Source organism: Vidua macroura, chromosome 15 (genome assembly GCF_024509145.1).
Source record: "Vidua macroura isolate BioBank_ID:100142 chromosome 15, ASM2450914v1, whole genome shotgun sequence".
Classification (NCBI taxonomy): Eukaryota; Metazoa; Chordata; class Aves; order Passeriformes; family Viduidae; genus Vidua; species Vidua macroura.
Window position 1 is genome coordinate 7,759,502 of NC_071585.1, and position 576,716 is coordinate 8,336,217.

General features: G+C 43.1%; 13 protein-coding genes and 3 long non-coding RNA genes across 25 annotated transcripts; 8 read left to right on the plus strand and 8 right to left on the minus strand.

The window, feature by feature from the left end:
* Positions 1 to 119,367: 119,367 nt before the first annotated feature.
* Positions 119,368 to 198,347, plus strand: ATP10B (ATPase phospholipid transporting 10B (putative)). The gene is made up of 25 exons (XM_053991483.1): positions 119,368 to 119,678; positions 121,021 to 121,215; positions 133,420 to 133,624; positions 137,277 to 137,362; positions 139,984 to 140,090; positions 143,668 to 143,799; positions 146,191 to 146,318; positions 147,446 to 147,698; positions 148,617 to 148,852; positions 152,769 to 152,948; positions 153,509 to 154,094; positions 154,603 to 154,709; positions 155,376 to 155,502; positions 157,006 to 157,190; positions 159,285 to 159,597; positions 160,748 to 160,824; positions 161,363 to 161,488; positions 162,582 to 162,782; positions 163,365 to 163,445; positions 163,541 to 163,645; positions 164,077 to 164,264; positions 166,858 to 167,344; positions 194,142 to 194,480; positions 196,416 to 196,549; positions 198,149 to 198,347. Exons 1-25 carry the CDS (start codon positions 119,368 to 119,370, stop codon positions 198,345 to 198,347), a joined length of 5,088 nt encoding a protein of 1,695 aa, XP_053847458.1.
* A 12,541-nt stretch (positions 198,348 to 210,888) lies between these two features.
* On the minus strand, positions 210,889 to 215,007 carry LOC128814941 (uncharacterized). Its single transcript, XR_008439518.1, has 3 exons — positions 214,919 to 215,007; positions 211,826 to 212,050; positions 210,889 to 211,545 (listed from the first exon to the last, which is right to left on the minus strand). It is a non-coding gene; the product is annotated as an uncharacterized LOC128814941 (long non-coding RNA).
* Positions 215,008 to 221,766: 6,759 nt separating this feature from the next.
* PTTG1 (PTTG1 regulator of sister chromatid separation, securin) lies at positions 221,767 to 226,118 on the minus strand. Its single transcript, XM_053991267.1, has 6 exons — positions 226,010 to 226,118; positions 225,158 to 225,260; positions 224,695 to 224,873; positions 223,802 to 223,880; positions 222,900 to 223,049; positions 221,767 to 221,919 (listed from the first exon to the last, which is right to left on the minus strand). The coding sequence occupies exons 2-6, from the start codon at positions 225,237 to 225,239 to the stop codon at positions 221,840 to 221,842; spliced, it is 570 nt and encodes a 189-aa protein (XP_053847242.1). The 5' UTR covers positions 225,240 to 225,260; positions 226,010 to 226,118; the 3' UTR covers positions 221,767 to 221,839.
* A 101-nt stretch (positions 226,119 to 226,219) lies between these two features.
* Positions 226,220 to 237,171, plus strand: SLU7 (SLU7 homolog, splicing factor). Of its 3 annotated transcripts, none has more exons than XM_053991259.1 (16): positions 226,220 to 226,283; positions 226,676 to 226,852; positions 227,425 to 227,578; positions 227,796 to 227,876; positions 228,431 to 228,595; positions 228,741 to 228,806; positions 230,164 to 230,211; positions 230,710 to 230,841; positions 231,118 to 231,215; positions 232,620 to 232,687; positions 232,884 to 233,023; positions 233,779 to 233,940; positions 234,370 to 234,474; positions 234,656 to 234,730; positions 234,973 to 235,077; positions 236,030 to 237,171. In XM_053991259.1, the coding sequence occupies exons 2-16, from the start codon at positions 226,689 to 226,691 to the stop codon at positions 236,207 to 236,209; spliced, it is 1,743 nt and encodes a 580-aa protein (XP_053847234.1). In that variant the 5' UTR covers positions 226,220 to 226,283; positions 226,676 to 226,688; the 3' UTR covers positions 236,210 to 237,171. The 3 variants fall into 3 exon arrangements, with proteins under 3 accessions (XP_053847234.1, XP_053847233.1, XP_053847235.1); XM_053991258.1 differs by lacking the exon at positions 226,220 to 226,283 and adding an exon at positions 226,359 to 226,499; XM_053991260.1 differs by lacking the exons at positions 226,220 to 226,283; positions 230,164 to 230,211 and adding an exon at positions 226,359 to 226,499.
* Positions 237,172 to 247,346: 10,175 nt separating this feature from the next.
* On the plus strand, positions 247,347 to 266,965 carry LOC128814935 (uncharacterized). 4 transcript variants are annotated; one of them, XM_053991254.1, is made up of 7 exons: positions 247,347 to 247,692; positions 256,961 to 259,765; positions 260,546 to 260,616; positions 261,326 to 261,901; positions 262,284 to 262,434; positions 263,587 to 263,859; positions 266,331 to 266,965. In XM_053991254.1, the coding sequence occupies exons 2-7, from the start codon at positions 257,066 to 257,068 to the stop codon at positions 266,583 to 266,585; spliced, it is 4,026 nt and encodes a 1,341-aa protein (XP_053847229.1). In that variant the 5' UTR covers positions 247,347 to 247,692; positions 256,961 to 257,065; the 3' UTR covers positions 266,586 to 266,965. The 4 variants fall into 4 exon arrangements, 3 of the variants coding, with proteins under 3 accessions (XP_053847229.1, XP_053847231.1, XP_053847230.1); XM_053991256.1 differs by having other exon boundaries at positions 262,287 to 262,434; XM_053991255.1 differs by having other exon boundaries at positions 247,689 to 247,757.
* Positions 266,966 to 270,648: 3,683 nt separating this feature from the next.
* On the plus strand, positions 270,649 to 270,908 carry LOC128814942 (uncharacterized). Its single transcript, XR_008439519.1, has 2 exons — positions 270,649 to 270,699; positions 270,785 to 270,908. It is a non-coding gene; the product is annotated as an uncharacterized LOC128814942 (long non-coding RNA).
* Positions 270,909 to 271,492: 584 nt separating this feature from the next.
* On the minus strand, positions 271,493 to 276,964 carry SOWAHA (sosondowah ankyrin repeat domain family member A). 3 transcript variants are annotated; one of them, XM_053991263.1, is made up of 2 exons: positions 272,441 to 276,964; positions 271,493 to 271,794 (listed from the first exon to the last, which is right to left on the minus strand). In XM_053991263.1, the coding sequence occupies exon 1, from the start codon at positions 276,872 to 276,874 to the stop codon at positions 275,519 to 275,521; it is 1,356 nt and encodes a 451-aa protein (XP_053847238.1). In that variant the 5' UTR covers positions 276,875 to 276,964; the 3' UTR covers positions 271,493 to 271,794; positions 272,441 to 275,518. The 3 variants fall into 3 exon arrangements, with proteins under 3 accessions (XP_053847238.1, XP_053847237.1, XP_053847236.1); XM_053991262.1 differs by having other exon boundaries at positions 271,493 to 271,804; XM_053991261.1 differs by having other exon boundaries at positions 271,493 to 271,825.
* Positions 276,965 to 288,163: 11,199 nt separating this feature from the next.
* SEPTIN8 (septin 8) lies at positions 288,164 to 323,130 on the plus strand. Of its 2 annotated transcripts, none has more exons than XM_053991264.1 (10): positions 288,164 to 288,268; positions 304,532 to 304,646; positions 305,924 to 306,119; positions 306,781 to 306,967; positions 312,199 to 312,360; positions 313,811 to 313,907; positions 314,234 to 314,402; positions 314,654 to 314,786; positions 315,459 to 315,649; positions 321,947 to 323,130. In XM_053991264.1, the coding sequence occupies exons 1-10, from the start codon at positions 288,239 to 288,241 to the stop codon at positions 321,999 to 322,001; spliced, it is 1,335 nt and encodes a 444-aa protein (XP_053847239.1). In that variant the 5' UTR covers positions 288,164 to 288,238; the 3' UTR covers positions 322,002 to 323,130. The 2 variants fall into 2 exon arrangements, with proteins under 2 accessions (XP_053847239.1, XP_053847240.1); XM_053991265.1 differs by lacking the exon at positions 321,947 to 323,130 and adding an exon at positions 317,508 to 320,359.
* A 3,774-nt stretch (positions 323,131 to 326,904) lies between these two features.
* CCNI2 (cyclin I family member 2) lies at positions 326,905 to 333,818 on the minus strand. The gene is given in 9 exon segments (XM_053991268.1): positions 326,905 to 327,872; positions 327,874 to 327,931; positions 327,933 to 328,018; positions 328,856 to 329,086; positions 330,113 to 330,253; positions 331,365 to 331,382; positions 331,384 to 331,437; positions 332,383 to 332,517; positions 333,724 to 333,818. Coding segments are annotated over 9 exon segments (999 nt in total). The 5' UTR covers positions 333,766 to 333,818; the 3' UTR covers positions 326,905 to 327,638.
* A 3,692-nt stretch (positions 333,819 to 337,510) lies between these two features.
* On the plus strand, positions 337,511 to 355,474 carry KIF3A (kinesin family member 3A). 2 transcript variants are annotated; one of them, XM_053991158.1, is made up of 19 exons: positions 337,511 to 337,624; positions 338,931 to 339,213; positions 339,868 to 340,012; positions 340,278 to 340,362; positions 340,837 to 340,942; positions 341,692 to 341,831; positions 342,497 to 342,694; positions 343,074 to 343,248; positions 344,242 to 344,331; positions 345,921 to 345,992; positions 347,844 to 347,852; positions 349,447 to 349,603; positions 350,418 to 350,598; positions 350,887 to 350,997; positions 351,783 to 351,908; positions 352,559 to 352,612; positions 352,762 to 352,830; positions 353,039 to 353,163; positions 353,691 to 355,474. In XM_053991158.1, exons 1-19 carry the CDS (start codon positions 337,619 to 337,621, stop codon positions 353,737 to 353,739), a joined length of 2,181 nt encoding a protein of 726 aa, XP_053847133.1. In that variant the 5' UTR covers positions 337,511 to 337,618; the 3' UTR covers positions 353,740 to 355,474. The 2 variants fall into 2 exon arrangements, with proteins under 2 accessions (XP_053847133.1, XP_053847132.1); XM_053991157.1 differs by lacking the exons at positions 345,921 to 345,992; positions 347,844 to 347,852.
* Positions 355,475 to 373,107: 17,633 nt separating this feature from the next.
* Positions 373,108 to 391,459, minus strand: RAD50 (RAD50 double strand break repair protein). The gene is made up of 25 exons (XM_053991359.1): positions 391,178 to 391,459; positions 390,691 to 390,774; positions 390,304 to 390,455; positions 389,304 to 389,489; positions 388,953 to 389,157; positions 388,408 to 388,536; positions 388,023 to 388,188; positions 387,149 to 387,342; positions 386,397 to 386,603; positions 385,366 to 385,548; positions 385,005 to 385,162; positions 384,161 to 384,336; positions 383,824 to 384,061; positions 383,143 to 383,332; positions 382,160 to 382,286; positions 381,741 to 381,934; positions 381,322 to 381,432; positions 380,704 to 380,796; positions 380,504 to 380,617; positions 379,580 to 379,707; positions 378,565 to 378,789; positions 376,207 to 376,292; positions 375,648 to 375,790; positions 374,180 to 374,313; positions 373,108 to 373,856 (listed from the first exon to the last, which is right to left on the minus strand). The coding sequence occupies exons 1-25, from the start codon at positions 391,304 to 391,306 to the stop codon at positions 373,670 to 373,672; spliced, it is 3,939 nt and encodes a 1,312-aa protein (XP_053847334.1). The 5' UTR covers positions 391,307 to 391,459; the 3' UTR covers positions 373,108 to 373,669.
* Positions 391,460 to 418,247: 26,788 nt separating this feature from the next.
* IRF1 (interferon regulatory factor 1) lies at positions 418,248 to 425,049 on the plus strand. The gene is made up of 10 exons (XM_053991380.1): positions 418,248 to 418,347; positions 419,466 to 419,557; positions 420,534 to 420,633; positions 420,821 to 420,997; positions 421,321 to 421,370; positions 421,493 to 421,628; positions 421,797 to 421,922; positions 422,520 to 422,563; positions 423,409 to 423,544; positions 423,991 to 425,049. Exons 2-10 carry the CDS (start codon positions 419,471 to 419,473, stop codon positions 424,080 to 424,082), a joined length of 948 nt encoding a protein of 315 aa, XP_053847355.1. The 5' UTR covers positions 418,248 to 418,347; positions 419,466 to 419,470; the 3' UTR covers positions 424,083 to 425,049.
* Positions 425,050 to 455,890: 30,841 nt separating this feature from the next.
* LOC128814838 (organic cation/carnitine transporter 2-like) lies at positions 455,891 to 481,890 on the minus strand. Its single transcript, XM_053991107.1, has 10 exons — positions 481,388 to 481,890; positions 472,832 to 472,935; positions 470,118 to 470,272; positions 468,576 to 468,747; positions 467,512 to 467,638; positions 463,016 to 463,116; positions 459,958 to 460,172; positions 458,517 to 458,699; positions 457,888 to 458,023; positions 455,891 to 457,333 (listed from the first exon to the last, which is right to left on the minus strand). The coding sequence occupies exons 1-10, from the start codon at positions 481,778 to 481,780 to the stop codon at positions 457,246 to 457,248; spliced, it is 1,674 nt and encodes a 557-aa protein (XP_053847082.1). The 5' UTR covers positions 481,781 to 481,890; the 3' UTR covers positions 455,891 to 457,245.
* Positions 481,891 to 483,317: 1,427 nt separating this feature from the next.
* SLC22A4 (solute carrier family 22 member 4) lies at positions 483,318 to 507,842 on the minus strand. The gene is made up of 10 exons (XM_053990841.1): positions 507,436 to 507,842; positions 501,266 to 501,369; positions 499,474 to 499,628; positions 495,733 to 495,904; positions 493,705 to 493,831; positions 491,671 to 491,771; positions 490,470 to 490,684; positions 489,622 to 489,804; positions 487,064 to 487,199; positions 483,318 to 485,836 (listed from the first exon to the last, which is right to left on the minus strand). Exons 1-10 carry the CDS (start codon positions 507,826 to 507,828, stop codon positions 485,761 to 485,763), a joined length of 1,662 nt encoding a protein of 553 aa, XP_053846816.1. The 5' UTR covers positions 507,829 to 507,842; the 3' UTR covers positions 483,318 to 485,760.
* Positions 487,219 to 490,551, plus strand: LOC128814716 (uncharacterized). Its single transcript, XR_008439462.1, has 3 exons — positions 487,219 to 488,470; positions 488,575 to 489,625; positions 490,476 to 490,551. It is a non-coding gene; the product is annotated as an uncharacterized LOC128814716 (long non-coding RNA).
* Positions 507,843 to 514,257: 6,415 nt separating the features above from the next.
* PDLIM4 (PDZ and LIM domain 4) lies at positions 514,258 to 560,227 on the minus strand. Its single transcript, XM_053991442.1, has 7 exons — positions 560,095 to 560,227; positions 545,971 to 546,122; positions 537,484 to 537,568; positions 525,906 to 526,084; positions 521,768 to 521,925; positions 517,921 to 518,041; positions 514,258 to 517,032 (listed from the first exon to the last, which is right to left on the minus strand). Exons 1-7 carry the CDS (start codon positions 560,185 to 560,187, stop codon positions 516,828 to 516,830), a joined length of 993 nt encoding a protein of 330 aa, XP_053847417.1. The 5' UTR covers positions 560,188 to 560,227; the 3' UTR covers positions 514,258 to 516,827.
* Between the last annotated feature and the right edge of the window lie 16,489 nt (positions 560,228 to 576,716).

Sequence of the window (576,716 nt, forward strand, 5' to 3'; positions counted from 1 at the left end):
TCCTATTGTTTCTCTCAGGAAGTAACATATTTTCCTGTCAGTGAGTTTTTCTCTATATATAGCCTTAATTTTCTTTGACATAATCTAATCTGTTTCTAGTTATGCATTGGCTACCACACTAAGTAATCCATTCCCACTTGGAAGTTAATAGCCTAAAGATATGTTATGCCTGCTATATAATTCATTCTTAATCATCGCTTGCCCAAACAAGTAGCTTGTGGTGTTTTTTTCTGTTTTTATTTTATAACCTCATTTAATCATCTCAAGAAAAAAGTTGATTTTTATTTTCCAGTTTACTCAATTTTCTTCTTCCATAACTTCCTCTAGTTTTTCTGTCTTTTTTTATCACATACTGCCAAAAATTATTGAAATGTTGTCCAGAGTCATTTAGGAGGATATTCTTTAATTTGTGATATTTGAAATAATATCTTTGCCTTGTTTTGGCGGCATATTACATGGCACACAGGTGCTAAATCTGCTGTCTGTCATTACTTGTTGTTGTGGTTTGATACTGGCCAAATGCCAGGCACTCAAGAAAATAATTCACTCACTCTCTGCTATAGTTGAGCAGAGGAAAGGGAAAAAATTAACAAAGGGTTCATGACTTGAGATAAGGACAGGGAGAAAAAAAGTACTCTGAGGGCAATATACGTTCAAATTTATTATTAACAGAGTCAGAGTAGGATAATGAGAAGTAAAATAAGCCCTTTTTTCCCTCCAGCACCTCCGTCTTTCTCACCAACAGCACAGGGAGACAGGGTGTGAGGGTTTTGGTCAGTTCATCACTTGAGGTCTTCTGTTTGCTCAGGGAGTCTTTTTTCTGTTTTGCCATGGTGTCCCTCCCATGGGCAAACAAGTGTTCCCAAAACTGCTGTGGCCTGGGTCACTTGTCCACAGGGTACAGTCCTCTGGGATAGGCTGCTCTAGTTTGGAAGCAAGGCCCCTCTCTCTCTGTCTCTGGCAGCAGGAGCCCTCTCTCCATTCGGGTCTCCCGCTGGATCACAGCTTTCTCTGCCATCCACCCGCTCTGCCGTGAGCACTTTCCCATGGGCTGTGAGTGGATCTCTGCATCCCCTGTGGGCTTCCTGCTTTTCAGGGGGACAGTTTGTTTCACCATGGTCTCCAAAAGAATCTCAGCTCCAATGCCTGGAGCACCTCCTCCCCCTCTTTGTTTTTCCACTGCCCTTGGTGCTGCCATTTTGTTTTCCCTCACGTGTCCTCACTTCTCCTCTTCTCTGACTAGAAGAAAAACTGCTATTTGTGCATACCATTGTCAACAAGTTCTAATTGAAAAATCCTTGCAAGATCCCACAGAGCCAAGAGTTTGATCTCGCCTACATGTTGCGTCAGGGAATCTCTTGCCGTGTTTCCGCTGTCAGCCCCGCAGCCCCCTGCCATCGAGCTGGCCACAGCGGCAGCGGCAGTGCCTCCCCACACCTGGGGAAAAACTGCACGTACACTGTTTTGGTTTTTTTCTTAAATATGTCATCACAGAGGCATCACCAACATCTCTAATTGGGCCAGCAGCATGTCCATCTTCAGAGCCATCAGAGATTGGCTCTGTTGGACATGGTGGAAGCTTCCAGAAGCTTCTCACCAGAAACCACCTCTGTAGCCCTCCCCCCCACTACCAAAACTCCAGGCTATGCCAAATCAGCACAGTTGTAGCCTTTCATCTTGCAATATGTCTGCTTTTACTGAATATAGGCACAAAAAATATTTCCCTTTCAGGATTTCCTTTACATACTATTTTTCTATAGTGACTCTCATTTATACATTTCTTTTTTAGAAGCCTCATTGCCACTCCATACAAAGGCATAAAACCAGATACATTTTTGAATGATCAATGTGTCTAGCCTTCTTTCAAAATATTTGAAGTTTAAGGTGGAATCTAAGTTGCCATTTTGGCTTTACCTGAAGAAAACTGAAGATGCGATTGAATGATATGAAATTAGCACTGGTTTGGTTTGTTTTTTTTTTTTTAACAAGTATTCTAAAATGGGTGGGCTTTTTTAAAATATAAAAACATTCTTATCTCAGATAATGCAGATTTCCCCTCAAAAACATTTCAGAAGTTGCCCACGTATGTCTGTTTTGATCAGTACATTTTATTTAACAAATAGCAAATGCTAAGGGTGTTTACTTACTCTGTTATGTGGGGTTCTTTACATGACAGTTGCAAATACAAAACAAAAGATAAAAAGAGTTTAGGTATATTTGGCTTTAAACCGATGAGATTCCTTTACACTGTATATGAAACGAGTAATAGTTCTAAAAAATTAAGATATTCAGATCTTAACACTGAAAGGCAGTGGCTGTGGTTGGCAAAGCTCCGATGCCAGGTATTTGGTGTTTTATACCCTACAGCTATTCCCCTCTTCCCCGTGTCTCAGCGATGTTATCATTACTAATGTAAGGAAGAATTAAGTGCATATGGGGATTCAAAAACTGTTTTGTGTTAGCAATTCACATGAAGCCATCCAAGACTACTGAAAGGGTTGTTTTGTGTCAGATATTATCAGTTAAGTATATTACCACAACCAGTAGAAAATAGTCATTAAATTTACATCTTTATAACCTGGGTGCTTTGAGTTAGTGAATTACCTTGGTTCTTTTATGTCTTTTTTCCAGGATTTTATTTGCTAATGGTTCATTATTATATACACTAAAGAAGTGAAAATTTGTGTGATCCCCAGTCAATACACATTACTATTTTAAGTTCATGAAAAGTCACAGATCTTTAGCTAATGAGGTGCAAATTTGAAAATGTCAAAAGTTTCTAATTGTCAGGTGAAATTAGTCTGGAACTGGACCTGTGAAGGAAATGACCACTGGAGAGGTTGTTTATGTTTATATCTGAAAATCCAACAAATTATCAGGTTTCTTCTGCCTGATAATAACAATTCTATCAGAGCTTATCAGGTTGTCTTGAATGCCAAGCCTGATAACAATAATTACTCATGATAAAAAAACTATTGGAGGGCCACACTGCATAATAATGGGCTTTTTCCTACTTCTTCCCTCTCAACATATACATAGGTGGTTTGTGCATTTTAGAATATGAGGAAGTTTCCAGTATTTCAGAAAAACCAGTATGGATTTTTTTGATATCTCATATTCAGCATATAAGTAAAACTTTCTTTTTTCATACATTCTCACTGCAAACACCCTTATGTTCACTGAGCTATGTCAAAACCTTTAAAGCATAGAAAAGAACCTTTTGCACTACGAAAATTACTCATGTCTTTCAAATCTCTGTGTTCTATTCATCAGAGTTAATGAATTCTATCCATGGATTTGAAAAATTTACTCTAATACTAAAACTGATGGGCAAAATAAAGTGGGTTCCTCAGTATATTAACGAGGAAAGACTTGTAACATGGATCAGCATGACCTTACAAGTTTGAGTTATGCCTCTACAGGTTAACACTATTTGTAAGAATTATCTTATCTAGTACTTCCTTTTTCATTGTTAAATTCCTTGTGCAAATAAGTCACATCAATGCAAACATGTCTAAACTGCTTTCATGTTTATTCATATTACATGCTTATATCCACAAAAGGAGGGGGGAAAGGCAGTGGAAAACAAGGCTTTCATACCTGCTTTTTTTATAGCAATATTACTATTGTGGAGAAGATAAGTAGGAGATGGATTATTCATTATTTCTCCCATTGCTTTCATTAACTGCTGTTTAGCAGATGCAGTCTTAAAGCAACGTGTTGGTTTCTTGGGGTTCTTTAATGCAATTAATGTTTCTTCTGTAGAACACATTGCAAACTTTACTTTGTCAGGAAAAAATAAGTTTGAGTCCTTCAGCAAAATCATACAAAGAAAAAAAAACGTTCACCTGTGGCTATAAAACCATGATCTGAATGCATCCTCTGTCTCAGGAATTGCTACACACTCAATGCACATGGAGAGAATATATCAGAGATGAATCCCTCCTTTATTGCCTTGTTATTTATGGTCTTTACATCTATTATTGATTCAGGTGAAAAATAGCTCTCAATTTTTTTCTGGCCATTTTTATGTTCCTTACAATATAAATACAAAGTCATCTAGATACATTGTGTCAATGCAATGGTATTAATCCATAAATTGACAAGAAATTAAGAACGGGAGAGCTGAGCTATTGAGTAGCATATTACCTTTGCATGGAAAAGTGTGGAAGATGACTAATAGTGGCTAGTGTGTCACACAATTGATGTGAGATTTTAAAAGTGTCTCAGGAATTAGAATTTAAGTCTGGTGTCCATACTGGCCAAATAAGTAGAATTAATGGACATGGAGATGAGTACAAAAGAAGGAGAGAGTTGGCAAAACCTGAAAGACAAAGTCATGGCTCAGAGAAAACCCGTTTACGTTCTGTGAGCTGATAGTGAGAAAGCTGGCATAGAAGATCCAGCTGGAGTTGTCTGAGTACTAAAATAAATTTTACCAAGTTCTCCCCAACAGAACCTCTGGCTAAGCTGTCAAAAGACCAGAAGAGTCGAGTGGTCAAAGGATTGGATAAAGAAGCATGAGCACAGTGAAAAACTAATGACCAGTTTTGATGGGGTGAAATGTTTTCAGCAGAAAACCATTGTCACCTGTGTTAAAGGGTATGGCTGACAAAGCACATAGCAAAGAAAAAAATCTTTCATGGTGAAGCAGAAAAGAAGAAATATTTCCTTTCCCTGTGAAAGCAGGAGTCCTCAAAAAAAAATAATGGATAGTAGATTCAGAAGAAAATTGAATTCTACTTCATTAAATGGGTAGTCAAACTACAGAAATTTCTATTACACTGAGCCACTGCTTGGGAGCAGAGCACCAGTGAACCTCTGACCTACAGGCAAAGCTCTTAGGTAGAATGAAGAACAACAGCATAGGGAGGGGAAAATTACTAATCATCAATTTACCTAATTTTAAAAGAAAGAAAGTCCCTTAAAATTCCTTGCATTCAGAGATTTATATCTGCCATCATAAACTTTCACAACCCAATGGATCAGATTTTTTTTATAACAATATCTGAGTAGTTTGTCTTTAGAAATCATCTTAATTACTTGTCATGGCCAAACCCTGTTTGATTCTTGAAAATTTGCACTTTGTTTCCATCCTTGTGGACTCTATTATATTCTTTTAAGTCAATGCTTATTGTCTTTTAGGCTCTCTGAGACTTTTTATCTGAGACTTTGATTTCTTTGCCAGTTTCATTTCTTTTGCTATGGATACAGTGATTGTCTCTACACTGTCTCTTAAAATTTCTCGTGTCCTCATCATTAAGAGGGAAGATCAGGCCCCTTTTTTGGATAGGTTTGCTTCTTTGTGAGGATGTTTTCCATATCATCCCCTTCAGCAATAATGTACCAAGTATTTCTGTTGCACCTAATTTGAATTTAACCATGGGGAAAACCAAAGACAGATGTGATGCATATACAGATGTCATAAATAGATTGGCTTTATGTTAAGATACACCTTCTCTCTGATTTCAGGTCCATATAATACTGCAGCTCCTTTACATTAAGTTCACTGAGATATGTTTGTATCAGCCTTATTTATTTGCTATTTCATATACTGCTTATCTCAAGGAATAGAGAGGAAACAGCAGAATGTACATTAAAAATTGGCATTCTTTGTTAAATAATGAGGAACTGCTGTGTGCTTACATTTTTAATAACTAACCCTTGCTCAAAGAGAGGTTAATTTTCAGGGTATGTATTAAATACAATTATTGATTGTGTAGAACACTATTCTTAGAAGGCTTCTTACTTAAGATCCAATTGAAGATATGTTTCAGCTAATCAGTTACCATATTTGCCTGGTTATTTCCATTGTAAAATATATTCTTTCTGTATTGAATCCCATAAATCCATTTTAGCTAAGGAATCTGAGGCTATTCAAAGTAATGCTGTTGACCTTGTTACAGATAGTCTAACTCAGTCCAATTACTCAAATCCACCTGTGTTGCAATTAATTATTTCCTGAGGTTATGAAGTAACCAGAGAAGTATAAGTAAAATTTATTTTCCAGCAACTGATATTGATCTAAAGTCATACATTTTCATACATTGCATTTATGGCCTTGCATATATTGTATTGCAGGTCTTGGAAGAATGTGAGTTGTAGATGTCTTAAATGTTTTTTTAAAGATTCCTTAATTCATTGGATAATATTGAGTAGAAAAATTAATTTCTTGACACAGCTTATTTTTCTAATTATGTTCACCCTTGGAACCTCTTAAATTATTATTTCCTGTGTCCCAATTTTAAGTAATCAATTCCACCAAGTGCTTAGAAATATTTTGGTTAAATCTGACTAAATGCTTGCAACTAACACTAAAATTCTGACAAAGTATTTGGGTTTTGTTTGGTATTTTTTTTAAAAACTCACCTTCACCTGAGGAGCAGAGAGACATGTTTCTCTCCTAGCATCATATGTAAGTGTATATCTAAAAGCCATCATGGCCTTAAGTATAAAAAAATACACATCTGAATAATTTAGAGAAGCTGTTTCCAAGTTGTAAAATATTCAAGTGATTTGGGCAAGCTCTGGTATCCTGTAGCAGTTGACAGCGTTTTAATGTGACAGAACAAGAGTGAAACGAATAATGCCACTGCAAGTGCACACACTATATCTGACCTATATAACCATCCTAAACCCAATCCAGTTCTCCATTTTACAATCTGCTTTATTCCACTCACTTTCCTGCAGGTGCAAAATGAAAAGACTTAGCAGATGGCATTGACCTGTTATCATACAATGCTTTAAAGGAAAACAGCCACTGAAATTTGGTGGTGGCTACTACTTTAAACTGCTATGTAAAACACTAACTCATTGGTTCCAGAAGAGCTGTGTAATGAAATCGAAAATTTGAGGTTCAAGGATAGTAAACTACACCTGGAAAATGCCATTTTGGCAGATGAATTGTAATTAGAGTTTTAAACTCTGAGCTAATGTTTATAAGTAATTTTTTCTCTAGTAAAACTTTTTACTTCAACACCTTAATGGAATTGTTATAAATATGAAGAGTAGAAATCAGGAAGGTAGAACTATTTGTACTTTGTTGATAAAATATGCTCCTGTGTATAAAAACAGCGCAAACTGTCACGTGGCAAATGCTGCTGCCACTTGTCTCCTTAGCACCTGGCTAATGATCCATGACAGGAATATCTGAGCTGAGTGATAACTGTACAGTGATATAACCGGGCATTATGGCACAGATTTTACACTAAGGGCTTCAGTCATGTTTTTTAGCCACTTTGCTGTTGAAGACTAACATTGAAAGGGCCTTCCTGTCCAAATAAATTTGTCTGGGTGACAGAAACAATTTACAAAGCTCTAAATGTGTTGTTTGGCCTGTTATTTGTAAGATCTAACTGTGGAATGTTCAACATAAATAACATGCTGGAAGGTATCATTAGGAATGTGTCTGATTTAAACCTGCCTGTAAAACTCCATGATCCATAGAGAGAGGTTTTCTCCACACTATTCTTTCAGGCAATAAAAGATAACCAGATATGACTCATCATGATTTCAAGATGCCTCTGATACCATGTTTGCTTAGCTTTCTACCTAAGTTCTTGTCACTTCTCAGAAGCTAACAAAGTTTGTAATTAAATAGTTTCAGAAGAGCAGAGTTTGCCAGAGGAAATTACTCTGGTGGAATAGCCTGCAGTGCATGAACTTTTTTTGTTGATCGAATGATTTTTTGAAAAAAAAAAAAAAAAAAAAAAAAAAAAAAAAAAAAAAAAAAAAAAAAAAGCACCTTCAAGTCCAACCCAGACTTCAAGCAGATTGTGAAATAGACCCTTTTTAATGATAATCCCATGACAATCCAGCAGCTCATCACTGCCAAGCTGCCTGTTCTTGAAGACAGCACTTACAAGGGGCATGTTTAAATATGCCAAGCAGACAAGCTTGACCCTTTCAGCCACAGTGATTATGTGTTCTCCTGAGATAAGGCTGACAAGTGATTGAGTAACAGAGGCCAGAAGAGAGAATCAATCCTGTGTTAATGAGCATGCAAGGCTATCAGGGAAGCAAGTAGCACACAATTGGTTAGGTTAAACACAATATTAATCTACTCACAGTGAAAGGAAAGAGTGATGCTGACCCTGTGAAATGCATTGCGCAAGTTAATTTTTATGTAAGTGTTCTTGTTTTCTATGTCTTAACCAATTTTGCCCTTGAAAGTTATGGTGTCCCTGAGTTATTCATTAATAACATTTGTCTTCCACCCATATCTTGGTGGAGCTCCTGCAGTCCCACAATGTAATCTTTTATTGTGTGCACCAGTATGGATGGACAAGGGATATTAATGTCAAGTTAGTTCGTAAGTTAATAGCTTGGTTGAAAAACATCCCCTTCCAATAATGAGGACAGATGAAGCCCCTTTGACGAGCTTCATTTGGACTACAGTTATCTTGGACATTCACTCTTTCCCCAGACAGTGTGAAGGAGATCTAGATGTTGTAGACTGGCATTCAAAAGTTGTGGGATAATTGAGCTTTTTGCTTGCTTTATTTTAAAATACCTCAGAGTGCATTAATCTTTTTTGTGATCCCAGTTTATATACTTTTAGTATCCTCAGAAGCAGTTCTATTATTCCTTCATGACCACCCAGAGGTATAAACAGTGTAGGTCCCTCAGGGTGCAGGCAGGCTGTAGATCAGGCACTGAGGGAGTGCAGGATGGGGGTCTCTGCACAGGATTGTCTTTATTGGTGTTTTCTGATGGTGGTCGCGTGTCTCTGGTAGAAAACAGGAGACTACAAAGAAGGATTCAGTGCATAAATAACACTTCCTGTTTCATTTGCTATGCCAATCCTTACTGCAAACCTGGCCTGTGTATTTTTCTTTGGCAGTGTTCTGTTTCTAAAAATAATCATAGCACCTGTCTCTGAACTGTTGGCAGTGTGGCCTCGCAGCTCACCTGCTTGAGTGACTCATGGTTTCCTTGTAAGGTGAGAAATAACCCTGTTCTCACTAATCATTAATTAGATCATCTTTTATCTGTGATGAACTCTTATCACCTTGACTGAAGGGACAATGACTTGATTTAAGATCCAGAAGCAGCTTTACAGATTTGTGTGTGGTCTGGTGCTGTGCACATAACTCAAAAGTGCAGTCTATGAATGCCAAGCAACCAGCTGTTATTATCTCTCATAAACTGGCATAATTTGTCTTGCAAACATACCCCATTGTCTTTTAAATACACATTCATACTAACAAAAGTTGCAATTATCACTGACTGTTTCCCTGGCTTGTGGCCTCAAACGTGACTTTAGGATATGGCCTTGTACAAAAAGGTCAGGGATAATGTTTCAGAGCGTAAAGATAGCTTGACCTTAGTTTTTCAGTTTTCTCCACATGTTCTTTGTTCCTTTGCCATCAGTCCAGTTATTTTTAGCTGTTAAACAAAACTATGCATTTAAAAGTTGTTTCATGTGCTTGATTTCTTTGTTTTGTTTTTCCAAAACTTCTAGATGTATGGAACTGTAGGGGAGACAACTTGTGAGCTGCTAAGATCATTACAGAAGTTTAGAGAATTCTAGAATAATTCATTTACTTGGATCTGTTTAGCTCAGTGTTCCAATCACAGATGGGAGACCTGACTGAACTTTACCCCTGCTTTGCAGTGAAGTGGTCAGTAACCTCCCCTGGTGTGTGTGAAGAGCAGAAGAGGTTCTCTGCCTGTGTTTTTCGGAGTCAACATCATTATATAACATGCTATTTAAAAGAGCTATAAAGATAGAGAAACAATGAGGAAAAAATCTTGTTTAAATAAAGAACATAAATGATACAAAGGGAAATCTTAGATGCTCTTCATCTGCAGTTTGAGGTCAGTTAGCATGAAACACTTTCTTCTCCTTACTGCTTCCTTTTCTGTGCCTTCACTTAGGTCACTCAACAGTTGAGACACAATTCTCACAATCTTCAGGCAAATATCACCTAGAAGTGCATTATGCACTTCATCATAAATGTTACCCTGGAGGCTTATTTAATCCTTTACAGCTGAGCAAACCAAGACTCTGTGGACCAAATAGAATAATTTCAGTGTTACAGCTTTTCCTTTACTGAGTCAGAAACCTTCCCTCTATGCTGCTGATGTAGCTGTTCTCTAAATTTTACTAGGGTGGTTTGAATAACTGAATAAGTCCGTCTAAAAATACCTCCTGGTCCTAGTTTCTGATCTACTACTTAGTAGAGCTGTATATAAATTAATTTCATTATTTTGAGGGAGCAAAGAAAATTAGGGAAATGGAGCAGCTGAAAAACAGGACATGGGACAACAAGTAATGGAGAGGAAAGAGCTCTAGAAATAATTTTTAAAATATAATGCTGTAATTACTGGTTAGTACATTACCCTCAGCCATTGTTCTTTGAATAAATAGGAAATACCTGTTTAAAGTTTGCATGGATGTAGTAGTCTTAGTGCAGTCTCTACTGTTGACTGTTGCACTGTGTGAATTGGTTTTGAGGCAGATTATGGTGCTTTGAGACCTCTAGTAGACAGATAGAATCTAAGGTCATTTGCTGTAATATAATAATATTTACCAGACTTTACATTTCATCACTTTGGCTGAAACAGAAGAAAATAATTACTTCATGTTTTGGAAATCTAGCTTTTAAATTTAAAGTTAATGAATTGTAATAATTTATATCATAATAATATCTCATAATATATAAAAGAAAAGGATGGGTTAATGGGGTAAGTAACATTATGATGCCCATGTTTGTTCTCAACATATCTTCACATCAACAAAATAATATTGTGGCTAGTTACTATAGGAAGAGTTGACATTCAGGTAATCCATGCAGTTGATGTAACAGTTTGAAAATTGCCTTCTAGGAGTGAAAATGCAGAAATGCAAATAAAACAAACCTTACCAAGAGAATTGCTTTCTGTTGGTTGTTAAGAGCCAGCTCAGGTACATCCCCCCTCTTCCTCTCTCTTGTGCACATAAGTGTCAGGGATTTCATCCCATGACAGTTGCACTTATCCCGGCCTTAAAATCTACTCCACAATTAATGCATCTCAAGAATTTAAAGGAAAGCAAGGGATCACTTTAATTTCCCTTATGAACCAAATTTCTCTGATAAAAATAACTGCCTTTCAGATAATATGTTCCATCTGAGAAGAACTTCAGGACTGACAAAGCTTCTGAATAATACTCTCTAAGGTGAAATCTCTCTTTCTTTGTGTTCTGCCAAGACAGTAATGTTCTGTATTTTCACTGGTTTCATAAAAAAAAAAAAAAAAAAAAAAAAAAAAAAAAAAAAAAGGAGTGCCCAAATACTCTGTTCCCTGAACACAGAAGCAAGTTAAAAGTACCTTATACTTTGTTACCAGTTAGAAAATATCACATAATACTTCCCTATTATTGCCAAAATATTAAATGACAGTTAAAAAAAAAAAAAAGGCATGCAAGCCAGTTGCGTAGGACTGTTTTTCCTTGATAAGCAAGCAGAATTTTACTCTGTTTCTGAATGCCTAATCCTTCCTATTATTCATTATATTTTCCATGTTAGGGATAAGGAAGGATAAATGAATCCTATTTGTATTCAAAACACAAATTGCAGTACATAATTAGTAAAGTTTAGTATTGCTGATTATCTTAAATAGCTGTCATGGAATATATGTAGTAATCTAAATCTCTGATGCCAAATTCTGGGGTTGTTTTTCATATTTTTCCAGGCAACGTGGTTCTATGTAACCTATTCAAACTGGGGAACCTTGTCAGTGGGTACTTGGACGAGAAATTAGGCAGCATAGTGACATTATTTCAACAGTATTAAACATAAATACTTATTTTACTCTGTCTTGGATTTATTCAGCTCCTCAGAAAATAAAAAGTTTTCCAGAAAAGAGCAGGGACATAATTTCTTGGGCCACACTGGATGGCACGGTCCATTTTTCTTAGTCTTATTGGTTGAAGAAAAGAATGAAACAACAGAGAAAAGGAAGATAAAGTATACAACAAAAAATTAGTTTATTGACCCAGATTTGTTTTTAAGGATTTTTTTTTTTGCTTGGAAAACATTTATTTAATTATAATTTCTGTATTGATTTGTATAATTTCTGTATTGATTTGTAGTCTTGACTTGTATTAAGGGATTTTCCCATTCTAACAGTTTTTTTGGCTGCTCTTTTTTCCTGTCATCCTCATAGGTTCTTCCCTTCCAGCCCTCTCTAGAGTGCTTAATTTAGGTTCAGGATGTACACAGATGCTGTATAGATGAGCAGAAGTAAGAAATGCTCAACAGCAGAATTGCTCCAGTGTTTCAGTCAATGGTAGCAAAACCAACAGGTCCTTAATAAAGCAGGGGGAACCCACAGCAACAAAAAAGTGAGAAGTTCATTTGGTTGTGCAGGACATGCTCCCTTCCACATTTTGAGGGTAATGTCTGACATTTCATCATCTCAGCTTGGTTGCATCTCATGATTCTGTACATCCCTGCACAGGCAGGAGATGTCATCAGCAGATTCTCAGGTTTGTTTGCTTATATGTGAGTGTGTCTCACCAAGACCTCACAGAGAAATACAGGATGTTTCACATGTGGTTTTATGGAGCTTTGTTTCAATTATATCACATAAAAACTTTTATTTTGTAGTGTTACAGAGATTCATTTCAAAAGGAGATGGTGACAGGGTGGGCTAATTTCTGTTGACTAGAATAGTTTTCTAGTCTAGAAAAGAGCTACATGAATTAGGTCAAATTGTGCTTACTATTACAGTAGCATTCTTTTCATTTTTAACCTTTTTGCTGACATGTGACACATCTCTCAGTAGTAGCTCTACAGATGGAAAGATTAATATGAGGGGAATCACGAAAGGGCAGGACATGTCTTTCACAGATGTCATAAATGTATTTCTAAGGAAGCTTCCATTCTTTCTGGGCATAAAAAATTGTTTGGAGAGGAGATGGGAGAAAGGAGAAATTGGTAACGTTCATTATTTGATTCCTTAAAGCATATGCTCGGCCCTCTGTAAGCAGTGCATTCAGCTGGACAGTCAGGCATTTCACAGTGATTGATTGCTTTTGCAAGTCTTGAGCCAAATCAAACCAGGCAGTTGTGCATTGACAGCACATTAGTCAGGGAAGGCCTAAATTTTTATTGTGTAAATTTTGAACAAAGGAAGTAAATCTGCTCCTGTTTTCATGATAATAAAAATAATCTGTGCTGTGGAATGTCTACATTTTGAATTTTTCTGGTTTGGTTTTCTTTTTAAGGTATCTAGCTAATACTTTTGGTAATTCGTGCCAATGAAAGTAACTTTTTCCTGAAGTTTTGAAATTATGAAGCAGTAGCTATTATGTGATATCTGCTTTGAAATTTTAGTACATCATTCTGTACTACAGTGCACTCTAATTTTGTTTATAGCATTTGATTATCATGTCAATTTACATCCAGGGTAGAAGAAATTGGCTGGGTATCAAGCAATAAATTTTAATAGGTTCACCATCTGCATCATTTGGTATAGCATTCAGTGATTTTTGTCCTGATGTGGCAAACAAGTTATCATTCTTAGGCACTGCTGATCTTCAGTTCTGCATGACTGACCTAACTACATGTTGCTCAGTCCCTGATGTCTGCTCCACACATTATAACAACCTCTCAGAAAGCAGACATGACATGAAATACCAAAATGGCACAGGTATATTCTGCAAGGGCTGCCATTTCCAAAATCTCTGCTGTGTTCAGAAGTGGTAGAAAAGAATGTATATCAAGAACCAGATCACCATTTAGTAGTGATGTTTAGGGTTTTGCACAGACAGAAAAAATGTGGAAAGATGATACAAATTGTATGACATGATCAACAAACTTAAGAAAACTGATTGGATTTTGGTGCCTGTGTCAGATTGTCTCACACTTTAAGGCTAGGAACAAGCACAGTTTGTGAGTTGAGCAAAAGGCATTCCTTGGCAGTGAAGTGTGGTCTGAAATCCCTGGTGCCCTGCGAGATGCTGGACCCCAAAGCTGGGGTTTGAGGGCAGCCATGGCAGAAAACATCAGCACTGTCTGATACCAGGGATCTCCAGAATCGACCCGTGCAGGATGTTTTCATCTGTTTTGCACCACTCCTGATCACTTGGTCCTGCCTGCAGGCTCTCTGGGGTCCTTACAGGATGTTGACTGAAATGAGGGAAGAATCAGCATCTCTTGGCAGTGTACATTCAATTTGTACCCATCTGCTGCCCATGGCCAGGTGTTACCTTGCAGCTTTCCTTTGTTTGCTCCTGGAGAAAAAAAAATAATTCAATGGCCTGAACTGTAGATCTGTTTATCCAGGTTGAAGTAACTCATTTCTTTGAGATAACTCAGCACTGCAGAGACAAAAGCTATATGTTTACAAGTCATACAGTTATCTACAGTGCTTTCCTTGGTTCTTAAATAGATATTGTAAATTCCAGCTGAGATGCAGAAAAGGATTAGGTTTTGATCTTGTAGCACTGAAAGGAGTCAAGTGCAAAGAATTTCACATGATTAATGCTGTTGAATAATTTCTTTATGTTAATGGAGAATAATGATAATATAACTCATTCTCCTAACATAGGCTTTTGAGTGGCATAGACATATACAACATCAAAGGGATCTGCCACAGGTTGATATTATTCACTACAATCAGTGTTATTTGTTTCAAGCAGGCACATAAAGATGTGAGATTCAACTTTTTTTTCAGTTAGATGAGAAATAAACCTTTATTAAACTTCTTTTTATACTAAATCTGATATCATTATATAAAGAGACAAATTCTGCCAGTAGTTTACACCTATGAGTTTCCATAAGGTCTAGAGCCCTTGTAGATTCTTCATGGTATAAATATATTCCACTAGATAGCAAGTTCTTGGTAATTAAAAAGTTGAGTGAGCCTGGTCCTATTAATGCCAAAAATCTAGCAAAGGGATTGAATATTTTGCTAGATTTTAAGCTTCTAGTCTTTCCCTTTCTCCCCTGCTTTTTCATACACTGTCCAAAAGCAGTATTAGGCAGTAATTACTGTCATTTGCTGGGAGAAGCAGGAAAGGGGAGCAGATAGAATCAAGCCTGGACATGGCAACAATTTGTTCTCATTATGCTGATGACTGCAATTCAGTTTCTGTTGCATATTCCCTTTGCTTTCACCTTAACTCCTTTGGTTCTGTTTTGAAATAAGAATATAGGGGATATATTTTTTAAATTGTGGGGTTTTTCTTCCACACCATGTTTCAGACTGTCTTTTTAGTATGGCTACTAAAGATGATTTGGAGAATCTTTTGCAAGGTGGTGCTAATTTTTTTTTCTTTTAAACACTATTTATACTGTGGAAGCATATAGAAAAACCAGCTATTCCATTTCTGCCCACTGTGCTAGGTAAAGAAAACAAAAAATCTGTCTGAGCTTACAAATGCTTAATAAAAATTCATCATGAAGCAAGTAGGATATAAACTTTCTTCATATATAAACTGGAATCATTTAATTGTACTAATAAGGACATAATAATTGTATTTTCTTAGTTAAGAATGTATGAGAGAGACCTTGGATAAGAGCTGCTTCTGAAATGCTATATATCCATGATGCTTTTAGAAACAGGAAAATTATAGTTAACACTCTAAAAATGGCTCAGTTTTGTCAGGCTGAGAAACGTATTTCCACAATTGTTACTTACATTAGCTGGATAAACGGTGCAAATGAGTTTTGGCTTCTGGATTCTGCATAAAATATTCCATCTTAGACACCTCACCAGTGCTGACTCTACCTTTTTTTTTTAACTTTGGAAAAGTAATTGCTGCTCCTGGCACTGTTTCCCTGGGGCTAGGTTCCAGCATTTAAATTACTGACTTGCCTAACTCTTGATGGCAGGTACTTGCAGGCAGGCAATATTAGCAGTTCAGTTGCTGAGTACCCTTCTGATACCATTATTTTTATAGAGATTGGAAAATTCATCAATTAATTTCATGTAAATAAGATCTAGTTGGTATGTTCTCCAAAATTAATGTTTCCCCATTATCAGAACGGAATTATTGCTTAGATCATTAAAAATTATCCTATACAATGATATGGAAGATGGAAAGAGAATGGCAATCTTGGTGAACTTATGAGCTTCACCTAATTTTAGAATTTTTTACATATCCATGTTTCTTCCTATCTGAGGTGTATTTTATGTATATATGTATATTTTTATATATATGCGTGTGTGTGTCTACATATATAAGGAAGCTTTAGTTTCTTACATCAAGTGAGCTGACACAAAATTCCAGAAGATGTTACTCTCATTTCTGTACAGGATATTCTCATTCTTTACAATTATTCACAAACTTCAGCTTTCAAGAATCCCGTGGAATAAGCAAAACAATATAAAATTTGATAGAATGACCATTGCAAGAGTATTGTAACCTCCACCTCAGTGTGCTTCTCTTCTGTGTCTCTGTTCTATGTCACAAACATGTGTCTCTCCTCAGACTGAGAGACTCCATAAAAATAAAACTGCTCAGAGGTTTCTCTTTGGCAGAATAAGCAAAGACATCTATTTGACAGTCAGCTGCTACACACTGTGATTAAGAGAAAATGCTCATTTCTCATGAGGATGTTGATTATTCCCTAACTTTAGCTCAAATGCCTAGATGCTGATTATATTCTAATGTGCTAAAATGCTTTTTCCCAGGATTTCTGTATTTAGAGATAGTGTCTAGGATAGGGGAAAAAGGCTAATGTTTTTTATAAAACAGCAGTTAGTTGTGATTCTTTACAAAGATACCAGCAGGAGTTCTTTGGCATTGAATAGCAATTTTTATCAACATAACCTGCTCCTGTCATACTTTGCTGTTTTACTCTTAGTTTGCACTGATACATTTTCCTTCTTTTACATGAGAAGAAAAATGTGATTGTGGTAAGAGAGTGGTAATGTAATTGTGGTAAGAGAGTGCCACCAGTGTGAAATACTGATGAGAGGGGCATATAAACATGCACTTATAGATGGTAAAAGACCAGTGAAATAGTAACAACCACATGAAAATACTTTCAGAAGGGTTCTAAGGGTTCTTGCTGAAAGTAAACAAGAATGAAACACCAGTTTATAGTCCTATGGTCAAAGTGAACTTGGTGGCTTTCTCTTAATTTCCCTGCTCAGCTCAACAATATTCAATCCTTGAAGACTTAAAGGAGAAAGATTCTGATTTACAGAGAGCCCTACTCAAAACTGAGTAGCAATGTCAAGTGCTACGCGGAATTAAACACTCATTTCCTGTAACAATCATCCTTGTATCTGCTCATGCTTGTGGAGCTGGATCTTTTACAGATCTTCAGCAAAACTGACTCACACTAATCACCAGTGATTAACACGGGTACTTTTTGTTGTGTTTAGTTGAATGAAATGTTCTTACTCTTTTCTAGATCTGCAAATAATTTTAAAAATCTTTTATAGAAGTAAAAGTTCATTACAGTGATATAGTGCAGATGTACATGTGTTATCAGGCAAAAGAAACCAAGTGAAACATGAAAATGGCTCAAAACTGAAGTAAGAATGTTCAGTACATTCCTTGGGGAAGAAAGATGAGGCAGGATCAAAGTTCACATTGCAATTTCTGATGTAGATCTGAGCTGCAAGTGCAGCGCTGACTTTGAGATGAGTGGACAAATCTCAATCTCTCCCTCTTTTAGGCTAGACAATGTCATTTTGCTAAATGGTCAAGACTATATCTGTTCAAAATTTCTATCAGAATAACTTTGTTCATTCAAAAAAATGGTGGGTTGTGTTTTGTGTGGTTTTGTTTGGGGTTTTTTATGAAATGGCAACTGAGCAAGAGAAGCTGTTTTGTTCAAGAAGTCTCTCAAAGAAAAGATTCTGTGAGGAACAAAATTAGGTTAGAAAGCTGGCACATGATTGCTATAACAACATACTGCTATATAGTTCTTTCATGTGGGAGAAGTTAAATTGGAAATAAATTAACTTATTGCTGTAGCTGAGGGAGGTTTGGGAGTGGGGGGCATACCTGAGGGGTTTTTTTCTCTTTCTGGTAGGCTGGAAATGAGCAATATCTGCCAGCCAGATGAAAACAGGAGTAAAGTCTAGTATTACCAATTTGAAAGGACCTCTGCACTTCAGAAACAATGGTTGGTGTACCTTGTAGTAAAAGGGGGGTAATTGCAACTTGAGACAAATGAAACTCAAACCTTTCAGCCTCCCTGTCCTAAAAGCTCCTGAGCCCAGCACAATGTTCCCCTGACTCCAATGCTGTGCTTTAAAGCTTGTTCAGTGTTTCAGGGTGACAGGTTTTCTGTATATTATCTCTCAACCTTGGGAAGAGTTTAAGTACAGCGGGGAGAGAGAGAGGAGTGGTTTTGGTCATCTTGGTTTGACACATTTGAAAATGAAACTGATATTGAGGCAGATCACAAAAATAAAGATAGCAGAACATTCAGGGCACCTCTGCTATGTTTTGTGTTTTTACAAACTTGAAAAAAAAACCTCAGGACACCACTGTTGCAAGTGCTGAAATCACTATTGTGGAAATGCATCTTAAAAAATCAACCTGTGCTGTCTATTTCCAGTAAATGATTACTTCTCAGCTTTGGATTACTGTGACAGTATCCATTCCAGAAGGGCAGGCAGTGAGTCTAAGCACTCTGAAGGTGAGGGATCCTGACTTACCTGGCTTGTCTACCTATGGAACTTTATTGAATGCAGCTGTTAAGAACTCATGCTTTTTTTTTTTTTTTTTTTTCTGTAGCTTTCTGGTTTGAGAGATCAGAGCCACCATTTCATTTTGGAGTGCTGTTGGGCATATCACAGATATTATGCCAGTGTAATGTGTCCCTGTGGTATCCTTAAACATGTCATGAAAACCCTTCACCAGTGCTATCATACACAATAGAAGAAAATTAAATTAAAGCATGTTTTCATATGTCCAAATATGCATTTCCCTCAGGAAATTGTGTATGGCTGACTGTTGCTTAATTCCACAAAAATATATTTTTCTGGGCAACAACTGGAACATTATACTCAAACTTGCTGTAAGTAACCAAATTAATGGTAAGACATGAATATTGAGATAGAATTTGGGTTTTTTATCAGTCATAAACAATACAGATGGGCAGTAGAGGTTACAGGGAAGCATGAGCCAGAAAAATCAGTGGTATACTATGGGTGGATAAAATACTATCTGTTTTCTTGTAGTAAACAAATTTGCTGTGTGCCATAACAGTGTAACTGAACATTTTTCCGTGATCCATTAAAAATATTAGACAAGACATAAGGGATAAAAAGAAAACAGGAATGATTTAGAATTAATTGCACTTAAGAAAATCTGGGTAGATTTCCATTTTCCATGCCATTTTCTGCAACTATAAAGTTATGGCTTAAAAACAAGACAAGAAAAAAGTTATAGCAGACTGTCTGATTAATAAATTGCAATCAATTGCAATGCCTAATTATCTCCTAAGAGGTTTGAAGAGATTGTAATGGATGAAGCGTGTTTTTCTCTCAGCATGAGGAGAGCTGACTAGAACAGCTTCAAGGCTTAAAATAAATAAACCTTTGCTACAAGTGAGAAAAGGACCAAAGTCTTAAATAAAAAATGTGCTGATTTTCTTGTTTCAATCAGGTAAAGCCAAAAGTGTAATGTTTGTGTACAGATAATTGAAACAATGTTTTAGAGAGAAATGTCTTCAAAATTATCAAAAAATCCCAGTAAAGGTCATTTTTCTGTACAATATATGGGGGAAATAATTGTGAAGTTTTAGGGAGTTCTGCTCAAAATTGACATATGCAGTAAGTGGTTTCTAGTTCCCTGTGGTATAGATGGAACTGTTAAAGGAGTCTAAGCACACAGTCCAAGACAAAACATCATCAGGTTTTTAGGGTCATTCATGATAAGCTTATCCTATAGGAAAAAAATAATCTGGACATTTATCCTCTTTTGTTACATACAATTGGCTTTACCAATTCCAAAGGCTTTCTCTTCTTTCTTCCTCACAACACACCAAAGGGGGAGTTTCTGAGCATGAAAATAAAACCCCACTTTAACCTCTCCTGTTTGGTTTAAATTTACCCATTTTGGTTTGGCTTTTTTAGTAGCTTGGAAGTAGATGTGGGCAGGTCTCTTGTGATTCCCACTCATTTGCAAAGAGATAAAACAGAAGTACCTGAGAGTTCCTTGGCACAGCCCATGAAGCAGCTGCTGAAGGCTGCTCTTGAATGGGACGTGTCTTGTCAGGTTTCCGTGTGTGACAGCTCAGTGAGATACAACATTTGAGTTTGGAAAAGGAAGGACTGAGAGGCTTAGAAAATGTAAGCAAAATCAGGGATGTAAGAAGAGTGAAAGGGCAGGTAAGGAGGTTTAAAGGTGGTAAAATTGTGTGCTCAGTCAGAAGAGAAGTGGGAATGAGAGAAGCAGCACTTTGTGAGTAAATGAAACCTTGGTGTGCTCAGCCATAGGCAGATTTGTTTTCTGCATTTCGAGATTTGATGGAATTAGAAAAAGCACAAAGAAAGGCACTGCAATGTGAAAGGATGTGGACATGGTCTTATAAGGAAATTAAAAAAAAAAAAACCTGTGACTCTGCAGTCTGGAAAAAAAAAGGCTAAATTAGGGGACACAGCCAAGATCCACAAAGTAATGAAAATGAATTAAAAACTGGTGTTCATCAAATCCTTTGGTGCTAGAAAAAACATGGATTGGTTGGACTGGTGGGAGGTTGGTTTAATACAAAGGATGCACTTTTTGCACTTTTTTGTTAAGATGTTTATGAATTTAATGGAGTTTGTTTCCACAGCAGGCTGAGGTGACAGCTGAACAGTGTCAGCAAGGAGTAGAAGCAATTGGACACTTCTTCTGTGAAAGGACTAAATTTTTAATTGCTCATTAAAAGGAACCTTGCAGCAATGTGTGCCCTGGATGCACAAACACAGTGGGATGGGGTGCAAGGGAACAGCAAGGCCAGGGCACTATACAAAAGGGAAAGGTTTGTTCTCTTAAAACTGTCTTGTATGGCACTGCCCAGAGCACAACACAGCACTGAGTAATATCTTACTCAACAGGCCATTCCTTATGTTCTTATGTAAGAAAATGTGTTTTAATTTCTCTTAACAGGCTACCATGAACTGTGAACAATTTCTTGCCTAGTTAACTTTGAAAGAGGATATTTATTGTGATACATGCTCTCCTTCACAGTAGAGCCTGGACATTGGATCTGTTTCAGGTTTTCTTCCTTCAGTTCAAGTAACTTATCTCCTTGCTTCAAAACTCTGAGGCATGCACCCTGATTTTTTTTTTTTTTAACTTCCTTGAAAAATTCCTCAAGAGTCCCTGGTGATTTTGTAATTACTTTACAGCAAGCTGTAATTCTGGCACTTTAGATCTGCACTGATAAGTATGGATTAAAACTACATTTAAAGCATAAGAGTTTATTCTTTTTCATCCTAATGGGGTTCTCAAGCCTGTAAAAAAAGAAGACCCCTATGCCCTGCATCTAGTGTGAGGCAAAATATGCTGATAAAAACCAACGAAAACAATAAGTCACATAAGTTTCCAAAAAAAAGTCTTATTTCAATGAAATAAAGATGCTAATCATTATTTACCCTGAGTAGATGGAACACATCACTTGTTTTTCCTGTTTCCCAGACACAAATAGAAGTTAAAAAATACTAAAATCCCCAGAGTCACGCACAGAAAGTGAATAATCACAAGAGTTAAACATTTCCTAAAAACAGTGTTGATATCTCTGACAGACACTGAACACCTGTCAGCATCCTGCTCTTTGAAAAGTTTTTGCTTTTCATAACCAACTTCTCCTTGAGCATTTTCTGTTTGCTCAGAGACCAACTATTTAAACTTTCAGCCATTCATCAGGAGATTTGCCACGTTCACTTTATGAATGCCCAAGTGCACTTATGTAACAAAAAAAAAAAAAAATCCTTTTGTAAGGATCTGTTAACAGATTACCTTTTTTCCCTGATACCACACACTGTGTTATCTTGTCAGAACAGCTTTATGCTCTTTTTGATAAGCTTCCCGTTCAGGACACACAAAGCATCCTGCAGACCTATAAATATTGCTTACATTGCAGCTTTCCCTGCTCCATTCTCTCTCTCTTCCAGAGTCTCCCTTTAAACGTTCTCCCTTACCCCTACTCACACTTTTTAATCTGAAATCTTGAAAGGCAAAATATTCCAGCTAGAGAATTGGTGGCTCTGTGCCCAGTTGTCATCTAATTCTTCTGTCTCCTCTCAGTACCATCCTCTGTCAGAAGGTCACACTTCTCCCCGCTCTGCTGACTGTAGTGAGAGGAACAGGAGACAGAATGATTGTGGAAAAAGCTTCCTGGAAATAACTGCTCAATAAATTTAGCCAAGTGCTAAATTTATAGGAGTGGAGGAGGAGTGTTGGATTTTATTGCTTCCTCTCTCAATAGAGACAACAGTAGGTTTGAGCTTTGAGATATATATTTTTTTTTTCTTCTACATATCTTTGCATTTAGTTTGGGCCAAAACTACATTTTCAGATTTTGCCAGTGTTGTTGTAGGTTTTGCTTCCTTCAAGGGAAGGGAAGAAAATTTTTCCCCTGCAATTTGCTTTTATCCATTAAACTGGGGAGGTATTCTCTGACTGGGAAATTCAGCTGAGTCTCTACTTTTAGGAGCTGTGTTGCTATATCATGAGGAAGTATCTTATGACCAGTGTAAATAAAAAGTCACAAATTTTTTTCACTTTGAGCAAGCCTCCACATGGTATATTTTTTTTTCTTCCCGCTCAACCCTAAATATGAAAAACTTGTGTGGAAAAATAAAACTAGAAAAACCAGCAGAACAATGCATGTTTCTGCCAAACTTGTATTCTCAGCAATCTGAGGCTGTGCAGTGAAATGTCTCCTGGCAGGAACCCAAAAGGTGCACCCTAAGGAAAACTCAGAGAAATGTTTTCACAGAATTCACAGAATCACAAGGTTGGAAGAGACCTTAAAGATTGAGTCCAACCCATGCCCCAACATCTCAACTAAACCATGGCATCGAGTGCCACATCCAGGCTTTTTTTAAACACACCCAGGGATGGTGACTCCCCAAGCAGCCATTCCAGAACTTTATGACTCTTTCCATGAAAAACATTTTCCTAATATCCAACCTTGATGCAGTTTTAACATCACAGTTTTCAGATGATCAGTATGGGGCATCTAAGCTTAAAGCAGGTATCTCTGTGCACTTACACATGTGAAATGCTGCTAAAATGAGCTCTTACTCATTTACATCGCTTTGTATTTCATTTTTGCATAGTATCTATTGCTTGTATTTCTAATAGGTTTTTTTTTTCTGGTTTCCTAGAAATGAACTATGAGTTTTCATCATTTGGTTTTTGCTTTGATAGCATTCGGAAATCAGTTTATAAAAGTCTAAGCAGATGTTGAAGAATTCCTGGGGAAAAAAAATAAACAATTCATCATTTTCTGGGGTACTTGTCATATTACGAAAAGTAAAAGTAGAAGAAAAGGGCATATGCATTGCTCCTAATTTCAAATAAACTTATAAGATATATAGATTAATGTAAAACTACATTCAAGATACTTATAGTAAAATTAAATACTGATAAATTAGATATTAATGAGGAGATGTGAAAGCAGGTATGGATGCATTTAACAAAGATAAAAATATGAACAGGGGAGAAAATAACTAAATTTTAATGAGATCTTGGGAAACAGGTGAAAAAGAAGAGGTTGCTAAGGAGATGGTATAATTCTTGTCAGAAAAAATAAGTGAAAATAATTTTTATTTCTTCAATTCTACATAAAGAAAAAATAGATTTTAGCAGACATTAAAACCATTAATTGACTATGAAACAAGATAGATGGCTGTAGAGAAAGGGCCCAAATGAGAGGCAGTGGCTTTTCACAGGCACTGAAGTCACTGGTCTGGAATATGCAGCATTTGGTGTTCCAAGTATAAGAGACAGTGGTTTGAAAGAGCTGAAATGGGGCAGATTGACACTGAGCATAGGAAAAACAGACTTTATGGACTTGCAAGTAATGAACTGCATGGAGGATGTTTAGGATGAGCTCAGTGAATTGTCACTGAATTCCTGTTGTGATGGATATAACTATTATCCTTGCCAGCTTAGACAGGAGTGAAAGTTTGCTGATGCCTGGAAATGCTAGAGAGCTAAAAGCCATGAAAACCAGCAGTGACACTTAGGATTGTGTGAAACTCTGAAAAACGATGACAGAAGATATTAAATGATCATTTAAGACTCCAAAGAGATCATTAAAAAGCAATAGAGATGCTAAATAGAACTTGGACTTCTGCCTCTCCCCTCTCTCCCATACTATGAGATGACAGAGGCTTTTAAGGCCAGAAATTGTAATGAACAGATGCTTTAAATTATACTTTTACAAAGATGTGTGAAGAAACAGATCATCTCAATCCTAGTAATATGAACTACTTCACATCTACTCACACATCAAAACTGTAATTAACCCTGCACCACCCCAAACATCTTCCTTGTTCCAAGTGCCCTCGCTTGCTGCAAAGCACAGGGTGCTGTTTGTTTTTTAAATAATAAATAAAAGGCAGGAAAAAAAAAGATAGTTCCATAAACTGTCATAACCTGTTGAAAAGATTGACTCTGAACTGAAAATACAGACAGCTCCTCCACCATCTGTTATACCTGGAGATATCTGGCATGTAGCTACAGCAGTGTCAGGTGGAAAAACTACAGGAGACATTCTAAGGTCATGGATATGATAAAAACGGAAAGAAAGGATGCTGTGTAGGTGTTGGATGCCAGAAACGGTTTCCTGATAAATACCAGTTTGTGGGGGGAGAAATAAAGGAACTTCCACAATGCTAAAGGAAATAAAGGGAGTTCTGAATAACCACAGAGGGAATAAGAAGGAAAAGTGAACTCGAGGCTGGAAGGTGATGCAGGGACAGCTGCCAGCTGCATGTATGTTGACAAGTGAGGAGGCTGACTCCTGCTATACAGACTGAGAGCTCTAAACACCTTCCAGGAGGCATTTGTAGGACTTTAAAGGTCTGAGAATCTCTGGGGACTTGGGCTTGGCATCTATTCATCAATGACATCCTACCAATTAATTTAGCTACAAGACAGCCAGTTTAATCTTTTGTCATTGAGTGGGCATCCTGAAAAATTTAACTATTTCCATTCTTGCTGTCTACTACTATTTGGAGCAAATTCTGTGTTTGTTTAGAAAGCACTTTAACAAATACTGGCTTGCTTTACTTATGTGCTTGGGTTTGGGATGTTGCTTACATAAACTTAGAGCCAGATCTCTGCTTATGAGTAAAGGATAAGGTCATATTGATATTGAAATACATACACGACTATCAAAAGGAAAAAGAAATTTATTTTAATAGTTATTTAATCAAGTGTTAAAATAATTTCTTTAAATTCAGCTGTAGTAACAGAAGAAGGTGAATTCTGGAATATAAAGTAGAGGGAAAGGCATTGTGAAGCAGAACTAGAAAATATAAAAGATGGTGAGAGAGAGATTCATTCAGCTGGAGTATTTTTCTGACTAATAATTACATTTGAAAGGCCAAAGAACACACACTCCTTATGGTCTCTATGATTGGAAAGGATATGAAAGTATTTGGAATTTGACTTGATGAGTAATTTCTAAATGAAAATCTATAGTGGTAGAAGCTCTCAAATTAGACTGAGGTCAGCTGGGCTTCACTAATTCACACCAATTGTGAGGCACATTCAAATTAGTTTCCATCAGCTGTGAACTTGAGTTGAAGCTCATTTTATTGGCAGAAATCTCTGTGGAAAGGACCCATAAGTCAGCAACAGGCAGGTAGTAAGAAAACTCTTTTGATCTACTTGTAGCATAATTCAAAGAACCTGGGCTTATTCCTGCAACCATGTAATGGTTAAGAAAATCCAACAAGAAGATTTAATGCATGGTTCTGCAGATTTCATTCTAGTTTTCCTGTTGTCTTTCTTCATGTAAATCTAAACTTACTGTATGATATTACCTGGATTAGCTCTTATCCTACTTGGGCACTGATTTCATGTCGACAAAAATGTTTCTTTCTGAACTCTCTGATGACAGAGGTCAAATCCAGAATTTTGGGAGGATCGTATAATGATTTGGATGGACTGAAATTGCAGTGATTTGTAGTCCAGCAATGACCTTATCAGATTTTTGCAGACATTTTCAGCTGTAGCTTAATGGCCATAACTATGTACTATCAACAGGGTGGTGTGGCTTAATTTTACATTCATTTGACACTGTTGAAAATAGTTTATTATTAATTAAGGATACATATGCCCCAGTGAAATAAATATCATAGTATTGACATCAGTGAGCCAGCTGGAGCTTAACCCTTGATGTTCTGCTAGTATTCTGTATAGGGAAACTTGTTCAGATGAGTGTTCATCTTATCTCAGACATCATCTAAGTGTTCTGTGAGTCAGAAATTGCCTACCCTCTTCTGAGGCTCCAAAGAGCTGCTATCTCTTGTTCTTATTGATCAAGACTAGGAGGAAGTCTTGGCATCACTGTCTGCATGAAAACAGAGAAGAAAATACAAGCAGTTATTTCATCTTGCAAAATGGAAGAATTTTGGAAAGATTAATGTAAAATGCAAACTGTAATCATTCAAAAATAAACGGAACTTTTCCCTCATGGCTGCTATATGTGGTTGTATACTTGGAGATTAAAGATAAGTATATGTCTCCAATGTACTTTTTCCTTCATCACCTTCTTCTACAATCAACTTTTTTACCTCATGCAGAAAAAGGAAAACCCTGAAGTGCTTTTCACAAAAAAAAGGTCAGTCAGAACAGATCACAATTGTAGTGCAAGTAGTGTTTATTTAATTTGATTTTCATGTACCCTTCATTGTCTACTATCTTTAACATTCTGATTTCCATCTGGAAGGCTGGGAAGGCAGCTGGCTTCCCAGCAGACACCAACTCCACAATTAGGTAGCTGGCATGCAGCTCTTGCTTCCCTGTTTGTGGAGCCTGCCTGTCTCACTGGTCCTCGTGGCACACTTGCCCACTGTAATCCATTTGCACTGGGAACCTGGCTGCACTTACTGGCCCTGGGGCAGGAATAGGAAGGATTCCATGAGTTTTGTACCAGCAGTGACCTTGTATATGACCAGGCATTAGAAAACATACGGACTATGATGATTTGAAGTTGGGTTAGCAGTACTATCGACTCAGAAGGAAATGTGCTGAGTATTTCTTTGGGGTGTGCTCGGGCTGTCTCATCAGGATGGCAGAACAATACTTTTCTTACCCTGCTGACATTAAATCAGAAACATCCTCATGAAAATATTCCTTGCACAGCTTTCTGGTGGCATATTTCATGCTGCCTGTAACCTCTGAGCAGCATTAATTTTTGAGGCTGCCTTTAAGCCTGTTCTGTTCTTCTCATCCTTTCTATTGCTTTAGGTTTGCATAACTCAGAAATACTCTGGACTTCAGGGCTTGCTAAAGATGCTTCTGATATTCAAAGCCCTTTCAAAGTTTTACTGTGTTTTTTCTTGCTTCTCTGAGAACCAGCAGACCATGATCTGTAGCTGTTTGCTTGTTCTGATGTTGGCTTGCCTACAGGTTAGAGAATCAAAAAGTTGCTGTTTGAAATTAAGGGAACTGGATAGTTTGAAATCTAGACATAAGTAAACAAAATACAAGCAATAAGCTTAGATAACAGACACACTTGCAGTGCAACTGTATTATATAACAGTTTCTCTCAAGCCAAAATTTCACAGAAAATACTTGAACGGAGGTTATTTTAGAAATTATAATTGTGCCTCTTGCTGGAATTCCTAGTTCAGCAGTTTTATTTCTTTCTTTTTTTGGTTTTTGGTTTTTTTTTTTTTGTTTTTTTTTTTTTTTTTTTTTTGTTTTTTTTTTTTTTTTTTTTGGTTTTTTGGGGTTTTTTTTTGTTTTTTTGCTTTTGGGCAGCCTATGTCCTTTCCTTTTCTGCTCCTACTTTTCTGTGGTATTGCAGAGCTGCCCAGTGCTCTGTCAAAAGCACCAGATTCAGATTTTGGGACTTCTCTTACTGATTGTGCTTCTGTCCTCTAGCCAAATCCATCCCCACAAAATACTGCAGATAACTTGGGATCTTCAAACTATCACCAGCCATGTTACCTTTGCTATCAAACCAGCTGAGATTTAACCAGTGTTCCAACAAGACGGTGCTCCATACTGCATCAGAGTGAGCATTTCTCTCATTTAGCCCTAATTGTGATGAAATCTGTCAGGTAACGTTATTAAAAGCTAAAACCTTTTGATATTACTATATTGTTGATTCAGTAACAATTAGGAGCCTCATTTTTTTTTGCCTCCTAGTAAATCCAAGCCCAAGTTTAGATTTTATTTTTCCATTTTCATTTTCTGGATTTGTACGAGAGTTATCTAAAGAGAACACAACATTTTTACACATCAGTTACTGACACCAGTTATTTTTATCTTTTGCTTCCCCCAGCAAACACACCTTGTTATCTTCCTTGTACAGAAAGGAGCTCAAGGCAGGAGGAAGGGCCACCTGCATCTTCCAGCTGCCTACAGCCAGGCAGAATTTGAAAGGGGAGCTGACTTCATCCTTCAGTGTCGAGCCTTGATTTACTCACTGTCCTTCCACCCTCTTTACTTCTCCACGATAGAACATCTTTTGTTGGTTTTACAGTGAAGAGAGGGTAGAAAAGGGGAGATAGTAAGCTGATTCTAGATTCAAACTCTAATTAATTTGAATAGTTAGAGACCATTATACCACTAAGCCCAGCACCTCTTTAAGTAGCATAGGTGCAGATGGGGGTTTTATGTTACAGCAGTTCTGTGCAGTGTTTAGTTTTCAGAGTGTCTGATCTGTTTTCTTGGGTTTTTGATTTGGCAGAGCTAATCTACAGATGAAATCATATGAAAATAAATGTTATTTCATTTAGTCACAGTGAATAAAGTCAGAACCAGTTTCTGTGGTTATTTCATCTTTTCTGGAAAGTGTAATGAAACCTAACGCATCAAGAAAAACTTGCTCAAATTATTATATCTTTGATGACAGTTTTTCTGACTTTTTTTCCTACACTTTCTGGAGCCAGAGGTCACCAGCCACATACCAATGTGTTCTAGTCCTTTTGTCCAGAAGCTGATTTAATTTCATTTAATTTTTTTTAATTCCCTTCATGCTTGAGGAAGAGCTGGAGCTGGTTTGCCACATCGTTCAGGCAGACACGCTGTGTGTATCCTACTGGTGGCATCCACCTGGTGTTAGGGACAGTCTGGTTAAGCTTCTGGCTGCTGCTGCCATCCTCCAGCTTTTGATATTGCATTTGCTTAGCAAAAGGAGCACTCCAGGTGTTACTCGACTTCAGATTCCTTTACAAGATTTTTTCATTGTCCTGTTGCTAATTTGAATATCTTGGCCAGATTCCAATGCAAGTAATTACATTCTGACTGTCTAATTTTCCCTGCCGTTCCCATTGCAGATGTTATTTGTCACTACATGCAAGAGTGGTACTGCTGTTGAATTTCTGGTGCATATTTGGGTAATGGAGAAGAAAACTCTGAATGGAGTCCAAAAGGAGTTTGTCTTTCTCTTTTGAGATCAAATATCACATTCATAATCTGGTTTTGAGATGGTAACAAAAAAAAAAAAAAAAAAAACCAAAAAAAACAAACAAACCAAAAAACAGCAAACACATTTTGGTCTGGCAAGAGTTGTGCCAAAAATGACATACAGAAACCTTTGCTAGCAATGAGTTCTTTATATAAAATTTTTAATTACCAGAAACAAATTGGATTGCATTTGAACATCTGAGATCCAGAGATCCAGGATTTTAGATTTTCTTCTTGTTTAAACTGATAGGTCACATTTAATTTGCCTTAAACTGCATTTATATCAGATAAGGCCACAAACTTTCAAAGACTCCATGTTAAATTTTCATTATCTCTGTAACCTCTGCCCCTGCAGACCATGATCTCTAGGAATTAACTTTTATTTCATCAGCTGCATAGTAGAAATGTTTCCCATTGCTGAGGTTTTCTCTCACATTACCTACACACATGTATTTGGCTTCTGCTGTATGAAATAATTCAGGAAAAAATTACCTTTAAGGTGATCTGGAAGATCAATAGGCCCACTTTGAACCTTTATAAATTTGTTAGGTTTTCTTACTCACTACTTGCTGTGATTTATTATGATAATGTTTATTATGGAAGACACTTTTCATGAGCTCTCTGAATCTGTTTTTAACAAATGAGCTTTGTTCTCTAGATTAGTTTAAACTATACATATTCCACAAGTGTTTGAATCTGAATAAGCAGATACCAGCAAGGTGCAGTGTGGCTTCATGAAATTTAAAGATGCTTCTCTAGAAGCTTCAAAACCGAGAATTTACTGTGAGGTGAAAAGCCTTAGCCTGTTGCATTCAACATGGTTTTATTTCTGTGGTTTCTTAAATTATTCTATCTCTCTAGATAAGGAAATAAACAGGTAAACCTAAATCCCTGTTTAAAAGAGGACAGGACAATTTTTAATCGTTTTTTAAAATATTTCTTCCTGGGAACGGCATATATTTTCTCTTTTGCCATAACAGCCATTTCCACCTCAGTGGCACAAGGACAGATCTCCTATCTAACTCACCCTATATTGTATAATGTCTGGGGGAGGAAAAGGCATGTAGACATTTGGCATAGGACAAATTTTTCCATTAGATCAGTAGAATCTCTGCTACAGCCAGAACTGCAAACAGCCCTGTTTTGTTCTGCATGTGCATGGTAACAAGTGTTATCTTCTCCTTACGAAGCAGTGGAGGTAAAAATATTTTCAAAGCAGGTCTGCCTTGCAAATCCCAGCGTGCTGTAGGGTAGAGGTCTCAGTTATTAGGGGCAGGGAGTTGAGGGTGAGATAAATGATCCTGCCCAAAATCTGTGCCATGTCATACAAACCAGGGCTCCACAAAGGGCATTTTGCCATAAGAGTCTTTGATTGTGCCCATCCTAAGAAAGGTGTTACGTTGTAAGTGGAACTTGCTGTGCAACCTGACTTGGAGGAGGACAGGGAGTCCTAACCTGAGAGTCACTTTCCCACAGTTATTTGGGATGTTTTCTTAGTACTTGGGTACACACAGATCTTTCTGGAGTTAACATCCACCTGCTAAACAAAGCCAGGAGTACTTCACATCTTTACATGTTGTGTTTCATTTAGTAACTGTTTTGAAACACTTTGGGTTATCTTTCAGACCTCCTCAAAAATAGCACTTCCCCAGTAGTTATTTTTAATACCTGTTTTTCAGATAGCCTTTGAAAACAAACTCTGATATAACCAGCAGAGTTAATAGAAATGTTACAGAGTCCTGTTAAATTTGCTTCTGTCTTTAAAAGCTGGGGTTTTTAGTAATACCATGGCAATACCTAGTTCTAACTGCAGGGGAAAAGTGCCCCGTACATGGACGGGGATGGCCTTTTCCTGTACCTTTTACCAGAGCCAATATCTCAAAAGGAAATACAGACTTGCTGTCTGAAAGTCTTACAGGAACAGTCTTGTGCTTCTTGCTTATGCAAGTACTTGCTGAGATACTTGTGATATAACTATTCTACTTCCCAAGGCATTAGCTGTTCTGCTGAGGTGATATTGCATTACATTGTGTCATGGAATGTTTCTAAATAATAAAAGCAATATCGTTTTGGTAGTCTTCTCTTGGATATCAGACTGCTCTACAGGGTATTCATTAACATGCAGGAGTGGAGCCTGACTGGCTGCTCAAGCTCCCTTCCTTCACTGATTTAAACTAGATTGTATATGTCTGCAATTCAATGAAGAACTTGCATAAAATTCAATCCCTGTGCCTTATTATTTTTTTCTCCAGCACCTCAAGGCCCTTGTGAGAAATGCTTTAATTAAAGAAGCATCACCATGGCTTTAGTCTCACTGGTTTAAACTTTAGAATTGACATGGTATTTTTCCCTGCTCTGTAAAGAGAACAGGGGAAAAAGTCTTGAGAGGGAGACAAGAAAATATTCTCTCCCTTTGTCAAAAATGATAGAACAGATTTGCAGAAAGTATTGCTTTGTACTTTTGCTCCTAAACATCCACTTTCATAAAGCCTAGCTTGAGTTACTGAAAACAGGTGCTTTTAGATGGGTGAGTAGATGTTTGCCATTGTTGGGTTAGATCTCCCACCTTTCTCTGCCTTTTGTATTGGAACTGTAATGATGCCCATAGAGTGTTTATGTTCTATGTAGCCTGAGAAAAACTCGTGATTTGTGAGGTTGATACAATTTAACTTCTGTTAAACAGGTTTACTACTCACCAAGTGAGCACAGTACTTCTGCATTAAATATTTTCCTCTGTAAAACATGGCATGGCTGAATTCCACTCTGGAATAGCATCAGTGTCCTGAGTCCTACAAAACCCCAGAAAGTCAGAAAGAGGACTAAAATTAGCATCAGAGCTTTCAATCCTTAGCTTAGGCCAGAGTGCAGTGTAAATGCTCTGAAGTGGGGCTGATGACTTTCAGAGGAGATAGATCAGAGGGTTAAGGAGGGCTTTTTGGATTTATGCCCAGCACTCAGGCTGAAGTCCTGTAGAAATGTAATGTCCAACACTGATTGTCTGTAGGTAACTGCCTACAGCCAACACAGAAAGCTTCACTTTTTAGCTTACATCATTTCTCACTCAGGGCTGATGACATAAATACACCTTTTAAAGGTGGGATTTTATTCAAACTACTTTATTTATTAAGTGATTAACTCTGGTAGGTTCCTAATTTGAACAAGAGTCATAGTCATACCTTGAGACTTAGAACAAGCACTTTGATGTTGTGTGTAAGTGAGGTGAGGCTGCATCACACCTGTGTTGTTTTCAGGTCACAGACCTCCCTACTGGAGCATCTTCCCTGCACTGCTGGTAATGAGTGCACTGTGGCATTCCAACAGGAACTGCAATCCAGTAGATTAATACTTGCATAACAGATTTGCAAAATATATATTGTAGGGGCTAGCAGAATTGATGATCTTCAAATTCACAGTCACTGCTCAGCTTAAACTACCATTTTCAAGGAACAGTTAAAGCTAAGGTACTTTCCAATTATGTCAAAAAGATAAGAATGCAAAAAGAAAAAAGAAGGGGAAAAACCTCACACTCAAACCAAACACTGTCTCCCTCAACGTGTTTTTCTATTTTTTTCTTTTCTTATTGACAATTATAACATAGTGAAAATTTTAACGGTATTTTTTTTTTCTGTTACAGCATTATTTGGACTTCAATTTTATATTTTAACAATTTCCTCTTTAAAAGTTACATTTGCAGATGTATTCTGGGGCAAAGATCACTGTGTTTTCCTATATGATGGAAGAGGCAGTTTCCTTTCTTGGCAGAGTTGCTAGGAGACTTTATCAACTACTGTTTGTCGATAAATACAAAGTTGCAAAGAGAAACTGGTAGGCATGAGCAAAAACTGTAGGAGATAAATGCTGGAAATGCTAGTCTCTGCTTACCTTGCTATGGCAAAGTTTGTGGGGTTTTGTCTCCTGAATGCTCCTGGAGCAGCAAAACAAGTGTACTCACTAAGGCTGCAGTAAATGACAACAGTTTTGAGCAATTATCTTAGAATCATTCTCAAAGGCCATAGCTTTCAGAAAGATACCACACTGCATTTCTTCAAAACAAAGAACCTCAGTAATTATTCATCTTTATTTTACCAGGTTTAATAAATGGTTCAGTGGCCTGATTCTGGCAGAACAAAGGGAATGGAATAGAAATGTAATTATATATTTGTACTACAGGTTTGGCCATGCTTCTGCATTTCTAGAAAATTTAATGCCTGTTAAAATCATCCATCCTGATGCATATGCAAACAGCTGCGGCTGTCTTACTGTTCTGAAAGGTCCTACTTGTCATAGTACTGTCAAAATATTCCAAAAAAAAACCAGAAAAATTTTGCTCTTCAGTCCTCTGCTGGTGTTCCATCGATTCTCAAACTGCTTGGCTATTATAGACCAATGGGTGTGACAACCATACTCTCTCTAAAGCTGTGTATAGTCAGTCAATGACTTTTATAGAAATCAGTGGAAGCTAAAACTGTGCAAGTTCTGTCTCTGCTACAAAGGATTTTCTTCCTTGTACACAGTACAAATAGCACAGTATTCAATGTGCAGATCTGATTAACTGCCTTGGCTGATCTAAACAGGCAGCTCTATTCACATCCAAATCATTCACATAAGACTTCTCAGAACTCAGCCAGGGTTTATGTGAACACATTCATTGATCTTTGATGGAGATCAAAGTAAAGAATTCTTGTTTGATTAGTAAAGCAAAATCATTTTTTTCTGGCTTTTGAAAATCAAACTGAATAGACTACAGTAAGGATGACTTTACAACCTACCAACTTAAAATGGTGAAAACTTCCAAGTTTTTATAGAAACTCACTAATTTGGAGATATTTATATGACAGGAGATTTTAGGATAGGCTCTTGGCTTTTAAAAATCTGCTTTTCCTCCTACATCTTCCAGATTTCACCCATTTTCCAGAACCAAATCCCCTTCAGAGTCCTCTCTTTTTCATTTCCTTCAAGCAGTCTAATAATAGAATATAATGTCTCCAGGATTTTTTGGGAGGATGGGGCAGGTTGTTTTGTGAGTTTTGTTTTTTTGTTGTTGTTGTTTGTTTTATTTGGGGTTTTGGTTGTCTTTTTTTCCCCCAGACTAATTCTGCCTTCTTCAAGAAGTGTTTGGACATTGCTGTCAGACACATGCTGTGATTCTTGGGGGTGTCCAGTACAGGGATAAAATCTGGACCTTGATGATCTCTGTGGGTCACTTCCACTTCAGGGTATTCTGTAGTTCTATGGTTCTTATTTAGAAAAATACAAAAGAGTGGGAGAGCTTTGTCCAGCTTTTCACACTTAAAATGTATCTGTTGGGTTTTTTCTTCTTTCAAGTACAATATTATAAATATAGTTCTGCCTAGTTAATGTCAGGGAGCAGAAGCTAATTTAGTTATTATAGCATTCATTGGTTCCTATTGTTAGCAATTAAATTCCTCAGAGCTCTGAGCAGACATTAACAAGTTAATGTGAGGAGGCCAGCAGTCCCCAAGGTATTTGCTTCCACCCACCAGCTTTGGACAGAAAACTCCAGTGTAACATCATTAAAAAAGAAAGAAAGACAGAAAGCCCTTCTCAGTGTGACATTCCTGCTGAAGCCCACGTGGTCACTGATCCTTGTCTGGCGTGCTGACATGTGGGAGAGCACAGCCAGTCCTGGTAGGGCCTTCAGCAGCCACTCAGTTCATAATCTCCCCTTTCATCTCATCATTCTGGGCCAAGAACCAGAGAGCAGAAACTGTAAAGCATCATTTGAGCATGTCTGCAAGGGAATGGGGAATTCCAGGAGATGATTTGTTTATAGTGACAAATAAGGACTTTTGTCCATTTATCATCTTTTCCTTTGCTTGATAGCTAAGAGATAGAAAAGAGGTTAAAGATATCAAATTTCTCAACTCCTCCTTTCTTCCCTTCTAGACATGACACAGTACTTCATTAACAAGAAGAAAATTTGCCAAGTATCCTAAGCTTCATCTTTAGTTTAGCTCAGCTCTTTCTTCTGAGTGTCTCAGGGGAAAAATTTTTTCTTTTACTTATATCTCAACAGCTAAGGAAGCTCTCTTCAGTTGCACTTTGTTTCACATTCTAACAAAAGTAAATTAAGTAGGAATAACTTGTGACTCTGAACCAAGTTTGCCTGACCTTGCTAATCGTGGATGCAAGTTTCCCTTCAAACAGAATCCTTTCTTCCCAAGTACATGCTCCAAGGAGGTAAGAAATTACTTTTGTTACAATCTTATTTCTGTTTGTCCTGGTATTTAACTGTGGAAGAGCCAAGGCTGGGGCCCTAAAATATGTGGGTTGTTCCATGTCTAGAAAAGAGCTTCCTTTCTTTTCAGGGTTCTCTAACTGTTGTCTTCTTTCTATCTCCTCCAGCTGGAACTGAAGAGCTGAATATGGAGCTTTATTTAACATTTTACAAAATGTTCGGGCTTCCTTTTCCTGAAACTTGGTGCAGCTCCCTAATTAACTGTTTCCAAAAATCTAAGAAACTATAAATCTTTATCCCAGCAGGAACTGCACTAATGTTCTCAGTGATGAAAAGCTAACAAGACAGTGTGTCACAGCAGCATGCCTCTTTCTATAGGGATGGATATTTCACCATCTTATTAATAGTAAAGTTTTATGGAACAAGTATAAACATATTTGTTTAGAAAAGAGAAATGGTGGGTTTTAATGTAAATATTATATATTACTTTGAAAATGCTGACAGGTCAAAATCATTGATGGTGTCCTTCATCCAAAGAAATTATTGTCACAGAACATGAGGATTTGACTTCACAAAGATAGAACTTTAAAATAAAAATTTGAATTTGATCCCACTGTACCACAGATCTAAATGCTTTCCATTCTCACTATTGCAGGAAAAAAATACTGTGACTTTTTCCATCTTTTTGATTTCAGGCAACCCTGAAATGATAGAAATTTCCCTTTGCCCCTTTAGTGCATGCATGAAAACTGACTGTTTGGAAGGCCATTGTGCTCATGGAATTCCCCACTGAGTAGATGAACAATTCTTTCATTTTGTGGTGGTGACACCTGAGGCACCTGGCATGTTCAGCTGTCCAGCCTGCACCTGGTTGGTGGCCTCCAACCAAAGTGTGTGCTGTAGTCACTGTAGCCCTAGTCAAGCAACCAGAGCTTGACACCTTTAAAAGCTATAACAGGATGGTTCCCTGTGCATATAAGCACTTAAGGAAAATGTGTAGTGGTTCTCCCTCTTCCTGCCAGCAAGGAATCTGTTTTATCACTCATTTCTACTGTATTAGCAGTTATCTCGAAGGTGTGTCTTTGCATATCTTGTATTAAATACTCTCTACCTGGTTAGCACCCGGAATTGATTTTGGAAAAGCCTTCTTTAGATTTCTTGATAAAGTAAGGATTAAATGGGAAGTGCTTTTGTTTGGTTTGGCTTTCCTTTTTTTTTTTTTTTTTTTTTTTTTTTAATTTTTTTTTTAAATTTTTTTTTCTGGGGTACTGTTCATAAATTCCAGTTATCACCCAGAGTACATTCCTATGAGTTTCAGGACATATCTAGCTTTCAGCTTACTGGTTTTAACTCTGCCCTTTTGCATTCAATTGGAATTGACTAAATGGATTAAGAAGTAAAAATCTTTACCTTAAAATCGGCTTATGGCCAAGGAATGAAGATCCCCAGTTCTGCTGGTTACCCCTGACACACTTGCTTGCCTCTAGCATTTCAGCTATTCAAGATTAAAATCCTAACAGATAAGAAGCAGAAGTAGTTTGCTCACTATTCGTAGATTAGAAGCTTGATTTTCAAACTGCAGGTCTATAAGTTGTAACCTGCAGAATGGTTAAGAAAAGCACATTCTATAGATGGCTTCTAAGCCTGTAAGCAGTTACAAATTCCCTGAACCAATTCTGATAACAAAAATAATTTCCTGTTAGTAGTGATGTCCACTGAGCACATTTCACCTTGGCTTCTTACTGCAGACTGTAGTAAAAAAGCATCTTTTTAATAAATTCCAATTAACCAAAGGCAAACAAAAGTATAATTTAGTCTATTCTCAAACTGTCTCTCTCTACATTCATGTGTCACAGATGCTGTTACACAAAAAGCTACGTGTCAATAATTTTTCTCCAGTATTACTTTTGAGAAATAATGAAAGATATTAATAGAAACTTGTTGGGGCAAAGATATTGGGCTGAGAGTAATATGAAATGACCAGAGCTATTTTTTGTTCAACTTTTGTAGCAAGAAGTTGCTTTTCTAACAAATGCACTAAGCTTATGCACAAAGGTATAGCAGAGGGAAGAATGATAATACGGATCATAGCTATTACAGCTTGTAAGTGCTGCAATCTAGCGTTTAAGACACTGGTTCAGTTCCTGTTTCATGCTGAAATGAAAATTCAACATTGCTTTAGTTTTCATTCGTAAACTTGCTTCTTCAGAGCTCCTCTGGTTTATGAATACATACTGGTTGCTAATATTCAGCTGAATATGCACATATCCATGAATGCTGTATATGCACATACACCTAAACACTGGGCTGTGTTTGGAAGGAGGTTTTGCTGTAACATGTATTTCATGATTGCAACTGTGAAATGCTACTTCATCATGACTTAATAAAGAAAAGCTCTGGGCCCTGGTGTTTACGCAGCGGTGCAGAGGAGTGCTTTGTTAAAATGCCAAAGTAGGAAAATACAATATATTTCTCTGGGCTGTCCCAGTAGTCTGGGCAGTCTGCTCAAGTAGCAGACAGAGTCTCTGAAACACACTGTAGTAATTATTTATTTCAACAATACTAAGAATATATATCATTTATCAGTATTTCCCCTTTCCTGAAAAGTGGTTCCAGGATATTTAACGCTACACTTTCAGAATTTTAAATTAATATTGTATTTAAATTATACTGTAGGTGATCAGCACCTTTTGTTGGTGATAGCGAAGATTTCTGAGCACTATGAGGGAACCTGAATAAGAGTTATTTATTATATCTAAGACGCAAAATTCCTTTTTCTATTCTGTTGTTTATGCATATTTCTTTAGCTTCTGAAGCATAAACTTTGGTGCAAGTTGGTTTACTGAGAACTTACCTTAAGCATGTGGCTAATTAAGACTATTTTGTGCAAGTTTCAATTCTCCTATCTTTATGATGGTTATGATGAAAAATAAGAGATTATCCAGAAATTAATTTCCTGTTGCAATCTACTTGGCTAAGGCCAGAAAACCAATGTACGATAGACTTTTTCAGTGAATGAAAAATCAGGTGATTAAAATTCATTTAAGGAAAACCACAGAAATTTGCAAGGCAGGAAACCAAAACATGGCTGTGGTTAGACAGGATAAAAATATGGTTTGAGGACCTTCCACCCTGAATCAAAAATGCTATGGCCACATGATACAAAGCCCCGGTCTGGTGTGATTTTCTGCTCATTTGGATTTATTCAGGAATTGTGACGGGTTTATTTCATAGTGGCTAGAAATGTCAAACTTTCTATTTTGTGCCATTAGCATAAACTCTGCATTGAGTATTCTATACAACTTTATAGAAATCACTCTAAATTTCTGTCAATTTTTAGGGAATAATGCATTTTTATGTTTCTTAAGCTCTTGGGATAGAACTGTATGGTAAGAATATAATTATCTATGAAATGTTACAATTTCAGCCTCTAAGCTATATAACATTCTGTTAAATTCCTTAAAGCCAAGGAATTCCTTAAAGGCTCAGTGGAATGATTTCTGACTTAAAGCTCTATGGAAAGTAACAGAATCTGTCATAGCAGCTTTAGAGGAATAAACTCCTCCAGGTTTGCTTCACATGAGACTTTTGTGCTCTTAGACTTCTTCAGCTGTAATTGATTTCTTTAAACTTTTGGAAAAAATAGACAAGAAAAATAAACAAAAACAACAATTAAATATCTATTATAGCAATAACTTATCTTCGCATACCTGATATGAAGGTGAAGTTCTCCAATGTGTATATAAATAGTGTGCCAGATTTCTATAATGCCTGCTTAAGTCAGGTTGATATAATTCTATTTGCTTCATTGAACCCTGTAGTTGCATTCAGTTCTGGTGCAATGCCAGTGAAATGGACTCTCAGGGTTAATTTGGACAAAATAGTTTGACCTTAAAGAGATTTCTAGAGAATAGCATTTCACTTTCACTATCTGCCTTGGAAAAGAGTACTTGAGTTTTAAATGACACTTTGAAATTGGTCCTTTTGCTCACTCCGTTATTATCTAAGTAATTGCTGCATATGATAAATTGATTGATAGTCACTGGGTTTAATCTATGTGAGACTTCATGAGACTTTGAAGAAATTGAGTGTTATTTAAATATAGAAAGCTTCTTTCTATATTTCTATTTCTTTAGGGTAGCTTTTAGTGCTTATCTGAAGTGCTGTTTCAGGGGTGAATGATTTCTCCTTCTAACTTGCTTTGGTGCCGACATTTATATCAATATGTTTGTTACTGAGTGCTCACGTCTCTGACTGTGAAAGCTTTGTTGTCAACAACTTGCTGCTCTCAGAGAGATCCAATTTGTTTCCATTACAGATGAAGGCACAGCCAAACAGGAATTTGGTTTTCTGTTTGCATATGCTGCGTGGGTGCAGGAGCGACAAAGTCTGAAGGAAAATGTAAGGACTTAGCTGCAAGCAGTGACAGACAGAACTTTTTCCAGTGTGTGTGTGTATGTAGGCTCTGTTTCCTGACCTCATAGCACCGCTGTGGTTTTCATGATTGTTTGACCCTTACAGTACCCCCATCTGTAAGACTGAGAAAATCAACACATGCAACAATTGTCTTATGTCTGACCTGACCTGGATCCTGATCCCTGCTTATCTCAAAAATTGATTTTATAGGTGTTATTTGTTTGATTTTGAGCAATTGTAAAAGCAGGAAAAGAAGTAACTTGAGAAGTGTTGAAAGACAGTCAAACATACTCTAATGATTTTCTAAACCTTGTAATACAACATCTGTAGATCTCAGAGTTTTAAACATGTGGATCTAACAGCAAAAATTAATATTCTTCTTTGTCCTTATTTACCCTAGTGATTAGTAGGAAAAGTTACTGAGGTAATTTGAGAGTGTTGACATATCAATTTCAGGTAGTCAGTGTGAATTCCAGTTTTTCAGAGTTAATTTTTGAGTATTACTTTCAAAGCACTTAAAAACTAGTATATTTGGTAATGATAATTTTCTTTCTTGATTAGTGGAGTTCAAAACCTCTGTACTTTGTCCCTTCAAATTCCCAGGCTAACAAACACATTCATTGCCATGAAATTGGGCTGGGGCTTGAAAGAAAAGGCAAAAACAGTGAGTTGTGCTCCTTTGAGAGATATTCTTCCAAATAATATCATGCTTAAAATCACATCTTCATGCTGAAACCCACTCCAAAAACTTAGAATCCAAGAGTTTTAAATCTCAGATTTTCACTAGGCTTTGTTTTCCTTCATGGAGTATCTCCCCTGATTGTAGAATCCCCCAGACATAAAACATGGTTACTGCTTTTTAAATGCCACTGATTCAGGACACACATTATCATACATCCATATACAAAATTGTGAATTTAGTCTGCCAGGACTATGCCTCTAACCTGCTCTTGCTGACTTTCATTGCATCTCTGATTCCCCCACACCCTTCTTTTTGCTCAATCTCTGATAAGGTCCATCGTGTCAGAGCTATGAAGATTTTTTCCTCACATTTGATAAGTCTCCGAAAGGTCATTACTATAAGAGGTGACAAGAAGCTTGTTGGACTCTATCCAAAACTTTGTTTTACTTGAACAAGTAATTTCACTTTTCAGCTTCCTCTAAAATGAGGGTAACATTGGTTAACATTGCAGAGAATGTCAGAAGAATTTTTTTAAGCTCTACATGAGCTCTTTCTACAAAGAAACAGCACATAGAAATTGTATCTTAATGCTAGAAACTGCCTTCTGTTCAGATTTTAGCACAATATGGTTCTTTGATTGATCTATAGAGTGCAATTTTTTGGATGGAATAGAGATAGTTGAATGGAAATGGTTTTCAAAGATGAGAGCTACCTTTGCTGCCACCAAGTACCCATTAAAGGAGGAAAACCAGTAACAAAGGCAAACCCAGAAGTCAGTGGATTATTTGCTTTTATTCTGATTAGTTTGTGAAAGTTACTTTTGGTTTGGGGTTGGATTTTTTTTTCCCTAGGTGGGTTTGTTGGTTTTTGGGTTTGGGTTTTTTTTTCATAAAAATGTGAAGCAACACTCTACTTTCTTCAACTGCTCTTTTAAAAATATTGAATGGAAATTTACTTGCCCTCTGTTCCTTCAGGCACAAATAGTCTTGTAAAACCAGACATTTGCAGAGAGTCTTTGAGAATTGTTTCTCAGGCCAAGTTACTGTATGTGCTCCTCTATGTTTGCAGAATGAAAAAATGATGTTTGACAGCATTGGCAACTCTGTTACAGGGATGATGAATTCTCCTCAGCAGCCATCAGTGAATATTGATGTAAATCAACTCCTTGAAGGAGGCAGGGCAGTTAATTTCAGGAAGTGCAAAGTTAAATGAAAGCAAACAATCTTTATTTATGCAATGATTTGAATTGGCTTATTGGCAAAAGAAATATCTGTAGTTATCACAGTTGCTGTTATTAAAAAAATAAAAGAAAAAAAAACAGCATATGCTGGCTTTTGTGTATATAAAAGCTCCTTTAAATCAAAAAGAAAAATTAAGCAGGAATCTATAATCTCTCTTTAGAGAGTTTCCAAATTGCAGGAAGATTCAGAGCTGGGCTTTAGCCAGGACAACTTGACAGGATATTGTCAGAATTTTTAAGCTTCCAAATTATATTAGTAGCTGTGTTCAACTTTAAGTGGATCTGAAAGTAAACTGTCTTTAACAAAGCACTGGTTTGAAATTTCAGATCCTTGGCTTCTGTTCCTGTTCTTTCACCTGTAGTGTGGCTGTTGCTTTCTCTGGCAAGTTGATTTTTATTCTAACATCAAATTTCTGGTAGCTCTCTAGAGTTTGTATGTAGCTTGTTAATACACTCAATCTGTGACTGTGGTATACACAGTAGTACCCCAGTTTTGGTTTTGGGTGGTAGTTCAGTCTGATCTTGATCCCTGAGGGGGTCCATAAATATGGTCTATTTTCATGCCTGTGATAGTGTTGGGGTTTTCCTCCTATATAATTCTGTGGAAGCCCAATGAAAGTATAGCCTACACTTCTCAGATTCTGCAGTGCGCTAAATTTGTAGGCCATACTTAAAGTTCTGTCATGAGTTTATACCAAAACAAGTTTTATTACAAGAATATTGTAGTTCTTTCTGTATATCAGAGATATGAAGCCTTAAGCTACATGGTTTAGACTTCTGAGATGGGATTAACTTTTTAATAATTTGGTCCTTGATATCCATTTTCTTTTTAGAAACTGTAGTTAGTTATGTTTGTCTTAAATTGCTTCCTGCATTAGGTATTTAAATACTAGATATTTAAATTTAAAATCTGCCAACTTTCAGCCATAGTCAAAACTAGATATCTTTTTAAGCTTTGGGCAACTTATAGAGCAGGTAAATACATTTAACATATTTAAGGTCTTTTAGGATATGTTTTGGAAGGGGTTATACTTTCAGTATGCATGCTAACAAGCAACTTAAATGATTCATAACTGATAATAAACCTACTCTAGCCTACCCAGTGTTTCTACTATGGATCTGTTCATGTGCTGAGAATATCCAAATCAAACCTTTGCTCGTAGCTCCTCTCTCCATCAATGATGATGAGTAGAGTGATATTGCTTCTTATCCTGCTTGCTTGAGTCCTCTATATTTAATTTGCAAAACACTGCCAAGGGAAGCTAAAGACTGTTTAGAGGACTGGGGTAGGTCTATTTGTTTCCATTTACTAATTTGTTCTGTCCCGTTTGTTTTCTTTATTCTTCCTGTATATTTGGCAGGGAGCAGACATGATTTTGACTGTGCTCTGTTGAACAGCCGCCACTGCCTCAAGCTGTTTCAGTAACACCTTGCCAAAACACTTTTTCTTTCCAGTTTTGTCTCCTTGAAAAAGGGAGAGGGCTTGGGGCAGAGATTGCCACCTGAGGGTTATTTTGGGACTAACTGGGTTGCTATCAGAAGGTGAAATAGTTTCATCATACTGAAGTGGGGCAGATGATATTGAGACAAAAAATCCTGCAAACATACATTGTCTTGACCAAAATGGTTTTGCTTTCTAATACTACTGTCTCATCAGTGTATCTTTAAATTGCAAAGTGATGCTTGAAACAGAAACTTATTTAAATTAGATCCATATCCTAATGTGCTATCTGTATTTTATTTAGTAATTGTACTATGCTTAGAAATTTATCACAATTGATTTTATTTTGCTACCTATTTCTATCTGAAGAGTTCTCAAAAGTTTTTAAAAAAAATCAGAAAATACTCCATCTACCCATAGTAGCTGGAACCCTTCCATATGTTGGAAAATTTATAACAATAAGTATATAACTAACTATTTACTTTACCACCTGTCAATGTCTTGCACTTGTTTTAAAATCTTCTGCTTAAATATTATCATCTTTTTCCATAGACCTCAAAATCCTGGTTTAGAGGGACAGATAAATTTTTTCATACAGGTTAAGATTTAGGAGGTTTACAAATGCAATAGAAAATCTACAGTTTCTTGAAACTATAAAGTAATATGTTTTATTCGATGGAGTTTCTGAATCCTATTCCCCCACCCTGTGCTGCAAAGGGAGAGCTGTGTCCAAAGCACGTTTGCTATAAGCCCATGAGAGCCTCATTCCTCCCGCTGTGGAATTTTTAATGTGCTGTCTGATGTGGAAGACAGTTTAATGAGAATTCTGATCATTAATTCAAACTTAACTGCTGAAAATGAACAATTGGTAATTAAGTGAATGTGATGTGATGACTAATTAGTTGATGTAACAAATAGCAAAAATGTAGTTAATTTTTAAGCAAATATTTGAATTGTTTGAGAAAATGTTTTGTAATACAAGCAACAAAACTTTGCTCTATTATTTTTAATTGCAATCTCAACTTACTCGAGAATGACTTGCAGTATTCCTAAGAAGGCAGGCTTCAAGGTCAGACTTAATCAAAAGGTAGATTAAGTCTATCATTACATGTTTGGCTACAGAGATAAAAAAAGCCAACATTTTTTCGTCTCCATTACTGTTTAGTCGTTCTCAAATTTATAGTTTTTTCCCTATGCACAGCATGGAGTTGCAAGTCATTAAGAGAATTCAGCCTTTCCTTCAAACATACCATCACAGATTTATTTAAAAGTTTAATCATGTTCCCTCTTTTATCCCAGTTTCCATAGTTTTATCTTATACAGTAAAAAATGCATTAATGAAGTAATGATTAACAATCCACTTCTTAGCAAGTAGTATTTTAATGGTAGCCATTCTGCATAATAGAGGGCATTCTTGTAAATCTTTTGCTGGCTGATTGTGAAGAGCATTTGATTAGAAATGCAGCCCTGGAGCAAGAGATGCTCCCAGCTGCCTCTGCTGGCAGCTCTGCCCAGGGCAGTTTGGGGACCCGGGGTATCCCCTGAGAGCAGGCTGGGTGAGAGGTACTGCTGCTGGGGCAGAGCTGATCCTCCACAGGCCCTCCCAGGTGTGCTGGGACCTCAGCACTCCTCCTCCCTTCAGCTCTGGATTACTTATGGATACTGAGGTGCTTCTCTGCTAAGCAAGACCAGTAATGGGAGTGGAATTAACCTGCTCATAGAAAAAAATATTCTCAATTTCCTCCACTGAAACAACTGTGTGAGTCTAGGGAGGAAAATAAAACTGCCAGTGATAGGTTACATTTTGCCTTCAGTCAAATCATATTCCTTCTGTTTCAAGGTAAAAACAGTTAGGGATATACTAGGTTCTCTTGTAATAGCCATTCACAGTGTTTTGCTGAAAGAAAATAATTGGCAACTGTTTTCCTAGGGACTTCTAAGCATAGAGTAAATAAAGTCTCAGCTTCTTGTACAGAACAGTCCTTTGGAGGATTCATCGTATTTTGGTTTTTTGTTTGCTTTTTTTTTTTTTTCTTTCCCCAGTATTTATAGAGTGCCAAATAACAAGCCAAGTATGGCATGTATTTCATGTGTATGTCAGAGCGCACCTGAATAGTCCAGAGCTTTTTTTTTTACAACTGGAGAATCTGGTGCAACTCTAAAAGGCAAACCCCAGCTCATAATGTGATTTGGTTCCTCACATTTAGAGAGAGGAAATTTTCAAGTGGATACAAAATAGGATCAGGGATCTAGGCAGTAAGAACGCTGTGTGATAGCAGGGACTTCAAAATTGCCTTTCTGATAGTAGCATGCATTTTTTAATCTATATGCTCAAGAAGAAAACTGTCTGGTGGCAAAGCATTTTTGGTTAATAATGAAAGTGGAGAGATTTTCACTTGCATTTCTTGTAGGAAAATAAACAATTCAGAAATGAAACAGATAAATTATGGGAGATAGAAATCCTGTTCAGTCCTGTTCACTCTTGCCCACCAGAAAGCACTCTGGGAAAGGTTCAGCTAACAGTGAGGTAAAAAACAGGTCATATAACCAGAGAACCAATTGTATGGCTAGCACGAGGTCACCTCGTGTGTGAGGCAGTGATTGGTTGGCAAAACACACGGACACCACGAGATCAAAAAGGTGGTTGGATGAAAGGAACGTCAGCAGTGACACCATGATGCAGGCAGTCAATGTGTGCTTGTTTTGGGTGAGTTTAGAGCATAAAAAGGTTTTTGCAGCTGCGGGGGAATCACTAAACCTGCCCTGCCCGGCCGGGAGCCAGCAGCTCCCCTGCTGGCCATGCCCAGAACTGCACCAAAGGGGAAATGGCTGAAAGAGCAGGAAGGGACTGTGTGTTGAGTTTTCTGTGTGTTGAGTTTTCTGTGTTGAGTTTTCTGTTCTTGTTTGTTGTTGTTACCATTGTTGTACTTTGTCTTTTTATACACACACACTCGTAAAGAACTGCTATTCCTTTTCTCATATCTTTGCCTGAAAGCCCCTTAATTTCCAAGTTATAATAATTCAGAGGGAGGCAGTCGTATTCTCCATTTCAAGGGAGGTTCCTGCCTTCCTTGGCAGACACCCGTCTTTTAATCCAAGACAAATACATATTCTCAGAAAGGACAGGTTTTGAGCATAGAAAAATGAAGGATTCCAAAGGGTAATAATTGGACCAAGACGTGCCTCATTTTGTACTTTTCAAGACACAGAGATGAGAAAAACAAAACAGTGCTTCCTACCCATTGGGGTTTGTGCTTGAATAACATTGTTGTCTGTTAAAAGAAGTTGGTTTATGAAATTGATTCTTTGAGAATCGGAAATAATAGCATGGCTTTACTTTTCTTGTTAGATCACTTCCTGCACGTTTTCAAGTGTATGCTAATAACAGAGTATTTCAAGCATATCTCCATTAAAACTATTCAGCAAACTTGGAAGTCTACCTTAAAAACTTCCAACTGATTTAAGGTGTAAGTGATGTATCCGCACTCTGCCTGTCATGAATAATTTAACAACTAAAGTATTCTGGCTCCCAAAAATCATAACTTTTTCGAAAGAGTTGTTGAGTAATCCATTCAACCTAGCTGTATCACTTTTTTCCCTATGTATATGTATAGCTGAATGTCCTATGTCTATTTATAGCTGAATGTATCCACATTAATGCTGCCCTTAGTCACCAGTCCTTTCTGTCTTTACAGTTAATCTCTGTGGATGTAGAATATAAGTAGGTGTTCTATATAAATAAACTCCCAAAAGGGAACTAGATGCTGAACTTCATAGCTGAGTAAACTGAACCACTGAAAGGTGATGTGATATAATATGCTTGGCATCTGTGAGTCAGCATTAAGATGTGCTTCAAATACTATTGCAAACACTGACAGTTTCTGGGTATAAAGAACTCAATGTGCTTTCATTAGCGCTGCTGGAAATTGCTCCCAAGGGTTGTGGTTCTCACTCAATTCAGATCACTTATGTAATTTCAGAGTATGAACTGTTTCAGGCAACTGCAACGTTCACTGATTTTTGCGCTGTTTGATGAACTTTCCATGTAAAGGCTTCCCAGCACTGGCTTTAGAGCTAATACTTCAAGTTCAGTAGTCTCAAAGAACTCCCGAAATGTTAGATTAGAAAATGCTACTCACAAGATGCCCTCTGCCCTGCTTAATGATCTGAGTGAAAAAGCAGAGACAGAAGCAGAGACAGTCTGTTGGGTCAGGGCCCTGCTTCACCCTAACACTTGTATTCATTAATCTTCTGTTTACATTCTTGAAAAAGTACGTGCTGCCTGTGAAGTGAGATCGCTTCATAGACAAGCTGGATATCTGATTCCTGGCCTGACTGTCAGTGGAATGTAAATGTACTTCCAGTGTGGGAATGTGCGAAGCCCCAGTGATTAGAGAGTGACTGGATGTACAGCAGGGACTGCCTGCAAGTGCTGATCACCCCCACTAATGAGGTTTTTCTCACCTGCGATAAAACTCACCAGGTGAGTTTTACAGAGAGCTCATCCATTCCTGGACTTAATTCTGTAACTTAGGGAAACTTTCACCAAAGTCCTGCTCTGAATTCTGTCATTTTAACATAGTTTATAGGCAGGATGAGTAGAGGCAAAAGAAAAGAATAAATTTATTTCATATAAGGGGACAAACTTGAATGCTAGTGAGGATTTAAGCAGCGTTTTACCCTTGTGGGCACTCAGAGAGCTCTGGGCAGAGCTGCACTGCCGACTTGCACAGGAGGGAAAACAGGTGCTTTGGAAAAGCTAGTGGATAATTATATGGGTGTGATAATGGGGCACTGGTTTGCTTCTCAGTGTTCTTATTCTACAGCAAACTCTTGAGCCTCACCTTCTGTCAATGGGCTAAAATTGTGTAGCCAAAGAACACAAGCATGAGTAAGTTTGCAGGAAATTGATTTGCCCTGAGTTTTTGCCTGGCAGTTTTTGCTTTTCCTTCAAGTTCAAACTGCATACTAGTTGCAACACCTCCATAGGAAACATCCAAGGCTTATTTTTCTGTTTTTCTAACCAAAGCCATTGGTCTGTATAATTTATATCATGGCTTTGCATTTCCTCTCTCTGATTACAGCCAAGTACATAGGGCTTTACTAATCTCTTTGCAGCAATAAAATGTCCTCTGGTTTTTTTCCTTGTTGCAGGTTTCCAAGCCACATATTTGGCTTCACTTTGGGGTTTGGATTGACCCAAAAGATCAAAGCAAAAGATGTGTAATTTACCACAATCATTTTGACTTGAAGCCAGTGTTTAATAAGTTGGGAATTTCCACGGATGCAGAAGGGATATAGCTTCCCAAATCTCATTGACATTCTGAGGGTTTTGGACACACTTCAAGCTTCTTTTACAATCCTACGCTGAAATGGCCCAGCTCTGCTTTCCTTTCTAAATATACATTTCTCAGTTTATTTTTTTAATTGAAAAATTCTCCATATTTAAAACTTGCACCTCCCTGGAAGATATTAATCTTGGTAACTCTTGAGTAGTGTTGACAGCCCAGTATAATTACACATGATAGCAAATGACTACTTGGGTCAACACAAGTTACCAAGTAGGTGATTTTCAGATTACTCCCATTCCTTCCAAGAATGAGGGGAAAATATAGGCCTTAGGAACCTGACTAGAAAATCTTAGGTTTCTGAAAAAATTACCAATTTTTCTTCATGATGTAGTCAGCATGCTCTACACCAAAGACAAGTTTCTGTCTTCCTAAGAAACTTTAAGAACATACTCAAGCCTTTTACAAAGTATTATGGAATTGTCAGCATTTTCAATAGAAGAGTAAAAAGCAAAACACTTTAAGCTTATAAAATTTTACATGTTTAACTGTCATTGTTATTAGATCCAGCCCTTCTTCCACCATTTTGGGAATAGAAGAGCAATGACTGCTTATAATAGTTAGTAATGGTCATTAGTTAATTGATAATTACTAAGTTCCCTGACTCTTTGGTGTTTCCTTGACTTTGTATATCCTGATTGCTGAAGCAGCTGGAGTAGGTGAAATATGTTAGCAATGCAATCTTTGGTAAAAACTCCTGCAGGTATTTTACTACTGGAAAATGGAAAGTGTAAGATCAAGAAAATATTAATGACAGTTATAGTCTTGGGCACCTTTCATTTCACAGTGCTTAAGATATTGTAGTCTTCAGACATGCAGGCCTTGCAGAAAGCTGAAAATGGACTTTTAGTGTGATTTATATTAAAAGTTATTTAATTATAGGGATAGAATTACAATATGCTTTTAGTATTATATTGTTCAGTTCTCAGTAAGTGAGAACTGAGGGTCATTAACAACACTTGATACATTGTGTGTTTAGCAATTACACAAATACCATGCTGATATTCTCATCTCCCATCCTCATCACTGAGTTGTTTACACCAAAGGATATGTGCAGCTTTTCACTCATTTCTAGAAAATTTGCTAGAGAAGGATTATTAATTTCTCAGATTTCTGACTGTGAAGCAAATGTAGCTTGAGGCTTAATAGGCTGACAGTGTTTCCCCATTTTTAAAGGTAGTCCAGCTGTCATGGTTATAGTGCAAGAAACCAGTCCACCAAGCTCAATGAAAGTTTCAAGAATGAAAAAAGAAGCTGAAGTGTTTTGAAGTGATCATCAATAAGAAATTGGTTTAAAAAGAAAGTAAAAACATCTTTCTATTCTCTGGTCCAATGTTATTTTGTATATGTGGTGGACATTGTTAGGCTGGTTGAACTGGATGATTTATTTCCAAGACACAGAAAGATTTCAGAAGAGGATGTTTAAACTTTCACTGTGCTACATGCCATCAATGTCCTTTTCTCTCTCTTTATTCCATTCAACCCCATTATAGTCTTTGTGGCTTCATCTCTTCCCTTCTCCTGCATCCCTACCTTTACTTAGCTCTAGGTAAAGGTTCCCTGTGATATCTCTGGGGTTTTTTGAGTGCTACTCTATTTCTCCTCCTTTCTCTCCTCTCATATGCTTAGCAATCATCAGGCAAGTGCTCCAAGGGGGCAGCAGGAAACTTCTGCTTGAAAAAGCAGCAGCAGCAGCAGTTGGGGTGGTTGAACACCACTGGTCTTGAAAGGGAACCACCATGAAATATCTGGCTGGGACTTTGAAAATTTGAAAATAAATAGATCTGTGCTTCATACATAAGTGGCCAAGGCCTGAAGGGGGAATCATGACAAAATGTGAGAATGGAACAATCCAAAGGTGTTTCTTTTATAATGGTTTCACAAACTAGTGAGCTGAAAGTGTTTCTTGTTAACATCTCATGTAATATTTCTTGCTTCCAAGCAATCTCATTTGTGCCTGCCTCCTGCTATCTGACTCTGTTTCCTGTGCTGGAAAGAGGGAAGAGCTCTTTTCCTGCTCACAGCTCTCCTGTGTGGTGTCTCAGTGAACTCTTGGCACTAAGTCAGAGTTGGCCAGCACATCTTCACATCAGTGTTTCCACAAATGGATTTGTTAGAAGCAAATGGCTCCTCAAGGGTCATTTGAAGAACCTCCCCTGAAAGCATTGTCCTTCATTTAAACATTGCAGACTGCTGATGTAACTCATCCTTTAAATGTCCTATTCATGTTATGACATGTGCAGGAGGTGGGGGTCTGCAAGCAGTCCTTTTCTTAGAAATTCTAGTTGTCCTTATTATCAGATCTACTGGGGTTGTTCACATCTTTAGACAGGGAAAGAGACACAGCTTCCTTGGGAGTTTCATTCTCTTTCCAGAAGGCTGCAGGCATAGCAGAGGAGTGCTTTTAGGAGTGACCTTTTATCACACCAGAGATAATAATATGTATAGTTAATTCACTGTTGTGATACTTTAGGCAATTGTGATGGATGGAGAGGCAAGAAATATATTTGGTAATGTCATCCTTTGTAAAAAAAATTATAAGAAAATGCTTTGTTATCATTGCTCACTGCAGAGGCTTTCTGGTTTTCAAAATACCAGCAACATGTCAAATGCTTTCAGAAGAACCCTAAGAACAGCTGTTTCCTCAAACAATTCACAGTCATAGCAGGCTGTCACCTGCTGGTGTGCATGTGCATTTTCCATTTTTTATTACCCTTTTTCAGAGAAGAAAAAAGAAAAAGCATCTGAATGTTCTCTGTTGTCAAAAGAAGAGAAAAAAACAGGAGGAGGACTGCAACATGAGTAGGGAGTTGTTATTTATACGATTTGTTGAGAACAAAGTTCAGATGATTACCTTGAATGTTGCAAAGCTTTGCATGTCAGCCTTGATTTATAATGAGAATTTGTTGGTAGATATCCAGAGGGGAAAATGTTTTGAATTCTTGCATTGAATTTTACAGTGTGCTGTTTCTGTTTGAGAGGATGAGTAGAGGCTCATTGTGGGCATATGTGTTGAGCTGTAACCAAAACCTGCAGTGCTGGGGCAGAAAGAAGAGGCCCCTGCTCATGTGGAGCCTGCCCATGTCACTGCCTATCAGGTACCAGCCCATCTCTTCACGATCACTCTGAGAGCAAATGCATTCATTCCAACATATCATGACTGATTCTTCTGTGAGGCTTAAATATTGCAGTACAGCCTTCCAGCCACATAGTATAGGAAAAAAAAAAAACTGCTCAGACCTCTTAAATAATCTAATCTTGTCCATTTGTTTACTTCTTCCATATTTTCCTTTCTTTGTTGCAGCCCTAGAGCTGTGCTTCAAATTTTCACAGTGGTTTACTACATATATTTCTTTCTGAAGATTGGCAGTGTATTAACATTGTGTTCTAAAAATAAGTTGGAAAACTTCAACTTGACTCTAAAGTGAAGCTTTACTAATTGTCTATCAGGATTCATTTTGCTAAAAATATAAATGATTTCTCACTGGGTAAATTTCAGCCATTTCTAATCTTTCCTTCTAATTTCTGTATTGATTTGAATTAATTGTTATTCCAGGATTGCAAGCTCTTCCCTATGACTGTTTAATGACTTTTACCAACGCTCTATCACACTTGCTTTGAATTTTAACGATTCAGGAGATGGAGAGTTTCAGCAGTCATTGCTGCCTAGAAAGGAATTTGGTTTTCATTGGTTAAAAGTTATTGAATGTGCTGTTCTTTTTAAACTTCAAAAGTTTGGGTTTTCTCATGATGTTTTATTTTTTAAGCTTACTTTTTCAATGTCTTGATGAAGTCACATTTTGACCTGAGCAGTATCCTGAATGGTCTCAGAGCTCCTGGTTGGAATCAAGAACTGGCATGGTTTACCTTATAGTTTCCTTGACTTTATGAGCAATTATCTACACATACCTTATCTCACCATCTGCCATAGAAACCAGTTTTTAATTGTCAGGTGAGGGAGGGGATGGCAAATTTTCTCTTCTCCCACTTTGCAGAATGCCCTTCCCACTTGTGCTTTGCTGTCTGTGTAACTTCAAGCCTCCCAGAGAACAGCTCAAGTGTTCTCTGGGGACATGACTTACCCTAGTAAGGACTTTGTTTTCTGAAATCTGTAATGTAATGGAAATATAACCTCCTGGCACCATTTAATCTTACTGTATACTTAATGTATGTGGCTGAAGCAGTGAATTCAGCCAGCAGCTGCTGGGGTGGGTTTTGCCTCTGCTTCTGTTGGGAAAATGGAAGAAGCATTTCTGACACAGTGAATGTTGTAAAAACTGATAGGAAAATGTTGCAAGTTCCTTCAACCAGTGGCAATTAGTTTTAAAAACATAGTCACTTTGCCACACAAGCACTTTCAGACAGCCCATAATTGAGGCCCTTAGTCATGGGTTGTTGGGTTTTTTTCCCCTAGCAGTACACAGCAGATTGTTATGGGGAGTGAAGAGTCAAGTTCTGTTTGCTCACATAAAAGCATGGGCTAACAAAACCCCCATATTTCTCTTTCTTAAGAAAGCAGAACGAAAGAGGAAAGAGCAAGTGGGGCAGGAAAGGATGGAGAGAGAAAAAATAGACACAAGTGTCAGATGGGAGGCGACTTTGGGAAGACTGAGATGGGTAACACTGCACTTTCTCCAAGGCAGATTTAGGATTGCTGTCTTAAGTACTGTGTTATATTTCATCAAAATTCAGAATTTTAGCAAATCACCTTAGAAGGTATATTGCAAATGCAGTTTATCCCATCTCTGGGAGTAATAGTAATAGAGCTTAGAAATATGAGGAAATTTTGTCTTGCTTTTATTTCTGGGGTTTTTATTCTCTCTTATTCACAGAACAGTGAAAAGTGCTAAAGTGGTTATGTTTGTGGGGAAAAAATCCTGAATATATCCTGGCATAATATTCAAAACTGGAAAATTCAGGGAAGAGCTATTCTTCATATTCTTCATATCAAGTTACAAACATGTCCGGGGTGACTCCAGGGAATAATCTAGGTAAATTGTAAAATTATTTTCATGTAAGAGTTTAATTCCTAAAAGGATCACAGAAAAGCTGTTGTATGCACAACTAGAATAGGTACAGGTAATCTGCCTGGTATAGTTGCTTCCATTTAGTGAATTTCAGTGGTGTTTTCATGCAGCCTTTTAATTAACTTAATGTAAAACTGAGTTTCTAGGGCGAGTGATAATTTATGTGCCAGTATGTCCCAGTGTTTGCTCTTGAGACAGAAGACTGATGGTTTAAACTGGCTGAAAATGTTTCTTCCTTTTCTGTGTGACAGTTCATTAACAGATTATACACAGAAACATCTTTACATAAAAATCAGATTGATCAACAAATATGTCAAACACACATTTAATCCCATTCACTTGATGAACACAAATAATCCATAAAGACGATTTATTATTGCCACTTGCTTTATCTTGCATGATCAAACTATAATCAATAAGAGCTATTAGTCTTTCAAGTCAGAGATTTATAGACCTTGGTCATAGAGTAATAGCCAATATGCACATAAAAATCAGTTTGAAAAACCTTTGCTTTATATTCATATGTCCTTGAGACTCAAATACCAAATTGGATTTCATATCGTGAAACAAACTGGATTATAATAATCTTAAATCAAAGAAATCAGAGGGGAAAATGGGTTTGTTAACCTAGCAATTGATTTCTTTTCCACCTATATCATACTGGAAATCCAGCTACTCAGCATTTTTAAAACTATACATGCAAAACAGACTTTTCAACAGTTCTTCCCTTAAGATCTGTTATCCTGTGGTGGTTTAGGTCTTGCTTTGTAGTGTGTCAGGATCAACCCTGGGGCTTACAAACAGCTCAGAGCAGGCTGATTCCAGAACTCTGTGTATTGTATTCATTTTTGTCACAGTGATTTGTACAAGTTACAATTTCAGCTTCCAGTTAGTAACTTATAATTTCTTATAGTTCCTGTGACTATAAAATTTGTCTCCCCTCAAATTTAAATAATGTGAAAAAGATAAACTTTTTAACTTAAGGTTGCCTTACTTCAGAATCATAGATAAAATGAAAAGTTCCATTTTTGGGGGGCTGCTTTTGCCTGCAGACTCAAGTTAATACTGTCATATCCATTTACCTTATATTTAATTGCCAGCTGGTTTTATTATCTTTGAGGAAACTCCTTTCTGAATTCCCAGATGATCTCTAATTCTTAATATGAAGAGCTGACAAGAAACTCTGCAATAATAAGAGGTAAAAAAAAGGTTTTCACCTACTCCAGCTACAAAAGTACTAGCTGTGGTTTAGTTTTAGGATTAAAGACTTGGTATGTATAGGTAAGGAGGTTGACAAAACTCTAAATTCTCAAAGAGATGCACAAATCATCTGGGAGCAGAACAATTCCTATGTTCTTTAAAATCTTCTCAGCCCAGCTTTGTGCATTTTAATAAAGCAAAGTAAATTAGGGTTCATACAATGTGCCTGAAGTCCCTGCTTTTCTCAACGCTGTGTTTGACAGGAATTATGGTATTTTGACTGTTGAAGTTTCATTTTGACTCCACGGGTGGGAGATGGGTACACTGAGAAAACAGTTCCAGTGTTTCCTTCCTTTTTGACATATTGTGGTAGACAGTTGGCAAACTGCTGTTACATTAATCCTTCCAGTGCAGATAGTAAATTAAGTATACAATGGTATCTGTATAGGAGCAAATTCATTTCATCCTCTCTCTGTGTGATGGCAGAAGCATTGCTCTGTGAGAGTATCTGAGGTCAAGGCAATTAAAAAGTCCTAATTTTTGTGGACTTTTATTTATACATTATTTATTAGAATTATATACTTGGATCTATTTGAAGTCTTTTGGCTCATCATTATAACCTTAAAGTGGAGATTTCCCACTGAAATGATAAATACTTTTTTGAAGTAAGAAATTTGATGTTTTCTGCAGATGAGAGGATTACCATGTAGTTTGGTCTAACCTTTCACTGTGTTTCAAGTCATGAAATTATACAACCATCAACAGGTGCTTCTAGGTTATTAACAAATGAACAGTTAAATTAAGTTACTAATCAGGCAAACAATATATTTAGTTTTCTTTTCAGAATGTTATTATAATTACCCATAATACATCAACTGAATGTTTCATCTCCTTTCAACTGACAGCACTTTTTTCCTCTTTACATATACAAATGAATTTAAATTCTACTTTTATTCTAATATGGTTTTTTTTTTTTATTTTGCTATCTGCTGCCTCACCAAAATGCTGTCACTAAATATTTTTATCTTTTCTGAGACAGTTCAAGAAGTGTTTGGACAATGCTCTCGGGCACATGGTGTAACTTTGGGGCTGTCCTGTGCAGGGCCAGGAATTAGATTTAACCATCCTTGTATCCCTTCCTACTCAGGATATCCTATGATTTGCATTGATTTTCTATCATTTGAGATAGTGTGTATATATTCCACTCCTAAGGACACACCAAAATGAGTTTTAACACATAGGGGAGAAAGAAAAGTGTGAGATCTTTCCTCTTCCCATTCATATAAGAACCCCTAGAAATTGCTATGGATTGTTCAAACTTCTCTCTGGAAATAAAACTTTTCAGTTTTACCCTCACTGGTGAATGAGATATGAAACACCCACTGGAGTAAAGGACGATGTCTAAGATACCATTCCTGAATTTTGATATATGAAGAGATAAATCCCCTTCCAGGATTAGGACACAAGGAATAAATTGCTTGATTGTGGCTCCTTTTCAGACTGGCTTAACCCTGAGGTAACAAGGCTCTCAAATTGGTGAAAAACCAGTTTAGGCACCCAAGAGCTCTAGCATTTTCTATAGTCACAATTATTAAAGTCTCACTACTCTACCACTGCTTCTCATCTGAAAAGAGAGAAACACCTAACTTTCAAGGTTCCAGAGGATTTGCTGAATTTTCCCCATAATAGAAAACTCAGGCAACATTCTGTTTGGGACCAGGTCAACAGTTATTTAGTTAAACAACAGCAGATAGTTGTAAAGATATTTATTCTGCAGTAGTTTCTAGATGACAAAAATATTAAATAAAATACTGGTATGTGTTGAGAGTCTGCAGCAATTCCTTCCCCCCAGATGGGCTGTAAGTAGGTTGGAGTGCTGGCAGCTGATATTTAGGATGTAATCTGAAGAAAGCAGGAAAGTAGAAGCAAGGGGCAAACTGTAGAGTGAAATGGAAATAAATAGAGCAGTGAAAGTAGGAACCTTGATAATGTTTTCTCGCAATATAACAACTGCAATTCCTAAATCACTTAACCCTAGGGGAGGGTGCTTCTTCCACAACTGATGAGTGAGATATAAAGGGAAATACTTTTACTGGAGAGCCAGAGTTGTCCCACCACAAAGGGCATCCTAGTTTGAAATGTGATATGGCACAATGATGTTACAAAAACCAGCCAAAGTTCATATCTGTGTTAAACTGCTTTCTGCAAGGGTAATACAAATTTCACATTATTAGAGTTTCCTACCCCTGTGACATGATGTGTGTCTTAAGGAGTTTGATGTCTAGTGTGCAGCTCTAGCTCTTTCTTTGTTTTTATTCATTTGTTTGACAATTTGTTATACAGATTTTGTCACCTACTGTACTAAATCCTCTGGAGCCTGGTGAAAAAGAGAATGTTAGTCCCTGTTTCATGAATAAAGCTGATTTCTTCAGATTCTCCAGGGAGTAAATGGAGACAAGTTTTCACTTTCAGCATCTGTGTGTTACTGCTGGCATCTGGCAGCCAGTGTGCCCATTGCTGGTAATAAACAAGATGCAAAATATACTGCTTTATTTGTAGATTGCTCTCCCTGGTTTGCTTCAAGTTTCCTTTTCTACCAGCTGTCACTGAGTTTAGGAGTAATGATTTGGCCTAAATGGACTGGTGATTGCTACCTGCCAGGGAAGCAGCTGGAAGAAGTATAAATATTTTCCTTCCATTTCAATACATGTTCATCTTTCACTAATGTGTTTTCTGGGGTTAAAGATGTGACTGATTCATTCTAGGTCTGTATGGTCACAACTGGGCACTTTTTCAGTCATCAGCTGTGGTAGCTTTACCATGTCAAGATTATTGGGTGGCATTTGCTCCAATGGCTGCTACTGTCTTCTGGTATAAATGTTCATTAGCAGTGCCTTCATGAGCATTTCTCTACTCTAGGTCTAAAGCAGTTATTTAAAAATCAGTTAATTTCCCTTTTGGTGATATTTTCCATGTTTCTATTCCATTTCTTTCTCTGTACTTAGAGACAGCGGTCTGGCATGTCATGCCCAGAGATGATAGGCAATTTTTCTTAGGGATTTCTGATGGGCTAGGAAAGCAGGTAAATCCAGCCTGACTCATCAGATCCTGTCTTCTTACTAAATCAGTTGCCATTCATTATTTCTAAACAAGTCTTGCACTAACTGTAGAGTGAGTTTTGCAAGCACTCCATGTTTCAAGAATCTGAAGGATATCTAATGTGAGGCTTAGTTATTTATTAAATTAGGTATAAAACATAAAAGAATCAGAGCTACAGCTCCAAACTCACTCACATGCCCAGCATGGAAAAAAACCTTTGCATATAACCCAACATATTCTGTGCAGTTTGTCCCCAGCAAAGGCTGGAGTTTGGGTGGGCTGATCCCTACCCCCCTGTGCTGCCCAGGGCAGTGTGCACCTGGAGTGATGAGGCAGTGGTGCTGGCTGCCTTCCTAAAATCTGTAACTAGCTGCACTGTGTTAAAAAGGTCAGCACCAGATTGGAAAATGATGAATGCTTTGGTGCTTTTTCATATCATTACACTTTGATCAGAGGTAAATTAATTTGTATTTTAAGCCTATCCTTCAAGTTTAAGGCCTACTGATGGTATTGACTGATGTGTCACCAGATTTTTTATGACAGTGGTTTCTATTGTCTGATATAAATAATTTGGCAGACCAGGTCTGTGTTGCATCTTGCTTTCTTCTTGAATTGTTTGTACTTTTCCTTACAGAATGAAGAAAGTGGTTTTTCTTCTACTACCAAGCAAATGTCATGTGATAACTGAGCAATCTGAAAAATTCAATTAAATGTGTCTGCATATCTGGGGAATAAATAGATTATCACTGTGTAAGGGGTATATGTATATCTGAGGGAGAAGGGGGAATGCAGAGGGGACAGGCTTTTACTCCATGTGAAAACTGACCTTTTTTTCCCCTACATGAATCTGTGTGCAAGATCTCTGTCAAACTACATACATTGGTTGTTTTCCAAAAACAGATATTAAACTTACAGTTGGTTATTTTGCCAATCACTGAGAAGAGGACCCTCCAGCAAAAGAGGCTTTTACCATATTTGTGTAATTTTTTATGATGATATGGGGTTTTTATGTTGTTTTCAATGATGTTCACATTTGAGTTGCAGGGGGGATTTCTTTGGTGATGCTTGGAGCAAAAGCAGAAGTGTGGCAATTCTCTCTGTGGTACTGGTGACATTTTGCATTTCATTTGTCTTATGGAGACTATCAACTTGAGATCAGATACGTCAAAAGGAAATTTTTATTTTTTAAAATAAAAAAAAAAATTTGTTCAATTTCTATTGATTTTCTATGTTGCAGTCACAGGTACAGGGGTACATTTAACATAGGGATGTGCTTGTGAGCAGCATATTTATAAAAGCAAATGTCCAGCCCAAAGAAACTTTAAGAAATGTGGGGAAAGAGACTGTGATGGATACAGTGGATCATATCCAACATTTTCAACTACTTCTGAACACAAGCTAAGAAGCTTACTATGAAACACATGAGTGTTCTGAACTTAGGATTTTCCATATTAACAGGGAAAAATCCTGTAAAAGATAAGTTTTTCTTCTGCTTTCTTACAAAATTTCAGTAATTGCTCCTGCTTATGTTTGTGGTCACAAAGTTTCTGTGATGTAGCTAAATGCTGCATCACTAATGATCCTGTGTTGATTGATCTTAGAACTGAGGAGGAAAAGAGAATGATCATAGGAAATTGGCTTTAAGGGCACTGATGAAGGGCAAGGGATGCACCGTGTGACACCTGGTTATAAACAGCATGTACAGAAGTGATTGGATTGAAAAACAGGAAGGGAGCAACTCAATAAATAGACATTTACAGGCAGTGTATTCTTTACTGAATATTAATGGTTCTGTTTGCAGTTAGACAATGAAATTAATTATTGCTACTAACATAAATATGACCTGTTCAAAGCATTGCATGAAGGAAATATATATTCTTTCCATTCAAAATACAGTTTTTCAGAAAAATTAAAATTCTAGTTAATGGTGTAGCCCACTGAATATCTGACTGCTTCCAGCCATTGAACCAGAACAGAAAGTATCCTTTTGCCTTAAATTACCAGCTTGATGAAGGAATTATATTTTGTATTTCATTTAGGGTTTCAGATCAAAAATTCTTCAGGTTCCATGTCTTGAATCATACAAAAGAAGGAACTGAATGAGCTCATTTTCTGTTGATGCATGAAAGAGGGTGGTGAATCTAGAAAAAAATTGGCTTTGTGACGGAGTGCACAGGAGACAAAGTCAATTTGATCTGACAAATTGATCAATTTGTCAGTACTTCAAAAGTTGTGGGATTCAGGCAAATTCCTAGCTCTGTTTCTATAATAAAGTTACAACTACCTTTTTCTAGTCTAATTTCTTTGCAAAAATGATCTGCTTTATGATGCATAGCATAGTAGGGATTTTCTATTAGTTAGGGCCTTTAAGCAGGATTTTTAGTAATGATCTGTATACTCATGTGTCAGTAAAGTAGGGTAAAATAAAAATTGGAATTAAGAGCTGTATAGAAAGTCATAAAATGAAACTTACACTGAGACTTCATTGGAGCATTTGGAACAGGGGCTCTGAATAGCTTCAGAAGAGTTTGTGGCATTTTCCTTCAGCCTCAAACTTTCTGCAGAGATTTTTCTGATGTCCTTGCATGACATCTGGAAAGTCATCATTTTTCATTCAGTTCATAACGCCCAGCAGGAACCTTTGGCATGGCAAGAACTCTTAACCTGAGTTAGTCATTCTGGAAAGTTCAGTGACTGTTTGACAGCCCACCCCTCCCACAGCCTTGATTATCACAGTAATGCATATTCACTATTTGGTGTTTACTGTAAGGGAAGCCGTAAAATTTCAACTTTTACTTTTAAACATGTTATAACAAAGGGGATGTTTCAGCCCTGGGCTGGACATCTGTGCTTAATCCTTCATTTTAGCCACTGGGTGGACATCTGCACATTGTGCCTTCATCTTGAGCAAAGATATTTATTTATTCTTTTTGAGATGGGATTTAGAGTAGAATGCAGATGGAGGACCTCATTCACCTTTTCCAATGAGGTGCTGTCTTCTCATTTTATTAGACCTGTTCCCCATATGTCCAACAGCTAAGGTGTGCCTTCTACTGGCAGTCTTGATTTGACTCATTTTTGGTTTAATGTAAATGTTGCAGCAAACATCTTAATGGCACAGAGAACTCTTATTGATTTATCTTTTCTCTCCTGCCAGCTGCTGAATGCAAAGTGAAGAGGAGTAATTCCTTGGATTTAAGGGGATTCTGTACGCAAGGTTCCTGGAGAAAAAGGGAAGGGATTTTAATGCAACACTTAAATTAAAGGCACCTTATCTTGTAAGGTGCCTGGTTTTTGGTTGTCCACAAGGATTTCCTTGGTCAGATTATATGGCCTGATATAGTCTCCTTGTATCCAGTTTCCTTTCTTCTTCAGCAACATTACTGTGACTGCATCACAGAATCCAAAACAAGGGCCACAGAGGAATTGCTCTTATACTTCACTGTTGTCTCCATTCCTTCCTTCTCCCACTTCACTCTCAGATGTATTTATACTGTTTTTCCAAGGATCCTCCTATGATTTTACACAAGGAGAAAGAGCTTACATTGTCTCCCAATGTAGGGAAATAATGCTCAGAAAGCTTTCACAAATGTTGGTGTCTTGGCTATTTTAGATTGTTGTTTCCATGTCAATTGAATTCCATGCAAAATAGTAGCAAATATATGGTTGGTTTCACTAAGATGCCCAGAGAGAGAAGTGAGTTAAGTGTCTGGTAGTTTTGGGAACAATTTTCACCATCTTTACATGTGCACTTAGGCTCAGCATTTGCAGAGAAGCAGGATGCTCTCTGAGGCCATACAAAAGATGTACAGCTGAACAAGAGATGGCAGATGTTCTGGTTACAAATCATTAGAGAGTCCTGACAGAGACTTTAAATAGTCATGAAGGCTGGCTGGATACAGGCTTCTTAAAAGTCCAACTGCTTCAAATTGCAGTGATGCTGCTGGAAGATGGAGGCAGAGATTAAGGGTAGTGGCTGTCCCTTAGGGCAAAATTCTCAACTTGAACTCTTCTCTGCACAACAAATCCTAAGGATGTCATGCCCTTGTTCCGTGCATAGGGTTTGCATTAGAGTCCCTTTCTTATTTGGTTGTTTTGTTTGTGGTTTTTTAAAGTCTTGCTCCCTGAACCAGTGAGGAGGCATATTAGTTTGTTACTGTACTAAATGCTAGAATTCACAACATCAGGTTTTAAACTTTGACATCCATGGCAGGGAAAAAGTGTGGGACACACTAAGTCTTTGAAACCCATGGAGTTACTCCGTGGATAATTTGATGTTGCCCACAGTAGATTCTCTCTCAACATGTTTGAAAGAAACAAAAGATGAAACATTTCCATCTCCCATTAACCTCGGAGGAATCAGCCAGCATGACCACAGAAGCAGCACTGCAGGAACAGTGCAACTTCTCTCTCTGCTTCTTTTGAAGGCATGGCAATGGCCTTCACATGCACTGTGTAGAGATTAATTTATGGATTTGGGAATCCTGTTCACAGACTTCTGCTTAAACTGAAAGCTGCAGCTAGTCAAGGGAGGACATAAGAGTGAATACAGAGGATAAAGACAGCTAAAAAAAATTGGAACAAGCAATTGCTTGTCAGAAAGACTTCTAAATTAGAGAAAAGTATTAAGCAGGGTTCCCAAAGGGGCAGTCCTTGAACATAGTCAGCATCTAATGTATATACATGACTGACAGTGAGAGTGAACTAGTTAGTTGCTTATTAGACTAAATTTGGAGCAGCAGAGGATGTGGGACAAATAATAAAGGAGACTTGAAAGAATTCCAGACTTAAGTATGAGCCCTAGTGTATTAAATGAGCTTAAATACAGACAGATGTATGTATACCACAATAGAGCAAACAGGAAAAGTGTTCTAAACACACAAACAAACAAACAAACAAAAAAAGTCATTTAAACTGTAAGATAATAAAGCATAAAGCTCAATGGCTGTAACTCTCAAAGCCTGAGTAAAGAGATGCAAAGAACAAACAGCATGCCTTACAACTATTGTTTCCCATTGAATTAATTGATTCACTCAAGTAGCACCAGATTTTTGCCATGTTTACACACCCGATTACTTGGCCCACAAATTATTCCCAGTTCTTTTCCTGAAAATATTTCAAAGTGTTAGAGAATTGATTTGTGAGGCAATTCTAACTACTGATTTTTCCCAACTGTAAGAGCAATTGGAGCAATTCTGTGGTAAAAACTGTCTCATATTCCATTTACCCATCTGTAGGAATGAAGCTACATGAAAAAAAAGTGAAAATTTAGACTATTAGAACCAAAGTAAAATAATGATATGGGTTTATTTTCCAGATATATGTGTTTTTCAGCAAAGTTAATAGTATGCCTATGCTCTCTGGTATTGTGCTGATATACATGCAGAGTGTTCTGGAAATCACATATGTTGTGCTGTGGCTGGCAGGAGTCCCCTTTTCTCTCTATTGCCCTGATGTGCTGGATCTCCACTTCTCCTGTCCATGATACGATGTAAATGTATTACCAAATGCTGTCCATCTAGATCTGTGTCCAGCCAGCTTCAGGGCAGGTTACTGATAGAGGCCCCTTAGCACCAGAGTTGCAGGAAGCATAGGAGATATGTGCCTGCTCTGTCCAGGATCTGCTGCCACAGCAGGGGCACAGGAACTCTCTCCATGGGCTGTGGCAGCATTTACCAGCTCTCTCTTTGCCACATGCAGCTGCATCCCTCCTTCTCCTGTAGGTGTATGGACAGCGTTCAGACCACTCTGGGGGACAACAGGAACCAGCCAGGCTTTGGGCAGTGAGTGCACATAATCTCAAAAGCTCTTCCTGATGTCCTCTGATGAAATGACTACAGGGCAGTTATAAACATCCTGCTGCCTCAATCTGACAGAACCTTGCAATCCTTTATTGCTGGCATGAAAGGATCTGTAAATCCAAGGTCCTTGTCCTTTTCCTTACAACTGACTTCTGTGAGTTACATGCCCCATTTTGCAGTATTTCATTTTTACACAGCCCAGAGGAGCATTGTAGAGTCATGTACCCAGAACCCTGCACAGAACTGCAGCACTACAGCGCTGCTGGCCAGGTGAGGCTCCAAAATCAGTGCAGCGAGGCAAAGCATTTTATTGCTGTTGGTAGTGTAGATATATTTTATTGTCTTGGCTGTCACCTTGGACAGCTTTTCTGGCACCGGCTGATGTGGGTTAATCATGGTTACTGGGGCAGAGATAGGGCTGTGTATAAATTACTGCCATCAGCTTGGAGAAGGAAAAAAATCAATAGGAACTTCTGATCATTTTATTTTCAGTTTGGAAATGGACTGGCAAGAGGTTTTGGTAATGATTTAAAATGCATCTTAGAAATGCTTTTAATTATGATTAAGATAGCTGCTAAATTTAACAAGATACAATTAAATACCAGTTTATTAAGTTTGAATTTGTCGCTGATTAGCGGTTACGCATGATGTAGGTTTTTAATGTTCCTTAATACTGAATAAATGGTTTGGATAATCAGTTGGTATATAATGTATTAATCTATTTCAAATTGCAAAGAAAAACATGCAGTTCTGAGTGGTGCATTATACCTGCCCCGCCTATTCCAGACCTGATCTCTTGCACTGGGCCATTTAAAGAAACTGCAGCAACTGCAGGACAAGGCTTCAGAAGCTCATTGAAGTAGGGATTTTGGGGGTTTGGTTGGTTGCTTTGTTTTCTTTTTGGGTGGTTTTTTTGGGGGTTTTTTTTTGGGTTTTTTTTGGTTTTTTTTTTGTTTGGTTTTGGGTTTCTTATGGGTGTTTTAGGATTTTTTTTGAAGGCTGCTGACTTGGATATGGCTGTGTTGCAAAGAGAGCAGTGGTCACTCAGAGGCATGGTAGATTTAACCTTTATCCCACCTTGGGCTCCGCTGAACAGGATCCAGCTCACCTTAGCTATGGCACCTTCATTGCTGCTGCTTAATACTTCAAAATATTTGTCATTGAAAGCACTGTCAATAAGAGCACATGTGGTGCCTTCAGGAAATCCAATTTTAATTTAGAAGCTAGAAGATTTACCAAATGTCTGGCTTGTTTTCTGTATTTTTAGAATTTACTTTTTTAATGGAATGCTTTGGAATACTCTTGCTTGGAGCAAGCACACAAGCTAATGTTTTCAATAATTAGCGCTTAACACACTGCTTCTTCACAAGCTGTTGTTAGCTGTGTTACTTTCATGGGGATTCAGAGCTCTTTGGAAAGCTGCTTTGTCTGTGCGCAGGGTTTTCAGGAGGCATTTGCTGTGATACAGCATTGATACCTTAAAGTCTGAATAGTGGTGCAATTTAACTTTTTAATTAAATGCATTCAGATACCTTAAAGTCTCAGTGCATACAAAGCTCATGTTTGGTTTAGGTGGGAGTTTCAGCTTGATGTTGTGCCTCATACCATAACAAGGATGCAATATGCATTACTATAAAGACAGGCAGTTGCAGATTAGTAATTGCAGAGCAACAGATACCACAAAACAGCCTAAATAGATTGTTACAGCCACAGAAATATCCTGCATACTTGGCTTCTCAATATCTTCCCCAGCTCTCTTGTCATGTCACCCCAGGTCCTCTTACTGAACTGTCTCAGTAATCAGGAGGAAAAAAACTTGAGCTCTTCTCATAAGAGACTGTTGAAAGGCTGAACTTAGACCTTGAGCTTAAAATGTCTTACCAAATTGTTGTGTTGCTTATAAGCTCTTTGGCAGTTCTGGCCTACCAGATGCTTTGAATGCACATCCTTCAGGTATCAGCTGTGGGACGCCCTGCAGAGCAGAACAGGGGGAGCCTCTAGAGCCCCCTCCAAGGTCTGCTGCAATCGTGGGCAGAAGTGCCCCTGCCCTGTGATCCCAATCATCTTCACAGGATTTTGTTCCTTCTTACTTTTAACTTCTCATTATTAAAGTCTCATAGAAGCTTTTTGAAGTCCATCAAACAGAACTGAGTATTCAAGTGTCCAGATTTAATCCTCTGAGTAAAAACAAGAACGCATATGAAAAAAATAAATAAAATCTAATAAATATGTTACCTTATACTACTTTGACCATCAGAATTATCATATTGTGTTCTTGACTAAGGGGCTTTGCTTTGGTTAACAAGTGCCTGAAAGCTTATCTATTTTTTTTCCCTGGATCCATCAGTCAATCCAATAAAAAGTCCATAAGTCCCTATAAACATGGCCTCATTTACATTCTTTATTTATTAAAGCCACATGAGAACTGGAACTACAGTTTCATCTTTTATGGAAGAGTGAGTCATAGGAGTAATGTAGCCCTTATCAAGGAGATATCCAAATTTGTGGTTTGGTGTTTTGTTTGCGTTTTTAAAACCTTCTTCAAAAATAAATAAGTAAAAAAAAAAAAACAAAACAAAAAACACCATAAGATTTATTCCTTGATTTTGAATTGAAAGGACAACTTTGGTCCTTGCTCTGTTACTTGAGGTTTTTTTCACTGAGCTGCTTTTTAAATCAGTGGTATATAATATTATTGATGTCTGCTTTGGAGAGAAGCTTAGCATGGACTTTTCTGGCATGTCATTTAATGAAGAATCCAAGATGAATGATTGTGTTAGGGACTGAGAGATTTGACTCAACCAAATGCCCTTTGATGTACTGCCACCAGTGCATGGTGTGGTGCTGTCCTTGAACTGCAGTGAAAGGAGTCAAAACCAAGCCTTGGAGGCAAAACTCAAACTCTGGTTTAAGCAGGAAGGCTCTATAATTGCTATGTAATATAATCTATATTTGGACAAAATCTTTTGCTCTTTCTTGGGCAGACTGCCCAGAGCAGAGATATCTCTCCAAAAGAACAGCAGGTGGTATTTGGGGTATTGCCTTTCTCTTTTCCTATTGATCTTCTGTAGGCAATATGTCATTCTCAAGAACATAAATCCAAAACTTTCTTATAAAGACTCTAACTTCCTTTGAGTCTTTATAAATTCATCAATTGCTGGTGCTGGAAATCCATATATTTCAGATTTGGAAAGTGTTTGATCTTTTCCTTTAAGCTATACAAATAGCTAAAATTTGCTAAAATAGCTAATATTTTCAAGAGAACTTCCGCTCACAGAAGTATGCTCTACAGTCTTTATTTTAGGGAGATCATCTAAGCTAATTCAGGCTTTGAGATGCATGGATTTCACGGATTTCCCTTTAGGGAATCCTGGAGGTGGGAAAATTATTGTAACTCTTTAGGGGGGTTATAGAAAAAGAGATCTCAAGACCCTGCTGCACAAGGAATAAGTAGAAGATAATCAAATGGGAGAGTTATGCCTCATAGCTGCTAATAGAAATGTACTTCTCAGCTTTATCTCCTTTAACCAGTATATAGGGATTCTTGCAGGCTACAAACTTTGTGACTTAGTTGCATTTCCAAAGCCAAGTTGCCCTGAATGCAAAGTGTCCAACTGCCATTTTTTGAATCTCAGACAAATTCAATTTTATTTTAAAATTATATGTATTTTTTGTTTCCTTCTCTTTCTGCTATGTTTCTTTTATAGTTGTAGTTAGAGAAATGAGTCAAAATCTGAACCATCACAGAGCTGCTGGAAGGAAGGAGACCAATTAATTTGGCCTAGACAGGTAGAAAACATCTGTGATCAGTAGTGCAATTGTATTGCAACTCCTGCTATTAGATTAACATCCCAAAATTTTAATTAGATTAACATCCCAAAATTTTTTCCCCATACCTTTTGAAAAGGAAGCAGCATAGCATCCCACCAGACAGATTGGATTGGATTGCTATTCTTAGATTAGAGAGCAGCAAACCACGAGACAAGAAAGCTGGGAAGTTGGTTGTAAAATTTAAATCAGGACTCCTATCCTCTTTCTGAAATTATTTAACCTTGAGCTTATTTTTCTCTGAGAAATTTATCTCTGATGTCAGAATCCCTCAAATAATCATTGATGTCGCTTAGTCACAAGCCTGAATTTGCTGGTTCATTGAATATGTCTTGCATTTGTGGTTTTATCTAAGCCTGTGAACAGAAAAATTACTGCAGCTGAAGGAAAACAGCTTTTTATTGGGTTTGGTTTAGATGTTCTTTAAATAGTGGGATTCCCCCCAAATCTGATGATAAGAAAAAGCAATTACTGAATTAGTGGGAACATTTTTAAAGTCTGTTTGCCTACAAGATTGATGTATGTTTCCCAAAGAGAGCATGAAGGGTAACATGTTTAACACTCCCTGTGCAGCACAGAGTAAGGAGTGCTTGACTGTGAGGCAGCACAATTAGATCAGTTGATTTTATTTATAAAATATTATTTATTTGCCTGTTCATTACTGTAGGTAAGGCTTTCTCACGTAGAGAGACATATATACAAAATTTTAAGAAGCTTTTGAACATTCAACAGAAAGAGGTTTGAGGGAAAGTGTGCTTTGCAGTAAGGGCAGATTAAAAAGCCAGGCAATGGAACTGATCTCTGTACTTTTGTCTGGATCTTGCTCTTATTTGAGAGTGACAAAGAAAAAATGGTTGCTGCTGTTAGACTGGCAAGCTAAAAGAAATTACCTCTTATTTCACACATTTTCTGCTGTGTAGGGAGACAGGCTCACGCCTATAGTCTCTGTGAAATAGATTTGAAAAGACAGTCTTGGTAAAAATCTAGGGTTTCTGCATATCATAAAACTATATTATCTTTCCTTCAACTCTCTCCTAATATAATTTCTCCCAGGAGTAGCCCTAAAAACATTTCTTCTTTGCAGTTGTATGTGTTAGGTGCAAATATTGCTTTTCCTTTCTCCAGACTAGTGAAATTTAAGCTGAGATTCATGATGTCTGGGGAAACTTGGTGTCCTCAGATGTCTCAATACCTGGAATAGAGAGAAGGGAAGAGTTTGGTAAAAAACTGTTAAATTTACATTCCTTTTGTTTCTTATTGTGAAGTAATAAAACTGTAACATAAAATGTTTTTTAAGAGACAGTAATAAATTGTTATTGTTTTACTGTATATTGTGCTTTTACCACAATACATGCTTTTTATTCATCTACTTAGTGATCACATCCACCTGTATTTTGTATCTCATGGAAAAGTATTCTGCTGATTTTTCCTTGATTATAGATGGATTAGTTGGGAAGATTCAGATCATGATTCTTAGCCAGATCAAAGAGACCTCTCTTCCCTTATAAATCAAAATAGGGTTTTCCTCTCGTAGAAGAGCCCACTCGATCAGTGCTGCAATCACATGACTAAATAAAATCTCACACTGCCATCTAGTGCCTGCCTTCTGGGATATTACTCCGTTTTAGCCCGGTGGTATCAGAGAGCCTTTGAGTGTCACTTGTAACTGAGGAGTTCTCAAGTGAGAGAAACACTGGTTTTTTTTCCAAAACTTTCATTTTAGTCTATTTTTTGCCTCAAAGAACTAACTTCCTATCTAATGTCATAATAACATTAAGTGTTTTATAATATGCTAAGAACCTCAGCTTTTGCACAGTTTCTAAAGGATTCTGTTCAGTATTGGAGTCAACTGGGGTAGGAAGTGCAGAAAGTAAACTTCTGTCTGGAAGCTGTTTGAAGGGTTGACTCAAATGAGCTTCTTACCACAGAGTCTGATTCACCTGGGAAAAAAGAAATTCTTGGAGAAGGTGTCCCTGCAGTTTTGTAACACAAATTGTCAAAATAACCTTAAAGAAATAAGGAGAAAGGAAATCTATTCAAGAAAGCATTTTATATCTCTGGGGATTTGTTTAGAAATAATATGTACAGGACACATTTGAATACAAAGAAATATGATGTCTTACAGGGGAAAGCCCAATTTTCAGTAGGGCTCCCAAGAGCTTGCAGAAGAGCCCATTGTCCAAGGCTTTGAGCACTGAGGGTGGCAGCCTGAGCAGGCTGAGTGTGCTCTCCTTCCTGCTTTAGGTGCTTGTAACATAACTTAAACATATATAATGTTTGGAAGTACCTCTTTAAGAGATGCATTGATTTTAGATCCATTCAGTTCTTAAGTAAAATGAACTGCTGCACTGAAAGCCTCTTTCAGAATTGCAGCCTGATAGCCCCGAGCAGCCTGTCAGGCTGCATGTTTATTTACTGCTCCGTTGCACCCCCATGATTGATTCTTTCTCACATTCCACTATCGATTTTTCTGTTCTGTCTTTCTTCAACCACAAATATGAAGAAGTTCCTTGTAAGCCAAGTTGCCTTAACCACTGTTTGAAGAGCTCTTTCTTTAGGGTCTCTGTCCCCAGCCTGCAGCAGACAGACAGGAGTCTTCAGCTCAGCCTTCCTCCAGCTGGGAACACCAGCAGGGCTGCAGCCATGGGAATTGTGGGGAGCAGGCAGACAGCTCCAGAGGAACTGCAGGACACCCCACAACCAAAACCTGTGATGTGATCACAGGTGATTGTAATAGTTTTATTCCTGGAGCTTTATAGGGAAACATATTTTGCCTGTATTTTAGATTTCTTATTACTGCCCTTTTCACAAACACAGAAGATCAACAGACATCCACAAAACCTTCTGGGATCCCCTTTTCTGTAGTCAGGTGGCTGTTCTTTGTGTTCAATACCGTTCAATAAGTCTTTGAAATTCAGTGTAAACATTTAAAACCTTGACTGGGAGATGAGGAATTAGGTTGGGTTGTTAATATGCTTTTAGAGCTGTGCATTTCCTTGGTTAAGAGAAACTTTGCTTCTCTACAGTTTTGCAAAACACTTATAAATTTTTCCAATAAATCTTTTATATTTACTGTCTTGATTATTTATTGCTCATGTGTTTTTGATTCTCATTTCTACTCCTGTCTAATGAGATTATACAAGATCGAAGAAGATACTCAAATTTGCTAAATTTTACTGAAAGCTCTGCTCACATGCATGATGAAAGTGATTCTGGTTGGTGTTGGTTTTTTGGTTGGATTTTTTGTTCTTTTTTCCCCCACTGCGTGTTTCTCTTCCTCCTGGTCAATGAAAACTAACAAAACTTCTTTTAATCAAGTATAATTTTGTAGATTTTCATTGCTGCAATATTTAATACTTAGTAGACATATAAGTGTTGTTTAACTGCAGCACATACATAGTGCAGGAATACAGACAAATGAGTTGAGCAGACATTTTATCCAAGGAAAACTATGTTTACTTAATATAAAAGGTAAATGTTGCATCTAACTGAATTGGAAGCAACTTCTTTCTGTTGATAAAGAATATTCTATCATTGGCTTCATTCTATACACTAGCAATGTCCTGTCATTCCTCTGGACTAGAATTTACTTGCCATGCCTGTGCCTTATGAAGGATTCTTTTTTTCTCATTCCAACGGCAGGTATTGGCACTAGGAAGGTGAATTTATTCCTCCAGAGGTAAAGATCTTCCATCCTCAATGTCAGGCACGTTGATAAATCACTGTAAGCCATGGGCTGGTGCTGTGAGCTCAGGTACAGCTGATCATCCATGCACAGATGTGACTGCCATGGTTTTTTACAGGACAGAAGGGCACCTTGGGACACACAGGTTCAGATTTTAGATGGGGAAAGGGCACATGTAAAATGGTGAAATCAGCCAGTGAGAATTTTCTATCAGAGGTGAGAGAAATATGACAGGAAGGGAGTTTACATGTGGAAATGGGAAAGCCTCCTGTGGTTTCTCTTGTCTACTCCACTTGGAGCTGCCTGGCTCAGACCTTCCCCACCCCACCACAGCTGAAAGGGAGTTTGATTCCAGAGGAGCTCATTTCCATGGAGACCAAGGAAACAGCTGACCAGCCCTGCACGTATTCTGCCAGGCTCTTATCAATACAAAATTATTTAAACAGTGCTCTAAAGACAGTGAGATGATTTCTGTGATGGGTATCCATACAATAAACTACAAGTGATGATTTCAGGAGCTCTGTTCTGTAAGTGCTGTACCTGCTTCAAGATCAGTCCTTCATATTTTGGTGCACTCAAAGTCAAAATAAATAGCATGCAAATTAGCCCTTCACCCCTTGAAACAGTTACAGATTCTCCTCCCCAAAAAAATATTAGAATTGCAAATCATTATGAATAACATCAAGCAATCAAAAGCTAATATAGAATGTATGCAGAGATAAAGCAGATATTGTGTTCTGCAGGTTTAATGAAAAATGTCTGTTGCTTTTGTAGTCGTGCTTTTATTTGATCTGTTACTCAGGCTTTTTTGTGATGAAAAATCTGAGCAGATTGATTCATAAAAACTTACTATTCTCTGGCCATTTTCTTTTATAAATATCTATTAGAGTCTATTTATATTCAAAATCTGTTTCCAGAAAAAAAAAAAAAAAGTTGGAGTTACTTTTGTACTGCTTGTCTTAGAGAACTTGGGATTACCTATTATAAAACCCAGAATTTTTTATTTTATTTTTGCTTGTGATACTTTCTGTCTCTCAAACAAGCTTTCAACATGACAGTAAAATGAAGAGAATATTGTTTCCCTTTTTCTGAAATGGAAAAGAACTTCCTGAAAACTATTTTAACATAGATACATTCAAAATTAATAAGCATCTAGAAAGCAAATATTAGTGCCATTTGAGGAATGAACATTTTCTGTGCACTTGGTTATCTCCTAAAGAGAAGTCAGCTAAATATTTTATTTATTGAGGCTCATTAATGTATGCAGTCATGTAAAAATTATTACAGCTTTTTTAGGAACCGTTTCACCCTTTCACTATAGAAAAAAAATAAATATAGGTCAACACTGTATGTTATTAGCACTAAATAATATTCCAGCACAGTAAAATTTTATCAGTTACCTGTTTCTGGAGGTGAGAAAAAGGACTGCAAATATGTAAAATCTCAACCTTTAAACTAAAGTCTCAAGTACACTATTTTCTTTAGATAATCTGTTCAATTTACATGTGTCTTTTTAAGTGATTTTCACTGATTAGTTTCTTAACAATAACTTCTAAACAAATTTTTCTGATAGCTGTACTTGCAGAAGTTAGTCACAGTATTTATTTAGTAATCACTACTCTTGCTTTTCACTGAACTTACAAAAACAGTGAAACTAATAACAGTGCAGCTGTAACAGCTTAATTGCAAATATTTCCATATAGCACACCACTCACATTATCAAGTTAGTGCATAAGAAAATCCTGCTCTCCTTGCAGTATTTTTATTTTGAAGGAGGTAGTTTTGCCTCCTTTTTGGATTACTTTTATTTCTCTGTTAAATAAAAAGTAGAACACCAAGTTAGGTCACTCACAAACCCTTCTAATTTTTATTTATAAACTTGTCTTAGAAATAATACTACAGCCTTTTTACAAACATATTCTTTATAACAGACATAATGTTCAACTGTGTTAGTACAGTTACCACAGCCCTGGGGCACTGGGAGAGTCTGCAAATTCCCAACAATAACAATTAATCATTTGGGGGAATTTATTTTCTGCTTGAAAATTCAGAGGTTGTGGTACTTGGCTAAAACAAATTCCAAGCTAAGCTTCTTTCATTTTCATCTGTTTTCCATGTTACTTTCCCTGTCTGAGATCCTTGATGTGGTCTCATCTGGTTGCCTGCTAAGCATTTGCTTTCCTCAGAAGGTTTCATCTCTTCCCTTCTGGAGTGCAGGACCAGGCCACTTGTTTTGCTTGACCAGACTGGTTCATGTGTTTGTTTCTTCAGGATTCTTTTAAAACTTGAGGCCATGGGTCAGAAATTAATAGACATTAATAAAGTAGATATGAGATATTTAAATTTAACTTGATCACTTCAACTTCACATTGCTCCTGACCTGGCAGAGAGTAGTTAGTCTGAATCACTTCCATGAGGGGGAAACATATTAAAGTTGTGTTGAAAATTACTCTGTGAGGGTATTATCTTACAGTAGTTTTGATCTTTGCAATGCTGTGTTAGATACTGAGGTTATAAAGGAACTTGGCTTTTCAGGGAGGGAAAGGCTGAGACCAAAGAGCTCAGAGAGGAGTAACTTGTGGTCAAGACACCAGCCTGTGTCTTGGCTCACTGAGGGAGCAGCTGAGCCACTTTAGGAGGTGACCAAGCTGATGGAGGATGGAAGACTTGGATGGGGTATGACACTTGTATGTGAAAAAAGGGAAAGCGATACAAAGCCTTAACTTTAGCAAAACCAAACTGTAAGGTAAGACAATAAATAAAAAAAAATCAGGGAAATAGCTTGCATTAAAATTAATGTATTTCAATTACATTTGTTTTCCCTCTGCTTCAGGTCATAATGTTTTCTTTTCCATCCATCCATCTATCCATCCATCCATCCATCCATCCATCCATCCACTGGATTTCATCATTTTAGCTTTTCAGAGCTATTCTTTCATTGTTTTTCCTCAGGCTAGATCACTGTACATAATATTGTCATTTATTCTTGTTCAAAGTCTTCTTTCAAGCTTTCCTGCTGTCTGGACCTGTTATGGCCTGTTAAGTTCTGTTTACTTAACCATTGACTGGGCCACAATCATCCAAATGCCATATTAAAAGATATGACTGATTTGAGCATTTTTTTTCTAACAGAAAGCGATGATGGAAGGATGCTTAATGCACAAATAACAACAGGAATCAATTAGCTGGTTTAATTACTGTGAGAAGTGAAGGTAGAATGTTTATAAACCCTATATGAGTTCTATGTTACTGTTACATCTGGCATGTAGTCTGAGAAACAGTTCATCTGTTTAGGTGAAAATGATCACCTTCCAGGAAGAGAAATAAAGATGATCTAAGGGTCTGAATTTGAGTCTCTTAAGAAATCTGGAGTATTTCTTATAATGTTGGACAAATACTTTTCTCACTGTAGTTCTATAACCATCTTTCCTCATGCCCTTGTTCTTTTCATTCAATGAAATTGTGCATTCCTTCAAGAAGGAACTTTTACATATTTTGATAAGTTACACGTCTTGGCACAAGAAAGATTTGATTGTTTTAAAGCACTTTTTGAGGTCTTACAAAGAAACAGCATTGTTGAAGTGACAACATCAGTCACTGTGTCATTGGATCTTGCACATGCATGGTCACTATTAGACTTGGCAAATCTGTAGCAGAAGTGTCACCTGATCACATAGATAAACTCAAAATCTTCCAGTTAGTAAATGCAGAAAGTGCTTGTTCTGACCAATACAAATGTTGTTTAATTTATTAAGCATAACCTCAGTGGGTAAGTTGAGAATAATCTCAATTAAAGCATGAAAGAAAACAAAAAATGGAAAAAGGAGGCATTGCTGATAATGGTGGGATGGGTTGGTTTTTGGCATTTTTATCAGAGCTTTTGTCCACCCCTCTCCTGTCCAGTCCAAACACAATTATGATGATGTTATTTGAGGCCAATGAGTCAAGCTGGTTAAATATATTTTCCCCCATAGCTGAAAGCCACCAGAAATCCTGTAGTGGCTAATTATGAATTATCTGTCTCTAAGGAAAATTTCTTCTTAACTGCATGAGCTGGCTTATTCCCTGGAGGAAGAATATTTTATATTTTTCATATAATTATACAAGGGAACTTAGAAAGTGCTGAAACAAATTCCTTTCTTAAAATAAGTGGAAATTAGAGAATTATAAAATCCATTTTCAACTTTAGACACAAAATAACTGACATCGAAAGACACAAGGCGGGAAAAAAAAATCTTCCAGAATATTTTATTTTATTTTGAAGGGTGGATGTTAATTGAATATTTTCTCTTTCAGAAATGGCTAAAAGAATGGATTTCATACTGGCTGCTGGGTAGAATGGGAAAATCAAGTCTGGCATTGCACAGCCTCTCTATGCCTAGTTCCTGGCTTGTTGGAACTACAGGCCTGCACCAGCAGAACAAAAACCATTTTCAGCTGATCTCAGATATGAGAGCGTGAAAAAAATGTCACAGATACATCTAGCTCTAAAACCCTATTAAGTTTGTAGACAGTGATAGAAGTTAATTGAGCATCGCCGTCCCACAGAGACCATATAAAAACATAACCAGAGCGGAGTCAAGACCTTCTGTGGTTTTGAGTCTGTCAGCTTGCATAGCATCCCACACTCTGAGAATGGGCTGAAGTTAATAATTAGTCTAATTAATTACCTACTAAAATTGTGCCATTGTAGCACAAGGGAGATGTGTACAGAAGGGGCATGAGCCAGTGTTGACTGTGATTCTGAGAGGCTGCTCTTAACATGAAAATAGAAAACACCACTCGCTGCCCAGCCCTGGTCAATCCCAAGACAGGGTGACTGCTGTCTTGCCACCACAGTGAGCAGCAGATGTTGAAGAGAGTAAAACTTTCCAACTGGTTTCATGCTTAGCTTGATGCTACTTTTGTAGTTTTTCTCCCCAATTCCTTCATGTGTGATAACCCTAGGATACAGTGAGAGTGAATCAGGGCTGACCACATCAGTTTGGGGCATTCATCCAGGCCTTGGGCAAGAGCCAGGAGCTGATTTTGTCTCAAAGCCAAGGAAACCTGACTGATGACAGCACTACAGGCCAGAGGATTCACAAGGCTGGGACAGAGCCAGTCACAGAACTGCCTTGCACAAGCAGGTGAAAATGAATTATAGTCTAATACTACAGTCTGTTAGTGACTACAGACAGGATATTTATGCTATGCAGTGTTTAAAGCAATGGAGTGTATATAAGAAAATCTGATTTGGAAAATAAAACAACACCCACTTAAATGTCATATACACAGCTTTGAACAGTGTTTAACTATGATGATAACAATTGAGCTTATAATGAATAGGGTGAAAGCCTCTTTACTAGGTTTCAGCAAGTACAGGGCTATCAAAATGTTGCTTTGCTTTGCAAAAATGTTAAGTTGGCATACATGAATTATTTAAGTAATTCTTGAAAGCCAAATGCCTGCAAAGGTACTGAGGTTGCATGTAAATTCAGAAAGACAAGGATACTGCTGGAGACAGGTACAGTGCAGTAGAGCGTAAGAAATGCAAACTGAATTGCATAGCATACAAGCAGCATTAAAGAAATGTATTTCAGCTTCCAGTCAGTGAACCCAAACATGTTGTACATTATGCAGACTGCTTAGCAATTTGCATAATTATAAACTCCCCTTGAAACAGTAAACATAACTGCAGAATTCAGTAATACCAAAAAAATCATTGATATGAATTGCTTATTTGACTTTTTAATTTTTCCAGGGTCTTTGAAAACACACAGGTTTTAGAACGAGCCAAATATAGACTTTTACAGTAACAAGTAGTCTATATTGGAAAGAAATGGAGCATAAAATAGAAACTTTGTTTTAATATAAAATAGTGGTCTTGTTGACTTTTGAAGCTGTTTCTGCTAAAGTTTTATTTTACAATTTAGATACATCCTTAAATTCCTCCAAAGAGTAATCCATTAAACCCCAGATTGCCAGTATATGAGGGGGTTCAGAACAGATTATCTTTATTGCTGTGGATGGCAGACAATATGATTACGTTAGGGGACTCTGCTGTGGCTGGAGAGCAGAGGAGCTGCATTAGCAGCAGAATACTAATATTGATAGTACTTCACAGGAGACTGCAGAGAGCTCTTCCAGGGAGATTCAGGGAAGAAATATAGAAGTTTAAATATGAAAATGAAAGAACTCTCAAGGAGAGAGGAATAAAAAAATAATCCTTTTGTTAACAAAAAGAAGAGAATAATGCATTGGGAACTTTTGTGAGCTTTATGTCTGGTTCATATTTTAAAGAAAGCCTGGTTTGGGGAACAGTTAGGGAGGGAAACTTCTGCCCCAGAAAAAATGGTTGTCCCCTGAGGGGACCTGTCCTGGGGTAATTTATATCATAGCTTCAAGTAGATCTGTCATGTTTTGTGTAGAGTTAGTGACCCCACTAAAGCAAAGGCTGCAGAGTAACTTCAGCCTGTGTTGGCTGCTGAAAACTCAAACTGGGAGGCAGCCACAGGAAACAGTGGTGGTGCTGCTCAGAGCAACATTTCTGAGGTTCCTTGTTGATTCTGGTTTGTGTACTGAAAGATGTATGAGGGGAAAAAGTAAAGCAAAGATGGAGTGCTTGCAGAGTCCAAAGAGTTGTAAAGGATGAGTGGTATTGTCAGTGGTGCATCACTACCCTGGATGTTTCTGCCCACAGCAATTTCATTGCAGGGCTGTTTCTGTGAACTTTGAGACGAGCAAAGATGTGTTTGCATTTACCTCTGTGAGCATTCTGAGTCATCCTTCACTACTCCCCATTCCAGAGCAATAACATCCTTAATTCCGGGCTTTTAAAAAAGCTTTTAGAAATTAAAAAATTAAAACAAACATCAGGAAAACAAACAATTATCAAGCAAACAAAACAAAAATTATAAGCTTCTATGCAAAAGAAATAATTACCCTGGCAGAGAAAACGACTTCTAATTTTTTCTAGTGAGAATGACATAACAATAAGTACTGTGTAATCTTTCTTTTTTTCAGTTGCTAGGAAAGACAAAAGCTGCTAGCTCAGGCAGAGCAGGATCCAGTTAATTTTCTGTATCCTCAGACCAATTAGTCAAGTTGAGGAATCAATCTCTGTCAGAGTCATGCCTGAATATTGGCTGTGTGGGAGGGGGATGGTTGTAATGGCTAATAGTAATTTATTTCAGAAAGGTAAGAATATTATTGCTATATTTAGTCCATATGTACAATAATATTGTCATTAAGATAAGATTTCTGAAAGGTTTTCATTTTGAATACTCTTTTTACAAAATAATTGGAGACTCCATTCTCTTTATTTTTCTTATCAGTTTACAATCTTCTCATTAGTGTGACCAATAATGGGATTTACATGCAAGTGATCACTGACTAAATCCACAGAGACACTTTATTTATATGGTAATTTCAGGAGGATTAGGAAGGTGTGGACTAGGAACACACACCAATATTTTAATTCTGTTGTATTTCTGAGGCTTAATTTGAACCACCAGCTCATCTGCTTGTTCCACCCACCTTTTGTGGATAAAGTACTCTGGAAATCTTGCAGGGATTTAAGCTCCTGAGCTATTGAGCACAAGTTAATGCAGACTGTGAAGCTGTAGAGCAGAGGCTACCAAACTCCCTGACCCTGAGGGCCATTTTCTAAATTATTTAATTGTTTCTTATAGCCATATCCTTTTGTAGCACTCTCTGTGTCCCCTGTATTTTACAGACCAAGCCCTTACACACTATTGTCCCTTTACCCATCGCTGTTCAGAAACAGAGCTAATTTTGGAAGATTGCTGTTATTACATTGTACAATGGAGACCTCCAGGTTATTGAAGAGTAAAGTTCTATCTGCTCATTAATAAGAATGCATACTTATGGTTTTGTGCTATTTTTTTTAACTCCTCCCTGTTTCAGAAATGCACCTATGTGTAAATATCATTGTTCTGGGATTGCCTGTTCCCCCTTCCTGAGCTTGTGCTGACCTCAAGTTCAGCAGCCAGCACTCACTCTCCTGCTCTTCCACACCTCTGATTACAAACACCCTTGAGTTACTCTGCACTTGGGCAGATTTTTCTCCCATGTGGTATTGTAGGCAGAACCCTCCAAGCAAGTGCCCTAATTTGAGCTTATCCAATTCCACATGTTCTCAGTCACTCTGGAAACATGCTTTTAGTAGTTTCTCCATCAACTGTAAAACTGACAATAATCCAGCATTCTCAGTTGACATAGGCTAGCAGAGGTAGGTGAGATTTTGCAGGTATTCTGCCCAGGTAAATAAATAGTGCAACCTTTTACATTTACACAATATCTCATGTGCTATGTTTGTTCTTTGGCTGTGCCACTTTTATTCCTGCCTTGAGCTTTGTGCAACATCAGTCTGAATAAACCAGTCAACACAATATTTTCTCCCTATTCTTGCTTTTAGTGAGCTTTGTAATTATTTGAGTAGCTATCTGGATGGAGGGGGCCCAGTTGTTCCCCCTCAGCTGCCTCTCTGTGTGCAGGCTGGGCTTGTGCCTGTCTGCACCATCCTCAGAAAAATTCTTTGGAGGAGTGGAGAGTCTTTGCTAGGCACCCAGGGTCTCATTTTAAAATAAACTTTATGTAATGAGTAAACCCAAGGAGGCTGTTTTCATTGTTTTAATAGAGTTTATGTGCCAGGATCAAATAATGTAAGTAAGAACCAATTAAAGAAATCTGGGTGTTTTCTTTAGCATTCTCCAGGGTGCTGTCAACAAGCATATTTTGCTGCCTGCAGCCTGTCTGTTACCAATTGCTACCTTTTACCACAGATATTGTTTTATTTCCCTGCCCATTGTTTTAGTTACTTCATGAATAAAGAGATTTTAATTTGCCTCAATCTTAGAGCTACTGCATTTTTAAGTAATTGCAACTGATATGGGACTATCAGAGCTTAGTATAGTATAATATGTATTAGCTGCTCCAGCTGGCTCTTGTAAACAACCTCTTTCAGTAATATTTCATTTCTATGCAGCTGGAGGTTTGCCTGAGCATGCAGCATACATATTTTAGCCTAGAATTGTTAAAAGTACATTTGAAAAGCAGAAATTCAGGAAGTTAGTACTTGCACATACTGGGCAGTGTTAATGTTCCTGTCAGATTGAAAGAATTTTACAGCCTCTTATTTAAAATTAATTTATGGATTTGAGTCTTGCAGATGACTTGTAAATAGTCTGTTCTGGATTGGACAGCAAACCATCAGGATTTAGAGAAGTTGTTTTTAGAGAACAGGGATGTTTCTCCCAAGCTGTCCCTCCCTCTGCTTCATCTCTCTGCCTCTCCTCCTTCTTTTGTATGCAGTGAAGTTCTTCTTCATTAACATCCTCTGAAGATAAGGCATTGAGATCCTCAGAAGTGACCTTTCCACACCAGGTGTGGGTGGGTGTTCTTTTTTATTCCTTTTTCTAACTCATTATCTTATTTTTACCAAAAGGCTTTTCAGGCAGGTCTGCTAGGAATTGCTTATAAAACCAGCCAGCACAGCGAGTAGAGAACTAATACTGTAATTTTCTACTGTGCCTGGAGTTTAATTAGCCAGAGAGGGGGTTGTGGAGCTCTGAGACCTTCTGAGCAGCATGGTCAGTAGAGTGTGTGTGTGTGGATGCTTTCAGGCCAAACCACCCTCCGACTTCAGTCTAGTCAGGTGTTCTTTTTCTGGTTATAGGGTAGAGAGTGCCAGGTTTTACAGATATTAAGACCAAATATCCTGTTAGATACACACACCTCTCCCCTCTTAATTAGGCACACTATGTAACTTCTTATTGGCACACTATGTAACTTCTATCAAAGCACCTGAGGACAGGAATCACTGCTTTCAAACATCTTTGGGGAGCAGCCGTAGTACTCACAGCTGGAAACTTGACCTTAAGTAGTTCTTAAAGTACATAAATCATATAGAGAGAGATGTTCTACCTGTTATTGTCACTTTGCAGGATCGCTGAGTTTATTGTTTGACTTTGTATTAATCATTTGTTCTTTGTGCTTCCATGGTGTCTGGTCAGAAACTCTTATTCATTTACAAATATTAATGAAACTGTTCACCTATTGCTAGGTCAGTTCAGGTGCTGTATGTTCTTCAAAATTTCTCCTCTTTGATGTCTTTTTGAGTGGTATCTTTTCTCTGTTCCTGTGTCAGATCTGTCCAGGACAGAAAGTGGCAGATGAAGGTTTTCCCTGCAGTGATCCCTTCTTCATCTGCCCTCTGTGCTGCATCTGCTGTGGTTGACTGCAGCTGGCATGGTCACCATTTTCCCCAAACTTTAGAAAAAGTGTAGGTGATGTGACAGCTCTGTTACTCCCACCAGTGGTGTGATACTGCCAGGAAATTAAATAAGTTGATGTAAACACAAAATGTGAGAATACAAGAAAAGTACTGATGTGACTAAGTAGAAAGTGCTGTCAGAGTAAAACCACTTGGGAAAAGAAGCATGTTTTCTCTTTTTTATGTCTTTGTGTTATGATAATCTCAGGAGACAAAGGATCTGTGAGAAGAAATGGCATGTTGTGACTATATGAGGAAAAGCAGGTCTGTAGCAGTGGTCTAGTCCTGAGTTTTTTTCAGTGTTTATTGCCTGCATGTTTTTGAGAATAATCAAAGCAATAGCAAGCAAACTGATTCATTTAATAAAGTATTAAAGATGTCTTTGGTAGTGTAATCTGACTCAGAGGTCTTTTGCTTGACTTTACTAGAAGACCAGTCTTTACATCGTGAACTTTGTAGGCAATACTGTTTCATGAGCTTTTATGAGTGGGCTTATAGATGTCCAAGACTAAAATACCAAATGGCTAAAGCTCTTGTACTGTGTGTTTTCTTTTCTTTGCTGTTTTAGTTAGCAGCAATTCTATTTTTTGACTCTGTCTTAAGGGAATGTGAGTCTTGAAATTGCTGTGGTTTGTGCGCAAGGGTAGCATCTTCCTTTGCTACCTGGGACACTCTTCAAGGAGTGTGTGGGTTTCTGAAGGTCCAGTTTGGATTCTCAGTGCTGTCCGCAGCAACCAATTCGGATGTAATTCAAGAATACAGCTTATTTATCCCTTTGCTGAACACAGTTTTGCAGTTGTTCTTGCCAGGTGAGTGCAAGTGGGTCTTGCTGCAGGAGTTTTAGAAGTTGCCCAGCTCAGCCCTGGGCTGCTGCCATGCAGAGCAGCCAGCAGGAAGGTTCAGGCAGTGCCCCAGGGCAGTGTCCTGGCTGGCTGAGCTGTACCATCAGGAGCAGGAGGTGTGTGCCAAGGCACACGTGCTGTGACCAGGAGTGGTGACCCCTGGCAGAGAATTTTGGCAGAGGGCTCAGGGATGTGACCTCCCGAGCTGCCAGATTTGCCAGTGGTTTTCATTCAGTCCTGAGCTGGAAAATGCAGAGTTCTCAGGAATACCTGCATGCTTTGTGAGTTCATTTCCCTGTGGAAACAACAGCACAGGCTCATAGGGGGGTGCAGATATGCTTTTGCTGGCAGGCTTTGCTCCACCTACTCAACACAAGTGCTGTGTGAGGCAGAGGCAGTGAGGCCAGGCCATTAAATCCCATGTCTCCAAGGGGCTCATTAGCTTGGGCTCAGTGCTTTTAACCACAGCTACACAGCTTTCTGCAATGGAGAGGAGGCACAGCTCCTGAGCTCAACAGCCAGGCTGAGAGAGCTCCCGGCTGCAGACAGCATAATGAGCAGAGCAACCCCAGAGTCACACTGGCATATGTGGTGGTGATCCTCACTGGGACTCTGATGCTCTGCTGACTCCAGTAACTCAGAAAAAGTGAAAGCATACCTTTGAGATTATACTCTTTTACAAGGAATATTTAAAACTGAAAATAAATTACCAAATGACTGGGCCAGGCTGCCATAATAATCTGATAATTCACTGCTGCCACCTGTCCAACCTACAAGGTAGTGACTATTTGAGGTGTTTCTTTGTAGCTCCCAGCATGAAGAGTACTCAAATCACACCAGCAGCTGCTTCTTGGCTTTATAGCTAGGAAAATATTAATTTTCTGAGATTATGTTCCCAAAATCATCATTGCCTCAGACCATAGTAACAAGATACCAACTAGTAAAGCTAAAGATTCAAACTTTTCTAGTGTCTTTTTAAATTATTTTAATCCCTTCTTCTCCAATACTGTAGGGTCTGAGATGCTGTTTAGAAGCTTAACATTGACTTTTTCATTTTTCTTAGAAAACCCTATTTTTTCACTCTGAATATCCTATTTATTTCTGTAGGCTCAACCATGGGCAATGCACTCAAAAGTTTTGGGTTTGGGGCTTTTTAAAGAAAAAAGAAAGTTAACATTTTCTTTTAATGAATTTTAATACTATGTCTGGGGAATTCAGCAGGGTTTTGCCTTTGTACTGATGACTACTGTGAATTCTTACAAAATACAGTTTGCATTTGGCATTTAGTTTCAGTAAATAGAAACATATATTTTAAATATCTCCATTACTCTATGTTTAATTTGTACTTAGCAAAGCTTCATTAATGGAAAAAGAATTATGTTATGAAATAAACATTTCTGGATTGATAACCTGATCTTTAAGTAAAAAGTTGTTTCAATGGCTGTTTCTAACAAGCTCCTTCTTAAACAGCTGCAATGCTTTTTTCAAATTGACTTATTTGCTCTTTGATGTGATAAAAACCCCTGCACTTATTCCATCTGAATGATAAATGATTGCAAGGAGGGAAGAATACCTTGCAACAAAATATAACAGTGATGCTCTTTTCATTACCGATTTCTTATTACAAAGATCAAGAAGTGAGAGACCTGCACATCCACTTAGATTATTCATGACTCTTCATAAAATAAACTTCACATGGGAGTTTGTTTTAGCTACAGCTGTGGAATTCTGAAAGTTTTAATCACTTTTTCAACCACTTGGATCAAAACAGAAATTTCCCCTCCTATGAAAAGTTTTCTATTTGCAGTTTTATTGTATGTCTTTATTATAAGTGAAGAAAGGTTTTTGGTTTTTTTTTTTTAATGCTCAAAGTCCAATTTATGGAAGATGAGACAAATTTCCTGTATAAAAATGGACTTTAATAACTGGGGATTTAACTGTTTTATCACATATCCTTACTTGATTCCTGTTTTATTTTAGCTGATTTTTTTTCTATAGCACAGCATGCATTTGGGAATGATTTTCTAAAAATTGAAAAATTATTATCTAAAAAGGGAAAAAAAAAACTTTCAGAATTTCTTAAACCTGTTGCTGTATGATGTCCATTTTAGTAATGGCTTTTCAGCCTCAGTTTTCCTAATATCGGGACTTCCAACATGCAGAGTGGGCTGGGAGGGCAAAACTCATTGACATCCAGATCTGTGGATAGCAGTCTGAGTCTTGGCTCCTGCCTGGGGCCAGTCCAGGGGCCATGGGAAAGAGTTCAGAAAGATCCAGGGGTCACCAGGGCTTGTCTGGTTGCTGAACATTGCTGCTGTTTGCTCTGTGCCTGCCCTTGTATGACCTTCAGGAAGGCTTAAACTTGAGAGTAGCTGATTTCTGACATGGAGACATCTCTGTGACTGGTAATTCAAAAGAGAGGCTTTTGGTTTGGAAATACCAGCTATGGTCACATCTCAACTGTGTGGCTGCATGCTCTTGTTTACATGTTTCAAGGTCTAGACAAGAAAAATGATTGAAGCACGATCAAAAACAGTGTGAGAGATTGTGTATGTAGGTACCAAGATGTATCAACATACCGCTTTTCCTTATGGCAGGAAAAGCATACCTTTCCTGCTAAGAAAGCAGACCTTTCCTACGTCTGAGCAGAGTTCTAAGGAAGTTCAGTTTTGGTTGGTGACATGCATTTTTTCATCACTGTTATTTATTTATATTGAGTATCCTCTGGCAGGAGTAAGCCCTCTGAGGGTTAGCACAGACATCCCATCCCTGTAGTGTCACTGAGCACCTCTCTGTCGTCAGGATGGAGTGAGGAGTCTCTCCCAGTCTCCTGTGACAGGCTGAGACTGATGAACCCCTTGGCATTACTGCAAGGTTCACATTGACATCTGAATGGTATTTATTCAAGGTCTGATGGTTCAGTAGAATATGGCTTATCAGGCAACACAATGTGGTAATTGGGCAAACAGTAAAACTAAGAGTTCGTTTTGTATTCCTCTCCTGACATTTGGATGATCCTTGGATGAACCAGACCTTGTTGCAGTTCTCTGGTAATGTTCTCTGCTATTTTAACTCATTTTCCAACTAGACCTAAGCATTTCCAATTTAGCAGCTAGTTCCCATGCCCAATTTTTGAAACATGCTGGAGCCTTTAGAAGCATATAATGTTCTTTCAGTTCACAGGATCTGCTCTGCCAGGCTGATTTATAACTTGGTACTTTGTAACTCGCTTTGGAACATCTTGTACATAAAAACACTATCTGAAAAAAAATTCCAGTCATTGTCTTGTTCAGGTGAATTGCCACAGCAAGGAATTTCTGCAACAACCCTTGGTCACAGGGGGCGTTTTGTGCTGATTTTTAAGAATTTTGCATGAGATGATGAAAAATAAAGCGAATAGACAAGCCTTGTATACTAAGCGCAGATGTCCTCATTTAAGTTATCTGACTAGGTAGAACTTGGAGCATTATTTTGAATGTATCCAGAAAGGCATTTTTGAAAAAGAAATCAATAATGTAAAATATTTTTAACTACTTTATTTTAAATAAATATTAATATATTGTCACGAAAGAGGAAAATAATTATGCTGATAACTAAAAGCACAAAAATGTTGGGAAACCCCAGGGCAAAGTAAAACTCTACCATTATGCTTGTCCATTAGAAATAATTTCATAGTGCTCTTGTAAATTCCATTTAAAGAAAGTGAGAAGAGATATGGGATTGTAGAAAATTGCAAAATATGTTTTAAGTATCAGTGGATAGTAAAGTGATTTTTACCACAATATGCAATAGAAGAGCTTGAGTCTTTTTGAAAGACACTGAGTCCCTTGAGTAAGAGAATAGGAATGAGGTCATCATGTCAAGACCAGAAAAGCAATTAGGAGGATAAGAAACTGTTGAAAAGCTGTAAGAAAAGCTTGACTTAACAAAGGTTGCATAGAAGGGAAATTCAGGGTAGTTGTAAACTGTGTAAATGTGTGTGCTAGTTTGAGGGCAGACCAGCGGGAGGAATTAACTCCACACAAATATCATGCAGGAGATTCCAAGTCAGAACTACAATTTAATAGGAAAATTAAAATGAAGGCAATGTTACAGAAACACTGGCTTAAACTGACAGAAGTCAGAATACAACCTGACACCCTGTTAGTCAGGGTGATGGTAGCAGTCCAATTAAATGGTGGCCGCAGTCCTGTTGGAATGATGAATGTGGTTTTGTTGAAGCTGTGATCCTGTAAAAAGATCCAGTCCTTCTCTGGAGGTCCAGTGGTGGTTATCAAGCTCTTGTCCTCTGGGCATCCAGTGGCAGTGCTTTCATGGTGTTCTAAAGCTCAGATTGTATCCAGGTAGGAATGCTTGATTCCTCCCTCTGGGCAAGGCATCTCACAATGATGTGATTCTGTGAGTCATGCAGTGAGACTTGATGGCCCATTAGAGGAGATAGCCCCCTGGAGGGAGTTATCAGAGCAGAATCATACAGAAGATAAAGAACACTTCTCTACCTATTTTAACATCTTATGTAAAAATTAATAGACTACATACTTTTGGTTATACCTTTCATTGTAATCCAATACAAAGTGGTAGAAGATAATCTAGCAGGGAAGAAAGACAAAGTTGTAAAAAGGTTCAGACAAGGCTATAGACTCTTTTCTCTCATCACGCATTCTGTTTCCTGGAATGTTTTGCAGTCCTTCGGGCAGCTGTACAGTATTTCAGTAAAGCACATAAGTGCTATGAAATAATGAGGTCAAGGTAAAAACAGATGTAAAGGGGTTTGCAGAGAGAATGTGGCAGGGGTTATTTTTCAAGTAACTTCCAAGGCAACATTATCTTGAATATCATGGCTGCATTACATGACCACAGATCTATGCAGGACAAAATCACTGCTAGTTGACAAGGTTTCTTTTCAGATTTCTAAACTGAAATTAGGAAAATATATAATCTCACCTGTCCTTCATGGCTCATTGCTTTGTTTGACTAGTTGGGTACCACTATGTTTTATCACAGAAAGCTTAATGACCCATGATTCTAATTTATAAAGAAATTAGTTTTATTAAAAGGCTGTCTGCAGAGCACTCTCTAGATTTGCCTGCTTAGACCTTCTGCCAGTCAAATCATGGTGGCACTTTCTGATAACACTTGTCATTATTTATTTGTTTATGCAGTAGAAATACAATGCCTAGAATAATTATCCTTATAAGCAGGAGAGAAAATATTTGTATTCATTTTTGGCTGACGTGAAATCTGTCCTTTAGTTTTGTATTTGCATGTGTGTTTTCCAAGGGGAAAATAGAAGATTCTCAAATTCTCTTTGACCCAACACTTGATGTGTAAATAGGGGATGGAAAATTCCACTCCAGTGAAAAAAAAAACTGTGCAATTATTATTATTTCAATGAAATCCATTATTGCTCATGGTGGTGAGTAGCCAGAATCCATTACGTGCCACCATATTGCCTTTTAATTAATTGCTTTTAGCCTCACAAAACATTGCAAACAGTATTAATGCCTCTTGATACCATAATTGCATTTAATGCACATTGGAACAGCTGCTATACAAAACATAACACCATAACTGCATTTTTATTGAGTATGTCTCTTTGGTATTTTATATTGTTGGAGCTAACCTTGAAATGGCCTCCTTGTAACAAAAATGAACAGGCTTTGGTGCTTGTCACTCCCTTCACCTCCGGAACAGAATTTTACACTTTTGTGATACTGAAAATAATTTTGAAAATTATTTACCATTGCTGTGGATTTTTTTTTTTTTCTTTTCCTGGAAATACATAGATATGGGGGATGATTTCAAAATGCTCAATCCCTGTATTGCACTTGAAGACAAACTTCTAAGATGGTGACAGCACATCTCTTTGCTAAGTGGAACATGAAAAAGATTATAAAAAGACACTGGTAAAGGTGAAAAGGTCATGCTTTTATACAAACCATGACCTCCCCTCTCAGAAATATATGAGTCTTATACTATACAAGTGAGCTCTGAAATACACGTAGTTAAATTGTTCTAAATCTAAAATAGTTGGAAAATTTATCCATATTTTTTTAACCTATTTTGACTTATCTCTATAGCTAGTTAAAACTAAAGAATAAGTAGAAATTCCTGATTTGAGACTTGCAAAAGAGGAGGGGGGGGGAGTAGAATAATCAACCCTACAGGTTCTAGTGTTTTATAAAGTAGCTCCTTATCAGCATGCTCAGTGCTTAATCTATATTTGGAAAGTCATGCATATGTCTTTGCCCATTATTTCTGTTGTAAAGACAAGATCTTAGATGTAATACTGTCTTTTATATCCACGTTGACACTTGAGATCATGGTCCCCTGTGGTACCTGGATGCAACTTTCATTAATGTCTTATAAGCAAGAGTTTCTTTCTGTAAGGTGAAAAAAGAGGGGTATTTCTAGAATTTTAAAGGGATTTCTACTTGTGTATCCACAAGATGTTACACATTTTGGTGCTCAACACTTGCTCAGAGACCTTTATGTTTCTAAGCTCTTTATAAAGAAGAAACTGTGATTTCAACCTAGAATGTAGCCTTAGGGGGAAATGTGACTAGATTTTCTGTATTAAGGATGGAGAGAAGAGCCTTTCTTCTAGGCTATGGTATTCCTTGGCTTTGACAAACTTTGCTCATCACTTATGTAGAAAATAATGAACATTGATTTTCCTGCTCTTAGCTAATTGATGCTATACTAAAGCAGCCTCCTCCCTCTGGAAGTATTTATGTTGTGGGTGCTGCTATTTTAAACACTGGAATTCTCATAAATATTCATTGATAGGAGATTCTGTATGACTGGTCCATCAGAAGAGGAAGGTCCAGACTGATGCAGCTGTCCGTGATAGCAGTCATCTTTTTAATTGAGTACATGAGCTTGGTACTAAATGTTCTTGCATTTCTCATAACAAGAGAAAAGAGACAAAGAAACAACTTTTAGATCCTTTGGGTATTGAGAAGGTAATGGCAATGTTTGGGTCTAATTTAACACTTTCATAATTCTTCTATGTAAATGATTTACAGGTAGTAATTGAACTGTGTGTTTCACCAGTTTCTGTCAGTACATCTACCATCAAGAGCATGCCCTTTAAAATTTTAATTTTAATTAGACATTGACATCTGGTATGGACTGTGAATGCTTATTTGCACACCTACAGGCTATTTGATATGAAGAAATCCCAAATACCTGAAGTATTTGTCTGCAGATGGAGTTTAGCGCTTTAATATATTATAGTGATTGTGAAGAATGTATTGAATGTATAAGTATTGTAAAAATTTTATGCCACATAGGTTCTAGGTACTTAAAGCTGTTCATTTCATAAATAACACTTTCCTCTTCTGTTGATTTGCATGACTGATAGGCAAAGGGATAATCTTGACAATATTACAATCTCTGAGAGTAGCAAAGGTTTTGTTGAAATCCACTTTGATTTTTAATAACATGTAACCCTTACAAGGGACTGAAGTGGATATCCATGAAGAAAATACATTGTACAGCAAGCTCATTTGGGCTAAGTTGTGCCTGAGGAATCTCACATCAAACAGTCAGAGGACAGTAAAGTTCACTCAACATTCATAATTACTTTAATGATCTTGTTTGTTCTGGAGTTTAGTTTTAGTCACAGATTTCATATTAAGAAGCATTCCTAAACCTTTGTAAAATTACTGGCTTGTCCTACCTGTAAGTACTGAATCAAGCACAACACTGCAGAACCTTGAAGTTAAGGATCACATTAACAATTTTCTACAGCAATTTTGAAATTTCACATTCCAGGGTGTATAACTTACAGTCATTCTCCTCTGCTCTCCTTTACCAGAAATTCCTCTCGAGAAATGAGAACTGGAGACAAGTTCCATGTTTTGTGTTGGATGCTTCTCCCATTTAAAGTTACAGGTGTTCTTATTTTTCTCATTTTTCTGCTGTTTTCAGGCAAAGGAAAGGGCTGAAAAATAAAACCCCCAAAAAATAAGAGAGTATTTAATTATATATAGGGAAGAAGTTATTACCAGAAATGCTACATGCTCTGCTTTTTAAACTATCCATCCCTTTTGAGGTCCTGACTGTCTTTGCTGGGGATTGCTTCAGTTTTGCATGTTCTAATCTCAAGGATGCAGCATGATGTCACTAATGTCACCCCTTCAGCTACTTCAGCAGCACATGAGGAAGGGATTCATCCATGTAAGCTGCAGTAAATGCTGGAACTGTGTCATTTATACTGCAAGGCCCTTTCCTTTTGGTATGTAAAATCTGACACATTGCTGCTGGGAGCAATCAGAGCCTGAAGTTCTGCTGCTTTAGAGGTTTATTTAGGCTGTGATATACGGTCTGGAATGCAAATATTTTTATTTGTTCACCTATGGGCATCTCATATAAGGACTTGCATCCTTATATGTCCTCATATAAGGACAAAGCATCTGTCTGGATATCAGATGTATAGTCTATTTTATAGGTTTTTAGCATCTGGAAGAAATTATAGCTTGTGATTTATACCTGGTTTCCAGTTCTCTTGTTTTCACACTCTCTATCAGAAAAGAATCCATTGTGCTCACGGACTCTTATCTGCTTGGAAAAAAGCCCATAACAACCCATATTGCACACACTGCAGTGGTGTCATGAGTTTGTCCTAAAATAATTAATAATTGGTCTAGGCAAATGTGGTGAATCAAAAAATGAACTTGTCATTAGCATATACAAATTTCTATGGGCTAGATATATATATATATTTTTTTTAAGAGAGATTGGAATAGGAGAAAATGCTTTACCTGAGCAGCATCACTTCCATGCAAACCATGAAGGAAAGGTTTGGAGGGACCAGAGCGTGTCCCTTGCTGAAGAATTATCATCCCTCTAGCTATAATCTACTTTTACAGCTGGTCAAAAGCAATGACTCTAACCTTTGCTTCTTAATTGCGTATTTGGCATCAGAATCAGTGGGAGATATTGTACAACCTTTTATTATAATAATAGTTAATCACAAGCATAAATGCTGCAACATTAGAGCCTGGTAATAAGGAAATCCTGGCATGCTCTTTGACCACCAGATAGGACTGAGTGACATGGCAATGATGCTTCTGATTTGCTTTGGCTACAGAATTCTAATAGCGGAAAAGTGGAGCTCCACTGGAATTTTATTTTTTTTTCAGCTGGGGTTTTTGTTTTGTCCCCTGCGCAGTCTCTGTCATTTTGCCCAAATCCTGAAGAGCAAATATTCCTTTGCAGTTTCTGGCCATTTCATCAAGAGGATGAGACACTAAGATTGCTCTGAATGTTGTTGAATTAATTAATTAATATGTCATGCTCAGGCTTTTTCTCAGAGGCCTGTAAATCTTGAGGAGCACAAAAGCAGTTACAGCAACAGAGAAGGAAAACTTGGCTGATGTGGTGAGAGAGCCTGTGCTTTAATATGTTCTGCTAAGTCCACAGTGCTCTGCTGACTTTGTAGAGCTTCTGTCCAAGCAAATCAGTATAATTAGCTTTGGTGCAGTCTCTTGAACCAGTGTGTTGTATTTATGTATTTTCACTATTTTTTCCTCTGCTGTCTTGAAGTCACACCTTTATGTTCTTAAGGATAATAATGGGAAACAGAAGGTAAATGTATTTGTTTTCCAAGTAACACAGAAGGTGATACCATATGGCAAATATGCTTTTAAGCATATTTTAAGTTAGCATTTTCTTTCTTAATATTAAAAAAAATCTATATGAGCTTGGTTAGGGTTTTGCTGTTTTGTTTTCCTGGTATTTTTGTTTATAATAGCATCAGAAAGAAGTGTTGTTCTTTGAGGACAGGTACAAATACACAGGGAATTAGAGAACCTTTTACTGCAGATCTTTTCACTTGCATTGTTAAATTTCCTATAGGAAATATTAGAAATAACAGGACTAGAAACTTGAGTTTGGTCTCATCATAAGTAGGGAGATTCTCCCTACTCTCAGCAAAGTCCCTGATAATTCCCTCCCTAGAATATTGCTCTTTTTCACTTTCTTCAGACTGTCATTCACTCAGCTAATTGGGCAATTTTAACTAGGTCAGTCAGCTCATTCTCTGTATGTCTGTCAAGAGCAGAGGTAGATGTACGAGTGCAAACTGAAATATGTCTGACTATTGGCTTTAGTCCTCGGCTCATTGTCTGGTAATACAGAATTGGGCTCAGTGTCAGTCAAACCAGGCTCTGAAAAGCCAGAGCCACGCAGGCACAAGCAACAAAGTGTCTGAGAACCAGTTGTGTCCATCTTGCAGTTGGAACTCCTTCTTGGCACATCACATAGTTATTGATTAAATAATTGATTAATGAAGAGGAACAGGTGTTCTTCGATCTAGAAATGCAGAATCTCTTTTCCAAAGCAAGTAAATGTGCTACTGAGAAAAAAGGGAAGCACTCGGTGGTCTCTGGATCTTGCAACAAAATACTGCCTATACTAACAAGATATTAATTGAAGATAAATGATGGTGGAATTGTAGAAAACAACTTCTTAGTGGAAAAAACTGTTTTTTCAAGTTCTGACTAGCACTGGAAAGATTCAGAGGGACTTGCTGTGCCATGAATGAAACGGCAAAAGATTTTGCACTTAAGACAGGTAATTTAAAAAACATCACAAACAACTGCAGGTCATACACAGTCCTGTGGCAAAGTGAAAACTAGGAAGAATCTCCCAAATACAGCAAGTGCAGGCATTCTAGTGCTATCAGTTCTGCTCAGCAACTTTAGTAACATGTTTGGCATTTCATTTCAAAGGCTAGACTTGTACCTCATGGCCAGAGACTGAAATGTTATAATTAATGGTTAAAACATGTTCATGAATGACTTTTGCCTATTATAGCAAAATTGTATAAAAGCTGCAGAGAAGACCACCACACCCTGACTGCTCATTGATAGAAATAAGTGACTGTGGTGTGGGCAGGGGAAGAAGAACACATCCACTGAGGGATCGAGTTGAGCACCTTCAGGGTGGAGAGCACAGCCCTGGGGTCATCAGCTGCCAGGCTGGCACAGACCCTCACACCAAAGGGTGAGGAGAGGTTTGGGTGTGTGGTGAAAAAGCCTCTGGTGAGAAGCAGTGAACACCCATCCTCTGCTGTGCAGAGCAGCTCAGCTGAAGGACCCCTTCAGCCGGGGAGAAATCCACGTGAAGGACAGCAGAGGGGGTGCCCTGGCCCACCAAAGGCCCCCACAAAGGGGTCCCCAGACCCTGCACCTCTGTTTAAACCAGTTTGTAACACTTCTATGTCCCTGTGGCTCCCCTGAGGGAGTCTGCCTTTCCCAGACTAAACGCAGACTTGTCCTGGTGTCAGCTTCAGCATCACTGGCAGCTGCACTGGTGTCTGGTTCCCCTCAGCTCCTGTAAGGCTGCACTGCTTTCACCCTCAGGGCCAGTGGTAGCTCAGAAGGGCCATGGTTGCTATGAAACAACAGAGCAGGCAGCTGAGTGCCTGAGGGACAGGGATTTCTCCACATGAGCATTGACCCAAGATGTATGATCATGTGAGAACATGCTAATGGAAAGTTCATTTATGTAATTGGCCACCAGGCTCTGTAAAACTACAAAACTCAATTTGGTCTGGAATCATGGTCTTTCTGATATAGAAATTCAGTCTCTCTTATTCTTCTGCTACATCTGAGTGTTATTAGGGGTGTACCTGTGTATCTGCAAGCTTGTGCTTTGGAAAGAAGATACTTGAAAGTTAAAATGTTTAACTCTTTCTCCTCTGACGGCTTGTTTTAAAATTTTGGTTAGATGGAAAAATGAAAAGTAGCGTGACCAACCCCAGAAATTTGCCATTTCATCTCATGTGTCCCTCACAAAACTGTTCAAGGTCTCCAGATGTTTGAACAGATTTTAGCACCTACCTGCACAGTGAGTGTTTTGATGGGTCCTGTGCAAGTCTGGATGCTGCAGTATGGAGAAGGAAGCAGGAGGCAGCAGAGCCTCTTGTGTTGTTACTTACAGTGCTGTCAATCCCATGAGTAAATCCACTCCAGCTTTCCAGCTGGTTCACCCTTCCATGAGTTATTATTCTGTGTCACTGAGTGATATTTCAGGAACCAAGTCAAACATGTTAAAAATAACTATCTCCTATCATTTACTGTTATGAATTTATATTATTTTGAGCAGCAATTACTGGCTGACTCAGTCACTGGCAATGGAAAAGTGTCATTTTAAGTAACTCAGGCCAAGATTTAAACAAGAATGAGATTATTTGATAAGATGTCAACAAGAGAAGGTTGCAGCCTTGTCAGTAATGACATTGCAAGTTCTCTCCTGTCCTGTGCAAATTGTCATAACCTTTAAACAGGAGTTTCAGCAAGATTAATTGCTTATGTCACACAAAGCAATGGGTCAAATCTAGACTGGAATAAATGGAAAGTTCAGTAGGCTCTTATTTTCTGGTGTTCTAAATCAATTCACATATTTAATAAATAAAGAGAAGTTTTCATAAAGATTTAGTACAGTTTCTTTGGCTAAAGAACACAGCCTTGAGACTTGGAGATGTAAAAGAATGTTAATGGTACTGTGTGCTATGCAGCTTTTGACTTTGAGTGAAAATCCTAGAAGCTGGAGTAATTGGATGTGATTAAAAAACAAGGTGTTAGTTTCATGTAGGATGGATAATACTGTATACAGTTGTAAATATAGGGTCTGTCTGTACAGTAGTTCTTGAGTTGGAACAAATATCTTTATACAACAAGCCTTTTCTGCTGTTAGAATAATTCCTCAGATGACCCCACCAACCAGTTTTAGAGTTCTATTTTTCATTTGACTGAAAGTCTACATTTAATTTAAAATTAAAAAGAGTATTAATTATGTCAAAGATTTCTTCTTCTTTTGAATGGGCAGAAATCCTGCCAGTGCTTGCAGAAGTTAAATGTATAAACAAATGGCTAGATTCATATGTCCCATCTAAGCCCAGAAAAACAGTGCAGCAGATGGTGAATGCTCCTGCGCTGCAGAAAAGCAGCTGCAATTCACCCTTCACGTTCCTGAGGATATTGAGTTGTGCAGATAAAGCCACCTCAGATGTGAGTGGAATTGGCCTGGGACAAGGTGCAGCCAGCACACCGAAAGGAATGTGAATCAGCTTTTCCCAGAAGTGGAAGTCAGAGGATTCTCTGAATCATGAAAGTTGCTGTCTCAGAAGTGTTTATGCAGAGCTGTTCTGTGCAGTCAGTGGGATTAACATCAGCAGGAAAAGCATTGAGGGGGTGATGGAAAAGAGATGACAAACATAACAAATGTGCCATTTTTGGACAGTGCAGAGTCACTGTTACAGCCACTCGTTTGTAACTCTTTATGTCCATACAGGCATACAGGTACTTATTATTTATAAGGTCTTTGTTAACTGCTGAGGCTTTCACCTTCTTCCTGCAAAGTGAGCCATACGTTCCTAACTCCAGATGGAAGGTTTAATAATCCCTACCTTGCTTGGACATGAGAATGTCATCTGGTGTGTTTTCTAAACCATCCCCTTTGTAAGGCTTTTCCAACCTATCTTTATATTTGTACTTTGATGTAAGAGACTTTTTTTTCCCACTTTGCTCATAATACATGAAAGACAAAAAAAAAAGACGTAGGTACAACAATTACCAACAGAGAATATTTGACAGGAAATGATAGGTTCTTTCCATTAAAAAAACACAAATGTTTTCATATAAATTTACACTAAAATCTCTCTAACAAATTGTTCTTATATTAAAGATTTTGCAGCTAATACGTGTGTAACATCAGAAAACAGTCAGACACTTTGAAAGATCCTCATCAAGCTATCATCTCTTTATGAAAAAATAATAAAAAATAGCTTTTTTGTTTCCAAAGGTATTTCATTAAAATGTCCAGCTTGATTAATCTCCTGTAGAGAAAATGTCTGTAGTCAAGATAATAGTGACCAGCTTCTGTGACAATCACTCCAGATGACAGATAAAAAGTGAAGCATCAGTTGGCAGTGCCCTGGCTAACATTCCCTACAGCTATTATTCACTTTTTCTGTCTGCTTCATCTATTCTTGTTCTCCCTCTTTGACTTATTGCCACTATATCTCTTGAGGTGTCTTCTGGTTTTTTTCCTCCAAATGGTAAAAATCCACACTTGTCCTTGGGTTTATGCCACCCAAAAATAGTCTCTATAAGCTTTCTATGTTGCTATCTTTCAAGCCTCATCTAAAGAATGAATTCATGCTCATAGATCTCATTGTGCCTTAATGTTTATTACTTCTTTTTATGGTAGAGGAAATGAAATGTCTTATCAACATCTGACTTTAAAAAAATCTTTTCTAATTACATCCATTCTTTCATAACAGTCACCCTCAGGTTACAGAAGTGACCTTCTTCAAGAGTGCCTCACTACCGTAATGTGGGGCAATAGTGGAGGTTTCTTGGTTGGTTTTTCGCTTGCTGAGATGTGTGTGGTGTTATCTGGCCAGGCCAGGAGCCTGGATATCTCTCTGTGCTTTTCCAGGATGCTGTACTTTTTACAGCAATTCATCTGCAGTGCTTGAGCAGCATGCATAATGTGGCCTTCTTTCCATCCCTGCCATTAGCAGAGAGACCAAAAGAAAAAAGAAATAAAAACTAATCCAACCTTATTTTTCTGTACATTAAGCTCCAGTCCTGCTCATGGAAGGCTTAGCAGGGTTATTCACAAATGCTGAGTGGCCAAACTGAGTGTACCCCAGCTGAGTCCTGCCTATTGCAACTCAGGTGTCTGGGGGTCCAGAGCAGCAAATATGTTTCCACTCTGGAACCAGACACCTTTTTTCCTCTCACACTTCCCGGGCGTGGTGCCTTACACCCACTGACTGCAATTCAGCGTTTCTGGATTCCTCCTCCTCAAAGCGTGGTTCAGATGGGGCTGTCTGGATCATTTCAATAGCTGTTTAAGCTCTGAATCCCAGCTCTCAGTGTGGGAGCATTATCCCTTCCCCACTGCAATAATGACAGCTTTCTGAGCACTTGTTGAAGATTTGCAGCAGCCTGTTTGCAGATATGAAGTTCAAAGAACCCCTTCCACCACAGCTCTCCTTGCCTACCTGCCCTCCTTGCACAGTGCCTGCTTCCAGCTGCCTTTGCTCTTTGGCAAAACCCTCAGGCAAGTGAAATCCCAGGAGACAGAGCTGCCCAGGCTGAGGAAACACTGCCTGTCTAGTTTGCCAAATTAGTCTATAATAATTACATTCTTAAACTGGTCCATTTTCATGGTTAATTTGGCTGGCAGAAAATGAAGAAGCTATTTTTGCAGTATATATCCACCATATGAATATAATCACTTGGAAGCACTGCAGACTCCAGGATTGAATGCTTTTTAAAAAAAATTTTCTAATGAGCATGAGCAGGCTCTGCTGTTTGCAGTTGCCTGGGTAACTGAGATGAGACCTTTACCTGGCTCTTTCTTGTACCAGTGGAAGAATATACACTAATTCTGATGTTTGGGCTTTACCCTAAAGTATTTCATGGAGATAGGAAAGGTCAAAAAAACATTTTTAAGCCTGCCCTTCCTGCTTGCATCTGAGACAATAATCAAGCACTTGATCTGTTTCATAGGAGAGCTGTGTGTGACTGGAATAGAAAGGAGTTGGTTCCCTTCACTTCTGCATCTAATTGCAAATTCTGTCCTGTGATGACAGGCACAAGGAGGCATCGTGGGCAACTACTCTGAGTCTGATTGGACTTTGAAAAGCAGCTCTGAACCCCAGACATGGGGATTGCAAAATGTTTTCCATCCACACAACCAGGAGGGCTGCAGGAACCTGCTCCTGTGGGACCCTTGAGGCCCAGCCTGGGCTGCTGGGCAGGGCTGGCTCTGCAGAGCTCTCAGAAATGTGTCCGTGCAGACAATGTCTGTCTGCCTTCACAGTGCTGCTTCCTGCAGGGAACACATCTTCTCTGTGCAATTCAATAAGATGCTTGAAATTTCTGAATTACTTGTGTCCTAGTAAGCTTGGAGACTACATTCCTCCTACTGCTGCAACTAAGTTGTTAGAGCCCAAGTTTAGTGGCTTTGGAACATTCTGCAAGGCTCTTTTATCTGGATGCTTGGAAAAGGGGGCAGATTTGAAGGTGAAAATGACAGAGTATTGGTACATCCTAAGTGTGGTAAATAGGAAAGGCAACTCAATCCTTAATGTTGAGATGTATTATACTGCAGATGGCTTTTACAAGTACAGAGAAGTAAAAGACACTGCAGAGGAGATATTACCAAAAAATCCCACTTCTACCAGGAGGTGAGGAAGATGGGTAAGCATTTTAAGAAATAGTAATTTAAATTTTACTTTGGCTTGTTCCTAACTTGGCATTTGTGACTGAAATAAAGGCTAGAGTATTATTAACTGTAAACATGCTGGATTTTTCCTGTGGAATAGTCAAAGAAAATCATTATGCAATAATTATGCCAGAATAGGCTATACTGCTAGAGCTTCATGGTAAATCTCCTTGTGTTGACAAGTTCACTGGCTGCCAAATAGACACAGAGGCCCTGAAGTTATTGCTGCCTCTTTCTGCTGCAGTATGTCTCACAGGGGGTTTCACAGATGAGGACTGAGAATATGAAGTGGATTTAAAAATCCTTTATTTTTTAAACTGTGGGAGAACTGAGCAGGGAGCCTGAGATTTTTCTCCTAATTTAAGATTTCAATTTTTCCACTTAAGAATAAGTTCCCTATTTCTCTAAACAGGCCAAGAGACCTGTGGAACACTCTTGGCTGCTGGCTCGGCGGGCACAGGCTGGTGGGGTGGAAAAAGGTCAAGATGACCCTCCAAGTGAACCCCTGACCCCTCCAGGAAACCCAAAGCACAAATGGCTCCTCTGTGTCACAGTTAGCTGCTCTTATGTGCTAAGGTTCCTCCCACTGTGGATAGGACAGTCTGGTCAGAGAGTGAGAAAGCCAGATAAGCTTTCCCATTAATTAGTCTGGGAAGTTTTAGGGAGGCAGAGAGAAAGAATGGTAAACAATCTGCAGGTGGTGTTTTGAATAAGTTGTTTTTCTCATAAGATGTTTACCGAAGGGTGTGTTCTTAATCAGCCAATCATGTGAAATGTGCTGATTAAATGACCAGTCAGGTCCACCTGTATCAGACCAGGGGATAAAAGAAGGGGTTCCAATAAACTGGGGGCTTCTAGCCTCTTAGCCTTCTGACCTAGGGTCTGTGTCATTTATTATCCATTCCTGACTCAACGGTGACATCCCCAGCTTGATTTCCCGTGCGTTCTTCGCGGGCCTCCGGGCAAGTGAGGGTCACTCACAGTCCGGGCCTGGAGGCTCCAAGGAGAAACTGCCAGGGGACAGGGCTGCCAGCACATGTACAGCCCCCATGAGAATAGAACATATGTCGAGGCATACATAAAAATCAGATTGGTCCCTCTTACCTGGCATTTTTCCTAAGTGCCATTTTCCATCTGTATCTGTAAAGCCGTGATTGTGTTTTCAAGTTATTTCAATCTGAAAGCGTGAGTAAAGTCATACTGGATAACATGAGGAAAGACAGTATTTTTTTCCAGGAGAATGAACAGAGTCCATGTATGATATCAATCCACTGAGATGCAAATCTTCGTGTCAGAAAACCAAATGAGTGTCGCTGTTGTCATCTTCCTTTATACACCACGTGCAATGGAATTCTTACTTAAGAGGGCCATTACTGAGCCTTGTGTTAACCCATTCCAGAGCAAGGGAGTTCTGTGCATCAGAGTAGCATGGATGAATGCATTGACAGGTGCCCAGGAAAATAAAGTGGCAGCAACTCCTACAATTAGCCTGCTTGCAAGTTTACTTTCGTTGCTCAGAAGCACCTTCTTCCTCTGCTCTTCTGCATCTGGAGAGCTTGAAAACTGGATGGGTTATTAGGGAGCACAGGTTTCATAAAGAAAGCAGGAAAAGGTCAGGAAAGCTGCTGTGGCCATTCTGTGTCTTACTTTCTCATATATATTCAGTTTTGTGTTCTCTTTATGCAAAACAGCAGGGTGAGTGATCCCTAACAGGGCATTAGTTTTCTTCCACCTGTGACTTAGAAACACTGCTGAAAACTCAACCTCTTTGCTTTAGCTTTCTTCTAATCTTACTTGGGCTGCTGTCATGTGAATGATGGTGAATAGCTAAGGCAGGACAGATTTCTTCAGAAAAATCTTCCTTGGGAAGGTGGCAGATTGTCAGGAACTCGAGACTCCATCCTGGGCTCTGTTGCAAATCTGCCCTGGAGTTTCCCAGCAACAGCCACACGTTGCCAAGAACACTTGAAAATAAAGCTTCAGTTATAGTTTCCTGATCTCCTGAAATGTCTGGCAGTAAGCTCTGCTGAAACCACCACCTGTGCCACAGCCAGGGGCAGCCCTGCAGGTGCCCTGCAAGCTCCCACGCAGCTCTGAGCCTGACCTGTAACATCTGGAGCTCATCCCCAGCACAGACTGACGGCTGTGCCAAATGCTGCTGCCACTCTGACAGGCACTCCTGTTCCTGGGTATTTCAACACCAGCTTCTGTCCAGCCACGTTCACAGAGTGACCTAAGCAAGCTTGAACTTCTAGGGCTCTGGATGGCAAATGTGAATAGAGTGCTTTGGGAGTTTTCTCTTGCAGTGCTACTAACAATTTTTTGTTCTCATGTGTTGCTTGGCTACAAGTCTTTCTTTGCATTTGAAAGCTCACATAAAAAACTAAATCAACTTCTCTGGCAGTGTCGGCTGCTGAAAGAATATATTGCTTTACAACCAGGAGTCTGAAAATGAAAATGTTCTATAAGGCTTTGCTTCCTTGCCACTTAGGCTGTTCAAATATTTGTGCCATCCTTTAAATAAAATCTACTCATATATGGTAACTGGAATAATTGATGCAGAATATCACAGAGCACAGTGTTCTGTATTTATTGTTTGTTTTTCAGTGGCATGGCCATTGTTAGTTTTACTGGACTTGACAGCAGTTCTTCCAAGTGAACTATGTAACATAACTACATTATGGCTTTTTGTTCTCATTAGCATAACTAACAGTTGTTCAACATGGGCCCTCTTAAAAAAATAGTTCTTTTCTGTCAGTGATATGGTGGGCAGTGGGGAGGCAAAGCACAGAACACACCGAGATGGCCATGTCTGGTTTCTGCTTGGCTAACGGGCTGGTCAAGGAGCAGGGGAAAAGATTTCCACCAGGAAATGATGAGTTACACTGCTGTAGTTTGAATAATTTATCCAATATGCCTGAGTGTAGCTGTGGCTCTTGTTTGCTGACAGTCAAATAACAGCCTATAAGCCCTGAACTATTTATTTGATGCTTATTGGGGTGTGGGGAGTTAGCTTCCCCTCTAATCCTTATCCTTGCTACCAGTCCTGCAGGAACAGCTCACCCTCTCTGATGCAGCTCAGAAACAGAGGGTTGGTCTGGCTGGATCTCTTACAGCCTTCTCTCATCAGGGCTCACAAGTCCTTACTGCAGTGCCCCAGAAATGTGTTACAATAGAAGATGGATCCACTCAAAGCTGTCACACAGCTTTGTAGGTTTGATTTTGCTGACCTTTTTTTTTTTTTTTGTAATATCCTGATCTGAATATATGATTCCAGATTAGTTGTGTCCATTAACTGAGCTTCCAATTAAACTCGCATTTAAAAATTTAGCAGTCAATTTCAAAAATGCTGGTTTTAGTTAAATGAAAATGTTGTCAAAGGAGTTGTATTAAAGGCATTGCAGCTAAATTCCGAATGAAAATGGGTGTCATGCTTTCCTGAATATTAATTTTAATTAAATCCTTGAGTCCAACAAAACTTCTCTGAATCATTCTACTATAGCTTAACTACTTTGAGTTGGAAATAATGTAGGTGTCCCACTTCTGATGCAGTAGCTAATTAGGTTAACAACCCTAAACATGTATTAGACTGTAATTAAAAATTAGGCCATAACAAACTAGAGACATATCTGGGTGCAGAAAAGTTTGCCCTTTATTCTGCACCTCTCTGGAGCATGAGTGGATTTTACAATGCAGAGAGAAGAAAGAGTACCTTATTTCTTCCCCTACCCTTTTTCTACTATCTAGTACAATTTCAAGTGGTTCTTAAAAAAATAAAATAGTTACTTGAATACAAGGCTGTAGCTTTCAGGTCATGCCCACCTCTTCTAAAACACTTGCATTTTATATTGTGTCTGACTGGCTCAGTTGTGTAGAACAAGGAGGGCAGTCTGAAATTGGGGAGATTTCTAAATATGTTCATCAGTTTAAACTCTGGACGTCCACAGTGCTATAGTAATAATGAATGGTGCTATTTTTCCAAGGTTTTCTGGATATTTTAGAAATTGTTGTTTATCCTTTGTTGGATATTTGTATCTCCTATGAGTAGATACTTAATTTAAAGCACTGACCTTGTACACTTATTTCCCTAGACAGTTTACCTAACTACAAGAGACAGGCTCCTTGTATTATCTCAGATTCTCTCAAATCATCCTTTGCAAGTCTCTCACCTTTCCTTTTACCTGAAGGAAGATTAGGGTATTAATATGGGTATTTTGGTAGTATCTCCCTAGAACTATTACCATCACACAGCAGAATTGGTACCCTGATGAGACTTCTGGTCTGCATGTCTCTGAATTCTTTAAGAAGTATCTGTGGTGCCTCTGTCCTTGGAGATATGCAGAACTTGAGCAGACAAGGCCCAGAGCAACCTGATCTGCCTCTGAAGTTTGCCCTGCTCTTGTGTGGCACATTGGATCTCTAGGGGTCCTGGCTGGTGTAAATTATTCTGTGCCACTAAATTCAACAGCTCAGGGCATAACCTTGCAAGAGTTTCCTTTCAAGCTCTCAATTCAGAACAGGTTCATCCCCTGAAGCAGGAAATAAAGGAGAATACATAAATCTTATATGTTTATAAATGATACAACTATAATTCTAATTTCGATAGCAAGAAACATGTTCCCAGTGTATCATGTATTTTCCCTTATGAATTTCTGGGTTTTACTACTGTTCTTCAAGCTCTAACCATTCCTTGAAAGACAAAGTGCTCAGAAACCAGCAAAAATCATTTATGTTCTGTCTAGTAAGTCAGGAGGAAAAACAGTTCAGGATCTGGGGAGGGCTTTACTTGCTCTAAGTCTACTCTGTCGCTCTCTGAAATGGTGCTTGAATATGCTGGATGAAAAGAGCATCCTGGATACAGCACTGAGTAGGTGAAGTGATCTGGATGGGCTCCGAGGGCTGCTTTCCAGCCCATGTGGCTAACATGGATAATGTGCCTGTCTCTTCCGATGAACAGCACAGCCTGGAGAATCCAGTAGTTGCAGGAAAACAGACTGAGAGCATGTGCCAAGAGGATTGTAAGATGGCCTGTTAAGTGCTGAGAACATAGTTTAGAGCGTGTCTTGTTGAAAAGATCTGATTCAGTTGGCACTTGTTTCCAGCTTCAGCAGCATGTCTGGAAACAGAAAGCTACTGTGAGTCAAAGCAGGGATTTAGGCAGATAAGAACAGGGAGGAGAGAGCACCCATCTGCTGGAGCTGTCAGCAACGTGTGAGGTTCCCCAGGGGCTGTCCACATGAAGGAGCTGTCTGGGTGGGAGGTTTGAAGGAAAGCCAGATGGCTGCAGTTGCTTGCGAGAAGGTTGATATGCCAAATAACTTTTTACATCTCTAATGTGTGAAAAGGGATCGGCCCTTGACTTCAAAATAACAGTGTTTGTCATGGTGCCTGATACTTTTCTGGCTTTTTTGCTGGCTTTTTCCTTCCCAGACAGCAGGGTTTGCTATAGCCATCCTGCAAATAGATCACGAGGTACCAATGCTTAATCTGTGAGCTGCCTAGCTAGCAGTCCTGCCACTGCAAATGGTGGGGATGTGGTGCGATTAAATTAGCAGCGAACGTAGAGTTCAGAGTTATGTGTATCTGGCTGAATTCCAAATGGATAATTACATTCTGCCTACCTAAAATTCCCCCTTACAGCTTTTTGAAATTCATTGCTCAAAGTTGTTTTTAAATTGTTGCTATCTGCTCTTAATCAGTAACTACCTTCCACTGTACAGGCAACTCCATTTCAGTGACAGGTGAGGTGACCTCGTATACATTATAGTGTCCCCATCATCAATTGCAAATCAATGTTTAAAAATTGAACTTTTTCCTGTATGCTTCATCCCAGCTGCCATCTCCCCAATGATATGTTTCTTGTACTATGTACTTGTAAAGTAGTTGCCTCTAGTTTACCTAAAAATTAATTTTTCAAAGTTCTTCTATCATACAGTTACTTTCTGCTGTTTTTGCAATAAGTCTTTTTTACCATTTCTTGGTTTTTATAATTTTTTTACCATGTGCAAAACATCACTGGCCTGTATCCCTTGTATTTAAAGTGACCTGAAATTCAGTGATGAGAAAGAGATTATTCCAGATGTGGACACCCGCTGCAGAAGCTTCCATGCATCCAGAACCTGGCCATAATGTTGAGTCATAACATTTAATCAGATATGATGAAGTAGTACAAAAGTAGGTAGATCAATATCAGCACCATCACTATTGTAGGAGATGTTGTCATCCCAGCGGCTGGTCCATCCACATGGGCCATGAATTCCATTTTCCCATTTCCAGGGCCATCTGAAAGCTGATCTTGGAGCTTCACAAAGCTCAGAAGTGGGTAGTGCCAAGTGCGGGTATTGAAGGCTGAAATTATACAAGTTCTTCTCCTATATTTAACTGTAATTAAGCAGATACTTGAGTATCTGTTCATCCTGTTTGTGCTTTTCTATGCTTGCCACCATTCAGTAAACACATCATTTTAGCTCTGTTCCTCACATAAGGTATGTACTTGGGAGTGATTAAAAATGTTAAGCTGTGCAGGGTGGACTTCACATAATTCTTGTGGAAAATATGTTCTGATGCCATTTCCATCCTGTCTCCCGCAGCCTCCTCTAAAAAGGAAAAAAAAAAAAAAAAAAAGGTGTTTTAGGAGAGTATGTTCCTCACTGGGAACATACATGAACAAAACATTTGCAGCACATTGGAGAGTTGCAAACTTGTTCTCAGATTTTGCAAAAAAAAATCACAAAGAACCTCCCACTTAGAGATCTGTTGTAAAAAATGAATCTGTGATGTTCTTGCTAATAACACCATGTTCCATGTTTCAGTAACCTGTTTATGCTCTGAGGCTTTGAAAAAAACAACAAAACAAACAAATGCTTGAGCAATGCAAGTTCTAAAGCCTGGTGTAGGGCAGGAGTATCAGCCACTGCAGAATATCACAGCTACACTTGCATTGTAGCCCTTTTTCCAGGGAAGACTGCTGGTGCTCAAACTCCCATATTGTTTATTTGTTCTCCAAGAGTGTATTTCTGCCACAGGCAGTCCTGTGAACCAGATTACATGATTTAATATTTTGCAGGAGTTGTAATGACGAGGCAAGTAGGACTGTCCAACATGGAGCATCTTCCATTTCAACCAATAGGTGAAGCTGAGGAGATTTATTGGAAAGAAATACTGCCTTTCTGCCATTAATAAAACTAAAGGGTTTGAGTAGTGCTGCACAGTTATTTCTCCTTGTGAATTTATGAGGGCATTTGGGGAGAGCTGTTTTTCTTCCCCGGGTTCCCTTTCCCTTGCAGTGAGTGATGTCTGTGCCATGCTGGCTGCACGGCGAGCAGAGAGCAAACAGTTCATAAATGTAACTACCTTCAGGAGAGCTCCTGGAGCACAGCAAAGTGCTCTAATGCAGGGAGCAGCCAGGTGGGCAGGCTGTAAAATAAGTGCATGGCTACTTAAAGAGTTGTCTTTGCTCTGTTTATACCTCACTTGCTGCCCGATACATACTGAGTGGAACTATTTTCAGTAGAGATATCTCTGAGTCTTAGGCTCATCTTCAGTGTGAACTGTCAGTCACCTACTGCCTCTGTGCCTGTGATCTGGTGATCTCTGCTGTGCTGCACAGGGGGGAAAAAAACCTGAATCTGCGCTGGGAACAACGCATAAACTTATAAAAGTCACATATCTAATTCTATTTATTCCTTGTACACTATAAAAGGAAAGATTGTTACTGTTTTTAAGTTGTTTCTTAACACCATATAGAATATTAAGTGTCATAACTTCCATCAGAGAGGAAGTTAGTTTAGTTTCTATGGTTCAAGAAGGGCACCTTCTAGGTTCATTAAGAAAAAAAAAGGAAAATTTTTAATAAATTTATGTTCAAAATCTTATCTAGTAGAGAAGTGTCCTTTTTCCCACTAAAATCTGTAGATATTTTTCCTCACAGAGCAACAAGATAAATATATTGTTTTCACTAAAACACTCATTTCTAACAAATGGCACTGACCTACTTTAGTGCTGTTACATGTGTAATTGGGGCAAAATAATGTGTTAATCTTTCTCTAAATATGGGAGTATCCTGCAAAGCTAAAACATGTAAACATAGGAAAAAAATCAGAAATAGATCCCTGAATCCACATTGTCTGCCTGCTGTTTGCCTTTAAATATTGTGCTGTTAAAATAATAGCTGTGAATTTGTCAAACTCAGAGACTTGTAAAATACTCAGCTGATGTGGGTTAACCCAACATATTCTTCACAGTTCTACCTTTTTACAAGCAATAGTTTGATGTGAAGTCCTGTTGGGGTGAGTGTAAAACTGGGACAGTTGTTTCTGAATTTTTGTCCTTGCCTGTGACAGTAACAGTCATATTTCTATTTGCAAAAGGGGTGGTTCATTTACATCATCAACTCTTTACAATGACTACCTGGTTAATGATTGAAAAACAGACAGAGGGTTTTAAAATAATTGGTAAATTCTTTCTTATCCTCCTCTTATATCAATTAGAGCCAGAATAATTTGATATGGCATCACTGAATATTTGACCTCTCTGCCTGTTTTTTCATGCTGTCACCAGTTCAGTTGTGTCCTGGGTGATTAGCTGGGGTTATGCAACTTCCCTGTCTTGCCTCTGCACTGAAAAAAAATCTCTAAAAGGCATTTCTTTTTGTAACCTTAGCATCTGTGTTGCTATTCTTTGGGTAACCACCTATTTGCAGCATACTGTGTGACAGACCTCGAGGAGAGCTGCCTCATGCAATACCACTAATCCCAAGAACCATCATCACCTCTTGGAAATGTCAGCAAAAAGTAGAACTTGCTCTACAATAGTCTTGAGATTATTTTTGTTCCTTTCAAATTTCTGTAGGAAATCACCATGCTGTATCTATATAAACCTGTGATTAATCAAGAATTCCCTCAAGCACATACTTAATATAGGAACAATTTGGTAAAAATCCTGGCAAGTGTGGCAATGGCAATTTCCTGTGTTAACAGGAAATCAGGCCTCAATCTCATGCCTCAAACAGCTACAAAACTAGGAACATTGACAGTGTATTTTTAAAAACATCTCACTTTTCTTTTACCAGTGAGAGCACAGCTCATTGGTAACAATTATCCCTTGTGAACAAGGTTCCTACAGTGTCTGTATTGCCTTTGGTGCCAGTGTTCCATGGAAAGGTTGCTGAGATATTACAGATGTGCTAGACTGTTGTGTAATGGCAAGGGTGACCAATGTGACCTGTGGGTTTTGTCCAAGGGGAACTTTACTTCTGAAAATAATTTCTTCTGTAGAATTCACATGGTACAGTAACAAACCATGTCTTGAGGCACTGCAGTGCACTGATGAATGAAAAGATGGTGTACTGGGTATGGAAATAGATGATTTTGCCAAGAGACTTAATCTTCTAACTGCTAAGAAAAGCAGTAAAACCACCGTGCAGTACCTTCTAGTTTAGACTAGTGTAATAGTAACTGCAGATTGCTGGGGTTGTCTTATAACCATCACCCACTCGAGCAGTGATCACAGTTATTGTTCTTGGAAGGAGCTCGCAAATGTCACACCTCTTATTCCAGGTAATGTAACTCCCAGCACCCTGTGATATTTATAACTTTGTTACATGCTCATGTAATGAGAAAGGACACAGAGATTAATACCCACAAGAGAAAATAATTAAGGAATAGAAGAGAAGAAATAACACAATTTGTTGAAATTTGTCAAGTTGTTGAATCTGTCTCTGAATTTAGGGGAAAAGAAGTTCCACTGTTTACAGCAGGTCAGCTGGGTTTACATAAGATAACTAATAAATGAGTCAAATTCCAGGAAGTTAGACTGACAGCTTTCCAAGCTCATAGCACTCCCTTCCCAAAGCAAAGCTGTAAAAAAAAAATTATGGTTTCCACCATCCACTTCAGGTTATAGCTAAACCCAGCTCACCTAGTAGCTGGAGAAGATGACTGAGTCAAGTGCCACGTGTAACAGCAGGCTGTAATCAGCTTCAGTGTGAAGATATAAATTGCAGTCCAGTGCTTTTAAAAGCAAGAAAAGTCAGTTTGAAATCACTGTGGTAATGCACAAGTAGACTGCTCTGACAAAAACACAACCTTTGGTAGTGGTACAGAAGCTCTTTCACACACTCTGGGACCAGTTGTAACACTTCAGATTTTGTGAGGCAGATTGGCTGAAAGTCTCTCTTGTGTCAGCAGTATAAGCAAGAAGAGGATGATAAGAACTTTTTTCCTTTGACTCAAGAACAGACTCATGACCTAATGTGATTTCAGTAAAATTACTGTATGTAAAAAGTCGGCCTGGAAGTGAAGTCATTTATACATCAGACTCAAAGAGCATTTATGTTACTAATGCTTTTTGTTGTGTTTGACTTTGAATGTTATCTGGTTTTGATTATAATTAAATTAATTGAGTACTTTTAATAACCAGTCTTTTAGTTTGTAACAGAAATTAGCCACCCTCAAACTTTAAAGGTAAATTATAAATATTTGCTATTTTTGTTCAAACAAACCCTGGCTACAAATCATCAGAGTGACTGTATGCTTCATGTTCTGCTCTTTAAATACATACTAATTAAAATCTGAAATTTTTGCCAGTCTTTATGATAGTATAAAGTTCTACAACCAAACAAATATCTAGCAGAACAGAAAAACAAAACAGGTTTTCATGAGTTAGAATTTAAAGTCTTAAATTTTAGAAATTAAGATAATAATAGCAGAAAAGATGTTTGGATGGGTTTGTTTGGGTTTTTGTCATTTAATGCAAATTGTCAGAATGTTTTCTCAGTCTGATACTTATCATTCTGCTTTAAGGACATATTTCAGACTTGAGCAATCTTAAGCAAAATTAAAATTTCTTCATTTTCATTGGTTAAGTAGTAATTAACAACACATATTATGATAATATTGTCTCAGATGTTGCAACCAGATGTAAGTGAAGATTAGGTTTGGAATTAGATTTATTAAATTCATTTTGGGTTCACCCTTAACAGTTGCTGTTCTGATATCACTTGGGTTCCATTCTGCCTCTCATTTCTGGGATCAATCAACTCTTTGCTCATTGTCATGATTATTTTGCATTCACAAAAATGACTGCACAAATTATTTGTTGCAAAGCAACATAAAAGTAAGCCTAGGAAACCTTCAGAAGGACAAAGGCATGTATTTGTTTTTTACCTTAAGGTTTCATGTGAGATTACAGACCAGAAATAAAAATCTGCCAATGTTTGTTCTTTATTTCCTTATTAGAGATCTTGTGACAAACTTTACTTGGAACATAGAGCTTGAACATAGATTGGGAGAAGAAGTTTGAATTTCCCAGAGATTCTGACAAGGAAGTATCTGTACCCAGCTCTGTTGGGATACCAGTCTGTTAGGCCCCAAGTAGTTACAGCGTGGAGCATTTGCTTCCTGTCAGCCCATTTTTCTTGTCCTTGTCTAATTTTATAAAATAACTACACTGCTGAATAACAGAGAGGTGCTTCATCAGGTCTGACCCAGTTCTGCTTCCTAATTCAGGTATTTCCATATCATCACTATGTTCTCTAAATGCACCCTGAGCTAATGGCCTAAAACAATTTTTTCTGAAATTTTTCTAGATCTCAAATTTTTAATGTGCTTTTGGGTCTCTGCTTATGCTGCCTCACTGCAGTACATCTGATATTCTGCAAATACGTGTTTTCTGACTTGACTAAGTTAATTTCTCTTGCTTCAGTTATTTATTTTTCTATGGGGATGAGATGTGACGTTTCCCAAAATTACTTAATAATCCCTGTTTCCTTGCAAAAGGTCTGTCTTGAGTCACCTTGCAGTACAAACATAAGCTCTTTTTGTCTCCATGGAACATTGCCCGTAGGCCACTTCTCCCTTTGCTTGCTTTAGAAAGAGCCAGAATAGTTGGGCTAGTTTTAGGCACCTGCAGTAATTTGCAGTGTGAGTGCATCAGCATTTACCTCCTACCCCTGTCCTCTCCCACTCCCCCATCAGTGCTGCCTGAGCTGGCTGCCTGTCAAGTGACTCATGTTCTCTGGAATAGGGTGACATTTCCTAAGGTTAATGTTGTAACTCTGTGACCTGACAGATGGAGGAGCAAGAAAGATCAGAGATACGGATAGGATAAGCTGGTTTTTGTAGGAAAACCGGCCTTGACTGGGCATACTGTAAATTTTGGCCTTTTAGATTTTATTAATAGGGGTTTGGGGAGAAACACCCTGCCAACAAGTGAATTTTTGTATTATACTCTTTTGTGGTCTTATAAAATAGTTTCTGTCATATTATCCTGTTTTATCTATCTAGTTTATTTAAATGCAAAAATGTATATCTTAATTAACCTAGCCTGGGAGAGGAGGGCAGTATAGAAGGAGAGACAGGATTTAAAGGAATTTTACTAATGTTATTAAAAGGGAATTAATGCTTCCAAGGAGCATTTTACAAGTATATAATACATTTTATTCTCAGAAGTACATTGTACAAGTACATAGTACATTTTATTCTCAGATTCTTATATAGAAATTTGTGGTGGTCTCCAAGGCCAGGGAAACCTGTGAGCAAGAAGGGGAGATCAGTTTCCCGTGTCCAGGTTAACCTGTGTCCATCCTCCAGTAGCTGACATGGCCCTCTCAGGTCTCCAGGTGTTCTCCATGTGGTGCATGACTGCCAGCAGTGCTTTTCTGGACTGACATGATTTTAATGTGATTCTTTCAAAAATGCCTGAAAATAATTATTCTGGAGAGAACCAGAGCAAGTTTATGCTGTGTACACGTTGTACACACCTGTGCCACCAGCCCAGGTGTCACTGGACATTCCTTCAACAATGCTGTGAGATTAGGTCCTGATTAAGCTTTCCCTTGATCTTTGATTGACATGCAACTGTGCCCTAGTGAATTGGCAGTCTTTTAGGCTTTTCTGTTTTTTCTTTCCATTTCATATAAATAAGTAACCATTCTCTTTGAGGCACTTTAATATTCAGATTTGGAGAACTGAAATTAGAGTCAGCACATTTTGACAAAAACATAGATGCATAAAAGGTTTTTACATATAAAGGATCTTCTGGTCAGTTTCCAGTTCATTTTCATTTTTTTCTGCTTCCTTTTGGAATTTTTCAGCATTACTGAGTTCCCTCATGAACATCTGCAACATAATTTTCAGCCTAAGTGCTTTATAATCATACACACTATAAATATTAGATTGTCTTTTAGAGGCCACTTCACTTTGATTTTGAATATTAAGTGGAACAAACAAAAAAAATTATTATTCAGACAATTGCTCTAATTTTGATGTCCTCATTTCTGGGCTAAAATGCAACTAAATTCTGCTATTGCTGGAGTTTCAAATACATGGTCTTCTAATTAAGTAGTGTGCAGGATCACTCAGAGAGCTGGAGGCAGAGGCATACATTGGATAACAGGTATTGGTTTCCTTTCTAATAGCAAACTCAAAGGACTTCTAAATAGGCAGATGAGACCACAGGGAACATTTCCCAGTCCCAGAAAATGCTGCTCATGTGATTTATTTAGAAAAACAAGAGACAGCTGTGCAAAAAGCCCCACTCAGACATAGATATTGGGCAGGAAGCATTTATTTGCAGTTTACTGAGTAAACCTTTTCTGATTAAATGGGCTTCCAGTGCAGTGGCTCTAAAGTTGCCTCACTTTACCCTACCACAATCTTGACTTGCCTCCCCAAGTCTGCCTCTCTGTGCTTCCTTGTCCCCAGGATCTGGGTGGAGATGGCTTCTTACAGTGTTTGCTGGTGGCCAGGATTTTGTCTACCCCAGGGGTTACTCTGCTCAAGCTGAGTTACTGTATCATGCTTAATTGATGTTTGGGAGGGCTTATTGCAGTCTGTTACTCCACTACTCCCAGAATGTACTAGGCCCAAAATTTCTTAATACTTTTTAAATCCTTAAACATGGACTTTTGTCAGCCATGGACAGACGGCAATAATTGTAGAACCCTGAGGGTGCTGGTTGCTGCTGCTTTCTCTGATTATTGGTATCTGAAGTGTTTTTATAGATAAGGAAGGTTCCCCAGATGCAGAACACTATCAAGATATTTTCACTTCTACGTTACCTGTAAATCAAGAAGGCCTCAAATAACACAAGTCCCCTCTAAGGCTTTATTCCATTATTCCAGTTTTTTTATTTTATTCCCTTATTGAAAGCAGCAGCAACTTTTCTTTGTGTTGCCCCATATGGATCATGCAGCATCCATTCAAAAGAGCAGCAGTGAGATGCAGATTTATGTCCTGTGAGCTGAATGAGTGAGAGGCACTGTAGCATACCCATCTTTTCATTTCCTTATCTGGCTTTTTTTTTTTTTTTATAACCAGGTTACAGAAAGAATGGAGTTGAAGTTTTCTAGAGCTCAGGAAGGAGTTAGGTCTGGAGTATTTTTACTTTTTCTCTATGAAATACCCTTTCTTCTATAAGCAAAGAAAGAAGTGTATGTTTGCCTGTATTTAAGATTTCATATGGAGGCTGTTTCCAAAGGTCAGTGGTATAGGCTGTATATATAGTTTTGTTTAGGCCAATGAATGTTCATGAGGCATAGAAAATTTTTTATTATTTAAAGGAAGCTATAAGAGATTCTGTATTATGCCTCCTTATGTTTCTTGGCTAAGAGTAATAAAGGCCTGTTTTTAGAAAACATCTGTATTTAGGGCAGTACCTTCATGTGCATCCTCAAGACAATATCCCTGCCAAGATGTGTAGTTCTAACTATTTCTTAAAATAGTTAGAACTTATTTCTTAAAATTTGTCAGTCTCACTTCTGCATTGGCCTGAGCCTGCAGTCTTCTGTCTGTAACTGTTTACTTATTTGAAAAAATATAGGTATATAAAATATTTTTAGGAATCCACTGCCAAAGTCTAGCAGTAAGAAAAGCCAGAGGAAAAGTCATGAAATCCACAGCCCTGGCTGCGGTTTCCATCTGATGTCTCCAAGTAACACCATGCCATTTTGGGCTTTGTAAGGGCTCCATGCAAGGGTCATTTTCCAATGTCTCCTCAGCTGAAAATGTGAGCTGGGCAAATGTAGTCCCTGCTTTGAAAGGTGGCAGAAGCTGCCTCTGCCTACACTTGTGAAAAATACAGTGGGCCCAAATGTAATAATAGCCCACTATAGATCTTGGGCATGCTGGCAGCAGTGATATTCCTTGCAGCAAGCCAGATAATTTTAGTCTAACTCTATTTAAATGAGCACATAATGTGGCAGACCAGAGCAAGCTCCTTATTCACAGAAAGAAGTTAACACAGCATCCAACATTACTGTTTGCAAGCTGGAAACTTCCTTTTTGAATAATATTTGATAATCATCCTTGTCTGCATGACCTGTATGTCAGCATATGCTGGGAGCACATCTATTTTGAAAACAGTCTTAATAACACAGCTGCAGCCCTGCAGAAGGGAGAGCTGCCTGAACATGCCTCCGCTCTGCTCAGCTACAGCAAAGTTCTGCATCAAGCACTGAAATCTGGGCTCAGGAAAGAGCCTTATAATTAACCTATTATTGCAAGGGCTTTGGGTTTATTCCTCAAGGAAAGAGCATCTAAGTAAGACATGAAAAATGTGTCAGTCTAATACAGTAATAGAACAGTGAAGCTCTGTGGTCTGACGTATTAGATTTATGAAAAGCTCTTTTCTATTTATCCCCCACAAAAACAACCTTGGACTGAAAACTATTATATAATTGTTAATCCATAATACATTTCTCTTGTCAGTTGAATGACAACAGTCTGCACTAAGATTTTTGAATGAAGTAGTTTTTTTGAGCTCTTTTTTCATTCGAGCAACTTTCTTTAATACTGCAAGTATTATAGCTCCACTATAAAATGCTACAGGATAATTTTAGGCTGTGGTCTGTATCCTGCTAATCAATACAACTGCATTCTTCATTCTCCCCAATCTCCTTTCTTTTTCCCATTAGTCTTAACTACATGATACTGTCTCTGAACTGCGACTGAGGAAGAATTTCTATACAGTAACACCAAAAGTGAAAGAGCTTTCTAGCAGATAATTGCAAAGCAGATAAAGAAGCTTGTGGCTGAAATTTCTATAATATTCAGTTTACTTGGTAATGTTTATCTCTCTAGTCAAGCCTTCCGCAGAATGGCTCTCTTTAAAGGATGCTGCATCATCCATATGGGACAAAAAGAAGAACAGTTGCTGCTGCTTTCAATTAGGAAATAAAATAAAAATGTTGGAATAATGGAATAAAGCCTTAGAGGGGACCTGTGTTATTTGAGACCTTCTTGATTTACAGGTAATGTTGAAGTGAAAACATCAGGTCAAAACGTGGAATCATTTATTTAGTTATAATTCCTGATAATGCACACTCCTGAAAGCAAGTGCTACCACTGCACTTTCTCACTGATTTTCAAAAATAAGCTCCATCATGTCTGAAGTTTTCCCCTGAAGTTCCAAAAACTTGCTTTTTAAAACAAGATGCAGATCTTGTCTTTCTTTGATGGCTCTGAAAATGACTGTTTTGTATCTCTACCTTCTGATTTTGTTTTTACATATGCCTGTGAGCAGGCTTGTTTTTCATTTAATGTGGATCCCTTTAATAAACAGCATGAGGCATGATTGTGTAAAACTTGTTTTGCATATGCAGGAGAGGCAGGACTCCTTTTTCCAGCCTTTTAAGTCTGGGATGCAGAGATCTGCAGCTGAGCCTGTTGTTTGGAAGAAATGAGGCAACCTCAGAAGAGAGAAAATTGTTTTCTTATTGCTGACTTTCTGATGAGCGTTCTCCTACAGTTAACAGTACCTTTTTTCTATACAAGAGTCTTCAAAAGAGAGATAGCATTTGAAAAAATACTTGTAAATTATATGTCACAATCTCTCCTTCCTTTCTAATAGCATCAGTATAGCTCTCTAATGCAGTTTGTTTCTGTTATATAGGAGGGAGGTTTTCTCTAGTATTGGATGAGATGAAGCAATCACAGGGAGAATGCTAATTATATAGGCTAGCTATGAAAAATTGAGAAGGGCTCTTTCCAGTGTCGACACAAGGGTGCAAAAGGAAAACACCATCAGTGCTCTGTTGCAGCATCCATTTTCCAATAAAGGGAAGTATTTCCTGAATACTTTTTGCTGGCTCACAATTGCAGTACTCACAACTAGAAGATAAAGCATTTGGGGATGAAAATGCCAAATTGTATCTACTGCATGCTAGGGTGTATAATGCTATCTTCCTTCTGGTTTCTTTCTTGTTAAGTTCTTAAAAAGAAAGTTCACAAGTTGCATAAAAATGCCTACAGCTTCCCATTATCATATGGCACATATAAAATACTTTTAAAATAAACAATGGCCTGCCTAGGCTAGATTGAACTGTTTTCTCCTAGAAAACCATGTGGGAGTTACAGATGGGAAAACTGTGTCTGCCCTGTTGAAAACTGCCCACAGTGCATCCATAAGTAAAAGAATAGAAAGAAAGACAGAGGGTAAATAGTTTCTTCAAACTGAAACTTTCTAGGTTTTCAATTAGGGAATTATGATAAGAGCATTGATTGATTGAAACTTTATGAAAGACAGGACAACGAGACACTAAAAGCTTATTCTGTATGACTATATAGCAAAAGAGGAGAAATTGTCATGGACATTCCTCTGCATGGCTTACCTGAAGTGGCTGCCTCTTACTTACTAGGTTTTGTGAGTTTAAGAACATAGATGACTTCTTTTAGTCCCCTCCTTTCCAAGTCTGAGCTGCAGCTCAGCCATGGGTTGTCCATATATTTCTCAACCTGTTGCACAGGGACAGGGTGACAGCACAATGGAACTTTCTGCAGCCCTGCCTGCTGTTTCTGACCTTGTCCCATGGAAAGTCTCAAAATCGCAGTCAGAAATCAAGCAGGAGCTTGCTGGTTCCTTTTGAAGGCAGTATTTCAGAAGTTGGTTGACAAAGGGGAGCTCAGGCAAGGCTGCAATAGCTCTAAATGTGCCAGCACTGGAAAAAGCACCTGTTGTAATCACTGGAGTGCTGGAGTGGAATAGGTGGCAAATCCCAAGCAAGATGGTGTTGGAAAAGTCTGCATCACCTTGATGTTTCTCTTTCAGGATATGAATTGTGGTGCTGAAGCTTCACTAAGCAGATGAAAGCACGCCAACTACTTTTGTAAAGTATGTGGAAAAAATCCACACTTCACAAGTTCTTTCAATGATATCTCTGTGAAAATATAAATCAAATAAGTGTGTAAAATATTCTAGAATTGCAGAAAATAGACTTTAAGATGCTTTTTCAGGAAGAGTTGGGACAGACACATTAAATATATTGCCAAAGGAGTGCAATAATTTTTGTAGATTTCCTGCTATACAGAAGATGACATAACACATCAAACTTCCAGCAAGTTGGAATATTCTTGTAAGACGTTGTCTGAATTATAGAAAATTTTCATTTTACAGAAGTATGTATATTTGAGTTCTTTCTTCTTTCCTGTTAAGTGATTTGCTAACACTGATGGCACATTTAGTATCCTTTATGTTTTTAGTGATCTGAAATAAAAAGTTTTGTTTGCTTCTGCCACTTTTTCACTCTCAGCACTGAAGTTCACAGGTCAAGAAAGCCATTATCTTGCTGCTTTGATTATGCATGCAGTTGTGTAATTCCCCCCACAGAGCACTTGCTTAGTTCTGTGTGGTTTATGAGCAATCTCTGCATTTCCTGTAACACATTCAGTTGCCTGATGGCAGCAATTGGCCTCTCTTCATGGATATGACACTGTTTGACTATTGCCTTTCAAAGACAATTGGGAGGAGGGCTGATTTCCAAACTGCATAAAACTAAGTAATTTCATTAATTCATTTGTACAGTAAGAAATTTGTTAAGATGGAGCGCAGAAAGACCTTCTCTTGAATGTCAAGCAGGCTTGCCTAATTGTGATTTGTGAAGCTTCTGAAAGAGTTTCCCAAGGGAAGTTGTGGAAGACATGGTTCTATTATGTGTAAAGCTGCCTTAATTAATCTTGTCTGCTTTTATTTTTAGCAATATGCCTGAAATTATTGGTTATTTCATTTATAAAGCCTAAGGAATTTCAACCTACCTTGATGGATCTCAGATACAGAATGAGGTGCTCTGATAGGTAGTGTGTAACTCTGTCACCTGCAACTTATGTGAAGAGATATATATGTGTATAATGTGGTTAAAGATGTATGTAGTACAATATGTATCTGGGTCACTTTTCCATCCACTGTTCAGATCTTAATTTAAGCTGAAATCAACTGAGGAGTTAATTGCTTAGAACAAGAGCAAGGTGACAGAATTTTCCAGGTGTCCAGCCTTTAACCTAGAAAATATGAGCTGCATCATCTCACTACAGTGTTTTCACTGAGTGCTCACTGCATGTTTTTCGGTAACCGCCAACAATGGAGTTTCTGCCTTTTCATTATAAAATCCTTCAGCACCAGAGTTTAAAGATTACACTGTAAGAACATGGCTCTAAGTTAGTATATGTTGAATATAACTTTGATTTCAGTCAAATACTCATTCATTTGGACACTGGCAGAGTACTTTTCTCCTCTTCCAAGACTCAAACATGCACATATTTTTGAATATGAATAAGGGTTTGGTTTTTTTTTCTAACGAAAGTCACATACTCTGTATTTTCCCCAGTCTAAATTAGGTAGATTCAGTTCACATATTTTGTTCAGTGGAACCTTGAAGCTGCACAAGGCCAGTACCTTTTATTTTTTGTTTGCTTTTGCACTTTTAGTGCCTTGTATGGCAGTTTCCAGGTCTCAAACTCACACTGTTTGAGTGAGATTTTTCTGTGCTCAGATTGAGCATAACAGCAGCTACTCTTGTGTGGCTGGAGCCCGAGCGTCTGGCACGCTGCATCGCACCTGCAGCTGTGAATGTGTGAACAAACCAGGAGACAAATTTTCAATGATAATAGGATTAGTAGTGGGAGATTTAATTCCTTTATCTCTCCAACCCATAAAACATCCATTGTTTTAGTGCTGGCTGGGATTTTCCTTTCAAATCAGATTTCTTTGAAGACTGGAAAACTGTTACCTGAGTGTAAATGTGATTAAGCTGATGCTGCAGCTCTTTATTATCTGAGCTATTAAGATTCAAAACCTGAACCAGTCCTGCTATAAGTAAGAATGAACAGGAAAAGTATTGTAAGAAAGTCACACATTTTAAGAAAAATGCCTGAATAGATTTGGTGGCACTTTATAGTTTGAAAAATAGGATACAGGATTCATGATAGAAAAGTCGATGTTCACCACTGTTAAATTGACTTTATCTCTGTCAATTTGCTGTTATAAGACACAGAAAATAGATTTTTAGATGTTTTTTCATCCTCAGAGATAGAAATAGATTTTCTCATATTGAAGATTTTGTGGTTTCTTTTATTCTGTGCATTCTCTGCAGAAGTTCTGAGATCGAAGAACATGCACTGCAATGAGCAGGAGAATTGTCTTTGTGTTAAACCTCTGCTTGCAAAACATGAAGAGAGTTTTCTACCAGAATGGAATTGGATTTCAGCACTTGTCATGCATTTGTCTTTCAGCCTGCCCTTCCTGCTGCGAATGGCTTTGTCTGTGGACTCGGCTTTGTATCGCTGGCAGCGACGGGGAGCTCACAGTCCCTCCCAGGCTCTATCAGAATCAACACCACTGCTGTTTTCTGTCAGAGCCAAACCAAATCTCAGTCTAAACACATGGAGAATTGTGTTGCCTGACAATGGGAGACAGTGGAAAGACTGGAAACAAGCTTCTACATTTTATTCTAGAAACAAGATACAGACCACAGAGTACACATGGTTCACTTTTTTGCCCCAAAATCTTTTGAGACAGTTTCACAGGTAAAAAAATTCATTCAATTTAGGCACACGCTTTGTGGTGATTGGGATGGGGCTGGCCCAGCCTCATCCCCAGTGGGCACAGCTGTGAGAAGCAGGTGAGCAGCACTGACAGCAATGAGCCATGGAGTGCCCAGGGGCACTGAGCAACCACCAAAGGGAGCAGAGGCACACAGGGGCACTGCATCAACAGGAGGGTATCAAAGGTTGGGATGAAGAGCAATAAAGGGCAGATGCTTGCAGCCTTCTGATGTGGTGTGGTGTTCCTCTGTATGGGTTGAAGCTTTCTGAAATTGTGTGGTGATACTCTGTGTGTTGTGGCTGTCTCAACTGTGACAACTTCAATGATCCTTGAGATTCCAGAACTCTCTCTGAAACTGTGATGGAGACATTTGACTGTGATGGAGAAGGCCTGCTTTTTTAGTTGCAACCATACTAAAACTTAGGTGATGATAATTTGTACCAAAATGGCACTCAGTTGATACTGGAATGGTGGATTAAAGCAAACACAGGGAGTGCTTAACCGCTGCTGTGACCAGCTTTTTTAATTGAATGCTGCAACAGTTCTCTTTGTCAAAAAATCTAGTTTTTATTTAAAAATTCTTCTGGTTTTGTGTTGTGTAAACCTCTGGTTTTTAGAGCACAAAAATAATTCATTGGATGTGTTGAGACACCTATGAAATTCTGTGGATTTCAGCAGCTCAATTTTGATATATTTTTAATATGTCAAGTGATCGTATATGTATGTGCAACTGCAAGGTCAGGTTTCTTTTCAAGTGCTGATTTAAAATTATGTAAACCCCCCAGCATAAAGACTCAAGTCAAAAAGATTCCCAGGGAGCCATCATCACAATGAAAAGAAATGGAAGCTGTATATCCATCTCCAGCTTTGAAATTTTCATTCTATATACTAGATTGGCCCATTCCTAGTTTGACCTGCCTTTTGCAGAATGCTTCATGGATTCCTGATGGGAATATTTCTATAAATTCATTGGTTAGTTTTTAAAGGTTTGATTGGCTTTTTGTGTTTAATTTTGTGCTTATCTTCAAGAATGAAGTGGTGAGGGCCATTAAAGACCTTGGCGATCCCAGAGACAAATAGTGTTTCCAACATGTGAGAAAACTGGAGCTAGCTGTAATAGTATAAACATGTACGTCACAGGATCTTCTGAAGAAAAATTTTGCATCTTGGTTAAGCAGCTGATTAATTTCTTCTGGAGAAAGGAATAAGAGGGTAGAAGAGTGAAATTATTAATGTTCCTTTGACACTGAACGGGGGTTGTTCATTAAGGAAAGGATATGTTCTAATTTCTGACTACTTTTAATTTATTTTATACCTTTTCAGGCTGGGTAATCTTTACTTTTTCTTTCTGGTGGTTCTGAACTGGTTCCCACAAGTGGAAGTCTTCCACAGGGAGATTACGATGCTGCCTCTGGTCGTGGTGCTGCTTGCCAGCATGATTAAGGATGCTATTGAAGACTACAGAAAATACCAGTATGATAAGACAATAAACTTCACTAAAACCAGGGTATATGACAAGTAAGTAAACTAAATCAATTATTTGTTTCCTTGCTTCTGTTGTGATAGAAACTGCTTATCTGATTTTACAGTAACTCCCTCACTGACCTTTCAGGATACTGTAAGTTTGGAAGAACCTTACAAAATAGTTTTTTCTACCATTAAAAATGCATTATTTATCTCACATAATCTCAGTATCACTGAGGCTTTGTTTCATATCACAACAATGTGTGCTGATACAAACAGGTTTTCATTCCAAGTTTTCCGAGCAGCTTGTCAGCACACGCAACATCCTCTCCTGATAGCAGAAGGATCTGGAGGATAAATGGAACTTACTCAAGCCTGGAACAGAAAACTGGGGCTGTACAGAAAACTGGAACAATGTCTTTCAGATGTTTCACAGTAATACAGAAATTAATGATCAACTACATTCAAGGTGAAAAAAGTTCTAGGACTTCCAGCAAGCAGAGAGATCAATACAGCCCGGCTTGGCTTTGGAGCTGGTGCAGCACCTGCAGGAAGCTGTTTGCTCAGTACTGACTCAGAAGGAAGAAATCATTTCACTGCAATTCTTGTTGCAACATTTCGATTTCATCAGAGTTTCTTGTCCAAGTACTAACTTGAGACTGCTTACCTTGTCACTACATCATGAAGCAAATAGAAGTTTTCATTTAAAATAAGTTTAAATATTTGTGTGCTTTCCTTTTTTCACCTGCCCTTAAGCCTAGGCCACAGAGAAAAAAATTGCTATGGTTTACATACATGCCATTAGCTCTTCTGGAAATTAGCCCTTATCTGTGCTGACATATTTATGTGTCAGGAAGAAGGATCAAAGGTGTCTAGGTGAGAGAGGAAGGTTTGGGGTCTGTTGGGGAGAAGGATCAGGCTGAGGGGCAATCCAGGTACATTGCACTTTACTTGCTTATGTCTATGTCTGATTCCTCTGGCTACAAAATCATAGGTTTACTTAGCTTGGGGGAATGGGGGTTGGCTGTTTGTTTAATAATAATCAATCTTATGGTCATGAAAACAAACAATAGATAGAGGAAATAAAAGAGAAATACTATCTGTACTGAGGTTGTATCCTTTGTTGACATCTGGGACGCGGAGCTCTGCCCATTACCTTTGAGCTTCCTGGCAACTCCCAGGGTTATAAAGTGATTCTGAAACTCCTGGAGTGACCTGTGAAAGTCGTGTGTGTGTTCTCAGCTTTGCCACTGCTCTGTGTTAAAGCAGAGACACTTCATACGAGCAGAGAGTTGCTGCCAGGGAAATGGTCTGAACAGGGCCTCCAGGCATCTGCTGGCAGGAAGAACAAAACATTCAGGATGCTTTTGGCAGACGTGAGGTGCAGCTGCCCCAGCAGGATCTAGGACCTGGTGCAGCTGAGTCAGGATGATCCCTGGCCCTGGGTACGTAGAGGTTGGAGTGGAGGAGGCAGCCCTGGGATTCAGACATCTCAACTCTTCTCTTCACCATTTGGGAGTTCATTTGGACTGTTGAACTCTTCTGACTTCATTGGTTTTCAACTTGAAGCTACTTTTTGAAAGAAAAACAAGATGTCAAGGAAAAATGCTCCAGGCTGCTTCTCTACAATGGCATGGAAAAAACATTTTTTCAAGGAAACCTGCTGCCAATGTGGTGCTCCAGACATGGAAACCCAAAATGAGGAGCTGGAGATGAGAGGAAAAGTAAGGAAAAGAAAGAAGAAAAATGAAAGTAAACGTGTGATCATCTCCAATTTGCCCTTTGGAAGCAAGAAGTGGAAGGAAAATCCAAACAGATACTATGACTCCAATGAAATTAAGACCACAAAATATACCATCTTTACTTTCTTCCCTAAAAATATCTATGAGCAGTTTCACCGCTTTGCCAATATTTATTTTGTGTTCATTGCACTGCTGAATTTTGTGCCAGTAGTGAATGCTTTCCAACCAGAGGTGTCTGTGATCCCAATTTGTGCTATAATGGCCATTACAGCCATTAAAGATGCTTGGGAGGACTTCCGGCGGTACAAATTAGACAAAGAAATCAACCATATGGGATGCTACATTTACAGCAGGTAAGCCTTGCGTAGCTTTTATTACCAAAAACATTGGGTCGAGAACTTTGATCAATGGTGAGGCTTTTTGTTTAAAAAAATTAATAAACTGCTGAAAAATCACAGTCATTAGGTGAAATAGGGAAGAGTCATGGCCACTATCACCTGGTATTTGTTCTCATGCAGGGAAAGTCTTTTTGGTTGGGTTTTTTTTTTTTTTTTTTTAAGTATTGTTGTACTGGGAAGTTAAGTTTGAGTTTCATTGTATTGGTGTGTCTATCAGCCTCTTAGACATGCAAAGCATTGAAAAAAGGTGCTTAAAGAACTACAAGCAGCTGAATTTCTAAGACATTTTCAAGAGGGTTTAATTCTACCAATATGAGGTAGCACAGAACAAGATCTATCATGGGACTTGTTTACATTCTTAGATGCCAAGAAATCACTTAAAAACCTGGCCCTTTGAACTACATTTTATTTTATACTCTACATTGTTGACTAGCTTTCAGTTATTTTTTCTTTCTTAGGCAGTATGTAAAATGAACCTGAGAGAAAACAGTCTAGAAATGAAAGATAGTAATATATGCCTCTGTTTAGTCACTTCTAAATGAATTAACTACAAGTGTCTGTGCTCGCTTCTTCAAAGTGCTTCATGACTTCTAACTGTTAGGACATTCAGAAGATTGAAAATTATGTTTTATTGTATCAAAACTGTTCTCTCAGCAAAGTAGCAAATTATTTCTCCCTGATAAAATATCACATCTGGGCGTCAGAAGTGCAAAACTTTCCATCTCCATGAATGTGCCTGTCATCCCTCAAAATAATCAACAGTGCTTTACATAACATGTGCTTTCATGAGCAAGATCTTGCAGAACTCTGGCTTTTATCACATGGGGCTGTCATTCCTGTTTGTTTCTCCTGCATGTGTTTGTCAGATTTTTATTTTTGTGTCCTGCTGGTTAAACAGGAAAGCAATAGGTTTGCTTGTTTAGGGGCTAAACTTAGACCCACATATAGATAATGATTTGTCATTTAAAAAAATCTGCATTCCTCTCCTTGCCAACTTTAAAAAACAAAGCTGGCATTTTACAAGTTTTTAAATATTGTGGATTTAAGATCTCTTCTGTAGTGAAGAATGTCAATAATTGTAGCTCTTTGGGTAGCGTGGCAAAATGCCTTTTCTGTCTATCTTTGAAATTTCAATCTGGTTGAATGTTCTAGCTTTTCCAGTGTTGCATTAGCCTGTGAGGTAATGGATTATTTGCTAATACTTGTTAAAACCAGTATGGAACAAAATAAGTGGGGCAAATCTGCAGAGGGATCTTATTTATTCCCTCTTTACACACAGAAACCATGCCAGTTTAGATCTGAAAGCCTTTTACCATGGGAACATGAAAAGTAGGGAATACAGTGGAACTTGTTTTGTATAAGGGAAAAATATCCACCATGGAATTACAACATAAATTCAGATCCAGATTCAAGATTGTTATGCAGAAACATGAGACAGGCCTGCCTTAAAATTGGTTATTCCATTCCACAAAAAAGATTTTGATGTATGAATCAGGCATGTCTAGGATCTTGTCTTTCACCAAAGTGGCCCAAAATGGTGATGTAAGGGAAAGGAAAATGAGAAGGGCTTCAGACTACAGCATTCATCCTGTCTGGAAAAATAGTTGGTAATAACAATTGCCATCAGATCAGTCACTGCAGCTTATTATATTATGAATAATTTCAATCAGGCTTCTCTGGTGCTTTGGGAAGCTGATATTTCTTGTTCTTCTTGCTAGCTGCAAAGTCATGGAAGGACATGATGTCTTCTAATTTTCTTCCATATGAATCATGAAAATAGGTAATTGTTTTAACATAGGTGAAAGTCTTTTTGGGAGACTGCAATCTTGTTAATCTTGTCTCAGCAAAAAGTTATTTCTAATAGAACAACTGATCTTCCATTCTAGATGAAATATTACTTAGATTTTAAGGTGTAATCTTGGAGTGTATGTTGTCTTTATTTCAGATTTTAATAAGGACTCTGGCACCTGTTCCAAAAGAAATATAGAGGCAAACCAAACTTTTCTAGATATTGAATGTTCTTCAAAACTTTCTTGAAGACCAGGGGAAAAGCAGTAAATTGCCTTCTTTCAACACAGAGCAAGGGAAATTAAAATTAAATAGGCTGGCCTGTAAACATATTTATTCTAATTTTCTTTTCACAGAGATCAGCTGAAATGGGAAACCTAGTCTGCTGGTCAAATGAAAGAAAAGACAGTTCTAGTAGTGTATTTAAAGAATGTTTAATTGAAAAAAGAGAAACAATTAATAGGCATTAAAGTGTTCTGGGGAGATATAATAACCCAAATGTTTGATTGAGGAGTTTGTACTTTTGGAATCATACTCTGTAGACTGTTGTGCTGTTGAAACAAATTGCACAACAGCAAAAGGAGAGAACAAAAAATTGAATTGCAGATGGTACAGACCTATGTTTAAATGCCTGCTTTCTCATGGTGTTCTTTTAAATATACTTTGTCTACTTTAAAATTTTCCAAGCACGGCAGACTTCCATTACTACAAAGCACCAAAGCATTTTCTATGATGCTATACTTTATTATCCCTCTTTAATTGCATTTAAATTTCTCAGGTCACCTGATTTCATGGAACCCTAATTAGTTAGACTCCATCCATAACAGTTAATTATAATCTTCAAATAAATATATGTGATTTTTATCATATTCATTTTGTTGCACCCAGATGTGGGTGAGGGTCCGTAGTGACACAGAGTGCCCAGGCAGGTGCAAAGGAGAGCTGCTTTATTGCAAAAACCAGGCCTTTTAAAGCAGTTAGCCCATTACCAGTTACGTTGTTTTAAAGCATAGCAAACATAATTCAACCAACCACCATACACCACGATGTGAACACACAATGGTTATAGAACTCATTTCATACCCCTCATTCAGCTGAGTCTCTTTTCCACAGTCCTCTTCTACTTAGCCAAAGTAACAGGCCTGAGCCATGATTTTACAAGGGTAACAAGGCCCTTATTCTATAAGGCTGTACCTTTATGCAACACTCAGAGACCTCTAAGTCAAGACTGGCACAGATTGCTCTCTTCATCTTTCTTGTCAGTCAGTGCTTCCAAACCTCCCATGGTTATTTTTCTCTAACCTCTCTTCAGTTTGTCATAACTTACGAACAGGAGCCAGCACTGAATGTGGTACACAAACCTGAAAGTGAATGGCAATAGTTGCTAAAAGCTATTATAGATAGTCAATTGTCTTGAAGTTCTATAATGTTCAAGGAACTAATTGATATGTAATTATTATGTAGCTTGGCTATGATATACCCCAAGGGTTATATCAAGCTCTGTAAGTACTCCATAGCATCCAAACAGGTTTTTGCATCAATTTCACAATTTTGGAAGATTAAACCTATTTTTTCCTCAATGTTTTAGTAGACATAAAGATACAAATGCAAGGGCTATGCACAGTTCAGTATGGCACAGCAGCAGCCACAAAAAAACATTAACATTATTTAAGCTATTCATATTTCTTAATTGCAAGAATGTAAATTCAAATATCTGAGTCAGTGACTCAGAGAAACCTCGTTTATAAGCCTTGAATTATCTTATGGACCTTTTGGAGAAGTAGGTAAGCCAACAGGCATCCTAAATGAGGTTGCCTGATTACTCTTTCCATAGAAAGTTCCTCTGTAATACTTTCAGACCCTGTCATTTTCAGGTAGTTCCTACAAGCATCAATCTCCTCCTCCTCTCTAAATCCACTCATGTCTGTGGCACAAAAAGTTTAGGCTGGCCTTGATTCTTACTCTTTGTCTGCTTAGTGTAAGGTTTTAGAACATTTAAAGATTTTTGCATCAGCACTAACTCTGGGTTAGCGCTAGAGCAGAGGTATAGAAAGAAGGAAAAAACAAAGTGCTCATATCTGTGTTGCATGAAATCAGAACTGCCAACAGCTGAAAAACTGGAAGTGGCTTAATCTGGACCCACTGTTTTGAAAGAGAATTAAAATGTTTCAGTCTATTGAAGTATTGTGATTCTGTGCTGCAGTTTTCTCTCTGACAGCAATGGAGATTTGCTTGCCTGTAGGTGACCATGCATACAGGATACTTTATGTTTTCTATGGGAAGCTGGGCAGCAAAGACAAAGGCTGCCCTTCTGTTTGAACCTCTTTCAACTGCTCTGTTCAGCTGGATTTCTGAACAGAGGAGAGATTGTACCTCCTGTGGATTCTCCCCCTGTCTGGGATAGTGCCAGGGATGCAGTGACCAACAGAGGTATGGGGCATCTGGAAAAAAATCAGTGAAAAGGGTAGGGGACATGCTGGAAAATAGGAATTGACCTACTGTCAAATCTCAGAGTTTAAAGAGAAACAATTTTTCTCTGAAATATCATATGCAACTCATTCAACCCAAGGTGAACCTGAAAGTTTGTAAAGTAGAAAGCAGGATGAGAGGAAAATCCCATTCTGACAAGGGCACAGTGAGCAACACTTAAAGGGCATAGCAACATCAAGGCTTCTACAGCTCAGCGGTACCTTCCCTGAGCAGTGCAGGAATCCCATCAGCTGGAGGATGAAGACCTCCAATAGGTGCATCCCTGTGACAGCCACAAAGCATGTACTTGCATTAGTTGCAAGCTACTACCCCCTGCCTAACATCAACATGAGTGTTGTTCTCTGGCAATGAGCATCCCCTGCTCTGCCATCCCTGTCATTTTGGTCTGCTCCTCATGTACTATGGAGGTTTTGTACCTAGTTTAGCTGTGGATACCTGAATTAGCAGTGAGTTTGACTGAAGGCACAAACAGTGCTTTCTGCTTGAGGCATTCTTCAGCCTTGCAGTGAGCTGAGAAAATGTCCTTAACCAACAGAACACTCCGGTGTGTTATGTCACCGTGACACTGCTTGGTACCAAAATCATGAAGAAATTAAAACACCTTATGTGGGATATGATGATTGCCTTGTGAAGAATTATGGGACAAGCTGAACTGACTAAATGCAAACCAGCTCTCAGCTGGTCCAGGCAGCACCACTTGAAAATGGAAGAGCAGTGAGCTGCAATTGTCAGTCAGGGTGTATTGCTACAGTGAGGATCCTCAGTCTCTGTGGAAGAAAATCCATTAAATACATTACTAAAGCTACCACTGCTTCATGTATTGCTTGATCAGAGCTTTCTTCAAGATCTATTACCTGCCAAGGCAATTAAAGCTGCTTCACAGAAAAGGTGCAATGGCTTAACAGCAGGGGATAATGACTACACATTAACACCAAATAAATAAGAATCTCTGGCTTTGGCTCAGAGACCTGCAAAATCATGGCCTTATGGCATTAAGATTCAACCTACCTGTCTGAACTTTTAAAATACCATTAAAACCTGGAGAGTGGCAGGTTTCTACCATGTGACCTCAAGAGCTGCATGGTCATATAAAGATATGACTATCAAAAAAGCTGATGTAGGCTGTGCTGTCCAGAAATTTCACAAGTTAATGAGTCCCTAGAAACTAATGGTAATGATTAGGAGACATTAATTGAGTGACCTTGAAATTATCTGTTACTTCCAGCTGGTGCCAGGAAGAATTGAAACAACAGTATTTTGTTCAAGGCAGTAAAAAAAAAAATCCTAAATACAGTCATCTGCAATTTACAAAAAAATCTAAGCAATGTGCTGTTTACATCTATTTTATTTTATTTCTTCAAAGGTGAGTTAAAATAAATCCAAAACCATTTATATGAACAAATAATACATTTATAAAGTTCTGGGACTTACTTAAAGTTTATGTAAGCTTCAATTGGATACAGAAGTTGAGCATAGGCTTGTATCATTAAGAAAATAAGTAACTTGTTATGATGCTATAATGTTATGATGCTATGATGCAGTTTAAGCACATAAGACAGGATTTTTTATTAGCATTGAGAAACTTTGAATGCCAGTATGATACAAGAGTATGTACTTTATTAGACTTTAGAAATATTCCATTTCAGTTATTTTTAAAAGATGATTTTGCTGTCTTAACATAGTGTTCAAATCCTGAGAGTTTGGTGCTGTGGGGAAAGGCTGGGGCTGGGTACAGGACTGGCCACTGCTAAATGACATCAGTGGGCTGCTGGGCTGATGTGCTGGCACAAAAAGCCCTATGGGATGGGATGGGATGGGATGGGATGGGATGGGATGGGATGGGATGGGATGGGATGGGATGGGATGGGATGGGATGGGATGGGATGGTGGCAGGAGCAGTGACAAACCCACACACACACCCTGGCACCTTCCCATGCCCAGGCAGTATGTGCAGCTCAGGAGCATCATCAGCCAATTGTGCTGTACTCTGACCTATGGACAGCTTCCAGAATCGGTTCCTGTCTGACCTAGAGCCTTCCTCGAGTCCTAAATCTGCTCCTTTGCTGTCAGATTTTTGTTTTGTGGCAGCTCCTAATGGTGAGGTCATGGACATGAAGTGATCTTTGACAATATTTTCGGAGGGGTTTGCATATAAAAGCGGATATAATCTTTGATAGCATCAAACTGTGCAAGATTTTTATTTGCAAAAATAGACTGTGAAGGGCAAGCAGCTGTGTGATTCAACCTATTGCCCTTGTGGAACCAAGATCCCAGAATACTGGTGTTTTTTATAAAATAGGTGGTGCTTGAAGACCATTTTCAAATACAGCAATCTAGCAAATTTACATAAAACACCAATATATTTTTCTATGTACCATGACCCGGTGACAGTTTGCGGGGGGTAGAGTGCAGAGCAAACAATATCTTTATTTTGAACTGCAAAGGATCCTGAGATGGTGCTTGCAGTAATTCTAGGGAATAAGATTCACTGGACTAATTGTCTGATAAAATGTTTCTAGATGACAAAGATTTCTGAAGATCTTTCTCTAAGACAGCCTAGGAGACACACATGCTGTGGAGTGCATGTGAAAAATTACTTTTATTTAATTTTTTCTGTATAGCAGAACAATAATTTTTATTTCCCTCCATTCACTATGCATTTTGAAATTTTTTTGCAGTTTTTTGATTGAAATTTATCTTTATTGAATCCAAGAAAGTGAACTCAAATTGTTGATAAAAAGTCAATAATTTATTCAGGTTCCCCCATGATCTCCAACTGCAGCAGGACTTTTTTATGCTCCTTTTTTTTTTTTTTTTTTTTTCCCAGAAATTACTTCATAAAATCTGTTTTGTTCAGGCCTTCTGTTCAGATTTGATGAGTCAAATAACAGTTCTGGCAGACATCATTTTGACTGTTCAAGGCCTCTTTTCATTGGCAGAATCCTCTGATGGGCATCATCATGATATCTATTAGCAAGGGAACACTTTTAGAATGTGCTTTTGATAAAATGCCTGGTAAAAGAGAGAAGGGACTGAGGAACTTTTATCTTACATCTTGTCTTCAGTGTGCCACAGCTCTGATACCACATGCTGTAAGAATCAAGTTTCCAGATTCCCACCCATTGAAAATCCCCACATCTGGTGATTTTTATTTTATTGGTTCAATACATTTGCCCTTTTTGTGTATTTCTCGTCCGACCATCTTGGGTTTATTAAGCTCCTCTGTTTATTTAGCAACCAGAGCTTCTGCTGTTAACTTTCATCACTGAACAGAAAATGGGCAGAGTTCCCAGTTACAGGGATTGCTGAAAGGAAATTGCTTCATCTGAAAAATCTTGTTAGACAACTAGGACAGTGCTGCCGTGGGGTGCACCAGTTTCATCATGAAATACTTTTCTTCCTTTCATCCACTGGCAATTCCCTACAAAGTTGTAGAAAAGCTTTGTACTATTTTTAGTATTTTTAATTATTAATCTTATAATATAGTCAAAATTTTAATCTTACAGGTCCAGATGAAGTATTCTTCAGGAGCAGAAAATATGTATTCTTTGAATACTCGTTGGGATAGAGTGACAGCTCACCTGAAAGCAGGTTTGGGATTCTAGCAATCCCTGAACTGCAGTCCCTGTGCCTAGTCAGGCCTTTCCTCTGATCTGAACGAAGTCATTTGGCTTTTCTGACTCACTGTCTCCTCTGTAATTAGTGACTGGGTAGAACCCTGAAGCTTTATGTGTAATAAAATGTAATGTAGGTAATGTAATGTAAGTTTCATAAGTAGTTATTGAAAAAAAAAACTACAAATCTTTGATTTCTGTGGATTATTTGGGTGAATCTGGTTTCTTTCATCTGATGTGGAACACAGCCAGCTAGACAAGTCCCTTCTATAGCATTTTATGAGTGGACAAAATCAGAAATATGCTCCGTAAACTTCTGAATTGTGCAAGAGTTGACGTACAGACAGGTAGGATTACCATGGAGAAGCCACGGTAAACATTATATGCAAACTATAAATGGCATTTAAATGTCTAGGATGGCAACACAAGACATCTACTTCCTCTAAACTGATCTTGGACTCTTTCTTTCATGTTTTAAACAAACAAATTAAGAAGTCCTATTCAGAAGGTGTTTGGCATGGAAAGGATTGGTACTTACATAGTTGATTTGTTATACTAACTTAGTATCTGCTTTGTAGAGGATTAAATACTCAGCATACACTTGGTAAAATGCTTTTCAAGTAAAAATTTAGCTAGATTTTTTTTTTTTTTTAATGCATAGCAGCATCTAATTAACTTACAACAAACCTCTGTTCTTCCATGTGGTCTTTTATGTCTGTTGTTGCACAAAAGGAAAAGGCCATGCAGGTAAGTAGAATCAGACAAAATAAGAATGAAAAATTCAAGAAAGAAAAATTAATGTAAGATGAAAAAATATTGCTACAACCCCATCGTTTAGTAAGTGTTTCAAAAGCAGCAGTAAAGGGATTCAAATAATCGGGTTGGGGGGTTCTGGTTTTTTAATAAAAAGTCAGGACTGGGAAATGGGCAGAATTTAACTTCTTGCATAACGTGCAGAGGTAACTGTTAGTAGTTGTTTTGTGGATAAGGGCACAAGCCAAGTGTGAGGGTTTGCCTGGCAGCATTGTGGCTGGCTCTCCTCTGCAGAAAGCCAGGAAAGCAGGTGATCAGGAAACAGCCCTTGGCCTGACACTGAGGCAGTGCTTGGATGTGTGCTTTGAACTGGAGCAAAACACTTTATCTCTTCTATCACTGCTCCCCTTCTCATGACACAAACACTTCAATGACAGAGAGGATTCTCCATCCAATAGATGAGGGTGATTAAAAACTTAACCAAAAATGATACTATGAGTCATTACAAAAGGGCTTTTATTGTCTGTCTGGTAAAGTATCATGAGCATTTTCCCTCTCACAGAGCAAGGCATAAGATGATTCAGTTATTCATCCTGAAAAAATAATTTCCTCTCAAGGAGTTAGAGGAGCCAAGCCATTGTTGCAATGTATTTTGCCCATTTGCTAATTTTAAAGCTTATTGTGTAATTTCTGGTCTGCTTAGATGGCTAAGGGCGCTGAAGGATTAATTACTGAAAAGGCAATGTCAAAAAAAGTCTGCTAATTGCTGAACTTAGTTAGTTGATGAAATAGTAATTTATTTTTCATAAAACCCCATATAGGCTCTTTTACTTTATTTTTTTTTTTTTTTTTTTTTTTTTTTTTTTTTTTTCTGATTTATGAGCTCTTTGTTTCTCACTTTAACTTTTCCATTAAATTTGGCTCAGATTGTATTTTTTTTGTTTAATACTAAGGGATCATTTGTCAGTTCTTCTACCTTTTGAAGTTGTTTCTGTGCACTAAGCTCAAAATTTGTAACTACCCCTTGAGAGTTACAAACTGGAAAGATCTAAAGCAAGTGTGGCTGAGGTATCAGTTTGCTTCTTTCAGGAGCTATATGCTGATGTTGGAGATTATCTAGGGAAGAGTTACAGTCAAAAACAATAATCTGAATTTCTTCAATAAGATATTCAAAAATACCTCTGTTAGTCTGAACTGCCTTAATTTTGTTGTGCAGATTATAGGACTAGTGCTAGAATGAAAGAGAACTGCTGTAAATGTTTTATCCACATAAAAATTTAGCTTGAATGTGACATATGGTGAAGTGGTGCTATGGAAGTGTCTGAATCATTAATTTCTAGCTTCTGTGTTGTGTCCTTGAAAGAAAGGTCAGTGTGCCCCCATGCCCTATTTTCTCTTTTTGAAGCCCCACAACCCAACAGTCCTGCCTTCCTAATGTCACTCACCACCCACGGTATGCTTTTAATGCAACAGGGAGGAACATGCTTACGTGGAGAAGTGCTGGAAGGATGTCAGAGTGGGGGACTTTGTGCAGCTGCAGTGTAACGAGATCGTCCCAGCAGACATCCTGCTGCTCTACTCCTCTGACCAGAACGGGATCTGCCACCTGGAAACCGCCAACCTCGACGGGGAGACCAACCTCAAACAGCGCCGCGTGGTGATGGGCTTCAGCAGCCAGGTCAGTCTGGGGACGTGCAGCCCACAAATGTCTCAGCCATGGCCACTGTGCCACAGCAAAGCCACTGCCCCGAGGGATTTATTTCTGCATGGCAATTGGAAGAAAGCTCGTGGTCCTCTGCCACAGCATCCGTGGGTCTGTTCCTTACGGACTCTGTGTCTCCACACTCACTTCATAGGCAGGTGGAGGTGTGAGAGCTCAGCTGGGAGCTGCCCTAAGGCACTCTGGGTTGGCAGTTTAATAGGAACTCAAGGTAAATTAATCTTTTTTTTAAAGTTATCTGTTTGACATCAGTTTGTGATTCACCAAAAAAATCACCTTTTCTTAAAATCACCATTTCTTTTTCATAGGCAGTATCATTTCCTTTTTACACTTTAGTGCTATATTCATGTGGCTCATGTTGGATAAACCTGAAGTAAACTAGAAAATATGACTTAGGGATAGTTGTTATGTTTTCAAGTATCTTTAAAAACACATCAGGGTACTTTTTCAAATAACCCAGAGCAAGTTTAAGGAGTGTGAGGAGGAAAACTGTTCCATTGGAATCACTCCAGCAGACAGGAAACAAAACCTCATAGAGAATTCTAGGAATTACATTAATTTATTTAGCAATAAGTACCAGTGCCACTAGGAAGATCTTCTGGAGTTACTGTGTTTGGGACACAGCTGCCAGGGAGCAACCAGACATTAAATAAAAGCACAACATTTCCATGGCCAGTTGAGATCAGGTGCTGTACTCCAGTGTTTTCTGCTTGTTGTTCAAATGGAAATCACATTGCAAAGATGATTAAGGTCTTTCTTATATTGTGGTTGCCATAGCACACAGCACATAGCCTTTTCCAGTGCCTTCCAGTGACAATTAAAGTGAGGTTTTGTTCCTAAGAAGCACTAGAAATTTTAATATGTAGAGACTTAGCAGAAAAACAGTAATCTGGCTACTTAACATTTTTTTAAATGTTGCATTTTTGTCACGTAGTTCTAATTTACATGTTAGGTTTTCTATCTATTTTTCCTTTTAGAGGAGAACAGGGTGCTCTACCATTACACAAAATGGAAGCTTTTGCCTCAGTTGTTCGTAATGTGTGGAAGTCTTCCATTATATCAGAAAATACCCCCGTGCTAAATTGTGCCCCAGACTGCCTATTTTCTGGTGATATTCTTTAGACTTTGAGTTGTTATTGAGATAAACTGTATGCCTAGGAATGTCTGTACTTAAGAACTCCTGTTACATTGACAGGGTGGAATGCAATTCTGGCCATGGTGGCAGCCAGTGCTCAGGAAGGTCAGAGCTGATAAAACCTCCTGTATCACCCTGCTCTTGTGGTGTGTTTGTGTAAGCAGTGTGCTGGATGGAAAACCCCAGTGCAGGTAGTATCACACTGCAGGTTTTAGTGTGCCAACTTCTTCCTTGCTCTTTGAGCTTTGCTTAGTCCTGTGATTTATGAACTGCGTAAACCCCCCTCAGATGTAGTTCTGCCTATAAAGTACAGGGAGGAAATATATACATATTAGTTAGTTCTTCAGCTGGGTTAGAACTAACTGGGGTCCTTCAGTTTAGGATGCAAGAAAGGTGGAGAGAAACTATTTCCAAGAGCATGGAGGGACAGGACAGGGGGAATGGCTTCAAACTGACAACAAGTAGGTTTAGATGAGATATTAGGAAGAAATTCTTCCCTTTGAGGGGGTGAAGCCCTGGCACAGGTTGTCCAGAAAAGTTTGGGTGCCCCATCCCTGGAAGTGTCCAAGGCCAGGTTAAACTGGGCTCTGAATCAACCTGGTCTAGTGGAAGGTGTCCCTGCCCATGGCAGGGGTTGTAACAAGATGATCTTTAAGGTCCCTTCCAACTCAAACCACTCTGTGATTCTGTGATATGCTTAGGAATATTGAATACAGCTCTCTGTAAAGTACTGAGTGAAGGGATTATAATTTTTTTCTTTTTATGACATTTTCTAATTTGAATTTTCAAACATAAAATTCTTATCATCAAAAGAGAAAAAAATTGAGACAAGAAACATTCTCCTGTACCCCTTTCTATCTAGAAGCCTAATAGTTTCCTTTTTTAGCAATGAACATGCCAGGTGACCTTTGTGTCTTCCTGTGCTCCTGTTGCACAAATACTTCTAGCAAAACCAAATATGAACTGATTTTCCTGTTGAGTTCACGGAGTTGAACAAGATTCAGCAGAGGTAAAAATTCTCTCTTAACAGACATTCTAAAAATACTCAGCCAGATGGGTCAGAAGGTATGCAAAATGCCCTTATATTCCTGAAGTTTTTATATTTCCTCCAGCAATTTTTTATCATATTCTCTACTTTTTTGTACTCTTATATATGTATATAGTAATATGTATAAAGTGTAAAAAATTTATATAGTAAAAAAAAAAAGAAATATATGTATCATTTATGGAAAAAAAGAACAAGAGAGAGAAAATAATGTAAAAATTAAAGCACGATGCTTGCTTTAGAAAAAGGTAGGGAGGCCCACTAGGAGATTTGATTTCCAACCTTCCTAAAGGAGGATTTTGTAATAAGTGAGCTTCAGTTCTTTTAAAATTCTGTGACAGAGCAATAATTATTATCTTTCACAATTCTCACATCCCATTTTTATTACATTTTCTTAATCAAATATCAAAGTTCTGTGTATTTTGCAGTTAAGACTAAATCACCACTTATGGCAGTCAAGTACCTCTCATTCTGTCTGCTTTCTGGACTGCTTCATGCAGTCCAAAGCCCAGGCTGTTCCCTGAACACTGGGGAACTCAAGTAAAATCAAGTGTGACTCAGTTCAGCTCCAACCTCTGAGTGAGCCCTTAGCCTGAAAAGCTTTGTCTCATTTTGTCTCTCCCAGCAGTGTGGGTTTATTCTACTGCCTTCCCTCGTCTGGATTTGTTCATCCATTTTAGGGTTGGGTGGTGGGGGGTTTATGCTGTTAGTCTTGCTTTTATTTTTCTTTGATTATGATACACTCATTCAAATGTGTGGTCTCTTTACATTTATACCATCCTGGCCTGTAACATAAGTCTTCTAGCATAATCAAAAACCCTATTAAATACTGAAATTATTTTCATTTGAGCTTGCTCTTGGTCGACCATTGTTTTTCTTTTATAAATAATCTGACTATTTCACAGAACCATAGAATCCTAGAATGGTTTGGGCCGGAAGGAACCTTAAATTTCATTTTGTTCTAACCCTTATCATGACCAGGGGCACCTTCCACTATCCCAGGTTGCTCCAAGCCCCATCCAACCTGGCCTTGAACGTTCCCAGAGATGGGACAGCCACAGCTCTGGGCAACCTGTGCCAGGGCCTCTCCACCCTCACAGGGAAGAATTTCTTCCTAATATTTAATCTAAATCTACTGTCTTTGTTATATTCATTCACTTAAAATGAAGACAGGTGTTTCCACTAATTGGCATCTGTGATGTCTTGTTCAATACACAGGATTTTCTTCACTTAATTTAACCAGTTGTTATTCCAAGAGGAGGAAATACTCAGCCCTTCTGAAGCTTTGCTTCAGACTGAATGAGCTAAAATGTCTTTGTCTCTCCTTCTAGGGCAAATGCTCCAGCGCTAGTGGTCTAAATTAAGCTTTTTTAGTGTTTAGCATTTCAAATACTCATTGGATCTGACACTCAATGTGTTTTCTCTTGTAGGATACTGTGTTTGAACCGGAATTTTTCCAAAACACCATCATCTGTGAAATGCCAAACAATGATCTCAATAAATTCAAAGGTTATATGTAAGTACTTGTTATCCATAAATACATTTTGGATCTGTACTTTGATATTCCTCTTGGAGGAATTGGTTGGAAGGAACATAATTTGGGGAAATTTATGCCTGTCACTATTATCTATTCCCAGATTCAAAAGTCAGTATAAAATGTAGACTTGGACTCTGTTTTGTGGCAAGGTAGAACTTCATTTGTGGTTGTTTCATACAAACTATTTTCACAAAGATTCAGCTCTGTTCAAAACTTAGACATGAGCTCATTTCCATTTGATCTGATGATTAGACTAAGCTAGATTTTAGATAAATCTTTCCAATTGTTTAAAGGTATCCAGCTGCATGGCTCTAGTTTCTTCACATTTACAGGGAAAAGGTGTGCAAGATCTAATAAACAATCCAGACTTTCTTCTTATTAGAAAGGTAGAAAGAGCAAACATGCATGCAAAATGCTATTGAACCAATGCACTAGACTAGTATAAAAAAGTAGGCTAGGTTTCTCTTTTGTCTTTCTTCATTAAATAATTCTGGCACGGACATAACAGCAAATTCAGCAGATTTAACCCCATTTATGAATTATAAGGTAAATTTCTATGTGATGGCTCATATCTTAAAATTCTCTTATCCTCCAACACAGAGCAGCCTTTCCCAAGGCCCTCTTCAGAGCAGTTATCAGTCCATGCTTATTCCCACACCACAGCAGAGAATTGTCCAAAGTACCTACTGCCCCAGACCAAATGCATGCCCCGTCGTTATGCAAATAATTCAACTGCATGAGTGTGCCAGCACCCACATCCAGCTTTGCTGAGTTTACCAGTAGCTAAACTAGGAGTTAATGGCTCTGCAAGAAGCAGTGAGAGTGTTGCACCTGCAGGAGCTGCAAATGGCCAGCTCTGTGGCAGAGTAAACCAGAGATTCTCTCCTGTTAGCACTGACCATACCTAATCTGGTTTTGAGGTTGTGCCCTGTAAGAATGGTGCCTCTAATAGCAATGCCATTTCTCCTCTGCTGCAATATCTTACAAGGGAAAAAGAGGTCGAGTTTGTATTTATTGCTGGCTGTGGTTATTGGCTATACCCAGGGACCACTGGGTATAATCTAAATTGAAGCAATCCCTCCAATTAGCAAAGAGCACTGAGATTATAGAAATGTAGGTGATAAATCACAAGGAAGCACACACAAATACACACCCTAGGGACTCAGGACTGGCTTCAAAATATTCAACTCTCAACTCAAAGTCTGTAACAGAAATCTCTTTGGTGAATGCCTATTATCTCACTTGCTTGATGGAATATGGAATTAGCTGCCTTTCTCTCCCTTCTTCAGGAATAGAAGAAAGAATTTGCTGAGGAAAATTACTTGCTAAGAGTTAGTGGAGTTTCTGCCTTTGGTCTGCAGAGATTTGAGCTATTTTATTAACACAAATTATTTGGAGCTGGCTACCTTTTTGTCCATGAACCCTCAATAAATTATTGAGGCTCTATTTCCTTGCTATAGAAGAGGAGGAGTACTCTCTGAAAAAAAATGTTAGGAAATAACTTAGTGACATCCATCTGACATGTTCAATCACAGAAAATTCTGTTCAAGGGATGCAATAAGGCTTCTATTAAATGAGTTACCCAAGCCTGAATTTAGATTACAAGAAAAACTGATTTCTGGCATTATGTTTTTACAATACCACCAGCTGTAGGTTGTTGACAGCTGCACCTTTTCCCCTGTCTAGTTTAAGTTGTGTAATCATGTGCAGCTGCACTTAGACATTGGACTGTACTTAGCTCTAATATAACACCTAGCCTTGCCTTTCATTTGAGAGATGAGACTATTTACTGGTAAATGAAACACAAAATACCAAATAGAAAGTAGAGAGAGATGATTATTCCAGGAAAAAAAAAGGTTTTTTCCCACTCTGACCTTTACATAACAAAACAAGACAAAGCATCTGAAATAGAAGCTCTCAGCTTTGGTGAAGATCTCAGGAGGAACCTACCAGTGTAAAATAAAAGCTGTGGGTAGGGGTAGGTGTGTGACATTATTTTTCAGATGCAAGCAACAAATTGCCTGCCTGATGGAGCACCAACCTTATGGTTTTCACCAGTTTGTTCTGCAAGCAGAAGGATCTGGTATGTGATGGGGCATCTTTAGCCAGGTTGGAAAGTCTTCTCTCCTGGATGAGAAGGAGGAAGAGCTCTTCAGCACGAATACTGATTGAGTGAGCTGAGATTCACAAAGACCTTTGGTGGCTGACGGAGTCACAGAGGCTCTTGCAGGATGTAGACGTATTCATCTGAACCTCTGCTCATCTTTCTAAAATAAATTTGTCTGTAAGAAGTTGAAAAATTACTCTTGTTTTCTTTCATAAGATATTGAATCTGTCAGATAAGTTTCCAAGTGAAATCCAAACTTAGTTTGTATTGGCATCATGACACACACTGTGCAAGTGGTCTTTAAAAGAAAGACTTGGACCTCTCTGTAACTTTTTGCTTGAAAAGTTTCCTTGAAACTGAGGGAGATAAAACCAGAAAAGGGCCTACAAAATTACTTTATTTCAACTTGAAACAGACATGCAGATGAAAATTTTCTTCAAAACTCCATTAGAACAGAAAAATTAATTGCTCTATTTGATTGTATTTCTTCTAGGGAGCAGCCAAACCATGAACAGGTAGGTCTCAACATTGAAAACCTCTTGCTTCGTGGATGTACAATCAGAAATACTGAGGCTGCAGCAGGAATCGTTATATATGCAGGTAAGACATACTTTTTATTTAGGTAAACTGAGAATTTCCCTGTAAATATCCTTTTAAAAATAAGTATAGTCTAATATTGCAACATCATTTGATATTTTGTTTAAAAAACTGGTAACGCACAGAAAAAGTATATAACTTTTTTTTAAGTGAAGGTATTACTCATCCATCTCCAAAGCCAGCAAGTCTTGCACTGGGTCTTTGGCAATCCTTGACAGTATCCTTGTGCATGCCAAATATCTTGTAAAAGTATCCAGAGAAGTAAAAAATTGCTCAGGTGTATTTAACCCTCAGCTCTTGCTATCCTACTAATTCCATCTGTCATAAAATCTACACAGCTGCCCTAGGGGAGGTCTCACAGGCTCCTCAGGGTAGAAACTGGAGCAGCTAAAGAGCTAATTAGAAAAAAAAAAATTGTCATCTGTGAATTTCATTCATCCATTCAATCTGTGCTAGTGCCAGCACGTAGGAGGCAGTGAGGCAGCAGCTGGAGGTGACAGAAAAGGCAGCAGCAGCACAGGTTTGTGCTGACAAAGACAGAGTGTGTCTGTGCAACCATGAACTTCATGCAGGAGACATGGACAAAGAGAGACAGTGTTGGTGCCCAGATCAAACACAGCAGTGCCAGGTTCAGCAGTGGGTCAATTCATCTGTTTCTCAGCATCTTTTACCTTTGGGTTGTTACCACTGCTTTTACTCAGTGAGCATGATTTATCACTGGCTTTGCCAGCGGTGTCCTCTTGTGCATCAGATAGTGGGTATCAGCTACCCTCTTCTTTGTAGATTAAATGAAAGTCAATTCAAACACAACAATTAATCCCATTAGCTGTTATTATCTTTTCAGTAGAGTTATATTAACTGGTTTATGTCTAATCAGCAGCAAGGGGTTCAGGGTTGAGCCAACTAAGAGAAAAGAGAAGTCACACTTTTACAAGAGTCATTTAGCTTAGATTAATATCCACAGCCCAGAACAAGACAACAGACTGTCTATTTCACTACCACACAACTGGACTCTGAATGTCTGCAGCTCCCATATGATTCCAAGGTGGCTTTGCCTTTGTAGGTCTTTCACTGTGTGTCTCTGTGAACACCTCATGCAAGGGTGGTGCCCACCGGGCAGAGGAGGAGAGCCAGAGCCAAACTCTGCAATCTTTTTTTTTTATTATTTTTTAAGCAACTACTGTATAAAAATCTCAGTGGGGATCATTCCTGGTATAATTGGAGTAATTTATCTTCCCTTCTCCTGTTGCAGTTCCTCATTTTCTTCTGTTTAGCTCAGATTTCCCAGTATGTTCCCTTGACCACCAGCACAGATCCTAATATGGATCTCTGTTTACATTGCTTAAGTTGCCAGTAGAAATGGTTGGAGTTTTAAAGTTATTCCCAAGACATGGTGGTTTTCATAGGAGTAGGTCTTCAAATCAATTTCTAACTGAGCTTTTATTGTTAATGTCAGCATAAAAGTTTTAGGGTTTTTTTTTTTTTCTTAAAATTAGACTGGCTTCAGTCAGTATCAGCTTCATTTCTAGGGTTCTTTGACATTGATAATACTCTGGATTTTAATCATGGTCTGTGACCTTTTCTGAATAATCAAGATCAGTCACATAATAAGATGGCACACTTTCCATTTTTATGACTCTATTACTCCTCAAACTTTCTTTCTAATGGAAGCCTTTGTGAGAAGTACAGCCATCACTTAGTGCAATTGCTTCATCTGTGCAGTTCTCATCTGACCCGAGGACAGTTATACTTTTCATGGCTACCCAAATTGTCCTACACAAAGCAATAGCACTAAAACACAAAAACCTCATTACAGAGTGATAGCCAATGCAGTTTTCTCATTGTGATTGGGACAGCAGTAAGAATTATATGCTTTTCATATACTAAAGTACCAGAAAGTTTTAGATGAGCCCATCAGCATCTAGAAATAGAGAGACAAGGTACCATTAGGGTGGTAGTGCTTCACAGCATAGGAAAGTGTGAGGATTAGAGAAGAACAAAACAGTTTATTTCTCATATTTCTAATTTTCTGTTCCTTACATGATGATAACTGTTACAGAAGTGTCCTTTTCCTGATGATCACATGAAGTGGAAAGGAATAGGAGAACTGATATTTGGAAAGAAGCTCATCATGATTTCTTCCTGAAATAAATTCATCAACACTTCCTTGAGGGTTTCCTGGGAGGGATTAGAGGCTTTGGCTTGTTTTGATTTCAATACAAAGCATTCCATTATGCCTGACATAAAGGAAAAGTCAGGAATAAGATTCACACAGCTGCTGGAGGAACAGAAATGCAAGCAGCTGTGCCCTCCTCTTCAGCGTAGCTTGGCGGTTAAGGGATTTTTCTCACCAAAGGCAAGGCTTGGGGTTTGTTCTGAGTTCTGCCTGTATGGGAGTGAGCACACATCTCCTGCTTCACAGCCTGTACACTCAATACCTGCCTAAGTGGAACAAGGGGCTTTGTGCTTATGTGTGAGTTGGAAGGGCAGGAGCACTGGTAGTATAAACTGGTCCCGCTGACACAGCTCCAGGTTGTGTACTTAATTACATATTCATTGGAATAGTAAGCCAGGAGCCCCAGCTCTTGAGTGAATGTCCTGAACATAAGGCTGGAGACTAATTTTCTCTCTAGCGCTCTTTTTAATTAATAACCACTGATGTAAACCTGGAATGAATACAGCAGGTGTGATTGAACTGCACCTAACTTCCAGTTTTTGGGTTAAATCATTTCCCTAGAGAAAGTTAAAAGACAGCTTGGAAAACAGTCCTTGTCACACACATAATGCACGTACAAATGAAAACTAAATACGAGTCTGCCGGGTCCGTATTTTCAAGGAAAAGGACTGCAAAAATAAACATAAAAGATACCAACAATATAACAACAGATGGTGTCCAGATATCCCAGTTGTGAAGCCACAGTTTAGATAACATTGATAGAATTGAAAAAGTAATTTCTGCTTCTTGACTTCTTGCAGCACTCCTTTTTTTTCATTATTATTATTATAGCAGCTCAATTCTATCTTACTAAGTTTAAATATTGGGGTTTTTTTTTTATTTCTCATATGACTGTTTTGTCAGCACTTTACAACCAAATAGCAAGAAGCTAAATATTATTCTTTTTCACTGACTTGTTGAATTTTATTTAATATACAAAATGTATCTAGTGGCTTTTGAATTGCTGCTGAAAAATATTCAAATGTAGGTTTCAGGAATCTGTATAGCACCTAAACAATTTGTTCATAAAATGCAAAAATATAATACTATTGTTCATTTTCTTTTTCTTCTCATGGATATTTGGATTTTGATAATTTATATAAACCCTATGATCCTACTAAATTTGCTGTCATTGGGACAGAAAAATGGATATGACAGCTGAAACCTGTGATATAATGGAGGTTTTTGGTAAACTTCAAGACTTAGACTCTGATGTAGTCAGTCAAATAGGAAGGTGGACAAGAAAAATTCTGAATGTCAACATTAGTCAGCCTGCTCTCATTTGGGGAGAGAATACTTTTTTTAAAACCAAACAGAAATACAAAATATTACATGAAGATGATAATATTCATTTGTGTTTTGAAGGTCATGAAACGAAGGCCATGCTGAACAACAGCGGTCCTCGTTACAAGCGCAGCAGGATAGAGCAGCGGATGAACAGGGATATTTTCTTATGTGTGGGACTCCTGTTTGTGATGTGCCTTGTTGGAGCTGTAGGTATGAAGCGCTGACAAAAATCTATTTCCCAAATGGTGATTAAAGTTGGTGTTATAGACATGAGTGAGATCTACAGCTGAATGCTCTTGGGGTCTTTAGGCTCCTTGGTCTTTCCAATAGGTGAGTTAAAATGGCAAATCTGAGCAATTCAGATGAAGAAAACATGACTATAAATGTTTCAGATGAGATTCATCCCCCCCATGGTATCATACATGTAAAGCAAGAGAAAGCCATCCTGTGACTGCATTGTAGGAATCGATATTTGTCAGCTGAGATCTTCCTTCCTTCCTGAGTGCTTCCTGAGGGGGTGGTTTTTTCCTTGTGCACAAAAGCAAAAGTAAAATTATTTTGCTTTACTTTCATTTTACTAGTGTCTTCCTCTAATATGTTTGGGAGTGGTATTAAACAGAGACAATTTAGAGCCCATGAGCTGCTCATAACTATTCATTCAGTTTACATCCTCCACAGTTTCCTTCCTTTTCAAAAGCCCCTTTACAACAGGCTGTGAAATGGAATAATATGTTGGAATAGCCTGCATTTTTCTAGGGTCCTTGCAGGTGAGCACATGTGAATTTAGTAACTAGTGTTTGTTAACTGACTGGAGTTTATTGGATTGGTAATCTCAAAAAGATCATTTTCACTGCATGCAAGCACCTGCTTGCCTTCCAGCTCTGACTGGAATCTGTCCCAGGCAGGCCAGAATTAACAGGATCTCATAATTTGGAGCAAAGGACCAAATTTTAAGTATACTGACTTTTGAATGGGGCAATGCCTTAAGGAGATAACAGGGGCTCCCATGAGCCCCTTTTTCTTTTAATGGATTTTGTTTCAGTGACAACTTGTTTAGTGCTACTTCTCTGATTAAGTGACAGTCAAATCAAGTTTTCCTGGGCATGCCCTGGAGGTATGTGATGTGGCACACCAGTCAGCATCAGGTGTAATGCCATGGGAAGTAAGGACCATCCAAAACAGAACAACTGAACTGACTTGATTACTTTTTTAGTATTACTGCTTCATGTTACAGTGGGACTTTTGGCACCAAAATGGGATTTTAGTTTCACAACTGAGCTCTGTGTGAGGAAGAGGTTTTATTTTCCTTGTTCTCTGGCTGCTGTCATGTGGATTTAGAGACTTGCCTTGTCTGGTGTGTAGGGGCTTTTGAGTAATAAAGTCCTTCAATTTAACGTTAAAAGAAATCTCAGATAAAAAAAAACAGCATTTACAAATAATTTATCTGCTCAGGTTAAAAAAAATATTCACAGTCTAAATGAAACACATAAAAGAGTAAAAAGTCCATTACCTTTCAGCCATCTAAAATGTCCAGAGGCTCTATAATGAGTTCTTGCTTGGCAGCCTTGTCTGAATGTAGGTTTCTAGGAAAAAGTATCACTTGTGGATCAGTTATAAGGATTGTTCTTGCACACAGTTATAAATTGGGGTAAGAAGTGCCTTGAAGAACAGAGTTGTCCTTGTTCAGATGTGACTGTGGGCTGAAGCAGCCAAAGAGCATTGCTGAAATAATTTGAATGTTATCGGCAGCATTTTAGTAGGCAGATGCTGCAAAACAACTGCTCCGTTAACTGGTGCTAATGGAAGTTTTATTTGAGCTGGACTGATAGAGGTTTTTGGCATCTGGACAAATGATGCAATGAGGGAAACCAGGTTGTTTGCCTTAGCTCACTGGGAAGCTTCTGGTGCTGCAAATTTAGTAACCTCCTTGACAAAAGTTTATTTCAATAAGGACAGTATGGAAAGTGGTAAAACCATTGTGATGGGATGTTGTTAAGTCCTGGAACAGAGGCTTTATTTTAGCAGTGCAATGATATCTACTGGTATTTAAAACACGGAGGAAGAAGCAGTTGGAGATATGATTTAATTGAAGGAACGTAAAGATGAGTTGCCTAGACTGAATTTAGGGGATTTGTCAACTCTTAGCAAAGACAGATTGAAATCAAGAATGGTCAGAGAGAATAAGAAATATTTTAGTTTGTCTATATACAAAGGTTATGAGGTTTATTTCTGTGAGAGGAGAGTCTTCAGCACTGAGGATTTTTATGGATAGGTGATAGAGATGGAGTCTTCCAGTGGGGAAACACAGAATGAGAAAATATCTGTGCAGAGCTAAGAGCCATGGGAAACACCTGATGAAGCAGAGGTGAATGAAAATATCCCTGAATACTTATTTCTCACTAGCACATCAATTATGTGCATGTGCTACAGAGCTCTGCAAGTGCTTTGAATTCTCCAAAAGATTTGCAGCATTGCTTGGGGAGCACTGTTTTGGAAATTTCTCTGTTCTGTTAGCAGAGCAGTCCATATCTGCACATTTCAGAAGCTTTGTCACTCACTCCACTGCCCAGACTATTTCAGTCTTGTATCTCACTCCTACAGGGCATAGCATTTGGACAGGAAACTTTTGGGAGCATCCACCTTATGATGTCCCAGATTGGAATGGCAATTTTGTGGCTCCCGTTCTTGCCGGTTTCTACATGTTCCTGACAATGATAATCCTGTTGCAGGTAAAAGACAAAAACCTCTCTGTTACCTTAAAGGAAGAAGCTACTCAAAATTGAGTATTTTCACTAATGAACAATTAATATCAATTAATAGCTGTGCAGTGCCTTCTTAATCCTATTTTAAAATATTGCTAGGAGTATTTCAAATCAGCCAAGTGCAAAATAATGTTTCTTTTTTCCTTTTTTTTTTTTTTTGTGCTTTCTAACTGCATTTTTTTTTTGCTATTGAAACCCCACAAGGATATAGACAGGAAACACATATATAATATCTTTAACTCAGAATATCTAGCAGATGTAATAAAGAAGATATTTACATCCAAATGCCAGCTTTTTTTTCTGCCTATATCCAGAATTCCAAAATAAGAAGGCCACTTAACATCTCAGAAAAACAGTGAAACAAAAATTGCCAATCTGCCAGTGGGGAATAATAACTAGGTATGGTTCATGTGGTCTAGGAAAGAAGCTAAATTAGGAGTAGGATACTTGTAGAGCTGAGTGCGGTTAAGTCTAATTGGGAAAGAATATTTTATTGGGTGAGGAGAAAAATTACATTTACTTTACAGATTTCTTGATGTCACTGCTGAGATTTAAGTGGACAGAATTTCTTTAGTATTAACAAAATCTGAATATAACTTTCAGAGCTGCTCAGAGATTCCTTGGAGGATTATTCTTCATTACTGAAACAGAATATTTGTGCATCTTAAGAATTCATTATTATTTCAGGGCAAGGAACTTGTGAGTGATAAGTGTTGTGTGCAAAGTAATGGTTTGTAAAACTTTTCTGCACTAAGAGTCTGTGCTAGTCCATCCTTTCAGAGTTTCAGAAGGGTAAGAACAAGCTTGATCCTATGTCCAGAAAATGTGCTTTGTAAGGGCATCCTCTGAAAGACCCAGCTTTGAATTTAGTACTCTAGGAGTTTAGTTTTAAGTTTGCAACTTATCTCTGTTTCTCCATTGCTATTGTGTACAGGATTTCTTTTCACCCCTGAGTTATTATTCATCAGCCCTAAAATATGTCTCTAGGAGGAACTGTTCTTTGGAAATCATTAGTATACCTGTGCCAGAATATTGCTGGTAGAAAGCAGTGAAATTTATCTCACCCCTCACTGAGGATTTAAACTCTCTTTCAGATTTTAATCCCCGTATCTCTTTATGTGTCAATTGAGTTGGTCAAACTGGGCCAAGTCTTCTTAATTCACAATGACATTGACCTGTATGATGAAGAAGCAGATTTGCCCATCCAGTGCCGTGCTCTCACTATTACTGAAGACCTTGGTCAAATCCAGTATATCTTCTCAGACAAAACTGGGACACTAACAGAAAACAAAATGGTATTCCGACGCTGTACTGTTGATGGAATTGAGTTTTCCCATCAGGAAAATGGTGAGAGACTTGCTTTATACTTGCTTTTTTAGTCCAAGCAATTAAATGTCATTAATTTAAATATTAATACCTAAACATACTGAGCCTTCTGATTGAATGTAGAGTTTTGTGGAATAATCACTTTTCTGTGAGGGACTGCTCTTACAGAGATTCACAAAAATGAAGGTGTTTTGAATGATTCAGAAGTCAGATGCGAAAGGTTTTCCAGATCCCTCTGCAGGCACCTCCAGGATCTGCCCTGCATTCAAAGAGAGCACTTCCCCTTTTATTTCTAAATGAACACCGGACAACCTTTTATAAGCTCACAAACTGATACTAGTTAATAATTAAAATGAGTGGGTCCAAAAGTAATTATTTCTGTGACTCTGTAAACGTACACTTCTGTGTGATATGAAAAACACAGGTACTCTTTTCCTGGAGTGGATCCTGGCTGCAGTCCGGATCTGAAGGATCCTGGCACTCGGTGCTCTGAATTCATGGTGTTGACTCAGGCCCCTTCTTCGTCATTACTTTCATGCTCTGTGTGGTGGAAAGGATCCTGTTAAGCTGGCAAGCAGCTGCCAAAAAGATGTTTGTGTTCTGTGACTGAAAACATTAGCAGATTTGTGAATTACCATATTTCACTCTCCTGTTCCAACTGCAAAAAGCAGCTGAAGAGACAAAACATTAAGAGAAGCCCATAAAAGTGACTGATCACTTTGAAAACACATTTTTATTTTCTTGCAATAATAATAGTGGCAATTGCCAGAAAGTGCTGGACAGTGGGCAATGAAATTTTTCTGGTGATGGCTTTTGAAATGTTTTGGCTTTGGTTTAGTTTGTTTCAGGTTTTTTAACTGATCAAGGAATTCCTCCCAAACAATGAAAAAAAAAAAAAAGAACCAGAATCAGAGGCAAGGTTTCATTTTTCTTTTACAGACAGGCGACTGAAAACACAGAAAGAGTTAGATTTAGACAATGAGGATTTTGCAAAGCTTCAGCACTTCACTCTTCCTCCCATGAATCTTGAGAGACCAGCCACCTACAAGCACAGCACCATGAGGCCCTTGAGGAGGTGCCAGAGCGACCGGGCGCGTTCTCAGGGGCACACCAGGAGCAGGTCAGTCGGTCGACGCGACAGCAGCCAGTCCCAGGTGGCGTTCAGCAGCCCCATTGTGAGTACCAGCAGCCTGAGCCAACACCTTCCAAGTTACCCCTTCTCTTGCTTTTGTGATGCAAAGCTGCGGGAATCAGAAAGATAGAAATCTTTACAGACTCAAGAGGATTTGATTCGCAGACTTAGAAGTCTAGATTGATGTGAAGGGAAGGTACACAGACTCTGAAGAGAAAAATCACAAACTGATGTTTCTATAGAATATGCCTTGAGTAAGAAACTGTATTAGATAAGATGATGAAGGGTTTTATAGTGTAGTAATGTGATTGTAATAGAATAAGCTAAGAGTTTAGATGTTGTAATAGAGACATATGTGTGTACATGTAATAAGACCTTCTTGGACAAAAGTATCCACATTGCAGTAGAAAGAAGTAAAGGTGACAGGTCAGAAAAACAAAGCATACTCTGTGGCGATTGTCCCTTGGATTAGAAAGTTATCTACTGTCTTCAACAAAGAACTTGTGACCATCTTAGACTATGGCCAACTGCTTGCTGTCTTATAAATCTCATGGCCTTTGAGACTGATGTTATCTAAGCAATAAATCATTCTTAGGCTGATCATGGTCCCATCCCTTCGATTAATGCAACAACAGCCACAGAAAGCCAGCAGATAGAGAAATCCAAGCCTTGCTGGAGCTAAGAGAGGGAAGGGGGAGACAAAGAATCAGAATCCTTGACTGGAGCATGCAGGCTGCAGTCAGAGGGGAGCAGGATCTGTTGCAATTTAGGTCTGAAGCTTCCCAAATTCACACACAGCCTAATTAAAGTCAGGCTGTTCTGCTCCTCTTGAAAGTCTTTTAGCTGTTCTGCTCCTCTTGAAAGTTTCAGATAAGGTTTTGGTGAACAATAAAAGGTCATACACTTTCAAAATTAGAATTCCAATTAAAATTAAAGGCCTGGAAAACCCATCCAAATTTTTTTATTAAAAAACAATAGTCTAATAAATGTAGAATTCTCAGAACTTTATTTGCTGAGGTTGCTATAAGATCCTAGTTATTCAATTCTGCTGTCATGTAGTAAGTACCACTCAGAACTCCTACTGTTCTTGGAATATGGGAATTCTGTAAGTTGTTATCCTGGTATTTTCCAGCCCAAACCTCACGAGTTGCTGAGAACATCTCCATGGATTCTTGACAACCCACGAGCCATGACTTCTGAGAACTTCTTTTAGGTCATGACTATTGAAGGATGATAAAGAAATTTCTTGCTAGTATATTTTCCAATTACATTTTTTACTGTTTATTTCTTTTTCTTCTAGAAATGAACATTTTTTTTAATTCACTGTACAGCAATGTCTGAGGAACTAGTATCAAATGCCTCTTTTGTAAAGAACATTAAGCTGCTGTTTTGGAAATAACCAGCCTTAGCTCTCATAGGTGTCACTCTATCTGGACAAATTGTTTTAATGCCCTATGACAATTGTGAAGATGTTGTAAAAATAGAGACATTTAGATATTGCACAGAGCCTGCCCTGTATGACCTTTAAATGAGACATAGCACTATCCTTTGCCACCTGAGCCAATTCCCTATTAATAAAATAGGAATAATAAATTTTTGGTGTCTCTATAGTTCCTGCCTTTTGGAACTTGCATCACCTCATCTGATGCATTTTTACTCTGCTACAAATCTGCAGCATCCTGAGTACTCCTGGTATACAGAGTGTGTTTGTAGACCTGTGTGTATGCCAGCAGACAGAAGTTTGTAAGAAAAAGCCATCTTTCAACAATGGAACATGATAGAAAATTAGCATTTACTCTCTCTACCTTTAGGAGTTCTTATTAATTAAGAGAGTGACAGTACATTTCCTTCTAGATTTAATAGTTCAAATAAGTAGTGCCTTGGTATTAGAAACATTTAACAAAGATTTTCATTGTCCTGTGGTCATCAGGTTTTCATGCCATCAAGAAGAAATGCTATCAAGTTAATGAAGAAATCTTAAACCTTAAAACTGAATGGCACTAGCCATTTTATATCAGCATTTTCACTGACAAAATTGTTAACATTGAAAAGGTGGCAAATTTAAATGATCATCATTAGTGCTGTTTTATTCAGTTTTCTTCTTTGCTTGATTAGGGTTTTTTAATATATGTTCAGGCTGAAAATTCAGGTCAGCACTGTTTTCATTTAATGTGAAAAGAAGATGAGAAAAATTGTTCTGATAAATATTGATTTTTTTTATATTGTTTTGTTTTTAAAACCTGTCTCTGAGGCCACAATTAGCCTGTCAATTTTTGATTTTTCCAGAGGAAATTTTTTAGTTCAGAAACCTGCTGAAGTGAAATGCCCAGTAGTTCATTGTCCTTTTTGACAAGAACTTGCAGCAAACATTGAGGATATAGATTAGAAACAAATTGAGTGGGATGATGACAGATAGGAGAGATGAGATACACATGTAATAATTTGGTGTTTGTGATGTTCATTCTAATCGTGGCAATGCATGAAGAAATTGGATGAAAAATTGTGCAAGGTGTTGGTAAGATTCTAATCTTTCATGTTTCAAATTTCATAGAATTCCCAACATAAGTGTTTGACATAACTGTTTGGACAGTTGCATCTGCACATATGTGTTCTTCTTTGGAATTGTCCTGTTAAGCTATTTGGGATTGTTCTGTGTACAAAGCATGGTATTGGCACAGTCCCGTCACCCACAAACTGCTGCAGTGCAATATTGTGAAATGGTTTCTTAAAATCAGCAGCTTTAACTTTTCAACCTCTGAGTCTTTTTAGGAGACCTGAGAAGATAACTAAAAAATCAGGCTTATCATTAGTATCTTTTTGTTTGTTAGAGAAAGGACTGCATCAATACTGCAAACACGTCCCTGTATGTGAAGTAAAAACACATTAAAATACTGAGCCACAAGAACCAGAGCTCTCTGCAGCAGAGAAGTGCAAAGCCTTGTTCCAGCTCTGGATTTCGGTTGAGCTGCAAAATGAGCAGTAAATTCATTTGCAACTATTAAGATTATTTAAGAACTGCTTGTCACTTTAGCAAGCAGGAGATGGAGTGTAACATTTGGCTCAGCACAGCCAGAAAGGTGCATGAGTGACTTCTGTTCCATGTTTACAGAACTTGTGAAAACTGTGCCAGATGGAATGGGGTGAGGGTAATAGCTGAGGTGAGCTAGAAAGCAGCTAAATAACTTTGGCAGTTCCTTAAAGAAGGCATGCAAAACTGTTGGTTCATGGGAAGACATCTTTTAAATTTGGAATTCCTTCTTAAACATGGGCTGAATTTAATCCAAACCAGATTCTGCTAACATGAAATTTCTATTAAAAGTAATACTCCCATAGCTCTACATCAAATTAAATTGTAGGGAACTGACATTGTTAAGTTGTTTGGCTTGAAAATTTATGTTTGATTAGACAGAGGGTGGTAGTAAAATTACAGAAACATTTCCAGGACAAGTAAATATGTAGGTATGTATTTACTTGTTCATTTATTTATTGCAAAAACTGAAGAAGAAAAGTTTGAGAGCACTTCTCTTTCTGGGTCAAAAATGAAACTGCTCTAGAAACAAAAAGTGATACTGTTGTAACTAAACCATAAGCACAAAATGTTCTCTGTTGAAATAACTATCAGCTTCCTCACTGAACTGGGAGAACCCAAGTATACATTCTTCTGGAATGCCCTTTAATTCAGGAGTCATCAGTTTCTAAGTTAAAGGATATAGTATAGATTTTTCTGATTTTTAGTAGATCTCAAAAGAAATAAAATTCTGAGATCATCTTCCTTTTGAAGATGCATTTCCTTCTAATTATCTAGTTATGCAGCTTTTTGAAAGACATCTTTTTCCATAGGTGTTAAGTACAAAAGGCATTTTCTACGTCTAAATTCAAGAAGTCTATGAAATTGCCAGTTATTCCTTGAGGACAAGGGTAAATGAAAAATAATCCTCACCAAGTAATTTCTCTTCCAGGAAAAGGATGTGACTCCTGATAGCAGGCTGCTGAGGCAAGTGAGAGAAGCTGCCCTCCAGACTGAAAGTTTTTCTCCTTTTATACATATGAAGACTTCCACATCCTTTACTGACTTTTTTCTTGCTCTTGCCATTTGCAATACAGTTCTGGTCTCCACAGCTACTGCGCCAAGACAAAGGGTAATCTAACTTTAAATACATGAGGAAAATGGATCATGCTTCCATTTAACAACATAGAGTAGTGTCCAGTGAAAACTGAAGTGGTGAAAAATGGTTTGTTTGAGAGTTATACTCTAGTTCCTTTACATTTTCTGTAATATCTACTGCTTCCATGCCTGTGTATTTCTTCCTAGCTTGTCTTCTTATGTTTGATGAATAGCTAAGGCTACCACAGGATCAGCATGTTTTCTTTTAGATTTTGTGTTATATATGCTGTAAGATACTTGTTGAATACACTGGGTTTTCTCTGATCTGCCAGGCAATTGACAGAACTACAAGGGCTTCATTACATCTTTGCTTCAGAGGCAGAGATACAAATCACCATTAAATTTGGATGCCAACTCACATATGATTTCTCTATCGAATCCTTCCACCACAGTTAAATGGCAGAAGAGGGGAAAAGGGGAAGTTGCAGTTATTACTATTGTCATTTAGATGCAGAAAAGTAGAGAGAGGTTTTGAGAAGGGTCTTGAAGTTCACATTTATTTATTTTTAACCTTCACTTTTCTAATATTTCTAGGTCACAATCCCACCACCAATGAAACCTTCAGGAATCACCCTGGAGAAGATTCATCAGATATTTCAAAGACTAAAATTAGCAAGCCTTAGTCAATCTTTTTCATCATCTCAGTCTAGCTCACAACTTGGTGCCAGCTTCAGTGCAAAGAACACCGAGGAGCCTCTTGCTGCGCTGGAGAGTTGTGACAATGAAAACAACGGCTCTGCCAGCAGTGGAGGCCAGGAACTCCAGGACAAGGGCAGCACAGAGATTGGCACCGCTTCCTTGGATGAGGTTTTTAGGTCTGCAACCAACACTTCTCTGCCAACAGACTTTTGTTACGAGGCTGAGAGCCCAGATGAGGCAGCTCTGGTCTATGCTGCCCAGGCCTACGGCTTCATCCTTGTGTCCCGGACGCCCGAACAGGTCACTGTGCAGCTGCCACAGGGCACGCTCCTGACCTTTGATATCCTCTACACCCTGGGATTTGACTCAGTCAGGAAAAGGATGTCTGTAGTGGTGAGACACCCTCTAACCAAGGAGATTGTTGTCTACACAAAAGGTGCTGACTCTGTAGTAATGGACCTGCTGGACAACTCCACCAAAGGTAATTAGCCAGGGAGCTTTTTCTGTTGTGTCTCCTAATAATGTATGCTGTAGTCTTTTCTGCATGAAATATTATATCTAGATATTAGGAATATAAAGAAAGAATAAGCTTTCTCTAGTATTATCCTTGCAGGTCAGAACTGAGATATTTATTCAACTTCAGAAGTGCTTAGAATAGGGAATGGGATAATTAAAATTCACTGATAATACTAACCCAAGGGGATTGTGTACTCTGCAATAATACTGTCATAAGGGCCTGACCGTTCTTTTTCAGGTTGTCAGCAACAGTGCTGTAATATTAATAAAATCCACAAGTAAAGTTATCTTAAAGGAAACAGGAGTTTTTAGCAAGATTTCAGCTTCTGCACAGGCAATACTTTTGAGCTTTTCAAGAATGTAGCATTAAAATGGAATCCTTTTCTCCAATGCCCACTCTTTTTAAATCTTAGGCCATTTGATCGAAAATTATCTGTACTTAAAATATGGGATCTTTTCTTTGTGTTTCACAGGTGACATTAGCTCAGACAAGAGACTGAAAAGAATAAAAGAAAGAACACAGAAGCATCTGGACTACTATGCCCATGATGGACTCCGAACTCTGTGCATAGCTAAGAAGGTGGGAGAGCACCAGGTTCCATACATGTCAATAGAATTGCTAGAAAAATATGGTGGTTATGATTCTCCTTCAGACAACCAGCCAGATATAGCCCATCTCTTTGTCCCTCTATTTGCCTTGTCTGGAGTCTTTTTTTCCTCTTTTTCCTCAATGTGACCAAATGAGGGATTTTTAGTCAGTCTCAAAACATTTATTTCTGTTTCTTCTGTAGTAACTCCAGCTGACCTACTCTACAGTGCTTCCAAGCAAGAAACAGAGTCTGCAGAGCAGCCAACCTTTTTCTCTTTTGCTTGGCATTCAGCTTTCAAAAATCTTGCTCTCAGCCTGAATTAGTGAATTTCAGTGTCATACTTTCATACAGAAGTTGTCAATGTGCAACAAAGAGATCATATTCAAGCTCTGGAGAAATGTAGATCAGCCCTCAGGCACTGTGCTCTCAGCTAAGCAAGAGTTTCTCTACGTCATATTCTTGAGTCTCAGCTGTAGGTCATTTGTTCAAACTACTTGTTCTTGCAGTTTTCTCTTGGAAAAGTCTGTTATTTTAAAGATGGCAAAGTACTTTACCAGTTTGGATAGGAGTTAAGTCTCTGTGATCCAGAATGTTATTTAAATTTCTCTTTTCTCTTATTTAAATTTCAAATAAACAGTTTAAGTTGTGTTATGCAGGTCTTGAATGAAGATGACTTTCAAAAATGGGCCAATTTTCGTCGGGAGGCAGAAGCTGCAATTGAGAACAGAGAGGAGCTGTTAATAGAGACAGCACAGCATCTGGAGACCAAACTCACCCTGCTGGGTAGCTAAAAATAAGAATTGTCATTGCGTGAAGTATCACTTGCTCTCCTGTGATAGTCTTGGCAGTATGGCAGACAACAGCTTATACTCATTTATCTAAAATACTTCCTCTGTGGTTTGGAAATCTCCAGGTTAGGGAGATAAAATCCAATGGCAGTGTCTATACAAGTTGTCATGCATTTTGGGCAGCAGTAACTTTGAAAAAGTGTACTGAAGCTATTGTGTGCCCTGAGCAAAGAACATGCACATCAGCTGTTACTGTGGCTCAGCTGACACAGTAGATAATGAGGCTCCCACAATTCAATCGTGCATCCATATCCTTAGATAAACCTATAAAATACTATAAATTAACTTCAGTTTTGAGCACAAATTCTGAGGGAATTTTGGTAATTGAACTGTATTATAAAATCCAATAACTTAAACATGTAGGTGTTTCACTACTGAGTTCCTGCTGTTGTTGCATTGTTGTGCTTGCTTTGTGCACTTTGTAAAAAGATGTTTAGCATTAAAACTTACATTGATTGACATTTCTGCATCATTCATCACCGTCATATCTAAAAACATCATTCTGTTAAATTATGGAGCACTTCAGTTCTTTCTGTTCTATTTTGTTTGCAAACATTTTGTGCTTTATGACTGATTTTTGGAGTTGTCTCAGTCTCATTTTTCTCTGACTGCAATTTGTGCCCATGCTTTGTTGAATTTCTTCAATTGCAAGCAATAGCTTGCATTATGGCTTCTCATAAGCTCTACAGTGATTTAAAAAGTTAGAGTAATAATGATAAATGCCATAAGCAGACCACATAAGAGGTAATGTAGATCTTGTCAGAGTCTGTTACCTTTGCCAATTACTAAGGCTCTATTTGCTTTCACACTTTAATTTGCAAAAAGTGTTCCCTTAGCCTAAATCAATACCTATCTTTAATGTACAGTATGATGCAGTTACAGCATCTTCAAACTGACCTCTAGTGGAAGGGATAAGGAGTATTGTAACATTCAGATGGTCATTTCCCAATATCATCAGGATGAATGTTGGCATCTGCTTCTAAGTTTGTGCATGCTCAAAAAGAAAACGTACTGTACTGTTTCTTCTGCCTTTGATGGCTGAAGCATCTGACTTGACAACAGGGACAGCATCCATTTAAACAGTCAAAGTTCATCTTTTCTGGTTGCTTTGATGGGACTTAATGCAGTATTTTTAAAATTCATATGCTGTGATTCCTCTGCCAGCATATTGTCATTTTGGATTATTAGGAAGAAATTAAATGCATTGTTCTTGCAATGAGCAAAATGAAGAGACAGAACTTGATTGCTGACACATTCAGACCTTAATCCAAATGCAGATCATGTGCCTGCATGTTTATCTGTTGGACAAAACCTTGGTTCAATTCTCAATAAGTTCAGGAGCATGACTGGAAAGCAAAGAGCTTTTTTTAAACAAGAAAATAGCAACTTGATTTTTAAGAAAAAGAAAATTATTTATCTTCTTTTCCTGTTTTCCCAGGAGCAACAGGGATTGAAGATCGCCTGCAAGATGGAGTACCTGACACTATTGTGTCTCTTCGAGAAGCTGGGATAAAAATTTGGGTGTTGACAGGAGACAAACAGGAGACAGCAGTTAACATTGCATACTCCTGTAAACTTCTGAACCAGAAGGACACTGTCTTCACCATTAACACTGCAAATAAGGTGAGTAAAGAAAGACAAAATTCACAGAATTTGCTATCTTGCCTTTTCTTTGTGTCTTGCAGTTTGGCATTCCGTTGCTTTAGACCTCACTTAACAAAGAACAGTCAAAAAACCCCAAACAGCATTAGGAGCAAGAGGCACAGTAAGTTCAGCTCTTCCAAGGGCTGGCACTAGGCTGTGGAGGGCAGGCAGGGCTTCCCTGTGTGGCCAGACAAGTTACCCATCTGGGTTGTCTCAGCTTTTCTCCCCAGAGAACCAGGGTTACCAATGCAAGCTTGCTTTTCTCAATAAAGCTATTGTGAGGATTAAGTAAATACTGTTTTCCTTATGGTAGGCAGTTGCATGGAGCAGTGACATGGCCTACTTTCCAACTGCTTTTGTCTGCAGCTAGTAGCTCTCCAAACGAGAAGAAATCCTGTGCAAATATCTGTCTCTTTCAATGTCATGGAAATAGAGAAACATGCAAAGATGATATGGAATCTGGCACAGAAAACATTCCAAGGTGTAATTTCATTTGAAACACATATCTGCTTTAACGGGAAGCAGAATGAATACATTTAGGATGGAAATTAGATGGTGGCTTGTGCCAGAGCAGAGATGCTACAGGCAGGACCACCCTGGCTCCCAGAAATGCCAGCATGGGCACTTACCCACAGCAGCCTCTGTGCCCTGGATCAGGCTCAGAAGCAATCTGCATACACATGGGGACTTTGGGAATCCCCGTGGGTCAGGGGACACTGGTGTTTCTCCACAATAAGATTTAGTTCCCTCACTTTCAAAATTAAACCAAAGACAGACTTCTGAAAGAGGCTCCCAATAGCAGCAGTGAGGGACACAAGTAATATATACAAAGCATTTAACCTGTTAATTTTGCCAAAGTTAGGTCTTGAAGTGGTGTCAGTGGGAAGGGCCTCTCCTTACCCCTGAGCCCAGCAGATTATTCAAACACTGAAAATGAAATATCTTCCAAGAAGATGCAACAAAATTAGGTAGCTTGGTGGATTTGTTTCAAAAGGCAAGTCAAGGCAAACCAGGAATTTCCACTACTGTTTTTGGTTTGTTCACAGAAAGATGACGTTTCTTCAATATTTTAGGGGTTTTAAGTGTTCATGCTAGGTGCAGGTTTTTATTAGATGTCAGAGGTACATTTGATTCCAGAACCTCCCACTTAAGTGTAATTTAAATCTTGCAAACATCCTACACATGTACCTTATGCTACATAAAGTGAAAATAACACTATAGAACTGAATCATCACTCAATAAAGCTGACAGAAAAGGCAGAAAGAGGAGTGATTAGCTCCTCAGATATTCAGGGCCATGCCACAGAAGGAGGACTTTGAGTACTAAGAGGGAGTAAAATAACTTTGATATCATTTTGGATTTTCTCTGATAGTGATGTGCCAATTTAGGAGATCTGGATGGGAGAGGTGAGAGTTTTCCCCTTAAATCTGTTTCTATCTAGTACTAAGTCAATTCCAGTTGTTGGCAACTAAGAGGGGACTTGATCCAACATGAAGCAGATTTGCTAAGACAGAAGGGCATTGTGTTTGAGGCACAGTGCTTGAAAATATGAAGTTTTATTTCTAATTGTCACACATGCCTGATATGTGACTTAGAAAAGGCCTAACTCTGAAAGTTACTGGGTAATTTGACAATGTAGACCTCTTGTTTCTCTTACCACAGTTTATTTTTTGTGGAAGTCAATGCCGCAATATCTCACATCATTCATATCAGAACTAGATTTTTCAATACCCTTAAAAGAAAATATTTTCTTTTTCATTTCTGAACTCCCAGCATAAATGCACACATGCCTTCCTGATGTAAAGATTATTATATTTTCTTTTAGAATAAATCCTTACCTCAGTTAACTGGCTGATAAAATGTACAGTGTTTTCACTGAGGGATTGGATGGTGTCATATTGAAATAATCTCCAATCAGATGAATCAGTGCAGTTCTCAGTAAATTTCCCTTAATGTTTATCTGATAGGCTTAAACCCACTGGCATGATTATACAAACATACATTTGGCAAGGTGCTGTGCTGTAAAGGGAGATGGAGATAACTATTTCTAAAACCACGTCTGTTTTCTCACAGGAAACTTGTGAATCTCTCTTGAATTTAACCCTGGAAGAGGTGAAGAAGAATTATGAGTACAACAAACCGCAGAGGAAACTTTTTGGCATCATCCCAACGTCTTTCTCAGTCTCTGACGCCCCCAGCCCCGAGTTTGGGCTGGTGATCGATGGGCGGACGCTGAACATCATCTTCCAGGGAGGGCTGGAGGAGAAGTTCCTGGAGCTGGCGCGGCACTGCCGCTCCGTGCTCTGCTGCTGCTCCACCCCTCTGCAGAAGAGCATGGTGGTCAAGCTCGTCCGGAGGCAGCTGAAAGCCATGACCCTCTCCATAGGTACCTCCACTCTGCATCTCACAGAGACAGGGGAAGCAGGTTCTTTCTTGAAGAGAAATGTGTGCAATATATTGTACGGGGCAGATTTTTGTGCCTCAGGTAGATGCAGTGAGGAAACAGCATTGATTCATCTTTCCTGATCAAAACCCATATAAAAGTCCTGCTTCGGCTTTCACTCAGCAAATCTGCCTCCCTTTAAACAAGATGAAGGCACTCCAAATTCAGAATCTCCCAGCAGTGCCTTTCATGCACATCAGTACAAACATACATACATATTACCTCCAAAATGTCCTTGTTTTGGGCCTGGAAATCACTCATGATTAGTCACTATTTTATCTTTTCATAAAGCCCTTTTCCTGTCAGATTTTCCCTGGTGAAAACAGAATTATCTCCAGAGTGGTATTAAGCACTGACTCATTTGCCTTTTACCTCCAAATATTGTGAAATGCTTTGAGTTTTCTTCCACACTTTTGGTAAGTTATGCCACTAAAATCCTTGATAAATTGATGTAGATGACTCCAAACTAAACAAATACACTTCTGTGGACAAAACAAAAAGCAAAGAGTCTATTGTATTTTTGAAATATTACTTTGCCTTACAGTTCAAACTAAAGCCTTCTGCTTCATTTACTTTACCAGCTAACCTAATTTACAATATCCACACGGCAAGCAATAAGCATGGCTGTTCTTTCCCTGGAAATTTGGTTACACATTTAACATATTACTGCAAGTTGAAATGAGCAAAATAATTCTTGAAACTGGCTTGCTACGTGTCATCTGCAATCAAATTTGTCATAGATTCAGAGAATTCAGTGAAATAGGGTGTTGCAAAACACGTTCCTGAGGATATGGATTTGGCCAAGCAGAAACACAAAATGATGCTGGTGTAAATGGTGTTGGGGTTGCTGTGTCACCACCCAGCTGGTCCCAATGCTGGATTTTGCCCTGGTGGAGCCAGGTCTCCTGGGAAGGAGGGAGACCAAGACCAGAGCCTTGATGTCATGCTTGATGCCACGCATCAGTTCCCTTGACCAAGATTCATCGTAGTACAGAATATTTGAAATAATCAGCATAGCTGAGATTATTTCCTTCTTCTGACGGAGGCACCCTCTCTTGCATTGTTATTGTTCCCTCCTGTTTTCCCACTCTAGGGGATGGTGCAAACGACGTAAGTATGATCCAAGCAGCTGATGTTGGAATTGGAATATCTGGCCAAGAAGGCATGCAGGTATTGTCCCAGTTTCTTTCTCTTTTGTCAGGTAGTCCCTTGAGGCCCAATAAATTTCATAGCAGCCCTAGATTCTCAAGTGTCATCTTAAAAACACACATATAAATTTATATGCAGTTTGTAATTATGGGTCCAGCCACAAAATAAAGAGCATTTTGAGCCAAAAAATTATCATGTGAGAACAAATCTGTGTTTGCTCGTGAGACTGGAAAATTAGCAGATGTCTGCCCAGTGTTAGGTGAGCATCTGGTTTCTGAATCTTCTCAGCTGCTGCATTTCCAAGTTTCCAGGTTTTGTGGATTCTCTTCCACTGTCTTCTGCCCTGAATCCTTTCCCACACATCCCCTTTCCTTATTCTCCTTGAATGGAGAGTTCTGCAGCGATAGAAAGTTCTAACTATGTTCTTGCGGGTTAGTTTGTTGGTTTGTTTCTTCTACAATATTCAACAGTAGGAAATTATTTCAATGTCTGTGTTCAAATTTCATGACATAGCGTGTGAAAAGGACATATTGTAAATCTCCTATTCCTTTTCCCAAAGGCTGTGATGGCCAGTGACTTTGCAATATCCCGATTTAAGCATCTCAAAAAGCTCCTTCTTGTCCATGGACATTGGTGCTATGCTCGTCTGGCAAAGATGGTGATTTACTTTTTCTACAAAAATGTGGTAAGATGATTAAAATAATGAAGTTTTCATCCTAACAAAGATTAATTCCAGGTCTGAGGGTTTTCTTGGTTGTTTGTTTTTGGAGGTTATACTCTTACTTTTTATGAAGCTACAGTTCGTGTTTCTTCACTTTGTAAGCTTATAGTATGCCCTTTCCTTCTTAGCAAGGTGCTGCATAGAGCATTGAGAAAAATACAGGCTCTAAATATATTTTGAAATAACATTATTCCAAAGGGAAAAAGGACTCAAGGCTTAGTAACTTTATATGGTAGCACAAGAAACTTTATTAATAATACCCATGAGCCTCAAAATAAAATTTGCATAAGGGAGATCAGATTATTAGCACTCTAATGTAGATGAGTGTGTACTAAGAATTGCCTGCCTGTGAAACCTCTGAATTTTTATAGGAACCACTTGCAAGTAATGATGCATTCATAACTGTAATTTTTATTAAAAATTTAATGTATATGCAAATGATCTATGCATTGAAGTATGATATAAAGTGGAAAAATGAAGTAATTCAGTTTCTACAAGACTGGGAAAACAAGTCCATTTGACATTAAATACGTTCTGATCATGAAAGGCTTTTCACCTAGAATTCAAGGTATATGGGTTTTTGTGAAGTTTTAAATAATTTTCAATAAGGATTATTTCTTATTACTGTTAAAATTTGTAGTGGAAGTGAACACTTTGCTTTTTTTGACTGGACATGCTTTTAGGATCAAAGGCTATTTATTTGCAACGTGAAATAGTTCTCCAGACTAGGATGCTGCTGTTCTTTAATCTCCCCCGTAGCATTAGGGAGCAGCATGCCTTTGATTCCACATGGACAACGAGATTCCAAAAGGATTCTAAAATCTGGTGCTCAGGGTTGTGCACAGTTTACTTAATTATTCTCTGGTATGTTCTCAAAGAACCATAATGGCTTTCAAAAAGTTGTATCACAGTGGATCACCCTTAAGGTATATTGCTTTATGGAATGAAGTGCAGTGCCTTTAACCAAAATCCTGTCCTCTTAGGAGGCTCTGTTAATGACCAGTGTCTCAATAAATGCCACAGGTGGAGCTATGTGTTTGTCTGTGCTTCTCCCCAGTGCTATGTCAACCTGCTCTTCTGGTACCAGTTCTTCTGTGGCTTCTCAGGCAGCACCATGCTAGATTACTGGCAGATGATTTTTTTCAACCTCTTCTTCACCTCAGTGCCCCCCCTGCTCTTTGGAGCCCTTGACAAAGATGTTTCTGCAGAAACGCTCCTACGTCTGCCTGAGCTGTACAAGAATGGACAAAATTCAGAGGTATGTCATGATTGCTGAAAAAACTGCTTGATAATCCCAAGGACCACAGGACTTTTTGTTTAGGAACGAGGGAAGGAAGAAAAGAGTTTAGACTTACTTGGAATGTTGAAACAACAGGAGCCCAATCTTCTGTCTCTCCAGTAATGCATTCCGCTCCATGGGAACTGTGACACCATAGGTCACTAGATAAGTTTAAATATGACAAATAGTCAAATTGAAATGGCACAAAAAAAGGGTTGCATTAGAAGAAAGGATTTTTGATCAATTTTATAATGCTAGAAAGAGTTTGGATAAAGAATTTGAGGAATAAGATCCCTTGTGAAGGGATGCAACTTTGGCAAAATTCAGCTTTTAATATTCTTGGTTGACTTGGTAATATTCCTAAGGTATATCTCAACTTAAAAATGCCTGTTTAGAGATAAGCCTTTGGTTTAATCAGCTGCTCAGGAGTATTTATTCATGGAAGGAGACCAGTTAACAGTAATTAGTAGTCTGAATGGAAGAAAGAGAGCAATTGTGTTTGCAGGACAGGCTAGAGACGTATATCCCATCATAATGTCTGTTATCTATAAACTCCTGCAGATATACAACTTGTCAACTTTTATTATTACAATGTTGGATGCCTTCTATCAAAGCCTCGTTTGCTTCTTTGTCCCCTATTTGGTAAGTAACAGGCTTATTAATATTCTCCCTCTCCTGTCCTCCTTAGAAGTTCTGATTAGTCAGGGTTCACCACAGTCTCTCTGCCTGTTTTGTAGATGTACAAAGACTCCGACATAGATGTGTTTTCCTTTGGAAACCCCATCAACACCATCTCCCTCCTGACCATTCTCTTGCACCAGGCTCTAGAAATGAAATCATGGGTATGTGTTTGACTTGTCCTGTAGACAGCACTGGTTTTTCTGTGAACTTTGCATCTTGTGTAGAAATAGAATTCTCATTCAGATTCATTTACCTGAATTCTGGGTCACAAAAAGTAACAGGTACACTAAGATTTCACAAAGTGACAGAATTTCTTATTAGCCCCGGGTTAATACCTTCATGTGCATAGTGATAGAATTTGTTTTTATCATGCCTTTGGACAGGACAATACAAAATATTTGCATACCTCCATATATAAGGAAGTGTTACTTGGAGAACTATATTCACTGCTGTTTTCTAAATTAATTTCTGGCTATTTCTCATACTGCAGACTTCAGTAAAATGCACTGTTAGATGCATTCTTTCCAGGTGTCTTTTTCTCCTCGTGTCTCACACCCAGTCAGGGTCTCACTGGCATCTCTTGTGCTTGCAGACCATGCTGCAGCTGGTGACGATGATCTGCAGTGTGGCTTTATACCTCATCTTCTCCATCATCTACAACGCTACCTGCCTGCTCTGCAGCCCTCCCACCAACCCCTACTGGATCATGGAGAGACAGCTCAAAGACCCCATCTTCTATTTATTGTGCCTCATCACCCCTGTCATCGCACTCCTACCAAGGTTTGAATGTTTTCCTCTGTTTTCCTTTTGTGGGTTTGCAGACATGTGAGTGAAGAAACAATTCTGATGTGTACAGATATGTGATGTGTCAGACACGTGCTGCACAGGGATAATGGATCAGTGTGGAAGTCAGATGCCTGAGTTCAAGCTTCCAGTTCATGAACCATTAATTTATTCAGTTGTATAACCCTAGATCAGTCACTATGTATCTTCTACTTTTCCCATCAGGAAAACCTTTCTTTTTGGGGTACATCAAAATTTACCAGTACAGATCTGCTACATAATTGTTCACTGTCATAACCACAATGTTGTTGAGCAGATCATGATTATAAGCAAATCTTTGAAATATTCCTATATATCTGAGAGTTACTAAATATATTATTGATTTTAACTACATTATGATGCATTACTAAGCTGAATTTAAGAGCATTTCTATATGAAAACATTCATTGCATCCAAAATTTTAGTTTAACTTTGTACTGCAAAAAATCAGATATGTTAAAGATAACTTTAATTGAGACTGGATAATATTTGGAGAGGGATAGTTATTGTGATGTGTTGCTGAAAAAATGGTTTAAAAAACAGAATTATTCTGTTCCCATATACATATGGGAACTTTTGGTGTTCAATACATTACTAATTGTTAATGCAGGTATGTTTTGAGTTGCAACATTTGTTTCAAATATTTATTTGTTATTTGCTTGGATATTGAAAGAAATGGATTTGTTTGACTATCTTGCTAGTTTCCTTCTCATCCTAATTCCCATGAAGTAATGCAGCACACTAGTATTACAAAATTCAGGACAATATTTTTAGTATCTGATTTTTTAAGTGCTTTAAGGCATTAGAATCTGAGCCTTAACTTTGACTGAAAAGGAACTTTTCAAGAGTAGATGGTGGTTTTCTTCAAACTATTATTATTTTCCCATTTGACTTGAGATGCTCTTGTGATTTTTCTGTTATATAATACAAGTTCAGATCAGAATAAACAACACAATTCAGTAAGGTCTCGTGTCTTCTAGGCAGGGCATCCATTTCCAGTCTGTTTTGCTCCTGTGTGACTTTCGTTTTCCTATCAGCCCTCATTCACAGTGTCATTTTTGACCCTGAGCTTTCTGCTGAGAGCTGCATCAAACACATGGTTAGAGAGCTCGTGCCTCCATCTTGGGAATTTAGCACACTTAAGATCCTTGCTGCCTCAGCAGGTTACTGAGCTTAAGGGTTATATATCCATATCTTCAAATCTGGACAACTGCTGTTCCTTCGTATTGGTACTCCAGATTATTTTCTGCACAGTCCTTCATCTGCAGAATATCCAGGACCTGTTTCTACTACAGCTGAGCTGTGCCAGCAGATCACAGCAGTGGTGAAACCACCCTTTGCTAAAATGCACTAAATTTTAACTTCCATTCCATGGTCCATGGTGCTGCCTGCTCCCTATCTTCACACTTGGTGTCTTGAGGTTCTGGCTTCCCTCTTACAGGTTTTTTAAAAATAATTGCTCTCCTGGGATCTTCCCCTCAATACTGCCTTTTGTTTGAGCTGCAGCACTCGGGGGGAGCTTGGCCTGTGCCCTGCCTGGCCTCACACCCTGCAGGGCTGTGGGAAGGGCAGGAGCAAGTGGGAGTAGTTTACAGGACAGAGGACACAGTTTCCCATTCCTTCTCTGTCATCCTGTCTGCTTTACCTGGATCTTGCACAAAAGATACAGAAAACAAGCTGAGGGGAAAGACATAGGACATTGTGATCCACAGCAGATCTACGCAGAAAGTCTTGGGCTCTCCCATGCTCTTAAATTCCTGACCAGACCTGAGATTCTCTTGGGACTGACCAGCCTGAGCACAGCCACAGCAAATAAACTTTATCCACTCCTGCAAGCCCAAGAATTCCATTGCCTTAAAAGCCCTTTCTGTACTTGTTAGCCTGTTTAATCTTCTAAATCTTGTTTATACACATACATTGAGCAGCAGGATGTGAGGAAGGCACCTTTCTAAATGCAGTTTCACAGAGTACTCATGTTTGTTTTAAAATACATGTTGAAGCCACCTATGTAAAGGTCAAATCCTAATAAAAAGATGCTTTGAAAGAGACTTTGATTTTCACACAAAGCTGACATGACATAGAGAAAGGATGTATGCAGTCTCTCTGTCCTGCAAAGGGCAGGTAGGACATTTTGTTGCTGCTTTCTGAAAAATCCAAAAGCTGATGTTTTTAACTTCTGGTTTTCTCTTATCTGACAAATTAAGATCTCTTCTTTAGCTTGTTTTAGCAGTATAAATGCAGCTTCCATATTTTCAAATATTGCCTCTCTTGAGATTTTTTTCTATTTTTCTTCACTGTTCAGCAAACAAGTAGTTATAAATACTAAAAAAAATGATAATATATACATATAGTTGACTCTATACAGGTCAAGCTAAATATATATTAACATGTTGTGTTCAGATTCAGGAGTCAACTTTCATCTGCCAAGTATAAGGTGTCTACCAAATGTCTGTAGAGCAATGGAAAATTAGTACCTGTATTTGGGATATGTGATGTAGATTATGGAATGAGCCCACTGGTAAAAAAATCCATTCCCTTCCTCCTTCATCAGGTTCTTTATTTTCGTTCTACGAGGAACCCTTGGAGCATCTCTTGTTCTGAAAGCACAGCAAGTAGATAAACTTCCTAAGGAGCAACAGGATCTTGAAATCCAGAAACTAAGATCAAGAAAAGAAGCTACTTCTAGTGCACCTGTGGCATCACCTGCATCTAATGATGACCTTGACCAAAGCATCAGCCACTTATGTGTGTCACCGTTTCTACACTCAGCAGCAGCCCTGTCTCCCAGGGACACAGAAAACCAGGGAGTTTCTGCCTCTAACCCTCTTGGGAGAAGGACACATGAGGAAGGCTATTACTTCTTCAACAGGTGGGCAGAGGAAGAATCTGCTGCTACTGATTCTTCAGCAGGGCCTTCCTCTGGCCATCAACCCCTTGTAGCCAGCAGGGAAACAGCTCCTGGGCAGGATGGTGGCAAACTGACTAAAGACTATCTCAAAAACTTTAATTACGGAAGCCACCGGCGGTCACTGAGTTCAGTGACACTCTGAAGAAATGTTCAGAAATGGAACCCACAGCCCATGTGGAGAAGGACTCAACAGGGAAAATAAAAATGTTATGCTTAGCCATTATGCTCACTAGAAATGGAGAGAGAAGCAACTGGAGTAGTGCAATAGCAACTCCAATATGCAACTTTAGCTGAATGCATCATTGTCTGGGTTTATCAGTACATGACTTTTGGATCTTCCTGGTTTGGTCATGTCACAGGAACATTTCATGAGCATCATGCAGTTGCTGAGAATTGCACAATTGCTTTCTTTCAACAGATATTTTTGTATCATATTAATAGGGAATACTCGTGAAGTTTCAATGTTGTTGTTATTATGCTGTTGAGTTAATAGAAAGAGAATCCATGCTTTATTAAACCAAGTCAAAGCAATGCATCCCACTCTAGATTTTTACTATCAAAGTCTTAAAAAGGGCTTAGTAACTTAAAAATTATAATTCTGCATGAAAAATTACTACCTGCAGATACTAAAAATACTTGCAGAACAGCAATGGAGAGGCATTAGAGAACACTCCAGGTTATATGTACTTTACACGTACAACAATATCAGCTCTACAGGCTGTATTCCCTGAAGAGTAAGCTTAGGATTTTTATGCAGATGGCAGTTTGACCTGATATTGTTAAGAAAAGGACAAATGAGCTTATAAAGATGAAGAATACAAATACTGAACTATGTGAACTGCCAAGAAAACTCAGTGGTAAGAGGAGTCTATTTCTTCATACCTACAAAAGTAGACAGATATAACAAGTCACATTCAAAGATTTATGTCCTAGAATTCTTAAGTTGTCCCTGATTTTTCTTCTAGAAATTCAGTTTCTTATTTCAGTTCCCTATATTGTTACGTGGTGCTGCTGCATTCAGTCAAGTATCAATCATGCTCCTCCACACAGTGGGTCACATTCATTAGTTGATGGATCTCAATAATGGAGATTTTGACAAACCACATATGAAGATCACTAATCACATTGTAGTAAGTACACGGTGTAGAATGACTAAAATATGCATAATATGTTAGCCCTTTTTTGGTATCTCAGGGCAAAAAGATGCAGAAGAAAACCATAAGACGTCACCATCATAACCTTATTGCAATGCAATGAAAGGTGACTGGTATTTCTTATAGAAATGTTGACTTGTAAGACCATTTCCCAAGTTTTTCTTCACAATGTGGGATGAAATCTTACCTAGTTTAAAATTCAAACCATCTATACTTTTGTGAATCTACCACTGGTTCTGATTTATGAGGTTTTTAGCCTTATTTTATACATGCTGTATTTAACTATTTACTACCTACGACAACATATGATCTTTCTAATAACCTATTTAGCAAAAGCTAATTTAACTTCTGTATGTTATAATAATTACTGTAGCTAGAGTCTTCAAGTTCTTACTTTAAAACAACTCAGGCAAAATTGAGAAGCATATCTCCCACTGGGATTTCTGGTAGCCAGAGCAAGATCATATGTAACAACTCCTTTTGTTAAAGTATTAATTGTCAGCAATTAAAGAAGTCAGTAAGAGATTTTTTTTTTTTTTTTTTGCTTGATAAGCAAAATGAAGGAAAATAGGTATAGATGAGATTATTGTTAATGGAGGGTGAGATTGCTCAAATGTTTGCTCACTAGCTGGGAATGGACCTGGGGCAGCAAGACTAAAGAGCAGTCCTTTACCATTCACAGCTTTTTTTTACATTAAATGGTCCATTTCCTTTGAGTTTAAAGAAGATGTCAATTCCTTATACATTGTACTTCAAAATGTGAATTGTTTTATAGAAACAAGTATGATAAGGTCATGCCTTGTGTGTTGTTGAGAGGACAAAAAAACAGAGGAGAAGGAGTGCTTTTCCTACTGTCACCCATGAGCAGCAAACTCCTGTTTCCAGAGGCTGCTCCTCTGCATGGTAGAAACCCTCATCAGAAGAGTTGGGTGACAAAGGTATCTGAATGTGCACGGGGCTAGACAGGTAATGTTTGACCAAATCTGGAAGACTTCCTCAACTGAATGCCAATTGTATGCCTTTCCTGAATTGAAAGCCAAGAATTAATCTCATGTTTTCTCATCAGTCTCTGCAAAATGGTTCTACAATGCATTTTGCCCTGGCTTAGGGTTAGAAATAGCAAAGAGGGAAGGAAAATCAGGACTGATTAGGAACGCCAACAAAATAACCCCTAAAAGCTATTTAGTGATGCATTTTCTGCTGTGTCTGGGAATAAAAGAAGTGGAAGAGGCCTTTTCTAAGTATTTTCTAGGCTGTAACCAAAAATAGTTATGTCAGTTAAAAGAAAGAAATAAATAATCCAATTTTGCATGGATGCAATTTTGCATGCCTTAAATAATTTTGTACTAAACATACAAACTGATAAACATACAAACTGATAATTCTATTGTATAGTAGATTACCACAAATGGTCCAATGGATGAATTTACCTGGAGAGTTTGCAACATAGAGGAAAAGCACCCCTTCATTTTCCTTGATCCTTGAGGAGAGACAAAGCTGAAATAAACAGAAAAGAAAGGCAGCACCATGCAAGGCTTGACCTCTGCACTCCAGCTGGCTCCAGAGCTTTCTATATCTCCCCTCCTGGGTGACAGTGCTGCCAGCCATCATCTGAAGCAGATGCTGCCTCAGTTTGGACCCACATTAACTGCTAAACAGTGTGATCTTCCTTCTGCTCCTGGCTATGCACTTACCATGAACTATCTTATGTTAAAAAAAAATGTTGAGCAGGCACTTACTTCCTTTTGATCATGAGGTAAATTAGCTGAGACTATCCATCCTTGGGGGATGTAAGATCTAGAGAAAAAACTTTATTTTCCAGTGAAAACAAGCCTACAGCAAGACAGATAGTCTCCTAAGGAATTTCTTTGCGAGAAGGGAAGTGTATTTACTAAGTGGGTTATTTAGACCTAACTGGATTTCCAAGGCAGCTTTATTTATTTATTTCAAGACATACTTAATAATACTGTCAAGGTCCATGTCCCATTAATTCTAATGTGAATGCTTCATAACAGAACAAGTGTCTCATTTTTAATGTATCCTCTGGTGATATTCAATATTTCATATGCTTGGACAATAAAACAAATTAATGGAGGGGTGTTTGAGATTACTGCATTCTTTTTTATTCTTGTCCATGATGTTATTTTAATGATAGTGCATATGGAGCAGTGCTTTGAGCTATACATAGCTATACCTATGTGAAAAAGAGGAGGTGACATGTCACACAGAGGTGAGCAGGAACTGACCTGCCAGGTCTGTTGGCTCATAGATGCAGTCCCCTGCTGCTTGCAGTGGTCAGTGAAGAGCCATCCTTCATGTTCTCAAAACAGGCGAATTCTGGGCTCTTTGAACACGAGATGCAGGAAGTGCAAACACGTATACACTTTGTTCATGTCTGTCTCAACACGGCCAGCTGGAGATGTCTCTGGCAGTTATTGCTGATTATCTGCTGCAAGTCAGCAATAACTGTGCAGTGTAAAACCCAGAACTATCCAGGCGTGAGAGAGGAAGGATTCCAGTTTGTTCTCTTTCCTTATGTAACTCTTCTAATACTCTGTGGAGATGGGCTCTCTGCTGAAGCACAGTGAGCAGCTACTTTTCCCAAAGATGAATTGCATTTGCTTTCCCACTTTGTTGGCTGATGCTGCCAAGTTTAATTCATTTGTTTGGTTGTAGTTTGAGGTATGAGTACAGAGCTATTAGCTTTAGGGTTAAGGTGACTGCAGGCAGGATGTGGCATGATTAGATACTTGTAAGCAGCACTGATGAGTAAAACTATAAACGTGGAGACAAGAGGCTCTTGAAGATAATGATCACAGAGGGTGGGATTTAAAGAGACGACCAAATCATACTGAAAAGCTATAAAGTACTTTTGACATTGCCAGTGACCGGAACCTGCCGTAATTATCAGTACATGAGACAATTGCAAACAGAACTTGCTGTGTGGCTCTTTAATATAACACCAGCTTATGCTCATTTACATGAAAAAGGTTGAGACCAAATAGAGCCTGAATCATTATTTTTCAAAAAAGATTTGAGGATCTGTTGTCTGAAGGCACAGAAGGCAACAGTTATTCCCCCACATTCCCAGTGCAGCTACTGAAGTATGCTTCCACATCCAGCCAAACTTTCCACGTTAGTGCCCAGAGAACAGGTGAGCTTATTGTGTTCTTCAGCAGGAGAGCAGAGCTCTATAAATTATCAACATAAATGACAAAAGGGTCAAGTTTTGGCTCACAGAGACTAAATTTTGACCTTCAAAGAAACCATGTCATGCTGCTGCTTTCTTGTACCTATTACTGTACAACACCATAAAGCTGAGACAAAAATTTAATGGAACTGGGAGGGGAAGCAGTAAAAATATTTGCAATAAGTAGACAATACAATGGAAGAAGAGTCTAAACAGAGATGGTTCCTGCCTTTTGTATTCCTCTCTTTTTTACTAACATTTTTCTATTTAACATCAAACAGATCATTTAGGGAACTTCCAGACATTTATTGGTTTTATTCAAAAAAGGACAAACAGAAATCAATAGACTGCAGGCAGGTCAGTCAAGCACATTTGAAATTAGCTGGCTTCCACTGGAGTTTTATTAGTGCCTATCTCATTTTGTTAATACTTTCATTCTAAGGACTTTTGCCAGGAAGGACAAAGATGTCAAAGCTCAGTCTGAATGGATCCTCTTTCACAATGTTTAGGCAGCTTGTGGCCAGTGATTTCATGGTCTGAGTCAAGATCTGAAGAGCAGAGGAGACTTTCGTTCTGTTCCTGTGTACATGGGATGGAATGGGAGTGAACTATCAGACCAGGAGTGCACCATAATGATAAAGGAAGAACATGAGCAAGTCCAAGACCTTCTGGAGCTTTCCAAACAAATTCTTGAACTGCTTTCCATCATTGTTCAGACATCAAGGGCTTTAACTGTTCATCTAACATGCTTTTTGAGTAGAACAAGGGAAGTGTGCATTCATGCATGTTCTTGGTTAACTGCAGAGGACTGTGAAGAATGGCTGCACTCTTGCAGTAGCTAAAATGAACATGGTTTTAATCATGTTTTGAGAGGAGGTAATGCTGTGAAGACTCAAATTGGATTTCTCAAAAATTTTAAATGTATAAATACTGGGAATCTGTTCTTAGGATCCTTTGCTCAATTTCATAATCTTCAATATCACAGTAGGGAGTGAATATAGTACACAGACATCAAAGAGACAGAATTGTGCTTGCAGCTATTAGTTCTTAGATTAAAAAAAACCCAAAGCTAAAATTTAGAGCCAAGAGGAATCTAACTCTCCAACACTCTTCAATAATGCAGTTCAAGCACCACACCAAATAAACATTTTAAGTCCTAATACTGATTTTGAAGGCAGGTTATTTAAAAGGAATGTTCTGGCACCACATGTGCATTTGACTCACGTTCTTTAAAATTTGAAATGATTTGCAGTTTCTTGAGATTACTTAATTTGTGATATATTTTCACAGACACAGTCCACTGTCTCAGCAGAGAAAGAAAATCCATGTCACCTATTTGTCTATGCAAGTCTTTATTAACAAAAAACCCAAACTCAAACCCTGTGAGAAAGGGGATTAGCCCTACAGTGGAGCATGCTTGAGGGGAACCTGCTACTGGAGTTTTGAAGATTTATCCACTATCTGTCATCAAAATAGTTTTTTTTTACTTCCAGTTTGTAGAAATATATCACAATAATGGTAGGGATCTGGAACAAGCTCATATGCTGTGAAGACTTTCATGGTGTACAAAGCATTATTGGAATCTATTTCATACCTCATCTGTTACTGTAAGCATAAAATGTGCAAATGTTCCCCACTGCTCTAAATGTCAGCATGCTGGGGGCAAATGCTTTGATTGTCTATCAGCAAATAATGTTAAATTATATAGTGTTTAATCATGCTTGGTGAGAGTGATGAACTTTAAGGAACAAGTTTCCTTCCAATCACTCCATCTTCAGTTCTCAAAATCATTTATAAAATCCTCAAAATAACTTCCTCAGCCTGGAGGGTTTCTGATGGTTCAAGGCTGATGGTAGAGCACTAAAATACAAACCATTTAGACATAAATATTACTTTGAATGAGGAAATCAGGTATTTAATTTGCAAATAAACTTTGCAAATAATTTGCAAATAAACTGAAAATCAGACCTCTCTGATTTTCTGGCACCTCTAAGCAGTGACATTTTCTGCATTTATAGAAGAGCATACATTATCTGATAGGACACAGCCTAAAAACTGTTGATTTCTAAATGAAGGAATTGTATTTACCAGGCCAGAATGTAAGTGGTTAGAAGGTAGGAGTGCTCTACTGGAGTAACTGAAGGTCTGGGGTTTTATATGTGTGGAGAATCTCACATACACTCCCCACCTGCTGATTCCAAAAGGATAGGTGCAGGTAAAGGCATGGAGGAGACTTGTACAGGGGTAAAAAAATATAAAATTTCAAATACCAAAGACATAGTGGGAGATAATACTGGTAGTATCTTAGCAACCAGTGAAACTTCAGGAAAAGCTGTAAGGGAAATCAGCTATAGCCCATTTTAAGGCCTCTCTCTGGTTTACATTTGTTATGTGTTTCTGAAACTGGATTTTTAGTCACAGCATTTGAAAATATTTTTTATTGGAGGATTTAATCATCTTTGGTTTCTGCTGAGGGAAGATACATTTTTATATATGGATCAGTAATTACTGGTTTATTAGAGCAATTTCATTAGTGTGTGCCTGCCTGGAGGGCAGATTAGAAGAGACAGTGGTGAAAGGAGGGGTTGGTGCTGTGCTGGACAGAAAACCCAGAGCCCTGTGGGGTCAGTGGCAAAGCCTCTGGTCTTGCAATGGCACGGAGACAGGGCTGCATGCCCTGAGAGTCAGGACAGTTTTTATGTGATATCTTCACCTTTTTTTCTGATTACAGTGGTTTCATCACTCTAACTACAGTCTAGATTTTCAGGATTTCCGTGTCACGCAAATATATAGAAAATTACAGGTTTGGTTTTTTCTTAATCATATGAAATAAAGATATTTGTTTCATAACAGTCAAGGGGCTTATGGAAAAAGTTGTATCACAATGCAGAATTAATATGACATCAGTCTGTTTTCAAAACATCAGCTTTCCATTCAGTGCTTTTGGTATAAAAATGTAGAAATCTGAAGGAAAATGGAATTTGCAGAGTTAGTCAAATATTAGAATAACTGATGCACATAAATACCAATACATTAAAGATTCATATTCACTTTGTTGCTCTTTGATTGTAGGAGTTTCAGCACCCATTGCATGCTATATTTCTATTACTAACTTTCATGATAACAACCACAAACATCAAAATTTGAAAATTATTTCATTGAAAGTATGTCCTTAAATATATTCTATTTGTTACATATAACAATGTTTGATTCTCATACTGGAAAGTTACAATTACCTAAGGAAAAGCAGAAAATAGCATAAAGTGAAAACTAGTTTTGTTTTATAAAAAGCAGATCTCCAAAGTCATTTTGTGGGCATATCTCTGTTTTGCAATTTATTCAGATCTGCTTGCTGTTCAGTGATAAATGAAAATCTTTCTAAAGATTGACAAGAAATAGGAAATTATCCAGAATCCCCTAAATGCTCACCTTCAATAAATATATTGTCTGTTTAATAGTCTTTATCTTGCTCTAATCAATACTGTCACAATTGAACAGATTGTTTCAGCTCACAAAAGGCAAGCAGAAATTTATTGTAAAAACATTTTTATTGGCTTGTGTATAGGTCTTTCTTTGTTAGGTCACTAATGGCTCAACTGTGCTAAACAATCAGACTTTTGGGAAGAGGAAAATAAATAATTTTACTGAATTTATGATAAAGAAGCTGTATATAAGTAGTTTTAATCATATTTCAGTAAGACTTAAGCTCCATGTATTGAAACTCTCTACCTGTCACCAACAGTAAGGTCTTATAGGTCTTGTTATTTACTGTAAATTCATCCCTCTCCAGGGCCTTTTGTCTTGCTACCTGACTTGGAGCTGACTCAGGGGCAATTTTAAATGAGTATTTTGAGGTTAAGATGTTGCTTGTTTGCTCCCTGGGCTGTTCTTAGCCAGCCCCCCAAGGATGGTCTTCCCTCAGCACAGAGGTCCCAGGTCAGAAAGATGCAGGTGCCAGCAGAAACAAAACATGCCTTGGCAAATGTCTTTTTCCAGAGCTATCTGTGCAACAAATGCTTTAAAAGTTTCTCCCTCTGCAACAGCACTAAAACAAAACCAAAATGCATAAATACCTTAAAGCCACCAAGTCAGGCTGCCTTGCAGGCTCACATCCCCTAGCAGGGTGTGGCCCTGGGGAACTCTTCCATAGGTAAATAAATGAGCTGCTTTGGGTTTCAGCAGTCACAGGTGCCACTCAGGGAATCTGACAGAGGAAAATACCTGCCAGGAAATGGGAGCCGTCCCTCCATGGTTCCCTCCCAGACTGTAAGGAAATAATCCTTTCCTCTACATGGAGCAAGTGATATCAGAATAAGCAGGCTTTAAGTTGCAGTGGCTGGAATGCTGGCAGAATTGGGGGATTCTGGGCAGAAAATATTTGTGCCAAATGTGGAGAGAATACAGATCAGATTTATCAAGAGAAATCCCTACTAATGTCTTTACCTTATGAGAACTAAATTTCAGAGGGAAATCTGAATAGATTCACAAAGTGGAAATTTTAAACAGTACTAATGTCAATAGTTAACACCTTGGACAATAAACTGGAATTAGCCTCTTGTGCAAGTACAAACATTCATCAGCACTGTTTCATGCCCTGCCACTCTAGCAGCTGACACCCATGACATTCAAATTTCTTTAAGTCTTCCCAGTCAATATTAACAAGACCCTAATGGACAGATTACACCTGCCCATTAGACTGAATTGACTAGTTTATTGTCTTCATAGTCTTTTGAAGAGTGATAAGCAACAGCTTTGGTTAACAGAGAAGATTTCTGGATTACAGCCTTTACATCCATCCTGGGAGGTGGCTGACGCTGCCCTCTCTGGTTAGGAAACAACCGAATGAGACTGGCTGCCAACAGATGCTACATGAGAAAGCCTCTGTGATGGGATACCAGATGATGCCTCAATCCCTTTATTTGAACATTAAGGGAAAGACTGGCTGGAGAAGTAAGTAAGGAGAGATAAGCACTGCATTAATACCTGGAGACCAATTAACAGCAGAGCATGAGCTGCTCGTATTACTGAGATGGTCTTAATGCAGAAGATGAAAGTTTTCATTTTAGGCAATTCTGAAATTCCACTCAGGGCAACAGGCAGGCAAGCAAGGGGTGGCATTCACACTAGCATAATGATCCAGCACACTCTCTTCCAGGGAGACTGGGAAGAGTCCTGTTTTTCAGGTATTAAGTACTGAGCACTCAAGGTGAGAATCTCAGCCTGGTCATGCAAGGTACCAAAGTTTTTTTTTTTCTTCTGAGAATGTCTATGAAAAGTGATACTCAATAATTGAAAGTTTAAATTGTAAAATAACAATAAATATTCCCCATTGGTTTTTGTACTATACGGGTAGCATTTTTTCTTTTCTTTTTTTTTTTTTTCAGCAGCAATGACTTTCTGCAGACACCTGCTGCACTTGCAAACACAATTTTTTATCTGCTCGCTTATGCTGGGAATGATCCAAGATTCCCAGAAAGACAATCCTTACCAGGCAGTCAAGTGGGCAACAGTGTTACAAATAGTTCCCTCTTGGCCAGAAGCTGAATGCTTTATTTATGTATATAATGAAAACATATTTATATATGAAGAATGGATCAAAAGATAATGGCTGAACATGGCAGCTTGCTACCCCCAAATAAATGTGAGATAAGGTCTGCTGAGGCCACAGTGTGTTTCCTCTGTGCTCACACTCAGCCACAACCCTCCCAGGGGGGCTGAGAGTGCCTAACCAAGGGCAGGGGAGGCAACATGAGGTAGAGACTTCAGAGGTGAACACACAATGGCCATGAACAAGTAAAGAGGCTACCAAGTTTTGCACCCTGATCCAGATATTGGCAGGTTTCTTTTCTAAGTCACTGTTCTTTGCACAGATGCAGTCCAGATTTATGTGAAGTTTTATGAAATGAGTTTCCATTTGCAATCCCCATCCACTTCTTTTCCTTTGCCTTCTGGCTTCTGCTTCTTATTTCTCAAGGAGATATAGAACATGAAAAGCAAGAATGGAACAGAGCTGAGCTAATTAACAGCTGGCTTTAAGCTATTATTTACCCTGCACAGGAACACATCTTACATCAATGCCAGTTTGGATCACAAAAATGATGCTGGAAGAGACAGGCCAGCCAAAGCCTTGAAAGCCCATCAACACTCTCTTTTCAAAGTCACCATTTTGCTTCAGAGGAGTCCACTAAGAGACATTTCCTGGCTCCATAGGTCCCTGCCTGGAGGAAAATTTTTAGAAGCACATTTCTCACCAATTCCAGGTAAGTGAAATCACCTTGTGAACAGTCTGAGTCAGTGCAGCATGATTACTATTTCAAAACAAGGAAGATAGAAATCAGGAAAGGAAAAGAAAAAAAGGAAAACAAAGACAAAAAATTAAAGGACTTTTGCTCTTTTCCTCCTTTTCACTGTCATAAAATTCTAGTATTACTTGTTATGGTACCAGCTACTGGGAGGGAGCCAGAAAAAAACTATGCTTGTTCTGGTTAAGGATACACTCACTGACTCATCATTCCTGGGTGCCCAAGCACATAATGCACATGCATATGTTTGTGTTACACAGACTGAGCTCGTGTCCTGTGGGTTTGCAAGGGCTCTGACTGAATGTGGAGGAGGTTGCAAAGATGCACTTCAGCTCAGCTGTTCTGCATTTCAGTGCAGGCAGCAAAACAAGAATAAATGCAGTTCAGGTTCAAAGCTGTGAAATTTGTTACATTTTCTGGATCACTCTATGTTGTTGATCATGCAAATACATGAATTTGCTCTGATTTCCATGAAGGCAACATGGAAAGACTTGCATTGGCTTTATGAACTAAATCACAACTGGCAAAAAATGTAATCTGAACTTGCTTGCAGTTCATAAAATTATACAATGATTTGCTGAAAGGAAAAAGGCCTCTGTCAAAATGAAAGCAGGATGTTTGGTTGAACACACTGCATCAACATTACAAGCTCTCATCTGTTCAACAGACTGAGGTATGACAGTGTCACCTAGCAACTTTTGAAGGGCATTCAGACTTGGCCATGCTGAACTCCACAGAAAAGCCTGTACACATTCATTTACAAATCAATACTTTTTATAATTTTGTCAAAAGCATCACATTTGATACTAGAAAATGAACACTGTACAGGAGAAAAGGAATAAAAAAATAATTGTCATGCTGGCAGTAATGCAGTGGGAGGAGTGGAACTACTAAACATGAAATGCTGTAACCCTGGGAAATAAAGGTGTGCATTTCCAAAGTCTCTCCTCTGAAAGGTGTACATGCACGCCCAGAAGATTTATAGACATGTATGTATGCATGCAGCTATGTACATTAGATAGGTTCCATGTTTTTCCAGGCACTTATATTAACAAAGAGGAAAGGTTAAATTTGTTTTGTCCAAAGTATTTAATACTTCCTTGTATGTACAATTCCTTATCCTTCAGTAAGTCTATACTGAGCTGCTCTCAGCTCACGTGAAGATCAAGGCATGGAGCATCATGGTGGGCTGTACTGTTAAAATCCAGTCACTTCCCATGGCAGTGGCACTGCCAAGACTAATGGAGAAGATAAATGTCTCTGTGTGGAAGAGTACAGCCAAAATGAACAGGCCCAAAATTTGGGCTGATTTTGGCTGATGGATCAGCTATGGTGAGGATCAATTCAACCACTCAGTCTACAGTGTGTGAGCTTAAACTACAAAAAAAAAAAAACAGAATTACTAGAAGTTAATTTAGGCTTATAATAATTTTAATTTTGAGGGTATTTTGAGTGGTTCTACATGAGGGAGGTTTAGGCATTCCTCTGCACAGCTGATAATAAAAAGTCCCTTGGAATGATTTTCTAGGTTTTATTTTAATTATTAAAAGCTTTCAGAGAAGGAAAAAAAAAGGGAAATTTCCTAAGAATTTTCAGACTTGTAATGCACCAGGGAATTTGCTAAAATAAGGGAAACAGGAGTGGGTGCACACTGCATTGCATTGTCTGGCTATTTGTGATTTCTGTTCACCCACACAGAGTCTGCAGGTGAATTATCTGCTCCCTGCAGCTCAGCCCTGCAGTCTGGTTTTCTCTGCGTTTACACTTGCAGCCATTCCTCACCCTCCAGGTCACACAGAGGGACTGCTCCAAGGTGGGGGAAAGAGCAGGTGCTAATGGGATCTGCCTGCAGGCTTGTCTAAACAGGCTATTCCAGAATACATCTAAGAAGTCTACAATGATTTAAATCAAATCTGAACCTGAAAAAGACAAGTTTGGGGGGGGGGGGGGGAAGCTTAATCGTAAGCAAGAGTGAAAAAATCTTTTACAATAATTCTTAAATGGCTCTACTCCAAGCCTTTTTCTCTGTTGCTTTCTTCCCGTTTCCTGTGACTCTTGGGCTTAACCTCCTTTCAAACGCCCCACGCCCGGACAGGCTCTGTGGGGGCCACCTGGCTTAGAGGCTATTTCTATACCCAGGTGGCTGGTCCCCCCCCATGCAGGAAGGGCTGGCAGGATCAGATTTGTAGGACAGCAGATTTCACATAACAAACATAATTGAGGGCACTGAGTATTCCTTGAGTCCTCTGTAATTCTCATTTCTACCTGCATCAACCTCTCTAAGTGTGGCTGAGCGATGGGCAGAGCTGAGCTACCCAGAGACCTGCTGGATCCTTGACTGCAGACTCTGCTGCCTGCCAGGCCTGCAAAGTGGGGTGAGGCTGGCAGTGTCTGGGGGTGTCTAGTACAAAATAAAAGCACTGTTAGTACTACAGTGGTTACACATTAATCATTACCCCTTAATAACACGGATGTCTGACACCAACATCTACATGTTTATTTATGCTGAGTCATCCCCATGGCCTCACAAAACATAAATTTTATTGAGCAGTATTTCTCTTACACCACCTATATATGTATAAAACGATTGTATATAATGAATGATGGTAATTGAAAACTAAATCTGGCCTTGCTGTCTCCAGTCAGAACATTTTCTACTCCATGGGCTAAGATGAAACCACACCAGATCAGTGAGACAATTTTTAATCATAACAATGCTTCTTATCTCCCTGTTCTTTCCTCAGCTCCCTTCCAAGATTGATATTTTCCATGAGAGAACATAAGCAACTTTTCTCCTAAAGTCACTGAGCAATGTAGATTGCCCTGCAAAGAACTGAACAGGCAAAAGCCTTGCTGCCTGGAAACCAAGTGTGATAAAAAGTGAAGTGACACCTCTCAACAACAGCTGTTCCCACAGGATACAGGTGTCCTGTTATCTTTCCATGCTCTTGGTGAACACGAACAGCCTGGAACCAAGCAGAGGATGCCAGAACAAAAGGCTTTCCAACACACAGTAGCAGAGGGCTCCCCTTGGGATCAGCAAGAACATAACATAGAATCCAGCAAAAGAAAGCGTAAAAACCATTTATTTGATGGGTTTTTTTCTGACAAACTAATTAATCACTGGGGCAATCTATCAATACTACATATCATGTGCCTTTCCAGAGTTTTTGGTTCTACCTTCCTGTGGTGGCTGAACAGCAGGCCTGTAAAGCTTCACAGACTGGACATTGACTCAATCAGACACAGCTGTGAGAAAGCTACCAGCCTTTCCTAAGAATAAAATCCTGTAATGGTGAAAAACAGCTTGTTTCCCTGAGAAAGAGTTCTAAGGTTGGGACTGTTTCTTGCACCTGTATAAGCTATTCTAAACCGTCAAAGAGAAAAATGCAAATATCTAAAAACAGATGCTTGCCAGCATGCAGGCATCTCTGGTGAACTCACCAATCATTCTTGTCACTGACCAATTAGAAATAGGCACAATATGTTTGTAAAACTCTATATAATGGGACATGGGAATAAACCTTTACCTTTTTTCACTTCATGAACAAGAGTGTGTCTCGTCGCTCTAAAGCGAGGTCAACAGCAATACCTTCCATCTGTAGTAAAATCTGTCTCTGCCTTCTTATTTTTTAAAGCTTCCCTTTTTACTCCACCACTACTTTCACTACCAAACAAACTACATCTTTCTACTTCTTTCATTATTACTTTGCTCTACAGCTGTTGGAGAAAAGTGATGCTGAAACAAAGCTGTAACCCCAGAAGAAGTTTGGACTTCATCAGAACTAAGTTCCAATTTAGGAGAAAGATGGAAAAACGTTTAATTAGTTGTACAAAGACTTCACAACCCATGGGCTGATGAAGTCAGCTTCAGTTTAATGCTTTCTCCTGTGGTCATGTTATAGCAGCAGCCACTTGAACTTCTTCTCATTGATAGAAGAAAGGTGGTAAGAGTTCACAGCAAATTCAGCATTGATAAAAAGATTGCTGGTGGGTGTGATACAAGGCAAAATACCCTGAAAAGTGCCGGGCTGACAGCACAGGGAGGTACTTGTGAGCTGATGTGCACCAGCTGTGGGGTGGGAGGAGAGATGACTGGAAGGCACAGGAAACTCAACACACCTTTCTCTGCAGTGTGTGCAACTGCAACAGAAAATCAGTTTCTGTTCTAAATGGTTAAAGAAAACTCTTTGTGTTTATCAAATAAATGCAAATCATGTAATTTAGCTGACTGGCAGCTGTAATGGGCTGTAGAATGATACTCTGCCAGTTTAAATGGGATTGGGAATGCAATCAGATCTCAGAGCTGAAGAAGCTCACAACTGAGGTTAAAGGCACAGAGACAAAACAACCTCCCATTGAGTATCCACAGACTAACAGTGGCAGGGGGTTAATGAGCCTTTCCAAAATAAACCTCCTATTGATATGTCCCCAATTCTGCTCCTAAAGGCAGGGCTGAAACTGTAGGCATTTAGTGACTTAGATCAAATCATAATTCCTGATAAATTTATCTTCAGTGGTGGAAAAGGCCACTCCCTTCTTCTCCACTAGCAGCCGTGGTCTGAAGGGTCCTGCCTGGAAGCTGATAGAGAGGCTCTGCCAAGATGCTGACATTGCATTTCCATCCAGAGCTCCCTGCTGGGCTGGAGCTGCAGTGAGAGGCAGAGGAGAGAGAGCCTGGTGAAATTCCCCAGAAGAGCTTTTCCTCGCAGCTGTTCTTGCTCTTAGGCACACTCCTCTGTGATCCGTCCCTGGGCAAAGGCACCCAGGCTGGTTTTATCTGCCAGTGACAATCAAGGTCACTGTTTGACATTGATGTGCAGTGGTATTCCTGTGCTTCATCAGTCCCTGAGCATGTGAATCACACTGTGGGTGGCTTTAGCTCCTACCAGACACCAAAGGATGACCAGCTCCCACGTCTCTCCACCTTCCTGCCCATGCACATGTGAGTGCTTTGGGAAGCACTGCACAACCAGGAGGTTGCAGCCCCCTCTGGCTGAGGCACACATGGACATCCCTCCTCCCCTGCTTCCCTTCCTCCAGAGAGCTGTGTGCCAAGCCCATGCAGCCCAGCCAGCCCCAACACTGCTGCGAATTCCCATGTGTGGAGTCAATTCTCTGCCAGCTAACACCAGCCTGGGACCTTGGGACTGTGCCTTCAGTGCCATTCCCCCATCAGCTTCTCCTGAAGGTCAGCCCTTCTGAATTCCCACACAGCTACTTGCAGACAAAATAATTAGCTCACAAACATTTTACTTTTCTTTTTAAGAAATCTTGTAGTATTACAGTTAGCTCTATTTTCTCGTTTTAATAATTTTTCTCTGGTTAAATGAAAGCTGATAAATTAGAGACTTCTGTAAGGCACATAGAAAATTAGGTTATATAACATCTTTTTTATTTATTTAGCTTGATATGAAAGTTGTTTCTTATTGTTCATCAGGTATATTGTGCTTAGGAAATACTTCAATTTTCTATTCAACAAGGAGGAGCTGATTTTTCTACTTCTGATTTTCTGTCTTTTTCTCAGTTCTCACTCTATTACTAGGGGGGAAATAACAAGCTTAGCTGGAGCTGGAGGAACCCTTCCAGCTTTGCACATCACGCTGTGCCATTCCTCACACGATCCAAGTGGTCCACCTATTGGGCTCTGCTCGACAGAGCAAGCACCAAAGTCAGAAGTACAATGATGTTTTTCTGGACATAGTTACTTGCTGATGACAAATGGAGTGACAGCTGTGGCCTTTTTAGGGTGAGATTTGTGCAGAAAACAAAGTCATATAAATAATTTCCTCGGGTGTTTCTCCCCCCACCCCTGCTCCTGCCCCTGCTCCCTCTGCTCCTGCAGTCCCAGCTGTGCTGAGCTCCCAGGAAGCAGCCAGGCTGGCTGGAGCTGCAGATGGGCCCCAGTCTCCCAAGTGTCAAATCCTGCTCCCGATGGTTTCTATCATGTCTTGAATTGCTTCTACCACAAAATGGGCTTATTTTATATATATCGTGGTGGGAAGAGTGAGCAGAGACCTCTACACTCCCAAAACTGAGAGAGAGAAAGAGAAAGAAGGAGAAGCAGGAGGGTAGCTGGAGACAGAGCTACCTCTTGGGAAACCCAGCAGGGCTGTAGGGTTTGGTAGGGCTTGGCCCCTTCTGGATTTACACCTGGCAGTGCTAGGCACAGCAGGATGAGGAGCATTCAGCCACCTCTGGCTGACACTCACAGGAAAAGCTCAAGGCTCCTGCCATGCTGCGTTTCTGCTGGAAGAATCCAGCAAGTAAAAACAGCAAGCAGCAGGGAGCAGGGTTTGGGGTGTAACTGAAATGTTCTCTCTCTGCTCTTCCCTGTGGCCACCAGCTGAGCAATCTCAGCCCTTTGCCCTGCTTCCCCCAGTCAAGCTGGAGACAGTGTGACATGTGCATGAGAACCCTGCCAGTACCCTGATTCACCTGCAAAGCACAGAAGTACCAAAAAACCTTAGGAAAATCCACCTCTGCCTCTTAAACTTCACAATGAGCAGAGAAGGTCTTCCAGAAACCACACTGTTCCTGGGGAAAGCAGAAGCACTGGCAAAGGTGATTTGCTCAAGGCTACCAGCCCAGGTTACTGGTGGTTGCAACCACTGCAAATTTCCTGTGATAGCTGTCATTTTATGGCTCCATTTTATCCAGAGAGCAGCGTGGGCAGCAGTGTCTCGAGTCAGACACAGAGGCAGGAGGAGATTCTGGGGGTCCTCATGGGCAGGCTGGGGTTTGCTGCCCAAACAAGGAAATGTGATGCTACCTAAGAACAGGGCATGTGGCAAAACGTGTGAATGGCTGGGAGCACACAGCTGGACATATGGACACCTGTGTGCATGAACACCTGTGTGCATGAACACCATTGAAGGGCCTGAGCAGGTCTCTCCCACGGCAAAGTGCTGCAAATATGTACCTGTTGAAATAACTAATCAGGACCTGACACAGCAAATAGATAAGTAATTGCTGGAAGGCCCCAAGGTTCAGCTCCTGAGCTAATGCTCTAACTGTGTGTGTTAATCTCAATTAGGCAGAAAAGTCCACACTTACTGTCATTGCAATCTTGGTATTTGATATGTGTAACAAAGGAACAGGTCAAGTGAATGTGTGGGTGACACCACTGAGAGAGAGCACGGAGCACAGGGACACAGAAGTCCTTTTTGTCCTTTTTGTTTTTTAATAAAAAGAGATTGTGACATCAAAGCTCCTGCATCTGTCAAGAATCTGCCTTCCCTGGGTGCTGTGCTGCTGTTCCAGAAGCACCCGAGTCAGCAGAAAGGGCCATGAAGGTCTCAGCAACCTGGAAACCTCGGGGCATGATTCCAGCATTAAGCTGGAGAAGACATGGTCTATCTGTGAAACCAGGAGAGTGGCAATGAACTAAGGGCAGGGGAGAGGGACTGGGGCACGAGGCAGGTGGCAAAACAAACCTGAATTGCTGAGGAAGGAAGGAAAAGTGGAAGGGGAGAAGCCAGTTTTTTCTCAGCCCAAGATGCACGATAACAGGAAACTTTCCCAGCACATAGAAATGAAACATTATAGGAGAGAAATACTTTCTGTATCTGTGGGTGCTTACATGTGCTTTGGGGCATAAATGCAGCTAGAAATGGCCCTAACATCACACTAATCAGTAGTGATTTTCAGTATGACTTTTTATCCTGTTTCTTCTTCACATCTACTGGCCTGAAAATGGCAGTTCACCTGTTCAGATTTCATCAGCAGCTTTGGAAGTTATCGGGTTTCTGCTTATATAAAGGTTATGAACAAATTCAGTTCTTCTGTTTAAACAAAAAGTAAAATAAATCCTTACATTTCCTTTTCTTTTTTTTTTTTAATGACAACAAAACTGTGAACACAGGTAGGAAAATAATTGATGCATTCTAAGGAACTGTCAGTTGTGAAAAATATTGAAGGCAGCAGATTTATGTGGCAGCCCCTGCACAGTATAAGATACATATGACAGAAATTAAGACAAGAAAATCCTTTGTGGTCTATATGACAGAAAAAATCCTTTGTAATCCATATGACAGAAATTAAGACAAGAAAATTGGGGTGCAAATCCCAATTTTTTTCCTTCTAGAATTAGGGCTGATACCCAGCAGCTGGCAGAGGGGATATGGGGCAGGTCCAGGTCCACCTAGGCAGAGAGCCTCATCAGCAGTAAGTACCCCCCAGGCAGTCCCACAGGGGTTCTGGCAAAGTGGCATAAAAAGGGCAGAGTTGTCTCATCCCAAAGACAAGTGAGTGCTCCTTTGTGAATCTGAACATGAACACCCTCACAAAAAGTCAGGTTCTGCTTGTTCTCCAGTATCTGTAACCAGGCTGAATGAGCTGGGGGTACTTTTCAAAGATGATCTATCTGTGCTGACTGTGGTGCTCCCAGAGGAGCTGGTTTCAGTGAGGACCTCTTTCCCTGCCCCTCAAGGCTGCATCCAAAGTGCTTGGCATCCTGCCCTAGTCAGGTTTAGGGAAAAGGCACTTTGTCCATCCAGCTCTTGATAAGCCCAGTGAAGAGTATCTGCCGTGTCAGTCTATAGATAAAGGACTGTGACAGGAAAACATACTTTTCTGTAGTAGCCTGAGGTTTTTTCTTTTAATCAAAAGCAAAACAAAACCCCTGAAATGCATCAATTTCCCATTAGAACTGGAAATGTACTGACATCCTACGAGATTGCCTTTACATTTTAGTGTTCCGCTGACATTTCAGGAATTAAAAATGAAAAATTAGCTTTCAAAAAGCAGGATCTTCTTGATTAGAAAAACTTGTTGAAATTGTAATGGAAAGATCAGAACAATTTCATTAGTCTTCATTAAAGAAAATTAATATTATTTCTATTCCCTCAACATACAATCATCTATTACAATTATTAATATTGCAGATGTTTCTTTTGTCCCAGCATTTAATGTATAAAGCTGCAAACATCCTTGCATGAAAAACAACTTATGATCACTAGAATGACATGCAGTTCATCTTTTTTAAGTTCATTAATTTTCTGTAAATAGGGCAGAGTCGCTTTGCATTGTTTGCACTAATGGAGAGCTCAGAGCAGTTTACCCTCTTTCTACTTATCATTCATTTGGGTGATAATTTTTAAAAGCTTTTAAATTAAAATGGTAAAGATAGTCAAGGGAAAGATACAGCCTTTCAGAATGTTTCAAGCATGACAGATTATCCCAGCAAAAAAGATGTTTCTCATTTAAGAAATGTGCCAGAGCTGGCTGCACCTCCAACAATTGCATTTCAAGGTATTTTTCAAGCCCCCACCTTTTTTTAAGCAGCTTGCCCCTATCCATTTTGGAGCATAATTGAATCAGCCTCCTGCTGTCCCCCCCAGGGGCTCAGCCTCACCCAGCTTGTCCCAGGAGAGCTGGCAGTGCTGGGTGGTGGCTGCAGTGACCCATCTCAGCTTGGGGAGCCAGGCCAATGCCACCAGCACAGTGATGCTGACACCCCTGGCTGAACTGATCACCCTCGGCCTCTCTCAGGGCAGGATTCAGGGCAGAAGGAGCTGGCACGAGGTACAAATTCCAGCACGCCTGGTACCACATTTGCAACCTCTTTTATGCAGGCCCTCCTCATGAAAAATGCCTGTGTTTGTGATGAGAACATTGCAACCAAGGTATTGAGGGAAGAAGGCACCTCTGTTTCCTTGGTTGTCACCCTTCTGCAGTGAGACACCTCCCAACCCTCTGTTTAACAAGGGAACTCTTCACCACATGTCCCAAAGCCCACGGGACCTGCTCAATCCCACACAGTTCTGGTGGCAGTGAGCAGCTGGGACAGTGCCTGTGGGAATGCTTCTCTGGGCAGCTGCTCCTCAGCTCAAGCTTTTTTTTTTTTTTATGACTTCTATGTTTCTGGCAACAATCATTCATTATATTGCAATCCAGGTGTCCAACATACCAGCCAGGCACTTTTTGGAAATGAAATTTTGCTTAAAATAAAAGAAGTTAAGATGAAATTAGTTCCCAGCACACATCCAGGCAGGTGAGCCTGTTCTGCCGTGGCAGGAGCAAAGCCATGGATCCAGTAGGCTGATCTACACTACAAGTGGTACGTTTTGTTTGTTTGTTTTTTGTTTGGAGCTCTGTGATAGATGGTATCAGTGTGATGTGTTAACTCTTCAACCAGCATCTCCCTCTGCTCCTGCAAGAATTTTGGTTGCTTGCCAGAGGGATTTGGGATGGGTAGGAAAACTTAACCAGCTCTGGGGAATTATTTTACTTCCTCTCAAAAATCTGCTTAGAGGCTCTGAGTCAAGAAGGATGAGGAAAGGCAAAACCAACCCAAACCAGCTGCCCATAGTGGCAGCTCATCTGACTATGGAGGGAGCCCAAATAGACATCGGCTTGGTGGGCCTAAAAAAATAAAACATAAAGCAGCCAATACTGCCCAAGTTCACTCAACCATCTTAAGAAACATTTAAGTCTCCTTCTAGAACCATTGTCACCTCATCAGTTTCCATTTCTAAGGCAGAGACCCTTCCAAAACCAATTCCAATCTGAGCCTTGGTTGGTGATCCTGTTCTAAAGCTCACACACCAGCCTGAGGCCACATTTCAGCCCACCCCCAAGCAATTCCAGTGCAAGCACAGGGGAGTAATGTCACAGAAAGCAGAATCAAACTGTCAGTGGCCTCATTAAGCAGAGGGCACCTTGGTCCTCTGACCAGGAGAGCATCACATGGGCCTTTAACAGAACCAGGGCTGCCAGGACACTGCAGTGCTCAGGAGGGGTGAGCCCAACTCCACTGGCAAAGGAACCAGCAAAGAGCAAGAAGGTTAATTAGTTCATACCTTGCCATTCCTAATGGATGTTACACATATAGTCCTGAAGTCTTGCTTATCTGACAGGGTAAATTTCTTTTTTGTCAAATGGGCAGCATATGTTTTCCCAGCCAGCTATGCCCAGGTGTGTGTGAACAGACAGAGCTCCCGTGAGCTGTGCCAGACTGGGAGAAGGCATTTAGAGCTCCAAGGCTCACCCTCTCCTATTCAGACTGTCTATTAATCCAGTCTGACAGGCATTTCTACGTGGGACTGGAGTGTGCTCTGTGTGTGCTTGTTTGCCCATGTGTGCACACAGCTGTGGTTTCTTGTTATTGTTGGCACAGCCATGTTTGTGTCTCCCACCTTCTCTTCCATTCTGCTCCTTTTGCAAAGAGTGAAGGAGTTGTTCACCACTTGCAGTGAAACCTGACCTCGGGCAGATCTGCTGCTTGTGAGTTCCATCCCTTCCCACACTGCCAGGACCACTGCTGCACCTGCCAGTCAGAGCACAGCTCCCCTGTCCCTGCTCTGGTTACCATCCTCCCAAAACACAGCCACTCGCTTTGTATAAAGCATCAGAGGCATCTCACTGAACGTAAAGAGATGCACATGGGTTTGAAATTAATCCTTTGGACAAATGTCAGCAAGAGAAGGCTTTTGCCCCATAGCACAGTCTGGAGAGGCAGACTGACACCATCTAAGATGTCACATTCACCAACAGAGCTGTACTCCCAAAGAGAAGCGTTTAGCCCCAGAAATCAGCTGCTCACTGCGCTGAAACATTTGTCAGACTTCTCAGTGAATGGGGAATTGTGGTTCCTTTTAAGTGAGTCAATGGTGCCCTGGATCACTATTTTAGTAAAAGGCAGGGGTCCCCTCCCCTTCACAGAGAGATCTGAAATCCAATGTCACATGCAGAATTGAAGAGGTGAAAAAATCAGACCTGAATGTTTCCAACAAAAGTTAATAGCAAACCTAGGCAACATACACATGGCTCCGTGGCATCCATGCTGAGGAGCTTGTTTGAGCCAGAAAGCTGGACTCCAATGCTGTTGAACCAGCTGGGAATATTGATGTGATTAACAATGATTTGATTTGGAAATCAATGTGAAGGAGGTTGTTTGCTTGCTTCGTCCAATTTAGTCCCTGGCTGGGGACTGGCTTCAATACAGGGATAAATGCATAGAAGCAGGAAGGGGGTTCTGAGGAGGGGTGGAGTGGGGTGTGTTTGTTATTTTATCAGACATCCTTCTGGATTCTAGCTGGGGAAAACTTGAGCATTCAGTCAAATATTTTATGTGTGTCTATAATAATCCAAACAAAGGAACAGCTGACAGCCCATGGTCATTTAAAGATAGAGCAATTTCTGCTTAGCAATCTTATGACTGCATTTTCTCTAGCTATGTGCAAGACTTCCTAATAGTTATGTGGGGTTTGTTGCAGTTTAGCTGCTAATGAAATACTGTGAATTTAGAGGAAAGCCAACACAAACACTAAGCCTTTAAGAAAAATATTAAGAAGCCATTCTCCTGGGTCACAGAGCAAACAGGCTGCACACACACAGCCATTACATATTGCCAGGTGTAAAACATTGGGCTTATATTCTAACCCTAGGAGGAGTGATAATTCAACACATATAGTTTGAATTAGAAAGGAGAGAAGCATTTTTTAAACTTTACTCACATTAAATTGTCTTCTCCACTTTAGCTCCAGGGAGCTGATTCTGCCAATAACTCCTGGGAGCAATGCAAGAATCCCTGGATAAAAGTTTTGTGGTGTGGTCTGGGAAGCAAACTAGTAGCAATAGATAAATGATCTCTCCTGACATTAATATGTTTTTTTAAAATGCATGGAAAGCTCAGTGATATCCCAGACCCCATATAAAGTTCTCATACTGACATATTACTTCTGCTAAGTAGCCACTTGCTCCATAGAAGCCACTATAAAATACCACACAGGTAAGAGCAGTAAGTGTCACACCAGAGGGAAAAACTTGTCATCTTAGTATTTCCCCTGGGAAACTGAACCCCCTTAAAATCAGCAGCTTTGTCTGTTATGATGTAATTATTTCATTATTCACTGTGGGAAAATGAGGTTTTTTGAACCCCCCACCATCCAACAGGTTACTCAGACTCCCATTAAATGCTTGGTCTCTCCATTTAATTATTTTGGAGCTGTAAGACTCTCCCTGGCTTGAACAAGGATAGATGGCTGATGCTCAGACTTCTGTAAGGGAGAGAAATCCATGGAACACAGGACAGCCCTGCCTTTGTGCAGATTGGCACTGGCTGCAGGGCTGCAGGGCAGGGACCAGGGCTCTGTCCACAGCAGACAGAGCTGGCTGCTGATTCCCATCCTCACAGCTTCTAGGGCTGTACATCTTTGGGTACAAGTGGAGGTGCTGGAGGCTGGGTGAGTTCTGCTGGGCAGAAAGCTGAGAACTGGCTTAACAGTGAGCAGTACTGCCCATGGCTGATTGGACTCACTGACAATCCTGGATACCCTCTGGTGAGACTGCTCACAAATACCCCTTTGCCACCCTTAGGACCATCTTCTCATAGAAATTCTTCTCCTTAAAGACTAAAATTTCCACCTTCTCAGAAAGGTGTCACCTTCCTGACCTGATAGGAAGAAAGTACATCCTTTTGAGAAAGGAAATCACATCTGCAAGATTTTCACCACAGTTTCAGCATGTCTGTGTAGGCCTGAACCCTTTGACAGAAGAGTTTCATCAGCTGAAGGTACCTCAGTTCCTTCAAGCAGTGGGACCTCTGCAGCTCTGCTTTCTGTGCCAAGACATGTTTCCCCTTCTAAGAGTTCAGGAAAATTGAAGCAGCTATGGACCAAGAGAAGTGTCAAAATATCAGCTTATGGAGGATGCTCTGCTGCTTAGAGCAGATTAACACATTCTGCATACAAAAAGCACTGAATGGAAACATTGTCCATATTTGGACACTAAGCAATACCAATATAACCAAAAGAAAAGCAGGAGAAGAGTCCTGCAGTGAAAAACACCATTGGCAGTGAGGCTCAGCCCAGACTGCAGCAGTTACCAACTTAAAAGGATCAGAGCACTTTGGGTTGTGATCACCTTACACTCTGGAGGCTTTTCACGAACCTTCTTTCTGCAGCTGAATTTCTCATGTATTAGACAATTTAAGTAGTGATTCAATTCACTGCAATCTCCTCCTGAATCATTACTGGAGCAACTCCTAAGCCAAGGTAAAGCATTTTAAATAAATATCTTTACCTTGCTCGAGATGGGTTTCAAACCCCAATTGGTCACAACTTGACCTTCAGACAAAAGGGATTTCTATTCTCACAGGTGAGATCCATTTATATCCACTGATGCATTTTTATTTCAGCAATTCAGTGTTCAGTTTCAGCCTCTCAGTGAAAGTATTCAGTGAGACTCTACCCTTTTTATCATGTATTTGAAATATTTACTCATTTACTCAGATAAAAAAGACCTTGATGATTTGGACAGCAGCCATAGCTTTCCAGATGAAAAAAACAAATAGCTTTACCATCAAAATTATTAACTATTTTGAGCAGTTCTTCAGTAATGGCAGAAGAAGAGACTACTCTCCCATTTGTGACGAAGCAGTTTTGGTGCTCCTGTGCCTTGTGGGAAGGCAGCTCTACCCACAGGAGGGCAGTGCTAGATCAACTGTTTCTATTTCTGTAATATTCTCTCCCAGCACAGCACCTGAAGAGCTGCCTCTTTCTCTTTTATATTGTCATTTTGTATAGAGAATGGCAGACACAGTAGCAGCCCTCACAGCACTCCATGGTGACAGGGTCTTTCACTCTGTGTCCAGCCTGAGCCAGATAAAAGCCTTCCTTAGCTGCAGTGCTGCCCCAAAGATCTGCACTCGTAGGAATGCTCAGCGCTGGGTCAGGGTTCAGCCCTGGAGACAACTGGCTCAGTATTAAGCCCAGCAGCCACCTAGACTTCTACCCTTAATTCCAACACCATTATAGACATTATACCACCACTGCCTGTACAGCAGTAGCTGAGCCAAATCCAAACTTCCTGTGTGTATGAGACAGACACTACACACACTTGGCTTGCCTAATATTAATGGTTTTGCCCTGTTGTTCATGCTGACATCAGCAGTGTTGACAAAAAGCAAGCAATGCATTTTGATAAATCTGAAGATTTGTGTTTGGCTTCCCAAGCAGCTCTGCAGCTTCACAAAAGGGACTGACACGCTCCTGCACACCAGGAAGGGGGAACGAGATGAAGCAAATGTTTCTCAGGTTCAGCTCAGCAATCATCTTTTCAAATAGACAATTCCTGAAGCAAAGGCAACCACAGAGCTATTTTGACTAAATAAGCCTGGAATCACTGAATCTTTCTTCCTGCCAAGTTCTAGAAAGGAATGGGAAAAGTTCCCAGTGCCAGTCAGTGAAAGTAACGGTTTTGACAACGCCCCCTTTTTGACTTTACCCCTTGTTCCACTACATCTGTAAATTCTTTGCTAAATTTAGTATTTTTAAAGTAAAATCATGAAAACATAGAATGGTTTGTGTTGGGAGGGACCTTAAAGATCATCCAGTTCTGACCCCTTGCCATGGGCAGGGACACCTTCCACTGTCCCAGGCTGCTCAAGGCCCCATCCAAAGCCTTGAACACTTCCTAGCCTGGAACACTTCCACCCACAGCTTCTCTGGGCAACCTGTCCCAGAGCCTCACCACCCTCAGAGGGGGAAATTTCTTCCTAACATCTAATCTAAACCTACTCTCTTTCAGATTAAAGCCATTCCCCTTTTTCTATCACTCCATGCCCTTATCCAAAGTCCGTCTCTTGAAGCCCTTTTAGGTATTAAAAGGTGATCTAAGGTCTCCCTGGAGCCTTCTCTTCTCCAGGTTGAACATCCTGAGCTTTCCCAACCTGTCTCCATAGCAGAGGTTCTCCAGGCCTTGGAGCATCTTTGTGGCCTCTCTGAACCCACTGAGCCCATGTCCTTCTTATGAAGAGGACCCCAGAGCTGGATATAGCCCGCCAGGTGGGGTGTCACAAAAGTGGAGCAAAGGGGCAGAATTCCCCCTCATCTGCTGGCCACCATGCTTGTGATGCAGCCCAGGACACATTTGGCTTTCTGGGTTCTAAGTGAACATCGCTGGGTCACGTTAAGCTCATCAAACTACACTGCCAAATCTTTCATCTCAGCTCTCAATCCATCTCTCACCAGCCCGTGCTTATGCTTGGGATTGCTCTGACCTACATGCAGGACCTTCCACTTGGCCCTGTTGAAGTCTGGGAGGTTCTCTCCAGCCTGTCCAGGTCCCTCTGGGTGGCATTCCTCCCCTGCAGCTTGTGCACAGCCCCGCACAGCTCAGAGACGTGCAGGGGGTGCCCCCATCCCTCTGCCCGAGCTCCCACCGGAGCCGGGAAACAGCCCCAGTGCCCGTACAGCCTCCTGAGGATACCACACCTCCTTCACAGCTTCTGTCTTACAACAACTGGCAAAGGTTCCTTCTCCGTTTCCCTGTCCCCAGAAAGCTCAGCAGGCCCAGCCTGTCCCACCCGATGCCCACTCTCCCCCGGGACCGCTTTCCCTTCTCCAGCTGAGAGCAGGACGCCCATTCTTTATTGAACCGAGGGATCGCGGTTCCCGGCAGTGCTCTGCCGCGACGCCCCTGCCCTCTCCCGGGCAAAGGGAGCCTCGCACCGTCCCTGCCGTTCCGGGGAATCGGGGAAAATCCCTGCAAAGCCCCAGCCCGGCTGGCGCTGCCCGCTCCCCGCACGCCGCGGAGCCCCTGCGGCCGGCAGCGCACAGCAGCAACCGAACAGCCAGATGGCACCGCACAGATCTGCCGGGCTCCTGTAAATATTGGGTTTGCTCAAGTAAATATGCATGCTTTCAGACTCTCAGCCAAATTTGAAGAGTACGCATCAGAGAGCTTGGCTTTATCACAAGATTTCTTAGACCTCAAGCCGAGTTTATATGAACTGGTTTCATTTAGCAGAAGTTCAGAGAACTCGCGGGGTTTTATTCCCATTTCCCTGTGGATGTGAGCTTCAAGATTAAGGGAAAAATCACTCAAGGAAAGTAAAACCAAACAGTGGAAAGACCAGAGATTGTCATGTGTCTAACTAGGAAGGAGTAGTGAAACATTAAACACTAAGAAATGTACAGAGATTTTAAAGTTACCAGCACACCAGATTTACCTCTCCTGGAGAGACCCCATGAAGTGATAGAGTGTAGTAGGGCTTCAAACTCTTAATCTATTAAATTAGGTATGTTGGAAACATCACACTATATCTGAATAAAGGCATCCAGATGGGTAACAGACAGATTTTTAGATGGTCCTAGAAATATTTGCACATTTTTTCAGAGTAGGATATCCCACAAGAGCTGGTCCTGGCAGCTCCACCATGCCATCAGTGCAACAGGTAGAGAGTAATGTCAGCAGCCACGAGCTACTCGGGCAGCAACAGCAAGGCTGAGGGAGTGCTGAGGATTTGTGGCAACTCAATGGTTCCTTCAAACTTTGTTTTTCAAAACAGCTTTCATAAATTGTATCATGTTAATCACTTCCAGTTGTGAGCCGTTGTTAGAATGTGTTTCCATGTTTTGAGCAGTGGAGGAAAATGATTTTTTTTCAGCGGGAAACTATAGAACAAACCAAACATTGTTGATTATTTTCCAAACTGCACTTTTTCTTCCATTATAATTTTGTAGCTAAATGCACTGACTTGCTGAAAATAGTCAGATCTACCTATCTCTTCTTGTCTTAAAAAGTGACTGGGAAAATTCCAAGGAAAATGAAACCCAAGCCAAAGTCCATTGCCATCTTCAAGTTAATTTATATAGGGCACAAATCCTCCTGAAGCAGATTAACACAAAATCATTCCCCATCTTTGGCCTGTTAATTGTGTTCAATTTGTCCTACTACTGAAAGAAGCCAATTTGATTTTAAAACCAACAAGCAAAACAGAAAAGCATAGGTGTGCTAGATCTTCTAACACAGCTTCTTGGCTGCCTCTATGCAAACTGTAGATAATATTTCTTCTGAAGTCATAAGCTTTGGCTCATGGTCCGACTACCTCTGCACAATGTCCCAAAGTAGATGGTGCTAATGCTATTTTAGTCCACAATTTGGCACTGATCCTGCCATACCCACAGCACATGGATAACAACACAGTGAAGCCCTGTGTGTCTGCACACTGCATGTGGCACTTCCCAAAAGAAGGCAGAAGAGCTTTAATCTCGACACTGACCAAGCAGTTCTATGCATAAAATCAGTGGAAGAGAGGCAGATATGACTGGATGATGCCTCTGCAGCCCTGTACCTCCAGCCTCTTTCATGCTGTGCTGGCTTATAAAGGACCTCTCTGGCACTATGTGACCTCAGCTCTCAGCATTCCTAAACTTTCACCTCCATGTCAAAAGAACACAGGGCTGCCCCTGCCACATATCCTTTGATGTGCAGTTGCACCATGACAAGGAAATTTTACATCATAGAGCTGCTCAAGCTTAGATCCAGCCCTGAAACCAAGTCTTGCATCTCCTTGATCCTCTTAATGCCTTTTATCACATTGCATGGGCTAGACTAAAGGATTCCTTAAGATCCCACACAGTCTTGTTTTCTTTGGTCCTTCTAATTTCTTATCATATCAGGAACTTCCCACTCCAATACAGAATTCCAGCCCTTTTGGCAGTTTTTTCCACATTCCATTAGAACTTCACAACCCTAAATAAAGTGTAGTTGGTTTGGTGCAGTCACTGGACTGCAAAGTTCCATAATTTAATTTACTCTTCTTTGCAGCAGTGCAGTGCCCCTTCTAGAGCCCTGTCTAACAGACAGATATTCTTCTCTGCACCTCATCTGATCACAGCAAGAGACAAGGCAGATGGCTCCAGCACTGGACGTCCATTGTACCAGAGGAGAGTGGAGACAATGTCAGTCCTCCAAAACACAGAATGGGAGAACGAGAAGAGTGTTGAATATTTGTCCTTTGCCTGTTTCCTCTCAGATGTATTGAGAGATATGTGATCAATTCAAGGATTTTTTTAATATTAGAATAAAGAAACACAAAAATCCTTTTTGAATACCTTGAAAACATCTCCTCGTTATAACCTGCTGTGAGGTAGTTCCAAAAGTGAACATTTCACCACGTGGGTCAGGAGCAATCAGACAAAAGGTGCCAATGCTCAGTTATACAAACCTGTGGCACCTGAGGAAACTGTCTGCCCGCAGACATCTTCCACTGCAAACCAGTAACTGTCCAGGAAAAAGGAAAAAAAAAAACAAAAACTTGAGAGTGATGGGGCAGTCAGTCACCTACAGCAGACAAAAATCCTGTCACTAGGAGCAAACTTCTGTGCTGCAGCACTGGGAGCTGCCCAGCAAAAATCCCTGGCTGTTAGGGCAGTAATTACATAAATCCCTTCGATGCATTTGTGTCAAAGCCATTGATGAAGAAACAGTATTAATTAGACCTAATCCACACTTCGGAGGCACCAGAAGGTATCAGCATGGCTCCAGGGGTTTAGGGCAGCAGACTGTATGTTTCAGCAAGGCTTCCTTCATTTCATCCTCATGAGTTTGAAGGCATAAAGGCAGAGAGGAAAGGAAGAGAGAAGAAAACAAAAGCAAAATAGCAGATTTGCAAATGTAACCTTTCCAAGGTGAGTTGTGTGGGAAGTTAAATACTACTGGGGCTGTGCCTAGGCAAACTGAATACCCTCTGATAGTTTGTGCCTTTGAGAAGGAACACTGAGATGTCATGAAGGTACCAAATAATCCAACTACAAGCACATCTATTTGCTTCTCTCAGAGCAGACAAACAACAGGCAATTAATGGGCAAAGGGCTAAATGAACCCCCTGAGTTATTTACTGCAGGAAGGCAAAGTCTGACACCCCCAGCACTGCTCCAGCCTTGTGCCAGCACTACTGGTTGCCCTGTCCCTCCAGTAAAAAACCAGGGTCTGCAAGATAGAGTGGGAGGCAGGCACAGACTGGAGGGAGGGGATGGCACTTGGAAAGTGCTCCAGGTCTTAGGCTCTGAAGAGTTAAAGCAAACAGAGGAATCGTAAACAAAAACAAAACAAAGCAAAACAAAACAAAACACAAAAAAAAAAACCCAAAACAAAACAAAAAAAGCTAAGCAGCAGCCCTTACAACAAAAATGCATTTTCCAAAATTAATGAGATTTATAAACTCTCCCTTTAAAAATGGAATATTTCCATTTTAAAATGTACAAAGACTAAAATCTTCATAAATATCCTACTAAGAAACTTCTGATGCTGTTTTAGATTTTCCATTGAAATACAGTGCATGGAGGTTGCCATAGCTACAAGCAAATTTTTAAATAACTGTTTTTCGTCAGAGCAGCTGCAGTATCCTACAGAAATGAAGATGAAGTGGGGAAGCTGGAAGGAGTCTGACCAAATTCAAGCTCCTAATCAAATGACTCCAAGATTTTCATAAACACAGCTTAGAAACTTTTAATATGGGTTCTGATTTTTAGAGAAAATACTACTCTGTTATTTGACAGGACCCCAGGAAATGTTGTCAGCAGTGCCAGAGATCTCAGTCAAGATAAGAGCTTTGTTTTCATGCTGGAAAACATAAAAATTTCCACTGCTAAGCCCCAGCCTGGTAGAAGTCCCCAGGCACCAAGGGATGTGCTGCAGCCTCGGCGTGCTCTGAAGGGCTTTCTGAATGAACTGCTTGACTGGCAGCAGTGGGTCTAAAAATGCCCCAAGAGCCACAGATTTCTGTACCCAGGAAAAGCTCTTCCTTGCCAGAGCTTGTACAGGAGAACACAGAAAGGAGAAAATGTGAAAAACAAGTGAAGCTGTAAAACACTGGCAGGAGGCTTTTGAGGAGAGGCTGTGATTTAGGTGGTCTCCCTCCAATGGTGTTGAGTGCTTGCTGGGCATCAGGAGGCTGTTTCTTCTTCTGTAGCATCTCTCCCTGGCTTGAATAGGCAGAGCAACATTCTGTGCAATAGCATGAGCAGGAAATAAACATTTCTGCACTGTGGGCATCTGTTTGGGGGAGGCCTAATCTAAGGATAAGATCAAGAGCCTTCTTTCAACCTGTAGTGCTATCTATGGTAAATGTCCTACAAAAAACTTCAAATAAAATAATTTTGTCCCCTCAGGCAAGTATGTCCCTGTGTCCAAGTCCATAAAACAAAAATAAATAAAGAATAAAATTTCTCAGTGGAATATCAAGAGATTTAACTCCACCAAAACAGTAATTGAACTGCTATCTATGGAAGGTGGAAATGCTTGGCTGGGTTTGGATGTTTTTCTAAACAACAAATTAATGATTATTATTAATAGCACTATTATGAATCTGAATAAACCATCTCAGTGATTGCTGGTTTTATGCACATTGCTTCATTTATCTATGACCTGTTTCTGAGAGGTTCCTCCATAGCACAGTGGAAGTGCTTCCTCCTGCCAGGCTGGTGATGCTTGAAGGCTCGTGTTGCTCTGCTCTGCCATCACCTGCACAGCAGAGGAGTTTACAGGCAAGCAACAGATATTAATCCATATAGACGAATCTTCTGGACAAGGTAATTTTATTTCAAATGTGATTTAAAATTCCCTTCACATCTTGAAATGAAACAGCTTCCTTTCCCAATGACTGTATGTTTGTTTGCTCCAAAATTATTCTGGGGTAAACAACAAAGAAAAACAAAGGGGAACAAAGTCAGAAAAAAACTTTAAATAAAAGTTAGAAAAAGGAAAGTTAAAAAGCTATTACGGCAGATTCTCCTAACAAATTACATATTTTTACTAATTCCAAGTACTCAAGGAAGTGTTCAAGGCCAGGTTGGATGGGACTTGGAGCATTCTGGTCTAGTGGAAGGTGGCCCTGCCCATGGCAGGTGGTTGGAAATGGATGATTTTTCAGATTCCTTCCAAACTAAACCATTCTATGATTCTGTGATTCATGGGTACTGAGGCAGTTTAAGTACTATCTTTAGCACAGAATAGAAATTTTTTTAAAAGATGGAAAAGTCCCTCATTTTAGAAATTAGATATTTCATGGCAGGCAGAAACATCTCAGTCATTCAGTGAGATCCTGGCACAAGACTGTTCAGCTGGCTTTACCCAACATCCCCTCTCCACATTGGCAGTAAGTGATCAGAAAGTGGAAAAAAATAACAGCTTCCAGAAAGACAACTTAGTAAATACCTTTTATAATGTAAGTTATAAAAATTTCTCTTTGCCAGGCTGAAAAGAGGCTAGCACAGCAGAGTGAGGGAGGGATGCCAATGAACAGAGAATTCTGTACTGGTGTGCATGTATCCTGTCAAAGGGTCAGACCTTCCTGTATATCTTTAGGCACTAACTTTTCTGATGTAGAGTTTTTTTTCAAGGAAAGGAACAGAAGATTAAAAAAAAGCACAGCCTGCTGTATGGTTGGGCTGCCAGAAAAACAGATTGTGAGTCATTGCAAGCTACTGACCTTAGTCAGCAGATTGTGACTCCACAGCTTTCCAGCCCTGCTGTTTCCTCCCCAGGGCAGGTGAGAGGCTTGTCAAAGCTGTAGAGGCACACTCACACTCACAGTGAAGTGCTATTTCTCTCAACTGTGCAGACATCAGGATTGCTGAACCCGACATAAACTCAGCATTTTCCTGGAAGGAAAAAGAGATGTTAGCCAAAAAGTTGAGCCATGGTCTGCAAGAGCTTCCTTGTCCTGGAGATCCAAAGAGCAGGTGCAGAGCCATCTCCAGAGCAGTGTGCAATGCACAGCCACTGTTTGGAGAGTCTGAAATGATCTCCTGAGAGCCCTCCCTGCAGCCTGCACTGAGCCTCTCCTCAGCATCCACCGGGCAAGGCACACACAGGGCAAGGCAGAAATGCAGAGGCTGAAGGAGAGGATGATGGCTGGGAGGCAGCAAAAGGGAGCAGTGGTCAATGCCACAAGGCACCCTCTCCCCTTACCTGCAAAGTGAAACACAACAGCACCTACAGGCCAGGGACTGCTGCAGCTCCTCTCTCTGTGCTGCTTTGCTCTTTGCTCCCATTTTGCTTTTGAAGCAGTTCATCAGGCCCTCCAGCACAGGAGGTTTGGTTTTTTCACCACATTCAAGCATTATCTTGAAGCAAGGAGAAGAGAATCTTGGGGGATGAGCTAAAAAAAAACTGAAGTAAAATTTTAAAAAAAGAGGGAGAGAGATAATACACATACAGGGGAGAAAAGTAAAAAAAAAAAAAAAAACCTCCAGGAGATATGCCCTGAGAGAGGCAGGGATGGATCAAGGACCAAGAAGTGGGGAGAATATCAGTCAAGGGAGAGGAAGGCAGCAAACCACACAAGCAGTGTGGTGACACTGAGGCACGCTCCTACAAGAAGAAGAAGAAGAAGTATGTAGGTGTTTGTCCTCATTTGTTTGTTGTGAATAGTAAACATAAAACCACAAGTCAAAAGCAAAAAGCATGCAAGAGAATTCAGGGCTTCTCCATCTAAAATGTTCAGTCTCTCAGTTTGCTCATCTGAAAAATGTAGGTGCCCTACTGGTCTGCCAGAGCTGTGCCAGGGGGATTGAGCCCATTGATTTATTCAGAACGAAATAAAGGGAGTGAGATCTGTGAATAAGCACCAGAAGGTGCCATAGGTCAGTTTAAAAGAGACATAGAGAGAGTATATCTTTTTAGGAAAAGCTTTACCTGTGCCAAAAAGTAGGTTTTAATCTATATCAGCACTAAAAAATTCAGGTGAAGTCACCTGAATGCTTCCGTACTGAAAAATAAAGTGAAAAATCAGAATTTCACTTTGGAATTAAACATTTGGAGCAACAGAGAAATCCTGCAGAAGAGATGCAGTCATCAGAGTTGTGATGCTTCATCTTCTGGTGGTTGTGCATGGAGCTGGTAGATTCAGTAAAGATTTAGATCCATTAATTTACCCTGACGTGTTGTACATCTGACAGAACCCTAGGACAGGAGCCACTGAGTCATTCTACCTTCAGCACTGTGACCCTGCATTCCTTCATGTGCAGGCTGGGGGTGTGAGATGCAGGCTGGGGGTGTGAGATGCAGGCTGGGGGTGTGAGATGCAGGCTGGGCCATCCTGAGGCTGCCCCAGCTACAGTGAGGCAGAATAAACAGGTCTATTGTGAGGCAGCAGGATGAGACAGACAGAAGTTACACTGCTTTGAAACTGCACACTAAAAATACTTTTTGTTCTGCTGGAAAGGCACAGCAGTGTCAGTAGGACAGCCTGGGACTTGAAAACCTATCTGGTTTAAATATATCAATATCCCAAAAGAAGATGCTTCGTCATGAAGGGCAAGCAAGCCTCAAAGGCAACCACAGCAGCCTGGGCCTGAGCGAGAGCACACTGAATGGCTGGTCACTGCAGGGCTGAAAGGCAGGCTTGCATCTGCTTTCAAAATAGCTCTGTCCCTATTCATTTTATTCTGTTCTCTCACTGAGCAGCAACTGTAGAGCACAGAAACATCCAGGCAGCTGGGAGAGGAAAAAGGCTTGAGAATAATGAACTCTGGGACCAGCTTTTTCCTTCACTATTTTCCACACGAATGCTATAATCAGAACATATACTTGCTCAGGACACAAATACCATCTAGTTTTTTCATTACACACGGGCAATGAGGCAGCTTTCCTACATGAAAGGCCATCATCCATGGAGAGCTGGAGCCCAAAGTTAGACAGAAGTTTCCTGACTCTCCCCTGGACACAGCCAGCTCCTTGCACTTGGGAAGGTTCAGCACCACGCAGACGTGGCCACCAAATTTTTGGTAGTGACATCCCATTTGCAGTTTGCCAAAGGCATGGTGACTGTGAGTGTGTAGGGGGTGAAGAACCTCACCCTGGGGGTACACACACCCCTCTGGCCCACCCAGGGTACCCCCTGACCCCTCCAGTGAGTAGGATCACAAGCACCAGCCATCACCAGAGTAACAACAGCCCTGTTCGTGCTCCCTGCCTACATGACAGTGACTCCTTCACCCCCCTGCATTTTAACTACTTAAGCTTAGTTTGAGACAACATCAACAGTGCTATTATTAGTTCATGACTTACCGTAGACTTTTGAGAAAAAAAGAGCAGTACTTACACCACATTTTTGTTTTGTCACATAGATGGGACTCCAAAGACTTCTGTGCTCTTGATTTCATCCATGGCCTTGTTACCACCATGCACCCATCACCTCTGTGCTGCATCACTGCCCAGAGGCTGGGCTGCACAGTGAAGGAAGAGGATGAAGCTTTGCAGCATCTAATATCCACCACACTGCCTGCATCAGACATCCTGTAAATTGTTCCATTAATCTCTCTTCTTTTGAAGATTTTGCCAACTCTGACCTCAAATTTCATTTCCTCTTTCTGACAGGGATGATAGAGGAAAATAAAAAGTAAAAATTTCAGTATCATCCTTTGCTCAAGTTTCTCCATCCTGTTTAATGGATATTCCCACAGCAGGAGCTGGTGGAACCAGTGAGCTCTTTCAAGAACTGTAATTTCTACACTGGTGAGCACAATACATCTCAGACAGCCGCAGCTGAAACTCTTCAACCCCTAGGATAAAAATTTAAATGAAAAATATATCAGTATGAAGGTACATCTGTATCCACAGGCACCAGTGATTAAGATCTGATTTTTTTTTGGTGTGTAAATACATATTCAGAATGAAAGGCACACGGCAGTTTTAAGCTATTTAAGCTACTTTAGCTGAACACGCTCTTCCTACACCTGTGGGATTTCAGCATCTCTATGCTTTTAAGAGCTTTGTAACAGAGGGATAAGATCAGTTATGATCCACTTTACTGAGCTGGAAAAATGTAATTTAGGTGTTATTATTGCAAGAAAGAGGTGGAAAGCTCGTTGCTAATTGTAACTCTTCACATGCTTAAAGACGACAATTACTTTTCCCGATCCCTGAATGAAAAATTTTAACGTAAAGTCCTCCAAGAAAAAACATCAACCTGTGACTTGAATGAATTCCCCTACAGAGGGATGCTTGTGCTACCAAGCCTTCAAACAGCGCTTACACTGCCATCAGTAATTACACTGGAAACTCCCTAAACCAAGCACTTTGGGAGCACATCACTAACCTCAGGAAAGCAAATCTGTGTTTATGGAAGTGGGCAGGTTGGCTGGTGCAAATGAATAATCTTTATAGTCACAGCTTCTGTCAAAACTGGGTATTTGGCACAAGACAAAGCAAATGAGGCAATAAGTGCACAGCAGTGGTACCAGGAGAGCAGGGTACAGTGGATTATCAGTTGGCAAATACAGTGCTCAGCCCAGGGGAGGTCCAGGTTTCCACAGTCTAAAGGAGCTCACCACAGCTGTCCACAGAGAACTGCACCACTCAGCAGGGTTTGGGGACCATCATCCAATCAACAGCATCTCAGGGATTCAGATGTAACCTTGATAACGAGAGGAAAGAATCAAGCTAATCAAACAGTGAGTAGCAACACAGAGCCTATGAGATCAGAAGAGATTCCATCACTGCACAGCTATTTATCCTGAGAGAGCCAGGCCTTTGCAGTGACCCCTCCCTGCTGAAATGATTCACATCAGTTATGCTTCCTCTCCTGCTTGCTGCTATCACCAGAAGAGGTAGAGAATGATCAAGTGCTTCTTTGATCTCGGGTGTATGTGCAGACAGAAACATCCAAGCTGAAGAACTGAGCCCCATGGGTCTGACAGCAGATTCAATTACAACCCATGGAATTCAGTTCTCAAAGCTGAGAATAAATGACATTCATTTTCAGGCTGTCCCGACACACGGCAGTATCTCATACTCCTGCTGGCTCTCTCCAGTGCCTGGCCTTCTTCCAGGAGCTGTAAAACAAGAGTGGAAACTTCACTGCAGCCAAATCAGCTGTACCCAGACTGTAGGTCAGAAGCAGAGTAATGGCTCCAGGACATATATTTTGAAAAATTAGCTATTTTATATATTCCTTTGACACCAGAAGTGGCCACACACACAGGCACAATGTGCCCTAACATGTTGCAGAACTCCTAGTAACAAAAAAAAAAAAAAAAAGGTACAGGCAAGGAATATAACACTAAAACATTTTGCACTTTTCTGGAAGCCTTTGAGAATTTCAAAGAGGTGAGTTATAAATTTCCTTCTTTTTTTTCTTTGTTTTTTTTTTTTTAAATACAACAACACAGAGGTAAAATCACAAAGGTAAAATCTTCCAGAGTCACTCAGCAATCTTGTTAACAAAATAATCCAACCAGAAGCTGAAAAGAAGGAAATCTGGTACTGGTGCAGCCCTGCAGAGTCATCAGAGTCTGTGGCAAAAAGGCAAGTGGAAGCCTTCAGCATAACAGCTGCATGGTTGTGTACTGACACAACTTTGTCAAACTGTCAGCCTCATCCCAGGGTGACAATCCCACCCAAAGGCGTTCTGGACCACAGAAAACGCTGCTCAGACATGCTGGAGGTCAAAGCTGACATCTCCACAAGGAAACACCTCATCACCTCTGACAAGAGAAGTCACAAGTTTCATTAAACTGCATACCCTAAACAGGGAATTTTTTAAGAAAAATGTATGTTAGATGCATATAAGACTATATATAAACAGTGTTGGTAAGTTATAAAAAAAATTCAGATTTATTTTGAACATTTTAAAGATATTTCTTTTTGTTCCAGTGAGATGCATTCCCGGAAAAAAATCTCTTTGTTTTCAATGAAAAGAATATTTGGTCTGAAAATATGCCATGATGCCAGTTTCAGCCACGTTCTCCTTTGACCCTTTATGAACTTCATATGTGACATTCTGTATCCTTTCACTGTCCTTCCAGGAATAACTCCCTCCCTCTGAGAACCCATTTGCTCAAGGATTAAATTCATGCATTTGCAAACAAGAAGACAGCCCATAAAATTATATTGTTCTGCCTTTGCAAGAGCAGTGAGGAGGTGAGTCTTTCCAATGGGCCATAAATCTGCTTCTTGGAAAAACACTATTTTGTTCTATTCCAGCAAGGTCCCTTACTACCTCACAGCTTGGAGATCTTATTACACCAGATTTAACAATTCCTACAGGACAGATACTTAATAGACAATCATCCTATAAAGTTTTACTGCTACACCAAAAGGCAAACCGTTTTAGAGTGATTGAATCATGTTAACTGCCTGAAGACTATTCTTCCATAAGCTTTCTTTTTAATTAAATATGTTTTAACAGGAAAAGAACATAAAGATCCTAAAGCCATCAAGTTACTGCAATGTGTAAATTCTCTGCATTTTCCTTACCATTCCTTACTTTTATTCTCTATGCTGCCATTACAACCTTTCTTTTCAGTAAAACACCTGTTTGTCCAAACATATAACCAAAGAGTGAGAATTTAATGCTTTTTAACCAGTTAGTTATCTACTGCAGCTTCACATGAAATCCAGATACTACCCAAATGAGCTCATGGTAATTAATTAACACAGATAGGGAACTTGAAATAAAATATGAATATGGTCCCATTTCATTAGGAGCATAAAGCATCTTGTTCACCGTTATTTTGTTAAATACATTTTCCCCACAGCTAGCAGAAAAAAAAATACTTATCTCACAGCTACACTGACAGCCGGGTAGTTGAAACAAGAAGGTGAAATGGAAGATGAAGGTATTCTAGAAATTTTGAATTTTTTTTTTAAAGGAGAGGAAAACTCACAGCCAGAAAGGAGCATGGTGGCACCAGAGGCAGGCAAACACTCGAGCCCAGCAGAATCTCTCAGGTTCGGCTGTGCTGGCTGTGAAATTTCAGTGCAGACCATGGCCGTGTGCTCGGCAAAGCCAGAGTGTCCTGCAGGGGAGTTCTGCTTGCTGGGCAGACCTTGAGCCTCCCCTGCAGCAGCTCCAGATCAGCCTCACGCTGTAAAAACCTCTGCCTGGTGTCATGAACCCAGAGTTCAACCTTTAAAACCCAAACGCTTGGTCCTCTCCATTTAAAAATTACCCATTTCTTTGATTTCACCCTTTCCCACTCAGCCCAGGACAGGCAGCCTCATTTGCTCTCCAGAGCAATTCCAGTTCCTGTAGGAGCTGCCTGGGGTGCTGGGCTGTGGGGGGCTCTCACCTAGGGCTACCTCACACCAAAAACAATCCCACCCTTTCTACACTGAACATATCTCCTTCCATCGTTCCCATTCTCAGCAGAGCAGCTCTGCCACAGATTAGGGATCCACAAGAAAGTCTTTACTCTGGTGCTTAGGTACAAGGCAAACACTGCCATATCCTAACTTTAAATATTGTTAATCCCTCTCAGTACAGCTCGTGCAAGTTTACAGGCAGAGTGCTCACACACTGAAGATCTTTCTGTGCTCAATAAAGATCATGTTCACCCACAAAAACCCAAGGCCAAAGTTTCAGCTCAGGCTTAAAGAAAAGTCCCACCTAAGCTTTGCTCTTGAGCTCTGCCAGTATCAAGCAGCTCCCATCAGACACAGATACACTGGTGTCAAGCACTCCCTGCTCCCAGGCTCTCCCCACATCAGTGAAGACCACAGGCAATGCCAGATGAGGAACTGGAGATATTCTTTCCCCTGAACCCTTCAGGATGAAAAAGGTCCATAACACCTTTGGCCCAGCAACTACACAGACACTTTCATTATTCCCACACCACAAAGAAAAAAAAAATTAATAATCTGGACTGGTTAATTCTTATATGAAAAAAAAAATTCCTGTCTCATGATGAATCAGATTAGCCCAAACACATATTTTGGGTTGTTCAGAAACAAATGCATTTGTTCCCAAAATGCATTCTGGAACTTCCAGTTATTTTCTGGCTGCATTTTTAATTTAAAAATAGTTACATTTCTATTACCAATGTTTATTCCACAAATATCAAACATTCCATTTCTTCTGCTGTAGAATTGTCTCACTCTGTTTATCTTGAGGTTCAATTCTCTTGTTTCCATTTTAATCATATTTTCCAACACCGTACTTGGTACAACAAACCATTTTCCTTCATGGAAGATAAAAATGATTGGATATTCCTTCTCATGTTTTAAATGAAATTAATGTTATTTTTTGACCTAGAACTTACTGATTTTTTCTGCATTTTTTCACTAAATTGGAGAAAGAATACATGGAAAAATACACACAAGGCATAAATCACTAAGAAAAACAACATTTACACTATCAGCCATCTATATACATTACAGCTAGTAAAACACTAATATCAAAAGTGCATAATAAAAAGTTATTTCCTATTTTTAAAAAGTTCTGGCTAACAGCAATAATAAAGACTTCTAATACTAAGTATTATTTTTAGTAATCGCTATACCATTTACTTACAGTGGAGTTACAGTATAGTATAGTTTCATTTATACTCAGCCACAATAAGTCACGGCCCTGGAGACAATTCCAGCAAGCTTTATGTATTAAAAAATAGAAACTTTTGTGGGCTCCATGTTCTGGCTTTTTTATATATGCTTTCAGATGACAGGATGAAACTCAGTGTAGAAGAATGCAGCAGTCTAACGCACGTACTCTGCACATTGACACGACTGCAGTAACAGCTGTACTAACAGTGCCCAGATGCAGGAAATTGGAAAGCAAATTTTCAGTGTGCTAACAAGGGCGATGAGAACTGAGATGTTAAAAGCCCTTGCAACTGCTCCAGCCCCATCTATTTTTTTCTAATTTCAGCAATAAAATGTTACTGTATACAAACAGAAAGTTTCACACCAGCTGACAGAGGACAAAGGAAAAGTCCTAACTCTTTGAACACAGAGCTGTCCCAAAGCCAGTGACACTTCTTTCCTTGGTCAGGATATCTGATAACCGTGCCCAGGACAGATGCTGCAGGTGACAGATGTGCTGTCTCCAGCAGGGTGGTAACTGCTCAGCTGAACTAATTCCTGATAAATGGAGTGGAATAGAGTGAGCTCGATATGACTGGACAATCAGTATGTTTCAGAAATAATCTAAACACCCAAAATAGGAAGATATAAAAAACAACAGGAGAGAGTGGGTGACCATTTCTTATTCCTTCCCAATTTACACATTTTTAATAATTCAAGAGTACTGGCAATGTTACTTCTGCTGAAAGTACACAGGTAGTTAGAGTATTTGTCACTACATAACTACTAGACTGTATTACCAATAGAGAAATGGTTACACTCTGAGTAAGCAGTTAAAAAACAAACAGGTAAACATCAATTAGTCACGTTTTTGTACCCCTCCCATTATTTAAAAAAAGGAATGTCATCATCACCTAGCAAGGAATTTACTTGGAGAAGCACAATGTAATAAACAACTGTAAAGTTGGTAATCCATTAGAAGCCAGAGATTTCTTCAAACAGGTTTTTAATGTAAACACTTAAAATACAATAAGTCACTGTATTTATCTTGTAACTATACTGTAGTTATTGAAAATAAAGTATTCCACAAAGAGCAAACAAACTTCCAACACATGCGTGGTTTGTCTCAATTCCAAGGCACTGAAATAAACCAGTGCAGTATCATTACACTGGAACAGCTCGAGCAGTGTGGAACTGGCCCCTGTTAGCTCAGAGGCACCTGCCAGTCTGGGAGCACTGAGCTGAGCCCTGCTCAAGGCACCTCAGCCCTGCTCTACTGCCTGGCATGGCTCAGCCCACGGGCTGTGAGCTCTGCTGCCAGACCCCAGGCCACGGTCCATCCTGTTTAGAAGATGAAAAACTGGGAGTCGGTTTCTGGAAGCTTCCAGGGACTGCCTGCAGGTGCAGATGGCTCCTTTTGGGGCATGTGAAATGGCCCAAGATTTTTGTTTCGTTTGCATCCATTAGCAAAGGCTGAGGAATGCTCCCCTACAGTCAGCCTGTGGGCACCTGGTGTCTTCCTCTGGGATACACTCACCTGCTATTCAAAATTTTACATCTTGCTCTCCTTGAATGCATCAGATCTCATTTTAAATAAAATAATTTAGGTATTATTTAGATTCAACATGACCATATCCAGAATATTTAGGCAAGTATGCTGTCTACTACTAATGATTCCATTAATAACTTAAGATCACTAGAGTTGTCAATAAGGACTTGGATACCCAGTGTATATTAAAGGTTTAAATCAATTTTTTCAGGCTTCTCCTTGATGAATCCCCCAAGACCATCCCAGGTAGTCACTGATATATTTGAAAGCTCTGTCTTGCAAAAGAGTCTCCCCTGGAACCCTGAGCCCTTGTCCTGCTAAGCTGGCAATCCTCAAACTCCCTCTCCCCAGGAATTCCAGGCCCTGCTTACCCAACAACTGTTTTAAAAATTGTGAGACTCCATGCCCAAAGCACATTTAGATGGAGTCCAGGTATTTGAAAAGCTGTAGAAGAGAGAGCAGCTGGATTTGCTCATGAAATTAGGGAACAGGTTCAACAATGATAAACAAAATCTATTTCAATCATAAAAACTGATGTTCATCCTCTCTTTTGGGAAAAGATGGAAAATGTGTTCATTTTGACTGATAAAAAGACATTTTAAAAAGAGCAGAAAATTTTATCATCAAAATAATTCACATTTTCATCACCATTTCTCACAGAAAAACATTCATTTCAACATTCTCCCAGATGAAGATGAAATGCAACCAAAGCTACGGCGATTTGTATTTTTTTAATCCACTAGCCAAAAGAAAGAAAAAGAAATCATAAGAAAAATGTCATTTGGCTAAATCTGGATTATTTTTTTAAAAATTATTTTCTGAAAATAAAGTACATACACTACATAATATATTTTGGCCTAAAACAAAAAAACCACTACTTTTTGTCATTATTATTTGAGCAATTAAAAAATCCAAACATGTTTTTTTTTAAAGAAAAAAATGAAAGCTTAATTCTCAATATGTTAAAATAAATCTACTTTTTGATTATTTACCCAAGACTATTTGCTGCACTCAGATGAGTTTTGTAAATAATTTTAGTTCAGTCAAAACTGCATTTTTCAGTAAGCAAAGTAATAAGAAAAATGAAAGAGTAACTGCCTGTCTTTAATCATGCTAGTGAAGGGAGGGGAGCTGCCTTATCCTGCAAACTCTAGAAACCCTTCCCTGCACCAACCCAACAGGGAATTTGTTGGAAATTCCACCACAGAAGAGCCAAGATTTCTCCATCCCTTTTTTTCCATGCTGCAAAGCAAATTTGGATGCTTAGATAAGCTAGAAGCACATACAAGAAATAAAAATAAACCATTTCAAAAAAGTAAAGAATTTATCATGGAGGAGAAAACAGGAGACAGCCAGTCAAACTCTTCTGTTACAATCAAGCATTGTCATTTCTAAATCAGTAGCATTTGATGAAAAGAAAAAAAATACATCTATTAACTCACATCCTCTCCCTGTTTAAATTGTTGTTATTTAAGTGGGTTAAGACACAGATGTAAAAGAAAAAAATGAATATATATAAATCATAATTCAAGGAAAATACTAATGCACATAATAATACCACCACCCCTTATTTCTGAATTCCATTAGATTTGGAATAAAGTCACAACAGCATAAGAAGGACAAGAGAAAAAATTCCTGCATGGTGAAGAGAAGCACTAGAAAATGTGCAGATTCCCTGACACAACAGTATTTAAAAGTCATTTGAAATTTCTCATCGCTTTAGCATAAATATAACTCAAAATTATTTCAAAGACTTGATATTCATTATGTTGCATTTACAGAATGTAAACCCATCAAAGCTGACAGAACTATCCTGGTTCAGAACTGGAGGAATTGAGGAAGAAGTTGACATTTTGATTCAATCTTTAATGTGCAAATTACCTTTCACGTATACAAAGCGTACTGGCACAGGCAGAAGACAAACATGTAATAAATCAGCTTACATTTTTTTTCGGCTCTTACTCACAGTGGAATCCCCAAAATTCATTTTATTTTATCTTTTTCCCACTCTTCAGCTTTTTCTCTTCCATTTTCCTTCCTCCTCTTCAATCAGCACAGGTTTGCATTTCTCGCTTTCTATTCTGTATCACTCCACTTGGTTGTCTACAATGGAAAGGCAGACAGACAGACAGACAGCAGGGACAGAGACTCTGCCAGCCCAAGGTAACCTCCTCGGACTCCCACACTCTGCAGGATCTGATTCTCTCTCAAAAACATTTTAACTTTATAAAGGGAAGGGAATCAAAACTCATTTGCATATGGGTTCATTCCATCTCTTCAGCTCACATGTTTATAGCTCTGGAAAGTCCCTTTCTGATTCCCTGGCTGATAAGGAGTCAGGAAGGTAACACAGCACAGGAGAGGTGAGAACTGTTTTGCTGACCTTGAAAGAGGGGTACACTGAAGCGCTCCATTCACCTTGCTCGGAGGGCTCAGCTGGCAGGTTTGGGTGCTGTTTATCCTTTAGATCTCAAGGCTCAGACCATGCATGCAGAGTTGAAGACTCAAGTCAGAGAAACCCCCACTCTTGCGCAGGAGGAAGCTCTGGTCAGGCGCTCGATACTTCAGCTTCCTGTCTGTACACTAAGTGGTCTCATCTGGGGAAATCCTGAAAACATTATCAGATGCCTGATAAGCTCTTTAGCTTTCAAGTACATAGTGATTCAGTTTCGGTCAAAATCTCATTTGAATACAGTTTTAAAGTCTAAATAAAAAGTGAGACCATAAAGGAGAAGACATTACACTTGCAGCCTAACATCTGTGCATCCAAAAAAATGTGGCCGATGTCTGATATCAGCATAAACAAATCTACTTCTGCATATCTGCACCAAGATGGTCAGCTTATTAAAAAGGAGGGGAATTAGACGTCTGGCTAATTAACACTTTTATTTATCCACAAACACAGCAGAAGCAGCAGCACGGATTGCTTACTCCATTCCAACGTTGTTCACCATTGACATGAAGCAGATTGTTTCTGAGAGAAAAAGTCTGCTTAAAACTCCGATGCCCACTCCTCCCATGGGCTTTTCTGGCAAAGCTGGCAAGTGACAAGACTTGTTTTGTTCCATGTAGACTCCTATTTACCAGGCATTGGACAGATTTTTCCAAACCCCATTCACAGACTCAGAACAGGTTGACAGCATTTAACCCTGTGGATTTAGTCCTGAAAGAGTAAACCTCCACCACCTCCAACATTTTCCAGTTCAGATGGGTATTTGCTGAGGATTCATCCACAGGAAATCACACCCTCTCCACTGGTTGTCTTCATCCCAGTCAGGCCAGGGGACTTATCTAGGATACATTCCAGGAGGTTCTCCTTCACACAGAACTTCTGAAGACAAAGAAATGCACTCCATCTATGAGTCTGGAAGCAACTAGGAGCATTTTCCCACGTATTGCATGTCTGCAAGCAGAGAGAGCACACTCCCAGCACAGAAAACCTGAATCAAACACTCTCCATGATGTTTTCTGCTGCACTCGCCCCAAGGGTTACCACAAAAGCATGCACATGTATCAGCTACCTTGGAGGAAAAGAAAATTTGAAAGATATTTACTGTTAATTAACCACATTCCTCTGAGTGAGTACAGAAGTTCAGGCTGTCCATACTCAGGGCAGAAATATGCACCATCTTTCGTTTCATCCCAAGATCTAGTTTACAGATCTTCAACTAGGCTAATACACAGATTACAATTCACTAGAGCAGAGGTTTCAGACACAAAACTACTCACCATTTTAATATCCACATCAAAATATATAACAACAGATCCCAAAAGTATGCGAAATTGGGATTTTGCTTTTCAGAAGCATGAGAGATCTGATGGGCTAAAAAAATACCTGAGCTCTCAGATGCTGCCCTGGGTCACATCTGTGCACAGAGAAGCCAAGGCTCTAGTACGACTTATCAATAGGGATGCTTAAATGAATTTGAATGAGTCATTGCACAGGAAGAGAGAACAGTGAAATCTCAGGCTGGGATTCGGCTGTGTTTGCAGTGCCCACCTGTACAACTTTCAAAATGCCTCCTCACTCCAGTCTCTGATTTAAAAACTTCTTTGTAAAAGACACTGAACTAAATTAATATATTCCCTGCTGAGTTCTTTAAGTACATCCTTGCTGGTTCTTTAAGTAAAGATAATTCAGGTTTCCTGTGTCCCAGAAGGCAGGTGTCATTGTGTGCATGTGTCACAGCTGGATAACCTCAAGCAGAGAGCAGCTGATCAGAACTCAAGTCCCTTGGTGAGAGCAGCACTTTCCTCAGCCCTTGGCACATCTTCCAAGCAAAAGCAGGAAAGTGAACAGTAAAGCCAAAACATTTACAGAGGCCTTTAGAGGACAAGGATGACACAACAGGCTCTTCATTTTGCTTGTGAAACAAATGCAGGGACCAACAGAGGGGCAAAGAAAAGAAAGTTCGTACAGAGTGGAAGAGACTGGCAGCATGTTGTGCGCTGCTCCTGACAGCTGACATCAGTCAGGACATATATTATCATCTTAGCATCTCATCTGGAAAGTTTTGAATTTAATTTCTTTTTTGACAGGAAGTCTGGATCTTAGCCTAATTGAGTGGCTGGAATCTCTTGAGGCAATATTGTGTTAAGTCAAACAAGAAAGCCCTGAGTGCAGTACTCTCAGAAGCACACACGTGGTGATGCAGTGCATTTTAAGGGCACTAAATCACAGCCCAGGTGCCAGAGCACATGATAGTTCCAGCTTCTCTGCTCTCTTTACTCCTGTTCACTGTACTCCTTATCAACAGAAGAAGCAGCCTTCCTTTTTCACCGAGGGAGAAGGCCCTCTGAGAAGGGAGGATCTCTCCCAAGGTAGTTAAAATCTTTACAGAAGAATAAAACATGCAGGCATCACAGATAAATCATGTCCTGTATATAAAATATCTTCCACAAAAATACAGCCTTCAGAAAGCAGAGTAGACATACAGTCATTTCATGCATGATTTCATAAATCTTTCATCCCTGGTTAAAGTATTTCTTTGTGACAGGCAGTGAGGTATGAGTTATGAATTCCAACAGGAGCTGGAGCTTAGTCCCATTGAAAACTACAGCAAAATCCTCATTACTTTTAAAGAAACTGGATTTTTTTCTTCAATACTCTTAAAAGCAAACTTCCACTTTGTTTCCCATGAGAGGTTAGTTCTTTTGCTATACAGAGCCTTATACACATACATATATTATTCTTTACTTTTGTGCATCTACTTGTCTGGTTTCTTTAAGCTGAATTGACTTACAAATTTTATGAGCTCTCCCTCTGATTCCTGTCTCATTGCTTTAATACCCAATACATTGAAAAGAGCTTGAGCTGACAGCAAAACTGAGGAAATGCTTTATAAATCATGCACCTTTCACAGAGCACTTGGCACATTTACAAAGGCTATGGTCATATCACAAGCCAGGTAGGATTTGATTAGCCATTTCACCGCCCACTGTGACAGGCACATAAATTAGGACACCGTGCTCCTACCTCTTATGCAAGCATTGAAGATCTGTCAGACATGCCTGGGTAGCAGAGAGGAGAGGGGATGGTAGAAATTGCTCTTCTGTGTGCTTCTGATGACCTGTGCAGCCTCCAGAAGCCAGAGCTCTGCTCATGGACAGGGCTCACAAAAGAGGGAGGAACATGCCAAGACAGGAGAGCTGCAGCACCCTCCATGAAATGTTTTTCTAAACTGGGAAACGTTCCCAGTAGGAAATGCCTGCAGAGATTCATACAGAGGCATTAACCTTCCCCCTAGAGCCTGTTTGTGTACGTGAGTGCATGTACATGCACATATTTCTTATCCCAAAAGAAGATTTTTGCTCCACAGTTGCACAGAGGGCTGGGGTGTTGCCAGAACAGCCCACAGCCCCTGCAGCATTGCTTGTCCCAGTCTCTTAAAACCTGCCAGAGTTGCTCTACTCAGGTTTGTCATTCTCTTCATTATTTTCCTGTGACTGGCTTTAACAGCTGTGAAAACAAGACTCTGAGAGTCTGTGCAACACAGTCAGACCCCACACAAACCACAGCGCACCCACAGATCTGCTCCCACACCTGCATCCTGGCCCCCATCTCCTCTCATGCTTCCCTCCCTGGGACAAGTCCTCAGGTTGCCTGCACCCTGCCCTTGAGACAAACAATGCTCCCTGAGATGAATGCAGCATTTCAACAGGTAAAAATATTCCCCTGTCAGCCAGCTCAAGCGAAAAGAAAGCGATGCAAAGTAGCACCAGGCAGCCCAGTACAATTTCTCTCACAAGCTTCATAAACGGCTTCACTTTGCAGTCAGAAGTTAGAAAACAGGAAGGTTTCAAATGAGTTACTAAGGCAGGAAGTGAGTCAGCCCTGAGCAAGAGGGACAGCACACAGCAACCCCTTCCACCACAGACAGCCAGGCACAGACAGGGAGCCAGGCACCCAGAACCAGAGTGAGCTGAGAGCAGAGCACATCAGCAGGGCAGGAACAGAGAGGAAAAGAGACTCCTCTTCTCCAGCCACAGCCCAAAGGAGGGAAGATTTTATCCATCCACAGGACTGTCTGCTAACCAGTCTTCCTCCTCCTTGCAGCCCTAACCACCAAGCTGCCAGCCCATCCCCTCCCATCCCTGCCCAGGCACACCAAGGCCTCCTGTGCAGCTCTGCTCAGGAGCAGCTGAAAGGAGTCCTCCAGAACAGCTCAGCTGAGAGTGGGACTGCAAGTCCCCTCGAGCATCAGAAATCTGAATCCTGGCCTCTCACACACTCATTTAGGTACTTTCTGTTGGAAATAGAAACACCAACACTTCCTCCTCAGCTGCCATCCCACTCTGCCCACGTTTCACATGAGACAAAATTGCTCTGGAAACGGTCCCATGAGCCTCCACAGGATAAGGAGGCCAAGGAACATCTTAGCTTAGGTGTAGAGAGGACTCTAGCTACTTGCCTAGAAACAGATGTTCATCAGAGAATTCATCTGCAGCAAACAGAAGAGCCATAAGCCACCACTGCCACCCCAGCTCGGCAGCATACTATGGCAGGAGTTCTGAGGATCTGCATTTTGGGGATAGGTACAAAAGAGGCCCCAGTCCTTTTTTAGGTGTACCTCCAGGCACAAAAATTGCATCTAAAAATAGACCCTAGGTAGAGAAGTCACACAGGCAGAGTTAAAAATGGAACTCTATATACTGGACAGCATTCCCCATCGCATAAAAATGTTGCACTCCTGGATGCAGTGCCAAGAACAACATTTGGGCCTTAAGCCTGGACAGTCACACAAGCACTGAAACCCTACATGGATAACAAATCCCCACCAACTTTTGCAGATGCCTAAACTGTGTAGAATATGTAAAGAATTAGCTGTTCCACAGGTGATGCACCTGGTACCTATGTGTTGTCCTCTGTTTCAAACCTGTTGTTGAAGATATTAGAAGGACAAATGATGTTTTGCTCTCTGTATTAATCAGAAAACTAGGATGTTAATTCTAATTGAAAAAAAAAAAAAATCTTGAAAAGGACAGACAGAATTGGCTGGGTTCCAGCACTAGAGAAGACCCTTGCCTACAGAAGATAATAATCTCCTGTAAAGCATCAAATCACTGTAGCAAAAGACTTAAGAATCACAGCATGGTCACACACACCATGTGGGGGAACCAAGACACAACTGAAGAATAACATGAGCTTCCTCAAAGCAACTAGATCTCAATGCAAAGCATTTCCAGATCCTTCCTAGTTTCAAAAGAAACTCAGACTAAAGCATGGGAAGCTATGCACAGAAGAAAGCACTTCAGAAGAAGGTTTTTAATCCTTTAAAGAAGCTGTTGAGAACTTGTTATCTGAACAAAAAAAAAAAAAAAAAGGCTGGAACAAGACTGGGTAGAAGGTAAAAAGCAAAATCCAGAACCTAGTTGCAACTTGCAAGTTTTTAATATCTTCCAGTGCAATAAACATTCTTAGAAAAGTGCTGTGCTGTTGGAATAAATTTTTCCACAGGAATGCTCCCATTCTCATTTTCATTTTGGCTTTTTTCTCTCACACATGCTTTGAGAGGTCAGCACACTCCTGGAACTAGGAGGCGTTGCATTTACAAAATGAAGTTTTGTAAACTACTTTACATAGCAAAGGTTTTTTAAGTCAGCTTTGGAATTAGAAGTCTTGGTTTCATAGTAAGGGGAGTCTTTAACTGACAATTTTAAATACCTTAAAAAAACGTATAAGCTCCTTCACAAAATCCAGGAGAAGAAACATAATAGGCTCTACTCCCAGCAAAGGAGCACACAGCTGCTAAAAACAGCTCTCAAAGGTTGTGTATTATTTAAGAAGGAATATGATGGACAAGGACTATACAACACCTAAACAGCCTCAGGAAGAAAACAGTACAAAACTTTCAAGCTGAGAAGAAGTTCAGAGAAAAGAGCTGTTTGCTACTGGATATGTTTAGGTGAACAGAACTTGATACATTCCCTGAAAATAAGCAGAATCTATCAGAGCTTAATTCTGCTGCCTGGACTTTCCATAAGGTACAGAAACCCAATTGTGGTTAATTGTATTTTTAAAAGGAGGTTGCTGTCATGCTGAATGAAGTGCAAAATCCTCTGAACTAATAAATCAGCAGCACCTTGTATTTGATTGAGAACAAGATGATAGGTTAGTTAAACATGATGTCAATTTATTGATTCTTGAAGCTGGAATGATTTTGGTCACCTGGCTTGCAGAAAACTGAAGCCAAATAATAGCTGATTCACGCTTGGTTTTGTCTGTTTTTTGTTCTCATTCCAAACTGAGTCACAGAGACGTTGAAGAACCTGCACTGAACAAGAGCCAAAGAAAACACCCCTATTTCGGAATCAGATGTTCCCAGATGGGGACATTCCAGCACAGAGGGTGCCTGTGCCTGCTGCAGCCTGCCCTGTGCACAGCCTGTCCCTGACAAACAGGATGGCTCAGCCGCGCACGGAGCCAGCTCTGCGTCCTTGCCCAGCACAGGGGCTCAGCGCTGCTGCTCCGGAAGGGAGACAGGCCATGGTATCCACTCACCCCACAGGCTGGCAGAACTGCGTGTTTGCCCTGCCGCTGGGATTTCCCTGTAACAGTGCCGGGAACATCCCTTGCTGCAGGGCCAGGCACACGTTTGGGCCGTGTCTCTGCGGACAGCCCAGAGTGTACCGGAGAAGAAAGGGGAAGATTTGCACTGCACGCCCCCAGCTCAGCCCGATCCGCTGCACCGAGGGACGGCTCATCTCCTCCCCACCTTCCCCAGGTGCACATGCACACTGCAGCTGGGGAAAACACTCCGGGCAGAGTATTTCAAGAGATTTTCCTAAAACCCACTCACATCCAGCAGACGGCTATTTACAGAAGACTAATACAGCATCTTGCTTAGATGTCAGAAGAAATCTGAGCAGCAGTGAAAAGTAATAAACGCGGAAAGACCCCCCTCCGTGGCTGGGCAGCCAGCGCTCACAGGGAAAGGTTGCGTTTTGAAGAAAGGCTCAGGCTTTGCCTCGCGGGAAGACAAGGCTGTGCACTCCGCATCAAGGAGGGCTCTGTGTCTCGCTGGGATCCGTGTCACACACGGATTGCTGTGGCCCCAGAAAGAGGCGGCCTGATGCTGCAGCGCCCGCGGCCACCAACCCCGCCCGGCGCCGCGGCTGCGCCCCGGCGGGCACCGCGGGGCTCTCCCGAGTCCCGGCCCCGGCGGGCACCGCGGGGCTCTCCCGAGTCCCGGCCCCGGCGGGCACCGCGGGGCTCCCCCGTGTCCCCGGCGGGCACCGCGGGGCTCTCCCGAGTCCCGGCCCCGGCGGGCACCGCGGGGCTCTCCCCGCAGCCGGGGCTCCCTCTCGCGGCTCCGCTCGCAGTCACGGCTGCTGCGGCCACACAACCCCGCCCGCCACGGCCTCATCATCCTCCCCCCGCATCCCTCCCGCCACCTGCGGGTCCCAGGGCTCGGTACAGGGCGCTGCCTCCTAAAAGGGGGAAAAGGCTCCAGGAAAGGGGCAGCAGTACTGCTTAGCTAGACTCACCCTGCAGAGACTTTGTGCAGCAATAAACCAGAAATAGTGTGTTCCGGGGCACATTATCCCTTTTAAGAGCTGTGAAGTTTTGTATGGAAGAAGCCATGGCTTTTGTGTGGAAGTTATGAGATTCATGGCTTTGCTAACCCTAGAGAGACCAATTGCCTCCAGGCTTCTCATTTCTGTTCTTTTTAAACAACGGAAGATAAAAAGTGCTTGGTTGACAGACTGCTCCCTGGAGTCATGGGGTAAAGGCACTCTGAATTCCTTGGTGCCCACTCGTATCCTCCATTTCCCATTAATGAGGCGATGAAGCCATCACAGCCACCTACACCGTGTGCAAGGTACCAAAGGCATGCAGCACCACAGCAGCGATTTCAGGCTGCAGGAGGAGAAGCTCTAACAAGGCTGTTACCATGGTGCCACCCACTGCCAGAACTCTGCACACGGGATGATTATCTGCACTGAAATAACTTCACTCTGCCTGCTAAGAGATTGTTTTCATGTGCATCTCCAAATTCTCCTTACAGAAGTTCAGGTAAGGGCTTAAAGTGACTCTCACAGACAGAAGAGTTCCTTTGCAGATAACCCACTGAAAAAGTTCCTATTCTGTGTATTTTATTACAACCCATGAGGTCTATTAAAGGCTGCCACTACACAAGCACTCATTTTCATTACAGCCATGCAATTACAATCCCCAATATCTCAGATCTTTGCAGGAAGCATAAACTGATCAAGGAAGTAAACCCAAGCATTGGAAGCAGTTTTTAGTAAGATCACTGTTGTGGAGGAAAGTGCTCAAACAGCATTTTGAACTCAAGTTGCTCAAGTCAGTATTCCTCACAATATCCCAAGAGAAAATAGAACTTGCTAAGTATAAAGAGCTGTGTGTGTTACAGCAACATTAAAGCAGTTAAGGAAGTTGATTTTTTTTTTTAGCCACCAGTAGAAGTCAGTGCTAACACCTACCTGAAGCAATAGAAAATTCCCAGTGCTCCTGTGCCAGCACTTCATGGGCTGACACCCAGCAGGCTTGCAGCTCTGAGGCCATGAGTTTACATTTTCCAAAGACAGTACCTTCTGACTGGGAACTCTTGGAGTCACCAAGAGCAGGAAACTCCACCCACAGATAGAGTCTCACCACAGCTTTGTCCCAGAAAGTCTCAGGAATGTGCATTTCCCTTTAATCTCAGTCAGAGTGGAAAAGTAAATGAGGAAAATAAAAGCCAGCTGAAACAAGTGGAACTTTCTAATGAATGTTTATAAAATAAAGTTTTGTAAAAGCAAAAGCTTGACCTGCATTAGCTAGAAATCCTAATAAGAGCAAAAAGCCTGAGATGAGGCTCAGTGTAGCAAACAATTTAATCCTGCCACTACCATATTATTTTCTACACCACAGCAGCACTCAGCCCTGTGCAGACAGACCACCAATACTCCCAAGCCTCACTCACCCTTATCTTTCTGCACACCCATTCCACCAGCCCCACAAATAACAAGTATTTTAGCTCCAAGATAAAAGTCTATCAGTACCAAGAGGCCTGTGAATCTGAAATTATTTAATTATCACCTTTGTAAACATTATGCTTGCTCAGTTTACTACAAAGTTCTACAAGCATGTTTTAATATGCAGATATACACACATGTGGACATGTCACAAAAGGCTCACTTGATTGCACAAAGAAATCTAGGTTCTTGATCATACTGAACATTTCAAATTAACAAAAAAAAAAATCTCATTTCACCCTGATAAGCCTCCATAACACATATGAAGTACTAGTGTCTCTCTCCCAGTGAGGTGTCTTGTTTGTATGTACAAAAAGCTACTACCTAAATTTATGTTATACCCATACTGCGTCTCACACCACTGCTCTGGGGCCTCACATAGCAGTGTGTTTTCACCTGTGTGGCTGCCTACCAAGAGGCCATGTGATGGCACTGTGTAACCACATTCAGTGCCTCAGTTACAGGCACTTTTCTGTAATAAGTAGTCTACAGCTGCCTAAGAACCCAACATACACCACCTTAGCCACAGTGAAGAGTTCAAAGGGAAAATGCCAGAAGAATACCAGCTCTAGTGCCTGCTTTACACTAAATAAACAAATTGGTTCAAACCCTTGCATGTTTAATGGACGAAGTTAGGCAGTGAGGTCAGAAGGATTTCAACCTGTCACACACACTCCAACCAGCAAGTACCAACTCCTAGATATGGGTGACAACAGTGCATCATAGCCTTGCTTAGGAGCTTATCCAGGCTCTGCTTAAGCTGCTTGTCAAGATAACCTCCTCCTTAAATCTCTATTTTGCTACCTACATCTGGGCTTACTGAAAAAAAAGTACAATAGCACATAGGTTAAACTAGCCTTTATTGAAATATAGAAGTATATGAAATTGGACCTCAAAAGAAGCTTCAGCACACACATTAAACATCATAATTTGGAGGTGGCATGTCAATGATCTCATCCAGGGTAGCAAGGAAGTCAGCAGTTGATTGTAGCAAGTCTGAAAGTCAGAAATAAATCAAATCAGTTTCTCAAACCCAGAATGCATGTAAACATAAGCTAGCTCCCAGCAGCTCAGCATAAACCTCTTGAATAAGCAAGGGAAATATTATTTAATTGTATAAGCCAATGCCACCTAACTGATCAGCTTGCAAAGCACCACAAGAGACTGCTCAAAATATTGCTTTTCACTAGGTAGAGTTAATTTTCTTCACAGTGGCTGGTATGGGCTGTGTTTTGCATTTGTACTGGAAGCAGTGTTGATAACTCAGGGATGGTTTAGTTGTGTGAGCACTGCTCACTGCACACTCAGCAGAAGAGTCAAGGCCTTTTCTGCTCCTCACCCCACCAGTGAGGAGGAGGCTGGGAGTGCTCAAGCATCTGGAAGGGAGCACAGCCATAACAGCTGACCCAAACAGGCCCAGGGGATATCCCAGACCATAAGGTGCCATGCTCAGCAGACAAAGCTGGGGGGAGAAGAAAGGAGAGACATTTGGAGTTATGGCACTTGTCTTCCCAAGCTTCATCACCACTGCATGTGATGGAGCCCTGCTGTTGTGAGGATGCTGAACACCTGCTTGCTGATGGGAACTGAATTAATTCCTTGTCTTGCTCTTCTTAAATGCAAGGCTTTTGCTTTAGTTATCAAAAGTACTTCTATTTCAAAGCATGAGTTTTTTCACATTTTCTCTTTCTGATTTCTTCCCCATCCCACAGCAGGGGAGCAAGCAAGCTGTGTGGTGCTTGGTTGCAGCTGGGTTAAGCCCTAAGTTAGCAACACCACTCTGAGACCATTGCCTCAACTGGCAGCATTGGCCAGGTACATTGAGCTTGGCTACACAGCAGAAGCTGTTTGATACTGGTGCACTGCCCTGGTAATTCAGACAGCAACAGCAATTCACTGCTGTGCCCAACTGGCTTTTTGCCCTAACCACTGATGAGCACTGTGTGTACTGAAAATCATGCAAAGCTTCCACTTACTGGATTCCCATGAAATCTCTTCAATCTTCACTGGTGAAGAAGCCATGTTCACACATCTGTCATATGTCCTTTCAAATACCATGAGGGGAACACCACACAGGTTGATATTGCTTAGTTTGTGTTCTTCAGGAAGATCAAAACTCTCAAAGTCTGTTTAAGAAAGACTGTTAAGTGTGCAGTACCTGGGAACCACAAACTCTTCTAGACTAAATTAAATAGGAGCCAACCTAAAACAATACAAGAGTCTCTTCTTATGGGGTATTTACTTGCAGTCACACCTTTCAGTTGTCCATGAAATCCATACACCAACCCTGATGAAAACACTAGGCTGCCTAATAGAACTGCTAATATAAAGCAGTTAGTAACTTCAGCAAGCAAAGCATGTATGTTTCACCTTTGGCACAGTGGTTTTCACACACATCCACATGAAGAGGAAAGCTTTAAGGACACACTTTGAAGGAGTGAGAAATCCAAAATGGGCTGACCTAAGAACAGCTTTAGAAGTTTCATCTTCAACTATTATATCCTAGAGCAGTAGGAATCTGTTCAGTTACAAATCTTGGCAAACTTTTCTGCATTCCTTTGAATAGCCTATTAGTTATTATCTAATAGTCACTATTTAATGAACTAAGCTAATACATGGTTATTTGGAACTTGTTTTCTGTCACCACAATAAGAGACTCAGAATAACACATCTGAGGCACTGCCATTACTGTTAGAAATACCAGCTCATTCCTGTTAAAATACTTCAGAAGCAGCAAGCACCCTTATGCTTCAGAAAGGACTCAGGAGAAATGCAATGCTGGCTTGTGTGCCACAGTAGCTTGAAAAAATTCTTACAACACTGCCACACTCATGAAAGCCTTATTGTTAATTTTAATAATTACATCAATAGTTCTTACCTTGAGGATCCAAAGGAAACATATTTTCTATTTCTGGCCAATCTTCTTCAGCCACTGTATGGCAGCTTTCTAATCCAGTCTTTTTGTTAGTCATAAAAAGAGGAAGTAACATTATTTGAGCTACTACAGAATATTCGTAGTGGCTTTCTTATGCTGTTCAGGTCTACAGACAAGCACACCTGTCATACTTTTCTCAGTCAGGCCTAAATTCTAATGCCTTCAACACAAATAAGATGGGCAAATGTTTCAGCTGTTTATGTAGTGCATGCAGCACTATATGTGGCGGTACGAGATGACTGCCCTAGAACAGGTAACTCTTAAGATGTTAAGACATTAACTCAGACTATTTTCTCTAGAACCATCTACATAGGTGCCCTGCTTTTAAGCTGGAGAGAGTTATTTTTCTTCCTAGCAATTCTTATGAACCCATGTTTTGGATTCATGATGAAAACTGCTCTTTCAGCTATTGCCAAGCAGTGTTTGCACAGTCCAGGCCTTCTCTGCTTCTCACAACGGCACCAGTGAGGAGGCTGGGGGTGCACAGCCAGGACAGCTGACCCCAGCTGCCCAGAGGGATATCCCATACTGCATGGCATCTCAGCAAGGAAAACTGGTGGGAAAGCAGGGCTACCACTGCTCTGGGACTGGCAAGGCATTAGTCAACTGGTGGCAAGGAATGGGTTTTGGTTTTCTTTTAGATTTTTAATTATTAAATTGACTTAATTTCAGCCTATTGTTTTTCTCACATTCACCCTTCCAATTCTCACCCCCTATCCCATCAAAGAGGGACTAAAGGAACATCTGCATGGTGCTTAATTATGTTAGAGTTAAGCCTCAACAGCAAGTAAATTATGGATTTCCCCTCCTCCCCAGCATAAGTGCATTGTACTCACTTTGTTCACAGTGCAAGGCTGATTTTTCTGTTTCAGCTTATCCACCTTGCTTGTGACTACTTCAGTTTTATTCACATTTCCAAGTGCCTTTCTGATAGAGCGAGATGTGACTGGAGAAGTACTGATTGCTTTTTTAGGAAGTGGAGTGTTAACTTGTGTTCTTTCAGCTAAGACTTTTGCTGGAATGGGGCGGGGGGGAAGAGAAAAAGCAAACATCAGCAACCATAAAGCTTGGCAAAGTAGCTGTCATGGAAATCACTGTTCACCATCTATAACTCATAAGCCACACTTATGACAAAAGTACAGAGTTATCTTCAGTTTTATACCAACTGATGAGCTTGGAAGAATTGGTTGGGTAAGTGGATTTATGAATAGAAAACTATTACCATTAAAGGCAGTGACTAATACACTGATTTATGCCCTTCACTTGATCCCTTACTGGCTCAGGGCAGCAAATACGCACAAGATCCTGGAGGGAGCTTCAGCTGACTCTTGGGAGCATGAAGTTCACTATTCTCCTGATCAACAAAGATCAGAGTTGCCATCTTCAGACTGATGTGACTACCCTGCAGAGGAAAAACAAAAGCACTTTTTGTCATTTGTCTCATCACAACACATTTTTTAAGCAAGCCCCATTAAAAATAACAGAGCTATCACATACTGGTCTCTAGACAAAGGGAACAAACTCCTACTTCCCACCTTTATACAGCAGCTCAGCTAAAGACCCTCAGGTTTGAAGGCACTATTAGTGCTCATCGCTGCCATTACACAGGTGAACAAGCAACTCCTCAATAAAGAGGTCTGCAGGAAAACTCAGAGTCACAGTTAGTGAGGCTGATAAACATCTCTAAATAACCGAGACCAACCTAAACACCCCCATGCAAATGAGTGCCACATGCAGCCTTTCCTTAAAGGCCTCCAGGGACAGTGACTCCACCATCTCCCCGAGCAGCCCTTTCTAATGTCTAACCACCCTTTCTTTCAGGAATTCTTCCTAATGGCCAGCTTAAATCCCCCCAGCACAGTTTGATGCCATTTCTTTTTGCCCTGTTGCTGGTTGCCCGAGAGAAATCACCGATCTCCACCTGGCTACAACCGGCTTTCAGGTGATCGTAGCGAGCGATAGAGCCTCTCCTAAGCCTCCTTTTCTCCAGGCTGAGCACACCCCCAGCAACTCCTCATCACACCTGCGCTCCAAACCCTTCACCAGCTTTACTGCCTTTCTCTGGACGGAACTCTTTCCCTTTGTACAGCCTGAAGCACAAAGCAAGATTCACAGTCCCAGACCGGCCGTACCCCCGAAGCCTCAGCTCACCTCAGAAAGCGGCAGCACAGGAGAGGCTGGAACACCCGAGGCGCGCTCAGCCACCCCACAGCACCCTCAGGCCCAACGGCGCCGTCCTTTAAACCGGCCGCGAGCCGCCCATTGGCCGCTTCGACCCACGCGCGGCAGCCGATTGGCTGAGCACGCCGCTCGCGCGCGGCCGCACGCGAGCCCCGGGGCGGGGCGGGGCGGGCACGGGGAGGTGGCTCCGCCCCGGAAGTGAGGGGGCCGCGGGGCATTGTGGGGCGGCGCTGCGGCCTGGCAGGTAAACAGGGCTGGGGGAGCGGGCCGGGACCGGGACCGGGACTCGGGACTGGGACTCACTCGGGACCGGGACTCACTCGGGACTCGGGGTGTGAGAGGGCGGCTCGGAGGCTCCGAGTAAGTGCTGGCGTCCCGCGCCCGGCGCTGCTTCCCCGCGGTCGTTCTCTCGCGTCCCTTCCGGGGTACGCGCAGGCCCAGCTCCTGCGTTAACAGTAAGGTAATTTCGTGTTTTCGGCAGTGGGGATTATTTGTCAGGTGTGTCAGGAATGCATAACACGGGGTTCGCTCATTTCACTGAGTGACACAAAATCACGTTGAAGAGCTGTGATGTCAGAGGGTATCGATGAATAAGGCTTTTCTTTTGTCTTCTATTTTTTTTTTTTTTCTGCTAAGGAAAAAAGCCAAAATGGCCTCAGGTGCGGTAGCGAACGCCCCTCCTGCAGGAGGGGCAACTGATGTGAGCCTGGAGGAACCAAAGAAAATGACAAGGGAAGATTGGAGGAAAAAGAAAGAATTAGAAGAACAGAGAAAACTGGGGAATGCACCTGCTGAAGTGGATGAAGAAGGAAAGTATGTTTTACTAAAGCTGCTGAGGAAAAATGTCTTTTCCTGTTGTGGTTACAGAACAGTTTTGAGGGTAACACATGAATTCAGTGTGTGTTACTGTAGAAGTAAATAGTTGAACTTTGTATTTTAATATTCCAGTCATCAGATATTTTCTAGAAAAATGTAGGTTTATTCAGTGTTTATTTTCTGTCAGCTGCTGACAGTTCTGCTGAAAAGTCCCATCCATGAAGCTAATAACACGTGGTATTTTAAAAGTGAGCACAGGGGTCTTTTACACTGTACCTCATCTCTTGCCTCTCCCTTGTTTTTGCAGGGCTTGTTGCTTCTGAGCAACGTTGCTATTTTTTTTGCTCAGTAACGTTACACAGGATAAGCCATTTGGTTTGAAGTCAGGAGTTTAGGTGAATTTGGTGGCAACAAAGCCACAAAGTCTGTGTTTATCAAACTGAGAATTTATTTTGTAGTGCTTCCATTATTCGTTATCACTTGAACTTTCACGTGAAGGTTGTTTGTTAGACCGAGTTGTTCTGGGTTTTTTCCCATGCCATGTGTTCATTGCACAACATCTTTTGCAGAGATATCAACCCTCATATTCCTCAGTACATCTCCTCAGTGCCATGGTACATAGATCCTTCTAAGAGACCCACACTAAAGCATCAGAGACCTCAGCCAGAGAAGCAGAAACAGTACAACTCCTCTGGAGATTGGTACAAACGAGGAGTTCAGGAGGTATGCAAAGTGCTTTTCTCACGAATAAGGATTTGGGCTGATTACACGAGGAGATTTCTGGTTATGTGCTTTTGAGGGGGGCAGGGATTTCTATTCAGCAGGCAGAACGCCTGTTTGGGCTTTGGGGAGGGCAGGCACTCCTGAGTGGTGTTGCACAGAGGAAGTTTTTTTGGGAAGCCCTGTGAGCCGTCAGGGCTGACGCTGTGTTTGCCCCCAGCACGCCGTGGCCACGCGGTACCGCAAAGGAGCCTGCGAGAACTGCGGGGCCCTGACGCACAAGAAGAAGGACTGCATGGAGGTAAAGCCACTCTGGGCCCTGTCTTAATGGCTTTGAAGGCCACGGGAATTTAATCTTTGTGTAAAACAGCTGGCTGTAGGTGAAATACTGGGTTTGGAAAAGCTGTTTCGAAAAACGTTACGAGTAGCGAGAGATGGCCTAGGAATTTCTAAAGAAATTATTAATGAAGGGGGAAAGTGATAGAATTCAGCGTGTTATCCATCAATTCTGTTTGTAATAAGATCTGAAATAATAGGTGAAAATGTTATTTTCTTGTTAATTGCATTAACTCAGGTGCTGTTGTGTCTGTTTTCTGCTTCATCTCAAGTAGAAACCGCCCCCAGAAACTGTTTCAATTGCTTCCTTAATTGTAGAAAATATAAACAAGAATTTATGGAGTTTGAAGTCAGTTGTGCTACATTAAAGTGCAGAACTAATTGCATTAATTTACAATCCACAGCCTTACAGTGCTGAATTTAGCTTGCTTTAGAGGAGCTTGATTGATAGTATTTTTAAAGGGATATGTGAGTGAGTAACCTAATGGACTGATCTAATCATCATTTTTTTTCTTGCAGAGACCCAGGAAAGTTGGAGCAAAATACACAGGCATGAATATTGCCCCAGATGAACACGTGCAGCCTCAGCTGATGTTTGATTACGACGGGAAGCGAGACCGGTGGAATGGTTATAACCCAGAGGAGCACATGAAAATTGTAGAGGAGTACTCCAAGGTTGATTTGGTACGTAGGGGCTATGATTTACTGGGGAGAGAGTTAGTGTTTGGTGTGGCTGGGCTGGGAGGAGGGACACTTGTAATGTGCTCTGCTGATATTAGAGTGGTGCTAGGAAGAAATATTTAAATAAATGCATTTTTGTGCTGCACAGGCCAAACGTACACTGAAAGCCCAGAAGCTTCAGGAGGAGTTGGCATCAGGAAAGCTGGAGCAAGTGGTAAGTCAACTTAGGTAATATATTTTTCGTTAGGCTGAATAAATATAAAACAGATTATTTCTGCTTTCTGACTCTTTTGTTGTCTATACAGGGTATGCTATTGGGTTTTATGCCCTTCAGTAATCTAAAGGTTTTCCTAGCACACCAGCATGTTCTGTGTCACACTCAAGAACTTGAAGCATCTTTTTCAAATGAGAATTGCTTTGTGTTCCAATTACAATTACACAGAAATTCTGTGTGATTATTATTGTTGCTGCAATTATTGACATGGAATTTTGGGTCAGAAGAGCTTGTTTTCCATGTAGTAATTATTTTTTTCATATACCAAAATGCTGTTCTCCTATTTAAAGATTGGTATGGTCTGACTAGTACTGAAGTGATGACTGTGCATTGATTTAGTAATGTTTAATATAAATTGGAATAGGAAGGTGTTTCCTTAAGAAGAAGCAAATTGGTTTAAGATAAAATCACTGCTCAGTGATTTCTAAAATGAGACTGCTACTGGTCAGAAGTAGGTTTTTAAAAGCCTCCTTGCAGAGGCTGTCCCCTCCTGGGTTGTCACTAGATGGCACAGTGAGCTCGAGCTGCCACCCAGCCCAGACTACAGTGCTTTTTACAGGCCTCTCCAATAGAAGAGATTCTTCCTCTTTTCATGCCTGTTCTATGAAGCAAACACTGTTGGCTTCTGTGTACTTACTGCATATAAAATGGAACTGTAAGAAGAAAAGTGTGTTTGAAATTTAAGAACTGTCTCTGAGGGAGAGGACTGAGACTGATTTGCATAGTTAGTGCTGGCCAGTTGCTGGTCTGTGTTCCAGGGCTCACAGCTGTTCCCATCTTTACTGCTGCAAGTATTTTTCAGTTAAAGACTAAGCAGGTTAAAAAAATAAAATCTGGCTGTGTTTGTCAAACTTGAATTCTGCCTTTCATGCTTTGTATTCCTGTAAATCCTGACTAAATTCTTGAATACATATCTCCTTCGTTCTTTTTTAAGCTTTCAGAGTTGCAACTTGGTTATATTTACATTATATGAAATGTTATAGTCTAAGTCCTCAGTGTTCAAAGGCATAACAAGCTCTAAATAACAGCGACAGTTTTAGAATTTGCTGTTCTTGCAAAGAGTTGGAAATTTTGTTGGGGATACAGTGAACAGTTCTCCAGCACGTGTCTGTCACAGAGACAGCTAAGAGCATTCTCCTAGAATGTTACATAGTAGTGTTTCTGCATTTGGGGCCAATGGTAAATTGTATTTTGTATCCAGCATGAAGCTCTGCTTTGATTGCCCTTTATATCCCTGCCATCTTGCTTTTCTCCACTGTCTTGTCTTCTCTGCTGATGTGCTCTTTGTTTGCTGCAGAACTCCCCAAGACACCAGTGGGGAGAAGAGGAATCAAATTCACAGACAGTAAGATGATCACCCACTGCATCACACCATGGGCAAAGAAAGAACCTGTAGTTAATGGAACAGTAAAACAAGGGTGGCACAAGGGTTTGAATGTTGTGTCCATGCCACTTCCCACCTCTTGTTTTGGGTAGAGATTGCTGGATTTCATAAAGAGGCTTTTTGTTTTAATTCCTTCGTGTTGTCAAACCGTAGAGATGCAAGCACATAACTAGATTTTAACACATGGTATATTTTGACCAAAATAACTGTTTTCTTAATATCACCATAGTTATGTTTTGGTAACTATTCCCATAGAAGGAAGTGAAAATTCTTTAACAAGAGTGCTTCTGAAGTGTTGAATGTTAGATTAGCCTGAGAGCACATTTAAGCCCAGGTAAATTGTGCCACCTTGTAACTACAGGATTGCAGAATTTTAAGGAAACCACTGAAATCAGATTGTTGTACCTGTCTCCAGAGTGAAGGAGCTCTTTTAGTTAGAAATTTTCCATTTCTCCTCAGGAAAGAGATCATAACAGTGAGGATGAAGATGAAGACAAGTACGCAGATGACATTGATATGCCTGGGCAGAACTTTGACTCGAAAAGACGCATCACAGTCCGAAATTTACGTATTCGGGAAGACATTGCCAAAGTGAGTAAAGAGTTCTGTACAGACCTTCTGTATTCCTGAGAGTTAATTTCAACAAATTACACCTTCAGTTATTAATGACTTTGTTTATGGGTCTAGGGGTTTGGAAGTTAAGGTCTGTTTTCAGTTCTGTTCCTGTCCATGTTATGACTTCATCAAGGTCATCCTTTTGCATACATAGAACTTCTTAAAACATCTAAACTGGAGGATGCAAGAGTAACCTCAGTTCTTTCAAAATCTTAAATATTAAGTATCTTTTATGTTGTTTTTTCTCTCTAGTACTTGAGGAATCTAGATCCAAACTCTGCTTATTATGATCCCAAAACAAGAGCAATGAGGGAGAACCCTTATGCCAACACGGGCAAGAATCCAGATGAGTAAGTTAAAATGAGGTCATGCTTGTATATCCAACAAAACTCTTAAAAATTTTGTTAATAGTTTTATATTTTCTTTTACCTGTATGTCCTTTAGCTAATGAATTTCTAGTCAGTTACATACACACGTATTAGTAGGCCTAGAAAGAAACTCTGTTTTATTTAGGAGCACATTTTCGTTTAGTATGTAAAAGTAGTATTTTTGTAATACTGACTGATCCTTAAATCTTCAGAGACATGTGGACCATGGTTTAGTGTAATTATCTGTACAAGGGCTAGGACACTGCTGTATGTAGAGGTGATGCCTGTAAACAATAATTATATTTATGTAAAATATTTCAGTAACCAAATCTTAAACTTTATCCCTTGTTTCTTGGTTCCAGAGACTAGCATGGTGTGTTTGTGGTATCTAACAAAATATTTTAACTAGGGATAGGATTTCCTCCTGTATTAATGGATTCTGCATAGAAAAGGTGTGAAAGTTTTGCATTGTCTAGATAGCTTAATTAAAGCTGCCATAGGCTGGCTTTTGGCTGCACACTTGGCTGCCTCCCTTAAACCCCAAGTCGGACACTTGACCTGTGTTGTGCTGGGAACATACAGAGCAAACAGGCTGTGAGTAAAACGTGTTCAGAGAGCAGTAACTGGGTGAGCTCGCTGCCTAAAATAGAATGGCAGTTCCTAAATGATAGCAAATATTGCTTTTTCCACCTCTCCTTGCCCCCAGCTAGAGTAATGCCAATCAATTGGTTTTTTTAGATGCAGATGCTTTTGCTTCTCTATCAAGTCATAATTTGAACTTTGTTGAAATTCTGCCACAGATAAATTTCTGTCACAGCTTTGCAGATTGTAAATTTTTCAGAGTGGCTTTGGGAAGATGAAAGATTGGGGAATTGGATTGGTAGCATTTTTTGATCCTCAGTGTGTGTTTCCTGTGCTGACTGTGCATCTCTTCAAGGGCTGTGCACAAGTCTCTCACTTTACTGAGAGCAGTAAAGGAATCCCAGGCTTTCTTTAACTCAGCCAAATATGCTGGGTCTGGACTGAAGAGTCAGAAATCCAGAAGTGAGAATCACTGTGCTGGAATATCACAGACAGTTTATGCATATTTATTGTGTAACTAGGTCCAAGTTTAACTTCTAGTGCTTGGCATCTCAGACAGAACTTCAGGGCTGTGCCATGTGTCCCTTGAACACAGACATGACGGGTTTTGAGTGGCTGCCTAATGCTTTCATGGCTTTGCAGGGAGCATAGGTTTTTGTTTCATATATCGAGTTGAATGCGCCTTCTCCTTCTGTTCTTAACTCCTAGTGCACAAGAGAATTTTTACTTGCCTGTTGCACTTTTATGTTTGTATTTGAGAGGCAATCACATTACAAATGCTAAGAATTGTGTTCTTTTCTGCAGAGTTGGTTATGCAGGTGACAACTTCGTTCGCTACACAGGCGATACCATTTCAATGGCACAGACTCAGCGTAAGTGGGCTTTGGGTTTGGGGTTTTTTGAAGGACATTGACTTAAAATACTTAACAAAGCTGCTTTCTTGCAAAAGAGAAATTAATAAATCTTTATAGATGGAGGCCTTCTTTCAAATTGCTTCAGAATTAATGTAATTTGAATGTGTGTGCCAGTTCTGGAGTAAGTATTGAATGGAACCTCTTGTGTACACAGTGTTTGCCTGGGAGGCCTATGACAAAGGCTCTGAAGTTCATCTTCAAGCGGACCCTACAAAATTAGAACTCCTTTATAAATCTTTCAAAGTGAAAAAGGAAGATTTCAAGGCACAGCAGAAAGAAAGCATCCTAGAAAAGGTAATAGGCATTTGCATTTATTTAACAGGAATTCTGTTGAGTTTGAAGTTTAGGTTTTGGGGAACAAGTAAGATTACTAATTCTATATGAGAGGGCATCAGCTGTTCTTAGCAGCTTAGACTTAAAATATTCTTATATTTATACACACTATCTCATCAGTTGATGAATTTTATTTAGTATAGGGACCTTTGATGGTCTTCTGGTATTTATATTATTAGGAGCTCTTCCCTAAACTGTCAGAATTTCTCCACTGAAGAAATCTGAATACCTTATTGACTCAAATTTTGGGTACAGTCTTTTAGATAAATACTTACTTATTTTGCAACTTGATTATTGACAACTGAAAAAGAACTAAATAATCCATTTGGGTTCTAACTGTGTCAGCATTCAAGTTTGGAGGGGACAGGAAATATTGCTCTGGTTCTACTCAGGCTGGTCTTTGGCTTGGTCTCTGAAGAGTGCTTTGAGTGAGGAGTATCACTGTTGTCATTCTCCTAGCATAAAACAAACAAAAAACACAACAAAAAACCATATGCACACCAAAACCCCCACAAAACTACACCAAAAGACAGCACAGTGGCCATAGGAGATTATGTATTTCTGTCTTAACTGTTCTCTAAAGATTAAACTGTCTCTGTACACTTTTGTGCCTTCTTGACAAGGTACCAAATGTGCTGTTTTTGAAATATTTGCTTAACTATATAAAAGGTGGTTTTTTTCCAAAACTACTATATGTCATTTCTATTTGCATTTAGTATGGAGGACAAGAACATTTAGATGCCCCCCCAGCTGAACTGCTGTTAGCTCAAACAGAAGATTATGTGGAGTATTCTAGGCATGGAACAGTCATCAAAGGACAGGAGAAAGCCATTGCTTGTTCTAAGTATGAAGAGGATGTGAAGATCAACAATCATACAGTAAGTAGTCCTAGGCTGTGTTAAAAGTTTTTAAAATTAAATACCATCCCATTGGAGGTGTATTAGGATGCAGTACAGTATAATTAATACACCAAATACATTTCTTCTGTCTCAATGTGACACTCTCCCTTTTCTGTTAAGGAGAAACTTCAAATTGTCATAGTTGTGATGTGAATTTGAGGAATTGCCATGGCAATCTTAAACTAAAGGAGAAGTTAATCTATTTGCCTTCCACTTTGAATATAAGCTGACCACATCCTGTTGCGATTTTCTTTTTTTGACAGTGTACCTGTAAGGTTCATGTAAAATAGCAGAAGTATTTCTTTTAGCTTCCTTTTGGACTGTTTGAGTAATTTACTTACCAGGATTTCAGGAGCAAATTTTAGCCTGCCTCTTACAGGAGTAACTGTATGGTGTGTTCTCTTGCAGTGCATTTGGGGCTCATACTGGAAAGAAGGAAAGTGGGGTTACAAGTGCTGTCACTCCTTTGTCAAGTACTCCTACTGTACAGGAGAAGCTGGGAAAGAAATTGCTGTAAGTATTCTCTTGTTTATTCATGTGGAAAGAGCTAAAAAGCATTCATATTCTTAAGGTTTAGACTCTTTAGCTTTTTGAGGGAGGTTGGTTTTTTAGTGATTTGTGGGATTTTTTTTCTGTCCTTCCCCTTTCAGATGTGGTCAGTAACAGGGTACCCTTGTTCTTGTCTGTTGTATAGAATACAGAGGCAAGTTTAATGGAGGAGCAGCCTGAGGAGGAAGAACACATGACAAAACCCAAAACACTGATGGAGGTAGGATGCTTCCCTTTCTCAGGAAGACAGATACTTCTCAGCATTTTATCTACAAAATACTGTAGAATCATTATAAGCCTGAAAATTACTAGACTGCATTATTAGAGCATTAACATCTCCATTGTAAACTATTGTTTACATTGTAAACAATGCTCTCAAATAGCATTAATAGAGGTTTGCATTTAGTGCTTTGGGAATTATTAATGTTGAATCTTCACACTACCTTGTTTCACACCTTACAGATCCACCAAGAGAAACAGAAAGAGAAGAAAAAGAAGAAGCACAAGAAGAGCTCAAATTCTGATAGTGAGGGTGAAGAGAAAAAGAAGCAAGAAAAACTAAAAAAGGTGCACTACAATCTTCAGTGGCTTTGTGGCAAAAGGAGCATGACATATTTTACAGCATCACTTTTATGAAGCCTAACATGTAGTTCTTGGTGATATACCATGGGGTGGTTTGATGCTAATTTTGAGCTAAATTAAATTAAAAATGCTGTTAGATGTTCTAAACTCCATCTCCTATTCCTCAAGGAAATAAATATTGAAGGCAAACCTTCAATAAATACTTAGTTTTGAAGACTTAATTTAGATGACTTAGAACATTTCATGTCTAGACACTTATTACACCTGTAGGTCTCTAAAAGACATTGCAGAACACAATGATTTGTGTATTGAAGAAAGATGGAGAGATCAAAGCAGTGTTAAATCTTAACTTAGCACTTTGTATCCCAGGCTTGGCCCAGTCTCTCAGCTGATGTAATGAATCCATGCCCCAAGCCATCCACTGCTGAGCAGCAGTGTGCTCCCGTGGCCACAGCAGCCTGCCTCGGGCTGCTCTGAGAGGAAACCTGTTGAAACTGCTTAATTAAAGCAGGCTACAAATGCAACTTCTTTTTCAGTAGCAACAATAGTAGTTTGAGGAATGAGGCAGCACACAGCATTTAAAAATTGAAACCCCAAACATATAACAAAAAATAACAAACAATTCATTTGTACTTGCTAGATCACGATCATATTTTAGGTAAATCCTGTGAGTTTCTTACTTGATTTTGGCATTTGGAAAGAGATTATGGTGTCTTGTTTACTAAATAGCATTTTACCATCATTTTATGTTAAACACTAAAAAATGAGCATTAAGTGAAATGTGCTGTGGATGGGCCAGACAGATGTGAATTGCTTATTCCACCCTTGTGCTTGCTCCTTGTCAATCATACAAGAATCTAAGACAAACCTTCATTGTCAGGGTTTTTTTGTCTAAGTTTCACTGTAGAATTTTTGATTGCCTTTGCTCTCATTTCAGGCTCTAAATGCTGAAGAGGCTCGGCTTCTCCACATCAAAGAAATCATGCAGTTAGATGAGAGGAAGAGACCATACAACAGCCAGTATGAAGCCAGGGAGCCAACAGAAGAGGAGATGGAGGCCTACAGAATGAAAAGACAGAGGCCTGATGACCCCATGGCCTCTTTTCTTGGGCAGTAGTCACAGGAGGCATCATTCCAGGACACAAGGCTTTTTCCACACTTGTTTACAACTCTCGTAGACACTTGATTTGCTTGCACATGTCTGAAATGGCAGAAACCTTTCTGTGCTCTGAAGAAATTTGTGAAAGCTTCTTTCAGCAGACATGAGCAGTCTAGTACTTACTGGAGTTTTGTAAATGTGTGTGTACGTATACAAATGCAGGCACATACATACACACACATATATGTAACATATGTATAGATAAAATGCATACATCTACTCTGTAAGTTCTTGAAGGAGATCTGGCTGAAATCCTAGGTTTATTTGGCCAACTAGTATGTATATTTATATTTGGCCAACTAATGCATAAAGTTGTGATGCAGTAAAACTAACTAGTCGGAAGAAATGGTCAGCAGGTGTCAATATAGAACAAAAACTGTTGACAGAAAATTGGCACAACTACTACTAGAGCTTCTTATTTATAAAGCCTGTATCATGACTGTAAAAAAATACATAGTTTCTTGATCACTTTGCAGTAAGTACTTTGGAAATGTGTAAGTTAATTCATAAAGATCTTAAGTGCTGTCTAGCCTTTTAAATGAAAGGGTTAGGAGAAGCTGACTGTAGAGTTTTTAAATTCCAATTGTTTCTTCAGATGTATTTCCACAGAAATTTCAATTGCAAATATCTGGGTTCTTTGGTTTCCTTTTGATAACAGTATCCTGTTACATGGTGTGACACCAAGTGTCAGGCTCTAATCCTGTGTGAGAACATGAAGCAGCATCTGCTTTAGTTTGGCAATGTTAGTCCTTAAACTGGGAGTTTTCTCCTTTTAACTAATTAAAAGTTGAACTGGGTGAAAAACTGCACAGCATGACTTTAGAGTTGGAAGGCGTGGGAATTACTTCTATTGAGACTTAAAACTGTATTTCCAAGGAAAAACTGCTCTTTTTCACAAATAATTACATACAGAAAACATAGTGTGTGTGTCCTGTGTGTGATTTCACAGACACGGAGGACTCAATGTTTTGATTTGGCACATGTAGCTAATGCTGGCAATTCTGCACTAGTCTGCAATGTAGTTCTGTATTAATATGATATGTAACATTCTCATTGGTGTTCAAAACGTTAAGTATTTACTGTGTGTCAGATCCTCTGCCACACAGTAAAAGCAAACTGAATTAGCTGATTTGAGCTGAGGTGCTCTTCTCAGGGCTGTAGCAGCTGAGGTTGTGCCAGCATGCCCTGCAACTGCTGTTGGCTTGGTCAGTGCCAAGTTCAGTTTGAGGGAAGAGGAGCTGTCAGGAGGGTTCCTTGAGCTGTTTACATACCTTTCTCAAAGCTGCAGTTTAGTCTAAAAAAAAGTTAAATCTGAAAGACTTAATTCTTTATAAAGGAGGTAATTCAGAAATAACACAGGAAATAACACAAAAGAAATTTCAAGACTGACTTTGTATGCTGTGGGTTGACTGCATGGAAACTTAAATGCCTTGAGTCTCTACTGAATTTATGTTAAGTGATTGTTCAGGGATTAAAATTCAGTCCTAAATTTAGGATACTTAGATTTCACCAATGAACCAATCCCAAGCACCTGGGGCAATAGTTGATCCTTGCCACATCTTTAGCCTGGACTGTAAAGGAAGAGAGCTCCTTTAAAGGGTTGTCAGGTTATTTATTATAACCTTGAGAGGACAGTGTGTTATCCTGAGACTTGTTCTTAAACAGCTGCAACACTTATCTAATGATTTAAAAAAAAAAAACTCATGCATACATTTCCAGTCAGATGGATAAACATTTGTCAGAATAAATAGCAGGAAATGTGAAGCAATGCTGATACACTCAGAACCTTCCAGGAATAAACAGACCTGTCTGTTTTTCATCACAAATATGAAATGGCATTTCTCCTCTTTGGGAGTTTATTCTGGGTGCAGCATTTCATGCATAGAACTGTGTAAGATTATTTCTTGGATCATGAACTTTTTTGCACTTACCCCTGTTACTATACAGGCTTCTCCAAGAACAGGAAAGGAGTATGGTCAGAATTTAAAAATACCATTTTGCTCTTCACCTGCCCAGAAGTAATTATGCATTGGGCTGTCCACTGAACCTAATAAAATATCAGTCCTGCCTCAAAGCAAATGGTTCATGCTAATAATGTTTATGATTATCAATATAAATCAGCAAGGGGTTTTAATATGGAAAAAAGTTACTAATATAAAATGATAAATAATTACTTTTAGTTTGTCAACAACCTTTCCGTGGGTTGTGAAATAAATGATTTAGATAGTAAAATACTTTTTTGAGGTGAGTTTATTGACAATCTGAGAGCCTGTAACACGTAAAGGCTTGACCCGAGGGTTTGTCAGACTTCTCTGACTAATCCCCATGAAGTTAGTTGCTGGGCTTTGCTCTTCTGCCTTTGTAATGGTCACACCAAGCTCCATATTTATTGCTACAGTTGAATTTTCTGGTATCTAAAAATATAACAAAACCATTTTTACAGGCCCATTTGTAGGAGACTCAAGAATTACTTACTCTTCACCATACATTGCAGAAATGCAAGTATTTGCAGTTTTAAGTTACTGACACTCAAAACTGTCCTGAGGAATGACCAGTGTCTGTTCTCCAAGCTGCCCTGCTGAGCTCTGCAGCCCAGAATCTCATGATTTCTGACAGGATTCCTTGGCTTGTGCCAGGAATGCTTCTTCACCCGTGTTGGGCTTACTCCCCACGATGGCACATGGCCCCCATTGCTCAGGGATTCATACATTCAAGGGTCCTTCCAGCTTAAGATCAGACACACAATTCATATTTCTGTCCAGTCCAGGCATAGTGTGGCTGTTCTTGTGGCAGGTGTGCAGTTTGCTCCTCCCTCTGCCTCCCTCTTCCTGTTCCTTCACCTGTCCCTGCTGCTGGAGACCATTTGTAGATGGTCCAAGACAATTTAATTGTAAGATCAGAGGGGTAAGAGTTCTGTGCTTGTGTTTGCTGCTTTAGCTGCCTCCAGTGCTGCTGGGAGGCCTCAGCAGGAGTTAACCACCTAAAAAAAATTCCCACTTTCAGGAGTGTTCGGCAGCCCTTGCCAAGTTACTGGCTGTTGGTTACACTGCCTCCCATGTACACTTTGGTCATTCTTTGATGGTTTTGAAGACCTTGGGGGGGAAAGGGGTTAATTTGGGGGGAATTGGCACAAAAACAAAATCCTGTACTTTCAAGGTTTTTTATAGATAAGTTGAAAAAGTGATTTCTGATATGATTTGAAGCAATTCTTGCTTAACTGATTCATTTGTCAAACTGAAGATGTGTGTGATGGGACAATGCCAAACAGCAGTTCCAGGCAGATCTTGGCTGACAAGGTTCATGTCTCTCATGCTTATACTTGTGCAAAATTTTGAGTTTCCAGTTCCAATCTTATGAGAATTCCTTACAAACCCTTGACTGAAATAAGTTGATTAACTGGAGACTCTGACTTTCTCTGTAAGCAGCATCTGTTCCTCAGGAAGCTCAGTTAATATTTCTGCCATGTGGTATTTCCCAGCAAGGGCTGAACAGCCCCACAGATCCAACAGATGCAGAAACAGAGTTAAGCTCAGAAGTGCATGGATGTGAGTGACTCTGGGATGTCTCAGTCCCTCCCTGCCCTTCCTCTGGCACCAGCTGCTCTCCTTTTCCCCCAGGCAGATCCCCAGCACAGAGGAGACACCTCCATCCCTGCATGGCCCTGGTAAGCAGCATGGTCTGTGGAACTGCTTTGATGTATTTCAGGGGGTTGGGGGGCTCAGAACCTCTTCTACCACACCAGTGGGATTTGAGCTTTTTCCTGCTCTGCTCGGGTCTCTTGGGCTTAAGAATCTGCGACCATAACCTGAAGTGACCCTGCCAATGCCCACAAAGCTGGCCTGGGCACAGTTATCTAACACGGGAAATCTGCTCTGGTCAATAGAGCAGGGAACTGGAAATAAACAACTTGCTCCCTTTTGCCCTTAACTTACTGCATGAAAGTGGGAAAACAACTGTGTAGCCCCAAATATGTCCATTGAGGAGCTCTCCTCAGCTCTGTGTCTGAGAAGCATTGAATTCAAAGCACCTTTATATATATAAATATATATATATATTGCAAGTAATTTTGCCTGAATTATATAAGACAATGGTAAAACAAAAGGAATTTGCACATATTCAATAAAAAGGAAACCTTTTCCAGGTTTGTAAGTCAATTGTCATCATTAGATGAAACTAGTAGAATTTCACATGGTGTATCTAGGAAAATTGCTTCTTTCAATGTATATAAAATCAAATTTGAAAAGCAGAGATCAGTTGTAGCATCTTGTATATCCCCTCATAGGACTTTCAGAACTGACACCTTGTGTGCTTCCCATTTTCTGTTCATAACTTCTTGCAACTTTACCACACGAAAAGCATCTTGAAATATGTTCCTGAGTTTTTTTCTATAGTGAAAACCCTTGCAAAAGTTGTTTGGAAATTTCCATTGTGCACGGCTTGCAGGATAAGGTTCTTATTAGCAGGAATGTTTCATAGAAAAGAAAATATGTGCTTCCTAAAATATTAAGTGTAAAATGACTTTCATATCGTTTTGTCATCCCAATGCCTTCTGAAGTTCAGGGAAACTGCAGAATTTAAATGATTAACTGGCATTTCCAGACTCCTGCCCAAACTAACTCTTATCACATCTGAATGTTCTGTTATTAATGAGCCAGGTTTGCTTGAAGCCCTCTGAGACCCTTTTTACTGTTTGATTACTAGAATAATATTTCTTTTCCTTGTGAAAATATGTGCTCAAGTTGCACTGGGAGACAGCCTGATTTATTTTTTCAAAAGCTACATTGATAGAATCACAGGATGGTTTGGGTTGGAAGGGACCTTAAAGATCCCTAGCTTCAGCCAGCCTGCCCCGAGCAGGGACACCTCCCACTAGACCAGCTTGCTCCAGGCTTTGTCCAACCTTGGCCTGGAACTCTTCCAGGGAGGAGGAGTCCATACCCAGAGTCCACATTACAGACACATTGATCACATCCTGCTGGGTCTACACATTTAAAAGCTCCAATGCAGAAAACAAAAGCACACGAGAAAGAAATACATGTTGTCAGTCATTATTCCAAATTAGTGTGTCCTCAAAAGCCAGGCCTTCATGTTCTGTATCTCTGTTGTCCCCTGGCAATTTTTGCTTTAAGCCCTTCCCCACTGCTGGGTTGCAGCTTCATTGCTGTACCTTGGTTTATCTGGGACCATGGCAGAGCTGCCCTGCTCTGGATCTGGAACTTCATCATGTAATGCTCCTTTTTCTTTCACATCTAATGACCACAGGATTTATTTAGCCTCCTGTAACAAAGTCCCATTGTGCTGGAGTGTTGTGAGGGAAAGCAAAGAATCAGCTGCTGCCTTGCTCTGTAACTGCAGTGACAGCCTGCCAGGAGCCCTCCTTGGAATTTATTTCTCTGAGTGCAGAGGAGGTAGGTGATGACAAAAGCAGGCAGCAGCTGGCATTGCTGCTCTTCAGCTGGACCCTTGCCCCAGGGGAACCATCATGTCCCTCTCTTCTTACTTCTCTGGCATTTTACACTGTTTAAAGAAACAAACAGATACCCTTCCTATGGGAGCTGTTTATTTGCACATTGTGCTACTCTTTTAATACCTGTCTGCAAGTGAAGTTCCTGAACACATTTTTTTTAATGTGACAAGTAGTGACAAGTGGTGTTTAAATTCTGGTTTTATAAATACCTGGAAAACAAGAGCGTCCAGCTTCTGATGAATGACACATTCCCTGAGCAAAATGCCCTGATTGTTTCTTGAAAGCTCTCTCTTTTAAAGAGAAGAGTTTTGCCATTCATTTGTGTGGAATCATTATCAAACTGAGTGCATATTTCTGGTAAATCTCTGTTTGATGGTAGAGTTCTGGATACACATCCATGTTCCAGGTACACACCTCTGCAATGAGCTCAGGGATCCCAGGCTGGAGGCACAGGCCCTGATGCTTATGTTTCATGCTCACACTCCTTTTCATACTGAAGGAAGCTCAGCAGCATTCTCCTCTCTTTTCTCTCTCCTTTCTCCTGACATTGACTCAAACTTCACCCAATTCTTCTGATAACTCTTTCAGCTCAATAAACCATCAGGAAACTAAGTAAAAACCCTGATCAGCTTCTGCCAGATCAGCAAACTGAACCAGCTCAGCAGAGTTCAAGTTCTAAAGCTGCAGCAGGGCTGGAAGGGGAGAGAAGGGGTGAAGGCAATCTCTCTCCTTCCAGCAGCAGCTTGGACTCATTTCCATTTAAATGGCTTGAGCAGATTCTGCTCTGAGGCCCAGAGATCACTGGTGATCTATGAGCCATACATAATGAAGTTCAGCTGCTTTGAGAAAAAAATATAAAACTGTGACATTCATTAAAACCACTTATCCAGGCTGGTACAGACCCTTGAATCAGAAAGGGAAAATGTCCCAGTGCTGTGTGATAGGATATTCTCTGAAGATTTTCCAATGGGTTCAAAGAGCCCAGACCCAGCTGGTGTAGTACTTAAATGTGCTCACACCATGGTTTCACACGGAAAACAAAATTTGCTTGGCTAAATATTTGTTTTCTTTTCTAATGAGGCTTCCAGATATGATTTGATGGTTCCCACCTAAAAATCTACCCTTACATATTTTACCAGGGACAAATCATGTAACCTTACTCAGTCAAAACTCTTAGTGAAGATTTACGTGACTAAAAGAAGCCATATCAAGTTAAGGTAGTTTTTTGCAAGTGTACTTTCCCCAGCACATAACTGCTTCCTTCTGCTCCATGCTGCAGCCAAAAACCCTGTTCCTTGCAACTGCTTATAGTGCTGAGAATTGGGAAAGCAGCCTTGGAAGAAGCATGAGGAGAGGAAACTCCCCTAAACTGCTTTGGCTGCAGAACATTTTGTATTAAACCAGGGACTGAAGGAACACGGGGACCTGTCTTTGATCCATGGAACATCAGGATGCCTTAGAACAATAGCACTGACTTTGTTAACCTTTCTTCTATAAACTATTACAAATTAACTAGATAATAGGTGGTGTAAAGAAAAAGAAAAGTTGGTTATGTACTGTTATAAGGTCATGCAGAAGGATTAACTCCTGTAGGAATTATTGGATTCTAGTGAAAAAATAATGAATGTCAGTAATGACACTGACTTAGTTCTCTGTCCTGGTGTGGTTACTAGGGAAGGCAGCCACATCTGTGAAGAGTGGGGTTGATGAGATCTCTCAGGGATATTATTTTGTCCATTAGGCTGCTGTTACTTGGATGGTTTTGGTGGCTAAACCCCAGGATTTTTATTTTTCCTTGATATCAGTGCTGACCTAGTTCTGCAGCGAGTAACTGCACAGCCATCTGTATCCCAGCTGATGCCAAGGAATGAAAATATCCCTGAGAGGTAACAGCCCTCTGGCTGAAGGGAGGTTTAGGGGCAGCATTTGCTATTTGTGATGTTTCCCCTTTGGACTGCACTTTCCAGCACCTGGGAAAAAAGGCTGGGAAGGCAGAAGTGCTGGGAACAGCCCCACAGGGCTCAGGGGGTTTGACCAGCCCTGCCCACAGCTCCTCACTGGGGTTTACTTCATCCTGCCTTGTGGGGTTCAGCCAGTAGTGGTTTGGTGGTTTTGGGACTCTTTGAGAGAAGAGTCAGTCACAGCCATGAGAAATTATTTTGATGTTGAGTTTCTCTGCTGTCCCTGCCTGTACGTATTTCTGTGGTGTGGGCACCGTCCACTGGCAGTAAAGGGGCAGTGGCAGAACGTGGGGTGCCAGTGAAGGGGAAGCAGACATCAGCCCTGCTTGATGGCTGCAGGTTTTATCCAGAATTGTAAATTCCTGCTTCCAGGAGCTGCACATGAGTGCAGGACACATCCCAGCACAGTGCAGATTAGGCAGCAAACCTGTAAAGTAGCATTAAGATGCAAACTTTGGCCTATAATCCTAATTATTGCTTTTCTGCTCTCAAGCAGTTTTGTGCAGTGACCGTGGCAGTGCTCAGAAATGAAAGTTGTGCCGATGGCAACCCCTGACATGGTTATCAGGGGTGTCATGAGATTTTATGGATCTCTGAAAGCAGTAGCTGTAAAAATTCAAGGTTTTCCTGAAAGTCTTAGCTTTCAGTTAAGAAATCCACCATGTATATCAATATTTTGGGGTGTGAAGAAAAGTTTGAAAACACATCAATGTACTCGAAAAGTTTAGGTAGCAAAGGACAAGGAAAATAAACATCAGCTCTGCTGCTTTTATAAAATCCCTTGTATATTTTAAACTCTTGGCCCTGTTTATTATGGTTACCATAAGTTTGTCAATTGCAAACCTAAGCAAACTGTGATTTGTAAATATCCTGAGAATACTTTGGTTATTTCCGAGTGGTGATGAATGGATGGTGGAGCACTCATGGCTGGTGCAGGGCTGAGGTTTTTGCCTTGCTTCTGTCATGTTCTCTGACACTAATGTGTTCTAGTGTTTTTAATTGCCAAGAGCAGCTGTAAATCCTCTCTTTGGGGATGTTCCCATCACATCTCATTCAGTCATTATTAGTCATTAAACATCTTACCCTGTGACTGAATCCAAGGATGGAGCAAAGGGCAATGATTCAGGCCAAATCGACAGTACTTCATGTGAAGGCAGTGGGAAGGTTTAATTGCTAATACTTGTGGCACATGGATTTACTGTGACAGTTGGGGCCCTGAAGGAGCTCCCACCTGCTCCCTGTTAGCTCTGCTCAGTTTCCACGTGTGAGTGTGACTGCTGAGCCCTCCTGGAATCCAGCCTTGCAACAATTTGCCACTGTGAGACACACACCACTAGAGCTGCAGACCAGATGAACATTTAATAACTTCTTTACAAGGCAAATGGTTTGTAAGTGAGGAGGAGCATTTGGAACATGTGATTTATAGTTGGAAATGTTTTATAATTGCTGAATGTTATTATCACACTCACAGTGCTGTGCATTAGTGCGAGTTACTGGTGAAATTTCCACTGGTTTAGAGCTCAGGTTGGGTGACACTGTGGTGATGGGGCTGTTTTCCCAAGGCTTTGCAGTTTTGCAGTTTCAGGTGATCTGCTGACACTCTGCACCTTGCAGAGGTTTTCAGCACCCTCAGGTTATGCAGGGATTGTGTTTGTTTTCAAGTTTCCCACAGTTTTTAATGGGTTTATCCTGAGAACAGCGTGGTAAGAAGAGTGTTCATCCCCAGTTAACATACAAGAGACACTTCATTGAAGGACCCTTGAACTTGGGTGTCTGCATAGCTGTCTCACAGACACAAGTCAGGCACTGTGCTGTGTCTGGAAAAGTCTGGGCTGCTCTGATGTGTTGAAATGTCTTTAAAAATCTCCTGATACATATGAGGGCCAAACCTTTCAAAGACGTGTGACGAATCCCAGAGCCAAACCAAACTCCCCAGAGTGAATAACTGCTGCAGGGTTCAGCTGTTCGAGTCCTGGGAGAGGCAGGAGCTGCTGAATTAACTCTCTGCGGGGCAGGGTGGAATGATGGCTTTGACTTCCTCTATTTTCTCACGTGGTATGCTGGAACCTGGATTATTCCTGTAGGACTGAGTACAGGCTTGTCTGCAGCACTGTCCCAAACCAGTCCTTCTCTGAAAGACCTGCACAAATGTTTCACTGGCAGAAGGAACGTACAAAAGCTCCTGTGCAGAGGAGGCACCACTGGAGTTGCCAGCTCTGCCCCCAGACCAGAGTTCTGCTCATCACTTGGCAGGAGAATTGCTCAGGTTTGCCTTTTTCCCCCAGTGCAGGACTTTTTTTTCCTTCTTATTTCTCGGACTGCTGGAAATGTCCCCTTACCTCCTGCTGCAGAACACTTGATCAGACACCAAGTCACTGCTGTGTGAAAATATGATTAAATGCAATGACTAAACACTGAGTTAGTTACTGAGTAACTTCTCAGGAGCCCTTCTCCATACCTGGCGAGTTACTGAACACGTGTGCTGGTGAAAAAAAATTGAGCTGTGGGATGGTCTGTTTGTATACAGGGCTTTGCAGGGGAGCCTGGGTGGTTGCTCACAGAAAAACCTGAAATATTAATTAAATGAATAATCAATGAATAGTATTCCAGAGGCTCTTCATGCTCAGGAGAAGTGGATTAAGACTACCAACAAAAGGATCCCTGTCCTGTCCAGCTGCTCTCTGTGATGGCACAGCCTTGCTGGAGAGCAGGGTGGGGCCAGGCACAACCCAAGGGCTCAGCCTGTGTCCCACTGGAGACCACGTTTGTCCTTCCCAACACGTAAAAACAACACAGCCACAGGTCAGAAGATTATTTTGGTGGGAAATGTGGAAGGAATGCCCAGTGTTCCCTGGAGAGACAGTACATAACAAATCAAAGAGCTCTGGCCTGCATGGCATTATCCAGCTTAGTTTGAGGGGAAAAATAGTGCCACAAAATCAGCTTATTTTTTAAGCCCATCTGGAAACTAGTGGGAATTCATTTCACCGAATAAGGCCATTATATCAGGCTTCATGACATATATTTGGAGGCAGAAAGAACTTATTGCAGAGGCTTGAGTTGATTCAGTCACACAACATAGATGAAAGCCTTCTGTGTGCCTTCTGTGCACTTTTATGAACAAAATATTTAGAAATAATTTAAAAGCCACACAAAACAAGAACTGTGGCATATAAAACAGAGCTTCAGCTGTTGCCTTGAGCTGCTTTAACTTTTACTGAACAACCCTTTTTCTCTCCCCCTAAGAAAACAGTGCATAATCTTTTAAGAAAATCAAATCTAACTCCTTTGTTGTATTAAATCTAACTACTTTCAGTTGGATTTAATTAGTTTTTGTCTAGCAGCGCTTCTCAACTGCCCCAGAGCAAGGGCTCTTGGCCCGTGTGCGGTGACCTCAGGCTGGGGACAGCAAGGGATGCTCCTGGAGCAGGGACATCCTGGTGGGATGCACAGGAGCGCTTTGGGTTGCAGGGCAGAGAGGCCTCACCTGGTCTCTCCTCTGTGGCCTTGGCAGCACATTTATGGAATTTTTCAGTCGTGCCCACGTGGGAGTCGTGGCGGCCAGCCAAGAGCTCCGGCAGGAACAGCCCCGTTGTTAATGATTGACTGGTGAGATAATGCAATAGCCCAGCCCTCGGTGTGCTTCCCTTCCCCGCTCCGTGCCCGTGCTGTGCACCAGAGCACCACAGAGCCGGGGCAGTGCCAGCCCGGCACTGTCACCCTGCACCGGGATGGCCGTGGAGCCTCCCGCTGGCCCGGGGACATCCCGCTGCTGTGGTGACAGGTGAGAGAAGGGAATGGCCTCTGACACCTGGGAGTGCATGGAGAACTCCTGGGGCTGTGATCTGCACGAGTTCTGCTTCACTGCTCACTGACTGTGAGATCCCTGCGGGCACAGCTGGACTGTGGCACCAGAGCATTGGCTTCTGTTTCATAAAGAGAATACTGGAGGTAGAAAATGTGCACTGTCTGTACTCACTGGGAGCGTGCCTTCAGATTGCTGGAGCTAACAGGTAACCTGGTGTGTGCAAGGTGTCCCTGCCCATGGCAGCCAGGGGGGAACTGGATGAGCTTTAAGGTACCTTCTAACCCAAAGCATTTTGTAGTTCTGTGATTCTAACAAAACGAAACAACATCTCTGTGTGTGTGTGTGTGTATTTTAGATGCCTGTACCTGATACATATTGTCTGCAGCCGTTGCTGTGCTGTTTGTGTATTTGCTTTATGCGAGAAAAGAATGAAAAGAACATTCTGGTTACTCTGTTGTTTATGTTGTGTTTGCTCTAAGTCTGGAGAACATGATTCTGCTGATCCATGGTCTGAGTAGCTGCTCCTTAGCCTGTGGATAAGTGCCTGTGTTTGGGGAGGGATTCAGCGAGATCCCAGCTGCAGACCTTTAGGGCCGCAGTGCGTGGTGGATGAGCTCACTTGTTTCTCCTGACACGCGGATTTTCCTTTACCTCAGCAGGGTCCCTTGAGCAGCTGGGGGACACCAGCCATGTCCTTGGCCCCCGCAGGGTTTGGTGCAGTCTGTGACAGGTGGGTTTGGGTGCTGGAGACGCACCCAGCCGTGCCAGGTGCTGGTGGCCCTGTGGCACGTGTGCCAGTGTGGGTGCTCACGGCACCGTGGCAGCGGCTCACAGGAGGTTTGGAGGGCTCAGCAAAAGAGGAGGTGCAGCGTGTGCCATCCCCACTGGGCAGCGTGGGGCAGGCAGAGCCAAAGGTCCTGCTGGGGAGGGATGACTTAAACATGGTGCATCAGCCCATCGAGGGCCAGGCACGAGCTGCTGGGTGGTGGTGAGAGAAGAAATGTTGGACAAACAGGTGTGCAGGTGCTGTGTTTTCTATCAGTCCTTTCCCCCCACCGAGGGCAGATTCAGCTCTCAGGTGCATCTGCTGCCAAAGTCCACGTGCTCCCTTCTGAGGCACCCTCTGTAAGAGCCAGCCTGGAAACAGAGGAAGGGGCAGGATGTATGCTGGAAAATATTAAAACCACATTTTGAAATGTTTAACTTGGGGCTGGAAGCCGTCTTAGGCACATGTGGTTGCACCAGGCCACCTGAACTTCAGGGCTTGTCCTCAGGATCTCTGACTGTGAAAGATGGCATTTTCATAGGGAAATGTGTGAATGTAACCAAATAATTGAGGGCAGAATTGAATTTGTAACAGAAAAATTATCTTTAAAATCCTGAAATTATCAGTGTGTTTTAGTGTGTAAGGGACCAATCGCATCCCTGCTGTGGACATGGACAGCCTAGAGTGTCACCTGAGTCTAATACAGCCACAGGAGCTCTGCTCTATCCTCGAGTGTATTATTATGTGGGTTTTTTTAGAATAAATAAAATCTAGGTCTGTGGTAAATGGATCAGGTAAAGGGTCTGGCAGGTATACATTTTTACACTGAAAATAGCTACTTTGGTACAAAATGTACTTAATGATTCTCCAGCACAGGCAATGTTTGATGCTAATGGTGAAATGTAGATTATAGAGGACTGATTTGGGATCTCAGAGGGGAATTTCTGTAGAATGGGTTAAATATAGAAAGGTGGATCTGCAAAAACTCACACCTTTCTGTTTGGATGGGGACTAGCTGGTATGAAGTGCTCCAGACAGGAAATCACTTGGTCCCTTGCTTGTATGTACCCAGCAGACCCTCTCACTGAAACTGCCACTGCTCTCTGAATTACTCACCTGTTTTCAGAGGTGAGCACCTGTCCTGCAATCACCTGCTTAGGGAAAGTCTCTCACAAAAGCTCTGAGTGCTGCCTTTTCCCAGAACTGAATTTATTTGTGCTTCCCCAGCATTTTTCCTCTGCCATCTCCTGCAAATCTTGCAGCATGTCTGGAGGGAGGCTGAAGGAGGGTGGGTTTAGTGTAGATATTGAGAAGAAATTCTTCCCTGTGAGGGTGGAAAGGCCTGGCACAGGTTGCCCAGAGAAGCTGTGGCTGCTCCATCCCTGGAAGTGTCCAAGACCAGGTGGGATGGGGCTTGGAGCAGCCTGAGACAGTGAAAGATGTCCCTGCCCACGGCAGGGGGTGGAACAAGGTGATTCTTAAGGATCCTTCCAACCCAAACCATTCTGTGATGCTCTTTGTGGACCAAAGGTTTGGTTTCTGCCCCCCAATTCCGAGCAACCCTCACCCCACCACTAAACCTGCTCTAATGTAATTGTTGGATATTTCCAGATTATTTTTAACTACTAATCCAGGTTTTCATTTTTTGTTGTGGAGACCAAAGATATGTTTAGTGAGATTAAGCATAAACACTTTTGAATTCTGCCCAAACAAAAGCTGTGGGAAAATACTGGAATGCAATATTTGCCAAAGGAACAGAGCAGTCTAATATATTATTTCTTGTGTATATTTGGTGGTTTCCTCTTGTTCCAGTGGAATGTTCTGTAGTAAATGGATATTGCATTACTGTCTGTTCCAGCCCAAAGGCAGGCGTAATTATATTTAACATCTGGATGAATTAGGCTGAAAACAGACATCCTCTGGAAAGGAACAGTTTCTGTCTCCTATGTCAAAATAAGAAAGAGCTAATGGCTTTTTATAAAATACCACATTAATTGATCTGACTTCATAATCCTTGATTTATATACAAGAAAATGGAAGTGCTAATATTAATTGCCAGTTGTATTTTAGACTGCTGTTATGAAAGACTGGAAAAGTTACATGATGTCCTGAGGATAGTAAGGTATTAAAAAATTAATTTGTAGTTAGGAGGAGTGCTGAGAAGGCAAGAGGCCTGGGTTCTGCTCCTGATGTGGGGCTCAAATGATTTCATGTAAGGCAGAGTCCTGCTGGTGTGGCAGAATAGAATTGAAGTTTGTAAGATACACTCTGAGGTTCAGGGAGATTGTTTTGTGAGATGGAGCTCCACTTCCACATCTGTGCTTGCTTTCTCTCTGTTTCTCTCACGTCCCCAGTCTCCTCCTCACTTGTGTTCAGTGTTGGGAATTTTTCCAGGTACCACAAGCTGATTCCTGTGCTCTCCTGTTCTCGGGGCTAATCTAGGTAAGCCAGCTTGACCATGTCACCCTCTCCTCTGGGAAGGTCTGGTGGGATTCTCTGTTCCATATTTTACCTGTTGGTATTCCCTAGATGGAAATGACTTTGGGACTGTAGTGAAGAGAGTGTATTTCTATATCTTCATGAAGTTCATAGCACACAGTCTAAAGCTTGCAAAGTTCAGGAAAAAGTTTCTTTGTACATTAAGGGACCAGAGAATGAACTTTTTGTTCCATTTGAAGTCATAATTTAAATTATATAAACACATATATTTATATACCTAAATAATATATATCTATAATCCCACTTCATTAAGGTGAACTGGACGCTGCTCCTTCCCCAGTCAGTGCCTCTGGATCCATCATTTCCTAAAACTGGAGCTGCAGCAGGAATGTTTGTCCTCAATGCAGGTTTGTCTGTGGAAAACATAACCACAGCATGTAGAAATTGGAATCTGCAGTGTTGCTCTGGCAAGGACTCTTGGACTGCAACTACAGAGCCATCCATAAAGCTTCTGAGAATAGTTTTATATTAGAATAAAGCATATATAGGTGCCAGAAAACCACAATTCTTCAAAGATGACTTCAGGACATTTCCCAGCCAGCCAACCCTCACTAGTAAGTCTGAGTGAGCGTCAGCTCTCCCAGAGCTCTGATAAAGTTGGAAAAGGCAAATTCTGATCCAGGCAGTGCTGGGAGTACATTGGGTTTGGGATGTGTGGCAGCTGGTGAAGCTGCCTGTAATAAGCACTTGGGTTTTTCTAATTATAGGCAATTAATAATGAACATGTTTTTAAAACTGTGCTTGCACAGATTGCTAACCAACTACCAACTCAGAGGATTCTGGACTAAAACCATGTCAGTGGAGGGAGATGTTGAACTGAATTACCCCTATTTAAAGGCCAGTTTCTTCTCTTGTGAGCTTGACTTGCTGCCTAAGCTGTGGGAAGCTGAGTGCAGCCAGGAGCAGGTCAGGGGGACCATGAGAATTTTATTTTTCCCTGATGTTTCTTGGACGGCCTTGCTGGGAAGCAGTCAACATGGTAGAAATGAGAAAACATCTTTATTACAGTTATTAATTTAATTCTATTCTATTAAATAGTTAATTTAATAATATATATAGTAATTCTGAAGACATATGTTTAAAAATCAACAGTGTCATTAGATTTTTTTTTCTTTTTGATTTTTAGTACTTTGAAGTCCATAATTTTTTAATGTTCTTGTGGTGTTTTTGTAGCCTGTAAAAACACTATGGGGCTAAGTTTATGGCATCAAATAAACTTGATTAGATTTTTAAAAGAAATAAGGAAAATATGATGACATTAAAAGGGATAAAATGGAAATGGTTGGGAAGAAATGCACACATTTGGGATGAAACTGATTTCTGGCAAAATCATTTTCTGAGAAGCACTTACAGAGGTAGAAGAAACAGTAAGTGTTTGGTTTTTAATAGACGAGAGACTAATGCTGATGGAAACAAAAAGAAACTTTTAAGGCTGAATAAAGAAAGTCATGGAATTCGAGGACAAGGGAGAGGTATGTAGTGGGTGACTGCTCTCATTAAAAGGTCAGACTCTGTTGGGTGCTCAGAAAAGGTCTCTCATGGGGCTGTGAAGAATTGCCAAACCTCATCTTCCTCGTTAGTTCCTTGGCCAGAGATGGGGCCATAGCTCTCCTCCAAAGGCAGTTTATTTGGGCCATAGCTTTTCATCACCCAGGAGGCGTGTTAGGCAAATGCCAGATGTTCCTGTCCACCAGTGGGATGTCATCCCTTTGGGAAGTGGTGCCAGGAAGGTGTAGGACGGACCCATTCTGGTACTGTGGCTCCAGCAAAGCTCCCTTGCTGGTCACTAGGGATCTCTTCCTCCTTAGAGAGCCTGGCATAGCAGGGTGAGGAAGTTTAGGAAGGTTTGTCTGTGCCCCTACACAAAAAAAGGGGATACTGAGATGCATTTTATTATTATTATTATTGTTTTATTATTATTATTATTATTATTATTATTATTACTTTCATCCTTCTCTAAATTTCTCATGACACTTTGATAGCCCCAGAAAGCCTCAATTGTGTATCCATGGGTTTTACTGGAAATGTTTACATTCCTCAAACTATGGTGAAATTTATTTCTGTGCACACAAGGCATAAACCTCCTCTAAATCCCACTTAGGCTCTGTTTTGGGACTGTGTGACACTTTGACTTCCCAGTAGCAGGGTGAGCCTTCCACTGGGCCTGGAAGCCAAATGTTTGAGATTTTGTCCTTGGGTGTTGATGTACAATATCCTTGATGACCATTACCTACCTGCACAATAGTTATGGAAATTGCACTAAATGAGAAAAACAGGGATTAGAGTCTTCATAAATCTTAGCAAAATAATACAGATTAGCAAAAAGTGTGTTTTTTCAGTCAACCAAAGGCAGTATCATCTGCTATGTTTGCCTTCCTGTTAGAAACCTAGTCGAAAGCTCAGGGGGTAAAATTGTTGATTATAGGCTAGAAACAAAGAATAACAAAGGGAAAGTATTTATTAAAAAGAAAAGGGAGAGAAAGAGAGAAATAGTAACTTTCAGAGATGCTGGGCACAAAGGCAATGCCAGCCACACTTTCCTGAATGTAATATCCTTCCATTTCTCTCACCCTTTCAACAGTCATGTCAAAGTGATGGAATTTGAAGACTTCAGGCATTTGTCTGGAATTTCTGGATATTTCAGAGTCTGGTCAAAGAAGCAGCTCTTATTTCCAGACATGCTGTATCTCAGAGAATACATCCATGTTGTGCAGGGGCATGGGTTCTATCCAGGAATACCTGGATGGAGGCCTGGGAACCTGTGCTAGATCACCAACTAGTGACCTCCTGAAGGTTTCTGGGATGCCAGAGACTGCACCTGACTTCCCTGGGATTCTGCACCTGACTTCCCCAGGATTCTGGCCTCTCCAGGCTGCCCTGGGAAAGCCAAGAGGATCACCTGCTAAAGCAAGAGTCTCTCAGGTGATCTTTTGGTAGCAATGAGATCTCAGGGTCTGGGGAACAGATGGGTCAGGTGCTGCAGCCTGTGCAACAGACTGGAATCTGAAGAATTTCAGTTAATATTTACATCCAGTGTTTACCCTTTGATAAGGAACAGGTCATTCACTAATGTGGACATGACATAATATTGGGAGGTTGTCAAGGTGTTTGCTCTGTGTTTTGCACACTTGTTCTCTTCTGGAGAGCACTTGGTGTACTGTAGTTTGATCCAGATCAACAGCTGTGGGTTTCCCCTTTATTTTCATGGAGCCATTTGTATAAAAACAGAGCTAGGAAGGTTTGAACTTTGCTTGTGTTTATTAAGGGAAATTCTCATTCTTGCTTCTGTGATGGAAAGATTGTGTTGGTCACTTCAAGGGAACTCCACAAGTGCACAAATTATTTCAGACTGTGTTATGTGCTAGGGGCCATTTTTCCTGGGTTGTTGAGGGCAAATCAGAGACTTGATAGAGAGAATACCTGTGTTTCTGATGGGTGATGATTTGTTTGGGCAAGCATTGTATATAAGTGCAGGTGAGTTACAGATCAATTATGGCACCTGGCAAACTCTAAATGAGGTCAAACAAGACCAAACTGTAATTATAATAAATCTTTCCCTTATAAGACAGCTAAGTTGTTCACTGACTGTGGTCTGGAGTCACTAGGTTTTCTCTGTACAGAGTTAATTTGCCAGACATGAGGCTTTGACATACTGAGTTGGTTGCAAAGAATTCAAGATTGTGCAATGCAAATCACCTTTCCCTAGAACAGAACAGGTTGATATGGATGGAAGTTAAGTTAGCCTCTATTTTTAACAACAAAAAAGAACAACCAAACAACTTTGGAACTTAATAGGTTGATAGTGGCTTTATTTCTTCCTTGGGCATGGAGTGGATATACTTCCCTGCACTCTTACACTGTTACTACACTTTCCTTCATCTTTCAGTGGCTTTGGTTCTGATATACTTTAACATTTTTCTTCTTGCTTTTGGTGGTTTACAGTGCAGGTATTGGAAGCGGGTCTGGAATGGCACATTGTATTCCAGCCTTGCCAGAATGTATCTGAGACCCAGAGACAGCACAGTCCATGAGGCCACCTCCCCATGAGATCAATAATGTCATTGTTCATGTCAGTTGACTTTTAAGGACATTCATGATTTTCTCTTACATGGGAAAGAGAGGGCAGTTTCCACATAGTACTTTGAAGACATTGAGGTAAACAATTCTGCTGCCAGGGTTTAGGAAATATCCTCTTCAAAAGAAATGAGACAAGTTTTCCCTAAGGTGTGTTTCAGTATCAGTCAGAGCTTCTTACCTCAGTATTATAACATACTGAAATTATATTTCCTGTTACTTCTGGTATCATCATAAAAACCTGAGTCATAAATTCTTCTCTGTATTGCCAACTTCACTGTAAATCCCAATGAGGAGCTTAAAACAATGGGGGAAAAGAGAACTTGGGAATGACTGGTATAGGAAACCAGGAGAGTACTGCCATTGATAGACATGAACTAAATCACAACAGTTACTTGGATTCTACACATTGCTGTGAAAAGTTAGAGCCAAATTCTCATTGTAAATCAGGGTGGCTCCATGAACTTCCATGGAACTGTGCCAGCACATCCCAGACAAAGACTTGGCTCCATCTATTTACAGCACCATCAGCAAGAGCTGCTTGGAGAGGTTCCACTGGGAGAAAAATTTAATTAAAACAAGGGAGATAAGAATGACAGAGCAATCTGTCTTCTGGATCTCTTGTGGAGTGTGGCTCCTGTGGGGTTTGATCCTGTGCACCCTCAGCACCTCCAGGTCCCTCTGAGCTCTCCCAGTGGTCACTGCCATGGGCCAGACCTCCGGGGCACTCCTAGGAAATGTAACTGCAGTGGGATACCCCGTGGTACCCTCCCAGTCTGCACTTGGTGTCACTGCAGTCATTCAATGTTTTTTTTCCTCAGTGGTTTCAGAAAATCCAAGGTCTTCCTTTCACCAAGTATCTAAGGTTTTTATTTCTTTAAATTCCTCAATTCACTGTGGTGAAAAGGATGGGGAATGGCATCACCAGCCACTGATGCTTCCTGTTTCCTTTGTGACCCTGTTATTCAGGGACAGACATTTAAATTTCACAACTGTGTTTTAAATCATCTGTAAAGAGGGAGAGAACTCCAAACATCCTTGAGTTGGTGTCTCACTAAAATGTTAAAAAACAAGACAAACACCCAGGGAAAAAGAAAAAAAAAAAAACCAGCAGGCAAATTACCACTTTGTGGTGTTAGGCTGTTTTCATTTCCCAGAAACTAGTTAATTTATTTAGTGTGCCCCACCAGTCCAAGTTTCATTTATAGATTAACTTGTGTATTTTGGCTCCTATCCATCTCTTCCTTTGGCTCAAAATGAATGATACCAGGACTGTCTTTGAAACAAGGAAGGAATGTGATTTTTTTTTTTTTAATTAAAGAGAAACATCACCCTGAAACCTCTCTTTCTGCCAGCTTTTTGAGGTCCTACCACAGAAATACGATATTGGGAATGGCAGATTAGTGTCTGGTGAGTTCAACCTTTATGAATAAATCAGACATGTAATATTCTAGAGGGATCTGGGCAGTGTTTGTGTCTCCTCAGAAGGCCTTTTACTGGAGCAGCTTGTTGATGAAGCTTTGCAAGATTGTTTGTTTGCTTTCTTGTAATAACTAATCAGTTTCTAGAGCTGATCTAAATGAGAATTACTAAACAAGGTTGCTGGATAGCACCACTCTGGTGCCAGGTTCAGTCTTTTATTTGGGGCTGCTACTGCCTGGGAGCAGGTCAGGGGGTTTGAAGCTGGCACAGGTGGCTGAGAGGGTCAGGCTGTTGGTGTGAGAATCTCCTGCTTGTCTTCCCTTGGCCCGTTGGGTTGCTGCTTGTGGAGATCCATGTGTTAAACTAAACCTATGGCATCATGCACAGCAATCAGAGAGCAACTGTCGAGTGCTGCTGATAAACACAGGCTGTTTTCCAGACTCTGCAAAATCTGTGTATTTGTCATACGTGAACTCTATGCTGGTGCTCTTTCCTAGTGCATCTGGGGGTTTGCAGGGAAGTTCTGGACTGCAGCCGTAAACATTTGGCCATCTTTTAAAATCTGTGGCTTGGGACTGACAGCAGAATGCCTCATCAAGATGCTCTGTCAGTCTCAAACACCTTTTTCTAGGACTCTGGGAAAGGTTTTCCAAGATGTGCCAGGAGAATCCTCCCACTGAGTCTTTTTTCATGCACTTCTCTTTCTTTTTAGGATCCTCTAGATATAATTGGAATGTAACTATAAAGAAAAATGTTAATTTCTAACAACTCAGTTGTGGACTTTTAATCAGACTTGGATTTCTGGAAATACTACAACATGACTTCAGCTGGGAATGAGATAGAAAGAGGGACTCACAGGCAAGGTGGCAGAACTGGGAAGCTGGTAGAGCCTGTGGCCTCTCCTGAAAATGATCATCTTTTGTCAGTGAAGTCAGTCAGCAGCATGGACCATCTCTTGCAGCTCCCTGGAAGGGCAGACTCTGCTTACAGCTCTTTCTCAGGAGGATCAAACATTCCAGAATACCCCACACCATCGTGCCATGGTGAATACTTCTGTGTGCCTCCAGAGCAGGGCCCGTACATGGACTCGGAATATGTGACAGGAATTTGTAATCTCAGTGCTGCACACTCTGCCCTCAGATCCCCCCAGCCGTACAAGGCACCAGACCGGAGCACCCACAACAACTCCCACAGCTGTGGAATTACTCCTTCCCAAAGGACTTCAGACCAGGGCCCTGCAGCCCTGGCAGTGTCCCCTCCCGCACTGTCCCCTCCCTGGTGCCCCCAGAGCTGTAACATCACTCACAGGCACTTGGACAAGCCCAGGGAGAGCCGAGGCTCTGCAGGGCACGCTGAGGGCAGTGTGCAGCCAGCTCCTGGCCTGCAGCACGGCCAGCCAGCAGACAGAGATGGACCATGGAGTCAGCCCTGGGATGCAGTTACAGAGAAGGATGTAGGGCCTCATAGGGAAAAGCCTCTGGAAAACAAGGGCCTTTCTTCTGATTTTACAAATGAGGTATCAAAGGCTCAGGTGTTAAAGACAGAGGAAAATGGAGAGTGCAGCCTATCACAACAACCTGCAAAGAGAAGCAATCCACGCATTTTCAGGAGACCTTCTTCATTCATTTTTCAAGAATATTTAAAGACAGACTCTGTAATGAATGTTCCCAAAACACTTTCTGCGTATAATTCAGGTCATGCTAACAAAATTCCCAAAGAGATGAACTTCAAGTCCTATCACCAAGCACATTCCAAGCCCAGTGCTGTTAATGATACACAGGAAGTCAAACAGTGTCCCAGGGGTGTGTGTAAGCCATGTGCCAGAGAAGCAGCTCTGCCAAGCACTGTGCCAGGGCCCAGCCAGAGGAAAGAGTCCTTGCCCTGTGCTCAGGGCCCACTCCATGCTGAGTGGCATTCAGACATGGATCAGGATGTGTTTGAGGACAGCTTGGAATTAAGATATATGGAGAATGCTCTTCTAAATAAAAATGCTCCCAGGAAGCTGAACAGTTATGCAGACAAAAATCAGTGCTATGATTCTGAAGGAAAAATTATGAGCAATACTAGGGAACTAGTCCCAAACCAGCAAAACAAAGTGCAGAGATCACCATTGTCCTGCAGCTGCAAAGCTATGGAAGTGGAGCACCCTCAGTGTGAGGAGTTGGATCAGGGAAGGAGGCGCTGTTGTGATGGCACAAGCCAAATGGCTTTTTTCAGACCAAAGGAAGATTCCACATCTCAGTCATTACGTGAAGTCCAAAAAGAAAACCAGGGTAACAACAGCAGTCCTGACCTCAGCACGTGTCTGGAACAGGATGAACCTCCTGCTCAGAAACACCAGCCTGTATTTCAAACACAGCTCTCAAGACAGCTTCGGGAGGAGCAGGCTGGTGAACAAATAACCAGGCAGGCAACTCCCATGCTTTATTACCTTTCTGCAGGGAGAACCACCAACGTCCTGCACCCCAACAAGGAATCAAGGAGCTCACCAAAGGAAATTCCATCAAGCAGCTATGCTGCCTCAGCACAGTGTCTAGAGATACAAAGAGAAGGCCATCAGCTTGAGAGGAGCAGCCACCACCATCAGCGCAGTGCTGATGATCTCCAGCTTCAGAACAAAGATCTCGTTTGGAGGAGTCCTGCCTCATTCACAGAAGAGTGTTTCCAGAATGACTACATAGAGAAACTAAAAGTAGCTCAGAAAAAGGTTCTGAAAGAAACCTCCTTTAAAAGAAAAGACTTACAGATGAGTTTGCCTGTCAGATTGAGACAGAAATCCTCTAAAAGGCCATCAGTTGAACACCTTCGGTCTTTCTCGTTATCCAGTGCAAGCGAGGATGCCAAACCTGTTCCTTGCTCCCCTTCTCATGTAGAATCCTTGGAAAGTTTCAATAGAAATGAAGAAATAAGGAGGCCACAAAAAGGTCAAGCAGGGGGAAGGAAAAGGGTAACCCAAGAGCAAAAGAAACTCTGCTACTCTGAGCCTGAGAAGCTCAATCACCTAATGGATAAAGAAGTATCATGGAGTCAAGTTAGGGATGAAACCACTGAGCAAGGTACAGTGGCATCCAGGAGAAGGGATCTGGAGAACAGAGGAAAGGCATTTTCCAGTTCAAGTGTCTCCAGGACAGAACTGAAACAAATCCAGCACAGTGCACTGATCAAATACATGGAACGAAAGATCAGTCAAAGACCAGGGGGTTCACAACACCTCCCACTGCAGAAGAGGCTGTCAAATCCCAAAGCTCCTCCTGTCCAGATTTCCATCCCAGATGGAAGCAGGATGATGCAAAATGATGAGGTTTTCTGCCAACTTCTCCCTGAACAAAAATCACCAGATGTTTTCCCTCCTTTGCCTTTTGCTCCCCCACTGAGTGTGACCAGCAGGTGCGATCCCAACCAAGGGGACAGGAGCTGTACCAGCAAGTGTCCATCAGCTGAAAGTCTCCCACAGGCAGGGGGTTCTGCACCTGGGAAAGCTCCTGAGAGACCAAAATCCACTCCCTCTTCCACACAGGTAAGAAACCAGCACCTAAAGGGGGTATAAAGAAAGTCAAGAGGGACTCTGGCACTTGGAAAATGCATTTGCAGAGAACACGTGGTGTATGCAGGATGAGGCTGTTTGTGCTCCAGCAGTCATTATTGTTAATGACAGCAACTTCATTAGAGCCCTATCCCAAAAAAGGTCATTCTAGGAAGAATTTTATAAATGACCAACCTTTTTCGGCTCCTGAATTTGAAGGACAGTAGCTGTCAATATTATTGAGGAGAATAAAGAAGATAAAGGGCCAAAAAATAAATAATTAAACATACCACTAAAATTACCCTACTGAAGAGACTGACAAACTTCCACTAATTCTGAATTTCTGAATTGTTATGAGAGTAAAAGTATTTTTTTGTTGACAGCTATTCTTTCGGTTTTCTAGGGGGGAAAAAAATTGATGCTACTTAGTAAGAGTGTAGTACCAATTTAATTAATAAAAAGAGGTAGACAAAAACACCCCCTAAGATTAAAAACAAAACAACGAACAAAACCCAAACCTTTCCCCCTAGAAAAAGCAACAACAACCAACCAAACAAAAACACCCCCAAAAAACCCAAACAAACAAAAAAAAAAAAAAAAAAAACCCACACACAACAAAAAATAACAAACAAATAAAAAAGCACAAACCCCAGTGAACCTACTTGGAGCTGTACCATCAGCTTCCCTTTCTGGGGATAACCAACATGGGAGTAGAATTAAGCAGCTGCCTCGCCTGAAATGCTGGTTGCCCCAGTGTGCTGTTTTCCCTTCCAGGACACGTGCAGATGTGCCAGAGGTGCGGCAGCACCGTGCCGGCGCTGCGGGAGCTGCCCCGGCACCTCCAGGTAAGGCTGCGGGAGCTGCGCTGGCTACAGCCCGTGTCCCAGCGCTGCTCCCCGCCTTCTCTCTCGGGACCCTTGGTTGTGCACATGGGAACATTCACCCGTACTGTCTGGTCAGCATTTAAAATCCTTTCTACCGCCTGAAGTGCCAGGTGCCCCGAGCAGCTGTCCCTGCTCAGCCGCGCTCCATCAGATCTCTGGGATCACAGCTCCCTCCTCCGAGCTCCGGAGCAAACAGCATTCCAACAGCTCGGAGATGCCCAGTCCTGGAGATGTGTGATCAGGACTGCTGCAATAGGGGATTTGGGTGTGTTTTTTCAGAGGAAATAAAAAAAACTGTGCCATTTACACATCCCTAATTAGGAAATTTGTGTTTTAACTCTCCATATTTGCTTTCCAGTTTGAGGAGCACCAAGGGAGATAAACATCTGAAATCTGTCTCAGCGAGGCAGTGATGTTGACTCTTCTGTAGTAAAAGAATTTCCACTCTTTCAAAAATATCCCGGTGGTTTCTGGAGACTTGAATGGCTTATGGGAAAAAAAAAAACTTTTTCTTAAATTTCATAGTTTAGCAGGTTAGCATAAAAGTAACTGAAAGTTCAGGCAGAACCATAACATCAGAAACATTTGATCATAGCTCCTAAACAGTCTGCAAAAATATCTGTTATAGAGGGAATGCCTCAAATAATAGGAACTGTCTTCTTCCTCACAGTTTCCATGATCCTGAGAAAGATGGACCCAAGAATCATGAACATAATGACATAACTGGACATGTGTGTGGTCAGGATAAAAACGAGCAGGCTCCTGAAACCTCCATTCCTGTCCCAAGAAGTGGAAGCAAGGAGAGTGCTCGAGTGGAGGAAAGCAGAACTCACTCTGTGAGTGGGAATGCTGCACTCAAGCATCCAGAGCAGCAGCATCCTGCAGCTTCTCCAGGGCAGGGAGTGCATCTCCACACAGCACCAGCTCAGCCTCACCAAGGGCACAAACATCCAGCCAAGGGTTTACTTGCCCAGGAAACATCCATGCACAGCAACCACGATGATGTTCCCCTGGAGAGAGAGACACACCTGCCCCAAAGGAGGCTGCAGTCTTCTCAGGACCAGCGATGCCAAGAGCTTGCTATGGAGATCATTGCCAAAGACAACTCTCTGGTGGACATTCTCATGCCTCATCCTCTTAGAAAAACTGCTTTGGACCTGATGGAGGGTTTGTTTCCTGTTAACATTTCCATGCTGGATAAATCACGCAGGAAAAGGGGAAAGCCACAGCATGTTCAGGAGAATGAGTAAGCAGACAAAACCAATTATGTAGCACTTTGGTCTGTTTTAATGTATAGATACTATGCGTACTGGTAGTAAGATGAACTTGAGCACGTTGTTTCATTTTTGCTTCATTAGAAAACATGCAGCTTTCTGATTTACATACCAAGAAATGTCTGAGGCTAAGGGTGTATAATGGAAGAAAAGTGGTTCAGTGGTTCCTTATTAAAGGGACTCTGACAGACCTGGGCTGCAAATCTTTTGCTCTATGTCTTCCAAAAACTTAGATCTCCTGTGGTGAGAAGAGAGGAGAGTGATCCTGAATCAAGATGGATAAAACCATGAATTCAGTGTTAGTGAAGAAAACTGTAAGTGTTTGCTTTAGGTAATTATTTTCTTCTCCAATAGCAGGAAAAGTCATGGAGATGGACCAGAAGAATGTCCAAAATCTGAACATGAAACCAAGCAAAGGAACAAAGATCCTGCCTCTATGAGAAACCAAGTCCTGAAGAGGAACAGAGACAGCACAAATGAGCTAGATGACATCACATCTAAGAAAGTATGTAGATAACCCTCACAAGAACCACTGTTCATCGTGACAAAGAAATTCTTATTAATGCCATTATTACTATGGATATTTTTATCCCAGTAACATTTCACAGGTAACTTTGAATCAGTTTTTGACAGTAGGCAAAGTACTGGAAAACTGGCATATTGATCATAAGTGGTGGTATTTAAATCCTGCCTGATTTGACTCAGATCTCTCATCTGTCATTATTAAGGTTTCCTTGCACAGCCAGCTCCTGTGCAGCAGCAGCAAACTCCCAATTTAACACTCTAATCTAATCTCAAAATCTGTAAAATAAATCAGAACTGGCAGCCTAAATAAGAAATATTCGTTACTCTGAGAGCAGGCAGCAGCTTCTGCACATTCCAGTGTCCAGTTAATTCCATACATGCAGAGAATGGGGGACACAGCTGGACAGTGACAGAAGTATGGAGCTTGGAAGGGTGATTATGTACCTTTGCACAGTTAGGTGGGCTTTTCCCCTGGACATGCTCCATCTCAGGTAACAACAATCTGCCTTCCCGAGGCTCCTCCTGCTGTGCACATTACCTGCTGTCTTACTGCTGCTCCTGTTCATGGTGGCATTGTCCAGCTTCCAAAGAAGCTGATGGTGTGCTCCCACTCAAGTCTTGAAGACCTTTTCCATATAATTTCCCTGTGAAACAGCCTCCTCTGATTGCTTTTCTACCTAGGCACCGTGGCCTGCTTGAATTGCCCATGGAACTGACTTTTTCTGTGTGTATGATAAGTGAAATTCCAATCAGTTCTTCCAAAGCTTGGTACAGAGCTGGGACTTCATGCTCATGTCTTAGAACAACAGTTCTGTGTAATCATGTTGTAATCTTTATTGCAGTTCCCTTCTGACTGATTGGAAGCTCTCTGAGCCAGAGAATATACCACCAGCTAAAGTGATTACCAGTAATTTGCTCTTCAGAGTTTGAGAATTAAGTACAGCTTAGAAAATATCACTGCTTTTCCCCCTTTTTTTTCCTTTCCTGCAGCTTAAAATTATTTTAAAAGTCAAAAAATTTGGCAAAGACAATGTGAAGAAAATCCATTCTCTAGAAGTGATAAGGATTCTCTTTGGCAGTAACAGTTCCTGTGATTTCTTTCTTTTTTTTTTTTTTTTTTTTCTTTTTGCAGCTGGAACTCATGGCCAATCTCCAATCCAGGCTGCAGGCACTGTGGGAGGAACAGGAGCTGGTTCTCTTGGAAGTCAGGGAATGTGCCAAGTGGGGCGAGGAGCTGGAGGTGCTGGTGCGGGACCTGTGCAAGCCCAACGAATTTGAGCGCTACATGATGTTCATTGGGGACCTGGAGAAGGTGGTGAGCCTCCTGCTCTGCTTGTCCAGCCGCCTCGCCCGCGTCCAGAACGCCATGAGCAGGATGGATGGCAACACAGAGCCGGAGGAGAAGGTGAGAGACAACAGAGGTGCTGAATTCTAGTTCACTTCTTTCCAGGTGTGACTTCTTTATGTCCCCAGGGCTGAAGCAGAGCAGAGCAGGTCCCTGGTGAGGACCAGGTACCACTAGTGCTGGAGCACAGCAGTGCAGAGTGAGCCTGCAGCTGCATGCTGGGGGCCAACAGCAAAACCTTGAGAGGCTTCAAGCCATGGGGGTGGCCTTTGGACCCTTGGGCTGCTCCCTGTGGAGTGTGGATATTCTCAGCTCAGTCAGAGAGAAAGAGAAGGGTTTTCTAACCAGGCAACAGCCTGGGAAACAGTTGGGAAAGAATGTAAATAATTCTCTAATCTATCTTGTTATTCACATTGTTTATAGCTATGTTCTGCTACTGTGTGTCATTCACTGCACACCAATGGTGTGGGATGTTTTTACTCTTAAGACCAATAAAATTAGTCTTCTCGATGTTCTCTGTATATAGAGCGGTACATTTGAAATAAAAGAGAGCTCATTTTCTTAGCCTTCTAATCTAGAGTTCTCTGTTCCTGTCCTGCTCAACAGTGTCAGTGGAGTAGCTCCAAACCTGTGCTTTTTGTGGGTTTATTTCTCCACTGATAATTTAATTGCGTTAATTACTTGCCTTTGAAATCATATTTCACTAAATGGGTTTGTCCTAGCGAGCAGGAAGGTGTGGTCATAACTTGAGATAAAGCTCACTGTAGTTTTAACTCAACTAGCCAGCTTTGATGGAAAATGAGGAATTGTCTCATGTCACCAGGAAGTAATTTCAACTCTTGCAAAGTCTCCTTTTTGCTGAAGAAGAAAAGCCAAATTTATCCCAGGAATTATGCTTTTCTGCTATGCTTATTGCTCTAATCATGTTTTTATCAACACAATACCTGCTGTTATCTCTCTTTTGGAAATTGGAAAAGCATAGAGTTACAAAAACAGGGATTTTTTGGAGCTGTGTTGCTGCTGACCTGTATCTCTGGAGGTTCATCATAGTTCACATACAGAATAGCACTAAAAAGGTCCTTTCATGCAGTGTGACACAGAGAGTCAGGATTCACCTCTTCCAAAATGTCTGTTGTGTTAATGTGAATAATTTTAAACAGTATTACATGCTTACTTTCATTTTATGGTAGGCAGGAAGGGTGTTGTTTCTCTGGTATTACATTTACATTCTTCATAGGAAACACATTTAAATAATTTATTCAAATATTTGAATAAAATGCCTAATAAAGACTTGGTTAAGTGCCAACAACTGTTGGCATAATAAAGACTTGGTTAAGTGCCAACAATTTTTAACAACTTTCTTCCACTAACTGCATTTGCCCTCATGTCAGCAGAACCAGCAATCTCAGTCTTTGACTCCATTTTTAGGGTGTCAGTAGTGACCATTGCTCTGTGCTCTATTTATGGACACTGTCCTGAAACAGCACATTTTCCATCAGGGTAATCCCCATGAAAATGATTACAGCTGAATGAGAATTAACTCAAGGTGAAAGGTACAAAAATCCTGTAGAACAAGCAAGGCCCAACTCTTTAAAAGAAGCCATTGATGAACAGTTACTGTCTACATCACAGTTCTTTTATCACACTGATGCCTTTTCGTGGTCTTAAAAAATTGAGAGCCAGATACGGTTAAGTGATAAAGGGTCTTTACTTTGGTGTTTAATAAGGATCTTTGTGGTGCCCCACTTTGCTAAGGTGGAACGTACCACAATGCACACACACGATAGATGGCACATACAATTTATAGACCTTACAAATTAGCATATCTAACAAAGATGCCCCAATGAGAGGCTTGGATGAATGGTGTGATCTCCCCCCATCCAGAGGAATTCCCCCCTGGATGGGCTAAATCTTAGTTTACAGGATATGTTCCAGAGAGGACCTTGGTTTCCCAAGATACCGTAGGGTTTTCCGGCCTCCAGCAGCAAGGCGTCCAGGTGTTTGGTCTCTTGGCTGTTACAGAATGCCAGGACTATGCTAAGTTATCAGACTTAAGGAATTACAAGTATGCATGCTAAGGGTACTGAGGATAAATAAAAGGTATATAAAAGAAAAGGCAAAAAATCACCTTGGCATCAACATGGACCTTTTAATAGAATCCATTCTATCTTTTTAATTTGTCAGTGGCACTCTGGCCACATGCAACACACAAAACACAAAGATACATATCTTGAAGAGCTTCTAATTGAATGAAGATTGTTACAGAATACATTAAAATGACCAGAATTTTAAGTATATTGATTTTTTTTTTCATGAGGGCAGCATAGGAGAAGTGAGCCTTGATGGCATTTATCATGTCTTTACCTTATAAGCCACAAGAATGAGTAATTCAATTGAGAAAAAACTCAGGTGGAAAGCCCACAAGAGGAAGTAATTAAATTAAATTGACTGTGGCTTCCAAATGAAGAAACAGAGCCTGGCAGGAATGATGGGTTCTCATGGTGTGCTGCTTTGTTTTTTTATTCCATTAGCAATCGCTGAATGAACGGCACAAGCTCTTGTCTCGACAGCGGGAAGATGCAAAGGACCTGAAGGAGAATCTGGACCGGAGAGAACGCGTGGTCTCTGGAATCCTTGCCAAATACCTGACAGAGCAGCAGCTCCAGGACTACCAACACTTTGTTCAAGTCAAGACCTCCTTGCTGATTGAACAGAAGGACCTCGAAGAGCAGATTAAATTTTTCGAAGAACAATTAGAAAATCTCAAGCAAAGCATCCCCATCTAACACCCACCACCAGGCCAGACATTTTTATATGTTCTATGTGATGTTTCCCTGGAAAGCCACAGGCACTCCCATCCCAGGGCTCAGTTTGGTGGATTCTTCCAATCCTCTTTGTGCCACAGCATTGACAAGTGTTCAGATGCTCTGGGATGCTCCAGGCACACTCTGGACATGCCCTCCACTTGGACAGGCCAACTGACAGCATCTCAGTGTGTAGCAAACTGCCTTGTGGACATGACTGATAGGATTCATGACTGATAGGATTCATGACTGATAGGATTCATTGCTCCTATTAACTGAATGTGTATTTCCCCTTCCTCTTGTCTGTCCATCTGTTTCCAGATTGACATCATCATCTCAATAAAAGAACCATACAAATATTTGCCTCTTGTGGGTGGGTTGAGTGTTTGAAATGAAAAATTATGTGGGTGTTCAGATTTGAATTGGTGATTACACAAAGCCATAGGAAATGTTATGGACCATTTCAGTGAAACTCCTGCACCCATTTCTACTGTTTATATGTGTGACACAGTAAAAATACACTGTAATGAAAGAAAATAATGACTTCCTTTCTTGGCAGTTGTCACCCATGAGTCTTTCCTGGCTCTGTGTAATCCTTGTATGCTGTTCAGAGGAGGTCAGAAAAAGGGTGGTCTTCACTGACATCAAAGAGACAATCAGTGATGTAGCCAGTTTAAATAAATAGTTTTGGGAATCACAAACTCTGAGCTTATTCCTGCACAGTCATTTGCAAAGTCCTTGCTGTGCTTTTGAAGAATTTCTTTTTCAAGCAGCACCTTCAGGGGGTTGTTTCTAGGTAGTTTTCAATTGTCAGCATGCACAAAAAGCCTGAACATGGGGGGAAAGCTCTGCTGCAGACTGTGCCAGGAGGAGCCAGTGAAAGAGATTAATCCGTTTAAATGAGACTTTATATAAATCCCTTGGCAAAACTCTTTTAAGCCAGTGTTTGCATTGAGTCAAACCAGTGATGTTGCTGTATTTAAAATCTCAGTGTGTTTTGTTTGCAAGAATTCAGTGAGAACAATATGCAGCCTAAACTACATACTTAGACCATGAATACAGCAGCCACTAATTAAATTCAGGTTTCTTCCACAGCCAAAACAGATGTTCATTGTGCCATGATGCTGGACTTTACCAAGAAATGTTTTATTAGTGATGTGTGTCCTGGCTACAGTAAGTATCCCCACCACTGAGAAAAGCTGTCCTGCTCCTGAGGAATCTCCTCTGGAATTGCATGTCACTGGGCACAAGAACTCTGGGAGCACAGTGACCAAGCTGCCAGGTGTACTGTGGTTGTCTTAATACCTGAGGGAAAATGGCCAGACACTGTAGAGCCTGTGAGTAATCTGCACAGTGGTTCTCAGAAGGCCATAAATACAGGCTTTTAATACATAAATCGGAAAGCTGCCTTTTGAAAATGGTCTTTAAAATAACAGAAGCAATGTTAATGGAGAATGGAGAATTTATAAAATACAAGCATAGCTGTTTACATTATTTGAGAAGCCTGACTTAGGTTAGAATAAAGGTGCACTTTATTCTTATTATTCCAAGCTGAGGGAAAAACACCTGATTGAAAATAGGTGTTCTGTAATTGAAGCTAATGCTTGCTTTTAAGGAGAAAAATGGGTCTGCCCTGTTTAGCTTATCTTTTTAGGGCGTTGTGCCCATGGGGAGGGCAATTGCTACCCCTTCCACAACTGGCACTCACACGTATGCTTCAAAGAGCAATCATTAAAAATAACTTTGATTCTGTTAAAAAAAAAAAAAAATAGGCTCCTTGGTATAGTGTTAGACTGTAAATTCAAGGCAAAGTGAAAAATGGTCACAGTGGCAGCATCAGAACCTCTGCAGGCAAGCAGAGACCCCCTTTCAAAGCACCAGCAGGTCTGGATTGTCAGGTGGGTCTCAGTTTTGATACTGATAATTTGTTAAAAAATTATTAGGAGGGTAATGGTGAAAGTTCATCTGGACCTCAGCAGCATTCCTGGCACACCAACATACTAAGTCATGGTAAGTGTCCCTTTCTGCTCTGGTCAGCTGTGGCCTCTGAAACTACAGACTGAAGGCAAGAGTTTAAGCATATGCTCTTGAATCTTACTGCCTTTTTCTGAAAGTTTGGTATTTAGAGCACTAGTTACATCCCCATACCAACACATGGCAGCTTTTTCCCAACTTCAACTCGTGCAGCATAGAAGGCAAGATGGCCAGAAATACAGAGCGTCTTCATTTTACTGTGGGATCACACTGTGATCCCACACTGCTCCACACAGTTTTTTCTGACCTTTTACCATCAGAAGACAAAATTAAGACTTGGACTCTCAATAGCAGTAACTGGAGGTCTTTTGGGGAAGCAGATAACAGGTATTATGGAAATAAAATCCTGTGCAGTGCTTGTATATAATTACTGCTCACACCATTACTCACCAGCCTTCCATTGGTGACCTCTGCAGCCACGGCACTGGGTTACCTCTGACCATGGGTTATCTCTGACCAGGGCCCTGCAAAGTATCAGCTTCGAGAGACTTCTGCACCTCAGCAACACCCCCGTGCCGGGAGACTTCTTATGTAAACGAAGTCAGGTTGTGCGAGTTGGGGAAATGCAAGGAATGAAGAAGTTCCCTGGTACCTGACCTTCCAGGAGAGCAGGCAGGAAATCCCCGCTACCGCCCAGCCTGGGGAGTCGCCTGCTGCTGCCTGCCAGCCTGATCCTTTCACAGGTTACACATAACGTGAGCCCAGCTCCATGGAGAATTGTAATCAGAGCCCTGCAGGGAGCTGTCTCTGTGAATTAATGACAACTGCAGCCAGGAGAGTACAGAACAGCAGGGCTGAGGAGAAGGAGGAGGTGAAAGAGGCAAAATGCAAGCGCCCAGATCTCCCCGTGGCGTGCCGGCAGTGGGAGGCTGGTGGGACTCCAGGAACGATCTCTGCTTGGCCACCCACACACAGGTGGCGTGGGGGGAGACTGCAATAGCTTCTGTTGAGCTAGGGGAAGCAGGTGGGCCTGACTTTGGCTAAGGAGAGGGCTGGTATTGCCCGGGCCACAGCACGAGCCTGTGGTGCAGGAGCACTCAGCGGCAGCAGTGCATCCTGCCCAGCTGACAGCAGTGTCCTGGCAGCAAGTGAGAGATTTTAGACACAGGAACTCGTTTAACATCCACTTCAATGTGTGGGAATCACTGCTGGACCAGGAGCTGCTGTTTCAGCCTTTTGCACACTCAAATGAAGGATTTTCATTATTTTGTTTTAAACCTTAGCCTCACTTTCCACTTTCTTCGCTGGGGCATTGTGCTGGGGGACTTTTGCATGTGGAACTAATTAAGGAACAGAGAGCCGGAGGAGTTAATGCAAATGTACTCTGCAAAAAGATCTGTTTGGTGCTTGTGAGAGCTGTATTTAATAAGTAGAAGGATGTTCTCTCTGCTTTGAGAATTCATGGCAACCATCTGAATAAATTTTTTAAAATAAACTCAGAGCAGCATTGCAAAACTAATGTTCTGTGCCTGGAGGGAGCCCACATAGACATTAAGGAATAATCAGCCTGTAGGAATCATGCAGCCTCTGGGGTTCACAAAAGGCTCTCAAGAAGCAGCACTTGAATTTTACTGTTAAATGAAGAGAGGCATTAAAGGTTATCAGAGACTCTAAAATACCACATGAGCCTTGAAGCTGAGTCATCTCAGATAAATCCACAGAGAGACAATATGGGCTGCACTGATAGTCTTGATTTAGAGAATAAGACACATTTCTAAAAATGTGAATAAAGACCTAGAGGTCTTTCTAATGGGCTCAGCCCATAGTGGAAGAGTAAGAACATCCCAAACTACCTCAAAAGGGAACCACTTGTGAAACAACCTCTGCAGAGACCCCTGCCCTGTGACAGCTCCTGATGGCATGGCTGGTGCCTGCAGGACCTTTCTAGGTTTCAGCTGCTCCCTGCTGAGTGCAGGGTCAGTATCACCTGATGTCACAGTGGCTGCTTGGAGAGGTCTGGTCTGGAGCTGATCCCAGCCTGGAGTGAAGCTGTAGCTCTTTGTTGTGAAGGGGAAAACTACCATTGGAGAGTTATGGAAGAAAATACAAGACAAAAATCATGGTGAGAAAGTCTGTCTGTACTGCTGCAGTTTGTTGTTGTCACCATATTGGAGAATCTTATTGGTGTGACCATCTGCCTCATGCAGGAGCCTGTGGGTGAGGACACCAGGGAAGGCCTGGCACCCCAATACCATCACCTCCCATCAAGGGCTTGTGCACTTGGGTATCAGGGTCCATTCCGTGGAAATGAAAGCTATTTGGTTTGTGTCAGCTGTGACTCCTGTGCTTGCTGTGCTTCTCAGCTGGAGTCTCTCTTCTTGTCTGGAGGGTCTCAGGGGATGGGGATGGATGATTTTCCTCTTGGGAAATGGTGGTTTGGGTTTGGCTAAGAACTCATGCTTTCAGGTGAACAAAAGTAATGCCCTACCTGGGACAAACACAGAGCAGAAGTTCTACCAAGAAAGGGAAAGCTGAACACTGCCAGCATAATTTTTATTGTGCACATCTCTATTTTCTCTTCAAAGGAAGGGAAGAAGATGTACTAAAGCTGTGCTAATATTAACAGTGTGGATCTATTTTGCCTGGTTCCAGGTTACACACACAGTATAAAGGCTCAGTGTGCTTAATGAATTGCTTTGTCTTCTAAATTACTGAAATAAACCTTGAAACTGGAATATTCTTCATTAGGATGCAGGGTTTTGATCTGTGCTGTCCTGCTCTGCCCCTGCTCTCCCCCTTCAGCAAACAAATGCCACACTGTTTGTGCCCATGCTATATGCTGGCCAAGTCCCTGTTAACAACCTCTTAATTTGGGGAGTCCCACAATAGTTCAAACAACTGGAAAGGGCAAAAACTGCCGTGCTGCTATTTTATTCAGATTAATATGCAAATCAGGAAGCAAGTACATCCAAGGAATGTAGGTCATGGTGGAAACATGAAGACAGGGAGCAAGAGATGAGCAATGGGGAATCAGGGGACTGTCTAGAAATGCTTCCTCTACCTCCAGCTGGTGGCTGCAGCTCACATTGGTCTTTGAGAGTTACTGTGACTCTTCCACTGGACCATGGGTTTGTGATGAAGCTGAAATCTCATTAAGACTCCTCTGCAGGACGAGTCCCCAGGAACGGGGTTTCCTGGGTTCTTGCAGTCCACGTTTCTGTGCAGCACTCACAAGAAAATGGACAGAGCTAAAAATCTCTGTAAGCCTGACCACAACCACACTGCCTCACACTGCTCAAACAGCCACATCCGGGAGGACAAAGTCTGTCTCTTTGTGCAGAATTGTGGTTTGAAGTTTGTTTGCAGAGCTCTTCAGAGCAGGTTTTTGAGCTGATACTCCTCAGAACAAAATGTGCCAAGGAACAGACAAACCAAGTTATCCTTAGCAGGCAGACTGAGCCAGGGTCAGGCAAACAGTAGCTTTCCTGATCCCTAGTGCTGCTGAACTAAAATCTGAGCTAGTTTTCATTTCTGTAGGCGCTCCACTGAATGCACAATCACAGGGTGGGGGAATGACACTGCTCATGCTGCCTACAGGCCTAAAAACATTATCTTGATTTCAATTTGCATATCAGTACTGACTGTGTACTTTAAAGAAGTGACCAAGGTGATTATCTACATTTTATAGCAGGAAAACTGAGACATGCTGAGAGGGCAGGCTAATAACCAAGGCAAAATGCCACCAAGCTGCTGAGTCCTGCCCCTGTGCCTGGTCTGTGCCTTCCATCTCCAGCCTTCCCCACCACTAAGCCCTCTCCAGGGTGCAGTACAGCCAGGGGGGCCTCAGGTTTTTTGGTTTTTACCTTTCCTGATCTTAGCTTTGATGGTGCCCTTGGGCAGCTCCCAGCTTTGGGCTGGGCCAGGGATTCAAAGGCTGTGGGCCGTGCCCCAGGCCAGTGTGCTGAGGGAACCCAGTCCTCCTCTCAGCTGTTCCTGTGAAAACATCCTGGCCAAACTTCACAGCTGTCATTCGTTCAGGTGAAAATCCTACTGCATTTGGCCAGATTTGGGCTTGAAAATGAGAATTAGGGAGAATCAGTCAAGCTGAGGGGTTCATAAAACAGTCCTGCTTTAGCCTTTTGCAGGAAAACACTCTCATGATCACTCATTGTCCTACAGTGTCCCTTCCCACAGTTTAAAGGGTGACACTGGAACCCAAAACACGGCCAGGCTGACAGACTGGTTTTACTTCAAACTGAAGGCACTACATAGAGCTGTAGGATGGGAGCAGTGTGTTCTCAATACCTCTCAGTACTCGTCTGCACCTGAAGTTGCACTGCACTTGGTGTACTCATCCCAGCCTCCCTAAATACCATCTTTTCCTTCACCGGCTCTACAAGGAGGAGGAATGAGCTGAGTCACTGCACAAACTTGCTGGCAGAGCCTGGCCCGGCCTACCCCACCCACAGCACCTGGCCTTGTGACACCTCTGTGACACCACTCTCCTGCCAAGCCTCCAGCACTCCCTGGGGAATGCTGGAAGAGGGCTCTTGCTGCTGGCCATTTTTCTATCACACCAGCTAATCGCTTAGATGCCTCTGAGGAAGGAGTAATGCAGAATTTTCTTGGTGATATGTGTTGCAATGAAGTCTTATCTCAACTGTGACTTCTTTAACAGAACAATAGAGAAGCAATGAAACCTTCTCCCTACTTTCCCGGGGTGAAATCACAAGCATGCTCTCCAGATTAGTCAGGTGGGGTTTTTGAACACAAAACACTCCATCCTTGAACCCTGCCTCTGGCTCATGCAGGCTTGACTCTGAATGAGCACTAAAGTTCAGCAATGTTGTCTGAACAGGTATCAAGCCTATACTCATAATTATTGAACAAACTTCTCAATAAGGCCAAGCCAAACTGGAGTGTTTGCAATTCCCACAGAAACAGAACACTTTCACCAGGCAGTGTCAGTGCCTCAGAGGTAACATGAATGCACACACACGCTTCTGTGGTTTCAGGGGAGAAAAAAAAAAAAGTTCTATGTCCATACACTTGGAAATACACTTTAGAACAGAGCCCTGTTTTTCCCAGAACTCTGCAAGCTGATAGAGTGCAGCACAAATCATGGCTTCAAAGGACCACGCTGGTCAATGGTTACCAACAGCTAGAGAGTAAATTGGATTTTATTTTTTTTAAACCCTATTCCAGATATAGAAGTCATGAGGAGAGGTGCTTGATCATTAACCTCTGCTTAACAACTTAATTAGTTCAAACCAGAAGCAGACCGGTGCAGAATAATCCAGTCTCTTCCTAGAACAGGTGCATCAGACCTGGCTGCAACCTCTGATCGCACTCCCAACGAACGTCATCAACTCCAGGAACTTCAGGGAGAGTGTTTTGAAGTAAAGAGGGCAGTGCCTCCATCTTCAGTCCTACAGCATTCCTTGTGAGTGTTTAGGACAAGCCAATTAGAACCAATTACAAGTACTAGGTTTAATGCAAGGCAGAAAAAAACAAATATTCCTGAAGTCACTGACCTGGAAGGAAAGGCAAAGAATGCAAACTAGTGTTTCAATGCAGAAACCCAAACAGAGCCAGTGCAGCATTGCTCTCACCTTCAGCACCTCTCAATGATACAGGTTTCTATCACAGCTTTAGAGAAAACGTGCTGTTTTAGCAGACTTGCTCCCGAAGTCGGTCAGATTCTGTTCATAGCTCTGCCTCTTTGCATTAACTTTAACCAAGAAGTAATTAAAATAATAATAATCTTACTGCAAACCTAACATGCAGTTAGCATGCTTTTTGAGCTATGTGTGGTTCTATATATAGAACAATTATGTTTATCATATAAAAGAAGAAGAGTTCATTTTAGGTCAATGATTCAGGCTGTTAAGATAAACACTGCTTCAAGAGGTCATGCAGAGGTTCTACCATGAAACACCTAACATTACAGAAAGCCCCATGTTTATAAATATTTACTGTAAATAGGTCAAAATGGGCCAAGTTTTAAACAAAAAGAATCAGACATACAAGCCACTTTGTTTCCAGTTGGCTACTCAGAAACTCTGACAGATCCAATTCCCAGTTTTTCAGTTCAATTTTTCACTATCAATCAGGTTCTTTATTCAGCTTAAGTTGACTGAACAACAGTGAAGTTTAAATGTTCACAGTATCATCAAGACATGTGGTAAGTACCACCTGGTCAAAAAGTCTTTCAGGAATTGAGAAAATCTTAAACCACTAGCCAAGCTTCCAAACTGAGGTAGACAAGTAATGGTGACTCAAGTGCTGAAGGTCAGGGTCTATCTTTTGAAGTAATTTATCTAATAAAATGCATCAGGTAACAATTGAGATTGTTATGTTAGTATTTCTGATGTGAAATACTGAGTGAGAAGCTCTCAAAGTGAGAAATTTTGTTTTGAAAAAGTATACAATTTTTGTAAATAGAAATATCCTTCTTCTATTACCAAAATAATCAGAAACATCATAGAAAACTATGCATCTTTCCTCTGGTAATTTAATCCTGTTAAAGTAGCCAGCTACCAACTTGCTGTTCACAGTGTAAAATATGCAATCTTTTATCTTTCTTCTGCTCTCCAGCTGAAGAACACAGATCAAGAAGGCTGTACCTCTGGCATTTTGACCTGTCCACACACACAAAAGCTGTTTTAGTTTTTCAACCATTAAGTATAGTTTGTGGTCTCCACCAACAGATCAGCACAATGGTACACACAGCATGGATAGCACTTCCTGGCAGCTCCCTTTCCACAGGCACCTGGGGTTGGGTTTCATGCTGTGGGCTTTGGATGTAGACCCAATCACTGATTCAGTTAAACACCCGAAAACACAGACATAGAGAGAAAAAAAATCCAAACTGCTTCTGCGAGAGAAAGCTGAGAAAGCAGCCATGCTATTAAACCATTTTGATCACAGTAAGGCAGAGGCTAGTGGCCAAAGAACAGCTCAGAAACGGGTCTGCGTTTCACAACAACCTCTTCCTCCTCCTCCGCTACCTCAGAGAGTGAGGAATATGAAGGGAAGCCCCCTCTGATCTTTGGCTTCCTCCTCGGGCCCGTAGTGGCAGTCAGAAGCTTGTTTAAAGTTGAGGGCTTCCTTAAACCTTTGGTGAGATCATAGAAAGCCATATCATCGGATATGACTCCCAGGAAAGTGCTAGTGGAGCTCAAGATTGAAGCCGCAAGCTTTGTAGACTTCTTGATGGGCACGGAGTGTTCCATGTTTTGGGAAAGGCTGGGGTCCCCCAGCAAACGCCTAATTGTAAGGGATGTCCCTTCCTTTAAGTACTGGTGCGGCTTCTTCCCACTGTAGTCCCTCAGGTCAATCTTGGCATGGTAGCTGTAGACGAGCATGGTGATGATCTTCTCCTGGCCGTGTATAGCAGCCAGGTGCAGTGCCGTGTAGCCACCATGCGACCGGGCATCCACATTGACGCGGGACCCGCCCTTCTCGGCCGCTCGGATGATGTTGGTCACCATGTCGCAGTTGCCGCTCTTGGCGGCCCAGTGCAGGGCGGTGAAGCCGGAGATGAAGTCCCTGCGAGCCGCCAGGCTGGCGTCGCCCAGCAGCAGCCCGTGGAGCTGCTGTGTCCATTGCCCGTCGGCCGCCAGCACCAGCCACTGGTGCTCCGCCTGCTCCAGGGGCACCACCGTCTCCTCGCTGGCCCGGTGGTTCTTGGGCCCCCTGCGCAGCCCGGGCGAGCGGGACCCGGCCTCCTCGTCCAGCGACGGGGGGGACAGCGGGCTGGCCGCCTCCTCGGGCGGCCCCGGGGCGGCGGGGGGCGGCACGCAGCGCACGGGCAGCATGCAGGGCTTGGGCGGCGGCTCCCGCCGGGCCCCCGCCGCGGCCCCGGGCAGGGGCACCCCGCCGCCGCCGCCCTGGAACAGGCCCCGCAGCTCGGCCACGGCCCGCGGCCCCGGCGGCTCCTCGGGGGGCGTCCCGGCGGGGTCCGGGTCGGGGACGGGAACCGGGACGGGGACGGGGACGGGAACCGGGACGGGGGCTCCGGCATCGCCCCCCGCCGGCGGGGCAGCGCGGAGCTGCCGCTTCAGCACCACGAACTTGACGCCGTCGATCTCCTTCACCGTGGCCACGGCGTTCACCGCCGCCTTGAACCGCTCCCGCCGCGCCGCCCGCCCCTCCGCCTCCCCGGCATCGGCACCGGCCCCGGCGGCCTCCAGCAGCGGCCGGAAGGCGCTCACCAGCTCGGTGTTGCGCACCCGTCCGCCGCGCTCCCTCAGGAAGCCCATCACTGCCTCCGCGCTGATGTCGAGCTCCGCCATCCCGCCGCCACAGGTGGTGGTGGTGGAGCCGCGGCCGCGCCTGCCGCCTCCGCGCGGCGTAGGATGCCCGGAGCCCGCGGGGGTGGCCGGACTCGCGGGCCGGAGGCACCTGCTGCCGCTCCCGCGGAGGTGCTCCAGCCGCCCCGCCCCGCACACGGAGCGCAGCGGCCCCGGCGCCGGTCCCGCCCCGCCCGCGGGGCGTCGCTGCCGGGAGAGCCCGGCCCGGGCGGTGGGAGCGGGGCGGCGGCACCGGCGGACGCGGACCCGGCCCTGAACCAAGCGTCGGTGCGGGCACGAGGGTACCGGAGACTCCTCGAGCAGGACTGAACGCTTCATCCATTTACTCGTCTTCCAGCTTCCTAAAACGATCTTTTTGAGGAGGGGAGAGAGGGTTTGTTTGTTTGATTGGGTTTGGTTTTTGTTTTGTTTCAGTAGCAAATAAGTGGAGCAGCACTGGGTAGAAGTCACTCTGTAGAGTTTGGTCTCCATTCCTAGAAAAGCCCAGGAGTTCTGTGGGACCCGTGATCCTGCTGGGCAAGAGGCTAATGCCTCAAAATTAGTCAGAAGATGGGTGAAAGAGTCAGTCTTTTGAAATATACTCACCTCTATGTGATACTGTATGATACTATATATATATACCTAACCATATATTATTATCTGTGTCTTTTAACTATATTACATCTACCCTAACACCTAACCCTGACCCTAATGGCACAACCCTAACCCAAAACCAACCCTAACCCCTAACTCGACCCTAACCCAGGGGGGGGGGGGAGAAACACCCTAAACCGAACCTAACCTGAACCCAAACCTAACCCTAATCCTAAACCTAAAGGACCCTGACCGTAAACCTAACACTAACGCTAACCCTAACCCTAAAGCTAACCCTAACCCTATCCCGTACCCAATCCCTGAGCCTAACACTAAAACTAATCCTAACCCTAATCCAAACCTTAACCCTAATCCTTACCAAACCCTAACCCTAAACTAACCCTAACCTGAACCCTAACCCTAATCCTAACCCAAACCCAAACCCTAACCCAAACCCTTGTCTATTTAAACAATGAAATATTTACAGCATGGCTGCATCTGTTCATGTCCACCAGGAGAAGAGAGAGCTTCTCTTTTTATAGAGAAGCTCTCCGGCTGTCTTATCAATTACTTGTGCCTAAGCATTCAACATTACTGTTCTCTGCTCTACAGGAGAAAATAAATCCCAGAAAAATGCTTTTCTCTAGGCAAAGTAGGAGGACTGAGGACCTCTTGGAGGGATGTTCAGCCCACAAACTTGTTTTCTCCTCTGAATGCTGCAGTTAAGATCATTATCAGTGCCTGAACAGTTTGTCTAGGAGAAGAGCAAGAGAAACTAAGAACAGAATGAACAGTCAGTGTGGTATGAAGACAGATAAAAGTAACTATATGAGGATGGGTACGAAAATGCAAAGAGATCTGGAGTTGTTTTCAGTCTGAGAACTTAATAAAATGGACTATCCTTTTATGACCAAGTCACCTGCCTAGTAGGGAAGTCTGTGGATGTAGTCTACCTGGACTTCAGCAAAACCTTCAATACTGTCTCCCACAGCATTCTCCTGGAGATGCTGTGTCAGCCCATGGCTTGGAGCCCACTCTTCTCTAAAGAGTTAAAAACTCCCTGTGTGGCTGAGCCCAGAGAGTGCTAGTGAATGGTGCCACATTCAGTGGGTGACTGGTCACTAGTGGGGTTCCCCAGGGCTCAGTGTTGGGCCCAGTCCTGTTTAATTCTCTATTAATCATCTGGACGAGGGGCTGGAGAGCAGCCTCAGTAAGTTCACAGATGACACCACGTTGGGTGGGAGTGTTGATGTGCTGGAGGGTAAGAAGGCTCTGCAGAAGCATCTGGACAGGCTGGATCAATGGGCTGAGGCAAACAGTGTGAGGGTCAACAAGGTGAAATGGCAGGTGCTGCACTTCAGCCGCAGCACCCCCCTGCAGAGCCACAGGCTGGGGCAGAAAAGCCTCCCAGTGCAAAAGAACCTGGAGGTGCTGGTTGAGCATGAGCCCAGGCGGGCAAGAAGGCCAATGGTCTGTGTCAGCAGTAGTGTGGCCAGCAGGACCAGGGCAGGTCTGGTACTCTGGTCCCAGGGCAGGTACTCAGCACTGGTGAGGCCACACCTCAAGTGCTGTGTCCATTTCTGGGCCCTTCAGTTCAGGAAGGACATTGAGCTGCTGGAGGTTTTTAGCCTGGGGAGACCTTGTCACTCTACAAGTACCTGAAAGGAGGCTGTAGGAAGGTGGGTGTCCTGGCTTGTAAGATAAGCATATATTCCATTTGCCATCTGTCGGAGGTGGGGCAGGTATCTTCTGTTAAGTTGGGCAGTTTTCTTATCTCTTACAAGAACAATATCTCCCTCCGGGGAGATACCTGCTGTTAATGTGCCATTGAATGGCTCACTGCACGACTGATAAAGTTACATCATCCCATTGTGAGATGCTCCACCCAGAGGGAGGAGCCAAGCATCCCTACCTGCATAAAATCAGCATTTCTTGAGACAACAGGTCAATCTATTCACTGGATTCCCAGAGGAAGACCAGACACATCTACTCTATCACCAGACCTTCAGAGAAAACTACACTCTTCTACGGGATCATCGCTTCAGCAGCTTTTCATCTGCCACTCCAGGAGGAGCAGCCACCATTTAACTGGACTATCACCAACACCCTAACTCCTCAGGGTGTCAGGTTTCTGACTCTATCAATAGTTTTGTTTGTACTAATTTATTATTATTTAGTTTTTTCCTAGTAAAGAACTGTTATTCCCATATCTTCACCTGAGAGCCTTTTTATTTTGAATTTGTGGTAATTTGGAGGGAGGGGGTTTACCTTTTCCATTTCATGGGAGGCCCTTGCCTTCCTTCACAGACTCCTGTCTTTTCAAACCAAGACAGTGGGGTTTGGCATTTTTTCCCAGGCAACCAGAGGCAGGACAAGAGGAAACGGCCTTAAGCTGCACCAGGGGAGGTTCAGGTTGGGCATCAGAAGGAATTTCTTTACAGTAAAGATTTCAAACTCTGGAATGGTCTGCCCAGAGAGGTGGTGGGGTGTCCATCCCTGAAGTGTTCAAGGAATAACTGGACATAGCACTTAGTGCTGTGGTTTAGTAGACAAGGTGGTGGTTAGTCAAAGGCTGGACTTGATGATCTTGGAGGTTTTTCCAACTTCAATGATTCTCTGATCAGTCTGTGTCAAAGTCTCCATTTTGAAGGTAGTGTGAAGTGTGTCCTCGCTGATGCTGACTTCCCTTCTGCCTCTTTCTTACCTTTACTGAGGGTAGAAGAGCCTTTTCCCACAGATTGCATTTGGCATTCTTTCCCCTTCTCTCTCCATCTTTGTGCAAATGTCTGTAAAACTATTTCATCTTTCGCTAACGAGCTGGCACTGAACCAGTTCCTCAAAATAATTTTGCTGCTCTAATACTCTTTCACATAATAATAGTGTGTAATCTTGTATTAGTTCTGTGTTTCTATGTGAATCACACACCTCCTATTACTGCCTTTTCACATGGCCTGAACAGCAACCTTGCCCTTGCTGAGGCAGCCACTTGAGCAGTGCTCATGAGCTATTGCTCATGGCATTGCCTAACCTATGTAGAGAGCTAAAAATGACCCTGCATCCAAATACTAATTGCTGTGCCTTGTTTTCACTGTTCAGATCCTTACTAGAATCCCTTGCAGGCATAAGAAAATCTCAGCAGTCTGTGATTTTTGCATTGCAAACTTTCAGCTGTACCCTAGGATTATAGTTCATATCTGCAAATGAGAGCGAGGAGGAGGGAAAATGATTCACAAGAGCAGGCTCTTATAAAAAAACATTTTCCTGTGTTACAAATGTTAAAGGGAGAAGTTGCTCCAGTTGCTTGAATTGGTTCAAGCACAGGGAGGGGGAGAGAGGGGAATCTCAAGCTCACTGCACTCTGTCCCTGTCTGCACAGCATCACGCCCCTGTATCGTTTGAGACCCACAAGGATGCTGTCACATCCCACCTGTCTTATCCCCAGCCCAGCACCATTCCTGCAGAGGGATGTCCCTGCACCAGGCTCCCTGCACCTCACTGCTCCACACCCACACAGCCAAGCCTCTCTGAGTGCTTGCATTGGGTCAAGGTCCAAAAAAAGGGGAATTACTGAGACTGTTCCCCTCGCAGATCCTGGCATTCCCACTGCTGCAGAGCAGAAGGACACATAGTCAGGAGGTCATAGAAGAGGAGACAGGATGTTTACATATGCACCTCGTGCCAAGCAAGTCTGAACTGGCTGCTCTGGTTTAACTGCCCTGACACAATGACCTCTTTGCCCAGGTAATGCCTCCAGCCACCTGTTCCACACACACTCTCTTCATGGGCAACCCATGGAATGTGGTTGTGCTCCTTTTCACAATCTGTCAGTGGGTTTTAGTAACCTAACACATTAACCTCCTATATTATTTGTAATAAAGAAGAAAACAACACTTCTGGCTAATCACCCGTACCAGTTCAGACCACACACATCCTGTTTGCCAGCCTTTCCCTTTAGCTGTTGATGCTTTTTTGGTTGCCCACCATTCCGGAGGAGTGCCAAGCACCAGAGGACCAGCTCCCAGAGAGCTCCTCTTAGTCTGCTGAGTGCTGGTCACACTGATCAGATTGTGGAGCAGAAATTAAACCCTTTGAATGAATTTTATTAATATAGATAATAAAATCCTGGAACATTATGGGTATTACATTCATCAGTCATCCAAAATTTCCAGCCTTAAAAAAGTATGAGAAGTTTTGCCTCTTTCTGTGTCACCAAAAACCTACAAAGCAAGTATTTCTTGTTGGGCTATTTACAGAATACCGTGGGCTGCTTCGTAGGAGAGCTCAAGCCAACTGTCTTGATATTTTTCATGTATTGGCTGAGACAAAAACAATACACAGAAGCCCATGATTAGATTAATTTACTACTACTTTTTTTAAACACAAATATTGCAGTTTGTTATTTCTGCACCATAGGCTGTAGAGAGCTGGCCTCTATAACCATGTGACTGATGAGAGTTAGTTACCTTTTCCGTGAAGAACTTTCCCAAACTCAAATTATCGTTATTACAGTGAAGTAAACTGCATAGTGAACCTGGGAGCTTTTCTGACCCCCTCAGAGGAGGAAGGTGAAGGCTGCAATTATCCACACCACACAAAACCAGGAAATAAAGTGGGAGATCAAGCACAGTATCTAGTCAAAGAAGTTTTTACTGCCCAAAACTGAATGAAATGGTACTTTAGATCTCGCGCTTTCCCACATGATATTCTCAGAGTCACAGGGAAGATGAGATGCCAGGCTGGAAGCAAAGGAGGAAGAGAAGGGAATGTGAAAGGTTAGTCCCAGTCAGACAGGATGCTGCTGCTGCTTTGTAGAAAGGTGAAGCTTAGCTGCTAATGACTACAGATGGGACTTCTACCTCAAGGAAAACTTACTTTCCTCCAAAATGAAATCAGGGTTCCCAGAATAAATAGGATGACAAAGCCCATGATTTCCCACTTTTCTTGTTGATATATTCATGTGAAACAAAGACCGCACATTGTGAGGGAAAATAGCTCTTTCTTTGTTCCATGGAGAAATGCAGTAACCTTCCATAGATAAACATTGAGCAAAAGTCTGTGAAGGGGTGGGGGGATGGGGGGGAAAGGGGAGGGGAGTTTATTTACAGATAAAAGGCATTTTCTCATAAACAAGAAGGATTCAGCTCTAACTCAAGGACCTCAGTAACCAGTTCAGAAGATGTTTCTTAGCAGCAGCCATTCAAACACAGTTTTCTGTGTATCTCAGAGTCTGTATTTATTAAATACTGCTTGTTCACACAGATGAGGCAAGGATTCATCCCAAGCATCCTCTGTTTTTCAGATGATGCCTGTGAACTTGATGGGATTTTAGCAGGATAATGCAAACCTGGTGTGAGGTTCAGTATGGCAATAGAATCATCAATTCATAGAATGATTTGGGTTGGAAGAGACCTTAAAGCTCCCAGCCTCCCTGCCATGGGCAGGGACACCTTCCACTAGACCAGGTTGTTCTGAGGCCCCATCCAGCCTGGCCTTGAACACTTCCAGGGATGTGGCATCCACAGCTTCTCTGGACAGCCTGTGCCAGGGCCTCACCACCCTCACAGGAAGCAGTTTTCTTCTAACAGCTAATCTAAATCTACCCTCTGCTGCACTTCAGCATTAGGTGGCAGGGAAACGTGGGGTCTCTTTCTGTACAGAAATGAACCTACAGCTCCTGTTGATGTCCAGCTTAGAAAGATAGCACTTCTGTACAAATGCCTTATAAGCTCCATATATTGTCAGTATAACCAATGAAAGTTAAATAAAATGCTTGGTGGTGTTGATGCTAAAAGGGTAGCTATAAACCATTTGATTTCTAGTAATCCCCAGGACAAACAGTGAAAAATGTATAGTTATCCAAAAGCTGCTTCCTCTGGCCTGTGTTGAAAACCCTGAAGGAGATCTGTTTATCTGCAGCACCTGGATTTAAAAATCAAGGATTTTATTCAGCCCTGAAAAGTTGGAACCATCCTCAACAGGCCTTGGTCTTGTTTCTGTACTCATGTGGCAGGTGGGATGATCTCTTGCTCTCTGTGTTTCCCTACGAAGTCAAAGGGGCTGTGTGATGACATTTATCTCTCTCTACTTTCATTTTCTTACACCTGTGCTCACAATGTGACGTAAAGCACCTCCTGCTGATCTCCCCAGCCATGAGAACCGTGCTGCTGCAATGCCACCACCCATGCAGAGAAGGGCACTTCCCCTGCTCTCCCCAGGACAAAGAGATTCCAGGGACACATTTGTGCCTCTCCAGTCCTTTGTGCTCTCTGCCCCAGGTCTTCAGCTGTAAAAAACCCGCAGGACATCTTAAATTCACTGTGGTTTTAGCAGGTACAAATATTCCATGAAATTTAAAGTCCTTGCAGGAGCATCCAGCACTATAATATAAATTTAATTACGGAGCTATTAGGAATAATTTGCATAACAATTAGCAATTAAAGGAGACACCAAATCCAAGTCACTTCTCTTGAAGCAGTTTTTATGCAACTGAACCTTTTGAAAACAGCAGGGTTTCTCTTGATTTGGCATTAGAAACAGTGTGCTTTTTGAAATAACAAGGTGATTAAAAATAACTTGTGAGCGTTTTTTCAGGGCTCTGCTGTCACAGAGATCTGCCCCACGCTGGTGGCAGCGCTGCTGGACAAAGGGACAGAGGAGTCCAGCTCCAGGAGGTCTGAGCAGCACAGCTCAGAGCCAGGAGGCAGCAGGGCTGGCTCTTGATCTGTTGCAATGTCTCACAATTTCCTTTGTGCTGTGAATCTTTGCATCTGACCTGCAGCTCACAGAAACCAGCAACTGTTTGGGAATGAAAGGAACAAGAAGGAGGTGTCTTTCCAAACAAACTGTGGGCTCATGGTCCATAAGGCCAGATACAGAGAGGTGAAAGAAGCAATGGGGGTAACCATAAATTCCATAGGAATGCCACTAATTGACACAGACTGTTACTCACTCCAGACTGTGCTACATCTCTGGATTCAGAGAAAAAGAACAGAGACACAAGGAAAAAGGAAAACAGGGGGTGGGTATACATTAGAAGGGGGTGTTAGGCATTTTGGGAAGTCTGTACCTCTCAAGTACCTCAGCCAATGGGGAAAGAGAGAAGGAAATGTGGCCAGGAAATTAGGATATAAAAGAGGCTGCATCCTCTAAAAATGTTGGGAGACCCCAGGGGAAATGCCCCATGGTCTCTCCCTTTTTTCCAATAGTTACAGGACTCCTCTGTCTCTTTTTTGGACATAAACTTCTGGTGTTTGTAGATTAATTCTCCTGACAGGAATCAGCTTTTGTGAGCCTTGTCTCGTTACATTGTGCACTTTATTGTAATGGAACGGAGCTCTTAATGAATCAAAGTCAATTGCTTCTCCAAAAGTACCTGGCATTATGACATTCAGGCATGTGTTAAGCAAGAGTTTTACATTGTCTTAAGTAAGGACTCACAAAGCTGACTGTAAAGTAAAACAAAAAAACAAAAAAACAAAAATAAACCCAAAAAAAACAAACAAACAAAAAAAAAAAAACCACAAAAAAAACCACAAAAAAACCCCACCAAATAAAAACCCAAAAACTTTCAGGTCTTTTTATCTGTTTATGTTTGCTTCTTTGTGATATATGAAAGCAGTCTGGAAAGTTAACTCTGCTTCTGTATTAACTGTTTGACTTGCATCTGTACACCAGAAATACCAGATTTTAACTTCCACATTTTTACTGAGAGAGCCAGGGAGAACTGGAGAACCTTTGGGAATCAGCCAAAGGTGATAAAATGAATGTCTAGTCTGCAGGAACACTTCACTTGCAAGAGATAAATGAGTAAAAGGTTCAGCAAGCTTATAACAGTGCTCAGGCTTGGCTTCAGGGGCCAGGGACCAGCAGGACAGCTTTGCTGTCCCTGGCAGCATTAAGAGCGGTGGCTGTGACAGCAAAAAGGTTGGGAGTGGTTTTGGTAATTTTTGGTGAACATAAATTAACAGACGGTGCTCAGCAATGACCTTTTTAGAGAAGTACATTTTTAAAAACCTGTCTTTATCCACAACTAATACATGGATTAGCAGAATTAATTTGGTTGTAGGCAGCCTTCTCAGGAAAGAGAAAAACAGCTAATTTGACCTGCACTAGATCTATCATATTTCAAAAAGCAAATAATTTTGTGGAAATATACTACCACATAATTTGGATTACACCTTCTCAGAAAATGTCTTGAAATTGCTTAAAGGGAGAACACAGCCTTCTTCCTAACCTCTGATCCCTCTAACCCTTGCCCTCCCCTTCAATTAGCTACATCTAAGTTTATATCCTGTATCATTTCTCCAGCATAAGCACAATGCCCTTCCGAAATGATCAGGGTTTCCCAGAACTCCTGCAGCACTGTGCAGGTGGAACACAAAGAGGCTTGGGAAAAATCAAAGATGTGGAGATGTAAAATACGGACACCTGCTGTAAGCCAGCGACTCCGCGGCTGCCCCGTGGCTGGTGTGTGCACCGAGGGAGAAGCAGCCCTGAGGATGGGCTTTCAGCAGCCCAGCTGAGCACATGCTGCCAGAGAGCAAAGGAGAGAGGGCTCTGTGAGTCCCCAAAGCTGCTGGGGGATTTCTACTGGGCCCTCAAAAGATGCACAGTAACTGCTCCATTTTTGTGCACACACTGCTTTTCTTTGACTCCTATGGGTAGTGGTGAGAGCTGGCAGCCCTGTCCCCTGGCAGTTTCTCCTCGCAGTCTCCAGGCCCGGACTGTGAGTGACCCTCACTTGCCCGGAGGCCCGCGTCCCTGCTCTGCCCTGCTTCACCGTGCCCGCGAACCATCTCAGCACCGGCACGACCTCGTGTTCCGCTGCCTCCCCGACGGAGCGGGCGCCGCCGCAGCCAGGCGCCCCATCGTGGTACCGGGCACAGCCGCCCCATCGTGGTACCGGGGCACAGCGGCTCCATCGTGATACCGGGCACAGCCGCCCCATCGTGATACCGGGCACAGGCGCCCCACCGTGATACCGGGCACAGCCGCCCCATCGTGGTACCGGGGCACAGCCGCCCCATCGTGATACCGGGCACAGCCGCCCCACCGTGGTACCGGGCACAGCCGCCCCATCGTGCTCCCGGGCACAGCCGCCCCATCGTGGTACCGGGGCACAGCGGCCCCATCGTGGTACCGGGCACAGCCGCCCCATCGTGCTCCCGGGCACAGCCGCCGCTGCTGCCAGCCTGCACCCAGCCCAGCCGCAGCCGCCGTCGTCCGCAGCAGGAGCCTGCTCGTACCTGACCGTGACCGCCGCCGCTGTGTTTCCTGCGCTGCCCACCGTGGCACTAGCCCGTAGTGACCGGGCTGTCGCCGCCGCCTGCACCGAGCCGCAACCGCGCCCCTGCCCTGGGAACCCGAACTGCTCCAGGGGCGCGCCCGTGGCCACGGCAGCCCGTTCCCCGCCGACGGAAGAACGCGCAGCCTGCTGCTGTTCGGAAATCGCGCCCAGCCCGCTACAGGTTCCACCTGCCGAGCTGATGCTGACAGACGACCGGGGTTCTTGTGGTAACGCTGTCCCTGTCTTCTGTTTCCTTCTCCTTCTCTCTTTTCCCCTCTCTGCTCCTTTTCCTATCTCCCTTTAGTAAAAACACTTACCCTTTTATATCAATAAACGGTTCTCAGATATAATATTCCTGTGTTTGCTCTTTATTTTCATCCGAGAAATCTATCAAAAGATTCCTCCCCGAGTCCCCCTTTTATAGTGGAACGGGACAAGTGGTAGGAGGACTTATTTTCTTGGGGGGTTCAAAATGATCCTCGTGAGTCCCTTCGTCGCAAAGAGCGTTGTAGGCAGAATTACTTGGTCTCTTTGACCAAACTCAGCTCTCCAAATCTGAAGAGTGGATTGTTCCAAGAGAGAGGGTGAGGAGGAAAGGTGAGGACCTAGTAGGGACAGAAGGGAAAGCGTCAGACGAAACCAGGGCAAGAGAGATGAGCGGTGCAGGTCTGGTCTAGTGACCCAGCAGCACCGAGAGCACACACGGCTCTGGTGAGCTGTGCCTGGGTAGCTGCACTGCAGCAGAGGGCACCACAAAGCAACAGAACCCGCTCTGTGCTAACCAAAAGTGCAATACCAATGTCTGCGTTACAGAGACTGGCGGTGGCCTTGGCTCTGTGCCTTAGGTGGGAAGGAACGACGAAGGAAGACTCCACAGTCCACTGTTGCATACTTTAAATTAGCGTCAACACCGGCAGCGTTAATGGCCGTGAGCTCTGTGTCCCGGCTCAAACCCACGCTGTGGCTGCCACTTTGGTGTGGCTCCCGCGTGTTACAGAGACACCTCGGCGCAGAGGCACCGCTGCCCTGTGGAATGCGATGTCCTGGCTCTGTGTGACACCTGCAGAGGATGCTCCCGGCCCTTCCGCAGCCACACTGTCCCGTTCCGAGGGCGCTCACGGCCCCTTCTCCTGCCAGGGCCACCCGTGCCACGTGCTCGCCCCCAGACTGGCACTGACCCCCGGCAAGGGCCGTGGAGCCCTCCGGGGCAGCCCGACCGCCGCTCCCCAGTTCCACTCCTCGCCGCGCTGCGGGCGGCCGGACCGCCCCGCCGGCCGAGAGAAGGCTGGCCCGGCCCGGCCCGGCGCGGCCCCGCCCCGGCGGTGCCCGTCCCCTCGGTTCCCCGGTCCGGCGGGCGGGCGGGCGGCGCCTGCGGCGGGCGGAGGGAGTTTCCAGGAAGTGGCCATATTGGATCCATTCAGCCGCAGCCACTCGCGGCGGGCAGCGGCAGCAGCGCTCCCGCCGCCGGAGCCGCGCCAGCCCCGGCCATGGCCGCCACCGACCTGGAGCGCTTCTCGGTGAGCACCGCCCCGCTCTCGTACGCGCCTCTCCTCGGCCGCACAACTTGGGCTTTCTTCGCCGCTCGGATGCGGGGGGATAACGCGGCGGGTGGTGGGTCCGGGGCACCGCGGGGGATGCGCAGCCGCTGCCCCGGAGGCAGCATGGGAGGGAGCGGGGCGATGCCGGTGCCCGCGGCGGGCGCGGGGAAAGTCCTTGCGGGAAGGTCCTGCCCGCGCCGTGGGCGGAGGGAGCAGCGGGTGAAGGGTTCGGGGCCTCGCAGCCGCCTCTGGTGCTGGCACCGGCGCCGCCACGCTGGGGGAGTCCGGCCGGGATGCCCAGGGTGCTCGTAAAGGGTATCCGGGACCCGTGTGTCTGCAGGCACGCATCACCCCGCAGAGACAGGCGGCAGGAAATGGGGCCAGACCTCCCCAAATACCAATTGTTTACATACCGCTGGTATCCAAACACTCTGCAGTAGTAACTTAGCGGTGTGTATACAATACAGGGAGAGACACGCTGATTTAAACACGGGTAAAGCAAACCCTTGAGGCTGGCTGCTCTCTGAGCCAATGTATGAGGAATGCTGTACAGCAAATATGGAGCGTGACCCGTGCACTGCCGCCTCTCTGCAGCTCACATGTTGTATAACTGCTATCGGAAGTCAATCTGGCTAAAATCTGTCGGCCCAAAACTATTCTTTGTCTACTGCTTGAATTTTTTGTTGTTGTTGTTGTTGGAAGGGCTGTTCTCGTTAAATAGCTTGGTGTGTCTTGTACGCTCTCAGAGCTGAAAACATTTTTACCGCATTAAATAGCATAGCTCTCCAAAGTCAAAATAGTCTGCTGTGATATTACTAAATAAATGGGAACAGCAGTGGTGGCTGTCTGAATTATAGGCATGCCCTTTGAGCACAAACAAGTCCCTGCTACTGTTTTCTCTGTAAGCTACTTTTTGCCAAGGATCTCAAACCCTGCTTCATTTCTTTGAATCCTGGCCCAAAAGTTTCCAATTCAGGAATGACTTTTCAAGATTGTAACTTACTTAAAACCTGCAAAAAGGAGGATTGAACTGGGGCTCTTATTTAAGAAAGCTAATGTTTCTAGGCTCTGGGAGGAGTAGATTAAGGTAATTACAGTGGCAGAGATTGAAAACACCAAGGCTCTCTCACTGCAATTCTTTCTGCATTTGTATAATATAAAAATACTTTTAACATTAATTTAGTGTGCCTGCTGTTGCCTGTGCAGGTTTTGATAGGTGTTACAGGAACCTAAATTATTGCCTAGTTCTGGAGAAAATTAAATTAACTTGTTTTTTTTTTTTGTGTACTTACATCAATACTCTGTCACTTTGATTTTAAAAAAAGAAAGGGGAAAAAAGTCCTTCTGAAGATGTTTGGCTCTTATTTGGGCACCAAAGGGAAATGGCTGGGCTCCAGCATGGCTTGAGTTTCCACCTCCATTAGGAAGAAATCTGATTGCTTTGTGCAGTGAGCAGGGATGGGTTTATAGGGATTTGCAGGTGTAGTAGATCTCATAGTCTCCGTTTGCCTTTTGCTTGGAGCATGGATCTGGTAGAGGTGGGTAGGAGAGCACCATCTCGTTTCCATTTGGTGTGGGGCAGATGTTTGTGCCAGCTGCTGTTTCCCTTACCCCTAGCTTGCATCTCAGCTGTTGCTCCTCCAGCAGCATCATGGAAACCTCATGATTCAGGTATTCTGAGATGTTCTTTCTTCAGGGCTTACAGGTTTCTTGTTGCCATTTTATATTACCATACCTCAGCTTCCTGAGCATGAAGTCCATGTGGGAGTAGCTTGTCACTGCCAAGCAAAGGTGATGATAAATCCACTTATTTTTACCAGCTGTTTGTATTTGCTGTAGGAAGTAATGCTGAAAAAGCCTCTGAAGTAGGGGAGATACACAATGGGTCGTGATTGGTGAAACTATTTATAGGTGTCCAGCTGACAATGATATTCTGGAATGTAGTGACCCTTAGGTTTGGATAATGTGTTTTGAAAACTCCCCAGATGCACGCTTCCCTTGTACAGTCCTCCAGATTGTCTCTGTCTCCAGCACAATAAAGTTCCTTTCAAGTGCTGCTGTTGGAAATGACCAACAAAAACAAATGAAAGGAAGCTCACCCATGGAAAGCTGCCTCTGATACAGCAGGATCACACCAGTGGTGCTCAACACCACCTTTGTTTTTGTGTTGTGAGAGAGATTTGCTTCAAGCCCTGGAGACTGAAGTTTTGTGCTCATCTGCTCTGGTAGCCACAGCTGTGTTCAGGGCTTGGGCTGCAGGCATCACTTCTGGGGCTGCTCACCATCAGGGTGGAAGGAGAACTGATAAAGTTTGGTTAATTTATGAAATACTTTTATTTTGTCATTAAAGCTCATAGCTTCTCCATTGCCTGGGCTGGGCAGTGCTGAGTTAGCACATGTGACTGCACTGGAGCAGACACTAGCAGTATTAGCAAGGATGTTGGGATGTTGAGTGGGAAACAGCCCAACCGCCTCGTGCAAGTGGAAGCCAGAAGGTGCTTGAAATGCAGAAGCTCTGAAGAAGCTTGGAAAAGCTGGAAGGAGAAAAAGTGACAGAGAAGTGACTGGAGATGCAGTGGAAAATAAATGGGATGAGATGTGAGACTGAGACTGTAAGACTTCTGCTTTCCCAAATCTTGTTTTCTCTCTTTTTAAATAAAACACACTGACCTCACAAAATGCTGCTGGTTAACTATCTGCACTAACCCACAGCCTGACATGGTGGTGCAAAGGCAGTGGGCTCCAAACTGAGCAGTTCTGTGAGAAGAAGCAGGTGTCCTCAGTGTCAGGGTTGGGCTCAGATAGGAGTTTAATGTGAAAAACTAACTTTGTTTGATTGCTGTGTGTGGACACTGTGACTGCCTGCATGGACAGGGATGTGTGGACATTGATGCTCAGGGGCAGAGAGCACTGGACACATGTACCTGGCAGTGTGTGAGCTGTGGCTGGGGACAGCTGTCCAAATGCAATCCTGAGATTTCCCTTCATGAAAGTGATTGACAGCTAGGCTGGTACTGGCAGCTTTATGATAAATTAATGTCCCTTAGAAGATCTTGCAGAAAAAACACCACTTCATACAGAGGAAAGCTGAAGAGCAATTTCTTTGCTGGAACTAGATGATGGGATTTGCTTTTTCTCAGAGAGTTGCTGAGCTTGGGGAGGATCTGGCAAGTTTGTCAGCTGTGAGTGTTACCTGTTTACACACCACTGCCTTCTTGTCACCTGCTCCCAGCTCTGTGGGAGGAGAGGAACCTTTGGATGGTGCCTGTTCCTGCCACAACTGCCATTGTGATAGACTTCATGTGCTGCTGCTGCTTTCTGTAAGCTCAGGGTTCACTTAATGACTGCACAGTCTAAACCCACTCTTCTCTGTAGGGGCCAGCAGGATGCCTTAGTCCTTGAAAGATGGGCTTGAGGAGTGAGCTGAGAACAACTCTGTGAAGTCTTACCGCTGCAGGTCCTACGTGCAGGCTTACATTTTCTTCTAAATAAACTCCCAAGGAAAACCTTTCCATGGCTGAATTCCAGTGGAAAACGGGGTTGATTTGAATTCAGACATTCCCTCTGCTCTCTTTTTCACCCAGGCAGTTGGCACCATTTGGAAGTTCCAGTATTAAATCTCTTTGTCTGTTTCTGCTATTCAGTTATTTTACCTTTTGCCTGGAAAAACTCAAGTGGTCCCCCATGCAGTGTGGAGCACAAGTGACAGATTTTTCTCCAAGCTGGTAGCAGGCACCAGAAAGCCAGCCCAGCAGGAGCAGCCCTTTTCCCCCCTGCGCTGGCCAGCTCTTCTGCCTGTAGCGTATGCTTTTTTGGGAAGGAACGATGCAGAAAATGGCCTTCCACTGGAGGGGACAAATTGGTGGTTGCATCTCCAAGCCTGCAATCCCTCCCCTGGAATTTTGCCTGTCCTCATGCAGGAAGCCAGCTCTGACTGCCTCAACCACAGAATCAATTAACTCAACCGCAGCCCATGGCAGTTAAACACTTACTGTCAATGTATGCGCTGGGTACAAATGTTGCCCAGAATAAGATGGTTTTTGGGCTTTTTTTTTCTCTTCCCCGCTGTGGTGCTGTCACTGCTGGTGAATCCGGGGTGTCTCTTCCTCCTGCAGCTGAGATGCAACATGTTGTTCTGCGTGGGAGCTCCAGAGCTCGAACCGCTCATAACTGCAGCGAGTGCTGAGGCAGTGGGTGGAAGGACGTGAGCTGGCGGAGGCTGAGGCCGTGTGTGCCCTCAGCACCGGCAAAACAAATGAGAGCCTGAAGAATAACTCCCTTTCAGGAGGCCGGCACGGTGTCAGGGCTTGTCGTCTGTGCTGTGGTGGCAGCTGTCAGCCAGTCCCCAGAGTTGCTGGAAGGCCAGAAGCTCCCTAAATATTATCTTCTGTGGCAGAATACCAGTGCTGTCTCCAGCTGCAGGGAGAGGCACAGCCCTGTCTCTGAGTGCCCCCGCTGTCCCCAGTCCTGTCGTCTCAAGGCACCACTGTGCAAGCCAAGGGCCCCATCACTGGGCTGTTTTTCTGTCTGCAGGAGCAACAGTCACGCTCATCTCCTTTCCTTCTCGAGCTCCTTTGGCTCGGAGCTTGGGAGGGGAGAAACTGGCATGATGCTGAATTGGCTTTTCCTGGGTTGTGCAATTAAGAGGAGGAATTTGGGAGGTGATGGGACTGAGGGAGACGTGCAGGGCGTGGGCATGCTGCATGCTTCATCCCACCTGTGTAGGGTAAAGGCACGTTTATGAGATTAGTTTTGATTATTCAGAATGTTTTCAACGTACTTCAGGCTGTGATGGGAGAAGCTGCCCTGTTTGTGCAGCCTTTGGAAATAACACTGTCCTGTCCTGTATTGTTTTGTTGAGGTAGGCCTTGTGTTTATGCAGAATCTGCTTGTTTCTCCTCTTCCCCACATCTGCATAGCTGCAGCAAGCTCTGGGTTTATATCTGAAGCATTGCATTTGTATTCACGTATTGTAAAAGTGTCAGACAGCTAAGAGAGCCCACCTCTTCTCCTAGAGTAGCCCAAGTGAAAAAAAAATCCTGAAAGTGCTCTTTGTCCTCAGTCCCAGCCACGTGCTTTCCTTCCAGAGCCTCTTCTCTGGCATAAGCAGCCAAGCTCATCCAGCTGGTGACATTGGGATGCAGAAGGTAAACCCAGACAGGGAATCAGCATCCTCCAAATGGGGTGATGGGAGACTTTCAGAGAGGAGTGGTGTCAGTGAGAACCACAGGATTCTTGGACACAGCCCTAATCGCCGCTCTCAGCTTGTGGCTGACCAGGTCAGGGCTGTGAAGGCACCACTTTTAAAAGTTCAGATTCCTTTGTGAAACCGAAAAGTGTCTGTCTCCCACAGGCATGAAATTCCGGAGATGTCAGACAGCTCGAGCAAGGTTCCCATCGAGCGCCCTGTCTCGGGGCTCTTGCCCTCTGTGGCTGCACCGCCTCAAACCCAGACTGTCCCAGGGAGCTGTGGAGCCAGAGAGCCTGGGCTGGGTTTCCATCCGAGGGTTGGGGTTCTCCCATCCCCATCACCACTGCATGCGATGCTGTGATGAGTCTGCATTCCGTGTGCAAGGAAACATGTGGGGAATGCATCAAGTCCCCCACAGGCAGCCGGTGCTTCAGCTGGCTCTGGCTGTAACAGAGGCAGGCTCAGCCCTCAGCTCCTGCTCTGGGCTGTACAGGCATGCCTTCGGCTGTGGCTGCCGTGCAGCGTGTTCCCAGAGCTGGTGGTGATGCTGGAAAATGGAACCTTCCCGTGTCTGCCAGGATCTCCCTGCCGTCCTCAGGCGTGTTGCTGGGAGAGGAGACCATCCCCGCTGTGTGGCACAGTGTGTGCATTCCTGGGGTGCCCGGGCTGTGGGGGCAGCTGGGGGCAGGAGGGCATTGCCAGGTCTCTGCTCCAGACCCTGCTTACAGCAGCCTTCCCTCCTGAGCCGCACTGATCCTGGCTTTCAGCTGTGCACAGGAAAAGGCTGCCTGAGGAAGGCGGCAGCTGGCCTCCCAGCAACGTTCCCCTTCCCTTTTTCTGCAGCAAAGGTGCTTCCAAATATAGATTTATTCTGTATTTTCATACAGAACAAATAGTCCTTTCAGCTTATCTTTTTGCTAAAAGTATTTTTCAAATAGAGGTTTTGTTTTCCTTTTTTCCACTGCCTTGATTCTTCAGATTAAAGGCATTCTGTGCTAATACATTCAGAGGCTTTCTGGAGGCATGTGTTAATAATAGGATATATAGCAGTCAGCTTATTGCTATGATGACTCTGGTGTAGCCCTCAGAGGAGCTGAGTTGCTGTGGTATATTGTGGGATATTCTCTTTCTAGTGTCTTCCAGGCATTAGTACAAGATACGGTCAGTAGCTGGAAGATCTGGTGGTGGAGTTGCTGTGGGATGGTTGCATAAGGCAAACTGGGAAACAGCATACAGTGGTGACCAAAAGCTCTTGGGTTCCCATTATATCTCTGTTCTGTGCTCTAAAAATATACTGGATAATAGTATTTATTGTAATTAGGCAATAAATTCTGGAAATGTATGTGGGAATTAGTCATGTTTATTTTAAGTGGTAACTAAAGCAAATAATCTTGGTGACTGCTATCAAGGGTGGCTTGTTTGGAGTGATGGGGATCCAGATCCTTTTTCCCTTCTTCCACACTTCTTTTGAACTGCTCCAAACCTTTTTCATTCCAGTCCTTAAGGGTAGGCACTCAGTTTATCTCCTGGCGTTGTCCCACAGCCACTTGTGTTTGCCAAGTGTCTCCTCTTCCTCGTGGAAGGATGCTGGGAAACCAAAGAGATTCCTCAGCTTAGAGCAGCTGAGTAAACTGGAAATGCATCATCGCTGCCTTGGGTGAACTTGGAGAAAGTCTGTACTAGATAAGGTGCTAAGATTAGACTCTTGACAGGGTTAATTGGGAGGTCCATTAAATGAAAAGCCTCAGCAGCTTCTGAATAAATAATTTTAAAAAGAAACTAACTATGGCAGTGTTCGTTGGCGTTGTTTGTATTTCAGGATCTTTTTTTTTTTCAGTCTGTTTAAAAAGTTTCATTTGTGTTTTGGACTTTCCTTGGTTTTGAATAGCTTATGGGGGATGGAATTCTCAGGCTGACGAGAAGCTGAACTTTCTCATCCTTTAAGGTCATTTTGGAGGAAATGTCTTTCATTTTTGGTTCCATAGCTTGCTTTATTTTTAACCAACTTTCCTTATTCTCAAAGGCAGCCTTCATGTTTGCAAAACACTTTATGCATAATGCCTGGTAAATCCTGCTTTGCTTTATTGTATACTCTCATCCAGGACTTGTGATAGAGGCAAAATGCCCATTTAATCCTCTCTTGATTAAGGAAAACCTCACAATTAATTAATTAGGCTTTATAAATGTTATAGGGAAATCACTAAATAACAGGTTAAGAAAAGAAGCATGTGGGAATTTTGTTTGTGGTGAAAAAAGAGAGGAATTTAAGCCAGAAACAGTCAGTTTGTTTGCAGAAAATTAAAACTGATGTTGCATTCACAGGTTGTGAATGGATCAACTTGGATGTGTGTGGTATAAGAAGATGAGGAGCTTTACTCTCCCTTGAGACTTGGCTTTGAGCATCAGCAAAAACTGATGTTTTAAGCCTGTGCCATTTGATTCTGTAGATGCGTGTAGGATTTTTGTGTTCTGTGGTTGGTGGTGTTTTTCTGAAGGAGGAAGGGCTGCTGGGGCTGAAGTGAAGCCGAAGGCAGTCCCTGAGCTCAGCTGCGTGCTCAGGGTGGAAGGAGCGGGCAGGGTGCGGGTCCCTGCTGCGGGCAGGGTGCGGGTCCCTGCTGCGGGCAGGGTGCGGGTCCCTGCTGCGGGCAGGGTGCGGGTCCCTGCTGCGGGCAGGGTGCGGGTCCCTGCTGCGGGCAGGGTGCGGGTCCCTGCTGCGGGCAGGGTGCGGGTCCCTGCTGCGGGCAGGGTGCGGGTCCCTGCTGCGGGCTGCCTGCCCGGTACAGCACGAGGTGTGTGTGCCGCAGGAATCCACAGCGGCCTGGCACCAGCCGGGGGTACAGGAAGCCAATTAAGGAGTTTGCCTAAGGAGTTCCTCCCTTCAAAGGAGCTTGGCTTGTTCCCTGATATCCCTGTCCACCTACTTAAGGGAGGAGGCTGCAGTGTGTGTTCAGCGCTGCAGAGCCTTTGCTGCCCCGAGACTGCCCTGGGGCACGTGGGACATTGTGCAACCTTGGCACTGGCCCAGTGGTATTTTGAAATATTTGTTCCATAGGTGCTGAGCATTGCACTTCACAACGCACTCACTGGTCACTTGCTGGTCTTAAAGTTTGTGAATAGCTCTTAAAAATGGGTCCAGAAGTTAAAGGCAAGAGCCTCAGCTCTTGACCCTTCTTGCTTCTGTAATATAAAGTGGCTCTGATTTTTACTTGGCATGTCTTGGTGGTGACTCCATATGTGGTTTCTTCAGTGATGTTTTTGCCTGCCTGCAGTGCAGCTGGGAGCCAGGAGGGATATGAATAAAGGCTTGAGTGTCTGGGAAAATTCTTGGCATTCTTAGAAGAGCGGTTTAACGGGGAGGGGGGCTGGGAATTGTGTTGGTTTAGTGTGAGGTTTTTTGGGGGGACTCCAGTGTAGGCTGGAAGCTTATTGTGAGCATGCAGCAACTGGAGATGGCTGGCTGGCACAGCGTCCCACGCACGGAGAGCTGGCTTAGATGTGGCTGTGCTGCTGTGTGTTGGAAAACAGATGGAAGGGAAGACACTGCCCTGCCATTGCTGGAGGGAAGAGCAGTGCTAGGCATCACCATGTTACCTTTTACAGCTCTTTAGGGTTGCTACAGCTGCGAAAAACAACAGTTGCCCTCCCTGCAGAGGTATAGAAGGCTCAGGGTCTCGGGTGCATCCTGGTTGACTGACCATGTACCACCACCAGAGCAGGCAGGAGCAGGAGGCAGCAGAAAAGATGAAGCTCTTCATCTTCTATTGTTGGTATTGTAAGACAAGTGGTAAATCAGCAGAAACCCCACATCTGTGGGCTTGTTTTTTCTTCCTTTCTTTGTTCCCCAGCCTGTTATTAAGTGTTCCACAATGGGGATCTGAAATTTTAAGCCCATGCTTGAGATTAACTGAAAACCTTCAGAACTGGCTGTGTGCTTGCACTTTGCAAATCTCCTTGAGATTAGGTGCCATTTAGATGTGACAATCCACTGGCCAGCCCCAGCTGAGTGTGCTTCATTTTGTCTCCAGCGCCAAAGGCACCCACAAGGTCACTCCTACTCCACCTCTGTTGAGCCCTCTGTTAAGACTTACTATGCTCAGAATCCTCTCACTGTCAAATCTGGTCTCATTACCTCTCTTGGACCATCTCCTTCTGCTTAATAGGCTGGAAAGTGCAATCTCATTCACTGGTGCTCTTGTACATCTAATAGTCATTAGCTTGTGAGTACAAGACGGGTAATGTTTTCATGTGTGTTAGTGAGTGTTTTTAATGTTGCTCACACCACAGAGGTGTTTTTCTTATGTGGGGTGTGGTGGTGCTGTTAACTGCCCCTCAGGTCTGAGCTAAGCAAAAGAGATATTTTCTTCACGGAAACATGAGTCCGTACTCACTGCTGTCGCTTTGCAAATGTTAAGTGGCATTTATTGAGCCAGCATTCAGAGATGGAGAGATTCTTCAGAGAGAGGTAATTTGTTAAATTTTTCTGCATTGATCCAGAAGCTGGGCCAAGCCCCAGGGAGTGCCTGCTTGGACAAACAAGCTGAATTTGGCTTCTGACACTGTTTGCCCAGTGGTCTCTAGGCAAGTACTCAACTGCTCCATGACTCAGTGTACTTGTGAAATGATGATAACTACAAGTGCCTTTGTAAGGAATCTTGCAGTGGTGGGCATTTGGGGGTGGTTGTGGGGTTGGGTGAGGGACCTGCATGTGCTGGACCCTGAAGCAGCCCTTCTCTGTTTCATGGTTTTTGGAGCTGCTGCCCAAAGTGCCCAGCCTGAGAGGGGCCAGGCAGTGCCTGCAGCTGGCACGGCAGCTGCTGTGGTGCCAGCACACATGAGCCTGTACCTGGGACCAGCTTGCCCTGCTTGGGTTGGACAAACAGCCAGATATCACTCAGTCCTTTCTCTGCGCAGTTGCAAAATGAGACTCCCTGCATCAGGATGGAATGATTTCCTGATCCCATGTCTTTCCATGCAGGAGACAAGGGAATAGCGTCCTACAAACGCCACTGGTGCATGTATTAATCTTTGTGTTGCACACACTGTTGTGGATTGTGGATGGGGCATCAAGAGGGTGAAGTCATTGTTTTGTGCCCAGCAGCAGTGCCCAGCTGTGCCGGGTGCCAGCCCCTCGGAGCTCTGCAGCACACTGTGGCTGTGCAGGGTTTGGGAGCCCTCCCTGCTCTTCCTCCTGCTGCTCTCTGACTCACTCTGCTTGGCAACCTGCAATCTGCTAGCTCTGGTTTTTCCTTCTGTTTTGATTTGACTATAAATCGGAGGGGAGAGGATCTGTGTCCACGTGTTCCCTGCAGGGCAAAGCAATGCTCCCCTGGGAATAGCCAGTGCCACAGACCTGCTGCAAGGCATGGGTGTGACCCAGGCTGCAAAGCACTGGAGGATTTGTCGTGGTGTAAGGTCAAGGTGACATCCAGGATTGAGGAATTTAGAAACAAAAGGCTGCCTCAGTAGTGGGAATTGAAGTGCTGTGGAAAAGCGCCATGCAGATGCCATGTTGTTGCCTCTTTGTGTCTTCTAACTGTGTATGTAAAATGTAAATGGGAAAACTCTGGGAAGAGAAGGACCTGAAATACAGCTGCCTAGTGAAGTCTTGGAAGACATAAGCCCCTGTGTGGGGCTGGCATGTGGAGAGCTGCAGCCTGGCCACAGATCCCGGGCTGGTGATACAGAGGTACTGGAGGCAGTGTTTGGGAGCAGCAGACACCTTTGGCTTGAAGGTCACTGCTCAAGTGTAAGCTCTATTCATGTAGCAGAAAGGAGAGAAAACTCAATTTCCTTCCTTCTCTCCCTGTAGATCTTTGCTGTTTGGCCTTGGAAAATGTCAGCTGTTCATCTTTTCACTTATGTTTTGTTGTGCTGTAGAAATGGGAAGGGGCAGCTCAGATACAGAAAAGTTCTGTGCTGTCCCTCAGGGTAAACATCCAGGAGTCATCACTGTTTATCAGCTAAACCATGTGGTGGTTTGTTTTCCCTCTTAATTTTATTCAACCAGTTGCTTGTACGCTGATGAAGCAGGGCTCAGAGTTTACATTACAAGTCCCATCATGCCAGGTTCACCATTAAAAAAAAAATTATCACCATTTATGATTGTGGCATTCAATTACGCTTTTGTTTACCCATATGCTTTCACCTGCATCATTCAGGAAAAAAAGCCCGAGGGTTGTCTCAAGCAGGAAACACAAGCATATGCCACTAAGGAGAATTTTGTGGTGGGACTAATTGGAAAATGATATTTCTAGATATACTTATTTTTTAACCAACTGATATCAGAATGATCTTCTCTATACAAGGTGCACTCTGTTTATAGTGCTCCTGGTGAAAGCAAAGGAAGCAGGGGCAGCACATGTCAAAGCAGTCAGCTGCTCTGCTCTGCACCAGGAGCCCCAGCTAGGAACACTGCAGCTGAGGGGCAGCTGAACATGGAACTGGTCCTACTGCTGACATTCCCCTGGGTTGTGCAGGCAGTGGTAAAACCACTTTTCCTGGAACAAGCTGCTGAAAAAATGTAATGACGCAGAATAACTGATGCTAATTTGGAGGTGAAGCATGAAGAGAAACTGTGATCAGATTTTTATTTTTTGAAGAATCATAGGCACACAGTTTGAAGCTGTAGCCTGTGCACTTCTCACAGGTTTCTTTTATCACTGTCTATGAAGAAGAGCCAAATTAGTATCCGATGCTGTGTTGATCCTCTTATGGGGATCTGGATTTGGTCTCTCTGATTGTGTTTCTCTGCTGCCTTTTCTTGTTTGACTTGCAGTAAAGGGCCAAATAACACACCATCTGCAGTGGCTGTGGTGTGTGGCCAGCTGCCCGCAGCAGTACTGCTCCTCTGCCTGCCAGCCCTGCGGTCCTGCCGCAGGGCACGGCCTTGGGACCCTGCTGGGGAGGGGCTCGCGAGCTGCTGTGGGTTTGAAGAGCACTTTTTGGTTCCCTGGGCAGCTCTGTGCTGGTGTGGCCACAGGAATGGGCTGGTGTGCCATTGTGCATCCCAAATGCATGCTCAGCCTCCAGCAGGGTGTGTCCAGGAGCCGGGGTGCCTGATGCATTGCAGTGCATTTCAAGCACTGTGGTTGGAGGTTTCACTTCAGTTCTTGTGGTGCTCAGCTGAATGTGTCCATCTGTGCTACCAAGGACATGTCTGTCTTTCTGCTGCATGCTAAGAAAAGAGTTCTGTGGTGTTGCTGTCGAATCAGAGGTAAAGATACATAAGATACCTGATACATCCCTCTGGGATGGCTGTTGTTCCTGTGGCCATGCTCCTAGATGCCATTTCTGTGCCTGTTGCCTGGACAGAACATTTGTGAAAATGTGAGGACTTGGGACTTGAAAATACATAAGTTCTGCTCTGACCTTATGATGAATCTTTCATTTCCCACAAAATTCCAGATTCAAAATATGATTTATCCCCTTGGCTCTCTGCTTCAAGCCTGAAGATCAGCTCAAGGCACAGAAATGTTTGAAAAGCATGTTCAAAGACTGCAAGTAAAACCCTGGCAGCTGCTCTATCATAGGATGTTATTAATGACTCAAGAAGGGATGTTCAGGGCTGCAGTTGCTATTTCAGGTGAGAGTTCCCACCTGGAGCCATTGCAGACTCTTAATTGTCATGTTGTGTAATGATGAAATGGGCTTCAGGAAAGGTTGGCTGCCTTGTGGTTGTTTGCAGCCCCAGGATGTGGTCCTGCCAGGTAAGAGGCAGCAGAGTTGTCTCTACAGGCTGTGAGATGGAGGGACCTCGTTCACACTGAGTGCTGTGGAGGGTAGGAGTGTTGCAGGTAGGAGTGTGCAGGGACCAGTGCAACTGGAAAGGGCAGGGCTGTGTTCCTGCCTGGCTCTTGCCATGACTGATCCCAGCTGGCTCTGCTGTATGACCTGCCCAGCTCCTATCCTGCAAGGCTGTCTCATTGCTGGTAAAAGTATGGAGAAAGCTCTACTGAAATCCTTAGCTTTTGTTTAAAACAAACTAAAGCACAAACAAAACCCCCCTACATTGCTGCATTAGTGCTGCCCTCACTTATTGCAGCATTTGTGTTCTGGATTGATTATTTATGCTGAGTGTGGCAGGCTGGCTGCTTCTGCTGGAAGGGGTTCTATTTGGAGTGTGACCTTGTCTTCCCTAGCAGGTGAGCTTTCAGGCTGTCCTTGGGCCACCCTGGCATGTGGGAGCTGGCCAAAAGGGCTGGTCATTTGGGGCTGCTTATCAGGGTGTGCGTGCCTGTCCAGCACAGGTCCACACACCAAACTCCACAAGTTATATTCACAAGGCTGTCAGGTTTCTAAGCTCGATGGATTGGAGGCAAAGAATAAAACAGTGAAAACTTTTTCCCCCCTTTCTTTATTTTCTTAGTCTTCCTACTTCCCAACAGCTGTTGCCATTGTTTATCCTAACACAGCAAAATCCCTTTGGAGCTGAATGACAGCTGAACACACTGCAAGCACAGCAAATGGTTTTCTGCTTTGGTATCAGCAGTGCCTTGAACTCGAACCAGGTTATTTCTGCTGCTTACAGAAATAAAGGAAACTGCATTTCAAAGTCACTGGCAAAATTATTCCACTGAAGTTTGGCTCATTGATTTAACAGCTTTGAGAGATGGCGAGCACTTCTGAGTAGGTGTATTCCTGTCCTGTAGTGAACAGCGACTGAGTGCCAAAAAAAAAAGAGAAGAAGCCCTGTGTGGATGCATTTGGGTATCCTGCAGCCAAGGCATGACTGAGTTCTCAATGCAGCTTTGCCTGGCTGGAGCCTATTTAAATGCAGCCTTGCTGAGCTGGAGCCTATTTTAAAATCTCGAGCATTGGTGCTGCCTGTTGCCTGGAAACCTCCTCCCAGCCTCAGGCACTTTCAGCCTAATCATAGCCATCGGCAGCCTTTATTTATTTCCCATCCAAAATGTCATTCCAGGCTTCTGGTTTGTGTTTTTGTTTGCTTGTTTTTGTTTATTATGTAAAATGAAAAGACACAAAGTGTAACCGTCAAACCCAGTGGCTTTCTGTGGGAACAGCTTGCCCGGCTGTCACCGCATTGCAGTGCTGGGAACTGGCATTTTAAGCTCTGTGAAGTGGTGGCTCAGAGGGACACGGGGAGGATGAGAAGCGGGGGCTGAGAGATTGGGCTGAGAGCCTGAGAAAGCCCCCCGAGCTCAACTGGTGCCTGCAGTGGCTTCCTGTGCCTTGTGACAGCCTCTGGGCAGAACCAGACCTCTTGTGACATCTCTGGGCAGAACCAGACCTGATCAGCTCTGAGTCTCTGCCCAGCACACATGTGTCCGTGTCCCGAGCTCCCCTTCCCAGTGCGCTTGTGCCACCCATGCGAGACCCACAGCTCAGCATTCGGCTGGCTGGAGCAGCACAGATTCACTTTTAAAACACCCTCTGTCCTGGGGTCTGAGTTGTAGCATCCCCCTGTGCTGACAGGTGAATGGAAGAGAGTTAAACTTGGAGATCTCCCTGTCTTAGGGACTGTTTTTATTTTTAATTCACCTAAACTCTGGCCATCTCAAAACCTTGACTGCTGACATCAATTACACATGGAAACTTTAAATGATTGCTCTTTCTACTAAGTGAGTGTGATTGATCCTGATTGGACAGAATAGGATGGATCACAGGAGCCCAGTGATGATTCAATTGTGTTTTTGTCCAGGGAGTCCCTTGGAGAGCACTGGGCTAAAATAATCTGAAAGTGGGTAAAAAATGCTGAACAGAACAGCCAGAAGGTTTTTGTGTGAGGCATGGAAGTTGTTTCAGCTGTTCACAAGTTGTTCTTGTGATCTAAATGGTTTACAAGACTGAGAATATTTGTTCTACCAAAGGCAGAGCTAAAGGAGGCTTTGACTCAAGATGCAGTTGAACAAAGGTTTGTGTTTTGTTTAGCAACCTTGCTGCAGGCACAGAGCAATGCATAAGGCTTATCACATAATTTATTTTCCTCTTGACTTCATTTAAATTTGACAGGCAGCTTAGACTCTTCTCAGGGATGCTCTTGTCTCTCAGTCTTAGTGCTGGGACATTAAATTCCAGTTGTCAGGAACAGACAGAAGAACCAGAGCCAAACCAAGGGCAGACATTTTTTCCTTCCCATCTTCTATATGTGCTGGTGATTAAGAACAACAGTCAATTCCCAAAGAAATTGTGAGGATCACAATTCATTCTCTGAAGTCCTGTCTCCTTGCTTTTCCATGGGTGGGTAAGAGTGCCTGAGGGGCTCCAGGGATCGTGGTCTGGTCCCTGGGTTCAGACATCATTTCTTAGTTGTGCAGAGAGGTGTGCATCTGTTAAAATTCAAAACTTTACCGGTTTTAGCCGCTAGAAAGAGAAATTAGCCTTCTGTCAGCTCCTCTTTGCTGGACTTTATAGCTGCTCTGCCTTTCTGTATAGCACACATTGTAGAGCTGCTGTCTCCTTGGATTTTGTCGTCTTAGCTCCTAAGCAAAGCCTCTACAGGTGATCAGCTTCTGTGGGGGAGGGAGGGAACAGAAGGGAGAGCAAAGTGCACACGGGGGAGGCAGGAACAGGAACAGCAGAGGAACAGTGGAAACTGTGTGGTCACAGATGGTAAAGCAAGAGGGTTCCTTGCCCTGCCTGTGCCACCGGCACCCCCAGCGCCTGAGTGAACAAACCTCGCTGCTTGTGGCCATAGCAAAGGGGGAAAGACAAGTACTCCGGGAAAAATGCACAGTCTGTCAAGCTGAATTCACTGTTGGCGGGTTTGAGAAAATAAAATATAAAAAAATTGAAGAGAAATGAGTGGTTGGTTTTCCTTTGCTAATCTCTCCCAGCTGCGTGTAGTTGAAGCTCACACTAGTGTTTACTTTGGAGCCTGGTAGCTTGGTTCTCCCAGCTCCCCATGAAGATCAGTATTTCACACCCTCTTTCCTGTCATTGGTGGCTGTTGCGGGGGTTGTGCTGTGGTGTGCCAAACACCCTCAGGGGCACTGCTGGGCTTTGCAGTGCCCAGGAGGGTGGGTGATCTCGGTCTCATCAGCCTGATTTGCCATCTCAGTGAGTTTGCTAATCTGGCTTCTTCTCCCTGGCAGAATGAAGAGAAGAGGAACCTTTCCCTGGGGGGCCATGTGGGCTTCGACAGCCTCCCGGATCAGCTGGTCAGCAAGTCTGTCACACAAGGCTTCAGCTTCAACATCCTCTGTGTGGGTGAGCACAGTCCTCTGCAAGCAGGCGTGGGGGGAGGCTGGGACCAGCCTTTATTGACTGTCCTGCTTATGCCACAAGCCTTGGCAGCGACTTCAGCACATCAGAAATGCCAAACTCTTAAAAAACACATCGAGTCTAGCCAGGAGAATTTCTGTAATCAGCATGGTATTGGTCATTGTCTCTGCTGCAATAGCTTTGCAATAGGAAGGATCAAAGGAAGGCTGTATATAGCAAGTTAAGTGTTTCCATATGCTAACTGGGGTGGCTGGCATGAGCAGCTTTTGCTGGGTATGATGTCTAGGTACGTACAATCAGATGCACCATGGGTCGTGTGAGAGCTGCTGTTGCTAACTTGGTCATTTCTGAGTGTAAGCCTGCACCCCAAGTCTGGGCACAAGAGGTTTGTGTCTGAGCTGTGCCTAATCAGTGCTTTCCAGGTGTCAGAGGGCATGGTCATCTCTGTGCTCAGAAAGGGAGGGTGACTGTTCCTTACTGACTTTAAAATAACCTCATTCTGTTCTTGGCTTTTAATTTTGCTATTGATGTGATCTAGCAGGCAATGCTGGCTGGAGTACTGGAGACCAATTCCTTTCAGTGATGAGATGAGCATAATTTCTCCTTTGGCTGGTTCTTGTATGGTGAATGAGGTCTGAAGTATTGTAACCTGCTAGACCAGCAGAAATACAGCAGTTCCTGTGGCTTTGTATAGATGTGCAGTGAAGCTTATTTTCTTAGATTTTGCCTCTCTTCACCCCCATGACCAATAGGGCTGTGTGTAGTGAATAAGAAATTTAAATGAGACCCATTCTAGGCCAAACTGGAAAATATCAGTCTTGATTCATTACCAGGAGCAGCAGTTCAAAGCCTTTCTGCTCACAAGCAGCTTGTCAGCCAAATATTCTGGGATAGAGGTTTTTGTGATGCATCCCAGGTGTCCTTCAGTGGCTACTAAAATCCTCTCCACAGCTTCTCTAGTGCAGAATCCCAAGCAAAGTCAGGGGTCATGGAAAGGAAAATAGTGTGTTTTGCTGTGCTGCTGTGTTTTGTGTGATACTGGGAGACAAAACCCAATGCTCTATGTTGTTTGCATTAAACATGGGAGACCTTCAGGAAGGCAGACACCTGTCTGTGTGACACCTGTGTGACAATTGCATGTCTGTCCCCGAGCAGCTCGTGGTGACCTTCCACAGTGTAATTCAGTTCTCCAATTAATGTGCTTTGAAGTAGTACCTGTGGCAAATTCACGCTGCAGTGAGCTGATGGTCTGTCCTCCCTAGGTGAGACTGGCATTGGGAAATCCACGCTGATGAACACCCTCTTCAACACCACGTTTGAGACGGAGGAAGCCAGTCACTACGAGAGCGCGGTTCGCTTGCGGCCGCGCACCTACGACCTGCAGGAGAGCAATGTCCACCTGAAGCTGACCATCGTGGATGCAGTTGGATTTGGGGATCAGATCAATAAAGACGAAAGGCAGGTCTTGTGCCATCTGCTCGGCGTTTCTGGGCTTGCCTCGTGCTTAGGCATCAACTGCCTGCAGTTCCCCTTGCAGCGCTGCAGGAGTGTCTGTGTCTCTGCTAAAGGAGTCACTGCCTGTAGTGGCTCTGGTTCTGGGGACCAAGGGTAGAGGGTGAACAGCCAAAAAGAGAGGTCACAGGAGGTCTTTCCAGGAGAGATTGCTGTCCTCCAGGAGCATGAGCTGTAAATCAGCTGTCCTCGGAGCAGGGTCAGGAATTACCTGTTCTGAACTTGTCTCATTTAACAACACAGACATCTTGTTCAAGCCCCAGGTAAAGGCTTTCTGGGATTCCAAGCTATCTCCTTGGTCATGTTGCATTGCTACAGACAGATGGCTGAGCCCTGAAATCTGGGCAAAGTTTCCTGTGGGGAAGTAGTCATCTTTCTGTGCTCCACTGTCCTTAGACTTTGCAGTGCAACCTCAAGAATCTCCAGCAACCTTTGGATTATAAGGTCTGTGTGTAAACACCACATTTTTCCCATTGTAAAGCTAAATTGTTTGAGTCTTATAACTTGTTTTTAAGTGATATCATGGAACATCTAGGAGAATTCCTTCAGCCTTTAGATGGTTTAGGTTTGTGCTCCACTAGCTGGTTTGCTAATGGGATGGTTTTAGTTACAGGCCAATCGTAGAGTACATTGATACGCAGTTTGAAAACTATTTGCAAGAAGAGCTGAAAATCCGCCGGTCTCTCTTCAACTACCACGACACGAGGATTCACGTCTGCCTCTACTTCATCACCCCCACCGGGCACTCGCTCAAGTCCCTGGACCTGGTGACAATGAAGAAGCTGGATAGCAAGGTAGGGGCTTGGGGACTACGGGTCCCTCTTTCTGCAATGCTTCTGCTGGTACTGATTGTCTTGTGGAAGGTTTTGTTCCTTCTGTGCAAGTGCTGGACTCCTTCCTGCATGGCAGATGAGCCATTCTTAGGACTGTGGTAAAGCTTAGTCTGGCCTGGGGGTTGCTGAGGTCCTGTGCCTGTTTTCTCACTGACTTTCCTGAAGAATGTCAGGGAAAGCCTGCTTTTCACTTGGTTGTGTAAATTCTAGTGTCCCTCTACTGTAAGACTTACCCAGATTAGCTGATAGTTATCAAAGCCATCAGCTGCAGCTCTGTTGGGTGTGCAGGTGAGGATGCCTTCCAGCTTCAGCAGTTAAATTGTGGAGTCCCCTTTGCTGTCCTGACCTGTCAGCAGGAACAGAGGGGCTGAGAGCCCCCAAAACTGTAGTTGTCCTAAGGTGGTGGTCAGGGCTGAGGAGACAAGGGCTGAGGAGCAGCATTGGCTGTGTGTGCTGGTGCACAGGGTGTGTGTGAGCTGTCACTGCTGGCAGTGCCTAGTGATCTGGATAGGAGATCACAGTATGTTCTTAAAGTGTAGATATGGTGAGGAATTCTCAATGTCATAGGAATCCTAAAAGTTGGTGATGAGAGGGTCTGCTGGGGTTGTTTCTTTGTGCATAAGCTATTCTGCCTTAGGGGGCAGGATGTTACCTATCCAACTACTTGCTTATATTCCTGCAGCTGGGAGCAAGTTTGACATAGTTTTGGGTGTTCCAGCTGGCTTCCAGGGAGCTGCAGGAGGCTTCAAAGTCACTAGTGGCTGCAGAATCTCTGCTTTTCTTCTCAATGACTTCCTGTCTTTCAGAGCAGTGTTTTAGCAGCTGGTTCCTTTTAGGTGGCAGATGCTGTTCAGCCTACAGAGGGACAGGCATGGCAGGTGGGACCCTGCAGGACCTGGGGATCCCCTGACTGAGGGAGCACTCTCCTCTCTTCTCTGGCTGTTGTTCACATGCAGCTCTGTTGGACTTTCCTGCTGGGTTGAGTTCCCCTGTGCAGTCTCTGCTGCTTGATCTTTGCACCTAGGGCTCGTGGCCTGCTTCTCCTTGGCCCCAGTCCAGAGCAGGCACTGGCTTCCTATTGCAGTGGGCTGTTTGTAGCTTTGGCTATTACACTGACTTCATCAGGAATCCAAAAACTTTCCCTTAATAAACTTTTGTCTCTTGGTACAGTGCCAGCATTACATATTCCCAGAAATATTTTTGGAGGAAAGCTTTTGCACTATTCCCCTTGGTGCTGGTAGTCCCACAAAGCATTTCTCTACTTTCCTTCTCATTCCCTGCTTTTCACATCTCCCTGTGGTTGCCTTTAATGTGATCCTTTGGTAGTACCAGAATAAATCCTTTGTGCTTGTGCACAGATGAAAACTTTGTGCGCAGGCAAACTTTTTATATTTTCAAACTTCCACTTTAATAGCCCTCTCTGGAGTCATTTTATGCCTTTGTTCTCATCTCCCTTCTTACCACAGCATGAGAACATCCTGGATTTCATGCTGTGGTGGCCTCACACAAGTGGGTACATGGAAATGAATAAGCACGTGGAGCCCATTGATATTTTCTGGGCATCAGGGATTTATGTTGCATTTCTGCACTGGTGTCATCCCAGGACATGGGAGTGCTTTCCAGGCGCTCCCTGAGGGTTTGTGCACGGCAGTGCTGTGCCCCTTTCCCACTCCAGATGAGCCATTTGTGCTGGGGGCTGGTGTGTGGGCAGGGTGAATGGGGCTGTCAGCGAAGCCCAGGCAGCTCTGCCCTCAGTGGGAGCAGTGGGTGGTTCCTGAGCAGAGGTGATGTGCACTGGCTCGTGTCTGCTGCTGTGTGAGCACACCTGAACCTGCCATTCTTCTTGAGAGCTTTGTGTGGCCCTTGTTTTACAGTTGAATGGAGCTTGTGGAGACGGAGGTACATCAGAGGCAGTGTTTTGCTGCTCTGCTGCTCAGCCTCTGGGACTGGTTTAACAGGGAGTTTGTAGCACTGTTGGCTCAGTTCCACCTTTGCTTTAGCCCACAAGTGGCATGATGTGTCCTAGACAAGCTTTTGACTCTGTGACAATTTCAATAACCAATCTTGGTTTTAGTGTAAAGTCTACAAAATCCCTTCTGGGTAAAGCTGTTTTGTAAACAAAATCTTCCACTGTACTGTAAGACAATATCTGTTTGGCTGAGCTCGTGGCCAGCTGTTATCTGGGGTGTTTAGTTACAGCCAGAGAGCAGAAGCATCTTCAGAAGTGGTTGTATGTAGATGGAATTTGGCTGGCTGCTAGTGGGAAGCACATAGGGCCTGGCAGGTGTAAACTTTCCACTGGGTGTAACCTGGGAAAAGGAGGAGATAAATAATAGTGCATTTGTATCAGATGAGAAGGTGATTTATTGATTTAAAACCCAGCCCTGTCAAGGGAAATGGTGGTGCAGTGTGTGCAGCCATAAGGGTCCTGGAGCTCCCTGCTTGTCCTGGATGGTTTCCAGTCGCCATGTGCTGTTTGAGCTGTGGCTGAGTGCCTGCCCTCCGAGAGATGACACATCCTAGGCAGGTGGGGATGCTTCAGGCAGCCTGTGCCCCAGCTCTTTGGCTTCCAAAGTAGGATTTGCCTGTTGGCTTCACTGCAACTTGCATTCAGGAACAGTTTGGAGATGGGAAAAAATTCAGCTGTATTTCCCAGGGCAGAAGTGCCTACAGTCTTCTTGCATCAGCAGAATTATTTTCTACCAAATGACAAGTTCTTGTAGGTTTTATTTTTGGAGATGAGAAGCAACTCTGGTCAGAAAGACTTGAGAAGGAGGTGCATTTTTGTCTCTGTGCATGGGAGTTCCCTGTCCTGTCTGAAGCACAGATTCCTCTGGTCATAATTCCAGCTCCAGCAAAACCCTCCAGCATATGGACTGACAGGCAAGGGGACACTGCCTGTCACAAGGGGACCCCTGTCACATTCAGTGGGGTGACATGCCAGTAGTCAACTGCATGATTTTATTACTAGATCTTCAAATAGAAAACACTTCTCTTCCTCCATAGATATAAGAATGTTGCTTTAGGATTTTGCCTTCAACCCAAGATCAACATTATTTATGTAAAAAAAGAGTGGACAGAGAACCCTCATGTAGTTCTGGCATTCCTTCCTTTTACTGGGGTTTTAAAACCTGTGCAGGAGAAGAGGTGACTTTTCTTCTCTAGCTAGATATATATCAGTTTGCCATTAGTCTCTGTGCCACAGACTTGGCCTTGGCATGGAGGTGTGTGTGTGGAAGGTGCTGTGGGGAGGTAGGGTTAGACATGCAGTTCAGTAGCATCTCATGTCTCCTTGGTTTCTTGTTTCCAAACTCTTCCCTCCCTTCTCTGTGTTGTGAAAGAATGAACCCATTCTAGACTCAGGACTACACTCAAATGCCATATCCATGCCTTCCTAGTATTGAGGTGGCTATTGATTATTGGAAACACAACTTGTAAAACCCCTTTGTGTTGTGAACTCTGTGTCAGCAGGTGTTCACTGAGTTGCCTTTTCAAAATACAAGAAATCTGGTTGAGGGCACTCGAGCCAGCCTTGGTTTGTGATTTCTTTGAGTAGTGCTGAGACCACAGTGGTGACCACAGAGCAGAGCCTGTCTCCCCTGCTGCTAGAAAGCTGCTCCAGGCTCTGCACCTCCTGCCTTGCTGTAAGCAGGGCTGAACTGGAGTCCCTTGGAAAAAGAAGGGGAAGTTGCTCGGGCTGACTGAAAAGGGATGTGAATCCTGAGCTGACCCTTTTTCTGTGGGAGATGGTGTATCCAAGCCTCCTCAGGTCTTAGCAGGTCAGAGAGGCACCCAGCTGTGGTCATGGCCCTTTTACCTTTGTAATGAGGACATGGACCTGCTGAGCAGTGGAGAGAGCAGCAGGTCTTTTTCTGTGGGGGGCTGTGGTCTTTGGTAAAAGAGTCCAGGTCAGTGGCTGAGAAAAAGAGGAATTTTTTCTGTCAGATACATTTGCAATGAATAAATTTAGACTATTTTCCTTCGGAGTAAGTAAATGCTTTTGTGTTTAGTGAGTGCTAAACCACTGAACAGAAAGGGGAGGGAGAGCGGTGGTGTGGGGGGAACCCAAGAAGTGTGGAAAAAACACTGACCTACAAAGAACTTGTGCTGGGAAAGCAAAGCCATTTATTTTAATGGGCAACCACTGGAGACCAACTGGTTGCTGTGAATTTCAGCTCTGTAGGACAAAAAGCATTGCCTGTTGGGAAATGTTAGATGGCAAATCAGACTTTCCCCTTATTTGTCTAAATTTTCATGTTTCACTGCTGTGAATTTGGCTGCTGTTCAGACAGATGAGTTCTGCTGGTTGTTTAAGCAGTGGTTTCAATATCACACGTGGCTTTTCTGGGCACGGCAGCGTTATCTAGCACAGGTTCCTGTGATAGATCCAGCCTCACTGTAGCTCTCTTAAGCATGAGGCCATAATGAACCCCATCACTTCTGATGGATGTGGCCCTTGTTTACTTCTGGTCTAGGTGGGTGCTGGCCACAGGGAGACCCCACTGTGCGGCTCGTGGGTGGCTTTGAAGCCCAGGTGGATGAAGTTGTGTGGGGTATAGTGACTGCTGGCTGATGTGAAACCAAAGCTGAGCAAGAACAGCTTGAAAATAAATGTCTGCTGTATGGCACCCTGCTCCTTTCTCCATATAATCCACATGGCACAGCCAAGTTGTGATCCTCACCAAGAGGCTCACTGAGTCCTTGGGGAGGGTCATCAGCTGCTGTCAGAGCATCTGAGGGGTCTCTGCTCTTTCCACTTGAGCATGGGAAGGCTTCACATCAGCTCAATGTGTGTTTCACCCTTGTGCTTGTCATGTAAAACATCCTGTGAGCACAGCCAGCATGGGTGACAGCTGGGATGTGACAGCTACACCGTGTCTGCCTCCCTCCTGGTGTGTAACAAAGCACAGGCGAGAGCAGGGCTTTGATGTGCTCCTTGTGTGCTTTGTGCAGGATGTGTGGTTTATCTGAAGTCTTGTAGCCAAGTGAGTCCTGGAGAATTCTTCCCTCTAGTGTTCAGCTGAGCTGGGCTGCAGCTCCTGTGTCAACAGAGCTCCAAGGTGATTTTGGGAGATGTAAAACAGCCAGTGGGGCCGGATCTGGGTCAACCCCGGGCTCTACACAGCTGCTCACCCAACTGCTGCTGCTCACCTGGGTGTTTGTCCTTCCTTCCTTCCTCCCCTGTGCTCTAGGTGAACATCATCCCAATCATTGCCAAAGCAGACACCATCTCCAAGAGCGAGCTGCACAAGTTCAAGATCAAGATCATGAGCGAGCTGGTCAGCAACGGGGTGCAGATCTACCAGTTCCCCACGGACGACGAGGCAGTGGCCGAGATCAACTCTGTGATGAACGTGGGTAACGCTGCCGCTTCCATCGCTGCCCAGAGTTGTGACAAATTAAATTGCTGCACAAAAACACATTTGATGGGCAAGTTGAATTGGGAATGTCCAGACACTGAATCTGTTGGAAAGCCGAGCTGTGGGTCTCACAGATGCCAAAGGCCGGTGCATACAGAATTAATTAAAATGTGGCTCGTGTTTAATCTGGGGGCTCTGGAGAAACTTAGAGCTAGAATTTCTTTTATTGAATTTTTGAAAATACTTTCCTGAAAATTAATTCTATCTGTTCTTAGGCTACTTTGTGTTTGAGGAAGAAGGAATTTTAATAAAATTTGACAGTTAAGATTTACATTAGTCTTGTGACTTAAGGAGGCTGACCCAATTTAAAGTAAACCAAATTTAAAGTAAAGAAGAAAAATCTTTAATCTCTATTTTGTCTTTTTTGAAATTCAGAGATCAAATTCAGACCTGACTGAAGCACATGCAAAAACACTTTTAAGCTTCTTGTCTCCCAAATCAGAGTGCAGCTATGGCAGTAGAAACAACTGAAATGTTTCCATGTTAATTTTATAAATCAAAAGTAGCTTTTTCATCAAAATTACCATTTTCCTGCATAGCTGTTTCTGATTAAATATTTTGTCTTTTCTTTCACCCTTCCCCCCACCATTTAAAAAAAAAAATTCAATCACCAGTTGGTTTCTGGGTGGACTAGATACATGTTTTCACTATAATAGTTCTTTTTTGCTGAAATCATAAAAACCTTGGAGGATTCATTTTTACTTAAATATTTGCAAGCTGTGTGTACTGGGGAGAAAAACAGGAGTCATGCTTGCTTGGCTTTTTTTTTTTTCCCCCTTCCTTCCTCCAATGAAAATATATTTGGCCACTTCTCTGTGAGTTCCACACTCCTGGATCCATTTCTTTTCAAACGTGAAGGATTTTGTCAGCCTCGCCCTACTGAAGCACCCACTCCTTCCCTGCAGTCCCGAGGAGGGTGTCCTGTTTCCTCCCCGTGCCGGCTGCTTTGCAGACTTGGCGAGCAGTGAGTACATGTTGTATCCTGCACATGTCCCTTGCAGTGCCCACACACTCCCTGCTGTGCCAAGGCCTGCTTGTGGATGTCCCTGCCCGTGCTTTCAGCAAGGCAGGAGTGCCCCACTCCTGGGCTGTGCAGCCTGGCAGAGGGGTGGAGTGGAGCACTAAAGACCACGGTGTTCCTACAGTATTCTGCAGCTGGTGCAGCCCAGACAGCATTGCTGGTGAGCTGTGCTGTGGCCCCTCACCACTCTCTGTAGTAATATCCCAGTCTGTAGTAGAGATTGCTCCGAGTGTCAGAAATTGGTAAGTTCAAAGAAGGGACTCGGGGAAGCAGCCCCTGTGCCTGGGTGAGGGGGAGCTAAGGCTCAGGCTGATCTCTGGGGGCTGCCCCGTGCACTGAGTCCCTGCCCTTGGCTCTGTTCAGGCTCATCTGCCCTTCGCTGTGGTCGGCAGCACGGAGGAGGTGAAGGTTGGGAACAAGCTGGTGCGAGCTCGGCAGTACCCGTGGGGAGTGGTGCAAGGTGAGGGGCCCGAGCCCACCCCAAACCCTGTGTGTCAGGCAAACCCTCCCAGCTCTGCCCTCCAGCAGCACCTCTGCATGAAGGTGCCCTCTGATAAGCGGAGCAGGTCCCCTGCAGCCTTTGTGGGTTGCTAGTCTCTCCTTTGCATTGCCATTCCTGCGGCAGGTAGGAAGGTCAGCAGGAATCCCTGCAGCCAGGGGGTTGAGCTGTGCCCCGGGCAGGACAACGGGCTCCTCGGGATGCGAGTATCTGGAGCCAATCATGTGTGCCCCTGTGTTCCCCCACCACACCTGCAGTTTGCTGACTTGTCCCTTCCCTCCTGTCAGTGGAGAATGAAAGTCACTGTGATTTTGTGAAGCTGAGGGAAATGCTGATCCGGGTGAACATGGAGGACCTGCGGGAGCAGACCCACACCCGCCACTACGAGCTCTACCGGAGGTGCAAACTGGAGGAGATGGGTTTCAAGGACACAGATCCAGACAACCAGCCCTTCAGGTGAGTGGGCTTCACATCTTGCATCAGTTTAGAGTGAGAGTTTGGTGCTGACAGCCCCAAAAAATGGGTGTTTTTTAGGTGAAATCTACAGTGCCAGCTGGAAAATGCCAGCGCTGGGTTTGACCTTTGCAGCTAATTCGGATGTTCCCTTCCCTCCCTGTTTTTCCAAGCAGCACAGACAGGCATGCATTTCCCCATCACTAACTCATCAGTATCCAGAGAGTCTGCATTTCATTTGCTTTCTTCCCCAGCCTCCAAGAAACATACGAGACCAAAAGGAAAGAGTTCTTGGGTGAGCTCCAGAGGAAAGAGGAAGAAATGAGACAAATGTTTGTTAACAAAGTCAAGGAGACAGAGGCAGAGCTGAAGGAGAAGGAGAGAGAGGTGGGTGTGCCAAAAATTTGCAAGGAACCCAAACAGCAGCCAGCATGGAATCTGGGTCTGGGCAATGCATGAATCCTGGAAAGCACATTCCAGCAAACCTCACCAGCCAAAGCACAAACACATCACTGGTTTAGGTGCCTCAGAAACTAGTCTTCCCTGTCCTGTGCCATGTGGAAATACAGCTGCTGTCTGGGGAGTGAAAGCCAGTGACAGGAAGTTTAGGTGAGCATCCTTGTCACAGAGACTGGCCTCTTGTGGCTCACTGGACAGCAGAGTAAAGGGGGCAGCTGGGCTGGGGTCCCCAGTCAAAGTGAGTTTAGTGAAGTCTCCAGTGTGAGGCCTCAGGAAGCAGCTGTGACTGGGGAGGAATTAAATGGCCCATCCTCCAAACCAGCGAGGAACAAAAGATCTGCAATGTCCCCAGCCCCCGTGCAGGGCTACAGCCTGGGCCAAAATCCCCTGTGCTCATCTCCAGGGCTCATGCTGCCTCTGGTTTGCTGTGTGGTGTCAGGCAGAGCTGAATTTATTGTGTCTTCCCTGCTTTTGGTGGGCACTGTGTTGTGCCAGCAGATTGGTCGCTGTGGTGGGGATTTGTGTGGGAGGTGTGACAGGGCTCCTGGGGCAGGGTTAGCACAGCCGAATGTGATGCTCAGGGGATCTGTCTCCTACCAGCTGCACGAGAAGTTTGAGCACTTAAAAAGGATACACCAGGAAGAGAAAAGGAAGGTGGAGGAGAAAAGGAGGGAGCTGGAGGAAGAGATGAACGCCTTCAACAGGCGGAAAGTGGCAGTGGAAACCTTGCAGTCCCAATCCTTGCAGGCTACCTCACAGCAGCCACTGAAGAAGGACAAAGACAAGAAAAAGTAAGTGTCTGAACTGGAGTCTTCCTCCTCTGCCACTGGAAAGCTAGGAGTCTGCTCAGATGCTTTAATGTTTGGTCAGTTGTGTAAACATCATACAGAGAAAAGGGGATTTTGGAATCTTAATTCCCATCCTTCTGATTCTTTGCTTAAAGCAGAGGAGAGATGAGCCCCTCCTGTGCCCAAGCACTGCCAGAGAAGCCTGGGCAGCTGCAGGTGGGAGGGATTTGCAACTTGGGGCCATTCTCTAAGGGGTTATGGTCCCATGGGGTTCACTCTTGCCTCTGTGACGGCTGTTTCAGGTTGTGAAATGGGGCTCCAAGGTGCAGTTCTGATTACAAGAAAATTCTTTTCCCCTAAAGGCAGAGTTCTTATCTTAGCTTGCTGCACATTAATTGACATTGCTAAAGCCAGCAGGAGGGTATGTAAATATTGCTGTTCCAGCCACCTGATCATGTAGTGGTAGACCAGGAATGGGACAGACAGGTTTAAAAAGAAAAGATGCTGGGGGGGTTATCCTGCTTCCAATTCAAGCCGGTCTCTAAGGAACACTGGCTAGGGAGCAAAATGGAGCACTGTCATGCAAACTGGTAATTCTGCTATTGCAGCATTTTTTGTTACTTCCCCTTGCATGAAGGAGCTCAAGAGTCAGAAGTGCATTCTATCAAACCCAGAGCAGGCTGGTGACAAGGCTTTCTGAGCCTCTTAATGATGGCAAGAAAAAAAAGACCATAAAGGGTAGCATCACCCAAGTTTGTGCTTGACAGCACAGCGTTCAGCTTCTCACTGCTGATGAGATCTTGTGGTCTGTCATTCCCCTGCTGTGAGCTGCAGCACCAGAGGAGCTCATTCTGTATACTGACATCCTAGCAATTTGTTTCTTCCTCTGGAAGATAATGGGGTAAATTACTTGAGTGTTTCCTTGGAATGTAAATGTGTTGGTGCTAAAACCAAAGCGCTCTCTTCTGCAGACTGCTTGACATGCTCTGGGCGTGGCTCACCTCACACACAGAATCTAAATGGTTTGTAAAATTCCTTGCTGAAAATAGGGTTTCATCTGAATTAGGAGCTGAGTCCTAGGGCTTTCTTGGACCCAGGACTGCTTTGGGGAAGATGAGCACAGTGGTAACTTGTGCAAGTGATGCCAGCAGCAGGCAAGGACTGTGAACATGGGCCAAGTAATGCTGCAGCTTCCCCTCTGCTCCTCCTGGCTGCAACAGAAAAGGTTTTCCTGTACTTTGCTGGGTTTAGCCCACCTCCAGCTGTGAGTCTGGACCATTCCTCTTCTGGGTCGTGATAGAGACGAGCTGTGGTCAGGGGCAGGGCTGGGTGGCAGCTCGGTGGCCTGCAGAGGTCCGAGGGGCACCCACAGCCTGGGCTCTGCACACTGGGGGACCCCACATGGTGCTGGGGCAGGGGGCTCTCGCTCTGGAGCACAGCTAGAGGAGGTGCACCATCGCCAGGACTGTATTGGATTGGGGGTTTTTGGTTTTGTTTTTTTTTTTTTTTTCAAACCTGTGAGCTAGCTCAAAATATGGGGTTTTGGGATTTCTGTTCAAGTGCAGTATTTAGGAAAGCTAGTTGAAGTCTTTATCATCTCCTGGTTCAAGGCAGTATTTTTAGTGGCTTTAATAAGTAAAAAATTGTGATGGAAAAATTGCAGAAGTTGGGGGAAAGAGAAGTGTTTGTGGTGCTGAGCAGGTTGTGCCAGGCTGCTCTCACCTGAAGCCTTCAGCTGCCCCAGCAGTGTTTGTCCTCCTCCTCCTCCTCCTTTTTTTGTTTTAACATACTTCACTACACTTCACTTTTGTTTGATTTTCATAACTTTAATTCATGCTTTTTTATGTTTTGTTTCTTTCAGTTAATCACACACAGACTTTCAGGCCAAGAGTGGACTTGGTGCTTTCATGTGTTAAGTTGCTTGAGTTTCCCACCCTGAGTGACCCTTCTCATAACATTGTGTGAGTGGACCAAAGTGAAAATGAGCATCTCCAGTGGCTGCAGTGTTCCTGCTGTTTTCTTTTCAGAATTATCAGGAGGTTTGCAGGAAGTAACCTTACATCTACATTTTGTTAAACAAAGCCAACTAATCCCTCAAGTAAGATGTTTTGTTCTAAACCCAGTGATGGAGCAGCCATGTATGAAGTGACCATAACTGAACTCATCTTACCACCAGCTAAATAATTGCTTTCTGCATTTTTTTTTAATTGGCTAAGGTGACTGCTGGAGGCTCATTGACCTCCCCTGTACATGCACAGTGAGAGGAGTGGTCTGAAGAATGCTGAAATGTTTGTTTTTCTAACAAAATTCTCAAGTAGTTTTCAGAATGGGTGGAAAAACACAACATTAAGGCTTTCTGCAGGAATCTTACTCAGAGTAACCTTCATTCCAGTAATTCTGTATTAATTCCTGAATTACTCTAAACACTATCTACATCATTTATAATATATATATATAAGGAGAGAGAAAGTGGTTAATAAAATTAATGGGACAATGTTTTGAATTTTCTTTACTGCTAAAGTAGAACATTTATAGAGAGGTTTTTCATAAGAGTTTGTTGTACAAAGTGGAACTACAGGATTCATGTAACATTTCAGTTGTCACTTACCAATGTATTTACTGTTGTGGAAACTATTTAAGCCAACATCTTTACTTTTACTTTTTAACCTTAAACCTAATATGTGCCTAATAAGGAGAATCCCCTGCTCTCGAGCTGTGCACTGTATTTATGCTGACAGGCTCTGTCCCTCTTAGAAGGTGCTTCTTTTGACAACTCCTCACGCCTAGAAATCACAGCCTTGTTTTCCTGGGCAACTGAGCTTAGAGGAATAATTAGGATCAATATTAATTTTTTCCACTCAAACCATTTTGTGAATAGGCAAGGCAATAACTGAACAGAGAGTTACTAGCTGTGTTGTAATGGAAAAATAGTTGGACCCAATTCCATCCATCCATCCATCCATCCATCCATCCATCCATCCATCCATCCATCCAATCCTAGGCTAGATGAAAGGAAATATATTAACCCTCACATAGTGTCTTTAGAGTTTATAAAAACACTGGCTGGCTAAGTGTTAGTTGTGAGTGTGTGCAGTTTTATTTAGTTATTAATGTTACAGGATTTTTCTGATACATTTTTTGTTAAAGACTTGTCTTTAAGCTGTCAGCAAATTCCTGATGTGCTGTGCAGAAGGAAATGCAGGGCCTTGGTCTGAGCTGTCACAGGGCAGCATTTTGCTGGATTCTGAGGTTCTTAAACTCTCATATTCCATTAAAGCAGCTTATTTTTTCCCCTTTCTAAATACATGCTCAGGTGTTTTCCAATGGACATTGGCCTTTTCTGTGGATATACAGTGCTGCTTCGTGCTAGAAAAGAACCTCACAAAGATCTCACTGGTACCTTTTAGAACAGGCTTTTGTTGAAAGAATAAAAATTCTGCACTTGTTGGGAATCTGCTGAAAGCTGGACATTTAGTTTTTAAGGCTGTGCCTCCAAGTTAGATGTATTTTAAAGAGTAACTATCAAGTGTTAGGAGGGTTAGTGTGGTTTTCTCAAACATGTACACGGAACCCAACCTTCTGTTATATGCAAGAAGACAATTCCACCTCACCTCTGACTACAGACCAATCATGTAGCAGATTATTTTTTATTAATCTTTTGCTAATGGGAGAATCTGTGGTGCACTAATTGCCTGAGCAGGCCATGCTCTTTGGTTCTTTGTTTTGCTTCCCAAGGCCAATGCTGGGATGAAACAGTAACTGGTGGTACTGGTGTGCATCCAGCTGCCTCAGCAGTGTGTTCCCAATCAACAGTTCTCTCCTGATCTCATGCTGCAGCCAGCAAGATCTATGCAAATGATTTCCCTCTGCCCTGGCTTGTCAGAGATCAATTTTTTTTTTCCTAGAATAACAGGTAGTTAAAAAACATTATTATAACAAAGAGTAAAAATCTTCAAACCCATGGGCATTATGGAGAAATTCACAGCATTTTCTGAAGAAGACATTCGGAATGTATGTAACAATATTTTCATGATGATAATTATTATATACTTTGACTTTATGTTGTGATGGACATCCCTTGTCATTGTAGTTGCTTGTTCAACATCATAATCTCCCCAAGGGGACTCAGTCATATTTTTTCCCCGAGTACATGTTTTTTTCTTTCAGCTGAGACAAGATTTAAGTATTGTGGTAGGGTAGTTCTATATCTTATTTTTATTTAACAAATTACAAATACATTGTGATGCTGATCTCACCCAGTCTGAGGACTTAAAATCTTGTAGGCTAGAAAAAGTGAAAGAAATACCTGTCAGAAATTATTGAAACCATCCAGTTACACATCTTTCAGCTGTTTTATATATTTATCTGTAAAAGATTGGTATTAATGGGAAAAACTATCAATTTTTTTTTTATCATTTAAACGTTTACTGTCCTGTATGTTGTGTGTTTTCTAAATTAAACTGTGTTTTGTGGGTCTCTGGGGGGAGGTCATGCCTGGCTGTGGTGGCTGCCCCAGGGGTGTAGATGAGGGTGGTTTGGAGCCGTGGAGGCACCTTGGGGACCTGCACGGGGGACACAGCCCTCTGGGACCTGCTGCATCCCTTTGCTTTGTCATTCCCAGCATGCTGGGGTTCATGGTTTGGTTTTTTTCTTTACTTTCTTTCCACTCACTTTGTACTTTCTTTCTTTTATTAAATCTCACATGTATTTTGAGTTTTTGTGGTGTCGTTTATTTAGTGGTGCATTTTCTATGCAATCTAGTTATTTTGTGTATTATCTGTCACAACAATAGTGTGTCATGATTCAAGCTTACCAGTCACAGGCTGTCTTACGACTATTTGGGACATTCAAGAATATAATTAGCTAATTAATTAACAACTAGCTAATCACGGAGTATGTACTTCCTATGTAATCTGAGGAGAAATTCTTATGTATTAATCCAAAAGCTATGCTTGGGCAGAAGGAGCTTTGAGGCTTGTTGGTTCATCTCCTTTGTGAGATCTGGTGACTGAGCAGGGGGATGTACCAGCAGCTTTGCTGATTTCATGGTGCCCAAAGAGGTGATGTAAAGGTAGAGTGAAAAGGGAGCAGAGGTGGAGAGGTTTCCTGGTGGTGCATCCAAAGCTGTATTCCTTGTCTGGAGAAGGACATTATACACTTAGGTCAAGGCCAGCAAAAGAGCACAGCTTTAGTTTGGTGCTCTGCTTTCAGAAAGCAGCTGAAGCTTTACCCAAAGATGTGTTCTCAGTGTCTGTTCTCTGGGCCATTGCTACATACCAAGTTACATTCACTCAACTTTGGGCCCTTGTGGGGTTTGTTTGGTATTGGACTGAGATCAGTGCTGCACTTCAGACACTGCCAATGTGGAGTTTGGCTGATGCACAGTGTTTGCTGTAGCAGTGCTTTTGGTGGGAGGTTTTTCTGCAGCCTCAGCTTGAAGAACAAAACCGGGCTGGTGATCCTGGCTGCCTCTCAGAGTTTTTTAGGAATATGCAGCTGGAAACCTTTTAGGCAAAAGGTTTAGTAGGGAATTACCAGTTGATACCAACTGGTTTGTATGATATGTTTACATCCTTTTCCATCCCAATACATTTTAAAGCCAAATCTAGGAGACCAGAGAGGAGCACGTGCATTCAGGTACATCAGAATTAGGGAACCGAAGGTGGTGGAGCTTTTAAAGATGGGCCACCTGGTGATTCAGATGATGTGCATTGGCAAGTGTCTTTCCAGAGGAGCAGTGTTAAGAGCATTCATTAATATTTGTGCAAAGCTCCTGGAGATGCTTTGAGGAGGACAGAAGTGCATAGTTAGAGAAGCAGTGAGGTAGGTGCTGCCCATGCTTCGCAGCTCCAGAGCCAAAGCCTGGTGGCCAAGGCCCTGGGACATGATGGTACTTTCCTTCAGGAGACAGCCCCACGAACCCAGCCTTGTCCTCAGCTGTTCCCTCTGGAGAACTCTGCAGCTGTGAGGGATGGAATGAGGCGGGGACCCTGCAAAGCCACTGCTCCATCTGTGTGTGCTGGTTGGCCGCTCTTGCGGGTCTCCATCACCTGGAATTTCTCATGTTCCCTCAGCAGTCCTTTCTCATGTTCCATCACAGTCTTTTCATTAAAATTTTAAATCAATCCTTTGATTACCAGTTCCAAACAAGATGTTGGCAGCTGTGAGAGCTTCTCCAAGTTGCAATGGGTTAAACTCAAATGTCTGTATGATAGATTGGTGCTTTGACCTTTCATGCTGTCTTTACTTAATGTAAATAACTGAAACTTAAACACTGATTCTCTTTTGTTCTTTCTATAGCTTCTTTAGTCTTCCCAGTGCGTACTCCATAACAACAGGAAGATATGTTAATTAGAAGATTTATTAAGGCCAAAACATCTCATGCAGAAGAAATTAATTGGTGCTTACACCTTTAAGCTTGCAATATATTGCACAGAAGAGAATATGTAGCAAGGACTAAAATTCACCATGTCTTTTGATGGGGAAAAGTTTGCTTAATCAGGTTTCTTGGTAAAGTTGAAACCCAAGATACCTGCCAAAAGGTAAACTGCTAATTCACGCTGCTGCACGGCTGGCACTAAATCCAGAATGCTTATTTGGGGCTCTTACCCCAAGGGAGTTAACACCACTGACTCCAGAGAGGTGAGGGACAAAGCTGGGGTAGTGTGAGGAGCTTTCAGCTTTGCTGCTCGAGCTGCTGCGGTAACAGGGTCCTGCAGGTCCTCTCCTCAGTCTGGTTTTGGGGTGTAACTGGGGAACCTGATGGCCCTAACCTGACATCCCTAGTTTGACATCCCTAGTCTTTCAGCTGGATTCTCACCTTTCATAACAATAACTCTTCTGTGCAGCTTGCTTCTGTATACTTACAGGTTCTTTAACCAAAATGCCCCAACCTTCATCTCTTTAGTCTTCTGAGGGCTGCACGTGGTGCCTCACACCGTAACCCCTTCCCCAGAGCTCCCTGCCCACCTCCCATCTGCTGCTTTGGGGCCAGGTAACCCTGCCTGGCCAGTCCGGGCTCTGCTCGTCCCTCTGGGATGTGATGGATGAGAAGGGAACCATTTTAAAGCACAACTAAATGTTATTTATTAATGGAGGAGAAATGGTTTGAAGCTGGAGACTCTGTGTTCCTGGTGCAAGTTCTGTGTTTGTAACAGACTGACTTCCCCTTACACAAATGCTTTTCTTAAGAAAAAGGAAAGGGGAAAAACAAAGTGTGATGTCTGTGCCCCAGTAACTTGACACAGGAACAGGGAGAGGCCCCAGTTTATCTTTGTTTTAAACAGCCTTGTAAATGAATCTCAGGAATGACCTGTACCAAAGCTGGGTTGAATAAAAACAAAACTGACTTGTTTAACAAACATCTGTTAAAACCATGGTTTGTACACCAGGTATAACCAGAAAAATGTCCTCTGTCCCTCTGTGATCCCAGTTTCCCCTCATTAACCCCATTGCCCTCTGATTAAAGTGTGATGTCCCCTGTGCACCCCTGTGTCTTGGCAGCTGCTGTCCCCAGTCTCCCTCTCTTTTTCCCGACTGCTGCTTTCCCCACTGCCCCGAGGCTGGGAGGGTAGGAGTGGCCAAAACCAGTCTTTGGCAGGAGGTTTGAAGAAGTCTCACCTCGTGCTGGTGCTGTGACCACAGTGGGACAAAGGCTGAGAATGGGGAGTGTGGGTGTATGTGACAGGAGCCCTCCGAGGCTCCCACGGGGGACATCCCAAGAGACAGAGAGGCTGGAGGTCCTGAGCGCCTGTCCCTAGGGTGTGTGACAAGTGACAGTCTCTAAACCCTCTGGATGCCCTTAGCCTAAATCAGAACTGGGAAATAGATTGCAGCTGTAACAGCTATGTGGCCTGACAAGGACTAAACTGGACATGTGGAGAAGCTGTGGAGACTGCTGCCTCTTGCAGGCATTAGGGATGAAACCCCGTGACAAACATGTTCACCCCATGTTCTTCATCCCTGCCTGTCCCTGCTGCCACAGTGGGCAGGGATGAGACACCACTTGTGTCAGGGGAAGTGGGACCGGGTGGGGAGCACCAGGGTCTGACACAGCTGTGTCTTGGGGGCCATGAATTCAGAGCTGGAGGTCTCTTAGGAGGGCTCTGTCTGTCTTCACATCTGTGGTGCCCTGCACAGAATGTGGGAAAGCTGAAGCTGTGTGTGACTATCAGGCTGAGCTATGATACAGCCTTTGCTGCTGCTTTGAGGACTGTTTTAAACTTGCTTGTGTTCTCATTTGAGGCCAGCCACTCTAATTCCTTTGGCAAAGCTTTCATCCAACTTGGAGCTTTTGTCAGTAGATTCCCAGCAGGATAGGTGAATTGGGAATAGAAGCTTTTTGTTCTTTTTCCAAATTGCTCGGAAGATTTGATTAAGTTGTTTGTCATGACCATGGTTAGGTCACCAGGGGGGTTCCAGTTGGTTGTCTTGCTGAGGAGGAATGGGAGGGGGCTCCGAGACCTGCCAGAAGTGAATGCATCTCTCCATCTCAGTGCACTGTTCTGCCTTCCTAAGAATTGAACTGTAAGTACTGCTCAAATTCAATTTAACACACCAAAGTCAATTAGCAGGAGAAAAAAACCAACAACTGTAGAGATGCAGTGCCACAAATGAGGTATAACTATTGCATTATTCTTCCCTTTGCAGTTGTCTCTTGATCTCTCTGACCACAGGAGTTTGTTTATTTGTGCAACTGTATATATAACTGTAAATTAATTCTTATCCTAGGTCATCCCCTCCACAATTAGTGACACTGAGTCAGGTTTATTGTCAGTGTGTCTGACAATATGACAGTGAGTGCTGTCTTGAAATGGGGCAGCTCCCTCCTCACCTGCAATAGTTCCTGGGCAACTGCATGAGCTGTGACACGGTTCCTTTAGCTGGGGATTATGAATGGGGGACATTGTGGTGGATGGGAGGATATGAAATGCTTTGCTGTTTCTGTAGGTGGTTTAAAACAGCCACAGAAAACAGTTCTGTGGGTGCTTACCATAGGGGATTTCAGGTGTAATTGCAGCTTTGTTTACAAGGTGGTGGTAGCTTCAGGCATCTGGAAATCTGGACTGAATTGAGGCAACAACAAGAAGAATCTGGTTTGAGAGGTATGCCTCACCTGGGCCGAGATTCCCCAAGGGAAGGAACTTTACCAGGTCAGAGCTCTTTGAAAATACTCCATAAGCATTCTCTGTAGTTTTTCTGGGAGTGAATATTCACCAAAACAACAGTTCTCACAGAGCTAGCCATAACCACATCAGACCTGTGCCAGCACTCACTGAATCTGGCACATTTTCACCAGTAGCTGGTGTGTAGCAAATGGGATCTGCAGTGGTGAGTTGAGCTGCAGTTGGAATAAACTCATGTTGTACACCGTCCAAACAGGTAGGCACACAGGTGAGCTGTCATCCTCCCACTGGGCAAAATAATTGTTCCTGTCACTGCTGTGGGTGGGGAGTGTTCATCTTGTCACTCGTTACTTGCCCAGGCAGGGAGGGGAAAGGTATTAAAGCTTCTGACCCTGTTCTGCAAGAAAAAAAGAGAATTGGTGCTATTCTCACTATCCAAAAAGCTCCTGTAACAAGAATGGTTCTGTGCAAGAGCAGCTCCTTCCTGTACTGGCAGCTCATTCTTTGGGGTAGGAGCTCCATTCTGAGCAATGGCAGAATGAAAAGGTAAGTGACATTTTTAGCCTGTTGAAGTTCAGACAGAAATATTTGTTCCTTCTTGGTAACTACAGTGCTGGAATAGGTGTGTGGGAGGGAGCTGTACTGCCAGAGAAGCAGCAGCGTGTCCTGGGAGCACAGGCAGGCTCCAGGTGAACTGTTCCCATCCCAGTGTAGCATCTTGCACCCTGATTGGGAACATGGAGCCCTGAAGGGCCTTCCACCACTGCCTTTATTTTTAGAATTAACCCCTGTTAATGTATACTTTTGCATGTTCATAGAGATCTGCAGAGATTTTGAAAAGCAAGTTTGTTCACAGGTTTTAACATGTCATCCAGCTGTAGGCAAGAACTAGATCCATAGGCTCACAGCTGTGAGGGGAAAACACAAGGTTATGATTGTTGTGGTGTAGTTACAGCATGTTAATTACTGTGTGTAGAACTCTGCTGCTGGCACTTCCACGGGTACACACAGCTGGTGACAATGCTTGAGATAGGGCAAAGGGATGGGAGGGAAGCAGAGCCCATCACACAGCCCAGCTATCTGCAGGGATTGGTGTGGGCATCACCTTTCAGCTGGGCTATTCCAGGGCCACAGAGAACAGGTAGATTTTATTTAGAAACTATAAAAGATAACTCGCCTCCTTCCAAAAGCCAGGCAGTCAACTCACAGCTTGTGAGAGAAAAGGAAGGTACTGCTCAGGAGGAGGGAAGAGCCCTACCATTAAATGAGAACTTTCCCTGTGGTAGCATAAATAAATACCATGTTCCAGGCATGCTGCTGCCTGACCCCTGAGTATGTGGGGACCTGACAAAACTCATGTGGTCTAAACCAGCCCCAAGTCCTGCTCCTGCAGCATCCCAGGCCTGGGCAGGGCCCCCCCTCAGCACAGCATCCACAGCTTGAGGTAGCTTTGACCTGGCTGATGGGAATTCTGTGGCTTTCACTGCTGGTTCAAGTCATGTCTGTTCACACAGGTTATTTGCACTAAATCTCCATTACTGGATGCTACTGGAACGCTTGGGGACTTCCTTTGTGGTTTCAAGAGCTGCATGGCTTTCTCCCTTCACACACAGAGCTCACTCTGGCAAATTTAACACTTGAGAAAGCGTGAACAGCTGCTCAGCACATCAGTCCTGCATGGTTGGTGCAGGATTTCCTCTCCTACAAGATAAGACAATGAAGAAGGGGAGAAGGCCAGAAACTTTCCTCTTGCACTGATGAGCTCTGCTGTTACACAGCATTGTCTCCTTGCTCCTGTTCCATCTCTGTCTCCTATTTATCCCACGCCATTACATGAGACACCTGCTCAGTATTTAGCCTGTGCCAGTCCATATGAACCCCCCTCCTCTTCCATGACAGGATGGCAGGTGTGGTGCTGTTACCCATCCCATACTGGCTGGATTATACCCTCAAGCTAGGGTAACAATCATCTAAAAATGCCTATTGTTTAAAACAAAACCTCCACTAATTTTAAAAGGATGAGTGAAGCTGGTTTTTTAAAGTGCAAGAGTGGTTTAATCTGACCTTTGTGAAACCACTTTGCTATGAAGATTAAGCAATTTGTAAGAAATAATGTGGTTGTAGTGGTGGAGGGGAATTATTAAAGGCATTTTATTTTGTCTAGTCTGGTAAAACAGAATAAATTTTAAAATCCTGACCAGCACATGCTGGTGGGAGCCCAAGGCAATGGTGATTGTAGACAAGAAGTCATCTCCCACATTTCAAAGTAACTGTGATAGAGTCTGTAATGGTTTAACCAGGAAAAAGCAGATCCCAGACCCCTGGATTACAAGATAAGGCCTTAAGGAAAACTGGAAGTTTGATTCAAGCTTCTCACTGTTGAATCAAAACCTTGGTTCCATCTGAGAACTCTTGCAGAGGCAGCAGTGGGGGCTGCCCATTCCTCGACAGCAGCTCCTGTTCAGCTCCCATGGGCCGAGCCAGATTAGCTCTAATGAGAGAACAATGGTATGAGCTGGATGAAAGGCTCAATCTGTCAAACTTCATCATGGCTGTTTTAAAAATAAACTCTGAGGCATTTGGTTCTCCATGAAGTTTGTAGCTGCCTGCCAACTGGATCCCTGGGTTGCAGGACTGTGACCAAGTCCATCCCCTTCCCAGCTTTCTGTCTTTACATAATCTTAAAACTGAGGGGTAGCACACACTGCTTAGGAAGGACATAAAAAAATAGACTGATACTACGAAGTGTCTTTATCCTCTGAGAAGCACAGTGACACTTTTGCCCTGTTGTTTTGGCTGTTCTGTTTGCTGGGACCTGCTGGTTCTGCAGGTGCTGCTTCCAAGGCAGTAATTCTCCACTAGTCCTGTTAGGGGGGCTGTAGGGGAGGACAGGGACAGCTCAGTTGAGGGCACGAGCCTCTTGTGTTCATCCTTCCAGCACTCACTTCCCCATCCTCACTGTGCAGGTGTCTGAATCCATCACAGCATTCTTCAGTCTCAGTGGTTTGATCAGGAATTTGGGCTGTAGTAGGTGTGAAAGGTGCTGAAACAGGCTGGCTCACAGCAACCCTCAACCTCCCTTGTTGGGGGCTTTTCTGTTCCAGAAGGGTGATGGCAGGGTAGCCTTGCCTTGGGATGGCCCTGCACACCTTGGCTGATAGAAAATATGAACAGCATTGGGTGGCTGCAAGCACATTAACTCTAGATCCACAAGCTCTTTGCAGTGGATGAATTCAGTGCTGTTCACCTGTAAAGAAAGATGCAGATTTGTTGTAAGTTCTGGATAAATGACTCTTTGTCTGGCCACTGCTCCTGTCACTTTGTAATTAGGGGGAGGGCAGGGACAGGCTGTATGCCTCAGTAGATGCATAGCAGCAATATGCTGTTGATCCTGATGGAAAACATTTATCCAGGAGCTCCTGGTAACTACTCCTATAACTGTGATTACTCCTTCTACTACACAGAACCTGGGCAAGTGCTTCCTCTTTGCAGGAAACAGCAGGCAGCAGGGATAGCAGGAGGCCAGGTTATTTCAGACAAATTCAAGACCTTAAAATGGGTGGATGGCAAGCTGACAGCCTGGGTCTTTAGCCTTCTAAGTGTGCTCTCTTAAAAGGCATGTGTTTTATGAAACTGGGGAAAAGCTTTAAAAAGAAAGAAAAAATATAGAGCTTGTATTGAATCATTAGAAGTCAAACTGATTCTATTTTTAGACCTATGTGACTGTACTTAAAAGTTTTCTCAGTGTTCAGAGGGAGGCTGAGGAAACTGGGCAGATTTCTAGGTGCTCTCAGGCTCTCTCATTGTGAGAGAATTTCTCCTGGCTCAGGATGCAGGCATACATGGCCAAGAATTTGGAACCCTCCCTTCCCTGCCAAAGGGACATCCCTCTCCCCAGTCCCACCCCTGAACTGCACTTTTGTTCCCTTTTGTTAGCACCAGCAAGGTCTGCAGCAAAGGCAGGACAAGGACACAAGTCTCAGGAGCTGCTGAAATGCAATACTGGCTGTAAATACACATGGCTTTATTCATTTATCATGTCCTGCCTTCAGGATTTGTGACCAAAGGCCATTTTGCTTCCTACCTGTGCTTTTTTTAGCAGATCAGTAATAACAGGAAACCAACCAGGAGTCTGCCTCTCCAGCTCCAAGGTGATGATCACCAAAGCCAACGTGGAGCCCTTAAACTGCACAAGTTGGTGGCAGGCCATACAGTGCTGCAGCTGCTTGGTCAAGAGTGCAACGTGGAGGGAAGGATTCCTCTGAGGCAGTCTGGGTGGGAGATGGGGCCAGCTGGACATCACCATGGCATGGAACTGCAGAGAAGATAAAGTGTACATATATATATACACACATATATATATGAAAAGAAAAGCAGAGGTTAGTGAAGTTTATGTTTTCATGTCATCACCCAGAAGTACAGATGAATTTCATCTCATATCAGGAAACTTGAAGGCTTCCCCCACCATTTTTTTTGTGTGTTTTGTGTTCGTACTTGCCAATCATTGAACTGTTTTTTTGAGGTGATAATGAATGTACAAGGTCTATGTTTCCTAACAATTTCTGAGGTTTCTACATTATCCAGAATGCTATCCAGGAGATTCAATTCAGGACAGCAGCTCCAAATCCAGTAAAACCAGTAATACTGCACTCTGAATTCACCAAGGAAACAAGGACTTAGGAAAGGCAGTTTTAACAATCAGCAGCCTAAAATGGCTTAATATTTGCACATAACCTTAAAATAGGGATCCAGGATATGTTCATATCACATGAATTTTGCCTTACTAGTACATGATCGTTTCTTGAAGACGAAGTTTAATTGTTTCTATTAAATGTTTAGTAACTGCAATGTGAACTAAGTGCCAGACCAGGGTATTCTCATTGCATAAATGAATAATTAGTGGGATGAAAAGGAAAATGGTTTAAGAAAAAAACCTATGTGGGAAATGTAGCAAAACTCTGACAGCTTTGTATGTACAGTATTAATAGAAGGGAAATAGTTAGAAATATTTTTGCAGCTTGTATTTAAAAAAAAATAAAGAAGGCATATAGTTGTGCATTATGAGAATCTTTTTAATGTCCCTTCAGTTCTCCTTTAAAGATGAGAGTAAGTTTTTTTGAGCAAAATAGAAGGTTTTAAATAGTAGAAAATTAAAAAAAAATTAAAATATAATTACTGTAATATTCTTTAAAAGGCTTGAAGATAGATAGGAAATAGGTAGTTTGCCAAGCATCTTGGGAAGGATGTGTGAGTGGGTGTGTGTGTGCATCTGTGTTTTTTAGTCTTATTTGATAAGGAGTTGTTTCTTTAAAGAAAAAACATTGCAAAACGTAGTGCTTACAATGTTTAAGAAATCCATTGGTGTTTCTGTGTAAAGATCCCACTGAAGCTTATCCAGTAAAATTCTTTCCATTCTCAAGATCTCGGCTGGAGAGTGCTTACATCTGCTCTGCACCGCTAGCGTCTGCACTGATGGTATTACCTGTAAAAACATTTTTAAATTAAAAAAAAAAAAAATAAAGAAACCAACGTCCTATATAGTGCTGTGTGCGCTTCTCTGTATTGTGAAGGGACCTGACCAGTTTACACAAGTTTTTGTTAAGCAGAATGCTCATTCAGGAGATCTCATCCTAGGTACCTCCCATCCTAAATGAAGAGTGGTCCCTGCTGACCCCAGGGCAGCTGCTGCGGACCCAGCCCACAGCAAGAATGATGCTGCGAGCCTCCCCAGTGTGGCATCAGTGATGCACCTTCCCTGCTACCACTAGTTTTCCTCAGAGGAGGCTTCCTGTCAGCCTGTTTTACAAGGCCTGCTGTGGTTGTCTTGTTTCCTGTGGTCATTGGCACAGCTTATCCTTTGTAGCTGAGAGGAAAAGAACAGTAACTTCATTGTAACACCACCTAAGAAAGGCTGCGAAGAGCATTTCACTGCCACAGCGGCTGTTTGAAGAGATGTGTATATCTGACTCCAGCTCCTGGCTTTCCTCTTCTTTTGCAAAGCAGAAGGAAGGAAAGAGGAGGAATGCAATCTGAAATGCTTTTAGCTAATGCTTGTAAGTGCCTGCAGAAGTCTATCACTGCATTTTTACCATGAGAGATATCCTGTGTAATTTCTCGCTAGCTTCTGACTTTCTCATCTTGAGGTGCAGACCTGAGTCAGTTCCTCACTGGGTTCAGAAACCAGTTTTAGCTCTGAGCAAATGCATCTATTTAAAGCTTCCTCTGAAAAGCCTCTGCTCTGTCACACCTGCTGTGCCCTCCCAGGAGCTACAGCATGGGAATTACAGCCCTCTGATGTGCATCTTGATTGTCCTCTCAGACTAAGCTCTACTGTCAGCCATGGATTCTGAAAAGAGGAGAGAGAGGTTTGGGAGCAGGACACAAACACATCCATGACATAAACAAAAACAAGTCCTTCATCCCTAAAGGTCACAATTCTTTGGAGCAACAATGAAATAGGACTGAAAATGCTATTCTCACCTCTTTAGGACTACTTAGGGTAAACAATTTTACATTTTTTCATTATGTCAAAGTTGTTGAAAGACCTGGAAATATGAACAACTTTTAGTGTGTTTAAAATGAAACATACAGACCTCATCGTCATTGGTTTTTTGCTGCAAGGACAAGACAGGAAATTGCAATGCACTGCAGATATTTTAATTGGGCCTGAAGGGAGAAGAAGAAAACACTGAGTAAAGAAGATAAGACTCTTGGGGGAAATAATTGTCATTCTATGATACATACACAAGTTTCAAACTTTCATTTAAGTTACAGTTGCTTCTGAATTAGTTTAGCTACAGAAGCTGGAAATAGAACAAGAAAATTCAAAGTGAAGCAGAATAAATCCTCTTACAGGTGCCATTTTTATTCATGTTTCTCACAACTTTTAGACTCTGCAATGTCACAGTATTTACACTGCAATGTTGCTCCTCACTTTCAGATATTGGTTCAGGTTGGACTTCAGGAAGAATTTCTTCATGGAAAGGGCTATTAAACATTGGAACAGGCTGCCCAGGAAGGTAGGAGAGTCAGCATCTCTGGGGGCATTCAAGAAACAACTAGATGTGACACATTACTGTGGTTTAGTTAATAGGGTGGTGATCAGTCAAATGGTGGACTCGATGATCTTAGAGGCCTTTTCCAACTTTAATGATTCTGTGATTCTATATGCCAGTATCAACCTATATAGAACTGGGAGCTGCAAGGCTCAGCTCAATTCCTACCTTTGCTGTAGCTTCCGTGGCAGAAAAGAACAGCCCCACTGTTTAATTAAAAATAGTAATCTAAAACCCAGAATATTAAAAGTGATAATGGGAGTCATTTCTGTTTAGCAGAGAAAACCAGATGAGTTCTTTGTACTTACCACAGCAGTTGGACTAAGTTCACACAAACAATTCTAATGAGGTCAGTGGAACCTCATCGAACACTCAAGTTCATATGTGTGTGTGTATATATATATATATTTGCTTAATGGCCTTTCCCAGCAATGACCCTGACTGCTCCCTAAATCTACTGCCAAACATCATCCCTGCTTTGTGTATAAACTGATTACATGCTCCTTACATTCCCAGTCAGTAATCTAGACAGGGAAAAGCTGACAGAAATCTTTACCTTTACTGATGCCAACAGCCTGTTGAAGATGCTGGTGGCTAAGGCGAACGTTTATGGGTAAAACTGGAACTGGGAGCTGATTTCTGCAATCCAGAGAACTGCTTTTTTGTAACCTGACAGAGAGATATCTGTGCCCTGAGGGGAAGGAAAAGTTAGAAGAAAAATACAGTTAGTGCTTTGATGATTTTGTTAACATATCTCCAAAGGAAGACTGAAATCTTTTTAAGTGCTCTAATTAGCATTTTAGATGGCCGGAGGCTTGAAATTAAGGAAGTTGTCAGCTGTGTCAAAAGAGGGAGGGCAAGGGCTCATTTTGGAGCAGTTTAAAGCACTCATTCGTGTTGCCCAACCCATCTGGCTCTAGCTGTGCTTACACAGGCCTGGTACTCCGCTGAGTGGGGAAGCACCCAGGCTTCCCAAACTGAGATCTTATATACAAGGTCCTGAGTGTGCTCGTTATTCCCACTCTGGGAAAGCTGAAGCCTCGATGCAGCACATGTTCCACTCAGCCAGCCTCAACAGAGAAACTGCAGTCAGGATTAGGTTTTGACTTACTCTGCAAGAGTTTTAATAGCTCTTGAATTTGCTGAGTGTTGGGACCAGAGCCAGGTTTGTGACTTCTCAAAGGTACATGGCAAAATGTACTAAGTTTTTTCTTTCTTAAATCTTATTTGAAGCTGCATTCAGGTGAATGGGAGGACCGTGGCTGCTGTGAGAATAACACCCAGGAGCCATGGAAGACACCTGAGCATTGCTGTAGGAGAAGTAAAAAGGCCAAGCAGCTACACAGAACAAATAAGACTAAACATCAACCTGTTTAATATTACTCATCCCATTATCTGTTTTCACTGTTTTGCTTAATTTGGTAGTAAAAGCACTAGGCAAAAAGTAGCATTTCTAGACTATTGCAAAGAAGAGACAAGGCTGTTAAGGCACTTCTGTGCATTCTTCCATGGTGCTGATGCACTTACAGAAGCAGCCAAGCAGAATTGTTTTGCATTGTACACAGAGGCCATGGAATCTTGTAGCTTCCTAAGGTAGCTTGGAATGGGGCTGGGTTTCTGTTAGGCCTCAGTGAATTTCATCTTCTCCCACCTTAACAGATGAAATTCACAGATAGTGCTGAACACAATTAATATGTCAAATTTATGGTTTTACCATCAATTGTCTGCTCTTACCTGCCCTACCACATTATCCCACACTAGTTCACATTTCCCAAAACTACTACTTTTCTGACTGAACTAGAGCAAAATCCAAAGCCCCTGCTTTATACAAGGCATCAATAAAATGTAAAATGGGATAAATACAGACCCTCCTCCCCCTCAATTCCTTAAGCCTAACCTGTGAGGGATGACTTTTGCATTCAGGTGAATCAGATGGCATGACCAGCACTGCATCTTTGCAGAGTCCTTTAGGGAATTCCAAAGAGGACAAGAGAGGATACCTTAATGGTGGGATTCTGGAAAACTGGCATTTTCCAAATCCTGGCCTCTCTGGCTAAGGCATTTTCCAGAAAAAGAAAAAAAAAGAAAAAAAAAAAAAAAAAAAAAAAAAAAAAAAAAAAAAAAAAAAAAAAAAGTCGTGAGCTCTCTATATGTCCAGGACACTTCATGGCAGCTGTTTGAGCCAGTTTCCTGATGGGAGCCACTGACAGAAACAAACAAACAAAATTATAAAACATCCCAGCTCCTTGTACTAAGGATGATTTCCTCTTTTGATGCCTTTCCAGTGCTGAAAACTGAGAAGCAGCCACAGGACTTGTTTGTTTGCAGACAGAGCAATTCCGATAAGCATTTTCCCTGGAAGTTCCTGATGAAAGAAAACATGTCAGATGGCTGAACAACAACACAGTCTAGCTTCTTCACTCCTGGGCTGTGTAATGGCTAGAGAAACCTTGGGTCAAGCAGTCCAGATTACTCCATTTATCCTGTTTCACACATTTGGCTCTCCATTTGCCAAGCTATTACCCTGCAACCTGTTATAACCTGATTTCAAGTTTCTGGCAAACAGAGGCTTACGGTTTCCATACAAAGGGTTAAAGATGACTGTTCTTAGGAGGTTTATGAATTCCCAATTAAACGTTTTCCTCAGAGCAGTTTAATCTTTGGAGATACCACTTCGGAAATCCCCCTCTCCAGACTAAGGGGAGTATTTACAGGAAATAAACATCTCTGAATTGCATCAGTACCAAGTGAATGAGAACATCCAGCCTGAATCTATTTCAAGGCTTACAATATGATGTCTCTTTAACAACAGAAAAGAGATTTTACTGGATTAAAAATTCCTGCTTTTCTTTCCAAGGAGTGGTGAATGTGGGCTTCCTCACAGTTTTTTTCTGGAAGCTCACACCATTATCTCGGCAGTTCCATTAAATAACCCAAAGTGACATGAATCCTCTGGAAACCGCTCTGCATTTCTAAAGCTGGAGCTCTGTGAGGTTTCCCTGAAAGCAGGAACCACACATGACTAACTTCGGCTGCCACTGGATGTCAGAGCATCCAAAGCTGGACCGTTTCACAGAAGGAGAACTGGCAATGATTTATCTGACCGGTTTGATGCACTGAGAAGTTTACTCTTATGTAGCTGGGGGGGGGGGGGGGGGGGGGGGGAAATAATAATTAAAATCTCTCCCTTTGGCTAGTTTCGACTGTCCTTGAGAAAGACACCTAGCAGCTCCCGCACCGCCAGCGCTCAGCCAGCCCTTCCAGCCCGGCAGAGCGCCCGGGAGGCGGTGGGGACCCCCGTCCTGTCCCATCCCGTCCCGTCCCGTCCCGAGCGCGTCCTTACCCGCCTCTCCGGGGTACCGGGCACGGGGCACTGGCGGCGCTCGGCGCGGCTCCGCGGCGGGGCCGGTGACGCGGCTGCTGCGGCGGGGTCGGCCCGGGACGGCGGCGGAGAGCGGGGCCGATACCCGCGGGGGAGCAGCCCCAAGGCTGCTGGACGCCTCCGCCAGGCTCTCCGGTGCCCGATCTCCGGGGCACGGCTCGGCTGGAACACCCAGCTCTTCTCTCGGGGTCCGCGTGGGACCGCCCAGGTGAGCGCTGTCTCGGCCCGTGTGGGTCTGTCCTACCTGTGCAGAGATCATTGTGCCAGGCAAAGCGCTCCCGGATCCGAATGAAATTCTGCCGCGGTGATAAACACTGTAACCTTCAGCACACCCCCAATCCACTTGCCCCCTCCTGTAACCATCCGCTTGCCCCCTTCTCTGGCAGCAGTTACTGCCTTGATTGATGTGCTGTCCCTCCGCAACTTGGACCTCTCCAAAACACATATTTGCTGGATCCAGACAATCCCAGCACCCACCAGGACCTATTTTCCTTCCAGTCACAGGAAGTATCTTTTCTCTATGTGTTTCATGGAGCATATGCACTCAGAGGGCTGGACCTGTCTGCCAGCAATTGTGTTTTCAGCCCACATTTTCTTCCACCCAGTATCTCTCCATGTCTCAAAGCCACTCTCAGCTTTCCCCTCAGATCCTGACCACTTTGTTTTCCTCCTGCAGCATTTTCTGCAGGAAGCTGGTTCCAATATATTACATTAAACGTTTTCTCGTTCCACGGCTTTGCCCGCCTACACATGACTCTGTTCTCTCACCAGCCCCTTGGGCTATACATTTCCTGGTGCTAAATTATTAGCGCATGAATCTGTGCGTGCAGCACAGCTCTGAGTAACACCGCGGCAGTGTGTAAAGAGCAAAGAGACTTTGCTGAATTGCTGGTCTTCAAGCTTCCTGACTCAGCTGACTGCGCACACCTGGGGCCGAGGGAAGGGCGCTGTCCTGTCATTACCCGTGTGTGCCCGGCCCTGTGATACACCGGTCAGTTTGGTGGGGGAGATCTGCCAGGTACAGATCAGCTCTGTCCACATTCCTGCTCCTGCTTACATCCCTCCGGCAAAAATACAGCACAACCGAGGTACAGCCCTCAGTTTGTGTCTGTGCCTGGTGCTTGGAATTCCTGGGGATCCCAGGCCCCAGTGGTCCACAGCAAAGGCAATGAGGGGAGTGGGACTGGAACAATGCTCTGCGACCTGCCAACAGGATTTGGGTGTGCAGAAATAGCTGGGGGGAAGCGAGACAAGTGTGATTCAGGGCATCAGGTACTGGGGAAACTATTAATGGACCTCTCCTGTTGAGTAAAATTGTCTTTGGCTCTTAAGGACATAGATTATGAAAGGACAAAGTCAGATGGTTGGAATAATTTAATCTAACTTCTGTAAGTGACACATGGACAGTGTGATGTTGAAATACTGCGAGTAGGAGAGGAGCAGGTGAGGCTGTGGAGGATCCCAGCACAGCAGCATGCTGTGAAACTTTACACTAAATAACAACTTGGAAATGTGCCTCATTAGTGCGGGACTAACTGATTTATGTGCCACTTGGACTGTATTGTTTGTTTTTATTAGGTTACTCTGCAGTAACTCTATTTCATCAGCAATTCAAAACATTACAGACAGGAAAAGAAGGAGATGGATTTTCTTCCATGTGTGGGGAACAGGTAGCAGCTTGCAGCCCTGTTGGAGACCCAGAGCCCCTTCAGACCCCCTGGAGCCCTTCCAGAGCAGTGGAGTCTTGTCAGAGCCTCTGGAGCCCTGTCAAACCCGCTGGAGATCCCTCAGAGCCCCGTCAGCCCCTCAGAGCCCCCGGGCCCGCTTGGGGCCCCGCTTGGAGCCCGTCAGCCCCTCAGAGCCCGCGGGCCCGCTTGGGGCCCCGCTTGGAGCCCGTCAGCCCCTCAGAGCCCCCGGGCCCGCTTGGGGCCCCGCTTGGAGCCCGTCAGCCCCTCAGAGCCCGCGGGCCCGCTTGGGGCCCCGCTTGGGGCCCGTCAGCCCCTCAGAGCCCGCGGGCCCGCCCCGCTTGGAGTCCGTCAGCCCCTCAGAGCCCGCGGGCCCGCCCCGCTTGGGGCCCGTCAGCCCCTCAGAGCCCGCGGCCCGCCCCGCTTGGAGCCCGTCAGCCCCTCAGAGCCCGCGGGCCGCCCCGCGCTGTCCCCTGGCCGCGTCCAGCTCGCCCCGCCCTCCCGCCGTTCCCATGGCGACGCGGCGCCCCGCCCCCGCCGCCGCTCCGCCGCCGCCATTGGTTGGGTTCCCTTGGGCCCCGCCTCCCCCCGCCCGCCGTTGGTTGCGCGGCCGCCGCAGCGCGCGGGGGTTGGCCGCGGGGCGGGCCGGGCGCAGGCGCGGTGCTGTTATTGTTCCGCCGTGCCAGCGCCTGGCCCGGGCTGCCGCGGCCGCCATCGCTATCGCCATGCCGGTGAGACGCGGGGGGGGACGCGGGGTGTGGCCCCCGGGGCCGTCCGGGCACTGCGCACCTCTGCCCGCCGCGCCCGGGGCTCGCAGAGCCCGTCGCCTCCGTTCCCATGTGCGCGCAGGAGCCGCAGGGCGGGCGGTGCCTGTCAGGCCGGGCGGGGCGGGGGCTGATGAGGGGATGCGGGCGGCGCGAGGCCCCGCAGAGGCGGCGGCGCCTGGGCAGCGGGGAGTGGAGGTCCGGCCGCCTCGAAGGGTCTCGTCCCATAGCCCGGGTGGAGACCCCCGAATCCCGCTCCTGATTTTGGCCGGCGCCTCGTGTGCCGTCCCTCCCCCGCCCGAGTGGGGCTGAGCTGCTCTCTGCGTTCGGCAGGACGGCAAAAGCCGCTGCTGAGGCCTGAAAGGAATCGGGGCAGGTGGCAGCTGGAGGGAGAGGCGCTTGGAAAGGGTTTGTTTCGGCTTGACATCTAGTATAGCTGCTCTGGGAGCAGTTAAACGCTCAGCTGCAGCACCTCTAGCCCACGGGAGTGTCTCTTAACTAGATGCATCAGCCGTGATTCAAAATTTGTTTTGGTAACTACATGAAAGAAAATGAATGTGAGGTTTTATAAAGCAACATTCAGGTATTCTAAAGAATTAAACTTAAGCATGTATACTGAGGGTTGTAATTAGAATGAATTCCCTTCAGCCAGCACTTCCTGGTATCTGGTTGTGTGCCCTGTGAGGTTTGAGAGTGTATAGTCAGTGTTACTGAAGAAGAATGCCACAGCTGCACAGAATTCCACCAAGCTTGTTGCAGATTGCAAGGTGAAATTGTTTCTTGAAAAAAATCTTGACTGACATTGAATGTGAAATGCTCAAGGTTTACTCATTCAGTTTCCATATTGGCCAACCAAAGAAAACCCTATTGTCTGAATAAGTGTGTTATTCTCTCAGCTTTAATTATAAACTAGTCCTGGTTTTAAGTCCCCAAGTTCATGATCCTCTGGAGATCTAGCTCCCCAAGCTGATTCAACAGTATTTGTGCTTAAACATAGAATAGTTTTATAGTGGGATATGGCAGGGCTAGATTGGCTCTTAGGAAGAAATTCTTCCCTGTGAGGGTGGTGAGGCCATGGCATAGGTTGTCCAGAGCAGCTGTGGCTGTCTCGTCCCTGGAAGTGTTTGAGGCCAGGCTGGAGCAACCAGCTCCAGTGGAAGGTATTTCTGCCCATGGCAGGGGGTGGAACTGGGTTTCTTGCACCCCAAACCTTTCTGTGATTCTATCTTAACACTAGTGCTACAGCTTGTGTACTTGTTTAAAATAATTACAGATTAACAAGCCTGAGAAGCCGGACAAGCCGGAAAGCTGTGACAATGTCAAGGTGGTTGTGCGCTGCCGGCCTCTCAATGACCGGGAGAAAGCTACAGGCTACAAAATGGCAGTGAATGTGGATGAGATGAGGGGAACTATAACTGTCCATAAAACAGACTCGTCCAATGAGCCGCCGAAGACATTCACGTTTGACACAGTGTTTGGACCAGAGAGTAAACAGCTGGATGTCTATAATTTAACAGCAAGACCTATTATAGATTCTGTTCTAGAGGGATACAATGGTAAGTCCCTTGTTGTAAGGGAAGGATCCTGTACTGTCTCCTGTTCTTTGCCTTGTTAAAATTCCTACTGATCTTGTTTAAGGGTGTTTCACCTTCTGAGGGCTGTAGCCTCAGATCATTTCTGTTATGGCCTCTAACTTAAAATAGCCTGAAGGTACTTGCTGTTCTGAGTGCTCTGTGGTTGTACCCACTACTGTCATTAACAGTGGTAGATGGGTGATGAAGGAAGCTCCACTGAGGTCAGTTAGCTGCATGTTTTTATCCTTTTATCATCTCTTTGCAAAAGATATGCACTTATGTCATTATCAGAATTCTCAGTGGCTCCTCACTGTACAATTTCAGTACCCAGTGGAACTGAAGTGTACTAGCATTCCATGCTTTAGTCACTCTGCACTTGTAAAACAAGCTGACTTTTTATTAAACATCCTGCAGGCTGGATTAAGCAGCAGATAGGTCCTGTTTGCTGTGTTTGCCCAGCATTTCTGTTGCTCCAGCCTTGTACTCCAGTAGCTACTGGAGTGGGTGGAAAATTTTAACTCCATAAAAATAGGGGTGTTCGGTGCTATCAGGCTAAGAAGGGATGAAGTAAAACTGCAGTTAGAGTTTAGAGAAGACTCAACTTCTTAGAGTTTGTTCTTTTATCTTATTCTTCAGGTACTATTTTTGCATATGGGCAGACTGGAACAGGCAAAACCTTCACCATGGAAGGGGTCCGAGCAGTTCCTGAGCTCAGAGGCATCATTCCCAATTCTTTTGCCCATATATTTGGTCACATTGCCAAGGCAGAGGGGGATACAAGGTAAATGCCTTCCCTTGACTGCTTCTGGTTTTGGTTTGTGGTTTTGTTTTTTTTTTAATGTGAGTCCCTGTGTAGCAGGAGCCTGACCTTGACAATGATAACAGAAATGGTATCTCTCCCAAGATGAAAGGCTCCCACTTAGGCAGTTCTTGAGGGGCAGCAGGACTGTGTTGGTATTTCACTATTTTCTTTGCATTCTGTGACTCTGTTTGTGGGACTTCAGCAAATGTTTTGCTAATTGAACTACCCAGCTGTTCATCTGCAGGTTTTTAGTTCGTGTCTCTTACCTGGAAATTTACAATGAGGAAGTGCGGGACCTGCTGGGAAAGGACCAGACACAGAGGTTAGAGGTGAGCCTCCTCTTCTGAATGTGGTGTTTGTTTTGAATCAGAGCAATGTTCTCTTTTAAAGTTTAGAGAAGCACTTGCAGGGAAGTGGGAGGTTGGGCTCCTCAGCAGTCCTCTTTCCTTTGCGATGCAATAGCGGGATGCCACTGCTGGCTTCTTTGAATCTCTTCCACTTGGTCAGCTGCACAAATTGGCTGTTCCACGTGAGGCAGTTTTGTACCTGCAGTTCTACCCCAAAGGCCCCTCAGCAGTCCTGAGAGTTGGAGACTGGGATTTAAAATCATGTCTTTCCCACAGAGGAAAACTGTAGCATATTGTCATGCATGGGTCTTTATTCCTTATCTGCTCTGATTGTAAGTGGAGTGTTTTATGTGCAAGTGAGAAGATGGAGGAGTAAACCACTATACTGTTACAGTATCACTAGAATTGCTGTCGGGGATCTCTAGGGATGCTCAGTCTGAACTGTTTCTCTCTTAGGTGAAAGAGAGACCTGATGTGGGAGTTTATATCAAAGACCTTTCAGCTTATGTTGTAAACAATGCAGATGATATGGACAGAATCATGACTCTGGGCCACAAGAACCGTACGTAGCCTTGCTGTGGGCAGGTTTATAGCTCAGACAGAGTAAAGGTCTGGTTGCCAGACTGCAGCAGGAGGTCCTAGTCCTGTTGCTGGGAAGAGTGTTTGGCTGAACAGAACAAAAAGGGTATCTCCTCACAAGCCTCTTTTGTGCAGGGCCAAAAGGTAAAGAAGGTAAAGAGGGCTGTGCTTCTCACATTGGCCAGTGCCAGTGGGGATCAGCAAAGGGAGGATGCAGTGAGGGCAGTCAGTGTTGTCAGAACTGCTTGTGTGTCTCTTGGCCCTTTTTCCGCTTCAGTTCTGATCAGGATGAACATCAGCCCTATGCTGTGAGTGGGAGGTAGTTTGTGTTCTGGAAGACTTCCTAGTTAAGCTCAGATTACTGAATGACTTAAAGTTCTGGCTCCTGTTGCCCTTGGCATGGATTGCTGTGTTCTTATTTCCCAAAATACAACTGTTTCAGGGATCTAGTGTGAGCACCTTAAGCTATTGATCTTTAAACAGAAGAGGACAGTTGCTGGTCTTGGCAGTCTGTGGTTGGCTTAGAGCTATAGCAGGCTGCAGGACCTAGTCCGGGTTGGAAGTGTACTGCAGTTTCAGTGTCCAAGAATAGATTTTGCTGCTGAGTCTGAGCATACCTCTGCTATCTTCTGGAATGCAGGGTTGGGTAAAGAGGTGGGAATGAGAGCAGGAAGAGTTAGAGGAAGATGTGATTAACTCTGAAGACATCACTGTTTTTTTCTCTATTAAAAGGTTCTGTTGGTGCCACAAACATGAACGAGCACAGCTCTCGCTCACACGCCATCTTCACTATCACCATTGAGTGCAGCGAGAAGGGCGTAGATGGCAACATGCACGTGCGCATGGGCAAGCTGCACCTCGTTGATCTTGCTGTGAGTAGGACCAGCCAGGTCTTTGGCAAGAATTTGGTTTGGGTTGTTGAGGTTTTTCCAGAGCGTTGTGACCATATTGTTCATCACTTGCAGGTTCCTTCCCTCAGTGTCACACTTTGAACCAATGTAATTGGGCTGGTAAAACATGGCTTTAGCCCAAGATTTACACTGAGGTACCTTTCCTTGGGGAAGATGCTAAAAAAGTGAGACTAAAGGCATTCAACTTATTTAAATGCATTATAACTTATTTATGTGATGTGTGTATAGGATGCTCTATGAAACTCCTTAAAATAATTGCAGTGTTGCTGTTTGCTCTTGTTCTGCTGATAGGAAGGCTGTAGATGGCAATTGGCAGCTCCAGCTGGGGTGCCTTTTACCTGCTGACTGACTGCCCATAACGTTTTTGTTCATGGGGAGGAAAATCTCTATTTTCCCAGCGGCATTGCTTTAAGCAATCAAGAATTTGCTGGCACTGAAAGCTTCTGTTAAAGACTTGTTTGCCTTGTCTCGTTAACAATGTCTGAGATACTTAGCCAGGTTCTCTAATAATGGATGAAGTGGTTAGTGACATGGCTGCTAGCAAGGTTTCACGTGTAGCTGATTCCCTTTGGAGGGAGATGTATTAGAGGATGTGTTTTAACTCCTGCTTCATGTTCCCTTTGTAGGGCTCTGAAAGACAGACAAAAACTGGAGCCACAGGGCAGAGACTGAAGGAAGCCACAAAAATCAACCTCTCTCTCTCCACACTGGGCAATGTTATCTCTGCACTGGTGGATGGCAAGAGCACCCACGTGCCCTACCGTAACTCCAAACTCACACGGCTGCTGCAGGACTCCCTGGGGGGCAACTCCAAAACCATGATGGTAAGCTAAGAGATGCCTTTTCCAGTCCCAGTTATTAGGCTGCATTTTTGCAGTGATAGCATAGTGACTTGAACAGCCTGGCATTTACCTCACTAATCCTAAGCTGTTTGCAGCTTAGCGAACCTTCTGTGTACATCTCTATCTTTTCTCTTTGCCTCTGTATAGATGAGGTTCTAAACACAGCACACGTGTACACACATGCATAAGATCAAACAGAACCTGTGCTTGGGTAGTCAGAAGTGGCTTCAGTGTAGAAGCAGCAGGAAAGCTTGGGAAAGAGTAGCAGTGTGAGACTGTCAGAGCTGGGGCTGGGTTCCTGCAGTGCCTTGTGCTGGGCTCTGACACTGTCCTCCAGTAACTTGGTCTCCATGTGTTGCAGTGTGCAAACATCGGACCAGCAGACTACAACTACGATGAGACCATCAGCACCCTCAGGTATGCAAACAGAGCCAAGAACATAAAGAACAAGGCCAGGATTAATGAGGATCCCAAGGATGCTATGCTCCGCCAGTTCCAAAAAGAAATTGAAGAGCTTAAGAAAAAACTGGAAGAAGGTGAGACTCTCCTTCCCCCTTGTGTTCCTCTCTGCACGATGCTTGTGTTCTGTTTGAATGGGAACATTCTTTGCTACTTGAATATGTATTACATGAGGTTGGCTGCTGGTGCAGGTCGGTGTTCCGGTTTTGTTTGCCCTGCTGAATGCCAGGAGAGGTGTCTAAGGCTGCTCGTGGGGGTCCATCTTTCCCACTAGGTGGCACTTGGCACTAGGGTGAGTGGTGGCCCCCAGGCTGGGATCAGTGTGCCCAGGTTTTCCTGGGTTTCCCTAGCAAGCACAACTGACATGGTATAGGGAATTAAACTGAGCTGTAACAACAGATCACACTTCTCTGACTAGGAAGGAGGGATGTGCTTATCAGGAGGAAAGTTGAACCAAATTTGTGGAGCTGGAGCTGGGTTTCTAAACACTGTAGAGCAACAAGAAGCCTCTTTAAGCCATAGCCTCATGTCTCTTATTAGTCCACCAATATGGAGTGACCCTGCTAGAGGGATGCTTTCTAAACAGTGACCAGGTGTCACAACATCTCTCTCTCCGGAGATACTCACAGAACAGCCATAGCAGTAACTCTAGCATGACTTGCTATTTGTTGCCTGCTCCATTCAGAAGAAGCAGGAAATAGTCAGTAATGCTTCTTTCTTTTTCTTTCCTCTGAGATGGAAGTGTAAGGTAGAAGACAAGGTGTGGTAGAATCCTGCCAGGAAAACTTCATAGCTTCAGCTGTGCAAAGATGCTCTATTTTCCATGGAAAGTAGCCTCTTGAGTTTAATACATACACACTGACATCACATCATTCAGTTGCTTATCTTGATTGTCCTTAAGTTTCCTGAGCCATGGCAAGCTGTCTGCTTGTGCAACAGTTAAGGATTTCTGCAAGTACTCATAAGCTGATGTCAGGTACTGCTGTGTTTGGATAAATGCTGCTGTCAGAGTAACAAGCTGATAGGAGATGAAGGAAAACTTTTGATAAAAGCTCACTCTTTTCTTCTAGGAGAAGAGATCTCTGGTTCTGAAACCAGCGATTCTGAAGAGGAGGATGAAGATGGGGAGATTGGAGAGGAGAAGCGGAAGAAACGGCGGGGTAAGGCAGTAGAGATTCCTGTCATTGCCACCTCTCTCCTCTTACCCACCAGCTGGTGTAGGAAGTGTAGCCAGAGCCAGGCAGGGACAAGAGGAGTTGTAGAGATGCCCTATGCCGCTGCAATTATCATGCCTCTCCTAGAAACGAAGCCCTTTGGTGCTGTCTCTGCAGAGGGACAGCTCCAAACCTGTGTAGTACCTGCTTCCACTTGGGTAGCTGTGCTTGTCGTGGCATCATCCTTTGTGGTGGCTCCCTGGGTGCCGCAAGGTGGCTGCGTATGGCTTGTGGTGGTGTGGAACTTCCCCTGCTTACAGGGGTGGGAGGAAGAAAACACCAAAGATCATTTGTAGGCAGGTGTGGTTTTTATAGCCATGGGTATGATTGGAGGGGAATTTTGGCTGTGGTTTAGGCAAAGGATTCATCTGTCTTACAGATCTTCAGTAACTGACTCTTCTGGTGTCCTATTTTATGTTGATAGAGGGAAAACTTGACCTTTGGGTGTCTTTGTGCTAACTGAAAAGCTTAATGGGAGCTGCACATGCTTTTTTTGGGAGCAGTCTGAAAAAAATCACATGGTGAAGTTTCCTTCATCCCACATCAGTGTTAAACTGCTGTGTATAATATAAACTCCAGGGGATGTTGCTGAACCTGGAGCTGCAGGTCACTGTGTACCATGGGATGCTGTGGCTTCTTGGGAGCTTGCTCTTCTCCTGAAACCCTGCTGGTAATTCCTTGTGGATAGTAGAGAAATCAAGCCCAGTGCTACGTCCCAACTTTCAGCTTCTCTACTAAACTTATTTTGACATTCAAACTGCCTTCCTGTCCTGAAACACCCACATCTGTTGAAAAAAAAGTCCTGTTAAAGCATTCCTGCTCTTAGGTGTACTCTTTTCACTTTGGTGTCTGTCCAGGTAGTCATAAATTACTTTTGCCATGCCTTTGGTGATAGTTGTAACAAGTTCATTTTTCAACTTTTGATTATTTCTAGAAGTGGAAAGTTTGACCACTGTCTCCAAATGTCCTGCCCAAATCTCCTCCCAAGAGGAGACCACCTTCAAAATGCTGCTTGGAAGGAGTAGAGGGTGAATAACTGACTTATTCAACTCCCAGACAAGTTACTCTAAGTTCCCTAAGGGAGCTGCTTCACAGGAGTACACACTGACTGTCCCTGTGTAAGCTGATTCTGCCTTCCAGAGTGAGAACTGCACATTGCCATGTGTGTAAGACTGGAAAGGATTCATGGTCACTGAATCCTCTGCTATGGCAGACATCCACAGCCTTCTCCACTATGGTGTTCTCTGCTGTTGTTGCTTGAAATGGAAGCTGCCTTGGCATGTTGTTTTAAGCTGTAGTTTGATTAAAGATGGGTTTTAACTGAAATGTCTTTTTGAGCATGCAGTTTTGTGCTGGGAAATGGTGGCTTTGCAAGCTGAGTCTGGGAGGGATCCTAGCAAGTGCTTCCTAATGGGAACTTGTGCTTTTTTGAGCTAGGTTGCTGTCTCTTCTGGGTTTTTCCTTTAGAACTAACTTCCCATCTGCATGTTTCTTCCTCTCTGGGTTTTTCTGTGGGACGCATTTCTGTTTTCCAGGCAGTAGCAGCAGCAGTAGTTCAGACTCCACATGCTCTGTCATAGAGAAACCTCTGGATAAGTCCTTCACTAGTGAGTGGGAGCTCTTAAGTCCTTTAAGCTTTGGCCTTTCCATAATCTGCACACTCCATTTTGCAATGTTGCACTCTTCCCTGCTTTGTCTGTTGGAAAGATAAACCTCAAGCTGTAACTCTGCTAAGCATGCCTTTCCTTTGCTGCTTCCATGTTTGAAACAGTTACTCAATGTGCACATTGTTAGCCAGATATGTGAGAGAATAGGAAACAATGTAGTAGGCTGCTTGAGCTAGATTTAAAGGTAATTGAGAAATAATAGGTCAAAAAAATCCAGTTTGCAGCTTGTGTTAAATGTGCCTTTTAAAATACAGGGGAAAAACTGAGCTAAATTATTAATGGGAATTGCTACAATATGAATTCATAAAAAGGACTGCTAGATATATATTCTATATTATATTGGACTCTGCCTTCTCAAAATAAGTATTGGAGAACAGTCAAACAGCACGAGGCTTATACTAGCAAAGAAAATGTGGCAATGCTTGGTTGATCGGCTTTATTTTTGCAGATACTTTAAAAAATATCCTTGGTGGTTGGGGTTTAAGCACTCCATAATACTAAGTTCTTGATCTCTGTGGACTTAGTTCAGAGGAACAGGAGATCCAGATTTTGGTCTAGAAGTAAGGAAAGTCTGGGCTGCTCCTGGGCAGAGAGGTCACTGTGCCTGTAAAAACGCTACAATCAGTGAGGATTGAGGAAACAAATCATACCTTGACACTCGGCTTGTGGGGACTTCACCTGGTGGTGTTTTATGGACAGAAGCACTCCACTGTGTGGAGAGACCCTGGAAAGTATTGCTGGGTAGTTCACTCACTTTTGCACTAGTGATGTTAGTGGAAAGCCTCAGCTCAGAGAAGGGTAGTAGCAGGGTTAGAGGGAACACAACCCAGGGGAGACCTTTGGTGGGTCGTATGACTGTAGCCTGGGAATTCCAATTGCTTCAGTCCTGCTCCTTTAAAGCTTGCTTGGAACCTGTTTTATTTGGATGAGGACAGTTAATAGCAAACTGCTGATGTGTCAGCAGGTGGATGCGTCCATCTTCTGCAGTTTGGAGACTTCTGTAGGAGAAGTTGTGCTGGGCTTTTGGCAATTGGGATAAGTGTAGCTTTTTATGGTTTGGGATATTAACTGTCCTCTAGTATGACCCTTCTGCATGTGGTGTCTTTCATTATCCCTTTCCTATTCTGCCTTTTTTTGTTGCACTTGCCTGAATAACCAAAAGTGGCTCTATACCTCTATGGAAGCACCAGTTACTGCAAATTAACTTACTAATCCCCTGTGTAATTAAATGGAGAAATCTTGTGTTGAGACTCCCTGTGTGCAATTGTCATGTATATTGCAAAGATTTGGCTTGGAAATCTTGGTTAAAACTTAGAATATGATTCTGGATGCTAATATTTTACAGGTATTACAGCAGAATTGGCTCTCTTGAGTGTGGGGAGCATTAAGTTTGTTAATTGAAGGAGAAATCCACCCCCTTTAATTGTTTCTTAGGTCATGATCCTTGCAGCTGGCTCCTAATGTTGTGTTTAGATCCAGCATTGCATTGAATGGGCAGAAGAATGCAAGATTGAGTTGAAGATTATCCTGGATTTGCAAAGCACTCTGAAGTACAGACACATTCTCTGCTTTAGAGTAACATGATGCATTAGTGTTTGCTCTAATAGAGGGCTTTTTAGTTATGATTATCTCATATTTTCTACCCTAGAAACATGAATATAAAATTTGTTGTTTGTTCTGATGCTGATGATCTTTGTCCAAAATGATCAAAGCAATAACATTTTCTCTCCTCCTCTTTTTATGTGTTTGCTGCCTCTCTGCGATTTGCTTTCTACTTCCTCTTAATGCAAGATCAAGCAGGTTGGTGTAATTGATTTTCACCTCCTTACATGTGCAAAGCTTGTAAAAGGATCTTACAACTTGCTTCACTTTACCTTTTTCTCCTAAACTGAGAATATACAGGGCTATGTCCTAACAGTAAGAAGCCTTTATCTAGCTTAGCTCATATGATGAGCTCTGTATAGCACTTCCAGAAAGCTTCTTACTCAAAGACTAATTAGTGAGAGATTTTTGCACCACAAGCCCAGAAAGAAGTGCTCATTATCTGCTTCTGAAGTGTAGCAGATGGCAATGAAGATGTTTGCTGTAGTGGTGAAATCCTTGCCTTGCAACAAAAGTAATTAAAGCTCTTGTGCACATGAAGAAATATATATGCAAATATGAAAATATGTGCATGCATGTTTACATATGCATTACACTTTGCTGGAGTGTGTATGTGTATAATGTATATATGATTATAAACGAAATACATGTATATAAATGAAGCTGAATATCTTGAAGACTGGAGGAGGAGAAGCCTTTTACTGAACAGCTTCCTTGAGTATGTTCTGACCGTGTGCATTATGTCACTGTGAAGACAGTCAGGTGGCAGTCAGTGGCTCCTGTTAGTTTCAAGTACAGCTGGATTCTACAGGGTGGGGTTTTTTCCTGTCTGGAAAAGCAAAACAAGAAAACTATGGATTTGCTTGTGAGTAAATGGATATTTAGGAGTTCTGGATTTGAGGAAATGCATTCTTATTCCACATAACCCCCTAGGGTCTCTATGTTCACCTGCCTTGGGCACTCCTGGGATTGCAATGAAAGTTGGCTCAAGACTTGCAGAGTGGCTTTCAGGAGCAGCAGCCTCACACTTTGTTTCAAATTCGGGGTGTTTGGGACCAACTCTTGAGGTCAGTAGGTTCAGTGAGTTGCTGTGGCCACTCCCTTTGTAGCCCTACGAGACATGGACCTGGTGTGCTGCTGTGGTAGTTCTGTTGTAAAGACACAGCTGGTTAAGCCAGAGCCAACCTTGGTACTTTCAAATCTGTGGGTAGTCACTGTTACATAGACCAAATATCATCAAGAAGTTTCTTTAGTTGCCTGGTTTTCAAAGGACTCTTCTGAATTTCTCTATTTCCATAGTAGTGCAGTCTTAAAAATATCTACATGCCTACTTTGGAACAGGTAAGCCTGTGAGGAGGGCAGTGAATAAGTGGAATGGTGGAGATGCTAATCTGAAATTTGAGTATGTAACTCTTGGTAGCTGAGCTCTTGTAGCTGTAGGTCCAGGCAGTCTTGTGTTTTCCTTCCTGTGGCCTAATCTGCATTGTTAGAACATCAGGGTTTCCAGATTGGGTTTTCCTTCAGGCAGTGTTCCTTCTCCAGGTGTTTTTTGTTTTATATTTTGGGGGTGTTAGGTTCCAGTGATAGTTACACAGCATTGCTGCTCAGTAGAAGCTGGTGACAACTGGCCAATGTTAAAATGGGATTTGAAGTTTTGCCCATTTTGAAGCTGATACCTAATGAAATTTTTGTTAAATGCAAGTATTGAATCTGAACTTGGAAAAAATGCTGTGATACAGAGGTTGTTTTACTTTTCAGTGAACTGATTTGTTTTTCCCCATATCTTTCAAAGGCAAAAAGAAAGTTTCCCCTGATAAGATGGTAGAGATGCAAGCAAAGATTGAAGAGGAGAGAAAAGCTCTTGAAACTAAGCTTGATATGGAAGAAGAAGAAAGAAATAAAGCCAGAGCTGAACTGGAGAAGAGAGAAAAAGACTTGCTCAAAGCTCAGTGAGTACCATGCTCTGAGCAGCTTGTGTGGTCGTGTGGGTTGTTCCTTCCTTAATCATACAAATACCTGAAGATGCATGGTAAGGTGCCTGTCAAACTTCATAGAAAAGTGAACATCAGCCCTTGCTGTTGTCAAGGTGAAAGAGGAGCTTATTCTGCTTTGAGAGTGTAGAGTATATGGGAAAGACAAACTTTTATCCTTTTTCTGCTTATTTTCTTAACTTTACTTAGTTGTGCAAAGCAGCCTAGAAACATAAATTAATCTCCCAGGACCTGTGAGGAGCAGCAATACTGTTCTGTAACAGGCCAGGTTTCCTGCAGCACAGTCACAAGAATGTAATTTTGGGTGTAGGAGTCTCTATTCTGAAGCCAGGAAGCTGCTAAGGTCACACTACCCTATGCAAATAGACTGCTCCGGCAGCAGCCAGCATTCCTGGTTTGCACTTCAGCAGCTGCCTTGATCTCTGTTCACTCCCCTCTATTTCAACAGCTGCCTCTGGGCATTGCTGTGCTGGCAGGACCCTTTTGGGCAGAGGGTGCCTTGAGTAGTCTGGTGATGTCACTGGGTGCTTGCAGCCCCTCACAGAGGTGACTTGCAGTGGGAGGCACTTCCCTGTTTGAGAGAAAGTGGTGGGAGCTGGAGCTTGGGGAATTTGCTGCTTTCATTTGCACTGCCTCACCCCCACTTAAAGCCTCAGCAGCAGGGCAAGTTTTTCCAGCCCTGTGAGTGCTGTTGGGGCTGTAAAACCAAGCTGGACCTGATGCCTGCTGAGCATGGTAGGACAGGAAGTCTCACACCTACCTGTCTGTCTAGGCAAGAGCACCAGTCCCTGTTGGAGAAATTGTCTGCATTAGAGAAAAAGGTGATCGTGGGAGGAGTGGACTTGCTGGCAAAAGCAGAGGAGCAAGAGAAGCTTTTAGAAGAATCAAACATGGAACTGGAGGAACGAAGGAAGAGAGCAGAGCAGCTTCGCAAGGAGCTCGAGGAGAAGGAGGTGGGGTTATCTGCTGTGGCTGTCTTCAAACAGCAGTGGAGGGCACACCAGGATATGTTACCCAGGTGTGGCTCTGCTCTGGAAGCATTGCAGGAGTTGCCCCTCCACAGGCCACTTATTGGCTGTGCAACCCCTGCAGGTCTGAGCCAGCCTGGCTCAGTCAGGGCTCTATGCTCTTGGCAAATGCTTTGTTTGTTCAAGTAGTTTTTCCTCTTGTTCATGCTGTTGCAGAGAGTTTCTGTGATTGTTAATGTGTGTGTGTGTGTCTGTGCTAAATGTTGTCCACAGCAAGAACGCTTGGACATCGAGGAGAAGTACACCAACCTCCAGGAGGAAGCACAGGGGAAAACCAAAAAACTGAAGAAAGTTTGGACCATGCTTATGGCTGCAAAGTCAGAGGTTAGTATCTAAAGTCCTCAGCCAGTGATCCTGGGAGGCACTAGAGCTGGGAAGGGTAAGCCTTTAGCTTTGTAATGCTGGAAAATGTGCTGTAGGTTTAGAAATGTCTTTCTGTGCTGTCCATTTGGCTCATGTAATTTGAAAATACTAAGTCTGGAGTTGGAGCTTTAGAACAGCATTTAGAACAGTCGTAGATCTTTTCCCCAGGCCAGGCTGAGAAGGGGTTATGTGTGAGACCCTAAGATAACAAGAACTTCAAAGAAAACCACTGGTTATTTCTGAAATAAAATGCAAGTTGCTTGTTGGCAGCTCCATGTCCTGCTTTGCTGCAACCCAAAGGCTTCTCTGCTCTGAGCTGCCCGTCCTTTTATGACTGATGCCCTTGTTACCTCATCCTCAGTCACTGGATCAGTGTGTCCTCTGGCTGGTAGCTGGAGTTCCTGTTTCATAAAAAATGCATTTGGTTTTTGGGATCAGAGATTCTCCTTAAAACCTTGCCAGTGATACAACTTGTCTCATGCTCTTCATCTAGTCTTAGCTGAAGCAACTTGGATTGACAGAAGGCCAGTTTTGGGTTTATGAAACTGAGAACTTAATGTTGTTTTCAGCCATCTCTGAGCTGAAATGTTTTAGAGGATTTATTATTCAGAGATATTTTGGTACTAGGAACCAGAGTTTGCTTTTGTTTTCCAAAAACCTCATACAGACAAAAGACAGTTCTCTTTAAGCTGTTACCATGTTTTAAGATAAGTCTGATGCCTCTCAAATGCCTGTTTTGTTTTCAGATGGCAGATCTACAGCAAGAGCATCAGAGAGAGATTGAAGGGTTGCTGGAAAACATTCGGCAGCTGAGCAGGGAGCTTCGTCTTCAGATTCTCATCATAGACAACTTCATTCCTCAGGACTACCAGGTGAAAGCAAAGCACCTGAGCCTGAGGCAGGGGTTGTGCTGTCCCAATTTCAGTTCTCTTGCAGCATATTTTCCTAAAGACTTATAAAAATAAGAGAACCACATTGACCATGTAGTTAACTGGTGTATTCACAGTGTGCCCATGCAGTGGGTCTGTTCAAAATCTTTTTTTTTTTTCCACTGGCTTTAAGTTGTGCTTGCTAATGTCTGATATTAACACAAAGACTGGATTTTTAAATCTTTGACATTCTTTGTGACTCCAGTATACAGAAAATTCATAATGAGCTTAACTATAATGCACACTATTTAATGGGAAAAGGGAAATTCTTTTTATAGGTTTCATTTTTTCCATATTACAGTGTTTGCTTACTGCTGTCTTGATGGTGTTGGCATAATGGAAACCCCATGCTTTAGGGGGCTCTCCAGTTCATACAATTTGGGAGTGGTGTTTTTCTCTTCTGTAGACTTCAGAGTATAAATGGGGGGGGGGGGGGGGTTGCACAGGATGTATCTGTCCTGATAGGAACAACCTGTAAGGGGTCAAGACTGTTCTTAAGCAGCTTGTCCAGGCCTTAGGATGTATGTTCTGGAAAGTGCACCTGGAGGATAGATTGTGCAGGTCTAACACTTGCTGTCCTGGCTTCTTTGCAGGAAATGATTGAGAACTACGTTCACTGGAATGAAGACATAGGAGAGTGGCAGCTGGTAAGAGTGGTTGCCTGCCTTGTGTACAAGCTAATGTTAGTATGATCTTCTGAGGGGTTTAATTGAGTCCAGGAAGAAACTGGTGAAGCTGTAGTCAGTTTTACTATGCACAGTAGACTTTACTGACAAACCTTTTTTTCTGCTTACAGAAATGTGTTGCATATACAGGAAACAATATGAGGAAACAGACGCCTGTCCTGGATAAAAAAGAGAAAGATGTGAGTGATTGTTGAATTAATATACTGAACTGTACAGGCCCAAGTCCTGCCTGAGACTGCCACTCTGTATTTACAGCCAAACTGTCCAATCTCAATTTTCTTTTCTTTTGAAGAAATGAGTCTTTGTAGTATCACGAAAGCACCATTGATGAGTGTACAAAATTATTCTGATGACTTTGTCTTATGAGGTTTTCTGGTGTTTTTCTAGCCCTTTGAAGTGGACCTTTCCCATGTTTACTTAGCTTACACTGAAGAAAGCTTGAGGCAATCTCTGATGAAGCTGGAGAGGCCAAGGACTTCAAAAGGAAGATCCAGGCCCAAGACGGGTAGAAGGTGAAGAACTCTGGGGTATTTATATGCAATGAGGGATTTACCCAAGGGAAGGCTGAAGTTTGTATGTGCAAACTTACCACAAGTCTTCAAACATTTGCTTAATGAGAAGGCAAAGGACAACATTTTTGCATGGTATAGTTCAGTGTTGCCAGGTGTAACAGAACCAAGCTGAGATCTCTTTACTGCACTAGATCTTGTACAGAAAGACTTGTCTGGGGATTTTCTGATGTTCTTTTGCTGCATTCTCCTCTTCCAGCTCCTTGCTTTATTTTGCTGCATTTGGTAGTCCAGTTTACCACAATCTGGCACATTGCCAGTGCAACCACTGGTACCAGTGGAGAGGAGGGGGCTGTTGGGAGAGATTTCAGCATATGCTTGCTTGTGCTTTTTGTTTGGTTGGTTTTGCTTATGGAGAAGTCATTTCATGTGGTTGTGACTTGAAATGTGGCTGGTCCCTGTCTTTCCTAGACAGCATAATGATGTGTGTGTGGTGTTGTTTTTCCCTTTCCTTTCTGCTCTCCAAACAGAAAACGTTCGGCCAAGCCAGGAGCTGTCATTGATTCCCTGCTGCAGTAGTGTGACCTGGTCAGAATTCCTGTAAAAATCAGTGAGTGTATAAGGTTTGGCCAGAATATGGAATTCAAGAGATGGCACAGTTTGACATGGCTATAATTTTTTTATTTAAAAAAATGTATTTTTCATTAGTTGCCTGTATATTGTATGTTATATTAACAAAATATTAAACCGGTATGTATGATTGGTGGTTGTGAAAGTTCCATGTATTAAATGTGTTGTGCAGGGAAACTTGTTGGTAATCCTTGTTGAAATGTATAGAAAATAGGGTTCTAGATGTGTGTTTAAGTGCTAGATGTGTTAGTTCAAAACAGTTAATGAAATCCTGAAATTAAGGCTGGTAATCTGATTTATGCCCTGCTTTGCACATAACTGGCAGCTTTCACTGTTGTCCTCTGTTGCACTGATCTGTGTTTGAATGTAGTTGCTGCAAACCTTTAAAAGCATCAAATATTTTTATTTAATGTTCCTCACTGTGGCTGTTAACACACTGTTATGTGTTGAATACGCAGTGCTTTTTTCTTTTTGCTGTCTTCCTGTATAGAGAAAGTAGCTGGGTAGGAAAAACATGAACCACAAAAGTCTCGAGATTTCTGAAAAGGGACCATGGGTGTCTAATAGTTCTTTTATTTTTATCATTTTGTTTGTGATCTGCTGGCACTGTGGAGAATGAGACCTTGGATATTAAGACAGAAGAGAGCGTTTTTCCTTCTTTTAAGGCTGTTACTTTGGCAGCTTTTTATGCTTCAGGGCTGGTATTTTTGTGAGTAGTTTTGTAATCTGAACAGCTGAGATGATTTAAGGAAGATGCTGTAACACCAGGACTTGGTGTCAGCCATGGCACTGTGAGCACTGTGGCTCTGTTTCCTCATCCCTGGCTACAAGGCGCTGGGCCACTGCTCTACATTGAGGATAAATTTGACTCTCCTTCAGTAAAACAGAATGAATTGTCCAATTTTCCCAGAACAATATACCTTGACATAGCTGGTGCTATGTTCCTGTGTGTACTGTGTGCGTCTCTGGCTGTGCTCTGATGAGAGGAAAAAAATTTTGGTCTCTAATAATAACCATTTATTTGTGATGGCTGCTCTTTATATTTGATATTTATGCTGCTAATAGACACATATCACTTTAATGTGTTGCTTTTGTGTCACAGAGAAAATGCATCTCCTTCAGACTGGATGTGTTTTATAACTCATCACATCAGCTGTGGGTATCTCAGCAGCTTCTGTAGGGTGGAGGGATGAGCTGTGACCTCATCTTAGTGTTACCTGGAGGTTTAAAAGCTGTGATTACTGACAGGAGAAATGGAGTCCTTCAGTGTGACAGAAAACAAGACAGCTCCTCAGATGTCCTGAGTCCTTGCTGGTAGTCACATCTGCTTTTACCAGAATGTTCCTGTGAAGTACTTGAAGAAGTTAAATGCCCTTTCTTCCTATCATGATGGTTATCTGGAGGTACCTTGGGGTCTGTGACAGGATCTATAACAGTTAAAACTGGTCTTGTAAGGACATGTTTTGCTCTGAAGGATATATTCAGTGCTATTCTAATCAAGTTGTAAGCTTTTTTTCTGGTGTTTTTAATGTTTTTTTTCAGGATCATATCCTGGAAGAACATACTGCCCTCTCTATTGGGGGGAGTGTCACCTGAATTCCTACAACATACAGATACAAGCACTAGCATTTGTTTTTTTCTAGCCTAGCATTTAGGGGTAAATATTCAGAAACTTTCTTGACTGAAGCTGCTTGTGAAGACCTGAACTTATCTTAAATGTGCTTGGATAGAGTTGGGTTATTTCTTATTACATACATACTTCTCATCAAAAAATCCAGACTGAAAATGGCTTAAATGCTGCTTAAAGTCTTCCAGTTCTGAGTTCAAGCAGGTAGAGGCATAGCTGTGGCCTGTACTAGTTCTCAGAACCAGGGATAACTTCTGTTTCCTTTTTGTGTTGTATCTTGTGCTAACATTTATTGAATGATCTGGTTTAGCAGGAGTTAAGCCAGAGCTGTGCTTTCAAAAAGACCATTGAAAATCCTTTTACCTGACAGATATCAGTCACTCCAAGATACTGCTGTGAACCATGTCACTCCATTTAAAATACTGAAATATCTAAAATACTTCAAACATAAAGGCATGTGATTTACAATTAACATAACAGTCCTGCTGCTGAAAACCTTAGTGCTCTGCATGTTTAAGTGAGCCTTGGAGCAGGGGTAAACAATAAGTAATTGCTTGCACACCTTTAATTGGCAGATTGGAGAAACCTGTTATCTCCTGTTACAGAGGCTTGGAGGACAAATTATTTGTTCTGTAAGAGGATTTTAAATAAAGTGGAACACTCTCATGGTCATGTGCCCTGTCAGTTGGGCTCACCTGTTAAGTGGTGTATTTTGTTGAAGTTCTGGGAAGTTTCTTGTAAAACCAGGGAGTTTGGCTTGTGGGTTTACCAGATGGACCCTCTCTGTAGCCCTGCCCATTTGTGAATGTCTAATGGGCCCATAATGTGTTTGAATAAGGAAAGGATTTGATTTATATGGACTTTTAGGAGCTTAATACAGCCTTTCTTGTTGCAGGTCAGTATGTGCTCTATGGTATTTATCAAAACTCATCTTACATAACTCTGTGTGCTCATCTTTGCATTTGCTAACAGAAGATTCTCCTCATTCCAGAACATTGACCTTAACAATGAGATTTTTGCTTGATGTTGTGTAAATGAATTATTTCATATTTAACTTGTTCCTAATCCTTTAAGAGGAGGGGAAATGGTCCTTAGTGCCTTTTACTGACTGCACTGTCTGCACATGTCCAGCTTTCACCTTTCTCCACAGTTCTGCTTAGCCAGGCCTGCATAGAGGGAAAAACTGCTAGTCTGTATGATTTGTCTTTCTGTTTATTGTTTTTTTTTAACTCTGTTTATTTCTGACTATTTCTTGTTTTATTAAAGTTAATCCATTATACTGTATATATCAATATTGTGTCCCTGGAGCATGTTCATACCATGAAATAAAATTCTCGATTCCTAATTCCACCCTGTGTGCATGTTTTCCAAATCATATTATACATAACATATCTTTTTAACTCAGTTGTGTCAGGAGCTGGGTAAGGAAGGGTGGGTGAGGTGCCTCTGTAGCTCTGAGCTGCACAGCACTCTGGAGAAGTGTTTGGGGTGTGTTGGAGCCTTGTTGCCAAGTCCCAGGGCAATGGGCAGCAAGGCCTTGTGGAAGAGGTGCACGGATGGTGTGAATTTACCTGCAGTAGCTGGAAATGTTCAGCTCTGTTTGCTGCATGAGCTGTGCTGCTTGGCAGTGTCTATGGCCCACCAGCCTGCTCAGCCCTAGGTACCAGTTTTTCCATGGTCTACAGCCTCTGCAGCTCCCCAGAGTCCTGTGACTCAGCTGATGCATGAGCCAAGCCCTGCACAGTCCTGGCCTCTTCACTCCTGGGCCACAAAGGGCTGTGCCATATCTGTGGTTATTATACAGGCTGTAAGTCAAGTGAGCAGAGAATGTCAGACCTGGCTGCTCCCTTTGCAGCTCCAGCATGTACTTTTGAGTTGCCAGCTTTCAGGAGCATTCCCCATTTGTGGCCTGGCTTCTCCCCTCCTGGGCTTTTCTTTCTGTTTAGACCTGTGTTTCTCATGTTAGCGTGAGCTTAATGCCATAGCAGGACAAATTGTTTGGCAATTCCTAGTCACACTACCCTTGTTCCATAAACTTGAAACTGTTGCCTTCTGTAATGTCCTATGCAATGCCAGCACATTTAGTCCAAAAATACATTTATTTAAAGAATTATTATACATAATCTTTGAAAAATAGGGTCATAGTTTAAAAACAAAAGAAGTGTTTTTTCACTTCTGACTCTTATACTCTTCTTGGAGGACGTGGTGTAATTCGTTGAGGAAGTTCTTCAGTGAGGTGGTGCTGCCTGCTGCCACAGGACATGGCTCCTGGAATGGGAAACGGGGACTGTTAAAAAGCTTGCTGCGGTGGGATTGGGTTCTGCAGCTTGGGTTGGGCTGCTAAGGGTGACCAAGGGAGAAACCTGAGGGATGTGGGCAGTGCAGGGAGAACTGTGCCTCACCTTGTGCCTTGCTCTGCTCCCCCAGGCCAGGCTGAGCAAGTTGTAGTAAAGGCCCCCGAGGTACCTGTGGCAGCTCTGGCTCTCCTGAGCAATTGTGGCAGCTTTGCATAAGAGCTCCGTATTGTTACCTCTCTGGGAAAAGACACGTGACTCTTTTAAAAACTCTTTTGTATAGTCATGGCTCATTAGCAGCAGATTAAAACACTACAAATAATAAATTTATATTCTAAAGGATAGGTGGAAATTGTGGTTTGAGGTGCCAAAGCCTCCCTGAAGCTTCCCAGCTCCATCTGTGCCCACCTGGCACTGGTCCCATCCCTTTCCTGGTGAGGAGGAATCAACGCCTGGCAGAAGCTGTGGCAGTGTGGCACAGCAGAGAGCACCCTGTGATGGAGCATCGTGCTCCTGTTGCAGGTGTGCATGTGGGACCCTGTGAAGCTGCTCCCTGCATGTTAAGCTGGTTTGAGCAGACAGGGAGGCTACAGGAATAACAAAAGCACCTAAGAAGAGTTTGCCTTCATTAGAGGCTTTGAGAAGTCCTATGGCAGAGACAACGTGGAAGATGAGGAGTTAATAAATAAAGTGCTGGTGGCAATAAAAAAACTATTTGACTTTCTTCCCTGGGGGATGTTCCTGCTCTATCTCAGCTTTCACCAGAACAGTATCTTCAAACAAGTGGCCAGTCTGTCCCTGTGAGCATGGGCAATGGTGAGTGTGGGGCTGTGCAGCATCTCTGGCATCTCCTCTCACTACCAGGGCTGCTCCCTGTGGCAGAAGGGGTGTGGGGGTCCCCTGAGGGGTGCTGAGCCCCAGCCCCCCAGTGAAGGCCACTGTACCCCTTGGATGCCACTGGGAGTGGCATGAGGTGAGGGCATGGGCTTTCTGTGAAAACAGGAACTCAGGAGCTGGGGAGCTGGCTTAGGCAGCAGTTTTCAGAGCAGAAAGAGGCCTTATTATCTGCTATTAAATCTTGTGCTAACTGCAGAGCCTCCCCAGATAAGGGGCTAAAGAGGGATACCCAGCGCTCAGGATGTGTGCAATAGGTGTGTGTGGGTGTCTGAGCTGGTGACATCACTCCAAGGCAAAGGGACATGTTCCTCCCTCTGAAAAGCCGAAACCTCTGTTTGCTGCCCAAGCACAGGCGCCCATCCCTGCCCTTCCTCTGGCCTCTCCCTGTCGGCAGGGTGGCCAGAAGCCACCAGTGCTGCTTTGGCCGGAGGTAGAGCTGGGTGTGGGAAGGTGAGGGCACCCGTGCAGGGCACTGGGAGTGGTGAGAACCAGCTGGGCAGCCCAACGTTTGTGCTGGGGGCTCACAGTGGGCTCCTGCTCCCCCACAGCATCACACCAGGACAGGCAGGATCCCAGGCTTGCCACCTGCCCCCCACCTCCCTGTGCTCTCCTCTGGCCCCCAGCACCCTCCCAGTACCCGTCAGGGCTTTATGGTTGGGTTTTTTTCTTACCTTATGATCTGCAAAAATATTTATCACATTCATCTTGTTACAGGAAACCTTTATGAAGACACAAAGGAGAGGAGCAATCAGGCTCCAGACAACACAGATCCATCCTGACGTGCACACACAGACACACATCCATCCACCTCCAGGCCCCAGGAGCATTGTGAACGCCATGTTCATCACCTTCGTCTGGCTCAGCATCGCTCCCTCCGAGCCTGGTGAAACAATCTGTTCCTCCCATCAGTGAGTGAAGCACCAACCAGCCCTACCTCCCTCTGCTGGAGCTGCTCCAGCAGCTTGATGCTCTCCTTCAGGATGTTGGTCCGTAGTGGGTGTGGCCATGGAGCAATCACGTCACCCAGGCAGGCTGACAGCACCAGGAGGATGAGCAGGACCTGGACCAGGATACTCATGGCCTGCTTTGGCTGGACCCCTTCAGCTCTTAGTCTCTGGATTGTTTGGTGATCTGTAACTGTGTGTGCTTTTCTGGAGGAAGCACCTCAATTTATTACTGTAAAATTGCTGAACCAGAAGGAAAAACTTATTTTTCCCTTATAGGCACTTTCCAAAGTTGCTCCCGATTAGGAGAGCAACAGCTCTTTTTCGTGCAAGTCAAAATTTTCTTCTGATCTTGCATTATGAAATTTCCACTGTAAGGTGAGAGTGGCAGGAGTCAGGTCGCATACAGTATATAAGCCTGGTTTGGGGATTCTCCATTTCTCCATATCTCAAGGCTTTCTCTACACGGTGAATTTAAAGTGGTTAAACTGGGTAGCCCACTGCTCTGACACTCTCCAATAGCAACACTTTTTATTTTCCTTTGAGTAACCTGCAAGTTCTTCTATCACGTTTCATTTGAATATCTCCAGATCATTTAAAGCATCCTTCATCTGCACACTGATTTCCGTCCCTGAGTTTCTTAACTCAGAAGGAACAGAAAGAATGGCAGAGCCGTGTGGGGACAAACCTGGGCAGGAGCAGGGCATCAGCCTGGGGGGTTTGTGGAGAGCTGGGGGCCCTCCTGACCAAACAGGATCCCCAAACCCGTGTGGCATCCTGCAGGGTTGTGTGCAGGGAGATAGTGTTGGAATCAGGGTCCTGCTGTGTCGATGCTGGGAAACTGGGGGTTTGTGGCCCTATGCCAGAGTTTTGGGGAGCTGGAGGCTGCCCTGTCCATCCTGTCCCGCTTGGGGAGCAGCAGCCTGAGTTTTCAGACAATGGGCTCTGCCAGCCCCACCAAACGGTGCTGCCACAGGAAATGGCACTGAGAAACGCTGAGCTGGGAAACTTTGGAGTTTTGTAATAACTAATAGGGATTTTTCTAACTCAAACAGCAACTTACCACCAGATAACAACTTGTGAGCACCTGATGAATCCGGGAGCAGCCAGACTGAGAGTAATTTTGTTTGTCTGGTTCCGAGATGCCCTGGATGAAGTTAGGTGAAGTCACTGACACAGAAAGATCCTTGCGAGGGATTTGCCAGTGGAAAGCTGTGCTGGTTCCTATCTCCCTGCTATGGAGAACAGATAAGGGGCATGCTCTGGCTGTGTGACTGCATCCATGGCCTCCAGGGATGGAGGGTCCTCACCAGCATGCACAGAGCTGTCCCACTGGTCTGGGAGGAGTGGTGGTAGTGGTGGTGGTGGTAGGATCCCTGCCTAAAAGTGATGCTGGAGAAGGTGATGGGGGCAGTAGCCCCATCCTGCAGACACAGGGATTCCCCAGTGATCATGGTGGAAAGCTCTAAAACTGGAATCAGTGAAGAGAAAATGCTCAAATCACAGAAAAAGTTAACCTTTGCTCTACTCAGGCTGAATCATGGTGGAAAACTGCATCGCTGTGTGATGAGAAAGTCACCAGCTGTGTTGGGTTTGCATGGCAAGGTTTTGATACTGGGGAGCCACAAGGCTGGGTTCTGTGAGAAGCTGCTGGAAGATTTCCCAATGCCTGATGGAGCCAACTCCAGTTGCTCCAAGAGGGACCTGCTGCTGGACCAGGCCCAGCCCATTGGCAACAATGGCAATGCCCTGGGGAAAATCCCTGCACAGCTGCAGCTGGAAGAGAAAGGAGAGAAAATCAGGAGGAAAGTTAAGCCTGGGAGGAGGGGATGGGTGGGGTTAAGGTGTTTTAAGATTTCGTTTTTATTTCTCATTATCCTGTTCTGATTTGATTGACAACAAATTGAATAATTAAATCATTAAACTAATTTTCCCCCAAGTTGAATTTATTTTGCCTATGACAATAATTGCTGATTGTTCTTTCCTTGTCCTTACTCTGACTCACAAGCCTTTTGTTATGTTTTCTCCCCACTGCCCAGTTGAGGGTGACAGGGGTGCTGTGGTGGGAAACTGACATCCGTCCAGGGTCAATGATCCCACACAACAGCAAATGAAAAGATTCCCATGTCCTTTCCCAAGGATGGGGTGGAGCTGATGGCAGTGATGGACCCATTGCTCTCTGAAGGGACAGCTACAGCCCCCATGGGGTCCCCACTGTTTCTGTGCCTTCATCCCAGCCACCATCCAGGGATGAACCTGCCCTGTTTCCTTACCAAAGAAAGGTGCTTGATTCAGAAATGTGTCCTCAGTTTTTCTCCTCTTGGAGCTCCTTGGGCTCTGTGGAGCCTTTCCCATCCCACAAGGATTCTGCCCAGGCTCTCAAGCACCAATCTGCCTATGGCTGCTGAGCCTGGGCTCTGCCAGAAGTCACAGCCACCAGCTCAGATCTCCCTTCTGTGCCCCAACCAGAAAGATTCCAGGACAGCCACTGAGACAGAGCCTTGAGGGTTTGCCCAGCTGTCACATCCTGCCTGTGGGCACTGATGGCAGCAGTGATCATGGAATCACAGAATCACAGAACCACAGAACAGGTTGGAAGGCACCCACAAGGGTCATTGAGTCCAGCTCCTGGCCCTCTACAGCACCATCCCAGAGTCACACCACGTGCCCAAGGGTATTGTCCATGTTCTCATGCATTTCTGCTGCTGCCATGCCTGGTGCTAATAGTGCTGGGCTTTATCCAGGGCAAATCCCAAGGCTGCAGTTGAGCCCCTATTGCATGCATTTGGAGCATGTATAACAATTCCCAGCAGTTATTTTGTGGATTTGTTTCCTCCATGTGTGCTGCTGGCACCAAGCAGGTTCTGGTCCGTAAGCCAGCTCCATCCCTTCCCTCTCCCATCACACAGGCACCACTTTCCCTGCCTGCAGCTCCACTTTGGCTCCTGCTGGCTCCCCCTTCAGCCCCCACTGCCCCCAGACCACAGCCTGTACCCCAAAACCCCCCTCCACTGTGGCCCCATGCACAAGGCCCTCTTCCCCAAAAAAAGGCTCTCATCCTTCTTCCTCCAGCCCTTCCTTTCACCAATTTCCTAAGCCACAAGCCAGGAGGGTTATTTGGTGCCTTTTCCTTTCTCGAGGCCTTGCCCTCGGTGGCAGAGTGGGTACATTTACTGTACATTGCCCCAAAAATGCCAGCATTCCTGACCAGGCAGGCAGCTCCCCCAGAGCTCCTCACTAACTGCTGAAGGTAAGAGGGAATTGATATCAGAAACTATGGACACCAAGAGCCCTTAATTCAGTTGTTTATTGCTTAAGCCCAGGGACACTTCAATAAAAATCAGTGCAAAGTTGATATTAACAAAATAATAAAATGAAGACATTCAAATACATGGGAATTTGAATATATTAACTCTCATAATACCAATATTTTAAATAGACAGAAGAACAATAAATTACAAATCAGCTCATGTTCATTCGTTGTTGTGCAAAGGCAATCAGACAAAAACAGTTCCCTAAAATGAGGTAGCAGTATTTTAAATATGATTGTATTCCACAAAACTACCATGTAATTTCAAAATAAACCTTGAATACTGGCTTTTCCTTTTTATTTTAGGTCCAAAGCAAGGAAAAGCTTTCAACAGCCAGGACTTTTTGGTCTTGAATCTTTAGGTTACACACTATAAAAATAAGTTATTTAAATAACATATAATAATAAATAAACAAACTTCAGAAGTATGATGCCAGTGAGCACCCATTAGATTCAAAGTTATCCTACAGACTCTTCTGTCTTCAGTATTAATAACTTAAAAGCCACCTACAATAGAAGAGACACACTGAAATGGCAGTAACAGGTCCAGCCCCTCTGACCCGCTTCCCCTCCCAGCTTTTGCTCTCGGATGCTGCACTTCCCCTGCTCTGCTCCCAGAAATCGGCCTCCCCCTCAGCTGCACTCAGTAACACATCAGTGAAAAATTCATCATTTCAGACTAGATTTTGATCTCTTTAGGAAGAGAAGATGATTGTGAAGAACCCTCCCGTCACTAAGGGGAACAGGAAGCAGATAATCTCGCTTTGGTTTCGGTAGGTGCTGCAGGAGCAGATGAATGAGTTAAGAGCTCCCCGGCAGCTGCTCCGGGATGCTCTGCTCCTCCCGGCTCGGCAAGCCCTCCGCATCCCTCCTCCCGGGGAGGGCGGCTCTCACATCCCGGCTGGATGAGCCGCAGGGAACAGTTCAGGGCAGCCTCGTACAAACGAGACCTCGCCTGCTAAGGCTGAGTGAGTCGAACACACGGCACTTGCACGGAAAATCTGGGAGATGCCGAGTGCCCGCCGCGCAGCGCACATTCCAGTCGCAGCCGAGGAGCCCGGTGCCCGGCGAGCCCTCTGGGACGCATCCTCTGCCGGGAGAACTGGCTGGGTTTGGGAGGGCTGCAGCAGGGCTGAGGAAGTGCACGCAACGAGGAACAAAAAGAGACAGAACAAAACAAAACCAAACCACTCCGCAGAACCTATTTTAGAGCTACCAGCAGTGAGATCCCGGGGCTCGGGGCTGGCAGCGGTGCCCGTCTCACTGTGCAGCCGACGGGCCCCTGCGCCTGTACATCCCCTGCGTGAAGTTCCCCAGCGCCGGCAAGAAGTGGCGCAGGTAGATCTCATTTTCATCTCTCAGGAAGCAGTTCTGGGGAAGGAAGAGTGTAAATACATTAGAGCTGGCAGCAAGATTTAGCAGCTGGGTCGGTGGGTAGCTAGGCTCCCAGCCCAGACAAATGCTTTGTTTGCCTCCGTTTCCTCATAAATAACTCAGCAAATAACTCAGAGTGGTAGGGATGCTGCTTGGGAGGTCAGGAATTGTCCTTTGCTCAGAACAAGTGCCTGGCCCCTGTGCCCAGCAGTGTGACTCCCATGGCCACTGGCCTGGGGTGGCTGGGGCTGCTGGGAGCTGTCATCCTCTTCTCACAGAGGCAGATTAATCCAAAGCATTGGCAGGTTTGCAATGCCCAGCTCCAGCCCCATTCAAGAGAACAAATTCTGATCAGCGCTGTGGTACCCTCAGTGTGGGGGCACAGACACCCTGGGGCAGAGCTGTGGAGCACAGCACAAGCAAGGGGGAGCACCCTCTGCTTACCTTCTTGCCATGCAGGCGCTTCAGGTTGATGATGAGTGGCTCGTAGATTTCCCTGCACCTGGTGACTTTAGTGAGTGCCATGTCTGCGTGGCACAGCAGCTCCTGGTCTGGCATCTGGGGAACACGGAGGGGAATCATTAGAACCATGTAGCTGAATTAAGTTGAAGTTGCTTATTCAGGTGTCCAGGGCTGGCAGGAGGTTCCACAGTGACTTCCTAACGTGCTTTCATGTTACAGCAGAGGCCTGGGCTGTGCCCCACAGCTGGGGCTGGGGGGAGCTGGGGGCAGAGCTGTGGGCTGGAGGCAGGTGCTCGGCACAGCCAGCATGGAGCTGCACACTCACCCCAGAGACTGGCACTGAGCAGCCCCTCAGTGACTGATAAAGCTTCCTCAGCTACAGGTGCTGTGCCCCATGGGGAGGAAGGCCCTGGCTATGTCTGGACTGATGATAAATACATTTTCTGCTGTGTCTGCATAGGTATTTACCTCTTGATCTGTGAAGGCAACCTGTGGCACTCGGGTGTCATTGCACGGGACCTGAAGAGGCAACACAAGGGAGAGTCATGGTTATGGGGCTGTCATTGTAAGACCATCACTATGAGACATTCCCCAAGGAGTCACCCGCTGTGCCCTCTCCCAGGAAGGGGCATCACGTGTCCATCCCTCTCCAGCAGGCCATGGCATGGATGCACCCTTGGTGCTGCCAGCACTGAGATCCATCTTTCAGCAAATTGTTTCCCAGCAGGCTCCTGGACACAGGACCTGGGTTTGCACAGCACTTGTTTGGAAGGCATGGGAGAATCCCTGTGTGCTCAGTGGGAGTAGAGAAGGGATCCCCTAGCAGCTCACACCACCCAGACCACCATGCCCATGTCCCCAAGCTGCCTCTGTCACCCTGATACAGAAGGTTTTCTTGTTCCTCAGCACTTTTTTTCTGCAAAGTAGCTAATGTCAGGTGTAAAACTTTGTCTGACCTGACCCCAGGAGCTGCTTGCACCACCAAGTCAAGTGCTGATCACACAAAGTCTAGGCTGGATTGGGCCAGGGTGCCCCAAGTGGTAGGTGGGATGGAGTGGATTAAGCCAGCAGGAAGGGCTCCTGCCACCCAGATGGGCACCAGTCCCTGTGGTGGCAGTCCAGTAGCTGGCCTTGGACACTGAAGAACATCATCATCATCAATAACGAGGTCAGAAAGCAAAGCGAAGCTGAGAGGTGCAGCAGCATTTACCTGCACTCCTGAGTTGAGCTGTTGGATCAGGAGGATGACCTCCTTCAGCATTTGCTGGGGAGATGGAGCCACGGGTCTGGAAGAGACGAGCTGAATCAGGGAGAGGAGAGTGAAAGCTGCCTTCAGTGAGGGGAGCATTCTGTCACCACTGTCTGAGCACGTCCTGTGCTGGCTGGGCTGGATGGCCAGGGGCTCTCTGCCTCTCTGCTTGAGACAGCACCATTTTTATAGTGTGAAGAAGGAGCTGCATCTCCATTGTGACTGCCAAATATAGGTGTCTTCCGGTGCAGCAGAGGATGCAGTGGGAAGTGACACCCCAAAGAAGGGCATTATGTAATGGTGGCAAAGACTTCTCCCTGCGTTATCTATTTTTCTATATATACATGCAGATTTTAATCACCTAACTGATAGGCAAGGAGATACTGGGATGAGAAGATGAGAATTTCTTTTCAGTGTTCAAGGATCTATTTACTATTGACCGTATTTGTAATGTGCTGCATGTGGAAAACCATGGACACGTGCAGGACTGAACCAAGCACGTTGCAGGGCTTGAGTAAAGTCAGGGCATGATCTTATGTGCAGAGAAATATCCATTGGTGCTTTCCTGGTCTCCACAATGGAAAAAGCAAACAGTTAAGCAGGAGGATCAGCTCTAGTATGTGCATGGCTGGATGCCTGCCAGGCTCCTGCCTTGGGTGTTGGTGAATCATGAGGGATAGCATGGCACCAGCGGGTGCCTGGACCTCTCCTCCTGCAAAGCTCCTTTCCCCAGAGGAAAGTTATTTAAATAACTTTTCCCAGAGGTGCCTGGGCCATACTGGGACCACAGTGCCCTGTGCTACAGCTCGGCCACCACCAGCAGAAAGGGGAATCATGGGCATTAGCAGCCTTGAGGGAAGGGTCTGTCACAGGGATGCTGTTGGAGAGGAAGAGCTGAACTGTGTGCCAGAAAATATTCATGTCCTTTGGCCATAATAGCAGTAGCCCCAGCAAGCTCAAGTCGTCAAAGATTTGAAGGAAAAGAAAACCTCAAAACTTTTATCAAGATGTTAAACATATGCAAAACTAAAAAAAGTGCTCTTGTTTGTAAAGGAAGAGGTAGCTGAGGGTGTTTTCTGGCATGTGGGTATTTGGTTTCAAGCAGGACTTACTCAGCTCTGTAGCACAAATCCCATTGTGGGAGGATGGCTCCGGTAGCACCCAGCTTGGCGTCCCACACCATCCCCTGGTGTCCCATGCTGCTCCATGCCATCCCATGCCATGCCACGTTGTCCCTCTCATGGCATCCAAGGGGACATCAGCAAACCAACAGTAGCTCAGGGATTCAAACCATGATATTCCTGAGCAAGGGAACAGACAAAAACCCATAGTTGTTACTCACCATGCCTGGTCTTGTCAGCAGAAATTTTGTGGGGAATAAGATTGACTTGACAAAATGGCTCATTTCTTCTCCAAATTTTTAAACTACTTTTGCTGCTTTCTCCTGCACGCACAAGTGAAGCAGCACCTTGTGGCTCTGCTGCCACCAGCTCCCCATGGCCCTGCAGTGCTGCTGCCCCAGCTGGGGCAAACCCTGGCCAGGGAAGCCCAACTTCAGCTGGTACCTGCTTAGAGGCTTATAAATAGTGCAAACTGTTAAATGAATTTAGAAACTATAGAAACATTTAAGCTCAAACCTTTTTTTTTTTTTTCTCCCAAATTTTCAGTGAAGTTGAGGTGTCACAGAGCCTGAGGGAGCCTGAGGAAGCCTGAACTTCATATTTCAAACAAACCCCTTCCCACTGCACTGCGCTCCTTCTCCATGGGATGACCATTGACTTGAGGTTGCAGGGGCAGGACTGCACTGCAGCACTCACCATTTGTTCCTGTATTAGCCCGACAAACTTTATTTTCCTGAAAAAAAGATGGTGACAGTTCCCAGACATTGAATTTCCTGTGAATTTGAGAGGCTGGGTCAGAGCCAGGTGGGAGCCTGGAGTGCTCCCATCATTTCAGGTGGAGGGGCTGGAGTATATCCAGGGCTGCACAGTGCAGAGTGTGTTATGTCCACCTGTCCCAAGCCACTGTCCCTGCCTCCCTTGAGCCAAACTGCTGCAGGAGGATGCACCATGACCCCAGGAAAGATCCTGTGGTCCCACCACTGTGCCCTGGTGCAGTGTCCCAGGGGGGTCACAGGGCTATGGGGGCCTGAGGAGAATGTTCCCATGGGTTTGGATTACCCCACTCTGCACACCATGCATTGGAGAGTATTTGCCACCACCCCCAAAGGCAGATAAAGTCATTCCCCAAACTACTGATAATACAACATGAACCTGCTGAGGGGACAACCAGTTTGGGTTGTGGGGGTAGAAAATGATACCTAGAAAGTGGAGCCCAGTTCTGAGAAACAGTGCTGGGGGCTGGGGGGCTCATGTGAGAGGGGATCAGAGCTACTAGGAGCAAGGGAGCTGCAGGGAACCAAAACAGCTCCTTCCAAGAGTCTTGGTCAGTCAAACTGTCCTTCCCAAAGGGACTGGGGTGCTGGGACACCACAACCAGCCCAGTGCTGCTGATCAGAGTGGACACAGAACCCCCGGTATGTGATCCTACTTGTCATAGAAGAGATGGTTTTGCTTTTGCTGTTTTTGCTATGTATGTCCAGCTGCAGCCAGAGGCAGAATACAGAGGGGTCCCAGAGGTCTGTGCCCACCCTGCCTTGCCACTCCATGCTCTTCATGCTTGATTTAAGCCACCCCAAGTACGTCCCAAGCAATTCAGAGAAATTATCCAAGTGGTTGTTTTAGGTACATCATGCTCCCCTTGCCATGTGGAGGAAAGCCCAGGGGGTGATGGTGAACATTAGACCAGCATTGGTTGGGCCTTTCCACAGCTGCATCTCTGATGATGACACCAGAAAACAGAGAAGTCATCTGAAGAGACCCTTAGTGCAACCAAACCCAAAAAATTTGCTTTGTTCTGTACCCAAAGCCAAAGCTTTTTTATTTGTTTTATTTTTTTTTTTTTTCCAGCATCAAAACCAAAGTTGGATGCCACAATCACAACACACAAAGGAGGAGCAGAGGGGCTGGCTGGAGTCATGGCCACAATCAGCATGGGATGGCATTGGTGGACATGGTTGGAATGGATGGAAATCAGTGGAAAGAAACGGGGATGAGCAATGACTGTCAGATTTACAGGGCTACAGCTCCCTGTGGCAGTGCTCCCTTCTCTGCCTGGGCTCTCTAGGAAATGGGGGAATGCCAGTCCATAATTTTAGCTGGGCTGAATTTGTGCCTTCCCAGTCAAACAGGCTTCACCTTGGTACTGGGCCATCCCAGTGGCTGTTGGGCAGCAGGAGGGGTGGAAATGATCCCACCCAGCTGCTTTGGCCATGCCTGGCTCAGCATGGGAAGAGGACCCCAGCACAGCTGGCAAGGAAGGCACCTGCTTCTCCCAGGTGCCTTTCCTTTCCCTGCAGTCTCCTCATGCTCAGCTCCCTCTCCCTGGCAGTTTGAGCACAGGGAGGCAGCTGAGTCACCTTCCCACCTTTTAGCAGCCAAATTCAACCCTGTGGCAGGTGGAGGGTTTGTGGAGGGACAGGATGGGATCATGGCATTCAGAAACAACGTCAGAACTCAGGAGGTCCAGGGAATGCTTTAATTGAGGTGATATAAGTAACTTCAGTTTGTCCTTGATAGCCTGATTTTGGATGACCCTACTAACCATTTTCTCATTTCCAACACTATTCCAGAGTTGCCTTCTATGAAATCCTCATGGAGAAGCCATCACATGTCTTCCAGGCCATTCTCCCATTTGTGCTGTTCCTTACTTAGCAGAGCAATTAAATAAAACCTTTTATAAGCTGAAAAAACCCAAATGTGGGTCACAGCACAATGTATAGCATCAGCACATGTAGTATCTCTTGAATCAGTGGTTGGGTTTATTGGCTTTACAAGCGGTGAGTTCTCCCTTGTGCAGGGCTGGCAGTGCTGGAACCTTCCTGCTTCCTTCAGCTGCTGCAGCTGGTGGGAAGGGTGCTCTACAGCTCCAGAAATTTACTTTTCCTGCATAGATCAAATGACACAAAATAGGATGGAGCCAGATGAAGGAGAATTTGCAAATTGCATGGTATTCCCCAATGGTGTCATCTTGCAGTAGGCAGAGAGTAAATGCTGTCTCCTGGTATATTGCCCAGGAGGGCAGCAAACCCTGTCATACTGAAATAGATGAGATGATACTTGGTGTGACATTTAAATGCAAAGTGGCAGGGAGACAGCAAATGATTAAGCTTTTGAAAGCATCATCTATATTTATTGCTTTGGTTTGTGGTGTTTATTTGTAGATAAGCTCATCTGCTTGTGCTTTTTAATGTAATTTCTAGGGCATGTAAGAGCTCTGTGCCTAAAATGTGGCACCTAGGAGAAAGCTGCATGGAGAAGTTGCACCTAGGAGTAGTGAGTTAAGTAAGTCAGCTTTTTACTTCAGGCAGGTCATAAAGCAGTTTTTGTTAAAAAAATAATTTAAAAATTTATCTTCTCTGAAGTTTTCAAACCCAAAGTACTTCAGGGCAGGTGTTACGCAGCAGCCTGTGAACAGGCAGCAGAGTTGTACTGCAGAATACTGAAGGAAGCACCAGAAAATCGAAGTATTGGTTTTCTATTGCTAATGTAAATTCCACTTGAAGCAAAGTGTTTAGACAGGAGTGTGTTGGAGACCTCTGGGTTTTCTTCCTAGTGAAAGTAGTTCTTGCTGACTAAGTGCAGATAAAGCAAAAATAGTCATGGTACTGAAGAAATGGATGCTGTGGCACAGAGGTGGAAGGAAAGTCTCTCACCTGAGCGATGCATGCCAAAGTCCTCCATCTCCTGTAGATCCCTGGCTTCAAAAGCACTTGCCTGGGCTGAGGCTGCAGCCAGACAAAATTACTGGAAAGGGATTTGCACCCAGCCAACCCTTCCAGGCCAACAGGCACAGTGGGTGTTTGGTGCTCTCAGACAAGTGGCTTTGCAATTACCACCCCAGGCAAGTGCCTGAATCTCAGCTCAATTCCCTACCACTGACTTGATATTTTTCTTATTTTGCAGCTGTTATATTTGGCTCTTAACCACAGTGTGGTTAAGAGTGTGTGTGGATTGCTGTCTGGAGGCTGGGTACTGTGGTCTCCCTGCTGGAAAACCACCCCCAGTCCCACCGAAATGGGATCTGGACAGAAACCTTCTTCACCACTTTGCCACCAGCCCAGTGAGTTACCACAATGAATCTGTGCCCTGTTTGCCATAAAAAGTCTCTGCTTGGTTCTGCACTTTGTGTATTATCACGTAGGGGCAAGAATCCCTCTGCTGGGGTGTCCTGCTCCTGTGCCACCCTCCCTGCAGCCCTCCCACAGCGGGTGGTGGCTGTCCCCGTGTGGCAGGGCAGGAGCCATGGCAGAGCAGGGATCCCCCTGCCGCGGTGCCCGTCTGCTTCCCGTGGGCACGGCCGAGGTGGCAGCACTGCCACCACCAGAGCAGTCAGGGCCATTTCTGCCCTCACTCTCCCAAGGTGTCCATCAACAGCAGAGTATCATGGAAGTGCCTGAAGTTTCTCTTACACTTGATTCACATAAACACATTTTTTATTATCCAGGCCACATGAAAACCATGGGGCTGGCAGAGTCTCTTTTCCATGCTGTTGGCTGTCAAGGAGCCTATGGATTATTCAAATTATTCAGTGAATTTTTTGAAATAATTTTAATTGATTTGATATAGGGGAGGTTTGTTTCCCACTACATTTCCTGCACTTTCCCTATCTTCTGGAACAATGTTTAATGTCAAAGTACATGTGAGGATAAACTTGGGAAAGGCCAATTAGGCAAAAATGCGCCCAAAGTACTTCATAGAGGAACTGTGAGCCATGGCCTTAAGTTGGAAAAAATGGCAGGACAGAATTTACAAAGGCTGGGGAGTGACTTCGGGTGACGGTGCAGAGCTGGGGTGTACATGTCATGCTAAAATAAACAGGTTGTACAGACAAATTTGAAAAGACAAAGCACTTTTTTTTTCTGTTGATAATATCTTTCAGAAAATTTCCCTTCAGGAAGTAGTACTAGAGTCAGTGAAGCTTCTTATTTAAAACTGCAAACATAATGCAAGTTAGTAGCATTTTCCTATCCCTGCTCTCCCCCCACCCTTGCCAATTGTGTGTTCATTGCTTTTTTGGGGAATTGGTGAAAGCATAATTGCTAGGAAGTCCCATTCATTTTCTCATCTTTGAGTGGTTTCCCGATGACTGGGGTCACCCCTGACACTGGTGACTTGCAGTTTCAGAAAACTTAGGTAGAAATAATCCTTAGCTGAAGATCTTGGTTTCTGCCATTACTCTCTATGGCACCCACTGCCATTGACCCTGGCCAGGCTGAGGCCTAAGAGCCTTTGCCATCGAGAAGAACCAGAGCTGGGGGATACTGGGCTCTGTCCTTTTCTGTGCAGACATCCAGACCCCTCAGCAGGTGGTGTGACAGCTGTGTGATGTCAAGGGAGGGGCTCAGCTGCACCATCCTCAGGGGCAAAGGCCCTGGTCCATCATGCTCAGCCAGCCCCAGGCCCAAGCCAGGCCTGCCTGCACCCCTCCCTGCCAACTTCTCCTTATCCCTGCAAAATAAAGGGGTTCCTGCACCCTTGAAGAGAAGGCAGACAATGTTCTTAGGCTCATTTAAGCATTTGCCAAAGAGAAATGATGTTACAGAAATTAACTTTCTTTAATAGTGATTTAATGATTTTTCCTCTGAAATTGTGCTTTGGTCATACACTGTTTGCCGAGGAGGGTCAGCCCATCACTGCTGATCACAAGGATTTAAAGAATTGCAAGTCCAGCTTCTGCTTGTGGACTCTTACCAAGAACTCAAGGTAGCCCCTGACTTGCTTACAAAGAAACAGGGATCCAGAAATTCCTTCCCTCAGGGCTTGCATGGCTTCGGAAGCACCAAGGCATGCTTTGTGCAACCTCAGGACTTGTGATAAAGCCCTTTGCATTTTGCAGCAGGCCACCCCCATGGCTTTCCTTGTCCCTCCCACTGAGAAGCAGGTTCCCTGGGGCTGCCAAGCTGGAGGGCCCCTAGATGCTGTCACACCAAGGAAAAGAGCTTCAGGAAGAGCTGGGAGCAGGGCAGGCAAAGCTCAGCATCCACACTAAATCTGAGACACTTAGGCTCCATTTTCCCATTTGCAGACACTGCCATGAAGAATCAGAACATGACATAACTTTATTCTGTCTTTGAACAGCCAGAGTTAGGTTAGCTTGTAGAGAAAGTAGTAAAAGTTCTCTTTGAAGCTTGTCAATTTTGGGTAGATTAGGGTGGTAGCAATGAACACACCTTCAACCAAAGTGACACCCAACAGTGCTGACCTTGCCAGAGATGGAGAGCAAGCTATATTCCCCGGGCAGAGCTGCAGCTATTTCAGAGAATCTGCAACTTGTGCAATTTGTCCCACACAACATGCAAAAAGAACATCACAACTTTATTTTCACTTTTAAAGCATAAAATACATCAAAATTTAACTGTGTGGCATTCATTTAAATTCTTTCAAATTATGGTGATTCCTAAGCCCAGGCACAGAAATATGTAGAAAGGTAAGAAGTTCAAAAGTCTCACAGTTTTAGACTCTGGCTAAAATCATTACAAAGCTTCAGTAGAATATGATAGGAAGGAACTACATTTCCAGACACCTACACTGAGCTCTATCAAGTCAGGCACTGTATAATCTATCAGGTTAGGCTGTCTATAATACGTAATTACTTGGCATTCTAATGAACATAGGAGCCTAGGGAGCTGACACTGCATTTCATGATCTCAGAGCACTGGTCAATGTTCTTCTTTATCCTGTAGAATGTTTCCACATACTCAGAACGGCCCAGAAGTTCAACAAAATCTTCATCGTGAGTAATCACCAGCAGCTGAAAGTTGCGTTGGTGTAAGCGGCTCTTTATTATCCTACAAAGAGATATTATTGAGTGTGCATTTACCTAAATCCCATGCTAGCATCAGAGAACTTGCCAACACATAGCACAAAAGTATTTCATTATTGATAATGAATGATATGAACCATTGAGTAATCTAATGCTGATTACCCACTCTTTTTAACCACGTAAAAAAACCCCTCAAATTATATAAGAAATACCTTTTTCTTTTCCAGATAGAGAGGGAATCTAAAATTACTTACAACAAAGACATGCCAGCTTAAAATATAATTCACTACTGTGAAATGGGCATTGAAAAATACCCACTGTAAGGCACCACAAGGAGAGCTCACTTACTCTACCAGAGCATGTGCCAGGGACTCGATGTTTTCTCGGTCAAGGTTGGTTGTAGGCTCATCCAGGGCCAGAATGCCACAGTTGATACAGAATGTTTCTGCTAGAGCAAGGCGAATGATGAGAGAAGCAAGCACCTGAGGGAAAGGAAAAAACACGAAAATCTCAAGCTTCGAACTGTTTAAAGAGGATATACACGTGACAACCTGTTTTTAATGCCATTACAAACCATGACTGAGGTTTACAGAACAATGTGCTGACAGTTCACTAAATTACAGTAGCTAACTAATTACTGAAAAACTACATTAAAATTGTAGTTTGAATTCAAAGGTTGACTCTACAAAGAAGCATTCAAAATTCAGAAGACACTGGAAGTAAGGATTCTGATCTGAGGTGAAGCCACTACGACACTGCCATTTGCATTACCCCTACACTCTGCTTGAGCCCACCCCACTGCAGCAGGTGGAAATTTATCTGCATATTACTGAGTTACTGAACTCCTAACTTCTTACTATAATGGAAAACAGTAGGATTTACCACCTTCTATGTTAGTTTTGCATCAACATGCATAATCATATTTACAAGATCTCCCAAACTACTAAAAACTACAGAACACTCAATGGAAACTGTGCTGCCAAAAATATTTTCCAATTATCACGACTGCTGGCATCACATTTCATCATCAAAGAAGAATTCTCAGAATTTCAGCTAAGAAACTTGTTCAAGTTTCACTCTCATTTACATAGGACTCTAACGCAACATCCTAAACTACTCTAGGAGAGGACACATTTAATAGAACAGACAGGTGGAAACAACCTTCAACATGTGTGGGTGTGGTTAACTGTGATGAACTCTGACCAGAGGTATTGTCACAGCTGGTGTGTCATCAGGCCACTTGGCCAGTGTGTGTTATTGAAGATGACTGGACAGCCCACAGAGCTGCAAGCTGACAGCACAGGAGGAAATACGATACCTGGAAGTATGGCTAGGTGTGATATTGGTGACATGAACTGAAAGGCTGTAGTCAGCAGCAGGTGAAAGCAGCACAATTTGGAGGAAGAGAGGTCCTATCAACTCAGAAGTAGATGCAGTTGCAAAAAGACAACCAAGGGCTCAGAAAGAAAAAAAAAACAGGGAGCAAATCAACAGATCTGAAGCTGAGGTAACCTCAGTGGTAACCAGGAAGAGACAAAATGGGAGGACTTGAACCTGAGGACAGAGGAAGTCAAACCCTTCACTCTTGCAGGGCATCAGCCTAGTGCCCATCTGAAACAAAGGATTTTGGCAGCCCAAAGCAGGGTTCAGATGTTGAGTCATATTGTGCAACACCCAGAGAGAGTGAAGGGAAATTGTACACAATAATACATTAGAGCTGGAGCTGCCTGTTCTATGGTCACTTGACTCCTCTGCCTTCATGTGAGTCAGTTTTCAGAATCCCTGTTGTCGTGTACTGAAGATAAAGAGCCATTACCTTTTGCCCAGCACTGCATCTTCCTCGCATATCCAGTGCTGTATCTCCCTTCACCATTACTACCCTGTAATTGTAATTTCTTCTTTTGTCAGTGGCTGAGACATTCTCATCTGCATCAGAGCGAATTTCTATATATTCAATATCTGAAAATGGGAAGGAGAGAGTTTGTACATTATCAAAAATCTTGAAAAACATCATAGGATTAATGGGAGATGAGAGGTATAATATGTAGTAACAATAAAAATTCCATTCAGAACCCCCACTGGTAGATCCATCTTGGAATTTAACTTTTCCAAAATGGAAGGAATGAACTCATGCACTGTCCTCTGACAAAGAAACCTAACCTTTGGAAAACGCAGAAAAGTGAAAATTAACTCTTATTTATCCTGCATGTTACTATATAATGTGCAATAAAAAGATTATAGTGGTGAAGAACAGATACAGACTTTAGAACGGAACCAGCTATTTCCCATCTTGCAAACAAACACTTCCTTATGCAGTGCCCAATATCATCAAATGGATACATATGGGTAAAACTTAAAAAAATATTATTACATACCTTGTCCTCTGTAAATGCTTCGCCACAGGTCGCGAATTATTTTGTTAATTTCTTCCATTTTCATGCTATGAAATGTCATTATTGCTCTTAAAAACAAAAAATGTAAGCTGTTAGAGATGCAACCATGGACTGCTATGGACTGCTAGGGGCTTTAAGGCAAGTGGCAGCTCCCTTTCCATTTCCTTACTACTTTTACTAAAAATTGAGAAAATATTAGTTTATTTTGGACAGAGAAGTCTAAAGAATAACAATGTCATTGCATAAATAATTCTATGCTCACAAGCAGCTCAGTTCTAAGAAGTAGCAAAGTAAAGACAACAAATATATTTGCAGTCACTCAATGGAGAATGACTTTACCTGACTTTTTAAGAGATTTATGATTTATATGTGAGGCTTATTTTTGGCTTGACACCAAGAAGATGAATTTGATGTTAAGCTTTCTAGAACAGGAGTGTTATTCTGGCACAGTCTGCCAATAGGGCAAACAGCAGGAAAGGAGAACCTGAAGTCTCCTCAGAGCAGAGAATAAATGCTCACTCACTTTATGGCAATGGCTTCTTTCAAAAAATGTGGTGGAAATAAAATATCCTTTTGAAATGGACTTTTACATATGCTTTTTCTACCTTGGCTCTCCCACCTGATCTGGGGAATACTGAGGTATCAACTCTAATAGGTTTAGATAAGTAAAATGAAGCGCTTTCAACTATTTACTTAGTTCCAAGAATGCATTCCTCATCAATATTTATCATAAATCTCTAAATAGAGTCAATAAAGATCATCTGATAGCATGGAACACCCAAAATGCTGGTTTTCCCAGCTACAGATACAGCTTTGGCCATCAGAGTTAGCATTTTGCCTTGCTGATTTTTCAGATGATTACCGCTAAGTGATGCTTATCTATTTTTCTTGAAATTACAAGACTGTTTTCCTGTTTAGCCTTAAATAGAAACAATAGATGATTTGATATCATACAAAAAAATTCTAAAAAGGAAATTCTTGGAGTGCATTTCCATTACAACTGAAAGGGAAGACTTATACATGCTCTGAATAACTTAGATATTCACATAATCAATTTTGGATTAGCTTACATTCTAATATTAGTTTACTTTATTTAATGTTATTATCAAATCAGCTTAGAACAGAGTTCCTCTAGAATGTCCTTTCAACTTGGAAAGTTCTCATTTATTTTGTTTCTCTTCTTGACCATTACGCTCTATCTTCAACCACCTAATTAATCTTTTGTGCTCCTTCTTCCAGCACTAGTAAACCATTTTAAAGAGAAGGCCAAAATTCCATACTTTTTCCAAGACATGGGTGTATTGAGAATTCCTACAGTGGCTAAAATATTTCTCTTTCTTTCTCTTTTTTCATTCCTAATATTTATCTTTCTGCCACTGAGCACCAGTTTTCTATTTCCTGAAATATATCCACTGATTCCAAAATCCTCTCCCACTGTCCATCAAGCTGTTCACTGCTATTCTGTCATTATAACCAAACAAACAGGGTTTTTAGGGAGCCACATGTTTTATTTTGTATATGGTTACCGATTTCGAGATGCCCTTTTTGCCCAGTCAGTCTGGGACTAGCAAACAGAGTTCCAGAGGAAACAGAAACAAGAACAAACTTGCTACACTTTCCATCAAACGCCAGACATGTTTCTTATGATCTTACTTTCTTTAATATAAACACAAAACCACCCACACTGGAAAAAGGCAAAAAAAAACTTCTACATTGTAATATTCTTTAAAACACAATTATTGACTTGAGAAAATGCCATGGGAAACAAGAAATCTACCTGGCATATGTTATTCATGTTAAGATATGACCAGAAGATGCTAAAATCTATTGCTATAGAAATGAAGGTAGAAGGGCTCAGGTTAAAAATTAAGGATTCAAACATCAATCTCACTCTTCCTTATCTCTCTCCTACTGCTGTACTGCAAATATAAGTCCTAACATGTATGATCAAAACTCCAAATAAGTCTTTCAGAGAATTGGGAATACAAAGATCAGACTTATCTACTAAATTCCAATTATTACCATCAAAGCATTTAATATATCTACATTGTAGACATTAACTTACAAATTTCCTACATCATACCAATCCTGTGCAGTTTCTAGTATAGTTTCATTAATTTACTTAGGAAGTTATTTATACCTTATGTTTTCTTAATATTTAAATGCCAGAATATATGAAGAGAAATTATGTATCTCAAGGAATCACATCAATTTCCTCTAAGACACCCTGGAAGCCTGAAATTGAAAGCTGCTTTTGCATCAAGGTTATCAATAATAATAAAGATCAATATCAATAAAGATGAAGACATTTAAGAATCACCCTCATTTGACAATGCTTACTTATCAAGAGCCTTGTAATAAAGGTCCAGATCTTTGTTCACCAGCTCTGTTGTTCTCATGACAATCATCATGTCCCTGTATTTTTCTTCTGCATCTTTGAACTGTGGCTCTCTGAGCTCCTTTCTGAAGCGAACAATCTCCTCCTCAAACCCACGCTGGCGCCCAAGAGCAACGTGATGGTTCCTTTTCAGAGATTCTATTTTCTCCTCCAAATGTTTCTGCTCACTGTCAAACCATAATTGATACACATGTATCTGTATTTAGTGTTTCAAATTTTTAATCAGGCTTCTAATTTTAAGTTTATGTTGGAAAACAGCTCATTGTATCATATCTATAAAGTCTGTAACAGTTAAAATTATAGTACTAATGCTACTGAAATGAAGACACTATTGAAATAAAAATAGTTCTATGTTTGTTAAGAACATATTCTAATCACTATTCTGAATGGGAGAAGCAAGTTGTCAAGTTCAAATGCTAAAGTGCTATATGTAGAAGCAAAAAAGATTAATTTTGTAGATGGATACTGAGCAAAATAAGATGAATTATTGGGTAAGCTCTAGCATGCTAAATAAATATTTCACATGCAAGAACCAGCAAAGGGGTAATTACTTTTCAAAAGTGTTTATTATCTAAGCAGTTAGATAAACTACTGAAGTAAACATAAAATTTGCTGCTGGGAACTAAGTGAGCAGACTGAAAATAAAAACTAAATACTCTCATCCAGAAGCATGAATGATTTAAATGTGGGTTTCTCAGTAAACATCATGAAAAGGCTTGGACTGGAACAGGTATGAGCAGATACCTCTATTTCTAGCCAGAAGCACTGTATGATTTCACAGAGTCATTTACACTGTTGTCATAGGGATATGAACCAAACACAGGTGTGAAGAAGGAAGTGGTCAGCATGAATGGGGTGAAAAGAGGACCAGGACACACTAAAACACAGTGACTACTACATCCACATGTTCAATGAATTCTTGTGCAAAGCACACCATTCCTTTTTGAAGGTGCTTACTTTTTCATCTGGGGGACTTTCATTTCTCCCATCTCCTTCATAAGCTGTTTTATATTGTCTTCAACTTCTTTTAGCTCTTCATTCCGCTTCCTCAAAGTGAGATTATCCTCCAGCCACCTTTCCTGAATCTAGCTCCAAAGAAAGCAAGAAACTGTATAATGTTTCAGCATGGTGGTTATCAATTACAATGTATCGGTTCTGCACAACTCTGAAACATGCTGCAAGGATAAAATAATCGAAAACAACAAAAATTATCACAGTGAGAACTTACCTTGTCCTAGAAATAGAGTAAAATGGAAATCAGCAGTATTATTTCATCTCTCAAACTGGAATAACACTTCGTAGTGTTTACTGTCATAAGTGAACACAAGAGTGATTCTTTTTGAGAATATGAATCCATGTTTCAACCAGGGATTTCAGGACAAGTAGTTTTAACCAAGGATAGATTTAACCAAGTCCCCTATTGCAGTTCTACAACAGTAGACAGTAACTGAAAGGGCAGAACGGGGAAAGACATATTTCCTATAAGGAATGTAAACAGTATTTGAAACATATACATAAGAATTTAAAGTACACGATAAATCTGGAATAGCAAGCAACTTTTGGTACCTGCAGTTTGTACTTTACTTATAAAGGCAGGTATCCTCCACATAGAGATACCCTGAAAATGCTGACTACTATCCCACCAGACTTAACTCTTAGAAATACCATCAGATGATAGTCAGAGATAAATGTTTTTTAAATTTCCACATACAAATCTCAAGACTATTTTCAGCCTAATGCATGTATAGCAACTACCCTGACTAACAACTGATCAAATAAATCAAGAGGAAGCTAATTTCACACCACTACAGACCTAGGCAGACAAACCAGAACTAGGAATTACTTAAACTATGCCAAGTATACTTTAAACAATATATCCACCTTTTGAGTGTCTATATCTTGTCGGGTCATTTCCATCTCTTTACTTATCTTTTCCTTCTGTTTCTCACAGGCAGCCAAATGAGTATTTACTTCATCAAGTTCAGACTCCTTTTGCTAAAGAAAGATTAAGAAAATGGCATAAGATTTAAAAACAAAAGTACTTTTGATGCTAACTTTGTATTGACTGGTTTTTAGATTACCTTTTTATAGTCGTCTTTTCCTTGTTGAATATAGTTTTCAATTTCTTTCACGTACTTGTTTATATCTTTAACTTTCTCATTTATGCTGTTCATCTGCAGAGAAAAGATATCAATTAAATATGGTCTTATGTCCAAGAACAGATATGCTCTGTATCAAAGATACTGGATAACACTACCACCAAAGTCCAATTCCTTATTGTAACTCCCTTTACTCTTCAGCTTCTTCAATCCCAGTACTTCTTACAGGCATGAAAATGTTTCCCAAAACGAATGAGGGCCACTTAACCTGGGAAGAACCAGTGTGTGTCTTGGCAAGGATGGCTGAAGGTCATCTCTGCTGTTCCCTTGGGTCTATTTAGGAAGGGCTTTTGAATGCCATCAGCCAATAAATATTGCCAAATGTCCCAAGAAGTCTTTTTTCAAGACTGCCAAAGGTGAATTTGAATTACAATTGAGTTCATGTCCTGACTGACATGTTCCTTTTCTTCCCTAAAAGTTCCATCAATCTAAAGCACCTCCTGGTGCCATTGATGTTTCTTAAAAGCAAACTGAGTACCACAGCTTCCACCCACTAAAAAACAGTATCCTATCTCACAGCTATGCCAAGAGCAAACAAACCTTCTCTTGTGTTTCTTTATTACTTGCAGTCCTTTTATTCACTAGATCCTCCTTCTCCTGCTGCAATTTGTCTAACTTGGCATCCAAAGGAAGTACCTGTTCTTCTGCTTCCTGAAAAGTAGTTGGAAAAAGTTGTTTTTATTTTTGCATTCTGGCAAAGATCAATAATTTTTCAAGCAGTAAAAAAAGCAATGTGGTTACTTATTTCTTTTTTGTGTGTACTAAAAAAAGGAAATATGAAAATATGTATTTAAAAAGTTCTGAAAATTCCCAAAGATACACAATTGCAGCACAGTATAAACATTTAAAAATCCATCCCTTTGTCTAGGACTAGAGACAATATTAAGTATGACAAGATTATTATTTTTTATTTCAAGGCCAGCAAAGCTAAGGGTTAGACAACTGAGAGTATTTCTCACCTTGATCTCTCTGCACAAGGACTGAACCTCAGTTGTTAACTCCACAGTCTGCTCCTCCAGCTGCCGCCGCCGCTGCATGCTGCTGACAATCTGCAGCTTCTCTGCCTTGAGGTCATTAACTGCACTCTTCAGCTGCTGAATCTGGCTTTGCTGGTCCTGCTTGTGTTTCTGATTTAACTCAATTTTACTAGTAACTGCAGATGAAAACAAACAGAGTCAATCTGTTATTAAAACCATTATTGTAATCCTTACAAAATTTATCTCTAGATTAAGCTGGTATGACTCCAAAAACTAGTAAAACGAACTAGGAGAATACAGTTATTTGAGAACATAAAATAAATAAACCAAAATTTTAATGGCAAGAATTTTGGAACATTACTTTTAGTATAAAAATGAAGTAACAGGTTTGTAGCACTTACCTGTATCCCACAGGTGTTTCTTCTCTTGTTTCTCTTGGCTTACTTGAAGCACAGTTCTACTTAAATTGACTCCTAGCAGCTTAGCCTCCTGCTGAGCAATTTTCCGTTCAACATCCCTGATATCAGTCTGAAAGTATGAGGAAAAGTACATTACTACTGTAGTAGTCTTTAACAATGTATTTTTTCACCTTTGGCACATAAGAACAAGCTCAGGGCTTGGGCACTCAAGAACTTCCTATTTACCTGCTCCTGTAGAGCAATGTCACATCATTAGCAGTAGGATTATGTCAGCTGCTAGGAACTGGAATTCCTAACTGTGGATGGAATCAGCCAATAAGGATGCACAGGCCTTTAACATCCCCAGCCCACTTCAGGACAGTCCTATGTGCAATCTGTCCCTGCAACACTGGAATTGCTGGAGCCTCAGGAGATGCTGACATCACCCTGTGAAATGCTCTCAGTCCTCTGCCTGGCCCCAGGTTCCCTAATTGCTCCTCTGAAGGTTCTCAGTCAAGCAAAGATTTTGTGTTGGTAATACAGGCATGAAGACTGCTCAAAACAGTCTCCTATGCCAGGATAATAAAAAGTGCAGGATTTCTCTTTCCCTTTACCATATATTCAGATGGCACAGAACCAGGAAACACACGTGAGATGCTGGGAATACAGCGACCTATAATGACTATGAGGACTGAAAACACTTAGGTGTACTTGTGGTTGTGCTCAGTTCTGGATTACACCTCTTTTTTCAGTTCACATAGCACAGAATTGAATAAGAACTCAAGGGACTCTGTGGTGCTCAAAAAAAAAAAAAAAAAACAAACCTTGTAAATTGAAGTTTTATTAGTACAAGATTACCTATGTTATACTGTCTTTGGAAGTATTTTAAAATAAGGACCTCAAAGTTCTGTCATATTAGTAAATAATTATATATTTAAATGCAAGGGAGTATCATTTTATGTACTAAAAAAGTTACCAAAGCATACCTGATACCTTTCCATCAGAGTTATATCCTGTAAACGTGCTTTGGCACCTTCTTCCTCAGACAAAGCTGTCTGGAGGAGTGATTCCTGTTCTTCTATCTCACCCTTCAGGCCTGTTAAATCTCTGTTTGCATTCTGGATCTTGTTCCTCAGGTCTGGAATTTCCTTATCTTGGAGTTCAACTACAGTTCGCCTTAAATAAAATATAAATCCCTAAAATTTCCTTGGTCAGAAACAGCAGCATAAATTGAAGACATTCAAGATCACAAAATCTGTGATATGATTTAGTAGTGGAAGACTAAATTTAGCTAAAATAGTATCCCCTTAATCTTGCCCACATTTAACTAACCTTATGTTACATATCCAGCTAAGGTAATACATCCCTCATTTTAGGTGAGATTATACAAACAAGCAAACAAAATCTCTTTTGGTTTTTAACTTCACTACCGCACGTGCTCAGGAGAAGGTACAAAGCACTAAACAAGAGTGCCCTCTTGTGAAGGAAAGCTCTACCCTCGTATGTTCTCAAATTCTCTCAAAATATTTATCCCAACAATGACATTTTGAAATTAATTAACCAGCCCTAGAATAAAGCCTCCTTGATGTCTGCATAGTTTTTTATGACCAAACCCACACATTTGAAAGAAAACAGCCTGCAGCAATATGGTTTCCTAAGCACTTTACCGCAGCGGTTTAAGACTCATCATTTCATCACGTTTTTTCTCTTTTCTTTTAAGCTCAGACTCTGTTGACTTCAGCTTGTCTGGGGCAAGCCGCAGTTTAGACTGCAGATCACTAATGACATCCTGCAGTTCAGCCTCTGTCTGAAAAACTCTTTGGCAAACTGGACAACAAGACTGGCTCTCCTCTGTCAGCTGGGTAATGAACTGTGAATAAACTGCAGTGGCTCCAGCAAGCACAGCTGGGTGAAAAACAAACAGAAGACTTATGTTGGATAAACGGTGCATAATCAGTTAAATTAGTATTTCAGGGAAAAAAGTAAAGCTATACATGAATTTACCTCGCTGTTTGGAACTTTTTTCAATTTCATCTTGAAGTTTGTTCAGGTCACTGTCAAAATCTTGACTTCCACAAACATCAAAAAGTTTTGCTTCATGACTGGACAACTGGGCTTCTTTTTTTTTTAGCTCATTACTGGCATAAGTTTTATCATATTCTACTGATGCCAGTCGCTTGCTGAAATATTAATGCAAAAACACTTTTATGACCTAAACACAAAGATTTAGACTGAGCAAAACCAAAAACCATTGAAAGGTGATCTGAAATTGGAATTATAGAACTATTCATCAGTTCTTCTTTATTGATTTTTCACGTGATCTATAGCATGAACTTTTTATTCATCCACGTACAGCATAAGTATTTAATTTTAAATCCCTTTTGTTTTCTAGATGATTACTGATGAGAAACTTCCTACTCTAACTAATTATTTTATATAATCAAATGAAACCAAGAACAGGTAATCACACATGAATTTGTGATATAGTCACTAAACACTCTTGTGACTTATCAAAAAATCAGAAAACCAGCAATTTCCAGCCCCAGGCACATTCATTCAGCTATAATTACTACAAACAACTAAGGATGTTCCAGATCACTATTTTGCTATCTGCTTTTAGTGCTGCCTTTGACACACTACAAATGTTGTGATTTTATTAACTAGCACAAACTGTATCAGCTCTGTATCACAGGAACTCTGCAGGATGTTTTCTCTGATTTTGCAGATACCTAAATAAACACTAATGAATTAAAGTAAAAAGTATTTTGGACATATGAAACTTTCCAACACTTAAATTCGTAATTACATAAAAACTTATGGAGAAATAATCTCTTTAATTAATACCTACTTCAGATTTGCAAGAGTATCCCTTGTCTGATTAATCTTTTTATTTTTACCATGAAGCCAGTCTTCAAGTTGTTTTTTATTGGGAAAGTATCCCAGCAGTGATGTTAGTTCCTCAGAATGTCTTGACTTGACTTTTCTAATCTGATCTTCTTTCTCTGCCTGGGGAAATGAAGCATTTTAAATGAAATTTTCCTATCCTCAGGTTTATAACTGTCAATGCATTTATTAAGCTAATAGCTTCTATGAAATCAGACAGAAGCTCTATAACTGGTTGTTGATAAACACCTGAAAAATACGCAAATGTTGGAGCAACTGTATCAATTTCATGTCCGTCTCTTATGAGATATTGATAAAAACATTACTTTGTCTTTCTTCAGCATCTCCATTTGGGTAATTGTTGTGGTGTGTAGATTCAACTGCTCCATCTCTTGATCCAACCTCCTAAGAGCTTTGTCCAGGTTTATTTTCTCATTTTGCAGAGTCTGTACCTCCTGTTCCAGTGCTTCTACATTGCTGTTCCTCTCAGCCTTCTCCAGTTCATGTTCCTACACAAAAAATAAAAGCCCAGAAGACACAAATAATTACAAAACTCAATAAAGTTCCAGCTAAAGGAAACAGAAGAAACCTATTCAGCTGCCTGGCAGCAGCATCAGGAGCTGTTACAGGAATGACACAAGATTTGTAAAAACAAATGCAAAAGGACCAAGGCTGTGACTGGTATGGGGCAAGAAAAGCCCCAGACAGACACTGCATGCAGTCTTGGAATGCAGCACTGCCCAACTTGCTCATGCTTTTACCAGAAGCTCACTCATACTTAGTTTGATTAGTCTGTATTTTAGCATCTACTGTATATTAAATTTGGAATTACCCTAGTGAGGAGGCTAGAAAAAACACTGTCAAGCAGAATTCATATACTGCTAACAAACATAAAGTATTTGGCTACAAAGGCATAACCAGCTGTTCAGCTGGAACATAAAATGCTTTAAATTTACTTCATCAGATAAAACACTTATAACAACTAGTCCATCTCACAGGCAAGTTATCTCCAAAAATGAAGGTATTATGGAACTTTCAATTCAAAGTTTCTGGCCCAATAATTTGAGAGTAACCAATCTCTTAATTGCCAGCTGTGCTATGACCCTGTTTACAACTCACCAAGCAGAAGCAGCACATTCTATGTGGGGACTGTACAAAAACAAGGTAGTGAACAGACTCTGCCCCAAAGGGTGCACTGTCTGAACAGACAAGCATACAGGGTATTAAAAGGGCAAAAACACATCTGAAAGAGTAAACATCAAGGGGGAGGTTATGGGTTTTGGTATATTTTTTTATCATAAAGTCACAAGTTTTTACTTCAAGGTTCTATAATTTCTTCAGTTACACACTAACTTACCATCTTGCCAATCTCCTCATCCAACTCACTAATCCTGTCTGAAAACCCCTCCAACTGCTGCAATTCACATTTGACATTCTTCAGCTCTGCTTGTTTCTTATTTTGAATATCTGATTTCAGGTCAATGGTTCTTTCTAATCCAGTTTTCTTGTCTCTTATTTCATCTATCTGTTTTTGTTTCATTGTTTCTTTCTGTGCAAATTCTCTCTGAAAGAAGATCAGCAATAATATATTCATTATTTTTTCACAGGAAAATATATTAAAATACTTTTTCACACTAGTGTGCCAATATTCACCACAGTAAAACACTGAATTACTGAGAAAATTACAACTTGTCCAAAATTATCTGCTGAAATGTTTTTGATAGGAACATGCAGATGCATCATCATACCAGTAGCATCCTGTTGGTAGCAACTCCATTTTGAACATGACTTCAACAAAAAGTTTTTTATTTTTAAACCAGGTGCCCACTGTAATTCTTTCTCAGGTTTTTGAGCTTATCAGTGATCCACCTGCATGAGGACTGCTAGAAGAACCTCTCTGATGAACTGCCTGTTCAATAGCCCTGGTGACCAGTCCTAATTCAAAACTAATTTCCATGGAAAGATGACACATAACCAAGAATTCAAGAAAAAAAAACCAGCTTTGGTTTCCCCCTCACCAACACTCTCCCAGCACCATAAAGACCCACATGGACCAATAAAACACTAATGGCCCATATAAATTACACTACTTAAAAAACATATTCTTACCATCATACGATTTGCAGCTTCTGTATCTCTGTCCTGCCTGTCCTTCACCAACCTGCTAAAACTGGCAATGTGCCTTTCAGTGAAAGGTGCTCGCTCAAACCCATCTAATTCCAGCTGTGCTGCCAGAGACTGAATTAGGGAATCCCTGGTCACAATGTGCTCCTGGTGACGATCTGCCTGCAGTTGAAGACGACCTCCACAAAAAGAAAAAGTGACATAAATGTTCAAAAACTGAGGCAGAAGACACACTTAGGATTCAAAACCAGTTTAAAGCCTTTGAAATCTTTAAGTATTTTTCAACAAGACAAAGAGCTATGGAATAAAAAGCTATAGGTAGGGATTGCTATTTCAGGTAACTAATTTTTATGAATTAAATAAATCAATAATTCAAAAGTAAGCCCCTAAAATCATTAAAAATATTATTCTGATAAAAAAACAAAGCCCAAATGTATTTTATATAAGCATGTATTCTGTGTCTCAACTACGACAGCTTTGCTGAAATTCCCATAATGCATCAAAAAAGGATACACAATTGAAAGAACATTAACTTCAAGCCCTCTGACTTGTCCCCAGTCCCCACATGAGACATGGAGAATGCTAGGCATTCAGCTTTCATGCTTTTTCTCCTTTATATGACAAAATGTACTATGTGTTGTAATTATAGCTCAGAAAAAATGCACGTTAGAAACTCCAGGAGAAAAACACCTAAATTTCTCCACCAGCAAGACTCTCCTACCCCACTGTGCAGGTGAACCTGAACTAACACACATTTTAGAAGTTTTGTCCGGTTCAGATCACTTCAATTATCAGTAGTTCCATTTCAGATTTAATTACATTAGAAAACATACAAGACTATAAATGAAGTCTAAAATACCTCGTTCAATAAGCAGCTCTGATTTCTCACTGTTAAATCTCTGGCACTCTTTAGTGGCTCTATCTAAATCACGCTTACAGTCCAACAATCTCTTTTCCTTCTCTTTCACGATTCTCTGGTGGTTCTGGTATCTATCCCTTAGTTGTTCATCTGTTCCTTGAAAAACCTGCACACCACATACAAATTTCTAAGTCAATTATTGATGTTTTAAAAATATATAGTTTTTAGCACAACAGAATTAAAGAAATAAGAGTTTAAACACCTCACATGCAGAATTTCTAAAATAAGACATACAGAGGGAAAATCTTCAGCAAGCAAAACTGGAAAACTGTTTCTCTTAGACTTATAAAGTAAAATAATCTAAGTTTTTTGTCATAAAGGCAACCTTTTCCATCTTCTGTTGCAGATCTTGATTATCTTTTTCCATCTGCCGCTTCCTGCTCTCGAGGGCCTTCACTTCATTGTCCAACCTCATTACTTTTGTGAGATTCTGTTCAACTACTGCCAGAGAGCTCTGCAAAAGAATGTGGTAAGTAAAATATCTCATCAGTTTATGAACCCCATAATCAATTATTTTAAGTGCAAAACCTCCAGTTTCATTCAATATGTTTTTAAAATAGGGAACGTTAAGTTTTAGTTTGGTTTTTGATTTAGTTATAGCTTAAAATGGTTTTAGTTGCCAGCTAAATTTGAGAGAGATTTTAAACTGACAAAAACCCAATACTGCTACAAGAATTCTATTCTTAACTCTTCAATGACTGTTTACAGATTAGAGCAACATCTGCCAGGTGAGTTGAGGTATGCTTGATTCTGCTGCAGGGCTAAGGATTAGATACAAAAGTGCAAGACCTTTAACCAAGAAATTAATCCACCTTTCACTTCTTTTATTGTTTTGTATTAAAGTATTAACATAATCCTCATGGAAATTACCTTTAGAGGCTCAAGCTGGTTCTCAATTGATATTACATTCTCCTTAGAAGCAGCCAGTTGAGCTTCTCTGTTGCTGAGATGATCCTGGATTTCCTGTGCTTTCTCTTTATTCTGTTTCAGATATTTCAGTTCTGTCTGACACTCTTTTACTTTCAAGCTTTGTTTCAGTCGTACCTGACGCAGAGCTTCGAGTGCTTTGATATACCTTTAAAAAAAACCAAAATTTCAGCTGCTTTGACAATACAGCAATACTGATGTATGAAGCAGTGCCTTAGACATTTTTATTAACATTTATGTTATGAGAAGACACTTTTTACTTAGTTTTTATTAAATTACAGTAAAGGGAAAAACCTTGTTGCTGAAAAGATCTCATCAAATTTTTGTTTCAGAGCCTTCCCTTCACTTAAGGGCCAGTTGGATTCTTCTTGGTGACAGAAAATGACATTGTTAAGCACAGATTTGGAAACACCAAGGGCGCTGATCATCTCCCGATCTATTTCAGCACACTTGGAACTCAGACTGACCTTCTCACCATGCCTGTGGAGACAAAGAAAATCCCCAAAGAAGTTACTGGCACGTTCTTCAAAAAGTGAACTGCATTTTAACAGTATAACCTAATTTTAACATCCCCATTCAAAAATTTAACAAGTAACAATTTTTAAGCACAAAACGACAATGCTCAACAAAGGCATTTAACACTGCCAATTTTTGAAGTCAGACTGTTTCACATATTAGAACTCTGAGGAACCACCAGAGGGGGCAGGACAGCTCTTGAGTTAAAGGAATATACTTAAACAGTGGAGATGGGAGTTAAACGTGGGCCAAAAACGATGTGAAACTGAAAATGGTACTAAAGGAAGTAAAGCCTACATACTCCACACAACGATACTTTTAAGCTGTATCCTACAGTCACAGAATCATGGAATGATTTGGGTTGGAAACATCTGTATCACTCATCTCATTCCCTCTGCCATGAGCAGGGACGCTACTCACAGAACCATGTTGCTCCAAGCCCCATCCACTCTGGCCTTGAACATTTCCAGAAATGGGGCAGCCACGGCTTCTCTGGGCAACCTCTGCCATTGCCTCACCATCCTTATTACCAGTAAAGTTTTCAAATAAATGCAAGTCAACAGATATAAGTATTTCTTAACACCATGGCTATCAGATGTGGGATTTTTTCAACCACCTAACAGATAAAGTAATGAAACCACACATCTTTATAATCTAAAAGCACTAGTAGCTATGTCAAGGAATATATTATGTTATTTTCTCTTATCTGATGCATAAAAATATACCAAGTCCAAACCTATCTTCATGCCAAAGTAAGAAGAAACACTTGACAACTTACTTTGTTCTAGTAATGACAGATTCCAGTGTTTTAAATTCTGGAGTCTTGCCTTTCTGGGTACAGACCATGGAGCGCTGGACAGCCATGACCTCCCCATTGACATCACGGAACTGCAACCGAATCTGCGCTCTAACGTCGGTTTCATTGGCAACCTTTGGTAGAAGCAAAAAAAAAAAACAGAATGAGGGGACTTCTTCTCAAGGTCCAGAGGAATATGTGCCTCTCCAGCTGTGGAGCATGTTCTAATCACCCCCAGCTCTCTGCTCTTCCTCATTTCAGCTCAAGGCTGGCTATGACTTGAGCATCCCTGTTTTATTCACAACCTGAGTGCAGTGGAGTATTTTAGTTAGGCATAAACACACATTGCACCTAGTCATTATGACTTACCTTTGGATCATGAACAAATGTTTTTCCTTTGGTGCCAGGAGGAAAATCACCAGTGGATATATATTTAAGACATTCAATGATAGTCTAAGAAAACAGAATGAAGTATATAGTTATAAAGACAAATTTAGAGTAACCAAGATGGACTACAGGCAAATCCACAGTAACAGCCCAAACACTTACAAATGATTTAGAGAAATAAAGAGAGAGAAATAACATTTTAATTTTTGAGTACCATAAAAATATGATACTTTGCAAAAGCAATTTTAATTAGGATCTGGATCAATTTCCTATGAAAAATATCAACTAGCGCTCTGCAAATTCCAGGCATGAAAGCAGATTTCTAGTAACACTAAACAACACACCATTTATAGCAAACAGCATGACTTTTACAATATTATTAAATAGCTTTCTGTAGGAATTATTATTCACATGTTATGGCCTTCCAGACCTATTTACAGCTCAAATCCAAACATAAAGCGAGGCTTACCGTTTTTCCTGCACCATTTGGTCCCACCAAAATAGTTAATGGATTAAAGAAAGTGATAATTTGTTTGTCTTTATCTTCTACCCCGAAACTCCTCACTCCAAGGATACTCATTTTTTCAATCCTCGACATTTCTGCTGAACAACTTCTTTTCCAAAGTCAAAGGTGAAAACACTGTAAATCCTGTAAAACAGAGCTTTGTGAAAAATCCAGTAGGTAGAAATCACAATAGACTGCTGAAAGCTGGCTAAACACCTATACAAACAAGGAAAGCCTACATACTCCACGCAATGATACTTCAAACTGTACCCTACAATCACGGAATCATGGAATGACTGGATCACGGATCATATATGATGAATATATTTAAAAACACAGCTAAGGTTCTTCAGTTACTGTTCAAGGTACAAAACATATGAAGGCAAAACCTTATTTCTTTCAAACTGAGAAATCAATCAACTCCAAGCTAAGCTCCATACTACGTATCATGAAATCAAACACAATAGCCCCAAATAACCTTTTATTCCACTTCCCAAACACTATGCAGGTGCCTTCAGAATGCCCCAAACACAAGAGAAGCCCCGGTATTTTTTCCCCTTTGACAAGCCACTGTTGTACTGCAACAGCCAACACCGGACAAGCTTTGCCAATGCCTGTTTCTCACAGGCATATCCAGCACCAGATCCAGCACCTTGTTCCAGTTCGTGCTGCGAAGAGGACCCGAGCCCTCCCTGGCCGTGGGGCGGGCACAGACCATTGGGGTGCCAGGGGTGGGAGCTGCCCCGGGCACTGGAGAGGTCTGGGGGAGGCAACTCCGCCTGCAAGGCCCGTCCCGACCCGCGGCAAACACGCCTGTGTGCTCTGTGTGTGGTGGCGTACTCCGGGGGTGTTCACGAGGCCGACAGCTCGGGCTCGGCCCTCCCGCGGCTCCTCCGGGGGTGCCCGGCGGGGCTCGGCCCGGGAAAGGGCATTTCCTGCCGAGGCAGAGGTGGCAGCGGGGCTTTCCCGCCCGGAGCTCCGCGCCGCGCCGGGGGCGGACGTTTTCCAGGGAGACATCCCTTCCCCCACCCGCCGCCGGACTGCAGCGGAGTGCAGCGCAACCCAGCCTAGCCCAGCCTAGCCCAGCCCAGCCCAGCCCAGCCCAGCCCAGCCTAGCCTAGCCCAGCCTAGCCCAGCCCAGCCCAGCCCAGCCCAGCCCAGCCCAGCCCAGCCCAGCCCACCGCGGCACCGCGCCCCCGGCCCGGCCGCCCCTCTCCCCCATGCCCGCGGTCACCTCCGCCCGCCGCCGCCGCCGGCCCGCGCCCCGGCAGCCCCCGCGCCCGCCCCGCCCCGGCCCCGCCATGGCGGCCCCGCCCGCCGCGCTCGCACCGCCCCCGGGCCGCCTGGGCGCCGTGAGGGCACTGCCGGGGCTGCGGTGGCTTCTGAGGGCTAGGAAAGGAGCGATGGAGTTTTGAGGCGGTATCGTGGTTTAAACCCAGCTGGAAATCACAGAATCACAGAATAAGCTGAGTTGGAAGGGACCCACAAGGGTTACCGAGTCCAGCTCCTGGCCCTCCGCGGCACCATTCCTAAGAGCCCCATCATCTGCCTCGAGCCTTGTCCAAACGGCTCCTCAGCACTGTCGGGCTGGTGCTGTGACCACTGCCCTGGGGAGCCTGTTCAGTGCCCAGCCACCCTCTGGGTGAAGAGCCTTTTGCTGATACCCAACATAAACCTCCCCTGACACAGCTTCAGGCCGTTCTCTCATGACCTGTCACTGTTCACCACAGAGAAGAGATCGGTACCTGCCGCTGTACCCTGCTCCAAGATGTACCCTCAGTCTCGTCCAGGATGAACAGACCAAGTACCCCCAGCTGCTCCTCGTATGGCTTCTTCTCCAGACCCTTCCCCATCCTCATTGCCCTCCCTTGGACACTCCCTATAGCTTTAGTGTCTGTCTTATATTGTGGAGATGAGGCACCACACAGCCACTGGCTCTTCCCCCCCAGCTGAGGTGGAATGGGGAGAAGAATCAACTCTAAAACTTGTAGGTTGACATAAGAGCAGTTTAATAATAGAAAACAAAGCAAAATGCAATAATAATGGTAAATAATAAAATGAAAATAAATAGGGGAAAAAACCCAAATAACTGATGCCAAATAAAGTTGCTCACCACCTGCTGACCAATGCCAGCCTCTTTCCAGGTAACTCCCCCAGTTTATCCACTGGGCAAAATGTTCCATGGTGTGGAATATCACTTTGGCCAGTTTGGGTCACCTGTCCTGGCTGTGCTCCTTCGCTGTTTCTTTTCTGTACCTCTTCCCTGGCAGACCACGAGAAACCAAAAAAAAATCCTTAACTTAGGATACAACAACTTAGAAAAAACCAAAACATCAACATACTATCAACATTATTCTTATTCTGAATCCAAAACATAACACTGTACCATATACTGAGAAGAAATTAGCTCCACCTAAGCTGAAACCTAGACAGGCAGTTTTTGGGACTGCAGGAAAGTTTGAGATGATCAGGGGTAGGAAAAGGAATCACTCCCTTTGGCTGGTCATGTTCATTTCTCTCAAGGGCCAAGAGAGCTCCTTGCCCCCTTGTACCAGTCTTCTTACACATCTTCTTCCTCTTTGCTCCCTATACCCTATTCATCATCCAGTTAGGAAAAAAGTCCAAGCCAGAGGACTGTCCCTTCCTCCTGCTTCTCTGGAGCTTTGTTATGAGGACCAGGAGTCCCTGCAGATCAACACATAGGGTCAGGCTTCATGTGCCAAGTGCACCCTTACCTTGACCCACCTGGCCAGCTGGGAGCCATCTCAGGTTCACTGTATGAGCTGACAGCATTAGGAATCGAATTTATCTATATTTTCAGCCAACTCCAAAACTGATTAATAACTTGGCAGCATATTTTAGTGCATGCTGTATTTTCGCAGTGAAGGGAAACAACACAAGTAGTTCTTGTGTCAGATCAGGTTCATGGTTAGAGGTAACAGAGGCAAACTTTGGAAAACAGCCCTTTGTGCTCAATCTCAGCATCATCTGTAATTAAAATGAGTAACAGAGATGATAAGTGAAGTAAGCCTGGACCTTATCAGAAGCTGGTAGCCAGCAAGTGGTTTTGTGGCCAACAATTCAGGCTTTCACTGCAGTTGTATTCTGGTGATAATCCTACCTTTTATGAGTCTAAAAATGGTTCACAAAACATAAGCTATGGCCACTTCAGATTTTGAGACAAGAAGAAATTAGTGTCCATATTGGCCGAACAGCCATGTAAAAATATTGCCAAAGTTCACACCCATCTTTGAGAAGCCAGTACAGCTCCTCTGGAGAGGAGACACCAGATTATACTCCATTTGTGTGTTGCCTCCTGCCCTGTAGCTGCCTCGCTATGACTCAGTTGTCAGCAGCACAATACTTTTTCTATGGCAATATTTTTCCATGTTGCCTTTAGATGATGCATGCATCATACCCTGATTCTGTAGCCAGTCGCTCATCCGGAATATTCTGTGAAAGTTCGTGATTAGGAGACAGTTTTTGGCACTGTTCCTGGTAGAGTTTTCTTTTCACACACACTATCTTCCCACCAATATGAAATCTGATAGTGTGTGTGTATATGCTGCTGTGGGATGGCTTAGTGGGAATTATTTCTTCGTTTGTGATTGTTCTCCTTTGACCAGCACAGTTATCCGTTTTTCAGAGTCTATAAATCTATGAATATGTGTGTGAACATGAAAGGCTGAGAACCAGAAGGGACAACCTCTTTCCTGCAACGTTCATTATCATGTCATCCCTCCTAGAAATCTGTCAATCTGTTTGGAACTTACGTAGAAGAACAAAAGCGGTTACACACTTTTATCTCTCCAGTCTAAACTACTATAAGAGCATCCAAATGCTGATTTCTGCAGAGGAGTGTAAGTGTATCTTTTATTATTTCTACATGCTCTTCTAAGAGCCCAACATTTTCATCTGGGGACCTCTTGTGTTTCTTTGGCTGTGGCATGACAACAGAATGTTTCATAAGTTTAGTGTTAAAAGCTTTATCTGAAGCTTTTTCAGTTAGGATCAAAAGATCATTTCAAGATGGCTTTTTAAACTGATAATTATGCTTTTCTTGCGGAATTTTAAAGAATTTAAAAAACACTATTTAAAAAGTTAGTTAAGTAGTATTTTCAACAAAACTTAAACAGATCTGCTCATGAAATTATGTGTTGAGAAACTGAGAATTCAGTGTGCACAAGGTCTTTTCTCTTTCTGGGCTCTCAAGCTATGGAAAACCAGATGACTCTTCTCACATAGTTGAATGATTTGTCCAATTTTGCTGGAAAATTGTAACCTTTTAATGAGTGAGTGTTACCCTCTCATAAGCCCTTGCCAGTCATCTGAAAGTAGGTTTCAGCCATTTTTAAGCACTTTGGTTTTTTTCAGTAGATAGTTTTTCCACTTACGTTAAGGGACAAGGTTTTCACCTGATGCCAGGACAGCTAATTCCAGCCATTAATACTTGCCATGCTTTCACTGCTGGACTGTCAATTAAATCCATGCCTTTCCCAGCCATGTGTTCTATGCTGAATTTCCCCAAACAGTGAGGATGAGGGAGGAAGGGTAAAGAATCCAAACTGGTTAAGTAGCATTAGGGTCTGTGTATGTCTAAGAAGTTACTGGTATTTTTTACTCGGTTCATCTTAGAAAATCCCACTGAACAAAGGATGGCATATTGCTGAGTGAGATGTAAAAACTAGATAGCTTTTCAGATCTCCATCTCTCTGATTATGTGATGCAAAAGTAAGAATAAAACCACATAAAAATCTATGTTACAGAAGGAATGCTCCTATTTCCTGTGATGAGTTTTTGATATCATGTAATAAAATGACATCTCTTATCCACAGAGGTATTTTCCCCTTACTTGATGTCAGAAGGAAGGAAACCCCCAACCGGTCCCCACTGAGGCATCCCACAGTACCTATGATAACTCACACGATCGTTCTTGTGCCTTTTCCTATATGAGACAACTTTCCCTTTCATCTAATGTTCAAGGTATATATAGGCAGCGTATGGTGCATAAATCAAACACAGCTTTCCTTGAACCCAAAATGCTCTTGCTCTCTATTTTCTTGGTGAGTTGCTGCTTACCTGGCTCAATGGGAGATGCAGTAGAAGAATTTCAAGATAACCTCAAGGCTCTAGTAGCTTTAGCAAACAAAGAGGTAGGTCATTATCTCTTTTTCTTCAATTCCTACAGTTCTTTTGATGGAAATATAAAATGAAGTCTGGGTTAGTTTCAACTCTAGTTTGTATGTCCTGTATTTTGTTTGTTAAAGTTGAGATGCTCAAGGCACTGCGTGTCAAGCTTTCCTCAGAAGCTGGTAATTGTTTCCCCAAAGGAAGTTCAGAAATAGAAAACCTGATGAAGATGATACGTAGTTCAAGATGTTTAACAATGTGGCAGTCACTTAGAGGAGAAATACCTTCTAACAGTATATTCTTTTTAAAAATTTTAGATCTTTCTTCCAGTACCCAAGGGGAAATTTCAGGTAAGACTTTCAAACTTCTTTATTCTGCTGTTGTTAATTATTTGAAAAATGATGATGCTTTGTAGCAGATCTTGAGGGAATGAGAGACACTACAAAAAAAGACCAAATCCCACTAAAAGGGAATACATATGCCAATTTTTCATGAGCAGTTCTGTCAAATTCAGTGAAGCTATGGAAATAAATAACCAATTCTGTGACCAAGGTCTCTGAGACTTGGTTGTACTCCTGCTGAAGGCAATCTCAGTTCTTGCAGAGAAATTACTTCTGAGGCTGTTCTCAACATTACTGTCTGAGGTGCAGACCCTGAACATCACCTGCTGTCATTTAGAACCGAAGGTGGGTGAATAGCATTAGTACTTGAAGCACTAAAATGTTCTTACTTCTTGGCAAGCCAACAAGTTGAGTGTTATAAAGCACTATAAAGTTTGTGTCTGAAGGAAGCAATTTGTTGACACAAGAAGTTATTACCCAAAATAATAAACCTGTTGATCAGTGGTTTCAGTTTGTGGTCTGCAGATTTCTCAAGTTCTGAGAACTGGAAAAAGGTTCATGAAAAATAATTAAGAACAGCCAGCCTGTTGTTTTAGAGGAAAAAGTGTTTAGAGCTTGCAGCTTTAGAAAAGGCTAAGACAGAGGGATACCGTGCTTCTGTCCTGTGTGGGAGGTAGAGCTGGGAGAATGAGTTGGCAGATCTAACATCCTCCAGCTACTCAGTGTGGTTTTGATAAAGCTGCAACCCCAGTGGATTTTAGTCTGCCTTTACAATTCTTTTCTCTATTTTCCTTTATAACAATTTTTAAAAATTTGTTTCTTTTCTCTCCTGCTGTAGATTTTTTATCAAATCCCAGAAAACATAGGAGAGTACCTCTTTCTGGATTTATACAGAATTTCTGCATGCAAATAGTTCTTGAATGTACTGAAAGATAACAGTTAACTCATTTGGCAGAATATAATTTTGCTGTTATTTGATTTTTTTTTAGTGCAGTCATGTTCCTTGTCAACTTGAAAAAACCATAGAAGGACTGAAAGTTTCCTTTAAGAATAATCGAGCAAGAACCCGTATTTCTCTGATGGAGAAAAACATGGATCACATAACATCAACTTTACAGAGAACAAATACAGTAAGTTTCTCATGAATTATTTATAGTCATAGAATCATGGAATGGTTTGGGTTGGAAGGGACCTTAAAGCTCACCTAGTTCCAACTCCCCTGGCTGGATTAGGGACACCCTAGGTAAAAATATGAAATTATGTGAATGTACCACTCACTTGTTTTCAAAATATGAAATTAATCATCTCAGCATCCTGGCCAACTAAATTCAACAGCAAAATTTTGATGGCATCTCTGCAAAACCACTACAACACCCTTAGTTTCACAGTGTTGAGCATTATGGCTGCTGCTCAGCAGTGGTTTTACAGGAATTACCTGAATTCATAGTCTGGATGGAAGTTAGAGTTTCCTAAAAGATGCATCACCTGTAGACAAATCCTGGGACTTGTCATTAGCCAGGACACTAGTAAGAAAAGGCCCTAAGCCACATCTCAGTAAGCAAAGTCAGCCAGGAAGAAGTATTCCCAATACTCAAATGCCTTCCCTCTGTTCATTCATGCAGATCTGTCTTTCTTTCTGATTAAACATTCCCCTGAACAACTACCAACACCTTCTCAGCGATATGTTCTTCTTATTTCCTCTATTATTTTGACTGTTACTTTTTGCTATTTTTTGTTTTATCATTATTGTAGCAACCCAAGAACATCATATACTGTCCAATGAGAGACCAGACCCTACAGACAGCCCTTAATATCTTCAATAGATATTTTCAGAAGGTGAATGAGAACTGCTGGGAGTCCTGATGGCAGGTGTTGGCACACCAAGTACTTGGTGACAACTCTTAACCAACACTAGAGCTGGTTCTGATGGAAGACAGAGCACCACAAAGAGACACCACAACATTAACATGAATGTTTCATATATGAATTATCAGATATTTATGTCTTATTGCACTCATTAGCATATTTATTTAATTTATAGAGAGCTTCTATATTTTTACCCTAAAAGTGATCATGAATAAAAGAACTTAAAATATTATATATAAAATAATAAAATATTATAGTAATCTATATAATATTATATTGTGGAGGTTGTGCACTATAATAACTAGAGTATTAGTCAAGGCTATATGAGTAAAATCAAAAAAATATACAGATTAAGAGTCAGATCCATTGATGTGCTCTTCTGCAGGCACTTACAAAATTGTCAAATATTTACCATCTGAAGGCAGGAATAAAAAGGAGACAAGGCTTTTAAATATATTCATAATTAAGTTTGAGAACAATGTGTTTCCCTATAATTCTACAACATGATTGCATTGCGTTATACGTGCATGATACACCTTCTTTATATAACTAAAATATTTAGAGTGTGAGCAGATCATATTTATTTTGATATTACTCTAAATATATTTTCAACCATGGTATCTTCAAATTTTTTAGTAGAGTCAGGAATTAGTGTTGTTGGCTCAGTGAAAAGCTAAAACAAAACCCTTAGTGGGTCTCTGGGTTATTGCCGTAGAAATATAGTGATAATTATCAAACAAACACAGTGGTGGTAGCAAAGCTTGTCTAATTTAGGCTGGATTGGTTTGTTTGGTTTTTCTTCTCAGGGCTGCCTAAAGCTGAAATTTTTATGAAGAATGTGATTACAAGTCACTCTTCCTAAATAAAAAGATGACATTTTTCTAGAACCTGAAGTGTCAGAGGAAAACAACACTTTGCTAGTGTATGGAAGTATTCCCTGAATTCCAAATGAAATGCAGTAGCTGGCTTTTGGGGCATGAAACAGTTTGAAGACCTGCCCAGCTAGACATTGTGTAACTCCTAAGTGAAAAATACTTGGCATAGACGTATTTTTGGGAAGTTGTAGCCATCTCTACTGATTAAGTAATCAAGCATAGTTATGTCCAAGGAACCATCTGGTTTGTGATGATTGTAGCAGAAGGATATGATTTTACAAGAAGCGAAAGGGTGCACATCAAAGAGATGTGATCTTGGTGACTGAGAAAAGCTAGGATAAATCCAGACATTGGTATTAGCAGAGTGATAGTGGCTAATCCAGTCCGTGTTGAAACTAATAAATCTTCTCCAGAGCAAAGAGTGGTAATGAGAAAACCTGGAGAATGCCATCCCACGAAACCATGCCCATGCTGTTAGTCACTGCTGGAGGTTTAGCAAGAGCAGACAAGAATGAAACAATGAACTTTGAATGAGCAAACATGAGAAGGCATCTCTCTAAACAGGGTCCTTCTGACACAGTTCCCAAGGAATCAAAAATGCATCCAGAGGAACACAGGAAGCAGGGAAACCTGTCTCACACAGAGGAGGTATTTAAGTACTTCAACATCAGCTCTCACAAGTAACTGTAAATGATGTACAGCTCCTAAAACTGAGGCAAGACTGGGAAACATCACTTTTTTTCTAGTGTTGTACATTTCACTCCAGCTTTCTGCATAAAACTGAAAAGTAGGAGCAAAGGCAGGATTTTACCACAAAGTTTGCAGAAGCTCTATAACCTTAATCAAAACAAAGCCCTTTCAACCAACCATTGCTGAGCGATTGTAATATTAACACAGGTCATGTTAAGAACTCATCTTTCCTTCCAAAACATGTTAAAACCTGCTAAAAGTGTGAGCTACAATGTGCTGTACCTGCACTGGGGACAATGATGCTCACCCACACGAAGCTAAACCTCACAAGATAAGCACAAAGAAATGCTACTAAGTGCTTAAATACCCAGACTGGAGTTTAATTAGCTAATTAAGCAGAAGACATCTCTAATTACAATTATGTAACTTTGCATAAGGTCAGCTCATACTTTAAAGTGTATTCTTTCACTATTCTGTCTCATTACCTTGCAGTGGGTCCATCCACGCAGCAAAATCTCTTTTCTTTCCATTTTGTTCTTCTGGAAGTGTTTTCCTGCATCAGCACAGGTTAACAGAGTTTGGAGCACATGTAATTCTTACTTTATGCTCTGTGCTTTTCAGAAATAGCAGTGGACAGGATTATAAAACAATTTAGAATCCTCAGGAGCATTCTAAAGTAGCCTGAATGGCAGAAATGCATTTTTAGTGTGCTGCCAACATGGTGTATTATCCATTTACCATGATGTCAACCTATTGAAAAGTCATTTCAAAGGACAAAAGAAAGGTGGTCTTTCAAACCAGAGTCATCCAGACACTTGAAGAAGGTTTTTAGGAGCGCTGGCAGGGAAAAGCTGCACACACAAGAACAGAGAAAGGTGCAATATTGGCTATACAAACTTTAAAATTCACATGCAATATACACAGTGCTGTTTACCTTGTGAGTGAAGAGGAAAAGCCTTTTAAGACTTTCATTTTCAGGATGTATAAGCAAAAAATCCATTCAAAATAGGCAGAGTCTGCTCTCAGGAAGATCTTGCTGAGTGCAGAGGGCACCTGAAGCCGAGGCAGGCTCCTGCTGCAGGGTGTGACCCTGGGGGAACTGAAAGCCAGGGCATTGATGCCACTGTAAAAATCAGAAAACAAAGAAACAAAACATTTAAGGACAAATATACTGAGTGATTTAGGCTGAAAAAATCATAATCACAGGTTTCTGAGCTCCTACAAGTTTCATTTTATGGTGAGGGAAGCCAAAGGATTTTAGAAAACAGAAGAGATGCTAAAGCTGCCGGAAGGAAATCCTGAGATCTGAAGCAATAAGCATCCCACTACTGTTCTGCCTTGGCACTTCAGGGAGATACATGACAATGGATTCAGGGTTTTTTTAAATATTTCACTATTCTGGCTACCATTCCACGGGCATTTTCCATGGTGCTTAAAAGCTTTCTAATACAGTCTGGGCCAGCCAGCAGTTGTGCCTTTGCTCCAGCCCAGGGCAGAGAGCGAGCAGAAGATGACATCCACATTTTGTCTGAATCTTGAGCAACAGTTGCCTCCATTGTCTTTTCTCTTCTGCCTTTATTTTTCACTATAGGAAGCATCCCATTTTGTGCAACAGCTCAGTCAAACTGGTCTTAGAATAGGATTTGACAGGTCCCCACTGATGGCAGTGTCCAGTGCTAAAAGGGAGCTGTGAAAAAACTGGCCAGATATTGCACATATTGTTTCCAGAAAGCAGCCACTCCCACGGACTGTCACAAAACTGTAAATAAAATGTCTCCCAACAGCCTATTTCCCAGGAAAAGGTTTTATTTCATGTAATTTAGGTCAAAACCAGTCTTCACTAAATTTCACAATTTCCCTGGCTTGTAAGTGACCTTTATAGAATCACCAGGGCAGTTTTGGGACAGAGATGCTCCAGGAGCAGCACTATGGAGCAGCACTACTTTGGGATGCAAGAACTAAGTCCAGGCATTTATCTTTGCTGTCTGTTGTAGGAAGCATGAATTCTGCTCACTGCTAGAGCATTCAGACATGCACTTGCTGTTTACCTTGCTGTATCAGCCACTCTCACAAGGGGCATGTACTGCTGGAAGGCAGCAAAAAGCTAAAAAAACATTCATTAAATATAGTGACTATGACTCCCTCCTAGTGACCTGCTTTTTGCACTCACCTGGGTTCTCTCCATTACTGTCTGTTACAAATGAGAGTATCACTAAAGCTTAAAACAGATTCTACAACCCCAGGAGGTTGGATGAGTTTGAGGATCAGAAATTTTTTCAGGATAAGAGAAAACTCCATTTCAAATTGTTGGCTTTAAGCTAAGTTCCCAGCACAAAATATTGAAACATAACTATGTGAGAAAGCATTCCAGAGCATGTCTGCAGGAGTTGTTCCCTAGTTTCCAGAAATTTCCATTTTCTTGAGCCTGGCAGTCTAGAGAGGCACAAAATACTGCACCATAGCAGTGCTGCATTTTGTACTCACACCAGTAAAGAAACCTTATCAAATATTGTAACTTCACATGCTTCTACATGAAAGAGCAAAACCAGCTCCTACAAAGAGTTGCAGCTCAGTTCTTACAAGGCACTCTCTGAGTCCATCAACCTCATGCAAGCACATACCTGCAGGAATCATCAGCATTTCTTGACTCAAACAAGCCCTTGCCTGGGATGACCCCAGCTGGAATCAGCAGCACCTTGCACAACCTTTTGGATAACTTTATTTTCACACTCCGTCTCACCTGATTATTTTCTTAAATAATATTCCTAAACCAGCTCTAATGTGAACACTTATCACACCCTGTCTCCCACCAAAATGCCTTTCTCATTAGTATCAAAAGTCTTTAATTAACTGACTGGATTATTTATTCACTTCACTTCCATCCTCCTGATCATTCAAAACTGAAATAGAGATACTTTGGACAAATCCAGCAGTGTGGATTTCCACTTGCTGTCTGTTACTCTAGTCTCCAGAGTTTCTTCTGAAATATTTTCTTTGCTTATTCTTATTCCTATTCCTACCAGTTCTATTTGTGTTTGTGGTGCCTTCACTCTGCTCATACTCCCAGATCAGATAAATTCCAGAACTGTCTTTCTGGACAGAGATTACAGTATTGAGGTCAGGACCTGTTGCTCACGTTGCCCTATTTTTTTCTTACATCTTTCTTCAACTTCTTAACCCTACATTCACGTTAAAAACAAAACCCCAAATCATCTGTACAATAATGAACCTCTCGAGAGATGGGACTGTGATTTGTGTAGGGACACTGAGCCAGTTTAGAAAGAATAAAAGGCACTTGAGCAGTTCTATTACCTCAAGCAAAACAGGGAAAAAAGTGGAGGAAAAGAGGAGAAGGAGAAATCCCTGCATTGAAAAGTACAGTAATTTTGGAGTATGTCACAAGCAGAGAGAGTGGTAAAACAGTAAGTAGTGAAAGACCAATCTTGTTCCTTTGGAGCTGGGAAAAGCTGAAAGACCAGCTCATGCTACTGTTGTATTTAACAAAAATACCATGAATTCTTCAGAACTGGGAATTATCTCTTGCAGACTAAGTTTATCAAAGGGAAAAGAACAGTCATACAGGTCATATAAAGTTCTGGGACAGTGCTGGGATTCTGCAGAAGTGGTTGCAAATATCAAATGCAAGAGAGGGAAGAAAAGAAAAAGCCTGACACAAGATCTGTTGGCAGTTGTGCTGGCCAGGAATGGAATTGGAGACAGATGTGCTCTCTGTGCTAAGCGGTCCCGGCGTGGGGAGGTCTGAGGTGGGGGACACAGCAGTGTCCAGCAGCCCATGGGCAGTCCTTTGCACTGGGGACAGGAAACACCGTGCTACAGTGGATGGGCCAACTGTTGGCCAAAGAAAAGGTGAAAAAAGTGGGGTTTTCCAACAAACCTTGAGTTGAAACTGAGTTGTCCAGAGAGGTATCTAATGGTGGGGTTGAACATCAGCCTGGCTGGCAGGTGCAGCCCAGGTACCAGGCAAAGGGGAGAGGAGGCTTTGTCTGCAAACCAGTATGAGTTTGAAGGAGACCAAAGGAAGCAAGCTGTGAAACACCAAAACCACAGGGAGCCAAGAGTGGGTCTTACTCTTTTCAGTTTTATGGCTTACAAATTCAGCCCAAGGGCAACTGGTAGTGCCAGGCAGGTTCTTTGCATCTCCCAGAAATGCACTTATGTAGAGTCCACACAATCATGGAGCTGTTTGAATTGGAAGGAGCCTTAAAGACCATCCAGTTCCAAACCCCTTGCCATGAGTAGGGACACCTTCCACTAGACCAGCTTGCTCAGGCCCCCACCCAAGCTTGGTCTTGCACTTCCAGGGATGAGGCTTTTCCAGATATTCTGTGCCAGTGTTTTTTACCTCCTCATTGTAAAAAGTTTTTTCCTTATTACTTGCCACATTCCTACAAGGATATGATCCTCAGAGCTGTGTGATGAGAAAGTTCTACAGATCAGTGTGGACTGTGGAAAAACCCCTCATCTTGTTAGAGGGGACAAACGGATACAGCAAAACAGGCAGCAGCCAGTTTGCAGGTTAGCTTGAGCTAAGCCACATAACCACTACTGACTTTTGACTTCCCCAATTCAAAGTATTTAGATATTGACATGCTTACTCTGAAATGCTGTGGCATCAGACCCCACGAGTGGAGCCAGCAGATCTGCAGACACGGGGCTACACTGCAGCCACCATGGCTGTTGCCTTCAGTTCTGCAAAATAACATCATACTTTTTAAAATGAAGTAAAAAAGGAGCTTTTCCATCTTTCCCTCCAGGAAAGAGGGAAGCACAAGTCTCTGGCTGATTTGGCCAAGTAACACACCACAATGCCTTCAATTAATGAAGACCTTAGACTGTCAGTCAGGGCACCACTGTCCTGATACAAAATCAGCTCTGGGACACTGACTGTGCCCATGAGGTCCGGAGTGATGCGCTCAAGACACCCTGCATCCCTCCTTCCCACCCAAAAAGGGCCACTTTGCTGTGCCCATCCCCAGGGTCACCCTGATGCTCCAGGGCAGTGGCTTCTCCTGTTGTAAATCAATTAACTCTTACAGAATACCTGAATTTTGTCACAATTTTGCCACCAATATTGGACAACTGCTGTAATTTTTCCTTTGTAGGCAATGGGCCAGATATTTTCCATGGGGTTTTATTGGGGATTTTTCTTATCCCAGTCTTTTTCCTATTGTCTAGCACATGATCACACTCTCTAAACAAAGAAGTTTTGATTTCTAGAGAAGTGATGTATCTGCTTGATCATGGTTTGGGTCATCCTACGCTTTATTAATTTTCATGTTGAAAAGTCACTCATTATATATTTAATACCTACTTTCCATGGAAAAGCTGATTGGGTAAGGAGGCCGTCCCAAGGTTAAACACCAAATTTACTGGAACCTTTCTCTTCCAGAAAGTCTCAATGAATGGCTTTTTAAAATTTATCTTTCTCTTTTTTTTTTTCTTTTTTTTTTTTTACCAGTTTTAAATTCAACCTAAACAGTTACTTCCTTGTAGAGACCATTAAATGATAGAGGACTGGCTCACAACCACTTACAGGTTCTCTAATCACATCAGCAGGATGAAGACCCATCTCTACCTTCTCCTGCTGGCTGCAGGCATCTCTGCTGCTCCCCAGATGAGCAGCATGGCTGAATTACTGACACTACTACAGCAAATGTGTGAAGCGATGACAAAGGACATTCAGGTAAATTAAATTTCCATTTTCCTAGTCTAAAATTTAATATACTCAGTCCTCTTGTTTTTGAATATATAACTTTTTTTGAAAGTAAAACAATCTATGGTTTTTATCTATTATATTTTTATCAGTGTTAATGAAGAAGATATTTAAAAGGCTGAATTAATATGTTATTTTTCAGAATCTGAGGATTGAAACTCCCAACAATATAGATGTAAGTAAAAGGGTTTTTTTTTAATAAAACTTCTTTGGTTAATTTCTTCACTAGAAATTAAGGTAGTTCTTAAATTGTCTCCTAAAATACTCTATTTGTATTTATGAGCAAACAATTATATTAAGTGTAGCTATTATAAGATATAAAATTAATTATAAGATATAAAGTGTTATTAGATACAAAACATTATTAAAACCAATCAAATGATGAGTCAAAAAAAGATGCTGTAATATAAAAGGACAGGAACTATACTTGTTCTATGTTTTTGTAAATCTGCAGAACACACACACATGGAATGATTTTCTGAATCAGTTTTTTGAATGAGATACAGCTAAAAAGGAAAGAACACATTCAATCACACTTCCTGCTTGTATGTCTGAAAAATCATTCCATTTAGTCTTTTTCATTTAGTCCATTTCTAGAAAAGTCTTTTTATACTCCTACCATCAGTTAGTGAATTAAATAGTTGTATTAGCTCATCTTCTCTGAAGGATGATGTTCATGCCCCTGAACAGCACACTGTGATCGGGTGTCCCTGAACAGGGTCTGTCTTAAAGACCAAACTCCCCTTTATGCATTTCCCATCTTCTTTTGCATCTCCAATAAACTTCTCCTATCCCCTCTCAGATTTTCTTTTTTGGATAACTTGAAATGACTCCCTCATCATGCTGACATTAATGAGACTTTTCTCTTTGCTGTGCATCTACTAGAATCCTGGTTTCCACAGACCACAGTCCAGCACTGCTAACAGTGTGGCCAGATGGCTATTTGTGGAAATGTTATCTGACTCATAGATTTATTGATGGAGCAGATTAATTCCCATTTTTGCCCTAAACTAGCTACAGGAGGGTTAGGGTTTCCATCCCATTCCATCCCAATCCAGCCCATTCTTTGCAAATTAGATGTAAACTTCCCAGCTCTGTCACTGCTTTCTGGATCCTGTCTGGAGGAGCTCTCTTCCTAGGCTGGGGCTTTAGCTCTGAAGTTCTGACTCAGAATCAGCAGTGCCCAATGATGGCAGCTCAGTTGTCCCTTTTCCTGATGGGGTCCCTGGTGGTGCCAGCACAGCCCCCTGTGCCAGTGCCCAGCTCTCCTTTGAGGGGAAGAGCTGCTTCCCTCTCACCTGTTCTTTGGGTCCAGAGGTGACAGAGACTTCCTCAGTGTCCCTGTGTTTGCTGTTTGTCAGTGGCAGAAAGATGTGCTTCCCAGGCAAGGCTGTGGGAAAAAAGGTATCTTATTCCTCATGTAGCATCCAGGAATGACTAGCAGGAGATACATGTTGGTCAAGAACATCCTGGGTGCAATGCTGACCTTCAGCAGTTGCCTGCATTTCCTCCAATCTTCAGTGATTAGGCTTTTCTTCAGTTTTCACCACTTTCTTCTCCCATAACATCTAAATCTGTTCCTGCTGCTGATCGTCGTGTCCTCTCCTCTCTTTCCTAATCCAGGACTGTGAGTTCAGCCGATCTCTTTCAAAACAACCCCACACTGGAGAGTGCAACCATCATCCATCACTCTTTGGTTGGCTCCCATCCCACATCCCTTCTCCCCCTTCTGGTGGCCTTGTCCAGACCACAAGGTCTTGGAGACCAAAGCCAGTGACTGCTCTGTGGCAGAGGACCAGAATGGCCACCCTTGGGATGGGACAAGGGCCAGGAAATGAGAGGGTGACCCCTGTCCCCATCTCTCCTGGCATGCAGGTGTCAGATGTCACAGGGGTTAATGTTTGGAGCAACCTCAAATTCATTTGTTTTCTTTCTCTTGTGTTGAAGAGATAAAAGCAGATGTGAGAAATCAAACCAGTCTTCACATGGCTTCAGAAGAGGCAGGGCTGAGTTTTTAGACAATGACATCTTTCATCTGGACATTAAAGACACACCAGCAGATACTGTCCTTTGCCAGGTTTCTCTCTGCAGAATAAATAAATGTTTAGAGCAGAGAAGCACGCTCGCCTAAGTTGTCTGCAAACTCAAGCCCAAAAGTCAGTAAGAATAAATTTGCCACCCAGGCAGCTGGGCAAAACTCACCATGCTTTTCAATAAACTCATTGTAGCTTGTGGTTATGAATACTTGTATCTCAATTTTTCTATTTCTTCCATCTTAGGATGTGAATTGTATCAGCACAATCTTCGAAGGAATGGAACAGCTGAAAAATAATCCAGCTATGAAAAAATTCAGTGCTTTTTTCCAGAATTTTGAAAAACTGAAGCAATGGCTCATACCAAACCTGGCAAAAGAGGTAGGCATTTATTTGCTGCCTGCCAGAGATCATACAGCAGAGATGTAACAAAATAAGGTCTATAATTCACAAACTAGACTTTACATCTACAAAAGAGAGTAATTTCTTACTGCCTTGTTTTTAGTACATGGAAGAATAAATCCTGGCATTATTTCATGCTTATATCCTTCCCTTGTTCTAATATTCAGCTTGATCCACTTCTAAAACAAGGATTCATATGTGTGATAAGCAAATTAAAGAAAAATTGTATCATTTATAAAATGATTTTTAGATTAAAAAGCTCTACATAATGATTACATATTAAGCAATTTCATTTTCTTGATTTATTTTTCAGGGGAAATGTGATACAGAAAGAAGGAGCACAACAATATTTATAAAAAAGCTGATGACATTCATCCGAAAAGTGTTAAAAAACACAAGACGGGAGAATTAGAAGTTTCTAAAATTGCTGTAAATTTATATGAGCAGTAAAATCTTTCCTTATTTAAGAAGTGTTCCTCCTTTGCGTCAAAATTTGGCAGGGCACACCTTCAGTGCCAGTGGTACTGCACTGGTTCCTGTTTGGCATCTCAAAGTATTTGGTGGCAAAATGGCATTTGTACTTTGAGACAAACATTTAAATGCTTGATAAACCAAATCATGCAGGCGATTACAGAAGGACCTGACTAGGCATAAAATCTCTGTTTCTCATGAAGAGTTAATTTCTGAGTCACAGGGAGACCGAGTAGGGGTGGGTGTGAGCAGGAGCAGCTGGCTCACAGCACACCCCTCATCCGACCACACCTGGCCCCCAGGCCTCGCTGTGCCATCAGCACCGAGTGAGAGATGATACAGGATGTGGATGTTGTCCCCTTTGCCCTGCCTGGAAACCAGACTGGGCCAGTGCAGGGGGAACAGCAACATGGGACACTCAGAATACCCTTCTAACTTTGAAGTTTAAGGTCAGGTTTCTACTGGAATGTTTTACTGCTCTCACATAACCTCCATATTCCATAAGCACTGAGAAACACATCCTGGGGTTTTACTCTTACCTGCAGCTTTGGTACATCAGTGTAAAATTGACAACTAAAGATGTGTAAGGATCTAAACATACAGCACTTAGAGAATTAATGTTTTTTTTGTAATGTTAATGGATAGGAGTATTTAGAACAGTACACATTTATTTATATTGTTTCAATTAAGTTATATTTTATAGACAAAAGGGTTTTGGAGAAAATATTTATTCTGTATTTTTACTACTTTTAATTAAGTGAATAATTGTTTGTCTCTGCCTTTCTCCCTTCTCTTATCCCTCCAATTTCTTCCAAGCTATTCAGGAAATCTAGTTATCAGTCAGGGGAATTAGATCCTTGAGGTGAGTGAGCAAATGTATTACTGAAAGCTATTTCCAATGATACATGAGTTAAAAACCAGAGAGTCCATTAAGGTACCCACCTCTGCAACAGAGCTGAGCTCACACGTTCCCTCTGGGTCCCTGGACGATGTTTGCTTTTTTTTTCCCCCTATTAATAGCCCAGCATAAATTAATTTCTTTAAAAATAGATATATAGGAGAAAGAACAAAATTGAGATGAGATTTTTGGTCAGATAGAGAGGTGAGTTCCACCAGTGTTTCTGATCATAGGAGAAGCTTCTTTGAAAATCTACCAATTCTGACAACATGAAAAAAGAAGCTGAGCAGATGAGCAAGGCACTTGTCCTTTTTTAGGGGCATCCTCGGGAACACCGGGGGGAAGACAGGTGAGAATCTTGTGATGACAGAACAAATATGCAGAAACAAAACATTTTCTTGCCACATGCTGATTTTCCCAGTGCTTTCTAGAGTTATCCAACTTTTATGAACGAAAAATACAGTTTTTTACAGTTTTGCTCCATAAGATGGGCAAAGCAGGAACAATTGCTGGCGAAGCAAGGGTTAATCAGCAAAATCATTACTTATGAGTTGTTCGTGCAGACGCTGGTTTGTCAGACACTTCACCTGCCGCAGCTCAATCCCCAAAGCAGAGCAGCCTCTCACAGCAGGAGAGGCTGACGGCAGGTGGCAACAGGAGACCAGAAATGCTCGATGCATCTGCCGGGAGAGCCTTTGGGCAGAACTCAAACAGGGCTTTCCTTCCTTCTGGCGCGCAGAGCTCCCTCGTTCCTTTCGAGTGCCCCACTTGGCAGTGATGCCATTCCTGAGCGTAGCCCAAGGCCCGTTCGTGCTCAGCGCATCCCCACAGCAATCCCTGTGCCCCCAGTGCCACCCAGGGGAAGGCAGTCCCTGAGGGGCACAACCCGCCGGGCTCATCCGTGTGAACGCTCTGCCTCGGGTTTCACTGGAGCAGGACGGAGGTGACAGCCCAAAGTCCTTCCCTAAAGAGCAAGGCGACATCAGCAGAGCGGTTCAGCCCCGGGTGCAGCCACACACAAGTCAAACCCAGGCAGGCGAGTGCTCACGGGGAACTTCCCTGGACAGGTTTCCTGGAATCAGAGCGTGCACTTGAGAGGGGCCAAAAAGTGGAGAAAAAGGAATGAGTTCGTTTGGCTCCAGCTACAGCGGGCCGTGGAAAACACCCAGGAACGGTGAGGAGAAATGAGCATGAACAGGGCGTGATGAAACTGCCCACGAGAAGAAAATGAACCACGCTGCTGGCACGAGGCAGCAGGACGAGCTCAGGGTCAGCAAAAATAAAGGAACTTCAGAACTCTAAAGATACTGGGAGCTCTGTCTGGGTCACTGTACCCTCAGATCGCTGCATACACCTGCCCTCCGACCTACCTGGATCCTGTTTCAGGGGAGAAGTGTTCCAGCTGCACTTTAGTGTTAACTATGACTTTATATAAAAAGTTCAAAAGAATCATCTTTTCTATCATACCCAGAGAAAAAAGAAATCATATAGCTAGTACAAATAAGTGCTGAATTATGTATAGTTATCTTTTGTATTTAAAGTGTAATATATATTATATATAGTATATGCTAATATTCCGGGGAGTTCTAGACTATGTTTTAAATATACATATAATTAATAACATGTCTATTATATAATTTAGATACAATATTTTGTGCAATTTCACTATTTTACATATAAATCGTCTTGTCTAGCATGGCCAGGGAAAACAGCATACCCTTAATGTGAAACAACACTAACTTCAAATAACCTTTCATACTTCCCTTTCACACTTTAATTGACCCGCCGAGCAGCATTACTCATCCCAGCCCCATTCTGGTTTCCTTCTGCGGGCTCGGCCAGGGATCAGCGGATCGAGCGGGCGCGGGAGCGGCCCGGTGCTCCGAGGGGGGGTTTCCCGGCACGGGCGGGGATTCCCGGCAGGGCGGTGGAATTCCCGAGCATCCCAAACGTCCCTGCCCGCACTGGCGAGCCGCGCCGGCCCCGCGCGGCAGCGCCCTCCCGCGGCCGCGCCCGGCAGCGCCGATTCCCGGAAGGCGCTCCCGCCGCCGCCGCTCCCGCAGGAAACCGAAACTGGGCGGGGCGGGAGGAGGAGAACCGGGACGGGCGAGCGGAGGGTAGCGGAGCGTCGGGGAACGCTGGGACCACACACACACACACCAACCGACCAACCAACCAACTAACTAACTAACTAACTAACTAACTAACTAACTAACTAACTAACTAACTAACTAACTAACTAACTAACTAACCAACTAACTAACCAACCAACTAACTAACTAAACTAACCAACTATATAAATAAATAAATATAAACACATAAGCAACGGCGACACGAAAGTTAAGGGAAAAAAGAAGGGGAAGGGTTAAAGAAAAAGGAGGGCAAAAAAGGCAGGGCAAAAAGGGGAGAAAAGAGGACGAAAGAGGCAAGGAAAAAGGGGGGGAAGGACATAAAAAGAGGACAGAAAAAAAGGGGGGACATAAAGAGGGACAGGAAAAAAAGGGGATACAAAAAAAAAGTGGGTGCACACAAAAAAAAAGAAGGTGGATACAAAAAAAAAGGGGAGAAAAAACAAAACAAAACAAACAAACAAACAAACAAAAAAACCCCAAAAAAAACCCAAAGGGAGGGGACAACAAAACCCTTCTGATCTGAGATTTTAGCCACAACTGGAGAGTTGGTGGCTGGGAATCTCCACTGGGACTGCAGAGGATGTTAAAAATAAAAAAAAAAATTAAATCTGTGTTTATTTCAGAAAAAAATCACTCCCACCAAACAGGGGAAGGCAATGAGTTTGAACAAGGAGTCGTGTGGGACAGCTGGTCCTTTCTCTCTGGGTGCTGCTCAAGGGAGGTGCTGCCCCTCATTCCTTGGTTGGGAGAAGGTTGCAAAAGGTCCTCCCCTCCTTGCAGATCCGCCGGTGTCCCTCAGCCACGGGTCAGCTGAGTCCCAGCTCCCTCCTCCAGCATCCAGCTGGATGTGTCGCTTGGCTTTTCCTTTTTTCTTGGGGGGGACACAACCAGTGCTTACAGCACCCCCTTTGAAAGCATCAAAAAATTGAGAGCCAGAAGTGACAGCTGTGACTGCTCTGAGCCCAGCAGGACAGGAGCACCACACCTGCCTCAGGCAGATGTTTTTCAAGCACCAAATCTGAGTCTTGCTTATGTAAATTGTGGTATTATATGTTAAGGCTGCTCTTCTCCCTCATGGTCTGTGTCTGGGCAGAGATGTTTGCAGTTGGCATCAAGGTTAAAAGCCAATCAATAATTAAAATATAGGGAATACAACTCAGATGTTTTGGCTTATGATTTTCAGTCTTTGCTATGGTCCTACAAGATCTTTGATGCCACCAGGGTTGCCCTCAGCACTGGGACCAGCAGCCCAGCTCAGCCCAAGTCCCATCCTGCTGTTCACCCACAGTCTGTCCCAGCTGGGACAAGCCCCCTTCCCACTGCATCCTGCCTCCACTTCCTTTTGGCACCCTCTTTGCACAAGGACAAGGACACACTATTTCAAACAAAGCAGGCATTCTTTCCAAGATGAAGCAGAGGTGAAACACTCACAGGTCACTACACTGCAGCCTCCACTTCCAGCTGACTTCTCCTGGAGGGCCAGCGTCCATCGCCAGGGTGTCCCTGCCTCCTGCTTGCAGGCCTGTTCCAGGCAGGAGCAGCAGGCAGGGGCAGGAGGTGCAGGCAGGGGCTGGGCAGGAGGTGGGGTTGGCCTCCATGAGCCCCCAGAAGCCCCTGCCTGTCCCTGAGAAGGGCTGGAGGCACAGCACCACACTGCCCCAGGCACTGGCCTGTCCTTCCCTTCTGACAGCTGGGAAGTTTGGCACCTTTTCCAATCCAGGATGGAGCAAGCTTTCCCAGCCAGGAGCCAGATGAGAGCACAGCCAGCCTTGCCCACCATGTGCTGCGTGTCCCTTTGGCTTGACTCCTGCTCTGCAGATGCCTAGTTGGGCATGACGTCCATTCACACTCTCAGATCGATACTCTAAGGGCAAATTAAAGAACTTGAAGACACAATTCACTTTTTTTTCTACTGATCTCACCCCAGCTTCACTGGCAGGACTCCAGCAGTCTCAAGTGCATGGATTCCCATTTGACTTGGGGGTTACTGGCCAGGACCCCAGGGCACCCTGGGGCAGCAGAGCCCCTTGACTGTCCCACAGCTGCTCCACTGTGCCCTGGGTGAAGACCCATGTGAGAGGGTCCAAGTCTCTTTGGCCTCTTTCAAGGAGCTCAGGCTGCTGCAGGTCTGCACCTTTGTCAGCAAAACTGCCAGAGCTGTCAGGTGCCTGCAGCTCACAGAATTTCCCTCAGCAAATTGTTCATGACATGTCTGTGTTCTCCTTCAAGGAGCATGGAAAATCCAAGACCACAAGTGAAGTTTTCGCAATTCCCTTTATTCCCACCAAAACAAGCACACAATCTCTGCTTGGTCTAATTAAAAAATTTGCTGTGTTATCACTAGGAAGAACTGGAATAATTTTGAGTCTTGAGATAGGTCTTTCCAATTCCAGGAAACTGTAAATGGCCCATCCCAGGATATATTTATTGTAGCCTGCAGATCAGAGCACTTGCTGCGATTACATCATGCCAGCTGGGCAGAGTTTCAACATTTCTGACATTCATTCTCCTGCATGTGCTTCAACCAGAGTTCCTTTCTGTAAAATAGGCATTTCTAAGAAATGGAAACAGCTTGCAGCAAGCCCTGCACCCTCACAGCTTCTGATCCAGCAGCAGCTACTTTTGGTTGGCTGCCCCTTGGCAGTTGTTAAGGCTGATACTCCATCCCTGCTCCTGAAAAAAAAAATCACTCTGCATCAACCCCTCTCTACCTGGAAAGCCCTTGGGAGGAAGAGGCATTTCCTGCCCACAGATGACCTCAGTCACCAAACTGTGACAGCAGCTGGGTGCCTTAGTGGGCAGCCATGACAATGTCTAGCTTATAGGAACAGCTCTGCACCCACTTTTAAGTCCTGCTCCAAAAAAGGAAGGTTTGTTTCTGAATTGATGGGGAAAGGGGACAGAGGCAGGTGAGGGGGGGAAATTGGAAAGGGCTTGAATTAAAGCAGGTAGAAAAGAGGAACAAACAAACCTTCACAGAGTGGGGTCTGGAAGGGCTGTTGAGGCCTGGTGGGCATGGGAAGGTCCTGATGCAGAGATGGAAGGAAGCAGCCAGGGCCACGAGGAAAGAGATAAGAGGCTCCCTCTCACAGTGCTCCGACTCTTGCCTTCCACAAACCCCTGCTCCATCCTGTGGTTGTTCACTCCCCCCGCTACAAATACTGCCTGGGCATGCAGACCCAGGGCTCTGCTGCCTCCCTGGGCTCACTACCAAGTCACCAGAGGCAGTTTTCTGTGGCAGCTCCAACCCCATCTCTCCCGGTCTCCATCTCCCCCTCTCCCCATTGTCAGAGCACACATTCCCTGCTGTGGACCTTCTCCCCGGCTGGGTTCACAGGGGAAGGGAAAATCTTCAAAGCAAAGACTGTCATGAGCACTTGGTACAATGCTCAAGCTCTTTTCCCCAAGACTCCTTAGAGATTTAGAACCCGAGGCTCACCTGGAGGTGAATGCAGCTCTTCAGTCTGTACCCATGTTGGCAAGCATGCCTGCACTGAAGTGTGCTGGTCTTCTGCCCTTTACCTTCCAGCTTCTCAAAGTGTTTCTGGATGTTTGGAGCCTCAGGTTTACCCCATGGCACGTGGAACCTATGGGGTTCTGTATTAACCACAATTTCTTCCATTCAGCACAGGATCAGAGCCATCCTGAGCTGCTTAAACAAGAAGAGCAATGATGTCAGAGAAAAAAGACCCATGTTTGAGCCTCTGTATCTGATCCATAACCTCCCTCCTTAGAGGCCATGCCATGGCTGATGTCATCCAGGTCACATTTTTTGTATCACTTAAATTACAGTTTTCCTAGGAGCTCCTTATCTCAGGGCACTGGCTGAGAGGGAGAGGTATGTGTTATAGGATAACAAACACAACTTGCTGGAGGATCAGTTTGGGATTTAATTTGGTTTTAAATAAAGATACTATTAGATATTACTTCTGCATTCAGCAATCAATCCTAGACTTGGGATGCCCCTGGATAAAATAAATGTGATAAAATATGTCAGTGATCTGCTTCTCTGTGTCTCAGCTTACTGATAAAACAAGGGAATTGGCAATTCATGGAGGGAATATGAAAAAAAAAAAGGTGTCCAAGGTAAGACACCTGTGAAATAAGGCTGGAGCAGGACTATGACTCTGCAGAGAATAAAGATGTTGACATTATAGAAATTCTTGGTGATTAACTGGGTGGAGCAGAAGGGCTTTATGGCCAACCATTTAATGACTCCCTGAGATTATTCCTTCATTATACTTTTATACATGACAAATGTAAATGCATAATCTTGCTACCTTAGGGAAGCTGGTGAAAGGGTGGTTAGTGTAGTGGGATAAATGAGAGGAAGGAGCCAGTTTAATAAGGAGAAGGTTTTATAAGCGTGGTATAAAGGAGTCTGACACTCAATAACACTGTGGAGACACAAGTTATTTCCTTGTTTCAGCAGAAAGATAGCAAACAAACAAACAAGCATAGGGCATCCCAGGCTGGGCAGGTCCTGCTCCATGGAAACGTGCCATGTAGATGTGGGACAGGACACAGAAAGGTCAATTAGGTTTCATTATGTAGGATCTGTCTGAGGTTAAACACGAGGAAAGAAGAGGAGATTGAGGGGTGGGGCTGTTAACTTTCCTTCATGCATTTCTATTCTAGGTCTATTTATTTGGTGTCTGATGTCAATTTCTGACAAGATATAGACTAAAAAGCCAGTAAGGGTCTCAAAGAAGTCATAGATAAAAAAAAAGTTTCTGTTCAAAATTCAGTCATTTAAGGTGTTTGATGCACTTGGCGTGTGCAGACCCATGAAACCAGGAAGCTCAGAATTCATTTTTTCTAAAGCTGGGTAAGTGGTGAAAGCAAACCATGGGAGGTTGTAACTCAAAAGCACAATCTTTTTTTGTCAATATTTAGATTGTATAAGAGGTGGTGTGATTATTTTTGCAGATGACATTTACACTGAAACATCAAATATCTTCTGTCTTTTTCAGGCTACGTTTATGTTGGCTTATATCTGTAGTAATATCTAGTATCTCTCCTTTGATTATATTTTTTATTTACCTAATATGTTGTAACTTTACCGATGGTGAAATCTCAGTGGTGAATGGTGCCTCTCTCAGCACAAAGACCCGACTGGAGGATCCTACCACAAGTTAAGTGTGTCAAGCAGACAAAATCATTAGTTAAGAGAAAGCATGGGACTCCTACAGGGTGTTTCCTTGCAGTTAAAACCAGGTTGGGGCTTTTCTTTTATCTTTATATTAAAAGAAGAAAACTTGCCAGAGCAGGCAGCCAGTGTAGTGGTGTCATACTCCTGTCTCAGCTGCCCATGCATCTTTGTACCTCTCTCCCAATATAAATTCCTGTTGCATATGACTACAAACCTTCCTTGAAATTATGGAAGTAATATTCTGCTGAAGGAAATGCACCTTGAAGACATTGGGTGAAAATCTAATCTCCCTGTCATACAGTTACAGAGAAATCCTGATGGTTTCAGTAGCCTTCTGTCATGCTGCCATTTCCCTTCCTCAGGCTTCCTCCAAGAGGGATAAGAGGGGACAATACCACTGGTCAACTTTTATCATAGAATCACAGAGTCCCAGGGTGTTTTGGATTGGAAGGGACCTTAAAGGTGCCAATACCTTGCAATAAGGACACCTTCCACCAGACCAGGTTGCTTCAAGCCCCATCTAACCTATCCTTGACCACTTCCAGGGATGGAACATCCTTTCTGGGCAACCTGTTGCAGGGCGTCACCCCCCTCACAGGAAAGAATTTAGTTTTAATGTCTAATCGGAACCTATCCTCCTCTTAAGCGTGAAGCCATTCCCCCTTGTCCTGCCTCTGGTCTGCTGAGGCCAGGTGGGTACCTGACAAACGCTGGTCCCTGGTTCAGGTGCACCATGATGTGCACAGGACTTGCTCTGACGACGCCACCATCTCTTCCTGAAAACACGGCTAGATCACTCTGCGGGACGGGGGCTGGATCCCTCTGTGGGAAGGGAACAGGATATCTCTGCGGGACGGGGGCTGGATCCCTCTGTGGGAAGGGAACAGGATATCTCTGAGGAACAGGGGCTGGATCCCTTGGGGGGACGGGGACTGGGTCCCTCCATGGGACGGGACTGGATGTCTCTGTGGGACAGGGACTAGATCCCTCCATGGGATAGAAACTGGATCCTTCGGTGGGACAGGGGCTGGATCCCTCCGTGGCGCGGTGCTGAATCCCTCCGTGGCGCGGTGCTGGATGCCGGGCGGCGCTGGATCCGGGGGAAGCGCGGGCGGGCGGGCGGCGGGGCGGGGCCGGAGCTCGCCGCGGGGGAGCCGCGCCCCCCGAGCCGCTGGTGCTACAACAGCGTGATTTCCCCGAAGTGATGCTGCGGCGGCCGCCAATGACGGCCGCGTCCACCCCTCGGCGCGGCGCGGATTGGCCGAGCGGCGGCCGGGCCCGGGCGCGGGGAATCCCGGAGCCGCCGCGTTATACCCGCGGGCGCGGCCCGCGGCAGCCAGAGCTGGGCGGCGGGCGGAGGGTGCGCGTCGGCCGGGAGAGCCACAGCTCGGCACTGCACGGCACAGCGAGGTGGGTCCCGGTGCAACCTATCCCATCCCATCCCATCTCATCCCATCCTATCTTACCCTATCCCATCCATCCTATCTTATCCCATCCCACCGTTAGCCCCCCACTTTGCGCAGCACGGGCGTTCCAGGAGAAGGCGCCCCGCAGGGTCCCTGGGAGCGGTGCCGGGGGCACGGCGCGACTCAGCGCTGCTGGTCAGGAGGCGGCAGCGCCGGCCTCAGTGGTGCGGAGCGGTTCTGGAGGCGGAGCGGGGGCACTGCCCCGGCAGCCGTCGGGGTGGGCAAGGCACGGCACATCCTCTTGCGGACAGCGGCCGCGGTGCACGCAAAGCCCCGGGGGGGACAGGCTTGGGCGGGCTCCCTGCGCAGCCGCGGCCCGGGCGCGGCTCCGCTCGGCCGAGGAGCCCCGGCGGAGCGGGCGGCCCGAGCCCCGCTGCTCGGAGCAGCCTTTGGCAGACCCTGGCCCGGGGCGGGCACTCTCCGGGACCTCGTCCCGCCCCCGCCGAGCTGGTGAAAGTTAGAAACTTGTTCTTTGGGCAATCTTGGGCCGTGTGTCTTGGAAAAAGACCGCAAACAGGAAATTACTTGTGCAAAGGAAGCGCCAGGAGCGCCGGGCGCCGCTGCTCGGGACGGGTCGTGGTGGGACTGGGGATACCCACCTGCAGCAGGACCGCTGCCCCCTGCTTGCGCAACTTAATTAATAATAAACTTTTAAGAAGAGGATTTTGCGGTCGGTGCGCTCCGTGGCTGTCGAGCGGGGGGACACCCGCACCCCGTGGCGGTGCTGGCGGGACCCAGAACGGGGCTCGGAGCCGGGCTCCCCGCGGCCTGAGCGGCCCCCCCAGAGCTCCCCACGCAGCACGGGCCGAACACCCGCTGCTGCCATCGGCCTCTCTGCCGAATTCCAAACCTGAGCCGTGTTTTGGAGCTGAGCCAGGCGGAGCAGGAAGCATTTCCTTTCAGGAGCGGTGACAGGCACTAAACGAGTTAGGACTCCTGAAAAGTAGTTCTCGGTAGCACTGGTGGTGATGCTGAGCACAGACAGTATGGGAGGGGCGGCACTGCAGAGTGGTTAGAACAGTGATGAGAGTTTGTCTGACCTGTTTGTTACTTCTTTCACAGCCAACATGCCAGTGTCAAGAATGCGCATGAGGCCGTGGTTGGAAATGCAGATTGATTCCAATCAAATACCAGGACTGATATGGATTAACAAGGTGAGGCTGCTTTGTACTATTATTATCATCAGTAATACTACTTGTATAGCATTAACATTCCTTGTTCTTAAATGACACTAAACACAAGTCAAGATCATAAAGGAAAAGACATGGAGAAAATTTGCCAGCACTATGTTTAAGAAGGAACAGTTTTTGTTTGCAGAAAAGGTAGCTCTGCTTGGTACACAGTGGAGTGGAGTAGTCCAATTTTTCCCTCAGAAATTTCCCAGGAGGGGAATGATAAATTGCAAAGAAAACATTCTTTGTATGTTGGAGAATGAAGAAACCTTCAAAATCTCTTTTAAATCCTGCTGCTCATTGAGCCAAGTCACCTCCTGTTCCAGATAAGCAGTTGCTGTTATATTCCAGTTGCTACCATTTTTAAGATTCAGCCTGAAAGAAACGCTGTATTTTTTGGTCTGTAAGGCCACCCTGTTACCAGGGTGTAGCACAGGTTAAGATAACTGAGCTTATTGAACCAAGTCTCTGAAGTTTCCATATCCACCCCAAGAGGATATTTAAGCTACATTTTTTGGTAGGATTGCTGCAGGATCTTATGGGCAGCTTAAAAAAGGGATTCTCTGAAGTGTATCTAGAAAAAATCCTGTAATCTATGACATACTAATAGGTTAGATGTGATATATTGAAATTATTTGGGGATAAAGTTGATAATATTGCTCACTTCTACTGTACTGTAGCACCTTTTTTTTTTCTTTTCCAATTTCAGAAATCATAAAAAGCCTTAAATTCCATGAACAAAATAGATGGAACAATGGTTATTTAATTAAAATATATATTAAATAACCATTGTAGTTATATGCCAATAGTTATAACCCCCCCCCCCGCTCTAAAATATAGAGCAGGGTGTTGTTAGAACATTTCTGAACTGCAACTGAGAACTCTGATTAAATCCATCATTCCAAACTGGCATGTGACATCTCTTTTTTAATTCAAATCTCTCTTGGTTAAATTTCAGGACAAGAGGATCTTTCAAATCCCATGGAAACACGCAGCTAAGCATGGCTGGGACATGGAGAAGGATGCCTGCCTTTTCCGGAGCTGGGCCATTCATACAGGTGTGTGCTGGCTTTACATTCCCAGTCCCAGGACTAGCTTAAACAAGGCATTTTTTTGCCTTGACTTACACTGGTAGTTAGATTAACTACTAGTATGTATGTCAGAAAATAGAATGTTGCTATCTATGTTGGTGGGAAAAACCAGCACTGGAAAGTCTAAAATACACAACCCATCTCTTATTTACAGGAAGGTATAAAGAAGGTGAGAAAGATCCTGATCCAAAAACCTGGAAGGCAAATTTCCGCTGCGCCATGAATTCCCTGCCTGACATTGAAGAAGTGAAGGATAAAAGCATCAACAGGGGCTCCAGTGCTGTCAGGGTTTACAGGATGCTGCCACCCTTGACAAAGCATCAGAAGAAAGGTAAACCCTTGGCAATCCAGCTGGAGTTACACTGCTTAAACAGCACTTAAAGGCCCTGCTCTATGTAAGCAGGGGGTGACAGACCTGTTGGCAGCACTGGTGCTACTGGGCTTGCTCACTGGCTATTGCTGGGAACAGCTTGTACAAACAGTTCATTTTATCCCAAATTCCTTAAACATGCCTAAAGGCAGCATCAGAGGGTCATGGGGACTGGCTGGTGAGGGCAGTAGTTGAGCTTGCTGAGCAGGTTTCAAGGCTGCAAGAGCTCACACTGGCCTAAAATGTGCAGCCCTTTCTCACATTGGTCTTATTTTATTTCACAGAAAGGAAGTCAAAGTCTTCAAGAGAAGTAAGAAACAAGAGCAAGAGAAAGGTATGTGTCTGGAGAGGCAGCTTAAGAAGATAGAGGTTTTGGTGGTTTTCTTTCTTAACTTTTTTCATATGGGAACTTGCACATTCTTAGACAAGTCTTTCATGCTTTACCCTTGTTTTCAGTGTTATGAAGAGACAAAGCTGAAAGAGTCAGCAGAAAGCTTAACCAACACTCCTTTGCCAGATGACCACAGTGGCTACACCATTCACGACTACGCAGGGCAGGAAGTGGAGGTGGAGAGCACAGCCATCACCTTGGGTGAGATGCTGGGTTTAGGTCTGAGCAGAGTGGAAAATGCCATTTGTGCTAAACCCACGGTCAGAGAGGAGTCTTGGGGCTGGGGCAGCTGCAATGTCAGACTGGCAGGGAAGAAACAGGGGTGGCTGTCTCTCTTCTGTGAGTGCCAACTCCTGGTGCATCCCACAGACCTGTCCTCCTGCGAGGTGAGCGGCTCCCTGACCGACTGGAGGCCACCAATGGAGGTCACCATGGCTGACAGCACCAACGACCTCTACCAGCTCCAGGTGTCTCCCCTGGCTTCCTCCTCGGAGGGTGGGTATTTCTTTTTTCCTAGCCCAGTCTTTCACTGGTCTGCTGGAGGCAAGACAGCAGGATGAAGGAGTGCCTGGGCCAACAGGAGAAACAAGAGCTGTTTTCTAGAAAAAACAACTCCCACCTGATAGATTTGGGAATTTGGAGTTACCAAACCAACCAGGGTGCAGAAGGGAAGAGCTGGCACATGCTGGCACCCATGGGTGAAAGGCTCTGAAATGCCTCCTGCTCCAACAGAGATGGTGGAGGTAGCCATGCTTATCACTGGGGAAATAAATAATTAATGTGGATATATCAGGGTGGTTCTTCACTCGGGGTGCAAATCATCTTCCTCCTATCATCTTCCACAGCAAGTGGGCTCTGCTCTGTTGAGCCCTGGGGAGGCATCAGAGCTGGCTGGAGTCCTGCACCTCAACATGCAGTTGTTGAATCAGAGATGATGGGTTGTGAGGAGTCTGGGGTGGGCATGAATAAAAAGTGGTCATGTTGTGTGACAAGAGAATATGAAGCAGGTTCTGTGGTGAAGAAGCAGAAGTATGAGGGCTAAAAGTTGACATCTATGTTTTCTTCCCTTTTTTTTATGTGCTTACCAAACAGTCACAGACGAAGATGAAGAGGAAATAAACCCGGATATTTTTAAGGTAAAACCAGCCCTTCTGGTCAGAATAAAATTGTCCAAAGTTGGTGTTTTACCAAGAAAGGAAGGGAAGCAGGTGTCTGATCCAATCTCATGTGAGCCGAACATACTCTTTCTTAATGAGGAAGCCTGCAAAATTAAAAAGAAAGCTGCTTTGCAAACATGAACTAGAGAGGACACACCCAGAAATATGGAAATATTTACCCTTCATGTAAAAGTCAGAGGAAGTTACTGAATACTGCTAGGACTGGAGGTTCATAGAATCACAAAATCATTAAGGTTGGACTTGAGACTTGATGTCTCTAAGACATCAAGTCCAACCATCAGCCCAGCACCACCACCATGTTCTTTAAGCCATGTCCTCAAGTGCCGTATCATCTTGTTTTTTGAACACTTCCAGGGATGATGACTCCACCACTTCCTGGACAGCCTGTTCCAATGCTTGACAATCATTTTCATGAAAATTTCTTCCCTAATACCCAATATAAACTTCCCTTGGCACAACTTGAGGCCATTTCCTTGATGTCAGGTTGTTGTATCAGGGCCTGCAAAGATCCTTTAGACTTTTCTATTTTGCCCTTCCCTCCACCTCTTGACATGTTTAGCTCCTAATCTGCATTTCCAGACATGTCATGCTCATCCCACTGATAAGATAAGAGGTGAAAAGGTGCTCCAGTCCTTGCTGTTTTGCATGAACTTTTTTTTTTAAACTGTGACAAAACAAGTTTTATATAACTTAGCATGAGAAAATAGATCTTGTTGCTTACCTGTCTTCTAATTAAGGGCAAAGTAGACATTGCACCCACAGCAGGAAGGAGCAGTTTTTACCATCTCCTTCTTCTCTTCCAGCTGCTTGGCCCAGCCCAAGACTGGCACAACACCAGCATTGGGGGGAAAGGCTTTCTCACCAATGAGTCAGGCACCCAGACCCTGTGCAGCACCTACAGCTACAAGGAGCAGGACGGGGACATCGACACGACATCAGGTACAGCTCCTGGCCTGTCCCTGACAGTCAAAGGCACAGGATGATGCAGAGAAGACACTAAATGGGAGGCAGCAAAGGAAATGGTGGAATTCACTACCCTTGTGTTCTGAGATTCCCAAGAAGCCTGTTGGAAGGCTGTAAGGAATTTGTTGATAAAAAGGAAAAGTCACAGTAAGCAACTCTACAGATTTCAGGGTTATACATGTGTAAGTTAGGTCAGCTTTCAGGAACTCCTTGGAATATAACTCAAGAATTTCCTCTAGCAATAGCTTAAATGAAACAGTTTAATAGAAAGTGATTGAAGTATTTTAGAAAAATAATAGTCTGAAGTATTTACTCTCATCTGAGAAATCTTTCCATTTTTGATACTTATTTTTAATACATCTGTACACTAGTTTGCTCTTTCTGCATTAATTCAGTGCCCATTCTCTGTTCTTTTCATCTAGGAGAGCTGGATTTCAGGTTCTTTGACCAGAAAGACTTCTCCTGGCTGGATACAGTGAGGCCAACCATGCAAGTCATTCCCTGTGGATTGTAAACCTTTGGCTTCCTCCAACTACAAACTGCTCTTGGATCAAAACTTCAACTAGCATGGAGAGAACGGAGAAATTTTTTGTTACTGACTGAAGGAAGAAAGTAGCTTTTTTATTCCGTTTCAATTGTAGGCCTGGAAAGGTTAGCATGAAAAACACCATTACCAATGTTCAAAAGGAACCCCATCTCCCTAGCAGGACTCTGGTGCTGAAGGTGCTCAGCTGCAGCTCCCACCTCATTGCTCTGGAGGTGAAGCTTTTGCTGGAAGGTGTCACTGTGCCATGGAGTCTGACCTGGGGGGTCCCACAGGCCTGGGGAGCAGGTTACCATCCTCCCTATATATGGTGTGATGAGCACTTTACCCACAGAGTGCTTAGAGGAGACACTCTAGATAAGTCTCTGTTAGTTTTGATTGCTGCTTACCTGTGCAACACTGGTGACATTGAGCTTGACAACTGTTATTACACTTTTGGAGAAAAATTACGCTAATGGGCCATCTCTTTTTTTTTTATTTACTCCATCATATAGTTCATAATTCAGACCCTTCAACTCTGTAAATAGACCACTAAAATGTGAAAATTCAGTTTAGGCTTTGCTTCCACCTAGTCCGTTCCCCAGGTGCACTCCTCGGATGCTCTCTGCCGTAGGCATGCCCTATCCCTTTCCTCATAAGAGTTCAAGAAGTGCTGCATGAAAGAATTTTGCACTGATAGGGGCAGAGGTCTTTATCATGCCTTTTGTAGATTCCTTCTGGCACTCTGTGGGGATTCCTCCAGTACTGCACACAAACTAACATCCCACAGATCCTCTGGATCAGCATATGCAGGCAAGTGCTGGATGGAAGAGGTTCTAATGTGTGTGTGTGTAATAGGAATCAAATCACTAAGCTGGAAAAGATTATTTTTCTTGTACATTTTATTTTTGTATATAAAGTGTATAAAATGTTGTTTAATAAAATGTTTTATATATTACATGTTTACTTTTTCTCACAGAAGATCTCTGAGGATGCATTCCAGCTTCCTTGAAAATACCCAAACAGATGCGCTGTTGAGACAGTTGGAGGGGTTTTTCATGACTCATGAAAGCACAAAGAATTTAGTTTGCTCTCATTTTCTGCCCCCCAGCCTCTTCCAAGTGCAGCTGCTGGGTGGAATCCTGCATGGCAGGGAAGGGGAGCCCTGGTGCTGTACATTGCAGGGTAGTTATTCTGTACCTGTCATCATCTGCAAGTCAGACCTGACTCAGAGCAAGGCTATGCTAGAAAATCCTGTACAGCAAGTCCCTGCTATGGATGTTCTTATCAGCAATACCAGTGGCTTCTGGTACTAGATCAGCAGTGAAGCCCTACTTAAAGACTTCAGGTTTGCCTAAAAAGAGAGCACAGGCACAATTCAGAATACAAGGGGAAAGCAAGCTGGATTTCCCCTGAATATTTTATTCATTTGCTATTTTTCATGCTGTAAGGGTCTAACGTCATTGCATCACGTGTGGTTGGATACAAGAGAGGCTGAGGCAGTGTGTGAGAGCCACAGCCACTGACACTGCCTGGAAAACCCCAGGAAAACTCCATGGCTGGCCTTTGGGGAATAACTTCATTTTCTGGGCCAGGGCCAAGGAGAATATTGGGCTGCAGGAGAGGAAGACCCAGCCCGAGGGGCTGGAACAAAGAGGACATTTCCTACTGCCTTTGGCACAGGCTTTGCTGAGCCTGACCTGCGGGGCAGGGACAGATGGGAGGCTTACTGAGGGAAGAGGGAAAATTGAGTGCCAGGTCACAGCTCTCAAATCCAGCACAGTAAAGTGGAGGGGCAGCCTGGGGAGGTCCCTTTGTCATGTTAATCATTAACCAGCCCCCCTGGCAGCCCAGGAAGCACCTTGGGCAGAGAGCAGCTTCTGACGGCTGCAGCCTGGCCCTGCAGGAAGCTGGGAGTGTGGGGACTCTGCTGTCCCCCCAGAGCTGCCACATTGCCTGGCAGGGTATCTGGCCTGAAGGTCCCCATGTTGGGAATCCCATCCAGCTGGGAATCCCTGAGTACCTGGGCTGCCTTAAATCACACACACCTAAAATCCTGCAGATCTAGAGCAGGAACATTTTTGCACAAGCAAAGAAATCACCCACCTGATTCTCAGTCTTCCAGTGTTTAAAGTGAGCTTTTAAAAGAGACAGCAACTCAGGCAGACAGTGACAGGACAAGAGACATGGCTACAAACTGACACAGGGTAGGGTTGGACTGAATAGACTTTGGGAAGAATTCTTGACTCTGGAGGGTGCTGAGGCCCTGGCACAGGCTGTCCAGAGTAGCTGTGACTGCCCCATCCCTGGAAGCGTTCAAGGCCAGGTTGAGAGAGGCTTGGAGCAACCTGGTCTAATGAAAGGTGTCTGTGCCATGGCAGGTTGGAGAAAAATGAGCTTTAAGGTCCCAAATGCCCAAAGCATTTGATGATTCTGTGATTCCATGACCAGATTTGTGTCCTGGTCAGCTGCAGCAGCAGCTTCTACCAGGGAAAGAATGTGGGGCTGCAGGCCCAGAGCTGCCTCTAGCCCTGGGACAGGACACCAGCTCAGCATCACCAACACAAGGAGGAAATCAGTTTTAAGAGCCCTTGCAAATTTACCACATGTGGGGGGAGGGGGCAGGAGAGAGATGGGAAACTTTCTATGATGCAAGCATTGCTAAAAATAAGGTAGAGATTAATTGGCCCATTCATGCATTTAAAGGGGCATGCTTTTCATAAATATGCTTACATGTCAAAAAAAACCCAGCACTGAAATGTTCACAGATAAAAGGTTAGACCAAGTTTTGAGACTAGAAGAAAACAGCAGCAAGTGCCTCACACCCCGGAACCAGAGATATGCCCCAAGACTATTTCATCAGGATGTTGGAAATGCTCTCCCTTGTTACCTGCCAAGACACCTGCATGTCTGACTGCATGTTGGGTGTTTTACCAGTGAAAAGTCCCATGACAGAATTTGGTCGTTATTCAGCTATTGAAGCATCTGGATGGATAAATTCTACCCCAGGTATATATTGCCAGTTTTGTTGTTTTGAACTCTTTGGGAGGGGAAGGAAAAGAGAGTGGTGCTCTCCAGCTCAGGAGAGGGGTGTCTTGGGGGCTGCTATGCTGAGCTGATGCCTGACTGGCTCCTCCATCACCTCCAGGGCAGGTGGGACTTGCAGAAGCAACAGATTAAAGAGACTTCTAGGCCACCTGTACAGAGAGGAGCATCATCAGCTCTTTCCTGCAATGGCTACGTGATAGAAACTTGACACTGGATTTTTCTGAACTTGCCTATCCTAATCAAGCTCTTCATAAACCCAGTAAACTCCTCATAAACCCAACTCTTATTCTGTTGGAGTAAGAGCTGTTTTCACTTGTCACATGCACACAGCTAAATTCACCTGGGAAGTCTTCACATCGCAGGAGAGCAGGTCCCTGGGGAGAGCTGCTCAGCCCTTTCAAACCCAGCCACAGCAATAAAGTTCCTATGGGCAGGGCTCAAAGGGCAAGAAGCTCTTGTGCCATGAACCTTGCATGACAGAAAGATCTGAAGGCAGTGCAGCTGTTGTAAAAATAAAGAGAACTTCTCTGAGGTGGAAAACAAAAAGGAGTCGTTATGTAATCACTGGCCATTTAGGAAATGAATGGAGCTACTGCTGCAGGCTTGGAAGGCTTTCCATCACCTACCCCATCCTTACACCATCACTGGCTGCAGCTCACTTGTGAGCCTTGGAGCCATTCAAAAACAAACTAAAAAAATCCCCTTATTTAGCTTTAGAGCCTCAGGCCATCAGCAGGACAAAATATCCTGAAATAGACAGTCTCAGATATCATTCCACATCCTGTATGTAGGAAAGCTCTGCAGCATCTCAAGCACGGATTTTGCTCTGAGCATCCTGCATTAAGGTGGAAGAAGCTGCTGGTTCATGCCAGCAGAGGTTTTCAATGCTGCAGAGGCAGGATCTCACACATCTGGTAACTGAAGCTTTTCCCAGGGAAAACCTGGGACCTGTACACAAGGAGTTGTTGCTTTGCCCCCAGTTTTTGTCCAAATGGATTCTTAGTGAGTGGCTCAACAGTGCCTGGAGAAGCCTCTGGCTCTTGGCTGCCCAGAGCAGTGGCACCTCACTTAAACTTTGCCTTCTAGGCAGCAGAAAGTTATCCTGCAGTTATCCTTTCACCTTTATTTGCTGTGGTGATTGAATCCTGATAATCACACACATTTCCAGGCAGTCACATGATTTACAATATCACACCTGGAATGGATAGCAGTGCCACAGGTTTGAATTTATAACTGCAAAAAACAGTGGGATATTTCTTTGTGGTGCAAAGGCAAATTATTGCTTAGAAAGCAACCAAAGGTCTTGGACTACAAACACTTTTCTGCTGTTGAGGATCATTCCTCCTCTCAGTTCCACAAGGGTCCAATTTTCCCTCATGTTTGTAAAAACATAACACAAGGAAGACAGACACTTTCTCAGGGCAAAAGACTCTCTCAGAGAAGGAAAGAAGTGTTATCTGTAGAAAAGTTAGTGTTAGAGCTTAGTTGGGGAAGCATCTTTCCTAGAAAGGGAGATAGGGAGGAAAGTCATATTTTCAGGGACCAATTGTATCTAAGTTGTGTTTTCCCTTTCACCAACTGCTTCAAACCTCTCCCACCCTCTCCCACCACAGTGCTGCACTTTAGAGTTGCTCTTTCTCCCACATTTTTCTATCCTCTTCAATATTTCTCTCACTGTTAACTCATGTCTGTTCCTCTCCAGCCCTCCCATGTGCAATAAACCCCAAGACAGTAATAAAAACAAGAAAAGCTCATTGGTGCAGCAGCATGGTGCAGGTAACTCCAGTTACTTGCACTACGTCATTCCCCACTAACCTTTGGTCTCATTTGTCCTGATAAGGTCAGGCTGTGAATTCAGCCAGCGTGGCTCCCTGCCATGCACTCTGTCCCAGCACAGCTTCTCCAGAGAAAGGAGTTGGAAAGGAATGGGAAAACTTCCCATGGCCCCTTTCAAAGTTCCAACAAGAGCATGGCATGCACTGCCATTAGCTGAACTCTAAAAGGCACATCAACCCAAGCCAGCAGAAGTAATAAATTGCCTAAAACCTAGAAAATCTGCTCATCCTGCTGGATTTGGTCCTCAACTGGCTATGAGCAGAGATGTCACACACAGTATGGAAAACTCAGGGTTGCCAGGCATGAACATTCTCAACCCACTGGCTGCCTTGCTGACCATGGTGGAATGCCAGATCACAGGCAGCATGACAGGAAGGTGGGGTAGCCAGGAGGATCTGTAGCCAGGAGGATTCTGTAGCCACAGGGCTCAGAGACGAGGAGGGCCAGGGACTGGCAAGGAGCAGATCAGATGAACCATCCAACCAAAACCTCTGTGCCAGAAGTTACCAGGGTCTGTCTCTGCATGAACACCAAGGCAGTAACCATCTGTTCTGGTGTACGAGGCTGGCAATCTGACACAAACATATGGATGAAACAGGCACTGGGAAACAGTTAGCAGGACATATCCAGGAATAAGGAGTCTGATCTGCAGAGAAAACAGGACAGCAAACCCAGCCTCTCTCCTTGCTTTTTGACAGCTGTCACAAACAGTGCAGCTCTCCTCAGCCTTTTAAACTTCAGAATGATCTACTCCCTTCATTTTGCTCATGATTCATACAGAAACCTCACCATGAAGCCTTTGAAGAGCCTGGCAGTCAGCACCCAGCCAGCCCAAGATGTCAGGTGGGATGAGGGGTGAGAAGCTGTCAGCCCTCACAGCACAGACCAGCATCTCAGAGCTCACCAGTGTCTCCCAGCTGCCACAGACCAGTGGGGGGGAAAGGCGGAGTTGGTGGCCCACCAGGTTGCCAGGGCACTCAGCCCCTGGGCCAAAATATGTTACCTGAGCTGTGATGAGAGGGTGGGTGCTGAGCGGGGACAGATGAGCTCACCACCTATTCTGCAGTAACAGTGTCACACTTCAGCCAAGGACTCCTGCCTGCTGTGCTTGTTCCCCATCACACAACACCCTGTGGGCACGTGGTCACAGCATCAAAGCTGGGGCAAGCCAAGATGTGTCCAGCATCTTCTGGGGACCTTCCAGGGGAATTCAGCTTCAACAGCACTACAGGACAGCCTGAGCAGAAACAGCTGCCTGCCAGCCACAGGCAGAGGGAAGGACTTTGTTCTGTTTGTATGGATCAATGGTTGAAAACACAAAAACAAGGGAGTGGTAAAGGGCAGGTTCTCCTCCCTTTGAGAATGGCCTGAGGAACTCTGGGCAACCAGAAAATAGCTGGAGGTTTTGCTCCTTTCAAAGCATGGGTGGTTTGGCATTGATAACATAGAGAATGAAGGACAGCAAACAGCATAAGAATACTGGCCCTAATTCAAATTGAATTGAGCACAAGCATTACACATATCAGCTATTAAATAACAAGAGCCAGGTGAACCACAGCATATCCACTAAATATGCCCAGTTCCAGTTCTCCATTGCAAGAATATGTTTCACTGAGTTTGTTCTTTCAGTAGCTTTATATTACAAAGATTTCACCAACAGTGTTCAGGCAGCAGAAACTAACTGGGAAGACAAGTCCAGACAGGTACAGCTTTGTTTTCACCAGCTTTATTGTTGAACAAAGCAGGGAGCAGAGTGGGGACTGTGCTGGCCTGTTCCAGCCTTGTGGAACACGCTAGTTCTTAGGATATTTTTAACAGTTCTGGAGGGATATGGCAGAGATTACTAGTGGCAATATTTAAAATAAGCAAGTGAACCATGATAGACATCTATATTTCACATAGAAATAATAATTCTCTGTTTTATCCAGCAGCTGCCATTCCTACCCAGGGCAATCCTTCACCATCAGCTTTGGAGCAGCATCACTGGGATTTCTCCTGCCTAGCCTGTTTCACCCCATGCTTCTGTAAGCCCCCAAACAGGCTTCCCACAGACAAACATGAGAAGCTTTGCTGAAAGCACAGGCTGAACCCCTCAGTCCCATCCCTAATGAAGAGCTCAGCTCACTTCCCTGCAGTATTTTACTCACATTAAACAGGTATTTTATATAAAATATTCTACCTAATCAGCATTCTGAGAGAAGCAGCTCACCAAGGTGTTTGATTACAATGCACACACCTTTAGGTAACAGGAGCATTCACGGGTTATTTACGAGTGGGAACAGCCCTTTATGTACTCACAGGTATGAGGAAGCCTTGAAATAACATTTTTCTGGGTTCCACAGCAGGGTGACATCTCCTTCCATCAAGTGAGTGCCAAGGAGTACAGCCAGGCTGAGTGGGTGTCCCACCAAGGCAGCGTCTCCAGGATCAGGAATGACCCTGCTCTGACAGCTTCTGTAGGGAGTAAAATGTTCTGGAGAAAAGGAGGCTTGGGACAGAACCTCATTGGTCTCTACAACTCCCTGACAGGAGGGTGGAGGCAGGAGGGGATCAGCCTCTTCTCCCAGGTAGTAAGTGATAGGACAACAGGAAATGGTCTTAAGTTGTGCCAGGGGAGGTTTAGATTGGATATTAGGAACAATTTCTACATGGAAAATGCTGCCAAGCCCTGGAATGGTGTGGCCAGAGCAGTAGTGGAGTCACCATCCCCAGAGGGATTTAAAAGACATGTATATCTGGCACTTGGGGACACAGTTTAGTGGTGGGCCTGGCAGTGTTGGGGGAATGGTTGGACTCAATGATCTCAGAGGGTTTTCCAGCCAAAATTATTCTGGGATTCTCCAGCTACAGACCCCCACAGTGGGATGGAGGCAGGGGTCAGGGGAGCTGCACATGGCTGACATTTGACCATTCCCAGTGCCAAGGCTGGAGCACTAATGCTGTGCCACATAAACAGATCCAAGGAGAGACAAAATTCCAGGGAAAACAGCTAACTGCCCTGGGGAAGGTCCTTCTTGTGAAGAGGAACAACTTGCTCCCTAAGCCATGTTTGAAGGCTGAGGACTCATGTTGGAGCAGAGGTGTTTCCCTGTTTTAGAAATTAGAAGGTATCTGCAGAAGTGTTGGGAGCCACCAGGGTGGCTGGTGGCAGGGGCTGCACTCCCACCTCCCACAGCCTCGGCTGGAAGGAGCCACCCCATCATCACCATGACCTATTCACATGGCCTTTGTAAATACTAGCAGGAAGATGCTGGTCCTCCAGTTTGTTTCTTTTTGTTTTCAGAGCAGGACCTAGTGAGGCTTGAGTGTGACATTGCCCTTAACACGGCACTCTCCTCCAAGCAGAGAGGATGTGCAGGAAACCCACAGGTGCCCTCCCACACACGGGATGGGCACAGCACCCCTCAGAACAGACCTGATCCTACCATTAGGACATGGCCTGCAAAGGCTCATCTGCAACCCCTTCACAGAACAACAGCCCAGGGCAGCTGAGCCACCTTTGTGGCAGAGTTTCACAATGAACTTGCTGCGGTTCAGCAAACCTCAGGCACCCTGCATTTGGGGAATAGGAACCTCAGCCACTGAGATCTGCAGGATGTGAACCCAGCTCTGCAGGAAAATGAACTTGCTACACTGTCAAAACTCAATAAAAAACTCAAGAACTTGGTGCTCAGGATGCATCCCCTGCTGCAGGCACCCCAAGCTCACAAGTGCCTGCTGGGGTACCCCACTGTGCACCATGAAGAGCCCAGCACAGCTTTCTGCTCTGGAAAATAAACTCAGAAAATGGAGAAAAACTATGAAAAAGGCTCATGCTACACTCGATAACAACTTGCAGCCTCTTGCACCTCTGCTGAGCAAACCACCATTTCCTGAACTGAGGTGTCAGGCATGAAATATTTCACATGCGGGAGCAACCGCCACCGTCTGCTAAGTGACAAACAGAACTTCAGCCTTTCCTGGTATTTAATGCATAAATCAGGGTGTGTCCTGTGTGGCTGTTTGTGATTCTGTAATTGAAAACTCGCTGTCTTGCTTGGGGAGGCAGCAGCAAAAATGTTTGTGTAGCCAGTGTAGATTGAGCCTAAATGACTTTCTAGCCAAGAGTTTCTGTAGTGTGCAGCACTGCCAGAAGTATCTGTGGCCATCAGGTAGGGCCATGTCTGAAGAACCAAGAACATGCTTCTTTTTTCCCCATTTATCCACAGATTTATCCATTCCTTCCACCTCACATCTCATCAATGGGAAATGACTCAGCTGTAACTCATGAGCTCATGGCAGGCTGATCTCTGCAGAAGCATTTATTTTTGTTATTATCCCTCCAGGCACTCTTTGACTATCCCACCAATTCCATACCCAAAAGTGCCAGCAGCCAGTGTGGTCTGGGGCCACCAAGTCAGCTCCTGCTTGGCTCTCCAGTTCACACAGCCTTTTCTCTTTAGGCCTCCACAAGGATATACACCAAGAGAAGTACACCCAAAAGATGGGAGAAAGGGATTCTCTCCTCTACCTAAAACACAGCAGACCACACTAGAACACTGTGCCCAGTTTTGTGTTCTTCCAATACAAGAAAGACACTGACAAAATGGAGGAAAAAAAAAATCCCCAAAAGCCTGAAGCCACCAGCACAACCAGGCCACTGAGCCCTGGCTGAGAGAGGAGTTGTTCTGCTGGAGAAGGAGGGTTTTGGGGGCTCATAACACTCTCCTGCCAGGGGCTTATTGAGAGAGAAGACCCAGGCTCTGCCCAGGGTACACAGTAGGAGCATAAAAGAGAAGGGGCACAAGGGGCAAAAGCCAAAATAACAAGTTAACAAGTTTAGCCAGGATATTAGGGGATGCTTCTTCCTGCAAGGTCAGTCAAAGAGTGGGACAGCTCATGAGAGGTTTCCCAGATTGGAAACAGGTCAGGGAAACTTGGTCTGATCTAGTGGCTGACCACATGCAGGATGCTGAAGCACAGCCCTCCCGAGGTCCCTTCCCATACAAATTATCTTTTATAAGACTAGTTCTGCCATGTTCTTCATACAGGAACCAGACCATTGCAAGTGGTGCAGTCCACCAGAAGCTCTCTGCTTTACCCCTCCTGCTTAGTGCATGGATTTACCACCTGTTAATCATCTTTCTTTAATCAGCTGCCAGCTTCAGACCACACTTACAGAGGAGCTGTTCTCCTCTTTGATTTTGGTGATGTTTCCTCTAAGGTTTATGGTAAGCCTCCTGTTCTTCCACTCCTGCCAGACACAGCAACACTGCTGTCAGTGTCAGTTCCCTCACTTGTTGCATATTTCTTTACTGCACAAGTTCAACAGCATAAAGCTCCCAGGTGAGCCCATCCATATCAGCTCCAAAAGCAGAGGTGAATCCAACAGAATGTACACAGCATTTCTACCAAAGCCTGCCACGCCAGCTGTGGCATTCTGTACACTAAAGTGCTGGCTTAATATCTGCTTTAAAACACCCCAAAACCCACCAAGGATTCCAAACTTGTTATCCAAGGAAAGATGAAACATCAATAACAAATACACCCTCCTCCTCCCCCAAACCAAGACATACTGGACCAAAAGCTCTGACTGAACCAGAAGGGGGAATTACCTTCACAGGCTGAGACTACTGCAGGAAGATGTAGAGGTCCATCTGCTGCCCTGTGTCTGGCTCCAGAGGGACAATGAGATGAGCACAGCCATCACTTCAGCAGAGCCCTAAGAAGCCCAGCCTGCTCAGGGCTCTGATCTAGCACAGCTGTGATCACAAGTGCTTTCAATTTCTCAGGAATTTATTTTCTCAAACGATCTAGATGCAAGAACTAAAGCCCAAGAGGCCCCTTGCCCTCTATAAAATGTGAAAGAGTTCTGTGAAGGCAATTTTAATGTTCATTATTGCTAAAATAAGCCACAGTAGACAATTCCTCATTTCCTACTGAAAAATATAGGAGTGGAGGGTAATTGGCACAGATGAATTAGGAAGTTGGTGCCTTGGAAGTTCCTCTTTTTTTTGCATTATATTCCTATTCAGACACTGCCTGCCCTCATGCTCCACTGGAACAGAGGAACAGAAAAAATAAGGTCAGAAAAAAAAGAACATGTGCAGTGAAAGATGGGGAAAGCTGGAAATATGGAAGAAACAAAAAAATAGAAAAGGAAAGTTGAAAATCGGTAGAATTTGACTTCCACTATGAATGAACAAAAAACAAAACAAAACAAAACAAAAAACCAAAAAACACAAACAAACAAAAAAAAACCTAACCAAACCAAAAGGTTTCATTTTGAAAATGCAACACTTACTGTGCCAGAGACACATTTGTGCAGGCAGCTCCACCAGAATGTTTTCCTTTTTTCCCCTCTACTTTTCAGAGCACTCAGTACTGCTCCTAAATTAGTTTGATTCATGCCCAACCCATGACAGCCCACAGCACCCACTGCATGGAAACCTCTGTTTTACTGATCTTCAGAGGGTAAACCAGAATTAAATCCAAGAATATCTGCAGCAGCTTTAAGCTACTTGCAGTTCAAACAAGATACAAACTTCCTTAGATGGAATTGCCTGATCAAGAGTTATTAAAACTACAGGGTCTAGGTTTACCTGCCCTTAATTCTTCCCCAGTGTCCCAGTAAATTAGTTTGGGCTCTTCTCTCCAGCGCCAGGATATCGGCAAACCTCCAGTGCATCTCCACTGTCAGGACTGCACTTCTGGTATCTCAACCACTTCGATGCTTGGGTAACAAGCAATAAAATATTTCAAATTATATCAGAGTACCTTTGCAGAGAGGAGCTGATGTGCTGCCAGCTCCCAGCCTGGCTCTGCTGCCCTTGGGAGGCTCCTGCCTCCTGCTTCCAGATAAATGGATCTATTGGCTCCTTTCCCTTCCCCCTGTGCTAAATAACATCACTGCAAAACCCTGGCTGGTGGCAGGATGCAGCCACTGAGAAGTGCCCCTGGGTCAATTGCACGATGGAAAACCCCAGCGCTGAGCTCAGCTGAAGAGCTGCAGCTGCTGGTTACGACACTCAAATGCAAATGGAAATAAAAATCTTTCACAAGGTAAACAGCACTACACTGAAGCATGCAAAAAATGCATTACAGCAGCATTACTTCCTATTTCCTTTTCCTTACAGCTTTGAAAATTATACCTGCAGAAGGCCTTGGGGCTTTTGTGGACTGTTGCTCATGATCAGGCTGCTGTGAGACTGGCTGAGTATTCAGGAGCCATGTACCATAGACCCACCACTTCCATAGGATCATCATTTAGGGTGGAAAAGTCCTTTAAGAACTCTGGCCAGAGCCCTACAGATAGCATGGTGCAAATGTCTTACTCTAGCCTGTATTGCTTATAGTCATAAAAGAAGGAAAAAATATGTAGAAAGGAAAATAAACACCCTTTTGAAGACAAGATGCCATAGGAACCTCAAAGATTCATTTAAAATAGTTGTCTTTTTCCAAGGCTCAGGAATCCTTGACTAGAAACTGGGGAGAGGGCTTGGAGACGGTGAAAAAGGCAGTATTAGGAAACAGGAACTGAAGCAATATCTGATGGGAAAAGAGAAGTGACTGGGATATTTCTCAGCTGGTTTCACATCCAGGCATCTCCTTTCATGCACAATGACTCCTGCTTTACAATGGGTGGGAAAGTGGGAGGTTGGAGCCAAACCCCAGATTGCCCAGGGTATGGGGCTGATGGAAACATCATCAGGTGGAGACTGATTTATGAGGCACTTCTTATTTAAGAGAGATTTTTTCCTCTCATGCAAAAACAGCAAGCTGCCAGCAGGGGTACTCCTGCTTGATATGGCTGTAGCATCTGCATTACCTCCCTCAAAGTATGTGGTTGTGTGGGTTTATTTTAGAATAGCCAAATTCACAGGAGGGTTTATGTTTCTGCTTTCTCATATTTACACATAATTAAACCACTTAAATATACTCCAGCACCCCAACAGCCAGCAAACCCAGCTACTCTCGGGCTTGGCTTAATTTCTAAAAAGTCTGCCAAGCAGGTACTCCCCACTTCTTCCTACAGTAACTTGTGCTGATGTACTTTGTTTAAAGACATGTTTGGACAGGCTGTTTTATTGCAAGTGTTTCCTCAGTACCAATTTTTAACTCACATTTTCACCTAGCAGCTGCTTCATAGTAACACAGAATAGTTTGGGCTGGAAGAGACCTTAAAGACCATCTCATTCCAAAGCCCACCATGGGCAGGGACACCTTCCACTGGACCAGGCTGATCCAGAGCCCCATCCAACATGGCCTAGAACACTTCAAAGTCTCCCATTCAAAGCCTCACACCACTGAACACTGAGAGCTGTGCTCAGTGGGGTCCTGTGCTCAGTGGCTCGGGGCTTCCACCTAGAGCAGCTTTTTACCTTCCATTGAAGAGAAATCTGGTGTCTCCACAACCATGAGCTGATGCAAGATGTGTAGTGCAGAGGAGGAGAGCAGCACAGCTGGCAATGCAGAGACATTTGGGTAAATCACAGCAGAACACATGGGACTGCCCCCACTGTGGGGGTGCTGAGCGTGACCTGAACACGAGGGTTCTGTGTTGTGTCCCCATCTGCACACATGTAACAAGGATGATGCAATTTACCACAGGTTCATTTTCCACAGTCTTTTATCAGAGTAATTTAGAAACACCAGCAGACTGGCAAGAGGCAGTGTGATGACTGAACTTACCCTCACCTTGAAGCAGCCTGGGAAATATTAACCACAAACATGAAATGAACATACCGCAGCCACAGGGTTTTTGGTTGGGTTTTTTTTTTCCTCTTCTTAGGGTTGTTTTTTTAGCTCATTAGCCATGATACCTTTTATAAAGGTATTGGTAACACTGCAGAAAAGAAGAACTGAAAATTCCAGAGGTGCATTTTATGCACTACAAAATAGGGTTTCTTCCAGTTTATTATCTTAAATTTGACTTTTGCTGTATCCCAGTATAACACTCAGCTTGAAAAGAGCATATGTGAACCATATCCTTGAAAGAAGCATATGTTATAATGGCATATATGCAAAGGAGAAATTACTCCTACCAATATCTTTGAGGACACTTAAATACTAAAATAGGTGTTCTCCTTTTCCAAAACACGTTTTATTTAAATTCCTTTTAAACACAATTTAATTTGCAGTGCAGCAGCCAAACAATCTCTAGATAATATCTGACTAGGGTATAGTACTCTATTTTTAGGATAATAAATCTATATGGAGTCCCACAGATAGTTAAGTGAAGACCCAAAAGAAAGCCTGGTGTGAGAACAGATCCCTGATTCAAACCTCCTCAAAAAAGTCTAACAGTCCCAGAAGACCAGATAATTAAGATACAATGTATACATTCATGCACTTGTGCCTATGGGAACATGAGATTTATTTTCCTAATTCATAAAAAATCCAATTTCTAATGCATCAGCAGCTGCTTCCTTGCAACAAGTGCCACAGCCAAAAGCCAAGCCTGGCCTTCACCTTCCCCTTGCAGCCTACAAACTGCCAGACATACTGGTGATTCTCACTTTCCTTCTCAGCTACATGGAAAAGCACATCCTCTCAGTGTTGCAGAGTCCTTAGTGAAACCCAACCACGGTTCACCTTCAAACTCAGCGTGCCAGGACAGAAATCTTTCACTGACCTGTCCCCTTGCCTTTTCCTTGCAGCCTTTTATTTTCAGAGCATGCACTGAGGCATTGTGCTTTGCTTCTCAGCTGACTGTGTTGTCATATTGCTGGAGTCCCACGCGTCCATCTCCTTCTCGCACAAACTGCTTCTGTTGAAACATGCTGATGCTGTGTGCTTTCCTGCTCAGCTATTTGCACCGTCACCTTCTGTCTCCTGCTTGCTCAATCTGAACCCAGACGTTTCTGGCTACGTCTCACACACACAGATGTGCCAGGAGGGAAAGGTTGCTCAGACCTTGCCACTTACGTTCAAAAATGTCCATTCACTCTGCAAATGACAGCTTTCTTCCCTTTACATCCTTCAGACTTCACACACACAGACACACACACAGAGCTATGCAGTTTCTTTCTTTCTCAGCTGCACTCACCTATCCCCGACCTTGACTTCTCTACCACTTTTCTCTTGGCCTTGCCGTGCATGGACTTTTCCTCTAAGACACCCACTGTGTTCCCCATCTCCCCTTTAAATTGCCTTGCTTTTCCTACCCAACCTTGCACTTCCTCACCTTTCCTTTCCTTTCCTTTCCTTTCCTTTCCTTTCCTTTCCTTTCCTTTCCTTTCCTTTCCTTTCCTTTCCTTTCCTTTCCTTTCCTTTCCTTTCCTTTCCTTTCCTTTCCTTTCCTTTCCTTTCCTTTCCTTTCCTTTCCTTTCCTTTCCTTTCCTTTCCTTTCCTTTCCTTTCCTTCCCTTTCCTTCCCTTTCCTTCCCTTTCCTTCCCTTTCCTTCCCTTTCCTTCCCTTTCCTTCCCTTTCCTTCCCTTTCCCTTTCCCTTTCCCTTTCCCTTTCCCTTTCCCTTTCCTTTCCCATCCATATCCTTCCTTTGCCCTTGCTTCCAATCCAGTTCCTTGCACTACCTTGCTCACCCATCCCCCACCTGAAATTCAACACCCCTCTTTTTCTGGAATTTCTTCAACTTGCCTTTCCCTGCTTGCTCCTCCTTGACTCTCAACCAGTGTTTCAAGAGCATGTGGGAGGAAGCTCAGAGGAAGCCCAGAGGAGGTCATGTGCAAGCACACTCATCTGTCCTGGCAGCTTTGTTCTGGCACCTATCCTTGCATGTCTTGAATTTTGGACACAAAATTCACATTTCGCCCTTGGGCTCCAGGATCAGAATGACAGTTCTTTTGCATACATAGGAAAGCAGGTAGCCCAAGTGTTTTAAGTGCAGATTAGAGATGGCCCACGTGAGATCAAGGCCAGACAGAGCGAGCTGTCCTGGCTGCTTTTGTGTACCAGCAGTCCTCGAATGTACCTGTCACTTGCCTTGCCTTGGCACCCCAACAGTTTCCTTGCCTTGCCCTGCTAAACCTCCATTGCTTTGCATTCTCTTGCATGCCCATTCCCCACCCTTGACCTGCCTACTGCTTTCCTCCAGGGCCTTACCTCCAGGCCTACACCTTGTTTGCATTTCCTTGCCTTTCCTGTCCCTTCCTTTACTTTGCCTTGCTGTCTGGTCTGTAGCCTTCCCTTAGCCTTCCTTCCCTCCACTGTTCTGTATTGACTTGCTCACCCATTCCCCACCTGACTTCCCATTTGTCCAGGTCAACCCTTTCATTTCCTTCTCCTTCTAAGACTCTCACTGCCTTGCCTACCTCTCCCTTTTCTTTTCTTGCAAAGCCACTGGTTGTCCTGCCTTACCTTTGAACCTCTGCCTTGCCTTCCATTACTTTGCTCACCCCTCCCTCACCTGGAATTCAAGACCCCATTTCTCCGGGCATGTCCCAGCCCTGTCCTGCCCTGCTTGCTCCCCTGAGGACTCCCAAGGCTGATCATATAACCCCAGTGTTTCAGAAGCATGTGAGAAGAAGCCAGACCTGCCTTTCTGGGCATTTTTGGTGTGGGATCAGTGCTTGCATGTATTAAATTCTGGACAGGCAATCCAAATTTGCTCTTAGGCTCTGGGACCAGAATGACAGTTGTTTTGCATACATAGGAAAGCAGGTGGCCCAAGTGCTTTAGGTGTAGATTAGAGACAGACCATGTAGGATCAAGGCCAGACAGAGCATTCTGTGCCTGGCTGTTTTTGTATACCAGCAATTCTTGAAGGCACATCTCATTTGCCTTGCCTTGGCAATCCCAACAGTTTCCTTGCCTTACCCTGCAAACCCTCCCTAGCCTCGCACTCCCTTGCCTGTCCACGCCCCACCCTTGACCTGCCTACTGCTTTCCTCCAGGGCCTTGCCTTGCCTAGCCCTTCCTGTTTCTGCCTGACTTACCCTTCACTGGGCTTACCTTCCTAGGACCAGCCTTGCCTAGAACTTCTGGGCCTGCTCTTGCCTACCACTCCATTTGCTTTCCTCTCACTGCTCTGACCTTGCCTACCTGTACCTTGACTTGCCCACAACTGCCTACACTTGCTTTGCAGTGCCTTGCCTGCATGGAGGGCAAGATAAAGAGCAGTAGGCAAGGCAAAGCAAAACCAGGAATCTCTTGGTAGGGCGAGGCAGGACTGACGTAGGCAAGGCAAGCAAAGCAAGGGTAGGCTATGAAAACTAGGCATGGCACTGAAGGCATGGCCGAGAGCCTCGGAGTGCCCTTCCTTGGGAAGCAAAGGACGTAGTGCCAGTGTTGGTAGAGCAGATGTTAAGGTACTATGGGAAGGTATAGCCCAGCAAGACATTTCTGTCCTGGCCCCTTCTGTGTAGGAGCCATTGTTGGACATGTTCAACACTGGAAACATGGTATTGCAACTTCTGCTTGCTAAGTTCCTGAACGAGAATGGCAATGCTTTTTCATGGGAAGGAAAGCATGTAACCCAAGTGTTGGAGGTGCAGATAAGAAGCTGCGTCGTGCAGGTCAACGGCAGCAGCAACTTTCTGTCCTGGCATATTTGGTGTGAAAGCACTGCCTCAATGTGTACAATTATGGAGGCGGTATCCGTCTTTGGAAGGTGGTCTCCTGAAAGATTCAATTTGGCATGTAGCTCCCACATCTCAGAGGTGACCCTCTTGAAATTCTGCCAGCACAATTATTTTGGACAAGGTAAGCAGCTACGCTGGGTCTTGGTGTGCAGTGGATCTAGTGCCCCGGGCAGGTAATGCCCAGTAACAGTGTTCTGGCACTTTTGTATGGGATCAGTCACTGGAAGTTTTGTATTTTGGAGGAGGGGACGCCATTTCTCTTGAGATGGGCTTCTAGTTCCTCTCTTTGCCAAAGAAAACAAGTTTGGATGCACACTTTGGGTGGGCTTAGTGAATTTAAAGGCTTTTCCCAATAAGCAGTTCTCCGGGTTAGAACTGTTGAACTGTCAGTGGGAATGCAGAAGCCAAGCTGTTGAGCTTTCTGTCCTGTAAGCCTTAGTGTGTGAGCACTCCCCAGTCCCGTTTCATTTGGATCCTGACTCTGTGAGACTGAAGGCTTAGGATGGTACCTAGAGCTGAGAAGGAAAGTGCTGATAGCAGGGTGTGTGCTGATAACTTGATGGGTGCAGCTGAAATTGTAGGCAGCAAGACCTTTTTCAGCTGGCACTTCTGTTTTTGCCAGATGTTTTCAAGTTTGTTAGCAGACTCTATGAGAGTGAAAAGCTTTGTTGGGTAAAGGAATTCATGTTGCCCTCTGAGTGGGGTGCAAAGAAGAGTATGCACTTGGAAGGGGAAGATCAGCCAAACGTTTTTGTCCTGACACAGTTGATTTGAGAGCAGGGCCGTTTCCGACTTGGCTCTGTCCCGAGGGTTGCATTTGAGCTGGGCTGGGGGGGTGTCCTTCTTTTGTGAGCCAACACCACCATCGTGTGGTTGTTTTGATGAGCGCTGACAGTGCCCAGGACAAAGCCAAGAGCTTTTCTGGCCCGGCCCATTCCTGTGGGAGCAGTTCTTGCAAGAGTTCCGCTGTGGATCCTGGATCTTGGGCACTGACAGAATGTGATCCTGCATGTAGCAGAGAAGGAAGAGGAATCGTTTAATTGCTGGCTGAGAGTTTATCGTCTGCAAGAGAAAAGACAATTGCAGCATGGCCTCTTCCTTTTAGAGCCTTTTCTGTGCCATCAGCTGTCTAACATGTGCACCCTCTGAACTGTATCCACCGCCCTGGAAATATGCACTTTCTCTCAAGCTCTGTGTACCATGCTACTCACTCTTACAGATCCCAAACCCCTTCAAAACATCCACAGCTGCTCGCAAAAAAGGTCCTTCAGCAAAAAGCCAGTGCTGGCCTTCATAGTCCTTATGCAGTCTGTAAACTAGAAAAAACACACCAGTGATTCACACTTCCCTTCTCAACTACATATTCTCAACTTCCAGAATTTCAAGAAGGTTGCCTCTGAGAAGTGGGAGCTACATGCCAAATCGAATCCTTCAGGAGCATCAGCACAGTCAATCAAAGCATTTACACCTGAAGTTCAGACTGAAAGATCTGCCAGGGGACAAGGAATTTGCTAACCTTCCCTTTTCCCTGAGAAACCAGATATTCACAGCTCAATCACTTTCACAGAGCTTCAGTGTCACTGAGTCCAAGCAGCTCACAGAAAAGTAAATCTCATGACAGAAGACATTCCTAACATAGCCCTTTCTCCTGACAGCATTTAAATTGTGCAGAGCATACTGGGACAAGGCCTTCCTTCTCACATGCATGTCCTGGCACGTTTTCCTGTGCGAGACGTCTCTCTGGATTTTCAGTCCTTGGGAGGCTGTAATGTGCACAGTGGTACTTTGAGCTGGGAAGGACCGTGCAGAGAACACGGCGATCTGACGGCGCTTCGCACATCGGGAAGGAAAGCGGACTGCACCTCGAATGTGGTGCAAATACAGCTTTCCACAAGTCTCAGGTGCAAGCTCCAAGCTTGTTGTCCTGGCACTGTTCTCTGGGCGAGACGCAGCCGAGAAGCTTTCTGTTTATATTCAGACAACAAGAGAGGCAGAATGTGGAGGCACGTGGCACTTAGAAGGAAAGTGCATGGCCCAGGCGTGTTTTGGCAGAAGCAATGCTCAGGAGTGCTCTGCTGCCGGCAGAGCGTTCTGTGTGAGAAGTAGACGATGATTCTCCTCCGGGAGAATGAATGTGCAAATGAATGTGAGTTAAAAAGGCAAAGAATGAAGCTGTAGAGCACCGGGCTGGTGTGAGCAGCGTACAGGCTGCCAGAGGAGCACGGCTGCCACTCGCTCGCCTGCCAAGTTCACGGTGCAGCCACCTATTCCTCTTCCAGCTCTATGTGGAAATAACTGCCCTTACGTTTAGGCGCTGAGATCCAGACAACACGATGGCAGACACAGCGGAGAACAGATACAGAGTGCACCGGTGAGTTAGGTGTGACTTACGTGTGGCAAGGGGGAGCAATGGCTTTGTCTTCTAGAGTTTATTTGACAAGGGCCACTGCTGGATGTTTGCAACAGAGCTGTGAGAGTGCAAAATGTGACAGTCTGATAAGGAAGGTGCGTGGCCCCAGTACACTCCACGCAATTTAAACGCTGCTAGGAGAAATGGCTGCTTTAGGAATGTCTTCTGCTATGCGATTTTCCCCTCTATTCTGAACTCAACATTTTTACTCTTCCTGGGTCAACCAGAAATCATTTAGCCTTGGCATCATTCCTATCTGCCTGGGCCACTTGCAGCAGTTCTTATGGCCAGTGCCAGTTCCCAGGTGGGTGGAGCGGGGTGGACCCAACGTATTCACAAAGAGCCCATCAAAAATTCTCTGTAGAGCAAACTTAGTCCCTCCAGAGCTAAAAGGGCATGGATCTGGGGGCTTCCCCAGAGGAAGGCAGTTCCCAGGCAGTGTTCTGCTGGGTTCTGCTGGGTACCTGCTTTGTGGACTGAAGGCAAGGTCAGAGTTTCTTGGATCATTTCTTCCTGTCACTGGAGTCTGGGACACAAAAAGATGCTCCACAGGGCAACTGGAATGGTTATCACAGGGTTAAACTAGTATGACTAAATTAAAGCTAAATTATATAAATAACTCTAGGAAATATTGGCTGTAACACAACTGCAAACCCAAAGTGCCAGCCAGGTTTGTTAAATAAATCATCATTATTGTTATTTTATTTATTGTTAAATAATCATCATTAAATCAAATACATCACCATTAGCAACTTACCATGCTTTAAGAACAGAATTCATTTAGCAATATGGTTTAAATTTTTATGAACTTATTTTATAATACCTGGATATCAGAGTAGGTTTTTTTGTACGGAGTCCAGAAGCCAAAATTATGATTGCTTTTAGGCTGCAACTAATCAGCTATGAACCACTCTGCCCACTTCCTTGTGCAAGCAGAAGGAAAAGCCAAAACTTTCCTGCCAATCTGAGGAATTTTTAGCAAACACCTGAGTTTTTTATAAAACTGTTTACTTGTAGCCATTATTTTCATTTCAGGAGAACTCCCTTGGTGATATTTTTAATTTTCAGTGGGTAAACACTGCTGCAGCCTTCTGTGAGTAGTAAAATACTTTAGCTTTGCCATTTTCTGGCACATGGGTACACATTTGTACCTCGCTTTGGGCTGAGTTGTTTCTTTATCCAGACCACATCAAAACAGTGCCCCCATCCCCCCCCCATCCTGTTCACCCCTCAGCTCTGCATGTCTCTGCTACCTCACCCTGATCTACAGGAAGCAGTATTTTACATTCTCATGACTCATGGTTCACACAGCACATCGTAATTCCCTATTTATGGCACAGTGACCCTTCCCATGGCTCCCCACCCTGGCAGGTTTAAAGCGATCATGGACACTCCTCAACACAGTAACCCTGATCCTTGTGGTTGGGGTTTGTTCCTTCAGACTACAGGATTTATTCACAGGGTGTCTCATTCTTTCTTAATGCAGCCTCTGTGGTCAGGCTTGCACAGCACAGCTGTGACAGTGACAACATGGGGTTCTGCTGGCCTGGCACACACAAACATCTCCAGCACCTGGCATGCACTGAGTTATTTCTCCTTCCCTTATTGCCAGGTTTCCCAAGTTACACTGAAACTTTACAGGATTTGATTACATACTTCAAGATGCAGCAGCAGTAACAACCAGATCACGGGAACAGGAATGACCCAGCAGCAGTAAGCCCAGCTTTATCACCTTGCCTGCCTCCTGCCAGCTCTCTGTGCTTTTATCATCATCAAAGTGGCATAAACACAGAATAGTTTGGGTTGGAAGGGATCCTAAAGCTCATCTTGTTCCAACCCTGCCTCCATGGGCAGGCACACCTTACACCAGACCAGGTTGCTCCAACCCCCTCCAGCCAGGCCTTGAGAACTTCCAAGCTACTCTAAGCAACCTGTGCCAGTGCCTCACTACCCTTTCAAGGAAGAATTTCTTCCCAAAATCCAATATAACCCTGTCCTCTGCCAGTTTGAAGTCCTTTTCCCCCTTGTCCTGTCACTCCAGGCCCTTGTCAGAAGACCCTCTCCAAATTTACATTTGCTGATCAGCTTCAAACCAGCACTAAAGGCAACACAGAATACTACTCCTATTTTTTAATCTTTGTTTTTTCTTTCCTTAGCAGGGTGTGTCCTCCAAGAACACAACACTAACAAAGGAAAGCTTCTGCTAACACAGACTCGGGTCCCCAGGGCTGTCTCTGCACTGCAATGCAATCTGTCCTTACAAACACCAGTGCCAGGAGGAAACCTGACACTTTTGCAAATAGGTCCAAATCAAATACGTCAACATTACAAGCCCTAACAAACAAAAAACTCACTTGAAAGCTACAGTCCTTCCTGCTTGAGGCCATAATACAGTCATGCTCTTAGGCTCACCTTCACTGGGCTCAAAAGAGCCCAAGAGTCCCCAGCCCAGAGCAGCTGACACCAACACCCAACCGCACCAGCAGCACCAGTCTGGCTCCTGTGGTGGGGCCAGTAGAGCACATTGGGAAGGCAGAACACATCCCAGACATGCCCAGGGTCAGAAGTACAGCTGCAAGGTCAGCCTTGAGTTTGAGTGAATTTACAAGATGGTCTAGCAAGCCTGGCTGTGTGTCTAGTGAAGAGACACAGAGCTGGATGCTCCAGTCCAGCCCAGCCCAAATGCCCTCTAATGGAAAGCAAGGCACTGGGAGAAGGGGGACAGGGTACCTCTGCCTTGACAGGGAGACCAAGGACCAGGATTCTACAGCCCACAGTGTGGAGTGAGCAACACTTACAGACACAACTCCCAGTCCAAAAGCATATCTATACTCCAACTGTATTACTTGCCTAAAAAAAATAGTGTTAGCCACCAGAGATTTTTTTTTTCTTTTTCCCATGATGTTTCCAAGGCAAAAGAACAGACTTTATCAAGCAGGTTTGATGACTATAAAAGAGAAATATCCTATCACTGAGCACTCACATAGTCTTTTTTGTCCCTTTCTCCATGTAAGTTCTTGGTTGCAAACAAAGGAAAGCAGACAAAATAAATTAGAGGAAGATGTATTTCAACAAATAGATATACTTCTTTTTTCCTAAAACTGTCTCAATTCTGTTTATGCTGGGAAACAGCACCCTCTGTTCTCCTCAAACAACAAACCAACTCTGAGCTAATGATGTGATTCCTGCAATCAAGGTCATGGGCCTGGTTTTGCTGGAGCAGGCACTGAATGCTGTACCCAGGGCAGAACTCAAAACCTCATTTAAAATGGGCTAAGTATCAACAATTTAAGTAATTTGCTGAACAGGAGGAAAAGCACTTAGGGAATGTTTTTCTCTCAAAAAATAAGAGGAAAGTTGGGAATCTGGAGGGTCATCTTGAGTGCTTCCTGCAGAGGAAGCCACAGGGAGAGCTGTGCTGCAGCAGCAAAGTTCCTCCCCACCAGGGTGAAACCAGGACTTTTCTCCATCTCCTTTAGGCTACACCCAACCAGGAAAGAGGGTAGTTCAAAGAGAGAAGGGATGGTTCACCACTCAAACCCATCTGCAAAAACCAAAGTCATTTCCCAGCTGTGACACTCACTTGGGGTGTCAGTGCCTGAAAACAGCAGCTGTGACCCTACACTGGGAACAGCGGCTGCTCCGAGTGCTGCGTGTGCGGGAGGGACGTGTCGGGGACGTGGCAGGGGCTTGACAGCCCTTCCTGTGAAGACATTTTTCCTAATATCCAACCCAAACCCCTCAAGTTTGAGGCTCTTTTCTCTTGTTCTATCACATGTTATCTGAGAGCAGAGGCAGATCCCCACTGACTCCTGCCAGGGAGTTGTGGAGAGTGAGAAGGTCCCCCCTGCACCTCCTTTTGTCCAGGCTGCATGCCCACAGCTCCCTCAGCTGCTCCTCATCAGGCTTGTGCTCCAGACCCTTCCCCAGCTCTGTTGCCCTTCTCTGGACACACTTCAGCCCCTCAATGTCTTTCTTGTCACAAGGGACCCAAAACCAAACACAGGGTTTTGGGGTGTGGTGTGGCCTCACCAGTACCCAGCTCACAGGGAGCTTGCCTTGATCACTGCCTTGATTTCTGCACAGCACGAGCTGGTTTTATTTGCACTGTGTATTTGGTATAAATTAAAGCTCTCTTCCTTCATGTGCCAAGGGACCTCCCATATTGATGCTTGTTATCACCAGGCTGTCCCAAACTGCAATTTTATTGTCCAGAACAAGATGATGCAACAGCTGCATGGGAAGCATCAGCTATTTTATGCAATGCTGTTTATTGTTTCAGAAAAGCAACTTTCAGAAAGGTTGCTGCCATGCTTACTGACCTCCTCAAGAAGGCTTTTGGCTGTGCCTTTTCTTTCCTCTAAGGGAGGGGAAAATATCAGGATGAGAAAATTGGTGTATGGTAGTTAAGAGGAGAAATCCAGCAGGACTGTCCCTGATCAGGCTCCTCCTCTGCACCCGTTCTGGCTTCTGCCAGAGGCTGAACTACAAGGGTTGAGCAGATGAGACAATCAGTTTCTGTATCTTATCTCTTGTAAACTGCATTATCTCAGCACAAACAAACAGCTGGTTTCTCCACTGCTCAGTTAAACTCCCTCAGAGGCAGCAGCAGCCACGGCATTGCCCGAGATGCAAATAGGGCTGGGGGGAACTGGTCCATCCTCCACTGGCATTGTTGGCAGAGGTCGCTACACTCTTCCAAGAACGGAACATTGCCCCGTCCAAGTAACTCGTTTGGAATTATAATATCTGCCTGCTGTTTTTTTCTGGAGCTTGCAGTCCCTTCTCTTACAGGGGCATAGAACCAGTTCAGCTTTATCAGCTCCAGTCACTTCCATCATCACTAACCTCGTGCCATGACAATATTACATCACCCCTCAACAAAGAAAGGATGGCAGCTGGATTTGGGCTCCTGAGGGCAAACATTCCTGCAGCTTTCCACGGGCTTGTGAAAAGCCTTGCCAGACAGACACGGATAGTGATAGTCTAATAAATTAAAGGCACATTGACACCATGTTAAAATCAATGTCATGCTTCTAGAAAGGCCAGTTCAGTTCTTCCCATCAGCAGGTGTCACTGCCTCTAATGACAAGCACGTAATTAGCAGGCTGCCCAGGGCCACATGCCAGTGCTGGCAGGACCATGCAGCCTGTCCCTCAGCATCACGGCTCAGCAGGATTGGGGCAGGATGAAGCCCGGGACTCGTGCATTTTTAATTTCTGAGCCTCACGGCCCACATTTCCCAGGAAGGAGCAGTATTTCAATTGTCCCCAGGAATGACATTTTTTTAAGTTTGCATGGACATGGTCACCAGGTAAATGCTTTAGGTGGCCAGAATATAACAAATGCATTTCAACAAGTCTTATAGGAAACCCAGAGAAAAGAAGGCAGAGTTTTAAAGTTTGTCACGTCCAAATCTTCTTGTTCTGCGCTTTCCACCATCAGATAGGGCAAAGGCAAAAGCTGTTTCATCTGTGGAGCCATGAGCAGACAAAGCTACTGAGCCATGTCCAGGTGTCAGCAGCCACCTCTGACCCATTCAATACAGTGCTATGAGAATATGGTATTCAAGACGATCCCTTCACTGTAACAGTCTGAGAAAACTGGTTTTGCAGCCCTTCAGTCATGCTCATTTGCTGATGGAAAATAAGGTGCTTGTAAGGGAAAGCCAGTTAAGTAGGCTTTATTCAGGTTAATCACTGTGTTAATTGTATAGGAGATGAGCACCATTTAAGTTGTATAACTACTGTATAAATCTCCTTAAGTAGGGTTCACTTAGACCAAAAACCAAGAAACCACCTTCTCTCCAGAAGTGTCCCTCCCATCAGCTGGCAGAGGTAGAGAGAGAGGAGAGGCTGCCCTGAGGCTATTCACCACAACCATGAAAGTCAATGAAGTTAACAAGGCGTTCCCTTTCCTCCGTGGACGCGGTTTCAGCCGGGAGAGGTTTACTTGGGCAGCCTAAGTTGTAGACGTATTTTGCTAAAATAAATGCAAAGGCTCGATAAGGCAAAAGGGACTGACTCAAACTCCTCTGAAATAACGGAGCACTTTTAGCAGCAGCTTAACTGCCCCTCAGGGGAGGACACCTCACATCTCCTTTGTCTGTTTCTTCAATCAAATCCACCTGCAGTTTCTCTACCAGACCCAGCCCACTTCTGCTCTCCCGCATCTCTGTTCTACAAATAACCCCCCCTCCAGGTTTCCTCTTGTTATAAATGGCAATACAGTTATTGGCTTTCACATTTATGTATTGATCACAGCTGTTGCTAGAGGAACAAACTGAATCTCATCTGCCAAGGCAAGGGTAAAGCACCCTGTCCTCACTGGTCTCCATCCTGAGCAATTTACAGTGTAGTCTTAGTCCAACCTCAACATTAGCTCCTTATCCCAGCAGTGTCTGCTAAACCCACATTAATGCCTCACCCCCTTCAGGTTCCTGACCTTTTCTTCACTCTCTGGCTCCACCAGCAGCAATGTATACCAGAGCTACAATCAATACTCAACTTGAGATAGAACAGAAAGAAATTAAATTTATAGTTTATTATAATTTGTGCAAATCAGCTTAAACTTGGGCAAGAGATCTTTACAAAATCTCTTCCCCCTTCCCAGATATAAATTCCTTGCTGGAGTTAAGGACGTTGGGCAGGCAGTGCTGCTCCAAGGAAAGGTCACCAGAACTACGGCCATCTAAGAGCCAAGGATCAGTCCTTGCCTCCCTCTTGGGTGGAAGAAAATAAACGAACACAGAAAGGAAAGCCAAGGTGAGGCAGTCACCCAGGTCACAACACTTTCAGCTCAAACAAGTAAAGTTGGCAGAATTGTAAGCAGCTGGGAACTTGAAAACAGGAACTTGCTGTGGGATAAACTGAGCCATCAGAGCATTGGGCAGCAGCGACCAGCTCCCCAGCACTTTGGGGAACACCTGCACCAAAGAAACCCCCCGAACAGAATCACAGAACCACAGCGTGGTGTGGGTTATCATGACCCTAAAGCTCGCTCAGTCCACACCCAGCCACGGGCAGGGACTAGACCGAGCTGCTCCAAGCCCCATTTAACCTGGCCCTGAACAGCTTCTCTAGGACATCTATGCCAGTACCTTACTGCTTTCGAGAGATAAATATATCTAAGGTCAGACTTTCAGAGGCTTCACCGGGAGCTCACAAGCCCCAGCTGGGGTGCAGGGGCCGGCGGGACCCGGCAGCGGCCGGACCGGTGCGGGTGATCCCCGAACGGGCGGGTACCGCTCCCGAGCTCGCACCTGCCCGCGGCGGGCAGGAGGAGGAGGAGGATGAGGATGAGGAGGAGGAGGATGAGGATGAGGAGAAGGGAGCGCTGAGGGGCCGGGCAGGGACTCGCCGGCAGCCGCTCCCTCCGTCCCCGCTGCCAGACCCGCGGGGTCCGCAGCCTTCCCGGGGCGCCCGGCCCGCTCCGCTCCGCTCCCGGCCCGCTCACCTCCCGCGGGTCGCCCGGCGCCCCCAGCCCCTCTCCGGCTGCGGCCCCGCTCCGTGTGACACTGCTCACCGCTTTCGCTTTCTCTTTCCCGGCGAAGGAGGGGCGGCCCCGGCTGCCGGCCGCCCTCGGGGAAAGGTCTGGGGGAGCAGGGGCGGGGGAGCCCAGGGGGACCGGCCCGGACCAGCCACGCCTGGGCTGCGAGCGAAGCGGCTCCCCCAGCCCGCCTCTTGCACAGCGGGTTTATCTCTTCCCCAGACGCCGATCGCGATATCCCCTGAGCTGGAGTAGGGCAGGTGAAGCAGCACTTTGGTGGTCACCGAAGAGGGGTTTAACAGACATGTAGATGTGGCACTTGGGGACGGGGTTTAGTGGTGGGCTTGGCAGTGCTGGGGAATGGTTGGACTGGATGACTTTAGAGGCCTTTTCCCACCTGAACGATTCTATGAGTCCCTGTAGATATGGCAGACCCAGCTCCCACAAAGTCATTTATCTCTTGGGACTTGACATGAAGGCTCTTGGGATGGTGGGAGCAACTTTCTTCATGGGAAAGCAGCCGTCCCATAACAAGGAGAGCTCCCTCTGACCAATAACCTCTCTGCAATTGAGAGCAGGAGCTACATGAACTCTGGTGGCTTGGATAAAGCTATCCTGAAGAGTTCTTATGGCTAAGAACACTTAATGAATAAATTAAAAGGAAATTACATTTGTTCATCCCAGGGGCAAAGAACTCTCCAGATGATCACAATTAAGATAGTTCAAGAAGTCTCACTTCTAGCAGAAAGCCAACACTGACGCAGCCAAGGGGAGAAAAGCTAGGACTCTCAGAAGTGCTTTGCAGGAACATGGAACATCCTCCTCAGCTGGTCTGCAATACCCCTCCTGCAATGCTCACACAATGACTGCACGCTTTTAAGGTATTTTCTTCAGGAATTTAATCAATTACCTGGTGTTCTTGGACAGTTGCTGCTTATCACTCATTATTTACCTTGCCTCGAAGTAAAGCTGACCTAGGAGCCAGTACACTTGTAGTTTGTTAGAAGTCAGGCAAAGAGTCAAGTGACACAGGTGAAGACTTGTTGGCCTAAGAGGTCAGAGATCTACAGTGTAAGTGAGACAGAAAAACTGTCCCCCTGCAGCTATGGACATCCATCTCCAGAAACGACTGGCTAGAGACACTGTAGACACAGCGCAGTCTCTGGTTTGGGGGATTTTTTTTTTTCTCTTCTCAGAAGCATTTGTTTCTGCACAAGAATTTCTGGAATGCTGCTCCCAGGCTTTGTTAAGAAGAATGACCCCAAATGTAAGAAAAACCACGGTGCACAGGCTGCTAGAGGCACCTAGGGGTTTTACATGAAGCCATAGACTGGTTTGGGTTGGAAGAGACATTAAAGCTGATCTCATTCCATCCCTTGCCATTCCAACACCTTCCACTAGATCAGGTTGCTCTAAACCCATCCAACCTGGCCTTGAATATTTCCAGAGACGGGCCAGCCACAGCTTGTCTGGGCAACCTGTTCCAGTAGGTACTTGCCCCTCCACAGTAGAGAGTTTTTTTCCAATCTCTATCTAATCCTGCCCTCTGTCAGTTTCAAGCCATTTCTCCTTATCCCGTCACTCCATGCCCTTGTCCAAAGCCCCTCTCCCACTCTCCTGGAGCCCCTTTAGGCACTGGAAGGGGCTCTCAGGTCTTCCCGGAGCCTTCTGTTCTCCAGGCAAGCACCCCCTTCTCTCCCAGCTCAGCTGCAGAGCAGAGGGGCTCCAGCCCTCAGAGCATCTCCAGGGCCTCCTCTGGACTCCCTCCAGCAGCTCCACATCCTTCTGATGCTGGGATCCCAGAGCTGGACACAGCATGGCAGGTGAGGTCTCACAAGAGCAGACTAGAGGGGTAGAATGTTGTCCCTTGACCCACTGGTTATTCTAAAAGGGTATTTTGTTCTGCTGTCGTTTTGCTCAGGTCCCGGGCAGCACATCTGGGTTGCACAAGTGCTGCTGGCACCTCTTGCTGGGCTCTGTTTGGATATACACGGAGAGCTCTTAGGGTACAGACAATCCAAGAGCTCTCAGACTGGCTGTTAAACAATGAAACTTCATACCAAGAGCTTTTCAATAGATACTAGGATATATTTCTAAACATGAAGATGAAAAAAAAACATTTTAAAGATAATTCCAAACATTTTATTCTTAATTTTACAAATAACAAGCATATCTCTATAAAAAAACTAGGATAAGAATCAATGTAGGTACAGCTAGGAATATTTACATTCTTAGGAGAAATTTATGTATCTTTCTATATACAAGGCTGTAGCCATTACCGGTTTAAGGTACTCCCAAAAGCATTTCTAAGTAAGGCTTTATGGTCTAAGCTGATTCTATGTTTTAAGAAAATAATTTATAACTGCCATGACTAAGGTTCTATTCTACAAATACTGAAATAGGTATTGCAGTCCAGCTCCCCGGGCAATGCACCCCCTCCCTGTGTACCCATCCACCCCAAATGCTCACTTGGAAAGGGGGGAGGAGTTCACACCTCTTCACAAAACAGTGTCAGAAGTCAGCCAAAGTTGCCTCATTGTGGAAGATGAAGTACTAACGACGCTTATGGGAGCATTACATTCACTGTCGGGAGAGTCAGAGATTCTAACAATTACTGACTGTGGAGCACGAACATCACAAGTAGGTGAGTTAATGGCATTTCCTAGCAAAGAAACCAGTCACAAGATTAGCTGACCTGCCTGAGATGATGACAGGAGTCAGCCTGAGAGCTGGAAAGGAAGGGATCCTTGTCCCCAAGGCCATATGTTATTTCCCTTGGTGAAGATATGGCAGTGTGACTGTTCTCTGGCAATAGGGAATCCTCCCTAACCAGGTAACTGTAACATGCATTGCTGCTATGATGCAGGTTGCAGGCACCCAAACCATGCAGGATTTCCCAGGTTAAGGTCAGTTTGAGTGTCAAAGTCTGTTTCATCTTCCTCCTCCACAGCCAGCTCACAGTTCCTCTTCCAAAGGTCAATTTTGTCCTTTCTCCCTATTCTGCAGGTATATCTGTAGTCACTCTGTGCTGCAAATCTTATCTGTTGCCAGCACGGATACCGCTCTAAGATTTGCCCGTGACTGTATCAGGTCCTTTTATCTATATCTTGTTTATATAATATTCCCTCAGTTTCTTTTGGAGATGCCCGTTACCCACTAGAACAAGATCCTTGGCTTAGAGCTGAACTTGAAAAGAGTAGGTTAAAACAGTTAAGTAAAAAATAACTCAGTCTGCTATATCAATTATGTTCCACATTTCTGACTCAGACTTTGTGTTTTTAAAAACATAAGCAAGGGAAAAAACCTTTTTTGACATTAAGTGATTGCCACTGAGCTTTGTAGTATTAGTCATAACTAGGAAATTCCCCAATTAGGAATTAAAAAAAATCCCAAACCAACAATAACAACAGAAAACCTCACAAAGTACTTTAGTAAACATCAAAATATTTAAATATTCAAGAAAAAAAGTCTCTCAAGGCACATACTCTGATAAAACAGTGGGTGAAACATTACAGCTAAATCAGATGTTAAATGGACACTGCACTTTAGGACTGGAATTTCCAGACTAAATCATGTATCAGGCAAGCACATATCTTACATTTCAGGGTATTTTCTGAAGCTGTTTACAGGAAGAGCCTTATGGGATGTGGTTGTTTACACTGGCAAATTCATTACAAGGAAGTTGCAGCTAAATGTATTTTGCCTCCCTGCAGTTACCAGATCATTCTTCTACAACACACACAAAAAAAAGCTGCTTCTCAATGCTCCAGTCCCTAAACATAAGGTTTACAAAGAAAAATATCTGTACTACGTTTTACAAAGTACTCTTATGCTTGCAATGAATATTTCAAAAAGGCTGTAAGTCTAACAAATCAGGCCATGTTTTTGGGCACGGGGGACTGGCTGTTACATGTACTACCCTGACATGTATTTGTTCATGTCAAGGCTGTCCTGTGATGTGCAGTGAGGCTTGTAAAATCCAGAGTCTCAATTTTGGCAGTAGCCTCAAATCATACACTGCATTTTAAACCTGCCTGCTTAGGGCTTGTCAACCTACTAAACAGGAGTGATACTGAACCTGCCCCAAGCTTTGGATTTCTTTCCTTGGAAAAGCTGACAACACTGTGTTTGTTGGTATCGTTCTCTGACCTGGGGACATTGGTCAGCTTCCTGCTGCATTCATAAATGAAAATCCTAAATAAAGAGGTGAGAAAATGCAGGAAAAGTGAAGCAAACCCTAGAGCTCAAGACACTGTTAGGAAGGATTTAACCAAACCACTATAGTCTATACAGCATTTTCTACTTCCTTCCTGTGACAAGCAATCCAAAGTACACATCAGTCCCATTGCTGGAGTCTGTTACCAAGGTCAGAATTTGGGATATTGATTAATGGAAGACTGGAATCAGCCAACACCACCTGTATATTTAAACACCATAGGAAAATGCAAAACTTCCCCAACCAGCTGCTGCAGTAAGTAAGGACCCTGAGAATTTAGGCTACAAAGGTTTAGGCTGTTTATTATTATTGTCTTAATTTAACAAGACAGAACAAAACACAAGTGCCATGAGAGAGAAACCTTTCACCACTCACATTTGTCACACTGTAACCAGCATAGCACAAATGAGACTCTGTGTACATATATATATTGTATATTTAAAGAAACACAGGTAATGCCAAACTTCCACAGCACAAAGACAGTTTCTTGGCAGACCATCAACAAGATTTGTGGCTTTGTTGGGTTTTTTAAAACAATTTAGAAGCAATTCACTGATTACATAAGTTAAGTGAATCTTAGAATGAACAGACCTCACAGCAATCATATAGTTGACACTTGAAGATTGAGAATCGGGGGTCAGAGACACATTCTGAGTTTTGTTGTCAGTACATTCCACCATGAGGTCAGTGCAGTGGCATGATTAACATAAAAATTTACAACTAAATATATTAATTGTATGCATGTGTATGTGAGTGGGAAAGACACAGAACAAAGACAGGAGAATTGTTTCCATCATCCAAATTGCACAGAAAACATTAAAACAATTTATACATAAAACTTTCACCACACATTGAAAAGGGAGAATGCTAAACTAACACCACTCCCTGTACACATAGGTGAAACCATTTGCATTATTTAGAATAAATCCAGCCTGAAAAAAGGCCATATCCAAGGTCAGATGTAAACAACTTCACCAAGAAGGTACAGTTGAAATCCAGCATTGGAATCAAGTGAATTTTGAGAACAAAATTTCAGTGCTAAATACTTTGTGCAAGACAATCCTTTCAGTATATGCTGAGTTAAAACATAACAGAATTAATTCTCAAAATCTTTCTTTGCATCTTTCTCAATTTGGTAACAAATTCAGCACATGCAAAGTCATTTGAGTAAGATCACAGAGAGGCACGTTGTCATAAACCTTCACTATAATAAATAAGTTTCCTGTCCAGAAACAGAAGTCAAGGAACCAAAAGCAATGAGCAACTTTTTCAGGCAATTTTTAGCTCTTGATGTAAGCATTATCTCTGGAGGAGGTTCACTGAAGAATCCCTGCCAACCCTTGAACTCATTTTCAAGTATCTTTCAGCTGAACTGTATGTGTAAAGTTACAAAAGATTGATCAGATTCTGCTTCATGGTACTACTGCATGAACTCAACCATGGCTGAAAAATCTCATTGAAGGCTACAAAGTATTTATGTTCATATAAAAAGAGAATGTAGGGAATACGGTGTTTAAATTAATAAATAAGGTTCAAATTACAGAAAACAAAGTGTTGTCACTAGCCCTTTCTAGAATAAATTTTAGAAGAAAAGTCCATTTAAGTTTCAGTCCACCAGGAAATACATAGGAGTTCCATCAAAAAGCTGTGCTTTTAAAAATCTCTGGATTTTCTTCTTCCTCCTTGGAATCCCTTGTGCTACTAGATGGAGGCCTGTATTCCAACCTGGGGGTTGAAGAAAGAAAAAATAAAATAACTTTAAAAACAGATGAGAGAACTTAGGAAAAAAAAAATCTGAGTAGTGTCTGACATTACAGCCTCCTAATTTTAATATCCTGTTGGCTTCATGTGAAAAGGTTCCTTTCTTACACCACATCTATGCTCCTGTGTCACTTCCAATCAGAGCCATGGCAAAAGGCAAAATGTTGTCAGTACCTTTTAGATCAGCTGAACTAAACTGGAGGAGTTTAGCTCTTCCCCAGCACTTAGGAGACTTTCAGGACCTACAACATGTCCCTATACCTTGATAAAGCAATACACTTCTAAAATGCATTCCTCAGATGTACTTTTATTAAGTCACCAGAGTCAAATGATAAATTTGGAGCTGAAAGATGTACACATGACCATTTACACTTGGGAAGAGGGACTAAGACTTCAGCTAAGCTTTTGTATTTTCAACAGTGCAACTACCTTTGCTGCCAAAACCAGCCTCTCCCTCTGACCATCTAGGCAAGTCCATTCCCCAGAGCAGAGGAGTGTTAAGATCAGGTGGCACTTACCCTTTCACCCGCAGCATTTGATCAATGGTGTCAGGAAGAGGCATACCATAGCTTTCAGGCAGGAATAGTGTGAGAATTCCTGACAGCACAGTCAGGCTCCCCATCAGGATGTAAGGCAAGAATCGATCATAGGCACCTATGTAAAACACAAAAAAAAAAAAAAAAGAAAAAAAAAAAAAGAAAAGAAAGAAAGAAAAAAAAAAAAAGCTGCATCAGGTCTAAGTCTCTGATAATTGCCCAGAGAAGCTGTGGCTGCTCCATCCCTGAAGTGTTCAAGACCAGGTTGGACAGGGCATGGGGCAACCTGGTCTAGTGGAAGGTGTCCCAGCCCATGGCCAGGAGGTGGAATGAGATGATATTTAAGGTTCCTTCTAACCCAAACCATTTTGTGGTTCTGTGGTAATGTTTGTACCAAGGTTCAGGGCTTTACCTGTGTAAGATTTGTGCTTTCAGTAAAAACAAGACCAAGCAACCCCCACCACAGCCTGACATTCACAGTGTATGTTGTTCTAACTGTGGTTGTAGGAACTCAAGGGAGTGGGAATAAATAGCTGTAAGAAGTGTCCTTATTGAGGCAAGAGCATTGAGTCTTTGGAGAATCTCCCCAGCAGCCCAGCTTGGTAACTCACCGAGGTAAACAAAATAAGGTGAGAGGATGCTGCCCAGTCTGGAGGCCATGGAACTTGCTCCAACTCCCATGTTTCTTACTACTGTTGGGTAGAGCTCAGCCGTGTAAACATAAACCATTGAGAAGGCAGATGTGATTCCAAACTTGCCCAACATCACCAGTAGAATAGACAGTGCACGGAGATCTGAAATCCAAACACAGTCAGGACTTAGGCTCCTGCAATTCACTGTATCCCTTAACTCCTTTGTGTTTGTGTAACTCCTGCCTAATTAACTCCAATATCTGGTGTCTTCTTTCCCTGCAAATATCCACAAACATAAGCAATGTTCTTTTTAAATGTTTTCTTTTTTAAATTACTAGAAGTCAACATTTCATTTTTCTCTTGAGAACAGGGCTTCCTGCCAAGTGAAAAATAAGGACAACAGAGCCAGAACTGCTGAGATCCTCTCAGGATTCAGGGGCCAGACCTCTGCTATTGCAAAAAATGCCATATATGCCTTTTTTAATAAAATTAACAAAGTAAGACATTTGAAACAAATTATTTTATTTTAGGTTTCCTAAAAACTTGTTTTTTCATTAACATTCTTAGCTACATTCTTAGTTTCATTAACACTCTTAGCTATAATAATTTAATTCTAGAAAGTTGAGTTGACTTTAACTGAAACAGTTAAGATTTGGAAATCAAAACAGATTATATCAGTGTCCAATTGACTCAAAGAACAGGGGAAAAGAAAACCACCAAACCTGAGAATGCAGCACACATATTACCTGTATAAAATAAGCAAGGCAGCTCTTGCACATTCTCTTTTGTGTATCTGTGATTTTTAAATGAGTCCTAGGCAAAACCACCTCCCCTTATATTCAATATTGTTATCAGTAATGACTCCATAGCCCTATTAATCTAACTGGACTAAAGATATATATAGTTTGAGATCCAATAAATGTTGCTTGGCCCTCCCTTTCCAGTAGCTATACATTATTTTAACTATCAACACTAATTCAGTACAAGCATCTCTGCTTATCAAAAATACTTCCACAATGACTCCATTAAAAGTAACCCTTTAAACAAGCTCTGAAGTCATCAATAGCTGTTTGGGAAGTGAGTTCTGCAGCCCCCTTACCAAATTCTGGTTGGTCTAGTCCTGGTTTTACACCTGACCTTACCAGGACACCCTGCCAGAGATGTAGTTTAGAGGCAAAACTGGACTACAATTCTAATCCCAACAGATCCCAAAGCCAATGACCCACCTTTCAAACTGAAATGAATGTCCTGTTGTGGAGTTACTTGTGCAGCAGCACTGAGAACCAAGGAAGAGGGGCAAAGATAGGACATGAGTGTCTGTATTTAGTCCCCTCAGGACACTTTTCCTCCACATCTGCCCCGTGCAAGGTACTGCATGTCACCTATCATAGATATGTGAGATCAACTAATGATTCCATACGTGAAGGCACCAGCTGAATGAAGAGAAGAACACAGCCTCCCAAGAATAACGCAGCAGCCATTGAGTACCGTCGGGGGAGATTGCGGAGCAGCAGCCAGGAGATGATGTAGGCTGGGACTTCAATCACTGCTGAGAGGAAGCAGTTCACATACACATCTCCATGCAAGTTAGGTGTGTCAAGAGAAAGTCCAAAATAGCCAACTGAGATTATCATCCTGAAAGAAACAATAGCAGGGTCAAACAAATCTCTCTTCTTCCTCAGGTTGCCATGAACCTCTTCCACATTTCTATCAAGCACAGAAATGGCTAAGGTAAACTCAGCATCTGGCAGACTTGTTCACTTCTGAAGCAGCTGAAGTGCTGACTTCAGAAACAGCAAGTTAACAATTAAACCATGCAGATGCTTTTGATCTTTCAGACTGCTCTTGAATTCAAAGAAAAAAAATATATCACCCTGTGAGGAAAGCGATGATCATTCACACTGCAGTAATGCAGTAGTTGCTATTACTATTGTTTATAGCCTTAACCTGAAAATCTGAGCTACTGAATTTTACTGCTGCTGAGGCCTACAGCAGCTTTCCACTATGTTTCCCAGGGAGCTCTGGGTAGAGAGCATTTTTTTCTGGGTCATTATGTTCCATGCTTTCTGTATAAAGTCAGAGAGGAGGAGTATGGCATCCTGGCAGGCCCAAACAGCCCGTGATTTTCTCTGCCATGCTCCAAGCTGGCTGGGCAGCATCCAAATCACATTGGCATGGCTGGCTGCCTGGGCTGGTCAGTGCATCAGGACAGAGCTTGGTGGCTGGATCACTGCAATCTTAATTTTGTGCCAGATGACAGCTGGCTTCCATGTAATCCAGAGAAATACACAACTGGCCTTGGGGACAAACTCTTTCCATCTTGGGAGGTGGTGGGTAGAGAAGGTTAAGCTTTACCAACAAGTGTAACGTGGTAAATAAGGAAATAATGGGCAGTGGATCAGGACATGTCCAGATGCAAACATGAGGCACAGAACACTTGGCACTTCATCTCCACCAGCATCTACCTTATAACAGAACCTGGAGCAAAAGCACTGCACAGCACCAAGTGCACCACTGACAAAAGATCAGCTCACTGAGTATTGGGAGAGCTTTCATGGTCCAGTTGATTAAAATAAAGCTGCTTAGTGTACCTGGGAAGGCATGAAGTGACACAGCTGAGAGTTACCCCCTGCTGCTGTGGTGCCCTGCCCTAAGCCATTCTTCTTCTCAGAAGTAGTTCTGCAGTGTTTTTCACACCCTGTGCTCCTTGGAGTTATTTTTATATACAAGCTGTAATGCTGGAACTCCCTTTTGGTAGCAGATTGCCTTAGCTCATTATATTGGCAAACCTTAATATAGTTATATATTTTGTAGAAAAACTTCAGTGGTATTTACACATCCTAGGGTGCCAAGAAGCCAAACTTCTTCATCCCTGGTGCAAACCCTGCAAAGGGAATAGTTTAATGGCCTGTTACTTAGTCAAACTTAACAAAACACTCAGCACTATGTAAAGCTGATATATTGCTGTCTGCAACTATCCTCTTTTATAGCCCTTTTTTGTGAGAACTTTTAATTCATGATACAGAATACACCATGGGCTGGAAAACTATGCGCTGTGAGGAAGCACAGGATATTGTATCTTTATATATTAGGAAATAATTTAAAGGAGATTACATCACTGACATACAAATTAGAATAGTGAAAAAATTGCCCAACTTAACCAAATAGTTTTCTGTAAGAGGAGGTTAAGAGTGTGCAAGTCAACTGTAACTCTTTGACCCTGCCTATCACAAAACTTGATTTTTGATGTGGTAAAAAGCCCTTCAGTATGGGTTACTGAATGCAATAGAATGGATTACATACTGTCATGTCAGTGCTTCTCTCAGTTGCTTCATCCTACCAGAAATGCAGGTTCAATTCAAACAGGTTTTTGCCTTTGTTTTCTACAAGCACACACACAAAACTGGCTATGCCCAGGAGCTACTGCCCCACATCAAGCAGATGAGGAATAGGGCAGTCTCACTTCCAATCAAACATGAGTCAGTGACTGGACTTGAGCAGTAGGACATTATAGACATCTTAATGACATTTCTGCAAGGAACCGACATTACTCTTCTTTTTGAGCTGTTTTTTTGCACATGTTCCCTTCTCAGTGTGTTTGCAGCCTTGTGCTTGGTGATGGGCCAGAGAATCTGGCTTAAATATAAGCCAAATCATCCTTTGACCTAAGATGCCACATCATCTTGTGGCTGTGCTGGCAGGTCAGTGGACTGAACTCTGAGGCTCTGCCTCACTAAGGAACAGGAATATTGTACAAAAAGACAGCATATTAACTTAGTTGGCTCCCAAGTGCTTGAGGGACCTTCTTGGTTTGGTCATTAGGTACATGCACTAATTAAACCTCACTTGTACAGCCTTTGGCAGGTTTTCAGTTACCTTCTCTGTTTATAGCTTTACTGAGATTTCTCGTAAAGGAAAATAACCACCTTTTAATCAAATTGAGCATAAAGCATGGCTTCAGCTAGTGAAAACCAAGCTGAAGATGAAAAGCAGATAGCAGGAAAATATAGGGAAATCTCAGATGAGAACTTAAACGGCAGCATTATCCCTTTAAGAGCCAATACAAAAGAAATAGAAAGGTTCTCCCCTAAGTCAGGCATCATGTTCAGATCCCTGGGCAGAAGTTCTCTGACTGGGGGTAGGAATGACTACTCATTTAGAGGAATGACTACTCATTCCTCTAAAAAGACTTTGTTACAGTCAGAAGAGCATTCCCCAAGGCCCAGGATCAGGCAGCATTCCCATACATCCATTGCCAGCTGTATGGATTCTTGTTGAGTTCAGGATAAGCCTGACTGCTTCAGAAAGGAACACCAACCCAGATGTGTTCCTACACTGTCACCAAGATGAAGAACCTATGTAACCAGAATGTTGTTGTTTCAGCCAGCTAGTCACTGATTTTTGAGCTGCTTTTGTCCGTATCTCTTCACAACACCTTAGTATTTAAAGTTACATACTCCTGAATCACACTTGCTTACCAAAGAAGCACTGACATAATTGTGATAGTTAGGATATTTCGAGTTCTCATTAGATCCAAAATAGTGTATGTCTGTTGCTTCTGGGAATTCACATCTTGTAGCTGTAAAAGAGTAAACAACAAAACATGGGAACTTTAACTTCCTGCAAAATAATGATTATGAAACTAAGTCCTACCACCAACTTATACCTCAGTATTTTGATCTGCTGAGACTTCTAACAAAACACATGTAAGAGCCAACTACTTGTGAAAGTAGAAGTTCCTCTCTAATTTAAAGTCACTTAAAATTTAGACTGAAACTCTTAACTCTCGTGACCAGTGACAGGACTCAAGGAAACTGCATGAAGCTGAGTCAGGGAATATTTATGTTGGGTATCAGGAAGAGGTTCTTCACCCAGAGGGTGGCTGGGCACTGGAACAGGCTCCCCAGGGAACTGGTCACAGCACCAAGCCTGACAGAGCCCAGGAAGGACTTGGACAATGCTCTCAGGCACTTGATGTGACTCTTGGCATGTCTTGTGCAGGGCCAGGAGTTGGACTCAATGATCTGTGTGGGTCCCTTCCAGCTCAGCACATTCTATGGTTCTACAGTAATAATTTTCTTTGCCTGAGGCTTCACAAAACAACTGCTTTTTGTTACTTGAATTATAAAGCAACAGCATTAATTCACGATTTATATGTCACTCCTGGAAGGGTTCTTACATCCAGTTTTGGGCACTGCACCTGGAGAATCAACTGCACTCAGACTAGAAGAAACAAGGATGGTGAGACATTTGAAAAAAAGTAGAGGGTTTCTTTAGCCTAAGGGCCAGAAGACCAAGGACATCTTAAAAGACACAGAATAGTCTTCAAATATCAGGAAAACAAAGTGATAAAGTGTCTTCTAGTCCATTGCAGACACAGCAACAATTAACAACAATTGCTGCAATAAACTTCAGCAGGGCAGAGTTAGACAATGACTACTCAAGCTGGACCTAAGAGTAATGCATTTAAACTGAGACAAACTGGCTAATGAGCTGAAGAGAGCCCATCATTATCCAGTCTGTGTTTGAGATTATCTTCTAAGAATATAAACAAAAAGACAACAATCTTCTCCTTTCCAGCCCCTCAACATAAAATCACTTCCATGTAAACAATGCAAGGGTATTCATCCACAAAGTATGAGAACAAGTTCTCTGCTTGGTAAGACTGTAAAAAGGGATTTTTTTTTTTTTAATTTGGACTTTATTTAGATTCCTAAAAAGGGGGACCAAGGTAAAGATTTTTCAAAATATGGAAAAGGTGTTTTAAGAGGACAAATTCCATTGATTAAAACTATCAGCTCTGATAAAGCAACCTGGAGTTTCTCTAACATTGCAGTAACATGAAAATTCTTTCCAAGTGATAGTTGGTTCTGAAGATCTGGATAATGAGATAGCAGTCTGCTGTAGACCAAATTTCTGTGTATTTGCTTTCATCAATCTCATTTTCTACAAAAGCCAAACAGTCCTTTACCTTGGATAGCTTTCACTCTGCCTGAAGCCAAACTTACATTACACAAACTGTAGTCATTTCACAGCCCATAACCCTTTCTCATAAATCACATGATCTTTCCACATGCCACTATCTGTTGCCAAGAAATTAGGAAAAAAAAAAAAAAAAAAAAAAAAAAAAAATCAGGAAGAGAAAAATTCAGTCAGTTGATGAGAAAAAGTGTCCTTGCCTTTTAAGAGCTGGATAAGCAGACAACATAATCTTTACCAGGACAGGCTCAAACAAGAAGCTATGAGAGAAGGGCAGGGAAACCAAAATGATGGTTTGAAATTAAACCTATTATCCAAACATTTCTATCCCTTCTTAACCAACCAGACCCTATTTGTGCTCCACAGCTGCTTTGTGATTCATCATCTGCTGGACCTCAACTGGCTTGAAATCTCTGGAGTCAAAATTCTGCAGTTGCTGCTCTCAGCTGCACAGGCTTGAAGGTCTCTCCAACCATAAGTTTGGGTGGCTCCTCCATCCCAAAAACACATTCCAAATGAGGAAGACAAAGGGCCAACCACATTTCTGAGAACCTCTCTGCAGCATAAACATGCTTCCTAAACCCTCAAGAGGCTGTAAGCCTTCTGCTTTCCAGCTCTTCAGAGAGCAGACACAAGAACAGCATAAACACACCACTGATGCAGAGGAGCTCTGCACAGATCTTTTGGCCACAATATTACTTTTGCCTTAGAAAGCAAAGAGATGGACAGGAGTTCTGCATGTTCATCAAGCTCATTTTCCTTTGATGGTCAGAAATTTAGTATGTTTTGAAAGCTGATGTGCTAACGTCTGTAAATATGCACCACATTCTCCAGCCCACCCTGCTGCAACATCAGCATTTCCCCTTGTCCAGCATTTCCTGGGACAAAATCCCTACTCTTGCCCCTGCTTTCTGCTCCTTCACTATCCATCCCCATTCAGAGACATCAAACTTTCTAAGAACAAGAGAGAAGATTCCAGGAACAGTGATCTTAGGCAGATGTGGAGCCAGAGCTTATCTTCTATTCTCCTGCTGCAGTGCTGGCAGTAGACGAGTTTTCATGGCCACAGCATAAGAAAGAAGAAGAAGAAAAAGGAAAATATGTATTCTAATGAAGATCCAGAGGAAAAGGTAAAGAGGGAGTGTGTTTTCTTGGCATTCTGACTGTGTTCCAGTAAGACCAGGATGTTTGCCCCACTGTCTCCGAATAAGTCTGCACAAACAGCTTTGTCTGCACCTCAGCTGACTTCAACACAAGGGAAGCTGTTTCAATCTCAGTAGCAAACACCTACAGCTTAATGGCTTCCCATTCTCCTTAGCCCAGAACAGAGGCATTGTAAAGCAAAGAGTATATTATACTCATTATATATATTATATGTGCTTTCACGTCAATGACTGTATTGGTTTGGCATGGCCTGGTTTTTCATAGCAGGGGGGCTACAAAGATGGCTCCTGTGGGAAGCTGCTGGAAGCTTCCCACCTTGTCCAGCAGAGCCAATCCCTGATGGCTCTGAGGATGCTGCTGGCCAAAACTGGGCCAATGAGAGAGGTTGGTAATGCCTCTGTGATAACATATTTAAGAAGAAAATCAAAATGAAGTGAGACGCATACAATTTTTCTTCTAGCCAGATAAGAGAAGGAGGTAAGAACATGTGAGGGAAACAACATGGAGACACCAAGTCAGTGGAGGAGGAGAGGAGGTGATCCAGTGGAAGACCCAGTGGAGAGAGAGGGACCTGCTTCCAGGCTGGAGCAGCCTGTCCTTGGAGGACTGCACCCCACGGAAAGAGAGACCCACGCCACAGCAGTTTGGGGAGGACTGCTGCTCGTGGGGGGAGTTCACGTTTGCAGCAGGTGTGGTTTGGCTGCTGCTTGTGACAGTGGAGCCACACTGTAGAAGTTCACAGAGAACTGTCTCCCATGGGATGGACCCCACAGCCTCACAGGGAAGGACTCCCCTGTGAGCAGCAGGAGAAAATCTCGGTGATGACCTGACCTAAACCCCCACACCATGTCCCTGTGATGTCAGTGGGAAGGAGGGAGGGGCTGGGGGGGAAAAGTATTTTAAAGGTTTATTTTACTTCTCATTATCCTCCTCTGACTCTGTTAGTAATAAATGTACTTTGCAACTTTAAGTTGAGCATGTTTCGCCCTTGAAATATTTTTCCCAGTCCTTATCTCACTCATGAAATCTTAATTTTTTTTCCCTCTCCACTGCTCAGCTATAGCAGGAGAGGGTGAGCGAGCATTGGGCCAGTGTTAAACCATCACAATCACAAGACACTGTCAACTGTCAACCAGCAACTGCCCAGACAGATTCTGGAGATCTGTCGAGGTGCCCATTCTCCTGGAATATACAAACAGTTTGTCTGTCTTGACTTTCTAAGATCGTTTGAATGCCTATGGAACTGCTTCTATACCTTGAGGGCACCCTTCAGCTCAGACAAAGGGAAGATTTCCAGAGAAAACAGGAGCATGTAGGAAGAAAGATGGGAAATATACCTGTCACTACTTCACCTGAAAGGGACTCAAGTTTTGCTTTCCCTAATGTGGATTAGAAATTGAGGTTGAGTATGAACTAGAATAACAATATTTCCAATGTCACTGGCCAGGATTAGCCCTGTGTCATACAGAGTTATATTATAGACTGAATAAGCACAGAATGTGTTTGGAGCAAATATTTAGATCACTAAGCAACAGGCACCTCAAATTAATTATTCTCCCCTGAAAACTAGAGTTTAAAAGGAAAAAGGGTGGCTGTAAACTGGATGAAAAAAATGTTTGCATTAGAATGCATGTTGGTATTCCCGTGGGAACGGGACCACAAAGGCTTTGCAATGAAGGGAAAGGGTATTGTGCTTTTCAGCAGAAAACAACGATCTTTCACCCACTTGAGAAGCACACAATGCAGTGCAGGCATAACTCCATTCATCTGTATGGAATTCATTGCTTTACATAAAGTCCAGCAAACAACTGGACTGCTAAACAAGTCTTACCTCACTAGGGTCAAATATTACATCTGGGGCTGTAATGCCATTCGTTTTTGCAGCTTTTCGGATGATGTCTTCTGCCTCCTGAAACCTCCCCTGGGAGATCAACCACCGTGGAGACTCGGGAATGACCCTGCAGAGAAGGTTCAGAATAACAAACCTGCATTTCCATAGAAAGAACTGCTGAAGGGACCAACACATTGTTCCAGGCAAGAAGATCTCTAAACATGCCACATCTTGCAGGAATTAGTGCAGTGACAACAGAAATCAGATTTACAAGAGCAGACTAGTGTAAGGAACAAGATCAGACTAATATGCCCTTATGGATTTCAGAAGTGCTGAAGGAATTAGCAGTGACTCAGAAAAAAAGAGCAATCCAAACATTCCAAGTATGGGATTAATTTAAGAAATTCAGAAATGTGAACACACAAGAAGCACGCTGTAGGTCAAGAAACATATACTTAGAGGCTAACACATATAAAATTAGTAACTGTAAATTCTGTGACAGAAAGGCAAATCAGAGAGCAGAATTCCCCAGTCATTCAATTGTATAAGAACCGAGATGATAGCACAAACACAACTGCTACTGTAAGTGAGGCAACACCACCACCACGTGGACTATTTCAGCTTTACATGCCACTCAAAAGTAGTACTTTAACAACTACAGAAGAAAACACAGAAGTGCCACAGCTGTAGTTTGTCATATGTATGTCACCCTACCAATGCCCAAAAGAACTGTTTTTTCCTTCTGCCCTTAGTTCACACCTATAATTAAGAGCCTGTGGATTTCAGTTGGTGCAGAAGTATGAGTTTTATTGACTTTTTTTTCCTTTCTTTGCATGTGCAAGACTTAATTTTACAGAAGCCTATAGAACATGAAGAGTAGGTTTTTTGGGCATCAGTCACATCACATACAATGCCATGGACTGACAGCTAAACAATTGGGAGAGTAAAGGACACAACATCCATTCTTCACCTACCCATTCCTGAATTGCATTAGCTTCATCATCTTAAAAATCTGCAGACAGGACCTCCTAAAGACCAAAGTCTTGTAAGTGAGGTATACTCACCACCAGAGCGGGATGCAGAGCAGCCCGGGCAGGGTGAGCGCCAGCAGCAGCATCCGCCAGTCTCGGATGAAGAAAGCAAACAGAGGCAGCAACATGTAGCCAAAGGCGTAAAAGATGCACACACCCAGGGTGCAGAAGAGCACACGGACTGATTTGCCAAGGATTTCTGTGCCTGCTCAAAACAGCAAAGGGATTATTAGCATTTTCACTTAATAGCAACCAGGTAACTTAACAAAAATACCCCTAGCAACTGGCTTTGAAATGCGCTGCGCTACAGAGTTGCAGGATACAGCACTCTGCTGTCTAGCTGGAGAGGCACCACAAAGCTGCTTCATGCTGTGATCCTGCACCAATGGAGGTAATTACATGTGTAAAAGAATGAGAACTGGGCCACATAGCATTTCTGTAGCTCAATATGTAGCTCATATTTCTGTAGTTTAATCTTTTTAGCATCTCACATTTTACCTGAGGAGCTGAAATCACCTGACATTCTCAACAGTTAAACATAGCTTGATGTCCAGAATCCTCTCCAGCTTATGAAGAGTGACCAGCTTCTTTAAAGAATAATTCAAATGTGCCTCAATTAAGTTCCCAACGTGTATCACCTTCTAAAAGACTATTTAGTCAAAATTCTCACAGTCTTTTGGGCTAGACATATGGAATTCATGTTGGTCACAAAGACCAGGCTACTGCCAGGGGAATTAAATGCATGGACAGGGGTCAGTGCCCTCCTCTGAAATGTTTTGGGACCTGCAAATCAAGAGACAGAGAAAAAAATACAATCTTTCTTGTTTCCAGGGAAATTAAAGAAGATGCCAGCAGTTGCAGCAGGCTATGTGCAGTGAGGTTAGCTAAGCACTGCTTCCACCCCTGAACTGGCCTTCCTTGGCTCAGAAATAATTTCTTGCCAACATTTGGTACTTTGAACAGTGAAGTCACTGTAAATAACATTACATTTTTTAAAAAAAATCTCAGATTAATGAGATAATTCACATTCCCATGATTAAATATGCTCTTAGTTAGCTTGAAAGTATACAAAGCAAAGGTCATGATGACATTTAAATTTTTACTATGGGCTGTTTAAAGAAGACTTTATAAAAATTACTCTACCTATCTTGGTTCTTTTGCAACTTTTAAATTAAACAGGTATTTAGGCCCCAAAATGGACATCAGAAATCCCAGAAAAATCATAGAATCATGGAATGGTTTGGGTTGGAAGGGACCTTAAAGATCATCTAGTTCCAATCCCCAAAAAATCATGTCTCACATGTATTATCTCTCCCACTAGAAGATGGACTTTATTTCAAATAGTCAGTTTCTGGGGTTTTGCCTCTTTTAGGACGGTAAACCATAGAAATAATTCAAATTGCATCTCTATCAGCTGGAAGCTTCCAAGGAGATGAGAAGTTATTCATGCAGGGTGAGGCCACAGTCTTAACAGTGTTGCTTGGCAAAACAAATCAGCCCTAAGTCAGTACTGAAAAGGAGCAGGAAAAGCACAAGATGAAAGGACACATGCAGTGACCAGCAGGACTTTCATACCAAGAACAAATGCTGCCACGTAGTTAGATATCTGTCCCATGCCAACCAGCACAAACAACACTGAAAACATCTCCCAGCTGGTAGAGAAGACCTGTATGAAACTGAAGCCAGTCTGCATTGCCAGAGTTGCAAACAGCACATTCTTCCTGCCAAACCTTCCATGGACAGATTAAAAAAAGAAAGAGAAGGGGAAAAAAATATGATTAAACAACATCATGAACAAAATCTACAGAAACAGAAAAATAAAATTACTTATAAGCATACTTAAGGAGATACAAAACTTCTGCAAAAAGCAGAGGTTCAGGAAATGTGACAACTATTCTAAACACAATAAAAACATCACTGGCCAAGAGAAATTAATATTCTAAGGGCTGCTAGTTAAGTAATCTTCAAGTATGTGCTGGAACTCTATTCTTTTCTTACTGATAGTATGAGCAGTGAAACAAATCATCAGGAACAAGTTACTTAAAGTGCAAGAGTATCCAATGCTTCTCCTCCTCCAAGGAGCACATGGTCCCTGACAGATCAACAGGTTAAAAAAAGAAAAAGAAGAAAGCCTTGTGGAAGAAAGGTAAAACTCAGATTTGGAAGATGCTATTGGCAGTCAGTGATCCTGTGCCACAATCTTCATTACCTTTGGTTTAAATATGAACAAATTAAGGGATTGTAGAAGACCTCTTGAGGAAGTACTAACAAAACCCTAAAATCCAAAGAGAAAAGAAATTAAACTAAACTCAATCTGTCAAGCTGCTGTAAGAGTGTTTGCTGCTGTCCTGGCCCAGGCAGCCCCACACTGCTGGGACAGGATGTGCTGAGTGCAGGTTTCACAGTTCCAAAGTCCATGTTGACCTGCAGGTCTACAGCTGGTGGTGTGGGCATCAGGTGGGTCACAACACACGAAGAACAAACTGTTACTTGAAACCCCCAAATATTTTGTCAAGATTCATGTCTCAGGCTCACTGCAGTGCAGAACACTGCAGGCAGCTTTGCTGGAGCATTCTCCTCATGGAGAGAAGGAGCTCTTGACCCTGTCCCTCAGTGGCTACAAGTAACTGGATGGGCTGCATCGATGGCCTCCTCACCTGCACCTGGTGAGGAGCTGTGCTGCCAGGGGAAGGAGCTGCAGGAGTGCCAGGAGTGTGAAGGTGGGAAGCTCATGGATTGTGGCACCAGATCAGCTCCTGCTTCACCTGCCAGCTAGTCACCATGGGAGATACTCAGGATCCTTGTAGCAGACAAGGAGCTCTTTGGAAGGAAGCACCTGAACCTTCTGAAGCAGCAGCACCAGGAAAAGGTGGTGAGAGACTCGCCCACAGGGGAGAGGGGAATCACCTCTCACGTGGGAGGGCAGCAGGAGGCCATGGAGCACTGCCTGGGGATGAGTGACAAGCCAGCTGAGATCAAGGGCTGGGATTAGCAGGGAGGCCAGCATGGGTGCTGGGCGTCTGCTGCAGCCACCTGCTCAGAAAAAAGCACACAGGACCTGCTGCAGAGCACCACAGGAAACCTCCTCGTGTCCAAAGGCACTGGCCACCATAAGGGCTTTGAACATACCACAGCACACTGGAAGGACACAACCCAGGAGGTTTCTGGCACTCATTAGTGATGACTTCCTAACGGAGAAGGCTGAGGAGCTGACAAAGGCAGACACTGCTGCACCTCACGCCTGCAAACAAGGGTGCACTGGGGGTGTGGAGGCCAGCAGCAGCCTGCTGGCTCTGCAGTGGGAAAGAGCAGGATTGCCAGGGGAGGAACCAGGCAGAAGGCAGGATCGCAGAGAGAGCAAACACTGGCCTGCCCTGGGATTTTTTGGACAAAAACCATGGCATATAGCTTTGGAGAGAAGTACAGGAGGCCTGGTTAATTATTAAAGATCACTGTCCCTCAGCTCGAGATTGGTCCAACCTGATAGGCAGGAAGCTAGGGAAAGGCCCTAAATGATGCCACAAGATTTGTGGCATACAGATTATGTTTCAGGGAAACAGAAACTTTGCAAGTGCCAGCAAATTAGAGAACCATGTATTGTTCTCAGGGAATCAGAAAGACAGCACACAATGCACTGCACAGCAAATCCCAGGGAGAGAACCAGAAAAACTGAGCTTTACAAAATACAAACAACTGTTAGCATGACAGAAATTAATGGTGTCTTCCTTGGTTTTTTTTAATGTTTGTACTGATAAACAAGAAAGTCTTGCTTCTCTGGAGTACAGCTGAACAGCATTTATGCTTCCACAAACACAGATTATTGGATTTAAATGTTGCATTTGATGATGAGAAAGACCAGCTATACTTTATAAAAAGAAAAATTGCAATTGAAACTAAAAAAAAAAAAAAGAAAAGAAAAGAAAACAAACCTCAGGGATTCCAGGATCCCTCTGAACATAGTCCAAAATAAATAGAAGAGAATGTTATTGATCAGATTTTTCCACACAAAACTCATCTCCAATGTTGTTTTCTGGCATAAAAAAACCAGTTTGCTGTAGAGTGACTTTGTTGCAAGAACAAGCAGATGTAGATAACAACTACTAACAATCTTTGTAACATTCTGTTCTAGCTCAGCACATTTCTCTACACACTCTGTGCACACTCAGGTTAGACAGTCACAGAAGAGACATGTTAGCAGTTGCAGAAAGACACTAGTAGGAAAGCTGGTATACAAGAAATGCCTACAAATGAGCATCAAAGAGACAGCAGCTCTGGTGTATATACTTTACTTGTCTGAGAGCTGTCCTGAGATGAAAGATCCCAGCAGGACACCCACAAAGAACAGGGAGGTGCTCAGGGGTCCCTTCCAGTCGTTGGCACATACGAGATTCCACTGCAGGGAGAGAGAATTGGAAAGTCTTTTAATTAACAGGATTTCCCCTCCCTCCTAAATTCTGCTGAGCTGGGTTTGGAAGGAGTGAGAACAGAATTACAGAATAGTTTGGGCTGTAAGGAGCCTTAAGGACCATCTCATTCCAACCCCCTGCCATGGGCAGGGTTACCTTCCCCTATCCCAGGTTGCTCCAAGGCCCATCCAACCTGGCCTTGGACACTTGCAGGGATGGGGCAGCCACAGCTGCTCTGGGCACCCTGTGCCAGGCCTTTCCACCCTCACAGGGAAGAATTTCCCCCTAATATCCAATATAGCCCTGCCCTCTGTCAGTATCAAGATATCCCCCTTGTCTTGTCACTGCATGACCTTGTAAATAGTTCCTAAACTTGATCTCCCTGCATATAGTACTGTTTCCCATTAAAAATTCACATTCCTAATTCAAGAAAAATTGAACTACAGAAACAACAATATAGAAAGAAAAAGCCTTTTTATTACATTTTAATATGGTTTTGAGAGACGGGAGACTCCTGATTCTTCACTGGGAATCTAACTAACTTCAGTTAGAATCTTTGAAATACAACTTGAAATACACACCCAACAAACAAAGATTTCCAAAGCTAAAACAAAAATGAGGAATAAAACAAAATATTTATTAAATAAAGTCTTCAATATTTTTCAAGATCCTACCCAGCTCAGTCAGATGTTTTTGAAACAGCACTTGTGTTATTTTTCCATCTACATAAATAACTATTATTAAAAGACTCTTAGTTCTATTTTAGTTTTCTGGGGGAAAAAATGTGTAAATATTAGAAGAAAGGACAAAACCCAGCAGGGATCTCTCCTCCCCTCCTTCACAACTATGTTCTGACTGGAGGACATAAAACCAGTTTCCCAGAGCTGTCCCAGTACCTGCTGCTAGAGGGCAGGTGCTGCAGCCCTGCAGGAGAGAAACTGGGAGCAACAGATGCTTCTGATCTGAGACCAAACCCTCCTGAGCACAGTTATTCAAACAGCTCCCTCAAAGCCCCTTCTGATGTTTTAGCAATGGAAAATTTTAGGTTTTAATCTGTATTAAAAAGGCAGAAATGAAAATATTCACCCTGACCTGAATAATTAATCCTCCTTGTCCCCCAGTTACAAATATTTGAGTATATTTTTTTCAATTCATTGAAGGGAACACCCTTCAATGCTTTCACCCGCTCCATAACAAACACACAGCAGTTGCTGTGTGTTCCAGCTCCCCCATCCATCTCATCCCTAGTCCCACAATGGGAATGCTGGTGTTTCACTGTCTGGCAGCCCCATCTCTTCAGCACTAAGCCTTTGACTCCAGGAATCCCTCAGCCTGTTAACAGCCACGCTACAACTACATCCTAGGCCATGTTTTAAGGCTGGAGGGTCACGTAAAACTATGCACAAAATGAACAACAGCAGCAATGGCCTTTCACTGCCAGACTCCCGTGTCAAAATGCAACTGAGCCATCCCTTATTTCATGGAATAGCACCCAGTTTTGAATTAGAACTGGGACTGTTCCAGAGAAGAATTATGGTCATTCATACAGGCCACACTCTCACCAGCCCTTACATTATCTTATATTTGTAAGACAGTCATAGTAATTACTATTTTTAAGGTCAATATGCACCTTTTTCCAATTTGTAACTGTATTCAGGTCATTTTGTAACCTCTCCATTGATAAATCCGTTTGTGATTTTATGTCTGAAAAATCTCTCCTATCAGATTCCATAACCCTCAACATTTCTTCCCCAGGCCTTTCCAGCCTCACAGCACCTGGAGCTCAGGTAGCAGCACTCCAGGCAGTGCTCCAGCAATCCCACCACCACCACCATCAATTAGGCATCATTACAGAAGTTCCTTCCAGAACTGTGGCTTTCTAATGTGTTAATAAATGTATCCCACTCATGGGATGAAATTGGGAACTGAACTTGCTACAGTTATGAACATCATTTAGATTATGAACTATAATTAACATTTATGGTTAAATCTGTATTTTTCAATAAAAGCTATACTTCATTATAGATTAAAGAATGCTTGAGTCTGTCATGACCACAGAGGCTAAGCCAGCTAGGAAGCTTCAGTAAAATATACCTGGCAACTTGGAAATACCAGTAAATGATTGTTAACAAATTTATAATTTATAAAGCCCAAAGGTTTCAGTGGTTATCATATGCCTTTATATTACAACACCTACCAGAGAAACAAACAGCACAAATACAAATCCTGCTGTTATAAAGACTTGCCTACTCACAAAAAGTTATCTTTGCATCAACTACTGCAGTCAGACATCCTGAATAACAGAACTAAAATCTGTCTTGGGGATTAGTCTGTCATTACTAAATAGATCATACTTTCCAGATGATCACCCTGTTCCTGTGAGTCCACCATCTCCTTTCATCTGTCCTACACCCTGCACTTTGGCACAAGGCTTGAACAACACTTGGATTTCCAAACATTGGCATGTTTGTGTCCTACAACAAACATTTTCTTCAGATCACTGAGGTGGAGACCTTTCTTGGAAAAGTTCAGGGTATTAAAATGTTTAGCACAGCTCTGCCAAAACCTTCTTGCATTGGCAGGTGGAAACATACTGGGCATTCAAATGTGGCAATGATTACCAGCTTGTTTTTCTGGCCTCTCTGTTAAAGCACAGTGAGGAGCTGTCATGCTGAAGACCACTTGAACCAGGCATCAAAGTGAACTTCAACATCAAATTTCCAAAGCAGAACTACCTTGGTTGTACACTACCAGTTATTTACAGACTCCAGAGAAGCACAACAATTAGAACAAAGGGATTTTAAGGTCTGTTACCCTTTGCCCCAGTAAATAAATGTCGAAGTCTTTAACTCATTAATGACACACCTATAAGGTCTATTATACTGCTTGTCAGTGATGATGGCATCATCCTTCCAGAATCATTTTGCAACCATACCCTTCCCTCAACTGCACATTGTCCAAGAGAAAGTCACCAAGGCTACATCAGCATGGCAAAGAGCAGGTGTCCCAGGAGTAGTTACTAATCAACCCCTGCTGCTGGTAGTGCTGTTTGGGCACAGCATACCGTGACCTAGTGCTCCAAAATCACGTGCTATTTTCACTTCTTAGTATCTTCTGAACTAGTCTGCTAGCTGTAACAGCCTTTGCCCCAGTGAACAAGATAAGGTTAACCTTGGCAAGGTATCTAGGCTTCAAACAGGAGAAAAATATTCCCACCCTGTTTTCAAAGAGCAGCTTTTAATTTTGAAGCATTGAGTTGCTCAACACTGGTACCCAACAGAATAGAGCATTCTCGATCTATTTTGTTATTACTTTGGGACATCCTCTGTTGCAGTTTAAACTTGTCTTCGTACTCATCTTATAGATATTTTGTGATTTTTCTACTTCCCAGGCAATTCATCAGGCTGGGGTGATGTCTGCCAGCAGCCTCACACCCAGCACAAATGCTCACTTGTGTGCTGGAGCTGAGGTGTGCTTCTGCACCTCCATAAGCAGATCCTTGGCTGATGCCAGTTGCTGGTGAGGACACCTGGGAAAAGGGGATGGGGAAAAGAGGACAGGCTATGGAGACAGCCAGGAATGTGGACAGCTTGTTAGAAGACAGGGGGACCAAAAAGGAAAGGGACTGAAGCAGCTGCTTCTCAAGCACAGCTTTGGGGACCGAGTATCAAACAGTCCCAGGCACTTACAGCCATCACTTACACACCTCTCTAGGAGAGCACTTTCCAAGTTCTGTTTAATCTCTTACATGCCAGGTGCCTGGAACCATGTCTCCAAATCCCTTACTAGAAAGGCAAGCCCAGTGACAAAACTGAGAAGAATAAGAACTGTATCAATTACTCCATCACATTTCTTCCCTCCCACAAGCTCAAGACCCTTCCCTAATGCCACTCCAAGAACCCTAAACAAAGCCGGACTGTGACAAAAACCTTCAAGAGCCTCACCTGGTTACACTCCTGTCCTACAAAGAACAAAACAATAGACTCCTGTCCTTATAGACAAAACAATTTTTACAGCTACAAGATACTGTGTCTTCACATTCCTTTATTTTTTAAAACTCTTTTGCTGTCTTGCTCAGAATAACATGTATAATTGAAAAATTAAGTGGCTAGTTCTATGTATTAATATTTTCTTTTTAAAAATCAAGACTTTTTGAAGCTGGCCCAGTACGCTGTATTCCCTCCTTCCACTGCTTCTCTCAGCAAGTATAGGCAGGTTCTTCAAAAAATCTGTCTCACAGCCAAGTACTGACAGCCTTTGATGCTGAATCTGATTTTGTTTATATCCATACAAGTATTCTCTGCTTACTTGAGAGCTGTGAGTGTTATTAAACACCCTTTCCTCTAAAAGCACACTTGTATATTCCAAATACTTAAAAGATCTAGATGTTACATTGAAACTTATTATCTAAAGCAAACAGAAGACTGTGTCTACAAAATACACATTCTGCTTCATTTTCCCTAGTTGTTTTACATTTTTTACAGAGATAAAGCTTGCATAGAACAGGAAGGAAATTGCCAAATATTTTACAATTCCAGTGCAGAAATGGAACTGCTCCCCATACATCACATTTTTGAGATGGCTGGAGAGAAAGGAAACAGGGCACTGCCATCACCTGAGGTAAGTTTGAATTTAAAAGTAAAGGCAACATAAAGGGAATTTTACCTTGTCACTAACTGTCCACTTCCTCTAAAAGAGCACTGTTTCCATTTAACAGTATCAACTGCAGGCTTATTATTCTTTAACAATACTAATCTTACTTTATGTTGAGATGTCAGAAATAGCTGTACTTTTTACAATTCCAAGCACTACTGCATGATGTGATTTTTAAATCACACCTTGAAAAAGCCAGAATTTTACAAACACCTCTGTTTATCTGTCAGACATTTGTATTTACTTATTAAATGAAAACCAGACTTTCTCTTCCTTCTTCTGACAACACTAGCAATACTAAGCTTTTGCAAAGCTGCAAACAGCTTGTTCAGTTCCTGGGGCTGCAAAGTTATAAGTATGAACTTCAGCCACAGTGATAAGCGGATATTAACGTACAACAATAAAAAAGAAGTACCTGTTTTAACAGATGATAAGTAATGGAGGTGACTAACATTAATGAACAGATGGGTGAGAGCTGAACGTGGATGACACAGGGTTGATTTACAATTCAGCTGCTGGCCCCACTCCTGCAACAGCCTGGTCTAGAGGAAGGTGTCCCTGCCCATGCCAGGGGAGTTGGAAGTAGATGATATTTAAGGTCCCTTCCAACCCAAAAAAACAGTCTATGATTCTATGACTCTATAAATTACAACATCTAGCATAAGCCTGTGTTTTTATTTTGGCAAAGTGAAACAATACATCCCTCTGTCTTCCAATAGGGTGAACATCGAAACCTCTGGATATCCAGCTGTGCCCCAGAGCCCATTTGTGTCCTGCACACATCACTGCTGCAGTCTCCCTGGCTTCCTGAAGCCCTGGCATAACCCACTCATCTCCAGGGACTGTGGTCTGACAGCACAGCAGGGCATTTGAATCCCTGGGGTGTACAGAATGGAAACCTCTGGGCCCTTATCTCTGCCCAGAACTTTCTCTGGACACGCAGACAGAATGGAGCACCAGCCCTGCACCCAACCAGCCTCTAGACACCTGGCAATTCCCACCATGTGCATCCTTCCTCTGCAAAAGCCAACAGGCCCTAAAGTTTGCCAACAGCAAAACAGACACAAAGCATGCAAATCTGGCATACACCACCTGCACTGATTTCAAGTTGATGAACAATACAACACCTTTTCAGAAGCTAAGGATGAATAAGTGTATCCAAAATTCAGCATCTGTTTATGGTTCACTGTCTAAGAATTACTCTTGTGTGAACTAAAATGTTCTGACTGATGTATCATCTAACACCTCATTATATCATATTTCTAGTGCACTCCTGCCCTTAACTCCATTGCTCAATTCTACTCCTGGAATAGCCCCATAACAACTATGACTGGTAGAAGTTAATATTTTCCCTTAATTACTCCTGGTTTAGTCCTTTTACTACCATGTATGAACTTTTACTACTCCTACATTCATTTTTTACAGGACTTATGGAGGAATTAGAATGACACAGTTGGTTTCTTGAGCCAAAATAAAGCCCTTCTTATGCCCTGAGCTACAGCATTTCAAAAAGTAAAAGACAGAAAGGGATTTTGTTACACTGGAGCTGGTTAAATACTGCAGACGGGCTAATAACAACCTTCTGTTGTTAGTCTGTGAGAAAAGAAAGTCTCTCTTCAAGTGGGAGAGAACTGAAAGTTTTAAGTCTCCCCTGAAAAGCAGAACTATAAACAAGGTTTCTCTAAAGGCATGAAAGATTCAGCAAAAACCTTTCTTAAAAAAAAAAAATCCCCCTTCCCCCTCCCAGTGTCAGCTATGGAAATCTGGGACAAAGGTCCTCATGATTATTCAACAAGTTAGAGATATGCAACTAAACACAAGATTAGTTAATCATAAAAGCAGCACCACCAAGCCAAGAAATTAAACAAGGTAAACACTGAAAACCTGTAAGTGTGTGAAAGGCCACAGCTCTTGCAAAACTCTCTCAGAAGCATAAATATTAGAGGAGAAAAAAATACTGCCTCAGTGCATGATGCCTGGGCAGACAAACATTGCCTCCCACGGGCACGGGACATCTGCCAAGTCACACAGATGAGGAGCCAGGGCTGGGGAGTCTCAGCACTATGTGAGCAGTGCCCTTTTCTTATAGACTGTAGAACTCCTGGACGATACTCCAATAGCTCAAGACATCAAGCCAAAGCTGAGTGAAGCTCTAAAGAGAAAGCACCAGGTCTAAGCCAGGATAACCATCACAGCACAGCGGTGAGAACAACACCCGTGTGCCTGCCTGTGAAAGGCCTGCCCCAGAAGATGCCAACTGCCTTACACTGCCCTGAGAGTACTGAGCCTCTCACAACAGTGCATTTCAGCAAAGACTGGAGCTGAGACATTCTGAGCAGCTTTCCTCTCCAGTAAGACAGCAATTCTTTAGCAACAGATGAGGCAATGCCTTGCACTTGTCAGAATCATTCAAACCCTTGACTGAGTTTCCTACGACTCCTGTGTCCCCGTTTCTAATCCTCCCTTGTGCTGCCATGGCTCCTCTTCTATGTTCCCCAAGACACCTTAGTGCCCAGATCAGCTTATGGTCATTTAGTACTCACACCCATCACTATCTGAACACTGATCACAGCCCAATTTGCAAAACAAGAAATCATGGCAGGTTTTTTAAGGAGCTCCAGCTCCATAAAACTCAATGGGACTGTACAAACTTTGTAAGCCTTCTGAAAAAGGCCTATTCTTGGATTGAAATTCAAGTATTCCTCGAAAGTACTTCTCAAAATCCATTTCCTTGCTTCTTAACCTGTCCCTGTGGGTCTGGACAGCTTTCTTCTGAAAGCAGAGTGACAATCAGCACAGCTTCACCTTTGGTAGGTTGCCCACATCCCAGACTTGACGCAAGCGGTGTACCTGCACAGACACAAACATGACCTGTCCCAGCACGTGAGCACAGAGACCAAAGCAGAGGCACTGTGGGCACACAGCAAAGTTCAGGGTCCTTTGAATAAAGCGTCAAACCAGGCCTTCCCAACCCATGCATCTTGCACAACTCAGGATGACTCTAAACTGTGAGAGTGGTGACACACTGGCACAGGCTCCCCAGAGAAGCTATGAACGCCCCATCCCTACAAGTGTTCAAGGCAAGGTTGAACAGGGCTTGGAACAACCAGGTCTAGTGGAAGGTGTTCCTGCCAGGGAGTTGGAACTAGATGTTCCTTAAGGCCCCTTCCAACACAAACCACCCCGTGATCCTATGAGTTCTACTACTTTTATTTTTTTAAAGAAAGAAAACAAACACAAAACTTGATGCTCAAAGAGACATCTCTGTCACACCAAGCCAGCCGAACCCAGTGCTGACCCTGCTCCAGCCCCTTGCACAGATACCTGATGAACCAAGAAGATTTGCAGTGTGACCAGTTTCGCTGGGTAAGGATACAGGCTGCACTTGGAAGCTCATTATAGAAACAAACAATGTTAAGGGATTGGAATGGACCGTATAAAGATCACCTAGTCCCTGCCACGGACAGGGACACCTCCCACTAGACCAGGTTGCTCAAGGCCTTATCCAACCTGGCCTTGAGCATTGGAGATCCACAACCTCCCTGGACAACCTGTTCCAGTGTCTCACCACCCTCACTATAAAAGTTTCCTTCCTCGTTCTTATGCAAATGACAGTGAACAGAAGACCCCAAAATAAACTCGGCATGGCAGGTTTAGCAGCAGATCAATGTGCCGGCAGAGAGCCCAGAAGGCGGCGGAGCTGCACCGGCGCTGCGATAACCCCACGGCTCTCCGCGGCACCCCGGGGCTGCCCGGGATTCCCCTCCCGCTCCCGCGGCCGCGCACCTCGGTGACGATGGTGGAGCGATAGACATCGCGGCTGTACTCCCAGCCGTCCAGGCACGGCTCCTGCTCCAGCGCCTCCAGCTCCACGTCGGAGCCGGGTCGCAGCCCCAGCGCCGAGAAGTTGGCGAGCGCGGCCAGGCGGTAGCGGCGGCAGCGGCTCGGCACCTCCTGCCCGCCCCGCAGCTCCAGCGGGATGCTGGCGTTGCGCCACTCGCCGCTCAGGTTGGCCCCGCGGGGCACGACGCACCGGTGCTCGGGCGTGCCGGCCAGGAACACGATGGAGAGGCCGTTGAAGCCATTGGGAATGATGCTGGCGCTGAGCAGAAAGAAGACGAGGCGCTGGAAGCGGCCCCACTCGCCCAGGAAGGCGGTGGCCGCGTCGTAGTCGCGCATGGCGCGGCCGAGCTGCGGTGCCGGGGCTCAGTGTGGCGCGGGCAGGAAGCGGCCCGGCCCCGCTCAGCCGCGCAGCCCCGCGCCGCGGGCCGGCCCGGGGGCGGGCTCGGGGGAGGCCGCGCGGGTAGGGCCGGCCCGGCGGAGGCGGGCCCGGGGCGCTCCGCCCGGGGGCGCGGCGGGGGCTCGGCCGGGCCGGGCCGGGCCGGAGCAGGCGGAGCCGCCTCGGGCGGGCCGGGCCCTGCTCCGCGGCGGGTGTGCGGCCCGCGGGCTGCGGTCGGCGGCCCCGGGGCCTGCCCGCCCCGGCCGCTGCTCCCGGCCCTCCACGCGGGGCTCCGCTCCGCTCCGGGCCGCTTTCCAGCTCCCGCCCGGCCCAGGGCTGCGGGACAAGTCCCCTGCCCTTCGTGCCTTGTGGTCAGGAACGGCCATTAATACAGGCGTCGGATCTCGTATTTACTGCCCAAAGCATTCAAAAACCAAAGTGCAGATGAATTACAGTCAATGAGGTTGGAAAGGACCCCGCAGATCATCGCGTCCAACCTATGACCGAACAGCATCTTGTAACTTGCATCGTGTGCCACGTCCAGCCTTCCCTTAAACACCTGCAGGGACCGGGACTGCACCAGCTCCCCGGGCAGCCCGTTCCCCCAGTGGTGACTGGGCTGCCCGCAGCCCCCAAGGCACACGTGTGAACCTGCGTGGGCTTCTTCGGTAACACCTTCTTTGGGGTCAGTACCATGTGTGAGCCAGGAGTCCTCATGGATCGTTCTGCTCATCAAAGCAGGGCAGTTGCTGCAAGTTCAGGAGTTAAAGGGTTCCTCATGGCACTCTGTAGCACCTTCCCACAGCTGCCGTTGTCCCTTCAGCAGGCTCAGCTAAAGCTGTAAAAAGCCTTTCCTGACCCTGGTACTATTTTCTCAGGCAATGCATACTACATGCTTGACAAATAATAAATTTAATAAATAATATTCTAATGCTAGGCCCAAAATCCCAGCTCAGTACCTAGTGATACTGGCAGGAAGTTCACAAAGTCCCACAGAAGTCAGTTCAAAAGCTGAATTGTATCACTGCAGAAATTTGGTCCTGCTCTTCATAAGGCTAATTCACACTTCCAAGTGGCTTTTTATGGCTATTTTTTTCCAACCTCTAACTGACAAAAAAAAATAGTGTACCTTTTACAGCATTTTTTGAACACTTGCATTTAAAATTATCTTTTATCCCAGGCTGGAGTCACACAGCTGTGAAAAATCTCAAAGGTGAAAAATGAATGACATAATAGGAGTTAAATCACAAAATAATCCTAACCCTGGCCAGGGTCAGCTTCCAGGGATTTGCACCTGAAAGGCAGAAAAACTGTACCACACCATCATAATCTTCATGTCTGGAAGAACTTAATTGGTGAAAGAGCTTATTTCAGGATTTTTTTTTCATGCCCAATCCACACTAAATATATTTTATTATTTACTAATTTAAAATTCTTGGCACCGAGTGTTTATGTTCGGAGACCTGCTCTTCAAATAGAATCCACACAGGAAGCAGGTTGAAACAATGTCAGTGCACATTTTTATTGCAATGAAAACAGAGGGCAATAACTGATAATTACTACAGCTTCATATAATTATGAGCAGATCCAGCAAGTCAGCTGAGGATCCAAGGTTGAACAGAGAGACCCCAGTAAAGGTGACAGAGGTTACAGATGAGGCACAGGGTCAGTGAGAACAATCCAGGTGGGGCTTCTCTCATTTCCACTATGCTCAGACTCCATAAGGCCTTATAACAACATCACATAATTTTAATAAGGACATTCCACTCCCCTGAAAGATTATTAAATCTGCTGCAAAAAATACTAAAATGTGATGCTAGCTTGAGATAAATGGTTTAAGTAAGAAAAATGAGACTGGTTAAAACATGGTATTTTAAAAAACACTGTACTTTTTCTTATTTAAAAAAAGAAAAACAGGTTTTAAGATACTGAAAGGTTCAAGAGTACAAAAATATTTACCTTTTAGAAACACCCAAGCCTACAATCACATAAAATAAGTCTCAAAACAACAATCTTCATAAAAATATGGCCACCTATATTTAACTCAAGTCCTCAAACCTGTCCTATGCTGATAAAAAGGCTTTCTTGAGAAATTTACTTACATCTAAACAGTACTTCTTTAGATTAACTCTGTAAAAGTAAAAGCAAGATTAAATACTGCTGTTATTAGAGAAATTGACTGAGAAGGGATAAGAAGATCAGGAGTCACAGGTTCCCTTATGCCATGTTACATTTATGGCAAAAGCATAACTGCAGGAAATTAAAAATAGTATTTCAACTCCCAAAAGCAGCTTGAGTTAATTGCACAAGTTCCTTGCATTTGTTATAAAGCTTAATATTTGTGCTTGAACTTCAGGGAGTTCATTCTTGTGCCAAGAGCCAGCACAAGACAATCCGCCCTGAACTCAGGCATTAGAGATGAGACACTGTGCTTTTGTTAGCCCTTATAGAAGGTGAATCAGGGCTAATTGTTATTTATAGAGGATAAAAATCAGGTCTACCAGGTCTGATAGACTTTAAGTGACCAAGAAGTACACATACAGCCAATAAATACAAAAATAAGAGGAATTACACTCTTCAGACAATGTAGTGTTCATAAAACAGTAGTAGCACAACTCCGAGTTCTACATTTATCTTCATCCAATCTAGTTTTGCTGAACTCAAAAAAAAAAAAAACAAAAAACAAAACAAACAAACAAAAAAAAAACCCAAAAAAAAAAAAAAAAACAAACAAAAACCAAACCAAAAAAAAAAACCCCATACATAATCTGTAGGATTTGAAAAACAAAACACTGGTTTTGTTGGTGTTTGGGTTTTTTTTTAAATAAAACCCCCTGTGGTCCCAAATTAGTAATTTTGAATTTTTTATAGCTGCAGGTTAACATCTCCAGTACAGAAAATCAGATTTTTGTGAGCATCAAATTGCCTTTAAGTTTGTAAATTCTACAAAGGTTTTGTGAAAGCTTTCGAAACTGCAGTGAGGGTTCTCTGAAGGTGCAGAACAAAGTGGTATATATTCAAAGGAGAAATTAAATACTTTGGGAAAAAGAAAAAACAACACCCCAAGAGAGCTAAAAAACTGCTTATGCCCATATACCATGAAAAACCTGAAAGCTATAAAGCATGGCACGTTGGGACAGGATCACGGACTTGCTACAGCTGACTTTTCTGTTGAAAGTGGGTGTGACCCACCAGAAAGTCAGCAAATTCTAGTCCTTACTCAGTGCTCAAGATTTTCCCCAAAGACACTGAAGATTCACAAAGCTGAGGGTTTTGGGTGGGCTCAGGCTTTATGAAAGAACAGCAGCTTTTACAGGAACAGAGGGATCCCAGGTCCTGGGAAAAGCAAGTGACATCTAAAGCCACTCTGATGGTATGTTTAAAACCCATGTCCTTACAAGGAAGTCTGTGTCTGCTCTGCTACAAATGAATTTTGACTCCACTTAGTCTATGGGCTTTGGTCACAGATTTCAAAGGAGGCCAGGATCTTTCTTTCAGGTTTTGAAAGGCAGACACCCAGCTCCCCTTCCTCCAGTCAACACACAAAGTGAGAAAAAACACCAGCATTAGGTTTGCTATTTTTTTTTCCCCTTTCAGCAGCTTTTATCGAGTACCTGACTGCCTGGAGTCACTGCTGTATTATTTCTAAGGCTCACTTCCAGCTTACTCCTTGACTTGTGCTCAGCACAGACAGGCCCCCGTTTCTCAACAGGGACTGTGTCTGCTGACAAAGGCCAGGGAACAGGACACAATGACAGACTAACAGTCCTACAGGAGCAGACAGCATCTGGTCACTATACTGCATAATTTGGGGACAGCAGCACAGGGGTAACAACTATGGTGCAGTAGCTGTTGGCTTTTGTTCATTTTCCTCTGGCAGCAAATGCATTTTGAGATGATTTTGTTCTTCTTTCAGCCCCTCTGAGAGATGTGTCTTTCTTCACAAAGGTGTTATCAGATTTTTAGGACTCTCCTTGGAACTCCTAATGCCAGTGGTTTGTTGCTCATTTCTGAAACTGAAAGCAAGTAAAAGACTGAGAACATTTTCCAAGGTGTCATCAGACACTTCCCTCTCCTACAAGCACCACTACAATAGCCATGTTACACTGCTAAAAAAAACATGAGATGAAATATAACATTCTCTACAGTGTGCCTTGCTGGATGGCAGCAGCAGTGCAGCAAACAGCTTGGAAATTGAACATCATTCAGCAATTATAATTCAGTTACTTCAGGCTGTTGATCCAAGAAACCTCCGAGGGGAATCTGGTTTGAGTCTAAGATTTCTAGCTATAGTTTGTCAACTGCAAAGCAGAAAAGCCACGTGTGAGACGTGTAAGAAGTCCCTAATTGTGATAAAGAGCAACATGTCCTTTCTCCAGGAACCTGGCCTAGGAATTGTTCTTATTCTGAAAGCATAATGACACCTCCTTATACTGACCAGGAATTAGATGCAGGGAATTCTAGCTTCTTCAAGCTATTATTGCTTACAGGAGCAAATTCTGTTCCAATACCAGTTCTCACTGAGCTGAATGGTGGCTATGCAGCTGCTCTTTGGTTAATTCAGTTTCCCTCTGCTGCTCTAAGAATTTTTCTCATACTGTAGTGGATGTGCATAGATTTGAACAGAAATGTTTGCTCGGGGTACCCTAAATAGCAATGTTGTTGGGACAAGAGAACTGTCATTGCTTACAGGTAAATCACATAAACCAGAGGAAAAGCTGTCCTGGCCTGTCGCTGGCTGCCCAAGAAGAGGCTAGAATGTTGAAATCCTGCATTTAATTTAGAATAGTACCTAAAGAACTTACAGTGGAAGAATGAAGGGTCTCATAATATAATATAATCCTACTAAATAAATAATATAATAAATAATAATATAATCCTACTAAATAAATAATATAATAAATAATAATATAATCCTACTAAATAAATAATTTAAAGGAATAGTTTAAATAAAGAGTTTAGAAGAGTAAATGATATAATAGGATGGAAAATGTCTGGACATCTGAAGCAACAGCCTCGAGGTGCTGTGAAAGTCAGCTTTGCTTTGCCAGCACACATCAACTCTCAGGTTTAGACATTCTGGAGAAATTGTATTGTCTGTCAAATTAACAACCTGAAAGAAAACAATCTGAAGGGCACTTTGAGAGCTTTGAAGTTTTGCAGTGGACCTGAAGAAACACGTTTCCTGATTGTGAAAAGGAACTGTGTTCTAAACTCAGTGGGATGAATGAAAGCTGCCTTACCATTTCACCTTCAGCATCTGCTCAAAGCTCTCGGGCAGCGGATTGCCGTAGCTCTCTGGGAGAAACAGGGTCAGGATCCCAATCAGCACAGTCAGGCTTCCCATCAGGATATATGGTAGGAATCTGTCATAGGCACCTGGCAGAACACAGAACATTCCAACAGTACTTAATGTCCACAATTATCAAACTCACTTGTAAAGTTTATATTCCAGACATTGCTGTAATGCAGAATTAATTGGAATAATTAGCTGACAGATTCATCAATATCAAAGGTGAATCCAAAGCTGAATTACATCTATTACCTGCCAGCAAAGGGACTTTTCAATTTTTAAAGCTTCAACATGTGCTCTTGGATGGCCACAACCTACCATAATTTCATGCCAACCCCCACATTTGTGTAGCAGCTAAAAGTTTGGGTAATTTTTTTTTTGTTTGTTTGGGGTTTTTTGTTTGTTTGTGGTTTTTTTTATATTTTCAGCTGGGATAATCAACATCTTTGCAAGGCAGTATCTCTGCTGTAGCCTTTACTACTACACTGTCATCAAGAACCAAATCCTCTGTTAAATAATACAATATGAGGGAATAAAATTGCTTGTAAGCAGTGAAGCACTAATCACTGCCTGAGATCATGGATCCTACTGGGCTGATGCAAAAGAGAAGAGACTAAATCAGCTGAACAGGTTAGTTACAGACTAACAGCTCATTGGTAGGGAAATGCTTTAAAGCCTTCCTTACTGCAAAGGGAGAGAGCATCAGGCTTCCCGAGACACACATGAGGCTCTGGCCTTAGTCTACTCAGAAAATTATTTTGGACTTGAAGGCAGCAGCCTCTGCCAGCAGCCTCAAGCTGGCACACAACTCTTTAGGCAGGATGCAAGATCCTCAAGTCACAACAGCACAGCAATGAAAAGGTCTTTCGGAAAAGGGATTAGCTAGGAGTGAAAGTATTGAAGATAGAGAAAGTACCAAATTGGACTTGACAGTTTTATTTTATAGCTGGGATAGAGCAATATGCTTTATAGCATATGGAACAAACTCAGATTAAAGAGAGGACCTCTGGGTATGTCTCACAGAGCCGAAGTTTGTGATCTGATCTCCTCTGTGTTTTTGAGCTGGATGAACTGCAAGGTCCTAATTTAGCTGTAGCAAATAGCAGCAGCTGACAAGTTTCTCGTCAAACCTCTTAAAGTTTTAGAAACTATTTTGATGTCTGGAACAAGATTTTTTAAAGACTGAGCCCGTGGATATCTGGGAGAAAAAAAACCCACAAACCCACAAAAAACAATCAGTAAAAATATTATTTTGTCTACATTTCTCTCTTAGTGCTGCAATGGAGACTGAAGACCTTAAGGAGAGTCACAGTCCTGCTTACCCTTTTACTTCACATTTGCAAATACCTCAGACAAGGTATTTTCATAGTTTTTGGTACAATGTGTTCTAGTTATACTGGAATGCAGAGGTGAGTCAACACTGATTAGTTACAGATAGTCAGCTCTTCTCCACTTTCCTAGCATGGAGAATCAGCACTAACCCCTCAGCAGTACACCAGCAATGTTTTGTCAAAGCCAGCAAAGTCGAGCTCATGTTGTATGAAAGATCTCAGCAGGAAACAACACTCATTAGGGGCAGAGAGAGTTGACATAGGTCCAGTGATGGCAGAAGGAAATAAATCATGTGTGAATGAAGGAAAGAGGAGATTGAGCACCCCAGACTGAACAGTAGGTATTCACAGATACTTTCACCCTTAGTCCCCTAACCTCTATCACTCTTTCCTGTCTGCAACATGAGGAACATGTATTTTATGTATTAAACAAAAAACCAAATCAAACCAAAAAATATTTGTCAGTTAATATATGCACAGCACTCAGAATGTGATGGCATTGAGTGTCAAGAAAAGCCTATGAGGAAATTAATAATACTGCTTACAGAAGTATTGAGCAATAAGAAGCAATAAGAAAAAGCAAATGAATGAATGCTGAGATGACTGGCTTAGAAACTAAAACAAAAAGAAATTAAAAAAAAAAAAACCACTTCAAGTAAACACACTTTCGTGCCACTTAACCTGTATGTTTTCCATTTATTACTTTAGAGACCACAAATCCTGGGAATGTTTGGAATCCCACCTGCAACATATCCATCTCAGGATGCCCAGGGACAGTACGATGCAATGAATTTCCTACCTCTACATTTCCTTACTTGCAAGACCACTTCTTGTCACACTGTCCTGGGAAACTAACTGGCATCCCGAGATCTGATTATTATTTCAGCCACTCTGCTTGCACAGTTTATAAACATCATCATTGTATTGGGCCAGCTCTAACCCACTTCAGGGATATCTGAATGGTTCCCTAAAGGAATGAAGTGCCTGATCCTTCTGTGAAGCCCAGGGAGCTCCACTTAATTTCTACCATATGTGACAGTTAACGCACACCCAAGCTGAGAGAAGGAACTGAAAAGACAACAAAGTGAAGGGGCTTAAAGGCGAGCCTGCACTGCAGAAACTCAGACAACTTCTCTGGGCAGGTGTGTGGTGCAAGGCACGAAGAACGAGATCTCACCCAGGTAAACAAAGTAAGGAGCAATGATGCTGCCCAGCCTGGAGGCCGTGGAAGTCGCTCCCACTGCCATGTTCCGCACTAGCGTTGGGTACAGCTCCACGTTGTAGACATAAAGCATTGAAAACGCAGCTGTGATGCCAAACTTCCCAAGCATCACCAGTCCAACAGAGAGGACATTGAGTTCTGGAGGAGAAAAAATAAAATCAAGGTGAATAAACAACACCTTGTGCTTATTACCTGTATTACTTCTACATCCAAAAAACTGTATTGCTGTTTTTTTCCAAAAGGTCATGAGTTTGGCACTTTGGGATTTTTTAATTATACAAAGTATTAATCCCATCCCTAGATGACTCCAAACTCTCCACTAAGCATAATGTAGACGCTCAGATTATTTTGTATTTTTCAGATTTTGGTTGTCTTCAAATAAAACAGCATTACTGAAATTTAACAAAACTCTGGATTACACAGCAATAAACTACAAGCTTGAACCCACCCCTTTTTCACAAAATCCTGTGGAGATATACACACAGTGAAATCCGGATGCAGGTTTTTGTAGCCTGGAAGCACAACCAGATAAATCACAGTACACTTTTGGCTTTCATTTTAGAAGTTGGTTCCCCCTGAACTATATAAAGCTCAGTAATTTGATACAATAAATGAGAGTCGAGTGTGACTCAGCATGTACAAATGCAAAAAAAAAACAACCTAAGGCTGCAAGGGATCAGCATAAACTCGACCTCAAATTCTAAATTTGATCCTGGTTTCCAGTAATTTTGCAGAACTGTTATACAGTACCATAACGTATTTTGAATGTTTCATATACTTAAGTCACATATTTAATTTTGTACCTGCAGGAACCAGCTGAATGAAGAGGACAACACTTCCCCCTAAAAACAAGGTGCCAGATATGGAGTAGCGCCGTGGGAGGGAGCGGAGGAGAAGCCAGGCGATCACATACGCTGGAACTTCAATAACAGCTGAGAGGAAACAGTTGACATAGGCATTTCCATGCCAGTCTGGAGTGCTGAGGGACAGGCCAAAGTAACCAACTGATGTGAAAAACCTGAGAAAAGCAATAAAAACAAATTATTTCCGAAACAGCAGTCTCTGAACGCCTCCAGTGTTGCCTCAGATGTCGTTACAAAAATAGGATATCGCAAAGCACTGCCACAGGCACTGTGGCTTAAAAAAGTCTCAGTGGCAACCCCCTCTTTCTAATTCTGTCATCCCATTCAGTGATCATATCCACAGCAGCTTGAAGACACCTCAGATTTCTATGTCCTTCCTGCATACACTACACCAAGTAAAAAGCTTTGTGGAAGTTGTTCACAAAGTCTTATCACTACAATGGACTCAACAACACAATGAAACTCTTGCAAGCTTCCCAAGCCAACTACATTCCTACTTGTAGCTAGTGTCAAGATCTCCCACCCTCAGCAGTTGCATTATATGTTATTTAATCTTCACAGAGAGCTGGATGTTCAGGTTTCAGATCTCAGGAATGCCTTACCAAATGTGCTACCCAATTCCTTTCTGCTGGAGTGAATATGGACAGAAAAGAGTTCTGGTTTTTCTATATGGCATTATTGGGTCCTCATTTCTCGTGGCTGCCCAGGCAGGGACCAGGATCTCACTGAGATGGGCACAGTACAGAACAGAACAAAAATGCTGGCCATGAGTCTGGCTCTTGTTATGTTACTGAGTTGCTGCCTTTGCTTCAAGAAGAACATTTCTCTTCAAATAGAGATTACAGAGATGGGGAGCATTAAAAAAAAAAAAAAAAAAGGCAATTTACTTAAACACACTTAAAAATACAGAAGTTGTTACATATAGTTTTCTAACTGTTTTACATCTGAGTCAAGGCTACTGTCTCCATATTCTTGTGCATTAATGCAGTGTGGGTGTGAGGACACTGAGGGCCATGTACCAGCCAAGGACCACTGGAGCTGGGCTCCGAGGCTCAGACTTATTATCTAAACCTGTGGCATGTGCCCTCAAATCAGAAACTGTTCTATTGCCTGGGTACTTTAGGAATACACATTTCCTTACCACAAAAGTAATGACATAATAGTAATAGTTGCAATGTTTCGGGTTCGAAATAGGTCCAGAAGGATAGCCTTCTGCTGCTGCTGAGGCTTCGAATCCTGCATCTGAAGGAAAAAGGAAAACAAAACCAAAAAAATTCCCACACACCTAAGAGCATAACAACCTCTGCTACCCAGAGTGCAGGCAGTTACGAAGTTATGACTATCAGGGGAAAAGTGGTCAGCCCAAGGGCCACTTCTGCACCAGGGAGCACAGTCCTTAGGAGGAGCTTGTCTTTGCACCCAGCTGTACTCATGGGAGCTTCCACTGCACCACGAAGACTAATTAGAAAGGAGTGTCAGCTGACCAGACAGACGAGTTAAGGTTTCCTTGAGGATCTCACACAGTACTTCCAGAAGTAACCTCAGTTCCAGAGGCATTTTTCTGTCCATTCAACTCTCTTAAACCTTCATAAGGTTTGTGAAGTGAATATAGGAAATCAGCCAGTTTTGGTGCCTGCCAGAACCCTGACAGGGAGAGGAACAGATGAGAAAGGTTGGTGAGGCCAGGGCACATCTTAGGAGCATCCATCACCTCAGATTGGAGATGGAGGGTCGAGTTTGAGGCTTGAAGCAGGAATCTTCTGAGTTGCATTAGAGTGCCTTTCTGCCTGCACACTTTGCCCTTGCTAAGGCAAAGCCAGAACTCGTGGCCAGGCTTCCCCCAGGCCCAAAGAACAAGTCATCCTACCTCTCCCTACAGGACTACCCAGGAGCTGCCCTTTCCTAGGAATAGATGATGGTTTTCAAGGATGATGGTTTTCTATTAATGTTTGAAAAATATTTTCAACATAGACTTAGCTTGCAGACATCTTTCTCAGGTTTTTTTGTACAGACACTTTGGCACACAAAATTTCCACGAAGCAGGCGAGTGCCTCCTTGGTTTAAGAAAATATGCAGGAATGATAAAATGCTGCAATCCAAAAAAGTCATCCCCTGTTTGAAAGACATCTGAGGCCTGGCCGTGAAGTAAGGGAAGTGGTTTTCCATGGCTGGTGTAGAATGAGCTTCCCATAATTGGAACACACACTTCAATTCACACTAAAACTTCCACTTGGGAAAGAGATCTTCAGCCAAAATATAAGTGTGACAGTCAAGTCACAGATCCTGCCCGGGGAGGGGTCACTCGCAGCATCCTTGTCCTGCAGACACTGCAGAGGAGCACGTGGTGCTTTGCTTTCTGCTCTCTCAGGAGACACAAAAAGCAGGTGGCAGTATAAGGCAGTAGAGGAAGATCCAGCCGACAGACAGGCAGTCGTTGCTGACACAGGGCTGGAGGAGTCTTTGCACAACAAAAACGTGCCTCTGTGAGGAGCTCCAGTGAGGGCAGAGCCAGTAGAGGGGGAGATGAGCACAGGAACCAGCCGTCCCACAGTGGCTGTGCTGCTCCCTGGCTTGCTGGGCTGCCAAGTTTGCACTAGACTTTCTTCTTTTAACCAGTAGATATGAAATACAGAAAAACCACAATTTTGAAGAAGAGGTTGATGTTCTTCACTGTCTTCATTCACATCATGGTTTTCAAGTCCCCTTGTAGCACTCAGGTGCTTTGGCTGGTTTGGGCAACCTGAGGAGTCCCTCAGGCTCCACGCAGACCCAGCTCATGTGGGTGCTGATTCAGGGCCCCCACACAGCCCCCCTGCAAAGGGCTCTTGCTAAACTGCAAACTGCTAAAAATGCACCAAACTGAAATGGGCACAAACACATTCTCCTTGGGTCTTTGCAGCGCCCAAAGGATGAAGCAATCTGGGTCACCCTTGCTTTGAAAATCACAATAAACATTGCTGAGGAAGAGAATTACACTGTGAAAAGCAAACAAATAAAACCTCCCTCTGGGTTCTCACTTTGATCTTGCTAACCCAGCACTTACCGCAGGCCAACAGTCACTGCCAGCCCAAGAGCTGCTGGTGCAAACCAGCTCTTTGCTGGCATTTCCCAACAAGTCAACCGGCCAAACGGGGAAGTGCCAGCGAGGTAAAGTACCAGGATGTATGGAACATACCTCTGCAGTATCGAAAAGCACAGCTGGGGCTGGAATGCCATTCATTTTTGCAGCCTTTTGGATAATAGCTTCTGCCTCCTTATATCTTCCCTGGGAGATCAGCCACCGAGGAGACTCAGGAATGATCCTATAATAAGTTTCAGAATAAATGATTCAATGTTTTCCCAAAAGTAACAAGTTATAAATAACATATTTATTGTGCCTAGGAGTTACACTCAGATCTCACAGATTGTTTGCAGCAGGAGACAGCCCAGCACAGAAGCATGTGGGCAATGCAATTCAAATATATGGGACCTATTGTCACGCTAAAGTAGATGCTTTGTCCTTAGTGGTTGTTTTTTAAGGAATAATTAATGTCCACCAGATGTCACCAGATAGACAGAAAGGATGGGGGTGGCTTAGCCAGTGTGAATCAAAAATATTCTTAGGAAGCTGCACTCAATGTGGAAATGCTTTAAATATGCACAGCGTGTATTTACAGGTTCTGTGTCATAGGAATCTTATATACAAACCTCACCATGTCACCACAGCTCTGAGGCAGATTCTCCCAGGCAGAGGGCAGGGGCAGTGTCCCCATGCAGAGTTGATGACATTTTCTAATCAATTACAGGCACATGTTGAATGAATTAACACCAAACACAGCACAGAAAACTTCAACTTTCCTTAACTAAATCGTTTGGTCTTAACAGATGCTATCTTGCTCCTTTAGCCAGCAGCACTTCTTCCTCTCTTTGGAAAAAAGCAGGTCAGCACTCCTTTTCTGATGAGCCCTAAAGACTGACTCAAAGCCAGGTCAATAATTACAAACATCAGATGATTTATATCTGATCATTAATCACTAATGGGACTTTCTGTAAGATGAGCTGCCTCCACTGCTCTTCTTACTGGGAAAGCTGAGGATCTTGAGGCTGTAGAAATAATGCAGGGAACCTTCTGGAGAATTTGGAAGGGAAATGATGAAGAGCAAGAACTGTACAGAGCAGAGGGATGTGCAAGTCACATGGCCCGTGGAAGCAGTGGGTCCACATGCCAAAATGCCAGCTAACACCAACCTGCCTTGGCAGAGCTTTGCCAGGGCACCTTGACCCCCACCTACCCCCATACAGGCCCCAGACAAAGTGTCTCAGAGGAAGTTTTTGGCATTTTTAAATGTAAGCTTTTAAAAGGCCTGGCAATTCCCAGCCCATAGATTTCAAAGCTGAACTCTGAAGCCATGCATTGGGGACAAATTTCCTGTGCCTCACAGTGCCGTTCTGAGAGGCTCCCACCCAGAACCATCCTCCCCAGAGAACAGCTGCTTGGTGCAGAGGGAAATGCTGCTGTGATGAAGGAATTTGAAACACTTCAAGTGGAATAAGCAAACTGACCCTTAAACAGATTCAGACTGTCTTTAAAATCCAGTGACAGCAGAGGTGGAGCTGATAACCATTTTAAAGGTTTGGTTTGAAGACAGGCTAAAAAAAAACCCAACTCACCAACAAACCATCAGCAGATACTTCTAACAAGACTGGGACATGCAGGAGGTGTTTTAGGCTATAGAAGAGTGTGTCTAAATCACTCAACTGTTATAAAGATGCTAATTGCTCACTTAGAGATGTAACTTTTTCAAGGTAGCAAAAAGGAGTTCCCTGAATAATATGAAAGAACTCTTCCTCTTGTGAATTATTCTTAATTTAAGAGTGTGGGTGACACCTTGCTTTTCCTTTCCTATTTTCAAACACCTGTCCCTTCAGAAAACAGCAGATGCCCAAGGCAGCAACCAGCTAGGGCTATCTGCCCTTCTTCAGTGCTTCTGTCCAGCTATAAAGATCAGGGCTTCAAGTACACAGCACCAACGAGGCTCTCTAGGTAGTTACTCGACTTAAAATTGGCAAGAAAAACCCCAAACAAAAAGTGCCCCCTCAAGACAAAGCCTTCTCACGTGGTGAATAGAAGAGAGCCCCTCCTCCCTGACCCTCTGCCATTACCCAGCACCAAGAGCATCAGGCGGGAGGAGAGGTGGGAAGCGTGGCCTCGGCATGGACTCACCACCAGAGCGGGATGCAGAACAGCCCCGGGACAGTGAGCGCCAGCAGCAGCATCCGCCAGTCTCTGATGAAGTAAGCAAACAGTGGCAGCAACATGTAGCCAATTGCAAAAAATATGCAAACTCCTAATGTAGAGAATAGAATACGAACTGATTTGCCAAGAATTTCTGTGCCTGTTTAAAACAAGGGAGGTTGGATTAGCATTTTAACTCTTTGTTTTCAAGCATGATAAATACTTTATTGCATTTACAAACAAACAAACAAAAAAAAAAAAGCTAAACAATCTTAGAAAAGAGCAGCACAGTACAGACAGGCCTGTACAGAAAAGCTGCTGGGAGTATTGGGAACCTTCAGATAAAGAAGCTACTTCTGTTTGCTTTGATTAATGCATTGGCAGACACAGATAAGGACAGGCATGGGGGATGGCTGGCAGACTTCCAGGAGCCTTCCTCACATGCTCCCCTTGGACACATCCTGCTCCCCCACTTAACCCATCCGGATTTAAGATGCAATTCACTGCTGGGCACTTCTGAAAGAGCAAAGGTCTGAGCACAGCAGACTGGCATGGGATGGAAGGATGTGAATTTACAGTAAGGTGAGGTGGAAACAAATTTCCCACCTATTTTTGGGAACAGAAGAAAGGTTGGAATGTTGGATCAGCACATCAGGGGCTGAAGGACAGAACCAGGGAAGATGCCATCCTCTAGTAATGTTATTGTTCCAGTAGCCAGGCAGCAGTCAGGGAAAGCATCCTACAGCCATTGCACCATGCAGCAACCTAATATTGAGTAATGAAAACTGAGACAGTTCTAAGCCTTCCACAGCACCTAAATTCTTTCACAATAAAACACCCAGACACTGCTTAATAGAATCCAGTGAAGCCCTAAGGTCCACCTCACTTTTCCCTGAGCTCTCAGCCCCTGGTCTGCAGAGCTCTCCTTCATGTTAGCAGCACTGCAAGGGCCATAAGTGCCACGGTTTGATCTGGTCTCAATTAAAACACAAACGACACTGAGCGAACTGAGGGCCACAAAGTGTGGAGAGTGTACTTGGGTTGTGTATCATGGCAAGAACTCCAACATTTATTATTGCAGAGAAGATGGAAAAAAATACCCAAGACTGGAAAACCCTCCTCTTTGATAGTTACATGAATTCTCATTTCAGAAACCTAGAGTAACTTAATAAAGTCACAGTAAAAAAACGTGAAAATAAGAATTTGCTGGGCTAAAATGAGTGTGTGGAGATACATGTTACCATCTTCCTCTTGACTTGCTCTTGTTTAGAGGGGCTTTCTTGAGAGAGGTCTGATACTTGAAACACTGGTTTAAGCCTGTTAAATGTTACATTATAATTTGTGGCAATTCAAAGACAGTATGAGATGACGTCTCTCCTGCCTTTCCTCTTCCTTCATTCTCGTAGCCATGGAGTAACAGTTCTTGGACAATATCACCATGCCTTCACAAACCTCTGTAGTGTTTTACAATCCCCGAACCTGAACACAACAGTTTTGAGCACAGAGAACAACTGAGACCTAAAGCTAAGAGAGAAATTTCACAGCATGTGGCTGAAAAAACCCTAACATTGACTACAGAAGTTCACCAACAGCTCAGGGGCAACTATTTCCATGAAGGTGGGCAATAGTGCAAAGGGCAGCATGAGCCTGGGTGGCTAAGGATATTGAAACAGGGTCTGAGCTACACATGGGGAGGCAACAGAGGTTTGGATGTTGAGAGTTTGAGTGACAAGAGAAATCTGTGCTGAACTTGGAAAAAAACTCACTGTACTTGGGGATGGAGGGTGCCAGGGCTGCAGCACAGCCAGGGTCATCAGGGCCTTTAGAGGTGCTGGTGTCACTGCTCCCCTCCCAAGCACAGGTCAGCCCTGCCTGCTCTTGGATGAAACAAGGGGAGCATCTCCAGCACATCCTGTAATCAGGATGGGTTTTCTTAAGGAGTTACTTTTCTTTTTATAGGTATATTCTCCTATTGAGCACCTCTATCATGTGCAGCTTCCTGGAAGCTCCTGGGTTTGCCTTGCCACAGGCAGAAGTCACAGTGCCTATGGGGAAATGCTGTGGAGTGTAGGGTGGGAAGGACCACCCTCTGTAAGTACCTCCCTCCTTGCCCATGACAGTCAGCTGATGGCTCACTTAAATGGGGAAGCTAAGGTCTAAGTCAGTTCAGACTAACCCTGCCCTCAGAACCAGCCTCAAGGCTGCTGGGGAATGGCCAGCACTGCTGACAAGTGCCCCAGGAATCTGCCTCTCTGCTCCCTGGGAGCCATCGCTGCTGTGGCAACTTTACAGAGGAGAGGATGGCAGAAAAGACAGCACAATGGGGCCAGCAAACAACAGCTAACCCATTAAACAAGGCTAGTGAAACCGGGGGAAACCCAGTCTCCTCTCTCAACAGAAGGATCATTTGCCCAGTGGGGTGTTCCTGGCCCTCCCTTCCAGCTTTGCTTCTGCTGAGCACCGAGACAGCATCCCAATCCACATCCAGCTGTGCCCCACATTCCCAGGGGAGCTGGCAGCTAAATTCCTGCCTGATCAGAACCTGCACCTCTGTGCTACACAGCACCCATGTGTTTCCACACAGATTTTCAGCTTTACCCAGTGCTGTACCCCCCAGCCTTCCCATGGCAGGCATTTGCTCCTGCTCCATCAGCTCCACAGAATTAAACTACCAGGACAGTGGGAGCAGTGGCAATTGTGACAGCAATGGCAGGAACAGTTACAGTGGTGATGGCAACAAGGGATCTCCCTGCTGACAGCCTGCCCTTAATCCTCCCTGTGCCACAGGCAGCAGTGACTCGTGGCTGCTTGGGGACACAATGCTGCATCCTCTTCATAGCACTGACTTCATATGGTGCTCTTCTGAACTATTTTTCCCCTCATGTTAAACCTCCTCGGGTAGGAAAGACCAGCATTAACTAGTAATGTACAATTTTAATCTAGCTCCCATTACGATCTACAAATTCTAATGTTGACACCAGGGGTTTATAGATGGCCATAAATATGTATTTGTACAGATGTTAAAGACAGAAATCCCAGCTTCCCCCCTGAGACCTGCATCACTCATCCCCATAATTTGCCCATGCAGTTGCCTTTCCTGAAACCCCCGTGTCCAGTGGGAGCCTCTGTGGGGTCTCCTTTCCCCATGGGGTCCATGCAACTGCTGGGTCATTCTTCCTACACTCCCCATAGACAAGAAAGCAAACCTTATCTTCCAAAACTTAGGACATTATCACTGATCTCAACACTGAGAGCAATGTCTTTATGGCTAATGGGGCTTTGGCACTCAGCCAGCTCCTCTGCTCTGGTCCCCCTGACACTCATTGTGCCTGGAAATTGCTGGTTTGCTCCACTCTGCACTCAGGTATGCACTGACCTCTCTGCAAAGGGTGCAGAGGGAGGCAGGGATGAACCCAAATGCCTTCTGTATCTCAGATCTGCTGCTAAACCCTGAACGCTGCCTTGAATGTCTTCTCCAAAGAGGAATGAAATGGATGTTTATTTAGACTCTTCCTGCTCTCTTCTTTTTCTCTAAACCTACAAAAAGTATAGGCTTGAAGAATCACAGAGCAAAAAAAAAAAAAAAAAAAAAAAAAAATCATACAGACTTAAAGTAGGAATTACCAGTGCAGATTTACCACTGTCTAATTAAATGATTCAGGTTCAGAGGGGAAAAAAAAGTAACAGTACATTAAGCAAACATTTAATATAATGCAAATATATTCATACCCAAAATGAAGGCCACCACGTAGTTAGATATCTGTCCCATCCCCACAATGAGAAAGAGCACTGTGAACATCTCCCAGCTGGTGGAAAAGATCTGTAGGAAGCTGAAGCCAGTCTGCACAGCCATTGTCAAAAAAAGGATATTCTTCCTGCCAAACCTTTGGTAAAGAAAAAGATTATTACTGAAACAGCATGTATTTATAGTGGGGGCTATGTAAGAGGGCACAAGGGAGAACAAATATCCAATCTCAAGTTATGCATCTTAGCACAACCTGAAATTCTGTTCATCTTGAAGAATTTTACTATTTTCATATGAACTAAAAAATATTAATATTTCCAAGGCCCATAAGACAAACAGAGAAGAAAAGCTATGAGCAGAAACTTCAGAAAGCCACTAGACAGAGATTAAGAAGACTAGGCAACAGTACAATAGGGAGACACATGCAGACTGCAAGCCACACACCTGAAAGTGAGGAAATTATGGATTTCAGGCTACTGGCATCTATACTTTGCAACACCATTATGCTTTTAGTGTGCTAAATAGCTTTGTCAACTGGTTTTGGTCTGAGTTACCAGACATACTGCCTGCCCCCTTTCTCTCACCTGTTTCTCTGCATTAGGATTTTGTGGCATGTTGTCCTGGAGAGGCAGGACAAGCTCAGTACAGGTTTTCACACCTGTGGGCACAGATGCTGCATGGGCTGCATCACCTGCTGCCTGCAGCAACCCTTCACTTGGAAAGCTTCTGTAGCAGGCAGGGGGAAATTGCTTCGGGACAGGCTCAGATCATAACCCTTTACTGACAAAAGCCCCAAATAATCCAAGGAAGCTCATGTGGGAAGGCATGAGCCAGGCTCTCAGTGGCTGTGCTGCCACCAGGGCACACACACTTCCTCAAATGCTCCCACTGGGAAATGGCACCACTGGGATTTAGTGATTATCTCATCTCCCTTTCAAACAGTAACACCAACTGACTTCTGCACTGGGGCAGGAGTCAGGCGATTAAATTCAGATCACATGGAATTTAATGCTGGAGGCTTTGGGATTAAGACTCCCAATGAGTTTTGAAACCCCTCCACTAAGCACCCAGAGAACACTGCTACCTTATGACATCCTCATTCCCAGACAGCAGTCAGAGCAGGATCAGAGATCCCACCACATGGATGCAGGGCTGAGGGCTGTATGCAGCAGAGATTTGCACAGGGAATGTATATTCTGCATTCAACTTGTAAGGCCAAAACCTCAGCACTGCTGAGACAATTATCAAATGCCTGTAATGACTAGTTTACATTTTTATCTAGTGAGATGCTATGACAATTGCTATCATTTTCAGGTTATCTTTTTTTCCTTCCTCTCATATGTCCTTACTCTGTTTTCACCAAACCATCTCTCCTATGCAGAGATTCCATTCAAAGGGCAAGTTTCTATCTTGCAGCTCTAACAAGGGATTATCAGTTAATGTGCATCAAAACCTAGTGTCTTTTAACTTACTAAAATGTCTGGATAAAGAAACAAATGGGAAGTGGGTTGTGAAGGGAAACCCACTGCATCAATCTACAGAGCAGCCACATGGGCTCCTTGTGGACATCAGTCCCTGGGCTCTGAAGTGCACAAGAGAGAGAAATCCTTCACCTGGGGTAGACCAGGATGGGATTTTTGAAGAAGCCAGACCAGTTACCTAATTTTGATCAGGACTCAAAGTACTGGACATTTCACTCCTTTTATGTGAAACAAATGCCTTACAATCTCTTGAAACAAATGCCCCAGGTCTGCCGTGCTCTGCCCATGGCATTACCTGTCTGAGAGCTGCCCCGAGATGAAGGAGCCGATGAGGACCCCCACAAAGAAGAGGGAGCTGGTCAGTGGGGTTTTCCAGTCGTCCTCACACACCAGGTTCCACTGCAAGAGAAAGTCCTGTACTCAGACACAGCCCCAATGCTGTGCTGAGCCTCGTCCAGCACAGGGGCTGCTGGTTGGAGACACAGACATTTCCATGCAATGGAATTCTGTTTCCCCATATCCACACTTCCACCCGCCACTGGCACTGTTTTCTTGGTCAAGGTCACTGTTGGAACACCCTGCTTAAAGCACAAGAAAAAGAAGGGAAAGTGACTGCCTCCCCAGGCAACTCCATGAGGCCAAAACACCAGCAGCTGTCTGACACAGCCCCATTGCCTCTGAAGGGGATAAGCAGCCAGCAACACCAAATCTGATGGGAGCCCATGTGCACAGCTCAGGGGCTGTCCTGGACCTGTTTCCAGTACAATCCTCCCATCATGTACCCACCAGACCCCTGCACCTGGCTCTCCATGGTCCAAGATGCTTCCACCAGTGAAACAGAGCAATAGAGAAGGGTAAAGAACCATTCCAGCTAAGGATAGCTCCCAGTTTACCTCTGCCAGCACAAAACCTGCTGCAGCTCTGTAACTTCTGGGGCTGACAAAACATACGTAAGAAGATGCACAAAATGAAATCTCTTTTCTTTCACTGGCGTGTTACCAAATTCTGTTCCACCCCACAACCTGCACCACTGACTTGCCACCCATCACTCACAGCCTCATGACTGCAGCTGGCTGTGGCTGCAGACTTAGGACAGGAGCCAATGTGGAAACTTCCACCTAAAACTACTCATAACCTCAGACAAGGTTTAAAAAAAATAAAAACTGCATCATGAGCCTCTGTCCACTGAAGTTACAGCTAAGCATGTCTCTGCCAAGGCTTGCTCCCTTCCTGGTGACTAATCTCCTGGTTATGGCATGCCTGCCAAGAGTACTTAGGGAGAGGCTTCAAACATGTCACTCTCAGATCAGATAATTCTACCACAATGGTAAGCTAGTTAGATCACAGATTAAAGTATGGCATAATTGTAATAATTAGCCAGGCTATCAGAGAGCGGGGCCATCACCTGCACCCTTTGCTCGGAGAATGGATGGGCCAAGCACAGGCAAAGGCTTGGTGATGGAGCAGAAACCTGCCACCAGAGCTGCTCAGGCTCCTCACTCAGCTGCAGGCAACCAGGAGCAACTCTTGTGTTACAGAGACACCCAGGCACTGCCTGATGGCACCACAAGCCGTGCCAAAAACAAACCACAGGTGGATTGGTGGATGAGCTTCACAGCTGCTGCAGAACAGGCAGGCAAACCCCAAAACAAGGGGGAAGGTGGTGTGGTTTGATGCAGTTTGCTTTGGACTATAATTTAGGAAAGAGATGCAATTAATGCCTATTTTCAGACAGAAGTACGCTGCCAGCAGAGGGGAGTCAAGTACCTCTGCCCTTTGCCCAGCCTGCAAAGTAACACCAGCTACATGACAGAAAAAGAAGCTGAGGTTAAATACACGGCCCATGCCTCTTCCTGAGGAACACACATGCCTTCAATGCAGGAACAAAGAGATTGCGGACTAAAATGTACCTCCAAGACTTAAATCTGATTAAGAACAAAAAGAACCCTGTGGCAGAATTTTCTGTAAGGTATTTTCTTGTTCCTGCTGGGTAGGGAAAGGTGGTAAAGTGTGGGCCTGTCTGGGCACACACCTGCACTTATCTACAGTGTTTTGAGAAGGTGGAGGTTAGCATGTGGGTCAGTGGGGCTCTGGTGAACTGAAGGATGCTAGCTGTGATAAATAGATGCAGGGATCTGCTTCATCTGTGAGAGAAAACAGATTTCTGTAAAGAAAGTCAGTAGAAAACAAGTCCAGCATTTAAAACAAAGCAAAATTCAGCTACATAAAACATGGCATTCAAAGTACACTGTAGAGGTCTTTCACCACATCCAGCTGCAGCTTCCTTGCCCCACTCAGGGAAAGCTGTTGACTGACAGCATGGCAGAATCTGCAGCTCATACAAACTACTGTTAATTATCTGGGTACTGAGCACCTCGGTCTGGGGCCACCAGCACAGCACCTGGACCTTCAGACTTGAGTTGCTCGAGGTTAAGGATCAGTGTTTTCAAAATGTCTCCATGGTGCCAAAGGCACTTTGGCTGTAAAATAAACCCAGCTAAATAATAACTTGCCCATGAAATTGCATTACCTCTTTGGTGCCAAATGCCTCCTATCCAGGTGTTTGCTCCACTTTTTCCCATGACATACTGCATACCCAGCAAAAATTCACTGTCAGGTCTTTCAGATTTGGGGGGATGTGTAAACAGCACACAGCAGCTGGTGTCCAAAGAGGGGTTACTGCTTACAGAACTCACTGCATTTGACCAGAAAACACACAAACACATGGAATCCATCTGATTTTAAGTATACCTGGGGCTGCTGAGTGAACAATCCACCTATTTTAGCTCTAATATCACATGGTCCCTGAGCAATACAGCCCTACCCTACAGCTACACCTCATTTCCCAAATTCCAGCTTCCCATCCCCACAGGCACTCACTCTGACTGAGGCTCATGCACAGTGGTCAGCCACATATCAGCACGGTAAGGTTTCAGCAGTGCTTCAGTGTATAGGGAAAAGTGAAATGTAGCTTGTTTGACCCCTTCCTCAGAGGCTGCATCCATCACAGACAGCACCAAGCACACCATGGCTACAGGAGCTACAGTCCAGCCACAGCAAAACTGCCTACAGCTAGAACTTCCAAAATGTCTCTACTGGGCTAATTATACATTAACCAGAAAATAAGTAATTCTGTAACGTCCCTAGCAAAGCAAACTGGGGAGCAAAGTTCATGTAAGATTCCAGGCAAGGCCTCTGAATGCTAGGAATAGGAGCTGCTCAAGAATGCTGTAATCAAACCACTTTATTCCCATCAAATCCCCACAACCCTTTCTCACAAGCTCCCAGCTACTGGAAGAGCCAATTCTGCTAGGTGCTGCTGGTAGGAACACTACAGATGGACGAGCTTTCTGAAAAACTGAAATTGCTGGAGAAGGTGCCTTGACTGCCCAAAGTGCCCCCCCTGCCAATCAGAAATCACTAATTACCCCCCCCAGTACAGCCCATTCACATCAGAGGAGTTCCACTAGTGGAACCTTGTGTAAATGGGTGGGGCTGCAAATCAGGGAAAATCTGAACTTGCTTCCAAGAGTAAAGCTGACGATGAATAACTCAAGAAGTGTTAATTATTCACAGATGGCCCCATCCTGCTCCCTGGGTACCAGGTCCAGCAATGAGACCAGCTCTGCTCACTGCACAAGTGACAATGCACAAGCACCTCCATGCCCGAGCACAGGGGGGGCTTCCAGGGCTGGGCAGCGCTGCTCTCCACTGATGGAAAAAAGCCGTAACAGAATAGAAAAGACCTTCAGATGCCTTCAAACCACAGCAATTCCTATCCAGTCTCTTGTCTCTGCCAGTCCCAAAAGCTTCTAGTTTTTGCCTTCACTAACATTAGGGCCAGGGCTGGGACAGGGACTGAGCAGGATGACACAGGTGACAGACCAGTAGCCCCAGTAGAACCTCTGGCATTCACTCTGCCCTTTGCAGGAACCTCAAAGTGGTGTCTGGGGTACATGCCAGGCCCCATCAGTGGAGAGCAGCTCAGTGTGTCCCCAGGGAGCAGTGATGGGTGACAGCCTGGCTCAAGGGAACTAACTGGATCCTAATGCCCACTCTGAAGGGCAAAATTGGTGCTTGTCCTTGAGACTCTAATTAATGTTTGATCTGAACATCATTATCTGGAAGTAAAAAAAAAAAGAATACTAATGTAACAGACCCCAGGAGCCTGCCAATAGGAAAAGGAAACCCTGCAGCCCATTCCTCTCAGCAAAAGGATCACTCTTGATCCCACAATGACTCACATTTCCACTTGCTCCCCATTACTCTTACAGCCCCTTTCTTACATCATCCTGGCCCAAAGATCACCTGTGGACATATTCACCTTTCCCCATCATCTCCATTTTAACACCACGAAAATGACTCAGTCTGGGATTCTCTGCTCCCAGGGTTTACTTAGCATGTCCTCACAGACCAAGTAACACAGGTGCTGAGCTGGCATCTCCCACTTCCCTTCAAGCAACGCTAATAACTGGATTAAATGCAACTCAACGAATCAAACGAAGTCTCCAGCACTTAATCCTGTACCATCAAGTTCTGTTCTTCAATTGAGTTCTGAAGCTGTTTCTTCACTGAGCTTTTCTGATGGCATGTCCTGGCTTGTCTTCGCTAATACAGAGAAAAATGTTGGGTACAAAAATAAGCATCTCAAATTTGTCTAAACTGCCTCTTTCCAGCATTTAATCAGTGCCTGATTTCCTTGTTTTGAAACCATATTCCATTTTTTCCAAATGTCCATGACAATTTTGAAACAAAACAAGTGTCTTTCTTTTCCATCTGGCTTACAGATGGCAACCTGGCACTTGGTTTCCATCTCTGAATGTGCTATTGCCTCTCTGGCATGCCCCATGGCAAACCCCACAGCTATGTTCCATCCAAATACTGCACAGATTGCTCTTGTTTGGCATCTTCCAACATAAATTATTTACTGTCCATTAAGAAGAACCACATTTCTCCTCTTTTTGCTTCATTTACTGCTTCTCCCAGAGCACGCACTGACTCTAAAACAGAGATAACAAGTTCATAGACACACCAGGATAAACTGACCTCCCTCTGGCAGTGAGAGTGGCATTGTCTATGCCAGTGGTGGCCATCAGGCACCTGCCATGCAGCCGTGCCAGCCTGTGGGTTATGTGGGCAGCAGCTGTGCCAGCTGGGCATGTGGGCAGCAGCCAGGCAGCTGCTGCCTCATTTCGCCCATGGCCAGGAGCAGGACAAGCTTCCCATGAACCCCTGCCTTGACCTGATATTGTGAGGGATGTCCAACGACTGAGTACGACTGCCAGCACAAATGGCAAGTGTCACATGTGCCTGCTCCCTTTGAGCAGGTGACAGGAGGCTGACACCTCCTGCCCTCATCCTGCCTGCCTGGCACGTGGCTGAGCCTATGTCTGCACACCTTTAGCACAGACCCTCCTGCTGTGTCCTCAGGGCACAGACTCCTTGCCTCAGCATCAAAACCTTTGTGGCTGTGCCATCCTTCGATGTTTTTTTGGTGGCAGATGTTGCTGCTGAGTCACAGGACTCGTGAGGAGGGTTCCCCACCCATTCCCTCTCACGCTCCCCGAGGGTGAGCCATCAGTGCATGAGGAGGGTGGCCCTGGGCTGCTTGGGCACTCTGGGCTGAAGGACCGCGGAGCCTGCCAGCTGCCACTGCCTGGCATGCGGGTGAGCCTGTTATTCCCTGAAACCCTTTACACAACAAAGATCAGCAACAGCACTCCTGCAGCTTCAGAGGAATCATTTTCCTTCTCTAACGGAGCTCCACACTCCGTGCCAGCGTTACGGAACAGCGCGGCTCTGCCACCACACCACGGCACGGCCAGAAGACCCAAACAAGCGCTTACATTGCCCGGCACCGCTGATGTTCCCCCATGACACTCTGTACAGGTGATGCCACTGCAGAGCCTTACACACCGAGCGGACAGCCGGGCTGCAGCCAGGTCAGGCTCCCGCAGAGTGACCACGGCACCTGCCTCTCACCAATCCCAGCGCTGGCGGCCACGGAAGGCACTGGCATTCCAGGGCGCGGGGCCAGCGGGAGCCCACTCTGCTCTAGCCCCGGCAGGCTGGGTGCGTGCTTATCTGAACGTATCCATGTCCTCATTCAACGCTGCACTGAGGACGAGCGATTCCATCACATAGAAAATATACCGGAATGGTCAGCGTGCGGCAGGAGGAAACTACCGGGCTTCAATTTTCAGCCTCTGCCTCCCCCTCCACACAAACCTGTTTCAGAGTAAAACCAGCCGGCAAACACAGCTGGAAGGGCGAGGTAGCGCAGCTCCTTCGTCAACCTTTACCTCTCGCATCCCCCCCGCTCCTCGCAGCATCGTGCCCACCGGGACCCCTTCCCGCAGGCACTTCACCCGATGGTTCCTGCTCCGTGTTCGCCCTCCCCCAGGCAGAATGACAGGCCTCGGCCCCAGCACGGCCCGGGGCAGGGGTGTCACCGCGGCCGCGCACCTCGGTGACGATGGTGGAGCGATAGACATCGCGGCTGTACTCCCAGCCGTCCAGGCACGGCTCCTGCTCCAGCGCCTCCAGCTCCACGTCGGAGCCGGGTCGCAGCCCCAGCGCCGAGAAGTTGGCGAGCGCGGCCAGGCGGTAGCGGCGGCAGCGGCTCGGCACCTCCTGCCCGCCGCGCAGCTCCAGCGGGATGCTGGCGTTGCGCCACTCGCCGCTCAGGTTGGCCCCGCGGGGCACGACGCACCGGTGCTCGGGCGTGCCGGCCAGGAACACGACCGACATCCCGTTGAAGCCATTGGGAATGATGCTGGCGCTGAGCAGAAAGAAGACGAGGCGCTGGAAGCGGCCCCACTCGCCCAGGAAGGCGGTGGCCGCGTCGTAGTCGCGCATGACGAGCGCGGAGCTCCGCGGGTCTCCCCCGGAGCCGCGCGCTCCGCGGAGGCGGCGCGGGCGGCTCCGCCCCGGCCCGGCCCGGCCCGGCCCCCGCGGGGCGGTGCGGCCCGGCCCGGCGCTGCCGCCCGGGGGGGACCGGGGCGGCTCGGCCAGCCCCGCCAGCCCCGGGCTCTGCCGATCCCGCCTCCCCGCGGCATCCCCGGAGCCTTCCCCCGGGCACCGCTTCTGCTCCGCCGCCGGCTCCGGAGCTTTCCTTAGGAGGCGTGTCCGGTTTTTTTCCATTTATTTCCCTGGGCAGCCGCAGCCGGAGCGGAGCGGGCGGTGCTGTTATCGGCACGGCGGGACCGGGCGGCTGTCTCGGTGTGAGACAGCAGCTGCCGGTGCGTGATCAGCGCCTGGTGGGAGGGCGGCGACGGTTCCGCCGTCCCCAGCCTTCCCCGAGCCCTGAATGCCTCCCTTCGGGGACCCAAAACAGGCTATCCCCTCTATTGCTGCTGCAAGATGGAGGCACAGCGTCGCACCATCCCCGCGGGAGCGGAGCACAGCCGGTCATCACGAGAACAGCTAATGGACAGGGAACCGGACCAGCGAGCCATCAGCTGGGAGCTGCGGGGCCGCCGGGGTCTCTCTCCCTGGCTCATCCCAGGAAAGGTAGCGACGCCAATAATGGGAGCCCTCCTACACACTGGCACAGAGGAAAACAAGGACCAGACACTGCTTTAGGAATCAAACGTTCTCACAGCCCCTGAAATCCCGTTCCTAATGCAGCCCAGTGCTTTTTCCCAGCAGCGTTTACTCTCGGCAACAGACAAGGTCAGCAGTGGCTGCTCAAGGAGCCTGTAGCAGCTCTGGCCTCGAGAGACGAGCTTTTCATATTCCCATCTCCTATCCATTTACTATTCCTGCTCCACACGTGACTCTGGCTTTGCCCGCAGTCGCATACGTGGATAGCTGTCAAAGCCATTTCAGAAATCAGAACAACGCTGTCATCTTCTGAAATAACTCAGGGAGCACTCAGAAACTCGCTGGTGTCTAAAACAAGCACAGTGCTCTGCTCGGACAGTGCGGCTCCCTGGAGGTGTGAGCAGGGCGTGCCCAGACGAGGATGCCCGTGCCGGCGATGTGCGAGGGCAGGCTGGAAAGCAGCGCTCCAGCAGAGATCACAGAGGGCGACGGGGGACTGTGGGAAGGAAGCACGGAATGCAAGCGATGGCTCGGCGGTGCCTGGGGAGGAGAAGCATGTAGCAACATTTATCTGGCCAGGCAGCGATCTGCTGCTGCTGTGGATGTGGGCAAAGAACTCATGTCATGGGAAGCTTCAGATATCTCCTGTTTGGAGAGGACATCCTCATGCCGGGCCTGGGCTACTGAGCAGTCTAAGCTGTCCCCGGTGATAAGAGCAGGGTGGGGCCCGTTGGGACGGATCAGGGGTTCCCAGGCAGCAGCCCTCCACCTGCCCTGCCCTGAGGCTGTGCAAGAACCATAGTAAAATGCAATGTATGCCTGCTCCCATGAGGAAATTAGGGATGTGGAGTGTATCATCTTAAGCATTAATGTTAATGCAATCTTAGTAATTATTCAGTCGACAGTAATTTATTACAGAGGACTAATTTGCAGAGCTCAGAAATAACTGTGGTTAGGCTGCAAACAGCATATCAAAAGTGCTAGACACAGTAAGTGGTAGATGATGTGCTTAGGTTTATCTGGTTTGCAGATGCATGCTTCACATATTCAAACTTCACGTGTCTGCCATGAAAACACCACAGGTTTTTCTCTTATATTGTGAACCTGCATAAATTAGCAGTTAAAGAAATCCCTTGTGTTCTAGCCAGCTCTGCCACAGCACCACAAGCTCTTGCTCCAATCACCATAGCCCAGAGTTTTTGCTGGGTGCTCCCCAGCTTGCAAAACCCACTTGTGATCCAACATCAGGGGTTCTTTAACCCAAGCATGAAGATTATGAAAACCACCTGAAAACGGTGACCAGTGAATGGCTTGGACTGTTGTGGAGCAAATTCACTGTAAGGGAAGGACCAGTCCTAGTTCTTGCAACTGACCCTTCTTAAAGAGGTCAGTCCAGAGAACAAAAGAGCTGGGGAAGGAGCTGGAGCACAATTCTGATGAGGAGCAGCTGAGGGAGCAGGAGGGGCTCTGGAGTATGGGAGGCTCTTGCTCTCTGAAAAGAGGAGGCAGTGAGGTGGGGGTTGGTCTCTTCTCCCAAGGAACAAGCAATAGGATGAGAAGAAATGGCCTCAAGTTGTACCAGGGGAGGTTTAGGTTGGATATTAGAGAAAGTTTGTTCGTGACACTGGCAGTGGTGTAGTCACCATCCCGGGAGGGATTTAACACACATGAAGATATGGCACTTGGTCACATGGTTTAGTGGTGGGCTTGGTAGTGCTGGGGGCTTTTTTCACCAAAACAATTCCATGATTTTACCACAGCCTTGTAAAACACACTTTCAGCTATTAGATGAAGAGCAGTGTGTGGGAAATGAGCTCAGGGAGATTCCTTTAAACTGAAGTCAGACACCAAGGAGCCAGCAGAGCAAAGGAAGAGTACTTCATTATAGGGGGAGATGGAACAAATCTTTGAATGGCTGAGACACCACCTCTAGTGCATGGACTTGGTTCTTGTGGAAGCAGGAAGCTGCTCCAGTGGCTGCTGGATGCCACAAGCTGCCCCCAGCTCTGGAGGAGCCCAGCTCCTGCTCATGTGCAGTCACATTACCCTCACCCAGTGTGCCACTGTGCCCCTGTTGGCATCAGAGCTCCTGCTCTGCTCCAGAGTGGGGTGGTGCTGCCCACAGGAGCTCTGCTCTTTCTGCTAGGGCAAAGCCCCTTTCAAAGGATCCTATGCTGTGGTGGGACAGCTGTGCCACCCTCCCAGTTCTCCCTTGTTCTCCCTTAGAACACTGCCAGTGTCACCCTAGTTCTCCCTTGAGAACTAGGAATTAAGAAAGCACATGATAATTTATAGTTATGTGGATTGCATAGCTTTTGGATCACGTGGAAACTTGCTCATCAACAGGGCAAAGCAAGACCTATTTTGTATGTGAGCCTGCAGTGTGTCCTGCGAGGGGCTCTGTGCCACCCTGCTGGAGTGTGGCACAGCCCTGCTCTGGCCAAAGCCCTGGCCTTGCCCTCCTGCCTACCTGCTGCCCACCCTGGAGCTGGTGATCACAGCCATCAGGGTCACATCCCCCTGGACCAAGAGCACTTGGGAAAAACTTATCTTTGGCAGCCTTTAAAAAGGCTCTTGACTCATCTCAGCCTTTCTGCTCTCTCAGCAATACAGTGCAGGTACCCCTTGCAGCAGTGCCAAGAGTTGCCTGATGCTCACTTGAATCCAGCTTGTGGGATTTGGACTCTTAGCTGCATTATGGCCATCGCTTCCCAGTTCCTGGAGTGGTGAATGAACTTCTCCTAAGCAGAGCCCAGCAGACAAGCATTTGGTGTGAATGAATTTTCATCTTATTTGTGGCAGGACTCCTGTAAAAGAGATGGAGTAAGGATGCCTGTCTTTAGCACATGTGTGAGGATTTGGGTTAAACACTCCCAGAGCCCACCTACTCAAGGGCAGTCAGCTTTCCCACCACTCAGGAAGGACTTCAGCGATTTTGCCTGGTGCAAGTCACTCCAGCTGGGCAAGAGACATTGCTTTGGCCCTGGTGGGGACCAGCACACACTTCCTGTGCAGCAGGAGCACGTTCTGCTTCCCTGGCCCCAGCCTTCGGGTCAGAGCTCAGTGACCGGGGTCAGGGCTGCATCAGAGCAAGAAACCGCCAGAGGCGAGATGCTCAAGCCCACTTGAGCACTTACACTTGAGCACTTGGCTTTACACCACTCTACGGTGTAAAACGACCTCTCCTGGAGAGATCATTGCCAGAAGTTTCCCGAAGCGCTGCCCTCTGGGTGGATTTGGATGGTCTCGCTCGGGAACCTCCCCACCATGCCGGGACTCCTCACAGAGCTGGCTCTTGTCCCATCCTGCTCGAAGCCGCTGGATATTTCAGTTTTCATCACTAGATGGAGCAGGAGACAGCACAGCGCCCGGATGGAGCTCTGCCTTGCCCCATGGCCCTGCACCGAGACAGCTCCTCTGCCCCTCATCCACTTCCACATCCCTTATAGCCCCCTGCAGTCCATCTGCCCCTCATCTGCCCCCACACATCCTTTATAGCCCCCTGCCGCCCAGGCACACCCATTTTCCACCATCTCCCCTACAGATCCCATACATTCCTCTGCACATCATGCATCCAATGCCCTCCTTTACATCCCCTGCACTCCCCCAGGTGTTGGGAAAAGCCCTGGGACATGCTGCCTGGGCAGCTGGGATTCTCCAGTGGTGGTGTCCATGTCCCATTGGTGAGCCCAAGCCCTCCCAGCCCATGGTCCCACAGTGGCAGCAGCTTGCATCTCCTCAGAGACCATCAGTTTGGGGAGGACACACTCATCACTGGCCTCCTGGAACCTTTCAGGTTTGGGAGTGAAGAACTAAGGTGTTTCTTCAGAAAATAGTTTTTCTCATTAGTAAAGGCAAAAGCCTGAACCAGGCTTGAGCATTATCTTTGCAGAGTGAGGTGTGGCCCTGTGCACATTAGGTGCCCTGAAAGCAGTGCTGGCCCCAGCCCAGGCCCTCTCCACTGGGCTCCCTGCACAAGCAACTGCTTTAGGACTACCTAAAAATTCAGAATATTTAAATGTCCTGGTGGAGAAGCTTGTCTCAGCTGGAAGAGCTCTGAGAGTGTTTGCTGGGGAGAAACAGAGACAACTTGCAGATAAGTTTCTCTAGAATCAGGAGCAGTTTTCTGGGTTTTACTATATATGTAGGGAAGATTTTTTTTTTTTCCTCCCTAAAGTAATGAAAATTGCTTCTTTCATACATGAAGGGGGGCAGAGAGGGAACTTTTCCAAAGAGCCTCTTTCTCTCAATCCCCCTCCTATGGCACAGGACATTTATCCTCAGATAAATGGACAAGCTGAAATGTTTTCAGTCCCTGGGGCAGACCAGTAGTAACAAAGGCAAAGTTAAACAACTCCAAACAAAAGCTGCAGCAGAACAGGGGTGTGGTGGTGGAAATAACGCCTGGCTAAGTAAGAAACTTTAATGATGATACATGGAAAAAGTTAAACAATTAAAACTTGAATCAGTCTGGCCCTGGTCCCAGCTCATTTAGTTAATAAATGCTGTGCCTCATCACAGTGGAGCTTGTGCCTCTTTTTCCTGCAGAAGAGAGGAGGCTCCCGGTGTTGGGCTGGTCAGAGCAGCTGTGTGGGCAGCAGAGGGTCTGGTGCTGCCCAGGCTCTCTGTACCCCTCAGTCTCACAGTGGGATCACCCCAAGGGGCTGAAGCCCCCCAGCATCAATGCCCGGGGCAGAGGGGCTGGGGATGGTGGTGGCAAAACCACAGAAACACATCCAACACCTGTGTGTGTTCAAGGGTGAACAGAAAAACCACTAATTGGAGAGTCATAACCATATTAATTATCTGAATATGTGTACAAATTAGACATAGAGTCACACAGACCCACACTGGAAACTTTTTCTTTCCCTTATGGAAACCTATTCTGCCACATGTGGATCTGCAGAGATTTTGTCTTTTAAATGTTTTAGGCACACACAGACAACAATTTCCATATATGAACACTTGCCAAATAAAACCTTTCAGGTTAAATATTGGAGGCATTTACCTCACACCCCTTCTGACTTTCCCATACACCAGTGATTTCAATCCCAATCAACTATTAAAACCAGACCCAGTGAGACTGAGCTACAGAAGCAAACATCCCTCTGACACAGCTGCTAACCCCAGCCTGCCCTCACCTCCCAATCCCCCACACTCCCACCACCCAGCAGGCTTCTGTACTCCAAGGGTCAGCAGGAACATCTCCTTGGGAAGAAGGCCCAGCTCACTCCAGCAGTGACAGCAGTAACACCCCCAGCACTGCAGAACTGTGGATCCCAGTCTGACGGCAGCCTGGTGGGAGAAGGCTCCCTCGGAGTGTCACTGTGGCTGATTAAACATCACCAAAACCACTGATTCATCAGCCCTGTGCAGAGGCAGATGCAGCAAAGCTCTGGACCATCACAGGGTGAGCTGGGTCACACTGGTGGAGAGGAGCCAGCCACCAGTGGGGGATCACACAACAGGCAGAGACACAGTGGCCTTTCCCATGTCCACACCTGATAGGATGTAGGATCCCAGGAAGGTCTCAAGTTAAAAAAAAAACCACCCCAACTCCCCCCAAAACATAGGCCAAACCTCAAACAAGCTCTCAATTAAATGTGGAAAGCAATTCACATTTGCAATTTGTATGGAGATGCAATTCTTATCTCCAAGATGCTTTTTGATGTTTACCCAGTGTCCTTCTCACCTGGATGCCAGGGGACTCCCACACATATGGACCAGGCAAAGGCCAAGTGATGTGAGACAAAACCCATAATACAATTTTATTTTTTGTTTCATACAAACAGTACCCTCCCCACATTTTACAGAGTTTAACAGCATTGTCTGGTGACAGAGAAGGTGACATTTGCTTGTGGCTGCTCCTGCAAGCCTCACAACAGGAACAGGGTGGCCTGAAGCCAGGAAACCATGTGCCCTGGGATGGGCCTGTGTGAGGCAGCTCCAAGCTCTGCAGGGGGACCAGGTGAATTGATTCCTCCTAAGACAGGGTATCATGAGATGCCATGTGGAAATACTGATTTGATGGAATTTGGGATCATTAGAAGAACAGCTCCAGCATTCCCACTGGTGTGGCAGCCAAGCAAGACCACCAAGGATGCCCTGGCAGCATCCTGCTCAGCTGGGTGTTTAGAATGAGGGCAATAAACCAATTTATGAACTTCTTGGTGCTCCCTGTATCAGGGCTGCAGATTCCTGGCATCCTGCAGGACATGGCCACCATGCAGGTAGAGTCTAACGGGGACAAGAGCCCCAGGGAGTGACAAACAGCACCACTGGCAGCTCCAGCTGTCTGCCTAGAAAACAGGGAAAGGCATCCTGTGCCATTCAGGTTGTGAGTCTTCCATCATGCAGCCGAGCTGTATTCAGTCCTGGATTTCAGTGAAGCCTGAACTCTCAAGCTACAGGCACCAGAGCTCAAACCAGCAATGTATAAGGGTAACAGAGGAATTCAGAATAAATGTTTCTGACAAGGCCAACCTAAGGAGCTCCAAGCAGAGCCCTGCAAACCAGGGCAGTAATGCTTCCCACCCGATTACCATGTCTCCTCATTTACACTTGTCCCAAACATTCCCTCCTTCAGAGGGTCCAACTGACCAAGCAAGGCCATGCAAATGTAAGAAAAACATGGTTCAGCATTGTGATAAAAATTTCCACGTTTCTTGTACTTTAATTATTAAAAATTCCTGATGGCAGAAGGAAGAGGAGTGGATCTCCTGCTGCTAGCAGGAATGCACAGCCAACATCTCTGAGGTACCCAGCTGGAGGGAGCCCGGGGCTGCTGGGAGGCTGCAGGGCAGGGGGCAGGAGCTGCTGTGTCCCTGTAAGGCACTGCATGAAGAGGTCTAGATGGAGACCAGTAACACCCTAAAATCCCTTCTGCGGTGCAGAACCTGTAGGAAGGAATGACCTGCTCAGCCCCAACTAGGATCATGCTCCCAAGCCTCCTCCAGTCTCAATTTTCCATCTTACAGGGACCCAGGAGGGAAAGGGGTGCTTTACCCATTACCCCATTTCTTATTTTCCTTTTCCATGGAAGGAACACAAGCACAAGCATTTATTTTTTTCCCCCACATCCTTCCTCTCTCAAAGTGAGGAGGAAGAAGAGTGAGGCTATTGCAAAGCAGAAGTAACCTCGTGGTACCAAAGACACAGCTCCCAGCACCTTGCACAGGAGTACCCAGCAGCTGAGCAAGTCAACTCCCTCTCTCCTTCCTCTAAGTACTAATGTGAAAAAAACCCACATTTCTCTAACAAAGAAAGATTTCAAGAGCCACAAAATCTCTTCTCTGTCAAATAAAGTGGATGATGGACCTGGCTGAAAGCACAGCCTTGAGAGACGTGTATAAACACAGTCCTGCTGCCCTGGGACCTGGGGCTCACCCAAGCTCTGGTTATTCCCTAAGTGCTGGAGGGATTTTATCACCCCCTCCCTGCTGGGAGGCAGACCCAGATAGCAGCAATCTGAGGATCTAAAGGACTGTAAAATTATAGCAAAAGCTGAGGAATAGTCACAATGGCCAAAGCAAAGGCAGCTGTGGGCAGCAATGTAGGAGGTGGGGATAGTCAAAAGGTGCTCCAGACTACTGCAGTGTCCTTTCAAGGTGTGCTTGAGTCATTAGATGACAGAACCATTGAATTAGGAGTAGAAGAAGGAAGAAAAAAGCCTCATCACACACCCAGTGTGAGATCTCTTGGGAACTCAAATCAGTCCTTGTCAGCCTCAAACTGCACTGCCCTGGTCCAGAGAGTTTCACTGTAATTACTGTTTTAAGAGACCACCCTTCCTTGGCACATCTGCTGGCATGCAGCTGAGTGAGGCACCCACTGGTATCATCCTGACTCTCAGGAGTTGGTTTTTAATCACTGGGGCAGCCACAGGACAGGAGATTAGGGTCAGGACATCAGAGACAGCTTCTTTTGTTAAAGTGCCTTATTTTCTTTGAGCTTTTAAAACATCTTCAAAAACATCTTCAGTAGAAGGAGGGCACAAAAAAAAAAAGAAAAAAAAAGAATACAGGTTTTATATGAAAGAGAGTAGAGAATTAATCAATATTTACACAGATCTTGGATAAGATTACAGCACAGACTAATAACCCAACACAGCAAAAAGCAGAGTGTCAAAAAGGGCAAAACCTGTTTGAATACTTTCAACACCATTCCCCAGAGATCCCAAGTGTAAACGGTTTTATCTAGGAAAAGGCATTTTAACTTGGGCTTTGGTAATCGGGGTTGATTAGAGCCCCACGCTTGCAGCCTGCAGGAGGACGTGGGTGGGCCACCCGACCTCTCCAGAGCACAGCCCAGGCTTAGACGAGTTCAACTTTCGCGTTTGGATAAACAGCCACCACGTCATATCCTTCGGGGGGCTTGACCCTCTCCTTGGCGTGCGTCTCGCAGTACAGCTGCTCCTCAATGAAGAAATACCCTCTCTGCTTCAGGTTGAGGCCACAGTCGTCACACATGAAGCACTCGGGGTGGTAGAGCTTGTCCCGAGCCTTGACGATGGTGCCCCTGGGAGAGATCAGGAAAGCTCAAGTGAGGAGAAACAACGAGCATGAACAGCTTTTCCTGCTGCCACAAGTAAAACAGTAAGTGGAGGAAAGCAGCGTGCAGGGACATGTAAGGGTGTTATCAGGGGTTCTCAGCCCACCCAAAGCTGCCACCTCACTCCAGGTGTGGCTTCACTATGCTTCTGCGGGGAGGGATGCTCCACACCCAGCAGCACTGCTCCACAGCTTGATGCAAAACACAGACTTAAATACCTACACTCAGCCTGGATCTGAAAATCAGGAGCCAGCATCCTGCAAGGACTGGGGCTGAGCACCTGCAGGCACCATGACTTGTGGAGCAGAGACCCTCACTCACAGCTCCAGCAAGAATATGGTTGCAGGCATTTGCACAGCTCCCACTCAGCCAGAAAATTTGGCTTGAGCAGGATGTAAATTACAGCAGAACAGAAATTACAACAGGTCATAAATTACAACAGAACAAAACAGAAAAACACCTATACTTTCTGAAATAAACATCCGTCTGTCAGAGAGTAACTCTTCAACAAACAAACAAAACAGCTCTCTTCTGCTCTACACTCAAGGTGTTTCTCCCACCAACCCTTGTAAGGCAGTGAAGGAGTGCTTGGTGCTATTCATAGTCCCTGGGCAGCTACTATGATAGGCAGGGCACAAACCATCCCATAAATCATCCCTTGTGAGATTCCCTTAAAAGGGGCAATCCAAACTGTATTGCTCAGGTTTAGGTATGGCTATAAAAAACCAGAAAGGGATTCAAGATATGCTGCTATAAATGCTAACCCATGTGCCTGGCAGGACCCAAGCCCACGTGCCATGTCCCAGTGTCACCGTCCCCACTGCAGCGGGGGCTTCGGCGAGGCACGACACTCACACGATCCCATTCCTGCAGCGGGTGCACTCGGGAAGCATCTGCAGCCCAGACATGGGGCCACCAAGCTTTGGCACTGGGGACTTGATGTTCCGGGGGTTGCTCAGTTTGTCGAGTTTTTCACCTGCCAAAAATTATAAAGACACAGATTAAAACTTGGCCTCTCAGGGCTGGTTTTTTTTTTTCCCTCTTCTTCCTTTTTTTTTTTTTCCTTTTCCCTTACAGAGTCAGACGAGTCTGCCTGTCATAACAGGACCTGCAACTCCCTTGGAAGTTCCAGGACAGCACCAGCTCAAAAGACATGGACCTTGTCAAAATGCAAAGCAGCTGTGATCTAGAGATGAGAGGTTCATTTGGCTGTAATACTGCTTCCTGAATTAAGAATCATAAATAGTGAAGAGCTCAGAAAAGCTTCCCCCCTCCCCAAAAAAAAATTAAGGTTCCATCACAGCAACATTTAGGTACACTTGGCAGACCCACCATCTGTCAAGGAGATGTAGATGAAAGAATTTCAGAGAATGAGGCATATTGAACCAAACAATAATAGAATCACATGCACTTTTCTTCCTAGAGCATGCATTTAAACTCAAATAATCTAAACCAAAATACTGTGATAGAGGGTAAGGTCTTCTGAGGCACCAGGCCTTCTTTCATGAAGGTCCAACAACGGGAAAGGAAGCAATGAAGATTTTGTGCATGTGAAAAATATCATAGCAGAACATTCAGAGTTGCTCCTCCCACTCCCTACAGGCCATCTACAATCTGCCCTCCGATTCTGGACAACACCAACATGCTTCTTGCCAACTCCTGGGATACTTAAAAGCTTCCAGTATTGACTGCATGGTTTTCCACAGCTGACAACTGACTGGTCTGTTTGGCATATATTGATCTACAGTTCCTCTGTGATTGCCTAAGGTTGTAGAAAGGAAAAGCTCATGAAGAAGGACCAGTTGGCTCACAGTTTGGAAAAACAGCAGAGGAGCTCTTGGATAAACAAGTCATTCTCCAGAGTTCTAATTTGCCACACTCCCTGAACTTCCAAGGTGTTTCAGTCCAGGGTCCATTGTAAACATGTGCTTCAAGCCCTGATGCCCAGAAGGTCTCTGTAGGCCACAAGCTCTTTCTGATCGAGGTATCTGCACATACTCTGTGCCAGTTTTGGCAGCTTCAGAGCAAAATCCAGTGTAAGTGCCTCCCATGGCTGCAGGAGCATCTCTGCCTTTCCTAAAGGGAACTTTTAGTGCCTGGAGCCTGATACAGCACCGCTGCTGGTTGCTCACAGACCCCAGGCAGGGTCACACCACAGATACATTTTGAAGGGTGTCACTGAGAAACACTTCCTTCCATGGAGAGACCCCTGCTCCCCTGTCCAGTGAGTCTCAGGAGTGCTTATTATCCTGGGCCCAGATGGGAAGGAGGGTGCACACCTGACTCATCCCCTGGGGTGCACAGGCACCTTCACACCACAGCCCCCCTCTCCAGCCATGGCTCTGACACAGAGGCCAACGCTGTCAGCAGTTCCAGCCAAGTGGGTAAAACCAAAAGGACCAACTTCCCACCAGACCCCACCTCCCCAAAACACAAAACGGTGCCTGGCAATGCCAAGAGCTTTCATACATGCAAGGCACTGCCCAAGAGCAGAGCAGGGCTCCTCCACCCCACGAGTTCCCCCAGTACTTGGCTGGCTCCAGGCAAGCCCCTTGTTGAATCCTTCCGCTGCCTTGCTGGGAATAAACTGAAGCAACTGAAGCTGTTGGCTTCCCCCAGCGTGAGACACAGTGTGCTTGGACTAGACAGGCTCATCTGCCAACATTTAACAGTTAAGCTGTCACTGCCTCTCATGCAGAGTGCTTGGATAAGCTGCTTAAAAAAGGAAAGAAGGAAAAAAAAAAAAAGGGATTTTACAGCAAAATGAACCCTGCAGAGAAGGCTGCTTCCCATCTTCTTGAGCTGTGTATCATTTCCTTCTATTTATTAGCCCAGTCTCATGGTGATTTATGGTCTTCAGCAAGGCAGCAAAATGCTTTAACTCCACAGCCTCAACCATGCTATCCCCATTATGGCTGAAATGTTTGTCCTTCCTGGGTCATGGGTGCCTATAAGGGTGGGCACTGCCATTCCTCCAGCCTCCATCTCAGCACAAAGCATTCCTCCCTAAGGGTGTGGGATAGGGCTAAAATGCTTCCAGTAGGAACATATTCCATATAAAACAGGTCCTTGTCCAAGACACTCAGTTCCTTGGGAGAGGAGAACTTGACTTTAAAAGGACAATGCAGATCAGGCTCAGGTCAAAATGTGTAATTTTAGGCTTAAGGAAAAAGGAGCAGGGGTGGCAGCTGTAAAACAAACCCAGCAGGAACACTTGGGGTTGAAAACGTGCTGGAACATCACAGAGCTCCACGCCAAGCAGAGATGCTTTTCACCTAATTTCTCATCCCTTGTGAATAAACAGAGTTGGAATGACCAAGGGTAAGTGAGGCTGTGCCTGCAGGCAGTCACACATCCCCTCCACACTACTGAGAGGGAGAATGGTAGAACCCAGGTGACAGTGACTGCTCCAGCCCGTCCCATACTGCTGGTACAGGAAAGCAGCCTGTTGGGCTCCAGTCAAACACTCAGTGTTGCACTGGTGACGGGCTAGTGCCAAGAGAATGCTGATGAGCACACATCCAGGACTGGCTGGACAGTCCCAGCATGTGGGCACCTCTTTCTTCCCCAGCCTTTTCTTTCTCCCTTCCTCCTAGCACTGGGTTCCTGCCAGCCCAGGGCTGTGGGATACAGGGGGAGGCAGGAGCAAACCAGCAGAGCTTGAATTTTGTTCCCTTTCCCTGGCAGAGAAGGGAGGAAGGCAGCAGCATTACTAATTGGGATTAACACAGTCACTTCCCATTTGCTTCTTCCTGACAAGGAGACTGGGAAGCAGCAGATTTGTCCTTGCTCTTGGAGGTTTTGAAGGGCCTGAAAGTCCAACTGGGGCCTGTATTTAACATCAGTTTTTCTGCCAATCCAGGGGCTGTAATACTAATATAAAATATAATAATATACCCAGTGCTTCTGAGGTTGATCCTATCTCATGCTTTGTAACTATGGCTCAGTCCCACTGAGAAAACCAATACTGGTGGAATTCCACGATGATCAGAAGTTACCTGCAATTGTGCTTCTTGTGAAGCAAGAACCAACATCCTTCTAGTCAAAGAACAGACCTCTCCAACATTTTAGACAAACAGAAACTGAAATGCAACAGCCCAACTCACTACCTCTCACGGCTCCATAATGAGATTTACAGCAGTTGGTATTTTCTTATGAAAGATATGTTCCTGGATTCACATGATTGGAGTATGGGGCCCTTGGAAGGAGACAGAAAGAGGAGTCTTGCCCTGTAAGACTGTAAAGAAAAGCCTAAAAATTTGAACATAAAAGCCCCAACAGACTTAACAGTGAAAGGCAAATAAATAAAAAAAAAAAGACACCGAAATGTATAGATTTGGGATCTTATTATTTAATGTGTTAACGACATGGGCAGGAAGCTGTGACAGACCTGAGAAGTGAGCCAAGAGCTCCTGATCTCTATCCCTGCCTTGCTGAGGACCATCCCACGTCCTTATGCAAATGCCATTTACTTAACCAGACCAGGCTCTCCAACAGTGTGATCTTACACAACTGCTTAAGGCCATCACATTTCATAAACCATTTCAGAAAACAGCTGCCACTCTGGTTACAAAGCCAGCTTTCACACAGTGCTCAAATCAGCCACAAAATTTGGTAAGCAGGAGTATGTGAAACACTGGTTTGAGACCTGCCATCCCAGTGGTCTCCTCACAGGAGGGTGCTTGGGTGCCACTCTCCTTACCATTCTCACTGGCCTCCAACATGCCCTGTAAGTAGCGGAAGGATCCAGACTGCTTTGGCTCTGAAATGGGCTTTTCATAATCCTGAAGCATCTTGTAGACATCTGACTCCACATCAATCCCATTTCTGTTCCGTGGGAGAGACTTCACGGGGTCAATGCTGGTTTAAAGCAAAGAAAGAAAGGCTCAAGTCAAACAGAAACAGCTACTGTCAGCTCATCAGGGAGGTACTGAAATCTCTACATTCCCACAGATTCAATTAAGCACCTCTGTTCCCATGTGCTTCCCTGCCTGGAGGTATGTCTGGCACAGGAACAGTTGCTGAACCAAGGAGGTTAAACTTGTTCCCTGTTGGGCTCCAATTGAGCAACACAGCAAGGGCTGGCCCAGTTACCAGATGCCTTCAGGAAAGAGGGCAGCTCTTGCAAATGCTGTAAATTGCTTTGCCACCTGTGGAATTTATTGATAAAATGGGAAAAACATGCATTTCGTTAACTATGTAGGGCCAGGGCATGCACCCACCCCTTGTAAGGGCATCTGGAGAGTGTGTGCCAGGCAGGACACCAAAACCCCTCACCACCCACAAGTGCTTCCTGTGAAGCTGGTGTTACTGTAGGCACATCACAATCACAGACCACAGCTTAACTGAGAAAACCACCTGGGGAGGGGGACACTGGGGCTGCCTGTAACCCCCACCTCCAGCCTTGAGCTGCTCCTGGTCTGTATGAGGAGTATTTGGGATGCACAGACAACAAATAGCAATTTAAACCATTATTCCACTCCAATACATCAAAACATGGAAAGCATGGTCTGGAATCAAATATATTTCAGGTACATGTTTAAATGTCCTACAGAGAAAAGCTGAATCCAAGTGCTGTTGCGCTCCAGAGGCCCCATCACACTGCACAGCTCCAGGGGAAGGGGCTCCTCTTCCTTTTTATAGAGCAGGTCATGAAGGTCATTATAAAACCAATAAAAAAACCAAGAGCCCTGAACTCCATCAGCTTCACATACTTTAGCCATCATCTGGATAATTTTCTCTACCAGTGTTATATTCATGTCTGCTTAAACAAATAAACAAAAGAAATAACATTCACTTTCAAAGAAAGAAAGAGAAAAAAAACCCCAGACAAAAATCACTTTCAAAGAATGGCTAGAGCTCCATGTTCTGGTAGAGACTCCCCAGCAGCTCTGCTTGCTGTGGGAGGTGAGGGCCAGCCTGGGTGGGGGAGCTGAGCCATGGACCCATCCCCGTGACTCCCAGCCAGTCCAAACCCCGCAGATGTGCTCCAAGTACTTCTCTACCATGCTACAGCTCACTCCTACATCAACTCACAGATTTTCAATGGGAAAGGGCAGGTTTTGGCCAGCTGTGTTCACGTGGCACAGCCTGGTTTGTTGTTAGTGGTGGGGCGGGGGGCCAACAAGGGGAGCTTCTGTGAGAAGCTGCTAAAGGCTTCCACCATGACAAAACCAATCTCTGATGGCTCTGAAGATGGACATGCTGCTGGCCCAATTAGAGATGTTGGCAGTGCCTCTGTGATGACATATTTAAGAAGAAAATCAAAACAATGCAGGGGCAGATTTTCCAGGGATGGCGAGGCCGCTGCCAGGGGCCATCCCTGGCGCAGCGCACGGCGATACGCGGCTGCCGCCATCTCGGCACGGCCCGTGGCGAGCCTTGCCTTGCCTGCCCAGCCACGCCTGCCCAGCCACGCTGTGGGCAGAGGGGCAGGGGCAGCAGTGACTTCTCCTTCCCCGTGCCCTGCAGGGAAGAGAGGCGTTAAACAGCGCCAGCACCAGCGCCACCACTGCTGGCTCCATGGCGGCAGGGCCTGGCCAGTGGTGGAACATGGCCAGCGACTCCCCAGAGAGGAAGCTAGACAAAATCTACCTCACAGTGCTGTGGGATCTCCTGCAGGAATCTTTGAATTAGTGGAACTTGTTTGCAATGGTATCTATGAGCAGCAGCTTTTCTTCTAGTCAGAGAAGAGGAAGAAGTGAGGACATTTGAGCGAAAACATGGTGGCACCAAGGGAAGTGGAAAAACAAGGAGGGGGAGGAGGTGCTCCAGGTGTTGGAGGTGGTGGTGAAGTCTGTGATGAAACAAACTGTCCCCCTGAAAAGCAGGAAGCCCACAGGGGATGCAGAGATCCAGTCACAGCCCATGGGAAAGTGCTCATGGTAGAGCGGGTGGATGGCAGAGAAAGCTGTGATCCAGCGGGAGACCCGAATGGAGAGAGGGCTCCTGCTGCCAGAGACAGAGAGAGAGGGGCCTTGCTTCCAAACTAGAGCAGCCTATCCCAGAGGACTGTACCCTGTGGACAAGTGACCCAGGCCACAGCAGTTTTGGGAACACTTGTTTGCCCATGGGAGGGACTCACAGCATAGCAGAGGACAGACTCCTCTCCCTGAGCAAACAGAAAATCTTGAGTGACAAACTGACCAAAACCCCCACACCCTGTCTCCCTGCGCTGTCAGTGGGAAGGAGGGAAGGGCTAGGGGGAAAAAAAGGTGTTTTAAAGGCTTATTTTACTTCTCATTATCCTCCTCTTACTCTGTTAATAATAAATTTACTTTATACTTTAAATTTGAACCTGTTTTGCCCTTAAAGTGCTTTCTCCCAGTCCATTCCAACTCATGAGCCCTCCGTTATTCTTTTTTCCCCTCTCCTCTACCCAGCTGAAAGCAAGAGAAGGTAAGCAAATCACTTTAGTGGTGCCTGGCATTTGGCCAGTGTCAAACCATGACACCAGCCCAGCCTCATCAGAGAAAATACATTCCAATTCAAAGAAAATACACTCCTGCCCCAATTCTACTCAAAGACTCAAGAGAATGTCCTGGCTTTAGGCTCATTTGCAGATAACACCAGATTTTGTTCTCTGTTTTCTGTGCAGTTCTCCTCTTTCCAACTTCAATAACTTTCCCGGAGCAGCACAGGGAATGAGCTGGCTTGCTGCATCACTGAAATACAGATTCATGCAGACAAAGTTCCCAAGCTGAAAAGAAACTCTCTTTGCATGTGATACAGACATTACTTTCTTGCAGGACATTTTGCCAGTTTGGAGGAACATAAATCAAGATCCTCATAAGCCATGTGAAAGCATCCCAGTCCACAACCTGGCTTGTCTCAAAGTCTGAGTTATTCACCCAAACCATTCTTGGCTACACAAAAGCCTTTTCTTTCCTAGGAGCATTATTTATTTCTCAGCCTCCCGGACAGCTGCACTGAGCAGATCTTGCACTTATAAAAATCCCAGTTACTAGAGTTCATCCTTTCAGCCAGTACCTCCAGCTTCTAGGGCAAGTATTGGCTCCTGGGTCTGTGGCAAGGTGATCCCCACTCCTAGGAGGGCAGCACCCTCTATCCTGCCTTGGAGATACACTTTGAAAAAACAAAAATATTGTTGTCTGTGACATTCACAGAGCCATGGAATTGTTTAGGTTAGAAAAGCCCTCTAAGATCATCAAGCCAAACCATTCCCCCAGCACTACCAAGGCCACCACTAAACCATGTCCCCAAGAGAATCATCTACATGGCTGTTAAGTCCTTTCAGGTATGGTGACTCCAACATTGCCCCAGGCAGCCTGTGCCAGGGCTTGACAACCTTGCTGGTGAAGAAAGTTTTGCTAATATCCAATTTAAACCTCTCCTCCTCTTGTCTTCCTTGGCATTAACCCCAGCTGGGGACTGTACCTAGGGGCCACTAATCTAACAACTCACATCAGCAATAGAAGGCTCTTAACAGAGATCTAGAGAATGAGCACCTTCACCAAGATTCGTACCTGAGCTACAGCATCGCAAGCTTCAATTCAATGCTGCAGTTGCTACCTATGTAGATGTGGTCATTTTGTTCAGAAATTGGTATCTCCAGACCTTTTTATTTTTGCTTTGCTTTGTTAATTTGGTTAGTTTCTTTTCTCCTCCCACCTACACTTGACCAGCCCAGCATCCTGATGGACTTGGCAGACTTAGGTCAATGGTTAGAGAAGATGATCTTGAAGGTCTTTCCAGTTGAAGTGAGTCTAAGATTCCATGATCTCAGGAGCTTCAGGAGCACAGAGGCCCCTGTGCACTCCCTGAACCTTAGTTTGCAGGAGCAGCAGCAGATGCAGAGCCAAGCCCTGCCCTGGCCCTACCTGTGGGCAGGAGAGATGTGGAGTCCACTCAGCTGGCCTGGAAGGGCCGACTCGGAGCTGTTGTTGGCGTAGAGCCGGGTTGGTTGGTGATGCTGCATGTTCAGCACCTGCCTGGTGTCCACGGGGCTGCCCCCAGATCCATGGGGCATCGACCTCCTGCTCTGGGCAGGGCCACTGTCCTGGAAGAGAAAGAAAGCAGAAAACCTGAGATTTATAGTGTGTGATGTACATGGAGGGGCTGTATTGGGACATGCAGTTTGCAGTAATAACATTTTATGTGTGCTGTGGAAAACAGGGATGTGCAGCAGGAAAAGGAAAACTCAGGCTTGACCCGCAGTTAAATTGTGCTGAATCTACACAGCTTCCCTTGGTCCCCAACCAAATGAATTTGCTGTTTCTCCTGGTGAGCGACTGCCAAATATTTTGCATTTACTTTTCCTGCATTAATTTTATATTTAAAAGCATATGTGCTGTTTCTTTAAAAGAAAGGCTGTGAGTCTACTTCTTATTCCACGTTCCATCACTCTGAGCACACTTGCTGTGCTCCTGACTTCAGGGCCATCCCTTCCATTTCTATCACCAAACAGGATAAATCCATGCTAGGCAGCTCCATGTGCAGGATGGGCAACACCTGAGGCCAAGGGACCAGTCCTGGTATTTTCACTTGCAGCTACCCTTGTCCACACAGATCCACATTCTTTTGGGGAGGTCTTCTCCCCAAATAAGATTAGTCATTTACAGCGTGAGAAACACATCAGTCAAGGGTTTAGCTTGGTATTCATATTTCCATTTGCTTTTTAAGTCCCAAGGTAAACTGTGGAAATCTTTTTGTCATATGACCTCAAGTCAGGAACTCAGATGCCATTAAACGACAAATTTTCCACATTATTTTACCATTTTACCAATGTCAAACATTACCTATGTGTTATTCCACACACATGGAATTCCACATACATGGGTGTGCTATTAGTCAGTCCCATCCACACCCATAAACCAAGCAATACCTACTGCTAATGTCACCTGAGCCAGGCTTTGCCTGCAAAAACTCAATATGGGGAGAGGAGCTAACTCCAGCAAGTGGGGAAAGCAGCAGGAAGCTGGACACAGCCCATGGACACACGCTGGCTGCTATTTCCAGCCTGCGAGTCACAAACATGCCTGGACTGATGAAAGACATAGATGCAGTGTAAGAGGCTGGAATCTGTTTGACCTGGTTTAATTTGTTCTAGGGCAGCTCCCCAACAGAGCTGCTTTCCACCAGCTTTCAGTAGATTGAAGCTGATAAAAAGCCAAGCAAGGAAATAAAACACCATCCTGTGAACAAATAATGAAGTGTATATTGTGAGGCTCTGATACAAAGCTTATTTTTGACTAAAATAATCCAATAAATACTAATTAGAAACAAGTGTCTATCCCTGGTGCACAGGAGAATGCACTGGCACTCACAAACCTTGTAAAAACAAAGAGCTAAGAGAAGTAAAAAACAGATCCTGCTAGGAAAAGATCTTGAAAGTCCAATTCTTCAGTTCTTCCTAAGGCAAAATGTCCATTGATAAGACCAATCTTACTTAAGAACTGAAAGATGGTGTCTTCAAAGTTTTTTTCCTACCATCAGCTGAAAACCTGCTTCAGTAAGCTCCCAGCAACTTCCCCTGCCTCAGAAGCTGCCTGGATCCCTCTTGGCAAAGTTCCCTCCACACCACACATGCACAAACACGTGGGGAAAACTGCTTCCAACATAATAACTTCAAATTGTCTATTAAAAAAGGAATTTTGCTGCCAGGAATAATATAATTTTAACTGTTCCCCAATTTATAGTCTCAAAAAAAAAAAAAAAAAACCAAACCCATATATATACACACAAGCAGGCTATGGGTTCCCAATTCCCAGATTTAGATTATTATTTCAAGGGAAATAAAGAAAACACTCAACCATGACACAGGGAGGTAAAGAAGGATCATAAACATTTTTTTTGGGATAAAAGCAATGGCCCATATGGGTGGCAGCACTGAGAGCGATGCTTTTAGAAAGCCATTACCTTTAATTATTTTGGCCAGATCCACACTCAGTCCAGGGTGCCTGGAGGAGAGGGCTGGGTCCTCACGTGCTCCTGCACACTGGTGCCATCCAGAGCTTTGCAGGGGAGCATGGAACTGCTGGTTGTTTCCAGAATGGAAACCTCCTCCAGACCATCATCTCCATGGACTTGCTTAAATCCAGGGTAGTTTGTAAAGCGTCGCCCCTTTGTCCCTGTTAAGCTCAGCAATTTGTACATCAGGACCAAATGTTGCTATAAAGCTAAAACTTATTGCTTGGGCACTCTCCAAAAGGAGGCCCTTGATGGAAGGGAGGAAACAGAGCCCTTCCTGCACTGCTTGGCATCCCCATCTGCCACCAGATCCCTGTGCCTGGGGGAGGAGCATGTTCATGGTGGTGGCAGCTCACCTTTCCTCTGCTCAGCCATGTTATAAAGCCACAGGTGACCCAGCAGCATCCACAGGGATCAAGAGGCTCCTCCTGTAGCACAAAATGCTGTTCCCAGGCCAGAGCTCAGTCTCGTCTTCCTCAAAGGCTGTGAGACCTCTGCAAGGCTTCACTTTGTGCAAAACACTCACACATTCACCCTCAGAAACCCAGAAACAGATGCATTTCTTTCCAGTTGTCAAATTCAAGATCAGTTCAAATTTCCCCCCTTTGAGGCCTAATTTGCTTTTCTTTGCTGGATTTTCTTCCTGCTTTTTATGGCCTTTCTTAAACTGAGTTTGCAAACCCTTCTTACGAGCCAGCCTGTGAACTCTCACCAAGGAGAACTCTTTCAGCCTATAAACCAGAAACTCCCAATTTGTTTCTCATGCTTGGCTGTTTTTTTAATGCATTTTGCAAAATGTCCTATTTGTCCTCCCACCCTTTTTCAACTACAAGTCCTTAGCTCTAGAGACCAGAGAATTAGAGAAGTTCAGACTTCATATTCTGATCCAAAGCAGTTAAAGTTCATTTACTTCAGTGTGTTATAAATTAGACTTTTAAAAGACAAGAAGTACAAACAAAATAACTAATCTCCTTTTTCCCAACTAGGAGAGATTTTAACTGAAGATTGCTAATTTGATAGGCCAACATTGGCTCCTAGAACCTCCAAGCAAGCCCCTCCACCATGGCATGATTTGGATAATCCACGGAATTCTGTACTCTTTGGCATGTGGCAGCGAGATGTGGGACCCTCAGCACCAAGAAGACCAGATGGAAGGGAGCAATGAGACATTGTTGGGACCCTCAGATAGGTGATATGCTTCCATCTAACCCCTGTCTCTCTCTCTCCCCCCCACCGTCCACTCACACTTCTTTTTCTCTCTTTTTCTTTCTCGTTGCTTCTTTTACTATTAAATAAAAAATACATCAATTTTTTGGCACCAACCTATAACCTCATTTGGTTTTAATCTAGTTTTTGGGTATATTTCGAATCTTCAAAGTTCTTTGTGGCTTATACACAGGAACTTAGCTTTCCTCACTTTTCTGCGTTTAAACCGGATTGTAATAAATGTATACCACAGTCTGAAGGAAAACCTTATCCATCACATCCTTCTCACTACAATCCTTTCACAGCTGTCAGCTAAGTATCAAATTAGTATTTCAGATCTCTCTAAGTAAGAGACTAAACTCTTAAAATCAGATGATCTTTTTGTATAAAGGCTGCTGACAATGTTCACATGAAACATGACTCAAGCTGGAGCCTGGTGGAGCCCCAGCCCGCCCATATTCCCAGGACAGGCTGTACTGCACCAGGGCATGTAGTGACAGGACAAGGGGGAATGGCTTCACACTGACAGAGGGCAGGTTTAGATGGCATATTAGGAAGAAATTCTTTCCTGTGAAGGTGATGAAGCCCTGGCACAAGTTGCCCAGAGAAGCTGTGGCTGTCCCATCCCTGGAAGTGTTTAAGGCCAGGTTGGATGGGGCTTGGAGCAACCTGGGATAGTGGAAGGTGTTCCTGTCCATGCAAGGGAGGTGGAACTAGATGAACTTTAAAGGTCCCTTTCAACCCAAACCATTCTGTGATTCTGTAGAGCACACATTTAACCCAGGGACAAATCTCTCACACTCAAAGAGCAGTAACATTTCTCCACCTTGGAGCAGCCATGTGGATGGCCATCAGCAAGGCTCCAATGGATGTTTCCTCCCACAGCTCCAGGGAGAAGCTGCACCCTCATGCAAATTAAAGAGCTCAGGAGAGACTCGAGCTGCAATGCCAGGGCTTTATCCCTTAACCTACCTGGCTCCACAGCAGTCTCTTAAAAATCCACAGCAATGGAAAAAAGACTGTCAAGATTAAAATGTGTTTGCATTTATCTTGCCTGCACAGTGCAGAGAGCACATTTCTAACATCAAGTGTGAGAGGGGCATTTAGCCAGCAGACAGAGGAGAGCTCTGCATGAATGTCTTGGCAGAAGAGCCTTGAAATTTCCTCCTTTGCCCAGGAGCAGCAAGCTCCTGCCAGGTGACTACCTCACTGGAGCTAGGCTCAACAACAGTCTGAACCCTAGAGAGGGCTGTCCCACACCCCAGTGCTCAGGGTCACCTTCCAAGCTCAGGAACAGGAGGGCGTTGCTCAGTGCAGGTGTCAGACTGATGCCCTCCCCACCATGCACAGGCTGCTGCTGTTGGATTAACATTCCCACTGACAGAAAGTAATATCCACTAAAGCTGGAAAAAAAAACCTGAAACCATCACAGCAAGTGCCCACCCGCCCTCCTGGCTGCCCCCTTTCTCCCAGGGAAGATGCTGCTGTTCCCATTTCAGTCCACGCTTCCACTGAATCACTTTACTCAGCATCTGGTGTTTGGCTGGCAGGACAAACCTGGTGAGCTTAACACTAACAGACAATGCCCTGACATCATGTTTTCCAGCTTACTGTCACTCTTCTCTCTCATTTGGGGAATTGTCGCATTTTCAGATGTTAACATATCACACTTTCTGATTTTCTTTCTATACTCATTATCAGCAGCTAACTGAAACTAGAAGTTTCATCAGCAACAAGCTAAGCTTCAGGCTACAAAAATATGACATGCTTAAAACCAAAAGGTGCCTACTCCATCAGCATGGCTTATCTGAACACCTCCTTCTGTAAAAGCCATGGTAAGGTACACCAGAAAACACAGCAAAAGCAACAGCATGAGATATTTTTTCATCTTGGAATGTCCCAACCTTTTGTTTTTCCTCATTAATTAAAAAAAGATAAATTCAGGTAGATTCAAAAACATGTCTCAGCCTTTCCCAGCCCTCTGTGGCACGAGCTGCTTTAGGGGATGGAAGCAGCTGCTTCAGCCTGATCATCCTGAGGGACCACAGTGAGCATCCCTCCAGCATCCCTCTCTGCACCACTAGGGATGTCTCTCTCCACATGCTCTCAACCCCAGCATGTCACTCAAGTGACCTCCAAGAGCAGATAATTCCTCTTAAGTGAGCCACAAGGAAAAGTGAAAGGGGATAAGCTGTTTTTCCTGATGGACAGGAACAGAAACACTGAGCTACACCTGTGCTTCCAAACACCTGGCACTTCTGAGTACACAAGCAGCAGTTTCCTTACCTGTGTTAATGGAGTCATCAGTGAAACTGATGTTATCAATTAAAATAACACAGTATATGTCTGTGTTAGCACTTAATCCAATAGCATTTTGTTTTGTCCTAAACCAACTCCCACTGTTATTATTTCAGTATAATTCCTCTGTACCTTCAATGAGAACAAATTATTCAAGTTATCTGGACAAAAGAAAAGACTGTTTTGAAGTTTCCATTCCCATTTCCCCCTCCTTTATCCTAATACTGTTTTTGCCTCTTTCATATACCAGGACTATCAAAACTCACTTAAAGATGCTAATTTATCTAAGACATACTCAGAGAATCTCACACAAAAGGATACAAGATTCAAGATGTTACAGTAGTACTCAGAAAAATCCTTTGCTTTCAAATGATGCAATATTATATCCCTGGCAAAAGTAAACACAAGTGCACATGCTATGTTTGTGTAACCTCTTCACCCAGTAAATTAGATTAGTGGCTTTTTGTAGTGTAAAACCCCAGTATCTGGGTGTGAAATGTTGTCTGAGCACCCGGAGCTCACGGCTGATGCACCCACAGTGGCTGTCAGGATTCAGCATGTTTCTGCTATTAAATCAGTCCTCAAACAACGAGCTGCGAGTTCCCATGGAAGGGAACCCGAGTTTGTGCCAGGGCATTAGCTCATCCTTTGTTTTCCCCAAGGCAGACATTTTCCCTCCTTCCGTCAGGAGAGGTTGGTGCCCCGCTGGCTGGGGCTGGGGGTCGCAGCAGGAGCTTTCCCAGAAGCAGGCATGGCCCATCCTGCCACAAGAGCAGGGGAGGAAGGATGGTCAGTCTCCCTGAGAAAGGAAATTCCATCTCTCCAGCTAGGAGGCTTTAACCCCCAGCTCACAGAACTCAGCATGGCCTATGCCAGGCTTTTGCAAAGAAGTACATAGAAGTTTCCTGCTTGGCAGCAACCCACAGAGAACTTAAAACAAATACTACATCTAATTAAAGTTAACTTAAACCCATTACTCAGTTAATTAAATAAGGAGACATTCACCCTTAGTAGAAAAAAAAATATATATAATCTAGCAAAAAGTAAATATGAGCATATTTAACACATTTTTAAGGGTGTTAACATCAGTTCTAAGGGACAGGTTAGCAGCCAACTACTCTCCCTGCTTTACTGTGGGACACCACTGCTGTCCCTGGGTGCCCAGAGCTGGGGCACCAGAGGCTCAGGCTCCCCTGAAGCCCACATGTAATTTCATTTATGTAATTAGGAGCAAGCACGATCAGCAGTGATACTATTTGTGAAGTCAGGGCAGGTATGAAAAACTCCCAGGAATGATGCTGAAGAGTCCACACTGGCTGGATGCCACGTGGAATGAGAGGTGGCAGGTCCTCAGTCCTGCAACCACACACACCTGAGCCCTCTGACAAAAGCAAATGAAGGTGTGTTCACCTTCAGGCTCACACCAGCACTGCCTGGGTTTCCTGCACTGCCTGGGTTAGGCTGCTCAAACAGTTATAGTAGAGGCAAGTTTGTCCCAATTCCTCCTCTTCACCCCATTCTAGCTGGCATTTTCACATAGCAAGCCACGCACCTTGCACCTGATTTTAGTCAGAGCAAACTAACAACAAATCTCTGTGGACTGAGTGTCAAGAACAGAGTAACACATAGGAAAAATAATTCATAAGTGATGAGCAGAAGCACCTTCTCATTGTTCCTGTGCAACTCCCCTGATGCTGTGGCTCTTCTCAGTCGGGTGGTCAGGCTGGGAAAGCTGCTCAGGACACAGCACGAGAGAGGAGCAAGAGTGCTGATGCACCTCCCTCCTCCATCTCCTGAGAACGACACAGGGGCTGCTCTGCTAGCTCAGTAGCACCAGGATGCTGTTCCCATGGACTGCTGTGGGAAGTGCCTCTGCCTGTCTGCACTGCCAGAGGAAACCCAGCCTTTCACCCCATGTAGCTATTTCAGCCAAGCATCCAGGTTTGGGAGGACTTGCATCCTATTCCAGCACTGGCTACGTGCTGACAATTTAATTTCTGCTGCAATTATTCTCCCACCCACACACTTGATCTATTGTCAGTTAGCACTGACAGGGTCCCCAAAGCCCAAAGCCCACGTTTCCAGCCCCCCTGGGCAAGAGAACTGCCAATTCTGGCATTTTGGGAATGAACAAGAAAACAAACATCCTCTCTTTTTATTAGCACTGCATGGCAGTATTTTGACTGCCATGCTCATGCTACAGGAAGCCAAAAACTCCAGAAACTGATGGATGGCTGCTCCCACTCTCCCTGTCTGCTGGGGAGGAGTGGCTGGGACCAGTGCCCACAAGGACACCAACACCACGCCAGGTGAGACTGGGGATCCCAACATGTCAGCAGCAATGTCAGTGTGCATGATGGAAATCTTGACTGCTGGCTGGAAAGCTCTGAGCTGTCCCCAGCATCCCTGTAGGTCCCACCTCCACCCATCTCTGGGTCCAACACACAGGCAGCCCTTCTTTAGGTTGCAAGTCTGAACATCACTGCATTTGTGGCCTCTTCTGTAGGTCCTTGCTGTTAAGGACAGACTCGTCTAGCAAAACCAACTGATAACCAAAGCCTGCTTTAACAAAAAATAAAGTTATTTTTCCTGAAAGTTACTCCTCATCCTGCTCAGTGTTGCTCCTGCTAATTGTGAAAAAGCAGCTCTCCAGTTCCAGCCTCCTCAGTTTGAGGGCAGCTACTCCCCACAGTCATAGCAATAATCAAAAACAGAAACAAAACCAACCAAACAAAAAAACCCCACCAAAAATAAAAAAATTAAGGAGGATTGATTACATTCTTGGAGTCTGAGTAGGGGTTTACCAGAAAGCTAAACTGAGAAACCACAACAGATTTAGAAAAGGGGAGAGGAAAACTCACCAGCTACTCCACACCTTCCAAGTTCTTTTGCACAGAAGGTAACTACAAATTTCACCACGTTCAAGACAAAGATTACACCTAAAAACCTAAATTGTAATAACAGAAATACAGATTTTCCTACAAATCATTCAGACTGAGGCATTCTGCTTATGCTCACATGTTTCAGGCAAGAGTTACTGTAGTCTTAAGTCAAGATTTTCAACAGATCTTTGCCCAGTATGACGAAAAAGCATATAGAGTAAAACCTGGAAGAAGAAAGGATATGTGCTCCACATTACTGCAAAGGCCACTTGGGGTAAAACTCTCAAAACCCTTTTCAGGGACAAACCCCCAACCTCTTTTTGTGGTTTGAGGGCAGGATTCCAGCAGAAAATTTTCCCTGTGTTTCAAAGCAGATTGCTTTTTTTCCAGATGCAAGGAAGTGCAGCTAAAGGTTGCACATATTGAGCCAAGTTACTTTACAATGAGATTTTTCCTCCTCACAATCTAGTACGTGCCTTTGCCAGAGGGGCTGAATGAACACGGCATGGGACAGCCCTGGGTCACCTGGCATTGCCCCACAGGGACTCCAGCCATGCCTGGGAGCTCTGCTCCCAGGGGATTGGTACCTGCAGCAAAGACTGGCTCTCTTTGGGTGCTGACGGTCACCTTCAGCCTCACACGGGTCAGAGGACATCAGTGATAACACTTGGGTTAGCACAGCTGCTGGCATCTGTTCCAGGCTGTCAGCATCAACCATACTGGAGGCACAGGTGGTTTGGGGAGAAGAGTCAACAAACACATCTTGGGTGCAAGCACAGCAACCTGGAGGTGTGCATGGAACCACCTTCACCTCCTCTCTGAGAAACCCAAAAAGCCACTAAGGAAGACAACACATGGATACAGGCACCAAAAAAAAGAGCAAGAGCAGGAATCTGCTGCCTGTACTTGTGTACCCTTGTTCACACACCTCTCTCAGTGCCCTACCAAAAACACATCTCCTTTACACACCTACTCCCCTGATTTACATATTTTCACTGTAGGTCTGGATTCAGAATAGTCCATTCCTACCCCCTTCATTATATTCTATAAAACTGTCTAATTTTTAAAAAGATCCATATGTAACATATATTAATAGTCAGATTCAAATCCAATCTGCATTAAACCTCAGGAAGTTGTATCTGGCAGTGGAACTGCTGCACATTTGTTCCCCATTTAATATTATTCATAGGTAAAGTCTAGTAAGAAAAAATATCTGTCAGAAAAGATGGCTGTAATTGATAAATGAAGCAAACATGGCCAGAATGCAAGGCCCAAGCTCACACATCAGCCTGTGCTGTAAGTCAGGGCAGGAAAGACAAACAGCCCCACGTGCTGCTGGTGTGTGGTATTGAGGCAGCTCTGCCAGTGCTGCTGTTGTGCCAGGCCTCTGCCCGCTGTCCTGGGCAGAAAAGCAGAATATCTGCAAATTCCACATCGCTGGAATGGCCAACAGACTCAAAGGCCTCACACTCTGGTCCATTTCTCACGGGGTTTGGAGGATCTCACCCTCGTCCTGAGCACTCGGTGGGCTCTCTGCTGCCAGCACTTTCTCTTCATTCCTCACTTCCTCATACCACTTCTTGTAGCATCATCCCCTCTCTTCCACCCTTGCAGCTCTTGTATTCCTCCTGAACTGAAGCAAGGGAGGGCTGAGGGGCACCCTGGAACCCTCATCAGGACACTCTAAAAGCCTCTCTGGAAAGGAGCAGTTGAGCTAAACCAGCAGATCCTGCACACAGGCATTTTGTAAGGGCTGGAGAAAAAAGCATGGAAAAGCATATGACATAAACCATCTCTGTGGAGGAGACAACCATCTGAGCAATATTTGAACACCCAGCATCAGCCAAAGGGAGCTCACATGCTTTGGGGGCAAGCACAGGGGATTCTGTCAGCCTGAACTGACATACTTTGATGCTCTGAAGGCTGTAGGCAGCCCCAGGGTCTCCACCACAGCCCTGGGAGGGGCAGCCAACCTACAGCAGTGAGAAGCCTCAGCAGGCTCAAGCCCTGCCACCCATGACCTCAGGTGCCCTGGGAAAGCTGGCAGCATGTGCACCAGCTCAGCACACTTTCACAGGGAAGGCAGACAGCAGGAGCTGCCCTCTTGCCTGTCTATCCTCCTGGTCTCCTCCTTGTACTCCAGGTGTTTCCACACATGGACCAGCACATGCAAAAATTGACACTCCAGCACCTTATAAGCAGAGAGGGAAAAGAGAAACCCCATTTCTCTTTCCATCAAGAAGCCAAAGGAGAATGAGAGTCACCTCTGACCTTACTAACAAGCCATTAGAGATAGGTAGGAAAGATGAGGAGACCTGCTCAGTTCCATCCACCACCTGGCTGCTGCAGGAGACAGGGTAGTAAGGCAGGGCAGGATACAGGTAGAAGGCTCCAGGGAACAGAGCTAAGGACAGAGGGAAGAGAGAAGCTGCAAAACAGAGAGAAAGAGTGAGAGAGAAAAAAAAGCTAAGAAAAAAAGATGAGAACATTATTTTAAAAATCCCAAATAAACAAACAAACAAAAAAACCAAAACAAACAAACAAAAAATCCACCCTCATAGGAGGTGAATCATTGCCATGGTAGAGTAGGCAGAGTGCATGGTAGACTGGTAAGGTGCAGCAGATTTTGGAAGCAGCCAAGGTAGAGGCACAACAACTGAGGCAGATGCAGACAGACCCTGGGCATGCTGTACCCCAGGAAGGGCAGGCACTGGACAGTCAGAGGACTCCCAAGAGCTCCATCCAAAATAACACTAACTCTGAGCTTGGTCACGGCCTCACGGGGACCAGTGCTGGATGCCACCCTCCATGTGCTGCCCAGCCATCCTGTGTCCCCAGCAAGCTGACCCAGCACAGCCTGGCTTGGCTGGAAGGCAATGACACAGATGGGATCGTGCCAGATCTGCTCAGGATCTGGCCCACTGTGGGAACCAGCCCAAGAAAAGCACAGATAGACCTGCAGAGAACTTTAAAAGCACATATGGAAACTCCTTCACTTGTGGAAGGACTGCAGGCAGAGCGCAGGGCTGTCCAGACATGGATGTGCTCTCCCCCAGCAAGCTGGGAGAGCAGCAGATGTGGGGCAGGGCTGCAGCTGCCATACCTGTGGGTCCGGCTCGATGTTGATCCGGTATGCTTGAGCCTTGCCATCTTCCAGGACAGCAGGGGACCAGGTCTTCCCTTCAGCTCTGCAGTGGGAAATTAAGTAAACTCCACTTGAATTGCTTTTAAGAAAGCCCAAACCAAAACACTCCCACCCAAACAAACAAAACCCACAAAAATCCCAAAGAAAGAAACAGGCTCCTTAAACAAAACAAAAAAGCAATTAAACAAATTAAAGAAAAAAAAAGCCAAAACAAACAAGCCAAAAAAAAGAAAAAGCCAAATATATATATAGCATCTATTAATTCCTTAGCAGGTTTATATTATATTTGCATTTGTCCAAAATTATGCTCAGAAACATTACAATGATAGAGAAGATGAGAGTTTCATCCTATTAAAACCATGAAGCTCAAAACCATCCTTGAACTACAAGGTTCTGTCTGTCTCAGTTTGGGGTTAAAGAGACAAACTTAATTTGGTTCAAGAAATCAGAATAGAGGCCCTTGGTGGCTCTTGTTTTGCATATTGCTGGCTTTGTCCCTTTATTCTGGCCCTGAATCCAGAAAGTATTCTGATTACACATGTGTACAGAAATATTTATACATATATACATGCAATCCCTGGCAGGCCTGTGTACTAGACCACATCAGGAACTCTATAAACACCTTTCAGGGAGAAGGCTTTCACCACCCTGTATGAATCATCCTGACCCTTTCAGCAGTTGCCAGATAGAAAAAGCCCTAAAAATACAGTTTCCATTCCCAAATGCATCTTCAATCCTGCCAAGGCAGAGCAGAATACTGTCACTGTCCAAAGATTTTCCATGTGCCTGATCATTTTTTCCCCACAAAGGCATCTGGGGACATGGCTGGAATGTGATCTCCAGCATAGATCTCCAACACTTAGGGTATCAGGGAGTCACAGGGGCCTGGGCAAGGTCCAGCAGGTACATCCACAGACTTCTCAGGATGCAAGAAGGTTAAGTTGGAAGATGGAAACTCCAGCAAGTTCAAGATAAAGCTTTCAACATGCAAACTATTCTGTTTATCATCACCGTCTGTATATGCACCACTTCATAAAAATAGGTGTTGTTCCATGGGCACAGATGCATCCTTTGTGGACTCTCACCCCTGCCACATACCACATTCACTTTCAGTTAAATTATCTGCAGAGTCCAAGTTTGAAAAATAAGGAGCATGACTTTAACCCAGGAATTCTCAAGGAGATTTTTACCTTTGTTATTTTGCAGCTACACAAGTCAACATACAAAGCTGTCTTTAAAAATCTAGGGTCTGACCCAAAACCTACCAAATGCAGGGACTCCCACTGACTTGAACACACTTTTGATCCAGCCCCTGAGGATTTCAGCTTTTTTTTCTCATTACTGCCATTACAACTTTTTCAACAGGGAGTGATTACTCTCATAGCTAGGTATCTTGTTCTGGTAATTTATTGTTATTATTTGATTTTAGGCTGGAACAATTCACTTATAAATTGGTCTTTCCAACTGGGACAAAGGAAACAGTCCCTCCCAGGAACATCAGCATTCCCAGCAACCCCGACTTGCTTTTTGCCATGATCTGGTGCTGTGTACATTGCTTCCACATCGAAAATCAAATCTGGAGGCCCAGAACAATGGAAATGCCTAATTACATTGGCAGGGATCACCATTGTTATTTCTGTGCTTTCCCCTGCACTGAGAGCCTGTGGTGCCCTGAGGAGGGTCCATGATGACTTTCCCCCACTCAGCTCTGAAGCTCACATGCCAAACACAGCTTAAAGCACCCCCAAAGACTTCAACCTGCCAGTAAATAAGAACAGAGCTTCAGCAAGTGATTCTGATTGCAGAAGATAGGAGCAATTGCAGTAAATTCATTCTGTGTGCAGGTACGGCATTCAGTCACCAGTACTGCCAGCACTTCCCAGTTCTCCAAATCCCTGACAGAGATCACACTGTCTGACCAGAAAGCAGATAATCCTGTGCTTTCTAAAAGTCATCATGGGTATATTTACACTTAATGACAGACATGGACAGACTTCAGTTTACATGGAGAAGTCCATTCATGGTTAATGCTTTAATGATTAAACTCAAGGCTTCACCATCAGCTCTGCAGAGTGACAAGAAGTTCTTGGTATAACTGAGACCAACTCTGACAGCTTCCAGCAACAGTCTGAACAAAGCCAGGCTCACATCAGCCCCAGCTTCCACCTGAACTACATTGAAACAAGCTGATACAGCACAATCTGGGCTCCACTTGGCACTTTGAAAGGCAAAGCTAAGGTGAATGGGAGAACCACCAGCCTCCCAAAAGAAAGTCAAGATGTAAGTGTAATGAGCATTTATGCTTACACAGGGAGAACTGCTCTTTTCCCTGGGAACAGCAAAATACCATGTAATCTGAAGTAATCCAAAATAATTAAGAGATTACTCTGCCTGAGAGAACAATCCCACAGGCAGCTACTGTAGGAGGGTACTGTAGGAGGGGCTGATGCTTGAAGCTCATGCCCCAATCCTGGTTGCCAGGAACATCCCATGCTCACATCCCCAGCAGGACTGGTAGCACAGGGGTCCCTGTACCCCCAGAACAAGCCTCAGAGCAGTGGGGACTTGGGGGCCAGCAGAGTAACCCTGAGACATCCCCCAGCAGCAGGTTCACCCTACCAACAGTCAGAGCTTTGTGTTCAGGCAACAGCAAAAACCCAACACATTTCTCATACGTCACAGCAACAGATCAGGCATCACTCAAATGTTCCGAGTTGTTTAATTTACAGCTCAAGGACAGGAAAAGTGTTCTCAGATGTGCTATAGGGGATTAAAGGCAGCTCTGTGGAAATCATTACCCTGCACTTACACCACTCTGCTCTCTTAATGGCATCTAGGACAATCCCAAGAAAAATAACTTGACCTAGGTTAGTGCAAGGCCTTCCACACAGGGCTTTGTAGGAAATGGACCCATAAACAGGACATCACAAAAAAAACCTTAAGTTGCAGACACCCATTTATCCCACCATTTGCTTTCTAAAAGTTTCAGTCATTCTCGAAGGATTACTTGCATACGCTCACATATTTTACCAGAATGTTTTTTCACCTGGTAGTGATCTGCAAGTCTCACTCTCAACATTTGTAAAGCTGCTTTTAAGTTGCAAGAATTCCTGTGTCTTACCAAATTTCTAATTTCTCCATCCCCTAAAAACTAGCATTTATCACCTGGGGAAGTGCCAACCTGGATCCAGGTCACTGCTGTTACCATGCAGCCACAAACCATCAGAATAATCATGTTGCTGTATTTTGCCTCCTTTCTCTGGGAGGTGACTCCAGGGTCCTGCTCATCTCCTGACTGCTCTTCACCTCCAACCTGGCACATCACTGTGCTCACAGCTGATTGTTACCACTGATATGGCCATCAGCCTTCTAGAAGCTGAACTTGGTCCAGAAGAAGCTACAGCTGATGCTTCAAACTTCCCAGGCTTGTGCACCTCACCACAATAACCATGAGGTGTTGGATCCATCCTCTGCAAGGCAGATGAGCAGCATGGGAGCTGAGCTCTGCTCAGCACCCCAAAGGACACAGCTCATTCAGTCAATGTGAAGAAGCTGTAGGATTTCTCCTCCTTCATTCCTCTCAGCTGAAACCATTGTGTATTGCTCTGGAAAGCTGCCGGGTTTCCTCTCTATTAGTCTTCAAGGAGTCCAGAGGGGAAGCTGTGATTCACTTTTTCAGTTGTACTTTTACTGGAAACTTGAGAACATACATTGTCATCCTTCCCATCTTCCAGCAGCTTGCCTGTGCTGCTTACAGCTAACAGACCCCAATAAAATCCCCAGGAACTGGGGGGGATGGGAGGAACATCAACTACGTGAGGTTCCAGGTTCTTTTGGGGCTACATGTCCAGCAGATTCATTACTGGGCTTTCTTACACAGAAACTTTCAGAGAAACTCCATCTCTTTACACAGAGCAGGAACAGACAGAGAATCTTCATAGTCAATTCTCCAATCAGACTCAGCAGTGACATACAGACCAAAGCAAGGGGGAAGAAACTGCTTCCAGGATTTAGTTTAGATAGGAGGAATTAAAGCTGAACCTTTGAGGATTTATTCTTTGACACCATAGTTAGGAAATAAACTCAACTCAACCACCCTGGGGTTCTTGGCTGCACCTGGGGCCAGGCAGATGCTCCCAGTTGTCCAGCACCCACCTGGCCCTGTCACCAAAAGAAAGGGCTGGAATCAGATTGGACTGGAAATCATAAAGTGTGAAAGTTGAAAAAGCCCTCTTAGACCATCAAGCCCCACTGTTACCCTGGCATTGCCAAGCCCACCACTAAACCATGTCCCCAAGTGCCACATCCACATGACTTTTAAACCCCTCCAGGGATACGAGGTCCCTGGGCTTGAAAACCCTTTCAGCAAAGAAATTTTCCCTAACAGCCAATTGAAACCTCCACTGGCACAACACACTAACACACTTCTTGCCTCTTAAGGAATTTGTTGTGTAACTTGGAAGCAACTTCACAGTGAGTAAAAAGAACAAGTTTTACCAGGTGTTTGTGAGTAATAGCTCATGGGGCTGCTCAACACCCCGGATCTTTCTCCAACCAGCTGCCACATAACTGGCCTGACCCTTCCTGCACTAAGGCAGGCAAAGTACATCTCATGCTACTTTGGCTTGAGATTCAACAGCTGGGAAGATGATGATGGAACAGCTGCCTAATTTATCACCAGAGCAGCCTGAACTATCCCACTAAATCTTAATCAGCACCATCTTTGCCTTCCCCATGGCCTCCCTAAGCCCATGGGAACTCCTGGCCTCCCATTTTGGAGCCATTAACCACAGCCTGAACATCCAGCTCTTGTTCCAGGAGTGCCCAAGTAATTCCTCACATCTTACATCAGTGCCCACATAGGCATCAGTTACATAAATCAATTCCTTTCGTAAACCAATGAGGATTTTCAACCACTTTGTTTCAGAACAGTGAGGCCACTGTGCTGCTTTGCCTTTCACAGCCTCACTGCCCAAAGACAGACTTGCTACATGTTGGGGAAAAGCAGGATCCAAAAAAATCCAGGGACAAAACACCCACTAACTTCAGGGAGGTCAGGAGTCTGGCCATGAAAGGAGGTAGAAAATGGAGGGTGTGAAGAAAGAAGTAAAACCCTCTCAAGAGATTTGTCCTTGATAAAGGACAAAGAGATTTGAAAAAAAGGAAATGTCTGCTAGTCCAGCCTGAGAGCAGGGGCAGCTTCACAGATCCCAACACTGACTGTGGGCTCCAGGGGCACAGGGGAGCCATGGAGCCCAACATGCTTAAAAACCTGTGACATCCCCTCACCAGCAGTTTTCCCAATGTGGGCATAGGGCCAGTTTGTTCAGGAAAGCTGCAGCACAAGCCTTCATCCTCCCTGGCAGACGACAAAAGGTTCAGAAAAAGCTGTGGGGCTCGCCCTGGCCCTCTGGCACAGATGGGCAGGTCTGGACAGTGCTGCCAAGGGTTTCCTGGCAGTCTGTGTCAGCAGGAACAGCGATGCCATGAGGGCTCCCATCCCACACCCAAGGTCCTTGCAAGCAGTGATTTCAACAAAACACAGCTCCAACCCAACTTTATGGCTGCCTTTATTTGATGCATGATACTTGGTCTTGGTCAGGCCACTCAGTAACTCCCCCTTCTTGTTTTCCCCACATTCTGACTTTCCTACTGAACTTCCTAGTCTAAGGGCATTTACTGACCAGAGTCTGAAAACAAAACCCATCTTGTTCTTTATCTCAGTAGCACATAATGTCAAGGGTTGATGGAAAAAGGGCATGGAATGAATCAGTCCAGAGGGCACCAGGGGGATGGAAGCACTGCACAGCTCCCTGCCCTCCCCTTCACTCATGCCTGGCTGGAGGAAGCCTGCTTTGACAAAATAGTTCTTCACTAAAGACATGCAACAAACAGGCTTCTTATTTCAAATGTATTTCAGACAATCACATTTAAAAATAAATCTTCTTGTGTTGGCTTGCAAACTGTATTTTGTTGAAGGCAGTGTGCAGAAAAGATGTTGCTTGAAGAGCAACCTCTGCCCAAAGGAACAGATACTAATCCACACTACCACAGGCAGAGCTTTCTTGAAGCTCAGTCTCAGAGCAGGGTCCAGGGTGTTGATCCATAGCTGTGACAAACAGCAGCGGCTGGACATGCACACAAACCAACAAAACCCCTCATTACTGCCCCAGGACATGGCTCCCTGAGCAGGACCAGGTCACCCCACGTTCTAGGAGGCAGATCCTGGAGCAGGGATCCACTCACACCTAGAGTGAATGCCAGATGTGCTTCCATCAATGACTAACAGCTGGGCAACAGGATCCAACAGGCCACTTGGGAGACAGGAGAGAAATCCAAGAACCAAGTCATTGTGCACCCACTTTGGGCCAAACTAAAAATAGACCTAATAGCTCATCACTGGAGCTGCTGTCCCTGCTGCAGAAAAAACCAAACTACTCAGTTCTTCCTGTCAAGAGAAATGCCACTCTCATGGACATCTCTGGGCACAGCCAAGGTGAGTTCTGCCCTTGGAGAAGCCACCAAACTGACCCAACAGTGTGATCTCCAAGAGGAGCCACCCCAAGCTGAACAGCTCCTCACCTCACCATCTGTTCCTGCCTTGCAGAGCCCTGAGCATTTATTTTTGCCTATGAGATACAAAAGTCTTTAAAATCTGTGTTTATGAAGACTTTAAGGCCTGACAAAACCATTGCAATCCTACTGCTTAGCGAAGACCAACCATGTTACCCACAAACCCTGCACCACTGAAAGGCTGTGGGCCAGCAACATCTCTGTTAGCAAATTCACCTCCTCTGGACACACCACAAAGTCTCACTGTTAAAAATATCCACACCTTGCTGGGTACAGTTGGGAAAAAACAACCTGAAGCCACAGACCCTCCACACAGCATCTTCCAGATCACCCTGAGGTCACGAATGACCATGGAAAGGGAAACCAAGCAGCCAGACCATCCCTAACCCCAGCAAGGCACATACCAACACTGCTGTGAGAGCACTGTGACCACAACCTCTGCCCTGCGCAGGAATCACCACCTGGGAGAGGAGATGCATCTGCACAGAGATATTCAAGGGTCCAATCTGATCCAAGAAACAAACACCAGTTGATATCAGTGGCTAAAATGAAGTGTAAAGGCAGGAATTCAGTCCATCAATTCACACAGGAGAAACCCTCATCCATGAGAATAAACGCTGCCATGCTGCAGGTGAAAGCTGCTTTCAGCAAAACATGGCTCTAACTCCCAGTGAAGCTGCTCTGCTGCCACACCACCCCAGCAGCTGGTGGCTCACCAAAACCTCCTGTCACTACACAAGGACTTTCACCTCTCCCAAGGACAGCTCCAGTAGCCTGCAGACAGTCAGGAAGGGAACCCTGGTCCTGCCCTGGGCACAGGTCCTCCTGGGGGTAGAAGATCACCTAGTCTCCCTAAAACTGCTCCAGATGGAAAGCAAAACAACTGCCCTCCTTGGCTGTGAGAAATTCCACCTGTGTGGAGGGGTTTTGCTCGCTTTCCTTCTTTCCTTCTTTTGTAATACTGAAGCCACATCATCTGTACACCATGGGCTGAGCTCAGAGGACTTTGCTTTAGCCAGGCAGCTCAGAGATGCCTGTCTGAGGAACCACGAGGAATCACTGAGGGTTTGCTCCATTTATGGCAGCACTCCTTCCCCACTGCCCAGGCATCCAGTCAGAACTACATGGTTTTCCAAGAAAAGTATAAACAGTAAATGATAGCTCTTTATATCAGGAAATGCCTCTTTAATCTGAAGTGGAAAACTGTATCCTCTTATTTAAACTTATGCCAGATAGTATTAGCCATTTGTGAACCTTATAAGGAGCACTCATTTTGCTTGGGTAATTTGTGATTTTGTTATAAAATTAATTCCAATAGAAATCAAAAAAAGACCAAGACAATGAAACCAACCAAACAAAAAACCCACAACACACACACACAACACCCCAACTAAAAAAAAAAAAACCAACCAACCAACCAAAAACACCAATACCAAACTCATACCTTCATTTTGCTTTGAAATATCCTAAAAAGCTAATTTGGCAGGACCTTCAAATGTTTTTTTTTTATTGAACAGATGCTTAAAACAATGGGCGGATGTTAATGAGATGAAAGGGTTTGTCCAAAGGACATTTTGATTCCCATGCTGTTCTTGCTTGAGTTGACACAACCACAAAGACTCAAGTCAGGCCACAGCCTGGACAAGCCTTACAAGGTACAAATGATAATCTACATGTAAAAATGAACTGAACCCACTTTTTCTACCAGTGAACTATTAAAAATCATTTTGTTTCACTGTTTTTGAAAACACAGAACAATTACCCAGACCATGGGGATGCTCCAAGAACCTAGCCTGAGAGCACATCTGCTCCAGGGCCAGCCAAAAGCCCTCTGAGCAAAACTGACACAAGAGCACATCAGAGAGAACCAACCTGTTCACAGAGAGCAGCAGCTGGTCCACACATGCTTTGATCTTGTTTTGAGCTTCTAGATGTGTCATGTTGTCCGTGTTCTCTCCGTTAATTGCCAGAATAATGTCTCCTGGGCACAAATCTGCCATGGCTGCTTTACTGCCAGGGTTAATCTGGGAAAAAAAGAAAAGGGTTACTTAAAAGAATGCTGGGTTTCTTTAAAAAGAAGTCAGTTTCTTGGAATAAGATGCAGGTAAAGGGAACAGTTATTTCTGGAGAATATGTGTTTTCTCTACACCAACGTCACCCACCTGAGCTTGGATGTCAGAGCTCTCAGGTAAGCCCCAGGTCTCCAAGGGTCATCCCCTACAACAACACTCTTTGAAATGAGGAATTTCAGTCAACTCCAACCACTGTGTGACCAGGTCCCCTCTTCACATTTGTCTCTTCCTTAAAATGAATGTAATACACTCTTTCCAGATGCTCCACACACCTCTGGTTTGCAGACCTTTCATGATGCTGCAAGAGTCAGTCCCTAAGTAGCACATGAAAGCCTCCTGTCTGGTTAACCACCATCCCCCTGACTGCTGCCTGGGGAGAGGTCATGTTTGACATCACACTTTCTGGACTGACATCCAAATGACTTGTCTCTTTCTAGCCCTGCGTGGTCACCAGCTCCAGAGGGATTTAGCAGATATGGCATTTGGGAACATGGTTTAGTGGTAGCTTTGGCAGTGGTGAGGTAACAGCTGGAATCGAGGAACTTTAAGATCATTTCCATCCTATACGATTCCATGATTTTATTCTATAAATATCACACAGCTCTTTAAGCCTCCACAATTCTTTCCTGCTGGTTTTGTCAGAGTGCCAGAACCTTATAAAACTTCTAATTTCTTTCCTGAGGAACTAATGACAGGTCCAGGTACAGTTTGTGGTCAGCAACAAGACCAATCCTTTAGCCCATAAAAGAGGTTCTTCGGAAATTACCATTTCATTTACATCATTCTAAATGTGGTTTTAATTTTTACAGTAATATAGAATGACGCAAGGCATATTCAGAACAGGTAAACCTGTCTGGTTAAACTCTGTGCTATGTGTTTTCCCTCTAATTTCCTCTTCAGTGTATTCAAAGCATCTGCTAACCAAACACATTTTATCAACTGAGAAGTTACAGCAAGCCTGACTTTTGGTTATTCATGTGTCACTGCATTAAAGCAAGCTGGTGCTTTCATTCTGTTTACTCTTGGTTTACACAGACATAATTCCCTGTCTCAGGTGGTGGGTCCAGACAACACTGGATTTCCAGGAGCACTGCTCTACCCACCACCTCCCCTTGGCTTACAGCGGTGCAGAACAGCAACCAGACAGACCAGGCATAGTTTTTCAGACAGTCAGACTGAGTGGGGCAGTTCCCCAGTGCCCAGAAGCCCCCCAGCCACAGGTCATCATTAAACAGGTGGTTCTTTTAGAAAGGGGGCATGCACATGCACATCCCAGCTTTCATCTTGATTTCATATAATCCTACAATGGCTTGTAGGATTAAAGATCACCTTAAAGATCATCTTGTTCCAACACAGAAGCACCTTCCACCCAGGTTGCTCCAAGCCCCATCCAACCTGGCCTTCAACACTTCCAGGGACAATTTGTTCTATTTTTGTAGGGAATTTGAAGAGGATTTAGTCTTACCACAGCAGTCCCTGTGGGCTGCTCTAGAGCTATCCCTGGTGGGAAGCAGAACAGCCCCAGTGTAACACGGGCCTGCTGCACTGCTCCCTGCAGGACCACAGCTACTGGCACTGCTGAAACACGAACCTGAAGGTGTTTGAGAAGCTCCAAACCACTTCTGACAGTTAAGTAGAACTGGCAGGCCAAGTTACAGCTTTTGTTGCACTGTCAGAGTAAATCAGTATTTGCCACTTGCCCTTCAATAGTTTCAGCTATTTGGCTGTTTGGCTCTAACAAACCCGCCCAGGCCAACTGCTCAGGGCTGCCCTATGACTCAGCTGAGGGCAAACAACAGGAGATGTCTTTCAGTTCCACACACATTAGCTCTGGCACAGGACATTTCAAGCCAGGACAGGATTATTTTCCCCTGGCAGTGTTAGGGGTTTTTTGACCCCTGTATCCATTCACAGGGCATTAGGGTCCTTTTACAGCCACAGAAGCTGCCAGACTCATCAGAAAGTCAACCTAAAGCTCAACCAGCAGCTCCAAGGAAGCACCTCCATGCTCTTGCCTGCTGTTATCTGCTTCCCTCAGTGTTCATCCCTCAGCCCTGGCTGCCAGCAGGCTTTTAGACCAACAGACCTTCAGCTTGACCCAGGACAGCTGTATTTTGTTCTTGTCTATTCATTGCTGTCTAGATGTCTGATGGATTTTTTCCACCTGTACTGATCTTAACCATGTTGTAGCTTCCTTGAAGAATAAGCTGTTCACAAATGGGACTTTTAGCTGTTTCCTATTTTAAGCTTCTGCTTTATTTCAAATTATTTTGGCAGTATTTTCATGCTAGCATTTTATGCTAGCTGTGGAGATGACTGAGGGTTTGAAATGGAGCTATACTCCAAGAATTCATTTGAAATACAGCATCGGTGTCTCAACAGCTTGGGAATCATTATTGTAATGTCTGTCAGGCCCAAAGTTTGTATTTTAGTGAATAATATTTAAAATACTGTAGACTAAGGTCTCCTAACCCACAGCTGTGCAAAGCCATTGACACCAAACACTCCACAGAAAGCCTGACAAATCTGGTTATGGGTCAGTGCTGTGCCTGAACCCTAGTGCAGGGGTTCTACCCGCTTTGGATGTGGTTTCGTGGTGACCTCAGCAGTGCTGGGTTAACAGGTGGACTCGATGGTCTTAAAAATCTTTTCCCACGAAGCATTCTGTGGTTGTATGACATTGGAGCCCGGCAGTGCATGGAGGCATTGGGATGGAGCTTGTATCCGAGGCACTCACTTGTGCCTCTCTCCAGAGAGCCCTCAGGTCTGCCCTGAGCCAGAACCACAGTGTGTGGACATCAAGGAAGCCACACGAATCTGAGAGTAATCAGATACATTATGAAGTTAAAAACATTGCAGAGAAAACCTGCACCGAGTCACTGCAGCCCTGTGTTCTTGTAAGGGGTCTCCAAAGGAGCTGATGCTTGAAAACAGGAGATAATTAAGAAAAACAGTGGTAAGATTTTATTTGGTTTTGAAGTTTTCCATCTGTGCCAAGAACAAACCATTTCAAAAATCAATGCTGAATGAGCACAGCCCAATCTGAGACAAATGGATATATAACTCAGGGTGATGTGAGCTAGCTACCCACCACAGGCAGCAGAGTGCCCTGAAGCCAAGTCCCAGCTCACGCACCAGGGCCTAATGTGGGTTATGTGCCATGCACCTGCTGCACCCTGCATGTGCCACACCTCATCTTGCCTGGGCTAGGTGCCTGCCAGGACTTGGGCTGCTTGTGTCCTTTTCTCCAGGGAAGAGCTTGGGCAGGGCAGTTACACAGCAGCAAGGAGCCAGCCCAGTCCCTCACACCCTGCTAAGCCCAGGGCAGCAGGGCCCCACACAAGTGCTGGTGTTTCAGGTGGGGAATTCTGTGGGTGGATGGGGTGGTCTAAGCCCTCGTGCCATCAGCAGCTCAGTGGGGTCTTGCTCCCTGTGAGGCCATGTAGCTCCCAAAGATCCCTGCTTGTGCCATGGGGTGACAGCAACAGTCAAGTGTACAGCACCAAGAGTCAACACCACGGGCTTCAAGAAACATAAGTACTTGTATCACAATTCCCCTAAAGGTTTTGATTTTTCAATCAGACAAGAATCCTGCCTAAGCTCTGAGCTCCCAAAGACATAACTTCATGAAGCACTGAACCATCTCTCTGAATGTTCCTGCTCCAGGAGTATCATCCAGCCTCTTCCTTTGTACCATCCCTGGTGCTCAGCAGGTTCTGAGGCACAGCCTGGGATGCAATCCAGAAGAGCTGAATGTTTTATAGAATCACAGAATGGTTTGGGTTGGAAGGGGCCCTAAAGATCATCTTGCTCCAACCCCTGTCATGGGCAGGGACACCTTCCACTAGACCAGGGTGCTCCAAGCCCCATCCCACCTGGTCTTGAACAGTTCCAGAGATGGGGCAGCCACAGCTTCTCTGGGCAACCTATGCCAATGCCTCACCACGCTCACAGAAATAATTTCTACCTCTTATCTAATCTAAATCTTTCTTACTTCAGCTTAAGGCCATTCCCTCAAGTGTTCTGTGAGTGAATCAAAGCAACTCAGAGGAATGGGTCCAGTGCAGTGGACCTGTCATCAGGGACCATAGCAGGGCTGGAGTGAGCTGGTGGCAAGCTCTTCATGAGATGGCTAGGCAGATCCCAGTGCTACCCACCACCTAAGCACTGCTACGTTTTCAGCAGGAAGGAACCAAGCATGAAATATGTGCAGAACCAGTTCATGTGCTGGGGAGGTCACTGGCACTTGTGTTTTCACAGCTCCTTTTATGCCCATAGAAGCTCTGGTGTGTTCTCAAGGCAGCCGTGCACGCACAGCACGGCCTCCGCTCTGAGAATGTGGTGTGCACGCCTGCCAGCTTTACTGCTCTCCCAAAATTAAATAAAGAACAATCCTCTGAGTTTAACCCCTCCACATAAACAAGCAGCTGCTTCCTCACTTCTCCCTCTGAAAAAATGAAAGATGCTTCAGAATGCTTATAAACAGAAAGGACTAAAAGAAACAAAGCACTTGCCCAGCAATGACATTGTAGAGCAGAGCACGAGGGGGTGTTTGCAGAGCACGTGCCCCAGGTAAGCAGCTCCAGCCTCCTGAGATCCCAGAGAGCAGCCCCTCCCCACACAGCATGCCTGTGGAGGGTGCGTCCTGCAGGGATTTGTTTCCCTAGGGAGCCAGAATGTACTTCCCCCCCCTTTTCTAATAAGAATATTATTCTTCCTAATCCCATCAGAATATGTCTCATTTGTGACATCTTTCCATGTCCTCCACATAGCACTGCGCTTCAAAAAATACCAGAGATCCAATATTGGTGTCTGTCTCAACCCTATTGTTCCAGTAAGAAAAAGACAAATTTAAAGAAGCAGCTCCCAGTGGACAGCCCTTCTTTCACTGTCCTCTGCCTCTTCAGTCACCACAGAAGGTTCAGTGACAGCACTGCAAACATCACCTCCACACTATGCCTTTTGCCAAATCATCATCCACCAGGGAACTCTATCTCAATAAATACAACCAATTTTTAAAAGGAATTTTTTTTCAATCATATTCCCCACCACTTTTTCCATGATTATCATCCACCTCTCCACTCTCCTCTAAGGCAATTACCCTCCAGGAGCCCCCTTCCCCAGCCAAGTGGATATTCTGAATGCTATGAAACAGACTGGGATAATCCCAAAGCCAGCAACAGCTCTCTTATCTGGCCATTGGAGCATCACTAGGATTTACTGAGTGCTGGCATCTGACAATGACAGGCCATTAAAATAAAGTACACTGGGGCAACTGCCTTGTGCTTAACCTAAATTGGTTGGTGTTGGAGCCATGCAATCTAATTTAGTAAGCAAGATTATTTGCACCAAGAGAATTTTGCTCTTGAAACGCAGTGTTCTACTGTCTGCTCTGGAGCTTGGCCACAGAAGGGAGCCAGGGCTGGGAGAGCATTCAAAGCAGGGTGGAATCCCCATGCCTGCACCCCCTGCTCTCACAGGGACAGGAGCCCTGCCCACTGCAAGAACGGCTCTACTCAGAAACAGCTTTGCTCAAGCCAACTTTAGAATTGGGCAAACACCACAAGCTGAAACAATCAATAGTTTAGTAAAAGGTTAATTTGTAACATTAACTTAATCCCTTTTTATTTCTACTCTTTTCCCCAGAAAACTGCATCTACAGTCACCTGTGTCAGGACTGAAGGAAGAGGGATGCAGCTCCTCACTGCCTGCAAGGCCTCAGCACAGCCATGGGAAATATTAAGTTAGTCTTTATTCTCACAGAATTTTATCCAAATCAGCAAAAGGTGCCTATTCAGGCCATTCCCATCTACATAATGACGGCAGCTTTATCTCTGCCACACCTTCACTTTTAATAAAAAGTGCTACTCTAATGCATCCCATCAGTTAGCAAAGCCAGGATTTAATGGGTTAAAAGGTGCAATCCCAAACAAGCCTACACAGACCACACCATTCTTCTCTTAAATCAGTGGTAGTTTGTTGTAGGCACAGCTGGGGGAATTTTCTGTTCTGCAACTGTGATCAAAAGGACTTGATTAAAGTCTTTGAGACACTTTCAAGATAGTGTGACAAAATTCTCAGCTTTTAAACAAAGCCTGTCTGTTCCATACTATGGGGTAGGGAATGATCTTACATAGCTACATCTTTTAAACAAGAACCAAGATTCAAATAATTAACTAATGAAAATAAATTCCCTAAACCCTTTAAACATTCTTTACAGGGATTCTCTTCAGCTTTTCAAAGCATCCTGCCTTGAATTCCTTGCCAATTCATTTGCATTTTTCTAGTTGCTTATATAAAAGTCCGATGTATCAAGACATTATTTAGATAAGCTCACAGCCCAGTACATGAAGAACACTGTTCATGCAATCTGAATTCATTTAACTACTGAAGAAAACAAGCTTAAAACAATAGAAGGGAAAGAATCAGAGTACAAGTATTATAAAAGGCAAGACAGTCAAAAATCCTTTTGAATCCAAGTACTAATGGATCCAAATCCAAATTTAGAAACAGTTTCAGAGAGTAGATCCTAACCCAGCCCAAAATATGAGGTCTCTCTACAAAGAGGCTGAGAATCAATGAAATTGGACATGTGTTTTAGAGCACCCAGCCACTAACCCATGTGCAGACCTCAAAATGTGTATTGAGAAAAACAAGGAAGGGATCAACAAGGATGATCTGGTGTATCTTGTCAGCAGCTCTCTTGCTCAGCCCAAGGTAGACAGCTCTGGCAGCACTCTCCAGTCACAGCCACCAGGAGCCCCTTACTCCCTCCTCCAAAGACAAGTTAAAGATTCTGCACAGAAAAGCCCAATTCAGGAATATGGCTGCTACTACACTTCAATCTGCTCTATGTTTACTTTGCCTTGCTCGGGAACAAGGCCAGGGAGGGACAGCTGCCCTGGGGACAGCAGTGAGCCCTTGGTGTGGGAGTGCTTGGAGCACCACTGCAGTCCCTCGGGTACTGCACCTCTGCACAAACCATACTGAGCAGCACCACAAAAAGTGTTTATGGCCAGAATTGCTTCATCTCCTTCAGGGGTTTAGAAGCCAGCTCTCCAGTGAAGTCTTCCCCCTCGGACACCCCCCAATAAGCAGCAGGGCTTCTCGAGCCCTTCTCAGCAGCAAGCCTTAAGTGCTGTGCAGAAGACATGGAGGAACTGCTTAAGAGTTTGCCTTCCAAACCATCTGCCTCTTGGCCAGGAAGGCAGGCTGACACTTTCCTTCCTATCAAAAGGAAAATGTACACAGAGTGATCTCCAAAGAGGAAAAAAATTCTTCAACATAAAAAGTTTAATCCAGTTGGTGAGCGTACCTGAAGTTCCATTCTTGCAGCACACTCAGGCGTTCATCACAGAGCGCAGGGATTTGCAGCTTTGCTACACAGCTGCTTTAATGGTGGATGTCAAGTATTTTGCAGGGTTTGGTCTTTTGGACCAGAACCTTTACACATGCTAAAGGTTTCTGAAGTGTTGTGTTGCTTGTGGTAAACAACAGCATTCAGAGCAGTGTCAGCATCCTGCAAACCTCCCCTCTGACAATCTCCTCTGCTGTTATCAACCAGTCCTGGAGTCAACTGCTCAAGACCGCTTCTCTTTTAGCACTGCCCATATCTAATAATTAAAGAATAACAACTTTAAATAATCTTTATTCTGGTATATTTTGTTTTCTGAAGCTCGGGCTGTAAAACGTCATTGCCACATAATCTGCTATCAATCCACACAACCTGTAAAACTACTTAAGGCTTAATGGGTGTGAATGCAAGTTGCTCTGATTGTCAAGAAGGATTGAGTGTGGCTGTGAGGCATCTTTATGGTGTTTGGAAAACTCATTGGCTGAAATTCTCTTGAACAGCGCTCTTTTTTTTTTTTTTTTTTTAATAGAGCTGTGTTCTCTGTGTTTTGGGCTTCTCCTGGCTGTAAAAGTTCCTCAAAAGCCACACTGTGGCTTGACATCTTTGTTCTTGCTCAAGTAACATAGTGAAACCTGTGTTTGCTTGAAGTTTTTGTGTAAATTTTGAAGTAGAAACCAAACACCACCTTATCTACCAGGGCCTGGGGCAAGTGGGGTGTTAGGGGCTGTGTACAAACCCACTACATGAACAAGCTCGGTGAGATAGGGGGTTTGCTCTGGCACACATCTGGCACTGATAACAAATCAAGCAGAGTATTTTTCTGTGAACTTGTTTGTTTTAACCTTTTCTATCAACACTGGTAGATCTTGAGAGAGCTACTGTTTTCTTTCACACTTTAGAACCTGTGGTTACAGATGACTTAAAAAATAAAAATGTTTTTACTAAGTGTTTGGGTATCCAAGAACCACAAGTCAATGCATTTTGAGAGCTCAGAAACTGGAAAACAAATTCAGTTAGAAATACTATATTGTTCCTTCTAGGATTTCCTGCGACATGTATTTCATCCCCGAGCTATCAAAAATGAAATTAAATTGCATTGGTCTGCATTAATTCCACACAATTCATAATGACATATTTGTATTAAAATTAAAGGACTTACCAATTTCAGGAGGACCGGGATTATAACCATCTGTTGTGTTACATAGCCAAAAAAGTTTAGGACAAAAAGAATAATTGCACATAATTCCCCCTGTATGCTTCTTACACCAACAGGGATGTTCTAGTAAGCCTGTTATCTAACTGCTCTCTTTAACTCACTTTATCAAGTGGGATTTAAGTGCACACTTCTACAAAATAATTTTGAATACCTGTTCCAACAGGCAATCTTTCAATCTTCAAGGAAGACTGACATCACCAGCATTTAAAACAAAAAAATGGGGAAGGAAGAGAAACCCCAAACCCACAAATCCCTAATCCCAAATACCCAGGGACACTGAACCTATGCTGCTTTGTCCAGCCTGGCAGAAGCCTGGTGTGTTTTCACTGGTGTGCTGGGTTTATTTTGTTAACTTGCCCCAAGGTCAGACTTTGCCTAAATGGATCTACATGAATCACTCTTTCCACCTGCTTTCCCACTCGGGATTATCAGTGTGCTTAATTACGGTAATTAGTATTAGGTTTTCATTCCAGTATGTTCCACCATTACTGTCTCCTGAACCAGCACGAGCATTTATTCTTCTCTTTCAGTTATTAAACAAAACCTCAGCGACAGAAACACTTCAGCAGCAAATATATTTGTGACATATTTCTGTTAGTTCTTATCTGTAGCTCAGATTAACTGCTCTGTGCCAGCACAGCTTCACACTTAAACACCCAGACCTCTCGGCCCTGAGTTTATAGGAATGATGAGAAAAACAAAAACTGACTAGCAAAAGTATTTCCTTCCACTTGAAATAATCCTCCCACTTGAAATACTGTAACAACTTTACTATGCAACCAACTGAGGGACAGCTTTCATCACTCAGCTCTACACAGGCAGCAAACCCACCAAAAGTCAGCAGAAATCAGGTGGGGCCGTAGTTTTGGGATTCAGCACCACAGAGTGGTTTCTTCAGTCCATTTGGGAGCTCTGAACAGAGAGTGCATAATTTCCATCTAATAAACTATCAAATACATAAGAATTATGTGAAAAAAAAAAAAAAAAAAAAAAAAAAGCCTTATGGAAATTGAAATCCTCCTTACTTGTCTCAAACAGAGACAAAATTCCTGTTCCTTTTGCTGCTGCCTCTGATCCTTGCCTTCTACACCAACACATGTGGAGTTCCTGGGGTAACCAAACCTGTTACTCCCAGCCCTAGCTCTGGGGAGCCCCTTCCATCTCAGCCATCCCCACCCACACAAGAACAAACCTCCCAGGCCTCCCCAGATATTACACCACTGAGTGGGTTCTCTCTGCATTTACACAGGATCACAGCACAGACTTGGGCATTTGCTGGCTGCCCTGACAGAGTCAACAAAATCACTTTTACTGGAATTCCTTCCTCAGCAGAATTCTTTCTCGAGTATCCTAACCTTTAACAGGACACGTCTCTGCTCAAATGTGAAAGCTGCTTAAGTTTAAAAGTCAACCTTAACTCAAACAATACCTGGATAATGGATTGCAGACCAATTATTTCTCATCCTTCTTGTGTTACAGTTCCCAGCCAATGCTGAAACTTGCATTTTTGCTGCTCCACTAGAGACCAGTGGGTAAATTAATGTTGAAACCAGCAGATAAAGGAAAAATTGTACTAAAATCTCATTCAAAAAAATACTGGAATTGGTCCATTTGTCAATTATCTGTTTATCCAAGTAGTTTATCTATGATTTCAAAAACAGCAAGTGCATGGATTAACACGGGCAGAACTGGGCAGATGATGACATCAGGTGCTCCCAGAGCAGGACAAGCAAGTTCAAGTGATTAAATGCATTCAGCTCCTCTAGTTACGCTAATGACTGATTATCTTTTAATCCCAGGCAAGGGGTAGATCAACTGTGATCCCACACAGAGCCACAGCACTCACTGATGTGGTTACAAGCACAACACTGAGAATGGCCAAGTGAGTTATTCCATTCCTGCTCCTGAGCCATGGCTGCTGGTCAAAAGGAATGTTGTCACTGGAGTAAGAGCCACAGGGAACCCCCCCGTCCCACAGAGGGCAAACACAGCACCCAGTATTAGCCTGCTCCACCAAGGAAAAGCAGCTACTAGAAATTTAATTAAATCTTAAAACCACTTTCTGTCATGTCATTAAGGTCAACTCAAAGCAGATCTTTTGGATCATCTCCTAACCCCATAAATATCATTAGGAGGGGTAACCATTAATTATGTGATGTCCTACACCTAATGTTAGCTTGCTGTAACACTGGGTATAAAACAAACTATGTTCCCCCCAAGAGCATAGCCTGGGGCTACAAATCCCCCCCAGCACTGTGCTGAAAATCACTGTGCTGAGTATCACCCTCCAGGGCTGCGTGCCCCCAAAACCAGCCCAGCAAACTCCAGCCCTGCTAACATGGGTCCTCCTGAATATACAGGAAGAAACAGGAGATAAAAGGGTAGCTATAGCACACCTAACTTTTCATGTGACTGCATGAGAGAGATGCACTAAGCATGCCCTTCTGGATTTGCATTTATCTTTAATACCAAGGAACTCAACACCCCACTTGGAGCCCTGACCTCTCCAGGGCAGAGTTCAGCTTCAGCTGCTCAGCAGAGCAATCAGATCCTTACCCCTTGTCACTTAAGACTTATCAAATCACAGAGGGAAGTGACCTGTTTTCAAGAGAAAAAGACCATTGCTTAATGTCATGAGCCTATTTGAGACAGCTGCAAGGGACAGACTGAATACCACCAGCACCACAGACACAGCCACCTCACAGAGGCCAAAGGCCAAAGTAAACCCTTGTGAGCAAGTCAAGTTCTGTTTCAAAGCAGGACAGGGTCATTGTCATGTTCCATGCTACCAAATCCATATATTGTCATTTGTCTCTTGACAATATTATCACAAGACACTTTTGTGGACCAACTTCAGCTTTGTCCCCTGCCTGACACCTCTCTGCCCTGCACCACTGTGCCTCTTCCTCAGCTCACCCTGGCAGCTCCTTTCATTATTTCCAGCCTCCAGTACCCAGAGCTGAATGTGGGTGGCCTTGGATGCCTCAAATCCCAAACTGCAACCCGATTTCTCAACATAACCAGTCCAGGTAGGATGCTTGCAGGGCTGTACAGCCCAAACACCTTGTGACACTTTGATCCCCAGCCCCCTTTGGGCCAAGCAGTGGGACACAGCAATCCCACATCCCTCAGGCAGCCCTGCACACCAGAACATGTTGGCATCTTGGGCCCACAGCTGGATGTGGGAATCAGATTGTGGTCCTGCCTCCCAGCAGAATTTCTGCTTTTCCAAAGATGTTTGTAATTAAATGGCATTTTAGTATGAAACAAATAAAACTGAAATTAAAGAAGAAAGGCACTTTGAAAGGAAGCAGAAGTCAGCCAAAAGCCTCTACAATTAGCAAGAATCTCCTGCCATGAGCCAGGCTGGGCAAAGGGGATGGAGGCTTCTCAATCCTGGAGACGGGAAGCCCCCAGCCCCCTTGCCAAGATTTAAAGCCAGAAAGAACTGATTTCCTGGACAATTACAGAATAAAAGGGAATATAGCATCACAACAGCCATGATCAGTCTTCTGCACAGTAGTAGGGTTGCACAGACCCACCACCAAGCAAAGCCCAGGCTCCCCAGGGAGCCCTCCAGCAGCTCCTTCCTGCACCCCCATGGCCAGGAGCTGCAGCAGAAGATAATTCTTCCCCAGCTTTAACATTCTTAGGCACTATTTGCAAAGCAAGCGAGGTCTTTTCTTGTGTCTAGAGACTAGAGCCCAAGCAGAGCACCCTACATCTCTATTTACATCCTAGTGATTTGTTTACCATGCTCTGGGAGCAGGCGTTAGAGTACAGCACATCAGAGCATCAGCCCACTCCTCGGTGGGAACAGAATTTAAAAAGGATCCAATTTAAAAGGCTGCCAAAAGGAATAACACCCTACATCTGCTTCTTGCATTACAACTCCTGGTGATCTACAGCAAGACTGGCCTGAGGAGAATCATCCTCCTCACACCTCCCAGGTTTGCTGAATCAAATAAGAAATTTGGCAAGCTATCTATCTAGGCAGAAGCAGACTTAGGTTTTTCCTGTTTAATATTAAACCAGTTTTTTTTTTTCCAAAGTAACAGGAAAACTGGCTCCCTCTACTAAGTTCAGATGTTCACTTCTACAACAAGAACATTTCTACAATTGCTGGGAAGTGATTTTTGATACATCCCATGTTACCGGGGGAGAAACAGAACTCTCCATGTCCAGGAGGTTCAGGCTGAACCCCTAAAGCCGAGTGCCCCTTGTCACAGCACATTACCCCAGCTGTGTGGACACCTGCCCACTGTGCTGCACAGCCTGCACCACCCTGGCCTTCCCTCTCCTCCATCCATCTCCTCCTGTTACTCCTCCAAAACAGCCCTCTCTGGAGCTGGAAAGGGACAGGCCAAAGTAAAAACAGAAACAAAGCCATGCAATAGACATGTTTGAACTCAAAGACAAACTAAATCTCTTTAAAACATGCCGTCTTCCACGATTATTTATTCGAAGCTCAAGATACACGTTTTCTCTTTTCTGTCACAGCTTTGGCAGATGAATGAAAAGACGGCAAACAGCTTGTGTGCATTACAACAGTATTTTAAAGTTACAGCTCCTTTCAAATGCACTCAGTGTTTGTTCCAGAAATTCAGCAGCAGCTGCCCAGGGGAGCTCGGCAATGCTACAGAGCCCGACATGCCGGGAAGGCAAAGCAGCTCAGGGCACCCAGCCCTTCCCGGGGCAGCTGCACGGCCAAGGAAACGTGAGTGCCCAAAGCAGAGTGCCCAGCTCACACACAGCACCTCATCCATCACACAGCCCATCACACCGCCTCGCCGCGAGCCTTCCTGCATGGGGGATGGTTTGTTTTCACGTATGTCTACACACAAAGCCTATTTCAAGCTATCTGTGGCGTCTTAGCAAAGAATTTTCCAGAATACACATTTGTGAGGTCAAACACAAGTGTGAGTACACTTACACAGTAATTATTACCAGCCCACGTAGACCCCAGAACACTGCAGCCTGCATAGAGAAACTTCTTTCTGACTTAACTCATGCCTTCTTTTAAAACCCCAACAGCCTGTGAACTCAGTCCAGGGCACAAATCCAAACCCTGTGAACACTAAAAACTTTGAAAGCAGAATCCTTATGAATTAACATCCGAAAAAATAAAGCATGGAGAATGCTCTAACACTGGGAAAAGCAGCTGAAACAGTGCGAAGCTCAGAGGGAAACACTTATTGGGGTGTATTGAGTGTCTATAGAATAATTTGGAGCTCAACAGAGCCCAAGCGCCGCCACCCGCCGGGCCCGGGCAGAGCCCGCCCGCCGCCGGGTACCGCCCGCCCGCCGCCCATCACCTGCGGCCGGTCCCCGCTCCGCTCCCCCTCCGAGCTCACCCTGGAGATGGTCAGCGGGGCGCTGAAGTCTTTACCGCCCACCAAACGAAAGCCCCAGGGCGAAGGGCCACGCAGGACCACCGAGTGGGCCATAGCGGCGGCGGGCGCTCCCTGCCCGCGGACTGCTGCAACTCCGGCTGCCGAGCGCCGGCCGCCGCTCCTGCCCGCCGGCACGGACCGAGCCCGCCCCCGGCACACCCCGCCTTCAAGGCGGGCCGGGTCCATCCCGCCTCCCCGGCCCGCCTGCCCTTCGGGGAGCTTTAGCACGGGTTTACCCCTGAATCCTTTTATACGTGGGGTTCCGAGTGACTACTCGCCGTGGTAAAGTTGCAGTACCTTGCTAGTAGTAAAGCATACGTTTGGTGTGCTCAAACCCCCCCTCACTGCAGTTTCATCCTCTGCAGTGGAAGAAAAATGATGCAATAGGTCAGTAAACGTTTGGTTGTGACTGTTTTATTCATTACAATAAGTCTCCCGAATGAGAAAAAAGTTCAAGGAAATAATCAGATTTGGTTTAAAGCAGTTTGCGAATCTTTCGCGGTTGTCACTTGGGCAAAAGATAAACTTCCAAGAAAATAATCACAGAATCACAGAGTGGTTTCGTTTGGGATGGACCTGAAATGTCATCTCAATCCAACCCCTCGCTGTGGGCAAAGACACCTTCCACTATCCCAGGTTGCTCCAGCCCCATCCAACCTGGCCTTGAACACTTCCAGGGATGGGACAGCCACAGCTTCACTGGGCACCTTGTGCCAGAGCCTCAGCACCCTCATAGGGAGGAATTTCTTCCTAATATCCAATCTACCCCTGCCCTCTGTCAGTTTGAAGCCATTCCCCCTTGTTCTGTCTCTCCAGGCCCATGCTCCAAGTCCCTCTCCAGCTCTCTTGGAGCCCCTTTGGGCACTGGAAGAGGCTCTCAGTTGTCCCCAGAGCCTTCTCTTCTCCAGGCTGAACGCTCCCAGGTGTCTCAGTCTGTCCCCACAGCAGAGGTGCTCCAGCCCTCAGAGTATCTTCATGGCCATTGTGCCCCAGCATTACTGTGTCCTTGCAGGGGTCTCTGGAGCAGCACCTGGCACTGCAGAGGATCTCAGTTTCCTGGTGGTACAGCTGCTGGAGCACCATGGAGATGTCTATGCTGCCAGTGAGTGTTTAATGGGATGGTTTGCAGGCATATAGTGGTGTGTTGGAGGTGGGGTGGGTGGTCAGCAGAGCTGCAGAGCATGTGCCCCAGAAGCTGAGAAAAAAATCTCCAAATATCTGTAAAATTTCCTTTTCTTCCTGGAAAGGGCTCGACCAGAATATCCCACTTGAAAAAAGGACCTAACAAAGGATTCATTGTTTTAAAAGTCCAGTTTCATTGAGCACCTTCTTGCTGCCTGGCTTCTGCAAGTTTGATTTATGTGCCACTTGCTGTGAATGCTCGTGACACGTTATTGCTTGTGACATGGGAAGGTTTGTGTTACTGGGTCATTGCTGTGCCCATTTTCTGGGCTTTAGTCTGGGACAGGGGTCACAGCTGTGACTTTTAAATAGGCTCCTGAGCTGTCCTGCAGCTTTGGGATTTAGCAGCTTGAGTACAGTCTACATGCTGTGTCGTGAACCTGAAACACAATAAACTTGGTTTGCTTTGCTCCAAAGGTGCCTGCAGAGGAGAGGTCCAGCTGCAGCCAATACCAGCAGAGCTTTCCCCTACTCTTTGTTCCTCCCAAATGCCTGCCTTCACCAACAGAGGCTACACAGGCTGACTTTTGTCTGGGTGGTGAATCATACCTCCTTATTCCTGCATGATATCACCCAGCTTACAGAAGCCTGGGAGTAGGCTGGTCTGAGGTTTCTTGCTTGTGTTAGAAAATCCACCCAGCCAAACAGCAAAATTTCTCTCGCAGAGAGCTGGGACACTGGTTGTGTCCCACCTCTCCTCCTGTTGCTGTTCAGTGGTGAAGAGGATTCTCTGAAGGACAGAGTTTAAAATGTGCACAAATGCAGAGTGTCAGCAATGGCATCTCCTTCCTCTTAGGAGGGAAAAAAAAATTCTTTCTGTGAAGGGCACTAAGTTTACTGGAAAGTAGCAACAATAAACCAGTGCTGTGGGAAAAAAAAAAAAGAAGAGGAAAAAACTAAACCCACAGTTCTGTAGAGTCAAACATTTCCCACTGCCTTCGCTGGAGCTCCATTCCCTGGGTGGGTTCTGAGCTGCACCCTGCTGTGAAGGGCAGCTCTGCTGTGCAGCAAAGCTTCAGGGGTTCCAAGTAATTTGCTGGCAGAGGCAAGAGATGATCAAAACACAGAAATCCCCTCCATTAGAGTGTTCATTTCAAAAGCAGACAGGAAACTGCTGGCTCCGAGGCACTTTCTCTTCAAGGCTTTTTGAATGCTCAGCCCAGATCACTCCTTATGGAACTGATGCCTCATCTGAAATTTAACCCAAGTAAAACAAAATGAGCCAAATTGGTTTAAATTTGTGGGTGTGTTTATTCCAAATGAGACTATATTCCAGAATATACTACACTGTGTGTAGAGTCAGTTTTACTATGAAGAAAGCTATATGCATTTGAACTGCTCCTGTTTGAAAGTGTTCACATGCAGAGCAGCTCTCAGGATTCAGAACTGTATCAGGAACTAATTTTGCACCCCTCTGTCATAGATGTTTTTCCCCAGGACGCAGGGAATAAGAACATTAGCTAAAGAGGTCTGTGGTTCACAGGTGCCCCGTGTCCTCTCAGCTGCTCACACACCTTTCCACATGTGCTTTCTTGGAGCAAAGCAAACATGACTCTGCAGTCTACAGAGGACCCAGTCAGCTCTCACTTCAACCACGAAAAGTGGGCTTATAAATTTCTGGTTTTGTCTTTGATAGAATAATAGAATCACAGAATGGCTTAGGTTGGGTGGGACCATGAAGATCAACTTATTCCAACCCCCACTGACAGGGACACATTCCTCTAGAACAGGTCGCTCAGTGAGAATTTTTCAATTCTATTTCAGGTCATTTCTAAAATCTAATTGGAACCAATTTAGAGAAATTAACAGGACCAACAGCAGCTGAACCTTGCTGTGAGAGCAAGCCTCAATGTCAGCTGAAATACAGTATTGCCCATGTGCTCATTCTTCAGCTGAGTGCTGAAACCCTACAGCGAGCTCTAACAAAGACCACACATAAGGGAGGTCAAACATATTCATGAATTCAATCTCATCACTCTGTTCACTTTATCTTTCCCCTCCCTGATATTTTCGTTGATATTTGTTTCCAGTATTTTTCCACCCCAGAGACTTATCACCTCTTTGTTTCTGTTTTTGACTATTCCATACTTTGCCACCGGTGACATTCTCAGTTTCCTTCCTTTGTTATCACAGACCGACTGGGTAAACTACGGATCTTTGTGTCCCATTTTGAATGAACATTCACGTTTTCCATCTGCCACCCTCCCAATATATAGCAGAGGTCTGCGTTTATCTGAGAGTCCTGATAATGACCCTTCAATGCTTTGTTTTTGAGCATTTGTCCATATGAGAGTGATTTAAAGCATCATTATGGCTTGATAGTTCTTCTTCAGGTCAGGAGATTTTCTTGCTTTTACAAATTGCCATCAGGGCTCTGGCTGTTTCTGCTTAGAGCCATTTCAGTGGCTGAAGTTAGTCATGAGTTATCCATCCCTGGAAGCATTCAAGGCCAGGTGGGAAAGGTCTTGGAGCAACCTGGTCTAATGGAAGGTGCCCCTGCCTTGGCAGGGGATTGAAATGAATTTTGAGATCCCTTCCAACCCAAACCATTCTGTGGTTCTATGATTTAAAAGCAGCTTTAAGCACCAAACTAGTTGTTAGCCTGTGGGTTGGCCTTACCAACAGCCACACTCCTGTTAAAATTGTGTGTCAGAGGCTCATGGTTTGTGTTTGAAAATCATTTGTTGTGAATGGTTATTTGTATTTTTTAATGCTGGTTACTCCTCTTCATATTTTTGATTGGAAAAAGCCCCTAAAAGTGATGTTGATCATATGAATTCAAAATCCTTGTGGGAATAAAAAACTCCAAGCAATGTTTCATGGCATTTGTGCAATTTGCCCTCCCAGTAGTCAGTGTTTCTCAGAGTACAATTTCTTTTCCTTTCCTACATAAATGAGTAATCCTTGATTTTTTCATATTAATTTCCATTTCCATTGCCTGAATGAGTCCTTTCTGGTGCCTTCCTATCCCGAGAGGATTCACATACAACAGATTCTCAGGGGTTCCAGTTTATTCCATTACTTAATAGTTAAAAAAAGAAAAAAATTCCAAAGCCTCAATATCCTGTGAACAATTAAATTTGAAACTCCTTACTTGGATTAAGTACAGGCAAATCTCAACCCTATGGCAGCTTCAGCTGCAGGTTTCCAAAGGATTACTTAATTTATAGGCTTTGCAGAATCTCTCAGATCTGAGTTATTATTTTGGCTTTTGAAAGTTCCTTGGCAGATGCCCAAGTGTTGGGAACTGTCATTCTGAATTCTGTTTAATTCATTTGTTTGTCTAAATCATTTCTAAGAAGTTTGTCTCATGGATCTAAGCATCCCACAGAGAAAAATCCAGCTGTGATAGAAACCATTAGGATAATGAAAGAAATCTCATTCCTCCAGTAGAATTTCTTCTCTGTAATCACATTCAGGCAAAGAAGCCAGCTGCCTCCCAAGGCTTTGGAGATTTAAGGGATTGAAGCAACCTGGTCTAATGGAAGGTGTCCCTGCCCATGGCAGGCTGTTGGATCAAGATGATCTTTAAGGTCTTTTCCAACCCAAAACATTCTATGAGTCTATAAAAACTAAGAAACTTCACTGTACAGGGTCAGAGTCATCTTTGATTTGCAACACTGTGCAGCAGGAGCAGAGTCACAAAAGGGACAAAGGCAAATCCTTTCCCTTTGTAAGATGCAGATGCCTTTGTTCAGAGAGTAAAATGCAGCAGGGCCTGACACAAAATGCAGTTTATTCTTCTATTCTGGCAAATGTTCGTGAGACAATATTCTAAGTTATTCTAAGTCTTGCTCATCAGGCTACCAGTCATCTACCAGAACTTCATGTGCTGGGGTTTTGTGACTTGCTAAGCAGCAAGGACAAGTCCCTACCTCCCAAACCCTGCAGACTAAACACAAGATAAGAGCCTGTGATGGATTTCCCAAGGGGAGCAACAGGAAGCAATGACACAGCGTGGCCAGCTCACATCAGAGCTCAACAGCAGCCTGCCCTTGATAATGGCAGCTCCGCAGAAGGCTGTGGACAAGGACAAGGCTGACATCAGGGCTCAAAGAAAGGTCACAATGCATTCAAAATGTTGCAAATAAACCACTTAAAAAAAAAAAATATATATTTCCTTCTCACCAATTTTGCTGGAAAATTAATTGTTTTCATGTTCACCCTATTCTCAGTCTCACTTTCCATCTCAGAAGTCAGAGCAAACAGATGAGCAAGTGCCTGTTAGGTCCCATCTGACCTTTCTCACTTTAATCCCCAGACTGAGACTAATGCTGTGACGAGCCAGGCAGCACAGAGCTGGCAGGTGGGGACTGTCCTGCTGCCCTGCCGCCCTGCCACACTCACTGCTGCCACACCAAAGCAGATCCTTGGGTCTTTTTCACCTCACTTGTGTAGCTGCAAGCCTGGAATAGAGGGAGCAGATGGAAGAAGCTGGTCTGTTTGCTTGGAAGGGGCATGACCTCCTCTCGGCGGGTTCAGCTCCTGCTGACAAGGGCAGGATTAACCCTGGCTCTCGCCCTGCCAGAGCTGTAACCTTTTCACAGCCATGCCACTGTGACCAGTGAATGGCAGTTGACAAAATCAAAAGAAATATTGGCACAATATTGTAAGCAGAAGATGAGATTACAAGTGATTTGCTTTTCCTGCAAGGATAATTGTTCCCATTATGGGATTAAACTGATTGATTTCCCATCAGAAACGGTGCCTGGAAGAACAAAGTCAAAACCCCTGGTCTAATGTGAGTCACTTCACTGAGCAGCTAAACACTGATATTTTGTTGGTTTTTCTCTTGTGAAATCATGACAGATGTCAGCTGTTGCTATAGTCTGCAAACAAATTTGGCACATTTTTCTTTCACACAGTAGAATCCAAGTGATTGTACCTATCCAGCAGAAGAGCTCCCCAGCCTTTCCAGGGGATTTCAGCATTTATCACCCTCTCTCTTGACTCTGTTTACAGTGATGCATCCTTTTTTGGGTCTTGTACGGCTCCAGAATGCAGACAACTGGAGAGAATTAAGCCGAATGTTCCCAATTTATGCAGGTCAAGGAGAGTTTGCCTTTTATCGTTCAGAGATAAGTACAGCAAACTAACTCTTTTTGAAAGGCTGAGTTCCACAGATGCCGGCATTAAGATTCAGTGATCACAAAGGTTCCTGTAGATGGATTTCACAGGAGTTCTCCCATTCATTTCAGCCTTAAACTGATAGGGACAGAGGGACAAACAGTACGCTAAGAAAGAGGGGATAAGTTTTGTGATATCTTATCCCAGTATGTTCTGCTGGAATTAATTTAGCCCAGTCCATCAGCTGCTGTCTCACCCCATGGAAAGCATTCCTGCTGTGCTGAGGGTGTTCCACACACCACCTGGGGAGGATCCAGAGGGATCAGTCCTCATCTCGTGTAAGAGGCTGTGCTCTGCAAAGTGTAAACTGCACGGTAAGGGCGAAGCAATGCTGGTAGCATAGCTCAGGGTGTGAGAACAGGACGTGAGGCACACAGCTCAGCTCAGCTCCTGGAGCAGATGCTTTCTCCCTCCACTCAGGCTGTTCTTCATCACTTCCAGGACTTTTGCAGACGTGTCTATAGGGACCCAAGGTATCTCCTCACACCAAGGTTCTACTCACTAATGCACGTTTATGTCACATCTTAGGGACTGAAGGGAACATCTCCTAGAAGGACATGGAAAATGCAGTGCATAATTGGGGGTGTTTATCCTGGAGGAGAGAGGTATGTTTAACAGTTTGAACTCTCCCAATTTCCTGATTCATCAGTTCATCAGAGGAGGATTTCCAAGAATCTTTTGAAAAATATTGTCCTTGAACTTTGAGGTCAAATGCTATGGGGTGCTCACACTGGACAGAAGAGTAAGCATTCATCATCCTTGAGCAAGAAATGAAGAAACTCAATAATACAAAATGAAGAAACTCCTTCCTGATGTCATAGGCTTTAACTTATTCCTTTTTTTTTTGTTTGTTTGTTTTTGTTTGTTTTTTTTTGTTTTGTTTTTGTTTTTTGTTTTTTTTTGTTTTTTTTTTTGTTTTTTTTTTTTTTTTTTGTTACAGTAAAGAAACAAATAGACTAAGCAGTCATCTCACTATTAGGGCTTGCAGGCCAGAATTAAGATGTTTTGGTGTCCAAATCCTGCCATTTCTGGGAGAAAATCTCCTGGGCACCAGTTGAGACCAAGAGCAGGCAAATAACATGCCAATAGAATTTTAAAGATTGCTGTAACAATTCAAGATTGGTCTTCTGAATTACTGTCTTGTCTTAGATCTTTCTTAATATTCCCAAAGTTTGCACTTGTGCACCCAGATTTCACAAATATAACAGCACAAATTCCAAACCCTGAACACAGGCAGTGACTTTATTGAATAGGCAAAAATAATTCAAAGTAATTGCCAATATTTATATTCTAGCATATAAGTAGGAATTCATAAATGCTTGCAGGAATGTAACATATCAGCCTCCTTAAACAGCCATATCCTGTTTCTTTTGTTTCCTTTTTTGCCTTTGCAGTGACTGTTGCTACAACACCATCCATCACTGCTCCTTTCATCTGTCAGGCCCTCCAGCCACCCGCCCACAGCTCCATACCTGTTTCCCCAGGTCTGAGCTGTCTGGATTTCCCCCGTGTTTGTTGTTTCAGGGTGTAGATGCTCATCCTTTGCAGCTGGAGCTGTGTGGGCAATGAAGGGACTCCTCTGGTTCCTCAGCACCTCTCCTGTACCGCTCGGCCGGCTGCATGAATTGGGTTCAGCCAAGCAAGATTATATTTGGCAGGTTTTGTCACAGGGCATTCATACTGGGGACTGAAATTATGGTTAAATGGACACAGTCTGGGCTGAGATTGAGAGCCTGGTGGCTGCAGTCAGAGAACAACATGCATCAACATCCCTGTTCAGAGAAGTTCAAGGACATCTTTGCTGTTATTAAGTCCTTAGCACATTAGTTTTGTGGCTTATCAGCTGCAGGATCCTGCTGCTGAAGATGCTCCTCTGTTCTCTCCAGAACATTGCCCCAGGATATCTTCTGGAGCATATTCCTTGAAGAAACTGATGCTGCACAAATGCTAATTTAATTTTCTTTTACCCCTCATTCCAAGTATCCAATTACTGGGTTGTGGAAAAGCTGAGCCTGAAATAAACCTTTAAAGTATTTTGAAGGATTTGTCATTACTCAGAGAAATAGGTCTGACATTCACTTGAGTGCAAGGAAGTAGAGGGAACAAAATGGGTTCCTCAGAAACTGCTTCAGCCGGGCCAAAGCTCTGCCTTCAGCTCCATCTGGGCAACTCATTTAGGCTGAGAGAGGTGTGTCACATGATTTGGAGTAGGGTTTGCCCTTGGAGCTTAAAGAACCTGAATGATATTTAAGAACCTGCAAGGCTGTTTGGTGATATTGCACAAAACCTTACCTAGCAGCATTGCAAACTTTGATCCAAGATTCAGTGATGTCAATAGAAAAGATCCCACCAGTGATGGTGGGAAGGTTGATTCAATGAGCACTTTGGTCATTATTCCAAGTGTCCCATGGGAATTTTGATCACCAGGGATTCCACCTAAAAAAGGGTCAGGCCTCACTGTTTCTTTTGTAATGCATGCGGCCCCTTATGTTCTTCAGCCTTTTTCTGCTTTTCTTAGGAAAGGGTATGTCCTGACTATGGAATAAAATGTCTTATGTCTGACAAAATAATAAAAATAATTTAAAATCCAAGGAGCATGAAAAGCAAATGTTATTAACATTGAACTGTGTGTCTGCTTCAAGCACAGTATTACACTATATAATGAATATACACTATATAATGAATATGTCTGTACTTTAATTTATTATTAAGAAAATAGCACCCATCTGCTTCTCTAACCAAGGCACTTAAGAGCCTTCTGCAAACATTAGCTCCAAATTTGTCCTCACGCACAGAATAAATGATGTTTAACAAACAAATGAGACTGTATCATCAAATGGTTAAATAACCAGTTCCAAGACAAACAGTCAGACTAGAAATTGTACCCAATCTCCTGGTTCACTCTCCTGTGGTTTAAGCAAATGATGGATGTGTCTGAAAAACCCACTAGGGACTAAGGGTCCTCTTCTGTCCCATCAATTGTCCTGAGGTCCAACTGGATATAACAGCAGTTAGCAGAAAGAGCTAATGATGTTCCACCAAAGGTATTTCATCTGTTAAAGATACCACAGAAAACAACACTTGGTTGCCAAAGAATAGGATATTTTATGAATGTTTAGGCATGCAAGGTGAGGTGTCACAAGATCAAACAGAACCTAGCAATTCTGATGCTCATAAAATTAGGAGGAAGGGTGAATCACTCAGCTTTTTAAATTCTTCAATGGCTCTGATTTAAAGATTTAATATGAGGTTGTTTTTTGTTTTTTTTTTTTAAGTTGGCTTTAAATCTTTACAGTGCTCTAAAACTCTTTATTTATTCTCAGCAACCCCAACAACAATCTGTGAATGGTTCTGCTGAGCTTAGCCAGAGGGTGGCCTGCTGTGCAGCCCTGTGCCATGGCCCCAGCTTGCCTGTTCCCAGGAAAATCTCACCCAGCCCAAGATCTATTGTTTTTCTTTAGTTCACCTCAAAACCTTTCACTGCTTCCTTCAGTATCTTAATTTCAGAACTGCTTTTAAAACCATCAGTGTCCCTTACCTAGGGAGAAAGAATACAAATACTTGGCACAGGTGGACATTTACTTTTCTGTTTTCATGGATGTGGAGTCAGTTGTGCCTGTTCAGAATGTCTCAGGAGAAGCATGAATAGTTTAAACATGTGTTCAAGGAAGATTTTTAGTTTATGGGTCCCCAGGTATTATTCCAAGTTGTGCTTTGGTAAAATTTTTCAAATAGGTGTACTATTGTTCTTCTAAAGGAGACTGAAAAAATAATTGAGGACAGAAGGAATATCCTTCAGAGCACACTTTGCAGAGGAAGTGAAATTGCTGAGTTAGTGTTGGAGGCAGCCCGGCATGCCTCCAGCCCCTCACCCGCCCCGCTCCCCGGGAAGCCACGGTCCAGCCACACGGCAGCCACACGCATCATCCCAAGACAAGGTCAGCTTAGATTAGATGTTAGGCAGAAATTCTTCCCCAGGAGGGTGCTCAGGCCTGTCACAGAAGAAGTTTGCCCAAGGAAACTGTGGATGCCCAATCCCTGACAGTGTTCAGGCCAGGTGGGATGGGGCTTGGAGTAAGCTGGTCTAGTAGAAGGTGTCCCAGCACATGGCAGGGGATTGGACTAGATAAGCTTTAAAGGTGCCTTCCAACCCAGAACATTCCATGGTTCTATGAGGGAGAGATGTATAGTGCTCTTGGAATGCTACAGAAAGCTCAAGCATCGTGGTGGTTTGTAAACTGAAGCTGGGATGGAGCAAGCACATAGCTGAGTTAACAGCAGAGAGGTTTGTTTGCATCTGCAGCCACTGAGCTCAACTGCTGATGACTCACTTGGAAATGCTTTGCTGGCAGCTTGTCCCCAGCCAGCACGAAGCCTCCGTCCCACCACTCCCACTGACCCCCTGGCTGCACACACCGTCTCCGTGATGTCGGGCAGGGATGCAGTCCAGCTGACAACAATAGATACCACAGGAAAAAATCCCCAAGAGTTTCTGCTCCTGTGAGGGATTTGACAATGGAAATCGGGGAAGTCCCTTCACTGGACTTGGCAAAAAAAATTTGGACTGTGCTGTCAGGAAAATATTCTTCACTGAATGAGTGGTGCAGCTTTTTAGGTCTTTTCTGTATTTTTGTGACTGTGAAGACAGAATTAATGAGTAAGAGGCCCTTACAGCTGGTGTCCAACTCAACAGTTACAACATGCTGAGGGAAGCACACTTTTTCTTTCCTTTTGGACAACCAAATGTGGTATTTTTAGCCTAGCCCCATAGAGAGTTTTCTCCTCTGTAATGATGTAAGGTTCCTGTTAGCTCATCAGATTTGGTTGCCCACTGTAAAAAGCTAAAAAGAGATAAAATTGAACACCCCATCATGTCTGAGCCCTGGCTCGAGGCAGGATGTCAAGAGGAGACTTTTGGCTGCTGAATCAATCACACCCAAGTGGAGGAGAAGGCAGGACACAGAACCCAAACAAACCACAAAGCCTGATTCTGGTTTGACCTGAACTCCTGCTAATGCATCTCTATTTATGGAGTTGTTTGATGTTAGACAAAATATTAAGCTACTTTATGGTCGCTTCATTTGAGAGGAAATATGTGATGACCTAAATAAATATCAAAATCCACAAATTATACCCAGGTGGCAAATTTATTGTTCATGTTTTCAGAGGCCTTTTTTCTGTAATCCTCCTCGTGGGCGGCCGACTTGTGTCCAGTGTATTCATCTCTGCTGATTTGTGCTAGCTAACAATTTGCCCCATGTGTTTTCATGTTCTAGTGTTGGATGGGGCTTGGAGCAACCTGGTTTAGTGGAAAATGTCCCTGCTTATGGCAGGGTGTTGGCTTGAGATGAACATTGATGTTCCTTCTGGCGGAAACCATTCCATGACTCTGTGATTCTTTGTAGCTAGAAATCTAGAAGTCTGCCCTTCTCCCAGCTCCCACTCCCAGCACTGTGTAACTCCACTATAAAGTGTTATTAGGAACGTTTTTTCTGTCTTATGTTTTTTCCTTTCACAGGCAACCAAATCACATTCACCTAAAGTTTTCTATGCAAGAAATTAAAGTAATTTCCTTTGAACATTAATTTGAGGCGTGTTAGTTTATAAAGAAATCTAGTTCTCTTCCATCGCCCTTCCCAGGCACTTCCTTTGCATTCCTGGGTGGTGTGTCAGTAGGAAATGCAGGTGCCTCAACCTTTGGCTGCTGGCAACCATCACCACAGGAGAATGAAAGTGTGAAGTTGTGTGCCTACAGTACTCAGACCAATGGTTTTCTAAATCTCCCCCGCATGCAAAGCTTACAGCTTCTAATTATAAATGCTAAGCAGCCTTTTAAAACTAAAAAAAACCCCGTTTCCTATTGATGTATAAAACATAGAGGGTCAATTCCTGATATGCTGTGAGCCAGCATCAACCTGGGGACTTTTAACAAATGGCTGCTGTGCCCTGTTATGCATGGCAACACTTCTATGATGCTATGTATAAAACTTGGGTTTTCCTTGTTGGACACATGGTCCCTTCTCTGCTGACCCAGTCACTAAAAGCAACAGGACATTTTAGGTGGGTGTTCACAGACAGACACGAGTTTCAGGTGACATGTCCTGCAAAGATGCCCCCAAATAATTTTGGGGTGTAGAAAGAACCTTTCTGGCCCATTGGAAGTGCCTGAGAATGAAGTTTCTGAGTGAAGCTGGAGCCTAATGGGGTTTACTTTTGCTCAATGCTCTGAGGGGCCCCTAAAGACTTTGTATTGGCTCCAGTCCAACCCATGTGAGCATTCCCGTCACTGTGGCTTTTGGAGCAGGCCAGGAGCAGTAATGGATTGCTTGCGATATTTCCCAGGCATTTGCTTTATAGTCACTGAAGACAAAGTGTATTTGGTTTCTAATGAAACAGGGATGTTTCTCAGCATAATGAAGTTCCTGCCCTTGTTTTGCTTTTTGTAGCCCAGCATTACGTGACATATAAAACCACCCCATTTGTTTTGCATTGACTGGAAGTAAATTCCCCTGTAAGACCACCACTGAGCAGATATTATCACAGAGGCCAGCCCCACTCCCACATTCCTGTCTCCCTGGACCCCCAGCCCTGGCTTATCTCGCTGCAGGGCATTAGTAGCTTGGTGATGCTGGGTGTATTCATGCAGTGGCCACCCGGTGCAGGCACAGCACACACTTCCTGGCTTGGTGCAATGGTGTATCCATACAGGCACCAAGCCCCACTTCTGTCAGGAATGTGTCACTCTCATGCCACAGCACATGTTTATTCCTAATTTCATGGGCCTTTTTCAGCCAGATATGCCCCATGCTCTATCCCACAGTACAGCTGGATGTGTAAATGCCTGTAACAGCAAATGCATGTGCTTTGTTGAGAATACTGCTTTATCTCATCCAGAAGCAAAACACAACATATAAACCATGATCATAATAAATAATAAATCATATGGTGAATAAAATCATATGGTGGGTGTGAGTGGGATGTTCTTGAATGGGGCTTTTAGTGCAAGGAGATTTCTTTTCTGGCAATAGTTCCTCTTTCTATGGCTGAGGGAGTCAGAGTTGTTCGCTTGGAGAAGAAGAGGCTCTAGGGAAACTCATTGCAGCCTTACAGTACTTAAAGAGTGTCCATTAAAAAGAGGGAGAGTGACATTTTACAGAGGCAGATAGTGATAGGACAAGAGGAATTTGTTTAAAATTAAAAAAGGACAGTTTTAGGTTTGACATTAGGAAGAAATTCTTCCCTGTGATAGTGGTGAAGCACTGGCACAGGCTGTCCAGAGAAGTTGTGGCTTCCCCATTGCTGGAACTGTTCAAGGCCAGCTGGGTGGTGTTCCATGGCAGGGAATTGGAACTACATGATCTTTAATGTCTCTTCCATCCCAAACCATTCTATCATTCAATGACTGTCCATCTGCGGGGCGAATGGTGGAGTGTTCTGTCACTGAGGCAGCTCTGTCAACCCTGGTGTGTCCCTTTGAGCCAGCTGCAGTCCTGGCTTTTCTTCCTGCCCTCCTGGAAGTAATTCAAGCCAGGACTGATGACAGACCTGGTCCCAGGCAGGAACTGATATGTCCCCCTCCCTGGTGACTCCAGGGCCAACAGATGGAGACCATAAAACTTGTGAGGTGGAGAGAACTGTTTTCCAGGTTGCAAAGCTGAAACATGCAGAAATAAAGTGACCTGACAGAGGCCTTTGGGGACAAAAGCATGGTCCATGTCTTTCCAATTGCAATCCTGTGAATTCATAGAAACCCATCCTTCCTGCTCCCTGCATCCCGTGCTAGCGGTGCCTTGGGGAGCCAGCGCCACTTTGGGAGGAGCAGCAGGACTCAGCCCAGGGGGAATGTGCCTGGAGAGGTTGGCAGCTCCTCTCAGTGCTCCCTGATCTTCCAGTTGGGTATTTCCAAAGCACACAGAGAATCTAGAATGCTGTGGTGGATGTTTTCTACACAAAGCCTGCTTGCAGAACTCACAGGCTGTGCAGGGTCTCCTCCATTTCCTTCAATGTCTGGAAGTCATGTTAAGAGCACCTGCTTCTCTTCACGGACAATAACTAACACCCAATCCTGTATTTCTGCTGCATTAAATGAAGGGATTATTCCCTAAAGGACTCAGTACAGAATTCCTGTGTTGTTAAAGATGTGCCAACATTTTATTCACAAATCTTTGGTTCCCACCGAAGTTAGTGGAAAGATGGCTTTTAACTTGCTGGGGCTGGCTGTGCTGGGGCCCTAAATGGAGTTCACTTCAGGATAACCCTGAGGAAACCTTTTTATTTTTTTCCTTAATGTGGAAAGAATCATATATTCCACTTGCTGTGATTGCCAAGGAAAAAATATTAGGTTTTTATTTTATTTTTTAGCTTGAGGCTTTTTGGTTTTTTGCTCTAGCACCAGGTGCTCACAAATGTATGTATGCTGGTCTAACTGTTGATATAGTGCTACTATTAATAGCAACCTGACCAGAAAAAAGAATCTGATCCTGTTAAGAAATGTGTTACATTACTCTCAGTGTATCGTGTGTATCTTGAGTTGAACCCAACCAATCTTGATTAATTTGTGTTTGACTACTAAATCTACATCTGGAATTAAATTCAGGACAACAGCAATGTCCTACAGAATCTGAGTTTCTAATTAATCTATAAAAATGTTTCATTTAAATGAATGCACCTTCAGCTTGGATGTATTTTTTTTACTTTTGAAATACACTCAGAGCATCCTAAGGATTTGTTCTTTATTTATTCTTTCCTTGAGCCTAACCAGCAAATTTTTTTGCCTTTTGTGTGTGCAACTGTAGCCAAAAGGGACATTATAAGTCTCAGACTGCAGCATTTTGGGTATCAGAGGCTGTCTTTACAGCAGAAGACAAGTTCAGGTTGCCATTGGAGTTGTTTATTAGGAATCCTGCCAATTAAATATCATGTTTATATCACTTCGTTGTACTGGGCTGTGCTCACCCTGGCTAAACACTTTATTTTCAGCTGCTGCCCTCTCCTCCCCTTCCAGCTGTTTGAATTGCTGTGCCCCAGCATGAAATGCATGGCAGCATTTTAGCAGAACCCCCAAATTCCTGTCACCACCTTCACGGTGGTGGCAGCTGTGAGTCCTGGCTCGGAAGAACAACACTGAGAGGCTGGAGCCAGCAGCACTGACCTCGGCTGCTGAATCCTGAGGAGCAGTGCAGGGAGCAGCTCCTTCACTGCCCTTCCCTGGGGCAGGAAAGTGCCCGTGGAATTAGTCACTGGCAGGGCTCCTAGGAGCAGCTCACTCAGCCTCTTTGCTTGCTTTAGTCTGGAGAGTACCTCAGTTAATGAAGCTTTGCTAATTTGTCTCAGCTCACTGGTGGCCCCACGCAGTGACTCACTGCTAATTATTTCTTTGAGGAAATCAGAGGTGATTCTGACACGTGGGTTTTACTGGCACAGACAACACAGGAGTCTGGATTCCATTTCATGCAGGAACCCAGACATGACAGAGGGGACAGGCCCAGACAGGGACCCCAATCAAGGAGGGTGTCCATCTGCATGGGAAACAAGCAGGTTCCTAAAAGGAGCCCAGTGGGTGCACCAGTGGGGACAGGACAGGTTGAGGAGGGTAGAGGTGCAGGGGCCCCAGCTGCTTGCCATGAAAGAGCAGGGAACACGTCCTCACTTGTCACCACTCCTCTCTAGGGTTAGCATCCTTGTCAAAGGGAGTTTGCTGGCTCTGCTGCAAACCCCCTTGTGCAAAGAGCTCCACACACTCAGGCTGCTCTGCGTTGTGCCCAGTGCAGGGTGGTCGTGCAGGGGCTGAGGCAGCTCACAGCCCTTTGCCCTGCCTCCTCCTCCCTCTCCCTGTGGGACTCGCTGCTTCCTCCTGATAGAGTCAAGGAATGATTTGAGTTGGAAGAGACCTTAGAGATCATCTCAATCCAAGCCCCCTGCCATGGGCAGGGACACCTTCCACTAGACACCAGGTCACTCCAAGCCCTGTCCAACCTGGCTTAGAACACTTCCAGGGATGGGACAGCCGCAGCTTCTCTGGGTAACCCATGCCAGTGCTTCACCACTATCACAGGGAAGAATTTCTTCCTAATATCCAATCTAAAGCCAACCTCCATCAGATTGAAGCCATTCCACCTTGCTCTGTCTCTCCAGGCCTTTGTCCAAAGCCCCTCTCCAGCTCTCCTAAAGCCCCCTTAGGCACAGAAAGGGTCTCTAAGGTCTCCCTGGAGTCTGCTTTTCTCCAACTTGAACAACCCCTGCTCTCTCAGCCTGTCCTGAGAGCAGAGGGACTC

Coding starts and splice junctions, on each gene's coding strand:
- PDLIM4 (XM_053991442.1), bottom strand. CDS start 560,187: ATGGCCCACTCGGTGGTCCTGCGTGGCCCTTCGCCCTGGGGCTTTCGT. Junction 546,123..560,094: donor CCCCGCTGACCATCTCCAGG/GTGAGCTCGGAG, acceptor TTTTTTTCCCAG/ATTAACCCTGGCAGTAAAGC. Junction 537,569..545,970: donor CTGCTGCTCTCTGTGAACAG/GTTGGTTCTCTC, acceptor TTCCCACTGCAG/AGCTGAAGGGAAGACCTGGT.
- RAD50 (XM_053991359.1), bottom strand. CDS start 391,306: ATGTCGAGGATTGAAAAAATGAGTATCCTTGGAGTGAGGAGTTTCGGG. Junction 388,537..388,952: donor ACCAGCTTGAGCCTCTAAAG/GTAATTTCCATG, acceptor ATTCTTTTGCAG/AGCTCTCTGGCAGTAGTTGA. Junction 378,790..379,579: donor AAAGTCCCCCAGATGAAAAA/GTAAGCACCTTC, acceptor ATGGTTTGACAG/TGAGCAGAAACATTTGGAGG.
- LOC128814838 (XM_053991107.1), bottom strand. CDS start 481,780: ATGCGCGACTACGACGCGGCCACCGCCTTCCTGGGCGAGTGGGGCCGC. Junction 460,173..463,015: donor ATTATGTCAGTGCTTCTTTG/GTAAGCAAGTGT, acceptor TGTTTCTTTCAG/GATGATAATCTCAGTTGGCT. Junction 458,024..458,516: donor ACCTTATTTTGTTTACCTCG/GTGAGTTACCAA, acceptor TGTTTTACATAG/GTGCCTATGATCGATTCTTG.
- SLC22A4 (XM_053990841.1), bottom strand. CDS start 507,828: ATGCGCGACTACGACGCGGCCACCGCCTTCCTGGGCGAGTGGGGCCGC. Junction 501,370..507,435: donor GCTCCACCATCGTCACCGAG/GTGCGCGGCCGC, acceptor TTTCTCTTGCAG/TGGAACCTGGTGTGTGAGGA. Junction 487,200..489,621: donor TCCTTACTTTGTTTACCTGG/GTGAGATCTCGT, acceptor GTGTTCTGCCAG/GTGCCTATGACAGATTCCTA.
- PTTG1 (XM_053991267.1), bottom strand. CDS start 225,239: ATGGCAACTCTGATCTTTGTTGATCAGGAGAATAGTGAACTTCATGCT. Junction 223,050..223,801: donor GTTTCCTTTGGATCCTCAAG/GTAAGAACTATT, acceptor TTTCTTAAACAG/ACTTTGAGAGTTTTGATCTT. Junction 221,920..222,899: donor AGAGATTTCATGGGAATCCA/GTAAGTGGAAGC, acceptor TCTGACTTTCAG/ACTTGCTACAATCAACTGCT.
- SLU7 (XM_053991259.1), top strand. CDS start 226,689: ATGGCCTCAGGTGCGGTAGCGAACGCCCCTCCTGCAGGAGGGGCAACT. Junction 228,596..228,740: donor AGTACTCCAAGGTTGATTTG/GTACGTAGGGGC, acceptor TGTGCTGCACAG/GCCAAACGTACACTGAAAGC. Junction 234,731..234,972: donor AACCCAAAACACTGATGGAG/GTAGGATGCTTC, acceptor CACACCTTACAG/ATCCACCAAGAGAAACAGAA.
- IRF1 (XM_053991380.1), top strand. CDS start 419,471: ATGCCAGTGTCAAGAATGCGCATGAGGCCGTGGTTGGAAATGCAGATT. Junction 421,371..421,492: donor GAAACAAGAGCAAGAGAAAG/GTATGTGTCTGG, acceptor CCTTGTTTTCAG/TGTTATGAAGAGACAAAGCT. Junction 421,629..421,796: donor GAGCACAGCCATCACCTTGG/GTGAGATGCTGG, acceptor TGCATCCCACAG/ACCTGTCCTCCTGCGAGGTG.
- KIF3A (XM_053991158.1), top strand. Junction 340,943..341,691: donor GACTCTGGGCCACAAGAACC/GTACGTAGCCTT, acceptor CTCTATTAAAAG/GTTCTGTTGGTGCCACAAAC. Junction 349,604..350,417: donor AAAGACTTGCTCAAAGCTCA/GTGAGTACCATG, acceptor CTGTCTGTCTAG/GCAAGAGCACCAGTCCCTGT.
- ATP10B (XM_053991483.1), top strand. CDS start 119,368: ATGCATTTGTCTTTCAGCCTGCCCTTCCTGCTGCGAATGGCTTTGTCT. Junction 155,503..157,005: donor GACCAAACTCACCCTGCTGG/GTAGCTAAAAAT, acceptor CTGTTTTCCCAG/GAGCAACAGGGATTGAAGAT. Junction 164,265..166,857: donor GTCATCGCACTCCTACCAAG/GTTTGAATGTTT, acceptor CTCCTTCATCAG/GTTCTTTATTTTCGTTCTAC.
- SOWAHA (XM_053991263.1), bottom strand. CDS start 276,874: ATGGCGGAGCTCGACATCAGCGCGGAGGCAGTGATGGGCTTCCTGAGG.
- LOC128814935 (XM_053991254.1), top strand. CDS start 257,066: ATGACTTCAGCTGGGAATGAGATAGAAAGAGGGACTCACAGGCAAGGT. Junction 259,766..260,545: donor CCACTCCCTCTTCCACACAG/GTAAGAAACCAG, acceptor TTTCCCTTCCAG/GACACGTGCAGATGTGCCAG. Junction 262,435..263,586: donor ATGACATCACATCTAAGAAA/GTATGTAGATAA, acceptor TTCTTTTTGCAG/CTGGAACTCATGGCCAATCT.
- SEPTIN8 (XM_053991264.1), top strand. CDS start 288,239: ATGGCCGCCACCGACCTGGAGCGCTTCTCG. Junction 306,120..306,780: donor CAGATCAATAAAGACGAAAG/GCAGGTCTTGTG, acceptor GGATGGTTTTAG/TTACAGGCCAATCGTAGAGT. Junction 306,968..312,198: donor TGAAGAAGCTGGATAGCAAG/GTAGGGGCTTGG, acceptor CCTGTGCTCTAG/GTGAACATCATCCCAATCAT.